Consider the following 513568-nt stretch of genomic DNA (forward strand, 5'->3'; position numbering starts at 1 on the left):
TGTATTTGAAATAAATCAGTTTCCAGACAAAAATTAAGCTTCTGTCATTTGAAAATCTGTCAAAACCCCTTTCCTCACTAGAAGCATCTGTTTTGCTTTACTTAGATTCCTATTGACTTTATTCTCATATTTCCAGTAATGTCTCATTAGCTTCTGTCTATTGCCTGAGAAGAAAGCAAAAGACTTTCCTAATTTTGAAGGCACTTAAATTCACCCCAGTTTGGTTTAACAATAAACAACTTAGGATGTTAAAACTCAAGTTTTTTTTCTCTTGCTCATCCCACCCCTGTATTTAGGTACAGATATTTCCAGTACCTTCTCCCAGTGTTCTCTGCCTTTTAACACTCAAATTTCCAGAATCTTCCAGTTCCCGTTGATTCATAAATTTCTTGGCCATTGCCTCACCCAGGAGTGCCACGCAGCTTCAGCTCTGCACCCATGGAAACTCACCGTCTCTTACCAAGTTCTCTCCGTGATCCTTCTCTACTCTTAGTCCACATTGCTGAATCCTGTACAATAAGTTACTCCTCAGGCTGATACCACCAGGAAGTGTACTGTACTGGTCACATTGATGTGTTAACATGGGGAGAATGCAGCACCCAGCTATTTAGCCAAAACGTGAAAGAAGAGCCCCATTTAATTATTTGAAGGCCTAAAGAGCAAAAATTGAGATTCCCCAAAGAAGAAACCATGCCTTAATAATGAGACATCAGCTCCTACCTGAATTTCCAGCTCATCACGTACACTACATACTTAGGACCTGCATGACTCCCACAGTCACATCAGCTGATTCATTACAATAAATTGTGTGTGTGTGTGTGTGTGTATGGCATTTTTCTCAAAACTCTGAATGGCACACACATGTAAGAAACACCCTGCATGTTCAATGAAACACTGAACACAATGTCAGTATGGCATGGATCATACAAAGACACATATGATGTGTGCATTCCTCCAAGAGCTTATGACTTATGGAGGAACCCAGAATAACTGTACCCAAAATAACAATTTGTTAAAAATAATAATAATGGGGTTTTGATGCTCAGGGATTCACAGAAAGAAAGATCAGCGAAGGCTCGAGGGGTCAGGGATCCTTTCATCCTTTGTGGATCTGCACATGCACAGCACAGTTCAGAAGGCTGCAGGCAAGAAAAGGCAAAGAGATGGAAGCTCAAAAGTGGGAATGGACACAGGCTAGGACAGGGAGGCGACCAATCTGACTAGGGCATGGGACATTTGGAGACCCCAGAATGCCAGGTTGGAGAGGCAGACTGAGAATGGATATTGGAGAGCCCCAAGGAATACTGGGAGAATTGTTCAAGCTTAAAGAGAGAGAAAGAGACCCTAGACTTTGAAGAGAAAGAGAAGACGGGGGGTGATTGACGTTCAGGTACCTTGCTCAAGCACCCATGGCAAGCTGAGGGCACACCTAGAGAAATGGATTTCTTGACCCTCCTCTAACCTTGTTCCCATGACATGATACAGTCTCTGCATAGAACAGAGATGATGGGACCAGTGCTGTGGCGTAGCAGGTAAAGCCACCGCTTGCAGTGCCGGCATAACATAGGGACGCCAGTTCAAGACCTAGCTGCTCCGTTTCCGATCCAGCTTTCTGCTATGGCCTGAGAAAGCAGTAGAAGATGACCCAAGTGCCCAAATGCTTGGGTCCCTGCACCCACGTGGGAGACCCAGAGGAAGTTCCTGGCTTTGGATAGGTACAACTCCAGCTGTTGCAGCCATTTGGGGAGTGAACCAGCCAATGGAAGAGCTCTCTCCCTCTCTTTCTCTCTCTCTCTCTCTCTCTCTCTGCCTTTCAAATAAATGTCTTAAAAAAAAAAAAAAAAGAACAGAGATGATATCATGAAAATGAAGTGACAGATTGCTGGTGAACTCTAGGAGCAAATTTAATCAGTTGATAGATGAGGGGTGGCAGACTTCCGGATCTCCAGGACTACCGCCTCGCTTAATGAGGATGGTCTGAGACTCTCCAAGAGGCTGCAGAGGAGGCTGGGCTGCTGAGTCAAGCGGAAGCCACTTGCAAGCCTGATAACACAGTATCTCATCAGTGCAGTTCCTTGAGCAGCTCGCTCGATGGTCTGACTTGCTCATGATGAGGGAGCAGCAAAACGTGCTCCAAAACTAAGCAGCTATACAACATTCTTTGGCTGAAATCTGTAACAAGCAAAGTAAGGTGTTGGGAGACTTCAGTGTTTCATTATTCAGGATGAAGCCCACTCAGCCTAGGGCTCGGCTTACTGTGCCCTTCGTTGTTTGTTCCCCTTTCATTCCTTTACAATAAACTCAAACCTCCAGTCAAGCCGTCCAGGGAGAGCCAGATTACTTTGTAACTCCAGCAGGCTTTCTCAAGGCCAGTTTCTGGAATCCTTAAGCAAGCATTATTCATCTACTTGAACAGACATATTAGTCAGTCCCAGCTCCGGTAGTTTGCTTTTGTTCGTCCGAATAGGAAAAGGAAAATAAAGATGCATTTGGTCCCATTACAGAAGCCAGGGTTGTGAAATACGGACCGCTGTGAGCGCCACAAAGCTGAGAGCAGGATGAAGGGAAGGCGTGACAGCACCTACGTCCAAGTGTTTCTTCTCTACTTTCTCCCTTTTCTGGGTCTTAGGAGCACTTGACAGTGGCAGCAACTGCTTGCTGAATGGCCATTGTTCTCGTCTTCTCTGACACGACTCCTCACCTCACCCTCACACACCCTACACACACACAGCCCTGCTTTGGATCTGCCTCCTCCTGCTACATCAGTGTAGGTGTTTCACAAAGAATTATCATTTTAATCCATTAACTATTATTATTTGAGGGGCAGAGAAAGAACGAGACAGGAAGAGAGCAAGCAAGTTCCCGTACACTGGTTCAATCCCCAAATGCCTGCAACAACTGGGCCAGGCTAAAGCTGGGAGCCAGGAGCTCGATCCAGGTCTCCCATGTGGGTAGCAAGGACCCAGCTAGTTGAAGCGTCACTTGCTGCCTCCCAGGTATGCATCAGCAGGAAGCTGGAGCCAGGACTCGAACACACACACTCCAGTAGGGGATGTGACATCTCAGGTGGCATCTTAGCCACTATGCCTAATTCCTGCCCCAAGAAACCATCTTTGACAATCTTCTCTCTCTTTTTAACAATATTCTGATAATTGCTATTGACCTTCTGGCCTTAAATACTCACCTTGGTTGAGATAAATGGTCCCAAACTTGCTCTATCTAGATCTGACCTTGGCCATGAGTTTCAGGCTATCTACTGGAGCTGAGCTGTTAACAATTGGGCTGCATATCCCACTGACACCTCTGACTCACTAGGACTGAAGCTAGCCGCATTACTTTCCTCCCCAAATCTGATCCTCTGCTCTTCCCTATTTCTCCCTTAGGGACAGGGGCCAGGGCCCAACACCTGAGCACCCCATTTGTTCACACTGACTCTGTTCTCCCTGCTTGATCGACCCCATCCTGTTCTGCCCGCATCTCTGTCTCCCTGTGCCTGTGTTTCTACTTCTGCTTCCACTGCCCTCGTTTGGGCCGCCATGTCACTGAGCCCAGAGGGATACACCCCTGCTTTGCGTTTCTCATCTCCAACCTGCGTCAGAGGCCATGACTAGATTAACATTCCTGAAACCCAGCCCTGATCCGTAATTGATCTGCTCAGGATTCTTGAGTCTCTTTCCAGTGCCTTCAAAGTGCAATGAGCATTCCCCAGCCTCTCTTCTCCACCTTGCTTCCCACGCTGCTGCCTCGTGCAGATCTGGGCTCCATCGAAACCCACTCCTGACTCATCCTTTCCCCACCACAGCTGTCTTGCTTCTGATGTTCTGACCAGGCTACTCCCTGAGCATGTGCAAGTCCAACAACCACCTGCCTTCCAAGGCCATTCACAAACGTCCCCTCTTCCTTAAAGGCGTGGCTGATCAAAATGGAAGTAAATTTTCCCCCTGTGCATTCTCATAAACCCTGATGTGTGACTCATGACTTGCTAGATTACAAGCCCTAGAGGAAGTAGGAATCTGTATCCTTGTCCCTGCGAAGCACTTAGTGCCATGTGACACATGTGTTAGGTAACAGTAACTATTTCCTTCATTGGTAGGACCTTAGGGAAGAAGCTGGAGGACTTGATAAAGATTGGGAAAATAATTTTGGCTAGTGTTTTATTGTTTGTTTTTAAAAATTATTTTTACTTATTTGAGAGACAGAGGGGGAGACACACACACACACACACACACACACACACATATAGAGAGAGAGAGAGAGAGGAGAGATAAAAGAGACAGAGGGAGAGACAGAGAGGGAGAGAAAGGGAGAAGCAGATCCAGTCAGACAGAGCTCCCATCCACTGGTTCACTCCCAGACGCTCCCAACTACTTGAGCATAACCTACTGCTTCCCAGGGTGCATGGTAACAGGAAGCTAGAGTTAGGAGCAGAGCCAGGACCCGCGCTCGGGCACTCTGAGCTGAAATGTGAGCAACCTAACTGGAGACTTAACCAGCTCTCAGCCAGGTAAGTGCTTTTTAAGAGAAGACTAAAAAGCCCTTCAACAGTTTCAGGCTTAGCTGAGTGGGGGAAAAACATCATGACATTGAGAGCGTTGAAGACACTGATGTTTGATGGTGATTTGTGCGTTCGGGTGAAAGAAAGCAAGACATCAACATGGATCGACCAGCAGGCAGCTGTAAATATGGCACTGAAAGGGAATATGGGGGTGAGAGACAAAGCCCAGAGGAGAATGATCCCCAGTGAGAAGTGGAAAAGAGAGAAATGCATACGAGGAGCCTGAGACTTGAACCCTACAGCAGAAAGCAAATAAACTACAGCCAGAGAATTAGAGACAGAAGTAAAATCGTGAAGAGGACGCTATTTCCAAACAGAGGGGTCAGCAATGTGCCACCCAGGGACATCCGTCAGTCACTCACCACACGAATGTGTGCTGACCACCTACTGTGTGCCCAGCACTGCTGACTGGGCTGGAACAGTAGAGTCCCTGCAGAGTTGCGGTGCAGTGGGGAAGAGCGGACAACCATAGAGAGAGAGTAGAGCGAGCGGAGGGGAAGAGTCACAATGAGGATAAAGCAGGTGTGAATGTGGGACGAGGAATGGGCAGGCGGAGCCGGCGGAGCTGCTGGAGAGGGGGCACAGGCAGCGGGAAGCAGCAGTGAGCTGTGTTTCCCCAGCAGGGACTCTGACCTGGCAAACAGTCTCCCTGGGTCCCCTCTGCCTCCGGGAAGGCTGCCTGCCTGCAGTGTGTGACTTGTCAAAGCCACCGCTTTGCCAACGCCCATATAGATCGTGTCTGGTGATCGTAGTTCACTGTTGGTCTTTCTTACTCTGGCATATTCTGGGCCAGTCCTGCATTCCCTTTCCTGTCTCATATCCGCCTTTCAGACTCGCCTTTTTCTTTTACTGTCACAGCCTCACAGACACTGGTATTTCCCAGGGGACCCTTCTTCCTGCTCAGACTTCTTCCCTCCAATCCCACACGACCTCCTCCCCTGACCTTACCTCCTCAGCAGAAGTCTTCCCGTGCTGGTATTCTTTTAAAGCTGCCATATAAAAATATGTTTATTTATTTTATTTGGAAGGCAGAGAGACAGACAGACACAGAGGTCTTCCATCCACTGGATATCTCCCCAAATGCCCAGTGACAGCTGGGGCTGGGCCAGGCCAAAACCAGGAGCAGGGAATTCTATCCAGGTCACCCACGCAGGTGACAGGAGCCTACTTGACCTATTGCCTCTTGCTTCCCGGGGTGCACATTAGCAGGAAGCTCAATCAGAAACAGAGCCACAACTTGAATCCAGGACTCAGATAGAGGATTCTAGCATCTCAAGTAGTGTCTTAACCACTATACCAAATGTACCCACCGCCACCCCTGAGCCATCACTTTTGTTTTAATTTTCTTAACCTTTTTAGGCTTGGAGTCTAAAAACTTCCCACATCACTAAAGATTAAGCCTAAGACGTCAGTTCTTGCTTTCAAAGATGAGGGAGTTCTGTCCATTAGTCTCTTCCTTGTATCTTGCCCATTAATCTGCTGAACTTGCCCTTGTCTGTGTCCCCTGACCTGTTCCCCAGCTGTGCCACGCTCAGCCAAGTCACCTGGGATAGCTTGCTGAACCCAGTAGGGACTATAGGCCTCCCTGTTGCTATCTAGTCATGCCTCTTGCCACTGTTTGTGAGAGCACCCTCACCAGTCAGTCCCCACTTTGGGAATATAAACGCAACATGATGAGCGCTCGTGGCTAAGCACAGTGTAAGTCTACGTTTTTGGTTTGGCAGCTCTTGCAGTGCGCTCTGTCCACCACTGGCAGTTCCACAAATGGGATAAGAATTGTGTCATGATTTTCTATACACAGGGGCCCAATAGGGCACCCATGTTGGGAGCTTAAAGTTTTCTGATGGTGAGTTTATAGCTGGCTCCTTGAGGATGTCTCCTTTCTACCTCCAGCACTGATTGTAGTGAACAGCACCCAGAATGTGTCCAACCAATGTTGGCCATTTATTGAATGGACTACCAAAAGCACACAAAGCTGGACACTACAGTGGTAAGATCATATTTTAACCATTAATAGCTATTGCCCTAGGGGAAAGAATCCAGCATGAATTGGAATCAAACTCGATTTCTACAGGTGACTGGGAATTTTAAATGCAGAATGAGGGAGTAGAAGGGGGAAATGAGCAGAAGCTCAGGAGGGTCAGGAAATTGAAAAAAAAAAAAAACCTTTTAAGATTTATGTCATGTGTGTGAAAGGAATAGTTATAAAGAGAGGGAGAGACCAAGAGAGAAAGAGAATGAGAGAGAGAGAGAGATCTTCCATTTCCTGATTCACTCCCCAAATGCCCACTACAGCTAGGGCCAGGCCAGGCTGAAGCCATGATCCTGGAACTCCACTTGGGTGTCCCACATGGATGGCAGGGAGCTAGATACATGGGCCATCTTCCACTGCTTTCCCAGGTGCAGTGGCAGGAAGCTCATTCAGAAGTAGAGCAGCTGGGCCTCAAATCAGCACTCATATGGCATGTTAGTAAAACTAGCACCCTACAATGCCAGCCCTAGGCAAGTGACAAATGACAAAAAGCAGGAAAGAGCTGATCTACATGAAGCCTACCTAACCACAGAGACCCACAGGGGTCCTGTCTTCAGGTGTTGACAGCAACAAACAGAAAATTATTTTGGTAGTAGCCTAGAACATTCTCGACAAGGAATTTCAGCAGGGGCTAAGGGTCATCTGAGAGATGCAACACAGACCAGTTCTAAAGGTGACATAGATGCCAGAGTTGACATAAAAGCCAGTGGCACTGTCATTTCAAGGCAAGTCATGAGCATTTATTTATTGTTGGCTGCATTCCCACATCTGTCCACCACCTTGTCCTAAGTATCCTTGCCCTTTCCCCATCCCTGAGCTGTTGGAAACCGTGTTATTTGTTCAAGTCTTCATAGGTCAAGGTTGAAGCCTATACAAGAGGGTTCAGAGGGGCCTGGAGAGAGTTTGGCCCAGGAGAGAATCTTTGTTAGGACCACGATTATTGCCAAGAGAAACCAGGACAAATCTAATAGAAACTGGACAAAAGGCATTCACATGTAATATGTTTGTTTCTGAAAGCAGCTTTTCAAAATTCTTTGAGACTGTCTCTGTACTTTTGTTCACTGATGGAGCAAGAGGGGCAGGCCCTGACTGTGAAGGCCTTGATCTAATAGTGTAGGGAGGAGGCAGCACAGAGGAAATCGGAAAGCCCCAAGCACAACTGTGTGCCCACAGCCTGAAAGACAGCGGCAAAACACGCAGCACTCCTAAAGGCGGCAGCGAGCCGAACCCTTTAACACAGCCAATATGCACCGTGACTCCATTGCCCTAACGTGGTTGAAGTTACAGGAAAATGTATTCCCTCATTCCCCAATCCCCGAGTCCCTATTCCCATCACAAAACAGCAAAGTCAAGGGCCAGGAACTGTGAGTTTAGCCTTTCTCCTAAGAATCTCCTTCTGGCTCGTGATGGAGCAGAGGGGTTACCCTTTCGCCCCACTCTTCTCTGGAAACGAACACCAGCAGCCTGAGCTCACTTGGCCTGCACGTCACCCCTGAGGCTCGGAGTCTGGCTCCAGCAGAGTGGGAGGGACTGAAGGCAGAAAGCAAACAGAGATGGTCCGGAACTTTCTGGAGCTGATGACTGCTCTGAGAATCAGGGTCCCGGGAAGGAAGTCTTCGGAGGCAGGCGGCCCCTGCAGAAGTGAGGAGCTGACCCCTCTCAGGAGCCGCAGGAATCCCTGGCCTTCTCCAAGCCCCCCAGGGTGGGCTGTGCCCCTCTCGCATCCTCACATCCTCACATAGCCACGGGCACACACACCCTGCAGTAAGAGTAGTTGATCTATCTGGGGGAACTTCCCGGTTTAACACCCCAAAGCAAACAGGAAGTCTTTTCTAAAACCAATCTCAGGGGCTGGTTTGGATGAAGTCAGCTGGAGGAAAAAAAAGAAAGGGAACGTTTTGAATAATATCTGCAGCATTGACGGGAGGCCGTGGCGCACAGGACAGGAAATCTTGGGCCATCCACGCTGAGCTTCTCTTCCAGCGAAAACAATGAGGAATGGCTCTCTCCCCTTTGTTCTTGGGAAATGAACAGAATTCCCACCTCTGCGGTTTTCCTTCTGTGCTCTTCACCAGCTGCAAATCCTGATTCATACGCTAGAGGTCGCTGTTCATTACAAGCAAACCTCACCTCTGCAGAAGCGCGAGGAACTGACCGCCGCCCTTCTTCACTGCAGGCTTGGGTGGAAGGAAATCACACCCAGGCCAGGTACAGTGCGGGCCGCGTGCAAGGACGGGGCTTTGCATTACACGGGGGCATACAAGGAGCAGAAAGCAAATCATCCATCGATGGTCTTTCCAATTGCTTAGAACGTTGTTTAAATGCTGCATAATTTATGACCTTTGTACCTCATTCCTGTGCCTACCCCTCTGCGACTGTATCCCTTCTTCTCAAGTGACCCACGAAGCAATTTCAGGAACGCACAACAAGAGGGACTGGAATAAAAGCCAAGGCTTGAACACGGACACGCCCACGCCTGCAGCTGGGCCACTGCCACTTTCGCCGCTGGTCCTACGCCCAGAATATAAAACAGCTCAGAAATAAAATAAGACAACAGAGCTGATAAGGCCGTGAGCAATCGCAGCCTCTCTGCATGTTGAGCTTTCTAAGGATGCTGCTACCGAGCGAGATCTCTAATGGAAGGCCTTCGTTAATGAACCCGAGCTCTGCCTGCTGGGTCCTGTTCTTCCGCTGTGCCATATTTAGTCCTGACTCAGGAAATTGCTTTCAACACAAACCAATCCCAAAGGCCATATAAAAGCCTGGGCTGACATTAAAGCCAGTGGCCACTGCACTCCGAGGCAAGCGCTCTGCAGTATTTCTTTACTGTTTGCTGCAATGGCATGCCTGTCCTGTACTGGCCATCTGAAGTAGACCCTCCCCGATGATGCTGTGTCTTCAGATATGCAGAAGCTGGTACTGAAAGAAGGTCTTATTCAGTGTTGAGATCATGGCTCTGATTCCAAGTCGCAGGGAAATTCTTCAAAGACAGAGCCCAAAGCACTGGTGTCAACTGCAAAAGGGATTCTTGATGAAGACTGGGGCTTAAACAGCTCTCCGTGAGGGCAGCGAGTAGAGGCTGGAACAGCCGAGCGGGGGCACGGGGAGGGGTGGCAGCTGAGGCACAGTGCAGGTGCAGAGACCGCCTGGCTGCAGCCAAGGACTTTTTTATTTTATTTTTTTAAGATTTATTCACTTGAAAGGCAGAGTTATAGAGAGGCAGCGGCAGACAAAGTCAGGTCTTCCATCCGCTGGTTCACTCCCCAGATGGTTGCAATGGCCCCAGCTGGGCCAATCCAAAGCCAAGAGCCAGGAGCTTCTTCCAGGTCTCCTACACAGGGGCCCAAGGACTTGAGCCATCTTCTACTGCTTTCCCAGGCCACAGCAGAGAGCCAGATCAGAAGTGGAGCAGTCAGGACTGGAACCAGCGCCCATATGGGATGCCGGCACTGCAAATGGTGGCTTTACCCTCTAAGCCACAGTGCCAGCCTCTGCCAAGGGCTTCTTAGGTGAGGTAGTCCACCTGTTGGTCCAGGGCTAAAGAGAAAAAGAAAAGAACCCTGGTAGTGCTAGAGCTGGAGGGACATGACACCTGTGTGGTTCAGGCAGGAAGAGTCTGACTGTATACCTCGTTTATGGCGGTGAACTATAGTGCTGACTGGGATGTCTGTGAGGCCCCCCAAATTCACGTGTGACGGATAGATACATATATACCTACAGACATACATAACATTTCCTATTTTCATTTTTTAAATGTGTTTTTCAGAGGCATCAGAGCCATCCATGCTCTCCATCTCTAGAACTATTCCATCACCTCAAACTGAAATGCTGTGACCATTCAACACTCACTCCACAGTTCCCTCCCCAGCCCTGGCACCCTCCAATGTACTTTGTCTTTGAATGTTTGCCTTCCAGGCTCCCTGTGGTTGTCCTCTGATGACTCGTCTATTTCTCTTAGCCTGATTCCAAGGTCCACTTTGCAGCGTTTGTCAGCACTTTGTTCCTTTCTGAGGCTGAATGACATCCCCTTGTCTGATCTGAATTTACTACACTTGGTTTATCCACTCATCTATCAGCGGACACTTGGGTGTGTCTACCTTTTGGCTATTGTGGATAATGTCGCCATGAACACTGGCCTTTGAGAATGAGTTTCTGCTTCCAGTTCTTTGGGGTAAAGACCTAGGAGCAGAATTGTCAAATCAATGTGGTATTTCTACAACTTGTTGAGGAACCACCTCCTTGTTTTCCACAGTGGCCATGCCATTTTGTAGTCATACCAGCAAAGTACTTGGGTTCCAATTCCTCCACGTCCTTGCACACTCTTGCCATTTTCCTTTTGTACATAAAAGTGTATAATATTAGACAATGAATATGAAATGGCACCACAGGATGGTTTCACGTGCATTTCCCTCATGACAAGTAATGTTGAGCACCTTTTCAAGTGCTTATGGCCATTTGCGTATCATTTTCGGAGAACTGTCTACAGGTGCATTTTGAATGACCAGAGCTACCTTACACATCTAGCCTGGCTGAGCCATTTGTTGGCTGTGTAATCCCGAGATCCTTCAACTATAGGACAGAGATAATAGTATCGTCTCATCAGATTGTATGAGGGATCTTCAAAAAACTCATAGCAAGTGCATGTTGCTTAAAAACTATGCATGGATTTCACATTTTTTCACCAAAATAAATTAATCTTTTATTTCCTTTTTTTCGCTGAACTTTTGAAGTAGTCTTGTATGAAGGTTAAGGGAGTTTGTACCCATATTGGAATAGTGCCATAGCGGCTACTCAGTAAACGCTGGATTCATTTCTACATGACATGGCCTGGAGAGGGGAGAGAGTGGGTTTAGGGGAAGCGGAGATGGGAGCAGCCTCAGAGCTCTGCTGATGCAGCCCCGCACGTTTCAGGGAAAGACAGGGGTGGGAGGATAAAGCCTGCCTGCCCAGCAGGGAATGAGGCTCTTGTAAGCACATGGGTGGGGTCTGAGTCTGGGACTCTTCCCACCACAGGTACAGTAACTGGCATCTCAGACTGCAGCACTGTCTTAATTTAGACCTCACGGGCTAGGACTTGAACATGTTCAAAGCCACCCTGACAACCCGTATTAGCATCAAAGCTTGAATCAATGGGATGGGCCTTCAAAAGTTCCAGGACCCAAGGAGGAGCTGGGGCGAGCAAGAGGCCTTGCTGCATCCAACATTTCCTCTCGGAGAAAACGGACCCCGGTCTCTGCTCAACAGCCAGGCTCTTCAGCTTTGCAGTCAGCACCGCCCCCTCTGACTTCCTGCAGGTGAGGGAGAAAGCAACTGGGGTAGAAACCTGAGAATATAAGACCCTCTGCCCCAGAGAGACGGTTTTGGGCACCCCTCTCCCAAAGCACTCCAGAGTGGAGGCAGCCTCACTCCCTTCGGGCCCTGTTCTCAGTGAGTGCACCCTGCTCATCCTTGTGCAACTTCCGTCAGTCTGGTGTCCTATTGCTGACTGCCTCCCCGCCCCCACACCAGCAGGTGCACAGATAACTGAAGCTGCTGTATAGTCTGCCCAAGGCTTTTATAGCCTGTCTGAAACAAACCACCTGGCCTCACTGCCTGGCGAATCAACACAGAAGGACTGAAGACTCAAGTTCATTTCCAGTTTCCTCAGCTGTCCTCACCCCTGCAGCAGCACCCACTCCTATCAGTCTTACACAAGTCCTGGATGCTTTGCATCTCTCTCTCTCTCTCTCTCTCTCTCTCTCTCTCTCTCTGCAACTTGATTCATGTGACTTCTCCTGCCCACCACCCCAAACCACGCAACATGCACCTCATCCGTGACCAAGCCACGCGGCCCCTTCCTTGTACAGTTGGCTTTCTGGTGACTCACATCAAATTTCCTGTTTGGTTTCCTTTAGAGATGCACGGCTCCTGATGTTTGTACCCATCTTCTCGCGGCACATCTGGCCCCAAACGCTTATCTCCCTTGTCAGTTGAGCGGCTGGACTGCTCTGCCAAGGCTATTTCGGGCAGGAGGAGACCAGGGCACATTGATTATTTCTTCCTCCTTATACTTTCCCCTTTGTTTTCTGAGGCTAATAACAGTGGGCTTCTGTAACCCCAGCGTGCTACACCTTGTCCACGATAGCATAGCCAGCAAGCCTGCCAAGAACCGAGAGGTCCCACCCCTAGTGGCCTGCCTTGGCCCGAGGACGAGACTAAGGAGACTGCAGCATGAAGGGTGGTCCCCAAGGGTTCCACAGGAGGGAGAAGTCAGTGCAACAATAGGAGGGTTTGCCCAGGGCAACGATAGGAGGGTTTGCCCAATGTAATAGGAAAGAGTGATTGACACCCCACGCAGAGGCGGCTGTGCTGAGGACTGCGCTCCCCAGAGTGCCTGAGGAGGAAGAGCAGCTGAAGGACAAGAGAGTCCTGGGCTCCGGCCTCCTCTCTGGATTCCGGCAGAGCACCTCTGAGTCCAGGCATTGTAGAAACGCTTTCCAGGGCCAGCGCTGTGGCATAGCGGGTAGAGCTGCCACCTGCAGTGCCGGCATCCCATATGGATGCCAGTTCTAGTCCCAGCTGCTCCACTTCTGATCCAGCTCTCTGATGGGCCTGGGAAAGCAGTAGAAGATGGCCCAAGTCCTTGGACCCCTGCACCTCTGTGGGAGACCTGGAGGAAACTCCTGGCTCCTGGCTTAGGATCAGTAAAGCTCCAGCCATTGTGGCCAATTGGGGAGTGAATCAGACCTCTCTCTCTGCCTCTCCTCTCTTTGAGTAACTCTGACTTTCAAATAAATAAATCTTTAAGAAAAAAAAAAAGAAAAGAAAAAAAGAAACGCTTTCCTTTGGAAGAAGGGCTTCTCTGCCTGCAAACAGGCCACTGCCTGGGAGGCAGGGTCCCGGGTCTGAGCCTAGCTCCACCGCCTTTGGCAAGACACTGAACTTCTTAAGATCTCTGCCTCCTCTGAAGCTGGGAGTTTGCACATGTGGATGGCAGAGGCCTATCCAGCTTTACGTCTTCTCTTCCCCAAGAGTGGAAAGCTTCTTTCTGACTTGGAAGCAAACTCCAGCTCAGCCACTCTCAGCTGCTACCCAGGGTAGCAGCTTCCCGCTCCCTGAATCCGCCTCACCCTCACCTGTAACCACGGACCATGTTACTGACCGTCCAAGGCTGCTGTAAGGGTAAGACTCATGTGTAAACACTTTCTTGGCCAGAGAAGTCATCCCTTAAAGAGGAACTATGACCTACCATGGTTTTCATGCATGTACCTATGAACTTAGCCGCCCCAGCAGCAGCACCAAGATGTTCATACAAAGATATCCATAGCAACAAATCCGTAAAACCAAAAGCTGAAAAAGGGAACAAACAGAATGTGCCCACCCAGCAGAAGGGAATAAACTAGCTGAGGATTATATGTGTCTTGTGTAGTTTTGCACTTGGGTGACTGTGGTCAAGTTTTTTTACTGATCTATTCATTAAAAGCGAGATTATAGCCTATACTTTTATTTGTTTATATCTTATACTTCTTTGTATTGAAGGTAAGTTCAGTGTTTTTTTTTTAAAGACTTACTTATTTAGTTTGAAAGTCTGAGTTAGAGAGAGAGAGATATTCCATCCACTGGTTCACTCCCCTGATCATTGCAACAGTCAAGGCTGAGCCAGACTGAAACCAGGAGCCAGGCACTTCACCCAGGTCTCCCACATGGGTGGCAGGGCCCCAAGCACTTGCACCATCTTCCACTGCTTTCCCAGGTCATTAGTAGGGAGCTGGATCAGAAGTGGAGCAGCCGGGACTCGAACCCATATGGGATGCTGGCATTCCAAGCAGAAGCTTTACCTGCAACACCATGATGCTGGCCCCAATTTTTTTTTAAACTAGCACTCTCTACTCTATGTCTATGAGGGGACTTCAAAATGTCCATGGAAAATTACATTATGAAAAATGTATACATGGATTTCAAAATTGATTTTTAGTATTTATTTATTTATTTGAAAGGCAGAGTGACAGAGAGAGGGGGAGAGTCAAAATGTGGGGGTGGGGAAGAGGGGTGTAGAGAGAGAGAGATCTTCCTTCTACTGTTTCACTCCCCAAATGCAAGCAACAGCCAGGGCTGGGCCAGGCCAAAGCCAGGAGCCAGGGATTCCACCCAGGTCTCCCACATGGGTGGCAGGAATCCAAGTATCATTATCCACTGCCTTCCAGACACACTAGCAGGAGCTGGATTGGAAGCACAGTAGCCAGGCCTCGATCCCACCACTCCAATATGGAATGTGGGTATCCCAAGTGGTGGCTTAACCCACCACCACAACACTTACCCTGGATTTCAGTGTTTTTTTTTTTTTTTTTTCACCAGATTTAACATGCCTTCTAATTATGCTTTGCACGAACTTTCTGAAGTATCCCTGTACTGTTTAATGATGATGGTGGTGGCGAGTCACTTTGAGAGGGTGTAGGACCCCGCGTGTCTTCCAGGACAAGGACCAGGCTCTCCACATGGATCCTCCCGGCCAGTTGCTCTGTCCCGACCACACCTGTTCCACATGAAGATTCACTTGCTCCTTCTTGGGAACTTCGGCCAAAACAGCTCTCTGAGCCTTGCTTTGATTTTCCTCTGTGTTACAGTAGAGAACTGGGGGAAGGAGAGGCTACAGCTCTCACCTGTCTCAAAGCATCTAACTGAGTGCCCAGGCTCCATTCTCCAGAAACGCGCCTGACTCCCTGGTTTTCAGTCTAGGTTTCTCAGCATCTGGGTTTAAGAATGAAGAGGTTCTATAACTTCCAGCAGACAATCTTGTCCCATGCAACAAAAAAAGACCTTGCTGCTTTCACAAATAAAGCTCTGATCCTTGAGGTTCTTCTGTTTTGATTTCTTTCCCTTACTACCTTTAAAATAAAACATCCAGGGACCGGCGCTGTGGCGCAGCAGGTTAACGCCCTGGGCTGAAGCACCGGCATCCCATGTGGGCGCCAGTTTGAGACCTGGCTGCTCCACTTCCGAACCAGCTCTCTGCTATGGCCTGGGAAAGCAGTAGAAGATGGCCCAAATCCTTGGGCCCCTGCACCCGTGTGGGAGACCTAGAGGAAGCTCCTGACTCCTGGCTTCGGATCAGCCCAGCTCTGGCAGTTGCAGCCAACTGAGGAGTGAACCAGCAGATAGAAGACCTCTCTCTCTCTCTGCCTCTCCTCTCTCTGTGTAACTCTCTTTCAAATAAATAAATCTTTAAAATAAAACATCCATACTTCAGTCATGCAGGCCAGGGCATACAACACGTACGTTTGAGAGGCAGAGTTACCAACAGAGAGAGGGAGAGGGAGAGAGGAAGAGAGTTCTTCCATCCACTGGTTCACCCCCTCAAATGGCCATAACAGCTAGAGTTGGGCTGATCTGAAGCCAGGAGTTTATTCTGGGTCTCCCATGTGGGCACAGGAGCCCGCACACTTGAACCATCTTTCACTATTTTCCCAGGCACATCAGCAGGGAGCTGGATGGGAAGTGGAGCAGCCAGGACTCAAATCAATGCCCATATGGGACGTTGGTGCTGCAGGCAAAGGTCTAACCTACTACTCCACAGTGCCAGCTCCTGTTTGTTTGTTTTTAATTACGCAGAATAAGACTTCTAGACCATGGAGCCAATACTAGTCCAAAAATGTAGGATTTCCGGTCTAGGAAAGAAATTTATAAGTAGGATTGTTTGGTTCCCCTCTTACCTGTGAACTCCACCCCTTCCCCCTCCCCAGCCCCAACACATGTTGAAGGTCACAGTACTTCCTCTGCCTTCAGGACCCAGTGTGATACCTTGTCACACCTCATTTCCTCGGAGGCATGTCAGCCTCCACATTTCTTCTCCTTCTCCCTCCCCCAATACTCCCACAGCCCTGCAAGCCCCCTACCCTCACACACACCCAAATCTCTCCCTCCTTGTGTACATGCCCTCTAGCTCCCCCAGCTTATGCTGTGACTGACAGCCTCATAATCTCCCCAGGGAAAGTGAACATTTGACCAGAATGTTCCGCGGACCTCTTTGCTGAGGATATAAATCCTCTGCACTTCCCTCCCCTCTGGCCTTACCCAACCCAGAAATTAGAGCTGAGTCAACAACCTACAGGAGGGACCCTGGGGCTGGTAGGATTTCAGTTTAGCAAGAAGGCAGCCTCCTTTCCCTGGGCTCTTATCCTGTGGTCCCAACTCCCCCCTACTTTGGGTATCACACATTCGTCACCGCCCTTGTGCCTTTTCTTCCCCAGAGCCCAGTAGGTCCTTATTCTCTCTCTTCTCATTTGACAGGCAGCTCTCAGGCATTCTCTGCTTGCTACTAACTCACTGATCACGCTGCTGTCTCTGGTGGCTGCTCAGGTATTAGCACGGACACTCAAGCACTCCTACTATTGTGAGCACAGGGACTTTGCATGCCAACCTTCCGTGCATTAACCATGCACCCCAGGTGGAGGAAAAGCATTGAGGATGCAGGCTAAGAGCCCTGTCCATGAAAGCATCCTTGCCGCCTGTGTAAGACCCCTGAGATGTCTTGGGTACGCTCTGGGGCAGTCATTGCCCGCCTCCTATCTGTCTCTACCATCAAGGTTCTCCCCACCAGGGCCTCTCCGCCTCCTGGAGCCTGCAGCTCCTCCAGTTACTTTGTGCTGCGTTCCTCTGAATCGTGGTCTTTGAATGGTAGTGTAGAGGTCAGGTCCTTCCTCCACCACTGCTAACAAAACCTTTGTTAAGCAGAACTATGAGACAGCTGGCCCTACTTAGTGGCTTGGAGCTGCCAATGGAATCAACTTTTCATTTGAGTAAAATTGTTATCTTATTAAATTCCCTTCCCTTTGGAAATTGGCACACATCCTCTGGCCCAGGAGCTATTGTGGAATTCGGGCTCCACAAAACATCATGAAACGAACCATCGATCAGTCAAAGCTCAACTTGTTGCTTCCAGCAGCAAACAAGAGCACCACTCCTTGGAGGCTTGGTGGCATCTCAGAGAAGGGAGGGCTGGGAAGGTGGCTTAATGTAGTCTTTCAATGCAGGACATGTAAGGATTAAGCAACAATCATGGGTCTAGGATTTAGGGGGGGTGGACAAGATACAACAGGATTTTGAAGAGGTCTCAAGAGTTTTACAATGTAAACTGTCCTTTGACACTTCTCATGAAAGAGCTATTAGGCCTTTCAGGAAGTTCCTGCAATGATCAATAAAGTTATCTGCAACTCGTATCTCCCTGGGCAAGAGTTTCCTGGAAGAATGAGGCTATATTGACAAAGACGGTGCAGTAGGAAAGCTGTGTGGAAGGCTGGATGCTCGTTGCCACAAGACTCGACAGTGCCATCCCGAATTCTGTCCCTCCATTCTGATCTCATCCAGTCAGCCCCACCCTTCCGCAGACTGTGCTGACCCAGAAGGCTCTGTCCCTCTTCTCCCCTCGAAGTGGTTCTTTCCTCAGCCAGTTTCTTCCTGGAAGCCAAAGGGTTCCCATCTGTATCCTCCGCTCAGCTCCCCACTGTCTCTCCTTGAAGCTCATCAGGATCTCATGCACACACACTCCCTTCCAGCCTTCTAGGCAGGCCCTGACATGCCCGAGCCCATGCACAATAGGTATTCAGCGTGGGTCCAGGCTTGATTTTCACAGACATTGTGCAAAGAGCAGAATGTGAAATGCAGGCTCTTTCTAAAGTGGCGTCCAATATAAAAGCACTACGAAAAATAATCCACGTGTGTTACTTTGATTGCTAAAGGAAATGGGGCAGAGAGGGCTAGACATCTATCAATATCTTTGTAAGCCCCCTTCTGCAGTATAGAGTTATTGCTGGAGGGCCACGTTTCAGCTTCGCCTGCCCCCAAGGTGTGGCCATGCGGCTGGGTCTCCCTAGGAAAATATGAACGGAAATGACTGGGCTTCCTATCCGCTCTGCCACGTTGCCAGCTTGATGCAGACAATGGCGAGGGCCAGGGAGACCAGGTAAGATAGCAGAACCTTGAGTCTCGGGCTGACCAAGTGAGGAAAACCACCTGCCAGGTGGAACACAGAGGAGAAGTAAACTCCTAGTTTGTTAACCACAAAACAAAACGTTTGGCCTGTTTGTTAGAGCAGCTAATAAAGGCACTAAAGGAATCCTAAAACTCCTGTGGGAGTTGGAAGAAGTTGATCTCTGTCACTGTTTTGACCTACAGAGCCACACCCCAGAAAAAAACACCAGGTTCATGCTTTGGGTGGCCTTGATGGAAAACCAGAACAAATTAATTTGGCTTTTAGCATATTAATAAAGTGGCAGGTATTTATAGAACGTGTCATTAGCTGATCATCCTTTGAGAACCAGTTTTCTTTTTGGGAAAGGTTTTGGCAGCTGTGAGTAGGCTAATAGTTTTCATTATGTCCCAGCTCGAATTAATAAACTGAGACTATTTTTATTTACATACTTGAGCTGGAAAGGAAGATGGGGGCAAGGTCACATTCTGGCCAGAATTCTCTCAACAGTGAGGTCATTTTTCCTGGAGCTGGGTTTGCTGCAGAGTCGGGAGGGTAACCTCTCTTCCAGGGCCTTCTAGATGGGATCCTCATGGTCTGGAAGAGCTAACACCCTAGCAATGGAGGAGCCCTACCTTTCGGAAACTGACTTGTGACGTTGCCTCCCTCAGTGCAGGAGTTCAGACTAAGTCAAAGGGGAAAAAAAAAAAACAATAGAAAATGTCCTCCAGAGGTAGGCAGGGGCCTTCTCCTTTCTGGTTCTATCATTTCATAGAGAGAGACTTAGAGTTGCTCCAGGTGCCAAAACCATATTAGGTTGCCTGGGCTAAAAACTGTGAACGGGTTTAGCTGTGCTGGGTTGGGGTGATCCCAGCCCCTCTGCGTACATCAGCACTGAGCAAAGTGCCTTCTAATTCCATCTGTAGCCATGTGATCCCCATTAAGGCATTTAACCAGCTCTCCGCCCACTCCACCATTTACTGCACGATAAGTGATGAAACTGGTTGATTTCATGGCAGGGGGAGTTTGTAGATGTTAAATAATGACAAACTATAAACATGAGGAGAAAACAGAACTCTACATACTAACGCTACATAAATGCTAATCAGCCACATTTCTTCCGACCACAAGGTAAAAAGAACCCAACGGGTGAGGAAACATTTTTCAATCCTCCTTTTTCAGTAAAACATTGGCTTGGAAAAATAAACGTAGCATTTGGCCGATCCAGCTTGGGTGCAAGTACAAAAGGATTCCACAAGCCAAATAGTGTTCTTGGATGAAGCTGTCCAGCTCATACTTGTTCATTCATTAGCAAGAGCTTGAGAACTCTCTGGCAAACTGGTTCTGTGGCATTCTCGCCTGAGGAAGTCACATGGGCCCCCGCTTTCCCCTGTGTGAGTCCTGGCTTCGGTGGAGCTACTTGTGGGCAAGCCCGATGGAAGGGTTGACGTTCTGAGGTTGGGATGGGAGGGTGCAGAGAAGTTGGCTTCAGGGACTGGTGGGCTTGGAGACCTTAGAGAGGCTAAGCACCAGGCACTATTCTTAGATACTAACTCTTCCACCTTATTGACATGATAAATGCCAAGTAAAACAAGACCCTAAAGCCACCCAGCACAGCCAAGAGCAATAATCAAAAGCTCTGCTCCTCAATGGGAATCTGCTTGCTTACTGAGGTTACTTCCAGGTACTAGGTCATATTTCTGGGTGGAGGGTCACCTGGGGGCATGGGCAATGTCTTTATATTTTTAAATTTCTAATAGGAGAATTTAAAATAAATAAATAATACCTGAGTTTGTTCTTGATTCCAATGTACTTTTTTTTTTTTTTTGACAGGCAGAGTGGACAGTCAGAGAGAGAGAGAGAGAGACAGAGAGAAAGGTCTTCCTTTTGCTGTTGGTTCACCCTCCAATGGCCGCCGCGGCCAGCGCGCTGCAGCCGGAGCACCGCGATGATCCGATGGCAGGAGCCAGGTACTTCTCCTGGTCTCCCATGGGGTGCAGGGCCCAAGGACTTGGACCATCCTCCACTGCACTCCCAGGCCACAGCAGAGAGCTGGCCTGGAAGAGGGGCAACCAGACAGAATCTGGTGCCCCGACCGGGACTAGAATCCGGTGTGCCGGCGCCACAAGGCGGAGGATTAGCCTAGTGAGCTGTGGCGCCGGCCTCCAATGTACTTTTGTTTAAGGTTTCCAAATAGAAATTAAAAGCCAGTGGAAGACTTTCTGAAATCAGAGGGAGCTATTACCTCACACAGACTTCATGATATCTTCCCCTCTCCCTTTTTTAAATATTGTTTTATTCATTTGAAAGGAGGAGAGACACACAAACAGACACACACACACACACACACACACCCCCAGAGATCTTTCCTCCGCTGGTTCATTCTCCAAATGGTTGCCAAGTCCAGGGCTGGTCCAGGCCAAAATCAGAAGCCTGGAACTCCATTTGGCACTCCCACGTGGGTGGCAGGGCTCCATTACTTGGGCCATCTTCCGTTGCTTTCCCAGGTGCTGGGATCCAGGAAGCTGGATCGGAAGTAGAATGGCCAGGAGTTGAACAGCTGCTCCACTGGACGCAGGCATTGCAACCATCAGCTTATCCTGGTGCACAAATAATGTTGGCTGTTCCTCTCACCTCCTGAGCTGAGGCAAAGAACAGCTCAGGGGCTCCTGCTGCATACTCCTTCAGCTCACCTTGGCAACCATGGAATGAGAAAAAATGGCTTGTTTCAGTTGAGGAACACAGACCCACTGAGGCTAGCTTAGACAAAGGAGGTTTATTGTGAATACCAAGGGAAAATATGAGTGGAGTTCTCATCTCCATCTAAGAACAGAAACTGCAATGGAACTGGCTTCAAGGACACTCAATGGACCCCACAGGCAGGAGTTAGCGACCCTTTACACCCACAGCCCCAAGATCTGCTAAAATCCGTGTCACTTCTCTGCTTAAAATGTCCTGGTGGCCCCATCTCAGAGTAAAAGGCAAAAATCTTGCCAAGACCCAGCAGCCTCCCTCCCTTCCTCATTAATCACCATGCACTGGCCATGCTGCCCACTTCCTACTCTAGGAACATTCCTACTTCTGGGATTTTGTGCTTGCTGTTCCCTCTGTCTGGAATGCTTGTCCCCAGAGATCTGCTATCTTTTCATGTAGATCTTTGTTTCAACATAATCTTCTCAGTGAGGCCTTGCCCACACCGATAACTCCTGCCCAATTCACCTGCATTCTTTTGAAAAATTCTTTATCATGATTTAAAGATTTATTTGTTTATTTGAAAGTCAGAGAAGAGGAGAGAGAGAGAGAGAGAGAGATCTTCCATCAGATGATTCATTCACCAAATGGCTGCAACAACCAGATCTGGGCTGATCCAAAGCCAGGAGCCAGGAGCTTTATCCAGGTCTCCCACATAGGTGTCAGAGCCCCAAGCACTTGGACCAACCTCTGCTGCTTTCCCAGGTGCATTGGCAGGGAGCTGGATCCGAAACTGAGCAGCCAGGATTTGAATTGGTGCCCATATGGGAAGCTGGCACTGCAGACAGCAGCTCTACCTGCTATACCACAGTGCCACCCCCTCCACGAAAAATTTTAAACATACTCAAAAATAGCATAATGAACCCTATCTATCCATTACCAATCAGATGTCTAACCTTGGCCCATTTTGTTTCATCTACTCTCCCTCCTTTGTTTTCCTGCATTATTTCTAGTTCTCCCTAACATTTCTCACTACCTAATATATATTCCTTTCCTTTTTGTTTTTTGGCTGTGTTACGCCACCCCCACCCCCACCCCCACACTAGAATGTCAGCTGCATGACAACTGTCAGCTGTATTCATTGCTCCCTCCCTTGTAAGCATACAGTGTCTGGCATGTAGTAGTTGTTCATTAGCAAATGGCTGAGTGAGTGAATGAAGCAGTTAATCCGCAATAACCATTTTCTTCTCTGTAACCTCCTCCACTGTCTCATCTGTATAGCCATGAATGCCCCAAGCACCCCACTCCCCACTCTGATTCCACCAATGACTGTCAGCCACAGCACCCATTTGTCCCCCTTCCAGAATCTCAACAGAGATTGTCAAGTGGCAACTCCCAACTTGTTCATCTCCTGGTCTGCAGGCCGTGTCACAGTACCCTGGCCAGTCTGTGGACCAACTCCCTCAGGGTCTTCTGGCCACTGGGGGTTATATGATACCAAAGGGGGCACCCAGCAGGAGCTGTGGGTGGGGACTTTCCTTTTGAAAGAAGGGGCAGGGATGGACATCTGGTAATCATTCGGTAGCCAAGTTGATGATTAGGCAAGATTTGTTTCTAAGTGGACGGTAACCCTCCGAGCAGCCTGTAAGGATTCTAGCCATCCTTGCAGTTCCCCGTGTGTCCCACAGACAAGACATTTGTTTTGGCCAGGCTCCACCTGTGGGCAAGGAGATAATGCACAGGAAATAGTCTATCTTGGTTCATTTTCTTGCTTCCACCATTTTCAAAGGTTGTCAACCAGCAAAGCCCGTCAGGCATCTGACACTCTTCAATTAAGCCCTCAATAAAAGCCAGGAGATGCTGCCAGTCATGATGACAAGCTAAGAGCCTGCAGGACCGGTAGTATGCTAGCACCCCAACAAACACAGCTAGGACTGCTGGGCGATTGCTCCCTGCCAACAGCGTGTGCTGTCTACCGGTGAAAGGGGTGTGGCTTCTTGCTTAGCCAACTCCTGTGTAAACCAAGTAATAACCAGTCAAGAGCAGACCCAAAAGAAAACATCCCCACATCAAAGCACATTCTAGGACTGCCGCATCCTTTTTCATACTTTATTTTCACAGGTGGGTGCCCTGCTCTACCTGGCTGCCATCTATGACAAATTTTAAGGTCATCTTGTTTTTTTTTTTTTTTTAAGTCATCTTTTAAGGCTGTGGAAATTCAATAGCTGTTAGTTCTTGTCCAGATACAAATGTTTAACCGTAGGTTCTATGTTGGCTGTTGGATCTTTATCAGTGAGGATTGACTGAAACCTCATGGGGCACATCATTGTCTCGAGAATCTTTCTGTAGATTGACATCCATGTGGTATTGTTTGGTACAGCCATCTTATGGTTAAACCACTGAAATAATTCTGTCCCACTTCATAAATAGTCATTGCCCCTTCCACCTTCACCTCTGAAATTCCCTATTATCCAAACTGCCTCCACTTCTCTCCCTTCGTACCTTCCTCCAGGACACACAGCAGGGACTACAGGGATCTATCCTGATTGGTCAGCACCTGTGCTATAGCAGTTGCTAAATCTCACCCCTGCTTCTAAGTTAACATCATCAACAACTACTTCTCATGTTAGACAATGTCATCCTTCCTAATTTATAGAGAAAGGGATGCAGTGAGATCGGGACTGGATCAACGCACCGAGCCTGTAGAGATGCAGGGCAGCTGGAAACAGAATGAATAATTCAGACAGTGGTGCTCTGAGAGTTGTCCTCTGCTTTGGACATCTGTCCAACACAATGACACCCAGGAGGCGAGGACTGTCTGTTTTGTCCACTGCTGCATCAGCATCCAGAATAGTGCTTTGTGCACAGAAAGTGCTCAGTAAATCAACACAGCTCGCGAGTGAATGCACACATTCCCTAATCTGAGGGCCCAGTTGGTCCCTAACTTGACAAGCCTATAGCTCTTCAGAGTCTTCTCTTTGGGCTGTTTTTCTTAATGATTAAATCTCTTTGCACATGAAGACATAGAAGAAGTCACACCTATGGTGCACAACATCGCTGAAGTCTCCAACACACAGAGCAGGGTGAGGTGGACGACCTTCCTCCAGGACACACACAAGCACAATAAAGCTTTCTAGCTTCTTCTAGAGGCTCTAGTTTTCATTTCCAGAAAATTCAACATACACCTGCCACTGTTTTCACCGGTTCAGCAGAAACCACCACAGAGTCTCAGCCAGCACAGGTGACACAAGAAGAAGTGGGCAGCACTCAGCAACCACAGCTCTCACAGCCGCATCCTGTGTGGTATCTCATCCGGAGAGGCTGCAAGGCTGCAAAATGGAGCTGGAGGCCAGTGGGGAATGCCAGCCGGCCACAGGCCTTTCAGAACCAGCATAAGCAAGTTCACTCAGGCAAGGCCACTGAGGACAATGGGAAATTGTCCAGATTCTGTTCACCAAAGCCTCCCTCAGCCCCTACCTGCCAAGCACTTCTTAGCCATGCTTTTGCCCACCTGGGAATCATTTTCAGTCATCAAGTTCTGGGGGAAGAGGCGATGCTGAATGGTAAAGGCGTGAGGCCTCTAAAGGAAAACTTCAAATAGGTGGCATCTGAAAATCAGCTCTCTTCACTGTTTGCGAAACTACAGGGGAAAGTGCCAGCCTATGTAGACACACATCCCCCATGCAAATCCACGTTTTCCTCCTGCCTTGAGTTTGGGGTTGCCACGTGGCTTCCATGGCATGTTCTAAAACAGAGCCTCAGTTCCAAGACAGATTTCATCTCTCAACTTCAACTCCAATCACACGCAGAGGTGGCAAGGGACACAACCACCCCTGCCTCGCAATTACACTTGGCTTTTCACCCCCTTTCATCCCTGCATTGCCACGCAGTTTGCTAGCTTTAATTAGTGTCCCCTCACAGAGTCGCGAGTGTCATTATGCCATGTTAAGGTCTGAAAAACTGAGTCACCCACGGGCCACAGGCTGAGTCAGAGTGAGAGAGAGTCAACATCTCTGACCACCAAGTGCTCGGGCCCTCAGCCTGGCTTCACACCCACCTCAGAGGTATTTGAAGCTGCTCTGAGCCAGGTGGTTGCCTTCACTGTGATCTTACGCTCTTTACACAGCCAGCAAGGGTGTTGCAATTGCAGAGAAGTAGAGCATGGGAGAGAGAAGTGGCAGAACACACATGTTGGTGGGCATCTGACCACCCGAGGCATCATCAATGATCTGGACCAGATCTGGGAGTTTTTCCACAGTGAATGTTAGTTAACCCATAAAGCTCTCCCACCACTCCCAAATCTTGCTGATATACTCTCCATTCTCGAGGCAGCTCAGTGCATGCCTGCTGGAGCCTCAACGCCTTCATCATCACTCAATCCCATGTCTCCCTCTATAACCATGGCCACTCCCAACCCGCCCTCTGCTGCTGGTCATCCTTGCTTGAGCAGAGCTTCCTCAGGGACAGGGTAGAGAAGAGAGAAGAGCTGTGTCCATCCCCGAACCTAGGGAGAGATCCCACGCACTGACCATCATCATTTTCATCATCAACAGAGACACTGGAGGAAGGCACTGATGCTCAGTCCTCCACACTGCTGGCCTCTGTTCTAACCCTCCGCAGCCAGCCCTCTCCAGGACAACTCTTTCACATACATGATTCCAAGTGACTTGGTGAATGATCTGAGCCTTGATTCTTTTCTTCCTGTCACCGCGCTTGCTATCAGTCCCCTCTGAATCCTTTCTTCCTTCCACCTTGCATCCTCCTGCAAAGCCCCAGACCCACAACCTTTGCCTGGCCTAAGGTGTGGCCCTGGAATCTCTCTGCACTCTCTGGAAAGAGGAGCCAGGAACCACCTCCATGGAAACTATCACTCAGAGCATGGGAGATTGTACTCTGTTGAGATCCACTGAGAGTTGAGGGAGTGTCTTGACTGGGAATAGGGCTCCCAGATGTTGCAAGCAAAAAATACTGTGATTGGGTATTTTTTTCCCTGAAGGAGGAGAAACACATAAAAAGAGGAGACTGGAGAAGTTTTCCCTCATCAAGGAGGGATGTGGTATAGGAGGGAAGAGAATGGGTTGTGAAATCTGACTGCTTGGGACAATTCCTGGCTCCAGACTTAGCAGCTGCAAGACATAAGCAACTTTCTTCTTAACTTAGTACTACAGTTCACTCTTCTGTGCACTGGCTAAAATTGTTTCTCCTTCTCAGAGAACTGCTGTGTGAAAGAAATGACCCACGGCACCTAAAATTCCTGTAACAGGGTCTAGCTCCCAATAGGACCCAACATTTCTTTCTTTCTTTTCTTTTTGACAGGCAGAGTTAGACAGTGAGAGAAAGAGAGACAGAGAGAAAGGTCTTCCTTCTGTTGGTTCACCCCCTACATGGTTGCTACTGCCAGCGCACTGTGCCAATCCAAAGCCAGGAGCCAGGTGCTTCCTCCTGGTCTCCCATGTGGGTGCAGGGCCCAGCACTTGGGCCATCCTCCACTGTCTTCCTGGGCCACAGGAGAGAGCTGGACTGGAAGAGGAGCAACCAGGACAGAACCAGCGCCCCAACCAGGACTAGAACCCAGAGTGCCAGCGCCGCAGGCAGAGGATCAGCCTAGTGAGCCACGGCGCCGGCCCCAACATTTCTTTCAAAAAACAATTACTCAGTGCCAAACCCTGAGCTAATTACAGGAGCTGGCCCTCCAGGGATCCAGTGAGCAAAACAGACAGAAAGATACCTGTTGTATACTGTTGTCATGGCATTAATAGGGATATGCATAGGGCCTTATGGTTTGCCTTTGTATAAATTAGAAAACAATCCCAGTGGGGCTGGTGTTGTGGCGTAATGGGTAAAGCTAATGCTTTCAATGCCAACATCCCATAGGCATGCTGGTTCATGTTCCTGCTGCTCCACTTCCAATCCAGCTTCCTGCTAATGTGCCTGGGAAAAGCAGCGGAAGGCAGCTCATGTATATGATCCTCTGCCACCCACATAGGAGATCTGGAAGATGCTCCTGGCTTCAGCCCTGGCCATTGCAGCCACCTGGGAAGTGAATCACTGGATGGACAATCTCTCTCTCTCTCTCTCTCTCTCTCTCTCTCTCTCTTTCTTTCTTTAACTTTCAAATAAATAAGTGAATACACAAATCTTTAAAGAAAACAACCCCAGCTCCAAGGTGCACCCTAGGCAGTGAATCTTGAACCTGTTCCGTCAGCAAGGCGACACTGTGCAGGGAAAAACCTGCAGAGCTGCACATCATAGCTCTGAAGCTTATCATCAGCCCACCTCGGGAAGGAAAGCAATGGCTCAGAGATGAGTCTGAAGGAAGTGGTGCCAGAACTGATCCTAATTAGGCATCTGTGCATCACAATGTGCAGGAGGATTTAAGGTGGCATCGCAGGCAGACGGAACCACATGAGCAAGAGCCAAGAGGCAAGGAAGAGCACATTATATCCAGGGCATCTCAAATAACATGGTGCTGCCTGGAGCGTGAGACGTGGCGTGGCAGTCTATGAGTTGGGCAGGGGTGTGTCCACCACACTTATACCAGCCCCAATCTGCCACTCCATTCAACTAAGACAATATGCCACATCCTTAATTTTTTTTTAAAAAAAAGATTTACTTATTTTGAAAGAGTTACAGAGAGAGAGAGAGAGAGAGAGAGAGAGAGAGAGAGAGATCTTTCCTCCGCTGGTTCATTTCTCACATAGGGCTGGACCTGTCCAAAGCCAGGAGACAGGAGCTTCTTCTAGGTCTCCCACATGGGTGAAGGGGCCCAAACACTTGGGCCATCCGCCACTGCTTTTCCAGGCCATTAACAGGGAACTGGATCAGAAGTGGAGCAGCCAGGACACCGAGCAGCTGCCTCCATCACAGGTAGTGGCTTTACCTGGTATGCCCACAATGCAGGTCCCTGCTTTTTTTTATACTGAATCTGAGTTACTGACTTGAAAATGGCTTCAACGCTCCTTCTCTGTTCCTCTCTAGGATTTCGGGCAGTTTTGCCAACAGCTGGCATCCTGAAGACTAATGATCCAGCAACAACCTTGGGCTTCCATCCCTCCTGGCCCTCAAGATTAGACTGGGATCCTACATCAGGAGAGTTTTTGCTTATCTGTCAAAGACAGTGCATAGCTTCATTTTTTTCCCCAGGTTCTTTGTTTTTCAGCTTCCTCTGAGGTCCTGGGGGGAGTTTCACTCAGATCACCTTAACAAAAGAAGGAATGATTGACTCTAAATGTAGACTAACAAAGCACAACACTGTCTGTGTCTTATACGGTGCAAATCCACTGAAAGTGAAACATACAGTTTCATGACAATGTGGAAATTGTCAAGTACAACTTAACTTTGGAGTGTTTTATCAGTAAAGCGGCATGAATTTAGTGAACATTGATTTTCTCACTTTACAAACAGGGAAAGCTGAGTGGATCTATGCCCAGGGCAGCAATATGAGCTTATACACACAGACACAAACCTAAACCTGAAAACTCCTTGATTCATTTCAAAAATCTAGAATTTTCATCTTATTCCAAGTCTTTTTCGATGACATCATTCAATTATTTAATAACTATTTTAGAGCAGTTATTACAGGTCATAAAAGAGACATGCTATGAGTTTCTGGTCTATTAGAGAAGACCAATGTGTAAGTGGCTATAAATTAAAACATCATATGACTGGCAAAGTGCTAGAACAGAAATATGAGCAAAGAGTACAGGAATTAGACGGCCAACTTGACTGGCATACTCGGGAAACTCTTGATGTAAGAAGTACCCTTTCCGCTGCTTCTCAGAGGCTGAATGGGAGTTTCTTAGAGAATGTGAAGAATATTTCAGATGGAAGAAGCCATCAGATTGTGAAAGAAGCTGGGTTTCAGAGAGCAAGTTATCCCATCAGACTGGCTATGGTGAAGGGTGTGAGGACTGCAGCACCATGAGCTGAGCTGAGCTGAGCTGAGCTGTTGCCCTAGTTTGGAATCAGATTAAAATGAGTCTTAGACTCCCATTGTCAAGTTTGCGACAGGAGGTCTCAGTCCATTTGGTTTAAAATAAAGTTCTTTAAACTGGATAGCTGATAAATGACAGAAACCTATTTCTCACATTGTGGGACATGGAAAATCTAAGATCCAGGTGCCAGCAAATCCCATGTCTGCTAAGGGTGCAGTTCCTGGTTCATGGATGAAGTCTAGCAGTATGCTCACGTGGTGCAAGGGGAAAGGCAGCTCTCCAGAACTACTTTTTCTAAGGGCACTGATTCAGTTCAGGAGGGACCCACCCTCATGATGGAGTCACAGTCCACAGGCCCTGTTTGCTAGCATCATCACATTGATGATCACATTTCAACATATGAATTTGGTGTGCATACAAATATTTTAGACCACAGCACAGAGTACAGAGGAAGTGGAATGGAGCATAAGGAAAGCAGAGATTCTACCCACTGCAGTTCCCCAGGTGAGCGAGAGGGCTGGCCTGGTCTAAGACAATTAATACAGTGGGATATTTACTGGTTTGGTGACTGATTGGCTATGGTGACGATGTGGAAGACTTGGAGAATGACTGAATTGTCAAAGCTGGGAAACTGAGGAGATGGTGGCACCAAGAAGTAGGATCAAGCAAGAATATTTGCAGCACAAGAAGTTAAAGATAAAAGGATCTCACTCAGGATATCTTAATATTGAGACAACTGCAGACCATGCAATTAGAAATATCCAGCTTCCTAATGGAAATACTGGTCTAAACATGGTAGAAACACCAGAGCTGGAAATGGCAACATGAGAATTATTTCAGATTGAACCCTATGAAGTAGCCTACATTGGATCACAGGGAGATTTTATTTGGGATCCTATTTCATGTGGGGAAAATACATGTAACAAGAGAGAAGAGAACCAAGGGCAGGAGAGGACCTGAAAAACATCGGCTTCTAAGGACGTGTCATGAAGGAGACACTACAAGGAAAATGCAAAGAATTGGCGGGAGATGGAGCTGTGGAGGAAGCTCAAGAGGGAGGAATCATCCAGAAACCAGGGTGGAGGGTTCTCAGACAGGAGCAGGTGTCCGAGAGCCCCGGATGCAGCTGAGGATGCAGGCAGGAGGGCAGGAAACAGAACTCAGAACTTGGCAGTGGGGAGGCGACCATCACCTCAGCAGCAGTCCCCACTAAATGATGTGCAAGAGCTCAACCTTAGGGATCAGAAAGAGGATGCTGATGACGGAGTGTTATTTATCTGAGTTTTCCATCCCCAACCCCCAGAAGTGCTTGCATGTGCATGAAAGAGATAATAAGCTGACTTTTTTAGAAACTTACATGACCAGGTCCTGATCTAAGAGGGTGAAACCAGTTAACAACAACAAAGACCACAGATCTTTGCTCTGTGTGTCTGTGAGTATCTCCATGTAAACACACACACACACACACACACACACACACACACAATGACAGCCTAACAAAGCCAAGGAGGCATGCAGGCTTGTCAGACTGCTGACTGGAGGAGGGTGGCCTTGGGATCTGAAAGATGATGGGCAAATGACACAATTCACGCCTGGTAGCCGCATGAGGCTTTGTACTTCTCTTTTGAAATAAATAAACGGCAGTAAAATTTGTTAACAGCCTAGGACAGTATGACATTAGCTCACGTCTCTTGGTTCCATTCAGATTCCCTCTTTTCTCTAGCGTTCCACACATTTCTTTTAATACCGCTAAACGATTTAGTTTCTGTGGAAACCACAGGACCTGTGTAAAGCTCCAATACGATGCTAACTTCTAAAGTGGTTTGAAATTTGTCCCGCGGCTTGATCAAAAGCCCTTTCAGTGATGACCACGGCTGGTACTGTGATACGCCTGTACATAAACACGTATCTGGGAATACACCTTTTTTAAATGAGTGAGCACATGGCTGGGCCAACGTGGTTAATGAGGAGATATCTCAGAGATACCATTCTGAAAGAAGAGAAAGCTTGGTTAGGAAATTCCAGGCTTACAAAACCATGGTAATTATGAGTTACAGCATGTGCAGCTGATCCCTCCCATGCAAACCTGGTCTTGTTTGCAAGGCACTTAAATCTTAGCTTTCTGCAAGAGAGTTCTCGAAGTATTTCAGAACAGCGGCATCAAACATCTAAGGAGAGTTTCTTAGGTGATTTTCTTCCTGGAGGTAAAAGTTAAAGAGCTTTCCTCCGGGGTCCTCTCGGGCCCCTGCATCCCCCACCCTCCCCGTCGCAATCTCGTTCCCATTTCCCAGGCCAAATTCTGCCTGCAGATGAACACATATGTTTCTGATGTCATCATCTGGCCCTGAGTCTGCGTATGAATCAGTGGTGATGGAATCTGCCCTAATACTCTGAAATCACTTATTACACTGAGAACCGAGAATTTGCAAGCCAAAATCCACCGAGGCTGCTAATTTGAAGAAAGGCCACCGATGTGTGACAGTGGTAGGTAGCAAAGACAGACACTGTCGCGGGAAGGCCAGCCGCTCTGCCCCCAGCCTCCCCTCTCCTCAGCCACGCTTCCCTCCACGAGTCACTCACAAGTGGGGCGTCACAGCCCCACTCTGCGGAACATTCTGCTGGGTGGGAAGGAAGCGGAATTCTATACCTCAGAGCTGTTGAGGTTTTCTCCTATTTTCAAAACCATGAATATCCATCCTGCGGAAAGATGGCGCCGCTTGTGAACAAGAGGAGATTCCTCCCCTGAACGCCCAGACAGTGGTTTGGAAGGAAAAGCAGAGGGCGGTCCTATTAAGGATGGCACCCCCGGGACGGCCCAACCACACTGCTCTGTGGTTCCCCGAGGAGCAACTTCTGAAAACTCACTGTGAGTGCAGTATCTCCAAAGTGTTCCATTCTCTCCCTCCCTCTCCCTAACTAACTCTCTCTCTCTCTCTCTCTCTCTCTCTCTCTCTCTCTCTCACACACACACACACACACACACACACAAATAGGCTGCCTAGTGCTGAGTGAAATCCAATTGTTTCTAAGTTCACAGCATGCAAAACTCAAAAGTGACTTCCACAAAGCACAACACACATTTGTGTTTCTCGCCTCGAGCGTGACTAGGGAAGTTGTGGGAAGAGTGCTGCGTGCTTACGCAGTAGTCTTCCTGGATGTGGACGCAGCAGGAAGCTCCCTGAGTGCACAGCGACGCATGGCTTCCGCAGGCCAAGGATCCCGGCCGTAATCATCACACCAACAGAGTCGCATCAGTGAGCGTTTCAAAAGTGCTAGTCCTTCTAACACGTCTGTCTGCAACGTGTGGACATCTGGCTCTACAGGTGAGGTAACCAAAATGCCAAGAGTTACAGGCATTCTTGTCTCAGTCTGGCCTGCCCAGGGCCCAGATGATTCTCCCACCGTCAAAACCGGCTGCCCTGGCCGGCGCCGTGGCTCACTAGGCTAATCCTCCGCCTTGTGGCGCCGGCACACCGGGTTCTAGTCCCGGTCGGGGCGCCGGTTCTGTCCCGGTGCCCCTCTTCCAGGCCAGCTCTCTGCTGTGGTCCCGGAGTGCAGTGGAGGATGGCCCAGGTGCTTGGGCCCTGCACCCCATGGGAGACCAGGATAAGCACCTGGCTCCTGGCTCCTGCCATCGGATCAGCACCGCAGTGCGCCGGCCGCGGCGGCCATTGGAGGGTGAACCAACGGCAAAGGAAGACCTTTCTCTCTGTCTCTCTCTCTCACTGTCCACTCTGCCTGTCAAAAATAAAAAAAAAAAAAAAAGGCTGCCCTTTGGAGAAGGCTGAGTTGCTGCTACACTGGTACCTAAGTGTGCTGACCTGTACCACAGTCCACCAAACATCCCATGCCTCTCGGATCGCCCTTAACACCAGCATGCTTGCAAATAAAAACATCTCGATGTTGCTTTTACCAGGCTTGGGTCAACTCCTTTGGCTCACATGAACTCTGTGTGTCACATGGAAGAGAAAATTGTCAATAGCTGTCCAAAAAGCACATCCCAGCAGAGAAAGCCGAGTCTGCAAGGTTCACACAACTGGGAGACACCACCCCACAGCCGCCACAGGCTCACGAAGATTGCAGGGCAGTCACTGGGGACTGGATCCATTTTTCTGTGGTGACAATTTGGGAAATAGGAGGTGGTTTTTTTTTTTCCCCTGAAACTCTGTTTTTGGCAGTAAATATTAAACCTAAGGCATTGAGTCACTTTCCCCACCCAACTTTGTGTTTGGCTTCTTAGCCAACTGGGGAATTTTGGAAAGCTGAAATTTTATGAGTATGCAAGTATGTATAGGAGCACGCACATCCATGTGTGCACAAGAGACAGAGGGAGAGCAAGAGTGAGAGAGGAGAGAGAGAGAGGGATAGAGAGATTATGGGAAGGAGTAGAGAATGAAGAAAAATATATTTATGCCATGACAATTTCTACCAGATAATTCATATTCTCAGCTTGTGGCCTTGCAGACTGTCATTTTATTGGCACAAATGACTTACGGAGCAGTTTGCTAAGTTAATGTGTGGTTTTTTTTTTTCTCTTTGTTTAAGTAAGAAAAAAAAATCCCCAGCCATGTGGGGAAAACACTTTGGCAGATGGAGCACGTCTTGTCCAGGTCCCAGGTCCCCATGACTGTCTTCCTCTGCTCTGTGTTGGACCCACACATGGGTGGGAAACAACACTGAGAGTTTCCCAACGGCACTGCTGCTGATCTCAGGAGTGAAGGGAAACCTGACTGGTGCAGGAAACCCTAGACAGAGGCATCGTAACCATACTGCTGAGAGGAGAGATGAAGAGCATTCTTTACCTGAACAAAGCCGGAACCAGCGCTGCACCCTGGGCAAGATGGTGTTTTGTCTCTCTTGATCTGTGCTTTCTCGAACCTTTGACAATGCAGGGATTAGGAGTTTGTAGTGTAACCTCCACAGCATGAGGCTCACTCACCGATCTGGAGAGCACAAGAGAGTCTACTCCCATAACATTTTCATTCTGCCACAGGAACAGAACATGAGTTTATCCTGGAGACCTTTTGATGGGGTACATTTATCTATTGATTTATTTGAAAGTCAGAGAGACAGAGACAGAGACAGAGAGAGATCTTCAATTTAAGGTTCATTCCCCAGATGGCCTTGATGGCCAGGCCTGGGCCAGGCAGAAGCCAGAAGCTTCAGCATGATTTCCCACATGGGTGGCAGGGGCCCAAGTACTTGGGCCATCTTCTGCTGCTTTCCCAGGTGCATTAGCAGGAAGCTGGATCAGAAGTGGAGCAGCCAGACTCCAATCAGCACCCATATGGTATGCCAACACTGCAGGCGGTGACTTTACCTTCTGTGCCATAATGCTGCCCCCACCCCCAAAAAGCTAGCATTTTAAAATGGGTCAGATACCTACTCCATTGATAGGGATACAGAGAGGGGTCTTCCTGTTGTCTTTGGCATCCAAGTCTTGATTTCTACAAACTCCCCATTAACACACACATAAACATAAATTCTGCTGTGTTTTTGAGTCATTCACAGTTTGAGCAGATAAACATTTACAAGAATCCTCTCTTGGAGCTGATAATCTAGTGGAGGCAGAATTGATAATGCATGTGAACAGGTAGTTGAAAATAGAAGATGTCAAAAATCATCAGAGTATAAGCTTTTTTTTTTCCTTTTACTTATTTGACAGGCAGAGTTAGACAGTGAGAGAGAGATAGAGAGAAAGGTCTTCCTTCCGTTGGTTCACCCCCCAAATGGCCACCACAGCCAGCGCTGCACAGATCCGAAACCAGGAACCAGGTGCTTCCTCCTGGTCTCCCATGCGGGTGCAGGCACCCAATCACCTGGGCCATCCTCCATTGCCTTCCCGGGCCACAGCAGAGAGCTGGACTGGAAGAGGAGCAGCCGGGACCAGAACAGCGCCCATATGGGATGCTGGCACCACAAGGCAGAGGATTAACCCAAGTGAGCCATGGCACCAGCCCCCAGAGTATAAGCTTTAATGTTTTCTTTTTCACTTGTTTATTCATTCAACAAACATTAATTTGGCACATATCAGTGATTCCCAGCACTGATCAAGGTGCTGAGAATGAAGACAAGAAATAATAGATTTTTTCATATCTCTGTCTTCATGGTTATCACACTCTAACGAAAAGAGTCAGATGGCAATAAATGGGTAAAGTTGAAGATGAATTTTGTCAGTGGCAATAAGTGTTATGGAGCCGACTCACGGAGAGTGTCAGGGTGTGTGGTGGGAGAGGAGCTTGAAACCTAAGTAGGGTGTGTGGGGAAGCCTCACTGAGAATCGACAGTTGAGCACACACTCGAAGGCGGTAAAGAGGGGCAGTTGGAAAACAGGGAAGGGAGAAGCACAGTTTGGGCAGAGGGAACAGCAAGTGTGAATGTCCCATGCCAGGCCTAACCCAAAGCACAGTACAGCATGAAAAGAGACCAGAGAGATGGGGCTGGGCAGGGCCTGCGCCAGACTCTGGAGGGTCAGTTACGCAGCAGGCTGGGGACTGTGGCCTTCTGGATTGTGTTGTTTGCTCTTCGTTGGCCTGGCAACCATGGCAAATCAGCTACCCCACTGAGCCTCAGTTTGCTCACCTAGTAAAAGGGGACGGTAACGGGATGATCGTATTTATTCCATGCCTGGTGGTAAAAATAGTTTTTATGGGTCTGCTGTGTATCTCACTTCCCATGTTGGATCATTCTCTCCCTTTTTGATTCTATCAGTTAGTATTTGCAGACACTAGTCTTGTTTATGTGATCCCTTTGACTCTTAGTCCTATCATTACGATCAATTGTGAACAGAAATTGATCACTGGGACTAGTGAGATGGCATTGGTACATGCCACCTCGATGGGATTGAATTCGAATCCCCTGGTATATTTCTAACTCTACTGTTTGAGGTAAGTCAGCTTGAGCATGTCCCAAATTGCACATCTCTTCCCTCTCTTATTCCCCCTCTTATATTTAACAGCGAATGTCAAATGTCCTAACAGCACTCTGGCCTCAGAATCAGCCCTTAAGGCATGCGGATCCGGCTGAAATGCCCATGAGAGTATTTCAGGCATGGAAAGCCAAGACACTCTGGGGGAAAAAAAACCTAAATGAAAGATCTCCACGAGTGAGATCCCAGTGGAAAGAACGGGTCACCAAAGAAGGAGGTACCTTTCTCTGAAGGGAGGAGAGAACTTCCACTTTGACCATGGCCTTGTCTAAATATGATCAGAGTCAGTGAACTCAGGGGGCTTCCATAGCCTTGGCAACTCATGACAAGAGCCTAGGGTGATTACTGATGCCATAAACAAGAGTGTCAATTTGTTAAGTCAACAACAGGAGTCACTGTGCACTTACTCCTCATGTAGGATCTTTGTCCTTAGTGTGCTGTACATTGAGATCTAATGCTATAACTAGTACTCAAACAGTATTTTTCACTTTATGTTTCTGTGTGGGAGCAAACTGTTGAAATCTTTACTTAATGTATGCTCAACTGATCTTCTGTATATAAAAAGAATCAAAAATGAATAGATATGAATGGAAGGGGAGAGGGAGTGGATAAGGGGAGGGTTGCAGGTTGGAGGGACGTTATGGGGGGGAAGCCATTGTAATCAATATTCTGTACTTTGGAAATTTATATTCATTAAATAAAAGTTAAAAAAATAGTTTTTAAACTGTGGTCAAAAGTACATAATATAAAATTTATTAACCATTTTCAAGGATGATACACTTCAGCGGTGTTAAGTTCATTCACACTGTTGTGCCATCACCAGAACTCTTTCGTCATCCCCATCAGGAACTCCAAAGCTATTCCACGCCCCCTCTGCATTCCTCTTTTGTTGTTTGTGCTTTTGGTGCCATGTCCAAGAAACCATTGCCAGAGCCAATGTGATGATTTCCACCCATGTTTCCCTCTAAGAGTTTTATGGTTTTAGCCCTTCCATGTAGGTCTTTGATTCATATTGAGCTACTTTTCATTTATGGTAAAAGCTGAGATCATCAATTTTAAATAAAGAAGCATGATCTGATGTCATTTTAAAAAGATAGCCCTGGTTATGGTTTGGGGATGAAACTGCCAGTAACTCTGCCTCACCTAATATTTCACACACCAAAAGGTAGATTCCAGAACCACATCTCAGTCCAAAGTCATAAACTTTCAGGTTAAAGCCCTGGCCTGAAGCACTGGCATCCTATATGGTTGCCGGTTCTAGTTCCGGCTGCTCCTCTTCCGATCCAGCCTGGGAAAGCAGTAGAAGATGGCCCAGGTCCTTGGGCCCCTGCAACCACGTGGGAGACCTGGAAGAAGCTCCTGGCTCCTGGCTTCAGATTGGCCCAGCTCCAGCCGTTGCAGCCATCTGGAGAGTGACAGCGGATGGAAGACGTCTCTCTCTGTCTCTACCTCTCTCTGTAACTCTGTCTTTCAAATAAATAAAAATAAATCGTTAAAAACTCTTTTCTCAACAACTAATTTTTTAAAAGATGCATCTATTTGTCTGAAAGATGGAGTTACAGAGAAAGAGGAGAGACAGAAAGAGAGAGATCTTCCATTTGCTGGCGCAGTCCTCAACCAGCAACAACGGCCAGTTGTTGGGCCAGGCAGAAGCTAGGAGCCTGGAATTCCACCCAGGTCTCCCACATGTGTGGCGGGCCCTGCGAATTGGGCCATCTGCCACTGCTTTCCCAGACATATTAGCAGCGAGCTGGCTTGGAAGGTACCCATATGGGATGCCAGTGTCACAGGCAGCAGCTTAACCTGCTGCATCACAACTCCAGCCCCTGTATATTAATATGCAAGACTGTGTACATAGTGCCTCCCCCTCAAACACCCTAATTACATCCTATGGAGAATAGAAAGATAAATACTTTCCTCTACATTCATATCATACCTTGTGAGTATTCACTCCTGCATGTGTATTTAACAAGTATGTATTAGGTGCCTACTCTGAATGAGGCACTTTCCTAGGTCACAGAGATAGAGCAGTAAGAAAGACAAACCCGGTCTTCATGGAACATACATTCTTATCATGCATTTAAAAATTTACCTAGCAGATAAATATAGTACTCATCTCCAATGATTACAAACAGAATAACTAATATTACTGAAGAAAAAAAAACAGATTATCAGCCTCACTATTCTCAATCATAACTACAGAATCTATCAAGGGGCCAGCACTGTGGCATAGCAGGTAAAGCTGTTGCCTGCAGTGCCGGCATCCCATATGGGTACCGGTTTGAGTCCCAGTTGCTCCACTTCCGATCCAGCTCTCTGCTATGGCCTGGGAAAGCAGTAGAAGCTGGCACAAGTCTTTGGGTCCCTGTGCCCACGTGGGAGACCTGGAGGAAGCTCCTGGCTCCTGGCTTCAGATCAGCATAGCTCCAGCCATTGTGGCCAACTGGGTAGTGAATCAGGAAATGGAAGACCTCTCTCTCTCTCTCTCTCTGCCTCTCCTTCTCTCTCTGTGCAACTCCTACTTTCAAGTTAAAAAAAAAAAAAAACTCTAAAAAAAAAAAAAAAAAGAATCTAAAGAATCTATCAAGATGCCCAAACCCATCAATGACAGCACAATTAGTAGAGAATCCATAGGAAACTATGTTGCTTAAACATGGATGTTTGGCTGGCGCCGCGGCTCACTAGGCTAATCCTCCACCTTGCGGCGCTGGCACACCAGGTTCTAGTCCCGGTCGGGGCGCCGGATTCTGTCCCGGTTGCCCCTCTTCCAGGCCAGCTCTCTGCTGTGGCCAGGGAGTGCAGTGGAGGATGGCCCAAGTCCTTGGGCCCTGCACCCCATGGGAGACCAGGAGAAGCACCTGGCTCCTGCCATCGGATCATCGCGGTGCTCCGGCCGCAGCGCACCAACCACGGCGGCCATTGGAGGGTGAACCAATGGCAAAGGAAGACCTTTCTCTCTGTCTCTCTCACTGTCCACTCTGCCTGTCAAAAAATAAAAAAAATAAAAATAAATAAAAATAAAAACATGGATGTTTATTTTCGCTGTGGCTACAAGTTAACAATCTGTGATCCATGAATTTTTTCACTCCCTCTTTGTTTTCAATTCCATATCTACTGTGTGCGAGGTACTGTTCTGGAAGCTGAAGGAATAAGACGGTGGAATATTAGACAGGAAAGCAGGGACTGGGTCATGAAGAGTTATACAGAACACTGAAGAGAGTGCCTGCTTAGAACATGGGCCAGGGTTAAATTATTCCAGCTGAATTCTACAGTGTGGCAGGATGTTCTCAACTCAGCTATGCATTATAACCACCTGGGAGTTTTCGAAAATGCCAGTGCCAGGAGCCTAGCCTCAGAGATTCTAAATTTAGTTGGTATGTGGTGGGGTCAGGGCACTGGTGTCTTCTAAAGCTCCGGAAGACACTGTAAAATGCAGCTAGAACTGAGAACTGGAGCTGTGGGACTGTGCAGCTGCATTTGCCTACTCACCCCTGAATCAAAGCAGCACAGGGTAGCTATTTTTTCTCTAAAAATAACTTGCGTTTAAATTTTTTCTTATAACCAAAGTAACATCTGTTCATCATAAAGAGCATTATAAACATAGAAAAGAGGAATAGCACCCAAAATCCCACTTCCCAGAGAGTTTTGATTTCAGCATTTTGGTGTGTTTGCTTTCTGGCCATACACTGGTGCTCTTTTTTTCTCAATGTGGAATCCAGCTTTTCCCACCATTCAGTGAAACATGGTAAAGTGCATCCGATGTCAAAACAGAGCTCTTTTCACCCTAAATGCAGAAAATGTCTCAGTTCTGCACGTGCACAAACGGGATGGTCCTGTTCATGCAGGTGTACCTGCGGGGAGTTCAATTTTCACTAAAAGGGGCGTTGGTCTTACTCTCTACCTGACTTCCAATTGCCTTTCTGTGTCCTCCATCAACAACAGAGCGTATCCATACTCATAGGCTTGCCTTGAACTCCGCTTTCTTACACTTTTCAAAAACCTGGTTGCCAGAGATCTACTGGGGATTGTCTGAGGATATCAGCCAATGTATTCCTCTGTGCACGACGACCTGTCATTGCAGAGGGGCAGGTCTTGCAGGGTAGCACACAGGGAGTACGCTGTTTTAGTTCCTCATCAAAACGCTTTTACAGGATTGAACCTCAGCTGCATATCATCAGCCTATATTGAAGGACATCAAAAAGTTTTCTGAAGTTTATTATCATATCTATTATGAAAGTAAACACATTATTAAGCTAGATAGCCTTTACTTAACATCACTTAGGGGTCTTTTTAGGAGAATCTGCCATAAGTGCTCAGGAAAACAACCAGAGCTTATTTTCCTAATCTTGTGGACCTCCCTACTCAATTATTTGTTTCCATCTTTCCTTTGGCTGCTAGGAAACTCAGTAAAACTGTAGCCCCAACTAACAATTATGCCTAAGCGTGGTCTGCATTTATGCATTTTCCCCTAACCTTGGCTTTGTGACATCTTTGTCCTCATTTTCCCTTCAGTTATTCATTTTAACTTTTTATGTTAGACATAGATTTTTAAGCCCTGAAGGAGAGCGGAAAATGGATAGAGACACGAAGAAAGATGGGAAAGGGATGATATATAAAATATAAAAGGGGGAAGAGAAAAAGGAGAAGGGTGGGAGGGACATAAAGTCAGGCAGGCAGAAAGCCAAAAGAGGGCAGCCTAAAAATCCGTGTAAGATTCCGTGCCACATTGCCAGGAGGAAGAGATCACTTTGTGTCTGATTGGGCTGATCAGCGACAGCTCGAGGGACTGGTGACAACTGAGCTCTCAGCTAGACTGCAACTGTGTGCAGTCCTCTGCTGGGGACTTTAATTGCAGCATCTCATTTATCCTTCAAAGCAGCCCTCCAGAGAAGGTTTTGTCAATATATCCATTTTCCAGATGAAAAACAAAACAAAACAAAACAAATATAGAGAAGCACAGTAACTTGCCCAAGTTCACACACTGATTGGGGAACATGATTTTATACTCATATCTATTTGCTATACACCACAGCTTGAGTTTAATCTGCTTCTTGAAATGGATCATCAAAATCTGTTAGAGAAATCGAAACTCCAGCCAAGAGTATTAACAATACGGTATCTTGCCATCATCTGTGAGAGGGAGATCAAGGCTGACGGTCCCTTTCATCCATCTACTTCCACCTCCCAAAGAAATATAATCACATTGAGAATGAGAGAGGGAACGAGGGTGGCGGGGAGGGAATAGTACAGACTGGCTGGCAGGAAGAGCAAGCAGGAAAGCCAAGGGGACAAAGGGAAAGCTGACAAGACAGAAGGAAGAGAGTGAGCGATGGTGAGCAGCCGGGAAGAGGCTCTTGCACAGAACTGAAAACTTGACTGAAGTCCAGGGGGAAAAACAAAGACAATCTTGGCAGGAAGCCTGGCATGTGAAGAGGCAAACTGGAGCTAAAATAACGATGATGTGCTCAGGAAAAAAGACAAGTTCTAAGTTAGAGAAAGCAAGAAAGGTCTTTCAACTCCATGACACTGTGGAAGGGATGGCCCGAGACACATGCAGAACACAGTGCCTGCCCTGAACACGCAGCCCTCCCACCAAAACCCAACTCTCACATTTAAATATTAGAGATTTGCATATTTCTATTTTTAATAAAGAGACATTTTTCTTGTCTCCAAGTTACACAGTTGTTCTACAGAATCTTCGTTTCCCACTAGTGCTAAGATTCCAGTAAAACTCAGTATTTTTTTAACAATCTCTAACTCCCTGCAGGAGCATTGCACTACAGTGTGGATGAAGATGGACTTATGGACTCTCAGGTGCCAGTGGACAGCTGGGCTGTGCACAACCAGCGTCCGCTCACCAGGGCACAAATGCTGAGCACGTTTCTCAGCGGCTCCATTAGCTGCAAAGTGGAAATCCATTGCTTTCCTTTGGGTAGGAGATGCCGTCTCTATTTCAACTGGACCTTTTTTTTTTCCTCCATTATCCTCGTCACTACACAGCTGGTGGGAGAGTCAAAAGATTTCATTCAGGAAAGCACCCAAAAGCCCAGCATTCATACGATGAGAGAAAATAATGACAATTCTTTCTTCCTCCTGCCAGTGCTTTATTTAGAAAAACTTGAAACCTACAGAAAGCTTGCAAGAAAAGTACATTGAATACGCAATGCCCCACGGTCATAACGTGTTAATCCTTTGCCACATTTGTGCCTTCTTTGTGTGTAATACATATACACACACACTCACTTTTGGCTGAACTGACGGAGTCCTTTGCAGGCATTGCAACTCTTCAACTCAACTACTTCAGCATGATGCCTAGCAACAAAGGCGGCCGCCCTCCTGACCACAGTACGATTACTACTCATAAAATTCCACCATTGATACAATACTATTATCTAATGTGCAGCCTACATTCAAATTTCTCCATTTATTTCAATAATGTCCAGGATCTTTACAAAAAAGCAATATTGTATTTGATTATCATGACTCTTTAAGGACCCTATAACCCAGAAGAGTCCCTCAGCTTTTTCTTTTTCTTCTTTTTTTTTTTCACTCTTTGATGACATTGAAATCATTTTAAAAGTCCAGAACAATTTTTATTTGTGTGGGGAGCAATCCGGACTGGACTGAGTTACTGGAATTAAGACTTATTCTATGCATCTGCTCTCCCACAATATGGCGCTGGGAGAGGAGTAAACAGCTTCCGCACAGCTGCCTCCAGTTCAACCAATAAACTGTAGGACTTGCTCCTGATTGGAGGAGAGCAGCGTACTCGGCGTGTGGGCAGCCGAGTTAGGATTGGCGGAGGAGGACTATAAAGGAGGAGAGAGACGGCATGCACCGGGGAACATCTATGGGGAACATCTAGCTGAAGGAACACCTGTGCAGCCCCCGAGACGAGCCGGCCGGCGGTGTGCCGCTCCCCTGCGGAAGTGGGGAATGTGGCCAGGGGGAACTGCCCTTCCATGGAGGTGGAAGGGATAGTAGCCAACCCGGGAAGAACCAGCAGCAAACCCGGGGAGGGCCGAGCAGACGAAAGAACAGCGCAGGGTCCTGTGTTGCTCCTCCACGAAGAGGGGGAGCGACATAATGGTGCCGTGACTCGGATATGAAGCCTAGGCAGGGTTTAGTGTCGTTCCTCCATGAAGAGGGGGAGCGACATAATGGTGCCGTGACTCGGATAGGAAACCTAGGACGGATAGGAAACCTAGGACGGATAGGAAACTTAGGAGAGAAGAAACGGGAAGAAGTGGGAAAATACCGGAGAGAGAGACTAGCAAAGAGCCTAGGTGCCGGAAGAAGCTATTGAAAGCCTAGGCATAAACTCGGATATGGACTGTGGGAAAAAAGTTAGGATTGAAAGCGAAAGTGAAAGCTTTCATAGACTCGGATGCGGACTATGGCGGGGAAGCTAGGAGATTGAAAGCGAAAGTGAAACCTGGAGGAGGCTTGGACTCGGATACGGACTGTGGGGAGTAGCCAGGAGAAATGAGAGGAATATTGTTGGAGGAAAACTTAAGGAAACATACCGGGTAGAGAAAAATGTTAGGGAGGATGAAGCCGCGAGTGCAGGCCAAGCCATCTTGGAATTCTTCAAGTCAGCCCGGGGAGCAAGAGGCGAAGATCTGGAACCAGAGGCAGAGACGTGGGCCGCCAGGATTCGCCAGGTTAGTCCGGGGAACTTGGACTGAATGCCGGTGGTGGCAGAAACATTCGCGGAAGCCGCCGCGTGCAGAGAGAGCACGGGGCGTTGGCGCAAGGCCGTGGTGCGGGCGCGAAGTGCGTGGAGACCGCGGAGCGTGCGCGCAGAGCCGGGAACCCGCTGGCGGGGCGAGGCGCCGGGAAGCCGCGCAGAGCCGTGAAGCTGCCGCGGGGCGAGGCGCCGGGAAGCCGCGCAAAGCCGGGAAGCCGCGCAGATCGGAGAAGCGCGGGCTGAAGCGGCTCAGAGCCGGGAAGCCGCCGAGAAGCAGTCTCGGGGCGGGCGCCGGGAAGCCGCAGGGATAAGAGAAATAGAAGTTTAGAAGTAAAGTGAGAGAAATAGGAATGCTGGAAGATAGAAGTAAAATGGGAGAAATAGGAATGCCCGGAGATAGAGAAATAGAGAAATAGAAAGGCCTCCCTACAACATGGCAATTAGAGAGCTTGGATTCGGTCTGCCTGATTAAGTGAGGCGATGAGCACCTGGGCGGCTAGCAGCTTATGCGCCACAGGTCACCGAAGACAGGCACGAATTAACATCAATAAGGCCTCCCCACAACACTGCTATGTGAGAGCTTGGATTCGGTCTGCCTGATTAAGGCGGTAAGCGCCAGCAGGCGGCTCGACCAGAGTATGAGCCGCAGGTCACCGAACACAGGCACGCATCAGCGCCTAAAAACCTCCTCACACAATGGCGAAGAGAGGACCCGGATTCGGTTTACCTGATTAGGACTTGTAAGAACCTGTGGCAACTCTAGCAAGCAGAGCAGAGTGTGTGCCGCGGGACACCGAAGACAGGCGCGTATCAATGCCAAAAATAAAAAGAAAGGGGGATCTGTGGGGAGCAAACCGGACTAGACTGAGTTACTGGAATTAAGACTTATTCTATGCATCTGCTCTCCCACAATATGGCGCTGGGAGAGGAGAAAACAGCTTCTACGCAGCTGCCTCCAGTTCAACCAATAAACTGTAGGACCTGCTCCTGATTGGAGAGCAGCGTACTCGGCGTGTGGGCAGCCGAGTTAGGATTGGCGGAGGAGGACTATAAAGGAGGAGAGAGACGGCATGCACCAGGAACATCTAAGGGGAACATCTGAAGGAACACCTGTGCAGCTCCCCCGAGACGAGCCGGCCGGCGGTGTGCCGTTCCCCTGCGGAAGTGGGGAATGCGGCCAGGGGGAACTGCCCTTCCACGGAGGTGGAAGGGATAGTAGCCAACCCGGGAAGAACCAGCAGCAAACCCGGGGAGGGCCGAGCAGACGAAAGAACAGCGCAGGGTTCAGTGTCGTTCCTCCACGAAGAGGGGGAGCGACAATTTGTTTGCTTTCTATAATTAAATTTCTTTGGTTCTTTTCTCATGATTAAATTCATGGCAAACAACAGAAATGCTGTTAGGGCAAATCACATGATGTTATCATTTTAATAGACCAAAACCATTCAAATGTCAGTAGGTTCACGCAGGACAGCCAGGTGTATGGAGGATGTCTTGTCCTTCCTATGTGACATAATAGGACATAATCTAGGCACATGATGCTCATGTGTGCTGTTACTGATGAGGTTAAGTTCAACCCTCTGGTTCAGATCGTGTCCACTAGATTTCTTTTTTGTTTGTTTTTTTATAGAGAGAAGGAGAAAGAAAGAGATCTTCCATCTATTTGGTTCACTTCCCAAATGACTGCAATGGCCAGAGCCAGGAGCCAGAAGCTTCCTCCACATCTCCCACATGGGTGGCAGGGGCCCAAAGACTTGGGCCATCTTCCATTGCTTTCCCAGGAGCATTAGCAGTGAGCTGGATCAGAAATGGAGCATCCAGGACTCGAACCGGTGCCCATATGGGATGCTGGCACTGTAGGCAGCAGCTTAACCTGTTACACCACAGTGTCAGCCCCATACTAGATTTCTCCACAGTAAAAGTCTCCTGTTCTCTTCATCATTACTGAGGAATCTTCGGGGGACATTTTGGGACTGTGTACATATTCTGCTCTTCAACAGTCTTTAACTCCACTATTTTATCACCCATAGATGATCCTTTCCTGAAATCATTACTATGGTGGATGTAAAGTGATGATTTTCTGTTCTATGGTTGCTTTTACCAGCTGGTATATTCTATAAAGCTCTTGGTCTCCCCAACTCTATAAAGTTTTTAGTCACTAAGGAATAATGGATTCTTTTTATTCAGTATGTTAAAATTCAGTCCTGCCATTTTTCCTTATCATTCTTTCCATATTAAAGTTCTCTCTCTCTCTCTCTCTCTCTCTCTCTCATTACAAGTCATTCTTGACTTTCTAATGCCAATACATTTTCCATTTCAATGTGGGTTGTCTGATTCACTAAGCTTCGATCTACATTTCCTGAGAGGCAGTTGCTCATTCATAACTGCTAGTTTATAAATCTGAATTTATTTTATATTCTCCGTATCCTTTTTCAGAAACATCCTCTTTAAAAACATCACTGTAAACTTAGTTAAAAAGCTTCCTCCCTCCCTCCCTCTCTCCCTCTCTTCCTTCCTTCCCTCCTGTGCTTCTTTCTTACAACTCACAGGCATGTTCTGAAGCACCTGCTAGGCCAATGTGTCCCTGACCTCCATCCAGTAAGAAATGGGTACATAGCATATGTAGCTATAATTCAAGATAAACCAAATGTAAGAAAATTACAAAATGACCAAAACACCTAAAAAAGAAAAAATCAGTAAAATATTGACATATCTTAGAAGACAAATGATACTAGTATCAAGCAAACTTAAAATTTTTATTTAACCTTGCAAGTTCACCCAGATTACACACTATACACATGGAAACATTGTACATATTAGTCCCACATCCAATTTCTAATGTATAAAATTCTATTACATTTTCATCCCTTTCATACAAGACCTAAAACACTGTATCTCTTGCTATAAATACTAAAATATATCACACTGCATATTTCTTCAGAACTGTCTACCAAGTTATTAATTCTCTCTTTATCTACTACTTTTTTTAAGATTTATTTATTTATTTGAAAGTCAGAGTTACACAGAGATAGAAGGCAAGGCAGAAAGAGAGGTCTTCCATCCGATGGTTCACTTCCCAATTGGCCGCACAGCTGGAGCTGCACCAATCCAAAGACAGGAGCCGGGAGCTTCCTCCGGGTCTCCCAAGCGGGTGCAGGGCCCCAAGGACTTGGGCCATCTTCTACTGCTTTCCCAGGCCATAGCAGAGAGCTAGATTGGAAGTGGAGCAACTGGGTCTCGAACTTGCTCCCATATGGGATGCCAGCACTGCACGCAGTGGCTTAACCTGCTATGCCACAGCGCCAGTCCTCTACTATATTTTTAAATATTTAACAGACAGAGTTACAGAGAGAGGTAAAGACAGAAAGAGTGAGAGATCTTCCATCTGCTGGTTCACTCCCCAAATGGCCACAATGGGTGGAGCTGAGTTGATTCGAAGCCAGGAGCCAGGAGCCAAGAGCTTCTTCTGGGTCTCCCACATGGATACTGGGGCCCAAGGACTTGGACCATCTTCCACTTCTTTCCCAGGTGCATTAGCAGGAAAGAGGATCGGAAGTGGAACAGCCAGGACTCAAACTGGCACCCAAATGGAATGCCAGTGCTGCAGGCTGGGACATTAACCCACTGTACCACTGTGCCACAGCACAGGCCCCTTTATCTACTATCTTTAACCCACACAATGGGACTTTACATTTCAATTAGAATTTTTCTAGAAGTACTACTTGATTCTTGTTCAAAACTGTTTCATGATTACTTAAGTTTTCTTGTTCAATGTAGATGTTTTCATTTCTTTAAACATAGTAGGTATGGTGATTCTGTATTTCTTGAAAAATAATCCATTATTTGAAACTTTTGTAGGCCTACTATCATGTCTGTTTTTCTTACTGGTTTTCCCTCATAGTGCCAATTTCTTGTTATTTATTTTATTTTATTTTTTTTACTATGAGTTGTTCGTCTTTCTCTTTCTTTCAGAAGCAGAGAGAAAGCTACCATACCTCAGCTCACTCCCCAGATGCCTGCATCAGCCAGGACTCCATCTGAGCCCCTGACATGGGTCACAGGGGCTGAACTAATTGAGCCATCACATTTTCAAGGGTGTGCATTAGCAGGAAGTTGAATCAAAAGTAGAGCCAAGACTCAAGCCCAGGCACTCTGATACAGAATGGGGACATCCCAAGCAGAGTCTTAACTGCAAGACCAAATGCCTGCCATTCAGAGCTGGGCATCTTTCCTGGAAACTCATGTGTGGGTCTCTTCTGAGGCCTGTTATGAGGTGCTTTCACACAGAAAAAAATCTGCTGCTGCTTCTACTCACCAGCCCAAGCCCACCACCAACTACTTTAATCTACATTAGGGCTTGAAATTTTTTTAAACACCTACATGATAGAAAATGTGTGCTAAAATATGCATGAGGATAGATTTTTGTGACTAACACGTATCAGGGTCAGTTCCCCCAGTGCTGGATGTAATTGGGAGCAAAGCCACCTTTGTGTCCTGACTGCTCCTCTTCCAACCCATCTCCCTGTTAATACACCTGGGAAAGCAGTGGAAAATGGCCCTGCACCTATGTGGGAAACCTGGAGGAAGCTCATGGCTCCTGGCTTCAGATCAGCCCAGCTCCAGCCATTGCAGCTATTTGGGGAATGAACTGGTTGGATGGAGAGCCTTTTTCTCTCTCTCCCTCTCTTTGTCTATAACTCCGCTTCTCAATAAATAAAATCTTTAAAAATAATGACAACAATATCTAAAAACCTAGCATACTCTATGCAAAGGAACAGAATTCTAAATCTACAGTATCTTCTCAGATATCACATGATCATTCTATGTAAAAATTGTAAAAGTACTTGCTTAAAATTTTTGACCCATAAATATTCCAAGTATTTTTACTGTCAATGTTAAAACTCCTCATTTAAAATATACCAAATAATCTCAGTAATCAGCACATGTTCTAGTAAATCCTAGAAGACATGATTGTAGGCATTTTTGGCTTATAGGCATTTAGTTTTGGGTTTTTTTTTTAAATTATTTATTTGAAAGGCAGAGCTACAGAGAGGCAGAGGCAGAGAGAGAGAAAAAGAGAGGTCTTCCATCCATTTGTTCATTCCCCAGATGGCTGCAACAGCCAGAGCTGTGCCAATCTGAAGCCAGGAGCCAGGAGTCTCTTCCGGGTCTCCCATGTGGGTGCAGGGGCCCAAGGACATGGGCCATCTTTTACTGCTTTCCAGGCACAGGCGTAGGAAGCTGGATCAGAACTAGAGCAGCCAGGAATTGAACCAGCGCCCATATGGGATGCCAGCACTGCAGGCGGTGACTTTATCCACTACACCACAGTGTCGGCCCCAGGCATTTAGGTTTTATAATAAAATTTAAACTTCCTGGAATAACAGAAAATAAAGTATCCTAGATTGTTATATTTTTTGATAAGCAAAAAATTTCACTTTGTTTTATTTCTATTAAAATATTTTTATATGTTTAAGTACCCATTAAATAAGCAAAATATTATTTAATTCAAGGATTCAGAATGTTAGAATATTTCTGTTATTAAAAACTATGAAAACTAATTTCAAATATTAATTTACCCCAGAGTATTCTCTAGAAGTTGTTCAATAAATGTAAACAATACATGTCTAATGTTTGCTTCCATTTTTCTGTCATCCAAGTCAAAAAGCAAGAGGGAGAAGGGGGAGCCGGCATTATGGCAGAGTGGGCTAAGCCACTGCTTGCATCTCTGGCATCCCATATAGGAGCACTGGTTCGAGTCCTGGCAGCTCTGCCTCAGATCATCTCCCTGCTGATGCACCTGGGAAAAGCAGTAGAAAGTGGTCCAAGTACTTGTGCCCCTGAAGTCCACATGGGAGAGCCAGACAGAGTTTCTGGTTCCTGACTTTGGCCTGGCCCAACCCCAGCCACTGCAGCCAGTTAGGGAGTGAACCAGTGGATACAAAAGCTCTCTGTCTTGCCCCCCTCTCTGTGCCTCTGCCTTTCAAATTAACAAAATAAATCTCATAAAGAAAAAAGAGAGATCAAGTGGCACTCAGTTAATTCAGCATAATAGATCAGGTGCACGTCTATCAATTCCTGTTCTATTTCTAAACATTTCTTGTTTTTCACACAGTGCCATCAGAATGGCTAGTATTATCCCTTTTCCACGGACCAGCAAACAGAATGTTACTCATCGATCAGGGAGTAAATGATCGGTTCAATGTTTGGTGGTTGAACTGTGCTTTTACCTCCCCTGATACAGCTTTTGAGCAGAGTTCAATCACGTTTAAGCCGTGAAAGAAGGAATGGGTAATAATTCAACAGGCAGGAAAATCTAACGTATCAGCAATGAAGCAGGAGTTGGGAATTCCCATGACTTGGTGGATTCACTCAATAGTTACTTCCTGTGCACCTACTTTAGAGATTTAGAAGACAGTTTAGACTCAAAGCCAACAAGACACACTTCTTTCCCTCAAGAAAGCGAGTCTCCTGTGGCCGACTGATTCTCATTAGGTGGCCTGTAGGGACACTAGCCTTCCTTTCCTCCCATGTTCCCTCCCCTTCATCTTCTGCTTGCTCTGGGCAGGTGCCCCTGCTCAATGTCCGCCCTGGGCACAGTTTTGGAGAGCGAGATGGGCACCAGAGCTCTAGCACCCCAGCCCCTGCCTTCCTGACAATGGCCCGGCCCGGGACCCACTTCCTCTTCTTCAACCTGTCAGCAGAGACGGCCGGAATAGAGCTTCTCGTCTTCGCTTAAGAATTCAGATGTGGGCCGGCGCCGCAGCTCACTAGGCTAATCTCCACCTAGCGGCGCCGGCACACTGGGTTCTAGTCCCGGTCGGGGCGCCAGATTCTGTCCCGGTTGCCCCTCTTCCAGGCCAGCTCTCTGCTGTGGCCAGGGAGTGCAGTGGAGGATGGCCCAGGTGCTTGGGCCCTGCACCCCATGGGAGACCAGGAGAAGCACCTGGCTCTTGGCTCCTGCCATCGGATCAGCGCGGTGCGCCGGCCGCAGCGCGCTGGCCGAGGCGGCCATTGGAGGGTGAACCAACGGCAAAGGAAGACTTTTCTCTCTGTCTCTCTCTCTCACTGTCCACTCTGCCTGTCAAAAAATAAAAAAATAATAAAATAAAATAAAATAAAAAAGAATTCAGATGTGACACAGAGTGGTGGTCAGCAGGGTCACAAGGTTTAAGGCAGTAGCGCATCCATCAGAAAGGACGGGCACCTCTCCAGACAGATCTGAGGGAGTGAGAGTGCCCAGCTGTTCAGATGGGGGTAAGCCAGGTAACAAAGTTTAATCCAGATAATACATCTGACAGGTCAGGTGGGCACCACAGCAAAGAAGTGGAGTCTGCATTTAGACTGGGGTTTGTACAGGTATGGGGTCCAAGTCTTCCCCCCACCCCTGGATAGAGGGTTTCTTGTGTGTGTGAAACAGATAAAAAGCCTCCCAAGGTTTTATTCCTCAGGATTGTTAATCTGGGTAGCCCACTTGGCACTGGGCGATGAGGGTTTCCTGCGATGCTTTCTTTGTGGGGTATGGGCAGGTTTTTGTTGTATAAGATACTGCACTGCTTCCAAGGCACGGTTCTGAGGTAGCTACCTTGCTTTCTGCAGGTGTTTTGCAGAGCAGAGTTTAAGATGAAAGGCTGAGATCTTTATTAAGTGGAGGCAGAAAGCCAGCAAAAGGTAGACATAAGGTCAACCTCAGTATTATCCAAGGCCAGAGAGAACTGGGGGCATTCGGGACACATACTTGTATGTTGGCTTCTGTTTCCAATATATGAGGGCACATCAAGAGGTTCATGGAAAAAGAGAATAAACAATTTTGATATTCATAATACGTGTTTTCCATCAACTTTTTAAAGACTCTGTACAAGTCAAAAAGAGATAAAAGGATTGGAGAGGGCTGTGGAAAATCCTAGGAGAAGGCCTTTACCACCTAATTTTCTTTACAAGTCAAGAAATGCAGGCATTTAGGCTGAAGGTTAAGATACCACTTAGGACTCCTGGGTCTTATATTGGAGTTCTAGCCAGGCTCAGACTCCTCATTCCAGTTTCCTGCTAATATGGACCCTAAGATACTGCCATGATGGCCCAAGTAATTGGGTTCCTGTTTCCTGTGGGGAGACCTAGCTTGAGTTCTGTCTTCTGGCTTTGGCTTAGCTCAGTCTGGGACATTGCATGCATCTGGGGAAAAAAACAGCAAACAAGAATATGCTCACTCTCTCTCTCAATAAAATATGTATATTTTAAATACATATATTATATATATATATGTATTTATATAAGGTCCCTGGAACTGCTTTCAGGTTGGATGTGTAGAGCCGAAGCCATGAGTTTGGGTGAGTACACACCCAGCAGGATGTCCCACAGTTGGTCTTTGAGGAAGAGACTTGGTTAGAAGGGATAGTATCCAGAAATCAGAAGAAACAGGTGACCTCCTTCAGAGTTAAGTAAAAACAAAACAAAACAAGAAACCAGAACCAGGAAAGATGGCCAAGATTTATTTCCACTAGCAGAAAACCTGGACTCCCCACCCCCCAACAACAACTTGTTCCAACACCCCCATTCTCTGCCCTTGCTCTAACTTGCACTACCACCTCCCACCTCATTTTAACCCAAGAGCCAATTTACAAATGTTAGGATCCTGGCTCTCAACCTTGGCTGCATATTAGAATCACCTGGGGAGCTTTTAAAAACCCCAATGCCCAGGCCAATTAAATCAGAAGTGAAGCCCAGGCATCAGTAGGTTTTAAAGCTCTCATGGTGATCCCAGCGTGCAGCCAAAGTTTAGAACCATTGCTTTAGGAGCGCAACTCATTAATAATAAATTGAAGACCGCCTAGCTTTTCATCAAAGCAGTGTCAAAAAGGAAAACAGGCTGGCAGAGGGTGGGGCAGGGAAGGAGTGAAGAAGGTAGAATTTTGCATCAATAACGAGAGACAGCTTATGTGTGTTCCTAAGTGTGAGTGTGCACACAGGCCATCTATGAACAGCTCATTCAATTTAGAACAAAAACATTCAGACTTTAAAATGCACAAAGATGATGAACAATGTATGAAGAGAAATGCAGAGTAAACATGGAAAAGTCCCTTTTGTTGAAAATAAAGAAAAACTAAATTAAAAGCAATTTTGAGATTACATTTTGTAACCACCAGTACAAGAGGCAAACCCTTAAATGACACTTAATTTTGATGAAATTGTGGTGAAACCAATATGCTCACAAATTCTTATGGCATTGCAAATTCGTTTTTAAAAAATCCCTCTGGAGAGCCCCCAGCGGCATGAAGAAAATTGTAAAGGTGTTTGGACCCATGGGATATGAGAGGTCGATCAGCAGGAAGTATTTAAACTGAAGCAAAAAGATAGACTTGAAAATGATCTCTGCAACTAATTTTAAATAGAAAAAAAAAAAAACTGGAAACAACCTAAATTTCCAACATCAGGATAATGATTTAATAATTCATGGTAACTAGCACCATACAGCATGATGCCATCACTAAGCTGACAACTGTGGAGGCTCTGTGGAAATGCAGGGGAAAATGCTCCCTTGAGGAGGCCCTGCCCCAGGCTCAGCACAGCCCAGCCTCTTTCCACAAACTGCCCTCAGGCCAATCCCAAGCAGGAAGGTATAATTTGACCTGATTCCCCAGCTTCCGCTCCTGTCAGCTCTCACGGTTCCTCCCCAACCAGTCTCCAGAGGGAAGCCAGCCTCCTGCCACCTGGTCTCTTGTCCCCTCATCTCAGTGAGCACCCCAACCTCTCAAAGCCCCTCCCAGTCTGTGTTCTGGAACTCATGAAATGTCACCCGCAAGCCCTTCCGCCTCTCCCTCTTCCTCTCTGAGCCCTACCTTGCAGCTCTAACTCAGCGGTCAGGAGGTACTTCGGAAATTTGAAATGGTCTCTGTCAAAAAGATTGGGTGCTGCTTCCACCAGGGCCACAGGCAGGCAGTGAAGCATTGCCCTGTTTCCTGCCGGCCAGACAGGTGATTTAGGGACCTGTTCTTAATGATCTGAATCTAGAACTGCATTCTACGTATAAACCCAGAGTATTTTTCACATGGTTTCTAAGCTACACCGAATTTTCCAGAAATAAAGCTTCTGTGTAAATGGAATGCATCTTTGCTTTGCGCACTTCCTAAGACTGGTGCACCATTTGGGAAACCTGCATCCTGCAAGGCCACACACCTCTAATAAGCTGCCCGGGTAGCTGCCTCCTTAACGGATCCCATCAGCAAAGAACTTCATTCAACCTTTGGGTGTAGTCAGGGCCAAACATTTTTACATGTCAAAACAAAATTGTCCTCCTTTGAATTACTGTCCTCTTACCTGTGTGTTATAACACAACTAGGGAGTGACACCATGTTCCTTCTAGAAGACAAGTCCTGGGAATGAGCAGCAAGCACCCGGCCCCTCTGGCTCTTGAAAGATAAGCTGATTTCCTCTCCTACTTGTCACCCAGGGACTTGAGCTGTTGAAAATGTCTACACCATAGCCTCCAGACCATGTCTTCCGTCTCCTCTAGCAACACCTCAGCCCTTTTTTGAAGAGCTTGCCATCAGCCCCTCCTCCTTGTGCACAACTCCTGCCAGGTCGCTCCCCTTCCTTTTCTGTTTTTTTGTTATCTGGCTCATCATTGCTGGAAACTGCGAACTCTGAAAACAATCTACCATCACTCTGCCTTTGCAATGCCTTATCTTCTCACCTCCAAGGACTTCTTTTCCCACTCCTTTAGCTACCCACCACATGGCTATACCCCTGGTTGGTCATCATCACTAGTAACTGTGCCTCATCTAAAATCTCAGTTTAAATCCTCCACCTGTTCTTTGTGTGTGTGTGTGTGGGTGTGTTTTTCTGAAAGTTCTGTCCTAGGTGCAGAATCAAAACAACAAGGACAAGGTCTGAGGGTAAAGGAAAGAGAAATTTTAATCTGTCAACAGATGAGGGCAACAGCAGGTAATCAATCTCAAAAAGTACTGTCCTATGCAGTGAAGACAGACTGAGGTTTTCAAGGAGGCTGGGCTGCTAAGCAAGTGCTGGAGCCATTTGCAAGACTGGTAATAGGGTGTCTTGGCCATTGGCTTGGTTTCTTGGGAAACTTGCTTGGTGGCTTAACTTTATCATGAGCAAGGGATAGCAGGACGCCTAAGTAGCTTCAAAACATCCTTTGGCTGAGACCTACCCGCCTGCCACAAGATTGCCCCTCAGGCCTTGCAAGGGTCTGCAGGTGGAGAGATTAACCCTATCTGAGTTGCTCTGTTGTGGCTGTTTGTAAGAGCTCCAGATAAGAGTGCATTCCCAGGGCATGAAGAAAGGGAAAGCCAAAGAGTTAGCTTTAAAGTATAGCATAGTACTATGTCACAGCGGCCTGAAAAACAGTGGCTAGAGTTAGTAAGACTGTGCACTGTGGGAATTTGCTGCCTTGCATTTGATTACAGCAAGAACCAACTCCTGTCATTTTGTCACCCTGTACCTACTTACCCACTCTCAACTCCACTTCCTGTCTTTCCAGTTCGCTAACCCCAGTGCCCTCCCGCCATCAATTCTTAGACCTCATGGGGACTTCCAAGTCACTGTTCTTGTCGTTTTTACACCTCTCTTTCTCCCTGTGTGCCTCAGCCTTTACCTTTACTCTTGACCTAGTTTTGATTTGAAAGTGCACATTTGCATACATACACACACACACACACCACATTCTCTACACACACAGACACACACTGCCACTCATTCCCTCCATTTCAGTGTCTGGCAAAACTCCATCTCCAGTGAAACACTCCACTTCCAGCTGAACATAGCACAGGAAAAAGGCACACTAGCTTGCAAACTGGCCTACCTTTAATTTACAACAAAAATTCCAGGTGGGTCTTTGGCTTATTCAAATAGGTAAAAGGAAATTGACTTTCTAAGGCAATGCTTTTCCATTTTCTCCTGTTCCCAAATCACCAGCACCACCCTTCTCTCCCACTTTCTGATAATTATATAATTTTTTTTTGACAGGCAGAGTGGACAGTGAGAGAGAGAGACAGAGAGAAAGTCTTCCTTTGCCGTTGGTTCACCCTCCAATGGCCACTGCGGCCGGCGCGCTGCGGCCGGTGACCCACGCTGATCCAATGGCAGGAGCCGGGTACTTCTCCTGGTCTCCCATGGGGTGCAGGGCCCAAGTGCTTGGGCCATCCTCCACTGCACTCCCTGGCCACAGCAGAGAGCTGGCCTGGAAGAGGGGAAACCAGGACAGAATCCGGCGCCCCGACCGGGACTAGAACCCGGTGTGCCGGCGCTGCAAGGCAGAGGATTAGTCTAGTGAGCCGAAGCACCGGCAATAATTATATAATCTTTTATTTCATTAATAGAGCCAATTTGCTGAGAATCACTTCATATTTCCACTATCGATTCCAGCCACCTACACATGTTTATATCTATACATTATACCTCTACCAATGTGCAATGGATAAAATGTCCATGTTTTTATTTAAGACCAACCCTCTACCTGTGACCTGATTCCTGTCATTTAAATCACCTCTCCTATATTTAGAGTCTTTCTCCTCAAATTGTCCCCCTCTCCCCTGAGCTCTCATTTTCTCCTTCTGGTCCCCAACAGTCTACAAATCTGCTATAGGTCCCCCTCCTTTGACCCTGCAACTTTGCTGCTTCCGCTCATAGCAAAACTCCTTAACAGCTGTCCCTAATGACATCTCTATCTTCCCACCTCTCACTCTGCATAATGCATTTTATCAGGATTTCACCCTCACCACACTACTGAAACAGCTCTTCTAAAGACCAGTGGTCTCCATCTGACTAACCTCAGTCACTTCTATCCTCTATTTCATTTCCCCTCTCAGCAGCATTTTACACAGTTGATCTCTTCTTCCCTTTTAGAAGCAGGTTTTCATGGTTTCTCCGGCGCTACACTCCCAGACACTATCTACCACACCAGACATTCCTTATTAGTTCCCTTTACTTGTTGCTTCTCTTCTGCTCAACCACTGAAAGGTGAAGTCCCCTGCGCTTGGTCCCAATTCCCTTCTCATCTATCTGTCCTGAGACCTGTGGCTGTAAAAAAAGAAAAGCACCTACAAGAAGAAACATTTAGCCTAGCAGTTAAGATGCCTGCACCTCACTTCAGAGAGCCTGAGTCCAATTCCCACTCTGGCTCCCGACTCCAGCTTCCTGCTAACACAGACCCTGGGGAGCAACAGTGTGAGCTTAAGTAGTTGGGTTCCTGCCACCCACATGGGAGATCTGAATTGCATTTCTGGCTCCCAGCTTCCCCAGCTGTTGCTGCCATTTGGTGAATGAACCATCAAATGGGATCTAAATAAATACTTTAAAAAAGAATAAAAGGCTACCTTCAATCCGATGACTCCAAGTTTGACTTGTTTAGCACCAACCACTCTCCCAGGTGTAGCCACATCTCCGCCGGTTTATTGATATCCCCCCTGAGGTTTCCCAATAGGCACCTCAAATTTAGAAGGACCAGAACGGAGAATGCTCGGTGTCCCCCCAACAGTCCAGTTTTTCCCAGGTGCCTTTAATGTCACCATCATCCACCCAGCTGCCCAGATTAGAAACCTGGGGGACATCTTGAACTGTTCTCCTTTCTTCATCCTCATAACCACCTCAACGGCAATCCTTGGGCTTTATCTATCAAAACTGTTGTTTACTATGGCAAGCACAGAACACCTCTTGCTGTCAAGGTCACTCTTGGGAATATGTTACTGATTGAGGCTTATACCACAGGTAAACCCAGCCAGTCAGAACTCATCAAATCCCAGCCACCTCCAGACACTCACAAGGTCGTTTACTTACTTAGATATTTCATTTGTCTATTGCTATAGATAATTTATTGGCTTAAACCACAATACTTATTTGCTCACTGCTTTGTAGTTTAGGCAGCCCATGGTAGAGATGGCCCATGTGTGTGCATCTGCCAGGGGGCTTATCTAGGGCTGGAGGATCTAGCTCCAGCCTCACTCATGTGGTTTCACTCTCATGGCTGGAAAGTTTTGCTGCTGTTCAGCTGAGATTATCAGCTGTGGACCTCAATTTTCCTTTTTTTTTTTTATTTGACAGGTAGAGTTATATACAGTGAGAGAGACAGACAGACAGAGAGAAAGGTCTTCCTTTGTTGGTTCATCCCCCAAATGGCCGCTACGGCCAGCGCTGCGCTGATCCGAAGCCAGGAGCCAGGTGCAGGGGCCCAAACACCTAGTCCATCCTCCACTGCCTTCCTGGGCCACAGCAGAGAGCTGGACTGGAAGAGGAGCAGCCAGGACTAGAACCCAGCGCCTATATGGGACGCCAGCACCGCAGGCAGAGGATTAACCAAGTGAGCCACTGGCGCCAGTCCCTCAATTTTCCTTTAAGTGGGCTTTTACTCAAGGTTTGAAGATTTCCTCACAGAAAAAATTAGTCCCAATTAGAAAGACATAGAAGTTGCCAGTTCTCTTAATGGGTGGGCCTGGAACTAGCATGGGGTAACATCTGTTGTATTCTCTTGGTCAAACAGTCACAGAGAAAGTCAAAATTCCCACACAGATGCCACCTCTCAGTAAGAAGGTGTGACAAGGACTCTATGGCCATCTTTAACCCACCCCTACACCCTTGAAACTACATAGCTGCCCACAGGTGAGTGGGTTGCCTAGAGCAGTGATTTACAGGTAAATATCTAACAGCTGACTGCGGAGGGAAGCATGGGATAGGAGCTGATTCATAGTATTGGTCAATCACTCTGGCCGATTTCAGGTGACCATCACTGAACACAGCATTGGGAAGAAACAAACACAATAGGCTCTCTCAAGCCAGTACAAGCTGGCCATGGAAACAACCTTGATTAGTTGAAAAAGAAAATTCTTCATGGTGCCCAGGCAATAAATTGTTATTGAGCAACTACTATGTGCTAGGCATTAGGAATACAAAGGTGACCAAAACAGATGAAAATCTCTGCACTCACTGAATATGCATCCTGATGGGGGTATCAGATAATGAGCTACAAGGCACCTACTATAATAATATGTGCTATAAGAAACAACAAAGCAGGGAAAGGGGTAGAGAATGAGGAATGTCATTCTAAGATAGGGTCAACAGAGAAGACTTTTCTCAGAAGGGGACATTTACAAAGACTGGCAACCAATAATAATCAGTAGAAGCTACATGTAAGCTGAATGTACAGAGTACTTGCTATGTGCCAGGCAAATCCCATGAGAAACCTGTCTAAATTATGACAAACGTAATAACAATGGTGTCGCCTTCCAAAATATATCTAGAGCAGAAAATATGTGACAAAGGCAGAAGGTTTGAAGCAGGTAACGTAGAAAGACAAAAGCAGGCAACTTGGGAAAAGTGTGATTTGCATTCGTCTCTACCCCAACATCATTAGCTGTGGGACTACTTACGGCCGAGAAGCAGATGGTGAAAGGACAGTCCAGAGCGTGTATGGGGGAGAGAAGACAAGACAGCTTGAGGGGGAAGGTTTACAAACCCTCTGTAAACCTCATGTTCACGGTCTGGCCCACAGGGACAGAGATCTTTCAGAACCACATTTGAGAGGATCGCCTTAAGTGTGTGTTGTGCTTCCACGGCCCGGACACTTTCACATCTATCCCTGCAGCTGTTCTATAGGAAGCTGGGGTGAGAAGTAGCCCCCTTTCCCAGATTAGGGCTCCTGGACTCAGCAAAAGCATCAGGACAGGCTGGCTCTAAATCAAATTAATTCAATAAATACACCCTGAGCACTTTCACTGGACCAAGCCCAGGACAAGCACTGTGGCTTCTCTTCCCTCCCGCCCATCCACTGCTCTGGGAACAGAAGGCTGTGATGCCACATTCTCGTGGGATCCCCCCCCCCCAGATATAGCAGGAGCTACTATTTCAGGCGGAGAAGGGCAGCAGGGGGAGGTAGGGTCCCTTCCATGTGTCGCAGTGGATGTAGAATTCCCCACATCCCTGCGTTAGCCCCTTCTTTCTGCAGAAAGAGCTGAGATCCAGCCTCCTCTGTCTTCTCTGCTTCCCCCTCTGGAAAGCAATCTCAAGAAGTTTCCCTTATAATTCAAACTCTTTTCCAAATATTGTCTACCAAAAAGACAGATTTTATAATCACCATCTTCTAAATCCTAAGGGCTATCCTCTCTCTCTAAACACATGCTGTCATTGTTCTCAATTAAACGAGCTAGCGAGCTAGCGCGCTGGAGCAGGAAAGAGGGGCTGAGCTCCTTGGCAGGGCCCTGGGCTGATGAAAGCACGGACTCCGTGGGTCAGAGAACACCTCCCCAGAGACACCATCTAAGAGCTCGCAGAGAAAGCTGAGCTGAACCAGGTGTCAGAAGTCCCATTCAGCCTCTTAACCGGTTAAGAGGAGGCTGTGATCAGACAGAAGGGCTGCTGCTAGATCAAAGGCACCATAGAGCAGAGACAACCCAAGTCAGCTGTGAATAATAAATTGTTTTCTTTTTTCAGGAGCAAGACTGCTAGGGCTAAAGCCAGGCTGAGCACATTCAGGCAAATATGGGGAAATTCATGTGTGTGTGTGTGTGTGTAATATGGGGAAATTCGTGTGTGTATCAAATATGGGGAAATTCATGTGTGTGTGTGAATATGTGGAAATTTGTGTGTGTGTCAATATGGGAAAATTCATGTGTGTGTGTGTAATATAGGGAAATTCGTCTGTGTGTGTGTGTGTATGTGTGTAAAGATGGCAGAAGAAAAAAATTAGTTTATATGGCCCATAAATATTCATTAAATCTTCTCTGGAAGTATGGAAGAAAGTGACTGGAAATAGGATCTTTATTTCACTGCCGAAAGGACTGAAGTTGGAGGAGGCAACTTGTTGAAAGTACTCTAAGTAGATGAACAGAAGTTTTGGAAAAATTCCCAAATATTTTATTCCCCTGGTCTATCCACCCGGGAATGTATCCTTTATCTTCAAAGATGGTTATCTAGTTGCTTTAGAGCCTGGGGAAAGATCTGAAAAATGGCAAAATGCCTAATCTTCTAGGCTCTCTTGGGAAAAAAGAGCAGAGGAGATAAGAGGTTTCCTATCAATGAAATACCAAGATTGAGTTTCAATGAGCAATCCAGCCAATTTATTATTTCTGTCCCATTGTGAGGAAATACTATAAATGGATATACTAAGCTGGGAAGAAACTGGTTAGGGGGAAAGAAAAAAAGTCAAAACCCAAGCGTAGGACAGGCAAGCAGGATCCATCTAATGAAGCGTGAGTCTTGGCTGGCAGCTTGGCATCCACCAGGCTGTCCTTGGGCAGACCTGCACAGGGCGGGTAACAGAGCACCAGGTCAGCCTCCTCTGAGCCACCCAATTCTTAGCCTTGTGCCCAGAGCGGACCCCTCTGACACCTGCAGCACATCTAACTCTTCTTTCTACAATGGCTCCTCCAGGACACCATCCAGCACCAACAGCTGCTTGCACAGCTAAGCACAGCTCCTCTGCCCACCCTGGGCCACCTCCTCTTCCTTCTCCCACTGATCCCACTCAGAAGGGACCGTATTTCCTTGTCTTACAGAAAAAGACCCAAATACTTTGTGGCATGTACAGAAGCATCCGGAAGGAACGCAGATGGACCTCACGCTTCTCTCCCAGCACACACTAACCAAGAGGGACTTTCTTAATTGGAGTCAGTTACAGGGGGCTCCTCCCCTCTGCTTGCTGTCTTCCCCACTCCTTCTTTTTCCCTCCCAGCCCCATCCTGGGACAGCAAAGTGAAAAGGAAGCTGGAGGTCCAGCCACGCCATCCTCTGACAGAGGCCCTCAAGGACCCAGGCCAATGCTGCAGTGTAGAGTGGGAGTCCAGGCATGGGCAGGTTCCCAGGATCTGGACAGGACCCATGGCCTGCCCCTCCTCTTCCTCTGTGTCAATCAGTCCCTTCTCTTTTGCCAAGCCAGCTGTCTGCACCTGGCCATCTCTGTCATTCTGCTCCCTCACTCTGCCTGGCCAGAGGCCAGCTTGGCAGGGTCCCTGCTGGGGTCCGTGCTTCTCTCTGGGCAGCCAGCTGGAGCTGGGTGGGGGTGGGGAAGACTCTCCCAGGCCTCTGGACTCACAAATGCCAGAAAGAGCAAGCCATGCTTTGGTTTCACCTAACTGTCTATCCAGTACAAAGGAATCTCCCAGCTTCCAGGAGTTTCAGAGTGTGTGCCCTAAACAAACCAAGAGGACTGTCCCAAAGTATTTCTATTCACAAACGAAGTGGTATGGGTTTACACGGATGTGCCTATCTGTAGACCAAAGTTGATATTGTCAACATATCTAAATAATGTCTTTAAAATGCAATCATAAATGGGTGACAAAAATAGCAGATGGGCTTTCAATCATCTTTAAACTGTTTAAGGCGCTGAGGGCCGGTGTTGTGGCACAGCAGGTTAGGTTGTCGTTTGCAATGTGAGCATCCCATATCAGAGAACCTGTTTGAGACTAAGCTACTCTGCTGCCCATCCAGCTTCCTGCTAATGTGCCTGGGAAGGAAGCAGAAGATGGCCCAAGTACTTGGACCCCTACTACCCATGTGGGAGACTAAGATGGAGCTCTTGGCTCCTGGCTCTGGCCTAGTCCAGCCCTGGCTGATGCAGCCACTTGGAGAGTGAATCGGTGGGTGAAAGATTTCTCTCTTTCTGTCTCTCCCTCTGTCTGTGTCATTCTGCCTTTTGAATAAACAAACAAACAAAAAAAAAGGTTCTGAAATCTTCCCAAGTCCATCTAATCCCTCAAAAGTCGTCACAGAGCCACCCTCGCAGGTACCAGAACCACACCTTGGTGCATGCTGTAACAGAGTCTGAGCCCACACCTCCTTATGTTAAGGCTCTTTTGGTCATAAGCAACAGAAAATAAATCTACTGACTTACACAGAAAGAGGGAATTTTATCTGCAGGTACTTGCACAGTTCTTAGAACCAAGTGAAGGGAGGAAGAAACTAAGGTGGCGCCAAGGTCCTCAGCTGGGGGCAGCCAGCACCATCTCCAAATGCTTCATTGCCCTGTGTACTTGGCCTCTGTTGCTGTCCTAACGCATTACCGCAAATATAGTGGCTTAAAACAATGACAATAAAGTAGCTCACCGTTCTGTAGGTCAGAAGTCAGGCTTGGTTCTCAACTCAGCCTTTCCCAATGCCAAAATCAAGGTGTCAGCCATGCTTATCTGGAATCCCTGGCAGAGAATCTGGCATTGAATTTGCTAGCCAATTCCATTTTCTTGCAATTATAGGACAGGAACATGCTCACTGGCTGGGAGCCAGGGCCCCCTTCCTGCTCCAGGAGGCCCCTACAGTTTCTCCCACGGCCCCTGCACCTTCAAGTGAGCAGTGACATGTCAAATTCCAGTCACGCTGCAAATCTCTCCGACTTCTTTGGATGCTTTTAAGGGTCCCAATTATCTGGCTCACTTAGGCTGCTTAAGGAACCCAGGAAACTATCCCTGATGATATTACATTTAAGCTGATACACGAAGGGTCAGTCATTTGATCCATCATTGAAGAGCCATGGAAGAACTTCACGGTCAGGAGCATGTCTGGAGCTAGACTGCTGGTATTCAAACCCATCTCTGGCACTGGTTAGCTCTGAGATTGTTATGGCTTGAATGCTTGTATTCCCCTAAAATTCATGCACTGAAATCCTAGGAGGTGGTATTTTTGGATGCAGCCCTCATGAATGGAATCGGTTCCCTTATAACAAGAAGTATAAGAGAGATTATCTCTCTCTGCACCTTGGAATGATACAACAAGAAGTCAGCCAGTTGCAAACTAGGAAGACAGCCATCCCCAGAAACCAGATCTGCTGGCACTTTCATCTTAGACTCCCAGACTCCAACTGGAGGAAATAACAGTGTATTGACTAAGCCACCCAATCCATAGTAAATTGCTAAAGTACCCTGAACTCTATGATATAAGGACTTTAGGTAAGTCATTTAACTTCTCCATATATAACAGTTCTGAAAGGTGATTAATGCACATATCAGTTTCTGGCACAAAGCAAGTGCTCAATAAATGTTTCTTAGTCATTAAACCAACACAAGTGCTTCCTATGTACCAGCTGAGAGTGCAATAGTTAAAACAGACATAGCCATCACCTTCTTAGTGTTTGAGTCACTCAAATATACTTTCTTAGGAAATAGAACTCCAGGAAGATTGGACAATTTCATGTAAGACCAGACTGTTCCTTCCCTTGAGATTAATAATTACATGTCTGGGAATTTATCTTTTAAAAAATAATCAGGAATATGTACAATGTTTTAGCTATATCTAAGACAGAAAAATTGAGAGAACACCAGTGTCCCACAGGAAATTATGTTACAACACAGCCTGTATAATGGTGTGTCATATAACCAATATGAAGATGTGGTTGAAATTGCACTTAAAGACATGAGGTGCCGGCGGGGGTCCCCAGGGCCGAGCGGGCTGGCCTGCAGAACATGGAGCTGGCCCCGGTGCAGCGCAAGAGCGAGGTCCGCTCTGCGGAGGACTCCTTCACCGGCTTTGTGCGGACCCTCTACTTCGCGGACACCTTCCTGAAGGACAGCTCCCGCCACTGCCCCTCGCTGTGGGCTGGCACCAACGGGGGCACCGTCTACGCCTTCTCCCTGCGCGTGCCCCCGGCCGAACGGAGGATGGATGAGCCCGTGCGGGCAGAGCAGGCCAAGGAGATCCAGCTGATGCACCGAGCACCGGTGGTGGGCATCCTGGTGCTTGATGGACACAGCATTCCCCTTCCCGAGCCCTTGGAAGTGGCCCATGACCTGTCGAAGAGCCCGGACATGCAGGGGAGCCACCAGCTGCTTGTGGTGTCTGAGGAGCAGTTCAAGGTCTTCACGCTGCCCAAGGTGAGCGCCAAGCTGAAGCTGAAGCTGACGGCCCTGGAGGGCTCCCGTATGTGGCGCGTCGGCGTGGCCCACTTCAGCAGCTGCCGAGCCGAGGACCACACCGAGCACCACCTGGCGGTGCTCACCAACCTGGGCGACATCAAGCTGGTGTCCCTGCCGCTGCTCAAGCCGCAGGTGCGCTACAGCTGCATCCGGCGGGAAGACGTCAGCGGCATCGCCTCTTGAGTCTTCACCAAGCACGGCCAGGGTTTCTACCTGATCTCCCCCTCGGAGTTCGAGCGCTTCTCTCTGTCCACCAAGTGGCTGGTGGAGCCCCGCTGCGTGGTAGACTCTGGAGAAACCAAGAACCACAGCAGGCCCGGCAACGGGGCAGGCCCCGAGCGGGCTGGGGGCAGAGCCAGGAACACGGGGAGCCAGAGCGATGCAGAGGAGAAATCCAGCCCAGTGATGGAGCAGGCACTGCTGAGCGATGAGATGTATGTCTTTTATTAATGACATACACTAACCCACTGGGAGCAGCTGAATTGTCTGTAACTGAATATACTGACTAGGAATCAATAGAAATTAATTTTGGCAAACTTGGTGGGAGGGAAAGAAATTACTAGAAGGAACTGGAATAACTCAGAGAAAGGAGGAAACAGCTGAACATTTTGGCTTTGGTAAGACAGGAACCCTGTGGATCTGACATCCAGGTGATTAAGAGGACAGTCTACCCATTAGCAAAAGTCATCTCAATCTACCTGTATATGAACAAGTGTGTTGTGTGTGTGTGCGTGTGTGGTGTGCACATGTGCATATGTTTCTTCTGCTTTCAACTGCTAAGATTCAAATCACCAGGAGAGAGAGAAGAGAGTTAGAACTGACCCAGGTGAGGTTGCCATGATGGGCAGTTGCAGCAACACCACCTGCAGCAGGTGAGTCCTAGGGCACCAGAGGAAGAAGCCTGGGAGGGGGAAGGACAACAGATGCCCACCACAATGGGACTGTAGGCACAGAACTTCCTTTTTGGTCTTTATTCATCTATATGTTTTAAAGATTCTTCTGTAATGCTGGTTTTATAACAATAAATTTTTGCTTTCTTAAAATTTCAAAAAGTTCATAATGCAAACAAGCTGTCAAGTTTACTGAAAAGGCTACTTCACAATCTGTTTTCTTCTTTTATTTTCCATTACTAGATCTTCTACAATAAGCCTAACCCTCATAACCCCATGCCCCATCCATATACCTACATATCCACATGAGTTATTTTGGGTGATTATTTAATAAAGCAATAATAGAATGAGCACAGCGTCCTGTAAATAGACACATAACACTCCAATAGTTTAATGACAAATAGAGTCTTGAACTCATCACCTAATGTTAGGGTAAATTTCTCTAAATAATCACTGAGGTTTATAGTCAGCATTTATTAAGGGCATGCTCTGTGTCAGAGCCTGGACCGAGCCCTTTACTTATATTATGTCGCTTTTAACATAAAATACACAATTTGACAATGCAACTATTCCTGTCTCCAGCCCAACATTCTTAGTATAGTAAAAACTAAAAATAGATTCATTCTCCACTAACCTCAAGGAACTCCATTCATATGAACTATTCTGTGTACATTCTCTCCCCAAATCCCTAAGAGCAAAACACATGATTAGATATTCTCTTTCTGCAGAGTTGAGGAAGCCACCGAGATGTAATTTCCTCCAAATCACAGAGCCAGCAGCAGCATCTGATCATCTCCCTTTTACTGCACTGAAGGCACTGAGAGAGAAGCTCTTTTGTTTAACATTTTGTGGCCTATCTTGTGTTGGGCTTTCATGCATGGAATCAAAACATGATTCTTTCATGCACAGACGTAGCATGGTTGTGCTGGATCCAGGAACAAGATGGACACTACCCAGTTTAAGTGAGATAAACCACTCACAAAAGGACAAATACTCTATGATTTCCTTTAGGAGGCACAATATGTGGAATTTACATGAGGTAATCAAATGCTCAAAGACAGAAAGCAGAGTGGTGATTTCCAAGGGCTGAGAGAAGGGGAAATGGGTAGTGGCTGTGTACTGGCTACAGATTCAGACTGAGAGGATAAACATATTCTGGAGATGGATGATAAAGATGATTGCACAACAATATGAATGAACTTAACGCACATGAACTGCACTTAAAATGGTAAATTTTGTACTGTGTGTATATTACTATAATTTATAAAACAGTTTAAGGCCAGGTGTTTGGCCTAGTGGTTGAGACATTATTTGGGATACCTGTATCCCATATCAAAGTGCCTGGGTTCAAGATCTAACTCTGATCCTAGCTTCCTGCTAATGTGCACCCTGGGAAGCAGCAGGCGATGGAAGCAATTGGGTCCCTGTCACCCTTGTGGGAGACACACATTGAGTTCCAGGGTCCTGGCTTCAGCCTGGCCCAGCTCCTGCCATCATGGGCATCGGGTAGTAAGCCAGAGGGCAGGAGCTTGCTCTCTCTCTTTCTTGCTCTCACTCTATCTCCCTCCCTCTCAAGTAAATTAAATAAATAAATTTTAAAAATAAAAAAGCCTTTACAAAAAGACTAATAACAAGACCAAAAGCAAGTAATGGGATCTGGTGCCACTGTACAGAAAGAGAAGGCACTGTAACTTCCAATCGCCATCACCAAGGCTGGACTAATCCTGCTAGTGTGCTTCTTAGACGCTGTGAGTACTTTACAGAGCAGCCCACTTGGTGACCAGCTCAGTGTTCTTCCTCAAGTCCACTGACTTCTTAATTTCTTTTCTACCTTGGTCTTCAGCAAAGATACACATAAAATCCTGGGTCTTGGGTGTCATATTATTTGTAATACATACTAATGGTACGTACTTGAAAACAACAGATATTGATCAGTATATAACCTGGAGTTATATATCATACCACACTTTGGAAAACACTACAACTTATTAACAGTGGTTTTTTCTCCTTTCTGGACTAGTAATTATTCAGTTTTTAAATCAAATTTTAGGAAATAATGGGTTTGGGAGTGATGACAATTGGCTATTAGAGCTGTATATCCCTCAGGGTCCTAATAGGAAACCAGTGATGCATTCAGATTAGAATACTCCAAGGAGAGGCTATCTAACAGGGACTATAGGCTAAGACATGAGTATGGGTAGGATGACCACAGGTCCTAGTTTGCACGGAGCATGGTGGTTCCACTTGCGTTTACAGAGCAATCATTCAGAGCACCACTGTATAGAGTGTCCCAGTTAGGATGATAAATTATACAATCTCACCAAATACAGAGGAAATCACAGGGGATAATGCAGTAACAAGGGAACAGTGTCCAGTCCTGGGCTCAAAGGGAGGAGGGAAAGGAGCAGTCGCTGGAACCCAGGAAGACTTGTGTTTCATGCCTTCAGTGGAGGGATACAGTCAATTCGAGGCAAGCTTGTGGAGAGAGCGAGCCAAGAAACCACCTAACCCTGTCCTGCTCCCTCTTCTGATCTCTTGACAGATAGCTCATCAGCCATGCCAGAGAGTGAGGGTGTCTACTGATAGAGTCTGGGTAGATCACTTTCCCAGGCTGAGAGCAGGGTGCAGGAGAGTGGACAGTGTATCTAGAGGGATGGGTGGAAGAAATCCAGCACTTTGAGTTACACTACCAGTTGGCAGTAGCCAGGCCCATCCACCTCTTTCAGAATATCAATTTGCTTAGCCTACACAGAAAGGCCTCATTCTGGTCACCTCTAAGGTTTGATCTTCCCATTTCAATGTTACATGAAAAAAAAAAATCCATTAGTCTGATGTAGGCTTGCATTAAGAATCAGGAAAGACTTGCTTCTGTCATGTACCCAGAGCTTTCCTTCCTACCTCCTGAGCTATGTGCAAGTGTCAAAGCCACTGGGTAGGAATGTGGTTGCATGGTGAATGGAAGAGGGTACATTAGATGAAAAATTACCCATGGACGGAAGCTCTGAGGATGTTGACCTTGGTGTGCCCCTCCCGGGAGTCAGCCTCCCTCCTGCTGGTGCAGCCAATAAGCAGAGACAGACACAGAAGGGCATCCTGTCCTCCCCTTAAACCAAAGGCTAATTTTTAATATTGAATAATTGCAGAGCAAGGAGATGAAAAGGGAAGAGGAGGATTATCATTATCACTATTGACAGGGATTCCACCAGGTCCTCTAAGGAAATGGCCCTGTAATGATTACTGGAAAGCAGTGCAAGTAGGGCTGGCCTACAGACAGAGGCAGGGTAAAGGATCCGTGTTTAAATCAGGGAGCCTGCATCTGTGTGTAGACCAGTCACTCTAATGAGCCTTCTACTGCCTGGTACAAAGCACGGTTCATTCAACAATGCAGAGTGTGAACTGGCATGCTCACTCACTGAGAAGGATGAGGTTTTCCCAGCGGAAAAAGAGAGAAGAGTTTTCTCCCGCAACAAAATCAATACCATGTCACAGCTCATTTTATCCATGAATTGTTTTCTCCATGCAGTGTTGCACACTTTGACTTTTTGACTTGAACAGATGGGAGAGGTGACACGGTGAGGGGTTAAGAGATGGGAACTGCACCAGGTTGCCAGGGTTCATATTCTGACTCTGGTTTTTGCAGGTAATGCAACCAGGGCAAATTACTGAACGTTCATACAATTTAGTTGCTCATCAATAAAAGGAGGCACCTTCCTCTTGGACTCCCCTTGGACCATTATGAGGATTAAAGTATTTAATAAGGAGCTAATAAAAGTAATAGAGGCAGGATAGTACCTAATAGTTGGGAAGTAATAGCATGCATGTTTCAATAGGAGGGTAAAGATTCTAGATACCCTCAAATTTAAACCTCATATGTCTGGCACTGTTACCTAAATTAAATGGAAAAGACAAAGGTAATTTCTAGTGTGTTTGAAGAAGTTCACAACAAATTTGAGAGGGGATTTGCCAGTAAGCTGGTGTTTCCTTTCATCCTGTAGTTTTACCAATGTTAACAAGTATACAGCCTGTGAATTTCATCTGCTACAGTTGTCATACATTTATATTTATGTGCATATAAATAGACACACACATATGGGCCCAAATTCTCTTTGTGCATAAGCTATTCTCTGAGGCCTGTCACTCACTTGTAGTGGGAAGGGTACTGAATCCTAGGGTTTGGTTCTAGGCTTTTTTAAAAGAGAACTTAGATCGATCTATCTTTGGGATATGTCTCACCATCTGAATATGAGATGATCTCTCAAGAGTGCTGAGGATCAAATGAGGTAATACCAGCAAAGCACTTAGAATGGTGACTCACATCTGACAAACAGAAAAAGCTCAAGTGATGGTGTGAGACTCTGGGAGATGAGGTTACAAGAGGCACTGTGCCTTCCTCTGTGCTTTGTCTCTGGGTCACTTTGGGGAAGCCAGACTCCATGTTGTGAAGATATCTGCAAAGACCCATGGAGAAGTCCACAAGGTGAAGAATTGAGGCCTCCAGCCAATAGCCATGTCTGTGAGACATCTTAGGGGCAGATCCTCCAGCCCAACTAAAGCCTTCAGTTGGTAGTAGCCCAGCCAGTAACTTGCTCTAATTACCCAAGAGACTCTGAGACAGAACCTCCCAGCAATATGGTTCCAAAATTCCTTACCCATGGCAACTGTGTGAGATAAACTACACTACTATTGTAAGTTGCTCAACTGGGGGATAATTTGTTGTATTGCAATAAATAGCTACCAGAATATGGGCTGAGTTCCTAGTCTACCAAACGTGAGACAACATACACGGGCAAATTAGAGAGCAAGGCCATGCACAGCAAGGTGCTGACCCGTATACTACAGGAAACTAGACTGTGAAGCGATAATTCCAAGGTGGGAAAAAGAAGCTGGATAAGAAATGCTTCTCCAGAGTTGGGATTTAGTGCCCATGTATTGGCAGAACCAGAGGCAAGAGCAGCACCATTTAAATGTGTAGTGGTACCCAGTTTACTAGGCCTTCAGATACTCCACCTTCTTAATGCTTACAGCTTCTTTCCATGTAGGAATCACACCCCATTGTAAGGAACAGGCAATTGAGGCATAAGAGTTGTAGTGCCTCCCACAAAATTACACACAGCTTCTAAGGGGTAGAGCTAGGGCTTAAAAGAATGAAGAAGGGCCGGTGCCATGGCTCACTAGGCTAATCCTCCGCCTGCGGCGCCGGCACCCTGGGTTCTAGTCCCGGTTGGGGCGCCAGATTCTGTCCCGGTTACTCCTCTTCCAGTCCATCTCTCTGCTGTGGCCCGGGAAGGCAGTGGAGGATGGCCCAGGTCCTTGGGCCCTGCACCCCACGGGAGACCAGGAGGAAGCGCCTGGCTCCTGGCTTCGGATCGGCGCAGCGCACAGGCCGTAGGGCCATTTGGGGGGTGAACCAACGGAAGGAAGGCCTTTCTCTCTGTCTCTCTCTCTCTCTCACTGTCCAACTCTGCCTGTCAAAAAAAAAAAAAGAAGGGATGTAAAAAAAAAAAAAGGCAGATAACTAGGGAGCTAGTGTTGAAGGCCACCACAAGGGACTGTATTACATTTTGAAATTTAACTTTGGGTGACCTGTGTTGTGGTACAGCAGGTAAAATCACAGCCTGTGATTCTGGCATTCCGTAAGGGCACTGGATTATGTCCCAGCTGCTCCACTTCCAATTCAGCTCCCTGCTAATGCCTCAGAAGGGCAGCAGAGAATGGCCCAAGCATTTGGACCCCTGTGACCCATGTGGGAGACCCAGCTCAAGCTCCCAGCTCCTGGCCTTGACCTGGCTCAGCCCTGTACATTGTGGCCACTTGGGGAATGAACCAATATATGGAAGATTACTTGCTCTTGCTCTGTCTCTCCCTTTCTCTCTCTAACTCTGATGTTCAAATAAATAAATTCTTTTAAAAATAAGTTAAAGTCAACTTCAGTAGGCATTTGGTGCATGGGTTAAGACACCACTTGGGATGCCCATGTCAGGGTGCCTAGGTTCAAATTTCAGCTCGCTCTCTCATCCAGCTTCCTGCTGATGCACACCCAAGGAGGCAGAAGGTGATGGCTCAAGTAGTTGGATCCCTGACATGCACTTGGGAGACCTGAATTGAGTTCCCAATTCCTGGCTTCAGCCTGGCCCAGCCGTAGCTATTGGCATTCGAAATGAATCAGTGGGTGGAATCTCTGTTTCTCTGTTTCTCTCTTTCTCTCTGTTGGCATTTGAAATGAATCAGTGGATGGAATCTCTGTTTCTCTCTTTTTCTCTCTCAAATAAGTAATTTTAAAAATTCATCTTTAACTCTCTATTACTATAATAGGATTTCCCTTCAAAAGCATGTTGCATTTATATAGAGGTACAAATATTTGTGAATACACATAAGATCCACTGTAATTAGAGAACTGAAAAATACTCTGACAGATTCCTAGTGCTACCTTTTATAATAGTTGTGTTCTGTGCTGTTTGTCAGCAGCCCTGGTCTGCAGTCATATAATGACAATGCTCATGTGGTCGTTACAATTCCAACTGCCCTTCGTGCCTGTCTTAGTATGGTTTCTGTTGCAATAACAAAATACCTGAGGCTGAGTAACTTATAAAGACAAGGCTGGAGAGTTCAATCAGCAAGGTTGTCAGTATCTTAGGAAGGGCCCCCTGGCTACATCACAACACAGTAGAGAAGAAGAAAGGGAGGTGGCTGTGTGCAGAGTAGGGCTGAGCGCATGGAGTAGCCTGGTTTTAGAACAGTCTGATCCCACGTGGGAACTAATCTACTGATCCACTCCCAAAAAAAAGCATTAATCCGTTCATGAGGACAGAGCCTCCCTATGACTTAATCACTTTCCACTGAGCCCCACCTCAGAAAGCACCCACTGCCTTAACACTGCCACACTGAGGGCTATACTTCCAGCACCTTCCCAGAGCCTTTGGGAGACAAAGACAAACCGTATCCAAGCCATAGCCTTGCCTTGATAGTATGTAATTGCACTGTAGCAATGCCCCCAGGAACATGGGACCCCTCCCCAGCCAGACCTGCCTACCACTGCCTGACGTCCCCTAGGGTATGGAGAAGACACAAAAGCAGAGACATGCCTGCTAAGCAGAATGCTTTAAGGATTCTTAACTGGAAAAAAAATTCATAGCCACATTCCTGAGAATACTATTTATGATTTTCTCTGAGGCCTTCATATGCATAATTTACCCAAGTATAAATTCTCAATTACAGTAAGAGCTTCAACCTAGAGGCTTACAAAATAGCCATGAAAAATTCATTTGTATCAATAACTTGTAATGAGTAGCAGATCATCCTTACACCAAATCAAATGTCTGGATTTATGTTTGAAGTTTTATTTGTTTGTTTTTAAGTATACCACTTCTCATTTTTCAATATTTTAGTGGCAAGAGGGGAAGAAAATAATTGTTTAGCCTGAAAAATAGAAAAAGATGAAAGAGACTAAGATAAAGAGAAATACTTTTTAAAATTTTTGATGGGTATGTTAACATGTAGGCTAAAGAAAATATAAATAAAAAATGAGTTCATTTATAATGGAAGAACCCCTTTGATAATATCAGAATCCTCAATCAGAATCACTAAAAATGGCCAGAACTTATGTGCACAGCACTGCTTAAAAGTTAAAAAGACTGAACTTGGGAAGCGGGAACTGTGATGCAGTTGGTTAAACTGCTGCCTGGGACAGCCAAATCCCATATCCAAGTCCTGGCTTCTCCCTTTCTAATCCAGCTTCCTGCAAATACACCTGGAAAGCAGCAGGAGATGGCTCAATGAGAGCTTCCATCCATGTGGCAGATTTGGATGAAATTCTGGGATCCTGGCTTTGGCCTGTCCAAGTCTTGGTTGTTGCAATCACCTGGTGAATGAACCAGTGGATGGGAAGATCTCACTCTCTCTCTCTCTCTCTCTTTCTGTCCTCTCTTACTTTTCCTTCCAAACAAATAAATACATTTTATTAAAGTTCATGGAAAACGGAATTAAAAGATAAGTTTTTTGTTTTTTTAGTTGAACTTGGATCTGATGGAGCCTCCATAATTACTTACCCATTACAGGAAATACAGAGGACAAGAGGTACAAGATAAGTGACACCACAAGGAAGCAATTAGCCAACACTAGAACATGGGACATTCTCCAGAGCAAATGGCATATTTTCTCCCAGAAATCAATACCATGAAAAGAAAAATGACAGAGACAGAGACAAAATAACCAATATCATGTGTGGACTGTTTGTGTGTGTCCTAATTCAAATGAACCAAGTATAAAAAGACATCTTTGAGATAATGAGAAAATTGAATATGCATGGATAATAGATATTGTTAAGAAGCGATAGTTAATTTTTTTGGATGTTAAAATGATGCTGTTATTTTTTAATATTAATTTTTAAACCACTATTTGCTATAGATATATACTAAAGTTTATATTGGTGAAATAACATAGTATCTTTTTTTTTTAATTTTTTTTTTTTTTTTTGACAGGCAGAGTGGACAGTGAGAGAGAGAGAGAGACAGAGAGAAAGGTCTTCCTTTACTGTTGGTTCACCCTCCAATGGCTGCTGTGGCCGGTGCAATGCGGCCGGCGTATCGCGCTGATCCGAAGCCAGGAGCCAGGTACTTATCCTGGTCTCCCATGCAGGTGTGCAGGGCCTGAGGACTTGGGCCATCCTCCACTGCACTCCCAGGCCATAGCAGAGAGCTGGCCTGGAAGAGGGGAAACCGGGACAGAATCCGGCGCCCCGACCAGGACAAGAACCCGGTGTGCCGGCGCCACAAGGCGGAGGATTAGCCTATTGAGCCATGGCGCAGGCCTAACATAGTATCTTGAATTTATTTTAAAATACTTCAAATGTGAATGGTGATTACTAGGTGCTGGGGTGGGAAGGTGGGGACTTGGAGAAATGCTGGTCAAAGAATACAGAATTTCAAGGTGGCTGTTTAGCAGTTATGATACCCACATCCCCCCTCAAAATCCCTGGGTTCAGTTCCCAACTCCAGCTTCTGACTTCAGCTTCCTCCCAGTGCAGATCCTGGGAAGTAGCAGTGTTGGCTCAAGGAGTCGGGTTCCTGCCTCCTATGTGGAAGACCTGGATTACATTTCCAGCTCCCAGCTCTGGCCCTGGCCCAGTCTCAACCATGAGGGCATCTGGAGAGCAAACCAGCAGATGGGGCTCTCTCTCTCTCCCTGTCTCTCTCTCTCTCTCTCTCTCCTTGTCTCTCTGCTTTTCAAATGAAAAAAGAAATATGAAATTTCAATTAAATAATAGAAATAAGTTCAAGAGATAAACTGTGACAACACGGCGATTAAAGTTAATAGCGGCCGGCACCGCGGCTCACTAGGCTAATCCTCTGCCTGCAGCACCGGCACACTGGGTTCTAGTCCCAGTCGGGGCGCCGGATTCTGTCCCAGTCGCTCCTCTTCCAGTCCAGCTCTCTGCTGTGGCCTGGCAAGGCAGTGGAGGATGGCCCAAGTGCTTGGGCCCTGTACCCTGCACCTGCAGCGTGCCGGCCACAGCGGCCATTGGAGGGTGAACCAACAGTAAAGGAAGACCTTTCTCTCTGTCTCTCTCTCTCACTGTCCACTCTGCCTATAAAAAAAATAATAAAATAACAATTTAAAAAATAAAGTTAATAGCAATATATTGTATACTTGAAAAATGCTAAGAGAATTGACGAAATGCTCACACCATTAGAACTACAACAATGTGAGATAATGCATATATGAATTGACTCAAATTAGCAATACCATAATGTATATGTACTCAAAAACATCATGTTGTACAAGATAAATATATACAATTTTTTAGTTGATCAATTTAAAAAATAAAATGTGGGATGAGCATCTGGCCCAGCTGTTGCGATGCTGGTATGGAAATCCATGTTCCATTTCAGAGTGCCTGGGTTATAGTCCTGACTCCAGCTTCCTGCTAATACAAACCCCAGGAGACAGTGGAAATGTCTCTAGTATTTGGGTTCCTACCACACTTGTGGGAGACCTGGATTGAGTTCCTGGCTCTTAGCCGTTGGGGGCCACTGGGGAGGAGACCAACAAATGGCAGCTTTCTCTCCCCCTCAACCCCATCCCTCTCAGGTAAACATTTTTTCTTAAGATTTCATTTTTTTATTTGATTGGCAGAATTACAGACTGAGAGGGATAGACAGAGAGAAATGTCTTCCATGCACTGGTTCACTCCTGAAGTAGCCACAACGGCCAGAATTGGGCCGATCTGAAGCCAGGAGCCAGGAGCTTCCTCCAGGTCCCCAACATGGGTGCAGGAGCCTAAGGACTTGGGCCATGGTCCACTGTTTTCCCAAGCCATAACAGAGAGCTGAATCAGAAGAGGAGCAGGCAGAACATGAACCAACGTCCATATCGGATGCTGGTGTCACGGGCAGAGGCTTAGCCTACTATGCCATAGCGCTGGCCCCAATATTTTTTTTAAGAAGGGATGCTTCCCCTCAATTAAAAAAATTTTAGAAATAATAAAATACTGCAGATTTTTTTTTAAAAAGGCTGGAGGAAACAAGATGGGCTCAATGTTGATCAATACTGAAGCCAATTTATAGGACACAGAGGTTCCTTAAATATTCACCCTACTTTTGTGTGTGTGTGTAATGTTCCATCATTAAAATTAAGAGGAAAAAATGAACTCAAGGATAAATTTACTTAGTAAGACATGACCGTATGGTGGCCTAATCTCATTTGGATCACTTACAAACTAAGTGACTTTGGAAACTCAACAAGACCTTAGGGATCCTCTGAATTGCAGGAAGTCGATGACAAAGAGGTAACTGGGTGATCCAGGACACATAGCCAGCCAGTGGATCACCAGGGGGGAAACCTACATTCTCTATACAGCCTTTTTTCCCTCCATTACATCAAAGACCAGTCATTTAATCTTCCTGGAACTCGGTGTCTTTATTCCCAAAACCAAAACACCACCATGAATTCTCTCTACTTCATTCACAATTACCCTGGGGACTGAATGAGAAAATGGTCTGAGGGGGCTTTGAAAAACTATTCACAACCACTACAGTATTTCCAGTATAGAACACAAAAAAAGGGGAATGGGATGGGGAGGAGAAATTTAAAAAATACCACAACAGACAGATTTTAATACTACCCAGCCAAAATCAGCATAACCTCCCCGTGAGTGAATCAGAAAACTTGGAGGGGAGCAACAATCGCTCCAAATTAAACCCACATAAAATAGCTCATCCCACGGCTCCACCTGAGAGAGCCTCCCACCTGACACTAGTTGCCCTGCAGGGTATCCCTTCTTTTTCCTTGGCAAATCCTTTGCCTGAAAGCCATATGGTTCTGTGTGGAGGGCTCAGGCACAATAGTATGCACCTGCCAACCAAGAGGTGTGACTTCTCTAATTAGCAAAGCCTGTTCAAGTGTTTGGCCACCAGCTGACAGATACTGGTGCTGACAGTGAGGAGGGTGCAGGGAGAGGGAGAGATGTGGTGTTTGAGGGACAGAATTCTTCCATTAAACTGATTCATCTTTGACTCATCTTCCCCCTTCCTCCACCTTGGGAGTTGACGGACGTCAGCAGCATAATTGGCTAGTTGACTAACAGACATTGAGAGAAGTTGGATGCCCCCTTGGGGTCACCTACTCTGTGGAGTGACTATAAAACAAGCCTAGGACCATGAGGGAAAGGCTAGGACTGGTGATATCCAGAGGAAGGGAGACAGAGAGAACATGGGAGAAGTAGATCCTCACCTTGCCACATCCATTCCACGCTAGCAAGCAATGGACTGCTGGAAGAGCCTGAGTGTGTTCCCAGGGGCCACAGAGGGATTTTCCATGTATAAAGTTCATGCCGTGATTCCAAATACTTGTAAAAGAGAGGTCATGTGAGGAGCGCAAAGAGCCCCAGTGGGAGTGGGAGTCTAAAGCAATTATTTCTTTCCATAATTGTGCATTCAACAAACCAGTGCTTAGCATCTACTCCATGCTAGGTGCTAGACCAGGTGTTGGGGATGCAAAGGTAATGTGAAGACTGGGAAGTGCAAGGAGTGTGTAGGCTAATGGGAGACACAACAGAACAGGCTTTGTGCAGTACCACTATACCTTGCTTTCTGCAGAGACCTCTAACTCAGAGGACGGTAGTTGAATCTAGACTCCCCATCCATTTGTTGGGTGATCTTGCTTCAGATCTCTCATCTTTCTGAGATTTCGTTTCCTTACGTGTAAAACATGAATACAACTGCCTTTCCCTTTTACATAAGGTTCAAGTGATATGTATCTAAGAGTTTGTAGATAGCCAACTGCATTTCAGCAGCACCACTAATGGAGTTGTGCCTTTCTCTGTACAAGGAAGACTTGAGGCCGGCGCCGCAGCTCACTAGGCTAATCCTCCGCCTTGCGGCGCCGGCACCCAGGGTTCTAGCCCCACTCGGGGCGCCAGATTCTGTCCCGGTTGCCCCTCTTCCAGTCCAGCTCTCTGCTGTGGCCCAGGAGTGCAGTGGAGGATGGCCCAAGTACTTGGGCCCTGCACCCCATGGGAGACCAGGATAAGTACCTGGCTCTTGCCATCGGATCAGCGCGGTGTGCCAGTGCAGCACGCCGGCCACAGCGGCCACTGGAGGGTGAACCAACAGCAAAGGAAGACCTTTCTCTCTCTCTCTCTCTCTCTCACTGTTCACTCTGCCTGTCAAAAAAAAAAGAAAAGAAAAGAAAAAAAAGAAAGAAAGACTTCAGACTTCCAGAAAATTATGTATCAACTTGGTCTCTCTTCACTGATGCTTGTAAGACCTCACAAAAGAAAATAATCACGTGACAAGGGCTCCTAATATAGGGAGATATGTGGAGAGACACGATTGTCTAATCAATATATGTGTTCCAATGAAGCACAAAATACCACTCATTAGCACTTACTTACTTCCAAGCACTACACAATGTGTTTAACACACATACAAACTTCTCACTTAATACCCAAAAATACCCTGGCTAATTAATTTTATTATCCTCACTTTCCCGATGAGGAAACTGAGACCCAGAAAAGTGAATCCACTAGCCCAAAGCCACACAGCCAGCAGGTGGAGATGCCTTGATTCGAACCTAAATCGGCCTGACTCTGGGGCCTTTTGTTTTTAAGCCTCAGACTGCACCATCTCCATAGCTGCTGGGAAAGCACAAAGCCATGATCTCAGCAAGCCAGAGAGCCAGGCACAGAGTAGAGAGGTGACAAAGATGGGAGAGATCACCAAGTTCCTTAGCTCTCCATTCTTACCCCCAACTCATTTTACATAAGAAGAACGATCACTGCTAATCCCATGATTTTCCTACCAAACAGCCTGATCTTGGCTGCTGATTCGCTGACCAGGACCTCACAAAGATCAATGCAGTCAAGGATGAGGAGTGACCACTTCTCACCTCCCTGTCTCTCCTCCTCCAATAGCCAGCCTCCATCTGGACCAGCTGTTCTGGGATTCAGGGCATCAGAATCACCTAGAGGGCTTCTAAAAACTGAGATGGCTGCCTCTACCCCTGAGTTTCTGAGTTAGGAGCTGGAGGGGAGAGTGGTGCAAGAATTCATATTTTTTACCAAGTTCCCAGGTGGTGCAGGTGTTTCCATTCCAGAAGCCACACTTGAGAACCTCTAGTATCTAGCACTGATCTTGGAAATAAGTAGGCATTAAATATAATATTTCTCCAAAAACTAGTTGCTCCTGAACATGTATTCTCCCTGTTGTCTGCAGCAACAGAAACCTGGATTATTTAGCTGAGCGCATACTCTCCCAAAGTAGAGACATTATGGTTCACCTCCCTTGTGGCTGTGGGCTACTGTGTGATCTAGTCACAACTGATGGGCTGTGAACAGTAGTGCTATGTGCAACTCTCAGCTGGTAGACTTGAAGGAACAGAGCACGCCCTTCACGTCCATCGCCCTCCTCCATGCTGGTGGAATATAGAAGTAGAAGGAAGGATCTTGAACTATGCAGAAGAAGCATGGGGTCCCTGATCTTGAACTTTATTATGGAAGAAAAATAAACTCCTGTCTTTATTTAAGCTTCTGTCACTTGCAGACAAATCTAAATCCTGACATAGACACACATCAATCAGTATCTTAGAATACCACAAAATAAGGTGGATAGGTAAGCTAAACTAGAGCAGCTAAGCAGATGGAGATAACTGGAATATTACTGGTCAACAGAAAGAGCCCAATATGTTACAGCCACATGATCTGGAGAGCTAGAGATATCACCCAGCATCTTCAGTTCCTTTGGCCAAGGTTTAACTTTGCCAAAAGTCATTTAGCTGTTTCCAAAGATTTCATTTCAATTTACAATTATAGAAAATGTTCCCCAGTCATTTTATTGCCCTAAATTATACCTATAATCTTCCTAACTTGGAGTGTTAACTGATACACAATTATGTTTCTAGAAGAAAACCAGAATCCCAGCAGATGATTTAAAATAAAAGTTAAATGGATGTAATTTGTGTTTATTTTTGTCTTATTGAAACCAAATACTATAGAATTGCCAGTGTCTATTTCACAGTGATGATTTGAGGCAAGTAGATATAGTTTCCCTTTAAATAGCCTCTTTGAGGAAAGTATATGAGATGAGACCAAAACTGTCCAAGGAGGGAAGACAGGGAAAAGGCCAGGTCTCACCATGATCAGGTTCGGTCCACCCAGATTTGCTTTCATCCATGTCACTTTCCAAAGCTGCAGCCCTTATATTGATCTCTGGAAAAAAAAATAAATCAAGAGTCAGAATAAAAGGCACAAATCGGAGCACCTCAATGCTGATGGATACCAGCAATGACAACAAGTGTCACGTCTTGCTGGGGCAACTGAGGCATCTCCCAGAGCATTATCCTGTCCTCAGAGGAAAGAATATTTTTCTCTTTAACACTTCCAGTAGTTACCATCCACAATTACTTGCAGCTGCTGGCTGGTGGTGCAGCATAGAAGTTTTTAAAGCAATAAGCTCATCCCCAAAATAGTTTATCAGGTCCCTCTCAGTGATACATGCTCATCTTCTGTGGCTCCGGATTGAGGATATCAATTTATTGGACTGGGACTGAAAGTATTGGGGAAACTGTTTTCTGATAATTCTGCCTGCCTGTAGAAATTAGAACAATGCCTAACATATCGGTGTCACTCAAAAAAGACAGAATGAATAATGTATACATAAAATCTAATCTTGTAGGAATTGGAATTCTAAAGATCCCACAACGCAACATGTGAGGGAGGGATTAAAGAAGAGTTGAAAAGGGTCCCACCTCTTCCACTGTAATTAAGGCTTTGGCAGAGCTGTAAGCTGATTAAAGCTGACTATGTATGTGGTTGGCTTCCAGTTCTGTAGAGTAATTATGAAGCAAACGCTTATTTACAAAAGCCATTGACAATATCTACACTATGACAGAGCACTCATTCTAATTATAATTCATGAGCAGTACAGGGGAATATATACTTAAAAGAATACATTAACTAAGCATTTTCAGAATAACCTTCCAGTTTGTGCCAAAGTGTCCTTCTTGCAACACCCATGGCAATTTCATCAGATTCTAACTGTAACTTTCAAATCATACTGCGACCTAGGACCTCCCCAAAAGTCTGATGTCATCGATGGCAGTTAATTTCACTGCTCTGCAAATGTTTTCCTAACAGACTAAAAATAAAGTGTTTTCACAGCCTTGGGAATTATGGTAGCAAGATGCCCTCCCAGATATTAATCATTCTTGTTGAACATCTACATCTATTTTTTTTGAAAGATGTAGAGAAAATAAATTAATGGAAGGAGGACACAGCAGGGACCTGGGAGGGAGGCTGGTTTGGGACACAGTCCCACTGGGAAATGACCCTGCCCTAACCACAATGCAGCTCTTGTTGACAGAGATGGAAGGGGGGAGGGCTTAAATACGGAGGCACCTTTAAAGTGTCTGTGTTTATATTATGATCAAGAAGGTATGCTTCATACAAGAGCACTGCCAGCAGTTACTTCAAGGAGGTACAAATCTATCAAGAAGATTTTTAAAATAAAAAAAAAAATTGTTAGGTGAGAAGGTACCACTCTTCTGTTCCTTGTTAAGTCACGTGCACAGCAAAGCGCATCAGGTTCCAAGATGGAAAACAAGAGGCCTAATTACAGGATGTTTTAAAAAAATAATACTCAAGCAATTTTTGTATTTGTCAACTTGATTGCAAGCTGTAAAAAGTGATTAAGATACTCATTGTGCTGTAATTTCTTTATAATTTGGTATTTCTAGAGTCAGGTTTTCAAATGATAGCATCTGAAGGACGCTCCGAACTTAAATGCAAAATTAAAAAGCACTTGTACAACAAAACAAGCACTTACCAGTAGCTAGTTTTCAGCAACACAAAATGAAGCAGGTTTTGATTGTCATCACGCGCTAGGCAGGCAATTATTTCAGAGCCAGGGAAAGCTTCGAAAACGTGGCGCTTTTAACCAAGAAGTCCCACCTCTGGCTGGGCTCACACATACTCATCAGCTGAGACAAAAGAACGTTGCTTGGATGAATGAAGGCGCCATCAGCACGCTCAGAGACCACAGACCCAGGGAATATGAGGACTTAGGCTTCCTATTTGGTTGCACACATAAATGACTTTATTGACTAACTTTTGAAGAATCCCTTTCAAAAAACAATAGAATCAATACAGTCACCACTTCTCCAACCTTTGATGCCACACCCCCTAGCCAGGTGCTCCTCCCCCAGGGGTAACAGCATCACCTCCACCCCCACCCCAGCACTTATGCACACACTTGACTGCAGCCCCAAACTGAAAGTTTATTATGACACGATGGACTTTTTCTCCTCCCCCTTTCTCCCTGGGTCAGGCAGTTGCTTTGATGTAAGAGCCCATGGGGGAAACCTCACAATCACTCATTCAAGTGGTAAAAGCCGTCTGTTGTGTGGATTCCACTCCCTGAGAATACACCATAGTTGGAGACTCTTCTGTGTTTTCCTGGCATCTGACAGCCCCAGGCCCTCCAACAGAGGGCCAGATGGAGCTTCCGGACAACAAGACAGATGGCTGGCCTCAGGGGCAGGGAGAAGATCCAAGGCTTGGAAAGGGGTAGGGGGTTGCTCTGCAGGCCTTGAGATTGTCGAGCAGGTTCTGAACAGGCGGCCATGGATGGCTCGAGCCTGGGGAGATGCCTGCTCCAGACACCAAGATTCTCTGTGAGGGCTGCCTACCCCTCCCCACTGTGAATTCCGGGGTTAGATTATCAAAAATTTACAAGCTTTCACAAAATTTTGGTTAATTTTATTTATTTGAAAGGGAGAGACACAGAGAGAGAGAGAGAGAAACAGAGAAGGATATCTTCCATCTGTTGGTTCACTTCCCAGATGGCCACAACAGCACAGGCTGGGCCTGGCCGAAGCCAGGAGCCAGGAGCCAGGAGCTTCTTCCGGTTCTCCCACATGGGTGCAGGGGATAAGCACTTGGGCCACCTTCCACTGCCTCCACACGCATTAGCAAAAAGCTGGACCAGAAGCAGAGGTCAACCGATCCCAAGCACTCTGTGTGGAATGCGGGCATTCTGAGCAGCAGCTTAACCCAGCGCACAACAACCACCTCTGGTTATTAAAATAAAAAATAAAAACACTTAACAGAGTGCCACGGAGACCAAATTTGTGTGGCTTTCCCGCTTTTTCAGGAAAAAGAGTGCCAGCGAATCATCTCGCTCTCACCAAAGGGTAGCTTTCCCCGGGGGAGTCAGCAACAGAGGAAGGGAAGGGAAACAGGATACCAGCGACTCCTCCGAGGGCAGCGGAGGGAAGCGAGGCTCCGGGCGCTCACTGGCGGGACAGCCGCGAGACACCAACAGAGTGGACTCGTTATGGGCTGGGTTTGGGCCTACAGTAATTTTCCGGGCCCTTGCCTTTTATTTAGAGAAGAATTCTAAATCCACTCCCAAACAAGGCGTGCAGTATGATAACTTTATTTACAAAATGAGAAAAATACGCAAGCCCATTAGGGCTTTATTAAGGGACAATGCACCGAAGAAAGGGAATTATCATACCCTATTCTGCTCCTCCGGAGTCCATGTGCAGGAGAGAGTGAGATACCGCTCCTCCTAGCGTTTTACCCGCTTAGGAAAACGGAAGTGTTTACATGGTACCGCCCCACGTCCCAGGTAAGAGGAGGTACTTCCTGGGGAGGGGTCCCCTGATTGACGGGTAGATGAACAGGGCAGCAAAAAGCAAAGGAGGTGCTCATAAACTTATAATTTTATCTAAGCTTTCCCATATTAGTGTCAGGCGTGCCTTTGCCAGAGAGGCTTTCGGGCGTGGGCTTGAGAGAAAGGCAAAAGACTTGGAGAGGAGGGCAGGGAATGAAGGAAGCGCCCTCCTCCGCATTCCAGGCCAGCTTCTGCCAGGTGCCTACACCCTTGCCCCAGCAGGCAACAGCACCCACCATCCTTAGTGCACGTGCAGCCTGGGCTGGGCCAGCGTCTGTTGAAGTTGGCACCGACCGGCCCTCACCAGTCCTCGGATGCAAGCCTGGAGGGGCCAAGCGCAGGGTACCCAGTGTCCATACTGACCTTTCCCTCAGCAGGGAAGCAGAGGGTACCCCAGGTACAAAAGACCGACTGCAAGTGTTGGATTTCAGTTATGGCGAAAACGCTGACATTATACTCAAAGCATGTGCCCCTTCCTGAGCGTGATACTTTTCCACAGAGGGTCGTGGGCCAGCTGGTGTGGAGGATGAGCGATGTCAAAGTCAGGCAAGCCCTGTGGGAGAAGAGTTAACAGGACCTGCACACAGCCATGTGGGTCACAGCACTCAAGGCCAACTCTTTAAGTTAGTTTTTAATTATTGGGTATTTCTCTGGACGAAATTAAATTGTCTTGTGTATACAGTGGTAACTTACTAAACTCTTTTTCCTATTACTTAGCCCATTTGTGCTGCCGTGATAGAATACCTTAAACTGAGTGCTTTCTGCATTTTCTCCCAGTGCTGGAGGCTGACCAGTCTGTGACGAAGGTGCCAGCAGATGGAGCATCTGATGAGGGCTGTGTCTACTTCCAAGAGGACGCCCAACACAGTGTCCCATGTGGAAGAATCAAGATGGAGTCACTTATGCCAAACCCTGGCAACGTGGAGCTCGGAAGACATGAGAGGTGGGCCTCCACTCACGTTCCTTAACAACAAGAATGATCACAGGAGACTGCTGCAACCTCAACCCTGCACCCAGAACTACAACCTTGCACAGAGGCCACGTCTGCAAAGATGCCTCCCGGCATCTGCCTGTCCAGCTTTAGCCAGCCTCCACCCCTGTTATTGGGCATCCTTGTGTCCAAGGACAGGTGTTTCGAAGCAACTTGTGTGAACACCCTCATTTTACCTTCATAGCCCTTGCATTCTTTGCCTGACCTGGGAATGCCCATGGCCCCCCACGATTTGCCACAGCAGCCATATGCCAGATTGCAATCTTTCTGTTAATCCCCAATAAATTCTTCTTAGGAGAGTTCCTCTCCCTGCTGTTCATTTTCTCCTCACCTGCTGGAAAGGTGGAAGACAGCAAAAAGGGATTAAGGTAGGCTCCTCCAGCCCCTTTCTAAGGCACTGATCTTTCATAAGGGTGGAGAGAAAAAAAATTGAGAGTGAGGGATCCTTCATCTGCTAGTTCACTTCCCCAATGGCAGTAGGGGCCAAGAGTTGGTCAGGTGGAAGCCTGGAGCCTGGAACTCCATCAGAATCTCCCACAGGAGCAGCAGGGGCCCAAGCTCTTGGACCATTTTTCACTGCCTTCCCAGGTGCATTAGCAGGGAGCATTATCAGAAGTGAAGCAGCCAGGGCCAGCGTTGTGGCACAGCAGGTTAACGTCCTGGCCTGAAGCATCATTATCCCATATGGACGCTGGTTCAAGACCTGGCTGCACTACTTCCAATCCAGCTCTCTGCTATAGCCTGGGAAAGCAGTAGAAGACGGGCCCCTGCACCCGCGTGGGAGACCAGGAGGAAGCACCTGGCTCCTGGCTTCGGATTGGCGCAGCGCGCCAGCCATAGTGACCATTAGGGGAGTGAACCAACAGAAGGAAGACCTTTCTCTCTGTCTCTCTCTCTCTCACTGTCTAACTCTGCCTGTCAAAAAAAGAAGAAGAAGGAGAAGGAGAAGAAGTGAAGCAGCCAGGACTCAAACTTGCACTCCAATATGGGATGCCAGCATTGCAGGCAGTGACTTAACCATCTGTGTCACAACATTGGCCCCATGCCATGGCCTGGAAGAACAGTGGAAGATGACCCAAGTCCTTGGTTCTCTGCACCCGCATGGGAGACCCAGAAGAAGTTCCTGGCTCCCAGCTTCAGATCTGCTCAGCTCCAGACGTTGCAACCATTTGGGAAGCCAGAGGATGGAAGGTCTCTCTCTCTCTCTCTCTTTCTCTACCTCTGCCTCTTTGTAACTCTGCCTTTCAAATAAATAATAAATAAATAAATATTTTTAAAAATAAACCTTTTTTTTTTTTTTGACAGGCAGAGTGGACAGTGAGAGAGAGAGAGAGAGAGAAAGGTCATCCTTCTGCTGTTGGTTCACCCTCCAATGGCCGCCACGGCTGGCGCACTGCAGCCGGCGCACCGCGCTGATCCAAAGCCAGGAGCCAGGTGTTTCTCCTGGTCTCCCATGGGGTGCAGGGCCCAAGCACCTGGGCCATCCTCCACTGCACTCCCAGGCCACAGCAGAGAGCTGGCCTGGAAGAGGGGCAACCTGGACAGAATCCGGCGCCCTGACCGGGACTAGAACCCGGTGTGCTGGCGCCGCTAGGCAGAGGATTAGCCTGTTGAGCCACGGCGCCAGCTGAAAAATAAACCTTTTAAATAAGTAAATTTTAAAATTGCTTTCATTGATGTAGAACCTCATCATAGTCCCAAATTTAGCAACATTAAGTTACAAGTCAATCATAAATGGCCTCGTTGCTTTCACTGAGGAAACTATTTAGCTACTTATTTTTATAAATAGATTCATTCTGACTTATCATTCCTTGCTAATTTTTATGCCTTACCATTTTTTCACTATCTTATTTTTATACTTATTGTCTATTTTTTGGCAAGTAATACAAGTTTCCATTTGTTGAAGTGATATAAGCTTTCATTTAAATGAAATTATTTCAGCTTAATAAAAGGTAATGACAGTGGAAAGAACAGGTCTTCAAAGAAGGAGGTACCTTTCTCTGAAGGGAGGAGAGAACCTCCACTTTGAATATGACCTTGTCTAAACAAGATAAGAGTCGGTGAACTCAAAAGGCTTCCATAGCCTTGGAAACTCATGACTGGTGCATAGGGAGATTACTGATGCCATAAACAGGAGTGTCAATTTGTAAAGTCAACAACAGGAGTCACTGTGCACTTACTCCTCATGTAGGATCTCTGTCCTTAATGTGCTGTACATTGAGACTTAATGCTATAATGAGTACTCAAACAGTATATTTTGCTTTGTGTTTCTATGTGGGTGCAAACTGTTGAAATCTTTACTTAATGTATACTAAACTGATCTTCTTTTAAAAAAAAAAGAGAAGAAATTATCAATTCCCAACTTGACTCTCACTGGGATTAAACATGACAATAGGTCTGATCTGATTTCATCATCATTTAAAAAATCATCTATTATTTTTCACTTTATGTTTGTGTGGGAGCAAACTGTTGAAATCTTTACTTAATGTATGCTAAACTCATCTTCTGTAGATAAAGAGAATCGAAAATGAATCCTCATGTGAATGGAAGGGGAGAGGGAGTGGGAAAGGGGAGGGTTGTGGGTGGGAGGGACGGTATGGGGGGGAAGCCATTGTAATCCATAAGCCGTACTTTGGAAATTTATATTCATTAAATAAAAGTTAAAAAAAATTTCCACATATCAAAGAAAAAAATAAATAAAAGGTAATGAAAAGAAAATTATTAGTTAAATAATTGTACAAAGGACACCCTACTACCTCCGAAATCATGGAGCTGCTTCAAAGACTGAATTGTGGATGCTCTCAGGTGTTTCCAGAGCCTGCTCTTCCTTCTAGCATCCTGTGGTTTCCCAGTCTACTTATTGCTATTTTGAAAGATTTTGCTCGTGTTTTACAGTATCTAATTACTTGTGGCTTGGAAATGGAAACAACGCTTAAAAGTAAAAGCAGGATTGCTATTTCATTATCCTCTAGAGCACTGCCTCTCAAACTTCAGCATGCATGCAGATTACCCAGGATCTTAAGTAGCAGACTCTGTTCCAGTTGGGTCTGGGGTAGGGCCTAAGGATCCACATCTCTAACAAGCTCTCGCGTGATGCTGAGTTTACCAGTCTGGGAATCCCACTTGGATTAGGCAGGTGCTAGAAGCATATACATGATATAATGAAAGGAGCAGTGTGATAACTCTGATGCAATCAAAATATATTTGTCTTTGGCCTTAATATTAATCACAGTCCCTTTGTGCTGAAAGCAGGAAACTCCATCTTTTCAGTAATATAGGAACAAAAATATATTTCACACATCTCATGAGTCGTTTGCAAACATGTTTCTATCCACTTGACTGTTCTAGAATGTTCAACTGAAAAGTTTACAACTAACTTACCATGAGATCTGAAACTAAAAGTCTCAGAAGAAAATACATGGGGAAATCTTTTGACATTGGGTTTGGCAGTGATTTCCCATGTATCTTGTAGTTCTGTGCATCAAAGGACCCAATCAAAAGTAAAAAGGCAGCCACAGAATGAGAAAATGGTTATACTTCATATGTCTAATCATGGATTAACATCTAGAATATCTAAAATATTCTGTAATTCAACAGTAAAACCTGATTTTTCAAATGGGCAAAGGATTTGAATAGACATTTCTCAGAGAAATTACACAAATGGTCAACAACTACATTTTTAACATGCTCAAATCACAAATTGTTAGGAAAATACACATGAAACCACAATAAAATGTCACTTCGTACTCATTAGAATGGCTACGTAGCAGAAAACAAACAGAAAATAACAAGTGGTGACCAGAATGTGGGGAAATTGGAACTTTCATGTCCTCTTGATGGATGAGAAGGTAAAACGGAGCAGCCGCTATGGAAAACAGTGTTGTCATTCCTCATTACCCACAATTCCACTTCTGGATATATGCGCCAAAGAATCATAAGCAGGCACTCAAACAGATATTTATTTGTACTCCCATGTTTGTAACACCATCATACACAATACCAAAATGTAGGTGCAAACCAAGTAGCCATTGATGGATGCTGGATATAAACATACCATACGTGTAATGTGTATATATTGAACCTTCAAAACTATGGAAATTCTGACACGTGATACAATATGAATAACCTGGAAAACATGTTACGTGGAATAAGCCAGTCACAAAAAAAGGAAGAGGGGTCAGTGTTGTGGTGTGGCAGGTTAAACCACTGTTTGGGACACCTGCGTCTCATATCAGAGTGCCTAGTTTGAGTGTCCACCTCTCTATGCTTCCAATCCAGCTTCCTGCCAATGTGCCTGGGAGGCAATGGATGATAGCCCAAGTACTCAGGTTCCTGCCAGTCACCTGGGAGATCCAGATGGATTCCCTGACTCCTGGCTTTGGCTGACCTAGACCTGGTTATTGTCATTTGGGGAATGAACCAGTGGACAGAAGATCTCTCTCTCTCTCTCTCTGTCACACTGCCTTTCAAGTAAATAAATAAATATTTAAAAATAATTTTTAAAATAATATTAAGCAAACAGAAAATGTGTAGGTAATGTAGCAAGTGGAAAAAGCAGGTCATAAAAATAAGTGTGGAAGTATATGCCCAAAATAATTGGGCCAAGCCGAAATTAGGAGCCAGAGACTCCAGCCAGTTCTCCCACACGAGTAGCAGAGATTCAGTGCTCGAACCATCGTCTACTGCCTCCAGGAACATTTGCAGGCATGCTACATGATGGCTTCAACCGCTGCACCACAGACTTCTGGCTAATACTAGGCCCACAACAGCCAGGGTTGGACCAGGCCAAAGCTGGGAGCCAGGAACTCAGTCTAGGTCTTCCACATGGATCACAGGGATCCAAGTACTTGAGCCATCCCCTGCTGCGTCCCAGGGTGCACATTATCAGGAAAGTGGAATTGGGAGCAGAACTGGGACCTCGACCCAGGCACTCAGATATAGAATACAGGTGTCCCAAGCAGCTCTTAATCACTATGCCAAAAGCCAGCCCCAAGAGGCAAGCAACTTTTAAGAATAACGAAGGGGAGCGCACTCAGCCCTCTGCCTCTCCGCTGAGCCGCCCGCCTGCCTGGGCAGGTGTAATCTTTCCACTCAATCATGTAACCTTGCCCCCCGCACCCCCCGTCCGAGCGATGGCACTCTCTCTCAGGTCCTGTCTGGAGAGGTGCCCATCCGTCCTTACGGATGTCCCTTCCTTAATAAACTTTGCTACTTTTACCTCCCATTAAAAAAAAAAAAAAAAAAAAAAAGAATAACGAAAGGGCCAGCACTGCAGCTCACTTGGCTAATCCTCCGCCTGCGGCCCGGCACCCCGGGTTCTAGTCCTGGTCGGGGTGCCGGATTCTGTCCCAGTTGCCCCTCTTCCAGTCCAGCTCTCTGCTGTGGCTCAGGAGTGCAGTGGAGGATGGCCCAAGTGCTTGGGCCCTGCACCTGCATGGGAGACCAGGAGAAACACCTGGCTCCTGGCTTTGGATCGGCACAGCGTGCCAGCCATAGCGGCCATTTGGGGGGTGAACCAGCGGAAGGAAGACCTTTCTCTCTGTCTCTCTCTCTCACTAACTCTGCCTGTCCAAAAAAATAATAATAATAATAATGAAGGGAACGCCTGATGAATCTTGAGCAAAGGCCATAATCATTCATTGGCAACTAAAATAGGTTAAAGCAGTGAGGAAACAGAAATGATTTAGTCCAACTCGCTCTTTTTCAAAATTAAGCTACAAAGAGAAGAGACTTTTAAGCAAGCAAACTAACAGAAGCCACTATGTTAGATTGGATTCAGATTGCCTGGAAGAAAAACACTCAAATTAACAGTCATTTTGACACACAAGATTTCATCCAAACTTAGTACAATTTCTAGAGTCCTGCAGCCAGGGCTACGATGGTGTTCCATTACAACTCAGCGCTCAGGGAGCAGGTTTCTATCCTGCTGCTCCACCACCCTCAGCATTTAGTATCCTTTCCCTGACCCAACATGGCTGTTGGAGCTCCAGCCATCATATATGCTTTCCAGAGAGCTAGAGGTAGGAAGAAAAAAACCCAACCCCCTCCACCTCTATGTACACTTCTTGGAAGTTACTCATGATATATCTGCTTATAAACTATTAACCAGAACTCTGTCACCTAATTTCACATGAATACAAAGGAGGATAGAAAACACTATCTTTGCTGTATGTGACTGTGCTCAGCTTTGTGGGGCATCAGGTTAAGCCTCTGCCTGCAAAGCTAGATTCTATTTCAGAGTTCCAGTTCGAGCCTCTGCTGATCTGCTTCCAATCCGGCTCCCTGCCGATGTGCCTGGAAAAGCAGTGGAGGATGGCCCAAGTGCTTGGACTCCTGCACTCATGTGGGAGCCCCAGAGGAATTCCTGGTTCCTGGTTTTGGCCTGGGCCAGCCTCAAGTATTACAGCCATTTGGAGAGTGAGCCAACAGATGAAAGATCGCTCGCTCGCTCGCTAGCTTGCTCGCACACTAAAACACCAGAACTACCAGAATTCTCTCTCATTCTGACCATGAAGAGTGGGAAAATTACCACCCTCCTGGATATGGGCTTTATTTCTGAATTCCACTTGCTAGAGCTTTCACTTATCTACTCAGGGGCGGGTGTTTAGGTGTTTAGTGTGGTGATTGAGACACTGGTTGGGATACCCACATCCCATGTTGGAGTGCCAGGATTTGAGTCCTGGCTCCACTCCTGATTCCAGCTTTCTGCCAATGTGCACATAGGGAGGAAGAAATGATGACTCAAGTTGGGTTCCTGCTGCCGATGTGGGAGACACAGAATCAGTTCCCAGCTCCTGGCTTTGGGATGGCCCAGCACCAGCTGATACAGGCATTTGGGGAGTGAACCAGTGGATGGAAAAATCTCCCTCTCTCCCCTCCCTTGTATCTTTGCCCTTCAAAAAAATATATATATGCAAATTATAGGAAGATTATATAAATATTCAATACACTCTTATGACCTCTTCTGATACTCAGCTATAAAATTATTATGTCCTTTAAGATGTATGGACAGAAATATTACCTCCATGTAATGCTGAGTCACATTTTTCACTTAATGTTATTAAAAATACACTTTCTCACATGTTGTATTGTCCATTATCTACCATTTTTATATCAAGATATTGAATAGTATGCCAGTTACACCTGTTACCAATTATAGGATATTTCTTTTTTTTCTTTCTTTCTTTTTTTTTTTTTTTTTTTTTTTGACAGGCAGAGTGGACAGTGAGAGAGAGAGACAGAAAGGTCTTCCTTTGCCGTTGGTTCACCCTCCAATGGCCGCCACGCCCGGCACGCTGCGGCCGGCACACCACGCTGATCCGATGGCAGGAGCCAGGAGCTTCTCCTGGTCTCCCATGGGGTGCAGGGCCCAAGCACTTGGGCCATCCTCCACTGCATTTCCGGGCCACAGCAGAGAGCTGGCCTGGAAGAGGGGCAACCGGGACAGAATCCGGTGCCCCAACCGGGACTAGAACCCGGTGTGCCGGCACCGCAAGGCGGAGGATTAGCCTAGTGAGCTGCAGCGCCGGCCCGGATATTTCAATTATTTCCAGCTATCTTTTTTAAAAGATTTATTTATTTATTTATTTATTTTCTTGAAAATCAGAGTTACAGAGAGAGAAGGAGAGATGGGAGATTCTTCTATCAACTGGCTACAATGGCCAGGGTTGGGTCATTCCAAAGCCAGGAGCCAGGAGTTTCATCCAGGTCTCTCATGTAGGTAGAGACCCAAGCATTTGAGCCATCTTTTGCTGCTTTCCCAGGTACCTTTGCGCATTGGATTGGAAGTGGGAGCAGCCGGCCCTGCAGGCAGTGGCTTAACCTGTTATGCCACAGTGCTGGCCCCTAGTTTGTTTTCTTGTCACTACAAATAAAATCAGTATAAACATCTTAGTGAAGATAAGCATTTCTTTCTTCCAAACACTTCTTCAGTATGTTTTTTTCAAACACGGGATTGTGAGGACAAGAATCATGGTTAATTTGAGAGCTCCTATGTGAACATTCTCTGGAGAAAGTTCTATTTTCGAGATGTCTACATCATTCAGTGGAACTATTTTGTCCTCTGTCCAGATAAATCAAACTTTCTACCATATTTAATGCTTTCTCATTTACTGGGGCTATAAGGACACAGTGATATCACTAAATCATTTAAATCTGAACATCTCTAAATGTTTTTTGAGCCATCATCCATGTTTATTTAGTTTATGTTTTAATCCCATTGAGTCATACGTCCATTCATAGTTTTGCAGTCTGGCCATAGTTATAAACTGCTGTTCTAAGTTTGCATCAGTTCCTCCTACGTTCTGACCCCCAAATTTGTGTCTTACCATTTTTGTGATGAATGATTTTCCTTTTCTGCTGTGTTTGCCCTCCTTGGGGCAGCTCATATGACTGTGAAAAGGTTAAAAATGATAATTACTAGAAGGCATAATGAAACTCGCATTTTCAACCTGCTGGTAATATGCCTCCTAGGGCCAGCATCTGGGAGGTGTGCTTCCTCTTAGAAGAAGCAAGCTCCAGTGTGTTCTTAGCTGCCCTCAGAAGTGGCAGGACTTGAGATCCAGGGCCAACAGAGTGGGCACTTAAGATCAGCACAGACGGTTTGCAGAGCTTACAGGTGCTCTCCTGATTTTGCACTGGGTACGTACCAGAAGAGGCATTTGAATTTGAATTTGAATTTGAATGTCTGAAAGTCACACATAGTGTTATGGGTTGAGGAAAGACTGGCTCATACCCAAAGAGAAAAAAATAAAAATAAAAATAGAGGCTGCTGCTGTGGCGTAGATGGTAAAGCCACTGCCTTCAATGCCAACATCCTATATGGGCACCAGTTCAAGTCCCGGCTACTCCACTTCCGATCCAGCTCTCTGCTATGGCCTGGGAAAGCAGTAGAAGATGGCCCAAGTCCTTGGGCCCCTGCACCCACCTGGGAGATCTAGAAATAGCTCCTGGCCCCTGCCTTCGGATCAGCCCAGCTCTAGCCATTGCAGCCAACTGGGGAGTGAACCACAGGTGGAGGACTTCTCACTCTCTCTGCCTCTGCTTCTCTGTAGCTCTGTCTTTCACATAAATCAATAAATCTTTTTTTTTAAATAGTGAAACCCTAATTATTCATCATTTAGATGCTGCTCTCTCAAATCTGAGCTACTCAGGGCACAAAAGAGAGCGCCTCCCCACCCCCTACCCCGGCTCCTAATCCATTCACAGGGGCCCCAACAGAGGGTCAGGAAGCCCTCAGTCTTCACACTTGAACTCTGAGACACACTAGTTCTTTGGGGCAGAGGTACATCTGTTTTGTAGCATGAAAGCAGGTGAGAGCACAACAACTAAAAGCAAAATCTGAAAAACAAGCAAATAAACTAACATAACAATTACCTGCTGTGATATGGGGGATGGAGGCTGGAGGCGGGTGATGTAAGAAGGAGTCATTTGGAGATGGTGCCCTTAAAGGTAAGCCAGCCTGGGAGGCTCTCCTGGGGGAGGGCACATGGGAGCCAAGGCAGAAAGGATGCGAGACACACAGAGAGCAGTGCAGAGCAGACCAGGCGGGAGCTAACTCATGGATCCAGGGACAGCAAAGAGCCAGGGGCCTGCAAGGATCCACAAAGCAGAAGAGCAGGGAGGGAAGAAGGTGAGTTTAGAGAGAGGCAAGCAAGGGTATGTCTTAGACAGTTTAGAGACCTTGGAAGACCTTAAGGCTTATTCTACAAGCTGCGGTGGGGGAAGGGGATCAGCCATTAGAGAAATAATACTGGGCCGAGCAAGATTTAAAAGACAACTTAGTGGCCAGTGTTTGGCTTAGTGATGGAGCAGTCAGTTACGATGCCTGGGTCCCTCATTAGAGAGAGGAGAGGGACGAGTTTGAATTCCAGCTTTGGGTCCCGGCCATTGCAGGCATTTGGATAGTGGACCAACTGATGGCAGCATTCTCTCTCTCTCTACCTCTCAAGAAAAAAAAAAAACACCCTATTGCTTAAAAAAAAAAGGCTATTTCCTGTTTGGATGTGCTGTGTACTTCAATATTCATTGTATTGTACAGTTATTTTAAATATATATTTTATATCATTAAGTCCACTTTGTCGAGGTAATTTATTATATTATTTTAATAGAGAAACTAGCATATTTTCCTCACAGTTGTAGTGAGTACATCATCTGAGTTCTTATTGGTATTCATGAATATTTCATATTTAGCTCATATTAAACTCATACACAATCCTGCAGACAAGCCCAGGTTTACACACAGCTTCTCTTTGCCCTATGTGCCCTCTTTTTCTACAGCTGATCTCACGTTCAGATGAGGACTTGATAATTTTTTGAATTTTCAGGAATGTTAAGTACAATTCCCTCTTCTTCCTTAGACCTACACAATGCTGAGAGCAGGTCAATGATGCTTCCATTAATCTATTCATTTGTTGACTCGTCGATTTGTTCTTCCTGATTCTTAACTCAACATGCATTTCTTTAGTGTCTTATTTTGAGCCAGGTGCTGTATTATCAGTGGGGACACAGAGATGACTAGACAGTTCCTGTCCTGGAGGAGCTGACATCCTGATAGGGGAGACAGATCCTAAACACTCACAACAATGCAAGGTGATATGTTCATAATCACAGTAGCAGCAGCACGCGAGGAGCAACCTGAACAGTGGGGGTGATGAATTTTGCTTGGTGGAGTCAGCATGAACTTTACAGAGCCTTTGACATGTGACCTGGGTCTTAGAGAGTCTGAGAAAGGTTTATGAGCCAAAAAAAAAGAGGAGGCATACCAGAAGGAGGAAACAGCCTGAGTAAGGAGGAGAAACAATACATATTTGTACCATTTTTATTGGAATAATACACATACATTACTTTAAAATATAATTCTCAAGAAGAGATTGTAGGGACTGGCTCTGTGGCACAGCAAGTAAATGCCCCCTCCTGCAGTGCCAGCATCCCATATGGGCGCCGTTCGAGTCCCGATCCAGTTCCAATCCAGCTCCCTGCTAATGCACCTGGGAAAGCAGTAGAAGATGGCCCAAGTCCTTGGGCTCCTGCACCCACATGGGAGACCCAGAAGAAGGTCCAGGCTCCTAGATCAGATCAGCTCTGACTATTGTGGTCATTTGGGGAGTGAACCAGTGGATAGAAGACTCTCTCTCTCTCTCTCTCCCCCTCCTCCCTCTCCCTCTCCCTCTCTGTCTCTATTACTATTTTTCAAATAAATCGAATAAGTATTTTTTTAAAAAGACTGGTCTTAGGATGTATATAGAGTTTATGTTTTTTAAAAAAGAGATTGTATTGAGAGTTTTCTCCCCAACAACTGCCTTCCCACTATAACCAATGAGCAACCTTTATTTTCCTTTATTTTTTAAATTAATGTTTAAATTTCAGAATAGCTTTAGATTTACAGAAAACATGTAAATATAGCACAGAGATTTTCTGCATATGCCATGCCTAGTTTCTTTTATTAATTTTATTTATTTATTTCATTTGTAAGAAAGAGAAAGAACCAGGTAGGTTCACCCCTCAAATGCCATGTAACATCCTGTCCTGGGTCTGGCTGCAGTTCAGAGCCTGGAACTCAATCCAGGACTCCCACAAAGGGAGCAGGGACCCAACTACTTGAGGCATTCCCTGTTGCCTCCCAGGGTGCACACCAGCAGGAAGCTGGATTCAGAGTCAGGACTCAAAGCAGGCACTTTGACATGGAATGCAAGTGTCCCAACAGGCATTGTAACCACTACCCCAAATGCCCACCTCTCCCCTATTGATCATTAACAAATTAAATTAAGAATAGCAAATCTTACTAGCTAATGCACTTGTCATAATTAAGCAACCAATATTGATATTATGGATCCGAAGTCATACTTTGTCCGGATTTCTTGAGTTTTTGCCTAACGTCCTTTTTCTGTTGCTGGATCCCAACCAGGACCTCACGATACACTTGGTTGCGTCGTCTCCTTAGGCTCTGCGCAGCTGTGGCTGTTTCTCACCCTGCTGTTGTTTTTGTTTTTTCTCTTTCTCGTTGGGAGAATATGGTGGGTGGAATAATAGGCCCCTCAAAGACGGCCGCACCTGAACCGCCAGACCCTGTGGATGTGCTGTGTTCTAAGGCTAACAGGAATTGAGATTCCAGGAGGAATCCGAGTTGTTAAGTACTTGACTTTAAAATGGGGAGGGCGGCCTGGGTTGTCCAGGTGGGCTCAATGTCAGCACAGACACACGGGGAAAGGGAGGCCGAGAAGAACAGCAGACCTGGCTGCGTGAGCGTCGCTCACTGGGAATGAAGCAAGGGAACCGTGAACCAGAGAAAACCGAATTCTTTAGAAGCTGGGAAAAGTCAGAGAAATTCATTTTCCCTTATGGGCTCTGAAACAGAGGATCAGAGTCCTGTCAAGACTGATGTCAGCCCCATGAGATCCTTGTTGGACTCCTGGTGTACAGGACTGAAAGGGAATACGTTTGTGCTGTTGTGAGCCTCTTGGTTCGTGGGAATTCATCACAGCTGCAAACAGAAAACAGGCAGAGCTTCCCTCACTTGGCACGTTCCATGCTGACTTCACTTTGGCGAGATCGGCCAGGAAGTCACCGCACCGGAGGGGTCCCGGGGGCTGGTGTGCAGTGACCCTTCCCCAGGACCCGTCCGGTCTCTGCAACAAAGAATCCTTCGGTGATCTGTCCAAGAAGTTCCTGTATTTTAGAAGCCAGAGGCAGGAAAGGCACTGAGAAGCGCTGAGCACTCCATGGGCAGGTTTGCAATGGACGTGCCCCCGGGCAGCCCTGCTCCTAACTCCTTGCCATGTTGTGCATGCCGTCTCCAAATCCTGAGCCTCTTCTCTGTATTTCTCCAAGGCTTACATCAGCTTCCTGCCTCCTGGTGACCACCCAGCCGCTGGGGTGCTCTGCCTGGGTGGATATACGCTTCTCATATTGTCTTCAACATCTTCCCACACTCCCTGCCTTACTGAAGTGCTTGGTTCCCCAGCGTCTCCAGGATTCCCCAGAACTAACTAACTACTTTCTTCTTGCTGCCACCGTCTTGTGTGTCCTTTAAAATAAGGCACCCTCAGTCTGGTTATATAAGATACCTCTCCTGCGTCCCTTTTCTGTCTTTTGAAATATGACGGAAGTATTTCATCAACTAATGTGCTCTCCCCTACTCTTCTTGGACTTGCAAGTTTAAACCTCTTTTATCCCTTCAAATATTTCAGTAGCGTTGCTGAAAAAAGAAGATATAAACTTGCAACTTCATTCTTACATCTCTAACTTGATCAAGAGGCAAAACATTTTCATGGTTAAGAGTATAGAAAAGCTTGCATACAAATTCTATCTCAGGGCAGGTGTTTGACCTAGCACTTAAGAGTGCCTGAGTTCAATTCCTATCTCCAAATTCTAGGGAGGCAGCAGGTGATGGTTTAAGTGTTTGGTTCCCTGCTGCCTATGTGGGAGAACTGGATTGAGTTCCTGGTTCCTGGCTCTGCACTAGCCTGGTCCCAGTTGTTGCAGGCACTTGGAGAGTGAACCAGTAGTTGGGCAAGCTTTCTGTCTCTTTGTCTCTCTTCCTCTCAAATAGAAAGCAACAGAAAGAAGAGAAGGAAAGAAAGGAGGGGAGGGAGGTAGAGAAGGAAGGAAGGAAAGAAAAAGAAAGAAAAATAGTTTCTATCTCTATCCCATAGTGTCTCAAAAATTGGACAATTTACTTGACCTCTGGAAATCTCAGTCTCCTCTCTGAGGGGCTGGCTTTTTGGTGCAGTAATTAAGCCACCTCCTTCAATGCCAGCATCCCACAGGGACACTAGTTCATGTCCTGGCTGCTGCTGCACTTTTGATCCAGCTCTCTGCTAATGTGCCTGGGAAAGCAGCAGAGAATGGCCTGAGTGCTTGGGTCCCTGCACCCAAGGGGGAGACCCATATGTGGCTCCTGGCTCCTGGCTTCGTTGTGGCTATTTGGGGAGTGAACTTGCTGATGGAAGATATCTCTCTCTCTCTCTCTCTCTCTCTCTCTCTCTCTTCTCTCACTCTCTCCCCACCTCACTGTAAGTCTATCTTTCAAAAAAAAAAGTCTTTAAAAAAAAAACCCTCCTCATTCAGTGACTGCTTAATAGAAGTTGCTGATTGCTATTATGCAAGTCAGAAAGGATGCACATTTTATGGAAAAGGACACTTTGGTACATGAGGCCAAAAGGTCAAGAAAAAAAGAAAAAGTCAGTGCCTGGAGTGAAGACCCAGGGATTGGCATTTTTTAAAGTCTTCCAGGTGATTCTCATGTGCATCCAGGCTTGAAAATCACTGGCTTAGATAGTAGAAATTGTGGGACTGATCAACTGATTGTCTAAGGCACAAAGAAGAGAGGAAATTCAGAATAACAAAGTTTATGGTTTGAATGATTGGGTGGGGTGGGGGAGGTGGAATGTGTTTAAAGGATAATTCATACTACTTCAAGAAACTTTTCAGTTCAATCCCCTCTGCATAAAGGACATAAGTTGGGTTGTTTGATTAAACTGATAATAAAGTGCATATGTATCTCTCATGACCACACTGGCTGTCTCTCACCTGTTCTACCACTAGGGAAGGAGAAATGTTGGGACACTGCTTCTCCCAAGTACATTCAGTGTCAAGGGGATACAGCATAGCTTCCAGGGGCTTCTCTGCAGGTTCCCTGCCAGAGGCAGTGGGGAGACCAGGCATCAGGTCACTGTCCTGGACAGAAGCCAGTCTTGCAGGGGTTTGCAGTAGTTTTATTTATTTAGGATTTACAACCTGCTTGTTGGCAAAAAGATTGGAGGTAGCTTATCAGATGAAGAACTATCAGATTAAGAACTATTCAGAAATCAAAACAGAGGGCCTGGAAGAAATAGAGGCTTGCAAGCATCTGGGAAGAGCTGTCTTCTGTAACAGGGCCCTGGCGTAGGCTCTGAGTTCTCCAGAGGACAATGTGGGATATTTGGGTTTTATGTCTGACTCTTTCTTTAAAAAGCACAGCCATTTCCAGAAGAAGCCAACCTTTTGAGAAACAAAGTTTGCAGAGGTTTGCATGCATGGATTCATCATTCCCTGTGTAACAAATTGCTGGAGGAAGACAGGAAGGAGGAGGGAGCTGAGTGAATGCCCCAGGTACCTAGAGACTCCGCGAGCATAAAACTCTCAGCATGTGTCTGGGAGTCAGAAGCCTGAAGGCTGTGCCAGAAAGTCCTGTAGAGTTTTTCATCCATAAAAAGACAAGACTGGATAGGTACTTGGATTCATTCATTTCTAATTAAATTAGAAAGGAAAGAACTGTGCCTGCTCTAGAATTTACAGTGAATACATACTTAAAGTTCTCTCTTGGAAATATTAACTTACTTGACAAAGCCCTTAGTATGTGCTGGGAGAGTTTATTCCGCATTGAGTCCCAACAAAAATTTGTGGTGCAAAATGTATCCTGTTGATAAAATGAGAGCTAAATAATTGATATGTCAGATACAGAAAGGAGAAATTCTATTATATTCCTAATCAGACCTAAGACCGGCTCACCTCAACTTGCTAGGGGGTAGCAAGGATTCTGGATGCAGAGCCAGTATTTTATTTTTACACTTGATCTTAGCCAAAAGGCCAAAAAGCGATAGTATTTTATTTTTAATAAACATCTACAGAAGGGAAATAATTACTGGGCTCCAAATCCTACTCTGCCCAGTGTATTTACATGGGGATACTTCAAAAACTTTGTGGGAAAATGGAATTGAAAATAAGCTTGTTTTGCTGCAAAAAGAAATTGAAATCTATGCATATTTTTTCATAGCATGCATTTTCTATTAACTTTTTAAAGTACTTTTGTGTATCTTCAGAGTCTAAGGGCCCGGAATTATTCCAGCTAACTTTGCTGGTGCTATATGAGTACATAACTTGTTTCATTTCATCCCCACAAAAGTGATGTGAAGCAGGCACGCCTCTCCCCACTACATTTGAGGAAACCAAAGTTAATTAATCTGCCCAGGGTTATACAGAGGTTTGGACTGTATAACTGTATAATTGGACTGAAACTCAGATTTGTGTCTTTCCGGAGACTGTAGCATTTCCCTTATCCTCTTAATTGTCCAGGTACCTGGTTGAGCCTCTAAAGTTCTATTTCATTCAGCAGAAAAGCTGTGGCTTTCTTCAGATCTCTTTGTTAAAATGGTGAGAGGGTGGACCAAGGCCTTTGATGTGGCAGCCTATCATTTCTGCTACATTTGGGTGATTCTTTTCAATACTGAAAATTCTTCAAGTCTGTTAGCTTTCATTATCACACTCCTAACAACTCTGTAAGTTGTTTGAGAGCTGATGGAGATAATCCCACTTGACCATATGGAAAAAATGAGACACCCCTCCCCTCCCCAAAGTTCAGTGATTTGCACAGGAGAGTCTAGCTGATGAAAAAGGCAAAAGCAAAGTTGTTCTGATGCAGACCCAGGGGTCCCTCCACCTGCAAGCAGTTCCCCAGACTTCATTCCTGCCTGAGGGATGCTGATCCTGGTGAAGGTAGAGCATGTGTGACAAGTCGGTTCACCTAACTCCTATCACCAAGGATCAGGATAATAAAGAGGATCATCTAGCAATGAGAAGACTACAACCCCAGGAATTGACCCCAGATGGCTGAGAAAATGCCCAGGAGAAGGCATATAGGAAGCCAGACATGGGAGGTAAGTGGTCCAATTTCCAGGGCCAGAGAGCCAGGGCCAAGTTCAGCCAACTGGTAAGGACCAATTCCCCTTGCCCTGCTGGTGGGTGATCCAGGTCGGTGCTGGGAAGAGGTGGGAGAATAATGGTTTCCGTAGCAGTGAAGGTGTGGACGCCTGGTTTCTGATCTACAGAGCCTCTGTGCTGGCAGATTTCTGCAAACGAATGATAGAAAGATTACTTCTCACACTTGATTCCCATCCCCAGAAAAGGAACTTCTATTTTAGGTGCTCCATTCTCTTCAGCAAGTGTTCATATGGCGCACTGAGGTCAGCACCATGCTGGTGTGCGAGAGAATTGCTATTATCAGTATCCAAATGAAATATTATGAAAGTACAGTGTGTTACTGTCACCTAAGTATCAGGGAGGCATGGGGCTTGCATAGCAGTAATGAGGAAACAAACCAGCGATTCCCATTCTAATTCAGAAAAATAGGGGGAGAGGACAAATTTGCAGGCCCAAGAAAAAACCCAGGTGAACTGCTTGGTCCCTCCCAAACTTCTAGTGGAAATGAACAAAATGACTCAAAGAACACTTTAAAAAAATCAACTGACTTGAAATTCTCTGTCTCCAGGGCCATCAAATGCAGTGTCTAAAATGGCAAAGGAGCTGAATCTTACTTAGGGACAAAAGGATTTCCTGGGTTTACATTAAGTTTTTTTTGTTTAAGATTTATTTATTTTACTTGAAAGTCAGAGTTACACAGAGCGAGGAGAGGCAGAGAGAGAGGTCTTCCATCCGATGGTTCAGTCCCCAGTTGACCGCAACGACAGGAGCTGCGCCAGGAGCTTCCTCTGGGTCTCCCACATGGGTGCAGGGGCCCAAGGACTTGGGCCATCTTACACTGCCTTCCCAGGCCACAGCAGAGAGCCAGACAGGAAGTGGAGCAGCCGGGTCTCGAACCAGTGCCCATATGGGATGCTGGCGCTTCAGGTCAGGATGTTAACCCACTGTGCCACAGCGCCGGCCTCTTACATTAGGTTTTCAATGTGAGAACATCTTCCTATGACACTAAGTAATTTTTTATAGTATTACGAATGTCAGTAGATATTTTGATGTTATTCTTCGGCAGTGTCTAATTTATTTTGAATACAGGCTCCCACAATACATTAGACACCTCCCTCTATGCTGCACACTAGATTTGTATACTATAGCGAAAGTTGAGTGACTCAGTAAAACCATGAAGGAAATCAAGCTGCCTATCTTGAGAATGGACTGTATTTAGATACATTTTTGTGATGGTTTTGCCACTCTGAGACCTGGGTGTGGAAATAACTAGTGCTGAAAATGCATGGCAGCCCAACAGAATTCCACCTGATGTTTGCAAATCAGCTCCCATCACTCGGCTTTCGTATTTCTCTCACTGCTCGCTGCGGACTCCAGCCGGGACCAGTGCTTTCATTCTTTCCAAGGCTCCACAATCGGAAGAAAGAAAGCCCCAGACCTTGATTTCTTGACACAATTCTCTTTAGCAAAGCTCAAGCCCAGTTCTTTTTTTCTTAAGTGTAAAAATATTTTTCGAAGTTTCATTTGAAATTTAGATGACGAAATAAGTTGCCAACCCTAAGTTGTTACATGTCGGAGAGAATTATAAACCCGAGTATCCGAGTCCTGTTCTGGTGCAGTGACTTGGAGCTGTGTGATATAAGTCACATAGTTCTTCCAGACCTCACGTTTTTATCTGCGAAAGAGTGGGTCCCAATGCATCCCCCAGTCAGCACTCACCGATTCTCCAGCAGTTCGGCGGCTCCGCTGAATGCCAGGGAAATCTCAGAGATGACAAAGACATGAACCACACCAGAGGGAACCCTCATTGCTGGCATCGCTGGCTGCTGATTGACATTGAACTCTGCTGAAACGAGTGACAGCGGAGCAGCCCAGTGACTATTTTTACCCAAAAAGTCATATTTTCAGAGAAAATTTTAACCTATTTCCCCAACTCAAAATAGAAGGGGAGCCATAATGTTAGGCCTGTTATAATAATGTGCATGTCAAATGTAAAGGATTCCAAACAGATTAAGGGAAGGGAGCATCACAGAATGAATTCCAAGCATTCTGCTTCCCTCCCTGAAAGTCTCTCTTGGCTAAATATCGGGAAGAGCATTTCCCAAAATGTATCTCAGTGCACTGGGTCTCAGAATGCCAACAGTGTTCTGTGAAAGAAGCTTCCAGCATTAGAGACGTTGGAGGAATTCTGGGAAGGAAAGGTGAACAGGTTTGCTTAGAGCACGCTTTCTGGGTGCCTCTATTGTGTAACATGACCCCAGCAGAGCAGGAGAGCATGTTTTGAAGCACTCGCCAAACATAGTTGACCGTAGAACTTCTGCCTACTTGTTTTCAGAGCCATTCATGGGATCAGTCCTCTACGGAACCGGAATATTTCTAAAAATGACTATTTAGCTTAAAATGTCTGGTTTTCATGTAAACCATGTGCATGAATATTCATGACACCTTATTTATAGTAGTCCTGAAGTGGAAACAATCCAAATATCCATCAGCTGATAAATGAGCACCTGAAATGTAGCATAGATACAATAGCACATAATTTAGCTATAAAAAGGAATGAAGGACCGATGTAATGCAAATGAACCTCGAAAACATATTACGTGGAAAGAAGTCAGACACAAAAGGGCACATATTGTATGATTCCATTTATATGAAATGCCTAGAGTAGGCAAATCCACAGTCATAAAGTAAATTGGTACCCCCTAGGTACCCAGGGGGTAGAGAAGTCTATGACGTGACAACTAATAGGCTTTGGGTTTCTTAGGGTAAGGGGTGATGAAAACACCCCAAAGTTATCTTGTTATACAATTCTGGTATAATAAAAATCATTGAAGTATACATTTTAAATGGAAAACCGTTATGGTAGGTGAATTATATTCCCATAAAGCTGATAACAAATACTTGTCTTTATGGAAAAAGGACTAACTCAAAGAGATTCAGGGTTGTCTTTTTGAATGCTATCCATTTATAGTTCTGACTTGTTTTCTTAGAGATTTTCAGGCTGTTGTGGGAGGAGCCAACCTGGTTTAAAACTCAGTTGTGGGGCCCACATTGTGACAAAGTAAGTTAAGCCACCACCTGCAATGCCAGCATCCCACATAGGTGCCAGTTCCTGCTCCATTTATAATCCAGCTCCCTGCTAATGGCCTGGGAAAAGTAGTGGAAGATAGCCCAAGTGTTTGACCCCTGCATCCACAGAGGAGACCCAGACTAAGCTCCTGGCTCTTGGCTTCGGATTGGCCCAGCTCTGGCCATTGTGGACATCTGGGAGGTGAACCAGCAGATGGAAGATATCTCTCTCTCTCTCTCTCTCTCTCTTTCAAGTAAATAAATAAAACGTTAACAAAATACAAGTTTACCATTTACTGATTAAGTGATCATGGAAAGGTCGTAACTTCATCTAAAAATAGGAAAAATAACAGAACGGTTGTGAGGATTAGCAAATTTATGTATGGAAGTTCTTTTGAAAAATGTGAACATTTTATAGATGTTAATTACTGTTTTACGATACATAGTAAATCTACAGCCTTAGTGCAAAGCCTGCAAGTGCTTCAATAAGTTGTTGAAGGTTTCTAAGGCTCATCTTTCTCCTGAGATAATAAAATACAGTCCTCACTGAGATCTTATGGAAAATAAATGGGATAACAACACATATAATTCTCTTAAAATAGCACCTGGCACTTAGTAAGCATTCAATCTCTATAACTTAATTTCTCATTTTTTCAGTTTTCTTACCAAAAGAGTTTTTAGACATTGTATTTTTTCTTATTCTCTTTTTTTTTTGTCTTAATCTCTTTGGCCACATCCAATATAACTCATCGCTTTCTTTGTAGTAGCTCTTAGTTATTTATAAATCACCATATCCTGGTTTTCCTGTCGTTCTTCTAGGCTATGCATTCCACATTTTTGTTGCTTCTTAAACATATGCCCCAGCCCATATTGTAGTTTTTGGCTCATATCCAGCGTGTCAGCAACCTCTTCGCTTGTTGGTTCAGTTTTCTGGATAATGATGATGATTCAAAGATCAAGACAACAAAGAAAAAAGAAAAGGAGGAACCAAACTTCTAACAGGGAAATGCCGATTTCCTGCTCACTTTTTAGGAGGAATAGTTTTTAAATGACAATATCATCAAAGTGAAGTGGCATGCTAAATACGAACAGGACAACTGGCACCTTAAAGGCAAGGGCTAATGAGCTGATTCTGGAAGAGCAGTCAGGACACTAAGCTTCCTCTCTTGCAGTCAACACATTAACGCCTTTGAATGCTCTGGTCATTTTCTAGCTAAAACTTCATAACAAAGACACTTTGCTTTAATCAAATGAGAAAAATGGAAATACGGATTTCAGGAAGCAAGCAAAGGAGAAAAGAAATAGAACTCAGAAGATCTACCTATTAGTTTTGGTTTCATCCTCTGTACACTACACACTCAGTTAAATACCTTGTAGTATGGCCAATATGTGATTCTAAAATAAATTAGGAGATTGTATTCACCATCCAATAGTTAATTCATTCAATAAGCACTTAATGAACACCTATAGTATACAGGAACACTACGTATTGAAAGGATACCTCAAAAGAGAGTACGTCACCCGAACTGGCAGTTCTGCAGTGGCTCCCTGGTCAATATGACATTAACTTAGGTCTTACAGAAAATGTGGGAAGTAGACCATTCAGAGAAAGAAGGACATTGGGAAAGAGGGAAGAGCATATGCAAAGGCACAAAGACCTGAGAACAGCCAACATATTCAGGGACATTCTCAGTACTTATTTGTAAGTGCATAGCACAAACAGGATAGCCACTATGTAAGCCTGTGACAGACACAGTAAAATTTGTTTTGTATACCTACCAGGTACTTAGAATGTCATGCTAAGGAGTTTTAATGCTGTCCAGCAAACAACAGGGAATAAAGGCTTTTCAATGAACAACTAACATGATCACCTTTACATTTTAGAAATATTTGGGAACATGGGGGAAACCAGGAAAGTAGATATAGAGGCAGGAAGACATTTAGACAAGAAATGAAAAGAGTCTGAATTAAGCTGAACATGTTAAGAATTGGCAGCCTTAAGGGTAGATTTATGCTCAAAGTTGCATACGCAGGCTAAGAAGGATCCAAGAAATGCTCCCATGTTGCCTACTTGGGTAGATGTAAGTCAGCAACCTCCATGAAGGAGTGTGTTTTGAGTAGAGATAGAAAGAGAAACCATTCTGCTCTGAGGCTGTTTTGTTTGAGAAGGTTGTTAGTCATGTAAGTGGAACTGTCTAGCTGGAATTTGTTCTCTGACAGTGGAACTCAAAGGAGGTATCTGAGCTAGACTTCCAGTCTCCATGGTCATCAGCACATTTGCAAAAGTCAAACTCAGTGAGCAAGGACTGCCTTATTTACAGTCTGCATTCAAGAAACATGTGAATGGATAGATGTGATCCTACAGGCAGTGGGAAGACTGAAGTACAAACCTGGGACAGGCTACCATTTGAAGCTGAAGGGCACACCAAAGAGGGAGTGAGGGAATGAGAAAAGCAGGAAAGCCTGGAGAGAAAGAAGTCACGGAGGTCCAGTGAGGATAGAGTTCCCAGGAGAGCATTCCACAGGTCAGACACCAGAGGGGCAGGTGTGAAGAAACCTGCAGAGTGTTTCTGGTGTTCACATCTGGGGTTCTGGCGACCTAGGTGAGACCATTCTTTTTTGAAGGATCGTAGCTGCGCTGGGAAGGAGAGAGGGCAGTACCCAGAGGTGACACGGAAGGGATTTCATTGTTTGAAGGTGAAAATGTCATAAATAAGTCATTTGATGAGAAGGATGAGCACATAGAATGAAAGAGGCTGAAAGGGTAGAAATGAAAGGAGTTAATTAGTGGAATGAGTTTCATAAAAGTATTTCTAGAGTCTTAAATATGAAACTCCCCGTGGGCCCATGAGTTACTATGATTTTACAAAAGAAAGAAATTTGCATTTCTTCTAAGAAGTACGTCCATTGTAGAAATCAAGAAATGCTTATGATGCTACTCCATTATCGATGAGACATGCCCGTATCTCCATTAAAGGTTCTTATATTTAATTGTGGGATGAGACTATGCCCATTAGTTCCATCTATCCTTCCCCTCGCCCACTCCTGCAAAGCCATGATCCAAATGGAAGGGGATGCATTCATTCTGAGCCATTGTTCATTCTAAGCCTTGTGCTTTTTCATTTCAATTCACACTCAGAAATTGAAAAAGAAAGAAATCCCGCTGAATCCTCGTGGGAGGGTGCTCAGAAGCAGAATGGAGCGGTGGAGTTCTAGAAGCAAGGCCTGAAGCTCCTTGTGGGTGGAGGAAGACCATAAAATCGCAGTAACAAACAGGGAGGCCTCACAACAAAGACAGAAAGAAGAGGAAGAAATCCAATCAAATGCACCCATATTTGTAGTATTGTATTTAAATTCAAATTCTGGGGCCCGCACCTTTGAGGCGCGGGCTAAGCATCTGCCTGTGGTGCCAGCATCCCCTATGCCTGCTGGTTCGTATCTTTACTGCTTCTCTTCCCATCCAGCTCTCTGCTATGGCCTGGGAAAGCAGTTGAAGATGGCCCAAGTGCTTGGGTCCCTGCACCCATGTGGGAGACCTGGAAGAAGCTCCTAGCTCCTGGTTCCTGGCTTCAGATCAGCCCAGCTTCGGCATTTGCTGACATTTGGGGAGTGAACGAGCAGATGGAAGACTTATCTCTCTGCCTCTGCTTCTCTGTAACTCTGTGTTTCAAATCAATAAATAAATCTTTATAAACAATAAAATAAAAACATAATCAGGGGCCCAGCGTCGCGGCTCAATAGGCTAATCCTCCACCTTGCAGTGCCGGCACACCGAGTTCTAGTCCCGGTCGGGGCTCCGGATTCTGTCCCGGTTATTCCTCTTCCAGTCCAGCTCTCTGCTGTGGCCCGGGAGTGCAGTGGAGGATGGCCCAAGCCCTTGGGCCCTGCACCCCATGGGAGACCAGGAGAAGCACCTGGCTCCTGCCATCGGATCAGCATGGTGGGCTGGCCGCAGCGCACCGGCGGCGGTGGCCATTGGAGGATGAACCAACGGCAAAAAGGAAGACCTTTCTCTCTCTCTCTCTCTCTCTCTTACTGTCCACTCTGCCTGTCAAAAAAAAAAAAAAAAAAAAAAAAACAAAAAAAAAACAAACAAAAAAAAAAAACAAAACATAATCAGGGCAGGTGTTGTGGCAGCGCGGGTTAAGCCTGTGTTTGCAGTTGACTGCATCCCACATCGATGTGGTGGTTAGAGTCTCAGCTGCTCCGGTTCTGATCCAACTTCTTGCTAGTATATCCTGGAAGGCAGCAGAGGATGACTCAAGTGCTTGGGCCCCTACCACCCACATGGGAGATCCAGAGAGAGTCCCAAGGTCCTGGCTTTGGCTTGGCATAGCCCTGGTTGTTGTGGGTACTTGGAGATGGAGTGAACAGGTGGATGGAAGATTCTCTCTCTGCCTCTCCCCATCATTCTGCCTTTCAAGCTTTCAAGTAAACAAAAAATAAACATTTTTTTAAAATAACTAAGCAGCTGAAAGACTGAATCACTGGTCTTTAAAAATACAAATTATACATGGATTTTTTTTTTTTTTTGACAGGCAGAGTGGACAGTGAGAGGAGAGACAGAGAGAAAAGTCTTCCTTTGCCGTTGGTTCACCCTCCAATGGCCGCCGCGGCCGGTGCGCTGCGGCCGGCACACCGCGCTGATCCGATGGCAGGAGCCAGGAGCCAGGTGCTTTTCCTGGTCTCCCATGGGGTGCAGGGCCCAAGCACCTGGGCCATCCTCCACTGCACTCCCAGGCCACAGCAGAGAGCTGGCCTGGAAGAGGGGCAACTGGGACAGAATCCGGCGCCCCAACCGGGACTAGAACCCGGTGTGCCGGCGCCGCTAGGCGGAGGATTAGCCTGTTGAGCCGCGGCGCCGGCCAAATTATACATGGATTTTATTAAAAACTCTAATAGAACAAAGGATATTAAACAACAAAAAAAATCCCACCCCCACATGTCAGTGCCCAAGGACCACTGCCCTCTCCCCGAGGTAATCATTCACAGTAGTTAATTGGGTTTCTTCCCAGAAATTGCCTAAGCACGTGTGAGCAAAAATATGATCACGTTTTGTTTGCAAGGAAGATGTTGATGGCGACTGTCACCTGGCCCCTGTGCTGCCGCAGTTCCGGGCTTTTGTTTCTGAATGTTCATCGCTTTTTCCTTTTACAAAGGAATGAGCTCAAATGGGCTTGCACACTGTACACTGTGGTCTCCACCAGCCGGGATGCAGTCCTAAGTAGGTTTTAGAAGTGTTGAAGGAACTTCAATCCTCTGATCCTCCCCATTCTCCTCTGAAACCCAGGAGTGGCTTTGAAAAGTTGAGCCCCTGCTGAGGTCCGTGTCTTACTCCCTCTGGGGTCTTCTCTCCAGACGCTGTCTTCTTCCCAGTTGGAGCCTTCACTCCTCGGATGAGGCAAGCATCCTGCTGCTGACTTAGCTTTAATGAGTATCCAGTGGAATAGAAAGCCCAAATCCTCTTTTCTGCAGATGAGAGAAGACAGACCAGAGACAGAAAATACCAGGAACTAGGAAATAAATGAGAAAGCATCAGAGGTTTATTAAAACCAGAACCTGGTTCAGAATGAGCTGCTCTTTGTGTTTCTACACACATCACGTTTCTGGATTTGTGATCTGAGAGAGCTCCCTTTCATCATGTTGAACACTACTGCTTAAAATGTGCAAGCCTACGTGATCACTCACGTCTCACAACAGAAGATAGCCCTCATATGGTTCTCATCCTCAGCCTTTCAGTGCTCAGTGACCTGCGCTGAGCAGGTGAGCAGAGGAGGAAGCAGGTTCGTCCATCTCGGCAACGACCCAGTTTCTCAGTCTTCAAAATTCTCCGCCAGTTTCCCTCTCCTCATCACGGCACGGTGCTACTTGAAAGGCTCGATGGAAATAGCTACGGGAACACAAAGAAAGAAAGAACACACACCATGGGGGTAGGGAAGAGGAAGCCCTCTTAATAGATTTCAAAAGAATAAATCCTGGAGCAATCGTGAGTCTTAAAAGACTTACCAGAAATACAGGCAGAACTCCAAGGCTATGATGATAGAGAAAATTAAGACATTGGGCACTGTGAGATGGAAGAAAAGGAGAGTAGAAATTCCAAATGAATGAATAATTAAAATTCATGTATGGCTTTTTGTTAACAAACCTCTAATCTCATCACTTTGCTTCTTGGGATAAATATGATATAGTACTTGCCACAGAAATTTATGTCATCTTGTTTCTAAAATAATTTCACATATTCTGGTGCTTTCTGAGAGCCAAATCCTATACAAAGGAAGTGATTTTTGGTAGGGTTTTTTTTTTTAATTATCTATTGCTCATATTTGTATTGTCTAACTTGTTTTAAGTTCTGCCTATGCATTCCTAGGATTATTGAGATCCATAGCTTCACAGGACCACAGCTATGTCCTCAGTAATTACTCCCTATATTTCAAACTCACAAGGAATATATTTATAACAAAGAAAGCCACAGCACAGCAGGTTAAGACACCAGCTGGGATGCCTGTGTCCCTTATCAGAGTGCTAGCTGGAGACCCAGCTACACTACTTCTTTTAAAAAAAAATTAATTGGGGCTGGTGTTGTGGCACAGCAGGTAAAAACATCGCCTGCAACGCAGACATCACATATGGGCACCAATTCCAGTCCTGGCTGCTCCATTTCCTATCCAGCTCCCTACTAATAGTCTGCAAAAAGCAGGGAAAATGGCCTGAGTGTTTGGGTCCCTGCCTCGCCTATGGTATAAAACTCCGGGCTCCTGGCTTCGGTTTGGCCCAGCCCTTTCTGTTTTGATCATTTAGGGAGTGAACCTGATTGGAAGATTTATCTGTCTCTCTCTCCCTCTCTCTGTAACTCTGCCTTTCAAGTCAATAAATAAATCTTAAAAAAGAAAATATTTCTTTATTGACTTGAAAGGCAGAGTTAGAGAGAGAGATAAGGAGAGACAGAGTCTTCCACTGCTTTCTCAGGCACAATAGCAGGGAGATGGATCACCAGGACTCTAGCCAGCAGCCATGTGAGTTGAATCAGCACCCATATGGGATGCCAGAGTTGGCTTAACCTGCTGTGCCACAATGCTGGCCCCCAGCTACACCACTTCTGGTCCAGCTTCCTGCTAGTGCACCCGGGAGGCAACAGATGATGGCTCAAAGACTTGAGTTCCTGCCACACATTCGGGAGACCTGGATGGAGTTCCTGGCTCCTGGCTTCAGCCTGGTCTATTCCAATTGTTGTGGGCACCTGGGGAGTGAACTAGTGGAATGAAGAGCTCAATATTTCTCTTTCAAATAAATAAAAAATATTGTAAAAAAATTAAAAGGAAAAGAAGGCACTGGAAATTGAACTAGAGGAAGAACCTGCCTAAAGATGTATCAAGAAAAGCAGGTGGCAATTATTTATTTATTTCAATGTGCATTCTGGGAAAATGGGGGCTTTTAATATATAGCCTGGATTTATTAGTTTTTTCTCTGAAGGTTACAAGGACAGACCCACATTTCTGATGTGTGTGGCCAATATACAAGTTTTAACAAGCTTCAAGTTGCACTAAAATTTTAATAGCTCGGCTGCAAATCAAAAACACTCATCAAACATTTAGGATTTCCTGGCTTTTTTTATGTTTGGAACTCTGGGGCAATAAAGAAGACGTAACAAGTGTTTTTCGTTGCACTGATTGGTGAATAGATTTGTTTAGAACAGAGGCTCAGTGATCCTGTTTGCAGGGTTCCAATCAGAAACACTGCAGGAAATGCAGATAACAGGGCACAGACAGAAGCATGCCGCAGGACAGGCATCAGTGAGAGGGCCATCAGGGGAGATGGGATGTGCCCTGGCCCAGGTGTCATGAGATGGAGACTCCCAACACTTTCCCCCATGTGCTTCACAGAATCGACAGAGAGAGCCTTTGATATCCAGAAAGATAGTTCTGGGAGAGATGAACACGTGATCCCATTCTTTCCAATGAGGTGTAAGGGGAAGTCAGCCAGGGGAGTCTCCTGGTCAGAAGCTAGAGGTGCGTCTGTCTGGCCACTCCCCTTCACACACCACCCTCTGCGGTTTCTGGTCTTTGAATGTTGTGATACTGTGGGCTGTGGCAGCCCTATTGTGGCCATGAGGGAGATGGGTCCTCAGCGAAAAGCCCAAGTTCCGTAAACGGCAAAGCAGGAGGAAAAAAGATCCCAGATCTTTGATGACACTGAGAGGCTGACCCAATACCAGCAATTTCCTGCCTCTAGACTTCTTATTATATGAGAACAATAAATCCCACTTGTGTTATAACCAGTCTCTTATCATTGTGCGTTTCAGTTGTCTCCAGCATTTCATTATTTTACACACATCTATGATCCTTTCCTGGGATACGTGTGCTTAGGAAATGAATTGCTGAGTTCAAGTGGTTACTGCAGAGCTGCTTCTGGAATGTTTTATGAATGAACGACCCCATCACAATAGCACATGGAAGAGCACCCCTGCAGTGCACGGACCTTGCATTTTGCCATTTTGATAGTTTAAAAAAAGATTTGCATTTTCCACTTGTAACTTGAGTTACTACTGAGGTGAAAATGCTTTCAGAACCAAACTACTTAAAGACCTGTACGAAGCTCTGTTTCTGCCTCCTCTCTTTGTTCATGTCTTAGCCCACTCCCCACCAATCACCAATCACCGATGACCTCTACTTGACCAAAATGGAGACTACGTCATTTCATTCCTCAGCATATACCCAGCACCTAGCAAGATGCTTCCCATTAAACAGGCCTGCAGGAAAAATCTGTTGAAAAATGCATGAATAGATACTTTACTCAGTTTCATGTTTAATTGATGTTTTAATATTATCTTGTAGATTTTCAAGAACTTCAAGCACTCTTTTATATTGAGGATATTAATGCTTCCTCTTTTGTTTGGCGCTCTTTTTTGTTTGGTGGTAGTTTGGGTCCAGAAATCTTTTCACTTTCACACTCAATTCTGTCATTTCTTTCCTTTAAGATTCTATCTTAGGTGTCAATCTTAGGCTGGGCTTACCTATTCTTAAAGTCTTTAAATGTTCACTCTCATTTGCTTTCATTTCGTACTTTAATATTTTTACTTACATTTCAATCTTGAATCTAAGTGAAATTTGTTATGCTATGGGGTATGATGCAAGATTTAACTTATCCTAATAATATATATTCAGTATTACTTTTGTTTAAGGCTTACTTGGAATGCTACGTATCATCATCTCATGCTTATAAATATGTAGATGTGTTCCTGCTTAGAATGCTCCTTTTACTTGTCTGTCTATTCCTGATGAGAACCACTCCATTTTATTACCTGGTAAGGCTAGTAACCTCTCATTATATGTAGTACTGTCAGGGGTAATACTGGCTATACCCAACTTTTCACAAATTTTTATCTATTATCACACATCTTTTTCCTTCCAATTAAAAGAAAAAAATGTCCCAGTAGAATTGGGATTGGACTTGCATTTGATTTATAGTCTAATCTGGGGAAATTGAAATCTTAGCATAGTCTTCCCTTTCAGGAGATTGGTCCCTTCATTTAATTTTTATCTATGATTCTCCATAAAAGCATATGGTTTTTACATATAGCGCTGATTAGTTTTTAGCTTAACATGGCAGACGCTTCCAGTATCTGACTCACCACGCACCCTTGGCATTCCTATCTCCTTTCTAGGAGCTGTTTTTGTGCAACCCTGCAACTCTTCCAGAGATCTCTTCTGGCCACAGGCACACACTCAATCTGTTAGCAGTGATCTGTCAGCTGGAAATCTGGAGTTTTATATCCCTAGAAGCAGCCTTCAACCAAAGACAACAGCTGTTTGGGTGGGTGTGATTTTATGCTATTTGATGTGATGTTATGTTATATAATTTTATGTATCCACTTGCCTGAGACATGGGGTGCCCAGATTAAACACTATTTCTGGGTGTGTCTGTGAGGCTGTTTCCAGATGGGATTAGCACTGGAATCAGCAAATAGAGTAAAGTAGATTGTCCTCCCTATTCTACAAGGGCACTATCAATCCCTTGGGTGCCAAACGGAACACAAAGGAGGAGGAAGGTGTCGCTCCCCGTCTTCATGGAGGAACGACACTAAACCCTGCCTAGGCTTCATATCCGAGTCACGGCACCATTATGTCGCTCCCCCTCTTCGTGGAGGAACGACACAGGACCCTGCACTGTTCTTTTGTCTGCTCGGCCCTCCCCGGGTTTGCTGCTGGTTCTTCCTGGGTTGGCTACTATCCCTTCCACCTCCGTGGAAGGGCAGTTCCCCCTGGCCACATTCCCCACTTCCGCAGGGGAGCGGCACACCGCCGGCCGGCTCTTCTCGGGGGCTGCACAGGTGTTCCCTTAGATGTTCCCCTTAGATGTTCCTGGTCCATGCCGTCTCTCTCCTCCTTTATAGTCCTCCTCCGCCAATCCTAACTCAGCTGCCCACACGCCGAGTACGCTGCTCTCCAATCAGGAGAGCAATCCGGTTTGCTCCCCACAGAAGGAAGAACTGGGCTCTCTGTGCCTGACTGACCGAGCTGGAACAAGGGTCTTCTCCTGCCTTGGGCTAAAGATTTAGACCATTAGCCTTCCGCTTCTGAGAACTCTACCACCCATCTTCCTGAGTCTCCAGTCTGTATACAGTAAATTATGAGATTCCTCAGCCTCCAAAATTGTGAGTCAATTTCTTATAATAAACCATGTATTATATGACACTTACATATGCATGTAACTCCTGTGGGTTCTGTTTCTGTGGAGAACCCGAATGCAGTGGGTGAACACCCAGTTTCCTCTGCCTTCTATTGTAGGACTACCTCTGACGTCAACTCACAGGATCTTCCAGAAGGTACCCAGTGGGTTGACTCAGAAGTACTAGGTTGATAGCACCCTCTGTTGACTTCCTTCCCTTCCCCATCTCCCATCTTCACTGTCAGACTAAATTTCCTGGGATCTCTCTTTAATCAACAGCTCTAACACTCAGCTTTGTCTCACAGCTAGCTTCTGGATAAACCCCAAAACCCCTCCTTATGTTTGGTTGCTGAGGCTTAAATCTTGAACTTCAGTCTGGATCTCCAACATGGATGGCAAGGAACCAAGGACAAGAGCCATCATCTGTCACCTCCCTGGGTACACATTAGCAGGAAGCTAGAATTAGAAGCAGAGCTGGGACTTGAATCAGGCAGTTGGTTATACAATGTGGGTATGCCAAGGGACATTTTAACCACTGCACCAAATGCCTGCTCCCAAAATTATAATTTCTAAATAGATATATAGGAAAATTATTTATTTTTAATCTATGGTAGAGATATGTCATGTGCACATGGCATATCCAAACACAAGTTTTTAGCATGCAAAAATAAGTACTATTAAGTGGTTTTAAATATATACTCTTATATGCTGCAAATTACTGTATATTTTATATATCTACACAGATATAGGATCTAGAATTACATACACAACCCCTGATAAATACTATAATTCAGGAGCAACTTGGAGAGTTTTCAGCAGTGTGTTTGGTGCACACAACTTTCACTTCACTCATTTTTAGAAGCTTGCCTCAAGATTTTTAGAAACTGATTCCCATATTGAATTCATTTATTAGTCTTAATAGTGTTTCAATTGATTCTCTTGGTCTCTCCAGGTAGAAAATTACATTAACAGGAAATAATAAAAATTTTATTTCCTTTTCATTATTTATACATATGGTTTCTTCTTTGTGTCTTATTTCATTTTCTAAAATGTTCAGAACAATGTTAAGTATGAGGACACTTCAAAATTATGGAAAATGAAATTAAAAGAAGTTTGTTTGGGGCTGGCATTGTGGTACAGTGAGTTAGGCTGCTGCCTGTGCTGTCAGCTTCCCACATGGTTACAGGTTCGACTCTCAGCTGCTCCACTTCTGATTTAGCTCCCGGATGATGTGCCTGGGAAAGTAGCAGGAAATGGCCAAGTGTTGGGACCCTGCCATCTATATGGGAGACCCAGATAGAGTTCTTGGTTCCTGATTGATTTGGCCCAGCCTCAGCCATTGCAGCCATTAGGGGAGTGAGCCAATGGATTTCTCTCTCTCTCTCTCTTTTCTCTGTAACTGCCTTTCAAATGTTAAGAATAAAAGATGTTTATTTTGGTGCAAAGATTTTTTGGAATCTATATATAATCCTTTCATAATACACACATTTTTCCATGAAGTTTTTGTTTTTGTTTTTTATTTGACAGATATAGTTAGACAGTGAGAGAGAGAGAGAGAGAGACAGAGACAGAGAGAAAAGTCTTCCTTTTTCCATTGGTTCACCCCCAAGTGGCTGCTACAGCTGGCGCTGCACCAATCCGAAGCCAGGAGCCAGGTGCTTCCTCCTGGTCTCCCATGTGGGTGCAGGGCCCAAGGACTTGGGCCATCTTCCACTGCCTTCCCGGGCCACAGCAGAGAGCTGGACTGGAAGAGGAGCAACCAGGACAGAATCCGGCATCCCAACCGGGACTAGAACCCGGGGTGCCAGCACTGCAGGCAGAGGATTAGCCAAGTGAGCCGCAGCTCCAGGAAGTTTTTTAATACCTCTTGTATTAGTACAGAAAAGAATAAGAATTTCAGATTTAAATAAAAATAAAAAATAGAATATTTACCTTTTAATTGAGAGAGAGAAGGAGAACAAGTTTGGGGGACACCTATGCTTATCCAAAGGCATTCATTAAAGTAAATGATAAATAGAATGTAGGATGGAATAAATTTCAGTTTCACCCTAGCATGAAATATATTCTAGGGTTTCAGTAAGTGAGTCTTAGCAGGCTTAATTGTCTTAGTTTTTAAATGAGTTTAACCTCCATAAATTCATCAATAATTTAGGTCTATTTGAGAGTTGCTTGGCTGCTTTATTTTCATTGTCCTTTTGAGTCCACAGATCACATCAAGAAGTGTTGCTTCCTAGGGTTGGTCTGGGATTGTCAGTTTAGTGCAGTTGACCTTGATTTGCTAGCCAGAAAAATTAAACCTGTCTAATCTGAAGGGTCTGAGAGAGTTCAGGGAAAATGTGTATTGTGTAAAGACTAGGCATGTATTTCAGCTGTTGGGGGGGGGGGACAAAATAAATTCTTGGGAGGCAGAGCAACAACAACACAGAATGACAGAAAGACCGAGAAAGCCTTCATCTGCTGCTCTTCCCCATGTGTCCACAATGAGGCTGAGAGTTCAGAATCCAATCCAGGTCACCCACATGGGTGGCAGGAATCCAAGCCCTTGAGCCATCATCTTGCCTTCTAGGGTACTCATTGACAGGAAGATGGAATGGATAATGAAACTCGAGTCAAACCCAGGTACTCTGGTATGGAATATGGGCATCCCACATGATGTCTTAACCACTAGGCCAAATGCAGGTCCCAAAACCTATCTTTCAATTTCATTTTTCATGAACATTTTGAAGTACTCTCATAGGTATCAGAGATATGAGTTTCCACAGCATCCCTTGCCAAATTCACACATCCCAGGTAATTCTTTCTGCTCTTAGTATTGGCTCTGATTGTCATGCCCATCTTTGTCAAAATATATAGATATTGATATATAGATAAATATGAATGTATATGAACATAGATATATTTTATGTCTTAGACCCACTGAGATATTCCAAGATTTTTTCAATACATGTCCCAGGTAGCCAGGTATGCTTATGCATAGACAAAATGATCTATATATAAGATAGGAATTTCAGCACCTTTGTAATCACAAAAGATTGGAAGGCTCTTACATGTCTATCAGTATGGGACTAGTTAAATAAATTCAGGTATTTGGCAACAGATTATGCCTTAAAAATTGGCCCACGTTTTAGGACCTGCTAGAAAGTATTTGTTTTCCTCTCATCTTTCACTTTAGTAGATGTTTGCATGGATTTCAAAATGTTTTGAAGCAAAATAAATTTATGTTTTAGTTCAATTTCCCTGGAGTATTTTGAAGTCACTTCATAGCTAATGCAGAATTTGCTTTCATTAATCCGGGAACAATAGGAAGTGGGCAAGGAATACGGTGGCCTGAGGGACTGTCAAAGCAGTAAAACCTACAAGGAGTAAAAGCTCAACGTTTCTGTGGGATAAAAAGTGCATCCCTGAAGAGGAAGCTTCACCCTTCATGTAGCATCAGCAGATGGACACTCACGAAGAATGGGTGCCATCCGACATGTACCCTTGCAGCAGCATCTCCTAACCCTCTTGGGTCTGGCATGATAAAGACTACTAGGTTATAAAACAAACAAAACAAAATGTGGGTCAAGTTAGTGAAATAATATCCAAAATGAATTTAGAGGAGGAGAGCTGATAGTATTTATGAATCTTAAAATTCTCAAATTTTTATATTTTATATCTGGGGGAAATATAAAATGTAGCTTGTATCTATGCAAAATGTGCATCTATCTGCCATCTCTCCCATGAGCACTGCTCATTTTTACTATCTCCCAGTGGGGCACTCTTCTTTCTGGGAACCGACTAGACTACATTTCCCAGCTCTTTCTTATACAGGTGTGGCCAAGTGACTAGTTGGGGCACATGGCACATGGAATGTGGGTAAAAATGATGGATGCCACTGAGGCCTGATTCCCTTCTCTCTCTTCCTCCATTTCCTGGCTGTATGACGAGAAACTAATGACTGCCTGGTGGAAGGGAGACTGGGCCCCTAAATTACTTTGCAAAATAACTGCCCATCAAAACCCAACTGGGCTGTGTCTTGAGAGAAGCCAAAGCTTGCTATGGAATGTCATTGAGATTTAGGGTTGTTTGTTACAGCACTTGGCTTTAGTCCACTAATCACTTTACCTGGCTAAGACACCCAAGTCTGAAGGTCCCTGCCCCAACTTCCAAATTCTTGCTACATAATACCTGGTTCATCCTGGGGTACGTGTCTACCCTACCCCTAATCATTTGGCAACAGATGGGGTGGGTGTTACAGGGCTATACCACACAGACATGGCCTGCAGGAGCCCTGGGCATTGGGAGCTATCCCAGAAAAGGGGATTCACGGTAAGCTGGGCAGGTCCCACAAGAGTGTCTCTGACGTGAAAAATGACAATGAAGAGGAAGAAGCTAAGAGGAACAGAATCTCCTATGCCAGTTCCCAGGGCTGGAGAAAGGGTCAAATTGCATCCATCTTCCTGTTCCTCAGACACTTCCCATCCCTGTAAGGCCTGTTGTAAATCCTGGCATTCACTCTCAGGGTCAGCTAATTCTCCTTGGGGAAATGTGGAAGAAATGGAAGTTACAAGATAATTCACATCAGAACTTATGTTCAAACACATCTTGCACATCTTGGGCACCTAGCTGGGCAAATGTAAGGGTGGGACCTGGCCTGTCATCCTCTTACCAGGAAATATGTCATTACTGGAAAGACAGAAATTTCCATGAAATGGGCCAGCGCCACGGCTCAATAGGCTAATCCGCCTGCGGCGCCGGCACCCCGGGTTCTAGTCCCGGTTGCCCCTCTTCCAGGCCAGCTCTCTGCTGTGGCCCCGGAGTGCAGTGGAGGATGGTCCAAGTGCTTGGGCCCTGCACCTGCATGGGAGACCAGGAGAAGCACCTGGCTCCTGGCTTCGGATCAGCGTGGTGCGCCGGCCGCAGCGGCCACTGGAGGGTGAACCAACAGCAAAAGGAAGACCTTTCTCTCTGTCTCTGTCTCTCTCTCTCTCTCTCCATCATGGACCACTGAGTTTAATGGAGACTTGGGTGAACAACTGCAGGGAACATTTGTCACTTTAACATTCTGGCCTGGAATCTCATCTCCCTTCCTCTTTGGAGAATCCTATCACATGAGTTGAGTGGGGGCAAGGCCTCACCACTTTGCAAGGAAGTTCAAGAAATTTAAATGCCATTCTTCCTCCTCCTCCTCCTCTTCTCCTGCTCCTCCACCCCCTCCCACCCCACTGACAATCCAGCCTACTGGATGCTGCCACCCAGGAACTGGAATCTTCAGCAAGATATAAAAGGGCGAAGAGAGAGCTTAGAATTCATCCAGTGGCCAGGCTGGTGTTGTGGCACAGCAGGTTAAGCTGCTGCTTGCAGTGCCAGCATCTCATATCAGGGTCCTGATTTGAGGCCCTGCTACTCCGTTTCCGGTCCAACTTCCGGCTAACACACAGCCTGGAGAGTAGTGGATGATGGCTCAAGTACTTGGTTCCCTGCCACCCATTTGGGAGACCACAATGGGGTTCCTGGATGTTGGCTTCTGCCTGTTCCAGTCCTGGCTGGTGAGAACGTTTGGATGGTGAACCAGTGGATGGAAAATCTCTCTCTCTCTCTCTCTCTCTGTTACTCTTTTAAACAAATTCATAAATCTTAAAAGAAAACAGAACTCATTCATGGCATTGTTCTTCAGCAATGTCAGAAGCCTCTGTGCAGTGTGAGGGTACAGCAGAAGTGTCCTAACCACTTCCCAGTTGTGCCCAAGGTAGTAGCTCCTGGGTCCTGTTGATTTTCTGAGGCTGGATTTCAAGTCTCCCCATTGATTTTACAAACTACTCAATGTCCTTCTAATAAATTCCTTTTCTGCTTAAATTAGACATATTTTTAAAAGTCTATTTTATCTTAATTTTCATGATTTATTACTTATTTGAGAGGCAGAAAGACAGAGAGCTCTCATCTATTAGTTCACTCCCCAAATGAGGCCAAAGCCAGGAAGCAGCAATTCAGTCCAAGTCTTCCACGTGGGTGGCAGGAACCCAATCACTAGGGTCATCTCTTCTGCCTTCTAAAGTCTGTATTGGCAGGAAGCTGAAATTAGAAGCTGGAACTGGGAACTGAACTCAGGTACTCTGATGTAGGAGGCAGGAGCCCCAGTCAGCATCTTAACCACCAGGGTAAATGCCTAACCCATGTTAACTTTTTAATTCTTGCAACCAAGAAACTTGACAGATATAATAATTTTCCTTTTGTTCATTTTCCCTCTTGGCAACCTGACAGATAGAATGTGTGAATTCTTGAGAGTGGCAAGATTCATGTCACAAAGTCTGTGTCTCATACAGATTAGATCACTAACCTAATTAGAAATCTGAGATATGCTATGTTTTTTTCATTAGACTTCAAGAGGCTGTGACCACAAAAGTATTTGAACCATCAAAGGTTCATTCTAGGAACTCTACCAGATTAGGAGAAGAGAAGAAATGCACCTGCTGGCTTCACAGTGTGGCTCTTGAGTGTCTCCCTGGGGTGGCAAGACACACTCCCCTTGCCAAGAGAAGACCAGGCCTAATCAATGTGTCCTTGCAAACAGTGATATCCAAGGCTTCTGGTCCAGATATGGTACCAGGACAGGGCTTTCTAGTGACTCTGTCACACACGATGAATCTCAAGTCCCATCACTACATGGATGTAGTCTGTAAATAAATGTGTGGGGAAATCTAGGGTGGAGGTAGAAGCAGGCATTGGTGCAGCAGTTAAGATGCCGCTTGGGATGTCCACATCCAATATCAGAGTGCCTGTGTTCAGGTCCTGGCTCTGCTCCCAATATGAGCTTCCTCCTTGTGCATGCCCTGGAAGGCAGCAAGTGATGGTTCAAATAGATGGGTCCCTGCCACCCATGTGGGAAGGTCTGGATTGAGTTCCAGGCTCCTGGTTTTGGCCTGGCCCAGCCCTGGCTGCCGTAGGCATTTGGAGAGTGACCCAGTAGATGGAAGATGTCTCTCAAGTAGGTGAAAAAATATCTCTCTCTGCCTTTCAAACAAATAAATATTAAAGAGGTGGGGGGGAGTGGGAGGTATAGCTAGTTAGGATATCAATGAAAGGAACAAGCTTTCTGTTATTAGGATAGAAGTCTTTTTTTGCTAGGCTCCTGCAGGGTCCCTTTAAGAGGTCGGTTAGGAGATAATTCTATGACCTCAGGAGGGTTTCCATCTAGAGCCCCAGGGCTGACTGAGTTCCATTTGCAGACATTTGAATCTCACCCAATAATAACCCAGGACTCTCCTGGAGAGCTGGGCAAAGAATGAAAGCAGAGCATCTTCAGCCGCACCACTCGTCCGCCTCTCTGTGGTCGGGTGGGGGATACAAGCCTCCTTCCTCCCCCAAGGCTGGCCGCCCAGTGCTTACCCTGGCACACTCACAGCAGCCAGCAGAGGTCCTCAAACCATATTCATGGTAACTCCTGTCTACTCGGCGTGCTCACCACCTTTTTGAGAGGGAAGGGAGCTGGGGAGCCACACACCAAGAGGGCTCTGCTGGGCTCTGGCAGGAGGAGCAACTTTGTAACATGGACAACATGACCCTGCACCCCATGGGAGACCAGGATAAGTACCTGGCTCCTGCCATCGGATCAGCGCGGTGCACCGGGCACCGGCCACAGCGCGCCGGCCACGGCGGCCATTGGAGGGTGAACCAACGACAAAAGGAAGACCTTTCTCTCTGTCTCTCTCTCTCACTGTCCACTCTGCCTGTCAAATAAATAAATAAATAAATAAGAAAAAAAGAAAAGAGAGTGTGAGAGGTGTTCAACAGAATCCTGCCGGAATCCCAGCTTCAGAAGCTGGGCGGAGCCTCTCCCCTGGTTTCCTGAATTCATGTAGGGGTGGGTATAGAAGGTCTTCCCCACCAGAGATTTTCCCATCTCCTGCTGGCTCCTGGCAAGCTGTAGATCCACCATGCCCCAAATCTACTGGCTGTGCTCTGAGGATTGAGGATTTAAGAACAGTCAGTTCCGGCTGTTAACAGCCATTTGGGGAGTGAACCAGTGGATGGAAGATGTCTGTCTGTCTGTCTCTCTCTGCCTTTCAAATAAATAAATAAATCTTAAATAAATAAATAAATCTTAAAAAAAGAGGCAAATAAAGAGCAAGTTTAAAATCAGGTCTTTTGTTTCTTCTGATAACATAATAAATGTCCAACACAGGAAGTCAAGAAAATTAAGAAGTTTAAAAATGTGACCTATAAGCTACTAACTTGGAGAAAATCACTGCAAGCATTTTTTGCATGTGTACTTGCATGTTTTTCTTTCTAGGAAAGTTGCCTATATAGACAGGTTTAAAAACAATAGAGATATATACTCATGTTAGATATACACACACATACATATCTTAACATACAAAAACTTGTACATACACAAACACACAATATTAATTAACTTTTTTCTTTTAATTTATTGTGAAAATATTTCCATGTGTCAATAAATGATGCCATCAATATTTTTATAGCTATATAGTATTCTGTCTTAGAGATAACATAATTTACACACCAAATCCCTTATTAATGGACTTTTCCCAATGTTTCACTATTACAAACAATGTTTAATTACTCCTGAGGTTTAACTTTGAAAACTTGCTCGAATCTTTCCCAGAAGCAAATTGTTGGGTCAGAGGAATTAACTTCTTAAGACTTTTCTCAAGTGCTGTTAAACTGTCCTTCAGAAACCTTGTATGAACATTCTAACCAGGTGTGGTGAATATCCTCTCAACCTGTTAAGGAGTTGAAACAAACTATCCTTGCATTACTTTGGTTACAAGCGAAGGAGAATTTAAACTAAGAACAATGTTATTTTAAAGGCAACAAAATAAGAAATTCAGATGAGACAAAGCAAAGAAAACTAGGATAGAAAGAGGAAATTTTCAAGTGAAAGAAGTAGAAAAATAAAAATAACCTACAGCAATCCACTCAGACAGAAATTCTAGAACAATGTCTATATTCTACTTGGTAAAATAGCTGCCCACAAGAAGAAAACAAAATTGGGGTTTGCGGAGGACAGTATGATTTATCTCAGACAGGCCAGGAACAGTGTCGTGGATTTTTAATCAAATTCTTTGCAGAGATTTGTGGACTAGATCAAAAGGGGGAAATAGTATCCAAATCTTTTGCAGCACTTTATACATTTGTTCAAATCATTAGCAAATTCTCCTGAGGAGGCCAAATCCATTTAAAGCTACATTTAAGACAAGCAACAGATTTTAAAAGGTAGGTAAGAAAAGAATTACAAAAAGCAGGATAAAGTCTTCAACAGGAGTAGGTTAAGCTGTCATTTTTAATTGCATTGTCTCTTCTTGTTGTTCACTAATTAGATCAAAAAGCTATTAGAGTTACAGGCACTAAAAAGTGACTCCTCTTGAAGAAACTCTAAACAATGAGATGACTCCACATTCCAAGTAACATGGGTTGGATTGAACATAAAATTTTAAGGAGGTCTATATCCTAAGAGTGGTTTTTTTGAGACTGTATACTGTGGTTTATCTCTAAAAGGAGGAAGGTATGCATACACTGTTTCCATATCCATTTAGTTTTCATGGAAAGAAAGAGACCAGTTTTCTTACATTACCCATTTTGTGTATGAGAACACGAAGATTCAGAAAGGATAGGCGACATGACTCACCACAGTAGTCCCAATAGTGCACTATGGGGCTGCAATCAGAAATAACTCTACAGCAGCACTCTCCAGTAGAAATACAATGCAAACCAAATATGTAGTTGTTGCATTTAAAAAGTAGTTGCATTTAAAAAGTAAAAGAAACAGGTGAAATTAACTTTAATGTATTTTATTTTAGCACAATATACTCAGACTATTAACATATGACCAATGTAAAAATAAGATACTTCACATTAATTTTTGTCTTTTTAAAATTATTTATCTGAAAAGCAGAGTTACACAGAGAGAGAGAGAGAGAGAGAGAGAGAGAGAGAGATCTTCTGTCTACTTGTTCATCAGTTCATCCAGGGCAGGGTGAGGCTGAAGTCAGCAGCCAGGAGTCAGAAGCTTCATCCAGGTCTCTCAAGTACTTGGGTGATCTGCTGCTGCTTTCCTAGGTCCATTCAGGGAGCCAGATTGGAAGCTGGATTGGCTCATATGTGATGCCAGTGTTGCAGTCCCTTTTTTCATGCTGTCTTCACAATCCAATGTCTTTTACATGGACAGCCATCTAAATTTGCACTAGTGTCATTTCAAGCATAGAAGTGCATTTCAGTACTCAATAACCAGATGTGGGTAGTGGCCACCAAACTGGACAGCCCAGCTCTCAAGGTGTGGTACCCAGACCAGCAGCGTTAGCACACCTGACAACTTGTTACAAACTCAGATCCTTGGGCCTGGGTCCACATCCACCGAATCCGAACCTCGGGGGTGAGGTCTTGCAATCTGTGTGCCAGCAAGCCTTTCACTAAAGTTTGAGGACCACTGGTTTGGACAACTGTGTCTCCACCCCAAACAACAAACAGGGGACATCGTGACAGGCTAGCATTGAGGAGGAAGAGCCCCTTTCCGTGAGATAAGCGATTCTTGACTAAACGGAAGCTGGAGTTCTAGCATATGGAAAAGATTCTAGTGTTAGCTCTCATTCTGTTTCCTGGGACGATGGAACGAATTAGTAGACACAACTGAAACATGGCTTCTCATTTTGTTTAAGGAGAAAGAAAAAAAAAAGTCACCACTGTATACTATCATTTTGAGTTAGTTACTCAACTTTGCTTTCCTTCAATTTCCTCATTCACAAAACGGAGATGGTGTAATGTTAGTAAATTTTTCAAAAAGGGATTTTTTTTGTTTACAAAAATGACCGACATATTTTAAACTACAGTAAAAAGAAAAGAAGTGTGCAGGAAAGCAATGGTATAGATTTTGAGCATAGATGCAGGAGCTGATTCACTATATTTCTAAGAACGTGTGATTTGCTGAGAGGGAAGGATATAAGGTTCTTGCCAAAACCATTAAGAAGAACGACTCCGAACACGCCTTAAAGCAGAACTTTCAGTAAACAGGAATTACCTATAAAGAAAATCAGGAAGCCAACGTGTTTCTTTTTATGAAGTGACATCCTGCCATAGAAAAGCTGGATAGGAAATAAAGGCTGATGCACTCCCAGCTGTATACGAACCCGCCTATTATTTCATCAAGGAAAATCCGAGCAGACGCCCAGACTCAGTGGAGGGAAAAACACAGGAGAAACCAACGACAACCCACGGCTACAATTAGACATGATTTGGGGAAAATGCACAAAGAAACCTCTGCTCTGTGATTTCGAGTTCCCGGGTCGTCGCCCACCCCTGCCCTCGTTTAAGCAGCACTGGCTCCAGACTTTCGCCAGAAATGCGAATATGTGTGTCCACGAAAACGGGGGACCCACGGCAGAACCCGAGTTTCGTCTCCTCTTCTTTCGCGTCCTCTGTTGCGCGTTTCCAGGGCTCTCCGGGGCTTCTCCAGTTGGATCCGAGGAAAGGCTGCAGTCACCAGCCTAACGCTCCTCCGTCTTACCCCCCCGCCCTCAAAGGGCAAGGCTCTCCCGCCGCAGGCTCCCGTGGTCTCGGAGGAGTGGCAGGTGCCAATCTGTAGTAGCACCTGCATTCCTCTGCAAAGCAGAAGCCGCGATTCCCACGGACGCTCTCCCGCCCTGATCTTCCCCTAACTCACAGCTCCCCAGTCTCTAAAACACACCCGCACCTCCTCCCGCGCACCCTCCCGCGCCCCCACCCCGCACGCACGCCGGGATGCCGCTGCCACAGTAACGCTCAACCCTCTCCGCGGCCCCACCCAGGGCCGTCCCGCCCCCGCCTCACACACCAATGGTTGAGGCTCGCATCTCCCACGGGGCCCTCTGATAGGACGGTGAGCCTTGCCACTCTCGGGGCCGCCCCCGCCCCCTGCTCGCTCCCCTCTGGAGCCCGAGGGCCGGAGCATCAGCGGGAGTCGCTGCGAGCAGCCGCGGCGGCGGCGCGTCTTTGCAGTTGCGCCATCTGTCAGGAGCGGAGCCGGCGGGGAGGGGGCTGCCGCGGGAGAGGAGGAGAGGTCGCCGCGAGACCAAGGCCTCCGAGACCCGCCCGCCGGCCGGCCGCGGGAACAGGGGCGAGGCTGCGCTTGGAGCCGTGCGTCCTCAGCCGCCCGGGTGCGGCGCTTCTCCCTGCGCGCCCAGGACTCTCCGGGCGCACACAAAGCCGCCGCCCGCGCCGCACCGCCCGGCGGCCGCCGCCCGCGCCAGGGAGGGATCGGGCCGCCGGGCCGGGGACCCCCGCCCCCCGGCGCCGCCCCCTCGGCGCTCTCGAGGGCCCACCCGGCAGCTGCCTGAGCCGCCAAGGCCGCGCCCGACCACGGCGAGGAGAGGACCATGTGAATGGACTCCGGAGCCTGGCGCCGCGCAGGTAAGCGGCCGCAGATGCGGCGCGGGGGGCCGCGGGATGCTGCGGGGACCCCCGGCCGCCGGCGCCCCCGCACAGCCGCCTCCGCCGCGGTGCCCGGCTGCTGGGCCGTGGCCACCGCCGCCTCCGGAGCGCCCAGCGGGGCAGCCGCGCGCGGGCGCGCGTGCGGGGGGTCTTCCCGCGGCCGAGCGAGGCCACCTCTGCGGGGCGCGGCCCCGAGGCAGCGTGGGGATGGGGCCCTTTCCTTGCCCGCGAGCGGGTGCCGTGTGAAAATCGGAATTGACCTGGGGGCGAGGCTAGCCCAGACTCCGCCCCCGCCCTCCTTTCGGGCCCCCCGCGGGAACCGGGCTGTGTGTGTTGTTTAATGTCGGGGATGATGTAATCACTTAATAATTGATGCCCCGTGCTGCTTCCCTCCCCACCCACCTCGGCCCCACTCCACCTCGCGGTCCCCGCCCTCGGGGCCGTCGCCTTCCCCTCGCGTCCTCAACCCACTCCTGGCACCTCCCGCGCTCCGCCATCCTCCCCTTCGCTCTGCCAGCGCCACCGCCGCCCGCCTTCCCTGTCCGCTCGCCTCCTGGACTCCGGTCCCCCGGCCCCCACCCCGCTGCTCCCTGGACCTCCTTTCTCCTCCCCTCCCGGCTCCCTAGCTGCATTTCCTCCCGACTTCCCTGGATCGATGGCTGTTTTTGTTTGGTCCCCTCCCCTCTCTTATCTCTGCGGCCACAGGCCAGGCCGAGGGGACTGGGCCAGAAAAGAGGCCACCCAGCCAAGGCCCAGGAGAGGATTTGCTGGGACTCACTGAGGAGAGGGATAATAAAATCACCCTTCTGGCTCCTCCTTCCCCCAATAAATCACCCAGACCCGCCGTGTGTGTTTGTGTGTGTGTGTGTGTGGCACAAAGAGCCCTTTCAGTGCATAGAGGAGACACACAAAGTACCCAAGGATAGGCACGATGCTTCTGGTTTCTCTTCCCCGGGGCTTCCCTTTCTTGCTTATGAAGCAGTCCATCTTCTCTCAAGAGTCTTTCTATCCACATTTACCAAAAAATAAATAAATAAATAAAAGCCCTCCAGATGCCGGCTGGCAGGTGCGGGCACTTTGGTGTATTCACAGACTTGCAGTGTTGACTGGCAGCTGCAGGATTTCTTAGATGTAAGAGGACAGTTATTCCAGCCTTCTTGAAGTTGCTTTACTCTTAAGGTCCCCGCCTCCGTGTGTGCCCCCCCCCCTTTGTGGGGTAGATAACTAAAAGCTGGGGTGGAAGGAATTTGGTGTGGGTTCAGAAGAATCTTGTTTCTGAATCAATGAAATTGGTGTTGACAAGCTGACTCTCTTCTTCGCAAGTCTCAAGCCACTGTCCTAATCTTTTGAAATGAGATCTTGTCTGCCCAGAGATGTTGTTTCACCCTTTTATTTAAGCAAGTACCTGAGAACATCAAAACATTGAATTGGCGTTGAGGAGACTGGAGACTGTCTCTTGCCTGCTTCACAGTAACCTTCAGACACCCACATCCTTCCTCTCACCACCCAAGTTACTGCAGTACTTTCCACCCTTCGTGTCTTTCTCCCCGGTCCCTGCCCCCTGGGTACCATGCTTTCAGATGGAGTCCTTGCAGCTTTTGGAGGAAGTGGTTTAACTACCTGAGCCTCTGCACAGGGGATGTAGATTCTTTTGAGTGAACTCTGATAAACCCTCTGATGTTCCTCTGAAAGAGGAAATGTTCATGTAAATCTGGGAGCTTTATATTCCATTCTGTAAGCCGCTCTGGCACTTATACACTTAGCTGATATCAAAATTTTGGTCTGGCCCGTTCATGGTCAAAAGCATGGCTCCTTAACTATTGTAAATAGCCGAACTATCTCAAGTTTATTCTTCAAGAATTTATTAGGGAAGAGCGGTTATGATTTGTTAAACATTTACTCCTGTACTTTCTAAGGATTTAAAAAGAAAAAGAAGCAATAGAGCTGGCCAGCACCATGGCTCACTTGGCTAATCCTTGCCTGCGGCGTCAGCACCCCGGGTTCTAGTCCTGGTTGCCCCTCTTCCACTCCAGCTCTCTGCTGTGGCCCAGGAAGGCAGTGAGGATGGCCCAATTGCTTGGGTCCTGCACCCGCATGGGAGACCAGGAGGAAGCACCTGGCTCTTGGCTTTGGATTGGCACAGCACACTGGCTGTGGCAGCCATTTGGGGGGTGAACCAACAGAAGGAAGACCTTTCTCTCTGTTTCTCTTTCTCTCACTGTCTAACTCTGCCTATCCAAAAAAAAAAAAAAAGGCAATAGAGCTAATGAGTAGATTGTATAGATTGTACAAAGGGTTGTTTGGTTCCAGACCCAAGAAGGAAAGGCAGTTCACCATAACCTTGTACTCTGTTGGCCAAGCTAGAGAGTTAATGATAAGGTTGAATGCAGACAAGTATGCACTCTCTCCTGGGACTTAAGTCTCCTGCCCCATTTGACTTGCCTGAAGTCCTGTTGTTTCTTCTACGAAGGCCTCTCCAACTTTGTTTCCAGGCTTTAGCAGCAGGCCTTACGTTTGTCATGTGTCCTTTTTCACCGTGAGTTGGTCAACACATGGAGGAAAAGAATCCCATCTTTCCTTATATCATTTCCTGCTGAGTTTTGCCTTGTGTTTTCATTTCACAGAGAGCAAATGTGACTTAGGTACTTGGTATACACTCAGCATCTGAATTAACAAGGCTCATGTTAGCAACAGTGACAAATAGGCCTGCAAACAGTGGCTGCAAAGTGAAGGATGTTTATTCTAGCTTGTGAATAGTCCAGAATGAGTGTTTCTGGCAATAGGTGGTTTTCCCCCTTGCAGTGATCCTGGGTCCCACACCCCTGTCCTGTGACGTTACCTTGCCACTGTAATCTGGTTCAGCTGATAGCAGAGGTGAAAGATTGGAAGGGAGTTATACCTGCTTTTAAAACATTTGGCCTGGAAGTGACACACATTATTTCTACTCACATTCTTTGTGTGAGGGCTAGTTATATGGCCACACAGTTGCAAAGGAGCCTGGGATATGTAGTTTAGCCATATACACAGAAGAAAAAAGAACAAGAAAAAATATATTTTTGGTGAACAGCTTTGCACTGCCACTTAACCAGGCACATTCACTGCTCTCAAGAAGCTTACCACAGGCCAGTGTTGTGTAGTGGGTAAAACTGCTGCCTGTGACGCCGGCATTCATATGAGCGCCGATTAGCTCCTGGCTAATGGTTTGGGAAAAGCAGCAGAGGCTGGCCCTAGTGTTTGGGTCCCTGCTACCTACTTGGGAGACCGGGATGAAACTCCCTGGCTCCTGGCTTTGCGCTGGCCTAGCCCTGGCTGTTGCAGTCATTTGGGGGAGTGAACCAGTCAATGGAGGATCTCTCTCTCTCTCTCTCTCTGACTCTGATTTCAAATAAATATTTCAAATAAAATAAATCTTCAAAATAAAGAAGTTTATAGGCTGATGGGAATTAAATGGAAACCAAGAGCTGACACCCATCATTGCTTTTGTTCTTTTGATTTTAGAAGTCCAGATCTTTTCATCTTGAGCATGTTGGAAAAACTTTCTTTTTGTCTTGTTTTGAAGGGCCAATTCCTGCTCAACAGTTGTTTGCAACACAGTCATCTGGTGCTTCCTGTGTTGACTCTGATGTGGTTCTTTGACTCCAGAAGCACCTTTCTTGGCCTGGTTTTTTTAAATCTGGTGATTGTGTTGGCTTCCAGAGTGGCTAGGAGGGTAATGTGAAGTCACACACAGCCCTGCCTTCTCTTCCAGGGGTGGGGAACGGCTGGCCCATGGGCCCTATAAGCCTGTGAAATCATTTGGTCCGTCTCTGTCAAGACAACCGCAGGCTGGACTTGAAGTTCAATGCATCTACAGCAGGCTACTTTTGAAGTTGATTGTTTTTGTGGCCAGCAAGTGATGTTGTCAATGTCCAAGTGGCCCTTGGCAGGACAAAGCTTCCTCATCCCTGTATCAGATGGTGAAATTAAGCACAGGTGAGACTCCTTGTCCCGAGGCCTTGCAGCTTCTTAATGGGAAAGGCTGGAGGCGCTGTCAGCCCCCTCTTCACTCCCACCTGGCTTCCCTCCATCAGCAGCTGCCTGTACTCTTGGTGTCTCTGCATCCTGGCAAAGTCCATGGAGGACCCCGAAGAGTAGGGGAGCTGCCTGTGTCCTGGGTAGACCCTTTTCTCCACAGATCTCCACATTGTTGGAGCAATTCGGTCCCTAAGTGCCCATAATTAATAATGCACGTTTTTTCTATAAACACTTACTGTATTCATCTGTTCTGCCAACATTAGCTTAGTGTGCTGTTTTGTACAGGGCACGGGGGAGCTAGGGTGGTGGAAACGAGTGTTTCTGCGGGTCTTATTCTTCAGGAGCTCACCGGCTACTAGAGTAGTTAGAAAAACCAAATAATTGCTAACATTGGCTGAGCATTTGCTATGTGCTAAGTACCATTGAAGCTCTGATCTCAACAATAATGATTTGAAGTGGTTTCACTTAGAATCATTTTACAGATGGGAAATGGAAGCAATATGTTGAGTAAATAACCAGGATCCTACTAAGCAGCAGAGTCAGGATCCAGGCCCTGTTAGCTGGATTCCAAAACCCTTACCCTCAGCCACTGGTCGATATTCCAAATACTACGTGTGGGTATAATGATGATATCAATTATAAAATGTTATAACGCTGTGAGAGGAGAGGGGAAAACTCCATTGGAAATTGAGACTTCCTGTTGATGAAAAATGAACTTAAGGCCAAACTTAAAATAACAAAATATCCATCATTTCTGTTCAGACTTTCAGGTATTACCTCTCTGGTAAATGAAACAATGAAATAAAATTTTAAATTTTAGAAGGGGAAAACAAAGCATCTTGATACTGGAAATCATTTTACCCTGTGTGAGTCTTTGTTCTAAGCTCAGTCCTTCTGTGGTCCACACAGAAGCCTGTGTGAGTTTGTGACCTGTCTACACATTTGCTCACCCGGCTGTGTTCATCCACTGCATCGACCATTTTCCGGACATGGTGGCCCCAGATACGTCAGGAGCATAGAGAGGTCTGACTCGGCCCCCAAGGAACTTACCTGCTAGGTGGGCTGAGAAACAAGGACATCTCTGACCGCTATTACACATGCTGTGATTCTAGGGGCGCACATGGAGGGAAGCGTGAACCCAGTAGAGACGGGTGGGAGGAGGCAGGGGTGGGGGCAGACAGGCAGAGCAGCTGGAAGGCGAGTGTTGAGTGTTGTAGGAAGGCCACTGCCCCAGAAAGCACAGCCCAGAGGGTGCATGCGCAGACCTTTTGGGAAACTGCTGCTTGTTCAGGGCCAGTGGGGGTGGCAGAGAGGTGGACAAGGGAGAAGACACCGCTAGAGGAGAAATTGAGAAGATTCTTGTAAGTACTTTATCCTGAGTGCCATTTAAGAGTTTTGAGTGGAGCTGTAGCTTTGATCTGATCTGGGTTTTGTTGAGGATCACTGGCCACACTGTGGGCCCTTGACCTGAGGCGGGCAGGAGCAATGCAAGGAGGGTGGTTGTGGAAACAGAGGAACATGGTGAGGGTCTGAATGGAAGGAATGGAGGTGCAAAGGGAGCAAAAAAGACAGCGAGGATGAGGCAGTTTATGGGGGAGGGGGCAGAAAGGGGTCTTTGGGAGGTTAGGAGGAGTCATGGAGACAAGCAGCACAGTGCGACAAGAGCAGGCAGGGTGTGTATGTGAGGACTTCTTCCTGCTCTCTGTAGACTGCCAGGTGGAAGCGTCTCCCAGGCTTTTGAGTAGGTGGGTCTGGAGTGAGGGAAGAGAACTAGGTCCCAACCATTGATCTGTTGAGAGCCAGTTACAAAACAGTGTGCAGCCATGGATGTGGATGAGATCACCCAGGCAGTGTGTAGGGTTGAAAGAGCAGGCAGGCGCAAGACTGAGCCCAGGGCCTGAGTAGGAGAGGTGCAGACAGAGTACTGGTGGGCTGGGGTGGGGTGGGGGGTAGGAGCAATTAGCAGCTCAGAGTTAACAAGCTGAAGAATGAAAAGTGCAGTTGGATTTAGCTCCATCAATCTCAGAACCTGGCCAGAGCAGCATCAGGGGAATAAAGGGGTAGGAGTCTGGAAGTCTGCTGCTCCCCTAGACCAGGGCAGAAACAGGTGTCACAACCCACAGAACATTCAGCCAGTGAGGGACCGCGTGTCGTAGAGTTTTTCTAGGGCAAGGACCATGGGGCCCAAGGGCTTGCCGATCATGTAGCCCAACATGCTCATTTTCCATGTGAGGAGGTTAACATGAATTCCAAAGTGGTTAGTGACTTGTCCAAGATGTCAGTCATCAGGCTTTGATCCTTTCACCCAGGTGAGAGATGAGGTTCAGGGGTAGGACACAGATTTGATTGCTCTCCAGCTGTGTGAGCTGGTCCAAGAGACCTAATCTCTCTGTGCTCCCTCTCTTCGTCTTTAAAACGGGGATAATAGTTCCTAGAGTAGGGACCAGCACTGTGATGTAGCAGGTAAAGCTGCCGACTTTGATGCCACACAGGCACTGGTTCATGTCCCAGCTGTTCCACTTCCAATTCAGCTCCCTGCTAATGCCCCTGGGAAAGTAGTAGAGGATGGTCCAAGTACTTGGCCCCTGTGCCCATGTGAGAGACCTGGAAGGAGATCCTGGCTCCTAGCTTCAGTCTGGCTGTTGCTGCTCTCTGGGGGAGTGAATCAGCAGTTGGAAGATCCCTTTCTCTCCTTCTTTGTAACTCTACTTTCAAAATAAAATAATAAATAAATCTTAAATAAAAAAAGTAGTTCCTAGGATAGGAACCATTTTGAGGATTCATTGAGTTAATAAATGTGAAAGACTCAGGACAGTATCCACACATAGGAAAGGCTGGCTATTTGCTAGTTTGCTAGTGTGTTTTTTGTTCTTTTTTTTTTTTTTTAAAGATTTATTTAGTTATTTGAATGGCAGAGATACAGAAAGAGAAGGAGCAAGAGAGAGATATCTTCCATCCACTGGTTCACTCCCCAAATGGCTGCAGCAGCCAGGGCTGGGCCAAGCCGAAGCCAGGAGCCAGGAGCTTCTTCAGGGTCTCCCATATGGGTACAGGAGCATAAGCACTTGAGCCATCTTCCACTGCTTTCCCAGATGCATTAGCAGGGAGCTGGATTGGAAGTGGAGCAGCCAGGACTCCAACTGATGCCTATATGGGATGCTGGCACTGCAGGCGGAGGCTTAACCTTCTACACCACAGCACCAACCCCTTCTGCTGCTGTTGATGTATGTGTGAACACATGTGTATGTGCATATGCCCTCATAATGACACATACTGCAAAGTGTCTTCCAAAAGCTTATGAAAAAATTACAGGAGTTTCCAAATTTTTTTGCATTAAGATAAACTTTTTAAAGATTTTATTTATTTGAAAGGTAAAGTTATAGACAGGGAGAGGAAGAGACAGAAAAGTCTTCCATCTGCTGGTTCACTCCCCAAATGGCCACAAGGCGGAGCTGGGCTGATCTGAAGCCAGGATCCAGGTGAGCCTCCCACAAGGGTGCAGGGGCCCAAGCACTTGGGCCATTTCTGCTTTCCCAGGCAGAAGAGCAGGAAGCTAGATTGGAAGTGGAACAGACAGCACTTGAACCAGCGTCCATATGGGATGCCAACACCTCATTCAGAGGCTTAACCTACTATGCCACAGCACTGGCCCCTAGACTTATCTTTTAATTCCATTCTTCATGAACTTTCTGAAGAGGGTATCTCTCATATATTCATATGTTGCTTAGGGAAAAAAGATGAAAATGTATTGTGTATTTGTAAGGAAATTTGCAATGTCTTAGAAAGAGATTTGGGTGATTGTCCATTCTAGATTAAGAATTATTGAAAAGATGGGAAATTCATTTACATGGTATGATTGAAAACTGCATTTTTAAGCAAATCTTCCATCAAAAACGTGAAAGTAGTGGAAGCCTTACCAAATGGTCTCTTTGTTTTAGTCAGATACCCAGAATTTTCTCCAATTAGCAATGTAATCCCTTGAGTTTGACTTCAGAATGTCATCATGACTCTAAAGATAAGAGTGAACTCCAGTGTAAGAAAAAAACCCTGGGGTTATGACTTGGTTCCTATGAAAAAAGAGTGATTCGGTTTATTTGGAGGAACATAATCATTTTTGAGTGTTTTTAGTCGAGCAAATCTAATTTTTAGCTCCTAAAACACATAAGTAACCTGAACAGTATTTTCCAAATGGACTCGGAGGTGACATGCAGTACAGACAACTGAGGAATCCGTGGTACTTTGGACTTGATTAGAATGCAGCAATCCTAGAAAGGTATAAATTGAACTGGATTTATGGGCTAATAAAAACGTGGGAAGAAAAGATAATGCTCACTGACTCATGAAACTTTAACAACGTCCGTAAGACTCGGAGTTGTAATATCTGGACGAGAGCGTGGTCCCAGTCCCCTCAGCCTGCCACCCGAGTGGCCTGCTCCGCGCCTCTCTCTGGCCATGAAGCGGGACCCAGGTCTTCTTAGGAAGGAGAGGTCATGGCATATTCTGCCCTCATAAACACACAACCTCGAGCCGTACTGCTTGGTTTGGGCAGATACATATTGAGCCCCCTATTAACTGTAAAGTTTTTGGAAGAGAACATACTGTATGGTGAAGACCGTGCCATTGCTTGTTTTTGTTCAGAGAGCTTTTCTGGGGCCACTGGCATCTGGCTTTGTCTTCCCCCCCTCTCTGAGAGTATGAAAAAAACACTCAGCCAACCACAGCTACTCACCCTTCCCCAAAGACATCGGAGGAGTAGTAACCCCAGAGGACTGTGTTAAGTGCTTTATGCACGGTCACTTCTTTCATCCCAACAGCTCTGTGAGGGAGTTATTATTATCCCCATTAGTCAGATGGGAAGACCGAGGCTCAGGGAGCAGCTTGCCCATTGACAACAGCCAATTACTGGCCAAGCCTGAGCCCTGTGACCACCAAACTCACCCCTGCTCTTGTTCCTCGTTCCCTGCCTACTTGTGTTCCATCTAGTTCCTTCCACGGTGTCTGTTCATGGAGAAACCAAGGCACATTGACCCCACTGTGCAGCCTCACTGTTTCTGACAACTCCACTGGAGACTGGCTCCCTGGCAGCGGTCCCCTCACTCCTGCCTCTGGGCTCCTGTACCACTTGGTTTACCATCCCATCATCACCCTCCTCCCCGCCTGGCCCTTGTCACTGACTTAGAAACTCTTTGCAGTTCGTGGACTGTGTCTTTACTTGTGGTTGGCTGACTGGGCAGCGCCACACCCAATGCCATATTGTGAGGTACTATCAGTATGTAGAAGATAAGCAAACTGGGGCATAGCCGTAAGTGACTCAGCCAGGGGCACACAGCTAGTGAGCAGCAGCTGGGATCTGCACCCAGGCTGTCTGCTTCCAGTGTCTCTGCTCTTCATCTAACTCTGCCCCTCCTCTCCAAGAGGGTGTGCACTGTCGGGGGGGAGACAGTGCCCAGTATGTGCTCGGGAAATTTCAGCCTCTTGTTCTGCCACTCACCTTGGCACAGTGACAGAGAATGTGAGGTGACTTCCACAAGTTCATGGACAATGACATTAAAAGATGAATTTGTTTTGGTGCAAGAAGGAAAAAAAAAAAAACCAGCAAATCTTGAAATCCAAGCAGTTTTCCATGAACTTTTTGAAGGTCTGAGCCCATAATAAGAAGAGAGCTTTAGAGCAGTGGTTGCATTGCCATCCTGAGGATCCTATAGAATGCATGTTCCCAGGCCTTGTTCTGATTTAGGCGTGGGGTAGGCAGGCTTGAAGACATTGAAATCCTTTCAGTATCTGGGACCAGCAGTGAGAATGGAGCGGTTGAGAGGCAGCTTCTGGAAGACAGGAAATGAAGCAAGCATAGGGAGTCTGAGCTCCGGTGGTGGGAGCAGGTGGAAAAGAGGGAGAAGTCGCTAATCGGACTCCAGGGGAGCTGCAGCCCGAGTGGAGGCCAGGGCTCAAAAGACCATCACAGCAAAACCCCTGCCTGCTTGGCTCTCAGCGGTTTCCAAGTAGCTGCTCCTCTGCACCGTGCTGCTGGGGTTTCATCTGATGAGGACATTTTTAGAGCTTCCATCTTTGGGGGACCCAGAAATAGTAGGTTTTTTCATTGAGTTGTGTAAGGATTCCATCTGCTTTATATTGAAAAGTAGGGCTTTAATGGAAAATTAGAGATGAGCCAGATCTCCTTTACCACAACAAAGCCCAAGGCACTTTTCCCAATCCTTTCTTCATGTAATGCCCAGAAAAAGTTACTGATTCGGTATTTCTGTGAAATCCTGCCCCATTTACATTCTGCTGAAGAGGTACATAACCACCAACAAATTCGATCATTTCCATACAAATGCTGTGTCTCTTCAGAAGCAGTAACAACTTCAAATAGTCTAAAATGTTATTTTTATTTCAATTTTATTTTCATTTTATCCCAGAAATGATGTGCTACGTGGCTTAGACTTAGGCACATACAAAGATACTTGAAAAAGTGCTGATTTCTGTTCATTGTTTCTCTTGTTGCCTTCTCAGGATTTTGGAGGACATCATCTTTCATTGACCTGTGTATTTTCTTTATTCAGAAACTCAAACATGATACTTCGTTGTAAAACATGGTGCCTTGTTGCAAAACTCCAGAGTTACTGATCAACTCCAACATTCCATCATTCTCTATCTTCTACCCATGAAAATGTCCTTCTGTGGCTGTCCTTTGTGTATACCTTCACCTGCTCCATGTCCTCTCGCTATGTCATATCTTCAGGCTCTCCCACAGTTTGCAAATAATAGTTGTTTTACTCCCATACTTTCCTAGACTGAGTGAGGAATTGTTGATCCATGGCAAAACAGATAGGCAGTTGTTGTAGATACTGGTCTTTCTCCTTATCCCTTGGCTAGGAACCTGGTGAATAAGAGCAGAAAGACTGGATTCCTCAGCCTGGACTTATACAGTCTCCCATTCTTCCTTAGTCAACCTGGCTCACCTCCTCTCCCACTCTGCTAAGACCTGATGAGCCAGATATGCATTTGTTATCTCATTAGTGCAGAATATGCATCTGGCCTGATGCTTCTTTCCTTTTACAGTTCATTTGTGAAAGGCCGGCTGGAGTCTCACCTCTGGAAAGATTTCTCCCAGTCTCTTCATTCTCTTACATTGAACATTTGTACCTCTCAGTTGTTTCCTAATAAGTGACACCTTGCCTTGTAAGTTGACTATATACATGAAAAATCCAAGAATCAGAGTTTTTTGTTTTGTTTTGTTTTATTTTGTTTTATGATTGCCCAAGTTACTAATTTAGCTTAGACTAGAATCCAGGTCTCCTAGAAATGCATATATATGGATCCTGTCTTCTCAAGAAACTGTGGGCCCTTTGCAAAAGTATTGTTTGCCACTCCCCCTTCTTGTCTTTCCACTTATGGCATGTAGAACAGCCATAAGGTGGATGCTTAGCAGATATTTAGACAGACCCTGGAGGCAGGGTAGTGGAATCTGCAGCCTGGGCATCTGCAATGCCTGGCTGGCATATTGCTGGACACTGAGCACCTGTAATATTCTGGTAGCACTTGATTTATTCTCCATGGATGCACATGATTTAAGTTTGATAACCACCCTAGAGTGTTTTAGGAACTGCCATTGTATTTTTTAAAAAGATTTATTTATTTATTTGAGAGGGAGAGAGAGAGGGGAGGGGATCTTGCATCTACTGGTTTACTCCCCAAATGTCCACAACAGCCAAGGCTGGGCCAGGCCAAAGCCAGGAGCCAGGAGCTTCATCTAGGTCTCCCATGTGGGTAGCAGGTGGCCCAAAGACTTGGACCATCTTCCACTGCCCTCCCAGTCACACCAGCAGGGAGCTGGAGCAGCAGGAAGTGGAGTAACTGGGACTCCAACCAGCACCCATATGGGATGCCAGCACTGCAGGTGACCACTTAACCCACTACGCCATAGCACCAGCCCGTGCCATTGTATTTTGTGAATGGTATATGTTTAAAGATCTTTTTTTTTTCAGAATTTGGAACTTTTTGTTAAAAATTTGGGGTGACCAATGAAATAAGTTTTTTTTTTTTTTTGACAGGCAGAGTTAGACAGTGAGAGAGAGAGAGAGAGAGAGAGAGAGAAAGGTCTTCCTTTTTCCGTTGGTTCACCCCCCAAGTGGCTGCTACAGCTGGCACATTGTGGTCAGCATGATGCGCTGATCTGAAATCAGGAGCCAGGTGCTTCTCCTGGTCTCCCATGCGGGTGCAGGGCCCAAGGACCTGGGCCATCCTCCACTGCACTTCCCAGGCCACAGCAGAGTGCTGGACTGGAAGAGGAGCAACCAGGACAGAATCCAGCGCCCCAAGTGGGACTAGAACCCGGGGTGCCGGGGCTGCAGGCAGAGGATTAGCCTAGCGAGCCGCTGCGCCAGCCGAAAAAAGATATTTCTTTACCTTCTGCCATCGGGCTTTCATTAACCAGATTTTCACCATAGATAAATAATTCCAAGTTACTGATAGTGAAGAATGACAGAAAACGCAGAATGTTTCAAAGAATCTGGAGTAGACTGGATGAGTACAATAGTGAATGAGGGGAAAGGCGAGCGAAGCTGTGTGGACCTGAAAGCATGAGAAAGAGAAAGCAGGTCCTCTCTCCTTGTACACCTGCCCAGCTCTGACCACTCAAAGCAGTATTGAGCTGAGTTCCTCAGCCACACCCAACCCAGCATGGGTTCTGGGAATGCCTTCCTCGCTATGCATTCCTTTTGTTCACTTTGTATTAGCATCATCTGAAGAAGCCCCTTGGCTTGCAGAAGGGTTCTGTCTCAGACTTCAGGTCCTACAATGTAATGATTTCACATGACAATTCAGTGACAGCCTCTGTTTGCATGTCCTTCAAAAGGATGATTGAACAGACACTTCAGGAAATGTTTTCTTGAATCATTTCTTTAACAAAAGACACAACAGCCTCCAACAGGTAATGTTTGTCAGGCATTCATTTAGAGTCTTCTCAGCTACCTGTGAAAAGCTCATTAATGGCTTCCCCTGCCTCCTTCTCACATGGATGCCAGGTTTAATGGATCTGGGCTGGAGAGTGTTCTTATTAGAACACTTCCTGTGGTGGCAGACCAACCACTGCAGCTGGAGGGGGGTACGTGGTACATCACTGTTGTTTAAAATGCCATTGTAAGCTCTGGGAAGCGGTGGTGAGATTTTGTTCCCTGTTTATCCATGCACTGTCTGTGATGTAGATGTTTTTCCTGGCCCCTTCCCACTGCCACAGTCACCACCTTGCACTTTCCCCCATAGATGCCACCACTCCCTGTATTTCTGCAGTTTGTTCATCTGCAGCCACTTTCATCTGTGTCAGCATCAGCACTGTCCATTCTCAGTATCAAGCTTCTAGAAGGCTGAAAGTGCACCTTGTGCCGTTTGCTATGTGCTGTGTAACACTACCTGAACTGTGCGCTTATTAAGTGCTTGTGGACCTCCATGTTGGGAGGTCTTTGATGTGTTTTTCAGTACTTCTTGAGTGAGATGCCTCCAAAGCAAACTTCCTTCAAGTAAGCTCTACATTGTGTTCCCTGCATTGATAGAGCCTATGAGTTGTGGCCCTGAATTTGGATTTTGGTTGTGCATAATGTTTGAGATTCTACTTTATGTCCCACTGCCTTGGGTGAAAAATGCAATGATCCTGCCTTCTAATCCTGCCTGCAAATATGGGCCAAAGCATAGATAACGTGCCACACCTTACCCTTCTTTCCCTATAAGTGAGGTTGACCACGTAACTTCCCCTTTCTTACTGTTATTCAACAGATTCTTGATTTCCAATGGTCAAGAGTTGGAGGCAGTTTATTTAGAGGCTGAGGATTTCTCTGTGGAGACCAGAGAGGGATGGTTGAGAGGAATCTGTAAGGACTGGGGTGGTATGGATGGAACTAGATACCTTTGGGGGTGCCAGGAGCCCCTGCTTAGTGTATTCATGCCTGTGAACCAAGGAGGTTAGTACTTGGAAAACCCAAGCATTACTGTACCTGGGCCCAACATGCCCAGGGTGAAGAGTCCAGCACATGAAAGTGCTGGAATCCTCCATCTGGGGCACCCCAGGCAAGCCCCACCACCTTCCCTGGTCCTCAGGTTTCTGTGGAAGCTCTGTTTCCAGGGAGTGGTGCACCCTGGCCCCCGCCACCCCCACAGCAGCACTGACAGGTACTCATTTGAGACCCAGACCTGCCACTATAGGGGATGGGGGGACTCTTGCCCTGTGTTCTCCACCAGAGTACCCACCTCGCTCAGTGCCCTCCTGAGTGGGCTAAGACGTGGGGAGATGATCTGCTAGAGAGAGAGAGGTGTCAGGGAGAAAGGGGTGCACGCAGAGAAGGAGGTAGGGGTGAGCTCTAATAAGCGAAGAGTTACCCAGGGTGTTAGTTTTCTGCCGCTGCTGCAACAAATTCCCACCAACTGGATGGCTTAAAACAACAGAGAATGCTCTCAGAGTTCTGGAAGCCGGAAGTCAAAGTGTTATCAGGTTGGTTCCTTCTTGAGGCCCTGAGCGAAAATCTGTCCCTGCCTCTTTCCTGGTTTCTTGTGGCCACCGGATGTTTGTTGGCTTCCCGTTCTTACTGTAGACAGCACTGTGATCTCTGCCTCCACCTTCACGTGGTGTTTTCCTCTCTTACGGGAGACACTTGTCACTGTAGTAAGGATCCACCCTACTACAGGATGATCTGATCTTAAGATCCTTAATTACAACTGCAAAGCAACTTTCTCCAAGTCACATCCACAGGCCCCAGAGAGCTGTGTTTTTGAGGAGAGGGTGACCATTCAGCCAAGGGATAAAAGTAGTAGGGAGAGGAAAAGATCAGGAAGGTGTTTATAAGGCTGAATGCCAACTAGATAGCAGGCACGGTGCGATTGTAACCATCACTGTGAGGTAGAAGAGGATACAGTGAAATTTGCATATGAGAAGGGAGAAATTTTACAAGTGGAATGTCCTGGAATGTTCCAGCAAAATTGGAGGCAGAATCATCATCTGAGGTTGGAGAGATTTGGAAAAGAGGGTTGGACAATCTAGAAAAGGTACAAAGATCCACAAAACTCTAGGATAGGTGGATGGAAAGTGTTACAGACTCAGGCTCCATTGGGAAACTCCCAGGGCTTTTTAATAGTTCTCTTTAGCTCAATTTTGTGACTTTGCCCAGTAATACTTGTCACTTTTAGAGTGGAAAATTTGACCCTGCAGTGACTTGGAGTTAGGAATTGGATTGAATAGTCAAGCAAATAGGATGTTCCAAGAGACTATAGAAAATGTCAGTTGAATCCGCAGAAAGTAGGGTTCAGGCTAGACGGGGAGTGAGCTTGGATTGAGGGCAAAAGGGGAAGTGAGGAAGGGTCTGAGGCCTCAAGGATGTGACCGGCACAGAGGAGGAGAGACAAATGTGAGGAGGCCCTGGCTGGGGAAACCCAGGGGATCAGAGTTCCAGAATCATGCCGGGCCCGGCAGCTTCCTGCTGAGTGGGTCTCCCCTCAGCCTTAGAGCTGAAGAATTCATGAGACTGAAGCTAGAGCTCCCTTTTGCCCTTGGTTCATATATGTTCAAATATGGCATGTCCATGTGTCGCACTTAACATTCTAAAAGTCCCAGATGAGTGTTCTCGGAGCTCTGAGACCTAGCCTTGTGAGCAGCTGGCTGGTGAGAGTAATATTTTGAACGGGTATTGTACTGACTTTCCCTTCCTCCTAGTTCTTGTTGCCCTGGGAGTCTCCCCTATTGAGACTAAGGATTCCATGACTTCAGGGGGAGGATAGAGCATGGCCAAGGACAAGGAAGACATTGTTCAGCTTCTGACATCTGAAACAGGCCTTTCAGGCAGGTTTCAGAGAGCAGAGTTAGCCCAGGCCTTCATTTAAAATAGGCAAGCTTTGCTAGAAGAGAAACAATTTGTGGATTCCAAGGAGCTCCATCTCAGAAGACCTGGCACATACTGCACGCTAAGCTTTGCAGGAGAGAGGCTGCTGGGGTTTCTGTTGGCCCAGGAAGGAGAAAATGCCTTGCTAGGTTGGTGGAAGAAACTGGCAGATTCAGAGTCTAGAGTTGAGAACTGGACATTGTCACTTGTAGCCAGTGTCAGCTCCCCAGGGCTTCTGCCTGAGGAGTCAGTGAGAAGCCAGAAGCCTCAGGTGGGTGGTGGAGCCCTTGCACCCTGCTGTACCTCTAGAAGAAAGCCATCTTGAAGTGCGCCCTGCAGTGATGTGTGCAGGCCCTGAGCTGGTGTCCTCTGCCAGTTCCCCAGTGTCTGCACGTGGCTCAGGGGAATTCCCAACAGGCCCACTTGCTGCCTTGGGCAGAGGCAGAGGTACTGAAAGGCCTGGGGTCAGAAAAGAGAAGAGGCAGAACCCAGCAGGCACTGTCTCTCCCCTAGAAATTGGATGGGATCATGGGCACGGGTGCTGCCTAGCCCCAGCGGGTTACTGATGAGCTACGTCAGCAGAGCCAGGCCAACACCCAAAGCCAAAGGAGACAGGGAGGACAGGGAAGGGAACACAAGTTGGACGTGAGTTTAATTTGACTAATTGCCCTGAGTCAACTGAAGTTTTAAATCCGAAGAGACTAAATTATCTGAAAATAGCCAGTGACCAAAAACAAGTTGAATTCAAACATGGAAAAAGAAAGTGACATCTTTTATTTTTAAGATTTATTTATTTATTTGAAAGTCAGAGTTACACAGAAAGAGAAGAGGCAGAGAGAGAGAGAGAGAGAGAGAGGTCTTCCATCCACTGGTTCACTCCCTAATTGGCCACAACGGGTAGAGCTGCACCGATCCGAAGCCAGAAGCCAGGAGCTTCTTCTGGGTTTCCCACGCAGGTACAGGGGCCCAAGGACTTGGGCCATCTTTTGTACTGCTTTCCCAGGCTATAGCAGAGAACTAGATTGGAAGTGGAACAGCTGGGTCTCAAACTGGCACCCGTATGGGATGGCTGCGCTTCAGCCAGGGCGTTAATCCACTGTGCCACAGCGCTGGCCCCAAAGCGACATCTTTTTTTTTTTTTTTTTACAGGCTGAGTTAGGCAGTGAGAAAGAGACAGAGAGAAAGGTCTTCCTTCCATTGGTTCACCCCCCAAATGGCTGCCACGGCCGGCACGCAGCACCAATCCAAAGCCAGGAGCCAGGTGCTTCCTCCTGGTCTCCCATGTGGGTGCAGAGGCCCAAGCACTTGGGCCATCCTCCACTGCCTTTCCAGGCCACAGCAGAGAGGTGGACTGGAAGAGGAGCAACTGGGACAGAACCGGCGCCCCAACCAGGACTAGAACCCAGAGTGCCGGTGCCGCAGGCAAAGGATTAGCCCAGTGAGCCACGGCGCCAGCCAGTGACATCTTTTATGTGTAGTTGAGTTGTACCTACACATTTCAGACCTGCTGCACTGTATTTGGGAAATATATACAGATGTATCTGTATGTATGTGTGTGTGTGTGTGTATATATATATATATATATAATTTTCATTTTATTTGAAAGGCAGAGAGACAGAGACAGAGAGATCTTCCATCTACTGCTTTACTTCTCAAATGCCCGCAACAGCCAGGTACAGGCTGGGTGTCCCTCGTGTGTGGCAAGGAACTCAAAAACTTGAACTGCTTTCTGCTGCCTCCCTGCATACACAGTGGCAGTAAGTTAGATTGGAAACCCGGCAGTGGGACTCAAACCCAGAGGCTCAAATATGGAGATGTAGGCATCCCCAGTGGCCACTTAACCTCTAGGCCAAGCACCTGCCCCTGGGCTGTATTCTTATTTGGGGGAAGGGGAAGCACTTGCTTATATTCTTATAGCATACTATCTTTTCCTTTGAGTGAATCATGGCTTAATATGGCTGTATTAGGTTCATTTTTAGTGAAGAAGTAGGAAGTTCTCTCTTCTCAAGGCCAGTGTTGGCCACCTGATGTTTATGAGTGTACTGGGGTGATCTTCTTGTTTAGTTGCAGCTCAAGTGCCCTGGGAGGAGGGACCCCAGTGGCCCTGGGGCATCGGGCCAGTGGGAAGCATTCTCTGTGGTGATGCTGGACACCAGAGATGCATTTCTATTGCACATGATCCTTCAGTCACCTATTTTAAAGGTAACAGGGTGAGTACTAGAGATTGTGTCCCTAAACATGAGGGGAGACACTCTTCCTTTCAGTTCAGTCCTCGTGTACTAAATAAAGCCTCAGTTTATGAAAGGACTCATTTCCAAGTATAATTGCTAAGCAGTTACAGAACACTCAGCTGACAGAGGGGGGGCCTTTTATCTGCATTTCATCTGTCTTTAACTCCCTTAGGAGGGTGTTGCTACATCTAAGAGGATGGAGAAACCTGTCTTTTGAAATCCCTAGTAACAGTGGAAGGGAGAGCTCTTGGTCTGCTCTAGAAGTGTGCCTTGGCTGTGGTGTGTGGTAGGGTGAGGTCAGGGAGTTGCCGATCGGGGTACTGCAAATGTATTTTCCTTCCAGATTACTGTGATACTCTGAGCGAATCTAATCAAAAGTGCATCTTATATCACTTCTTGTCCTTTTGGCTAAGATCAAGTGTAAAAGTGTATCTTATATTTGCTCTTGTCTGTCAGTGGAAACCAAGAGAGAGATGGGGGACCATGTAGTTTAAATGGAAAGGAATTACTATATAAAATTACAGAATTTTAAAAAATATTGATATATTAACGGGCAGATTTTAAAATATTCTAGACCGATGAAGCAGCTCCCTTTAAAATCTTTTCACAAATTAATTGTCTAAAACTTAAAAGTATTCATTTAACTAGATATAAAAAATATCTTTATTGGTTTAAGTGAGTATTAATAAGCGCATAAGACTGATTTTTGGTATATATTACTCATTTTAAGTTTTTTATTCATGTCTCATACTCGTGACATTGACTTTTTTTAAAGATTTATCTGTTTATTTGAAAATCAGAGTTACACAGAGAGAGAAGGAGAGGCAGAGAGAGAAATCGGTCTTCCATCTGCTGGTTCACTCCCCAGTTGGCCACAACGACCAGAGCTGCACTGATCCAAAGCCAGGAGTCAGGAGCTTCCTCCAGGTCTCCCATGTGGGTGCAGGGGCCCAAGGACTTGGGCCATCTTGTACTGTTTTCCCAGGCCATAGCAGAGAACTGGATTGAAAGTGGAGCATCTGGGTCCCGAACCGGCGCCATATGGGATGCTAGCACTGCAGGGGGTGGCTTTACCCACTATGCCACAGCGCCTGCCTCAACGCTGATAAAGAATAAATTGTTTTTAGTTTTCTCTAAAGGCATCTGCAATCCCTTCAAATTTTTATTTGTAGATGGGTATTTGCATGCATATGCACAAGATTTCTAACTTAGGAATAGCTCTTTCTACAGGTAGGAAGTCTTTGCTAAGCTCAGAACAAATTCTGCTGAATGGAGGCTCTTTGAGAATGCTTTCACATTGAAATGTGTAAATATTTATGCCCAAATACTTTCACAAGTCCTTTTCACTCATGCGGAATTCTTATCTTTGACAAACATTTTTACAAGACAAAACTTATGAAAGTATATTGCTCTTAGAGTCCTTTTGGGTGTCTTGTGGGCATGCAACATCATAGTCTGCTCACTCTGATGGAGAACATATATATATATATTGAACTAAACCTAGGTGCTCCACCAAAAAACTGCCACAAGTGAAGATGTTACAAAACTTCATAATGTAATTTCGGAATAACCCTGGATACTGTTCAGGTTTTTATCACTTAATGTGTCCAGTTCCTCCTTCACTGTTACTGTGCTAGATTTCAACATCTCTTGTTTATAAGCTTTATTTTCCATGACTGCCATTGGCTCAAGCTTTCAAAAGCCAAAGTATTTTGGTGTTTCACCCGCTGATTGGATTAAAGACTTCTAACTGGTTCAGAACAGAATGTACTCAAACTTCAGAGGCTTTGTGTAGCATAGAATTATAGCACACTCAAATTGACTTTGAGAGTCATTTCTTAAACATGTCTTAAACTAAGTTGGTGGATGATGACATGTGGCAAAATAGAAGGCATGCATTGTGTGTGTTTTGTATTCAATATTGACTTTGTCCCCAAACTCCAGTTAAATTTTTTGAATGGGTGTATATAAAACTATTTGTCAGTTTCTCTCTTTTTTTAAAAAAAATTATGTATTTGCTTTTATTTGAAAGAGAGAGAGACAGAGACAGATATCCCACCTGTAGTTCGTTCCCCAGATGCTCACAACAGCCAGGGCTGACCCAGGTTCAAGTCAAGAGCCTAGAACTCCATCCAGATCTCCCACCTGTGTGGCGAGGAGGACCCAAGTGCTTGAGTCATCACCTGTTGCCTTCCAGGGTGCATAGCAGCAAGCTGGAATCAGTGGAGAGCCAGAATGTGAGCTCCTGCAGGAGTCCCAAATAGTGTCTTTACACTGCACCGGACACCTGCCTCACTCTTTTTCCGTTTCTACATCTGCACTTTCTTTTGTACTTGTTAGAATATTGTCACTTGTGTTTGAATGCAGTTAAGAATGGTGCATGTACCGTTCCAAATTCTAAGTAACTCTCTACTCCATAGGTTTCTTGAGTTCATGAAAAGATTGTTTTTTTAACATCACAGAATTTGTATTTGTATCATCACTACAAAAATTCATCTCCTAATGAACTTGCTACTATTTATGGTGGCATTTCCCATAACTTGAGATGTTTTACCTCTACTGAGTGGACTTCCACAAGCTTTAGTTTGGTCCTATGAAATAGATGAAAAAGGAAATCAAACCATGATTTGAATTAATTGACTTTCTGTTTAAATACCTGATAATACTTACAGGAAACTGGAATCATTTAACTGTGGAGTTTTTTTCTGCTGCTGCTGAAACTGGTGTATGAAAGTGATCACTTCTCTTTTGCATATGCACAAAGAAACCTGGATTCAAAAATAAACAAAATCAGTTTACATCAGGGATGGGGATCATCTGAACTCCAGGCTGTGTAAGGCCTGTAAAATAATTTGGTCTGGCCCTACCAAGGCAGCAGCAGGGGAGACTCAAAATTCTAAGTTGATAATTTTGTATGGCCCATTAATGATCTTATAAATATCCAAATGGCCCTTGGCAGAAAAAAGTTTCCCCATCCCTATTTTTCTGTTTTTAAAATTTATTTATTTATTTGAAAGGCAGAGAGGGAGAGAGAGATCTTCTACCATTGGTTCACTCCTCAGATGCCTATAACAGTGGGAACTGGGTAAGGCTGAAGCCGAGAGCCAGGAATTGAGAACCCAATCCAGGTCTCCCATGTGGGTGGCAGGGAACCAACTACTTAAGGTATTACTACTGCCTCCCAGGGTACACACTGGCAGGAAGCAGGAAGTGGGAGTAGAGCCAAACCTCAAAGCCAGGCACTCTGATACAGGATGTGCACGTCCCAGGCCATGTTTTAACCATGACGGCAAACAGCCACTCCAGCAAAATCACTTTGGAACAACAGTCATTTGATTTAGAAGGAAAGTCGTGTTTACCAGAGTGCTTTTCGTGAACCCTCTGCAGCTGCGTCTGTTCAGTTGTCATCCTTAGCACAGTGTCACTGCAGCATCTGATAGCACTGGGAGCTGTTGCTGACACTGTTCTAGCAGGTGTGTGAGTTGTGCTCTGTGTAGTCAGGGATGTCACTGCTGCTCCCGTAGTGGAGGGTGACTATCAACTGTTTTGTCTGAGTTAACGTTCGTCATAAGCTTTCCTGAAAAGCAGAAATTCGGTACTAATTTTAGTTCATTGCTACTGAAAGGGAAATTGCATAATAAAATAAATAGTGTGTCTTTGAATAAATGACAAAACCATTGTAATGAGAATGTTCAGACAGTTCCTTAGAAGATCCATAGCAGATTTGTGTCCTGTTGTTTTATTTCCTGTAGACCGTAGCCTGTAACCGTCTGTTTCCCATTCACTCTTCTGACTGGTGTTCTGTGCATCTCAGGCTGCAGCATGGGTCAAGGCACCACTGCTCAGCCACCTGGTATATGGCGGGGGCTGCTATGGGGACTACTTTGCCCACTACCAGTCAGCACTGAGTGGAGTTAGCTGCCCATCACTGCTCATGCCCAAGTGCTCTTTGTTTTCTTGGTGAGCATTCCCCATGTAGTTCTTGAAAGGGAGGCTGTCCATATGTCAAGACTGGAAAAGGACAGGAAAGAGATGAATCGCCATAGGTCGTCTTGCAGATTGAATGTTAAGGTGAAAATTTCCTTCAGTGTACCGTCGACTCACACATTGATTGGTAGGCATGACTGTGATAGAAGCTGCAGGTACAAAGTGGAGGTTACAAAACCCAAATGTTGATTTGCACAATGAAACATCCTGGGCAAACTTAGTACGCTGACCAGTGGCAGGGCAACAGGAGTAAACCAGTGCTTTCGTGAGCAAGGGAAGGTGTTCCATCCGGCCGGTTAGGCGTTGCATTTCTCCTGCACTGTATTCTCCTCCATCCTTTGAACAGGTCAAAGCCCTTACTGCTCTGCCCATTTCTATTCTCAACCCTTTCAGTCCCACTTCCTGCAACCGTTGCAGGAGCTTTGAAAAATCTGGGATCCCCTGCATGCCTTCCGTACCACAGCCAAGGTGAAGGCCAACTCTTCGCCACGGCCCAGGGAGCCCTCCGTGCTCTTGCCTCCCGGTACCCTTTGGATTTTAGGCTTCCAGAGGGCACTTCTGGCTGTTTGGTTTTGTGGTGTTTGGTTTCTTTAGTCAGCATGGCACATGATTGATGGAATGAATGTGGTTTCCTTCGAGCTGATGAAAGGGAAAAAGAGGGAGTGTCTTGCGATTCCATGGCAACAGGGAAAGTCAAGTTCAAATCCCCGTGTCCCAGATACTATTTCTATGTCTTGTAACAAAGTTGGACAGCGGGATATCTTTGGGTGCGTACGACCGTTCTGATTCTGTAGCTTCCCAGTCCCTCCCCACACCGTGGAAGTGAGTGTGCATTATAGGGAGTCTTTTGTTCTCATCAACATCGGATCAGAGACTTTGTTTGAAGTACACTTGGCCTACAGGAGTTGGAAGGGTGTGCCTCAGGATGATCTGAGGGACCCTGACAGGCAGAAGCTCTCCAGGACCTGCAAAGTTGGTGGAGGAGGAATACTTTGAAATCGTGGTTTTGAGATCACGCGTCTTTACACAACTGCGTTCTGTTGCTTCTCTTTTGAAAACATGCTACTGTTCAGTTTTTTATCATGAATGCCTTTCCAAGGACAGTAAATGGTTTTACACACTATGACATCGTTTCCATGGCAACTAATGTATTTTAGCAAAGAGACTGTGCTAGAAGTAGGCTAAAAAGGACAAATACAGAAACGGCACAGTGTAAAAATGTGGGGCAGTGTGCGTTGTAGTAAAGATTTTCCTTTTTTTTTTTTCCTTGACTTCTTGTTTAGGAAAACCTGTATAACGAGATGTTGGCTTCTTAACTCACTAATAAAATTTTTATTGCACCCAACACTATTTAGTATTTTGCTGACACAGTTCCTTCAGTTGGTACTGGGGTTTTTGTCTGTTTTGTTTAAGATGATCAGCATTCTCATCAACATAGAAGCGTGTGATTTCACCATCTTAAAGACAGGCTTTCTTCATCGATCAGTCTCCTGGCTACCACCCTACTCCCCTATTGTCGGTTACACTACTTCTTCTCAGAGGGTGTTGTCTGCACTGCCTGTCTCTGCACAGCCTTTGTTAGAAATCAAAGACACTCCAATTAGGCTTTCATTCCACTGTTGATTCAGTATCACCAGTTGGCCACACCTTCATCCTTTAAGTATACTGCTATGTAGTTCTCTTGCTTTAGATGCTAACATTCTTAGGTATCTTTTTCCCATAAGTATACAACAAAGCAAGCTCCATTTGTGTCAACGCTGGTTTAGAAAAAAAAAAAATAAGGGAACATGTTACTCTGCTTTGTGTATTCAAATGTATTTGGATTATTTTATTACCTGATAATAAAAAAGACCCCTTCAGTGTTCTTAGATAAGCCCCCAGTGGAGAGCAGATACCGATCAATTCCTTGTTTAACAGAAAGAGAAACTAAAGCATAGACCCTCTGAGTTCTAAGAGTAGCAGGCCAGTCTGTAGGCTGAATTATACCCTCATGTATGTTTTCTTGGGCCTCATGGTACATTGTAAAAATGTTAACTTGAGCAATTTTATTATATATATATTTTTTTTTTATTTTATTTTTTTTACTTTAATTGACAGAGTTAGAGAGAGACAGAGAGAAAGGTCTTCCCTCCGCTGGTTCCCTCCCCAAATGGCTGCTATAGCTGGCGCTGCGCCAATCTGAAGCCAGGAGCCAGGTGCTTCTTCCTGGTCTCCCACACGGGTGCAGGGGCCTAAGCACTTGGGCCATCCTCCACTGCCCTCCCGGGCCACAGCAGAGAGCTGGACTGGAAGAGGAGCAACCGGGACTAGAACCTGGCACCCATATGGGATGCTGGCATCACAGGCAGAGGATTAACCAAGTGAGCCACAGAGCCAGCCCCTTATTTTATATTTTTAAGATTTATTTATTTTTGCAAAAGGCAGAATGATAGTGAGTGAGAGAAAGAGAGAGAGAGAGAGAGAGAGAGAAAATCTTTCATCTGCTGGTTCATTCCTAAAATGCCCACAACAGCTGGGGTTCGGCCAGGTTGAAGCAAGGAGCCAGAAACTTCATCTGGGGGCTGGCGCTGTGGCGCAGTGGGTTAATACCCTGGCCTGAAGCACCGGCATCCCATATGGGCACCGGTTTGAGACCCGGCTGTTCCACTTCCAATCCAGCTCTGTTATGGCCTGGGAGAGCAGTGGAAGATAGCTCAAGTCCTTGGGCCCCTGCACCTGCATGGGAAACCCGGAGGAAGCTCCTGGCTCCTGGCTTCGGATCAGCACAGTTCCGATTGTTGCAGCCAATTGGAGAGTGAACCATCGGATGGAAGACCTCTCTCTCCCTCTCTCCGCCTCTCCTCTCTCTGTGTAATTCTTTCAAATGAATAAATAAATCTTTAAAAAAAAAAAAGAAACTTATCTGGGTCTCCCACATATGGGTGGCAGGGACTCAAATTACTTAAGTCGTCATCTGCTGCCTCCCAGGCACATTAGCAGGAAGCTATATTGGAAGCTGAGGAGACGACTCAAATCAGACACACCAGTATGGATTGCAGGCATTCCAAGTGGATACCCACCATGAGCAGTTTTATTTAACAACTAGAACTTCTGTCTTCTCTTGAAAAAAAAAATGGGGGACCATTTGGCATAGCTGAGCATCTGTCTAATAACAGTAGTCAGCGTAAGCTGTATTGTGGCTGTTCTCTTGGGAGGAGACAGGGCTGTTCGATTCAGGCCAGCCTCATTTCACCTGCTTTGTTCATCTGTGTCACCTGCCTGGCCCCTTTGGGTTTTGTACTAAATGACCCTTGCTGCTCCCTCTCTCACACAATCACAAAGCAATCACCAGCCAAGCTAGGAGTGGAACGTGGTTTCCAAGCCACCCACTTCCTGCCTGACTGTGGCTCATGGCTCTCCATTTCCAAGAATAATTCACAGTGGTGAGGGGCATGATTAGGTGGCAGGGTCTACCGTAGGCAGCTTATTCACTGAAGTAGACCTCGCCGTTCCTGGTACTGGTGCAGTTCTTGCTGGGGCGTCTCCCTGCTTCGGCCACCTTTGTCAGAGCCACACGTGCCAGCTGTTGCGATGGACAACATAGAGCCGCAGGGGTAGAAGTTAGCATTTATACGTGCATGGGAAAATTGACCAAGAGGAAAAGCTCCAGTGTCATAAACAGGGGTTCCACATTTCCCAAATTCTCACTGAGTGTGTATTACCTTTTTAATGAGGCCAATACTAGCATAAGGTAAATACAACTGAGGTAGCATTGGCATTGGCTGTCCACCCTTCCCAGTGTGGGAGGCACAGGGCCAGGGCTGCCATTGCCATTCTCCACCATGCTCGGCTCTTTGTCCTTTTTGCCAAAGAACTGAGCATACCCCTGGGGTGTTGCCTCCCTGAGCCCCTCACCACCTGGAGTGTGCACTTCCCACTGTACCTTGACAAAGACAGGAGAAGTCTCACTTGCTGCTGTCTCCAGCCTTCTTGGAAGGTTTGTGTGTGCAGGAGGGCATGGGAGAATGAATAGCTGGAGGAAGATCCATTTTTCCTGGGGGCACAGGGCAAGAAGAAATACTCCACAACAAAGGACCTTGTCCAAGTTGGGGCCCGACTCAGCTGCTGGGCACCCAGGAGACTGCAGTGACCACGAGTGTGAACGTTCCCACACACTGCACGCCTGTCTGCAGCTGTGCAGGCCCTGGGGAGCCCACAGTGAGAGTGGGCCTGTTCCTGGGCTTCGGGCAGGGAGCCAGGGGCCGCCCCTTGGCCACAGAGCATTGAGGGGCTTCTGTGTGTGCTCTATGAGTGTCTTTGGAATCATAGCAGAGTCTGGCCCTGCCTGGTCTTTTTTGTGTCTTGGGTCCTAAGTTAAGAACAACCGAGGGAGTGCTTGTCCCTGTTGACTCACTCGCTGTGGAGGTTGCTGTCCAGTGGCCGTTTATCCGCTCTCGCTCTCGCAGCTGACATCACACCAGGCACAGTTCTGAGGTTCTCACTTTAGTTGCGATTGAATAGAGCTCTGCTCACAGAAGCAGAAGGAAGCCATTCAGATGTGAATGTGTGAAGATGCGCTCAGTAGTGTGCACTTGTTCTTTGGCAGGTCAATGAATATTTTAAGTCTTTTTGCAAGGAGTGAAAAGGGCCGAAGTTGGAATAAAGACGACAATGCTATGGCCAAAGTATACTTCATCTTTCCTCCCAGTCTAACGTTTTAAAAATAGTCAAACAAAAAATCCCAAGCCATGATTTAACTCTTGGGTCTATCACAGCTCTCATGTGTGAGAAGTGAGTATGACCCGCACACATATCGAATCTCAGTTTCTCATTCATGCTAGTTAAAATAAAAAGAACCACTGGGGCCAGCACCACGGCTCACTAGGCTAATCCTCCACCTGCGGCGCCGGCACACCAGGTTCTAATCCCGGTCGGGGCACCAGATTCTGTCCTGGTTGCCCCTCTTCCAGGCCAGCTCTCTGCTGTGGCCAGGGAGTGCAGTGGAGGATGGCCCAAGTCCTTGGGCCCTGCACCCACATGGGAGACCAGGAGAAGCACCTGGCTCCTGGCTTCGGACCAGCGCGGTGCACCAGCCACAGCAGCCATTGGAGGGTGAACCAATGGTAAAGGAAGACCTTTCTCTCTGTCTCTCTCTCTCTCTCTCTCACACTGTCCACTCTGCCTGTCAAAAAACAAAACAAAACAAAACAAAACAAAACTTGACAATATGAAGAGTAATAGCAGAGTCTCCAAGTTGGATCCCTGTCCTGTACTTAAAGCTAAAGCCCCAGGATGCACTATAATGAGGAAGGTCGTCTTGTGGCTAAGCACATGTGTGCAGGGATGCGCTTACGCTCTGGGCTTTAACAAGTGTACTTCCAAAAGTTTGTGGAAAAATGGAATGAAAAGAGAAGTTTACGTTGGTGCAAAAAAAAAATTGAAATCATTGGATAGTTTTTCATAATGCACATTTTCCGTGAGCATGAACCTATGTACGCTTCCTCTTCCACACCCCCAGCGTACATGCCCACACACCGCTTTGTGCTGCAGGTCCCAGAAGGGCTGGTAGTCTCGCAGGAGACCCTGAGCCCAGCCCCGCATAAAGGACTGTGGGAACACAGCGGAGGGGAACCTGGTCGTGCATAGAAGAGCTGGCAAAGGAAAGCAGGAGTAAAGAGTGATTCTGAGCTGGGCCCTGGAGGTCGAATGGGAGACACTGAAACTCCCTAGCAAGGTTGGTGGATTTGGAATGACTGCTTAGCCCGGTGCCTGGGATACACTGGAGGCCATTTCCTGCCCCTTCCTGGGATAGAGGCAAAATGGAAATCAGAGCCGCAGTGCGTGAGTGCTCTGTCTCTGGCTGACTTCTCACAGCCTGGCCTCAGCCTTGTTTTCCCGCCCTCCTCCCTGCATCCTCTTAGCCAGCCCTCAGAGCACCGCCAAGCCCGTTGTGTTCTTGGAACACGTGGCCTGTGCTCCTTTGCCTGTGTCCTGGTTACTCCTTCTGCTGCTCTGTCTGGTCCAAGATCAGTAGGAGATGTCTCGTGGACATTTGGAAGCAGGAGAGCAGTAGGGGCAGGAGGGATGGCTCTGTTGAGAGAGAGTTCAAAGCGGAGGACCTCTCAAGTTTTATTTTTAGAGTGTTTGTGTATTCTCCCACAGATGGGGAGGGTCAGTCCGATCTGCAGGGTTGGGAGTGGGTCTGGGTCTCGCCCTGGGGCTTCTGTTCCTGCAGTCAGCTGAATGTTGGCGACATTTACAGGGCAGCTTTTTCCACTGGGGTATTTGGGTCTCTTCAGTCATGGTTCCCAAACAGAACATCAATGCCCGTCAAAAGGAAGAAGAGGACCAGGAGTGCTGCGAGTCCCCAGGTCCACAGCTGGATGCATGGACAGCAATGTAAATGTCTATGGAGCTACGCATGCCAGTGTCTGTTCACATGTGTGTACACACACATGAACACACACACATACAGTGAGTGGGGCCTCCCTTGCCTTAAACCTTGGAAACCCAAAACTGGGATTTTCCAGAAGTCAGACTTAGAATAAAAGCAGGAGACTAATTGATCAATTTTAAGTGATCTTTTAAAAATATGAATCATTTAAATAAAGTCTCTATTTCATTTAAATATTTAATGGATAAAATGTTTGTTCCCAACTGTTTTCTCAGTTTTTCAAAAACATAGCTTTTGTTTAAGAAAGATGTAAGCAGATTTAAAGGCAAACATCATGTTTTCATTCTAGATGGGGTTGCCATGTAAATATTACTTTTAGGCAATTCTATTTCATCCATTCTTACCCTCTTTGAAACAATGGAGCTGGTGCCTAAAAATAACTCAAGCTGTCTTGCCAGGAGCCTTTGAAGTTAAAGCTCTGGCACCTTTTTGGTTTATGGCTCCAAAGTGAGATACACACACACACACACACACACACACACACTTTGGTAGTTAACTCCATCTGTTTAGTAAGCCTCAAAAAGAAACTGGATGGTGCTATGTCTATGTATGGGTGGATAAGACTTTTGGTACAGTGCTGAGCCAGTGGCTACAAGTGGCTTTTCACTTTTCTTCCTGTTGGTGCCGGGTACACAAGTACTGTGCAGTAGAGGCTTGTTATTTCAGCATCTGTGTAAATTGAGATCATTACAGTTGTGCAAGAGGCATGAACCAGGGATATGGAAAAGGATAATGATTCTTTTTTAAAAAAAGATTTATTTATTTATTTGAAAGGCAAAATTACAGAGAGGCAGAGGCAAAGAGAGTGAGGTCTTCCATCTGCTGGTTCACTCCCCAGATGGTCCCAATGGCTGGAACTGTGCTGATCCAAAGCCAGGAGCTTCCTCTGGATCTCCCATGAGGCTACAGGGGCCCAAGGATTTGGACCATCTTCTACTGCTTTCCCAGGCTATAGTGCAGCCAGGACTTGAACCAGTGCCCATGTGGGATGCCGACACTTCAGGCAGCAGCTTTACCCACCACATCACAGCACCGGCCCCAGGATAATGATTCTTCAGTATAGCTCTTTCTGTGGCCAGCAAAGGACTCTTTCACCTTACAAACAGCTCGTCATTCCCTCTTGTGGTCTGTAAATCAGAACAACCTTCCTAAACCTCCATGGAAGTGTTCCGGAACGGAAGTCAAGCTAACAGTGTAAACACGTCCCCTCTGGTACAGAGGTCTCCTAGTCCAGAACACAGGGGACAAGTGGGAGTTTCTGGACATAGAGGAGGCCTGTTCTGTCCAGTTCAACTGTCTTGGGAGCCCCTGTGTGTTAGCCAAAGAGAAAGTGTACATTGCCTGGTGGTGTCTCCTTCGTAGACAGAGGGCAGCATGTCTCCGAGGCCTAAGGGAGGCCAATACGGGTTCCCGAGGTGCGGGCCGTGGTGGCTCACTCACCAGCACGTTCTCCCCCTGCTCCCTCCATGGCGATCCTCTTGCCTGCAGTGAGTTCATGATCTGCATGCCCATCTGCAGAGAACAGTGTATGAGTTTCTAGTTTTCTTCCTTGTGGTCATTTTTTCTTTCCCTCATTCTAAGGCAGCTTTGATTAAACAAAACAAAGATTTTACTGTTAATTATGCATCTTTTCCAACAGTGCAAAAATTCACGTGTGTGTGTGTGTGTGTGTGTGTGTGCGCGCCAGAGGATGGTTTTGATAAGAAGAGTAATTTATAAAGGCCTGTGTTAAGCCATGTGCCAAGAAGAATCATATTGAAAAAGCTTAGGAGTCTCCACTCCAGAAAAAATGTTTCTGTCTTTTGTTTTCAGATCCCACAGAGCAACCTTCTCAGTTTCTGCCTAGTGTATTGTTGTCAACATAATTCTATTCAACACTTTTTATTCTCTTTAGACACCTTATTAAAACTGAAGCTTTATTCAAACAGCTAAAATTGCAAGGTGCCATGATATTGGCAGGTTGTAGAGGCAGAGTGTATGAGCAAACTGGAAGTCTGCCATCTCGCTCCTGGTGCCTGAAAGACTACTGTGAAGTGGGCATGGGTGCCGTCAGAACCAGCACTCAGCCTTGCCAGGGGCTTGGCACTGGGTGGTAGTCCCGGGGCTGGTGTAGGCTGGTGGATGGCAAACCCCTGCAGGGGACAGCTCCAGCTCGTGGGAAACAGGGGCCACACCCAAAAGGTTGGTTTGAGAGTGAGACCCACCTACAGATAGGAAGTAGGGCAGATATGGGCTGTTGGGGGCAGATTTCAGTGAGGAGGTGAGGTGAGACCTTGGAAAACTCATGTTTAATGTGTCCCAACCACAAAGACTTGTAGGGACTCTGAAGAAGGGAAGTGGGGTGTGTGTGTGTGTGTGTGTGTGTGTGTATGTGTGTATGTGTGGTATGTGTTGCCGGCTTTCTTTGGTGGTACAGAGCCAGGTCTTTGTAGTTTGAGGCAGGTGTTTGTGGCAACAGTGTGTTAGCATCAATTATGTGAATGTGGAAAAAAAAAGTATAAGCAAATTGATTGTCTGCAACAAATGGAAATTCCACGGTGGTGCTTTGTGGGTGGTTTATAGGCAGAGAGTGCTTGGGTTCTCTTTTGATGTTTCACTATTTTTTTTTTCTTCTTCTACAGTTTTTTGAAGAAGCAGGATGCTGATCTAGACGTGGAAAAAGTAAGTTGACATGCTTTGCTCTGAGATCTTGTGTGTTGTGAATTGAGAAGTGTTTTCCATTGGAATCCAAGATGAAGTCCACTTTCAATTTGGGATTGCAATTCTGATTCTGTAGGTTTCAAAGAGACACTCGAGTTGGAGATGGAACTGGAATATGAAATAGACCATCTTATCTTACTTAGGTGAACCTGCTATTTTCCCCCTTTCCATTCTAATTGTAACGATTTTGGCAATTATGGGCACATATGTTTTTGCTGTAAGTTCTATCTTGCCATGCCAGAAATAGAATGGAACAGCTGCACCAAAGCTGCTGTAGCCCCTTCAGAATGGTGAGGGAGGCGCAGCACTCGGTCGGCTCAGGGAGGTCCCCTCCAGTCCTTCCGTTCTTGACTTTTCTTCCACTCTCAGTTGGCTGCTGCTTACCTCTGCCCTCTTTGTGCCTTTGAGTTGTAACCACTGTGCACCAGGCAGGTCATTTTTGCATTCGCTTAGCCCACTAAGGTTTTAGACACCACGCTGGGATCTTGAGGCAAAAATGAATGTGACAGATGTGTACTCAGGTGGCTGTGACACAATCTGACTGAACTGTGCAGACCCAAGGGTGGGCTTTCCAGAAAGTTCCTTGACAGAGGGTATTTGTGAAGGAACTGTATGTTTGTCCTTTCTACAAACATTTGCCGAGTGTTCTCTACCTGTACTCTTCTCTCGTCTCCCAGGCACCATGGGTCTCCACCTGAAACAGTGGCATCTTTTGGGATCCTTTGGGATCCTTTTCTGCTCCACACAACTCTGCCCAGCCACATGCCCTTGCGAGTGATTTTTCAGCTGTTTTGAGTTACATTCCTCGATTCTTTGGCCACTTAGGGGCTGCTGCTGCTTCTTCATCAACCCCATCGTCGTCGTCATTGTCATCATTATTTCATTTTGAATTTAAGTCCCAGATGAAGTTCTGTGTTTTGACTTCAGTCTTCTCTCTGAATTGGAGCCTTTCTGAATGTATCTGTTTTAAGTGGAGGAAGTATACTCTCCGCAGCATCTTTCTAGAGCAATTATGAGCATGCCCTGGCCTTCTACCCTGCAGAGCGCCCCTGCTGCAGCACAGCCTCTGATCTACTTTCTCTAGTGGGCTTCTCAGCTCCTATGAAATCAGGTAGACTTGGAGAAATAGGAGGGCTCCAGAGGGGGCCATTTCCGAATCCCCGTGCACCTGGATTTGACCATGGAAGCCCAGGGTCGGCAAAGGCTCTTCCCCACAGGAGGGGAGGGCAAACAGACTGTAACCCTCTTGGGCCAGGTCAAGCCTACAGGCTGGGTGCACAGAGCCACCAGGCTGGTCTAGTGCAGAGCAGCTGGGAGGGGCTTGCAGTGGCAGTGCAGGAGGCACCCCTGGCTGCACAGTTTGCTTTGCCAAACTCAGAGTGAAGTCTTCCAACCACAAGAGGGGAAGGGCTGCTGATCGGGGTGCCCGGTTCCAGGCTGAAGCCAGGCAAACATCAGCGCACGCTGTGGGTGGCAGAGTTAAACTCTCACTTCAGTTCTGCTGGGAGCTTCTGTAAGACCTTAGACAAGTAATTTTTCCTCTCCAAGTCTCTGTTTTCTCATCTGTGAAGCAGTCCTTTCTCCAGAACCAAGTACAATTATTCTTTTTTTTTTTTTTTTTAATTTAAAAACACAAACCTCGTGTAGTGTTTTGTTGTTTGGCTTGGGTCTCGTACCCACATGGAAAAAGGACCATGGGCTACCAGTCTAAAGAACATTTGCTGAGGCCAGCCTGGGACCAGGAGCCCTCAAGGCAGAGGTATGTCTGTGGGGCCTGGAGGTCCAGCACTGGCAGCCAGGAGCATCTCACCCAGGAGAGAGCAAATGTGATGGGCGGGAGGGTGTGGGGGCTTGTGGGTACTAGGGCAGTCAGAGCCAGAGCAGCCTGGGAAGGGCTGGGGAAGCACCTCTGAGTGCCTTTAGGAGGTTCTGCCTGCAAGCACTCTGTCAAGTCGCTGATGGCCCGAAACACCCTGACTTGCCTTAGGGGAGTTCACTGCTTTAAAAGTTCTAATTCAGAAGCTGCAGTTCCAGAAGCACTCTCTATGCTGGGAGAAGGTGGCCAGGAGTGGATGCGTCCATGCTGTTTGTCCCTGGTTATGTATCTGCTGAGAAGAGTGTAGAGTAGGGGGTGCCTCCATCGTGTGAGTCAGTGATGTCTGCTGGCCAACCCAAGAAAAATGGCAGAAATCATAAGGTTTGTTTTTTTTTAATGGATTTGTAATTTCTTCTTCTTTTAAGTTGCATGTATTTATTTGAAAGAATTAGAAAGAGAGAGAGAGAGAGAGCGAGCACATGCAAGATTTTCCATCTGCTGGTTCACTCCCCAAATGGCTGCAATGGCTGGGGCTGGGCCAGGCTGAAGCCAGGAGCCAGGAGCTTCTTCCAGGTCTCCCACGCTGGTACAGAGGTCCATGCACTTGAGCCATCTTCCGCTACTTTCCCCTGTACGTTAGCAGGAAGCTGGATTGGAAGTGGAACAGCTGGAACTTGAACTGGTGCCCATATGGGATGCCAGTGCTATAGGCAGCAACTTAATTCACTATGTCACAGCTCCAGCCCTGTAGTTTCTTCTTTTACTTGGACATTTTTGTAAATACAGAACTCTGGGAAACTGGCTTTGTTTGGACTTGTCAATAAATGCGTCGGTATAAATTCTGTATCAGTTAAAGAATCTCCAGCACTTAACGGACCCCTGCACAGTGAGTGCTTTGTATCTGTTGCTCTTCAGCCTTACAGCAGTCTTTTGCAGGAACCATGTCCCTTACCCTGAGTGGCTCAGAACGCTTCAGTGATAGCAGGATTCTAATCAGATCTTCTGCATCCAGAGCCTTCTCATTCCCACCAGTAATGGGATATTCAAGATGCTATTTGTGCAACCTCTTTAAAAAAACTTTTATGAGTAAATAATAAGAAAGCAAGGCTACTTTCCAGGAATGTCTTCCTTGATGTTTCTCCATCCCGCCCCCTCCCAACCCCAAGTCTGTATGGGGTTGCCCTGTCACCATGCTACTCTCCAAAGCTGTTGTAGTTGTAGACTTGGTTGGGCCATAACTGTGTATGTAGTAGCTGTGTTCCTTGTTGAACTGTAAACTTTGTCAGGTCAGAAAATGTATCAGTGGGAAGCCTGGTGCTAGCTCCTAGGAGGCCCTCTAAGAATGTTGACTACAGGCATGAATGGATGCCACAGGACCAGACTGGAGTGCAGTCAGAGCCAATGAAAACTGCTTTGGCAAATGGCAAAGTGAAGGTAAAAGTGCACCCCAGAAGCCCTGGCTTCTCCCCTCCATCCCAGGGTTTTACCTGTAGAAAGCAGGCTTGTTAATTGTACTGTGTGGAGATAAGTCAATCATTCCTTGGCTTTTCTCTCCAAAATTAGAAAGTTCCAAGCAGACCAATGAACAGATAGTTCTTAAGATTGGAGTAATCTAGGCAAGCAGAGAGAGTCCAAAGAGAAAAGAGGGAGAAGCAGTAAGAACACAAAGGGAACGTTAAAACAAAAAAAATTTTTTGCAGAATTTTCTAGAATTCTTGATGGATTTAGTTCTGAGTATGGTTGCCAGAACACTGCTTTAAATGTATAATGTGGATGTTCTAAAAGTAAAACCCATCCTCATCTAAATTTTGAAGAATATGGAATCAGGTATATCAGAAGAACAAAAATGCTTTTTTTTTTTTATCAAAAGCTGATTAAATGGAGTCATCTTATTTAGTAATTTAAATCATGATCTACATGAATTTGATTAGAATAATGCCTCCTTTGGTCATGACTTCTCTCCAAGGGCTGAGCAGAGAGTTTGACTTCCTGCCTCCTGAAGGTCTTTGTCTTTTGTGATTCAGCTCATCATCTTGGAGCCTGCCTGCCCAGAGAGGCACTTGGGATTTCTGCCCTTTCACTGAGACCAAGAATTCCTGTCTTGCTATTCCAACTGTTTGCAAGGTTTAGACAGCTGCGTTCAGGCCACAAATACTACTGCCTATCTGATAGACACAGAAGCCTTCCCAAACAAAAATTGTCAATCAAAAAGAAAAGGAAACAGAAGCTTTACCTCCTAGAATAAAATTGTTTCCTTTTCCTCTGAATGAATGCCTTGAACTGTGTGAGTCTACAAGTGTAGAATGTAGATGGAAGATGCTCCATTTTTCAGTGTGTCTTTGGTTTTAGTAAATCCCAAGAGATGTGATAAAAATATCCGAGGTTTTTATTGTAGGGCTAATAGTCTTGTGGGGAAAAAGAAATCTAGTTCTAAACAGCTGAAGGTTCAAATCTAAGGCCGCATCTGGAATCAACTTTCAAGCCACGTGGATGGGATTGCTACATTGGCAACAAAGCAGAAAAATTAATTTGTGGAAGTTTTTTCTTTAAGGGGAGGATAAGAGTTCCAGGGTTCAGAAAGTCAGCAGCACTTACAGGGGCTGCCCAAGTTTTCAAAATGCTGGTTACTGGGATGGCCTAAGAATGTTCCCAATGTGAGTCAGGGGAGTGGGAACTGGTTTTAGGGTACACTGCCTCACTGTGTGTCCTGGTGGCTTTCCGGAAGGGCCAGAGAGAGTGAAGAGGGGGAAGGGAAGAATTGCATAAGCACAACTGCCTACCAGCTAAGGATGACAACAGATGCCTGTGTGCCTCTCAGGCCGCAGGAGCTGGAGAGGACAGCTCCCATGTGCAGATGGGAGTTGTCCCTTAGGTGCTTCCTGATATGTGTGCTTAGGACTGCCAGCCAGAGGGACCCTAGGAGGCCAAGGTAGCTTACGTCTCCATACCTCTGCCCTAGCTTCATCTACAAATGGATGCGTTCTGCAGGAGATCGGGCAGTGGAATGACCTGTCCTCATTGTAGCCCAGAGCCAAGGTCATGTTTCACATAGCCCACTCTCCTGATGTCTGGGGATCAGGAGAAAGAGAGTGAGAGCGAGAGAACAAGAGAGAGAGTTGGCCGGCGCCGCAGCTCACTAGGCTAATCCTCCGCCTAGCGGCGCCGGCACACCGGGTTCTAGTCCCAGTCAGGGCGCCAGATTCTGTCCCGGTTGCCCCTCTTCCAGGCCAGCTCTCTGCTGTGGCCAGGGAGTGCAGTGGAGGATGGCCCAGGTGCTTGGGCCCTGCACCCCATGGGAGACCAGGAAAAGCACCTGGCTCCTGGCTTCTGCCATCGGATCAGCGCGGTGCGCAGGCCGCAGCGCACCGGCCGCGGCGGCCATTAGAGAGTGAACCAACGGCAAAGGAAGACCTTTCTCTCTGTCTCTCTCTCTCTCACTGTCCACTCTGCCTGTCAAAAAAAAAAAAAGAGAGAGAGAGAGTTAGCTTAGGAAAATAGATCATGCTTAGAGCTCTGTTTTAGATCAAAAGGCAAATGTTTTTAGTACTGGACCAAAAATAGTTGCTATGCATGACCCATAAAAACTGACCAACTTTCTTCTACATAAACGTGTAGATTGTAAAACTAAGTGCTACTGTCTAAGAAGGAAACAATGTGCCCTCTGCCAGTTTGAATTTCCATGATCCTAGTTCCTCTTTCCAGACTTCCTCAAGCTAGGGCGAGCAGTGATGCTCATTAGAAGAACTACAGAAAACAATACTGTTTTTTAAAAATCATGATTCAAGGAAAGAATTGATAAACTTGAGGTGGGCACTTTATTCCTGGACGCAAAATGCTTCATTCATTCATTCCGCAAACACTAACAGACAGCTGTGGGCAACCAGTGTTGTTTTCCTCAGTTCCCCACATTGCATGTGAGGAAAATGAAGCTCAGTAGAAGTGGGATGCTTTTGGGAGACCCAGAAGAAGCTCCTGGCTCCTGGCTTCAAATCAGTGCAGCTCCGGCCATTGTGGCCAACTGGGGAGTGAATCAACAGATGGAAGACCTCTAGAGAGTGGTCTTATTTATTTTAAAGGCAGAGTTGCAGAGAGAGAGAGGTCAAAAGGTCTTCCATCTGCTGGTTCACTCCCCAAATGGCCTAACAGCCCTGGTTGGGGCATGCTGAAACCAGAAGCCTGGAACTGCATCTGGGTCTCCCACATGGATGGCAGGAGCCTAAGCACTTCTGCTGCTTTTCTAGGCAACGTAGGAGGGAGCTGGATTGGAAGTGAAGTAACTAGGACTTGAAATGGTGCTCATATGGAATGCCTGTGTCATAGGTGGTGGCTTAACCCTTTGGGCCACAATGCCGGCCCCTGTCCATTTGTTTTTGCACACAACTTTCTCCAATAGCTGGGAGATACGGCATAGCCTGTTTTGCTGCAGCCAGTCCTGCTGGGAAGAAGTTGGAATCATTTGATTATCTGCCCTGCATAGACTTACTGTCTGCCGCTGTCACGTGTGAGGAGAGATTATCAATGAAAACACCCATGAAGACTGGCTTAGAGGATGCTTTTGTCTCGGCCCCTAGACACTAAAGGGCAGAGCCGGGCTTGTTCCATGAATGCTACTGCATCGGCCATGAAGGTATATGAAAATGCAGCCTTTTCCCTTAAATAAGGTTATGGCTGCCTGCTTTTAGCCCACAACAAAATTTTATTTAAGCAGAAAACCTTTGTTAACCTGCTGTGGCTGTTATAACAAATTACCAACCAACTCAGTGACACACACAGTATTAGAGGTCAGAATGCCAATGCCAAGGTGTCAGCAGACCATACCACCTCCCAGGGCCCTGGGGAGAATCTGCTGCTCGCCTCCACCAGCTTCTGGCCACTGTAGGTGTTCCTTGACAAGTGGCCACATCGCTCCCATCACTGCGTCCTCTGTCTTCTCGGCCTTCTCCTCTGTCAGATCCCATTTGCATTTCCCATGTAAAGACACCCGTGATTCCCTTTAGAGCCTGCCAGATAATCCAGGATAAGCTCAAGATCCGTAGCTTTATCACACCTTTACCATGGAAGGCAATGCCACTGGGATACTGGAGGGATTAACAAGTGAGGATCTCCGTGGGAGGTGCATTTTTCTACCTTCCACTCCTGCTATTTGGGAATATCGGTATTTTTTCATTTATGAAGACATCGAGGTCGCAGCCACTTGTTTCGTTCATTACTTCAGTCAGTTGTGTTTTCCTGAGAAGGACCACTCGGGAGTTCTAAGGATGAGCTCTTCCTCCCACCCCGCCCCCGACCAGGCCTCAGAACAGGTGGGGGTCATGTCCGTCTTTTCTCAAACTGAGGTATGGGATGCTGGTGCTGTAGGTGGAGGCTTGACCTACTGTGCCACAGTGCTAGCCCCAAAACTCATCCTTTAATTCCATTCTTCACGTACTTTTTGAAGAGGGTATCTCTCATGTATTCATATGTTGTATAGGGAAAAAAGATGAAAATGCATTGTGTACTTATGAGGAAATTTGCAGGGTTTTAGAAAGAGACCCTTCACATGGGAAGAAGAGTTGATAGGGTGCTCGGTTAGTCACTGTTTTGAAGGCAAAGGTATCTAGATGTTCTCTCTGGTGTCAACAGTTTTAAATGCAAAGCCCCACTTCCTGTAACATACATGAGTATTAGCCCATGGGTGATTCTTGTAAGGAGGAACTAGAACTCTTTTTTTCCCATGTGGAGTATTAATCTTTGTTTTAAGGGTTCACCTGTACCAAAGACAGCGCCTCCTTTGCAGGTAATGTGTGGCCTGTGGGAGAACTGTTCCCCACAGTTGAGTGACCACAGCTGCTTTTCGGAAGATGTAGGGGTGCTCATTAAGTCACAAAATGTGCACTACTGAAAATAGTTGAAGTGAAAAGTGAAAGGCAAGGAAGCGAGATGCTGTGTGGACAGGGATCTGTCCATTTGCATAGTACGTCCAGCTGAGGCTGCCACGAGAGAGGGCGGTGGTTTTAGAGCGGAACCAGAGGCAGTGGTGTTGTGGGAAGAGTGTGTAGGCCCCAGGGGTGGAGTAGCTCCAGACTCTTCCACCAAAGGGCCGTGGGTGTTGGCCACGAGAGAAGCAGAGTCAGCAAGAATAAAACGAGCCCTGTGTGAGTGTCTGAGTGTGTCAGGGGCAGGGTCCAGGGTGCTGTGGGACAGTTACCATGCGTCTCAGACAGGAGAGAGGTGGAGATGACAGTGAGGGGAGGAACTGCAGTCACTTACCAACTTCTGTCATTGTCCCCCTCTCATTGGGCAGTACTGGCCGAGTTTCAGGGCAGCTTCCAGCTTTGATGCAGGGGACACTCACACACGGAGTGGAAGACGGGGCCACAGGGAGGTTCCTTTTTACATTATTTTTTTTTTCTATTGTTCTGTGTTGAGATTTAATGCTACTGGAGCTAGCTAGCTGTGTAGCACAATGGATTAAGCCAATGCATGTAATGCTGGCATTCCATGTGTGTGCCACTTTGAACCCTGGCTGCTCCATTCCCGGTCCAGCTCACTGCTAATCCTCCTGGGAAAACAGCAGAAGGTGGCCCAAGTGCCTGTGTCCCTGCCACCCATGTGGGGGACCCAGATGGAGTTTCTGGCTCCTGGCTTTGGCCTGGCCCTGGCCCAGCACCAGCTGTTGCAGCCATCTGGATAGTGAGCCAGCAGATGGATGATCTCTCTCTCTTTCTCTCTCTCTCTCTCTGTAACTCAAATAAATATACTTTTTTTTTTTTAATTTAATGCTAGGGTATTGTAAAGCAAAATCTTCATATGAGAAAGATTTCACTCATCTTCAGTAGAATGTTCTTAAACTACAAAGTAACTGCAACTTTGCCTGTTATGTTTATCAGATGAGGGGAAGTGTTTGTTTTCCTTCATGAGAGAGCTTGATATGCATTAAAATATTGCTTACTGCAGAAAAAACGGTGGGGGGGTGTGATACCGGGAAAAGTCTGAGCAGCGTAGCTTGAAGGTGAAGTAGCTTCACAACGCTGCCTGTGAAGTTTAGGAGTAGTTCTGGGGATCAGAGTGAGGTTTTAGGTGTGTGAGGGCCTCACAGGAACGGAGGAGCACTTTTTTCATGGACAGCCCATGTACTGGTACAACAACACTTGTGACAGTTACTGTCAAGCTTATGGTGTTTTCTCATACTTGGTATTCATCAGTTGTGGGTACCAGTCAATCAGATAACCTTTTCATGTATTTTACAGTGGCCAAGAGGAAAACATCATTGGGCTTCTTCTGTGTTTCCTAGGAAGAAAAATAAAAAAGCTTCAGAATGACTCATTTCTAAGCCCACAGGGCATAGTGTGTCAGCTCAGGGAAGGGCACTTGTTTTTGTTGGAAAATAGTTGCTCATTTATTTGCCTTTGGGAGATAAAGCTCAAATGGGTGAGTGTCTTAGGCCTGTTTGTAGGTGCATTTTAGGCCACCATCATTTCACCTGTTTCACCCGGGAATGTGCATCCCATATCTCAGCCCAAACTTGAGAGGGTAGGTGAGAGATTTCCATGTTTTCTCTCATGTCACGTTGTCCCCTGGTCCTGCAGCCATGGGAGCATTCTTCACCCAGCCTGGAGGGATCGGCCAACTCAGCTGGCTTTCTCCATAGCCTTCCTTTTTACTCTTTCCTCCTAACCAGGTCCCTGAGTCCAGCTCTTGTCCTCTCTCACTTGGGCTTGCCGAGCATTTCAGACTTGCCTTTCATTTTCTCTGCTTCCTGCTGAGCTGGGGATTCCCTGTTGGAGGCGCCCTCCCAGCCTGGCCTGGGACACTCCCCTGGGTCCTGCTCCCCCTGGGCTGAGTTCAGAGTTTGCATCCCTGCCTGGCATTGGTTCTTCAAGTCAGTATCTCTTCTGCATGCCAGTGAAAGTAGGCCCGCAAGAGGGAAAGTGGAGGTGTGCTGGTCTGTGCCCAGGCTGTGCTGCAGATGGTGTGAGACATTTGCAAAGAAAAACCAGAGCACCTGGACCTGGACCTCCAGGGCAGTGGTTATGGTTTACGTGTTCTTCACAAGTAGTCTACTACATAAGGGACAACAATTGAAGAAAAAACATGATTGACTGAGTTCATTTGCTTTTGAAATAATTTCTTTCTCAGTTGTATTTTTTAAAATTTTTTATTTTTTTTTAAAAGATTATTTGAAAGCAGATTGTCCATCTGCTAGTTTACCCATCCTCCCACCCCCCCGAACAATATGGCCACAACATCTAGGGATGGGCCAGGCCAAAACCAGGAGCCCAGAACTCTACCTGGGTTTCCTATTTGGGTGGCAGGGACCCAAGCACTTGGGCCATCTTCCACTGCTTTCCCAGGTGCATTAGTAAGGATCTGAATCAGAAGTGGAGCAGCCTAGACTCAAACCAGCACTCACATGGGATGCCAGTGTCATCAGTGGCAACATAACCCGCTGTGTCACAATGCCAGCCCTCAGTTTTAATTTTTGAGTAGGCAGTAGGAGACACTTGTAAACACTCCTGAAAAAGTAAATCTGCTAAGAACTCCCAGTTTATCTACTCCTAACTGGGGTAAGGGAGAAAAAATAAACTCAGCATTCACTGCTAAAAGGAGCTGGGGTGAGGTGCAGAGCTGTGTGGGTCTCAAATGGTTCTGTAAGGATGGAGGAGGCGCCTTGCGGTGCTGGCACATCGGGTTCTAGTCCCGGTCGGGGCACCGGATTCTGTCCCGGTTGCCCCTCTTCCAGGCCAGCTCTCTGCTGTGGCCAGGGAGGGCAGTGGAGGATGGCCAGGTGCTTGGGCCCTGCACCCCATGGGAGACCAGGATGAGCACCTGGCTCCTGCCTTCAGATCAGCGCGGTGCGCCAGCCGCAGCGCGCCGGCCGCGGCGGCCATTGGAGGGTGAACCAACAGCAAAGGAAGACCTTTCTCTCTGTCTGTCTCTCTCTCACTGTCCACTCTGCCTGTCAAAAAATAAATAAATAAATAAATAAAATAAAATGAGAAAAAAACATTAAAAAAAAAAAAGGATGGAGGAGGGTGGTTAGTGGAAGTCAGTAGTGAGGGGCCCTACTCAGTAGAGACTGGAGCAGCAGTACTGCAGTGGTAAACTTGACAGGCTTCTCGTGAGTGGCAGGTGGCCCTGGGGCTGAGTTGGCTGCAAGAGCTCTGGGCCAGTGCTGCTGCCTGCAGCTCTGTGGTACAGTTCAGCAAGAGGCAGCCACATTCTGGTGGTCAGATGCCCTTTCTCAAGGTGAGATTTCAGATCCCCTTGCAGCAAGGTTGACACCACCTGCCGAGCAAGGTGGCAGCCGAGTTGACCTTCCCAACAGTGGTGTCTTCGATAGACGCTCCCGGCAAAGCTTGGTAGACACCAGTACCTCGGTGATGTGTTCCATGGAAACACTAAACTGAAATAAGGGTCTGGATTCTGTGTTTGTTATTTTCTTGCTTTTTTGTGTTTGTTTCCCTAAATAATCTACTATTTTTATTTGCCTCAAGGCTATATGTAAATGATATTCTTGGACTGTTTACTTTTTTCAATCGACATTAAAAAAAATTGTCTTCCTATTGATTCATGAAGCACCCATGGTGCACAAGTTTGGTTTCCCATCACTGCTGCACCTTCTTCCATCGTGTGAGAGTATTCCACATGATCCCTTCCACTCAGTGGACATTTGGGCCATTTCTGGTTTTATTTTGTTTTGTTTTAACATAGTGCTGCTTATGAACATTCTTGAATGTGTATCCTGCAGTTTCTCTCAGGTAGCTGCCTCGGGGAGGGATTTCTACATCTTACAGTCAGTGCGTCTTCAACTTGACTGCATAGTACTGAATTGTTTTCCAAAGTGGTTGTACCGGTTGACACTCCCAGGAGGAAGGGGAGGTCTGACGGAAAGAGGAGGTGCAGGATTGGCTAAACATTCTCTCATTAGGTTCTGATGAAATACGGCTCCCCATCAAAGTGCAAGGTAGGGAGCTGGGAAAATGAAGAGAATTAAATAGCCATTGCCGAAAGGGTAACAGGTTATCTTGCATGGAGTGACGTATGTCAAGGGAGCAGAGTCCATCTTGGTAGGAATGGAAACGTCCAATTGTCTCCATGTCTGCTCGTTTCCCCTGGCCAGCCGTCATCTTCAGTGTGCTGTCTGGGGAGCAGATGCCACCAGGCGCTTCATTGTACTGTTTCCACATCACATCCGTGGCAGCATGGATGTTAGTAAAGCTTTCAAGACAGTCATAAAGAGGCACACAGATATTTTGGTGATTACTTTCTTCCAGAAGCGAGAGATCCTCTTGTGACAGCCATGCTTTGCATCTTACAAATTCAATGAACTCACACCCGGTTTGCCACTGCTGACTCTTACTTCCTAGGGCTACATAATGAGAACTCAGAGCTGCTCTGTGGTTGCTCATTCACTTGAACTGGGGAAAAAAATGGTTCTATGGCATTTTGAATCGCAAATTAACTGTGAAATATGACACAGTCCTTGGTGAGCATGTTGGCCTCGTTTCTAAGTTCTGACCCTTCTGATACATAAAGCTGTTGAGATTTGTATCCTGTTCAAAGAATTTCCATTTGTCCAAATGTAGATTTTAATAAGGATAAGTTCTTTTGCTGGCATTCCTATGAAACTGAAAATAGAGCATTAAACCATTGAAAGCACAGTGTCTGTGGAATCTCACAAGTGTAGCTTTTTTTAACTTGTTATTTTTGGGTCACCCTTCATTAAGAGCATTCATCAGATTTGTTTGATTCCAAGCCAGAGAGGTCAGTGATGGAGGACTTTCAAAATGCTATAATCACGGCTTTGTTTCGTGATCTCTTAACTGGTGTTGTCAATTTGAAAGTTTGGACAGTGAGAATATATATCTGAGAAGACCACAATGGTATAGTGCTGGAAATGACGTTAATGCTTTGCCCAAAATGTTGGATAGAGCCTTGGTGTCCCACAGTGGAGGTTTCACTATGTAAACTGTGGTACATCTGCTCAATAGAATATTATTATTATTATTTTTTTTTTTTTGACAGGCAGAGTGGACAGTGAGAGAGAGAGAGACAGAGAGAAAGGTCTTCCTTTGCCGTTGGTTCACCCTCCAATGGCCGCCGCGGCCGGCGCGCTGCGGCCGGCGCACCGCGCTGATCCGATGGCAGGAGCCAGGAGCCAGGTGCTTTTCCTGGTCTCCCATGGGGTGCAGGGCCCAAGCACCTGGGCCATCCTCCACTGCACTCCCTGGCCACAGCAGAGGGCTGGCCTGGAAGAGGGGCAACAGGGACAGAATCCGCTGCCCTGACCGGGACTAGAACCCGGTGTGCCGGCGCCGCTAGGCGGAGGATTAGCCTATTGAGCCGCGGCGCCGGCCAGAATATTATATATTAGGTAAAATGATGATCATCAACATTGCTAAGTACGTTGGGCAAATGTAAAAAAAAAAAAAAAACACACACACACACAACCCAGGGTACCAGATCATATGTTGAATGTGAGCTTAATTTTAAAGCACAATGCCAGTGTTCCAAAATTCTAAAAGTTGTATTGGGTTATGAGAATATGTGGATTTTCTTCTCTCTGTTTGTTAGTGTGGTTGTATTACTTTTATAGTAAAATTAATTAAAATAGTGGACTTAAGGGAGATCATTCTGGACTCAAACTGCTGGCCTACCACTAACCAGCCATCTAGCCTTGGGCAAGGTACTGAACTTCAGAGTTGGCTTCCTAGGGAGCCAAAGACATCGTATCATCCACCTGCCCACAGCTGTTGCAAGTCATCCAAGGACCTACCCCTAAGGCCCCCCATGCCGTAGCCAGAAGGGCGACGTCCCAGCTTCCCCTCCCTGGTGACATGAGCTCCACCCAGCACACACCCAGCAGCCATGGATTCTATTTTGTCCCAGTGTGGCCCAGCTCTGATCTCAGCAGACACTTATGACCTCTTGGAACTTCTGTTTTAGTAGTGACAACTGACAGTTATTTTAGAGAAGTGATTGATGAGTAAGAACATGTGATCTTATGTGACAAGAGGGGGAATCGGAAGAACTGGACTTCCTGAAAGTCCTAGAATTTCAGCTGTTCAGATACATGTGTTTCATTGACAGAAATATGCTTGTTAATTTTAGGATATCCCTGTTAACTTCCCTTTTCTGCTGGGGAAGAAATGCTCTATGTTTGCTAAGCAGGCTGGTGAGTTTCTTACCTCTGCCAGATTCTGCTAAGAGAAAGGTACATGTCACATGGAAGAAGAAGTTAGCCAAGCTCTCCAGGGGCTGTGCATTGAATCCTAAGATGTGAAACAGAGCTTTCAAGACTGTGATGCTGTGAGGTGATCATGTTTAGCAGTTAGTGTGAACAGGACCAAAGGTGTTCAATGAGATCCTAATATCTGACTTTTATCAGTGTCATTTTGCTCAGAGAACAGGGAGAAGAAAATTCATTGCTTAACAGTAACAGCCAGCCACAGATTAGCCAAATGCTCTGGGTTATCTTACCCTGGTTTAGGGACACCATAGCAAAGATTGGAAAAAGATGCCCAGATTCCAACGTGGGCTCAAGTCTGGTCCCATCTGTGTGGACCAGATCTCCCCTTGCTCCCGAAATGTACAGTCTATTAAAGGCAGGAGTGCATTGCTAGTCTCCTCTGGGGAAGAATCCAGTCTTGGAAGATTCATTCCTGTCCTGTCCAGAGTAGCAGGCTCTTCCCCTGCCTCCAGCTGGCCTCTGTCACATCAAAGGGCAGGCTAAGCCTCGATTTGGCTATGAGAGGTTTAATCTCAAAGGGCTCTTCGAACTCAAAAGTCCAATGAATCACTGATTCCTTTGGGTATTTCTTTTTCATGGCACCAGCATCTTGCAAGATAAAGGGATGGGGCTGGCATCGTGGCGTAGCAGGCTAAGCCACTGCCTGCAACACCAGCATTCCCTATGGGCACCGGCTGTTCCACTTTCGATCTAGCTCCCTGCTAATGCACCTGGAAGAGCAGTGGAATATAGCCGAAGTCTTTGGGCCCCTGCACCCACATGGGAGACCCAGATGGAGTTTCAGGCCCCTGGCATCAGCCTGGCCCAGCTCCAGCTGCAGCCATTGTGGCTGTTTGGGGAGTGAACCGGCAGATGGAAGATCTCCTCTTTATGTCTCCCTTTCTCTTCCTCTCTCTCTAACTCTGCCCTTCAAATAAATAAATAAAATCTTGAGGGGGGAGGAGGAGAAAGGCAAAGTGATTAAGCCATAGGTAAAGTCTTGTCCCTTAAATTTCAAGTCTCTGAATCATGCCTCTCAGCTTCTGCATACAGTTTGGTGATATCAGCCCCTTCTCACCTGAGGCCCAGTTCCTCATGGCCCAGTCTTCATGGCCCCTCATCTGCCAACAATGATATGTGGCAAACTAGAATGCAGTGATACAAACTAACCTGCTGGTAAAATGGGCTGTTTAAGACAAGGCCAGGACAAGGAGTGAAATAAGAGGCCCAAGGATGGGCTGGGAAAAGTGGAAGCTGTCTTTATTCACAGGCAATATGACCTATCTGTAGCCTAAAGAATGTATGAGACAGCTGTTAGAAAGGACTCAAAAGTGAATTTAGTAAAGTCACAGGATATCAAGTCAGTAGCCAAGAATCAGTTGAGTTTCTATATGTTAGCAGCTACTAGCTGGGAAGTCAAGTTAAAGAAGCAATTCTATGCATAGGAACAACAGGAACACATGAAATACCCAGGAATAATTTTTTTAAAGATTTATTTATTTGAGAGGCAGAGTTACAGACAGAGAGAGGGAGAGACAGAGAAAGAAAGGTCTTCCATCTACTGGTACACTTCCCAAATGGCATCAGCAACTGGAGCTGGGCTGATCCGAAGCCAGGAGCCAGGAGCTTCTTCCGAGTCTCCCACAAGGATGCAGGGGTCCAAGCACTTGGGCCATCTTCTGCTTTCCTAGGCCATCAGCAGAGAGCTGGATTGGATGTGGAGCAGCCGGGATACATACTGGCACCCATATGGATGCTGGCACTCCAGGTGGAGACTCAACCTACTGCACCACAGCGCCTGGCCCCCTGGGAATAAATTTAACACAAAACAGTAGGTGGATGCTGTTTCTGGAGGCACATGAACATGGTGGGTTCCAGCCATCCCAGACAGCCCCTCTGGAGGAGACTCAGTTTTGTCAGCGTGCGTGATTGCTGCTTACCGTTGTCCAGACACGGCTTACGATGTCAATCGCGTTCATCAGTCAGCACCTCTAGACACATCCATGATTTACCTTCCTTGTACTTTGGGTGTAGGGTGCAGTCCTCAGTGACTTGCAGGGCCAGATTAACTCTCAGCTGTAAGATGTTCACTCAGAAAGTTGTGTTTTTTCTTTATTCTTTGTTCCTACTTCTCTCTGGGGTGCGATGAGGCATTTAATCCACCAGACTCCAGGAGGATCTATGTAATGAATTTTTACATGCCCCAATCATTTTAATGTCATCGTCCTTCTTTTAAAAGGCTTCATTAAGTCTATTGTTAGGATTGTAAAGCTACCTAAGAGAGACAGGAGGGCTTTTCTCATTTTCAGAATTCAGACAGTTTTGTTAATTGCACTGCTTTAGGTGAACAGTAATTAAGTGGGATGGGAGAATGTGCAGTGTTTATTTATAGTAGCATGGGCATGTCATGTACCTATAGTCATTACTGCACATTCTAGTTGGTAGCATCCTTTTGGGGGGAAAAAAAGTTCATGACTATTAAAAAGGAGTTTCTGGCAGAGTCTTTGAATCTAACAGTGGATAATGTCAAATCCAGGTATTCTTGTGTTAACCAAGTAGTATAAATATTAAATTTGGGAAGGAAACTATACTTGCAATGTTTTAAATATGTTAAATGGAATTAAAAGATGTTTATTTTGGTATAAACATTTTTGAAATCCATGCATGATTTTTCATAATATGTATTTCGGTGAACTTTTTGAAGACCCCTATATATCCAATTCAGTCTACATGTAGCAGAAACAGAGATCCCTTTCCCACCACCACTGATTTCTAGCTCATCCCATTATTTTGTCAGTCGTATAAGTAGTCATAGAATTCTGTCTCCACCCTTGCTCCCAAAAACTTACAGCTCCCTTAGAACAAGTATGCCTTCTTAACTCCATTCACCTAATGGGCTGATAACTTTTTATCACATGTTCTTTCAACAGAGCTACCGCTTTCATCCCTTCTGTTTTTTTTTTTTTTTTTTAAGATGTATTTATGTATTTTAAAGGTAGAGTTACAGAGAGAGAGAGAAGGAGACACAGAAATAGAGATCTTCCATCCACTGGTTCACTCCCCAGGGGACCACAACGGCCAGGGCTGTGACAATCCAATGCCAGGAGCCAGGCGCTTCGTCTAGGTCTCCCACATGGGTGCAGGAGCCCAGGTACCTGGGCCATCTTCTGCTATTTTCCCAGGCACATAAGCAGAGGGCTGGTTTGGAAGTGGAGCAGCGAAGACTCAAACCAGTGCCCATATGGGATGCTGGCATTGCAGGTGACTGTTGCACCACAGTACACACACCCCCCTTCTGTTGTAAACACTACCTAAGTGCAAGCCCTAGGCATCTGTCCCAGCCTCCTCACTCAGTCTTCCCTGCATGTGGCCTGCCTCACATGGGCACACTAGAACCTGGCCCCTTCCCTCCCTGGCCTCCTTTGGTGGTTCCCAGTCACTGTACACAGCAGATTCAGTATTGCCATTTCCTTCGCTGTGGGGCTGGCTCTCCTCCACACAGTTGTGCCAGCCCCCTTTTCCACGGGCTCCTTGCTTGTCCCTTTCAAACCCTCTTACCCGTCTTCCTGCACCACCAAGGCGCTAACCCTCTAAGGCAGTGTTAAGGACAGACCAGCAGTCTACCATCAGGCATGAATCAGGCATTTCTCATTTTCTGTGAGTTTCTGAACTCTACAGGAAGATGAGTGCCCACGACCGGGCAGACTTATTTCTGTAGAAGTCTATGTTTCTGTTTATTTAGCAACTTTTCTGTACCATCTACTGGCACCACTGAGTCATTAGTTCCATAAAGACCCCTGGGGAGTGTTTTCTTTTCAACTATGTGGGGATTGTTGAAGACCAAGAGAACACTACAAAGGGAGTAAGCCCCTGGCTGGGCAGCCCAGGGCCAGCAGCCCTGTCTTCTCCTGCTGGCTGGTGTGGAGACAGGTTCTGCTCTTCCCTGCATCCTGGCAGCAAGCTAGGAACCAGGTAGGCCCTCCTGTGCTCAGTGAGGAAATCCTGCAATGAGGCAATCATGCAGTGAAAGCATCTGCGTGTCTGCTTCCGGATTCCATAGCCCCATCGGGTTGGACATGATCTGAGAGATAGTCTCCTTCCTTTGACAGCTGGGCCACCTGCAAGTCAAGGATGCTAGTCCAAGGCCAGCCAGCAGTAAAATTAGCTTCTCCCAGGCTCCTGCTCTCCCTCTCTCTTTTTCTTGTATGCCAAGTACCTAGTTTATGATTCTTCTTTTGCCTTCTCTTCCAACTCTGTTCTTTTTTTTTTTTTTTTTTTTTTTTTTTTTTTTTTTTTTTTTTTTTTTTGACAGGCAGAGTGGACAGTGAGAGAGAGAGACAGAGAGAAAGGTCTTCCTTTGCCGTTGGTTCACCCTCCAATGGCCGCCGCGGCTGGCGCGCTGCGGCCGGCGCACCGCGCTGATCCGATGGCAGGAGCCAGGAGCCAGGTGCTTTTCCTGGTCTCCCATGGGGTGCAGGGCCCAAGCACCTGGGCCATCCTCCACTGCACTCCCTGGCCACAGCAGAGGGCTGGCCTGGAAGAGGGGCAACCGGGACAGAATCCAGCGCCCCGACCGGGACTAGAACCCGGTGTGCCGGCGCCGCTAGGCGGAGGATTAGCCTAGTGAGCCGCGGCGGCAGCCTCCAACTCTGTTCTAATAGGTGTCTGGTACCTAAGAGAAACTCTGAGCTCTTACCGTGAGGGCCCCTGCCTCTCTGCCCTAAGTTGTGTCCTACACCACAGTAAGCATGAGTACTTAGTAATTGTCTCCCAGTTTGAATAGCTCTTGGTACTTTGCAGGTTCTTTCACATGCGTATTCTAGAGCTCACACCCGGATGGTGAGACAGTTTGCACGGGTATTATTGTCATGTATCAGATGAGACATCAGAGGCCCAAAGAGAAGGGCACAAGCTCAGGGCTCGAGAGCTTATTCTCTGACTCATGCTCCTGTCTAGGAGGTGACGTAGGTGAGGATGCTTCGGGTCCCCTCAATGAGAGGATCACGGTGCATTAAAACTGTTTTGAAAGTCTGGCTCTAGGCCCTGGAATCTTGCCTTCTTTTATCTAAACGTAAGAGACAAGAGTCCACGTTTTCCTACAGTGCTCCTGGTGGTAACTCGTTTCAGTAAGTGTGTGCTAGAGCACCCTGGTGCTGTGGGTCGCTCTCTGCAGAGCAGACTGTGTTGCCAGATAAGCTGGAAAAAGCTGCTTGCTTCAGCCCGCTCCTGGGGATCCCCAGTGCATCTTAGCATTTAAAGGCTCTGAGAAGTCCTCCTACAAAGAAGGCTGTTGCCATATTGGTTTTGGTTTTCCACTATGGTAAAATACGTCAGGTTTGCCATCTTAGCCATATTTAAGTGTTCAATGTAGTAGCGTTGAGTATCCTCACGTTTTTGTTCCACCCATCTTCAGAACTGTTTTCCATCTTGCAAAGCTGAACCTTTCTACCCCTTGCACAGTAGCTCCCCATCTTCTCCCCTCCTCCCAGACCCCAGCAGCCACCAGTCTACTTTGCCGTAGGAATTGGACTCCACTAGATTTCTCACATAAGTGGACTGTACAGATTTAGTATTTGTCCTTCTGCGATTGGCTTGGCTTAGCATGGTTAACATATCTTTTTTACACTCAGGTTTCACAGATTTATTTGATTAAAAAGCCAAGTCTTTTTCCACATTATACTTGTGAGTATCCCGCAGAGCAAGGGTTTCCCAGAATACACTTTGGGAAATGCTGAGCTCAGTAAGGATCTCCACCTATTCCAAGGGACCACAATGCTCAGGATGCCCCCCGAGGAGTTTGGTCTCAAGGCTCCTGGTCTCAAGGGCCAGGTCAGCATCACAATCCCAGGAGCTGCAGGAGAAGGAAGCTCACCAGGTATGCAGTCAGCTGCACCAGGAATTCCTCCACTAGGAACCCACACTGCAGACTTGGCTGTAGGAGCCGTATGGAGGCTGCCAGGCGTCATCTGGGGCTGTGCTAGTCAGACTGGCCTCTTGGCGAGCCCGCCTGCTCTGTGCTGTCAGAGGCTGGGCACAGCTTGGTGATGAGAAGCACTTGGTTTCAGAATCCACCATCTCCCCAAGAAAGGAAGAACACCCCCAAGTCCAAATCCGAGTGAGCTCCTCTGTGGGACTTGTTGTGTGGACTCAATCCAATTGGACCTTAATGTGGTTCTTAAATAAGTGAGGGCTGAGCGTAAGCACCATGATTGTGTGGGTCGTTTCATTTGTCCTCCACAGATGGAAAGAGGTTCCAGGGCAAAGACAGTAAACTGAGGGAAAAAACACTTCTACCCCCAAAAGCTGCTGTGGCTCTCCAATGTCACTGCAGTTGGCCTTTCTTGTGGGCTAGCTCAGTCCCAGTGATTGGTGACCCAAAGGATGTATGACATGAGGGAACACCCTGAGCGTCCACTGTGGTTTCTCTGCACACTGCCTCAAAAATGGGCCTACGCCTGTGTGGCTTTGGGGACACCTAAAAGAAAGCCTACCAGAGATGTCACTCTGTTGCAGCTTTGCTAAGCTATTTGCAATGTTGGTCAGGATAAGAAAAACTGGAGAGGACCGGGAGCCTCACGGAGGCTTTGAACCAACCTCGCAGCTAGGGCACCCAGCTGCTTACCTTACGCCGCGAGAGCAGATAATGGTACCCCACATGGCGGAGTGAAAATTTCATAAGCCCTCTGAGATCCCGAGATGAAAGCTACTACTGCTGTGTAAACTGTGATTACTGTACTAGGCTTCACTGTGCAGTAAATAAGTGTTAGAGCTCATTGTCTCTGACTCACGCTCTAAATGAGTTCAGCTTTGGCCTCTGTCACTAGCCACCTCCCCCCTGTGCCCACCTGTGCTGGCTGTCTCCCCTGACTGCAGTTCTGAGTGGGAGCACCAATGTGGAAAGAGCACTGACTGGTAAGGTCTCAGGAAACCCCACAGATGATCTCCGGAGAGCCTCCTCTCCTTGTGGAGCGTCCGTTTTCTAATCTCGAAAAGTCCCCTTGGAAGGGCCCACCCAGCTCTGTAGATTTACGATTTTATCAAGCACTGAACGCAGGAGTGGGCATTTAACCTAGTGGCTAAGATGCCTGCATCCCGCTTCAGAGCGCCTCACTTTAATTCCTGGCTCCTACTCTGGATTCCAGCTTCCAACCAATGCAGACGCTGGGAGGCAGCGGTGATGGCTCAGGTTATCAGCTCCCTGCCACCCAAGTAGGAAGCTGCCTTGTGTTCCCAGACCCTGGCTTCCACTTGGCCTTGTTGTGGGCATCTGGGAAGTGAACCAGTGGGTTTGAGAATGCTTGGGTACTCTTTCTCGCTTCCTTCAGATATATAGATAATATAAAAATTGAACATAAAAGAATCCAACTTCTAATTTTGTATCTTTATTGCATACCTTATATGACCTGGACACTGTTCCCAGTATTTGGATGGATGAACAAAGTGCTTATTTTAGTTGAGGGAAAGAGATGTGAAAATAAGCAGTGACCACTAATACAGAAGTAAATTATGTAGTGGTGACAAGCTGGACTGTCCCACACGAAAACACATGAGTTGGGAAGGAGGATTGTGAAGGCCAATAGGAGTGCCATTTTTGAAATGTAGCAAAAAGGAACTTTCTCACAAGAGCTGTTAGAATATCAAGTACATTATTAATGGAGAGGAGACTGTAAACCTTGCCTTTGGAGAGGTTTAGCAAAAGAAATCTGTTTTTTTTTTTTAAAAAAAAAAAAGAAACTATCAACTCCCAACTTGACTCTCACTGGGATTAAACATGACAATAGGTCTGATCTGATTTCATCATCATTTAAAAAAAATCATCTATTATTTTTCACTTTATGTTTCTGTGTGGGAGCAAACTGTTGAAATCCTTACTTAATGTATACTAAGCTGATCTTCTGTATATTAAGATAATCGAAAATGAATCTTGATGTGAATGGAAGGGGAGAGGGAGTGGGAAAGGGGAGGGTTGTGGGTGGGAGGGACGGTATGGGGGGGAAGCCATTGTAATCCATAATTCGTACTTTGGAAATTTATATTCATTAAATAAAAGTTAAAAAAAAAAGAAATCTGTTTTTTTAGAGTCGGGGTGTTCTAGTCTTGGGTATGGAGGGGTTGACTGGATGATCCTTTTGGAGACTTTCTATTTGAATGATTCAGTGGTTTGTACAGGGGTAGCTCTAGAATTTGTGGGTGTGTGTTCATGTATATATACACATATCTAGATGTGTGTGCATGCACACACACACCTATTTCTGCTTCAGAGGCAGTAGGAGTGAGCGTCAGGAGGACCCAGCTGCTGGCATTCCTCCAAGCCAACTTTTCAAAGGCTGACCAGCGTGCCACAGTAGCATAACCCTCCCATCTTGCCATTTTACAGGGGAAGACACTGAAAGGCAGAAATGCCAATGACTCACCAGAATCAGTGAAGCCAGTGTGGGTACTGGGCCTGGCGCCCAACCCTCTGACCATCCATCACCCGCCCCAGCGCCGCCCGTCGTTCCTTTTTACCATGAGACCGGAAGCTCAGTTGTTCTCACTTCCCCTTCCCTATTGCTTGTGGACTACTGCCACTCCCACCTTCTGTAATTAAATAGTAATAAGACAGTTACAGTACTCAGTGTAACCCTGTGTATCCAGCCCCACACAATGTTACAGGCAAAGACATACAACCTGGTGATAATTCCAGAATTGCACATCGTACTTGTATTTCTCACTACCCAAGCAGGGATGTAGAATCCACAGCACTCCTTCTCTACAACCCCTGTCTCCCTCCAGCTTTCTTCTCGCCACCAACTAACCTGACCATGGCCCCTGCTTCCCCGTGGCCTCCTGATTTCGCATCACAAAATGTCCCCAAACAGGCCAGCAGGGTAGGCAAAGGCAAGAACCTTGAAGGCAAAGCCAGAATTCACGCCAGCAGCTGGGAGGAGCCAGCCTGGGAACACATGCTATTGAAGGTCCTTTCCTTCTCACCACTGCTGATGCTGCGCTGTGCTGGGCATTGCGCTGTCTTACCTCATAGGACGTCATGCACACAGAACTCCTGTGTGCCAGGTATTGAAATCTTCATTTTACTGAAAACAGAGAAGGTTGGTAACTTGCCTGGAATTATGTGGTGGAGAGGATGCTAGGATTTGAGTCCAGGTCTGCTGAGTTGGAAACATCGTGCTCTTTCTCCTCTGTGATGGTTCCGTGTGATATCACTTGCCAAATTGTAAGACTAGCTCTTCGTGGTTTGTTTCGAGACAGTTAAATCTGTTTTCAGGGGTGGGCGTGCAGCCTAATGGCTAAGATACTACATTTAAGATGCCTACATCTCAGGCCGGCGCCGCAGCTCAATAGGCTAATCCTCCGCCTGCGGCACCGGCACACCGGGTTCTAGTCCCAGTCGGGGCGTCAGATTCTGTCCCGGTTGCCCCTCTTCCAGTCCAGCTCTCTGCCGTGGCCAGGGAGTGCAGTGGAGGATGGCCCAAGTGCTTGGGCCCTGCACCCGCGTGGGAGACCGGGAGAGGTACCTGGCTCCTGGCTTCCGATCAGCGCGGTACGCCGGCCACAGCGCGCTGGCCACTGGGGGGTGAACCAACGGCAAAAGGAAGACCTTTTTCTCTGTCTCTCACTGTCCACTCAGCCTGTAAAAAAAAAAAAAAAGATGCCTACATCTCACAGTGGGAGTGCTGGGCTTGATACCCACCTCTGGCTCCTGACCTGAGCTCTTACTGCCTAGGAGGCAGCAAGTGATTGCTCGAGTAACTGGGTCCCTGCTACTCACATGGGAGACCTGGATGGAGTTCTTAGCTCTCAGCTTTGGCCCCCGGTTGGGCCTGTTGCAGGCATTTAGGGAGTTAACCAGCAGATGGGAGCTCACTCTCTGTCTTTCAAATTAAAATTTAAGGTTTTTGCTGTTGTTGTTTTAATCTGTGTTCAGCAAAGATCTTGACAGCGTGGCAACTACATGGTCAAAGGAGGCATGGGGTGGAATCTTTGTCCTGTCTGGGCCACTCTCCTTTCACCTGTTGAGGTAACAGCAAGCTCTCGAGACTGCCGTTGACTCTCTGTCCTGTAGCAGATGTCACAACCAACCCGGTGCTAAGGTCATGGCTGCAACAGAGCAGAGGCTCAGGAGCTTTCGGGAAGCCTGGGAGCTTCGAGCGATTCCTTTGTTGCCGGTGTGAAATAAAGATGCTCTCTGACAGCCACATTGGTTCACTGTGTGAGCATCTGAACTTGAGACAAACAAGAACCTTAGGGGTGAGGGTGCAGGAATGCATTGTCACTACCTGGCACCACGCTGACCGACAGCTAGTGTTCGATTGGGCAGGGAGGGGTGGAGGAGGATTCACTCCAGCAGAACCATTTGTGAGTGGAAGACAAAGGCCACATGCCAGAGAAACGTGCGGCAGACAGAGACAGCACGTAGGGAACTCTCAGGCATCGCCCGCCCATCCGCCCGCCCAGCATTAAGCAGGTGCAGTGCGGCTCTCTGTTCTCTGGGGCGGTTTAACCTGAGCAGAGAGGGATTTCCCCCCAGTGGAGGAGGGATTTCCCCCCAGTCCCCTTGCCGCAAGCCTGATGCAGGGTTTGTAGCCTCAGGATGACAATCACTTGGAAGGAGAAGCACTAACATTTACCATTATCCAAATTGCCTCCTTGATAAATCAGGAAGGCCAGACAAAGGGAAATGAGCTTAGGGTAGATCCTGCGGCCCTGGCCCGCCCAATAATATGATTATCACTGATGAGTCATTACCAGATGCATTCTTCACATCTTGCAGTAGATGTCTTTCAGTTTTCCAGGGTTTGTCATGAGGATTTCTTTTTTTTTTTTTTTCTCCAAGACCATGCACTCACAGGACAGTATCAACAGCAGATACTTTTCCTTTGCAGCGATGTGGTGCTGTTCAGACCATTTTCCCCATCCGACGGGAATGACTTTATGTACTTCCTGCTTTCAGTTCCGGAGGCATGGTGATGTGACAGATTGATTAAAAATAGCATTCTAACGAAACTGCTGGGCGTGCCATTGTAATATAAGCAAGCTGCAAATGGGAAGTTATTTTCTGAGGAATTTTGATAAAAATCAGAGGTGTATAGGTTTTCTGCAAGAATTTTTCGTCCTCCCTCCTGTTTTTCTTTTGACCAGAGAACATGTGCTTCCCAGCCACACTTGCGACCAGTGGCTGAGGGCTGCCCCTGTGAGCCTCCCACAGGAGGTGGTGGCACAGCACCTGAGCTCCTGGCCTCTAAAGGCAAACAGAAAGAGGATATTTGAAAAATAAGGAAGGGGGAGTGGTTTTTAATCCCTTTCAGGGGTGGAGAAACTTCTCTCTGCCAAGGGCCATTTGGACATTGACGACATCATCCATGAGCCATACAAGATGAGCGGCTTAAAAATTAGCCTGCGGTAGATGTACTGAATTTCGAGGTCCACCCACAGTTGCCTTGGCCAAGAATCAGAGGCCTGTAAGGCCTGCAAAATCATCCTTGGTCTTTAGCGTAGCAACATGTGAAAAGCTCTCATCTCACTTTTTTTTTTTTTTTAAAGGGGGGTGGGCAAGTATGGAAATATGAGTCCATGTCCTCTTAATGCCAAACACAGTAGAGCTCAGAGCTGGAGGTGGCCAGCATTGTACCTGTGCAACATTTAAAAAAAAAAAAAATCAGAACCAGCATTTGGAACTCAGAATATTTTGCATTTTTCTGGGATCTAGATTTGTGGCCCTCTTTAGCGACAGGATAGTCTGGCGACACTGGGCAAGCACCACCTCTGGGCAGCCATTGCTGGGGCTGGAGCACATGGTGGCTGCACCCAGGAGTGGTTTCTGGACCCTCACCCATCCTTTATATGTCCACACACCTGTAGCCCATGGCCACAGTAGGGACTGCCATTCGTTATCACATTTGCACCCAGAATCTTATAAAATGGACAAGTATTTTTCTGTTCCTATTTGGCAACATGAAAGAGACAGAGCGGACAGCCTAATTCTGCTTGTTTCCCCTCCCCTCACTCGTGTGTGTTACCTGTCCTGTGGTTCGCACCTTGCTGCTCGTTCCTTCGCATCCATCACCCTGCTGCAGTCTTATTGTAGCTGCCCTTCCACTGAAAGCACTGAGTTGTCCCGCAGAGCAAGTCCTTTCTTGAGCCCCCACTTCCTCTTCTCTCTGACTGCCCTCCAGGGTTACGTGTTGGGGCGCGGAGGTGGGGGGGGGGTTGACCAGCACTCCTTCTGAACATGGCCCTCCCCTAGCTTCTAGGACTCTGCCCCCTTTTGGATTCCCTTCTGCTTCCAGCTCATCTCTCAGTCTTTGCTGCCTAGTCCTCTGCCGTCTGCTTCGATCATGATTATTTCAAGTATTATGTGAACATATAGATTATTTTAAAAGTCCAGGCAATACAGAGGTATGTACAATAAAAAGTCTTTTTTTTTTCTTTACCATCTTCTCTCCCACTCCCCTTCCCAGAGTTAACCATCGTTCTCCCCTGACCCCTTTCCATGGAATCTGGTTTATTAAAATGGAGATGACTTTGGTCCTAAAAAACAGATCTCTACTTCACCCGTTTTATGGTCTTCCAGCTACTTAAAGCTGACCATTTCCCAGCACAGAGTTTTGAATAATTAAGATATTTATCATGTTGTTGCTTTTTATGATTATGTGTCTATTTTTTCTAAGACTTGAAACTGGTAGGGAGAGTGTCTTTTCATATCCCCTTGCCTATAAAAGCACCTATCAGTACATTCAGTGAGGGAATAGGTAGAATGTTGATATTTTTCCCCACTCAGATCATTCTAATTTATATTGAATTATGTCATAATTTGATTCAAACTTAAATATCCTAAGCTCTATGGTAAACATATTAGTGTAATTATTATTAAGTATAGTTAATCCATTTCTCAGGTCATTTCCTAATAGTAATATATTAATTTTGCTTTCCTCATTGAGATCATCCTGCTATTCAAAAAAAGAATTCTGTAGACCAGTTGTTTTGATTGGGAGAGTATTGGTGACTGGTGGTTTTTGTTTTGTGTATTTTAAATGAATGTGAATTTTGGCATCTTGCCAAGGCAGATAGTATTTTGTAGGCAATTCATTCTTTATGAAAGTATCATTTATCTTTAAAGGGAATATAAATGCATACTGGTTGTAGGAACAGAATTGCCTTTCTATTCCATCTATTTCTATTCTATGCCATCTCTTTAGTAGGTTGAGTAAGTGAGCCTTGTCACATACAATATGAGCCCTGTTGCTGAGGGTTCTTTTCCAGAATCATGCTGCTCTTAATAGCCCTGATTTAAAGAGAACCCAATGAAAACATCTATCATATGAGAGCCATGGGATGTCACCCAAGCTTGTGTCACAGTTGTGTAATGTTCCTGGGTTTGTGGGAGTTTAGAATTTTATCCTTAAGCTGTTTTTGTCAGGGGTGGATGAGCATCTCACTCCTGAGCTGAAATGAGACTTGTGACTACTCTCAATAACTCTGTCACGACCAGGTCCTCTGGAGGAGACACCAAGGGTGAGTGTGCGGTGATATTTGCAGATTTTGTCTTTTTTTTTTTAAGTGAGGGAGGTGGGACTAATCTATAATCAGTAGTTAGCTGAAATCAGTTGTCTACTGAGAGTCCTTTTCAAGACATGAGCCCTGTTTGCGCAGACTTGCGAAATGAACAAACACAAAATGGATTATAACAAAACAGAAAAATGGAAACTGCATGAAGACCTCTGCAGTGCACATGTCTGTAAAGCTAATTAAAATTCTGCCTAGGGGGTTAAGGGAACCTTAATGAGTAGGGACCAGGGTTTTGGGGAAAGTGAATCAAGTGCCATGCTTTTAAGAGAGGACAGAGTGCTTGGTTTGAGGACTGTCATGAAACAGTAACCCACAGTCTAGTTGGAGACTGAAAGTCAAGTACAGATCACAGAAGGATTTAAGTGTGGGAAGGAAAGTTTGAATGACTTTGACAGGAAACAGAAATAAAATGCTGTGCCCGTGCTGCTGTCTTGTTGTCATTGAGGTCCCATAGTTTACAGACTGCTTTGGAAATGTTCCTTTTATTTGACCTGCGCTAAAGCTTGATGAAACCTACGAGCCATTTGGAAGACAATCTCCAGGATTGTTGCTGGCAGCCTGCCTGGGTGTTGAGGGATTTAGGGGATCACCCCGAGTCCCTGGGCCTCCGCCCGAGCTGGGGACTGGGGAGGGGCAGTCTGGTAAGAGATGATCAAGCTTTGCCACAGCTGGAGGGGAGCCCCTGGCAGTGCTGAATGTCAGTTCCCCAGGCGCCAAGGACAGTGTGCTAAGGGGTTTCTGGTGAACTTTGCAAGAGTTCTTGTAGCCAGGTGAGCCTGAGAACCAGAGAGGCTGGGGTGGGAGGTGGGTGGGTGTAGTTGGGCGACCGAAGTAGCCGAGTAGAAGTAACCGAAAGGAAAAAGTGAGGGTCAAGCGATACTTGTAAATCAGGGCGCTGCCACGATGCCACGAATCTGGAGCAGCAGCAGCGTGACAGCATGAGCTCATGCTCCGTGTTGTTTGTTTCCATTTGCTGAGTTTTACATCCCTCAGGAAATAGTTGTGGCTCAGACGCAGACAACTCTGGGTAGAGGAGGCACATCCCAGCAGCAGTGGAGAGAGCTAGTCAGCAGCAGTACAGCGAAAGATCAGGTCCCTGTCACCAAGGATGAGCCTGTGCTCCAAGGTGGGCATGGTCTAGGGTCCTGTCTCAGGGGACCCGTGGGCAGCAAGCAGCCCAGGCATCTTAAAAAATGAATGACACCTCCATCAACAAGTGTGATTACAGACGCTCACTGCCATGGAAAACACAGAACTCAGAGCTCATGCAGAGAGGGTTGTCGTCATATAAGGTGCCTTTATTTTCAGTGAATCTTTGCAACGTTAAGTTCACAGTCCACTTGATCATCTCAAGCCAGCCATCATGCCTGAGGTACTCAGTGTTTTGCATACTGGGTGTACATTGCTACCATCCTCAGCAACCATCTGGGTTGTCCTTGCATCCAGAAATTGTACAGAGGGAACTGCCGTAGACATGTATGCTTTCTTCTAGCTGTCCACCTCTATTTCTTTCAGCTCTCCATCTCGCTGTCTCTGTGCAAGATTGTCTGGGGGAAAACATACAGCTTAATCTTGGCTTGGTGAAACCCATGCATTGGCATGGCATGAGCTACATTTCAGCAAATTTCAATAAATTCAGGCAGTTGGGATCCAGAAGAGAAGGCTTGTCAGTCATCAGGTCATTTGTGTTCTCTGTGCCATTCGCACAGTTGGCTGATTCTTCAGGGCACATGTGCATCGACACAGCATTTGTTGGCTCTGACTCCTGCTTTCAGAGGCTGGCCAGAATTGCAGCCCGGCACTGTCGTGAGCAGACAGTGCCCCAGTGGAGGGTTCACACTGCTCCTTTTGGAATCCAAAGAGATGCACTTTGTCATTTGTTTATCAGGGAGTGCTTGTATTTTCTCCTGGATTGAAAACAAAAATTACCAGAAACCATTAGTTATTAATACAAGCTGTCTACATTTAAACTCAATCCAGCATTCAAGAAAAACAGTGCTTTGTTGCCAGATGACTTGGGGTCTTTGTGTGGGGAGCTGACAGATGGAGTCCGTTGGTGGTGAATGCACTTGGATGCAGACAGAGCCCAGGAGAGCATCCTTGGGCTCTGAGGTTCAGCCAGAAAGTTAACAAGGCCAGGTTCAGGGTTATGGACAGTGAGGTTCTCTCTTCAGTGTGTGAGCTTCCAGACATCTATTACAACTGTTTTGAGGAAGATGTGCCTTGTGCTTACTCTGTGTGGAGGTGTTTTTTTTTTGTTTTTTTTTTTTTTGTTTGTTTGTTTTTTGTTTGTTTGTTTTTTTTGGAGTAGCTTAACATAAAAAGAGAACTTCTAGAATGACAGTGTCTGAAAAACCAAGGAAAAAGAAATTGCCTTAAATTTTATCCTCTGAAGGTTGTCTGTTATTTAATAGTGTTATCATCCTCCATAGCTTGCGAGAGAGGGATAAAATCTTAAAGAACAGAAATTGCCCCAACCAAATGGGAAATAGGTGGTTGCTGTTTTTAAAAAATCCAAACAGTGCAGAAAAGTATAAAAAAAAAAGCTGGAAGTTATTCAAACCTGCATATGATTTTATGTAACTGGGATTGTATTACATAGGCTAGGCTAGTCTGTACCCTATTTTGATCACTTAGTAAAGTGCTATGGACTCCTTTCTATGTTGGATATAATTTTACATAGAAAATTTTAATGCCTGGATAAAATACAATTATATAACTATAATCAATTTATTTGTGAAATCATTCAATCACCAAATATTTATATTTAGTCTTACCATGTACTAGACACTATGCTAAATTTAGGAATACACGGCAAAGTTCTGTCAATGAATATTTAGGTTATTGCTGATTTTTCTGTTATAAGTAACAGTGCATTGAACATTAACACTGCAACATATGTCTTTGCATACTTATTTAATTTCCTACTTAGGATAAGTTCCCAGGAGAATTGGCTGGTCTCTGGGGTTGCACATTTTGAAGTTTGATCTGTATTTATTTCCTACCCATTCTCTACCAACAGTGTAAAATGGTGCCAGTTTTCAATACCCATATGGTAGTAATGTTTTTCATTTTGTTATCTTTGCAGATATGATAGGTGAAAAGTGATTGTCCACTGTTTTATATTTCTTTGCTTTGTGGTGTGTGTGGAATAGAACTTTGCATCACTAAGGAAGTATGTTTTCTATGGTCTGTGGAGTACCACTTTCTTTGTGTTAATTTGATCCCTTTTAGAAGGGAACTTTTTTTTTTCTTTTTTTTTTTTTACTGAAAGATCAGGTTAGAATCAGTGAGCGATTTTCTTTTACAGGTGACTGAATCTTCACAAAGGATATCACACAAATGTTCTTAATGACTTAAATTTAGTTGGTTTTAGCATCTTAGAACTATTAAAGATTTAAATCTAGTAATTAGTAATTAATGTTTCTTGGGTAAGGTATACTTTCTTGAATTTAGTGTTTGCTTAAATTTATACAACTTCAATTTCTTTTTGTCTTCAAAGAGATGCCATGTTTTTGAAAATATAAAAATATCATAAAGACACTTAAGGAGTACTTAATTAGAACCTTAAACATAAATGCCTGGAAGTACATTGTTTTCATTTAGTTTATCACTGGGCTATGTGGTACTTACATTTATAAAAATTTGCTAGGTGTTGTACGTGTTGTTTATTTTTTCTGGCCACAAGTGAAATTCAGCAGGGACAGAATGATTACTCGTGGACATGCCTGACTTCCCATTCCTACCCCTCAAGTGTCAGTTGCCTTGATCTCTGCTTCCACCTCTGCAGGAATAATGATGACACCCACCTTGCAAAGCTGAGGATTCTGTGAGATAAAGTATGTTACTCATTGCCTGACACTTAATACAGTGTTGTATTTGGGGGCAAGTGTCTGACCTAGCAGGTGAGATGTCTCTTACCTATTGGAATGCCAGGGCTTGCCTCCCAGCTCCTTTCCTTCCTGCTAATGCAGACCCCAGGGGGCAAGGGCAGCAGTGATGGCCCAAATGACTGGGTCCCTGATGCCCACTTAGGTGACCTGGATTAAGTTCCTGGCTCCCAGCTTCGGCCTCTGGCCCAGCCCAGGGCCGTTATAGGCATTTGAGAGCTCTCTTGCGCTCTCGCTCTCGCTCTCTTTCTTGCATGCTCAAATAAATTAAAACATACATGTATAAAACATTGTTGTAGGAAATCTTAGCTAGTTTAGGGGTATTCAGAAAAGGATGTGATCCTTTCACTAAAATTCCACCACTCCAAGATAAACAGTGTCTCTAGTCTTTGGGGTATTTTACTCTAGTTCTTTTGTCTCTAGATAAACATATTACAAAAGTGGAACTATACTAGAACTGTATATGACATTTTGAATCTTAACAAATGTGTATATTCCATCATTCAACAATGCAAGGGAGTGATCACTCAAATGTATTTTTTTATACGGGCTTAACCAAGAATTTTGATTGTGCTGGTATTTATTTGCAATAGATTTTTTTTATTAGGATAAAGATTACATGTAATTGAAAAGGCATTTTGGACCATGAAAATTATAAACATTTCAGTTCATGTTAATTCATTGTGCAAACTGCTGCTTATTATGCAATCAGAAATAACGTGACAGTTTTCTCTGTTATTTGGGAAGAGATTTAAATAGTTTACAACCTGCAGGAGACTTGGGGATGTAGCCAGTTCATGCTGCTTCCACTTCCCGGACCACATGGAGGTGATCTTGCACTCACCGAAGAGAGTACTCTGAATCTTTCTCAGCTTTCTAGGTCTCATCCAGTGTGACTGAGCTGGATTGCATGAGGCGGGCCATTGTTTGTTTATTAAATTCCTCTTAAGGGGAGCCAATCCTTCAGAGAGGCCTACTGGAAAATCTTTTCAAAGCATGCACATGCAGACCTGTGAATTCATCTGTTTGCCTGCCTTGCGTGTTGGAAACGTCCAGGAGTTACATCTTGGATTTTCTGCAAGTAGAGAACTCAGATATGCTCTACACTCGTGCTTGGGTGATGAGCACTCAAATCCTAGCTTCTGGTCCTACGGCCTACACAGTAGAACTTCCATGAGTCCATTTTATTGAAAAAGCACAGTCCTTATTTTACTGCTATTTTCCATTTTTTTTAATATAGAACAAGAGTTGTTTGGAAGGCTCAGACCAAGTAAATATTTTAAAAATGTTTGTTCTGCTTGGCATTAATACTTGAAAAGATTCCCACCACTGAGTGAAATATATAATTTAGTTTTATATTTTCTGCATTTAGTTTGGCATACATATGTGTATAAAATTTTTACGTACATTTTCCTTTTCATAGTCTTAATTATTTTCAATCTTTAATGAAAAGGGAAGGTTGACATTTGCCTGTATGAAATTCAGTTATTTAGTTATTTCTTTATCCTTTTCCTAAGGAAATTCCAAAAGCTCACAATGAAAAAAATCTGAGACCTCTTCAATGGAATCGGTCTTTTTTTTTTTTTTTTAAGATTTATTTATTTATTTGAAAGTCAGAGTTATGCAGAGAGGAGAGGCAGAGAGAGAGAGAGAGTCTTCCATCCGCTGGTTCACTCTCCAATTGGCCATGACTGCCAGAGCTTACCGATCCAAAGGAGCTTCCTCCATGTCTCCCGCACTGGTGCAGGGGCCCAAGGACTTGGGCCGTCTTCTGTGCTTTCCCAGGCCACAGCAGGGAGCTGGGTCGAAAGAGGAGCAACAAAACCTGAACCAGCACTGCAGGCGGCAGCTTTACCCACTATGCCACAGCTCCAGGCCCCTGGAATTGGTTTTATCACTTTACTACTGCTGTTCCCCTTTTTGCCTCCAAAATCAAAACTTAATTCATAAAGTCAAAGCCACTTCTACACATTTTCCCAGTTGTTCTCCTGTTGTTTCCTTGTCACCATCTAGACCTGTTTTTAATAAGAACAGTGTGGAAGTGCCCTGCCCGCCTTTCAACTCCTCCAGAGCCAACACTGTCCTTACTCTCTGCAGAGTTAGCATAAATCGGGATGACACTCTGGCCACAGAATCAGCCCTTAAGGCACGCAGATCTGGCTGAAAAGCCCATGAGAGTATTACAGGTATGGAAAGCCAAAACACTCTGGCAAAAACAAACAAACAAACAAACAAAAACAACCTAAATGAAAGATCTCCGCGAGTGACATCCCAGTGAAAAGAACAGGTCATCAAAGAAGGAGGTACCTTTCTCTGAAGGGAGGAGAGAACTTCCACTTTGACTATGACCTTGTCTAAATATGATCAGAGTTGGTGAACTCAAAAGGCTTCCATAGCCTTGGCAACTCATGACAAGAGCCTAGGGTGATTACTGATGCCATAAACAAGAGTGTCAATTTGTTAAGTCAACAACAGGAGTCACTGTGCACTTACTCCTCATGTAGGATCTCTGTCCTTAATGTGCTGTACATTGTGATTTAATGCTATAATTAGTACTCAAACAGTATTTTTCACTTTGTGTTTCTATGTGGGTGCAAACTGTTGAAATCTTTACTTAATATATGCTAAACTGATCTTCTGTATATAAAGAGAATTGAAAATGAATCTTGATTGAATGGAAGTGGGGAGGGAGAGGGAAAGGGAAGGGTTGCGGGTGGGAGGGAAGTTATGGGGGGGGAGCCATTGTAATCCATAAGGTGTACTTTGGAAATTTATATTCATTAAATAAAAGTTTATAAATAAATAAATAAATAAATCGGGATGACAGTGGGGCCCTCCCACGATGGGACATGATGAGGGGTCCAGGCTGCTGGCTCTGCCTCCAGACAGGCCTGTACGCCCTACTTCAGCCCAGAGTGGGAGGAAGAGGCATGCCCCTCCACTATCTTGGTGCCTCCATGCCTTTTGTCTGGAAAGGGTGCAGAGCCATGGGAACTTAGAAGTAGCAGGTGCTCCCCCCACATCCTCAACCCACTTTCAAATTTCAGGTAGCAGCTCTTTGATGACACTCTGGCACCCATGCAAATTCTGTTCCCACACACTCCCTGAGTGCTTCCACGTGCTGAGACCTTTACTGTTTCACTGGTACCTCTTAGAAATCCTGGAGGTGACAAAATGGAGGCGTAGAGAGAGAAAGCGACTGCTTTTATAACTTCATTACTCGTTACAGCATGGAGGTCTTTCAGAAGCCCAAGTGCTGGCTCCTAACCACTATAGTCACTGTTGCTGCTCTCCTCCCGGCAAACTCTGATAGAATCACAGGTCAAGACCATAAGTGTATGAGCAACCCTAGGAATTCATTCTATCAGGATTTGACCTACATTATTCCTGCGGATTCCATCTAGATGAGACAGCTTATAAATGAGGCTAATTCAGTATGATCTTTCAAGGTTGTGCTTCATCAACTGGAGTTCTTTTGCTATGTTTGATGTTTCCTGAAGTTAGGGATTTCTCTGGAAGTGTCTGTTAGCATCTCTCTCAACGTGGTGCTTTGTTACAGCTTAGGAAAAATCCATCTGGGTTGGGTTGGGTGGGGGAGCTCTCTGACCTCTTTGAAATCGCTAAGCTGTAGGTGTCCACAAATCTAGAAGAGGAAGCATACCGATTATTTCACTTTGCAAACACAAATCCAAGTTTGTATTTTGCAAATTAACTTACAACACACTAAACCCATGATTGTACAGTACAGCTGCACTTGGTAGGCGCTCACTTCTGACTAAAGTTAGAAGGAAACAGCGTCGTAAGTATGCATCCAATCATTGTTTAATGAATGAATTACCTAAATAGTTTTTGAAGAACTAAAAACAGCGAGTGAGCAATTGCACTGTGTGTTTGAGGGCAGCAATCCTGGCTCAGGTGTGCTTGACTCTTTATAGAGGGCATGACCCTCCCCATAAAGATAGTTCCCATGTGTATAATGTCTTTTATCTAAGGAGCTTTACATTTTAGACATTCGTTAATTCTCAAAATGCTGCTCCGAGGAGGGTGAGTGACCCATCTCTCGTTTGTAAATGAAGACTTGGCAGTTGAGATGGGTGAGGGGTGACTAACGCAAGGTTGATTTACTCCCGCGGTAGGAGCCTTGTCTCTGGCCTCATTCTGCACCCCTGACCTGCTCTTTACCCTTTGGGAAGCTGTCTGGCCTCCTGTGCCACCCTCCCCTCTTCTAAAAACAGAGCACTTCTGATTTAATTATCCCCTTTAAAGGCAGTGTAATAATTTGTCTGCATAAGCATATTTGGTTTCTAAATATACAACCGAAGTATTTCTAGTCATTTATCCCCAAACAGGTTTTTTTTTTTTCCTCCTTCACACAGTACCACAAAGTGCACAGCAAACAGATGGCCGCAACAAGCACAGGGTTATTTACAACCAGTACAGTAGACAAGGCATATGTGCTCAGCCCCCTGATGCCCACTCCATGGGAGCCATTAACACATCCATTTAGATGGAGGAGTGTCCGGGTTTTGCCCTGGGCATTTCTGCTACACTCCCCTGAAGTGTCACCATCTGCTCTGCCTCCTCCCAGAGGCCTGGCACCCTCTGCTCCTGCCGGTCCCAGTCCTGTTCTCCCAAGAGCCCCTCACTCACTTAGGTACGGTGCTGGTAACAGCTGCCCTATGTTTTGCACTTAAACCGGTTAGCTCTAAGCCTGCCCTACTTCCCACCCAGGGTTGTATAAGGCGCTCTAAGAGGCTGCCTGCCCTTGGGCCACATTCAGCCCCACACTGTCCACAAGCTAACCCGGGGTCCTGGGGTGCAGTGGGTCCCAGGACATGTCCTTATGGGCTGAGATAGAGGTTTCTTCTTTGTGCTGGAGTTTCCTGGTCACCTGTAATACCTGGAGAGCCAGCGGTTTTTACACTCTGAGATTTTGTGCCATCCAAGAGAGCAAATACCAGCCACCAGTCCCCAAGGAATTACATGTGTGCTCTTCTTCCTTCTCTAATCTTCTCCTTGGGTGGACAGTTGTTATATTGAAAAGAGTAGCAATTCAGAAACGTTTTCTACCCAAACTGTTGGGGAGGGGGCAGGGCAAAAGACTTTGTGGAGCCGTAGTCCAGCCATTTCTGCTTATCACCCCTCCCCTACTTTTTTTTTTTGTTTGTTTTTAAGGAATTTCAACCAGAATGTCTTTTCCTGTCTTTTGTATTTTTTCCATTAGGGAAGTCAAAGTGTTATTTTAAAGGCACATATGTATGGTGTGGGTGTGATCATTGGACACACACACTCAATGTGTGATGATCATAATGGGTTAGCATTTCCATCTCCTCAGATGTTGTTTTCAGTAGAGCATTGCTGGGTCCTGGAATTGCAAAGAGTTTTAAAGCACCCATTCAGGTGACTTCACGTGGGAGTTTTCTTGACCACAAAAGAGTAATAAATGCAATATTTTTATGAAGCTCTGCAGTTCTTACTACTTACATTTCTTCACTTATGTCTCACAATGGTGTTTCTACGTGGACAGAGCAAGCTTGGGAATCCCAGCTCCTGATGTGGTACAACCAGGACACAGCACAGTGGGATATTCTCCCCTGGTTTCCCAGACTTGCCCTTATTCTGGCCTCATGCAAGTAAGACTTTACACGTGACTCTAACAAACAACACCGTCTTGGTTTTTCTTCCAAATGTTCATGTCCTTCAAGTGTTGATTTTGTCATCCATAAGGCTTGTGAGTCTTCTCTTTTTGTTGTTTTTACTCAGTGTTCTATTAAATAAGTTCCTATCATATGGACATTCTTGCGATCATTGTTAGTACTGGGGTCAGCCTGTAGAACCTCTGCGGGTCACTGTCTTGTTTTCAGTTGCAAGAACAGGGATCCATTAAAGCTACTTGAGGTAGGGAGAGTTTGTTGTTATCCTGCAGAATAGGAAATTGGGAGGGAGTCAGATAATCATTAGCAACTGAGCCCACTCTCTTTGCTTAGACTGTAGTCTCTGTGTTTCCTTGTCTCTCTATCCAAACTTTGATGCTTGTTCTTGGCCCAAAATGGAGCCTACAGCACCCAAGTCTCAAATCTACCAATTTAGCAATCTGTATGTAGCCTACTAGTAACAACTTCTCTGTTCTAACTCCAAATTCCTGACGAAGCAATCTCATTGACTTGACTTATCTTTTTAAGCTACGCCTAGGGATAAGCTGCCCTTAAGTCAGTTGTTCATCTCTATCCAACCAGATATGGTCAGACAAACTATGGTCCCATAACCTGCCATACTGAGCAAAACAGATTTCCAGGGAAGGAGACAAGAAGAGGGAAGTCACCAAAAAGAAGCATATTACAGATGTGCTTTGAGAGACAATGAAACAAAACCATATTCTGCCCTTTGTCTTCACTGCAAATCTCCATGTGAAACTGGATTCTGTTAGAATCAGGACCACAGAGGCAGTTTGACCCATATTGCCCAGTATTTGCACTATTTTCACTTACAAGTCTAAACACTATGCTACAAAACATGCCCCCAAATCAGCTGCTACTACTTCATGTTTAAAACCTTGCCTTTTGGGTCCGGCGCTGTGGCGTAACAGTTTGGTCTGCCACTTCCAGTGCTGACATCCCAAATGGGCGCCAGTTCAAGGCCCAGCTGCTCCTCTTCCAATCCAGCTCTCTGCTGGGGCCTGGGAAAGCAGTAGAGGATGGCCCAAGTCTTTGGGCCCCTGCACCCACATGGGAGACCCGGAAAAAGCTCCTGTTGCGGTCAGTTGGGGAGTGAACCATTGGATGGAAGACCTCTCTCTCTCTCTCTCTCCCTCTCTCTCTCTCTGCCTCTCCTTCCCTCTTTGTGTAACTCTGACTTTAAAATAAATAAATAAATCTTAAAAAAAAAAAAACTTGCCTTTTGAAACTACCCTTTATGCCTTCAGTAAAATTGAAGTCTGTTTACTTCCTCTGATTCTAGCAACTTAGTAAATCTAAAGGAATTCCAAAATGAAATCACACAGCATGAAAAACACTCCTCTGTCTTGCGTGACTAAAACTGAGCTCCTGAAATTAACGACTACTGACTAGTATGTTCCACGAGGGCAGAAGGCTGAGGACAGCCCAGTTTGCAACATACATCAGCTGGTGCTGGGTAAGGGCTGTCCCCGCTGCCAAGCAACTCCAGTGAATCTTTGGTAAACACACTTATATGCATGGAGGAGCAGTCGCTTGCCAGTGTATTTTGCAGTTGTATAGTGGATAGACAACAATGGATGCATTGTAGAAATGTTTTTAAAACAAATAAACAGGGGTACATAGGAGCCCCTTCTCCATTGTGAGGGCCACTGATGTGTGAGGTTTATCAAAGCAAAAGCATCAGTAAGGGTTCAGGATACAGAACACATGGTTTCAAACCCACTGAGTGGTACAGAGGGTTAAGGTGCCACCTGCAGTGCCATGTCAGAGCACTGGTTGGAGTCCATGGTGCTCCACTTCAGATCCAGCACCCTGCTGATGCACCTGGGAGAGCATTGGAAGATGGCCCTAATGCTTGGGCCACTGCCACCCACATGGAAAACAGTGGAGTTCCAGGCTCCCGGTTTTGGCCTGGTGTAGGTAGCCCTGGCCATTGTAGCCATTTGGGGAGTGAATCAGTGGATGGAAGATTTCTCTCTCTTTCCCTCTGTGTCTCCCTCTCTCTCTCTAGCTGTGCCTTTCAAATAAATAAGTAAATAAATCTTCAAGAACAAAATAAAACCAACTCATCTTCTAGTGGGTCTGACAGCATTCGTTTCCACCTCTGCTCACAGGGTAGGTTTAGGGGTGGGGTTGTGAGGAGCAGTGTAGGTGTGAGTGTACCTGAGCTCTCGCTTCACACTCAGGTTTGCAAAAAGAAGAAAGGCACCACGCGTTGGTTGGTTGAATGGTTTAGTGCTTTCTCGGGTCTTAACTTGAAAGGAACACAAATGTGAAGTTTTCAAGAGGTTAGAACTTGGGGTTCCGGTGTTGAGTTGGTAGGAAACAGGGCTGAGAGATTTACAGATCACAGAGGAGGTGGCTGCTGAAAGTGTTTGCCCGGATCAGTGCAGCAGAATCTGCAGCATTGTTACCTGACCAACATCCCAAGGAGTCCCGAAGCATGACAGATTGCTTTTGTAATTTAATTCTGCCTGGACAGCCCTGGGATTCTTGCAAAGAAGGACTTGGGTGGATCAGAGGTTTTACCTTTCACAGGCTGCTGCCAGCCAGGCCCCGTGGCGAGCCCGTGCTCCTGGACAAGGAGAGCCGCCTTTTGCTCATCTTCCTCCTGCCCCGTCATCCACACTCGTGTACTCTCATGCTACTCTTAGTGTAAATCTCCAAGCCCTAATGCGTCATCGTCATCACAGGCATCTCGCTTATGTTATGAATAAGACAGGATTCAGATTACAAAGCAGATTTACTAAAGTATTACTCCCTTTGAGCTGCAACTCTCTGACCAGAAGAGCTACTGCCTTCAATGAAAGAATTCTCTTTATAAGGCAATAAAATTAGTCATTATTGCCTGTTTAATGGCAATTAGAATTGAAACCTCAGTGTCTCTGATGCGTGAGGGATACTTGGCATTACATCAATGTTTCCCAAACTTGAGTCATTTGTATAGCACCTTTATGAGTGTTGCCCTGTCTCTGTGCCACCTGTATTACTTATACCACCTGTATTACTTCAACTATGTTCATGGACAGTGGGCGTTTTCCTTTAATTCCATGTCCTCATGACCTTTTAGGAGTCCCCACCTATATTTTCCCTAACAATGTGATTTTTTCTACTAAACTATTTTATTTTCAAAAGGAACTTGATGATGACCATTGTAACTACAAGACAGGTCGCACATGGTCTAAATTGTTGACAATCATTAAAATCAGTAAGTACAAATAAGAGACGCCATTGCCTGCAGAAGACCCCAAGCCCAAGGCTGAACCCCTCTGATGAAGAGGGAGAGCAGCAGGTGTTAGAGCGGTCAGGGCTGTGCCAGCATCTGAGATGTTCATGTGTGAGAAAGCTTGGGAAGTACTGGGAAGGGAATATTGTGATTTGCATGTTGTGTAGTACCACCTCGGCAACTGCCTGGGATATCCATAGTAGCAAGCAGTGTTCTCTTTGCCTGGATGTGCCTCACGGAGAAGCCAGAGAACTGGGCACACAGCTTCCTTCACTTAGGCCAGTGAGAAGATCACACATGGGGGAGGTGTTCAGCCTTGCGATTAATTAGGGTGCCTGAGTTCAAGACCTGACTCTTACACCTGGCTCCAGCTCCCTGCCAATGTAGACCCTTTTTTTTTTTGAGGGCGGGGGACACTGATGATGGCTCAAATAATTGGGTTCTTGCCATTCATGGGAGAGACCTGCATTGATTCACCCACTCCTGGGTTTGGCCTAACCTACTGCCAGTCACTGCAGAACAAAACCAATATTTGAGCAAATACAGAAGCCACTCATTAGAGACCCACTGAAAATGACCATAAAGTAGAAAACGTCAATCAAACACAGTGCCTCCTGAGCATTTTGTAAGTTTAGTGGAACAAACATTGGTTGTGTAGAAGTTTAAAGATGGGGTAGACCTATGGCCTCAGCCTGTTTGTTTCAGGCTACCTGAAACCACATTAGGCATTTGTCTGCTACACTGGAGGTAAAACCTAATTGGAAAAATCATATATATTTCAAAGAATACAATCAGTCACTCTTGGAATAGGTTCTGAGTAGGCACAGTTAAAGCTTAAATCATTTCCCTTGTTACAAATAGGAGAGATTTTTCTTTTCTGTGGCATATTTATTTTTTGCTTTTTAAAGAAAAAATAGCAACAGTTGCTTCCCAATACCAATTGAATATGTTTTTCTTGAAAATAACCCTATTTTAATGTAAGATTTTTATTTTAATATTTTATATAAGATTTAAATAAACCCTAGCTTAAGGTAAGATATTGAAACCTTTACTCCCTGGCTAATATAGAATATCAGTTCATAGAATATGTGTGCCATAAATATTTGATAAGTACATTTGTGAATTTATTTTTGCTTGAAGTTGCATCTTTTTAAAAATTACTGGCAGTTGCCTGCGGTTACCTGTAGCATCAGGTGCCTTCATGCATGGGCGTGGCGCAGGCTTCAGCCGATCCAGCAGCTGTGTGAGGAATGCTGTTCTCTGTGATGCCAGGATGGTGCTGGCACAGGGTGAGTACTCCCTGCTAGGTGTTCTTCCTGGGTTAGTGCTAGGCCCCTTCGCTGTGCTTCTCGGCCTCCAAACACTCCCCACCTTTTCCCATTCTGCCCTGTGCCCCAGCAGATTGCCCTCTGGGCACCACCTCTGTGAGCTTCCTTGCCTCTGTTAGTTGGGTTTGGGATGGGCAGAGAGTGAGCCCAGATTTGTCCCCTGGAGGGTCTCTCCTGAGTGGCAGTGTCCTGCAGGGATGGCCACAGCTCCCATTGGGCAGCCCTCTCCACCAGCATTTCTGTCCCAGGGTTAGCTGTTCAAACCCTCACCACACCCCTTCAGGTCTTGGGGTGTAGTAGAACCTGCCCCTACTTGTTTCTTCCTCGTTACTAGTCCTGGGGGACTGCACTAAGCCTCATGGTTTCCCCCTGCCCTGCCTACTTCTGTATAACTCTTTGCTAAATTCCTCCCAAGTGATCTTAATTTGAGGGTGCCGCCTGTCTCCTGCTGGTGCCTTGACTGTGAGGGATGCATTTGCAAAAACAGTGCCTTGGTAGCCCCGGCAGAGCTACCTGATCCCAGAGACACACTGTGCTGTGCGCTGGCCCCTGCATCCTCAGTGTGTTCTACACCAGCGTGCTCCCTGAGTGTGGGGCTGCTTCTGAACCCCTAGGGAGGTTGTGAACTTGCATGGGCCCCACCCCTTGCCCTGTTGACTCAGTGATTAACCCTTTCATGGTTCCCTAGGCTCAGAATATGACCATTCACAGTACCCACAGCTGGGTGGCTTTCTGAACTGATAAATAGGAGAGCACTGGATCCCTGTTTTCAGTGCCATGCATTAGTCTTACTTGGAGGTGGCAGAGTGAGTGATCAAAAAAAGCACCTGCTGCTTGGAAATAAGAAGTATGTTAAAAATAACAATACCATACCAAAAAGCAAAACTAATCTCAGAGAGAGGAGAAAATAATGACTTTTTCTGCTCCTTGTTAACAACAGCGGACTGATGGTTGGCAGAGTGACCAGACTCCACTGACTCACTGAGCAAGATCATGATGAGAAGTGACAGGTTTCCTATTATCCAGGAGTAGATCCCAGTGGTTAGTTTGCCGTGGAGTACCTCACCACTGTCCACTAAGAAAAAGATTCTTGTAGGCTCCCCAAGTGGCCCTCAAGATATGAAATGTGACTGCTTAAACACTGGGTATTGTATTCCTGAAAAAAAATAAAAAAGTACTAAATAAGTCCTCTATGAAAATGAAGCCCCTCAGCAGAGCCCCTGCTGTCAGTCTGTGAGATGCGTCATCTGTGCCTAGCAGGAAGCATATCCAGGAACCTCAGCTTTCTGGTCTCCAAGGCAGAGATGAAGTCCAAGTGTGGTACCCTGCATGAATCACTTGGGCTTTGGTATCCAAGAAACTCAAGTTCAAATCCTTCCTGGACCACCCTGGAGTCCATCTCTCCTTTTTAAGCTGTTGGGAGAATTCAATGAGAATGGAAAGCTCTTGGGCCATGTGCCATTCCCAAATTGTCACTCGTCACCCACCCACCCCCATCCCTATCAGAACTCTGTTACCATTTCAAAAAGTTCACAGCAGAGCAAAGTTATAAAAACATAAAGACAATTGAAGTTGTATTCTGTTCAATCAGTGGGGCAGACCCCTTGCCTCCAGCTGCTGTGCAATGGATGTGCAAAATTCTAAGACCAAATCACCTCGAGTGGTGGCCCAGGACACTGAGCAGTTCTATCTGACCAGCAGGGTCACTCTTCCCCAGGTTGATTGCTTGAGAAAGACCTGTTTAGCCATTAGCTTCATTTTAAGCTTTTTCCTTCTGGTGGTTTGGTGTAGTTTAGCTGATGGGTTGTGTACTTCCAGGTTGGATTGAATAACCCAGGAACAGAGATCCTTCCTGAAGGGCAGAGCTGAGCCTGAGGAAGAATCCGCCCAACCCAGGCAGGAGTACTAGGGTGATGCTAAATGGAGTGTGTCCCACCTCCTCTGGTTGACCTTCACAGCCACCAGCTCTGGTTTGCCTTAGAAACAGAGAGATGGTTCTTAAGGGCCCTGGGGTTATTTTTGACCAGTGTTAGCAGGTACCAGGTCCAGGGGGCTGGGAACTTGAGCATTTGCATTTCATTTCTGAGCACCAGGTGGTCAAGAAGGGGCAAGTCAGAGACTGTTTCCCACAGTCTGAGTTAGATGCTAGCTCTAAGGCATGCCCAGGACTGCACTGAGCTCCTCAGGTGGCTGCAGACAGAGCTTAGTGACCCATTTACACAGAGACCCCAACTTCCTCCCGAGCCCCGCTGCACTTCCTCCTCCTATCTGTCCTTCATCCCCCAGGGTCTTCACCTACTATGAGTGCTGTCGTGGGTTTGGAAGACTAGGAAGATCCTAGGCAAAGTGGGGACATGTGAGAGGAGCCATGGTTAGGAGCCAGCTCCTGAGTGGTACCAGCCTGCCCACACCACCACAGCCTTTCTCTTGCACAGCCTACTTTATTTTCACTTGAATTTTTAGAAAGCATGTAATTCAATCATTTTCATTTGGGGTTGTAAATGACCTTTATAAAAAAAATAATAAATAGTTGGTTCAGAGGGGGCCAGTGACTCACTGAGTGATCAGGGGTACCTGTGTTTGGGTTAATTCTGTCAGACTGCCTGGCCAGGGGAGAGGGAAGAGGTGGTCAGTAGACAATCTGGGCATCTCAGGAAGAGAGGATCCAGGAGGGCGTATGTGGTGATGTGAAGCCACTAGGAGGACCAGAGAGGGGACAGTCATAGGAGGAGGACTGAGAAGAAAGGAACTTGAGCCACATGAGCCTTTTTTTTCTAAGACCCCCGGGTCAGGCCAGCAGTGGTTGTATTCTGAGTACCCGGTGGTTTGGTGAGGCGACCTACTCTCTGCCACCACCAACTACAGAGGCTGTTGTGGATAGGCATGCCAAATTTAGTAAAGGAAATATAGAATGCCCAGATTAAATCAGAATTTATTCAAACAATGAGTACTGCTTAATGCAACCGTGCCCCATCTTGTTCATCTGAAATTCTAATTTAACTTGACCTCCTGAATTTCGTGTATCACCGAGCACCTAACGCTTGGCTGTCGTGCAGTGCTGTTGGTCCCACTTTAGAGAGGGAAAGCTGAGGCTACGAGAATTGCGGCCGACCTCTTGGTGGGAAAGAAGCCCTCAAAGCCGGTGCTCCTGCCCCTTGACCACTCATGGAGAGTGCTCTGTAGGACCACACAAGCTGCCCGTGAACCAGCTTTGAGCCATCCAGTGTCTGTTTCTGGTGACAGAAAGGGTGGCAAGAGTGAGGGGAGGCTGGGAGAAGACTCCACTCTGTGAACGACCTTTCAGGAAGGCTATTGCAAGCTACAAGACTCCTGGAGGGGAACCCATGGGGGGGGGGGGGGTGAAGGCAAAGACGCATCTGGTCTACCTTTGTTTTATAAAGTAGCTGGAAACTCCTGAGGGGACCGGAGGACTCAAGTCCCAGGAAGAAGGGCGGGTGAAGGCTGGGCAGAATCAGGCCTGCTTACGTTTTCGCTGAGTGCTTTCTACCACAAGGTGTGAGCTAGCAGATTCTCGATAAAGCGCCAGGTGTGCACACGGCGCTCACTGCAGTTGCCAGTTGTGGAAAGGACCGTGTTCTGTAGATGGGCCACGGCCTTCCTTTTTGTTTGTGTTGCTGTAAGTCCTGCTTCTTTGGCCCCTTGTTACCGAGAGGGTGGATTCTGTTCTGTTTCCCAGTGAGCAGTGACCAGGCACCACAAAGGCAGGTTATGCCATTCATTGCACTGGATGTGACTCAGAGTGTGTTCTATATATTCCCAAACTCTGGCTGCTCGGTAGAATGGTTTTATGGCGCGGTCTCCTATTGCTATGTGGGACGGAAATGTAGTAGAGCAGCAGCCCCCGTGGGCTGCTTCTGGGCTACCAGGGACCTTGAGGGGGGCCACATAGGAAGAAAGAAAGGCTCAGGGCGAAGGAAGAAAGGTGCTTCCCAGGCGGGGGCCCTGCCCCCCCAGTTCCTCCTGAGGCTGAGGGTCTTAGAGTAGCAGGCGTCTCCAAAGCCTGACTTTGCCCCATCTTTTCTGAATCCTTAAGCATGGCCTTCATACTTTCAAGGATCCTGGTGTCTCTCCCTGGCTTTTAAATGCACTGGAACAAAGTGTTCTTGTAACATTTATCTGGTTTACTTCAGCAGCTTCTGATGTAAACTGTGGGTATGAGAATAAGAAGACGTAACCAGTAGCTGTATCCGCACTACATCTCATCCCCTGGAAAATGAGCACGTGGGAAACTATGCAGGGGGGAGGAGGTCACTTGTGGGAAAGACAGTGCTTTTCTGGTTCTCTGTTCCTGAGTTTTCACCATTCCTGGTGTGATGGGTGTTTTCCAGTGCTTCCGTGAAAGGCACAACATCCCATATTAACATAGCATGGCTTCTTTGACATACTGAGATTCCATGTGCTCTTCCGTAGGTGATTCCTTCAGAAACTTACACTGGTACTATTGGCTGCAGAAATAGAATTACCCTTGGCAAGCTGTTCTTTGGTATCTCAGGAGTACTAGTGCCAGAGATGAGCCAGTCAATGCTGTAGGCAAAGACATCTTATTTATTGCTGAGGTTTTTATGTCACTGTTGTCTTCTGTGTCTTCCCTCTCCTCATCCCCCTACCACCTGCCAGGAGTCACTGGCTCAAAATATTATGAAATGGGTAATTTCCCTCCATGACCTTAACAATATATGCACTGGCCTCTACACAAGTTGGAGGGTACAAAACAGTGTATGAAACTAAAAAGCTGAATCTGTAGTGAATGAACCTGGCCAGGATCTGATCAGCTGTGTAGTTTGCTAGCCTCAATTCAGAGTAGGCTGTTGAGAATCAGAAAACCTCTGCGACATTTACTGTCATCTGTTGACTTGAAAGAAAGAAACCCACAGGGAAAAACCTCACTTTCAGAGTCAAACCATCAAGGTGGCATGCTGTGAAAAAAAATAATAATGTTTAATGAGGTTCAAATATTTGAAGTGATGGAGTTAATATTTTCAGAGCAGCTGAATAAATGTGTCCCTCTAAAAGGCATCTGATTTGGAAAAATCCAAAGAACTACCAGTCAGCCAAGAACAGCGCTCAGAGGAGGAAGAAACAAGCAAGACTTCCGAACTCTAAGGGGCCTCGAAAGGTTAGTGGGAAGCAGCTGTTTCGAGGCCAGTGGAAGATCCTGTGAACAGCTCTCCAGGCAAGTGGAGCCTTTATGCTACTCGAGAGAGAAATGTGGATAAACAGCAAGGCTGCTTAATTTCCATCCCCCACCCCCACCCCCCACCCCCCGCCGAGAGTGACTGAGCTGCATTCTGGTTATTTTTCTGGTCCCAGATTTTAAGATTTTGCTGCCAAGGAAAACACGTATGGTTGGGAAATCCAGAAGCTTTACCCAGTTTCTTCTTCAAGAAACACCCTACATCTATTCTGGTAAGCAGTCAGTGGTTAAGCATTGCATTGCTGGTTGACTTACATGTGTCTGCTACCAATGGAAGTGAGAGGCAGGAGGAATCCAGAAACTCCACAACCTCAGCACTGCTGGCATTTGTCACAGATGCGTTGAGTGTTTTTGTAATTGCCTCTTGTTTTTCTAGTGTGATCCGGACCACTGGAGAGACTCTCAAGTCCACTGATAGTTCGCAGAGTAAACGATGTGTTTCCAGATACATGGGAGTGGCTGGTAATCCAGTGTTACCCGACAAATCATTTCCCCAGCCAACAGATTTCTCTCCCTATAAATATTTGTTCAGTTAAACTACGTGTCGTAAGTGACCATTTATTCTGCTTCAGGCTAACAAGGCAAATGCCGGAGGATTTTTACAGGAACTCCCTTGAAAATCTGCTTAGTCCTGAATAAACTGTACCCAGTGTGTGCAGCCCTGCTTTGTTTATGATGGAAAGGGTTTGCATTAGACTGTCCAAACGCTGTACCCCTTACTCCCAAAGTGCTCTGAACCTCACCACGTGGGAGGTGACCGTTGAGTCAGATGCTCAAGACACTGCCGTGTTGGTCCACAAGCTTGGAGAGTTGTTTGACTGTCTGCAGCATTACAAGTGGTGCAGAGGGCGATTTGGACTCTCATGGGAGAAAACCAGATTCTTGATGACTAAGTGCAGCTCTCCCCTTACATCTGCCACTTTGTGTATTACTTCGTAAAGTTCAGATCTTGATTTTTTGTTGGTTAAAGGAGTTTTTACCATCTGTGAAGCATTAGCATAAAATATAAGGAGCATAGGGTAATATGGGATGAAACAGCAACTATTGAGATTTTTAAGGAAAACTTTGATCTCTTTTCACTCATGGAGTTTAGGCTTTGCCAGGTATACTTGTCTCTGCACCCCCTTATCCTCAGGGGTTGTCAGGAATTGGGTTTCCTGCGAGAAGAGTTGAGGAGAGAATGATGGGCCTGGGACAGAGAGAGTTAAATCAAAAGCTGAGTTTCCCGAAATCTGAGGCCAAGCTTTGTGTCACTGCAAAATCACCTGTTCCTCAGGCATTCTGCTGCATCATCCTTGCTACTTAAATTCCCGTTTTCGTCTCAGTATTTTTGGAAGTCACCAAATAGTATTAACTTAGGCTCTGCAAAAGCGGAACGCCGCTGTGACAGATTTAGGAAGCTCGGCTGCAGTTGTTCCCGTTTTAGATGATAGTAAATTCCTTCTGCGCCAAGCTCACTTTGTGCGCGTCTTCTTCTCCTCCCTTCGTCGCATTCACTCTTCCCTCGGCAAGCTGTGTGTGTCCCTCCTGCCGCACTCCCACGAGTGTGGGAGCGAGGATTTCTGCAGCGCCCCCAGCGAGCTCCAGAGCCACCGCCTTCCTCCCAGCCCGGCCTCTCCTACCCTGTGGTGAGGGCTGTGCCTAATTTTCAGCTCTACTGGGGTAGCGTATCATTACTTGAAAGAAAATTAGAAAGCATTTTACGTTGCTTATTACAGATCATTAATTGGAGCTCCACTAAACCCAAGGAATTCATTCTCTGATTGATGTGTGCATGACTCCTATTAACATTAATAAAGTTGTTCAGAATCAAAGAGCTGGCAGAGACCCATAACAGAGGACCCATTTTGATCCTGCTTCACAAAGTGACTCATACCCACAGGGCATCAACAAGCATTTTAAAGATAATTTTTACAACAGCCTTTTAAAAAGCAGAGCAATTGCCGAATCTCCCAGCGCACACTGGTGTCCTTCAGAGCAGACCCTGACGGCTGCCCTTTGTGCAGTAAAGCCCCTCCCACGGCGAAGTTGCAGACCCTGTCCTCCTGTAACCAGGGGTCAGCACTGGAGATGTCGCCTGCCCTGTGGCTGCTGCTCCCGCGTTTCCGCCTGGCAGCTGCGGTGTTTGGGGCTCGGAAGTCACAAGCATGTAGCAGGTAGAGAAAGGCAGGGAGCAGCAGGAAGGGAATGAGGCCCACTGTGGCCCAGGAGACAGCGTGAAGTTAAGTAGAGGCCTTTATTCACCCGAGCCATTTGTGCCCAGGCCTACCCCGGGGGTTATTGATAAAGGACTTCAGGAAACCAGGAGCCGAGGCGTGGGAGACTGGAGTGCAGACACTTGTGCAGCTGTCAGAATGTGCCTCTTACCAACCCTTACCCATCTGCATCCTCTGTGGTCCTTACTAGGGTAGAAGGACCACAGAGGATGCAGATGCTGTAGAACAGGAAGACCTCCCCCATCTTTCCTGTAAGATATGAGCGGCAGGAGCTGGAGTGCGCTCTGTCCGTGTCTGCGTTTGTGCAGTTCTTACCTGGGCATGGCAAAGCCAAAGAAACACATCCCCTTCTTTGGTCTCTGTGACCACCACCCCCCTCCCCCCGCCATCTTCCTCCGTCTTTCTCCACCTCCTCTTCTGTCCACAAGACACCTAATGTTTCCGGTGTGTGGAAAATGAGTTCAGCCTGGGGAGACAAGGTGTTTGCATCTCTGTGTCTCATCTCCACATCACCATTGCTATCCTTTCAGCGTCCTTTAGTCTTTACTTAGAAATGCTAAAATGCTGTTTTTAAATTTTTTTTTTATTTACTTGAAAGGCAGAGAGAGAGAGAGATTTTGCATCCGTTGGTTCACTCCCCAAATGGATACAAATTGGCTCAGCCAGTCCCAAGCCAGAAGCCTGGAACTTCAGCTGGGTCTCCCACATGGGTGTAGGGACCCAAGCACTTGGACCATCCTCCACTGCCTTCCCAGGTGCATTAGCAGGGAGCTGGATTGGAAGTGGAACAGCTGGGACTTGAACTGGCAACTATATGGGATGCCGGCACTGTAGGCAGCCACTTTAACCCAGCACACCACAGTGCCAGCCCCGAACATGTTAGATTTTATAGCACATAGGCTCACACTTTGTTTTTAAGTGTGGTTTGTTGTTGTTTTTAATTACCCTTCCTAAGACAGAAAAGAAAAAACTAAACTGTCATTAAGTTTATTTAATTTTTGAAGTTCTGGTCATAATTGAGTTATCTCCCTAATGACTGGCACCTTAGATTTGTGCTTAGAATGTTGCTGAACTTTTTGAGAACTTGGAGTTCTCTTTACTTTTGTCTGAGGTGGGGAAAATGAGGATTCCTTTCTGTCATTGTTAATCTGGGTGTTCTGAAGAAGGAACATGCAGAGTATGCCTTTAATCACTGAGGCTCATTTCCGACCCTTTATTTTTTTTCTTAAAGAATAAATATACAGTTTCCAGAGGAAGGAAGCAACACCAGCTAGGAGCATGAAGAGTCCAGCTGGCGCTCTACAGATAAAAACAGGCCCAGAGTGGCTTTCCACTTGTGCTTCACCACAGTGCTGTGAACTGGGTCAGGATTATCCTGGTTTTACAAATGAGGCAGCTGCGGCCAGAGAGGTGAAGCAGCCCTTCTCGGGGGTCAGCCACCCAGCGAGGGTCAGAGCCCAGACAAGGTGGAAGGATTGACTGCCACACTGTGCCTTCCGCTGCATCTTGCCAGGATTGGGGTGCACAGGACCAGTGTCAGCCCAAGGGTCCCTCGTTCCCAGAGACCCGATTTGACCCACCTGTACCTCAAAGGGTGGCTAGCACGTGACAGGCACTCAGTAGACACTGAGTGACTGTGTTGTCAGATCCAAAGAATTCATTATAATTTGTCGTCTCATCCTAGTGACTGCCCTTGACCACCGCTGAATCTATTTGGAAACTTCTTTGCCAGTGAGTGTATAAACCTATATTTAGACTTAAATAACATTGCCAGAATTTGCCACGTGCGCCAGTGTGATCAGAGGGCTTTGGTAGCTGACGTCTATGGCAAATCAAAGATGCATAGTATTAGGAACTATTGATATGTTTTCTCTCTGACTTAAAAGCTTATTTGAAAGTTTTTTTTTTAAAGTCCTGACTTTATTGTTTCTGACTTCAAAGTTTTCATTGTAGAAAATTTGATTAACAGTAAAGAAGAAAGTAAAAACATCTCTTGACCATACCTTATTGAGATAAGAATGTTCAGATGTATTTATTTTTTCTTTCAGTGTGGAGTATATGTCATTCATATGTACCTATATGACTTTGGTCTTTCATTTAATATTAAATTGTGATCATTTCCCAAAGTGATTAAATAATTGTGAAATTTTCCGTTGTGTGACAGATGAATTTATCTAACCATTGGACCTTCTTGTTATCGTGCAATTAGTCTCTTATTTAATATTATAAGTACTGCAGTAATAACCATCCTGGAATCACGAAATTTCCTCACTTCTCTGATTGTTTCCTGATGAAATTATTAGGAGACTTGCCTAAGTAAAATATAAAATTTCAGTACATAAAAAAATCCAGCCGGCGCCGCGGCTCACTAGGCTAATCCTCTGCCTGTGGCGTCTGCATCCTGGGTCCTAATCCTGGTTGGGGCGCCGGATTCTGTCCCGGTTGCTCCTCTTCCAGGCCAGCTCTCTGCTGTGGCCCGGGAAGGCAGTGGAGGATGGCCCAAGTGCTTGGGCCCTACACCCACATGGGAGACCAGGAAGAAGCACCTGGCTCCTGGCTTCAGATCGGCGCAGTGCACAGGCCGCAGTGTGCCGGCCATGGCGGCCATTTGGGCGGCGGCGGGGGGGTGGGGTGGTGGTGGTGGTGAACCAACGGCAAAGGAAGACCTTTCTCTCTGTCTGTCTGTCTCTCACTGTCTACTCTGCCTGTCAAAAAAAAAAATCCTAAATTTAAAGAAACTTTTAAAATACAACTTTAAGACTCCATACTTGGGTTTCCTTTGACTCAGCCTGATTTTTCGCCCCTTTTGTATCCAGGCACTCGTTCTGCTTTCTTAATCACTGTACTGGCATCACATTTGGTGTAGCTTAAATTCTTCCAGGTCAGTGTAGATGTCTTTGCTCACATCCCTGACGTCATGCAGCCTGATCTGTCCTCCTCTGCTGGGACTTCCCAAGGATTATGTGACTCTTGTCTTTGCATCTGAAAGTCCTTGAGTCACCCCTGAATTTCTCTTGGAAACAATTTGAAAAAAGAGAAGAGTGAGTTCAAACCACCGTGCACTATGCTAAACACTGAGGGAGATTTTTTTTTTAAAGTAAGACATAGCCCTGGCCATTGGAGAAACTTCTTCTATACCTGGAGATGAGAGGTGATAAGTAAACCTAGATACAAGAGAGATTGAAAATTGCCAAAATTTATATTTAGCAAACCTTACTTGACTTCCTGTGCTTTCTACAAATTCTGGGATTTCATTGGCCTGTCCTTCAGCATACCTGAATCTGATCTGTCACTAGTCTTCCAGTGAGGTGATATCAAGCTACATGTAGTGGTTACACCATTAAAGTTTTTTACCCATATGGTCACCAGGATGTTTTGTTCACTGTAAAAAGAATGACATTTTTTCTTCGAGTGGAGACTACCAACAAATGGCTATGTACTTCGATTTCCAATACAAATAGTCAATTGCAAGGAGAGTCTCTGGCGCACAGGAACCCTAATTCCAATGCCAGGCCAATGGGGATTCACATCCTGAGTCTGCAAGTTAACTGCTTCCAGCTTTCAGATCCTTCACTTGAGAAACAGGAAAAGAACTCCCTCCATTGGGTTACTGATAAGGACGAGGTGAGGTTGTTTATCTGAAACCTACTGCAGAACTTGGTGCATGGTAAGATTGCAGTAGATAGTAGCTGTTAGTATTCATAAGCATCTTCCCTTAGTTATTGTCAAGCTAAAACCTATTCTCAGGAACAAAGAAGTGGAAACAGATTCATGATGAAGCTTTGGAGCCAGAGCTGGCTCTGCCACTTGAGTAAGTTACTCCATTTCTCTGCGCCTTGATTGCTTTGCCAGTTGAAGACAGAAGACACCCATTGCACAGGCTTACCGTGAGGGCTACACAGGATGGAAACAGAGCAAAGTGCCTAGTATTTCCAACAAATGCCCTTTCCCCCTCTCTCATCCTGCTTCAGTTAGAAAATCGCCCTTCCTTGTAATTTTGCTACCAAGAATGTGTAGCCCTCCCTCCAGTGCAGTATTCTTCCGTTTATTTGGGTGTGACACATGGAATTCAGTGCATTTTTATATCACAAGTCTGTCATACATGTGTGTGATTTAAGACTCCTTTTTTTCCACAAAGTACTGCTGTGTGTGATGTCTGATCTCATTTGCTAGGGCTGCCCTAACGAAGGACAGCGGACCATGTGACTCGGTCAGCAGCACCTCACTGTCACACAGTTTGGAAGGCTAGAAGTTTGAGATCCAGCTGTCAGCAGGGTTGATTTCCTCTGAGGCTTCTCTTATTGACCATCTTGTCCTCAACGTGTCTTTCCTCTGTGACCTAATTTCCTTTTCTTAAAAGGAAACCAGTTCTGTTGGATTAGGGCCTACCGGCATGACCAAATTTTAACTTAATTACCAATTTAAAGGCCCTGTCTCCAAATATAGTCCCATTCTGAGATGCACAGGGTGTTAGGGCTTCCACATTTGAATAGGGGAGAGGGCCACAATCCAGTCCATACCAGTGCCCTTCATAGTTTTCCTGTTTATCCATTAAAGACAGTGCCTGCACAAACAACTGAGTTGAATTTTGCAGCCCCCTAAATTGATTTGCCACCGCAGGTTGTGTTGGTTTACCCAGTTAGTGGGAAACTGGCACCAGCATTAGGACTTGCCTTTGACTTCCTGCAGAAACAGCCCCAGAGGCACAAAATACGTAAGGGAGAATAAGTAGATCAGAGTGGACAGCCTCTGCAAACACAGCAATTACCTTAGCTCGGGGTTGGCAAACATTTTCCACAAAGGGCCAGATAGTAAACATTTTCATCTTTGTAGGCCATATGGTCTCTATTGAGACAATGCTGCTGTTTTAGTCTAAATGCAGCCACGGACAATACCGAAACAAATGGGAATGGCTTTGTTCCAGTGAAATTTCATTTATGGACACTGAAATGTGAATTTCTTATAACTTTCATATGCCAGCAAATATTCTTTTGATTTTTTTTCAATTGCTTGAAAATATGAAAAGCAAGTTCATGGGCTTTATGGAAGTTAGTAGTGGGCCAGATCTGACCCATGGACTGAATGACGGTATCTCGAAAAGCTCATGGGAAAATGGATTGAAAGATAAGTTTTACTTGTGCAAAAAAACCTTGAAATATGTAGATAATTATTTGTATAACATGCATTGTTCAAAAACATTTTGAATATCCCTTATATACATGGTTTTCAAAAATTGCACTAAAATAAACATCTTTTAATTCCATTTTCCATGAACATTTTGAAGTACTCTAGTGGTTTGCTGAGCCCTGTCCTTGCTGGTGGAGCTCACTGATGTAGCTGTGAGACTCTCAAGGGTTGGGCAGGGTGATTCTCCTCTATCTAAGTCAAGTGTTGCCTGATTATCATCTTTGACTCATGTGATCTCCCTGTAATACCAGAAGGAAAATTTCCATGGCACTAATAATTTAAAAGTATATACATATATGCATGTGTCTGTGTGTATTTAAAAAGCTAGTATTCTTTTCTTATGAGAGAGAAAGCTAACTGGGCTAAGGAGCACTTTTAAAGGACCCACAAAATCACCACCTGTCAGATGTCAGATGGTGAAGTTAGCAGAATTAGCCCCAGGAAGTCCACACAAAAACTGGAAGAATTTAAGGGTGGGTCGTCATTTTGGTTTTTAAAGATTTATTTTATTTGAAAGGCAGAGTTAGAGGAAGAAAGAGATCTTCCATCTGCTGGTTCTTTCCCCAGATGACTGCAAAGTTAGGGGCTGGGCCAGGCTAAAGCCAGGAGCTTCCTCTGGGTTTCCCACATGAGTGGATGGGCCCAAAGACTTGGGCCATCTTCTGCTGCTTTCCCAGGCCACTAGCAGAGAGCTGGATCAGAAGTGGAGCAGCCAGGACTCAAACCCTTGCCCATGTGGGATGCTGGCATCACAGGCAGTGGCTTAACCTGCACACCACGCCATAGCCCCGGCTCCCTAAGAGTGGGTCTCCTATGAGCCACTAATGTTGAAGGACTTGGAGTAGCCAAAGAAAACCCAGACTTCCAACCCGAGGATTGAGGGGTACAGCTCAGCTCTGGGGGCCCAGCCCGCATGCTCTTCTCACAGGGTGAGAGCGAGCACAAGGGTGAATGAGGTTTCCTGCACGGGAACCCTACATCCTCCACAGTTGCCTCATGGTTCCTCTTGCAACCCAGGATGTAGGCTGCAGAGTACGTGGCCGACTCTCACGTCCTTGGGATGCTGGGTCAGTGCCCGAGCAGATCTCCCCGCCCAGAGGGTCAAAGAGAGCAGCAGCTTCTGAGAGAGCCCCAGTCCGGCCATGCTGTGTCAGTGGTAGCTGGGGCAGTTGCATGGGGCACATACCTAATGATAATGGCCATGCTGACCACAGGCCAGACAGGGCCTCACCCGAAGGCCAAGGTCAAGCTGTCCCCAAAGGCAGGGAGGACAGAGTCTGTCCCGCTCTGTGTGATGCTGACTCCCCTGCCACCGGTCCGGCCTGACCTCATTACCATGTGTATTTCAGAGTGGGAATGAGAAGAGCCCGGAAATTCACAAAGGCAGCAGTGGTGTCCGGGGAGTTAGTTTCAGTATCTCAGACTGGTGGAAATTCCTGCGGGGCAGAGCTGCAGAGACAGGCTGAACTGCCCTTGGTCCCCTCAGCAGGGAGGGGGCTGAGCTGATCTCAGGCAGTGTCTGTGGAAGGGAAGAAATGTTGCTCCCTACTGTGTGCTACAGAGAGAAAACACCCTCATCCCCAGGCGCTCCACCTGGAGATGCTGCGGGCTGTAAACCGAGGCCCCAGGAAACTCTTAACTGACATGAAAAGATTGGGTTTAACGACCCAAACATTCCCTCTTAAAAATCAGGAAGATAAAATGGCTTGTGTTATTTTATTTTAAGTTAGTGTTTGCTTCATACCATCCTACCGTATAATAATAAAATAGCTTTGGCATGACAGTCATCCTAAGTGAATTTTTGAAAACCCACATTTAATGAAATGGCACTGTTAAGCTTTCAGTGCAGCCGATTTTTGAATTATCGTGCTTAAATTAAATTGCTGCATTCTTGCTTCCAGTACTTTTATGAGTGTTCTGTTTTGTTTCTGGTTTCACTGTGTTCACCCTAAGATTTCTTTGCCATTGTACTTTTTAATTGAAGTATAGCATTCAAGCAGAAAAGTGCACGGATTAACGGCACTGGTAGCACTGCTTTTGTACCCAGCAGCCAGATGGAGCTAGAACATTACTCAAACACAAGGAGCCCCCTCATATCTCTTTTTCAGACCCTAACCACCCACCTTCCACCCAGAGGAACTGAATAGCATTATTTCCAGCAACAAAGGTTGGTTTTATCTACTATGAACATCAAATAAAATCATATATAATACATTCTATTGTGTTACTCTTAACATCATTTTGGGAGATTCATCCCATAATGTTAGAATTATAGGCTAGCTATTCCCATTGTAATATAATTTTATATGTCAACATTTATTTAGGCCTTCTATCATCATAGGTGGGCTTTGGGGCTGTTTCCAATTTGGGGGTGTTAACAACGAGTACTGCTAGGAACAGTCCCATACGTGTCGGTGGGTGACTGTGACATTTCTGTGAGACAGACTCCTGAATGACGAGATCCCGAATCGTGGGTGTGTGTGTGTGTTCAGTTTCGTGGGCTGCAGCCAGTTTTCAGTGACACTTCCATCAGCAGTGTGTGAGAGTTCCAGTTGCTCCATGTCCTCACCCACACTCTATAATCTTTTGATATCTTCAAAATACCGAGAATTCCAGGCCTTGTATACGGCACAGCCTTCTGTTATGTGGCTCTCCTTTAATTTCTGCTTTGTTGCTTGCTGTGTAACAGTCTTAAGGAATTTTTTCAAGTTTACTGAGCTTAGCAGGGCTGAGATTTAAGTGAAAGTCTCACTGATTCAAAATCAGAGCTGGGCAAATAAATAAAAAGTGCAGTTTTTATGAGTGGTGAAATAGTTCACTGCACAGGGTCCTCAAATAGTTTCTTGGTTTGGAAAATATAGAGAAGGTATTGAGTCACCCAAGTTGCAACATGAAGAATCTGCACAGGAGCAGGAAGAGATGCAAAGACAAGATTCAGATATTAGAGACGGGGACTGTAGCTTGGCTTTTCTGTGTTCTTAGAACCTTAGGGTTACACAGAAGTACCAGGTGAGCCAGGAGGATGGCCAGGGTGGAGGGATTTGGGTGCTTTCCCCCTTGAAAAAGAGCTGTCTGTTCCACAGTCATCCGGTGTGTTAACATTTAGCATAAGCCATGGAAATGTGTGTGTGAGAGAGACACACATGTGAAGTTCTGGCACTAAAACAATAGCTTAACAACTATCAGAGTAGATATCCTTCAACATTCCGTTCAGCCCTAGGATTCTGATATTGTAGCCAACCCAGACCCTGGGGGCTCTGCACACATTACCCTTGATCTTGGCAGCGTGGTGACACTGTGTGCATTTCAGAGCTCTTCCCAGGAGCCATGCTGAATGTCCATTTGAGGTCACAGGAGTGCAGTCTGGGTGGAAGAGAGCGGGGGGGACTTGTCCGGCAGCTGCCCTTGCATCACAGCAAGGCAGGGTTTCTGCTTAAAGTGCAGATTGCTGTTCTCTTGAAATAGCACGAATAACGTCAGAGAGCAAGTCGGACCTAATTCAAGCACACTAAAAGCACTAGAGGGCTTTTTGATTTTTTTTTTTTATCTTATATACATAAGTGATCCGATCACCTGAGAGGAACTCCTTATTAGAAAGGAGACATGATTATTATACATATACACTTCACTCTAATGAATCTCATAGAAGCAGAATCTTGTTTTTCTTCCTGACAGTCAACTAATTATTCTAGTGGCATTTACTTCATTCGTATCTTCCCCCGCCCCAAAAGGGTATCCTCTGCCTACAGGTTTAAATATAGTAATAATAATATGAAATGATAGCAGTACCACTATTGCTTGCAGGTTGGTGGGGATAGCAGGGCTGTGTGGATTGGGAGGGTGTGGGTGGTTGTAGAGCCTACTCCACCCAGCCCTCCAGCCATCCATCCGCATGACTCAGCCCACCCGTGTGTGCCCAGGATCTGCAAATCTAGATCTGTCTAGTCCAGTATCAGCTATGGACCCTGGGAGCCTGACAGCCAGCCTCTGAGGAAGCAGAGGATGAGCTCTTTGCTAGTCCTGTGGGGCACTGCTTGGCAGTAGGCCTCCGCTTCCCTCTCGTCCTGCCACTGGCTGATGAGAAGCGAGCAGCCAGCTTTCTGTAATCTGACCTTCCTGCCCTCTTATTCAGTGGCCAGTGATTCCTTTCTGCTGGCTGAGTGCCTCCCATGTTCATCCATCTCTCCCCCCGCCGCTCTCTCTCTCCTGTCTCCTCCTCTTCTCTCTGCTATTTACTCCCACTCCAGCAAATAATGAAACAACCACAGCCTTGTCTGAGTCTGTCCAACTTGTTGGAGCAGAGCCAGAAGGATTCACAGCCGGGGGAGCCAATGGGTCAGCGACGCCTTCTCAGAGCACCTGTCTCCCCACCCCACTGAGGAGGGGAGGTCACGGTCGGTCAAAAAGTAGGCCCGCTTCCTAAGGAATCCTCTGTTTCCTGCTTGCCATCCTCCTCCCTGAAAGCAGGGCCTTGTTTGTGTGCTTTCTATCTCCTATATTAGCCCACCATTTGGAACTCTTTAATTTTTGAGACAATTGACTTTGGGCTCGCAGAGAATATTGTCTCATGGAAGGAGCCAGCACTGTATTTTAAATCTCTTGTTATGTTTGTGCACAGGTCATGCCCGGCTTGTACCTCATGCGGCACAGAACAGCCCTTGCCATAGGAGAGCTGGGAAGGGATGGGGAAGACACTCCCCCTTGCGCCGTTCCCTGTTCTTTGCTTCGGAAAATAAGACTCAAGAAAGACTCATACAGCTGTTCCTTAAGAAGTGGGATCTGGCTGGATCATCAGCCTACACAGGCTGGAAGAAGACTTGGAATCCCACTTAGAAAATGCATATAGTTTGGTCATAGATATGACGTAAAAAGGACAGAGTCCTTTGAATGCAAAAGACTGAGCACAGCCTTGCCTCTCTGTGCAAGGCACTGGGTCCGGAAGGGTCCCACTGGTTCAAAGACAAATTTGGACACTGGGTTCTTGCCCTCAGGAAGTTGGCAGTTTCCCTTGAAGCCAACAGTGTGGTTAGGTCTAGGGTAGAGGTATTGATAAGGTAAAACTCTAGTTTTTCTAGCGGAGGAACTTGAGCAAGAGCTGCAGAAGGGGGTTTATCTTAGAGCTCACTTGAGGGGCAGGTTGTTTCTCCATTCTTGCAGGTTGGAGGGCAGGACACAGAAGAGGGGAAGAAAACAGGGCAAGTGTAGGCCCATTGGAAGGACAAGTGCTGTGGATGGGAGGGAGGAAGAAGAAATGAAAGCTGGGGCCATGGAGTGGGTTTGGAATGATGGTGGGTGTGTTTCTGCGTGCAAAGCTGAAGAGTTTGAGTTTGTCTGAATTACTGGGTTTTCTAGCAGTGTCACCAAGCCCTAGGGTGGCTGAGGGGCCCTTCAAGGGGAGAGGTCCCTTGTTCTAGCTTCTCCTCCCACTCAAGAGGAGAAAACGGCTCCTCTCCATTTTGTAGCATTTTGGAGAGGGCTCCACTTTCAGAAATACTAAGGGTTTGACCTATGGCACAGTGGTTAAGATGCTGCTTGGGACACCCTCATCCCAGGGAGTGCCTGTGTTTAAGTCCCAGCTCTGCTCCTGACTCCAACTTCCTGCTACTGCAGCCTCCAGGAGGCAGCGGATGATGGTTCAAGCCACTGGGTCCCTGCCACCAACGTGCAAGACCCAGATTGAATTCCTAGCTCTTAACTTCCATCTGGCCCAGCTCCAACTATTGCGGACATGTGGGAAGTGAACCACTGAGTGGGAGACATCTCTCTCTCTCAATCTCTCTCTGTCTTTCAAGTAAATAATGTTTTTATTTTAAAACAAAAAAAGTTACTGAAACCCATTGATACCATTAATTTATTCAGTCAACAAATATTTATTGAGAACCCGCTACATACCAGACTCTGTAGTCAGTTCTACTGAAAGGCCATTGAAGGTATTTTAATTAGTGCATGAAGTGGGCCAGCAGCTTGAGTTGAAATCTTGTCTCTTCCACCCACTAATTGTTAGACCGTGGGCAAGCCTCTTGGCCTTGATGGATCCAGCTTTTTACCTGGAAAGCACAGGGCTAGGCTGTTACCCCCTTCCCAGCCAAGTCATTCTAGGAGTAACCTGAGCGGTGCTGTAATCCAGGGAGTTCATAAGAGTCAACAGAGTGGAAAAAGAAGAGGCCAGAGTCAGAGAAGCCAGTTGGGGGATGACAGCAAGAGCTTCTGCAAGGCATCTTAAGGGTCCAAGCTAGGCCTTTCATTCATTCAATAAACATTTCATACTCAGGGCCAACCACTGTGCTCCTCATTGAGAGGACAAGTAACCAAAACAAAGCCCACACCCTCATGATAGTTTGGTTTGGAAGGCAGCAGAGGAACTGGGACCGTGGGTAACGGATCCTTGGGACACACCTTGAGAGTCATCATGTGGGATGATAGTTGGGGCTGTGGAAGTGTCTGAGCTGCCTGGAGAGAGAAGGCAGAATGGTTTTGAAAGTAAAAGAACTCTGAGCACATAGAACCTGGGGAACAGTCTGTGAAGAGCCAGTGTTCTACCTCCTTGGTAAAAAACCTGCTATTCCTCAAGCCAACACAACACACCCAACCCCTGAAATATCTTCTTGTGGTGACAGAAGTTAGGCCACAACAAAGAGATGATGTCCACATAGACATCCAGTTCTCCTGGAGCACTTCGCTCCTGTGTGTGAAGCACAGTTATACCAGAGCCGTGGGCGGTTTTGTATCATAGCTGCTGTTTGGTTTTCTCAGAGGGGTCTCTAACAGCTCGCAGAGATGTGTAAGCAATAGCACAGGTGGCTGCCTCTGCCGCTGGGCCCTCAGGTCTTTTCCCAGGCCAGCTGGCTCTTTTTTTTTCTTTTTTTCTTTCTTTCTTTCCTCCATCATATTTTTTTTCCCTTTTCCTCATGTAGTTGGAGCAGATCCAGAAACGGATTCTGAGAGCCTCCAGCTTTTCCTGATTTATCCTTCAGTAATTACATGTCACAGGGTGTCTTCCCTCTTGGAGTCTGAGGCTGAGCAATTCATCTCCCATTGTCTTCACAGGAAATGACATCCTTGTGACTTTTGGGGAAGACGACCGTTGACCCAACCCCGTTAAAAGAACTTGGAAGGCGTTCAGCACTTCCTCTGGTTGGTCATTTAGACTCGAGGATTGAGAAAGCTTTTGGAGAGGCACAAATGAACCATGATTGTCGAGACGGGAAATATGACTGGGTCAGCTCCCAGAACAAAATGAGCTCTGAACCATTGCTCTGTCTCTTGGTGCACTGCCTTGGGCGGACCCCAGAGTGTGCCTGAGCCCAGTGCCTTGGTGTCCTGTCCTTTGACAGAGCTTTACCACGGGCTGATTACCCAGGTGTTTTCCAGCTGCGGGTTATGGACACCCCACCTCAAGGAGCCCTAGGTACTCAGAGATGTATTGGGAATCCAGAGCTGCCACCAACTTCTGGGCTGACCCAGTGAAGTAAACCATACTCTGCTTCTCTATGTCTTTCCCTGCTCTGAGCTAGCTTTATCCTTAGTCAGGAGCAAGGTGGCAATGCAAGTCCTAGGCATCACCTCCCACCCAGTGTGCAGAAGGAGGAGGGAATTTCTCAAAGAGGAGTGAGGGAAGCTCCCAGCTAAACATTCTTCACATCTCACCAGCCTGAGCCAGGCCAGATGCCCACGATTGAAGCAATCCCTGCCAGAGGGGCACATTTCCCATGGATCAGAGCTGTGGTGTGCACACTGACCCTGCAGAATCCGGTGAACCACATTCTGAGACTGTTGTTTGGGGTGAGGCCTGAGCCCATTTCTAAGAAACTCACAGGTGATGCTATAATGTTGCTGGTTGGCACAATGCAAAGCCTTCAGCCATGCAGATCCCCACCTCCCGCCTGGGGGTACTGTCACTCCACCATGAAGCACTGTGGCTGAAGGAATATGGCAGATCTGCCAGAAAAAAGGAAGTGGAATAACCCTATGCAAATAAGAACAGCGTTAGAGATACTTGTTTGGAGTGTGTAACGAGAGTGTTATTTAGGAGCAAAAGTGCATGCAGTGCTAGGCGTCGTGTGGGAGCACCATAAAAACCCATGGGCTGTGTGTACATTGTAATTCCTGAAGCAGAAAGCAGCCATGCTCTCTTTATTAGAATAATACCACATATCTGGGATGTCTCAAAAAGAACCAATTCAGATTAAATGAATCAAAACATTCTTAAGGAAAAAGCAAGTGCACCAAGTCCAGCCTTTGTTTCCTGAGTGCAGATGTCTCGGTCTTAGTTACTGGGGAGGGCGAGCACACCCCTACTTGTCCTGAGAGTCACTTGTCATGATGTTGGATGTGGAAAATGCTGCCATGGCGAATTTCTTCCAAAGCATGTAGTCTCAATGCCTCTATAGGGGGTCTTCAGTGGAGAAACTCGTGCCCCCTTCAAAAAGGAACTATTCTGGTTTTTTTTGTTTGTTTGTTTTGTTTTGTTTTGTTTTGTTTTTGTTTTTTTTTTGTTTGTTTTTGTTTTTGTTTTTGGCAAAAGACAGAAGTCCTAAGCTGTAGCTGTTTGGAGAAAAGGCTGATAAGACCTCAGGCTCAGTGTCCATCCCAGTCTGTGGGGCTCGGGGTGAAGGTCGTGGCTGGGGTGGAGTAGACCTTACTGAGTGATCACTTTGGTGCTTGCCATCTCCAGCCTCCTATGCAAAGACAGTGTCGCTCAGGACAGTCCTCAGAGAGATGAAATTTCACTGCCTTGTCTGTTTGACCCACCTACCCCAGAATCCTGGACTCCCACCCGTGAGGGCAGTGGGAAGCTGGAGCTTGGCTTGATCCTAGATGGGGACAAAGTGACTCTGACTGGCCTTGCCAGCGTGGGTGCATACTTAGGAAGTCACGGCTGATCCCTGTCTGTGCAAAAGCCCTGAAAGGTTGAGGGGGTTCTCAGCTACTCTGGACCAGCTAGGGAAAGCTGATGAACAGGAAGCTCCGAGAAGGTGAGAATTGTGCCAGCATCGCCTGGTGCCCCACGGGCCAACAGAACAATTGAGTGGCAGAGCTGTTGCTGGGATGCCTGTCAGGCAGCAGCGTGGACCAGGCACTCACTCTCTAAAGAGAAGAAAAGGAAGACAACATTTTGCTGCCTAACTTCTGTCATTTATGATCTAAATATAGAAGGTGTCCCATATACATGGTTAGACCTCATAGACTGCCAAAGAGAGGAGATAGCATTAATGTTTGCTGAGCGCCTGTTGTTCACGGATTGACTCCTACAGTCCCGATGAATGCCTCCTCCCTGTGCCTGCTGGGGGCAAGGCGCTGTAGGCTGTGAGAGGAATGACAAGATGGGGGAACTAGGGCCTTCCTTTACAACGTTTTAAAGTAGGGTACAGTAAGTGCATTTATTTAAAGTATCAATATGAAATAAAATACAATTTTTAAATGAATGAAACAAAGAGGAAAAGAAAATGCCAAAATTGGAAAAAGCTGGCTCAAAAAGTTGGTGACAGCGGAGCTAGGCCTCAGAACCGGGCTCTGATCTGAGGCCCAGGGTGGAATTCAGGGGGTCTGTGAACTTGTGTGGGGGAAAAATTATATATATCATCATGCACAAACCCTGAACTGAAACCTAACATTTCCTTCTATTTGGAAACTGACCTGGGGCTGGTGCTACAGCACAGTGGGTCAGGCTACCACCTGTGGCACTGGCATCCCATATGGGCACCACTTCGTGTCCCGGCTGCTCCTCTTCCGATCCACCTCTCTCTGCTAGTGGTCTGGGAAGGCAGCAGAGGATGGCCAGAGTACTTGGGACCTTATACCCACACGGGGGACCCGGAGGAGGCTCCAGGCTCCTGGCTTCGGGTTGGCCCAGCTCCAGCTGTTGAGGCCATTTGGGGAGTGAACCAGTGGATGTAGGACCTCTCTCTCTGTCTTTCCCTCTCTCTGTTTGTAACTCTGCCTCTCAAATAAATAAATAAAATCTTAAAAAAAAAAAAAAAAAGAAATACTGACCTGAGCTACTTGTCTTCAATAGAAATTATAAAATTTTTATATTTATGTTATGGTTACAAATATGCTAAAATATGTATGCTTAACAATACATCAAAATTGCAATAGTTATTAGACTTTTGCTGGAAATTCTTTGAATTTTGAAAGAAGCCCATCCCATTTTTCTTAAATATTTTGATAAATTACGTATCAATAGAGCACTTCTTTTGAATCCTGTGCAACTCAAGTATTTATTTATTAAAGAATTATTTATTTTATTTGAAAGTCAGAGTTACATAGAGAGAGACGGAGAGTCAGAGAGAGAGTGAGTCTTCCATCCGATGGTTCACTCCGCAGTAGGCTGCAACGGTCAGAGCTGCACTGATCCGAAGCCAGGAGCCAGGAGCTTCTTCTAGGAGCCCAGGGAGTTGGGCCATCTTCTACTGCTTTCCCATGCCACAGCAGAGAGCTGGATCAGAAGTGGGGCAGCTGGGACTCGAACCGGCGCCCACATGGGATACAGGCACTGTGGGTAGCGGCTTTACCCACTACACCACAGCGCCAGTCCCTCACATATTTATAAATCTTGTTCTGGAACAGGCAATTAGCTTGCCAGTTAAGGTGCCCGCAACCCATTTAGCCTGGGTTTGACTCCCAGCTCCACCTCCTGACTCCAGCCTCCTGCTAATGCCCATCCTGGGAGGCAGTGCTGATGACTCAAGTGATTGGGTTCCTGCCACCCATGTAGGAGACTTGGATTGCATACCCAGTTTTTTACTTCAGCCAGCTCTGACTCTTGCAGGCATTTGGGGAACAAGCCAATGGGCATTATTTCTTTCTCTCTCTCTCACTCTCTCTCTGCCTCTCAAAAAAGTTGTTTCAATTGAAAACCTTATTCTGAGACACTTGTCTCTAGGCAGTTTTTGTACAAAAAAAGTAAAGAGCCCTGCCTCCTACCCACAGTTGCGGGGCAGGGGCTGGCGTGCCTGGAGGCTGAGTTCCAGGCTCAGGTGAGCTGCCAGGTAAATTCCCAGGTACCAGGAAGTGATGGAAGGCATGTCCACTGAGGAGGGACGGGCTGTGTGTTGCGTTTGGGAAAGAGGCCATGCAGAGCTGGGAAGGTGGGATGGGAACAGGAGAACCTGGGGACCAGGACCGAGGTTTCTGCAAGGTGCGTTGCATACCAGATGGTGAGTGAGGGCGAGAATGGAGAGAGGTGGGGAGGCCCAGCCTGGCTGTGTTGGGCCATGGTTTGCATCAGAGACTGGAGAGCCATGGTGGTAGGCTTCGAGCAAGGGAGACTAGGAGAGTGGTGACACTGGCTTCTGGTCGCTGGGTGCTTACTGTATGCCAGCTGCTGTGTTAAGCTTTTCTGTATCATTCATGTCTCACTAAATTGATACCATGTAATCCTCATGGCAGCCCTATGAGGCTAGTATGATAATCCCTGTTTTACACATAGTAAAATCAAGTCTAGGGAAGAAAGGGTGGGAAAATTTATGGCCCAGGGTCACACAGCGAGATGTGGGGGTGGTTATTGAGAGAAAATGAAAGAGGAACATGATTTTGGTGGTGGGGGTATTTTAAGTGAAATTTTAGATATTTTTCCATTGTTCTTTTGTCTAATTATTTTGAAGGGCTATAAAAACTCAAATATCTATAAGCACATTTTCTGAGTTGTTCCATTGTCAAGTTTTATTTTGTTTTGGTTTTGAAATTAGTGCTGAAGTTTCATCTTCCTGTGAAAAGCAAAGAGGAAGCCAGGAGGTGGAGTCTGGTGACCCTGATGGTGCCCAGAACAGAGTTCAGAGGTTGCTCCTGCCAGAGAAGAAGCACACGTGTACTAAATTAGGAACGTGTAACAGTGTGCTGTTCTTTTGTTTCCAGGCCCAGTCCTGCCGCTGTTGTAGAAGACATGTGGTGTATATAAAGTTTGTGATAGTTGGCGGAAATTTTGGTAAGTGTTGCTCCATTTCTTTCTTCCTTTTTGAACTTTATTTATTTGAGAGACAGATACAGAGAGAAATCCCCCATCTATTTGTTCACTCTCCCAGATGCCCACAATAGCCAGGGCTGGGCCAGGCCAATGCCAGGAGCCAGGAACTCAATCCAGGTCTCCCATGTAGGTGGCAGAAATCCAATTATCTGAGCCACCACTGCTGCCTCCCAGGGTCTACATTAACAGCAAGCTGGAGTCAGGAGCCAGAACAGGGGCTCACACCCTGGTGTTCTGATGTGGTTTAACCACTGTGCTAAACACCCATCCCTGCATCTATAATGTTTTTGTTGTAAAGTGGTGCTCCTAAAGGGAAGCAGTGGCCTTCCCACCTTTTAAATCTGCACTAAACTGAGAAGAACAGTATCCTATAATTAAACGTGTCATTGAACTGATGTTTTCCGGTAGTATATTATTGCTTGTTATTGTTCATATTATTAAGCGATATGACATATTCTAAACTCTAATAAGTCTAGATCCGGGAAAGCTTCTGGATGTAGAATACCCTCTACAGCTTAGTTCTAAGCCAGCCATGTAACAGAAGAGTAATAAACTTGCAGACCAAAGAATAAAAGAAAATCTTCAAAGCAGGGAGATCCTTATAACCTGTGTGTGTTGAAATGAGAGAGAAGCCGGCAGTTAGCTGCTTTGGGAATGGAGAATTTAAGGCCATTCAGAATCCAGCATGCCTGGGAGCCAGCCCACAGACCAGCATAATGATGGCCTGAGACCCAGAGTATTCAATTTAGCAACCACCTAGGCTTTGCCAGCCATAGTAAAGAGGATAGACCTTGGGGTCAGGAGTTCAAACTCAAGATCTGCACCTGCTGGTTGTTAGGTAACCACTCTGAGCCTCAGTTTCCCCTTCTTTAAAAAAGAGTCCTGTAATGTTCCGTTCCTATGGTGTTGTGAGACTGAAATGAGCCCGGCAGTGCTGGGGCCCAGCTCAGCAGATGGTCAGGAAAGCAGTGATCCTTGGTAGCAGGGCAGCCTTGTTTGGAGACCAGACATTTGGCATTGAAATCAAACTGCCAAATGGTGTGTGTGTCTTCCAGCAGGGGGCTGCTGGGGATGTTGGCCATGTCCATCCGGTGTCTCTGGTGTCCCCCACCCTCCTCCAGGATGCACCCCGTGACGAGCCATGGGAACCCCTGTGACATTTGCCTCCTCCTCCTCCCCTGTTGACCCATTCTTAGACAAGCTCAGCTCATTTCACTTCCTTCTTGCAACCAAGTGAGGTCACGTTGTTTGGTTTTGGAGTCCATTAAGGAGAAGTGGGGGGTTGGAGTACGTGATAGCCTGGCCATGTTTAGGCTTTCGCTTTCAAACATTGCTTTCTTTATTTTCTGGGTCTATGCTTATTTTGTAGCCTTCACAGGGTTCCAATTATTGGCCTGAAAGGTTTGAGCTTTTATGAAAAGAATTTGGTGCTTGGGTGGGACCTTTACTTAGAGTTAGGGGAGTCAGCCCTGTCACTGCAAATGGGCGGATGTTTAAGGACGGGGCAGGGGAGTGCAGTCTGTGCGTGACTCTGCTCCAATTTCGAGGAGTTAAAGAGATGGACATGGCCTCAGGGCTTGTCTGACCCAATCTCGTGCTAGCCAAAAAAAGTCTCTCTTACAGAATCCCCATCAGGGAAATTCAAATGCTTTCAGAGAGGAGGACCTTGCTCTTGCACAAGGCGAGCTTGCTCCAATTGAGAAAGCAACCTCAGTGTACAGCGAATTGTTGAAGGGGGATAACAGAGTGGCTCCCCATCTGAACCGTGGCAGGACTTATGGGACTGCTTGCCTTCCCAGAAGTTCCCAGAACTGTGCACTTTAGAAAGGATGGATTTTGCTGTGTATTAATTAAACCTTGATTTTTAAAATGGAAAAAAAAAAAACCCAGTGAGCAGTTAGACAAACAACTGGACAATTAGCTTGTTGAACGAGAGGGAGAGAATGGAGAGCAGAGGGGAAAGGGAGAGGACTCTAGTCCTTCCACCGAGTTGCAGCATGCGTCCCGGGGCACAGGCCGGCGGCCTGGCTCCTTCCTGTAGTCCCTGTACCAGTGACACATGAGGCCCGGGATGACCATGTTCTCAGTCGCCTGCTGCTCCTGGTCATATCCTGAGTGGGCCCACTCACTTCCCATGCCCCAGCCCACGAAACTCCTCCTCCTCTTCTTCTTCCTCTTCTTCCTCCTCCGTCTTCTCCCCCGGGGATGAACTTAACCATCTCCCATGCTTAGACTTTCTGCCCTCCCGTGTTGCTTCTGTGGCCCTGCCCAGTCAGCCAAGCTCCTGGGGGGGGCCTCTACTGTCCCAGGCCTTCCCATGCACGTGGTTGCCCGGAAGTGGCCCGGCCCTGGCGTGCAGAGGGCAGTTTGCTTCTGTCACCTTATTGGTAGACTTGCAGCCCTGTCCCCTGCCTTCGCGCCCAGTGCTGAGGGCCTCACAGTCGAGCAGGAAGGGGTTCTTTGGAGCAGTCTCCTTGGTAAAAAGCTCCTAAAAGCAGGGAGGGCAGCAGTCTGAGGCAGAGCCGGGGTGGCAGCGAATCCCTCTCCTTAGATGTCTTAACTGACCTAAGGCCGGGTCCCAGCTCCCATAGTCAGGGAGGGCGGTGCTGTTCAGAAATCCTCTGCGGGCTCAAGGTCTCCTCATGGAGACTCACAGGAGTTTGAAATTCTTGAAACTAAAACCTGTGGCTGCCTTGAAAAACCAACAGTTTTGTTTTTCTAGCCACTCAAGGAGAAGAAAGAGAAATACATTAGAATAGCAAGAAAGTGGTGGACCTCAGCTGAGGTCAGGTGGGCCCTCCTAAAAGACGTATGGTGACACCCAAAGCTGTTCTGGGGTTTTACACTGAGCGCGTATGAGGCAGGAATGCGCCAGTGGCACCCAGTGTGGGGAGGCCAGGGATGCGGCCAGGTGCCTTGCCGTGCTCAGAAGGGCAGCACACACACAGACACGCTGAATGGCGGCCCAAACCTTAGTGATGCCAAGGCTGAGGCCTCTGACGTTAGAATAAAAATGCAAGTGTCTCAGGTGCTCAGATTTTGAAGGCTTAAGCTGTTAAATATTTTGACATCTAATCACATGTAAAAATACCACTGGAAAACATAAATGAGAACCATGGGGCAGAGGCTCCTGAGACGGAAGGGGCTCCTCAGAAGTTCTCTCTTCCTCACCCCTGACTCCACGCAAGCCCATCCCAACTGAACACAGACCGAGAGGCCTCTGGCAGCTCATACTGAGTGATGATCAGCTAAAGATAGAAGCAAGGCTGGCGCAACACAGTCCCCGCATTCACACACAAAGAGAGTGTCTCGTATTTTACGTTCCAGCCCCAGCATCTTGGGACATGTCCGCCTTTAGCTGACCTCTGAGATGGAATGGTCCTCCCATCCAGACTCACCCTTGCAAGGGTGGCCTTCTTGGCCTGATGGGGTGTGCTCAGGGAGGAGGGAGAGGTCATTACGAATGAGGGAGCCTGAGTGTTTGGGTACACAGAACTGTTTATGTACATCCGTTTGCTAGTGACACCACAGTCTAGCTTACGCGTGAGTCGTCAGGAGCTTTTGTGGCCCGATACGGCCACATTGGCTGAAGCAGGGAGATTAAAGCAACATATGTCAAGTTGTGATCGGAAACAATCCACTTGAAAGGGCTACTTAATTACAGGGCCTATTTTGGGAGGGTAACTGTGCCTTTTTGTGAGGTATATTTTGGGATACACTAACCCAGCTTCTAAACCAATAATATCTCCCCTGAACGGGTGTGGTACATGCCTGTGGACGTAAATACTGCCTTACCAGAAAGCTCTGGTATAATATTCTTCCGACTGTGCTACCCTCCATTTTTCTGATAGTCTTTCTTCTTGCAAGAATGCTATGGAGATGTGTTCTGGATACCGAAGAAGAAAAGGGGTCAGATACCTCATTTGAGATGACGGGGCCCAGAAATTAGGGACCTGGTGTTATTCAGCTGCTTCCAAGACGAGTGGGATTTGGAGGGATGCACCGAAACAGCAGTAAGCAGGGTTGAGTGAGGTCGTGGCAAACACCATGTTAGCACTACAGAGTTTTATGTGCACATCCGTGGAAAACTGTCCGTGCATAACCACGTGTGTCCCAGCAGCCCCCAGCCCACACCCCGCAAGTCATTGTGACGGCGACATCCGTCTTCTGAAGAGCATCTGGAGTGGGTGTCTGCGTTCACTTCCGATCTCCAGGGCCTGTGCCTGGTACCTGCTCTCCCTCCCAGCCCCAGCCTCTTGTAGCCTGCCTCGCGCCTCTGTTGATTCCTGAGACTTGGGGCTGCAAAGGAGAGGTCAGAACTTTCTGTCCAGTCAGCATTCCCTAGACCCATTTAAAAGGGAGGGACAGAGGAGAAATTAGATCAGCCACACAAAATTAGCTCCCTGTTTTCCACAGTGTGTTGAGGGCAGGGCGGGGAGAGAACTGAGATAAAGGAAAGGACAGACAGCCCAGAAAGCAACCAGACCAAGGACCAAGGGCAGGCGATGCACTCTTACCTAAACTCCTCGAGGAGTGTGGCAGGCAGCCTCCTGCCCGAGAAGGCTCTGCAGGCCTCCCTGACCATCTCCTTAAGACCATCTGTGGCCCCTGGGTCAGGCCCAGCCTAACACAGATCCCTCGGCTCACCCTGTACTCAGCTGTCACTCAGAGCATCCCATTCCATGTGGAGCCATTTGCAGCAGCCTGAGCCAGCCTTGCCCTTCCAGAAGCATTGTTCCAAAATGCAAATAGGCCTCTCAAGTCTGTCCTTTTAAAAGTCAGCCCTGTGCCCAGAAAGGGTAGGGCATTCTCTTCTGGGTTACTTTATTTATTTATTTATTTTAAGATTTATATTATTGGGCCGGTGCTGTGACTCACTTGGTTAATCCTCTGCCTGCGGCGCCGGCATCCCATATGGGCACCAGGTTCTAGTCCCGGTTGCTCCTCTTCCAGTCCAGCTCTCTGCTGTGGCCTGGGAGGGCAGTAGAGAATGGCCCAGGTGCTTGGGCCCCTGCACCCGCATGGGAGACCAGGAAGAAGCATCTGGCTCCTGGCTTCAGATCGGCGTAGCTCTGGCCATGGTGGCCATTTTGGGGATGAACCAATGGAAGGAAGACCTTTCTCTCTGTCTCTCTCTCTCTCTCTCTCTCTCACTGTCTAACTCTGTCAAATAAATTAAAAAAAAAAAAAGATTGATGTTATTTATTTGAAAGGCCAGGGCTGGGCCAGACCGAAGCCAGGAACCCAGAGCTTCTTCTGGGTCTCCCACATGGGTGCAGGGGCCCAACTTCTGCTCCTTTCCAGGCACATTAGCAGGGAGTGGGATCAGAAGTGGGGCAGCTGGGACTTGAACTGGCACTCATATGGGATGCTGGCATTACAGGTGGTGGCTTTACCCACTGCGCAACAGCGCTGACCCCAATTATTTTGTAATCTTGGTCCCTGAAGTGGCTCCTGCCATCATTTTATCACTTGCTCACTATAAGAAGTGTCGTTTTCATTCCAGGTTAGCTTGAGTGGACTCCTAAACCAGATTCTTTGAAATCTGCACTGCTCATCTACCTCAATAGCCCATCTCTTTGCCATGTGCCTTGTCCCTGAAATCCACACCAAGCTGTGGGTTTTGTCTGTAGCAGTATTCATATGCCGACATTTTCCACTTTCGAGTTGGCATCCTTGAAGCACTGTCGTGTGTTCTCCTGATTAGCTGGAGAGACAAAACTGTGATGGGTCTCACCTGGGGATCAGGTGGTTGGCCCCACCCCACACCCCTGGTCCCTACCTTGCAGGCTGTCTGCTCACATGCATATTAGGGTATCTTTTGCATAGTTAATTTATAAAGGGCTACTTCTTAGGTGGTTAAGCCGATATTATCAGCAAGTAAAATGAGGCCCAGAGAACTTAGCCCATGTCTAGGCAGAGGGCGCCTTGGCGAGCGTGGCTGTTTGCCCTGTCTTCCTCCCATAGACTGACAGGCATCACTGGTGTGTGGAGCAACAGGGGGTGGGGGTGGGGCTGCTCAGCGTCCTGTGAGGCCTGGCCCCATCCCGGACACACAGTGAAGAGAGCTGTCTCCACACAGCATCCCTAGCACCTGCACGGAGAATGCTGCCCCGAGGTTGCACAGCTAGCATGCAGCAGAGCCAGACACCCACTTCCACTCTCTAAATCCAGATCTCTGGAGCACTCTCCTGTGTTAAAAGCATCACAGATTGGATTCAGCGGGAGCTCTCCCAGCCGCAAGAATGAACCCGGAGTGACTGCTCTGCGCCTCGGAACTCGGGCACAGCATGCTTTTAGTGTTAAGCCTCAGCAGCCTGGGTGACTGGCACCTGAGACCTGTCCTTCCTCCACCTGTGCTGGTGAGAGAGCGCCCACGGGCTGTCCCACCCCCACCACCTTGGATCCAGTCTTACTGGCTTAAAAACTGTCCTCATAAAGAATTAGCTGTCAGTTCCAGGAGGTTGGGGATTGCTATGTTAGGCTTCCTAGCCACCTGGTGGACTCTTAAAACCTGCTGTTGGAGCTGTTTCAGGCTTGGTTTTGATGTCAGCCAGCAAAGAAGCTGAGACAGGTGGCTCTGTTGGTTGAACAAGCACAGATCACACATGAAATTTGTTGAAGTAATAAAAAAAAATCTGTATCAAATGAAAGGGCACACAACAAAGCTGACCTGAATATAGATGTTGAGGGGATTCTAAAGGAAGTATGATGTAATTGGACCTTTTGTTTGGTGAATCTTCCCTCACTTTGTCTCTCGCCCGCCCCCATTTTAGTTGGATGCCTGGGAGAATCATGAAACAAATACTTGTATGTCCTCTATGTAAATTCACCCTTTGTTCTACATTTTCCATATCTGCTTTAATCCCTTCTTCCAGTCCTATATATGGATTATTATATGATATAAATTTTTGCTGAACCATTTGAAAGTAGCAAACACCTGGACACTTCACCTCCAATATGTTACCGTGTATCCCCTGAGAACAAGAACATTCTCATTCTTCCGCATAACCACCATACCATCACTACATCCAAGAAACTTAACAGTAACTCCATAATATCACAGAATAGCCGGTCCACAGTCCTGTGTCCCCACCTGTCCCAAACTGTCTTTGGTAACCACTTTCCTACCTGCAGATCCTGTATCTGGTCATTTCCACTTGCTGCATCTGGTCAATAACTTTTCTTTAAAATAGAACATTTTGCGGCTCTTTGTAAGTGACTTTTGGAAGAGTCCAGGCCTGTTTATGGTTCCCACACATTACACAGGGTCCTACATAGTGTTGTTGAACTTGCTCTTCTCTTCCTAAAAGTCCTTCGCTCTAGAGAGAGGCCTATTATCAGATGGAAACTAAATATCTTTTGGCAAGAACACTTCCTAAGTAAAGTCCTGTGCATTATTTTGCATCACATCGGTGTGCAAATGATGTCAGCTTGTTCCAGTGTCCCCAACGTCAGTTTGATCTTTTGGGTAAGGTGGTGGTGGCCAGACTCAACCAAATGCCAAAGCAGACGTTGAGTTAGTAAGTCCTCGGGCCCTCGTGAGCACCCCATTCCAAGGTCTCTTTCTTCCAGTGGTTCGAATATCCTTCAATAATCCCTTCCTGGGTCTGTCATTACTTAAGGATATTATGATTTTTTTTTTAACTCTTTGGTGTCTCTCCCTGACTTCTTTGTATTGTATGATTCGGGCCTTCATAAGTTTGCAGTGGTAGTTTTTTTAGTCACTTCCTTGGTGGTCAGTTGGATTGTGCTACCATCAAATAGATAGCACTGAACATTTTTCTTGCTCACCTTTGGGCTAAGCAGGAATAGCTTCATGGCCTCCTTATGCTAGAACTTTCCTTTCCTTCCCCCAGACAGCCCAGGAGAAGGAAATGACTTGCCCAAGGCCAGCCAGCCCCTGTGCTGGAGCTGAGATCCAGCCAGATCTGTCGGGCAGACAGCCAGGGATTTTTAGCTCTTCCTATTCCCACAGCTTCCCCGCTGGCCCAGCCTACCTTCCTATCTAGCCTCAGGCCATGAATGCCTGCCTGGGTGTGGAGATCCCTAAGAAGGAAAGGTTTAGAGAAGCACAGCCCCACTCCCCACCCCATCTACTCGAGGCAGGTGCCCCTGGGCCTGGAGCAAGGGGTCTGGCCCTGCCAGATGCCTCCACTGGCACATTAACTGTGCTGACTTACCCCTACACCCTGAAACTCACCAGCTGAGGCCGGTGTCCAACACCAGTCCTGCTGCCGGCAGTAGCAGCCTTGAGCCCGGAATTTGTTTAGAAGTAGAATTCTCTCTTGTTTGTGTGTTTGGTTTTAACATCTTCTTTTAAATTTAAGAAATTAATATGCTTGAGAAGTGATACTATTTTGACTTGGCAAGTGTTTGATATTTTTTTTAAACTTTTATTTAATGCATATAAATTTCCAAAGTACGACTTATGGATTACAATGGCTTCCCCCCCATACCGTCCCTCCCACCCACAACCCTCCCCTTTCCCACTCCCTCTCCCCTTCCATTCACATCAAGATTCATTTTAGATTATCTTAATATACAGAAGATCAGCTTAGTATACATTAAGTATGGATTTCAACAGTTTGCTCCCACACAGAAACATAAAGTGAAAAATAATAGATGATTTTTTTAAATGATGATGAAATCAGATCAGACCTATTGTCATGTTTAATCCCAGTGAGAGTCAAGTTGGGAATTGATAATTTCTTTCTTTCTTTTTTTTTTTTTTTTTTTTTTTTTTTACAGAGGATCAGTTTAGTATGCATTAAGTAAGGATTTCAACAGTTTGCACCCCCATAGAAACACAAAGTGAAATATATTGTTTGAGTACTCGTTATAGCATTAAATCTCAATGTACAGCACATTAAGGATAGAGATCCTACATGAGGAGTAAGTGCACAGTGACTCCTGTTGTTGACTTTACCAATTGACACTCCTGTCTATGGCATCAGTAATCTCCCTATGCTCCAGTCATGAGTTTCCAAGGCTATGGAAGCCCTCTGAGTTCTCCGACTCTTATCTTGTTTAGACAAGGTCATAGTCAAAGTGGAGGTTCTCTCCTCCCTTCAGAGAAAGGTACCTCCTTCTTTGATGACCTGTTCTTTCCACTGGGATCTCACTCACAGAGATCTTTTGCCAGAGTGTCTTGGCTTTCCATGCCTGAAATACTCTCATGAGCTTTTCAGCCAGCTCCGAATGCCTTTAGGGCTGATTCTGAGGCCAGAGTGCTATTTAGGACATCTGCCATTCTATGAGTCTGCTGAGTATCTCACTTCCCATGTTGGATCACTCTCCCCTTTATTTACTCCATCAGTTAGCGTTAGCAGGTACTAGACTTGTCTATGTGCTCCCTTTGACTCCCAGTCCCTTCACCATGACCAACTGTGAACTGAAACTGATCACCTGGAACAGTGAGATGGCATTGGTACATGCCACCTCGATGGGATTGAATTGGAATCCCCTGGTATGCTTCCAACTCCACCACTTGGGGCAAGTCAGCCTGAGCATGTCCCAAATTATTATCTGCTTAATATGACTGGTTTAGATCTGTAATTGATGCACAGTTATTCTTAAGTGTTGAAAATTAAGTGTTTGATATTTTAAGGGGGAATGTTGGGTTTCATGAAAGTGTTATTTAACTGGATTATGTAATATAATCATTTTATACCTGTTTGCATGTACATATATGTAACCTGTAACCTTGATTTTTTTTTTTTCATTTTATTTAAAAGGCAGACAAAGACAGATAGAATCTCCCATCTTACTCCTCAAATGCCCAAAATGGCCGGGACTGGTACAAGTCAAAGCCAGGAGCCCAGAACTCCATCCAGATCTCCCACATGGGTGGCAGGTACCCAAGTACTTGAAACATCATCTGCTGCCTCCCCTTTGTGCATTAACAGGAAGCTAGGGTCCGAAGTGGGGGACAGATGCTATGGCACAGCAGGTCAAGCCGCCACTTGGGATGCCTGAATCCCATATTGAAGTGGCAGTTCAAATCCTGGCTACGCTGCTTCCTATCTAGCTTCCTGCTAATGCACCTGGGAAGTTTCAGTCCAAGCACTGGGATTCTTGCCACTCCCATGGGACATCCAGATGTAATTCCTGACTCCTGGCTTCAGCGTGGTTTAGCCCCAGCTGTTGGGGAATGAACCAGCAAATGGAAAAATCTCTCCCTCTGCCTCTCCTCCATCCCTACCCCTCCCTCTACCCCTCTCTCTCTTTCTCTTCTGCTTCCTCTATTACTTTGCTTTTCAAATAAATGAACCTTAAAAAAGAAGTGGAAGTAGGCTTGAACCCAGGCACTAGGATGTGAGATGTGGACACAAGCAGGGTTACAACTGCTGTGCCAAGTTCCCAGCTCTTTGGATTTCTTAATTGATAGATTAATAGCACAGTAGTAGACATTTCATGTGTAGATTTGAAAGAAAGCAAAAACACTTCCATCTGAATATCATCTGTAGGAGTTTTCTTTTTTTAACTTTTTACTTCAGAGTAGTTTTAAATCTACAAAACAAAAACCATAAAGTAGTACAGAGTTCTCTTATAGCCCACACCTAACATCCCCTATTACTAATATCTTAGCATGATACATTTGTCACAATCCATAAAACACACCCAGCTTCCCCTATTGTTAACATCTCATATTAGTGTGATACATTTGTCATAGTTAGTGAGCCACACCCAGCTTCCCCTATTTTTTAAATCCAAACTCCCTCTATCCCTCCCACTCTTCCCAGCCTCTTGTAATCAACACTCTGGCAGTCAAAGACAAGAAACATGGATAGCCTAAGGCTTTCTAAAAACTATGTTCAAAGGAGACAGATGATATCAATTTTTTTTTTTTTTTTTTGGACAGGCAGAGTGGACAGTGAGAGAGAGAGACAGAGAGAAAGGTCTTCCTTTGCCGTTGGTTCACCCTCCAATGGCCGCCGCGGCCGGCGCGCTGCGGCCGGCGCACCGCGCTGATCCAATGGCAGGAGCCAGGAGCCAGGTGCTTTTCCTGGTCTCCCATGGGGTGCAGGGCCCAAGCACCTGGGCCATCCTCCACTGCACTCCCTGGCCACAGCAGAGAGCTGGCCTGGAAGAGGGGCAACCGGGACAGAATCCGGCGCCCCAACCGGGACTAGAACCCGGTGTGCCGGCGCTGCTAGGCGGAGGATTAGCCTAGTGAGCCTCGGTGCCAGCCGATATCAATTTTTATAACGTATCTCATTTAACCCAAAGTCTATACGAAAGGTTAGATAACCATGCAGTCAACGTGCAGAACCATCAAGGCAGGCCTGTGCTAAGACTTTGGAGTCCAGCAGGTGTTTCGTACTTGCGGTGTATCTCGGATCACACAAGCTGCATTCTGATTGCCCAGTGTGGCTACCGCTGCTTTATTGGGCAGCACAGCAATCTGGAGGACAACATCCAAGGCACACGCGGCTGTGGTCTTGAGAAAAAGCAGCTTCTTGCCTGGCCTGCAGTCGGAAGCCACACGCTTCCTCTTTGTGCCGTTTTCCCCCAGCTAACCCTCATTACCAGGAAAGGCCTGCTCAGGCCGGAGCTGCTGGCTCGGCAGTTCTCTACCAGTCCTGGCAGCCGGGGAGCCCCACGCAGACCACTTGTGGCTGAAATGACAGCGCAAAACACCCTCGCCACGCTGTCCCCAGCAGTTTCCGTGATTTTCTTGCCTATCAGACTTATTCAGTGGCCTTTTTCAAACCTAGGGTCATTTTTTAGACTCATTCTTTCTTAATGAACCATTCCAATCAGTGGATTCTTAAAATAGTCACTAACCAGACGCCTCCTCAGGACGTCAGCAGAACATGTAGGCATTATACATTTTGTACCTGTTTGTATGCCAAATATGTCTACCTGTGTTTTGATTAATGATGGTTCTCTCTCTTTTTTTTTTTTTTTTTTTTTGTGACTAGTCGCATACTCCCCCAGTGCATTATTCACAGTGAAACCTCAGTGAAGGTCAGGCTCCTTCTCCACTAAATGTCAGGTCTGTGGCTGTCGATCCCAGTACCCGACTTCCGAGACTGCAGACCCATCCCAGCGGGGGCAGTGGCTGAAGACTGTTGACAGGCTCCTTGGGTTTGTTGTGGCGGGCCACACCCAGATACAGACCCCGATGTGCAGGACTTGGGATCTGAATAGGGAGCAGACAATCCCACCACACTCTTGTTAGAGGACAGACTCTCCCGCCTGCCAGCCCTCCCCAATCAGATCAGAGAAGGACAGAGAAGGGGACACTCTGTCTTCCAGTTCTCCCCTGGAAAAGATGCCAGTTTTCCCCAACTCCCTTCAGTGCTGTATTTACGTTCTTGACTTGATACTGACCTTGCTGTTCACGGCTGCCCTGAAATCTGCCGCTGAGAAGGCTGGCGGTGCCAGGTCAGGCTTGGAGAGAGGCCAGCTTGTCGTGAGGGCTAATTTTCTCTCCCCACCACCTCCCTGTAGTGATGCTCACCTAGACCTCCCAAATCACCATCCTTCGATTTGTTCTGATGCACACCCACTTCTGTTGCGTTTGAATGACTAGTGCATGTGTATTTCCAAGTGTCATCTAGCGGCTGTATTTCTGCTTAATTATCAGAAATTAACATTGACTCTAGCCAGATAGTGAAGGCACTGAGTAGAACTATTTTGATTTCATCTTCAGTATTAATGGTTGGCTGACAGGGATGGCTCGGCCTGGAGGTGAAGAGGGGAAAGGAAATATAAACTACAGTGACACAACATTATCTACTCCAGGGATTCGTGACCTGAGGTTTATATCAGAATCACTGGAGATGTAAAAAATCCTGCTCTCCAGACCCCACGCACCTGCACTCTGTCCCTGGGAACCAGGGCCCAGCAAGTGTGTAGGAACCACCAACTCTTACTCAGTTGTACCCCTTTACAAGAACCTGGGGAGAAGTCGCCTGTACACCTCAATCATCTTATCCAGAAATCTGTTTATGTGCAGGTACACACCACCAGGCAGATCGTTTGAGTGTCATGCTATCTGGGGTCAGAAAGATACAGCTCCCTGTTGAAATAGTCACTCAGTGACTCAATAAACATGTCAGCAATAACACTAGGCCTTGTTCCTGCCCTGAAAATAGAGGCGTGCTGAGGTACGGCAGAGGCCCTGCGGGGGGCTGTGTAAGGAATAGAGCAATATCCAGTAGTTACCGTGCAGTGTGAGAAGTGTGAAGTGGCTCTGTGATCAGGGTAAAGTGGGAAAACGTGACCCATGCACCAACAAACCCATGCACATACACATCTCAGCCTCACTGCCTTCCTGAAGTGGGGAGGAGGTTGGTATTGTTGGGAAGACTTCACAGGGAAGTCGGAGAGAGTGGGTCCTGGGCAGGAGTCAGCAAGGCAATAAAAAAAATGTGCTGTCTGTTTTTGGGAGGCATAGCTCTCAGGATTTGTTCCTAAAGTAAATATGTAGCAAAGATGTCAACAACACTGACGTGACTCCATTTGTTTATCCTGAACTATCTAGTCCCAATACAAGTCCTGGGGCCAGTGCACAGTAGGTGTACAGCACATGGTGAGTGTACTGGATTGAGCATGGCTTTCAACAGTTTTGTCTCTCCTCTGACAAACCATTAGACACATTTGTGTCTTCAAGTAGATGTCATTGCATACAGTGTTACAGACAGTCCCCAAGTCACTTCTGTAAGTATTACTTCAAAAATAAATTTCAGCCCTTGAAAGAGTACACATTTCAGAATATGTAAATTCTCCTGAAATATACCAGGGTTTGATTTGCTTTTCGTATTTTAGGAGCATTAACTCTTCTACCCTAATTCTTACTCTTCTTCATTTTTCAATACATCTGAGGTTTGGAAAGAGCAGCTGCACCGAAAGATCATGTGATCCCTGGCATTCCTTACTGTGTCTGCCATTCATGCAGGTGCGGAAAGCAATGATGTGTTTCCCTGGCTATTGCTTGCTGTTACGGTTTGAATATGTCCTCACCAAAACTCAGCGTTGAGGCTTGGTACCTAGCTTCACAGTGTGGGAAAGCTGGTGGTTCTACGAGAGGTGGTTAGGTCGGTGAGAGGGATTAACGCCTCTCTTGCATGCGTGGGTTTGTTCTCATGAGGGCGGAGTGTTACAGAGCAAGCTCAGCTTCCTCTGGTGTCTCTTGCTGCCTCTCTCACCATGTGCACTCTTGCCTTTCCACTGTGAGGCTCCCACCAAAGCCAAGCTAAGGCGGGCACCATGCTCTTCAACTTCCAGAACTGTGAGCCAAGGTAAACCTCTTTTCATCGTAAACATGAATTTCCAGGCTGCAGCATACTGTTAGAGCAGCAGAAGTGGGCTGAGACAAAGGGTCTTGGAGGATTGGAGGAGCAGAGAATATTTGAAAGTAACTTTCAACTGTGATGAAAATATAGCTGATGCTAGGGTGTCTGCTCACCCAGGGATGCTGCTGTGCCTACACATTTTTGCAGCTTTATATTCACATCACCATCATTGGTTACTTTGATCCTGTAAGACATAATGAGAAAATGTTCACCTTGACCCATTGTCTGTGTTTATAATAGGAACAGACAGCAAGCACCAGCTCACATGTTGCTTCGTTTAGAAGACTGAGCAATATAAAGGTGCGTGCCCTGGGCATTGACAGTTTTTGCTGTGAACTCTGAAAACACTGTGAATTCCAGCTCTGTTAGTTAAAATGACCCTTCTGATTGGAAGGAAAGTAGATGACAATGACATGGATGCTGGGCTTAGGATTTTAAACAGCTGGATGGGTAGGACATTCGCTTTGGCGCTGGCCATGTGCTTGAATCCGAACTCCACTGTTGATCAGCTGTGGGGTCTTGGGCAGGTCCCTTCTCCTCTGTGCATCTCAACTTTCTCACGCCCAAATGGCAGTTGTCTCAAGGGTTAAAGGAGGTGAGAAGTGTGATGCTAGCATGATGTGCTAATACAGGCTGACTGTGCCAGGTCTCCTCACCCTTCCCTCTTTAGCATATGTCAGTCTTATCATTCTCTTCACAACTTTTTAAGTCCTCCATGAGCCTGTGAGAAAGAAAGAAACTCTGTAACCTGGCATTCAAGGCCTCTTATGCTCTCTCTTGTTGTCCAAGCTGCCTCCTCCCCACTTTTGCTCTGTATTTGATGCCGATGCAGAACTGAACCATCTCTATGCCCTCGCGGGACCTCAAATGCTTGCTTTCCTCTCTTGGGACAGGCTCCTTCCGCAGCTTAGAGTCTCAGGCCGATCTGCTGCAAGACTCATCTTAAATTCCACTTCCTCCAGCATTGAGTCTTTCTCATAATAGATATTAAAAAACAAAAACAAAAAAAAAAAAAAGGGTTGAATGTGTTCTAGAACAGATAACCTGAACCAGAAGAGCAGGTAGCTACTTCAGGCAGGTGTTTCTACCTGGGAACGAAGGCCTTGGCTGTGGTGTATTGGTCACCTCCGGTTGCCATATCCAATACCATAGGTTGGGATGGGGAGACACTTAACAACACAAATGTGTTTTCTCACAGTCTGGAGACTGAAGCCCAGGATCACAGTGCCCACAAGGTTGGTCTCTGGTGCAGGCTGTCTCCTTGGAACACAGCATTTTCTCTGTGTGTATGCCTCGGGAAGCTCTTCCTCCTCTTGTAAGGACACCAGCCCTGGTGTACAAGGACCCTGCTCTTAATGACCTGTTTATCCTTACTCATCTCACTATAGGCACTGTCTCCATTTTGGAGTTAGAGCTTCAGCATATGAATTGTAGGGAGTCAAAATTCAGTCCATAACACCTGGGTATAAAAATGGCACCTGGTCCTCTGAGGGTGTGTGTCAGTGTGAGTGCTCCTGGGTGCACACACCCTTTGTGCATGGGAGCCTTCTGTTAGGAGCTTTCTTCTTGCTCTCTGCCTTCCTTCAGGAAACCTAAGAATGGCAACTGGCTTGGTCTCCCTGGAGAGGCCTGGCTTGGCCTGCCCAGTTGAGCTGCAGCCTCATGGTCCCACTCCACAAAGACACCTCTTCTGCCCACACCAAGAGGGCTCCCAGACATACAGTCCCACTCGGTGGCTCCATCACAGCCCCTCCATGCCTCCAGCTGCCAGCGAAGGGGACGCAAGAGAAAGAACTCAGCAGAGAAGGGAAGGAATTAGGGGACTAGAACAGGAAGGGGTAACTTTTTTTTTGAAGGGAAAGAAAGAAATGAAGCCTCTCTTTTGACTGCTCTTTTAACACTGTCAGCAGAATGTTTTTCCCCTCAAATTTCTCAAGGTTCCTAACTCTGAAAGCCTCAAAAGGAACTCCTCAGCTCTATAAGTTTAGACAGCTGATAAATAACGTGGGAGAGCACAGTCTAATTTGGTCCTTCGTTAATCCACCACCCCTGACTTAACAGAGGGAGGCTGTTCCGTTACAAGTAGTTTTTATTCTGCTAAATCAGAGGCTCCTCGCGCTGTGTCATCTGCCTGCAAATTAGCTGGAGGCACAAGCTTTGCATTATGCAAAGTATTTATTCTCACAATTAATATGCTGGAAAGTGTGGTTTTCACACATTTCTGCCAGTACAGGGGCTCTCACCAGCGACAAACCGAATCACCTGGGGAGATTTCACAAACTACCCAAGCTTAGTCTTTCCGCCTGCCTAGCCCACCCCACACCCGTGAGAGTGAGGGGGTAGGGGGCCCCAACCCTGCACCATTAACCCCAGTGTCACTGCTTCTCTTTAGCTCTACAGACACACAGGTTTCTCATGAGATGTTTCCTTTATAGGATTCTTTTTTTTTTTTTTTTGCTTGACAACTTAGCTTTTTTTATTTTTTAAAGATTTGTTCATTTTTATTTGAAAGGCAGAGTTACACAAGAGAATCTTCCATCCACTGTTTTACACACTCAAATGGCCGCAACAGTCAAGGATGGGCCATGACTGGAGCCAAAGCCAGGAGCCACGAGCTTCTTTTAGATCTCCCATGTGGATACAGGGCCCAAGCATTTGGGCCATTTCCACTGCTTTCCCAGGCCATTAGCAGAGAGCTGGATTGGAACTGGAGTAGCTTGGGACATGAACTGGTGCCTTTATGGGATGCTGGCATTGCAGACGGCAGCTTTACCCATTACACCATGGCACTGACCTCACCAGTTTGCTTTTTTAACATTTTGTCATAGAACATTTCCAATTTGTGGAAAGTAAACAGTGTATCAGAATGGACCCCCATGCATCCTTCCCCCAGCTCCCAATAGCCATCAAGGTTCTGCCATTCTTGCGTCATCTATATCTAATTCGTTGTGTGTCCCTGCCATGAACGGGGTCCACCATGTGCCTGGTGCTTCCCACACCATACTGTATTTAATCCTCAGTACCCTTGGCACTCACATTTGTTCCTATAGAGATGGAAGCTCTGAGAAGTCCCACGCCAACCCAAAGTCTCCCAACCAGTTAGTGCTCAAGCAGGGAAGTGTCTGAAAAGTATGTCTTTCCCCCAAGCCCCAGGTTAGAAGAATAAAGAACATGAAGGGGAAAAGCTGTATTTAAAAGCTTTTGTAGTATAGATAGATTTATAGCTATGTGATAATAAATATGTGTCATGATATTAATGTTAGAAGCTAGGTAGTAAGTATATGAATGTTCAGTGTAATATTAAAACTGTGTATGTGCAGTTTCTCAATAAAATCGGGGTGGGTGCAGATTCCAACTGCAGCAAGATTGTCTTAAGCATCTAGTGGCAGGGGCTTGTGCTGTTGGCATCCCACGTGGGACCTGGTTCAAGTCCCGGTTGCTTCACTTCCCATACAGCTCCCTGCTAATGCACCTGGGAAAGCAGCAGAAGATGGCCCAAGTGCTTGGGCCCCTGCCACCCACATGTGATACCTGGATGAAGCTCCTGGCTCCTGTCTTTAGCCTTTCTCAACCCTGGCTGTTTCAGCTGTCTGGGGAGTGAACCAGTGTGTGTGTGTGTGTGTGTGTGTGTGTGTATGTGTGTATTTCCCCCTCTCTCTGTAACTCTTTCCAATAAATAAATTAATATATCTTTAAAAAAAAAAAAGCATCAAGTAGTGCACAAGACGTACAGGCTGTTTTCACATACCTCTCCTGTCACTGCAACCTCCAGCCAGACAGCTATAAGACTTGGTTGAATTCTAACCTTGAAAATAGCAAGGCAGGAATAAGAGAATTCTCGGAGATGTAAGTAATCAGCAATATAACACTGTTACAAAGGAACTCATAAAGCCCAATGGAGAAGCACAGGCTCTCCCAGGAGAACCCCCTGAACCAGTGGGCCACCAGCTTCAGAAGCTTCCTGATGGTCACTGCTCAGGGAAGGCCAGAGCCACACACAGTGACACTTAGTCCTATCCAGACCAAGCCCCTGGGTGAATCCCATGGTGATTTCTTCTCATCATTTACCCAGAGGAACATTTTGCATATATACAACCTACGTATTGAGGCTGTTCCTTCCTGAGAAAGGGCATAATCAATTTCTTTATGCAACATAAAAAACATTGAGCCGCCCACACCATTCCAGGGTACTGTGCAAATCCTGCTGTGATGGGGAGCTGGCCTGGCCAGTCGCTGCCGAGCAGCCTCAGCTTGGTTGGGAGTGATCACTAGGGCAGAGAAACCCTGATCAGGGATTCCTCTGGACATTTTCTTGCTGACAGTACAAGGAGACCCTGGGTGGGCAGCCAGCAGGCCTCTGTTGCAACCCTGCACAGAGATCGTTGTATCCCCAGTAGCCGTGGTTCTTCCTCCCAAGCTTCACTGCCGCTGGCAGTAGCCAACCACCCCTCAGTGTTTGAGCCAGGTGCTCAGGGCTAGGAAAGGCTCTGTCTTGCAGCTGTAGCCTGCTGTGGAGAAGAAAGCTTCTTAGAGATGCAAAAGCCACCTGCCCAAAGTCACCACTGACTGCAAAACTCCAGGCACACCAGGGAACCAAGGTGTTTTCCATAATCCCAGCTAGTCTTGGGGTTCATGGGACTCTCTGATATTCCTACCATGATAGTGTTCTCCTTCTGCTATACCCTGAACAGAACATAAAGCCCCAAGGAGGCCCCTGTCCCATCGGCTTCCTTCCTTCGTCCTGAAGCCTCCAGGCAGAGTGGGCTAGCAGCAAGAGCAGGGCATGGATTCCAGCCCCACCACTAACCGGCTGTGAAATTTTGGAAAATCGCTTAAGTTTGTGAGCCCCGCTGAGACGGTTATTGTAAGGTCTGGACTCAGGAAATGTCTCTGTGAAGGCACCCGGCCTGGCCCCTGGCCCTTGGCAAGTGCCCCGGAGTGCTGGGTTCCTCTTTGTGTCGTTTACCAGTGTGTGTGCCACACGGTGGCTGTGCCTTCATGCAGTGTCTCTGCCACTGACTGATGGTGTGAACACAGCTTGTCTCTTTGCAATCGTGCACCACGATTTCTCCTGAAACCCACTGCCCGTCCTCCAAGATGCCCCTTGTTGGTGCTTTGTTTTGTTAATTATACCATGTGGCTGCTCTGTAGGAGGCCTCCTTAGACTTTAGAGGCATTTCTGAGACCTAAGCTTGCCACTTAGGGTTTTGCCAAGGGAGGCTTGGTTACACCACGCTGCAGGGTATGTATGGGGTGCCGGCATTTCTAGTCACTTCCCCACTGGGAAACCTGATTGCAGGCTGGGCTCCAGGCTTTGCCCCGTCGGGGGCTGCTCCTCGCCGCTTAGGATAAGCAGACCGTGGCTGTGTTCCGGCGGCCCACGCAGGCGACTGGCACCCTCCCTCCCCCCGGAATGGTTTCCATTACTGTGTCGTGCGGCCTACAGTCAGGGGGGCTTGTTTGTTCAGGTTCTCATAGCACTTACTCATTTTGTTGTTGAGTTTACAGTTGGGCAGTGCTTGTGGATCTTGTTCCCTGCGTGGTGCAGCCATCCAGGCACTTGGGACGCACATCCTTTCTTCTGCACAGCTGCCAGGAGCCCAGGGTTTCCTCAAGTGCAAGCAGATGGACGTGAACATGAGTGTGGAGGCAATTAGAGAATCTCCTTCTCCAAGCAGTGCGGACTTGCTCTCTCCTTGGCTTTGTGGCTGCTCTTGCTCATTTTTATTTTCCATTTGGGTTTCATCAGGCTGTCAGCTTTTCTCCCCCCACCTCCCCCCGTTACATTTTGCTGCTCGTTGCAGGAGCTTGCAACATGGGGTAGTTTGGTTGCTTATTGTTGGGATCGAACTTTGCACAGTGAGATATAGATGACACATATCATGATGGTGACACGCTGTAAAATATTCTACCACCCGAACACTGTTTTCATATATGCTGCTGTCTCTCTACATCTGAGCAGAAGCTCAGAAAAAAGGGCTCCGCTCGCTGTGCTACATTTCCATTTTTCCTCGTATTTCACACCATCTCGAGTCAAGCCACAAAGGGGAGGGTGACCGGATGAAAAGTGCACCCTTGGGTGTCCTTGCTTTTCTCCTTCTCCTTTCAGTCAATCAGTTCAACCCTTCACACTTTCTGAGTGCAGTGCTGGATTCTCTGGTGACAGTTGAGTAGTTGCAGCAAACCTTGCCATCAAGGAGCTTCCAAGGCACTTGTGGAAACACGACATGGAACTGTGAGTTTAAGTTAACGGTGCCTGGCACATACAAGGCACTGAGTAAGCAGGTGTTGAACAAGAGGATGAATAAATGAATGTAGTGCAAAGTCTCCCAAGTCCTGCCCAGCAGTGAGGAGCAGGGAGAAGCAGAGAGGTCCGTAGTCATCAGTAGGTCTGGGCACAGAGGGTGCAGCATCCCTGGAGCACCCGTGCAAGCAAGCAGGTGAGAGGACCATGTGCCATCACAGATTCTCTGCATTCCTGATTTGCTCTGTGTTCAGCAACTACATGATGGCTGAAGACTGCAGAGGAAGCCATGTATGTATAAGCTGAGAAGAGGAGGCTGCGAAAATGCCAGGAGGCAGAGAGACCAGAAGGGAAAGATTGCTCACAGGATTATTGTCAGGTAAACAGCCAATAAAACCACGCAACTTAAAAGATCTGTCTTGGGCTGGTGCTGTGGTGTAATGGGCTAAGCCTCCGCCTTAGTGCCGGCATCCCCTATGAGACCCGGTTCAAGTCCTGGATGTTCCTCTTCCAATCCAGTTCTCTGCTATGGCCTGGGAAAGCAGTGGAAGGTGGCCCAAGTGCTTGGGCTCCTGCACCCATGTGGGAGAACCAGAGGAAGCTCCTATCTTCTGGCTTTGGATCAGCTCAGCTCCAGCTGTTGCAGCCATTTGGGGAGTGATCCAGCATGAGGAAGACCTCTCTCTCTGTCTGTAACTATGTCTCCCAAATAATTAAATAAATAACTCTTTAAAAGAAAAAAGGAAACAGTCTGTCTCCTGGATTTGAGACCCTGGAGCTGGGAGGAAGCAGTGAGGGGAGAATCAGAGAGATTCTTTTTTTTTTTTTTTTTTAAATATTTATTTACTTGAGAGACAGAGTTACAGACAGAGGGAGAGACAGAGAGATCTTCCATCTGCTGGTTCACTCCCCAAATGGCCGCAATTGCTGGAGCTTTGCCGATCCGGAGCCAGGAGCCAGGAGCTTCTCCCAGGTCTTTCACATGGGTGCAGGGGCCCAAACACTTGGGCCATCTTCTATTGCTTTCTCAGGGCATAGCATAGAGCTGGATTGGAAGAGGAGCAGCTGATACACCAACTGGTGCCCATATGGGATGCCAGCGCTGCAGATGGAGGCTTAGCCCAGTATACCACAGCGCCTGCCCCCACAGAGATTCTTGACCCTGCTCCTTAAGAGACCCTGCCCACTGGCAGGAAACAGTGAAATGACATGAGTGATCACAAATGATCAAGGGCCAGGGTTAAGCACAACCAAGAGAGACAGAACAGTGCAAGCCCGGGGACATGAGAGGGAGGCTTCCTGGGGGAATGAGGCCAGCAGGTGGACGAGATGTGGGAACCATGGGAACAGATGTGTAGACACGCATGCCATCCTGGCAGGAGAGGATGTCAGGGACAGTGGAGAGTGGTGGGGAGCTGATGGTGCAGGGGGCGTGGAAGCCAAAGCAAGCTGCTGGCCAGGGAAGCAACATGATGAAGGCTGGGATTTCTGGTCACACCCAGAATTCCCCTGCCTGTCCCACTGCCCCAGATGCTGGCCTGCATTCTGCACTGTCCCTCCACTGGTGGTGCAAGAGAAGCCAAGGAAAGTCAGCGCCTTCTGGGGAAAGGCACTGAGCCTTTTCAGTATCTTCGGGGGGCACCGAGACATCCCAGGCTAAGTGCTCAGTGGAGACCAGGAGTAAAGAAAGCATAACTTCCAAGTAACTGTCAGTTGGGAGCTTTGATTTTGTTGATTGTGTTGACCACCATGAAACTCTCACTAGTTTGTGATGTTTTGGAGCCCTCCTAAAACTATTTCTATATGAACTCTAGGTTTTTATTTGGTGAATTTTTAAAAATAGTATCCATGGAGGGGACCAGCATAGTAGCATAGCAGATAAAGCTGCTACCTCCAACACCAGCATCCCATTTGGGCACCTGTTTGTGTCCTGGCTGTTCCATTTCCAATCCAGCCCCTTGCTATTGCACCTGGCAAAGCAGTAGAAGATGGCCCAAATGCTTGGGCCCCTGCACCCATTTGAGAAACCTGAAAGAAGCTCCTGGCTCCTAGCGCAGCCCTATGCATTGCAGCCATTTGGGCCATAAACCAGAGAATGGGAGTGTGTGTGCCCCCCTCCCAACTCTGTAACCCTGAATTTCAAATAAATAAATCTTTAAAAAAATAGTAAATCCATGTTAACACACACCCCCAGTATAGAGTACTTAGAAATATAGAAAAGTACAAATAACAAAAGTCACCTGTTACTCCATTACACAGGGGTCATCACATATATTAGTATTTTGGTCAATGTCCTTTCCAAAGCAAATTTAGAAAAAAAATTTTTAAATGATTTTAAATTGTTGTTAATGTTTTATGCTCTTCTTTTTAAGAAAGATTGATTTGTTTATTTATTTATTGGATAGAGTTACAGAGAGAGAGAGAGAGAGAGAGATCTTTCATGTGCTGGTATACTCCCCAGATGGCCACAATGGCCAGGGCTAGGCCAGCCTGAATCCAGGAGGCAGGAGCTTCATCCAGGCCATTAGCAGGGAGCTGGATCAGAAGTGGAGCAGCCAAGACATAAACCAGCACCCATATGGGATGCTAGCATCACAGGCAGCAGCTTTACCCACTATACCACAACACTGGTCCCTCTTCTTTTTTCAAATTGGCAATGAACCATGAATATTTTCTGGTGTCAATAAATTTATTTCACGGTATCATTTTAGTGCTATATACTCTTCCTTTGTAGGAATGTACCATAATTTATTTTATCAAATAGGAAATTAGTCGCTTACTTTTTGCTTTACTGTTGTTTCCAGTGAATGGTATTTTTAACATTTTGTTTTCAGAGATTTGTTTGAAAAGTAGAACGAGAGAGAAAGTTAGAGAAGGATCTTCCATCTGCTGGTTCACTCCCCAAATGGCCGCAAAGCCTGGGACTGGGCCAGGCCAAAGCTTGGAGCCAGAAACTCCATCTGAGTCTGCCAAGGGGGTGGTCAGGATTGAAGTACTTGAGCCATGATCATCTGCCTCCCAAGCTCATTAACAAGGAGCTGGATCAGAAGCAGAGGAGCCAAGACTTGAACTGACACTCTGATATGTCCCAAGTGGTAGCTTAACCTGCTGCACCACGGGGCCCCACCCCTGACATATTTGAAAAGTAGCATCGTAACTTAGGGCTCCAGGATAACCATCTTTACACGCATTGCCCAGTCAGATCTAAATCCCTCAATGGAAGAAAACTCTAAGTGTGATAGGATATGTTTCTCTAAGATTGTTAAGAACAGGTGCACACCAGGCCTCATGCGCGTGGGGGATGAACCTGAGTATGGAGTTAAGACTGTAGGAGTCTCCATCGGATCAAATGTTTCTCGGAGTCTGAATATTGTGCTGTGCCTGATCACAGTGACATGTCAGTAGATCCCAGTCGTCCTCAGCTCTGCCTTTTACACGGATGGAGAACCAGTCATTGCAGAGCTTTCTGTCTACCTACCTCTTGACCCATGTCTTCCTGCATGACCCATCCCGGTCCTGACATGGGACCCCATCATGGAGGGCCAGTTCCTGCTGGCTTTATTGGAAGCTGTAGAAGAGAAGGTGTGGATTTTATTTTCCCCTTGAGGCAGAGTTTGATTTGCAGAGGTCTAGAACTTCCTGTTTCTGTTTCCAGTCATGAGAATGATTCACCACAGTTCAAGGTAACCTCATCTACGATGCCTCATTTTTTTTTTTAAGATGGAATTTTTCCACGGGAACCATAGAATAAAGAGGGTTCCTGTAATTCTTCCATGAAATCATGCGCCGTGCCTCTCAGAGTTTGTCTTAATTTTTTTTAATCATCCTATGCTTAACTGGATGAGGTTCCTATTGAAGAGCACGAGATGAAGGTCATAGCACAGTGGGTTTTGGTTTTTGTTTGTTTGTTTTTACCTGTTACTGGTACGTAGGAATATAATTATTGAACTAATTATTGGAAGTTTGATGAAACCCCTTATCAATGCCAATCATTTGTATTTCTCATAGATCTTCTGTGTAACCAATCGTGTCACCTACAAACAATTATAAATTTTAGTTCTTTCTTATCAGTCTTTTATCTTTTATTTTTCTTCTCCTACCATCCTGGCAAGGACCTGAAGTACAGTGTTTCATATGTAGGGGTGGCACGCATCCTTAGCTTGTTACTGATTTATGGGGAAAGCTTTTAACATTCTACCATGGAGCATGAAATCTCACTTTTGGGTTTTGGTAAATACTTCTTATCAGGTAAAGAATGTTCCTCACAGATCCTTGTGTGCTAAGAGTTTCTGTTGGCCGGCGCCGCAGCTCACTAGGCTAATCCTCTGCCTGCGGTGCCGGCACACCAGGTTCTAGTCCCGGTCAGGGCGCCGGATTCTGTCCCGGTTGCCCCTCTTCCAGGCCAGCTCTCTGCTGTGGTCCAGAAGTGCAGTGGAGGATGGCCCAAGTGCTTGGACCCTGCACCCCATGGGAGACCAGGAGAAGCACCTGGCTCCTGGCTTCGGATCAGCGCGGTGCGCCGGCCGTAGTGGCCATTTGGGGAGTGAACCAGCGAAAGGAAGACCTTTCTCTCTGTCTCTCTCTCTCTCACTGTCTAACTCTGCCTGTCAAAAAAAAAAAAAAAAAAAGTTTCTGTTTTTGAGACTCACAAAAAAAGTGTCAGATTTTACTGAATGATTTTTCTGTGTATATTTATAAGACAGGATTTTTCTCTTTTAATCACATAGCAAGGAATTATTATCATCAGTTTTCTAAAGTTAAACCATCTTTGCATTTTTGGTAAACAGAAGTCAAGGTTAGTCATGATATTTTATGCACTATTAGATTGAGTTTCCTAATATTTTATTTAGCATTTTTACACTGTGGTTATATAATCTGAGATTGGTGAATAATTTTCCTTTTTCCTACTGTCTTTGTCTGATTTGGGTCCTAAGATTGTACCAGTGCTTTTTCCATTTTCTACTTGTTTCTTTTTTCTTTTGGTCTAAATAGTTCTTTTTTCTGTTTTTTTTTTTAACTTTTATTTAATGAATATAAATTTCCAAAGTACGACTTATGCATTACAATGGCTTCCCCCGATACCGTCCCTCCCACCCACAACCCTCCCCTTTCCCACTCCCTCTCCCCTTCCATTCACATCAAGATTCATTTTCGATTATCTTAATATACAGAAGATCAGCTTAGTATACATTAAGTATGGATTTCAACAGTTTGCTCCCACACAGAAACATAAAGTGAAAAATAATAGATGATTTTTTTTAAATGATGATGAAATCAGAGCAGACCTATTGTCATGTTTAATCCCAGTGAGAGTCAAGTTGGGAATTGATAATTTCTTTCTTTTTTTTTTTTTTTTTACAGAGGATCAGTTTAGTATGCATTAAGTAAGGATTTCAACAGTTTGCACCCCCATAGAAACACAAAGTGAAATATATTGTTTGAGTACTCGTTATAGCATTAAATCTCAATGCACAGCACATTAAGGACAGAGATCCTACATGAGGAGTAAGTGCACAGTGACTCCTGTTGTTGACTTTACCAATTGACACTCCTGTCTACGGCATCAGTAATCTCCCCATGCTCTAGTCATGAGTTTCCAAGGCTATGGAAGCCCTCTGAGTTCTCCGACTCTTATCTTGTTTAGACAAGGTCATAGTCAAAGTGGAGGTTCTCTCCTCCCTTCAGAGAAAGGTACCTCCTTCTTTGAAGACCTGTTCTTTCCACTGGGATCTCACTCACAGAGATCTTTTGCCAGAGTGTCTTGGCTTTCCATGCCTGAAATACTCTCATGGGTTTTTCAGCCAGATCCGAATGCCTTTAGGGCTGATTCTGAGGCCAGAGTGCTATTTAGGACATCTGCCATTCTATGAGTCTGCTGAGTATCTCACTTCCCATGTTGGATCACTCTCCCCTTTATTTACTCCATCAGTTAGCGTTAGCAGGTACTAGACTTGTCTATGTGCTCCCTTTGACTCCCAGTCCCTCCACCATGACCAACTATGAACTGAAATTGATCACCTGGAACAGTGAGATGGCATTGGTACATGCCACCTCGATGGGATTGAATTGGAATCCCCTGGTATGCTTCCAACTCCACCACTTGGGGCAAGTCAGCCTGAGCATGTCCCAAATTATACATCTCTTCCCTCTCCCATTCCCACTCCCATGTTCAACAGGGATCACATTTCAGTTAATTTTCAACACTTAAGAATAACTGTGCATCAATTACGGAACTAAACCAATCATATTAAGTAGAACAGATTAAAAAAACTACTAAGAGGGATAATGTATTAAGTTGTTCATTAACAGTCAGGGCTATGCTGATCAAGCCACCATTTCCCATAGTATCCACCTCACTCCAACAGGTTTCCCTCTTGGTGTCCAGTCAGTCGTCACCGATCAGGGAGAACATATGGTATTTGTCCCTTTGGGACTGGCTTATTTCACTCAGCATGATGTGTTCCAGATTCCTCCATTTTGTTGCAAATGACTGGATTTTGTTGTTTCTTACTGCGGTATAGTATTCTAAAGAGTACATATCCCATAATTTCTTTATCCAGTCTATCGTTGATGGGCATTTAGGTTGGTTCCAGGTCTTAGCTATTGTGAATTGAGCTGCAATAAACATTAGGGTGCAGACCGCTTTTTTGTTTGCCAATTTAAATTCCTTTGGGTAAATTCCAAGGAGTGGGATGGCTGGGTCGAACGGTAGGGTTATCTTCAGGTTTCTGAGGAATCTCCAGACTGACTTCCATAGTGGCTTGACCAGTTTGCATTCCCACCAACAGTGGGTTAGTGTCCCTTTTTCCCCACATCCTCGCCAGCATCTGTTGTTGGTAGACTTCTGTATGTGAGCCATTCTAACCGGGGTGAGATGAAACCTCATTGTGGTTTTGATTTGCATTTCCCTGATTGCTAATGACCTTGAACATTTTTTCATGTGCCTGTTGGCCATTTGGATTTCCTCTTTTGAAAAATGTCTATTGAGGTCCTTGGCCCATCTCTTAAGTGGGTTGTTGGTTTTGTTTTTATGGAGTTTCTTGATCTCTTTGTAGATTCTGGTTATTAATCCTTTATCTGTTGCATAGTTTGCAAATATTTTTTCCCATTCTGTCGGTTGTCTCTTCACTCTCCTGACTGTTTCTTTTGCAGTACAGAAACTTCTCAATTTGATGCAATCCCAATAGTTGATTTTGGCTTTGACTGCCTGTGCCTCCCGGGTCTTTTCCAGAAATTCTTTGCCTGTGCCAATATCTTGAAGGGTTTCTCCAATGTTCTCTAGTAACTTGATGGTGTCAGGTCGTAGATTTAGGTCTTTAATCCATGTTGAGTGGATTTTTGTGTAAGGTGTAAGGTAGGGGTCTTGCTTCATGATTCTGCACGTGGAAATCCAATTTTCCCAGCACCATTTATTGAATAGACTGTCCTTGCTCCAGGAATTAGTTTTAGATCCTTGATCAAATATAAGTTGGCTGTAGATGTTTGGGTTGATTTCTGGTATTTCAATTCTGTTCCATTGGTCTATCCATCTGTTTCTGTATCAGTACCATGCTGTTTTGATTACAACTGCCCTGTAGTATGTCCTGAAATCTGGTATTGTGATGCCTCCGGCTTTGTTTTTGTTGTACAAGATTGCTTTAGCTATTCGAGGTCTCTTGTGCCTCCATATAAATTTCAGCACCATTTTTTCCAGATCTGAGAAGAAGGTCTTCGGTATCTTGATTGGTATTGCATTGAATCTGTAAATTGCTTTTGGGAGAATGGACATTTTGATGATATTGATTCTTCCAATCCATGAGCAAGGAAGATTTTTCCATTTCTTGGTATCCTCTTCTATTTCTTTCTTTAAGGTTTTGTAATTTTCATCATAGAGATCTTTAATGTCCTTGGTTAAGTTTATTCCAAGGTATTTGATTGTTTTTGTAGCTATTGTGAATGGGATTGATCTTAGAAGTTCTTCCTCAGCCATGGCATTGTCTGTGTATACAAAGGCTGTTGATTTTTGTGCATTGATTTTATACCCTGCTACTTTGCCAAACTCTTCTATGAGTTCCAATAGTCTCTTAGTAGAGTTCTTTGGGTCCCCTAAATACAGAATCATGTCATCTGCAAAGAGGGATAGTTTGAGTTCTTCCTTCCCAATTTGTATCCCTTTAATTTCTTTTTCTTGCCTAATAGCTCTGGCTAGAACCTCCAGAACTATACTGAATAGCAGTGGTGAGAGTGGGCATCCCTGTCTGGTACCAGATCTCAGTGGAAATGCTTCCAGCTTTTCCCCATTCAATAGGATGTTGGCTGTGGGTTTTTCATAGATTGCTTTGATTGTATTGAGGAATGTTCCTTCCAAACCCAGTTTGCTTAGAGTTTTCATCATGAACGGGTGTTGTATTTTATCAAATGCTTTCTCGGCATCTATTGAGATAATCATATGGTTTTTCTTCTGCAGTCTGTTAATGTGGTGTATCACATTGATTGTCTTGCGCACATTAAACCATCCCTGCATACCAGGGATAAATCCCACTTGGTCTGGGTGGATGATCTTTCTGATGTGTTGTTGCATTCTATTGGCGAGAATTTTATTGAGGATTTTTGCATCTATGTTCATCAGGGATATTGGTCTGTAATTCTCTTTCAGTGCTGCATCTTTCTCTGGCTTAGGAATTAAGGTGATGCTGGCTTCATAGAAAGAATTTGGGAGGATTCCCTCTTCTTCGATTGTTCTGAATAGTTTGAGAAGAATTGGAGTTAGTTCTTCTTGAAATGTCTGGTAGAATTCAGCAGTGAATCCATCTGGTCCTGGGCTTTTCTTTGTTGGGAGGGCCTTTATTACTGTTTCAATTTCTGTCTCAGTTATGGGTCTGTTTAGGTTTTCGATGTCTTCCTGGTTCAATTTAGGTAGGTTGCATGTGTCCAGGAATCTATCCATTTCTGATAGGTTTCCCTGTTTGCTGGCATACAAGTCCTTGTAGTAATTTCTGATGATTCTTTTTATTTCTGTGGTGTCTGTTGTTACATTTCCTTTTTCATCTCTGATTTTATTGATTTGGGTCTTTTCTCTTCTTTTTTTAGTTAGTTGGGCCAATGGGGTGTCAATTTTGTTTATTTTTTCAAAAAACCAGCTCCTCGTTTGGCTGATTTTTTGGAATGTTTTTCTTGATTCAATCCTGTTGATTTCTTCTCTGATTTTAATGATTTCTCTTCTCCTACTAGATTTGGGTCTGGTTTGCTGTAGGTTTTCTAGATGCTTGAGGTGAATTGAAAGCTCATCTAGTTGGTGCCTTTCCAATTTCTTGATGTAGGCACCTATTGATATAAACTTTCCTCTTAACACTGCTTTTGCTGCGTCCCATAAGTTTTGGTATGTTGTGCTGTTATCCTCATTTACTTCCAGAAAGTTTTTGATTTCTCTTTTGATTTCTTCTATGACCCATTGTTCATTCAGGAGCATGTTGTTCAATCTCCATGTGTTTGCATATGCTCTAGGGATTCCTGAGTTGCTAATTTCCAACTTCATTCCTTTATGATCTGAGAAGCTGCATGGTATGATTCTAATTCTTTTGAATTTGCTGAGACTTGCTTTATGGCCTAGTATGTGGTCAATCCGAGAGAAGGTTCCATGTACTGCTGAGAAGAATGTAAAATCTTTAGCTGTAGGATTGAAAGTTCTGTATATATCTGTTAGATCCATTTGGGCTATAGTGTCGTTTAAATCTACTGTATCCTTGTTGATCTTCTGACCGGATGATCTGTCTATTTCTGAGAGTGGAGTATTGAAGTCCCCCAGTACTACTGTATTGGGGTCTAAGTCTCCCTTTAAGTCCGTTAATAAATCTTTTAGATAAACTGGTGCCCTGTAGTTAGGTGCATATACATTGATAATTGTTATATCTTCCTGTTGAATTGATCCCTTAATCATGATATAGTGTCCCTCTTTGTCTCTCTTAACAGTTTTTGTGATAAAGTTTATGTTGTCCGATATTAAGATGGCTACGCCCGCTCTTTTTTCATTTCTGTTGGCATGGTATATCTTTTTCCAGCCTTTCACTTTCAGTCTGTATGGATCTTTGTTGGAAAGATGTGTTTCTTGTAAGCAGCAAATAGATGGGTTTTGTTCCTTAACCCAATCAGCCAATCGGTGTCTTTTAACTGGACAGTTCAGGCCATTCACGTTCAATGTGACTAACGATAAGTGGTAACTTTGCCCTGCCATTTGCCAAAGATAAGTTCTAATATATGCTTTGAATTCCCTGTGATCTTTTGCTGTGAGGTTTCCTTCCTTGGTTTCCTTCCTTTACCTTCTTTCATATTGATGACCGTGTTTCTGTGTTTCTGTGTGTAACACATCTTTAAGCATCTTTTGCAGGGCTGGACGAGTGGCAACAAATTCTTTCAATTTCTCTTTGCTATGAAAAGTCTTTATTTCACCTTCATTCACAAATGATAGCTTTGCAGGATATAATATTCTGGGCTGGCAGTTGTTCTCTCTTAGTACCTGGGCTATATCTCGCCATTCCCTCCTAGCTTTTAGAGTTTCTGATGAGAAGTCAGCTGTGAGTCTGATTGGAGATCCTCTGAGAGTAATCTGACGTTTCTCTCTTGCACATTTTAGGATCTTTTCTTTATGTTTCACTGTGGAGAGTTTAATTACAACGTGTCGTGGTGAGGATCTCTTTTGGTCGTGTTTATTAGGGGTTCTGTGAGCTTCCTGTACTAGGATTTCTCTGTCCTTCTCCAAACCTGGGAAATTTTCTGCTAATATCTCACTAAAAAGGCCTTCTAATCCTTTCTCCCTCTCCATGCCTTCAGGAACTCCTAGAACCCGAATGTTGGGTTTTTTAATAGTATCCTGAAGATTCCCAACAACATGTTTTAGATTTCTAATTTCCTCTTCTTTTCTTTGGTCTGACTGTATCCTTTCCTGTTCTCTGTCTTCTAAGTCCGATATTCTCTCTTCTGCTTCACCCATTCTGTTTGTAAGGCTCTCTATTGTGTTTTTCATTTGATCTATTGAATTCTTCACTTCAGTCACTATCACAGTTTCCTGTTGTACTAGTTGTTTCGTTTCTTTTTGATTCCTCCTTAATATTTCATTTTCACGAGAGAGATTTTCTATCTTGTCCATTAAGGATTTGTGTAGTTCCAGAATTTGTTTTTGAGAACTTCTTAATGTTCTTATCAATTTTTTGAGATCTGCTTCTTGCATTTCTTCTATGTCATCATCTTCATAATCTTGAATTGGGGTGTCTTTTTCATTTGAGGGCGTCATGGTGACTTCCTTGTTTTTATTACCTCGGTTTTTGCATTTGTTATTTGGCATATTGGAGATACTTGGTTTCTTCACTGTGGTGCTTTTTCTTGTTATACTATGACTCTAGATTAAGTGGACTATCTGTTTTTGATGGAGCCTTAGGGCTTGAGATGGGTGTGGCCTGAGAGCTCTGTTTGGTGTGCCAAAGGTGACACTCCCAGGTTAGGCGTGGTAAATCTCTCTCTCTCTCTTTCTTTTTTTTTTTTTTTTGATTCAAAAGGGATGTAATTTTTCTGTTTTTGGGTTTTTTTTTCTCCTCTAAAATTATCTATACCTGCTGTTTATTGGTTCTGTTTTCTTTGGTAGAGGAACAAGTAGATTTTAACTAATTACATTTCTCTTCTTGTTCAATAGTAAGTTGAATTCTTCATTTCATTGAAATTTTCAAAATAATGGCAAACAATTTTTCATAGTAATTTCTCCTTTTTTAATCTCTAGTTATATTCTCTCTCTCAATCCTGCCACTGTTATATACCTTCTCTCTGTGCTTCTTGGTCTGTTCTGGTGATGTTTATTTTATAAACCTTTTCAAATTATCAGCTTTTCCTTTATTAATTTTCCGCTGTGCACCTTTGTTTTCTGATTGCTGTCTATCCTGTATTATGTCCTCCTTCCACTTTCCCTTTGGATTTGCTCTTGTTTACGTCCTGACTTCTTGGGTTGGATACTCATTATTTTTCAGTCCTTTTCCCTTTCTAAGATAAGAAATAAGTACTGTCTTCTAAACACAACTGGAGTGGAATCTGACACATTTGAATGTAGAATATTCTTTTTTTTTTTTATTTGACAGAACTAGACAGTGAGAGAGAGAAAGACAGAGTGAAAGGTCTTCCTTCCATTGGTTCACTCCCCAAATGGCCACCACGGCCGGCGTTGCACCTATCCGAAGCCAGGAGCCAGGTGCTTCTTCTTGGTCTCCCATGCAGGTGCAGGGCCCAGGGACTTGGGCCATCCTCCACTGCCTTCCCTGGCCACAGCAGAGAGCTGGACTGGAAGAGGAGCAACCGGGACTAGAACCTGACACCCATATGGGATGCCAGCACCACAAGTGGAGGGTTAGCCAAGTGAGCCATGGCGCCAGCCCCCCAGAATGTGGAATATTCTTGTCACCACTCATAAGACTGTTGGAAGAACCTTCTAGTTGCCATAATGGTTTCTTCCTTGATTTATGAGTTATCAGCAATGTCATTTAAATTCCCAAATGAGAGTTTTTCATAATCATTTTGTTGTGGATCTCTAACTTTTAAAAAAATCTATTGTGGTCCAAGAATGTTGTTTGTTCCACAGAATTTATTGAACTTGATTCATGGCCTAGTATTTGGTCCATTTTTTTTTTTCAATTATTCCATGAGTTTTAAAAAATATATATTCTCTAAGGGAGGGAGCAGATAAATAGCCCATTAGATTAAACCTTTTGTTGTTGATCCAGTTTCCTATGAAGTGTTGTTAAAATCATGCACAGTGTTTATTGGTTTGTCCTTAATTTCCCTGATGACTTGCTTGGTGTGAGCACGTGGTTATAGCCATTACCCGGAACTGTGCTGAAGAACTTCTCCCTGGCATTGTCCTCTTCCCTTGAGAACACTGGCTCCTAGGCATCTAGGAATCCAGTTTCTCAGAAGCCCTGACTTCAAGGCGTTCATTTTCAGATTACCTTGTCCGCTCCAACACTATGAGCTATTGTGCTTCAAGGAGCCCTGGGGCTCATCTAGTCCATCCAGACTCTGTGGGAACATTGCCAGTGTCAAGAGATTCTCTGCCATCTTTGGGATTTTCTCAGTATTAGAAATGAGTCATAAGAAAATATTCCTACATAGAACAACCTATCAGTTTTATAAGCAAAACAGTATTCATGTATTAGTTTTTCTCTGTGTGATTCTAAGCCCTTTCAGTATCATAATTACTATTTTCTGAACAAGTCCTAGGTTCTATATAGTTCTAGCTTGAGAGATTGTCAAGTCATACATACACACACAGAGAAGGGGTATGTTTATATATACAAGGGTACTTCAAAAAGTTCTTGGAAAATAGAATTAAAAGATAAGTTAACTTTGATGTGAAACGTTTGGAATCCATGCATACATTTTTCATGGTGTGCATTTTTCCATACTACTTACACACACACACACACATACACACACACACATTTTCAGCGATGTTCTATAGGATATTCATTAAGGAAGACTCAGGGAATTAGCCTACACTGAGGCTAAATGCAGCTGACCCCAGGGTGTGATTGCTCTCCCAAGGAAAGCAAGGGAGTGCGAGACTGACTTTTGCCTCTTGTTCTCAAGTGTGTACACTAGGATCCATGCTGATCCTTTTCCTAAAGGTAAACAGCATACTGCACAAAGAGGAAGAACACCCTGTAACAAATTTTTTCTGTTAAAAAAAAAAAAATCCCACTTGGTTTTGAAATTATGCTGGCTTGCTTCCTATGTTTCCCGTAGAGAATGAGGAAAACCTTGGCCTTCATTTGCTAACAGGAGGTGCATGCTGTGTTTGGGAGTTGCAGAGCCCACAACTTACACACTGAGGGAAGGCAATAAGAGGGGTCAGGAGACTTCCTCCCCATGGCTACGGGGCCCACCTCCCCTCACCAAGTGTCCGCGACAGGTGACGGGCACGCTGCCCTCCACCCTCACGACCCTCTCCAAGCACCAAGAAAGCTGACCTCAGCTTGGGGGCCAGAGTCCCACCTTCAGACAGAAGTGCAAGTACTATCTTCATCGTGCTTACCACTGCATGTGATAAGGGATAGAGAAAGACAGTGTTTTCCTTTTGAGTGGCCTCTTGGTGCCTAAAATGTCACTGGCATTTCAACTGAAAGAATCAAATTTCAGTCTTACTAAGAATTAACAGGTGCCATCTCCACTTTGGCGGGTCCTTCCTTGATTCTTCCCTAAGCCCGTTTAAAGGGAAGGCCCCTGTGGTGGCCAGCAGAAGCACACCCTCCAGACCAGCCTAGCTAAGTGTGTTAAGCAACTTCACCCAACACATTTAAATCACAAGCACCCATGTTTCTCAGTGTTTCTGGAGACCCAGCTGAAGTGTGGTCAGAGCTGAAGCCATATTTCAGTGGATCCACCTTAGATCACGCTTTTATGCGGCTGTGTCAAACGCTTGACTCAAATTGAAATTACTTTCAGTTAACAATCTTTTTCACATGTGCTGCTGCTAAACCACATATCCCCATCCTGTCCTTATGCAACATTTCTTTGGTTCAGGCCCTCACATTTTCCCTTACTAATTTTGTCATCTCAGTTATGGCCTTAAAAAAAAAATTATGTATTTGAAAGACAGAATTCCCGAGAGAGATCAATCTTCCATCCACTGGTTCATTCCCCAAATGGCCACAGCAACTGAGGTTGGGCTGGGCCAAAGCCAGGAGCCTGGAACTCCTTCCTGGTCTCCCACATGGGTGTCAGGGGCTCAAGCATGGGCCATCTTCTGCTGCTTTCCCAGGCGCATTGGATTAGAAGCAGAGCAGCAAGAACTTGAACCAGCACTCTAGTATGGGATACCAGCCTAACCCACTGCACCACAATGCTGGCTCCAGTCTTGGCCTATTATTCCAGCCGATTCAAGATACTTTTATGTCTTAAGATTGTCATTTGGTGCTGGTGCTGTGGAATAATGTGTTAAGCCTCCAGCTGTGGCACCAGCATCCCATATTGGCACCAGTTCGTATCCCAGCTGCTCCTCTTCCAATCCAGCTCTCTGCTGTGGCCTGGGAAAGCAGTAGAAGGTGGCCCAAGTGCTTGGGCCCCTGCGCCCACATGAGAGACAAGGAAGAAGCTCCTGGCTCCTGGCTTTATATTGGCCCAGTTCTGGCTATTGCAGTCAACTGGGGAGTGAACCAGTGGTTAGAAGACCTTTTTCTCTGTCCCTCCCTCTCTCTGTAACTCTGCATCTCAAATAAATAAATCTTAAAAAAAAAAAAAAAAAGAAAAGAAAAGAAAAAGAAAAAGAAAGTCACTTATAGTATTTTTTAAATCCCTTCCTAAATTTGTTCCATCTGAACATTTTAACAAGCAAATTTTCTATATCTTTATCTAAAATGTTGGTCAAGTTATTAAAGAGCTCAGAGCTCTTTCATTTCATGCCTCTGGAGACCATCCTTCTTGGTAGACATGGATTCACCCGCCAGCCACGTTTGCGTAATACTGTCCACTTCATTTCCCTAGTATCCAGTCCACATGTCTGATTTCCAGAAGTTTTATCAGAGGCCTTTTTGGATTATGCATTGCCGAAGTCCATAAAGAACCACATTTCTCTGATCTCTGTTAAAATAGAAACTGGGATAAATGTCCCTTCTAAGTAGGCATCCTATATGAGAGATCAGAGCAAATACGGTAGGATTACTCAAATACGTCTTGTATTTTCCTATAGCATGCCTTGACACTTTTTCCATAAGACCAATTTATTTTTTCTCTAAGACCAATTAATGTTAAGATTTCCAATACAGAAATAGGATTGAATTTCACCCAGAGCTATTTTTACCCCTGTTTTGTAGGCACGCAAGTTCATTTCCCTCACTTATGCTAAACTAGTAAATACAAAAATGTCAACTAAAATATTAGAGTTGAACTAAGCCCCCTGAGCCCACTCCACCAGTCAACAGCCCTGTCTGTCCCTCCGTCTCAACCTAACCACCACCTCCCTGAGTTAAGGTTTCCAAACACTGATAGGGAACACCAAAACGTCACCTTGGCTGCACGTCCCTCTTCCAGCTGCTCCCGCGCCTGAGCCATCCTGGAAGGTCACACTCTTGCTCAGGATTCCCTAGGGCCTCCCCTGTGAGCTCCAAATCAAGTGCAGTCTTCCTCTCTGGACTGTCTGTCTGCTCCCAGTGGCCGCCACCTCCTTTCTCAGACCCTGTGGCACCTGGTGGGCTTCTCGCTCTTCCCCAAATGTCTCCTGTGGCCCACCTTGGGTCCAGCTATTCCTGCAGCCAGGAATGCCTGAACTCAGAGTGAGAAATATGACACCTCTCTCCAGCCATAGACTACATGCTTCTCCGCAGTGAGGCCTCAACCCATCTCTCCCATGGCAGGGAGTTCTTTCTCCGTTAGCTCCCATGCACACCCTTCAGCTTCCAAGAGACGGTCATCTTCCGTAGATTGATGTGTGTCCTTATTTTGGCAAGAGCTGCCGTGGTTCAGGAACAGTAGCTTGTTCATCTTTTTCGTTGAGACTCGGGATAAATAACCTGCCAGAAATCACAAATTTGGATTAATAGAGTCAGTTTCTGAATGCAGTAATAAATTATCTGTCTTAACAGCACTCCACTTTCTCAGCCATGGTTTTGCTTTGATCTTTTTGTGGAAGTCTTAGTAATGTGCGTTCATTTTTATATACTAGGTGCAAAGTCTCATATTTGTCTTCTACATCATAAATGTGTTACTCCTTAGCTTTTCATGCTTAGGAATGTGTATTTGGAGAAAAGGCATGGTGAACTTTTCCTTCCACATTCTTCAAGCTTCAGAAATAATTTCAACGGTGACATCACCACTTCTGAACATCTGCAAATGCACTGGGAGTGTTGGTCTTTTCAGCGCTAACAAATCTGAATTCTCTGGATGGAATAGTGCACTCCAGTTATGCTGGGTCAGCAGCTTTTTGTTTGTTTGTTGTTTTGGTGAGGTATGAGCTGGGGGGGGGGTTGCTGTTTAAAGCAGAGGTTAAACCCCAGGGACAAGATGGTCACCCTACCATGGTCACAGTACCTACAGACCGTGGCTACACTATAACCTACAGGTGGTGAAATCTACCTCTACCAGAGCTGATCCACTTCATTTGCATCTGCGCAGGAGCCACATCCTTCCTCTTGCCACGCAAAGATGCTGAACAGAACTCAACAAAGAGAATAGATGGCCTCCAATGTGTCATTTCCCAGCTGCCCTGTCCCCCAAATCAGGGAATAGTTGGGCATGAGGTTGAACAGGAGAAGAATAAAGGAATGTAAGTATAAAAGGAAAGGAAAAGCCAGAAGAGAGTGTTCTTTTTAATCTGCTTCCTTGGCACCTTTCTTTTTCCCAGCAGTGGTTCTGTAGCTAATGGCAAAAAGAAAGAAAGGCAGCGTCATTTTTGTCCATTCTCAAGCAGAGAATGGCAACATAGACCCACGGAGACTGGCTCCAGTTCCCAGGTGACTGCCCCTCCAGAGTGAAGGTGGCCGCTCTGTCCTTCCATTGTTCTGGGAAGAAACTACATGGCTCTTTGGAATAAATTCCCCCAGACCCACGCTGCTCGTGTCAGCCATGCAGCTTGCCTCAGGATTCGAAAACAGTGCCAGGAACTGTGCTGGCCTGGTGTAGATGGGCTGAACGGCAAGGAAAGGAGGGGAAGAAAGAGGACCAGGGGCCTGCAGCCCAACAAGGTCTTTTCTCCCCAGGTGTTTCTTTGGTTACACCTAGAATGGGCCGGGTGTGTCAGTGTCCAGGTCACAGTCAGAGGGCTGGGAAGTCAGGTCGAGGCAGGCAGGCTGCACAAGGAGCATGTGTGTCAGGAGCACTCGCACACACTGTCGCTGCACGGTCAGAAGGTGCAGGGGTCAACCGTACGTGACTAGGGAGTTCTACAGAAACAGGAGTGCCAATGATGGGAAAGCCCGGCAGTGTCTCCAGAGACTTACACACTATGCAGGATTTCCACCCCTGGGTCGTTCATTCCTGCAGGTTCCATACTTGTTCCCGCACTTGGACGTTGAGCATACATTTATTTAAGATACTTATGGAAGCATGAATGCTATTTATGCAGTGTTGTGCTGCAGCTTTGCCCTATGAGTTATAATTGAGTTAATTCAATTTAAATCTTTTTTGCCTTTTAAGGAAAACACAAGGAGAAAGTAGAATCGTGTAAAAAAGTGTGTAATTTGTCTGGGAAAGGCAGAATGACTTCCAGCAGATACTTAGATGCTCTCTAATGTGAAAAGAAACAGGGAAGAACTTGAATTAAGAGTACCTGATTTTGTCCCCTCCCCCCAGAGGAGGATAGAATATTTTGTGTTCAACTCCTGATAAATTTCTATTGGGTCATTAAGGAGCTCTTAAGTTTTTCCACATGGGAAATATCATCTTGTCCTGTGAAATGCACTTATTTGGGCACACATCAGCCTTCCGTTAGGGTGGCGCTCAGTCTATGCATCTGAAACAGGATCAGTGCTGCCGTCAGATCTCAGCTGTGTGTCCAGGAAGGCTTCAAGGCCCATCACAGGTGAGACGTCAGCAGGCAGCTTTTGGATTGCGAATACGGAGTGAATTTTAGGGTTTGTTTGTTTTTTGTTTTGTTTTGTTTTGTTTTCTTAATGTGCCTCTGCCCTTGAGTTACCAGCCCTCAGGAATTTGCCACAAACTCCAAAAGTCAGCACAAGAAGAAATGTGCATGATTATCCAGCGACCACTGCAGAGGCTGGGGCCCAGGAGGGACCCCCTGAGGTCACAAGCTGGTCAGGACTGCGCAGTGGGGTGCACACCTTCTGTGAAATCATTTTATTCACTTCCTAAGGAACATATTTCCCCCTTTTAACCCAAATGCACCCATTCTTCACCTTGAGTTAATCTTCGCAGTTGCTGGATCTTGACCAGTGTTGGCCCAGAGACATAATGCCAGCCACACAGCAGGCAACAGGAATTGTTGTACGTTTCCTAGTAGCCACACTGAAAAGCAAAAGGAAACAGAAGAGAGGAATGTTAAAACTTTATTTTAAGATAACATCCAAGACATTATAACTTCAACAGTTTACAGATAAGATGTTTTACTTTCTCTTTGTCATACTAAGTCTTTGAAATCTGGTCGCATGCTTTGTACTTCCGTCTTGCCTCCATTGCACCCGGCCACATGTGGGTGGTGCTCGCTGACCATGGGAATCTGTGCAGGCCCCAGGCACACACCAAACCACAGGCCCCTAATAACCCTTGAAATCATAAATGTCTCTGAGTCCTAGTTCACATTCCTTTGAACTTTTGCTCTTGATACACAATGCTTGCGTCCCAAAAACCCAGAGCAGGAACCAGAGCATAATAAGTGTTATCTATTGAAAATATGGGGCAGCTCTTGCTGAGATAGTGTTGCAGTGGGAAATATTCCTCCTGCCTTCCTCTGCTTCCACGAAGTGCTGCACTTCCTTAATGTCACAAGTCCCCTCACCAGCTGCAGCTGTTTCCTGTGGATAGTGTTCTAACGGGCTTTTATTTATGAGCCGTCTAGTACTGTAACCACCCTCAGAGTGAATATACACTCCAAAATTAACAATCTTCTAAGAAATAACTGTTAAACTTTGGCTGTAGCTCTCAGCGGTGTTATCTCTCACTTGACCTAATTACAGAATGTAACGTTTAAAATGTGCAAGGAAGGGAGATCAAAGAGGAAAGTCATTTTGCTTTCTGTTTGTTCCTGCGTCATCTCTCACGTCTCCCAACCTCCACGCAGAATAGTAATGACTGGCCGGAGAAGCTGAGACTAGGTTTCATTGTCCTCATCTTTGAAGTAGAAGTAAAAACAGTGCCCACCTCAGGGACTTGGGAGGAAGAAGTGCAGAGCACAGAATTGGAGGCACAGTTGATGCTCTGCAAATAGTAAATCACTTCTGAAGAATAGAAAGCAAGTTAGTGTCCACTGTCTGAAAAATGGAAAGGAAGCCTGCCCCCGCCCCCACATACATACATTTTTTTTTTTTTAGCTTAGTATGTATGTTTCTGGGAATCAAATCAGACCCCATCCAGAGCTGAGAGCTTTCCATTTCTAATGTCTGCAGCATAACAGTGGCAAGCAGTGTCACTTCCAGTGAGAATGGGAATTTTGGCATCAAAACGACTCATTGATTTCAAAGGACGGGCAGTGTACAGTGTCAGGGAGAGGCACTGACCCAAATAATGTTCTTCAAGTCATCAGAACACATGGGTGTCTAGCTTTTGCAGTGCACCCTGACAGCTGCATGCCAGAAGACAGAATAAACTGTACATGTCACTGGGGATCTGTTGTGGTGCGTCTTCAGACGGTTGTGCATGGTCAGCAAATTGTTCCTACAAGATAGGACTTGCGATGTTAGCGCCCTTCTTCCTGGACTTCTGCCTCTTGCCTCTGATCAAGAAACCCTTTTAGCTGGAGCTCATAGCTTTTTCTTGATGCTTCGCGGGTATTAGCTTGCAGCCGAACAAAGTTAAAATCACACCAAGTAGTGATGTGGCACTCATGGGTGCAAGTCGCTCATCAAAAACTGGCAAGTTCTTAGAACACTTAGGAGTCGCGGCCTCTTTCCACTGGACCCCCTCGGCCTGCTTGCTGAAGTGCTGCGTGGCAGGTGTTTGCATTCGATGTGTGCCCTCTTCTCCCTCCTGACTGTCCTCCCTGCCAGGAAGCGATCTTTTTGACCGCTGTGTGGCTTGCTCAGAACCCTCTAGGACCTGATCCCTCTTCCATGTAGGGCCCTTCCTGACTCACTCTCTGTGTTTACTCCTTGGGTTTTGCACACCAAACATGGCTGCTCTGGCATGCTCCCTGCTTGTCCTGGAACCTGTGCCCCTCCTAAGTGCGGTTCTTCAACCTGGAAAGTACCTCCCCCACACCCCTCTTCCTTCCTGCAGACCCAGCTCAGATGCCCTCCTCTGAGAACCTGTCCCCACTTCAGTGTCCAGGCCCCAGAGCACTGCCTGTGTCTCCCTAGGTGCGTGCACACGCAACCGTGTTGGAACAAGCCCTCTCCATGACCGCTGTCTTCCGTTGCCCGACTCTCTTCAGCAGTGGGGATGGCATTCGCCTTTTTGCATTCTAGGCACACTGCTTGGATATATAGCATTGATCCATAAATAGTAGATAGGTTGAATGGATGGATGGATTGATTCATTCATTCCGCACTGTAGTAGTAATTCTTTGTAGGACCTCTGAAGAAATCTAGAATGTTCCGTGATGTTCTGGGACAATGATGCAGGTTTCTGCTCTCCCGGCTTTACCTTTGCAAGTGGTAAAGAGAACAGGACAGCCAGTACTCTTTGTGTGGGTTGCACTTTCTGCTTCTCCCCTGCATGAGGGAATTCCTACCCAGTTCTCAGAAACAAAATGAAGTCCTGCCTAGACGTACACCAGGCCAGGACCCAAAACTTGGAAAACGAAACACAAATGTCACCTAGCGATCAGTCAGCTTTTACACTTCCTAAATACCTTCCCAGGGACTACTTTGTGTTCTCTTCACAAAAATCCCATGGATTACTCAGGATAGGGTCCCAGTCAGGGACAGCTGAGGGTGAAGTAAGAGCCAGATGATTTCTCCAAAGTCACACGTCTGGCCCATGAATAACGCTGGGGCCAGAATAGGAGGCCGTGCGCTCCCACCAGACCGGGAGCTTGTTCAAGAGAACAGGTTCCCAGGGAAGATCAAATCATTGCTGGCCAAGCACTTCCGATCTCCAAGGAAAACAGATCTTTCCAGCTGAGTGCCCTCCCTGAGACCCGAAGAGTATTATCTGCCAAGTAGCCATTCTTTTGTCTTCTGCATAAACCACCCCAGGCTGGCAGCCACTGGGAAATCTGTGAGAATCCAGGGCAGCCATCCATGCTGTAGAAAATAGATCGGAAACTTGCGGAACGAGCAAGTGGCCACTGAGATAGCCGAGACGCTAATGAAGATGAGGTGCTCCATCCCCAGTGCCAGTATGACGAGACAGCAGTTTTTGCTAGGCCAATGTGGTGTTTAAAAGCAAACGGTTAACAGCCGGATAACGGCTGCTGAGGCCACATTTGCAGCTCCAGCTGCATCGTTCCTCTGGGGAAGGCGGGATGGTTCTTCTCCAACTCCTCCAAGAGCAAGAGTGGGAAGCAAAGAGAGAACTCGCTCGCCCTTAACCCCACTCAATCCAAGCTTGCTCTCCACGTGAGGTGTCTAAGCCACAGGCTCACTGCAGAGACAGCCCCATTGGCGTGGAGACCCTCGCTTGGCCCTGCAAGATGACGCAGACCTTCTTCGTTTTCTGTGGTAAATAGAACCCCACGCCTTTTACTGGGAGTGAAAGTGCCAGATCTTTGCAGACTTTAAGAAGTGAGGGGCTGTGCCTTTGGCCCACCTCGCTGATGCGCCGCACCAAGGAGACGGCAGTCGCTGCAGACCTTCAGCGTGCTGAGAGCAAGGTTGCCATTGCAGCCCAGTTTGAATGTTCTGGAGTGCCCATCTCTGGGGGTCCTCCTGTCCTTGTTTGCATCTACCCCACCATATCCACCACTTTCCCGCCTGGATCCCTGTCACGGTTTGCACTGGCTGTCCTTGCCAGCCCACACATCACAGCTAGAAAATGAGCCTCCCATAGCAGAGGCAGCAAGGCCCCTGGCAGAGGGCACAGGAAGGGTACATGGCACGAGCTGCCTTGGTGGAAGCCCTCGTCCCTTTGATGTGCCAGCCAGAATTCCTCACAGAGTCTCTTCTCTTATTGTGTGAAATCTACTGACGAAGCTGCTTCAGGGATCTCCAGTACAGCGTGTGAAAGAAAACCAGGAAGTGAAGTAAGAAACACAGGGAGACAGACGCGGAGAACCACATTTGGTTGTTCCTGAGATAACCATCTTGTTCTTAATTTGGAATTCTGATCAGAACGGTGAAGTTGACAAATCACCAAGCCACATTGCAGTCTCGGTGTTTACAGAGCTGTCTCAAATTTGGGGGCCTCTGTAAAACCGAAATGTGGGACAGATGGTAACTCACTGCTAGTGTGGGTATTTGTAGGAACGGGGACCTTGTCCCATGCACTTCCTTATCTCTTGCCCGTGTTTAGTACATGGAAAGGAAACACTGACTAGTTGCTGGTTTATTTTTGACCTACAAAGGATGCATTCCCATCTGTGTGTTTGCCCATGGTCTTTGCTTTCAAACTTGGTTCAGTGCAGAGCCTACAAAGCCCTTTGCCCACAGACCGAGTGTGAATTCTCCCCTTTGTCAGAAGCTGAGGCCCCCAGTATAATTCTCCCTCCCCCACTGATTTCAGAGGAGACTTGCAATAGTGAGCCTGGCACCAGCTCCCATCGCTGTCCACTGGGGTCAGAGGGTGGTGAGTATGATGAGTGAATAAACATGGCCTTCCAACCCAGAGCTAAGGTGGGTGTGGGTGTTGGTGTACGCCCCTTCCTTGTCACACGGGAGCATGACATCAAATGGAAATCTCCTGTTGATGATTGTTTCTCCATTGCACTCTGGCTGCTGCTAGAGACAGCTTTTCATTCTGAAAGCTGGAGAGAGAGCACAGACTTTATGATCAAATAGACATGGATTTGAGATCTGGCTACATCACATCCTAGCTGTTGGCTCTTAGGGAAATTCCATAATCTCTCGGAGTTGAGATTTTCCCTAGTCAAAGGATTTAACAAGCAGATGAGATGTGGCCAAGGTAGAATCAGCTCAAAAGTTGCTTGCCCCATCCCTGTTTGTCCTTCTCAATGGGAGCATCAGGAGGGGCCCTAGAAGGTAGGGTTACCTGTGAGTGCTTCGACTCGCAGTATGTTTCAGTCACTGCTGTTCCTACAAAAAGAGCCAGACGCTTCTAAGGGAGCTGTGGGGGGAGCCTGGGGGACCTCGGTGTGGCCACCCAGCCCTGCGGCGGCATCTTCACCTGGGAGCTGGGTCCCAATTCTGGGTGTGGGGCCCAGCAGCCTTGCAGGTGGTCCTTGTGCACAGACAGTGTGGGACGCACACTGGACTCGTAACTGGCATGTTCTGTCATAGAAACCCATGGTCATTTTCCTTGCTGAGCCTCAGCGTCCTTGTCTCTGAGGTGAGAGATGGAATTGAAACAAAACCAGCCAGGATCTTTCCCGGTTCTGGCATCCTGTGGTTCTACTCTCCAGCCAGCTGGGACAGCATTTTCTTAGTCTGACTACAACTCTGAAAAATAAACAGTGAGGGGGAAAAAACTCATTAATGTCAGAATGAATGCATTTTTGTTGTGGAAAATAAATATAAGCAAAAAGAAACTTAGATCCAGGATTTCAGTATCCAGAGATGTTCCTTCATGCTGTGCTCATCCTGTCTTTTTCCATGTGGATGCACACATGTGAGTCAGTCTGTGTGTGTGTATGGAAACAGTTCACATGGCCAGTCAGCATCGCCTGCCGAGTGTCCACTCCATGACAGGCGTAGTCGTGGGCGCTATGTACACCATGGGGATGTGGTCAGGGAAAGTCTCTGCTCCCCACACCCCTCTTCATCCTCACTGGGGAAGGTCATTGCTGATGTTTTGATTCATTGTTTTATGATCATGAACAGCACTGAAATGAGCGGTGAAATCTTTCTTAGGACAGTTCCTATCCTCAAGCAGGAGTTCCGTACACCTGGGACTCCGATGAGCCTGTTCATTGGTTTCATCTGTGACTATTGAATTGGGCATTTTCTAATCATTAACACCTTTAGCTGGTAGACTTTACCAGACTGGCGCCAGGGCAACGCAAGTGAGGGGCTCTCCTGCAGCCCGTAATTTAAGGATACTCCAAAAACTAAATAAATAGTTGAAACCCTCGGTATTCAAGGTAAGCGATATCTTCCTGCAGTATTCCTTGTTACTACAGTCCCAGGGCAGGTGCCTCCCTTGCATCATGTTAGTCCCGGCTGGGGCACGTTCATATAGGAGAAACACAAGAAAAGTCGTGGTTTGCTTCAGGGTGTGAGTCTGATTCTGCTCACTGCACACACAGAGTTACAGCGTTCACTTACTTGTCAGTTACACGTTAGCACTGGGTGTTTCTGTCATCCTCATTGTTGAGAAATTGGAAAACAGGGACATAAGAGGCTCTTATTTCCATGTCTTTCACATGCAGGCAGGGGAGTCATCCTCAGCCTCTCCTTGTGCCCTGTGCCATTCCTGGGCTTCCTGATCCGGCTCACTGTGGGTTACAAACAGGAGTTCCCATGGCCGCCGAGTTCACCAGGAGCCCATTGGGTGTGTCGCTAGCTGAATCCCGCAGTCCCAACAGTGGCCAGCTGTGTTCCCCATTCTGCGCCGAGTCTTTCATCCTCTCCACCTTCTCAGGAAAACTGGAGATGAAAAGTTCACAGTTGGAGCTCTTTCATGTAACAGAGAAGAGGAATTGGCCAGAATCCAAAAGAGAAAGCTCTTCAAGTGACCAAATAGATTTTCAGTTCTTTATTTTGGTTTCCTCCTCTATGTCACCACTCCCGGAACTTGGTCTCCACCCAGCAGTCGGAAGCATTTTCGACTCTTTGTTCAGCCGGCAATTGAAGACAGAGAGAGAATCTGTGCAGGCAGTCGGAGCCACAGCCCTCCCAGCTCTCAGCCTCGGGGCCTGTTGGATGCTCCTGGCGCCACTGAGCTGACCGCAGATGCCCGGAGCTCACCCCGCAGCTGGGTGTCAGCCCCACACTGCTCCTGGGCCGGGCAGCCTGTCCCTCTGAAGATGGCCAGGCACTCTCAACAGAGCTGTGCTTTTTCCTCTGTCATCTCCCCCTTTGCATCATCGAGCTCAGGGCTCCTCTTTGCAGCAAACACAGAGTCAGGCTGACATACAAGTCAGCAGGGAGACAGCAAGAACTAGGACCCTCGACAAAGCCACACCCCTCCAGCTTGCTGCATTCGGCCCAAAGGGTCAGTGTCTGATCTGGCTGCAGAGTCCCCCGCCCTTACCCCAGGGAGAGTAAAAGAGAAGGCCGAGGTGCTTGGATGGCCCTGAGGTGGGGACCATCACTGTCATCCAGCGGCTGTGCTGGTCTCTGAAAGTCTCTGCAGCCCTTCCTCCCGAAGCATGGAGGGGGCGTCCCGTGGACACACAGCTCTGCCCTGTGGGGAACAGTGTGGTAGTGGAGGTGAACCATGGGGAATCATGGCTGCCCCAAACCCACCTGTCCCTTATTCCCTTTGGATCCCTGATCTGATGTCACACCATGCCAAGAGGACTGTGCAGGGTTTTTCAGGACTGTCCCTCCGTGGCTTGGAGGAAGTGGCGGAGCTCATTGTGACTTCTCCTCTCCTGAGATGTTTTCCCCATGCTGTTGGTCATGGGCACAGGGCTCCTGAAACGTTTGCACTTGAACGCATGTATTCAGGTGAAAATGAACTTGTCACGTGCAGAAGTGTTGGAGGGCCGTAGTCTGAGGAATCCCCAAAATTGGTTTTTGATGGTATCATTCCCGCTGAGATTTTTTTTTTTTTTTTTTTTTTTTTTTTTTGACAGGCAGAGTGGACAGTGAGAGAGAGAGACAGAGAGAGAAAGGTCTTCCTTTGCCGTTGGTTCACCCTCCAATGGCCGCCGCTGCAGCCGGCGCACCGCGCTGATCCTGGCAGGAGCCAGGAGCCAGGTGCTTTTCCTGGTCTCCCATGGGGTGCAGGGCCCAAGCACCTGGGCCATCCTCCACTGCACTCCCTGGCCATAGCAGAGAGCTGGCCTGGAAGAGGGGCAACCGGGACAGAATCCGGCGCCCCGACCGGGACTAGAACCCGGTGTGCCGGCGCCGCTAGGCGGAGGATTAGCCTATTGAGCCACGGCGCCGGCTCCCCGCTGAGATTTTTAACTCAAGAGTTAAACACAAAGTTCCTTCTCCCTCCAGAAAAAGATAAACAATGCTCCACTCCCACCTTCCAATTAATAACATTCAGAAATGTATTTTAAAACAAGTGTGATTCCTCTTGCAAATTCCAGGCCATGGATTCTTTCCTGAGTTGAAATCAAGTAAAACTTAAGCAGACAGGCAGTTTCTTCTGTCTTCATTTTCTTTTTCTTCTTATATTATCATCGTTTTTATCATGATAATCCATGGTGCTCTCTCCTCAGTTGCACCATTAACCGTTCTCTCGCACCCACAGTGACTCACTTGGTGGTATAGTTGATGCCTGTGCTGGCCGTCTCCGGGCAGCCCGGGAGTCACTGGCTCTCATTTGTGCCCAGGGTGGAAAGGCCAGCCATGACCCCAAGAACGCACCAGGATCCAGTGTGCCCCCCGTCCTCACGTGCACAGGCCTGTTAATACCTATGATTTATTGAACAACTGCTATGAGGCCGTATAGTGGTCAGGATGCTCTCTATTCACGTGAACACTCTAAAACTGCTCTTTCCTCTTTGTAAGTCAAGGAAGGTCAACTGTCAGTCACTCCCTGTCGGTAACCATCAGGAGTTGGCAGAAGCCACCTTTTGCAAGGAAGAAGCTGGAGAAGTGCTCACTACCCGCTGGCAGTGGACACCCTTACCTCTCCCTGCTGGCTTTCCACCCTTCTGCAACCGTGGGGACTGAGAAGGGACGAGAGGAGGGGGAGAGAAGTGGAAGGAAGCCTGTCTCGAAACAGAAGGAACAGAGTTGCAACCATTAGAAGAAAAATTACTCCTGCTGCCTCTCCCACCTGCTGTCTCAAATATTGCACCACCAAGCTAGGGCCACCCTGTCATTGGGCAGCCAGCTCCAGAGTGGCCAGTGCATCCCTAAGAAGGAGAAGGAGCCCTGGCACTGCTGTGGGACATGGCCAAGTCGCGTGGAGATGGGCTGTGTACTCCCTCCTTGAAAGCCATTCCAAACTGCCTTTGTATTTGCATCACATCATCAGCTTGATTCCCGCAGCCTGCCCTGGGCATCCTCCACTGCACATGCATCTGGCCGAGCCCCACACTTAGTTGATCATTTAAACTAGTTGTCCCACTGTCAGTACACTGCTGGGTGGCAGGGCAGGCTCCCAGGGGCCCAGTGGCATCAGCAGAGCTCTGGCACCATGAAGACATCTTTAACCCTAAAACAGCAGCCCCGTGGTGATGGACACTTTGCCCTGGGGACTTTTCCGGTTCCTTGTAGGAAGATTACAGGAGTGGATAGACCGAGAAAGGCCTCTGGCCACCCAGGCACGTTCCCCTCTTGTTCACTTGACAGGGAGGAAGAGGGGGCGTGGTAACCATTCTTGTCAGGAGAAACGAACAGGAGCGAGGGTGACAACCACCGTCACCTAGCGTCCCTGAACCAGAGCAGCAAGCAGGAGGGAGGGCAGCTTCCTGCAGGAAGGTGGAACGTTTCCTCCACTTCCCTTAGCAGAGGCTCCTGAGTACTATTCTTGATCACCCTCGTTTGAAAGAAGTTACTGAGGAATGGCGCTGACAGCGCTCACCTGAGCCTGAAGCTTCCCCGCCCAGGCAGGCAGCATCCTGCACACTGCCGCTCCCAGACTAGGTGGGTGGGCACTCCAAGGATTTGTGTTGACCATGAGAATACCAGTGCTAAGTCCCAGTCCCTCACCCGCTGGGGGAGGGGGGACACAAGGTCAACCTTGCCTCATCAGCCACGGTGTGCCAGCAGCTGGCGAGGAGGCAGCAGTGATGCAGGGCTGAGCTCTCCCAGGTCCACCAAGTGGCTGTCCTTGTCCACAGGTCCCCAGCCCCCAGGGACATCCCTTTCCCTTTGACTCCTCCCCAGTGAGCTTTCTGTAGCAATAGCCATGGACCCCGGGGCTCCTGGCTCCAAACACAGATTTGAGTTGAAATTGGGGCCGGTGCCACAGTTCACTAGGCTAATCCTCCGCCTTGTGGCGCCGGCACACGGGGTTCTAGCCCCAGTCGGGGCGCCGGATTCTGTCCTGGTTGCCCCTCTTCCAGGCCAGCTCTCTGCTGTGGCCAGGGAGTGCAGTGGAGGATGGCCCAAGTGTTTGGGCCCTGTACCCCATGGGAGACCAGGAGAAGTACCTGGCTCCTGCCATCGGATCAGCACGGTGTGCCGGCCACAGCGCACCAGCCGCGGCGGCCATTGGAGGCTGAACCAACGGCAAAGGAAGACCTTTCTCTCTGTCTCTCTCTCTCTCACTGTCCACTCTGCCTGTCAAAAATTTAAAAAAAAAAAAAAAAGAGTTGAAATTGGAAGCCTTGGTCTCCTGCAGTGGACTGAGACCACAGCATCACCTGTGGACCTGTAAGAAATGCAGATTATTCTAATTCCTGGGCCTTGCCCTAGACCCAGACTCCACCATGCACTTGATCCCTGGTTCACATGGGCCTCTTCCTTTAGGGTACATGCCCAGGAGTGGAATTATCACTCACAGGATAGGTACATCTTTGTCTTCACAAAATAACATGAAATTGCTCTTCCAAAGTAGTTGTACCAGCTTGCATCCGGCCAGTGTTGTGTGTAACTTCTCCGTCCCTCACTTTCACCAGGACTTGCATCTGACGGACTGAAGCTTTCACTAACAGCATCACTTTCTTGTGTTGGCATTACAGCATAGAAACTAAGGGTGATAGTTTGTGGTGGGCGTCCTGTTGTTTCATTTGGATTGGAAATGAGTGACAGTTTTGTCACTCAGCCTATGCAGGAAAGCAAACATGCTCTGGAGCCAGAAATAAGTGATTCCTTGTGGAGAAATGGTCAAAATATGGAGGAGAAATCTGAGGCCGTTAATTTAATGAGAAGCAGAATCCAATGTCTGAAGCGCAAATAAAGCATGGGAAGAACAGAAGGGGAAGTGAACCAGCAAGCATGGGAGAACAGACATTGACAGCAGTTGTGGTGTAGTTGAGAAAAACAAAGGAAACAGCTTAGTAGGTTTGAAGAAGCCAGGGTTGATATAAATAATCAGTCTGTTCTATAAGAGTTGTGCAGATGCACTGATTTTCTTTTTTAAAGATTTATTTACTTGAAAGAGTTAGAGGGAGAGCCAGAGATAGAGATCTTCCATGTACTAGTTCACTCCCCAGATGGCCACAACAGCCAGACCTGGGCCAGACCAGAGCCAGGAGCTTCCTCCAGGTCCCTCACATGGGTGGCAGGGGCCCAAGCACTCTGGCCATCTTCTGATTTCCCAGGACATCAGCAGGGGGCTGGATCAGAAGGGCACAGCTGGGACACAAACCAGCATCCGTATAGGATGCTGGCATTGCAGGTAGTGGCTACACCACAACCCAGATGCAGTGATTTTTAATAGCATTTTTATTGTAGCAGAGGAAGCTCATTTAGAAAAGACATCTTCAGAGTGAAGCACGATGAGCTGGGAGATAAAGGAGTTGAGCAGGAACAGTGTCGGGGACCAGGTTAAGGATGAAGCTGGATGGAGCGAGCAAGCACCAGAGCGTGAAGGCCAGTTATACACAGGGCCTTGTCTTTTCACCTGTGCTGATAATCAGCATGTTGGATCAGCCTTTGTCCAAAAGAATCATGGCAGAGCTGTTGGCTGGGCTTACTGTGTTACTCGCTGAGTCAGTTTGGATTGTTCTGCACTTGAACTTGGGCAGAGCATGAAGCCATGCTGGGGACAGCATCCACTGAAGTCTGGGAAGGCACCTCCGTGGAGCTCAGCAGGGATGCTCAGGTCAGATCAGTTCTGCTTAGGGCTGGGACCAAGTGCTTCTGCCAGAGCTTCCAACTGATGACCCTTGATGCTGGATGAGCAAAAGTCTCCATCCTCTGACTCTGACTCTGCTGAGCCTGCATACGTGGGCAGAGCTGCCACGGCAGAAAAATAAGCCACCTTGTGACAGTAACCCAAAGAATTTGTCAATATCACATATTTTGTGTGGAACTGAAGTGCAAACTGCCACTTCTGCACTGTGATAACAGTGTTCTCGTTTGACTTGAGAAAGCAAACATTCCACAGCTGGGGAGAATGGGTGGTGGTCCCCTTTTAGCTCCATCCACCTGCTGCCATTCCTTCAGGCTCCTCTTGTGACATCACACTATTGTGGGATATGAGCTGGTGTGTGTGTGTGTGTGTGTGTGTGTGAACACTTGTCTTTCTTCTGATACCCTGCATTGCAGATGTCTGTGTTGTTATCCATCCTTGTCCTGTTTAGGCAGCCACCTACACAATTGCACAAGTTTCCGTCTCTCTCACTCCTACCAGCCCCAAAAGAACTTGGGGTTCTTTCCATGCCACAGCTCTCAGATAACGTGGCTTCTCTAGACCCATGGTAAATCACCGCTGCAGCCAGCTCTGGTTTCACATCTTTATTCGTGCATGCAAAACGTTAAAGCTTTGCTACCGTCGGAGATGATTTATGAGGCATGCATTATGCATAGCTGTGTAGCTAGAATGGATGGAGTCATTTGTCCAGCTTAGGGAGTCACATCTTACTTAGATGCCTCTCAGTCCAGCCACCTGCATGCACTCTCCTCCCACTCATGGCCTCTCTGCGGCTGCCTTGTGCTTCTCTTCTCTCAAGGTGCAGTTTCACTCCCACTTCAGACTAGATAAGGATCATCTGGGTGACACACAAATGCTTTAGCTTATTTTATTAGCATGTAGTTAAGAGTATAAGTCTTACAGTAAGCCCGATGTCGGTTAAAATCTAGCTCAACCTAGCTATGAGGCCTTAGGTAAGTAATTTGACCTCCCTACACATATCCCCCCATCTGTAAAATCAAGGGAACTTCACAAAGGGGAATGGGATTAAGAGAGAAGTTTGGGGAAGGTGGTGTGGTGCAGCAGTTCAGCTGCCACTTGGGATGCCCATATCCCATATCAGAGTGCCTGCGTTCAAGTCCCACCTCTGCTTCCTATCCATCTTTCTGATGATGTATACCCTGGGAGGCAGCAGATGATGGCTCAACTACCAGGGTCCCTGCCATCTCCATGGAAGACCCAACTGAAGTTTGTGGTTTGTGACTTCAGCCTGGCGCAGCCCCAGCTATTGGAAGCATTTGGAGAGTGAACCAAAGGATAGATGATCTTTCTGTCTCACTCCACCTTTCAAATAAATAAGCATTTTTTAAAGTTCCTAGAAAAATGGAATCAAAAGTATGAGCTTATTTTTTTTGAAGATTTAGTTATTTATTTGAAAGAGTTACACAGAGAAGGAGAGGGAGAGAGAGGTCTTCCATCCTCTGGTTCAACTCCTCAATTGCCTGCAATGGCTGGAGCTGTGCTGATCTGAAGCCAGGAGCCAGAAGCTACTTCTGGGTCTCCCATGTGGGTAGCAGGGATCCAAGGACTTGGACCAACTTCTACTGCCTTCCCAGGCCATAGCAGAGAGCTGGATCAGAAGTGAAGCAGCTGGGTCTCAAACCGGCGCCCATATGGGATGCTGGCACACAGACAACGGCTTTACCAGCTACGCCACAGTGTAGGCCATGAGTTTGTTTTTTTTTTTTTTTTTAATTTTGAAACAAAAAAATTTTGAAAACCATGCATAGAAGTCGCTGGCACTGTGACATAGTAAGGTAAGCTTCTGCCTATGGCACCAGCATCCCAAATGGGTGCCAGTTCAAGTCCCAGCTGCTCCAATTCCAATCCAGCTCCCTGCTAATGCTGGGACAGCAGAAGAGGATGGCCCTAGTGCTTGGGCCCCTGAACCCATGTGAGAGCCGGGAGGAGGCTCCAGGATCCTGGGTTCAGATTGGCCCAGCTCTAGCTGTTGCGGCCATTTGGGGAGTGAACCAGTGAAAGGAAGATATTCTCTCTCTCTCTCTCTCTCTCTCTCTCTGTTTCCTTCTGTCTGTAGCTCTACCTCTCAAATAAATAAATAAATCTTAAAAGTAAATAAAACCATGTGTAAATTTTTGATAATACGCATTTTCCACATTTCCAAATGTTTTGAAGACCTCTTGTGTGTGTGGATTTCAGACATTTTTGTACTTACATTTAACTCCATTTTCCATGAACTTTTGGAATAACCCTCCTAGTGCCAATGATAATGACACCCAGCTCACAAGGCTGCTGGATGATCAAAAGAGGTAATTTGCATTTTTGCAAGTAGGAAAGCTTCCAGCACCGTGATGAGCCCAGGACTCCACTGGTGAGAAGAATGCGTATGAAGTTGTTTATGATCTGGCTTCTGCCTGCTTCTCTAGCTTCATTTCCAGCCTCTCTCCCAGCTGCACGTTTCTGTCCCACAACTGTAAGCTGCCTCGGAGCAGGAGCCTGCCCGGTAGCACCCAGAGCCTCACAGCGTGACTGGCCCATACGAGTGCCCGGTGAATATGGACAAAAGTGAGCCAAAGGACAGCTTAGGTTCTTTGGGAGCATCATGCTGCTCCGTGCCTCTGTGCGCTGAGGCGGCTGATCGCTTGCCGACAGGGCCCACACATCCTCCTCCAGGCTAATGACCAGTTGCCTTCATAATTGCTGACCTGGAAGAGGTAGAACGCCCTCTGCACTCCCTCCCGCCCTGAGTCCATTCACTGTCTTACCCCCATCTCCCTCTTAAGTGGGACAAGCTCCTTCCGGGGTGGAGCCCAGATCCACTTGACTTTCAATCCACAGCCTTTTCCACAGGGTCTTTCTGTCGAGGAGGAGATCAAAATATATTTTCTGAGAAAAAAAAAAAAATGGCTAGAGGTAGGGCGGAATAGAAAGAAAAGGATGTGTGCAGAGATACAAAAACCGCAAGAGAAATAACACGGTTGAGAACTAGTGATTTGTTACAATGGTGAATTCTGAGTAACTTTTGTTTGAGGGGAGGGGCAAGCTCCTTTGTGTTATTGTTTCCTTTCTCACCTCTTCCTTGCCTCCAGCAGCTCAGGAAGAGATAAGTGTACCTAGCAGCCCCCTAAGGGAGGGCCACAGAGAATTGGAGCCTGCCTGTTATGAGAGTCCTGGGTCAAGACCAAAGCATGTAGTGAACGCTTGAGCTGGTTGAACCAGATCACGTGCTGTTCTTCCTTTTAGCAACAAAGGGTGATGCATGATGTTAAGAAAGTACTTTAAACCACAGTGCAAAAATAAAGAAATGAAATAGAAACTGGAGGACATAGCTAAGTCCAGCTCTTCTCACAATGTTAGGGCCTGTCTCTGACTGCATGGTTCTGCTTGGGTGTGTGTGGAAGGACCCTGGGTTCCATCTGGAATGTCGGCATGGGCATTAGAGCGTAGCGCTTGTGAGAGTGACACCACCACTCAGCAGCCTTGCCCTGGGCTGGTGCTGCTGCCTCCAGGGCTTTGCTGAAGCTTGGCATTCCAGAACTGGGATGTCCTAGGAACTTGGAAACTAGTCCTGAGCTGGGCCTAGAAAATGGCTACCAGCAGCATGCACTGCCCAGAAGACAACAGTGTAGCAGGTGGAAGATGTGACTGTGTTAACTGTAGGTTCAGATCCAAGTCCCATGGACTGGCTAAGCTTGGGCAAGTTAAATTCTGTGAGCCCAAGGTTACTTAACTGTGGAGGACACTTGCAAGATTGCTCTGAAGAGTAGGCGAGAAAACATGAAAAGCGCCAAGCAAAAACTAAGCTCTTGAGAAGTGGCAGATACCATTACTCATGACCATTGTTGGGATCCTGCTAGCCTGCCTTAGTCCAGGTCTGACTGTTGGCATCAAAAGGGCTTTTATTGTTTCTGGAAGAGATTAGGAGCACTGTGGAACCAGCAGAGGCATCCTTTGACCTCTGTATTAGATTTGCTTCCTCCATTGAGGTGCAGGCCACCTGCTACAACAAAAGGACCCCAACAGGGCCGGCGCCGTGGCTCACTTGGTTAATCTTCCGCCTGCAGCGCTAGCATCCCATATGGGCGCCGGGTTCTAGTCCCGGTTGCTCTTCTTCCGGTCCAGCTCTCTGCTGTGGCCCAGTAAGGCAGTGGAGGATGGCCCAGGTGCTTGGGCCCCTGCACCCACGTGGGAGACCACTGGGAGGAGGCACCTGGCTCCTGGCTTCAGATCGGCGCAGTGCCAGCCATGGCGGCCATTTGGGGGTGAACCAACGGGAGGAAGACCTTTCTCTCTCTCTCTCTCTCTCTTTCTCTCTTTCTATCACTGTCTATGACTCTACCTGTCAAAAAAAAAAGGACCCCACCACAAAAAAAAAAGGAGGGGAGGGGAGAAAGGGGCAGGAGGGGGAGGATGTTCAGGGCTCTCTCATGTAGGAGCTGGAGACCAGCACTTAGGAAGATGAGCTGCTGGGTTCTGTGATGCCATCCTGGGCCCAAGTTCTTGCTGTCCTGTGGTCCTGCTGTTTCTTTTTGTTGGGTTGCCATCTCTGCCAGTTGAAGCCAATTCACCAACACCTCATCAACATTCCAGGTCACAGGACATGGGAAGACAAATAGAGGACAACTAACTCCCTTCTGAAGGATGCAGAAGTTGAACAGATCACACTCATTCCTAACCACTTGGCCTGAGTTAAATGGCATGGCCATACCTAGCTGCAAGAGAGTCTGAAATGCAGTCTTCAGCTGCCTGGCCATAGGGAAGTGGAGTTGGACTTGGGGCAGCATCGAGCAGTCCATCACACCCCTCACCTCCTCCTCCTCCTTCCCAACTGGTTTGCAGTGATGTGGATTTGAAAACCTTTCAGGCCTCGGACAGCCCTGTGTGACACCAGAATTCTGCAAGCTCCTTCCGGTGGGAATGGGGAGGACAGAAGTGCTCTGCAATCCCTTAAGCAGATAACTTCAAGTTTAGTTATCCTAAAGGCAACCTTAAAAAATATATCCTCTGCCTCATTCATAGGCCTAGTGAAATTCGATAGTCTCTACTAAATTGCTTTATCATACATTTTGTACGAAATGGTGTTTATAATATGTGGCTTTCTCTCTGGATTTGTTAAGACCAGACTGGATTCCCATCAGGCGTGAGGTAGGTCAACCACATGTAGTCTCACCTACGTAACGCCTGTTCCTCCCACACAAGGTAGCCACAGCGTGTCATCCCAAATACTGTGTCGTACACGCTCCTGGGGAAAGCACCACGGCCTGCCTACGGATGGCTGCGTGCTCGCTTCCTTTTGCTTACTCTCTCCTGTAACTTCCTCTGTGCCTCTGTTGGAGGTCGCCTTGCCTTCGTGAGTGCAGACCTCGTGTGAAACCTTCACTGAGGCAAGCACCACACAGCCGGCAAACCTGTGCTCACTCAAGGGCAGGCGGCGGCTCTCCTCTCAATCGTCCAACTTTTCATACTCTAACAAAAGTCCTGAGGCTGGGTAGCCTATAAAGAGAAGAGGTTTGCTTAGCCCACAGGGCTGGAGGTCCAGGAGCTTGGCAGCAGCTTCTGCTCAGGTCTGCTAAGGGCTGGTGGCATCACAGTAGCCGAAGCAAGAGGTCACACAGCGAGACAGGAAGCAAGAGCAGGGGGCAGGGTTGAGTTTGCCCTTTTCCTAACATGCCTCTCGCGAGAACTAACTCAAGGTCCCACGAGAACGTCCTTAATCCCTTCTCCGGGGAAAGGTGCCCAGTGACCTCCCATTAGACTATGTATCTTTTATTTTTTTTAAGATTTTATTTATTTTATTTGGAAGGCAGAGTTACTGAGAGGCAGAGAGAGAAAGAGAAAGAGAGAAGAGCTTCCATCTGCTAGTTCACTCCCCACATGGCTACAGTAACTGGAGCTGCACTGATCTGAAGCCAGGAGCCAAGAGCTTCCTCCAGGTCTCCCACGCGGGTACAAGGGCCCAAGGACTTGGGCCATCTTCCACTGCTTTCTCATGCCATAGCAGAGAGCTGGATCAGAAGCAGAGCAGCCAGGACTCAAACTGGCACCCACATGGGATGCCAGCACTGCAGGCGCAGGCTTTACCCACTACGCCACAGCGCCGGCCCTTAGACTGCACCCCTTAAAGTTCCATCACCTCCCACTGCACTGCCACACTGAGGATCATGCCTTCAGCTTATGAACCTCTGCAGGACACACTCAAGCCTTCTGCAATCCCTAGCTGCCCTCGTTTCCTTTAGACGATGAAGCAGAAGAGGCACCTAGCTAGAGTCTGCCTCTCTGCCCCCTTTCCTCCTACCTTCCCCCACATTGCTGGTGCCATGAACTAGAGGGGTGTGTTTTCTGGCTGCTTCATCACCGTTCACACCTCAGATGCGTTGAAATCCTGAACCATGGCACAGAAGCAACAGTTACCCCTTGGGTACCGCTGTTGCCCATGGCCTGGATTAATTGCCTCCAAAAGACCCAGAGGGAGGGACTGGGCCTACTCCAAAGGCAAGATGGCAGCCTCACAGCCAAATCCCAGGCCAGATGATTTTGACTGGACTCTGACTTTACAATCAGATAAGCGATCGGCGCAAAGGGAGGACGCGGGCCTATGAACTGGGCGGCTTAAAGGACACAAGTCAGATTTCCACATTCCAAGTCTTCTATCTCTCTCTCTCTTTTTTTTTTTTTAGTTTATTTTTACTTGAAAGGCAGAGGGACAAAGAGAGAGAGAGAAACAGAGAGACAGAAATCATCTTCCATCTGCTGGTTCACTCCCCAGACAGCCAATGGCCCAAGCTGAGCCAATCAGGAGCCAGGAGCTTCTTCCAGGTCTCCCATGTGGGTACAGGGCCCCAGTCATTTGGGACATCCTCCCCTTCCCTCCTATTAGCAGGGAGCTGGATCAGAAGTGGAACAGCTGGGATTCTAACCAGTGCCCGTATGGGATGCCAGCACCATAGTCCGTAGCTTTACCCGCTATGCCACAGCACCGGCCCCCACTCTCTTTCTTAAAAGGAACTGGGGCCGGTGCCACGGCTCACTAGGCTAATCCTCTGCCTAGCAGCACCGGCACACCGGGTTCTAGTCCCGGTCGGGGTACCGGATTCTGTCCTGGTTGCCCCTCTTCCAGGCCAGCTCTCTGCTGTGGCCCGGGAGTGCAGTGGAGGATGGCCCAAGTGCTTGGGCCCTGCACCCCATGGGAGACCAGGAGAAGCACCTGGCTCCTGCCTTTGGATCAGCGCAGTGCACCGGCCGCAGCGCACCGGCCGTGGCAGCCATTGGAAGGTGAACCAACGGCAAAGGAAAACCTTTCTCTCTGTCTCTCTCTCACTGTCCACTCTGCCTGTCCAAAAAAAAAAAGGGGGGGGGGGGGGACTGGATCATCTTGACCAGAACTGGCGAAGTAAAGCAAACAGAAAAGACTTCACTGTTCTTTGAAAGGGTGAGGCCACACTTGCGGAATCGTCTGGCCAGGGGATGAGGGGATGGAGGTGGCAGAGATCAGCAGCACGGGCTTTTGTTCGGCCTTGGAGAATGAACTTCCTTGGCTCTCAGCCCCAGTGACCTGGGCCTGGGGAGGGGGCGTGGATGACGCCTGTGCAAACAGCCGCTTTGTGCCACTGTGCTTTCCTGTGGCTCCGCCAGGTGACACCCTGACCCCCGGGCCCTCAGCCAGTTCTGCCACAACTGCTCCTTAGACAGGCCCAGCCCCGAGAGCCAGGCTCCGCCACTGTGGCCCAGTGGTGACACTGCCTTTCCTGTTTCTCTCTGCTGGTTCGTGAATAGAAGCCCTCGCTTTTGTTTCCCTGTGGTTGTTTTTATAGAATGGCAGCGAGGAGGGTGAGAGAGGCTTGCCTGAATCCCATTAGGAAGGAACGTCTCTTCTGGGCCTCTTGCAGAAACCGCTGTTGCTCAGTGTTCCGTACGCGGCCTGGGAGGGCCTCAGGTTGTAGGGGTGGGGGCTTCACGGTCAGGGAATCCAGATGCCAAGCTGAATGTCCCACCCGGAAAGAGTGAGGAGACAAGACGGAGGTCTCATCCCCCTGCCTCCACCACCAGCCTGCACCCAAAGAACAGAAGTGCTCTGCTTCCTCCTCCCTACCCTCCTGGAGCCGAGTCCCCGGGACCTCACTCAGAGGCAGCCTGCAGGTGGACACGCTGTGGTTCAGCCCCGGCTTGCACGAGCACTGTCATTCCGAGTGCAGTGGGTACCCCCGTGCTTAGGACTTGAAGCCCAGGGATTCTCAGAAACCCACTGACCCAGCCATCCCCCATTCTTGGTTCTGCGTTTGTCACCTGCAGTGCCCTCTGTATTATTATATATGGCTTTGCTTTACCTATGCCCTTAATTAGGTTTCTGTGGCTGTTCATCTGCACTCACCGCCTGCTCCCCACCCCATGACCCACCCTGCCTTCTCAGCTGAGATGTGCTGAAGGACACTTGGGGTGGGCATTTGGTGCAGTGGCTGAGTCACCCCCTGGGACACCCACATTCCATATCAAAGTGCCTGATTTGAGTCCAGCTTCCTGCTAATGCACAGCCAAAGAAGGCAGCAGATGATGGTTCAGGTACTTGGGACCCTGCCCCCCAGCCTGCAAGACCTGGATGGAGTTCCTGGCTCCTAGCTTTGGCCTGACCCAGCTCTGACTGTTGCAGGCATTGGGAGAGTGAACCAACAGACAGAAGATCTCTCTTCTTTGCACGCGCACTCTCTCTCTCGCACTCTCTTTCTCTCAATCCCTTTCTCATGGGTACGCACCCATGTACTCTCTTGTTCTATCTCTCTTCTCTATAAAGTTGTTCCAGTTTTTAAAATATGCACATCAAGAAGTGAAATACAGACCTCTGAGCTCATTTAAATAAGGAACCTCACTGTCCTGTGGTACCTGTCACCTTTCACACTTTGCAGCAGGAGATGTTGCCTCTTCACAGGTTTTGGAATCAATCACCTTATCTCCCTGACTTAATTTTTCTGTTCACCAAGTATACATCATCTGTGTGTGGTTGTTTCAACTGATAGACAAATTCAGTTAATAAGCAATTAGACTAAAGGGAACTTTCTTAGAAAAAACGACTTCTCATTATGAAAACAGTACATTCTTAGTATAGACAATCTGAGAAATTAAGAAACAGAAGAAAGAACACTTACCCTTAGTGTTTTCATCTATACACCACCAATAATCTCAGTATGTTTCCTGCCAAGGAGTTGTTAGGATTTGTTACCTGGTTGCACTCACCTGACCCTTCTTCCTAGAATGTGGCCATGTTTCTGTAATGTGCATCACTTCTGTGAGCCTGCGTTTTAACTGCTGCTTGTCTTGCTATTGCAGACATACTTTGCCATTGCTCTAGCCATTTCCCTTCTGTTGAATAATTAGCAAGCTTTGCAGTTTTTCAGCTAATGAATAACGCTTCATAGAATGTCTTCATAGGTCGTGTTTTAAATGGATCTCGTTTTTTAAAAAAGTATCACAGATTTGCAGGTCATGGAGCTTGCCCACTTTTAAGACTTTTTGATCATATTGCCAAATTGGTTTACCAAAAGGTTAATACACTAATTCCCAGTCTTCAAACAACAGTGTTAAAGGATATTCATTGCAAGGGAACTTTATCACTGTTGGGTAGGCTTAAATTTTAAGATTTGTGAAATTTAGAGGTATAAGTATCTAAATTGCATTTCCCTGATTACTACTACTGAAGGTAGTATTTTTCCCATAAATTTCACAAGTTGTTTTTCCTTTATTTGTGTTGCCAATTCATATGCCTTCCCATTTACCTAACCTAAGGTTTTCTTTTTATTGAAGGTATAAAAATTTCATGTATTTCATATATGCAGATTTAGGAACATAGGGACACTTTCCACCCCACCCTCCCTCCCAGAGTTTTCTTATCTACACAAATTCCTTATATATTAAAATATTAACAGAAGGGGATTGAAAACATATGTCCCCATATTAACTTGTACATGAATGTTTAAGCAGCATTATTCATTGGAGCCAAAAAGCATAATCAATCCAAATGCCATTAACTGATGAATGAATAAACAATATGTGCTGTTTCCATACAAGGGAATCTTTTTCAGTCATAAAAAGAAATGAAGTACTCATACATGCTACCACATGAATGAGTCTTGGAAACATTATGCCAAGTGAAAAGAGCCAGGGACAGGATGCCACATACTCTCTGGTTCCATTTATATCAGATATTCAGAATGGACAGATCCATAGAAATACAAAGGAGCTCAGCCCAGGACAGGGGAGGGAAGGGAATGATTGTCTCATTGGGTGTGGGATTCTTCCTGGGGTGATGAAAATGTTCTGGAGTGAGACAGTAGTAATGATTGCCTTTGTAAGCACGCTAAAGCCCATGGAGCTGAGTACTTTAAGGGGATAAATTGTATGGTGTGTGAATTATTCTCAAAATTTAACTTAATTTTAAAATATTAACCACGGCTGGCGCCGCAGCTCACTAGGCTAATCCTCCGCCTTGAGGCACCGGCACCCCAGGTTCTAGTCCGAGTCGGGGCACCGGATTCTGTCCCGGTTGCCCCTCTTCCAGGCCAGCTCTCTGCTGTGGTCCCGGAGTGCAGTGGAGGATGGCCCAAGTACTTGGGCTCTGCACCCCATGGGAGACCAGGATAAGTACCTGGCTCCTGTCTTCGGATCAGCACGGTGTGCCGGCTGCAGCGTGCTGGCCGCAGCGGCCATTGGAGAGTGAACCAACGGCAAAGGAAGACCTTTCTCTCTGTCTCTCTCTCTCTCTCACTGTCCACTCTGCCTGTCAAAAATAAATAAATAAATAAATAAAATATATTAACCACAGAGATTTTTCCATGGCCAAACAGTGTTGAGTGAAGAGAGAGTTGGAACCTGAAAAACTTTATAATCTATGCCTTTGTTCTTTCTTTAAAAGAAAAAAAATGTTTATTTATTTGCAAGGCAGACAGAGAAAAAAGCGACAGAAAAAAGGGAGATGATCTGTCCAGTGGCTCACTCCCCAAATGCCATCAACAGCAGGAGCTGGGCCAGGCTTTAGCCAGGAGCCTGGAACTCCATCCTAGTTTCCCAGGTGGATGGCAGAGACCCAAGTACTTTGGTCATCATTCTCGGCTTTCCCAGGCTCATTAGCAGGAAGCTGGATCGGAAGCAGAGCAGCTAGAACTCAAACCAGTGCTCGAATAGGGGATGCCGGCGTCACAGGTGGGAGCTTACCAGCTTCACCACAGTGCCAGCCCCCTTCATTCCTTCTGAACTCTTTATCCTCATTTTGTCACCATGTCACTCCTGTCTGCACCCTGAGATTCAAGCAAAGTGAATGTGAGAAGAAAATGCACTTTTGGAGCCTTTCAGTAGCTGGTGCTTAAAGCCTCATTTGACTGTGTGGGTTTGGGACTGGTTCCAGCATGTTAAATCTCACCATTGGGGTCTGATGCTTCCGGTTCTCCTTCACTCAGCAATTTTGGGTCTGCAGGCACTGGAGAATGGAAGATGACATGGAAGGCAAAGGCGGACAGGTTTCAGGGGTGTGGGCCTCTGCTTCCCAGCCGGAGGGTCCTTTGAACAGGAGGAGAGGTGGGGAGCCACAGAACAATGTAGGTGCCATGAAGCAGGGCTCTTCCTCCAGGCGATGTTTGAAGAGGAATTTCTGTCCGTTCCGTCTCCTTGCTGTGCTGTGTCGGACCAGGTCCACGCTCTGCACGGTTGCAGGTAGTGATGTAATAGGTGCAATGCCACCTCTCCTTATTCCTGAAGCAGAACTTTGATGTGACTGTTCCCTGTGATTGCGTGTGGCCAGCATCTGTGTTGGATGTATACCCACTTCTGCATCCGTCTTCCCACGTCACAGACCCCAGCATTTGATTCCTTGAGTTTGGTGGCAGGCTCTCTCTCACAGGCCTCCACCAAAAGGAGAAATCTCTTATTTTGTGCCTGGTGATGGCGTTACATGCATACCTCAGGTTATGCAATAAATATGCGCCAGAAAGTGTTGCCATGGATCAAATCCTACTCTAAGTGCCATGGAAGAGCACCGTGCCAAGGAAGATGGTGACTCACCACACCTCGAGTGGTCCCAGCATCTCCACAGAGTCCCCGGACTTGGGGGTAGAGAGTGGGCAGTGGAGCAGGGGGCCCATGCCTGAAATCAGACGTCCACTAACAATGCAGTTGAATTCTGTGGAACCAGGGGTCTTTCCATGTGCCACGTGGACTGGCCAGGATTCCACAGTGCAGGGGCCACAGTCACCATCTCAGTTACTAGTGTTCACCTTCTAGGTTCCTAGCTCCATTCTCTTCCTTTATTTCCATTATGATACCTGCTCAGGTGGGGTGGAAACAGGCTAACAGGAGAGTGAATGGTAGCACCAGGAAACATGCCACCTTGAAAGAATGGGTCAGTCATTGCTTTGGGGCCAGTGTTGTGGTGCAGCAGTTTAAGCTGCCGCCTGCAACACTGGCATCTCATACTGGGGCACCTGTTTGAGTCCCAGCTGCTCTGCTTCCAATCCAGCCCCTTACTATTGTCCCTAGGAAAGCAGAAGAAGATGAGCCAAGTGCTTGGGCTCCTGCCACCTACATGGGAGACCCAGATGGAGTCCAGGATCCTGGCTTCAGCCTGGCCCAGCCCTGACTGTCATGGCCATTTGGAGAGTGGACCAGAAGATGAAAGATCTCTCTCTCTCTCTCTCTCTCTCTCTCTCTCTCTCTGTGTGTGTGTGTGTGTGTGTGTGAGACTCTGCCTTTCAAAGAAAATAAATCTTTAAAAAAAAAAAAAAAAACCAGTGGCTTTATTTGTCACTCTCCCAGGCCTGAGCAGCCCGCTGGGGACCGTCAGGTGCAGGGCTGCTGAATTATGCCTAAAGGCTGTCACTTCTCCACTCCCACCTAGGTCAGTTTCTGAGACAAAAGTGCTAACTCTGCTGAGTTGAAGTTATTTGTTGGGAGAGTCGCCTTTCCTCCTCCTGCCCTCCCTCCTCTGCCTGCAAGTGTGTGCGTCTCAAGGGAAGGTAACTTGTCATTTGCCTGTGCAGAAAACCAGCATGGCCTGCTTCCCTTTGCGCACCCAGCTCCTGCATACCCCTGACATCTTTGTCTCAAGTCCTGCCCCAGTGTAACTTGAGCATCCTGGCGTTGCTTTTGTGATTGGCACACATAGACATGGGAGCATCTGGCCAACCAGACCGTGGTCTGTAACATCAGTGGGAGGGAGTGTCTGTTCAGCCACACTCAGCTTAGATCAGAGCACGCTGGTAAGGGACAGATTCCATCCTTTGCATAGCTTCACCCTATTCCAAAAGAGCCGTGTGAAGGATTCCGAGCCCACCCCATGACAAGGCACTGGGAAGCGCCATGGTCAGTTGATAATCCTGCCGTGCTCCTGGGGAAAGCTGTGGCCATCTTTGAATTCTGGGTCTGGCAGCTCTTCCCTGGTTGCTGAAAGCTGCTGGTGCCTTTTGAAAAGATCCACAGGACTAAGGAGATTTTAAGTGAAGTGGGTGTTATGTGCATAACGGACACGGGGCCCCTCTGTTTACAGGAGGATTGGAGAAGAGGGTGTCGCAGCTGTAATGCAGACATGGTGAGCCCAGGCCCAGATCCTCAGCTCAGATGGACTCCACCAGTGTTGCTAGGCGTGGCGATGTGTGGGGGGGCTACTGCCATGGGTTCAGGGTGCATGACGCTTTGCTGATCTGAGCAGCCTCAGGGCCTCGCCCTCAGGATACCATCATCTCATGCTTCTCCACCCCCTCCATCCAGAGCAAGTGTGTAAGAGTGTTCCGTGTTCACGATGGATCGCCGGCATTGAATGTTAAAGCCACAGCGCACAACTGTGTGTAAGAAAGGGGTGTTTTCAGCTCCTCTGCTCAGTGGTTGGCCTCATAGCCAGGAGCCTGGTGACACTGAGTCCCACTCATGGAGAGTCTTCTGACTCTTGCATCAGGAAACGGTTGGTCTGAATGCCCCAAGTGGCGGGAGAAGACCACAAGGTCTGGATAGGTACTTCCATTGGGATTAACTTTTAAGGCTTTGAGCTCCCTCCCATTTACTCTGATGTGTTTCCGTTTCCTGGCTGGTGCCCACGAAGGGGAGAGAGTGAGGGAAGGAATTCGCACGTGTGAGGTGGTGCTCTTTCTCTAACGGAAGATGGTTTTCTCACACGATTTGGATGGACTTTTGTTGAATTTTAACTTATTCATCTAACAGATACTCTTTGAGTGCTACTGTGTGCCAGGCACCGGGGGAGGGGGGGGAGGGGGGATGCTCTGGGGATACAGCAGTGACTCACAAAAGTAGTTCCCACCTTCAAGGTGCCCTGAAGCCCCCTCCCCCCCCCCCCCCCCGCTATTTTCATGAAATTATATATAAGCCGTGAGTCATTTACTACGGTGGTATTACGCAGTTTTTAGTGGACTTCGGAAACTTTTCTCTCTTAGTTTGGTCACATGTAGGCTACTGGTTCCTGTAGGCTTCTGATGTAGGAGTTACCTTGTTGGAAGGGAAGTTTGTAATGAGGGCTCTCCTTGGTTTTAAGTTCTATTTATCATAGAAAACAAATTTCCAGAAGAAAATCACAGCATTTCATGGCAGTGTTTTACACCAGCTCCTCCTCCTGCCTGGCGCATGTATTCTCTTAGGGGAAGCGTGTAAAGGGACACAGCTGTTACACTGCTAGAAAGATAGAGACATCAGTTCTTCCCTCTGTGTGTGTCAGGATTTCACAACCTTGACACCATTAGCATTTGGGAGACTGTTCTGTGCAATATGGGGTGTTGAGCAGCACCCCTGGCCTCTACCCACTAGGTACCATAGGACCCCTCTGCCCTGTGCTGTGACAACCAGAAGTGTCTCCAGGTAGTACCCAGTATGTCTCCTACAGAGGGGCAAACCCTGCACCCCGCCCCTCTCCCCAGCTGAGGACCCTAGTCTAAATGATGTTGCTCCGGGATTCAGGTCTCACCCTCTGGACGGCAGGTCAGTGAAATCCCTGAAAAAAAGAAAAAAAAAAGCACCTGGGACAAGAACTTTCTTCTGTCTGGCCTTGGTGGAAGCTTGAAACCGCTTTCAACCGAGAAAGAGAGAATATAAAAAATGAGCAAAGTGTTCATCAATCTGATAAAGCAGTACCAACAACGAATGATAGATGCCTTAGCCAGGCATGCCTGGGAGATATCTTGCATTTCCTGTTGGAAACCTGTTAAAATCGCACTCACTTACGGTAAGTTAGAGAAGGTGTTGGACACAGAATACTGTAAGTTCATCGCGGATGATTTACGATCAAATGTGTTCCAGATTTGGTGATCTCAGCTCTTGAGCAGTAGGTGGCTCGTTTGCAAACATTTCCATTCTCAAGAACTGACATTCGCTTCAGGAAGTGTCTGTTGAGACGTGTGATAGCACTTCCCCGAGCCAGACCCGCACAGGATCCTCCCTCAGCAGTGCCCCAGAGCCTGCCTGCCTTGCGGGGCACCTCCCACAGCCGTGGGCAAGAGAGCCAGGGGAAAGTGCCACAGCTATCCACGGGCCAGCCCGGCTGGCTCTGCCCACCCCCGTGCGTGCACATTTTCACACGTGGTGTCGCATGTCTCTTACTCGATTCCTTCATCCCGAGTGGGCTGCTTTCAGAGTTTGGCAGGGACAGCCATGTGTGCCATGTCTACCACCTGGCACCTTCACAGGATTTTAAATCCAAAGTAAGACCATTTGACTCCCTTCCCTATACAAGTATTTCTGAACCTTCTTCACACACCAGTAGACTGAAAAATGCAAGGTGCACTGCAGATAGAAGTCAGGATCAGCCTTGGTGCAGAGAGAAAGGAGGAAAAGGAACATAATGGGCTACACTTGCTGTTTACTGAGGACCTGCTGTGTGCCAGGTACTAGCAGCACAGTTGTGATGAAAACCACAGAGGGGCTGGCTTTGTGGGATAGCAGGTAGTCTCCGCCTGTGATGTCAGCAGCCCATACAGGCGCTGGTTTGAGTCCTGGCTGCTCCACTTCTGATCTACTCTCTGCTAATGGCCTAGGAAAAGCAACAGCAGATGGCCCAAGTGTTTGGGCCCCTGCTCCCCGTGTGGGAGACCCAGAAGAAGCTCCTGGCTCCTGACTTCCACCTGGCCCAACCCTGGTCATTGCAGCCATCTGGGGAGTGAAGATCTCTCTCTCTCTCTCTCTCTCTCTCTCTCTCTCTGTGTGTGTGTGTGTGTGTGTGTGTGTGTATATAATTCTTTCAAATGAATCTTTAAAAAAAAATACTTTCCAAAAAAGAAAAGAAAACGGCTAAGTCTATGCTTTGCTGGAACTTGCAGTCCATCAGATGATGAGATGAGTTTTTAATACGGTGCAATGGGTGCCATGGTAAGGGAGAGTGATGTGCCATGGGGGCACTCAGGGAAAGCATCACTCAGCACAGGGAGGCAGAGGAGGCTTTGCTGAGGGTGTGGTGTCTCCGGTGGACAGGAAGGACACATTGCATGTCACGATGCTCTCGGCCTGATGGAACCTTTGAGGAACCGAGCAGCAGAGCGTGTCTGCACGGCAGTGCATCCAAAGGCGGAGTGAGAAGGAAAGAAGGAGGGCCGTGAGGCTGCCCGCAGGGATTCTGAACTGAGCAGCCGGTCACCAGTGGCGCCGGTCACGGAGAACAAGGAGCCAGGGGGAAGCAGGTTGGGGGAGGGGGCGGGGTAACCGTGACTCCAGTGCTGAGTCCGCCACTGACTCCGGAACCTGCGAGTGACTTTACAGAATGTTGCCGACAGCTGTCAGAAGCGAATGGAAGTGTGAGAAGTTAATGGGCGGCTTTCAGTGATTCTGTTCTGCAGGCCATCACGACCTGCAGATGTGCGCCGACCTCAGAGGTTCTGCCAGTACTGTTTTTCAGCCAGTGACTAGCTCTCAATTTTGATTCTTAGCGTTGTCTTCTTCAAATTTCCTAAATCTGTGCCTGATGAGTTGGGAGGAGGCTGGAGACCTGTTCAGGGCCTGTGTTCTTCCCTGTCCAGAGCTCCTGGGCCATGCACCACAGGGTTTCTTCGCTGTGAGAGATTTTTTTTTCCCTCATATTGCATAGACTTATTTTATAGAGAGATGTCATTTTTTGAGATGACTAAACAAAAGCATGATAAGTAGTAATTGTGTATTTTTTTAATTTATTTTACTGATTTAAAAGACAGAGTTATAGAGAGAGGTAGAGACAGATGGAGAGATCATCCATCCGCTGGTTCACTCCCCAGATGGCCGCAACAGCTGGAGCTGCGCCGGTCTGAAGCCAGGAGCCAGGAGCTTCTTCCAGGTCTCCCACGTGGGTGCAGGGGCCCAAGGACTCAGGCCATCTTCTACTGCTTTCTCAGGCCATAGAAGGGAGCTGGCTCAGAAGAGGAGCAGCCGGGACTTGAACCGGTGCCCATATGGGATGCCGACATTGTAGGCTGGGGCTTTAACCCACTGCGCCACAGCTATGGCCCCAGTAATTGTTTATTTTGGTGTTTAAAATAAGAATAACCAGGGCCTGGTGTTATGACATAGCAGGTAAAGCTAATGCCTGCAATGTTAGCATCCCATATGGGCAGTGATTCGTGTCCTGGATGCTCCACTTCTGATCCAGCTTCCTGCTCATGTACCTAGGAAAGTAGCAGAGGAAGGCCCAAACACTTGGGCTCTTGCCACCCACGTGGGAGACCCCGATGAAACTCGTGGCTCCTGGCGTCTGCCTGGCCTGGCCCTGGCTGTTGCAGTCATCTGGGTAGTAAAGCAGCCAATGGATGCTATTCTCTCCCTCTCTCTCTCCTCTGTCCTCTCTGTCCTCTGTCCTCTCTTCTCTCTACCTCTAACTCTTTCAAATAAATAAATAAATCTTTAAAAAAATGTTAATGGTTTGAGGAGACTTAAGTTCACCCTGGTTGAACATTACACAACGTATACCTGAATTGAGACAGCACATGGTACCCATGAGCATGTCCAGTTTGTACAGAGTGTCACTGGGCTGTCTTCAGGAAGGTGTGTGGTGTCAGAGTCACTTGTGCAAGGAGAGTGGCTGCGTGGTGGACCTTGCTGACCCTTGGTGACCCTGTCATCCTGGTCACACAGGGAACAACTGCGACTGGCCGGTTATAGAAACCGAGAGTCCTCCTCACCGTCCCTCCTCCCCACCACGCTGCTGTCCTCGTGCCCAGGCATCGCTCAGTGCCTCCTCTCTGTTTTCTGCAGGAGTTTAGATAATGGGCTGTGTGCAATGTAAGGACAAAGAAGCAACAAAACTGACTGAGGAGAGGGACGGCAGCCTGAACCAGAGCTCCGGCTACCGCTATGGCACAGACCCCACCCCTCAGCACTACCCAAGCTTCGGCGTGACCTCCATCCCCAACTACAACAACTTCCACGCGGCTGGTGGCCAGGGGCTCACCGTCTTCGGGGGTGTGAACTCTTCGTCTCACACTGGGACCTTGCGCACAAGAGGAGGGACAGGTAAGCCCAGCCAGGAGCCCGGGGCAGGGGGCAGGGGACAGGGGACAGGGGAGGGGAAGGGCTGCTGCTCTCAATAATTTTTTTTCTTTAAGTCATTGCCAGTGCATTTAAAAAAACAAAAAGCATTTATTTATTTGAAAGGGAGCAAGAGAGAGAGAGGAGAGATAGAATCTTCCATCTGCTGATCCACTCCCCAAACAGCTACAACAGCTGGGGCTAAACCAGGAGCCAGAAACTGCATCTGTGTCCCATGCAGGTAGCAGAGACCCCATATTCAGGCCATCACCTGCCCCTCAGGCACATTAGCAGGGAGCTAGATCAGAAGCAGAGTGGTTGAGACTCATACCAGTACTCCAGTATGGGATGCAGGCCTCCCAAGCAGTGACTTCACCCCTTGCACCACAATGTCAGCCCCTCTAAATTCTTTCGGCAACTGAGCTCCCTTTGACTGTGGATTTAACACCTAGGTTTTAATTTGTCTTCACCTATCCTCTGTCACATGAGGGGCTAGAAAAAAAAAAAAAAAAAAAACCAAACAGAGTGTGCTGGCCGCAGTCCAGGGACCCAAAGTTGCTGCTCTGTAGGATTCTGCATGTGAAAGTGACCCGTGTTCCACTGAGACACTGTCAGCTGAGGGCTCAGAATAACTACGGCAGCTTCTGCAGAACACAGGTGCCAGGGCTTGTGGGGGCCACAGCATGTTAAGCCACTACTTGGGATACCAACATTCCATATGAGAAAGCCTGCTTTGAGTCCCAGCTCCTCCATTTCTGGTCCAGGTCCTGCTAATGCACACCCTGGAAAAGCAGCAGATGATGGCCCAAGTGCTTGAGTCCCTGCCATCTACATGGAGATAGGGTGCCAGGCCCCTGGCTGCAGCCTGGCCCATCCCCAGCAGTTGCAGTCATTTGGAGGGCGAGCTCCAAGTGAAAGATCTCTCTGGATACCTCTCTCTCTCTCTCTCTCTGTCACTCTGCCTTTCAATAAAATATTAAAACAAGCACCAATGTCCAAGCCCCATCCCAGTTCTCTCAAATGCGAAGCTTTAGGAGTGAGGTGGGTTTTTGGTACAGATGTCAGCGCATCACCTTGGTGGGATGCACACATTCCATGTCGAAGTGCCTGGGTTTGAGTCCTTGCTGCGCTCCTAATTCCAGCTTCCTGCTAATGCACACCCTGGGAGGCAGCGGTGATGACTCAAGTGTTTGGGTCCCTGCCACCCACATGGCTGACTTGGATTGGGTTCCTGGATCTCAGCTGCAGCCCAGCTGCTGCAGGCATTTGGCGACTGACCCAGTGAGGCTGAAATTTTTCTCCTCACTCCCCTCCCCTTCCCTGCCTTTCAAATAAATAGATGAAAATATAAAGAAAAAGGAAGCAGCAGCTCCAGGGGTCTCCAGGTGTGTGGGTTTCCAGCCCTCTGGATATTAAAGCACCCCCGCACCCACCTCCCTCCACCTTTCGGGGGTGCCACCCTCTCCATCTTCCCCATCCTCGGCCAGCCTGTCACTTCCCAGCCACCAGCCATTCTCTGCGTCACTGTTCAGCCATTCATCTTCCCTGATTCTCTGATTCCCTGTCTCCCCATCCATTTCCACGTGACTGAGCTGATCAGCCCGCGTCTGTTCCCATGTACCTTTCACGTTTTATTTTACTCTTTATTTTTTGTTTTTTATATTTTAAAATTGAATCTTATATATTCTTTTTTTTTTTTTTTTTTTCTGACAGGCAGAGTGGACAGTGAGAGAGAGAGACAGAGAGAAAGGTCTTCCTTTGCCGTTGGTTCACCCTCCAATGGCCGCCGCGGCCGGCGCGCTGCGGCCGGTGCACCGCGCTGATCCGATGGCAGGAGCCAGGAGCCAGGTGCTTTTCCTGGTCTCCCATGGGGTGCAGGGCCCAAGCACCTGGGCCATCCTCCACTGCACTCCCTGGCCACAGCAGAGGGCTGGCCTGGAAGAGGGGCAACCGGGACAGAATCCGGTGCCCCGACCGGGACTAGAACCCGGTGTGCCGGCGCCGCTAGGCGGAGGATTAGCCTAGTGAGCCGCGGCGCCGGCCGAATCTTATATATTCTTAAGGGACCATTCTCATTTTCTTCTGAAGTGTTCTTGTCTTTCTCTCCACAAGGCTGCATTTTACTGCCACGTGTATTTGCTGACTTAGCTAATACTTTGCGAAATATCTGGCTTACATCCTCAGACATATGTTTTCTGAAATGTTTGTAAGCTATTGCACGCATCCTTAGCCTTCCAGCTCCCTCTCGGTATGTGAACCATGGTAACTAGATATTTGATGTTGTTCATTCCAAAAACGTTTCATTTCTTAGAGAAGTTTGAAAGAATATAGCATCCCAGGGACGGCGCGGTGGCTCACTTGGTTAATCCTCTGCCTGCGGCGCTGGTATCCCATATGGGCACCGGTTCTAGTCCCAGTTGCTCCTCTTCCAGTCCCGCTCTCCTCTGTGGCCTGAGAAAGCAGTGGAAGATGGCCCAAGTACTTGGGCCCCTGCACCCACATGGGAGACCAGGAGGAAGCACCTGGCTCCTGGCTTAGGATCAGTGTAGCTCTGGCCGTAGCGGCCATTTGGGGGGTTAACCAACGGAAGGAAGACCTTTCTCTCTGTCTGTCTCTCTCACTGTCTAACTCTGTCAAATAAATAAATAAATAAATAAATAAGGCTGGCGCCATGGCTCATTAGGCTAATCGTCCGCCTGCGGCGCCGGCACACCGGGTTCTAGTCCCGGTCGGGGCGCCGGATCTGTCCCAGTTGCCTCTCTTCCAGGCCAGCTCTCTGCTGTGGCCCGGGAGTGCAGTGGAGGATGCCCCAAGTGCTTGGGCCCTGCACCCGCATGGGAGACCAGGAGAAGCACCTGGCTCCTGGCTTTGGATTGGCGCAGCGTGCTGGCCGTAGTGGCCTGAGCTCGTCTGGGAGTAGACGTCCTGTACGATGGCCCGTTGAGCCTCTCTGCCTGCGCAGTCTGCACCGCCAAGGCAGCAGCTGTGCACGCAGCACGTGGCAGGGCACTGTGTCAGGGGCCCTGACCCAGAGCCTTGGGGTATGTGCTTCTCTGCTGCTGGCATACTGTGCTCTGCCCTGTAGGAAGAACACGTAGGCTCCCGCTGTGCCATAGTGACTATCCATGTCGTACAAGATCCACTCACCCCCTCCCCACCACCGCCGTCTTCCCAGAAGGCACCTGGAAATTACACAGCACACCCCTGCCCACTCTGGGAAACACAAGTACTTTGCCAGCCAGATTTGTTTTTTGAAAAGTAGAGTTACAGGGAGAGAGAGAAGGAGAAACAGAGAGAAGGAGACCTTCCATCTGCTGGTTCACTCTAATTGGCCGCAACGGCCAGAGCTGCACCAATCTGAAGCCCAGAACCAGGAGCTTCCTCTGGGTCTCCCACATGGGTGCAGGGGCCCAGACACTTGGGCCATCTTCCACTGCTTTCCGAGGCACATTAGCAGGGAGCTGGATTGGAAGTGGCGCAGCCAGGTCTCAAACCAGCACTCACACGGAGCCACAGGCTATAACCCGCTATGCCACAGCACCAGCCCCTCAGCCACACTCTTGATTCTGCTGACCCAGACCTCGTCCCTCATCCTTGTTTGTTCATTCAGTCATTTCTGGACTCGAATCCCTGTGTCTGCAGGGATCACTCGCTCAGGTCACTGGAGAGGGCTGCTGGCCTTGAACGTGTGGGTCTGTACTGCATTCAGGAACCGTCTTAGCCTAAGACTTGATTTCACCAAAGTTTAGGAGAGTGTGGCCTCCCTCAGCCCCTCTAGGAGCAGGTGCCATTGAGCTTTTCTGCCTGGGAAGTCTGCACAACCAAGGCATTAGCTTTGCACACAGTGCATGGCAGTGTAGTTGTGTCGGGGGCCCTGACCAGATCCCTTACAAGATTTGAAACATAAGACAAATACCCTCAACTCTTTTTTTTTATTTTTAAGATTTTTTTAATTGACTTGAAAAGCAAAATTACAGAGAGAGGAGGAGGAGGGTTGAGAGAGAGAGAGGAAGATATCTTCCATCTACTGGTTCACCCCCCAAATGACTGCACTGGTTATAGCTGGGCTGACCCAAAAGCCAGGAGCTTGTTCTGGGTCTCCCGTGTGGGTGCAGGGGCCCAAGCACTTGGGCCATCTTCCACTGCTTTCCGAGGCAAATTAGCAGGGAGCTTGATCAGAAATGGAGCAGTTGGGTCTCAAACCAGCACCCGTATGGATGCCAGTGCTGCAGGCAGTGGCTTTACCGGCTATACAACAGCGCCGACCCCAGTTGTTGCCAAGTTTTTGTGCCTTGTCCTATTTGGTTTTATTGGGGATACTTCAGAAATTTATGTGACAGTGGATGGAAAAGATAAGTTTGTTTTTATACAAAAGAGTTTTGAAATCCATGCATGGTTTTTTCATGTGTTTTCCGTGAACTTTTTGAAGACCCCTTGTTAATGCACATCCTTTCTCACAATGCTGCTTCCAGTCCCTTGAGGTCGGAAGAGTGCCTATTTCCCCTTAACCTCTTTTGATTTTCTCCTTGGTCCCTAGGCCATGAAGACCCTCAGGGAAAACTGTTGGAAGGAGAGGAATTGAGCATTCTTGCAGGCTCATCTTCCACACAGTGGAGCTGGCTTGGCTTTGTTTGTTTTGTTTTGTTTTGTTTTGTTTTTAAAGATTCATTTTATTTACCCAACAGGCAGAGTTACAGAGAGAGTGAGCGATACCTTCCATCTGCTGTTTCACTCCCTAAATGGCCACAACAACTGTGACTGGGCCAGCCCAAAGCCAGGAGCCTAGGACTCCATCCAAGTGTTCCATGTGTGTGGCAGGGGTCCAGATATTCAGACCATCTTCCACTGTTTTTCTGAAGTGCATTAGCAGGGAGCTGGATTGGAAGCAGGACAGCCAAGACTCAAGCTAGCGCTCTAGTGGGATGCCAGCCTCACAGGCAGTGGCTTAACCCTCTGTGCCATGACGCTGGCCCTGGCTCATTTTTAAATTGTGTGATGGAAGGAATCTCATCAAGGTGTACAGAATAGGTGTGTCTTTACAGACACTCATTTTCATTTTCAGATGAGATCGGGCACGTTCAGGGTGGTATGGCCATAGACATTTTCATTTTCACTCTCCTTTCTGGTTTCTCAAAGAAATCTAAAGAAAGAAAGATGGTAGCCAAATGAGCCCTCGTGAGACCGTGAGACCGTGTGAAAGCCATCCCTCCAGCACGGGAAGGCGTGGAAAGACCAGCCCTGCTCCGCTGTCTGTTCTGGAATAGGCCCCTGGGCACAGCCGGTCCCTTCAAGCCACCTGCACAGCAAAATGGCAGCTCAGTAGAGAGCAGGGTCCACACCGTGTGTCCTGTGGACCCTGTCAGGCACCTGGGAGTGTGTGCAGATGACAGCGAGAAGCCCGGATACGGCATGCGTTAGTTGTCAGTTGCCGTGTAACCACTCACCACAAAACTTGACGGCTTATAACAACACACGTCTGTTATCTCACAGTTTCTATGGGCCAGGAGGCTGGGGTGACCTTGCAAGGTGCTGTGCCATGGCACCTCCCACAGGCTGCAGGCCCACAACCTGGGCTGCAGTCTCCTCGCGGTTCAGCTGAGAAGGATCTGCTCCCAAGGCCCAGTGGTGTCGCCTGCAGTCAGTCCCCTGCCGGCCAGTGGCCACCCTCAGTTCTTTGTCATGTGGCTCTCGCCAGCGTGGCACCTTGCTTCCTCAAAGTGTGCAAGCAGACGTGGCAACAGAGAGAGTCTGCAGGAAGGCAGGAGTCACCACCTTTTGAAGCCTGCTCACTCAAGATAGAACCCATCACCTTTGCCCATGCAGTTGGCTCTTTAGTCCAAGCTCTGGGGAAAGAGGTGCCCGAGGGCATGAACACCAGGGGCCAGGAATCACTGAGAGCTACCTTGGAATTCTGCCTGCTGGGCTGGCGTTGGGATGCAGGGAGCTAAGCTGCCACCTGCGACGCCTTCATCCCATATTGGAGCAGCTGCCTGCTCAGCTTCCCATCTAGCTCCCCGCTAATAAGCCTGTGAAGGCAATGGAGGATGACCCAAGTACATGGCCCCCGGCCACCCTTGTGGGAGACCCTGCTAGAGTTCCAGGCTCCTGGCTTTGGCTTGGCCCAGCCCCGGTGATTCTAACCATCTGGGGAGTGAACAAGCAGATGGAAAATCTCTGTCTTTCTCCCTATCACCCCCATCCAACATTCTGCTTTTCAAATAAATGAGTAAATCCTTGAGGAAAAAAAGAAAGAAAGAATTCTACCTGGTAGATGGTGGCCATTCTAAGCCAAATGGGACTTTGGATATTGCTTGCTATTGATAGCAAACTTTGAGGACTAAGGAAGGGGCTGTCTGGAGGGTGAACCAGATGAGAAGACATGGTGTGGGAAGTACTGCAGGACAGCGTGGAGAGAGGTGGGTGCAAGCAGGAAGAGAACAGGGGAGAGGGAATCTACTTTTAGCAGTAGGCGCAGGCAGTTGAAAACTACAGAACAATTGCAGATGCCCAGGGCACTGCACCTGCTAATTGGGGTGAACACTGCAGACGCTTCTGTGTTTTCCTGAGCTGCAGGAGCTTCTGGTTACGTTCTACCTGGCGGTGACACCAGGGAAAAGAGCAAGATATGTTTTATCCAGAACCTAACGGGGGCTCCTGATGTAGGGTAAAGGGGTTCACTCACTGCTACCCTTTAGTTCTGGACATGGTGTTAGCGTCTCTCTCTTCCCCAGGCCTCATTCAAAGATGGACAGAGATAAGCCTTTCCAGTCCAGAATCCCGTCAGATCAGAAACATGCAGTGCATCCCAGTCAAGGCCAAGGCGAAAGACGAAGCCTCTGGTTCTCACACGCGCATTACAACACTTCATCACTGTACTAGCACTGACCACACTCCACAGGCAGAGTGGACAGTGAGAGAGAGAGACAGAGAGAAAGGTCTTCCTTTACCGTTGGTTCACCCTCCAATGGCTGCCGCGGCCAGCACTCTGCAGCCAGCAAACCGCGCTGATCCAATGGCAGGAGCCAGGTGCTTCTCCTGGTCTCCCATGCGGGTGCAGGGCCCAAGCACTTGGGCCATCCTCCACTGCCCTCCCGGGCCACAGCAGAGAGCTGGCCTGGAAGAGGGGCAACCGGGACAGAATCCGGCGCCCCGACCGGGACTAGAACCTGGTGTGCCAGCACCGCAAGGCAGAGGATTAGCCTAGTGAGCCGCGGCGCCGGCCCACAACATAGATTTTGAGAATGGGATTTTAGCCAAGTTCTAATTCCTTGGAGTTTGTCTCCCATTGTGTGGTAATCTCCTTGTGGTTTTGCTTTGTCAGGAGTGACACTGTTTGTGGCCCTCTATGACTACGAAGCCCGGACGGAAGATGACCTGAGTTTTCACAAAGGAGAAAAATTTCAGATCCTGAACAGCTCGTAAGTTGGGACAGGGTAGGGGGCACTTGCGTGTCGCTCAGGTTGAGGGAAGGGTTGTGGTGTTGCCAGCCTGGGCCGTTTCAGATAAGGGGCATGCTGACAGCCTGCTTGCTACGCTCCCTGGTTCCCAGACATATTGGCTGGAAAAAGCCCATGATGCAATGCAGGATCCTACCTCCCTGTGTGTCCAAGTAGCATTTCAGAGGACCCCGCAGTAGCAGAGGCTGTGGGGGTTGGTTTTAGTTCTGGTTTAAAAGTCCTGGTGTTGGGGCAGCATTGTGGCATGGCAGGTAAAGCTGCCACCTGCAGTGCCAGCATCCCATACGGGTGCTGGTTTGTATCTTGGCTGCTCCACTTCTAATCCAGCTCTCTGCTATAGCCTGGGAAAGCAGTAGAAGATGGCCCAAGTCCTTGGGCCCCTGCACCCGCGTGGGAGACACTGAGGAATCTCTAGGCACCTGGCTTCAGATTGGCACAGTTCCAGCTATTGCAGCCATTTGGGGACTGAACCAGTGGATGGAAGACCTCTCTGTCTGTCTCTCTCTGCCTCTGCCTCTCTAGCTCTGCCTTTCAAATAAATTAATTAATTAATTTAAAAAAAAGCCCCAGTGTTAGTGTTGCTCTCCACCGTCCAGGGCACTCCCACACGTGGATGGTTCCACAGGATTGGCACGAGGCTGGGCTTCCCACCTCCCGTGCCTCCTGCCTGGAGATTTTTCTCAGCATTTCCAATACTGCACTAGCAAGGCCCTCACTGAAGGCTGGCAGCAAGCCCCTTCTGTTTTCAGGACCACAGCCGCCGAACGCCCCCCTTGGTGTAGCCTGTGGTGGTGCCGCCCTGTCAGGAAAATTGGGCGGTGACTCAGTGTGTGTGAGGTGAACGCAGGAGCAGCTGTGCCCCTGTGTGAACGCTGCATGTGTGCATCTCAAGTGTGGCCGTTAGCAGCAGAAGCCCACAGGCAGGAGGGACATCTCGCTGTTCAAATGCTGCATTTAAGATTTATTTGTGTATTTATTTATTTGAAAGGCAGAGTTACAGAGACAGAGACAGAGAGACCTTCCATCCATTGGGTCACTCCCCCAAATGGCTACAACTGCCAGAGCCAGAAGCCGGGATCTTCTTCCAGGTCTCCCACATGGGTAAAGGGGCCCAAGCACTTGGACCATCTTCTGCTGCTTTCCCAGGCACATTAGCAGAGAGCTGTATCGGAAATGGAGCAGCCAGGACTTGAACCACTGCCCATATGGGATGCCGGTACTGCAGGTGGCAGCTTTAGTGCCGGCTCCTCAAATGCTGCATTTAGTACCTCTCTAAGGCAGAGCACACCTGGGGCAGATTTCCCTGGGGATTTGAAACATTGCTCCTGTTAGCCTAAGGCAGCGTGCACGAGGGCCCTCCAGAAAATGCCAGGCCCTGAAGGAAGCATCAGGGCCCCCACCAGCACGCTGGGTCCCCCCGAGTCCTTGTGAGCACCCCTGGTGGTTGAATGCTACCTAGGGACTGCGGGATGCCACAGAGGGCTGTCCTGTGTCACCAAGTCTGGTTGTGCCACCTCTTCTCCACTGTCCCAGCAAACTGATAGCGGGACATGCCAGCTGGTGGAAGGACTTGAGCCAGGCCTTTCAGCTTTATTATCATTGTCATCACTAACGGAGCTGTGGCTGTTGTTTAACTTTTTAGCGAAATGCATGTGGAGAGCGCATGTAGCAAAAGCCATGTGTCGTGGTACTCGTGCACATAGCGTATGTACTTACTGCCACTCTGATGTCCACTTAGAGGGGGTTGAGAGGAGCAATGCCATGATACATAGATCTTATCACAGTTTGGTTTTTAAATATCCCGTTTTGCTGGATTTTTATAAACTAAGCTCGCCTGAACAACCAGCACCCAGGCCAAAAGGAACACTACCTGGCACCCAGGAGCTCTCTGTGTAAAAACAGCAAGCAGCTCACTGCTTGTGAAGGTTCCCGCTGCTGCAGCCGCACGCTGAGCTACAAGTGTTCTCATTTATTCTTCACAACAGCTGTCGAGGGGATGTCACCATTCAACATCGGAGGAGCAGAGGGGCCCAGGTCAGGGACCTGCCCAACTCCCCAGAGTGCTCCCAGCTAGCCGGCGGCAGGGCCCAGGGTGGGCTGGGGACCGGGCATCCTGAGGACAGGGTCAGGTGCAGTCTGGGGGCAGCCCAGGACCCCGTGAGAGGGGGAGGAAGCACGGCAGTCTAGGGGAGGTTCGGGAGGAGGAGGCGGAGGGAGCCTGGCTTTGTTCTCCTGACTTCCCGCTCCTTGTTGTTAGTTTGAGTCTCAGATGAATTCCGTCTTGTCGGAATCTGTTAACTCACGAGTCTGAAATACGCCACTCCTCCCCTCCCCGTTTACACAGTATTCCCTAAATGCCAAGGTTGCTTTAGCGATGTGAACCCTCCTGCTGAATTCTGAGAGGTAGGAGTAGCAGGGAGGCCTCGCACACACGGCTCTCACGGCTCCCCCGGCTTCTCCACGCTGAACATGGACCTGCCTGGGAAGTCAGCCCCCGTCAAAGTCAAGTACATGACTTCCGCCCTTCGCGGGCCTGGCAAGGCTCTACAGTGTCATCAGATTGAACTTTTGCAGAAACATTTTCCCCTGCATCGCAGCCTCCGTCTTGTGATCTGCAGGCAGGGCTTTTGGTGCCCACAGAAGCCTTTGAGTACCCGACACTGGACACTGTCCTCCCAGAAGAGGACCCCACGGAGGTCTTTTTGCCTTCATGTTTTTCCTTTTGCCCGTGGAGTTCCTCACCCTGTGCGCCACCTACATGCCCTTGTTCAAGGTGATGGGAAAGAAAAACGAGGATTGTGAAGGGAACCCAGCATCCTGAAGTCAAGGGGAATAACAGAGAAGGGAAAACGGTGATGGGGAAACAAAGCCGGCACACAGCAGCAGATGGCGGGGCTCCCCTCCCCCGCTCTCCCCCGCCTAGCCGCCCCACCTCCTAGTCTGTGTCCTCCCACGCCCTCCCCCGTCTAGAGGCAGAAACTGCAGGCCGCAGGGCCTGGCTTTTGTGTTTCACAGTACAGCTGTGCCCACAGGCGGAGGCTGCAGGTGCAGCTGCCGTGAGGGCTCAGGGTCCCGTGTTAGGACGCGATTTCACTGGAGCCCGTTTTGCTAGTCTGTGAGAGCCTCCGTCCGATTCCCTGCTTTCACCACCGGGAAGCAGTGGCCCTGTAGAACACAATAGAGGTTTTTAAACAGAGAGCCGAGCTGAGACCCCTTCCGGGTTCTTTTCTGTTATGATAAAGAAGTAGTCCTGGCTTAGCGCCCCACGCAAACGCTTGGTGAACATTGTACAGCTGTGCTCCATGGAAGTGAGATGAGACCAAGTTTAGAAAGAATCCAACATTCATGATGGAAAGGCTCCCCAGCCAAGCAGATTGAGGCTTACCCAGGTTGGCACATGCCCCTTCCTGGCTCCATCAGGGCCCTTTGGGCCCGTAAGCCTTGGGTTGGGGACTGGCTCTTGTGATCCATCTTCAAATCAAAGGCACAGGGAGAGCTGCTATATATTTCAAAACATAAGAGCCATCCTAGGGGCCAGCACTGTGGCTCACTTGGTTAATCCTCCGCCTGCGGCACCGGCATCCCATGTGGGCGCCAGTTCTAGTCCCGGCAGCTCCTCTTCCAGTCGAGCTCTCTGCTGTGGCCCAAGAAGACAGTGGAGGATGGCCCAAGGACTTGGGCCCTGCACCCATGTGGGAGAGCAGGAAGAAGCACCTGGCTCCTGGCTTCGGATTAGCATAGCTCCGACTGTAGCGGCCATTTGGGGGGTGAATCAACGGAAGGAAGACCTTTCTCTCTCTCTCCGTCACTAACTCTATCTGTCAAATAATAATAATAATAATAATAATAATAAAAAGAGTCATTCTAAACCAGCAACTTTAGATCAGATGTTTGAGTCACATTGAGATAACAAAGAATGTCTTGCAGGGCGGGGAGGGGAGGGAGCGAGAGTGTGGACGCCAAAACATGGACAGAGGGGAGGAGTCGGTTCTAGTTCTTTAGCACCGCAGAGCAACACACCAGCCCCTAACATCCCTGGTGAAGAGCTAGAAGACACGCACTCCAAGGCTCTGAACATGAAGACACGATGAGGAGATGGAAGTGCTAATTACCCCGATTGCTCGGCACAGACTGTATACACGTGTTACAGTGGCCCACTGTGCTCCATAAATATGTTCAATGAGTACGCCTCAGTTAAAAGAAAAATTAAGAAATCTTACCAAACGGCCGGCACCGCGGCTCAATAGGCTAATCCTCCGCCTTGCGGTGCCGGCACACCAGGTTCTAGTCCCGGTTGGGGCACCGGATTCTGTCCCTGTTGCCCCTCTTCCAGGCCAGTTCTCTGCTGTGGCCCAGGAGTGCAGTGGAGGATGGCCCAAGTGCTTGGGCCCTGCACCCCATGGGAGACCAGGAGAAGCACCTGGCTCCTGCCTTCGGATCAGCACAGTGCGCCAGCCACAGCGCACCAGCCGCAGTGGCCATTGGAGGGTGAACCAATGGTAAAGGAAGACCTTTCTCTCTGTCTGTCTCTCTCACTGTCCACTCTGCCTGTCCAAAAAAAAAAAAAAAAAAAGAAAAGAAAAGAAAAAGAAATCTTACCACGTGAGAATTGATGGAAAGACTGGAATGGGGAGATCAGTTTGAGGAGGCGTGGGTTTAATAATGCTTACAATTACTCCCAACAGCTCCAGAAACGAGGCAGCATAGCAGAGCTGCTGTCTCGCCCGGGCAGCCTGAGTGCCCTGTGGAAGGTGGTGTTCATCCACAGGTGACTCAGAACTTCTGGTCTGGGGCTCCATGGATTCCACAGACACTTGTCCCCCAGTGCCAGCCTCACTGCATACTGTAGTCCACTGGGTGTTGGTCACCTTAGAAGGTGACCTAGGGTTCCCAGAAAAAAAGGAGGAACCAAAGGTTTGTGTCTTTCCCATGAGTAACTGAAAACCCTTGTGTGATGAATGGGTTCCTGTAGGAAAAGCATGAATTCTTGTCACATGACTTTAGGACAAGCTGCTAGTTGCATTCTAACCTGGGCTGCTCTGTTTGGGGGCCTATTCCCAAACAAGATAGATGGTGCTGAGTTTGAACTCAAAATGACTTCCTTAATGCCAGGGCATCTACATGAGCCGGTGTTTTTCCCAGTAGCAAAATACGTCCCCACCCTGGCGTCCCACCCCCGCTCCCTAAAACTGATGCTGGTCTTTATCATGATTTAACTCAATAACTACTAACTCAGCAGACATGTCTGGCATTGAAAAATAAGCGTCTGCTACAAACACTGAATTTTTTCCTCTCCATTTTGGGGCATTTCCAGGTTGGGAGGTGGGAGTGGGGGAGAGAGATAAAGGGTATTGTTTCTTGTTGGTTTTTTTTTTTTTTAATATGATGAAATGTCTCCATCTAGTGGAGCAAGAAAGATTGTCACCATATTAAAGGGAAGATTGCATCTCCAAAAGCCACTTACTGAAATCTGGAAGAAACAAATTAAATCCCGCCGTGTGTTCTGCTAGGCAGACTTAAGGGCTGCATGTATCTCTTTGCGGGGGAGGCATAGGAGTGAGACAAGTGCAAGCTTAAAGTATTCACATCTTTGCTTTTCTGAGTTGCACCGGAAAAGCAGGGCGATGCCTACAGTAGGGGAGTAGCAAGCAGTGTGGACTCCACACAACTGGTCACACTCCAGCTCTTCACTCCGGTGGTGAACTCACAGGGGTGTGTGTACATAAATAGTTCATAATAAAATCTGGATGTTAACTTTAAGGTCACAAATAAAGGGCTTTGTAAGTGTTAAGAATGATCCTCTCCCTCCTTTAATGAGGTAGAAAGGAAAGACTGAGGAATTGAGAACATACATTGGGAAAAAAATGTGCCAGAGGGCAGATGTTGGATCGTTAAATTGTGGCTTAGGAGAGCTGCATCCCATATCTGAGTGCCTGGGTCCCAGTCCTGGCTAGGCAGCTTTCGGTGCAGCTTCCTGCTACTGTGCATCCTGGGAGGCAGCAGATGGTGGGCCCGGCTACCCAGTGGGAGACCTGGGTGGAGTTTTGACCTCCTGGCCTCTGCCTGGCCCAGCCCTGGCTGTTGAGCCAGTACATGGAAGATATTCTCTCCCTCCCGTCCCCTTCCCCCTAGTGTCTCTCTCTCTCTGTCTCTCTCTCTCCTTCCCCCCTCCCCCCCAGTCTCTCTCTCTCTCTCCCTCTCTGTGTTTGTGTTTCTCTCACCACCCCCTTCAAGTAGCCCAAATCCTGGCTCTCTGTGGGCTCTTCTATTACTAATGCCAGCAATCGCCTTCCCACAGCTGCACCTGCCAGCACCCCTTGGTCTTTGGCCATTCATGCCATTGCCTTACGAGCCACTGCTCCCTGCTTACTTGCTCTGAGCCCATCTCCAGAGTGGGACTCTGGGGGAAGGCTTAGGCTTGGCATGGGGGCTGGTGAGTCCCAGCCTGATGAAATAGGGCTGGGAGGGACCTCTGCCCCCTGCTAAAAGCCAACACATTTGTCTTCCCTGGCCATGAGCTTTGACACCGAGCCCAGCCACAGCATTGGAGTTTCTCTTGCTACATCCAAGGACCCCCCCACCACCACCACCACCACCAAAAAAAGGAGAATGAGAAGGTACAGAGTGTCTGGTGCTCAGGAGTCAGAGGTGTGATTTGCCCAAGGGCCTTTGCCCGACCTGGCCCTGGCCACCTCCATCAAGGTCACAGTCACAGCCTGCCACCCCCCTGCTGTCAGTGGGAAAAAGCACACACTCACCCCTGCTCTTCATCCCATACCTGTGTGCCCATGAGCATACGAACTTTAGCTGTCATATTTGCTCTTTATCTTTAAGCTGAGAGCCCCCAGGTTGGGACCTTGTTGTGGTACCCTGGTGCTTTTCTTAAGTCGGCTGGAGCTGGTGCCTTTTCAGCTCTGTCCAAAACTGGGGACACTCCTCAAAAAAGAGCCCTCTCGTGGCCAGGTCCTACATTCTTCTCTCCTTCCCTCTCCTTTCTCTTCTCCCCTCTCTTCTCTCCATCCTTCTGTGCTTTTCTGTTATTTATTTGAGGAACATAGAGATATCCAGAGAGAGCTTCCATCCATTGGTTTACTCCCTTAAATGCCCCCCAACTGCTGAGGCTGAGCCAGGGCCAAAACCATCAACTCAATCCAGGTCTTCCATACTTGAGCCGTCACCTGCCACCTCCCAGGGTCTGCATTAGCAGGAACCTGGAATCAGGAGCCAGAGCCATGAATTGAACCCAGGCACTCTGATGTAGGATGCTGGTGTCTGAAACATTAGGCTAAATGCCCAACCCCTGGTTCTGCATTCTTAATCACAAATGAGGCAAGAGATAACCATGGGTTCAGCTCAGATTGTGCATCCTTTGTCCTTTGCAGTGGTCCTGGGGGCAGGGCCGGGCATGGCTGGAGCACTGTTGGAGTTCAGAGAAAAGGAGCCAGGCTGGAGAATGCAGGCGCAGAAGCAGCGTGAAGTCTGGAACCACAGTCAGCGTACTCATTGATCTCTCTTTTCTTTTCAGAGAAGGAGACTGGTGGGAAGCCCGCTCGCTGACGACGGGAGAGACGGGTTACATTCCCAGCAACTATGTGGCTCCAGTCGACTCTATCCAGGCAGAAGAGTATGTTTTGCTATTTTCTCTTAACTACTTCCCTTGAAAGTTACTTGGCACAGACACACACACACAGCCCTCAGTTTATGCAGGAAGGAGACAAAATCCACTTGGGTGCTTCAGGGTTGAGAGACTGTGGTGGTGCTGTGTTTCCCTGGTACTGTGTTGCCCTGTCTGTGACTTATGTACTATCGTTAACTTCATGTTTTTCTTTAAGTCTGCTCACTTTTTTTTTTTACAAATTTAACTCTACTTTGAAAGGTAAGTTTATTTCCAGGCCCATGAAAACACAATATAATTTATCACCAATGAAAGAAATTACCTTGGAAATACAATGAAATTGGAGCTATGGCACATATAATTGGCACCCCAAGTCGCTAAGCCTGCAGGCTGCCTCCTTAGAGCTGCTGAGAAGGGCAGATAATTACAAAGGATTAGACAAAGGTTTCTCCCTGCATGTATTCAGAAAGGTGGAAAGCATCTCAGGGTATCCCACAACTCGGGAAATAGCCATCGTGATGGATTTCCAACATGCCCTTCCTTTGATTTGGGGTCCCAGTTGGTTTTGTGCACAGTAAATAGTGGCTGGCAGTCTTCTGGCCCAGATACCCAACTGGTAGCAGTTGAGGCTCACGGGGACCCAGATGGAATTGCCAGGATAACCGTTGTTCCTTTTTCTGGTCGATGGGGACTGACAGGCCAATATAGGGTGGCCTGGGTGCCATCCCTGGCTTCCGACCTCAAGGCAAGGGAGGCTGGGCTGTAATGCCCCCAGTGAGGGATGCGAGCCCCTCCCTGACACCTTGGGAAGCTGCCTTGCCAGAAAGAGAACCTAGGAAAGTCCGTCACTGAGCCTGACTTTGGCTCTGATATTTAATTTTGCCGTGGATTTGTTTAAGCACTTGCAAGGAGGATTAGGGCACACACCCAGCCAAATCCCCCAACTGGCGTGTTCTCGATCGTCTCTAATTCCCTTGCATTTCCTCTAAGAAGTTCTGTTTTCATCCCCGCTCTCAGATACTCAGTGGTTCCGAGCTGCTTTTTACTCCCAGCAAGTGCCTTTCACCATCAGTGATAAAGGTCTTCCTCTTTTGACTTGAGGACAGATGTGCAAACATCTGTGTGTTCCTTCAGAATAAAAAGTACCACCAAAATGCAGCGTTACTTCAATTTTTAGCTCAGAATCTATCAGCCACATATTTAACTTGTATCTATGGTGCCCGATTTTAAAAGTATTTTGTTTTAAAGAATAAGACATTTTTAAAATAAGACTTGTGATTTTATATAAGCAATTTATTATCATTATCTTCAGATACTTGTATTTTTATGCAGTCCATGGTTCTCACAATTCCCTTTTCACCACTGTTTTATTTATTTATTTTTTAAGGATTTATTTACTTAAAGTTACGGAGACAGAAGGAGAGAGAGATCTTACATCTTCTGGCTCACTCTCCACATGGCTGCAATGGCCAAAACTGGGCCAGCCCGAAGCTAAGAGCTTCATCTGGATCTCCCGCATGGGTATCAGGGGCCCAAGCACTTGGCCCATCCTCTGCTGCTTTCCCAAGTGCATTAGCAGGGAGCTGGATCGGAAGTAGAGCAGCCGAGGCTCTAATCAGCACCCATATGGGATGTTGGCGTGGCTGGTGGTGGCTTTCCCCACTACGCCACAACGCCGGCCCCTTCATTGTTTTAAACAGCATTTTCATTGGGTTATTGATATGAAGCCAGAAAGTCATTTCTCACAAATAATTGGTGTAACGCTGTTTACGCCAGCTGGTGCTAGACTGGGGATTGTCTCACATTTTGGTACCTGTAGAAGTCACCGAGGAGCTGACATACAGTCTTTTCTTGTCTTCAATGAAACTCTTTCATTCACAAAAGAATTTGACAGTGAACACATAATAGCTATGTTCCAGTATAATGAATTGAAGCTTCGTTTTAGAAACTGCATCCTTTCACAGTTAAATGTTCTAAAAATAGTTCCTGTGCGCTGATTCCAATTGAAGTCTCCAGAATCCTCCCTTGGGTTCTTGGAGCACCTGCTGCTCATTCAGCACCTACTGCTGAAATGAGAACTAATTGCCAGGCACTGGCTGGGGCTTGAGAGTGCAGGGGGAAGGTGAAAGCCGCATCACGAAGGTCCTGGGGTGACTTCAGGTGATGCCTCCTAAAGTGGCACAGGGGTGACGTTCGTTTGTTCAGGGAGAATATTCCAATATTCGCAACACCAAGTCATTTCTAAGGACGTGTTCATCGTGCCCACATCTCAAAGGGGCACGATAGCCAGGCCCTGCAGCTGCGCCACAAATGACAATCCAGGTGTTTAGTGAATGCCTTTCGCCGTCCCAGTCCTTACACCTGCAGGATAGGAAGAGAAAATAAAAGCAAGCATCCAAGGGTGGCAGTCATGTCAAATCAGGGGTAGGTAGATATGACCTTTTTTTTTTTTTTTTCCAGAATTCCTATAGGTAGGATGTTACTAAAATATTCTTATATCTTTATTATCTATCTGTTCTTTAAAAAAAAAAAAAAACCTGATTAATGTTCTTTATATAAACCAACACCATGTTTTGTCATTTCCCAGGGTGTGATTATGCTCAGGAATCAGGGGTCTCCTGCAATTGCCATTTAAAAACGAGGTCGTGGTTTCCCTTCTCATGCACGCAGGCGGCAGTTTTAGCACAAATCCACCCCTGTCGTCTGTGGAGGGAAGGGAAACAAACCACATTTCAAATCTGGGTTTTGTTTTGTTTTGTTATGTTTTTTAAGAAAGAGATGGATCAGGGATAGAAGCAAGAACAGATTGAATGAAGAGAGCTGAATGGAGCTTGGCGGGGGAGGGAGCAAACAGGGAGAGGTTCCGGGCATGGTCGGAGGCGAGGGGGCTTCTCGGGCCACCAAGCCGGGTGGTCCCACTGTGTAGCTGACCCTGGCAAACGCTCTCCTTCTTGTGATCCCATCCAAAGGTGGTACTTTGGAAAACTGGGCCGGAAAGATGCAGAGCGGCAGCTTTTGTCCTTTGGAAACCCAAGAGGTACCTTTCTTATCCGCGAGAGTGAAACCACCAAAGGTAAGCTGGGGCGTTGGAGAAGCTGGCGGGGCCTTCACACCTGCAGATCAGTCCAAGAGAGGAGAGGCTCAGCCCCCACTGGACGAGGGCCCCACGGTGGCACACACCCTGCCAGTGCTGGTTCCAGGCCCCTCCCCGCCTCAGGCTCGCCAACCGCAGCCAAATCCAAAAGCACCAGGGAGCCTCAAGACCCTCACTTCCCCTCTGGCACACAGGATCCTAGCGTTCTCAGAAGTCCTTTAGCGTGAGGGCTTTCTGAAACTCTGAATTCCTCAGGCACCCGTGGTATAGGTTACTTTGGCTTTCCTCTTTCTTTTTTTTTTTTTTAAATAACTGAGCTCTCGTCACTCCTCTCCCTTTTATATTGGTTAGCAACCCATTGGCGCCCCTAAGAGTGGACAGCGTCAAGGGGGAAAGCATGGTGGTTTCCTGTGTGGTCCAGCAGACGCTGGTTGCCCGCCCCAGGAAGTGTGGTCAGGCAGAAGTGTAGATCTCGCTTCTAGAGACGCAGTCCTTCAGTTTCCATGGAGCATGCCGTCCCCGTCTCCCACAGTGCCCCCAGGAAGGGGCTGAAGGAACCACGCTTGCTGGGGAATACTTGGGCTTCTCTGGATCTTGCCTTCGATAGCTGCGACTCTGCCCTTTTAGGCAATGCAAGGGCACCGAGTAATTTAAGGCAATATCCAGGAAGGATATCCAGGAAGGATTCAGTCTCAAGGGCCAACTCATTTTATTGCTAACATCCTCTGACATTTGCAGGACAGCAAGAGGTGTCTTCTTCCAGTTGCTGAGGGCAGATGCTCTGTACGTGTGTGTGAGTGTGTGAGTGTTTGTGTATACCTTTGATAATTATTAATCAGAATATTCAAGTCAATGAGACCGAACAAACAAAGGAAATACTCGGAATAATGGAACCTGCTAATGCTTTGCCTATTTGCCAGGTGCCTATTCACTTTCTATCCGTGATTGGGATGATATGAAAGGAGACCATGTCAAACATTATAAAATCCGCAAGCTTGACAATGGTGGATACTACATCACCACCCGGGCCCAGTTTGAAACCCTTCAGCAGCTCGTACAGCATTACTCAGGTAACCTCAAGTCTGACCACCTGCTAACCACTCAGATGCCAGGGCGGGGTGGGGAGGCACAGGGCCCGGAGGGGGAGAGCGGGGCACCAGGTCTCACAAACGAACGAAGCCATTCGTGAAACGCCTTCTCTGCCAGCTCCCAGCAGTGGGGCTTGGCCGAGTGGCTGGGTTGCTGCTGTTGTGCCATTGCTATTATTAGTTCCATTTGTCTGTCAAAAGATCCCACAACATTCTAGTTGCCCCGAGCAGAAAGCAATGGGTTAAATTTTTAAAGTTATTTGGGTTTTTTTGTCTTCATCTTAAAATCTTTGCAAGTTACCTTGTCCCATTTGCCCCTCGCTGTCCTGTAACGGAAACCGTGGCAGGAAGAGGGAAGAGTGGCAGGGAGGGCGTGAGCGCGGGCACCCTACAGGGAACAGTGTGTTTCTGCCACCACTTTCCCCTGGGCACTGCGGCGGGAGTGGCAGCTTGTGTATTGCTCTCCTCCTGGCAAGGCGACTCTCACAACCTGTCCCACCTCCCCACCAATGCTTCTGCTTCCCAGCTAGGCTTAGACTTTCGTGAGCCACAGCTCTGACATCTGTTCCACCTCCTGTGCTAAATTAAGTCCAACTCCATGAGGCCACCAAGTTTGTTAGGTGTTTAGGTGTGCAATTTGTACATTTCATTAGAGAATATGATTTGATGTGTAATTGTTAAGTGATGATTTCCCTGCCTAGGGTAGCAAGCCTATCCCATTCCGTAATCCCTATATACGTGAGTTTAGGGACAGGTCTGTGGTTTAGATATAGGTCTGTATCCCATTCAGCCTAGTGGTTAGTTGTGGGACCCCTATATACATTTTGTATTGTTCTTCAGAACAGGATTCCAAATAACCTTCAACTTGACCTCTACCAGTGCTCTGTGCATGGTCAATGAGAGATGTGTGGATATAATTTTTTTAGCACAAAAAAGCAGCCTTTTTGGAAATGATCATCAGAATTGAGAATTGCCCCAGCTATTGATCTTAAGCACAATGAGCCTAAAATTAACAATACTTGCAGTAGAAATCGCTGGGGACATTGGCTAACATGGCTTATGTGGATTCTGATGAACTATTTGGGGGGAAATGAAGCACAGTATCTCCCTGCACGTCGGTGATACTCCCAAAATGCCTGCATGTTGGCAGGGAGTTTTCAAACGGTGAAATATATTTCATTACAGCCAAACACCAGAAGGATCCCCAGGGCCTGGATCATCTGAAGAGATTGTGTTGGAAAGGGCACCTTAATAACATCGTAAAGCTGGAAGGGGAGAAGGAATATGAGGAACAATAGACATTTTTTAATCTCAGAAAAGAAAAATCCATCTGGAGTTAGATTTGTTCCTTTATTGGCTTTCCCTCTTCCCTGTTCTCTCTCACACACAATAAAATGCCTTTGAAACATCGACACACAAATAATTTCCGGCCTAAGCATCTCAGAACCCAGGTCCAAGGGTGAAAAGTGGGCCCCAGCCAGTTCCCAGAGACAGGCAACACTGCGTGTGCACCTCCCCGAGTCCCAGGGGTGGGGGAGCTGGGCATGGGGGGCAGGGGAGGGACCACTGTCTCCCTCACGAGCCAGGCTCAGCGCAGCTTCCACCACTTCCCCATTGCTTGTTCTTTGTTACCTTTTCTCACCTGACTGATTTTTTAACTTGGCATTTAGTCAATTTCTCTTTTCCTGTGCTAGATGCTGAAAGGTATATTGGGGTGGGGGTGGGGGGATCCTCCTGGGAACCCCGGTGTGATCATCACTTTTTCTGCCGCTTTTTCATAAAGCGCAGCGTTCTACGAATCTTAGTTTCCATTCCCTCTGCTTTCGAACCAGACTCCTAAGCTATACATTGGAGACTGTTACAAAGGTTCCCTCTCCTCTCCCTCTCCCCTCCTCCCCCCACGCCATGGGGAAATCAGAGAAGCCGGGCAGGAGCGTGTGGCTGCAAGAGCAGCGCCAGTCAGAGCACCAGAGAAATCGCTAGAGAAACCAGACGTCCTTTGTCCCCCGGCAGGCATGATCCTCAGCCCTGCCAGCTTCCCACACTCCGTAGTCCTTCGTAAGAGTCAGTCCTAGAGTTTCAGCTGTAAACAGTCCAGCCAGGGGGCGCCACGGTGCCCTGGCTCAGCTGGATGGAGGAGGAGAAAGGGGCAGGCATCCTGACACTCTTCAGTCCCAGTCTTTTCGACACCTGTGACATTGAGCTTGACACCGTTTTTCTTACTGAGTGCAGAAACCAGAACAGTCTGTGTGTGCGCTTATGTGTGAGCGGGGGTGCGGAGGAGGGCAGCTGTGGGGTATCCGCTGTCCCAGCTCCCGGGGCTGTGTCTCCGCGTGTGTGGCACCTGACTGTGCCGCCACCCGAGCCCCCTGGGAGTTGGCGCCTGTGCTGTCACTGTTGTTGTTACATGTGTTTTGCTCTTCTCTCCCTCTCCTGCCGCCGCCCCTGCTCCGTCAGAGAGAGCCGCAGGTCTGTGCTGCCGCCTAGTAGTGCCCTGTCACAAAGGGATGCCAAGGCTTACCGATCTGTCTGTCAAAACCAAAGATGTCTGGGAAATCCCTCGAGAATCCCTGCAGTTGATCAAGAGACTGGGAAATGGGCAGTTTGGGGAAGTATGGATGGGTATGCTGAGACTCGATTACTCTCTTACGTTAGCTGTCTGGTTTGGGGCATCCCAAACAGCAAAGATGGAAGGTGAAAAGCTCAACTCACTCACATCGGGCAATAATCGTTTCAATTTTCATTTAAAGAATTCTGAAATCTCTAGAAAAGAGGTAGTACGTGGGAAGGATTGACAGATGGCTCAACTTGTGCTGTCACACAAACTCTCAATCCTTAAACCGGTGAAGGGTACCAGGAAGGTTGCAGCCAGCCTAAGATGGCTTGCCCTTCATTTCCCACTGCGGTATTTGCTGAATGTCGCCCTAAAGGGCAAGTCACCTTCCATCTTTCCTAGTGCATGCATGATTATGGATTATAAGGACTGTGTTTTCTTTGTTAATTCCCTTTCCCATAGAGAAAGCTGATGGTTTGTGTTTTAACTTAACTATGATTGCATCGAGTTGTACCCCACAAACTTCTGGATTGGCTAAGGATGCATGGGAAGTGGCACGTCACTCATTGTGTCTGGAGAAGAAGCTGGGTCAGGGGTGTTTCGCTGAAGTGTGGCTTGGTAAGGCAGAGGGCACATTTTGCTTTGGCTGCATCGCGAAGCCAGTTAGGATGGTTCTGAACAAAAATCCCTGCACAGCCCTGGAGACAGAGACATCTAAGCGGATAACTAGACTGTGCAGGCCATCCAGACTTTCAGAATATAGCGGGGACCTGGCTGTGTTCACCTGGCCTCCTTCATGGGGTTAATTAAGGTACCCACAGGGCAGGAGCCCAAGTATTACAAATCTGGTATCTCTCTGCCTCAGAGTGGGAAGGTAAGACACTGTGCCGGCAGCTGTAGACAAAGACTGTGGGCTCTTTCTCGGTGGGCCTGGGTTTGAGTCCTCATTAGCTTACCATGGACAAGAGGCCTATTTAACCTCTCTGAGCCTTGGTTCTCTCATCTGTAAAACTAGAGTGATACTTGTGAGGATTACATAGGGTAATGTGTTTGCAGGCCCTTGCAGATAACGGATGTTCAGTAGCTACATTTCTCTTTATTTGGTTGTCATTGATAAGACTGACTGCACTGGACTCGTGAAATTGCTCTTACAACCCCTTTTGGGTCAGTTATAGCTTTGCTTAATACAGAAACTTAGGTCCCCCAAAAAACCATCAGTGAGTAAGACAATATTGATGCTGTGTATCCTCATTCCTCCTTTCTTCGAGTCCATGAAAACGATAGAGGTCAGCCTGCTTTGTGTAGACCTGTAGTGAAAAGGTAATAGGGTTACACAAAGTTCAAGAGTTAAGCAAAGCCGAGCAAGTGGTAGGTACTATACAGATAGGTGGATGGATAGACACTCAGACATACGCCTGTGTAAACAGGGATATGTTAGCTATTACAATAAATAATCCACATTATTCTGCCTATCTTGACTTCATCTCCAGTATTGTGACATATATTTATTAGACCTTCTTCCGTCTCATCCAGCCAATTTATAATTGAAGTTGTGGGTCCTAAGGATTTAAATCAAATCACTCCCGCAATCTGGAAGAATTGTACCCTAGCAAAAAAAATTATTTCCAGTCTTTACTAACTTTAAATCATTTCACATACCATTAAGATGATTTTTTGTTTCCCACTAAACAAAAAACAACATAGCCTTCAGAATCGGGATGAATGCCTACGTAATTAACCAGGTTGTTATTAGAGAGAATATCTCGTATTTAAAATTTTGGGCTGCAAACAATTAAATAGCAAAAAACACTTAGAAATTGTCAAATTTCCCATTTACATTTGGTAGATACTTTATGAGACTTACATGAACTCATATTTAAAGCACTGTTCCTTTGTATGTATTTTTGTGAATTCATATACTTTGTAATTATGTGAACCATTTTTTATAGGATAACAAGAATTGCTCCAATTTACAGAATTTCTAAATTCTGTAATTAAATATGTAGAATATAAAATTTAATTTAAACCCATCTTTTTCAAATAGAAAATAACAATCTAAATTAGCAGATTTTTCTTTTCCCTTTAGAAAGCTGTTCTTCAAAGTCATAGGACTAATAGTGGGATACACTTAGAATCGAGTTTTATTTGTTTTGTTTTATTTGATTAGGGAGCTGAAATAGACTCATAAGGTAATCCAGGGTCACTCTTGTGTTTTACAGATGAGCTAACTGAGAACAGTCAGATCTAAAGCCAGGCCTGCCTGTGGGTCTGCTAGACTTTTTTTTTTTTTTTTAAGATATATTTATTTATTTGAAAGAGCTACAGAGAAAGACTCTTTCATCTACTGGTTCATTCCCCAGATGGCTGGATCAGGCCAAAGCCAGGAACCAGGAGATCCATCTGGGTCTCCCACGTGGGTGGCAGGGGCCAAACACTTGAGCCATCTTGCACTGCTTTCCCAGGCACACTAGCAGAGGGCTGGGTTGGAAGTGGAGCAGCTGGGACACGAACCGGTGCCAAGTATGGGATGCTGGCACTGCAGGCAGCAGCTTAACCCTCCATGCCATAGTGCCAGCCCCTACTCGACTGTTTGTCGCATGGGAAGCTTAGCTATCTTTGCCCCTCCTAGCTCATGTAATTGTCCCAGTGTCCCTGCTAGAAGGCGTTGTTCTCTTGAGGCTGACCATCAGTAAACCGAGGTCTGCACCTGACCTGGCTGAAGCACCGGCAAGCAGCCTGCCAGCTCCTTGCCCATGCTCATCAGCACGCTTACGTCAACTGCTGAAGGACTCCGTCAGGTAACTCGCCCACTGCAGATGCCTGGAAGTCTAGAGGTAATCCCCAGGTATCCTCAGAGTGTGGCCATGGTTTTTAAAAATGGCACACTGCAAAAAATGGAGCGTACGTCATCTCATTTCTTCTGTTGGCCGGCCAGCTCCTGGACTTCCATCATTATAAAGAAGAGTCCAGAGCCTTTGGTATAATTTTGTGACATGTGACTGAGCCCAAAAAAGACAGTGCTATAAACTGAAATAAGGGGAAAAAATGAAACGAATTATTAATCTGAATCTAGCCCTGGCCATACATGAACACAGTTTTCCTCTTAACTACTTGACAGAGTCCTTGCAGTTGACTTTTGGAAACAAAAAGCACCTGATGGCTTTGAACTCTTCACACCCATCCAAAGAGGCCCTTTGGTTTGACTTAATCTTATGGGGTGTCTGTAGGTACCTGGAACGGAAACACAAAAGTAGCCATAAAGACTCTCAAGCCAGGCACGATGTCCCCAGAGTCGTTCCTCGAGGAAGCGCAGATCATGAAGAAGCTGAAACATGACAAGCTGGTGCAGCTGTACGCCGTGGTGTCCGAGGAGCCCATCTACATCGTCACCGAGTACATGAACAAAGGTTGGGCAGCACCTCTCCCAGCTCCCCCGCACGGGGACTCCAGGGCTTGAATCAGGGAGGGCAGGGGAGCTCCCGCTTGGCTTTCGTCCTGAATTTCTGTCGGAGTCGAGTATCCCCATCAGGAGGCGCTAGTCATGTGCTTATTGATGAAAATGTTTATAAGGCAGAATAACCCTGCGTTTGTCCCCCAGATCCTCATGAAATGCCATACATTTTGCATGTCGCATGTGTCAGGAATTCACCATAGTTAGAGCATTCACTTTTTATTACAAAAAAAAAAAAATCCATTTATTTTATTTGAAAGAGTTACAGAGACAGAGAGAACCTTCCATCAGCTGGTTCACTCCCTAAATGGCCACAATGGCCAGGACTGAGCCAAGCAAAGCCAGAGTCCAGAAGCTTCCTCCAGGTCTCCCATGTGGGTGGCAGGGGCTCAAGTGCTTGGGCTGTCCTCCGCTGATTTTCCCAGGTGCATTAGCAGGGAGCTGGATCAGAAGCGGAGCAGCCAGGTCTTGAACCAGCACCCATATGGGATGCCGGCATCACAGATGGCAGCTCTACCCACTGCGCCACAGTGTTCACCCCAGCGTTCACTTTTAATATCACAGCGCAGCAGGCTGTGATAGTCGCCTGTTGTTTTGAAAGCGGTAGCTTTTTTTTTTTTTTTTTTTTTTTTTGAAAGTCAGAATTACAGAGAGGAGAGGCAGAGAGAGAGAGAGAGGTCTTCCATCCGCTGGTTCACTCCCCAAATGGCCTCAACGGCCGGAGCTGCGCTAATCCGAAGCCAGGAGCGTCTTCTGGGTCTCCCATGCAAGTGTAGGGGCCCAAGGACTTGGGCCATCTTCCACTGCTTTGCCGGGCCAGCAGAGAGCTGGACAGGAAGTGAAGCAGCCCGGTCTCAAACCGACACTCATGGGATGCCGGCGCTTGAGGCCAGGGCATTAACCCATTGCACCACAGTGCCGGCCCCCAAAGCAGTGGCTTTTGTTCCATTCCCTTACTGCAGGCCTGCACCATATCCGGCACTGGTCTCTGGATTAAGTTGAATCTCAATCACTTCATTTTGCTTTTCTCTCCAGGCTTCCTCTTGAATATCCGATGAAGAAATGAGTTGCTTTAAAAGAGCACATTTTATTCTCATATTCTCACCCCCCCCAACACCCTCCCCCCGCCCCCCGTCATCCTAATCAAACCAGCATTGTTGGGGATGGGGCCAGAGATCACTTTGTTTTGGAAAAACAGATGAAGCAAACAAGAAACAGCCTTAAAAGGCAACGAACTGCTCCTCCAAGGAGCCCCGTGCAGTTCTTCTTTCCACACTCTTTTAAAAGGAATTTTTTCCTGGCAGATTGTTTGTCCTTTGTATCCAGGGTTATTTTGTAAATAATTTTGTGATTAAAGCATTTAAAAAAAAATCACTGATGACCATCGCGAGCCTCCAGCCTCTGCATATGATTATTTGCACCTCCCCTCGGCGTGCGTAAGCGCTGAGCCGGCCGAGGCTGCGAGCCGCAGCTGCTTTGTTTCACGTGTCTGGTTTAGGGCTCGGCGGGCTGTGAGCTAATAAGGAGGAGCCGCCTGCCCCACCCATGGTTCCCAGACTTAAAAATCTGTCAACAAGCTAAGCTGGTGAATCTCAAACTTTACCTTGTGTTAGGTCCTTAACTATAGAGTTTCTGTGCAAGCCTGAGATGGAACCTGGGAGTGTGTGTTTTTAACAAGTTCCCGGGTGATGCTGTTAACTGCTGGCCCTGGTTTTCGGACCACCCAGCTGGGCCGTATTTCCTCCACCTCCTTCTCCTTTGTGCAGAGCTGATTGGGAGGTGAGCTAGAAGTGGTGCAGGTCCTCTCGCGTTCTCCTGATGACACAAAGGGAGATGGAGTTCCGTTGCTTCCACTTCTATTAAATCGCCGTTGTTGTCTTTAGAAATGGCATCAATGCTGCTCATTTCAAAAGCCTCCGCTTGCTTCCCAGCGCATACAAGTTTTTCCACCGCTGTTTTTTCATATAAGCCTTTTTGTGTGGATGGCAGTATTCCATGCAACTGTCGTAATCATGCTTCTAATAAGAAAACCAAGTACAGGCCTCGGTTGGGATTTTTGTCCTTTAAAGCAGATTGAAATGCTTTTATGTTTTGTCCATAGGAAGTTTACTTGATTTCTTAAAAGACGGAGAAGGAAGGGCCCTGAAGCTACCAAACCTGGTGGACATGGCGGCACAGGTAGGCGCTGGTGCTTGGGTTCGCGCGGCCAGTGCGGCACGACGGCCTGAGCTCAGACCCATGGCTTCTCTTCCCCGTGTTCCCACAGGTCGCTGCAGGAATGGCTTACATTGAGCGCATGAATTACATCCACAGAGACCTGCGGTCAGCAAACATTCTGGTGGGCAATGGACTCATATGCAAGATCGCCGACTTCGGATTGGCCCGGTTGATTGAAGACAACGAGTACACAGCACGACAAGGTGGGTTCCTGAGTGACGGGGGCGTCCTCGAGAACAGCCGCTCGCTGTGGCAGCCCCCCTACCCCTGTCCTTCCCTTCCCGGAGACGACATTTGAAAGGCCACTTTTCCACTGGGTTTTTCCTCCTTGATGTGGCAGGAATTTGACAGCTGTGCATTTGGGAGACCATAGTGTTCTGTAGATGGGCGAGCTGTCGCTTCGTGGGGAGTGGATGTCCACTGCTGTGACCCTCTTGGTTCGTGCCAGTGTCCTCGCAGCACGCAGGCCCGGGTACTCTGCTTTGGCGAAAGCAGAGGTCGTGGAAACCAACAGATCAGTCAAGTTGTAGCTCATCACTCAAGCAAAGTCCCACGGCAAATAGAAGGCAGCCTCAAACTGAAGAATTTAGAAAGGAGCTCTTTGCAAGGATACAAGCAAGTTTAGGTGCAGTATCTCAGAGCTTGTCACAGCTGTGGAATTGAGGCCAGGAAGGCGAGGGTAGGACATGGGCACCGGAGGTCAGAATGGCAGCAGTGCTGAGAGGGCCACCTCTGGTGGAGGGTCTGGGGAGTGAGTGAGTACTGACCTGCCTCTGCGGCCTGCTTCCCGGTCTCCTGCCAAGCCCAGCTGAAAGCCAGAGCTCAGAGGAGCCCATGGATGAGTGTCCGTGGACCTAGAGCAGGGGGAAGAAAGGTGGAGAGAGGATCTAAAGGACTACGGAAGCCAGCAGCATGGTCCCTCAACAAGCCCCACCTCCTCTGATCATCTTCCTCACCCCCTCCACCTGCAGTAATTTGTAGGTATTAACCTCTGAGCAAAAAAACACCCCAAAGCAGCAGCCACTCTGAGGCACAGCTTTTCTGGTGCTGTGAGATCACCAGACCCAGGGGTGTATTCTCGGGACATTTTCTGTCTCCCTGGCTCTCCACCTAGCAGCCCCCAGGTAAGCGTGTGGAGTTCAGTAGGCAGTTTTCAGTTGAATGCAGGCTGCTGTGTGGAGTATGATGCTTGTAATCAGGGGAAAGGGAGCAGCTTTCCTTGCTGTTGCTTTTAGCTGGAGCCTGAGCACTCCAAGCAAGGCTGAGCAGTAAAGACTGGAGCGTATGACACGGTGGCGCTCTCTACCCAGTTCCTTAGTGGCCAGCCCCAGAGTTTTCCTTCTCCTCCTCGTCCTTCTCCACCTCCTGCTTTCCAGGCTTTCATTTCATGCCAGTTCTTCCTTCCTTTTATTTGACTCTCAGAAAGGAAGCATTCCAAGCAGTCTGGCGTGATGAGAGGAAATGTTAAACTGAGACCCTGGCCGGTGCAGGTACTGTCCAAATGCCACATGACATCTTGGTCAGACAGCTCAGCTATTTGAATTTCCCCCAACACGTGGTGGTTCTTGTCTGGGAGCCAAATGCCCATACAGCGAGCATGCCCACATGTCACACTCACACACACACACACACACACACACACACACACACCACGCTGCCAGATGGCATACCATCCAACCAGTCAAAGGCTCTCGGCTGCTCTGACTGGCACCAGCAAACCAGAGAGGAATGTGGCTGTGATTTCGGGGCCAGGTGAGCCGAGAAGGTCTGAGCAGCCGAGGCGAGCCTGTGAGATCCCAGCCCCTCAGACCCCGGGGGGCAAGGTCGTGACACAGGTGGGCGAGAGTGGGGAGTGGGTCAGGATTCCTTTCTGCCCTTCTCGAGGTTGTGGGTGGACCCCTGAGCCTTCGCTCAGTGGGAAGTTGCAGTACCAGGGCCAGCACATGCTGGTGACAGGGCCCGGGTATTCAGCTTGGGCATCGCTCACAGGGATGAAGTCCCTCAGGCTGGGCCCCTCACCAGCCTCCCCTCAGGCCACCTGCTGCTGGGGAGTGGGTCCCAGGCCTGCTGCCTTGTGCCCTGGCTGCCCAGCCCTCCTCCTCATTCTCCTGCCCTGATTGCCTGGCCGCCGGCTTCCTCCCCTGCACCATCACGCCCCAGGTGCTGTGTGAACAGCTGTCAGAGGTCCAGCCTTGCACCTGCTCTTCTGCATGTCCTTCACCTCACTTCCAAACTGGTTCCCTTCTCGCTTCCCTTTCCCGAATCAAACCCACATCAAACTCTGCAAGGAAATCAGCGAGGAGCCAGATAAGTGACCTGGGTGAAATAAACAAAAGCCTTAGAGCCCCAGGATCTCAGAAGGGAATAAAAGGCAGACGCGGTCCCAGTATAGAGGGGAGGGATGGTCGCGGCATCTGTAAGACACCTTCTAGGCACCAGGCTCGGGGAGGGAGACCCAGAGGGAGTCGCACTGACATCTGAATCCAGATCTGGGTGCCCTCTTGCCTTTCTCCACATCAGCTGTGCTGCCTGCCTCACATCAAGACAATGATTAAAAGAACAGCAAATACAAGAAGGAAGGCTTCATCCTCAGTCAGCTTCTCCCTTTACTTTGTGGGACCGTCTCTGAGGGGCACCTGCTCTTGTACATGTGTGCGAGGGTTGGAAAGACTTTCATTTTCCAGGGCTGGGACAACCCAGCTGTTTGCAGAAAATTCTTCCCCAGGGCCTGGCCTGCCCCGGCCCCTTTATGGGGCAGAGAGGGCTCGTTGCGTGCCTGCCAGGGTCCTCTGCAGATGGCATGCGAGCTGCGCGCCGAGGTTCCTGCCGGGGATTAAGCGGCTCCTGCAGACAGCTGGTCCGTGCGCCTGGTCGCATTTGCGAGCTGGGTTTTATGTTACCCACAGGACACAGCCGGGCTGCATCTTGATTATGGTAGCGCAGGCGGTGTTGAGAAACACGTGCCAGACACAGACATCGCAGGGCAGTGAATGACAGTTGTTTTCCAAACAGTTGTGAGTTTCCCATCTCAGGGTGCACTCAAACGTCTTATCACCCTCCCTCCCCGGGTGATGAGATGATGTGGGCGGGATACATGCAGATTTGGAATTTGGAGCTACAGTTTACGGTCCTTTCCTGTGTTTCCTGGAGCAGAAGCCCCACACAAGGGTGGAGGTCGAGACCACAGCCACTGCCTATGAGGTATGGGCCTCCACCGACAGCCTTCTAGAAGCAACTAGAAATTACCTGCACATCCCCCTCAGTTATATCAGATAGTTCTTTATAGTCCTAAACAACACCTCCCAGGGTGGGGCCTTGGGCGAGTTTGCTCATCTGTGAAAGTGGAAAATGCACGCTACCTGATCCATGCAGTTTTGCATGGATTAAGTGGAAGGGTGCACATGAGCAGCTCATGGAGAGTGGGAAGTAGATGTTAGTTGTTACCACTGTGATTGCCCTGTGCAAAAATGGATGCAGTCAAAGGCTCACACGGCACTGGGACAGGGAGACGGGAATCCAAGGTATTCTGCAAGTAGTCCACTGCGGGAGGATGGAGTTGCTGACGACGGAATGTGTGAGTGTGAAGACCTCATTTCCTGAGACAGAGCGTGGGTTTGGTTTTAGATTTGTTGAGCTGGCGGTGCCTGGACTGGTGTGCACAAGCCCAGAGTCATCAGCTACGGTGCCCTCACCCTGCCGCCCCCCCCCCCCCCGCTGCAGCTCTGCCCCCAGCCCTCCCTACTGTGCCACTGACACCCTCCTCCAGTACTGCACCTCCATCCTTGACCTCCTGCAGAGCTAACCTGTACCCCCACAACCATGGGATGCAGGGACCTGCCGTCCATCCAGTTGTCCCTGTGCGTTCACCCCAACCTGTCTCCCAAGAGCGCAGCGCAGGCAGACATGTCGCCAAGCCTTCCTTGCCCAGACTCGCTGCGCTCCGACTGGAGTCCCCACTGCGCCTACACACACAGCAAAAGGCAGTGGTAGAGATGCTCCATCTCATACTTTCTTTTTTAAAAGATTGATTTGATTTATTTGACAGGCAGAGCTATAGAGAAAGGGAGAGGCAGAGAGAGACCTTCCACCCACTGGTTCACTCCCCAAATGGCCACAACAGCCAGGGCTGGGCCAGACTGAAGCCGAGAGCTTACTCCAGGTCTCCCACACAGGAGCTGGGACCCAAGCACTTGAGCCATCCCCTGCTGCTTTCCCCAGGTGCATCAGCAGGGAGCTGGGTCAGAAGTGGAGCAGCCGAGATGCAAACCAGCGCCCGTGTGGGATATTGGCACTGCAGGCGGTGGCTTTCCCTGCTATGCCACAGCACCGGCACCCATCTGGCTGTTGTTTCAGCTTCAGCAGCTTCCAGGCAGCTCAGCACTGGTGAACGTTGAAACCAGCCCCTAACGGGCTCAGAGAGACCTGGCTTCTGTGTAAGAATGGCCCACTCTCGTGGACACTGATTTTTCCTTAAGCCCATTGCAGTGCATGGTTCAGTGACCAAATGTGAAGTATGTGACCCAGTAGCTTTCAGATATGCACGTGGCCCTGAAGGCACCACATAGGGGAAGAGACAGAAGCTGCCGGAGCTCTCCACAATAGCCCCTTCCCTCTCCCAGTCACTCTGCACCCCCACAGGCATCCTCCATCTCCAAAGCTTACTTTGGCCTGTAGACAAGCCTTGTGCACGTGAGCCATGTAGTGCTGTTCTTTTGTCTGGCTTCTTTCCCTTCGCTGCGTCTGCGGATTCATCCGTGTTGGGCGTGTGACAGTGGTCCTTCCCCTTGTCGTGGCCAAGTCGTCCATTGTACAGATGTGTCAGTTTACCCATCCTGCTGCTGGTGGACGTGTAGGGTCGTTTCCACATCGGGCCCATTGCAAGTCAAGCTGCCGTGACCCTGTGTCGCTGAATGTGACTGTTCATCGTAAGGCAAGCGTGGGTCGACAGGTGCAGGCTCTGTGCCTTATCCTTAAAAGGAGGGTTCACAGTTACTAAGGGACCTGGGGAGGGAAGGGAGGAGCCTTGGGCTGGAACTAGTTCTCTGGCTTAGAAACTGAGTGTCCCTAAGCAGTCCTTAACCTTTCTGAGCCTCATTCTTACTGTCTGTAAAGTGGAGATAACGCAAATAACCCTCTCACATCATTAGTGACTTCAATGGGCTGTCTGTAGAAACCCTGAGGGCTATGAAATATTAAACTCACTGTCATCACCTCAGCTTTCTGTGCTTGACATAGACTTCCCTGGAAAAAGGTCTTTAATACCTAAAAGACTTTGTTACAGAGAAAGACTATTAGTAGTCAATACAAAAGAAAGAATCAACAGTTTAAGAGGGGGAAAAAAAAGAATCCAATTTCATTACGTTGTCACATGGGCCAGCCTGTTCGTCGGGACCATCACCAGTCTGATGTGACCTACATGCCCCCAAGGGACCCTGCACCTGGGTGCAGCCGGAAGTCAAGCATCTGCTGTCACCGTGGCCGGTTCTCCCAGGTCTGCCTGCCTCTCTGCCTCCATGCTACCTATGTTGCCCTCTTGTCAACCCTGACTGCTGTGCATGTGTGTGAACATAGCAGCAGGTGCACACGTGTGCACATACACACATATGTGCGTGAGCTCTGTTGTGGCAGTTCTCCCAATATCTGTGGACCCAGCCTCAACACCTTCTCAGTAGAGGTGATTTGCCTTGAACATCTGCAGAGAGCCCTTGTGAGCCTGGGGCTCATAGTAGGTGTGTAATGTGTATGTTTGCTAGCAGTGGAAATAGCCGAGGTCCCTGTTGCCTCGCTGTGTGCTTCCCAGACGTGCTCCCCACTGTCTGAGCACCGTGCACTGCTCTCTCTCAGAGTCACATTCTGTTGTGACGGCAAGAGCCTCTGGAGAGGATTGCCAGTGCCCTCGGCGTTCCCTGCACACGGCAAGATCTCCCGCATGGGTGCACTTGAGCCATCTGCTGCTTTCCCGGGCCCATTAGCAGGGAGCTCAACCGGAGGAGGAGCAGCCGGGACTTGAACCTGTGTCCATATGGGATGCCAGCACCACAAGCAGCAGCTTTACCTGTTATGCCATGGCACGGGCCCTGAGATTGTATTTGGGGGGATGGGAACAGAGGCTGTGGAGCTGGACAGGCCTCTGTTGTGTTCCCACTCTGCCCTATGCTGAGCCTCAGTTTTTCCATCTGCAGAATGGGGCTGGTGTTGGCTGCCTCGAGGCTGGTTGTGAGTGGTAAGGAGGAAGACCGGCAGAAGCTCTCTGTGTGACGCACTCCTTCCAGCTCCTCCCCACCGCGCTTTGTTGTGTGTCATTTTAGAGAGTCAGACCTCCCCTTCTTCTCAAATGCCCCGCCCCCACCCCTTCCAGCCATGGCAGGGCTTGGATTGACTGGGTAAGAGCACAAACCAAAGAATCAGAGTATCTTGGCGTGAATTGTAGCATCGCTGCCAGTCTGCTGTGAGACCTTAGACAAGTCGCATAGCCTCTCTGAGCTTTTTTTTTCCCCTCCTCTGGAAGTAATAATAGTTCCCTGCAGCATAGAATTGCTGCCTGGCTTCCCTGGGAACAGAGAGCACAAAGCAAATGCTGAGCTGTCAGTTGCAGTTGGTGGTAGTGGTGGTGATGGTGAGCCAATGGGTATAACAGCCATGCTTGTCTCTCGCGTGTACATGCACACACACACACACACACACACACGAGAGTCCCGCCCTGGCCTGCTCGCATCGGGGCTCCTCCCACACAGAGGGCCCGCCCCTAGAATCCTCTCTCCTGATTTGAGTCATCACAAAGACGCGAGTTACTCTGTAGTCTGGGATGGTGTCTTTGCTTGTTTTTTAGTTCTGAATTAACGACGGGGAAGCAGATGTCAAGACAGTGTCACCTGTGGGTCTTTGGGACATAGGTACACTGAGGGGCATGGGGCTCTTCCTGTGAGACTGCTGTAAGTTTAGGCTTGTGCATTAAATAGAAGAAGAAAAATGGGTCTGTTCAAATGCTCCCCGTATTGAAGGCTTAAATTGAATAGATTATTGTCTGGAGGAAAATTCACGTATAAATTAGACTACGAAGAATTCATAATTGTTGCAGTTTTCATGTTAATTATTTCATGTTAAAAAATTGTTGCCGAATAAATTAACACATTCTTTCATGGCGAACATATTTTAGAAAGATTTGTTACTTTAATAACTCTTTGTGTATTAGAAATCCCAGATGCCTGTGCTAATTAAATATAATCAGATTTTGGATTCAAAATGCACAGTAGCCATTTAACACAAACAAGCAGGCAGTGAGGTTGACAAACACAGGCAGGAAGCAGTGGGTCCCCGTTTCCTTCCGATTCTGAATTTTGCAATCAGAACTGAGTTCAACTCCTGTCCTCCCTTTGTATTACAACGGCTGGGGATTACCAGGCACGGGAACGCCAGCTTTGCAGCTCAAGGGCTCCTGCAGAATTATTCAGCAGCCGCCTCTGAGGCCCCTGTAATCCGGTGGCAGATCAAGGCTGATCTCGGCACGGAGATGCCCTCCCCCTGCCCCCGCCAGCACATGCTTCGTGTTCTCTCTGTCAACAGCGGCATCACCATTCCCGCACAGTGCGCTGTGACCTGAACAGCAAAATGTCAGGAGAGAGAAGGGGGTGTGGGGGAGAGAGAACCTTTTAATTATTGAATTTAATCTAATTCTTCCCATGCTAGAGAAGCAAACCATCCTCTGACGACAGGCAAACCCTGTGCAGTGTGAGCCTTTGTTTCAAGTGAGGAGCAGGAAACTGTTCATTCCCCACTTAAGCTCCTGGTGCCTCCATCAAATGACCATGCCACGCCCCTGGGCCCCGGGTGCCCCTTGTCCCCTGTGGGAGTTGTTGGGAGGGAGGCCCAGGGGCTCCCCCCTGCCTCCCCCTCCCCCCCACAGAAGGCTCTACCCACAGCCAGGTCGGTGGGGCCACCCTGCTGAGCTGATGGCTGCATGCCTGACCTGTGCTGCTTTGCTGCCAGGCTCCCCAGAGTCCAGGCGGGGACACTTGAGTCACCAGACAGAAAAGCGTCCTCATTTGTATTCTGCCGCCCACGGCTCAGGCTGCACCAGCATTTCTGGGAGGGACCGCTTTGTCTATCTGCTGAGCCACGGTGCAGCTTGGGGCCCAGATGAATAGCGGGGGCAGGGGAGCGAGCGCTCAGACTTGTCAGGAGGCCGAGCCGGACCGTGTAGCACACCCAGCTCCATCCTAGGAAAGCCAAAGGTTGAAATGAACAGAAAAGAGACTCCAAATCACCGTTTCATACTCTTCATCCCTCTTTTAAGATTACAACTCTTTTGGGGGAGGGAAGGAGGCTGATTTCTCCCACTCCCACCCTTGGGCAGCTCCCTGCCTCTGCCTGGGGACGGAGATGAGGCTGGGGGAAGCTCAGATCAGCCAGCGCCCTGTGCCTCTGAGCACCTCCCCCTTTATCTGTGCCCGGCAGTCTCCCTTTGTAATCGGCGAGGGCGTCTCTTTCTCCTTTGTGCCGTTTTGGGCAGAGCCCTTGGGTGGTTGTTTGTGAATGGTCAGGAGCAAGTCCTCTGTCTGTGCAGCCCACGCTTCTCGGTGATCATCAAGGAGGCAGCAGATGGTCGCCCTCCGTGATTTTAAAGTGTGTCAACAGGAACTGCAGACTGCCATCAAACATCAAAAATATCATTTGGCTTCCTTGTCTAGCTTTGCTGGCAAAAGGAACTCCTGCGTCTGCATCATCTGGAGAATCGGGGACAGGCAGGTGCATGTGAAAACTGCCGCGTTCTGAAGTCTCCACTTCTTCCAGCCAAAGGAGGGCGCTCAGCCCCATCGCGCTGCCCCTCCCCGCCCTCCACTGCTCAGACACTATGCCAGGGTGGAGTGGGGAGGGGGTCGGTTTGAAAAAGCAGCCCCAAAAAGCAGCCCCAAAGCAGCGCTTGTCTTCTGTGTGCATCCTCTCTGCCTTCCATTTCACCCAAGCTCATAACCAAAATACCAGCGTGACCAACCAGCTGCAGTGTCCAAGCAATGTCCCCAGACCCAGTGCTGTCCTAAGCTGCCCAGCACACTGCATGGCGTGAAGTCACGCAGACCCAGGCCCACGGCCCCTGCCTGTACTCGGGATCGGCTCTGTGCTGAGCAGCACCCCAGACATGCATCTAGTCCTCGGGAGCAGCCTGCGGGTGCTCCCAGACCCTGCGCTCAGCTCTCTTCTTGCCTCCAGTTTGGAGCCAAGTCTGCAGACATGGAGTCCATTCCGCTGGGGCCGTGAGTCACGGTTATTATTCTACTGCGACTTCCTCTTTGGTTCTTAGTAAACTAGCCTGGGAGGATCGTTGGAATCATTCAGAGCCTTAGTGTTCTAGAAACCGAGAGGTCCCGTCACCCCCTCTGCACAGTCTACGTTTCAGGGAGGACGGGCCCCTTGAGTAAAGGGACAAAAAACCCCACAGTTTCAAGAGCTGCTTCTTAATTTCATTCTTTTTCTAAATGTTTATAGTATTTATTTGAGAGACAAACAGAGCTCCCACCTCTTGATTCACTGCCCCACACGCCTGCGAGAGCTGGGACTGGGCCAGGCCAAAACCAGAAGCTAGGAACATGCTGTGGGTCTTCCACGTGAGTGGCGGGGACCCATGCACTTGAGCCATCACCTGCTGCCCCCCAGGGTGTGCATCAGCAGCAAACTGGGATTGGTAAATGGAGCTGAGTCTCGAACCCAGACACTCTCATATGGAATGTGGGGGTCCCGAATAGCATCCAAGCTGCTAGGCCAAATGCCCACCCCTAAGTTCACTCTTTACTTTGGTGTTGCCAGTGAGAATTATTCTGGATTATCACTTGTCACCTGTGCAAGGAGGGTAATGGGGAAAGAGAAATGGCCCAGCACGTCCCTGCTGACCTTGTGGTTGTCCCACAGATGTTGAGAGAGAACGTCCCAGCCTGCTCTGTGTTATCCTCCACGTGAGGATCCAGCGCCCTTCCACAGTTCATCTCCCTACCTGCCGGTGCCCGACTGCGAGATCCCAGGATTAGTGCCTCGGCTCCAGCCTCCTCCACCCATCCCAGACGGCTGGATTTACTTCCCCCTGGGTTAGATCACCATTATCCACTAATGGGCCCTCTACCTCTCTCTCTCTCCCTGGCCCTCAGTTTGGGGGTTTCTTTAGAACTTTGCTCCCTCTTTTAACCGAAGTATTCCTTCTGTGGATTCAGCCCAGCCAGCCTGGGGATCCTTGCCTCACTGTTCAGTCTTCATCTTGACAGCAAGTCAGGCCCAGCCTCTGGTCCTCGGTTCTGGTCCTCCTTGGCCTACCTTGTCTCTCCTGTGGCCCACCCTCAGTGGGAGAGCTCTCCAACTCCATCTCAAACTCCCCAGCCACTGCCGAGCTGAAGTTTCGCCTGGAACGTAATCCTGCCCCAGTGTGTAATTCGTTTTTCATTTCTGTTTCTTTTTAAGAGTGATGCTAAGACCCTGTGGACTTGAAGCAGAAATTTCAATAGAATGTGTCACTAAGGATCAGTGAAAAACACACTGTCATGTTCCTTCAGGAGTGTTTGGGATCTCGGGAACTCATTCCCTTGGCCTAGTGTAAAAATTCCAAATTTTGCTTTGCCATGTTTCGCTGGGTTTGAGGTCATTGTTTTGTTTGAATAACCACAGCGTTCCAGGTCGGGTCTCAGCTCTTTGATTTTGCTCCTTTCACGGGATATCCCGTCCTAGTCCCTGCCTAGGCACCGCCCGCCTCCCCCCCCTCCCCCGCCAGGGCCCTGCCCCATGTAATCGGCTTCCTGTTACAGCACAGTTCGTGATTTCTTTTATTCCCCAGGGTAACTTTAAAGTGGAAGCACTGCACATTACCGAGTGCTGGATGCAATAGTTTGCAGGGCTCTGGGTGGCTCTTTGGTGACTGCTGCTAAAGCCAGCGCCTTTCCCCTCGAAAATGCTATGGGGGGCACAACTGGCACTCTTTGTAGCAAAGATGTGGCTGCTTTATTCTGTGCTGGCTCCACCTTTTCCCCTTTGGCCCTATTTTTTTGGCCTACAGGGCTGTTCTTAAGAGACAGTGCATGAGCCAGGCCCCCTGTCCCGGCCCCTGCTGGACCCTCCTGGCCTCAGGGAAAGCTGGGGGTCAGTGGGTCACACTGCATCGTTCCCACTCTCCCAGAAGCCTGCAGTCCTTGTTCATTTCCCCCTCTCCTCTCCCTTCTAAGCCTTCTTCCTCCTACAGCCAGTGCCACACGGGAGCTCCCTGCTGGCTTTGCTGGAACCTCTTAGGGCAGGAGGTGACCTGTGCTCAGTTTTCCCAGGAGGCCTCATGCTGTGCTGGGGACTTAATGAACGTAGTAAATCTTCAGTGATTGATTGAGGAGTGCGGAGGGAGGGGAGAGGATGCTTCTTCATCTTCTTTGCCTCTCTTGGGGTTTGGCGAGCTTTGGCAATGCTGATGGCATTGGCCAGTGCAACTCAGTGCCTTTGTACTGCCGTCCTCATAAAACAACAGCTGTGACCAGGTAGCAGACTCTGGGCTGAGCCCTCTACAACTATGACTTGAGTAATAATTCTCACCACAACCTTACCAGGCACTCCTCACCCCTGACCTGCAGATAAGGAGCCTGAGCCTTTGGGAGGTTTGAGTAGTCACCGGGAACATCCTTTGTGCAAGCTGAGGCCTGCCTGGCCCTGAAGCCCCTTCCCCAAATGATGGGGCTGACCCTTCCACTAGCAAGCGGCCATGCCAGCTCAGCCCGCAGGTGGGCCTCTACGTTGTCACTGAAAAGCACCCACTCCCTGCTTCCTGGGCCGCTTGGGTACACGTGGGGCAGCAGGTGCACGGGAGAATAGCTCCGTCTTCATTTGCGCCTTGGAAATGCCACTGCCGTCCTGTTAATTCAGAAAGATGCATAAAGTGCAGGAAGTTGCCAAGTCAAGTAAGAACTATTTCTGTTGGAGGCAGAGGTGAAAAGGCGCTTGTCTGGCCCCCGGGGACAGAGGGACTTCATTAACTAGAATGGGGGAGGGGGCAGGCTAGCCCACGTAATGAATTTAGCCTGTCATCCTGTTTTTACTTAAAAACTGGGAGCATCCAGTAAGGCTTCCTACAGGAGAAAGGGTTTTATTTCTAGTAACTCTAGGAGTGAAAAGCATCGTTAGGTTGTTACACCACTGCATTGTCCCTCTTCTCCTTGTGTTGAGTCTGATCGAGATGGGGGAAAGGAAGGGGGTTTCTCTGGCTGTCAGGGCATTGGATAAATTGCTGCCTGGTTGACCCTTTAGCCAGTTAAGCATCTATTGAGCAGTTGCTGTTTAACCAGCCTTAGGCAAGGCAGTGCGGAGCGGTGTAAGTAGTGTTAGACACCATCTCCAGTCTCAGAGGATTCACATTCCATTTAAGGAGATGAAAAGTAACACATGTGCAAAGCAGGCGAGAGCCACGGAGGGGACATGGCCGGGGCAGAGAGAGGAAAGTGTGTAAAGGGCTCGCACCTCCGTTCAGATCGCAGGCCCACCACTCCCACGGCTCCTTCGGCACGTCGTTTTACCTCCCTGTGTTCAGTTTTTTTCATCTGTAAAACAGGTCCATGCTGCTGGCATCTTCCGCACACATGTAAAGCACCTCGTGTGATGCCTGGCACTTTTAGCACGCACTCAGGATCTGCTTGGCTATTTCGGTAGCTGTTACTAACGAGCATTCAACTGTGGGCTGTAGCGTTGTCTCTAGGTGCCCTGGAGAGATCAGCAGAGGCTGGAGCACTGCCACATGGCTTCATGGAGGAGGCAGGACTCGCACTGAGTAGGCTTTAGCTAAGCAGATGGAAGGAGAGAAAGCATTTCAAACAAGCTAACAGAAAAGCAAGTACCATCATGTCCAGTGCACGGTAACCATAGGAAAGTAGAAAGCAAGCTCAACTAGATTGACTGTGTTTGGCATCACACGAACCAAAGCTGTGTGGGTCCTTGGAAACCAGTGGGGGTTGGAGATCTGACCTAAGGCAGTAGGAAGCTGACGCTATGGTTGGAGATGCATGGACATTGTGAACCTGCAGTTCACTGGTTGGTTGGAAGGACAATGAGCTGAAGGCAGGACACCAGACAGGAGGATTTAACAGAGGTGATGACCCAAATCAGGTTTTGGCAATGAGCTCGAACAGGAAAGGACAAATTTGAGAGATGTGTCAGAGAGGAAAATGAGGCTGAGGTGAGGGATTAGCTCTGGGGAGAGCAGGAGATGGAGAGACCTCAGCCCACCTTCAGGTTTCTCACCTGGAAGCTTGCAGAGTGGCCATGTTACCCCCAGAAGGGGTAGAAGGGAGACACCAAACAAAATAATTCCCTTTGTGTCCCAAATATCAAAGTAAGAATTAACTTTGGAAGTCAGTCATTGAGTGAAATTTTCCACATAGAGTAAGAATCTCCTTTGTAATTTTACTCACAGTAAAATAAATAAATGCATCATTGCAGTTGTGCTATTTGAGACAAAGGCTTTGTCCCTTAGATGTTTGGAGATAAGGAATCAGGACTTGAAATGAGAGAGGACATCTGAGTGGGGTATCCAGCCCTGTTCACGTGGAGCTGATGGGCAGGGCTAGCCGTGGGAGAGGGTATGGCTCTAGGGAATAAGGAAGAAGGGTCTGAGGCTCTTAAAATAAGAAAGTGGGAGAATAAAAAGGAGCTAAGAAGGGCTGGTGCTGTGGTATAGCAGGTTAAGCTGCCATCCGTGGTGCCAGCATCCCATATGGATGCCGGTTCAAGTCCCGGCCACTCCACTTCTGATCCAACTCTTTGTTGATGTGCCTGAGGAAGCAGTAGAAGGTGACCCAAGTATTTGGGTCTCTGCACCCACATGGGAGACCCTGAAGAGGTGCGTGGCTCCTGGCTTCAGACCAGCCCAGCTCTGGCCATTGTGGCCATTTGGGGAGTGAACCACTGGGTGGAAGACCTCTCTCTCTGTAACTCTGCCTTTAAAATAAATAAATAAGTCTTTAAAAGGGGGAGGGAAGGCTTACAGTGAAGACAAAAGAAAGATTTGGGGAAAAGGGAAGTATATTGGGAAAGAATAAACCCAGAAAGAATAATTAACTTACTTCTCATAGCAAGGCTTGGTCTTTTCACAGTGTTAGAGTATGTGAAGTTTTACTTCTTTGTCCCTGAGATTGTCGGCATTATCCAAATGTGAGAAGTGTGCTAAAATTGCAGAAATGTGACAAGAGCCACTAGTTAAATAAACTTGGTGACAGAAGTGACAGCGGAATCACAGTTTACCCGATTGCTGTTTGCTAATAGAAACCCATGGACCCTGAAGTGTTCAAGAATCTTGAGAAGTCAGAATGCCTTCCACATGCTGTCTCACCACAAAGTGTCCTCCATGTGATGTGTGTTATCTTCTGTGTTAGGAAAGGAGAAGGGGTGAGGTGAGATGTCACAGCACCCCTGCCCACAGCCCAGTGGCCTCCAGTCACCCCCGGGAGGGGATCTAGGGTCCCCAGTGGGGCTTCCAAAGCCCCACTATAAATCTGTCCTTGTCCCCAATGTATTATTCTTTTTTATTATTTAATTTATTTATTTGAGAGGCAAAGTTATAGACAGAGAGAGGGAGAGACAGAAAGATCTTCCTTCCACTGGTTCACTCCCTAAATGGCCGCAACAGGTGGAGCTGGGCCGATCCAAAGCCAGGAGCCAGGAGTTTTTTCCAGGTCTCCCATGTGGGTGCAGGGGCCCAAGGACTTTTTCTACTGCTATCCCAGGCCTTAGCAGAGAGCTGGATTGGAAGAGGAGCAGCCAGGACACAAACTGGCACCCATATGGGATGCAGACATCACAGGCAGAGGCTTAGCCTGCTGTACCACAGTACTGGCACCCAATGTATTATTCCTGATAGCACTTAACTGCAGCTGGCACACATAGCTGGCCTTTTGTTTGTGCTAGCTCCTGCCCAGTGTGAGCTGCAAGCTCCATGAGAGTCAGGGACTAAGTACAGGGCCAGGCACGGGGGCAGGGGTGAAACTCCAGAGATGCGTGCAGTAGGAGGAGAGAGAAGAAACCAGCCCAGTGGTGGTGAGGATTTTTGTTGCTGATTTCTGTGAACAGACTTTGAAAGACGAATAAATCCACAGCCGCCTCCCCCCTCTCATTTGGAGTGTGGGTGGTCATTAACCTCACTTCAAACAAGAAAGACCAGGGCCCCGTGAGGTTGGAAAGATGGGTGTCCAGGTACCTGCTCTCTTCCCAGTCTGTTAGGAAAAGGATTTTCCCCTTGCTGTCACTGTGAACCTTCCCAAGGCCTCTTGTGACCTGCCAATCTACTGCCGGTCCCCAAGTGCAGCCGCACGAACCAGGGCCCTTGTTCCTCACAGAGCCAAGGCTGGGGCCCCTCTGCCTCAGACAGAGCCATCTTAACCCTGAAGGGTTAAGTCCAAAGTCAGGGCTCTTTAAGTTTCACGAGTGCACAGCAGATGCTTCTCCATTGCAGGTGGCAATTGTTAGCCCTTTAAGAGGGTGTCAAGATGGTGACAGGGACACTGGTGCTGTCACCAAAGACAAAGGCCAAGAACTGATAGAAACTCCGTGAGGAACCATGGCTCTTCAGCCTGAAAGGGAAGGCTTTGCTCTCATTCACTCAGTACCTGGTTATCCGTGCCTTCAGAGCCCGTGCCGCTGGGCTCAGCACGGGGGATGTAGCGGCCATCCATGAAGGCAGGCTCCAGCCATTGAAGACAGCTTCTATCTGCAGAGACACTCACCTGTTCATTGCACTTTAATCGTAACAGCTACAGACGGCGAGTTGCTCTGGCTGCACGAGCCAGGAAGACTACCCCAGACCTGTTGACCAAGAAAAAGTTCCCTGTGCAAGGAAACCTTAGGCTAAGAACAAAGGCAGGAGTCTACCACGGGGACCAGGGGGTACAGCCTCTCCTGTGGCCCTGAAGCAGGTAGGAGCTTGGCCCGTGCACAGCAACCACAGGAGGCCGATGGAGAGGTTGGGGCGATAGAGACAGAAGCAGAGCAGAGAAGGTCTGGGTTAGCAAGAAGAGGCCGGAGAAGCAGGTAGGGGCCAGGCTGTGCATGTGGACCCCGTTGTAAAGTTCTTGCAACAGTCCAGACAGTGCTGGTGAGTGAGTGAGGCCCGGCACGAGGGTAGTAAGGATGAAGAGGACTAGACAAGGGTAAGGACCGAGCGGAATCTAACAGTGGGCTCGGTGTGAAGAATGACAGAACAGGAGGGGCCAGGATCACTCAGTACAGATCCACTGAGCTCCTTCTGCAGGCAGGCACTGTGCAGATGTCTGCATGCAGAGACCAGATGTTGGCAGAGCATCCAGACCAGGATGGCTCTTGGGATCCTGGTGTCTTTTTGTTACCTCGTGGTGGTTTACAGAGGTGGCAGATACTGAAAAAGAAGCCCCATGGTGAGGAAGACCCATTTTGAATGTTAAAAGTGAGAGGTCTCCTGAGACATCCCAAGGGAGACACTGAAAAGATTGGTTATGCAAGTCAGGAAACCAGGGAGAGGTTCCATCGCTGAAGCCAAGAGCCTGTGACCACCCCTGTTGCATCTCCCGAACTTAGAAAAGAAGCAAGGTTGAGATGTATATCAGAAGTTATTTTCTAAAGCATTGGTCTCTCCATGAAATGATTCAGCCTAAGCTAACTGGCCTTATATAATGCTCTAGGGAATTTAATCACAAGTTTACTCTTACCTATATTTAGTTAAATGACTAAAGCCCAAATATACTCTCACCCGGTAGTTCGGTACATGAGCCCCAGTGACATTATCAAGTCAAGATTTCAGCCATGATTTTCCCTTGGGAGGTTGGTAAAATTTGCAAATATTACTTGGAGAACAATTCAATGGCAAAGATAATTCTGAGTTTATACATACTTCTTACGACCTTATGTATTGGCTCACGAAACTCAGGGAGCTGGTGTTTAGCCAGTGTTTATTTACAGTGCCACATCCTACTTCAGAGTTCCTGGCTTGGATTCCTGGCTGTGCTCTTGAATCCAGCTTCCTGCTAATGCAGACCAAAGGAGGCAAAAGTGATGGCTCGAGTAATCGGTGTGGGGAGCAACTCGGACTAGACTAAGTTACTGGAATTAAGACTTATTCTATGCATCTGCTCTCCCACAATATGGCGCTGGGAGAGGAGGAAACAGCTTCTACACAGCTGCCTCCAGTTCAACCAATAAACAGCAGGACCTGCTCCTGATTGGAGGAGAGCAGCGTACTCGGCATGTGAGTAGCAGAGTTGGGATTGGTGGAAGAGGACTATAAAGGAGGAGAGAGACAACATGCACCAGGAACATCTCTGAGGAACATCTGAGCAGCCCCCGAGAGAGCCGGCTGGCAGTGTGCCGCTCCCCCACAGAAGTGGGGAAAGTGGCAGGGGGAACCGCCCTTCCACGGAGGTGGAAGGGACGGTAGCCAACCCGGGAAGAACCAGCAGCAAACCCGGGAAGGGCCGAGCAGACGAAAGAACAGCGCAGGGTCCTGTGTCGTTCCTCCACGAAGACGGGGAGCGACAAATCGGGATTCCTGCCAGCGTGTAGGGGCCCTGGGCTGAGTCCCTGGCTTCTGGATCCTGGATCCTGTTACAAGCACCTGGGGGAGGGAACCAGCACCTCCTTCGCGCTCCGTGGTCCCTTCCTCCCTCTCCAGTTAAACAAGCATTCTATTTCAGTAAGAAATGGAAAAGAGTGCTCTCTGTTTAAATTCCTGTAAATGTTGAACAAATACACGGAGTGTTGCAGTGCGCTCCAAAAATCAAGCAGCTCAGTGACACCAGTGATCGTCACCTGCACAGCTTGCTGTCTTTGCTCCAGTAAAATGCAAAGGAGAGAAAATCGTGTTCGCCTCTGCAGCCCGCTTCCAGACAGGAGGCTCTCAAGGGAGCACGAGTCAGCTAGTTACGTAGCAAGGCTAAGGGGATTGTAGTAGAGATCTCCTTGCATTTTCTTACTTTTTCTGAAAATCCACACTGCTGAGAAGACAGTTGTGATCCTGACTTGATGCCTGCCATGTATCTGTGAAAAAATATGAGGGTAGACCCTGTTTTCAAGAGAAAGGCAGGGGCCAGTACTACGGTGGAATGGGTTAAGCCGCCACCTGCAGTGCTGGCATCCCGTGTGGGCACCGGTTCAAGTCCCAGCTGCTCCACTTCCAATCCAGTTCCCTGCAAATGCACCTGGGAAAGCAGCAGAGGATGGCCCAAGTGCTTGGACCCCTGCACCCACATTGGAGACCCAGAAGAAGCTTCTGGTTCCTGGCTTCAAAGTAGCTATTTGGGGAGTGAACCAGCGTATGAAGATTCTCTCTCTCTCTCTCTCTCTCTCTCTCTCTGCCTCTACCTCTACCTCTACCTCTACCTCTACCTCTACCTCTGTCTCTACCTCTCTCTGCCTCTCAAATAAAATAAAAATAAATCTTTAAAAAGAGGGCGAGAGAAAGACAACATTTGCACCCAGAAAAATCTGTCTTTGCTCCCAGTCTTTGAGCTTCCCTAACCTCACCCAAGGAAAGGTCATTGCAGGCTCCAGCAGAGTGCTGCCTGAACTGGACAGCCGTAAGGACGCTGTCCACGTAGATGTGGTTTTGCAGTGTGCAGCCTGCACAGCCATTTGCAAAGACTCCTGCCAAGGACCAGTGCTTTGCTCTACCCCGTTTAGAGCTGCGTTTTGTACTGTCACGAGGTAGGGAATGGAGATAAAGGGGAATGGAGGTAATCAGAGGAGTAGAAGAATGAGCATTAGTTCTTTTCGGTGGAGACCTCAGGGAATCGTTACTAGCTTGTCCCTGCTTTAATTTAGCCTTTTGTCTTCCTTGAAAAGGAAAATATGAGTTATCTTTAGAGAAGACTCCTTTGTCAGAAGTGGCTGCTATTTTAAGACAGAAGAAAGGAAATAGGAGAGAAGCTGGACTAGCTCATTCATACTTTTTGTCCCTGCAAATGCATAGTGAATGCTTGGTGTGAGTATACTTCTTATCTTAAAAAGGAAACTAGTATGGGGCTGGTGTTGTGCCATACGATGTTATGCCACCACCTGTGAGGCTGGCATCCCATATGGGCACCGGTTTGTGTCCTGGCTGCTCTACTTCCGATCCAGTTCCCTGTTAATGGCCTGGGAAAGCAACAGAAGATGGCCCAAGTGCTTAGGCCTCAGAGAAGCTCCTGGCTCCTGGCTTTGGCCTGGCCCAGCCCTAGCCATTGTGGCTATCTGAGGAGTGATCCAGCAAATGGAAGAGCTCACTCCCTCTCTGTCTGTTTCCCTGTGTGTGTGTGTAACTCTGACTTTCAAATAAATAATAAGTAAGTGTTTTTTAATAAGAAAGAAAAAATGAATGAAAAATGAATCTTAAGCTCTCATTATGTAAGTCAAAGTCTATGGCTACAAATGATTTCTTGCCCATTATGTTCTGTAACCCTTGTTTTCATGTTGACAAAGCGTTATGCATATAATTCTTATTGTAAACTATACAGTGAGAAAGTAACCACGCAGCCAAGTGCAGCTAACTTATATACTGACTTTTTTTTTCCTTAAACCTGTTGTTATGAAATCCTGGAAAATCCAAAATGACTTTTCCAAATTGAAAGAGTTTACTTTCAGTCACAGACACCTTCATCAGTGCCGCATGAGTCAAAAATGGGAAGGAAGGTTCCCAAGTTTGACGTTTCATTTACAGAATTTGCTCATTCGAGAAAAGAATTCCATCTTCTTGATAGAAAGTCAGAGACTTTCAACCATTTGGCTCAAGAGACAGTTTAAATAGGAAGGAAGGAATCTACCTTTAATTCTCTGAAGCAAGAGAGCTCTGCCATTTCAGGCATGGAAAGCCAAGACACTGTGGCAAAAAATGTTCTACATGAAGGATCTCTGTGAGTGAGACCCCAATGGAAAGAAGGGGCCATCAAAGAAGGAAGTACTTTGCTCTGAAGGGAGGAGAGAACTTCCACTTTGCTTATGGCCTTGTCTAAATACTGATGGAGTTTGTGGATTCAAAAGGCTTCCTTAGCCTAGGCAGCTCCTGTCAAGAGTCTCAGGTGGTCACTGACACATAAGGGTGTTAATTGTTAAACTAACAACAGGAGTCACTGTGCACTAACTCCATGCAGGACCTCTATCCTCAATGAGTTGTATTATAAGATTAACTGTGAAACTAGTTCTCAAAACAGTTGTGCGTGTGTTTGCAAATTGTTGAAATCTTTACTTAGTATAGAGTTGGTCTTCATGTACAAAGTTAACTGAAACTGAATCTCAATGGAGAACAGGACTGGCAAGGGGAGAGGGAGGAGGAGGAAAGGTGAGAGTAGGGTGGGAGGGTGGGTATGCTGGGAAGAATAGCTATATTCCTAAAGTTATACTTAAAAAATTTGTAATCCTTAAAAAATTAAAAAAAAAAAAGAGCTCCAGCTGAGCTTTGGGCCAGGACAGTCTGCTGCGAACCCTGAGGCCGGCCCATCCCATTCATCCCAGCTTTTCACCCAAAGCCCTGTGAACAGAAGGCTCCAGGAGAGCAAGTGAGAGAAGAGTGCTTAGAAGGAAACTTTAAAAGCAAAATGACGATTCAGAGAATACCAGGTCTTACGTGGAATCCTCCAGCACGTAAGGAAAGATATAAATAACAGTGCTTGCGAAACACAGCTAATTACAGATAGCTCAGTCCATGAAAGGAGGAGAAATTCAAGAATTAACTTTACTGCTCCAGGATTCGTGTGAGATGCCGCATAATGAAATGGCCAGGGTTTTCTGTTGTTGTTGTTGTTTTAATTTCATTTCACACTGGCACAGAGGAGATGGAGAGGAAAATTCTATTGCCAGGAAATGCCAGGGTAGATTTGATGAAAATGTTATCATGTACTATATTTAAAACAAAAAATCTAATCACTGCAATTTATCACCCCTCTGGTTATTAAAAACTTGCTAATTTAAAGGTTTTAATCATTTGCCACTTTTGCACATGATGGCTTTTCGCAGAAGTTATCATGAAAATTTCTGATTTTTGTCAGCCTTTCTATACCTTTTTTAGGCACTCCTAAGCAGAATTAACTGCTTTAAACATATAATTGTGTTTGCATCTGTAATAAATTCCATATGTTTTTCTGTTAGTTTGTTCAATGAAATAACAGGAATTGCTTTTTTTTTCTTTTTTCTTTTTTTGATAGGCAGAGTGGACAGTGAGAGAGAGAGACAGAGAGAAAGGTCTTCCTTTGCCGTTAGTTCACCCTCCAATGGCCACCGCGGCCGGCGCGCTGCAGCCGGCGCGCCACGCTGATCCGAAGGCAGGAGCCAGGTGCTTCTCCTGGTCTCCCATGGGGTGCAGGGCCCAAGCACTTGGGCCATCCTCCACTGCACTCCTGGGCCACAGCAGAGAGCTGGCCTGGAAGAGGGGCAACCGGGACAGAATCCAGCGCCCCGACCAGGACTAGAACCCCGTGTGCCGGCGCCGCTAGGTGGAGGATTAGCCTAGTGAGCCGCGGCGCCGGCCAGGAATTGCTTTATAATTGCTTAGCTTAATGTGTAAGAGCCCGGGCCACTGAGTGTACTCCAATTCCCCATACATTCATCACACAGGGTAAAGAGCAGGATTGACCCCACCCTTCCCTCTGGTAGGGAGAAGATTCCTCTAACGACCAGAGAAATTTGAAAGACATGATTGCACTGACTCTGGCACAGACTTGCTCCTTGGTCTTGAGAAATAGGAAACCCATAAGATAGTCACTGAGGCAAGGCTACTCTGAAAAACTAATATTAGGGGTGAGCATTGGTTGCAGCTGTTAAGTCACCTCTTGGGATGCCCGCATCCCATAGCAGAGTTTGGTTTGAGTCCTGGCTACTCTGCTTCCAGTCCATTTTCCTGCTGTTGGCATCCTGGGCGGCAGCAGTTGATGGCTCAAGTACTTGCGTCCCTGCCACCCACATGGGAGACATGGATGGAGTTCTTGGTTTCTGGCACAGCCCTAGCTGTTGCCGGCATCTGGGGAGTAAACTAGCAGATGAAAGATTCCTCTCTCTCTCTCTCTCTCTCTCCCCTTTCTTTCTTTCTGGGACACTCTGCCTTTTTAAATAAAATGAAAATAAATATGTTTAGAGTTGTAAATAAAATAGCAAACGTTAAGCAGGGCCCTCTCCAGCTACCAGGAGAAAGGGAGGTAAGATCACATAGGGCAGACGAAAAAACATCCCAAGAGAAAGGTGACTTCGGGAGGGAGAAGGTGTGGCATTAGGTAAGAAAGGAAGTGTGAGGAGGGAAGCAGCCCAGGCAAAACCACTCCTGCTCTGTGGGTGTGAGAGGCCTTGGGGAAACACAGCCCCGTTCAGCAGGACACAGGAACGCATCCAGCGTCCAGCGTCTCCACCCTGGAAGCAGCACGGTGGACTGATTGGGCTCTGTGCACCTCCTAAGCGCAAGCTCTGATCTTACATGTCAGAGGGTTCGCGAGCGTAGCACCGTGGCTTACTCCTCTGTGTCGTTAGTAAGGTAGCATTATTTCAAAGCCAAAGAAACATGCATAAATCGGTTCTCTAAGTCACAACTTTCGCTGCGCTCCGGATGAAACCTACGGCACTTGGTGAGGTCAGAGTTCAGGAAACCAGAGCCGCAAGCCCCACCCCGCCCTGCCTTTATTGAGGTTCATATGAAAGGACTGTGAAGTCCACCTCTTATGGAAAAACCAAAATGAAACTGATGTGTTTAAGGTCACAGTGTCAGGACTAGACCCCGCGTCTCAGTCACAGTCCACTCCTGTCACACTCTTTGCTAAACCTGCCCCTGGGACAGTGTCTTCTCCTTTCCTTACCCCTGCCACAAACCCCGTGTGCTGCTGTCTCCCTGACGAGTAACCGTGTGTCCGTTCCTGCAGGCGCCAAGTTCCCCATCAAGTGGACGGCCCCCGAAGCCGCCCTGTACGGGAGATTCACGATCAAGTCTGACGTGTGGTCTTTTGGAATCTTACTCACAGAGCTGGTCACCAAAGGGAGAGTGCCATACCCAGGTAAGAGCAGGACCCCTGGACACGGGCCTCTGATAGGGATGCTTTCTCAGCCTTCCCTGGGGAAACTTCACCCAGCTGGCTTTCTCAGCCCCAACCCTACTTCTAACCAGAGAGCCGCAACACCAGGAGCAGACAAGCAGCCACCAGGAACCGTGTGCTGGCTTTGATGTAATTAGCAGCCCGGGTGAATATGGCAGTCCGTCACGGTGGAGGGGCTCTCTCCACTCTCAGTAGGAGCCCATGTCTGTGGCTCCCGGAGCAGAAAGGTCACCAGCACAGCCTCCGCCCAAACAGAGAAGGAGAAAAGCCCCCGCTGCTCTGTGGTTACCCTGCAGCAGTGCGCCACGGAGCAAAGCCGACAGGGAGATGCCAGGACCTGCTCTCTCTGCAGGCCCCGGCTCCAGATGGCCAAAGGGACCGAGAGGCACGTGTGAATTGCACTTGAGAAACTCACTGCCTGTTGCTGAGCAGGCAAGATGGGAGAGAACAAAAGCTGGTGGGATATAAAGAGCTGGAGATCGTTAGCGCTTGGAATTTTCCTGGCTTATCAGATTCCGTGCTCTGCAAAGAAACCTCTGGTTTGGGTTCTCCTCTATGCTTAAATTCATTAATTTAGGCAGATGGGGGCGTGAAGGACACTCGTGCCATTTCACCTCTACGCTTTAGTGGTTACAGCGCAGGCACGATCTACTTTCTGAAATGTTAAGGACATATTTTTCAGTTACTGCTGAGTGAAGGAAGCACGTAGCTCCCCCTCACTCCCTGCCTAAAAAAGGAGCTAAAAAGAAAAAAAAAAAAAAAACGGCGATGGAAACGATAGGAGAGATTAATGAGGAATGTAGGTCTCTTGCAAATCCTGGGTTTGTAATCGTATCTCGGCAGTCAGAGGAGCCAGCCAGAGCAGATTAATTTGTAATCCCTTTGTTCCTTTCTTATGATGGTGTCTGGTCATCTTCCGAGAATGCAGAGGAGTGCGTGTACAGAGGATGTCTTTCTGGGCTACCGCAGCCCCAGGACTCCTGGCAGAGCGGGACTGGCACCGAGACAAAATTGACAAAATCCCCGGCCCTGCAGTGCCGGCACAGGGCGCCGGCGGGAGGGGCTGGAGGCTGCGTGGGTGTTTTTGATTCGCTTCTGGAGAGGAGAAAATGTGCAGGGCTCTCGGGGGTTTTGAAGATGTGAAGGCACCTCCTTTTTTTTTTTTTTTTTTTTATCGTCTGCATTTTGAACTAATCCCTTTCTGATCTCCCCTGGTCAGTCGTTGTGTTAAGTGCCATTGGGAGAATGGGGGAAGGTCAAGGTTGTTTTGCGGTTCTGTGAAGCCTTCCCCTTCCAGGAATCCAAAGGCGCTTTGTTGGTGGGGGTGGGGGAGGCTGGGGGTGTCACTCGGAAGCCAATACAGAAGGGCTGGAGGTAGAAGCTGCAGGAAAGGAAGGCAGGTGTGTGTTTGGTTTTAGCGTTGAGGAAATTAGCCTCACTTTACAGCTTCGTCCAGTGTGGCTTCAGTAAGGGCAGGCTGTGCCAGGCGTCTTGTCCTGCCTGGGAAATGGTACAGCTAGGACGCCCATACTCCCAACAAGAACCTGGAGTGGTTCCTGCCTTGGGCAGGCGAGGCACCGCCCCGGGAGCTGGAGAGAGTAGTGAACACATCTATCAGTTTCACCCCTGCAACCCTGGCGCTCACAGACAGACAGGAAAGAGAGGTGTCAGACCTGGGGAGAAATCAGCCGGGTTTGGTCACTCATTTGTTGTTGGAGGAGATGATCCTTAAGTGGAAGACAGCTTGAATGTCCCCATGGTGGGCCCCAACTTGCCTCTTAAGATTGGAGCCAGAGGCACACGTGTGGGGGCACCGCATGCAATGGATCTGCCTTGAGAACTGCACCAGGCTGGCTGCGCACAGTGGTGCGAGGGAACCACGGCTACTATATAGGGACTTTCATGGCAGCCCCTGGCTCTGCAGGGGTGTGGAGAGAGGGCTGTGTGCTTACAGCACAGCTATAAGCATATTTAACTGGACTCCTGAATGTGACAGAAGGTGTTTCTAGAGGGAGAAGCTTTTTCAGAGGGGTTCCAGTTACAGGATTATCATCCTAATGAAGGAGAAAAGTTCTGAAGGAACAAGCAGTTTCCCAAAGCCTCATCCAGGTATCTCTGTGAAAGGAAGGACCTCGCTCTACATTCTCACTGGTGGTTGTGTGGCCACGTCCATCAGTGTGGGCCCGGGGGTCGCTTCTCACCCCTCCTGCCCTGAGGCTGAGCCTGTTGGTCCTAGCCCAGGACAGACCACCATCTCTGTCCATAATGACATCCATCCTACATTTTTTTACATTTTAATTTACTTATCTGAGAAGCAAAGCGTCAGGGAGACAGATATAAATGGGCAGAGAGAACTCCCATCTGCTGGGTCATTCCCCAAATGCCACAACTACTGGGACTGAGCTGGGCTGAAGCCAGGGCTGAGAATTCAATCCAGGTCTCCCACATGCATGCAGGGGCCCAACTACTTGAGCCTTCACCAACTACCTTCCAGGGTCTGCATTAGCAGGAAGCTAGAGTCAGGAGCCAGAGCCGGGAATCGAACCCAGGTACTCCAACATGGGATGCCTGCGTCTTAACCACTAGGCCAAACACGCCCATTCTACAGGTGATAATTTCTCGGTTGGCTAGAATGTATTTTCAAGGTGTTAGGTGCCTGACAGTAGCCTTCTGCCACCTTTAAACTCACAGGAGAGGTACTTGGCTGCTAGGTGCGAATGAGGTGGGGAAGGAAGACGTAGCTTAAAAGGAAGTTTCATGAAAAACTCCTAGCTGTTGTTGCCCAGCGCTGGAGAGAGTCCAGAAATGGACCTCAGAGAAGGAATGAGTGTGGAAGATGTGAGATGTGACCAGATGAAGGGGAAGTAGACTAGGAAACAATAAAACCTCGGATCGGTTGGTTAGTTAGCGAGGTTTGTGAGAGGAATGGATAAAAGGGAAGACTGGATGAGAGCCTTGAAGCCGCACATCAAATACTGACCTGTGAGGCTGAGGAGAGCAGGGAGGCAGTGAGGAGGAGCCGCACCCCCTGACCACAGGGGAAGGTTGCTTCCAAGGCGTGGCACAAAGATGGACGCGGATCCGAAGATTGGCTCCGTGCACCTGTTGCCTGCCAGCAGCCTGACCTGACGCCTTCTCAGCATTGCGGTCTAGCTTGCTTTTCTCTACACCAGGATTCAAATTGTTCCTTGCAGCAAGATTAGAAGAGGCTTTATACTGATGGATTATTGTATATAAGAAGTCAAAACACTTGAGTAAAAGCAGTTTTCTGGGCTTGATGCATAAAAAGCATGATATTTTTGCCTTCAAAACGTCTCACATCTGACTCTTCTCTGCCTTTACCTCCACTGCCCATGTCAAGCTGTCGTCCACTTGTGTGGTGACCTCTTTGTAGGACTTCCACCTCCCATGCACCACCGCCATTCTGTCCCTGTCCCTGTCCCTGTCCCTGGCAGAGTTATCATCCTCGAAAATGGACTGAGTTATCTCAGGCTCCTCGCTGAAGACACCAAGGGCTTTCCTTTGCCTTCCAGATAAACTCTGGAAGCTTAATTTTGCGTGGTCGTTCATCAGCATTTTCCTTGGGTCTCTTCATGTGTCTTTACTGAACGCCTACTGTATGCCAAGTACTGTCCAGAGCACCAGAATTCTAGCAGTAAACCAACAGATGAAAATTCCTATCTTCACGAACTTTCATTCTTCTTGAAGGAAACACAACAAAGATAAATACACAAAATATGTTGAATGTTGGCTGCTGGTGATGAGTAGAGAGAAAATGAAACAGGGAAGGGAGACAGACTGTCAGGAGTGGGTGGCAAAGGGGGCCATGCCTGGGAAGCTGCTGTGTGAGTACAGAACTGAACCAAGGGAGGCTGAGCTGGGGGTGGGGGGATGTTAGTGGCGATAGGCAGAGCCTTCCCACAGGAAGAAGGGCGAGTGGCAGGTGCATCACCAGAGGACAGTGTTGCGGGAGTGAAGGGAGCAGGAGGTACAAGGGGCCCTGGAGCAGATCCAATAGGGCCTTCCCAGGTCATTATTAGGTCTTTAGCTTTTACAACTTAGCAAGGTGGACTGTGGACAGGAGACGTGATCTGACTTACGGTTTCTCTCTCACCACCCCCGCCCATCACGTGCAAGAGATGTCTCGTGAGCGTGCAAGTGTCTCACCTTGGCTCCCCGTCTGCCTCAGAGTCCTTCAAAGGCCTCCAGGGAGAGGCCTTCCCCACATGCAGACCCCAGGGGTTACCCCTCGGCTTGCTGCCGTGGCGCTCTGCTCCTTGTCTGTTGGAGCACCCCTTTAGGTCTTAGTCTTTCCCCCAGTAGCTCTGCCTGCTCTGAGAGGGAAGGCAGCTGCTTCTGTGTATTCCCAGTGCCCAGCACCGTGTCTGTCCCCTAGGAGTCTCTCCGTAAGGACTGGCAAGAGAAAGAGTCACCAAAAAAAGGTCCATGAGATGTGGGAAAGAAGATGTTCAGATCTGCCCCCATGGCCTGCAAAGCCTTGTCTCTCTGTCCCATCATCATCACGTGGAGGTGGACTGTGTCCTGCAGCCACAAGGTGGCCTCCGGCCGCAAAGCTGTTCTGGGAAACTGACCCGCGGGCCGTGGAAGCGCCAGGTCCCTGCACCACGCACGGCAGAGTGCCCCAGCCATCCTGTGCCCTTGCTCGGAACTGGACACCTGCCATGGGTGTTTGGCAGGCTCTGGTGGAGCAGGACGGTTCTCTGAAGCAGTCCACACTTATCACCAGTCACCCAGCAAGTGACAGCTGCCGGACTGGCCTGCACACAGCCAGTCACTTGACAATGACTTCAAGGGGCAAGGGCAGTTTATGAAACTAGGAGTGCCTTCATCACGGAGAGACCAGTCCCACCCCGCTCCTCCCTCTGCCGTAGAGCCCCGAACCACAGGCACAAATTCCTGTATGCTCAGCCTGCGCACACCGGCAGGAACGCATTCGTCACGGCCTGGGAGGAGGGTGGGGAGCAAGATGAAACCTCTCACCCCAGCCGAGGATGCAGGGTCCCCTGCCTTCGCTGGGGCTCTGCCTGAGCTCGCAGTGATGGAGAAGGAATCCAGCCTGGATGCCCAGGGGTCACACAGCCACCACCCCTGTAAGGCTTCGCTTGGCCGGTGTGACCCACGAGCAGACGGCGTGGGCATCTGCATTCTGCCCCGCCTTCCCAGCTGTGAGGGATCCCGGCCCTCCTAACGGCCGCTCAGCCTCTCTTACACGTCTCCATTGCTGGGACAAAGGGGCCCTTTATGATACTGCGTCATCAGCTGTAAATAACCTTCGTGTGTTGCGGCACCGAGTACCCATCATTTCTGTATTTATTACTGCGTTAGGCTTAATAAACACAGCTGCCTGGGCTGTCCGGTCGGACGGGCAGAGAGAAACAAAACGAATCCTCCTCGTGCCCTCTCGAGATCACTTCTTCATTTCCAGCCATACTCTTTGATCAGCGGTGCACTGCCTAGAATTCTTACTTTGATCCTATCTGCAGACCTAACTTGCAGCCCCCTGGTTATTGCCCTCTGATAACCAGAGCGCGCAGGCGGCTGATCACGCGGGCACTTGCCGTGGCGCAGGCTGTGCTGAGCAAGCACCATGAGCTCACCCCCTCCTTCCCCGCAGCACTAGCGCAGCACCCCGCAGCAGCCTAGTAAGCAAGAGGGGCTTTTACAGTGCTTGGCCGAGCGGGAGAGGAGCCGCAGAAGGAGGCCAGATACACAGACTCCTTTGATTTTCCTCTCCGTTTGCAAAGGCGATTTGGATATCTGATAACCTAAACACCCATCCCATCAGTATTTAATTGTTCACAAGGCATAAAAATCTGGGCTCTTGCAACCCAAAGCTAAATGCTGGTGCAGACCTGATCAGGGAATGGCTCATATCTCTGGCTGTGCAGTTACGGCCTCTCTGAGATCCATCTTAGGTCACATAAGACAGTTTTTATCAAGCAGCTGAAAGCACAGTGAACCTTGAGAATATTTTTTAAAAAAAAAAAAAGATTTATTTATTTATTCGAAAAGCAGAGTTACAGAGAGGTAGAGACAGAGAGAGAGAGGTCTTCCATCCACTGGTTCACTCCCCCAGTGGCCACAACGGCCGGAGCTGCGCCAATCCAAAGCCAGGATCCAGGAGCTTCTTCCAGGTCTCTCACGCGGGTGCAGGGGCCCAAGCACCCAGACCGTCTTCTGCTGCTTTCCCAGGCACATTAGCAGGGAGCCGGATCAGAAGTGGAGCAGCCGGACTTGAACCTGTGCTCATATGGGATGCTGATGCCACAGGCATTGACTTCACCCACCATGCCACAGGACCGGCTTTGAGGTTATTGTTTGACAAATGGAGAAACTGAGCCCAGGGAAGTCAAGTCCCCTGCGACCAATGCATATGTTTCAGTGCTCCTCCAATGAAAGCAATTTTTATTTCCTCCCTAAAAGGGGGGGGGGGGGGGACCTGATGAGTTCATGGACAGCTCAGAAAACAGCAATTTCCCTAAAATGTGCTTCACACCATGTCTTCAAATCTCTGTGAAAACCATCCCTGGCACCCTCTCCCCAGCCTGTCCACTTTCTCAGAAGCACATTAGGGCCGGCACTGGCGCTGTGGTGTAGCAGGTAAAGGCTCCACCTGTGATGCTAATATCCCATACAGGTGCCAATTCGAGTCCTGGCTGCTCCGCTTCTGATCCAGCTCCCTGCTAATGGCCTGGGAAAACAATGGAAGATGGCCCAAATCCTTGGGTCTCTGCACCCATGTGAGAGACCCAGAAGAGGCTCTCCTGGCCCATCTTCAACCTGGCCCAGCCCTGGCCAATGGAGAGTGAACCAGAAGATGGAAGGTTTCTCTTCCTGTGTCTCTCTGTCACTCTGCCTTTCTAATAAATCTTTAAAAAAAAAAAAAAAAAAGTGCAATTAAGCCCTCTTCTCGCTAAGATCTCCATGTGCCCAAGTCTCTCTCTTGAGCGTCCTGGGCCCCAGAGACCTGTATCGCCTTCCGATTGGCTCCCCCGCACTCCCCAGTGTTAGGCAAAGCCAACACCTTGGGGGAAAGTGGCTAAAAGAGAGGAAGTCATGGTTTTTCTTCCAACCAAAGTGTGATAGCAGTAAAAAAAAAAAAAAAAAAAAAAAAAAAAAAAAAAAAAAAATGGGCCCATCCCATCTTTAGAGTAGTGTGAAGAATAAAATCCATTTGGCTGAAGTAGAAATTCTTGAAGTGATGCCATTTCCAAAGTTCTTATAGCTGAGGACATTATGTTTCCAAATATTAGCACAACTCATTTATTGCACTATTGTTGTTACACACAGGCTTGGCCTTGCTGAGCGGGTATTTCTTCATGGTCACAGGGTACCCCGTGTAGGTGCCAGGTCCGCAGGTCAGCCTGTGTGGGTTCTGGCGCATGGATGTTGGAAAAGAGCAAGTCCCGTTCCAGTTGTCATTGTCAGCCAAGTACCGTGTCAGATAGCCCACTCTTCTGGCAGGGCTGCCACTGGTGTGTTTCTGCTTGGCTCCGTGCATGGAATTGCTTACATAAGCTCAGCTCTCCCCCACCCCTGCTTGCAGAGATCTGGGCAGAAGAGAAAGAGGAGGTGAGGGGAAGCGGGGAGGGGTGCAGACCGGAAAGGAAGTGGAGAGCGCGTGGGCGTGGTCACAGCTCCATCCCCCACCTGGCAGGCAGCGTGCTCAGTGAAGTTCAAGTGGCCTTATCTGCTGTGTGTGTGAAGCTTGGGCTGGAGCACTGGAAAAAGGAGCTCGACCCAAGCGGCCAATTAAACTTTCCGTTGGCAGAGATTGAATTTTAAGAATTTTAAAAAAGTGAAATCTTGCTATTTGAGTAGTTTGTTTTTTAATGAAATGAAACATTTACAGACATCAGCTCCGCAGAGCAATAGCAGAGTCAGTGATTAATTCAACTCCACCATGCCGTTTTGGATGGAGATTTTCACAGTCAGACTAAAACCTTCAGAGGCATTGGTGTCGGGGGTGGGGGGGGTGGGTGGTGTGGAGCCACCTGCAGAAGGGCCTGTCACACTCCTGAGAGTCTGGTCCTTCCTCCAGTTCCTCTGGGCTCCTGGCAGAGATGGCTAGAAGGGAGTTTCTGCAGGGTCAGGATCTGTGGTTTCTGAAACATCAGGAATTCAGGACTGGCCTAAAATGTGTGGTGCAGCAAACACTGGGGAAGCCCCTGGTGACATGTGACTGCACTTTCTTCCTAACCCTTCCGGGCTGGCTGGGCAGTGGAGACTGCTGTTGGCTCATGCCAGGGCTGCCCAGCCAAAACCCGTGGGACCAGATGTGCCTGGTGTTACGCCACACCCCAGGACAGTCTGGGGGATCAACAGGTATCTGCACTCTCATGGAAGCAGTAAACAGCTTCTCTCCAGGTCGGGTTCTGATGAGGTCAGTGAGATCAGTTTGGTGCCTATGGAGCTGCACAAAAGTTCTGGTATTCAGAGGTTGCTGGGGTTGGGCCCTGAGGATGGGCAGGTGCAGGGACACCATGTCCCCTACCCTGTCTGCGGAGAGGACTGCTAGGAAAGGCTGCCTTGTGCCCTCCGAGCAGCTGTGGGTTCCTGGGGTGGGGGTGCTTCCAGCTCCCTCCCACCCCCTGAGCTCTCAGCAGTCAGAGGATTTGAGCCAAGGATGTATGCAGCTGGTGTCCCTACCCTGGAGCACCCACCTGCAGACGATGCCTGGAGAGGCGAGAGCCACGGGTGACTGTCTCAGAACGAGCGGTCGGCCTGACATGTGAGTGAGGTCATTTCACAGTTAATTAAAGCAAAGGGCTGCATCAACGCAATGGAAAGAATGCACAGATTTTATCACTTTGAGAAATGGCATGGCAGAGAGTCAGGAAGCCTCGTAAAAGGGTTTGGACAAGCAGGTGACTGACAGGGCTATGGTTGAGAGCCAGGAGCCAGGCAGCTCCAAAAGTAACAGCACAGCCAGGGAAAGTGGCGACTGATCCAAAAAGCCCAGCGTCCCCTCCCCAGGGAGCAGATGCGCTCTGGGGCCAGCACCCTGTGCTCTGACCACGCTGACGAGGCTCCAGCCAGCAGCCCTGCCACCTCCCGCAGACGGGAGCCAGCTCCATGCATATGTTGTGTTGTCCTGCTGGTCAGAACCCTGAGCGGTGGGGGAAGAATTCCTGGTTTCCCTATGGTCTTGGAAGCCGATTCTTGCTTCTGTAAATTAACCAAGTCAAACATTGGGGAAGACTCCAGAGTGTAGGCTCAAGGCCAAGGAGCAGCCGGAGCAGGCGAGGTTTTGGTGGAGAGATGGCAGAAGCCCTAACAGCGAAAAGGCAAAGGAAAGCTAGAGAGGGCTGCCCGCATCAGTCAGGACAGGGGTCAAGGCATTCAACGCGGTCTCCCACCATGGCTTCCGCCGCCGCTGCTGCTGCTGCTGCTACTGCCGCCTCCACCACCATGCAGCCTGCCAGCCGGCTCCCCAGAGGGTCAAAGAGGTGTCACATGATAGATGGCCTGGCTGAGGTCTTCAGAAACACCCTGCCTCCCTGTCAAAGTCACCAACCCTGAGTGCAGTGTGGAGTCAGCAGGCCAGATGGTGCCCAGCCATGCTGGCAGGAGGGCCGAGCCAGAACACGGGGAAATGAAGTGATGACGTTCCTGAGCAGAACCCAGAGCTGCTGTCAGCGAGGGGCAGTGTGCCCTCCTCGGGGGTGGCGGTGGAGGGTTGTCTGCTTTATGCATACGTTTGTATCAGCTTCCTTGAAATGTCACTTACTTACAATGAAAGTCAGCAGTGTTAGGAATCCAATCCAGGCGTCTTGACAAACATAAACATTCACAGCACCAGGTACAGGGCCCAGAACAGGGGTCAACAGACCATCACCCAGGGGCTGGGGCTGTCTCCCAGCCTGTCTTTGTGTTGTATATGTTTAAAAGTTGGAGGCGGGGGGATCGAAAGAGAGAGAGAGAGAGAGAGATTGTATGCAGCCCACAAAACCACACATATTAAATATTTACTCTCTGACCCTTTGCAGAGAGAGTTTGCTGGCCCCGAATAGAGCATCTCCATCACCCCTCCCGCCCCTTCTCGAGCCTTCCTGCCCTCCTCCCTGGCACCCACTGATGCACTTTCTTTCCACCACACAGTTTTGCCCCTTCTAGAATGTGAGAGAAACGCAGTCATCAGTACATTGCCTTTTGTGTCCCCGTGGTTTCTCATGTTCGGTTCTGCATTCCTTCCCAGTGGCGTGGTGTCCCGCAGAGGGCAGGGTCCCGAGGCTGGGTGAGGTGGCTCCCGGCAGGCGGAGGGGGAGTGTCGGGCCTGCAGCCCGGAGGTGCCCGCTCTCACTGCCCCTGTCTTCGCAGGCATGAACAACCGGGAGGTGCTGGAGCAGGTGGAACGCGGCTACAGGATGCCCTGCCCGCAGGACTGCCCCATCTCTCTGCACGAGCTCATGATCCACTGCTGGAAAAAGGACCCCGAGGAGCGCCCCACTTTTGAGTACTTGCAGAGCTTCCTGGAAGACTACTTTACGGCCACAGAGCCCCAGTATCAACCTGGTGAAAACCTCTAAGACCCAGGTCTGCAGAGAGAGGCCTTGTCCCAGAGGCTTCCCCCTCCCTCCCCCTTAGCTTTCAATTCTGTAGCCAGCTGCCCCGAGCAGGCGCAGCGAGAACCGTCCAGGATCAGATTGCATGTGACTCCGAGGCTGACGAACTTCCATGGCCCTCATTAATGACACTTGTCCCCAAATCCGAACCTCCTCTGTGAAGCATATGAGACAGAACCTTGTTAATTCTCAGACTTTGGAAAATGCATTGTATCGATGTCATGTAAAAGGCCAAACCTCTGTTCAGTGTAAATAGTTACTCCAGTGCCAACAATCCTAGTGCTTTCCTTTTTTTAAAATGCAAATCCTATGTGATTTTAACTCTGTCTTCACCTGATTCAACTAAAAAAAAAAGTATTATTTTCCAAAAGTGGCCTCTTTGTCTAAAACAATAAAATTTTTTTTCATGTTTTAACAAAAACCAATCGGGACAGGTGTTTGGGTTTTTTTGTTCTTTTTTATAAATACAAATACATATAATGTATGTCCCTGTACATATATCATGTGGGTGCTAATGTAAGACCATGGCCAGCCCGGGACCCACAGCTGCAGGACCCACAGGGAGGATCTGACTACACAATCAGCATCGAAAAGAACTGATATTCTAAAAGCCAGTGGTCTCATTTTTTTGGATTTTGCAAAGCATGTTCTTTTTGTTTTTTCTTCACTTGGATTGTGCTTTTTTCCTTCACGACTATCCCTGTACATGGACGTTATCTTGACTCTTTTTAAGAATTCGCAAGTTCTGTTACTGGTATTTGCTTCAACTCACTGCGATTTTTTTTCCCTTGAAACTGAAAAGTGAGCTTATTTAAACAAACAGCCAATACTACTAAGGGAACTGGAAGACGGATACCACACAGACTTCTTGTATAAAAATATGAATGCTGAAATGTTTCGAATGTTTTTTTTTTATTTAATAAACTTTGTAACCACATGTAAATGGTCTAAAACCCATAGCGTTGTAGTGAAGACAACCTGCTCAACTTTCTCATGCAACTAAAACTTACAAGAAAGACGAGGGAGGGGGGGTGTTGCATTTTCCATTGTGAAAGAGCGAGCAAACCATCCTGTCCTGGCTAACGAATGACTTCCTGCAAGTCCAAGGTTCTCCAGTGGAATGACTATGCACTAGTTTACATCTCGTGGGGATGCACAGAAAAGTATGCCATTTTCAGTTGCTGTTTGTACTAACCTTGAACTCCTTATGTTTCACAACAACAAATCGAAACTCCTATTTCTATCGAGTCTTTAATACTGAATAGCAACTCTGAAGTCCTAATTCCTTTTTTTGTTATGGTTCATTTGTGAGTTTACATTTTTTAATTGTTTAACTTTCTTAATTTAGTAATTAAAAAGAGAGCATTTTACATTTGAATAATATTTTTGGTTCATTTGTTTAAATCACAGAGGGTACTCAGTAGTTCTGTGGCTTGTCAGTGCCACGGCAGATGCTAAGATGTCACCTGGTGGATCTGTCGCATGTGTAACAATTGCCCGGTGACAGAAACATTCAGAACATCCGGAGAGTCCCCACCACCACCACCATCTGAAAGGCTGGCCAGCCATCTCGCTAACTCGGAGGTTTGTTACAGGCAAGGCTGGGCAGACCTTAATGTTGTTACAGGCAAGACTGGGCAGACCTTAATGTTTTAACTTAGCAGATGCTTTCTCTAACTGGAACTTACTATGTCTCACTGGTAGGAGAAAGAGACTCTTGCGCATCCTGGAACCAATATATGTGTATTTCCCTTTGTCCCTCCACTTCTGTAAGGACGTGGCTGGGTGGCTCCGTGTCCGCTGGGTTCCAGGGCAGTGCAGGGGGAGGGCCGCACTGACAGTCCTGACAGTCGGGCCTGCAGCACGTGAGCCTCAGGGCTGTGGAACTGAGCGCCAGGTGAGGGTCACTCCTCAGAGCCTGCGATTCGAAGGCCACTGATGTATGTGGCGTCCCACCAGGAGGATGGCTTTTTTGTTGAAATTACCTTTACATTTAGAGTATCCAGCATTTAGATTTGTTTTCTGAAAAGAGGTGAAAGAGATTTTCTGGCTAACCAGAATTGTATGGTACTGTTTTGGGTGCTAAATTGATACATAAAACTTCCCAGATCGTATTACATACCGTTATTAGCATATTATTGGGAAATTTATGACATGTTCCAGATATTTTTAATGATAACTTTATAATCCTCACTGGTATAGTAGGCTAAGGCGTAGTAGGCTAAGCCTCCGCCTACAATGCCGACAACCCATATGGGCGCCAGTTAGAGTGACAGTGCTCCACTTCCGATCCAGCTCTCTGCTATGGCCTGGGAAAGCAGTGGAAGATGGCCCAAGTGCTTGGGCCCCTGCACCCACATGGGAGACCCGGAAGAAGCTCCTGGCTCCTGGCTCCGGATGGGCCCAACTCCAGCTGTTATGGTCATCTGGGGAGCGATCCAGCAGATGGAAGATCTCCGTGTCTCTCCCTCCCTCTGTAACTACCTTTCAAATAAAAAAATAAAAATCTTTAAAAAAAAATCCTGGGACTGGCGCTGTGCTGTAGCGGGTAAAGCCTCTGCCTGCAGTGCTGGCATCCCATATGTGTGCTGATTTGAGTCCCAGCTGCTCCACTTCCCATCCAGCTCTCTGCTATGGCCTGGGAAAGCAGCAGAAGATGGTCCAAGTCATTGGGCCCCTGCACCCGCGTGGGAGACCCAGAAGAAGCTCCTGGCTTCGAACTGGCTCAGCTCGGGCCACTGTAGCCATTTGGAGAGTGAACCAGTGGATGGAAGATCTCTTGCTCGCTCTCTCTGCCTCTCTCTGTAAATCTGCCTTTCAAATAAATAAATCTTGAAAAAAAATAAGATTACATTTCAAAAAAAATCCTCACAGCCTAGTAAGTTGGACAATTTGCACATATCCTCTGGAGGACACTTTTGTTTATGTTTTGACTCATTCAAAAAATCTGAAGAATAAAGATTCTTTAAGAAAAACCGTGGTCTCTTCAAGCCAAACTGTAGCCTTTAATGCATCAGTTGAGTTCATTGTGGATTCTCCTTTACCAAGCAAAGCTAAGGACTTGGGTCACCCCGAGGGCGACCTTTCTTAGGAAAGGCAGCCTGCTGCACCTGCTCTGCAATGCTTGGAGCAGGTGCAGATAAAGTAAAACAGAAACTGTGATGCAGAGAGCAGAGACTGTCCGGTTTTCTCTTCTACGAGGCTCACTGCTTTCTAAGAGCTGACCCTGAGGTCAGCCGGCCCCAGCCAATGGAATCTCCCTTCCCAGGAGCCCAGCACCTCTGAGACGCCTATCTCCTCGAAACTGTAGAATGTTGGGGTGAGGAAAGTGAAGTCTCTGACCAAAAAGTTCTTTAGTTAGGAAAGAAAAGTATACGTTTAGTGCCTGGTGGTGGGGAAGTATTTTTTGCCTTTAGGAATCTGGTACTGAGTGAGTACTTGGTGCTGTTCACTCGGTACACGGGCATCGGCAGTGCTCTGCTGGGGAGGGAGCTCTCCTATCCAGTTCCGGACAACTCCCTGCTATGGCCTGGGCAGGCAGCGGAAGATGGTCCACGTGCTTGGGCCCCTGCCACCCATGTGGGAGACCCGGATGAAGGAAGCTCCTGGCTCCTGGCTTTGGCCTGGCCCAACCCCAGCCATTGAGGCCGTCTAGGGAGTGAGCCAGGAGATGGAAGATATTCTCTCACCCTCTTTCTCTTCCCCCACCCCCACACACCCCTTTCTCTGCAACTCTGACTTTCTGACTTTCAAATACATAAATACATCTTGTAAAAATCAATAAGTATCCTGGGGAAGGCCATCTACACCGCTCAGATGCTGTAAACTGGCAGAGGGATTTCTGACTTCCCACTGCCGCTCCTGGTGTGCTCACGGCTCCCTTGTTCATGGTGCATCCCTGGACAGCGAGGACCAGAGAGCCCCCATAGATGCCATCTCGGATATTAGTGCAAGGGATGCGTCTGGCTCTGCCATGGTCATGGCACAGAAAGCTGTAGGGGGAACCAGGTGTTTCCAGAGAAAGCTAAGGACACAAAGAATCCCTCAGACACGGGCACACTGCTAAGACTTCCTGGGCCGGCGCCGCGGCTCACTAGGCTAATCCTCCGCCTTGCGGCGCCGGCACACCGAGTTCTAGTCCCAGTCGGGGCGCCGGATTCTGTCCAGGTTGCCCCTCTTCCAGGTCAGCTCTCTGCTGTGGCCCGGAAGTGCAGTGGAGGATGGCCCAGGTGCTTGGGCCCTGCACCCCATGGGAGACCAGGAGAAGCACCTGGCTCCTGCCTTCGGATCAGCGCGGTGCGCCAGCCACAGCACGCCGGCCGTGGTGGCCATTGGAGGGTGAACCAACAGCAAAGGAAGACCTTTCTCTCTGTCTCTCTCTCTTTCACTGTCCACTCTGCCTGTCAAAAAAAAAAAAAAAAGACTTCCTGACAAGCACCAGAAGGTGGCTGGCCACCTTGAGGAAGACAGGAATCCTCCTGTGGCTGAATCTTCGCTCCAGAGGATTTTCTAAGCAGCATCGAAGCTGCAAAATGTCCTGTGCGATTTCCTGGGGGGCCTTACGGATTTATAGCCGATTAATTAGAGGTGATTTTGTGAGCCTTGAAAGAAGGTAAGGTTTTCAGCAGCATGGAAGAGAATGACCCGAAAGCCCACCGTGAGAGAGTTGTCCTGACTCAGGACAAAAAACCTCCCTGGACAAGATGGGCGTTTTCTCACAAGTTGTATTCGAATAAAATGGTGTTTGGCCAATTTGTTCCTGAAAGGTATCTTAATAGATTTCCATGACTTTTGTTGGCTTTCTTACCGCTATATATAAGACTGTTGGAATTCAGTTCAGCTGTCAAAATTGTTAGGTACGGAATAGCTCGGGGTTCTGGCCTTTCCTACCCCAAGAAAGGAGGAAAAAGGAGATGGAAGCCGACCTCAAAAGAGACAGGTTGCTTTATCGGAAGCGAAGAGGTTGGTGCCAGTCTGTTCTTGCAAAGAGACTGTACGCTGGGTGCGTTTAGAACTCAGGTTTTTATCTGGTTAAGGAGGGAATTTGCCACCACAGGGGAGGGGGCTGGAAGGCAGCTGGCCGAAGAGTAGGAGCTCTTTGAAGTCTCAGGGAACTTTCCTCTTAGATATATCTGTTTCATAGCTGCCCTGTGCAGCTTGTCTGTTTTGCTGTTTGCATTGCAAGGAGTTAAGATGGGTCTGGTTAGGCACCTAGGATCTCGACAAAGGCAGGAAATGGGGTGGGGTGGGGAGTGGAGGAAAAGGGGGGTGCAACATGTCCCTTTAAAAAATATTTGCTGGCCGGCGCTCCGGCTCACTAGGCTAATCCTCCACCTTGCGGCGCCAGCACATCGGGTTCTAGTCCCGGTCAGGGTGCCGGATTCTGTCCCGGTTGCCCCTCTTCCAGGCCAGCTCTCTGCTGTGGCCCGGGAGTACAGTGGAGGATGGCCCAAGTGCTTGGGCCCTGCACCCCATGGAGACCAGGAGAAGCACCTGGCTCCTGCCTTCGGATAAGTGCGGTGCGCCGGCCGCAGCGCGCCAGCCGTGGTGGCCATTGGAGGGTGAACCAACGGCAAAGGAAGACCTTTCTCTCTGTCTCTCTCTCTCACTGTCCACTCTGCCTGTCAAAAAAAAAATATTTGCTGTATGAAAAAAATGAGAAGGAGGTTGGGTGGGGGAAGATTAGCTTTGATTTGGAGGGGAAAAAGAAGCTTACATTTCAATTTAAAAGCAGTCTTGTAGGGTATAGATTACTAAAAGCAATTAGCAAGTATATTTCTATGTTTATTTAATTCTCAAAAATAGACTACAACTACAGAGAAAATAAAAATAGCACCTTTAAATCTGGAAAATAGCAAATGGAGCTTCACAATTCATTTATATGATTTTTTAAAGATTTATTTATATGAAAGGCAGAATTACAAAGAGAGAGGGAGAGAGAGAGAGAGACAACTTCCATTTGCTAGTCCACTCCCCGAAATGGGCACAATGGCCAAGACTGGGTCAGGCCAAAGCCAGGAGCCAGGATCTTCATCTGGGTCTCCCAGCACGTGGGCCATCTGCTACTTTCCCAGGCTCATTAGCAGGGAGCTAGATCAGAAGCCGAGCAGCTAGGACTCAAACCAGCCCTCCTATGGGATGCCAGCATGGCAGGTCACAGGTGATAGCTTAACCTGCTACGCCTCTACACCTGTATCCTCATATTCCCAGAAAATTTTCATAATAAATTCCTAAACCATACCTCATTCTTTCCCAACATTGCAACATCTGGGGAGAGAACCAGTGGATGGAAGATCTCTCTCACTCTCTCTTTCTGTCTCTTTGTCTCTCTGTCTCCTTCTCTCTCTGTGTAATTCTGACGTTTAAATAAATAAATCTTTACAAAATAATAAATTAATTCTGAGGACTGAAAATAAATATCGTTGTTTTCCAAAGTTGCAGGAACTATCCAATGGAGAACGTCATCGGTGACAAGCAAGTGTTCCCGCAGCAGCCAGAACACGTACCTTTCTCCAGAATACTTAACTGCTCTCCTAACCATGTTCTTGACACCGCCAGTGTGTTTAATGTTCTGCTCACTTTCTAATGTGTTTTTCCTGCCAGGTTGTGAGCTCCCTGAGCACAGGAACTGCCTGGCTTGTTCTCCGTTATTCTTCCTACACCGAGAACCATGATGAGTTTATGGCAACTGTTGGGTAGATGGGTGATACCCTCCATCCAATGGGGTAAAACACTCACCTTTAAACGACACTCTAACCCAAGAACCGGCCACGCCCACGGGTTTTCCTGTGTGTTGTCCGCAGTGTGAGACCTGCCTGTTGGAATGTGTGGTCACATTCAAGATAGGATCTGAAGCTACAATCCATAGCCTCAAGTGAACACCACTGGTGCTTCCCAAACCTTTCCCCACCACCTAGCCCAACACCCATGGGGATGCACCTGTACCCCTTGAGACCTGGGGACAGCATGCAATGAATGGCACCGAGAGATGCATCGTCTTAAATAGAGTGCCTTCCAGGTTTCATGCGAACTTTGTAATTCGGTATTCTACTCCCTAGGTAAGATATCGGTCTTTGTCTTCATCTGAAATTATTTTCCCAGGCCATGAATTTTGCAGTGTTACCCAGTCATGCCTCTGCCTGACCCAGGGAGCTCCTGTGCCCTGTGTGACAATCACAGCCGGGAGATGCTTTTCATAAAACCTTATGGAGTCATTTATCTGATTGCCTTTTTCAACCCAGCAAAGAACAGCCCAGTGACTGATAATGGGACAGAAGATGAGGGTGTTTGATGGTGGGAAGGAAGAGGGAAACCGTATAGAGCCAACTGAACAGCAACGTCTGGTCAGGGCAGCCTGCTGGACCAAGACGCAGCAAGTGGAAGGAGAAAGGATCCAAAGCAGGGGTGAGGAGTCCTGGCCAGGGCTGATCCAGGCAATGGGTGGGAGGTGGGTGTGGCTGTGGATGTGTGTAAGGACCCAGCGTCCTTTCCTGCTACAGACATCTGTGCCTACTATTGGGCTTGGTGCCTGAGATCCGACAAGGATGAAGACACACACACATGGCTGCAGGACGCTCTCGTGCTAGATGGCAGGACAGGTGTCAGTGGCGGAGTGCCGCCTGGCCCAGCATGGGGCGTGCAGGGGAGAGAAGATGCCGGGACTTGGTCTGAAAGACAAGCGGAGGCAAGGTATGTGCTGCTCGGTAGCAAGAGCACAGTGTCTCTTGCTTCTGAAGCCGTTTCCTTCTGATTCCCAGCCCCCACGAGGGGCTGCCTCCTGCTTTTATATAGAAGGTGATCAGCAAGTGGCTGTAAATGAAGAGAAACCAAAGCCACACCAAAAAAAAAAAAAAAATCTCAGTGTATCTGTGTGCTTCTCTCTCTCTCTCTCTCTCTCTCTCTCTCTCTCTCTCTCTGTCTCCATCTCACACATACATTAAAATGATATATATGGGCACATCATTTATTCTGATTAGTGGCCTACTAAACGGAGGGGGTGGCAGATAATACCGTTCAAGGACAGAGAGGGAGGTCTGGGCGCATTGCTGGCTCCAGTGTCCCAGCCGGGATGCAGTTTGAAATACACTTAGAGACTGGGAGAATCAAAGGGTTGCTGGGGAAGAGGCTCTGGTGACTCCTCACCACCTCCCGAATCACGATTAGTAGGGAGTTCCCTGCTCTCTGCGAGTCCACTGCCGCTCTGTGCTCTCCTTCCGCGTCCTAACCTAGCCTTTCTGCTTGCATCCTGGTGCATGGTGGAAAGGCAGGAAGGGAGTAAGATACTAGCAGTTGCAAAGGGCTCCAGTTGTTTTGTTCCGGATATTTTTTTCCTTTGGTTAATTATCAAGTGCTTGCTAGGCAATAATCAATGGGTAGCTAATTGGAAGCAAGAGAGAATGAAATGGGTATTATTCAGATAGTGTTTTTAATGAAAAGTGTACACGTAATACTATGGGGAAATATCACAAGAGATTATATCTTTTTTTTCCCCCCTTTTGGTACGTGTTTACAAAAGGCTTCATTTAAGCTACTCATACACTAAATCCAGGTATGTGAATCCTTTCATTTCTTAGACTCCTCCCGAGGGGTGAGTGCTGGAAGGTACCAGGAAGAAAATCTCATCACCAGGGACCGCCGGGGGAAACCAAACCCGCCCTAAATGGAGCCGGAAGGTCTGTCATTTCCCAGAGAGCAAGGAAATGGTAGGCAAATGACAGCAGTTGTCTAGAGAATTAGGGAATACATAACAATGCTCTCTGCTAAATTAACCATATTACATTGTGCACAGGAAAGTGATGGAAAAAAAACGTTAAAAATGGAATACTAATTTGCCCACATCATTTATGTAAAATGCATTGATGGAAAATGCAAACCAAAGCAGACTTTGGTTTGATCTGAGATCTAAGCAGCTCCAGCACTGTTCACCAACCCACGATTTGTGTGTGAGAACATTCGGCAGGGGGAGGGGCTCCAGGGTCAGTAATCAGCACAACTCCTCCTGCACCCACTCCACCTGCCTCCTCACACCTGCGAATTTTGGAAAATATTTGTTTCTGTGACCTGAAGTTCTCTAAGTGAAAGTGCAAAGCATTAATCATTGTTACTGCTACCACTAAATCACAACCTCACCACGTAGGCGAGGGAGAAAGCAATGCTTCCATTCTATTCCACATTTTTTTTGTTGTTTTTGTTTTTGCTCTAATTCAAATAAGTCCTTGTTTTTGAATAGTAGTGGGGGGAAATGGAAATGTAGCAAAGCTATACTTAAAACAGCCAGCCCAGAACAAAAGCAACTCACTGGCAGCCCAGGGAGACCTTGGAAGATCTACAGATAAAACAAATAGCTGTGCTGAGCTGCCATTGTGTTTTGGAATCAAATGCAAAATGGAGAACGTGGGTCCCACTGTAAAGGGTTTGCAATCTACAATGCTCTGAAATGAAACAGCATCGCGGCGGCAGAGAGCCAGAAGCTGCTGCCGCCGCCGCTGTGAGCTGCGGCGCTTGTTCAGAACCAGAGTGTGGGAGGAGGGGCAGATCCCGCTCCTCCTCGCTGCCGCTATCTGGTCCCTAGGATCCTATAATTTTTATTTGGATTTTCATCTGTCCTTGTCATCCCCATCTCTCCACAAAGGGTCATCATTTAGTGATTCAGGTCAGCCCTCGGGGCAAACCTGTGGCTGATTCTGTCTGCTGCTGAGTAGGGTCCCTTTATTGGACTAATTTTGTCTCTTCCCTGCCTTTGGTGGCCCTAAGGGTAAACTCTGAGCCCCAGGAATCTTAACTCTTCTTATCTCTTGGGTGGCTGTGGTGGTTGGGCAGAGGGGCCTTCCCTTATCCTAACACTGCCCCCACTCCTCCCATCTCCTCATTCAATCCTTGCCCCGGCCCTAAGATTTATTAAACATTAGTTTGGTACCTATACCTCACCTGCCATTTGCTATAAATCACCTTTTTTTAAAAAATTATAGATGTATTTATTTATTTGAAAGGCAGAGTTACAGAGAGGTAGAGGCAGAGAGAGAGAGAGAGAGAGAGGCCTTCCATCCACTGGTTCACTCCCCAATGGTTGTAATGGCCAGAGCTGGGCCAATCCGAAGCAAGGAGCCTGGAGCTTCTTCCAGGTCTCCCATGCGGGTGCAGAGGCCTAAAATCTTGGGCCATCCTCTGCTGGTTTTCCAGGAGCATTAGCAGGGAGCTGGATCAGAAGTGGAGCAGCCGAGTCTCGAAACAGCACCCTTATGGGATGCTGGCACTGCAGATAGCGGCTTTATCAGCTACGCCACAGCGGCAGCCCCTATATGCAAATAGAAAGTGACCCCACGTCAAGACACCTTACTACCATCTGTCAGAAAATCATAATAAATACGCAAAGGGATAATTACTAGAATGTGAATGGTGCTCCCTCTAGAATTGTGCAGTACACAACTGGTGCGACCATATGTGACAACCCTGTGTTTCAAATCACCTGAGCTACCCTGGAACCCTGCATAGGAATCACAGCCACAGTGGATCGGATGGTCTTGCCTTTTTATGACAGTTTGCTATTGCGAAATCTAAATCTTTCAGCCATGACCGTAAATCGCTGAGAAGCAGCCTCTGGGAGGGGGACCTGTAATAATGAAGGGCTCTTCCAGCACTCAGCCCCGGCTCTGACCTGCCTGCTGGCCAGACACAGCCCAGACCTCGCGCGGTTGATCTTCAAACACCATCAAAGTCGGGAAGCTGGTGTGTACGGACGGACGCTGGGGTGCAGCGGGGAGAGATGGACTTGGCTTGTCTTGGGGTCGGCCTTCACCCCTCTCCGGCTTCAGCTGCTTCCTGTCTCAGTAATGGCCCCATCTGTTCCCCGCCTGCCTCCCGTTCAGTACATCTTTCACATTCTTGGTGGGGAGGGTCTCTTGCCACATTACAAACCACCCCAAAACGCAGTGCCAGAAGGAGAATCAGTGGTTTGCTTTGCTCACAGATCTGCTGTGTGGGCAGGGCTCGTCGGGGACGGCTCTGCTCTGCTCCACACAGCCTCCGCTGGGGCAGCTCACATGTGGCTGGGGATCTGCTTTCACGGTGGCTACCTCACACGGCTGCTAAGTGGATGCTGACTGCTGAGCAGGAGCGCAGCTGGGGCCACTTGGGCTCCCTGGGGCTGCGTGGGCTTGAAGCAGACACAGGCTGCCTCCACCACGCTGTCCCTACATTGCAATGGCTGTTGTTTTAAACCCCTAAGATTTGGGGTCCTTTGTTTGGCAGCGACCAATCACCGGAACGTGTAGACTGTGCTGAGTGTGATGTGAATCTATTCCCTTGTCTTTCTAGGATGCCTCCCTGTGTTGCAGTGCCCGGGAAGCTGAAGACTACATTTCCCAGACTCCCCTGCCATTAGGATCTTGAATATGAGTTAGACTACACCAATCAGACTTCTCTGTACAGAGTTTGGAAGGCAGAAGTGGAGCAAAGCCGACTTCCTGCTCTTTTGGGCTGTTTCCTGCTGGGAAGCAAGTTCATGGTGCCGCTGATGTCCCATTGCTGGCGGTAGTGGAGGTGACAGTGGCTGGGCTCCACATTCCAATATGTGGTGACAGCAGTAGTGAGTGCTGATCCTGGCTTCCTTACTTCTTTCTGGCCTTGCTTTACCAGCAGCTAACAGCGTCCTTGAGATCACCAGCTCCAGTGGCAGCTTCCTAAGTCTCACCTCCTTTATCTTTTCAATTTTATTTATTTATTTCAGCTCCCATTTGCTGATTCACTCCCCAGATGCCTACAACAGCCAAGACTGGGTCAGGCTGAAGCTGAGAGCCAAGAACTCGATCCAGGCTTCCCATGTGAGCAATAGGGACCCATGTGCTTAAATCATTGCCTGCTGCCTCCAAAGGGATGCATTAGCAGGAGCTGGAATCAGGAGCAGAGCCAAGACTCAAACTCAAGTGGCAGGTGTCTTTTTTTTTTAAAGATTTATTTTAAATATTTTAAAGATAGAGTTATATAGAGAGGTAGAGCCAGAGAGAGAGAAGTTTTCCATCTGCTGGTTCACTCCCCAGATGACTGCAATGGCCAGAGCTGTGCTGATCCGAAGCTAGAAGCCAGGAGCTTCTTCCAGGTCTCCCACGCGGGTGCAGGGACCCAAAGACTTGGGCCATCTTCTACTGCTTTCCAGGCCATAGCCGAGAGCTGGATTGGAAGTAGAGCAGCCAGGACTCCAACCGGTGTTCATAAAAGATGCTGGCGCTGCAGGCTGGGACTTTAACCCTCTTGTCACAAAAGGGGGTCCCTGCAGCTGTTTTAATCAGCATCTTAACTGCTAGATAAACACCACCCCTCCCCCACCAACCTCCTTGATTGTGGCAGGGGTGACAAGTGCCCTGGGAGACTGGTCTCACCACTTCCTGGGAGGTAGCCCAAGAGGCCCAGCCTGGAGCCCTCCCTTCTAGTCCTGCCGACAAGTTTGTAATTTACCCTATTAAATCCATTCTTGCCTAAAAACTCTATTTCCCACACTGACTCCTGCAACTGATACTGGGGGACCCCCAAAGTTCTATCCCATCTCATTCCTGCTTTGATTCCGTCTCGCTTGCTTTCTCTCATTTATCCCTTTCACAGACACTTATAAAGGGCCCGCTGTACGTCAACCTAGCCCATACCCCGCTTTCTTAAAAGTCCCCCCACTGTACCCTCCACTGAAAGGTTTCCACCACGTAACACCCCACCCTCTACCAGAACAGCTGATCCGCCAGGAGCGCCGCCTGCCCGTGACTGCTTGGATTGTCTCCCTCCAGCTAAAACCAAGAAGAAAGAGGTGTTTTTGATGGACATTTGGCCCACAGGTTACACTGAATCACAGCCAGAGTCTGGGGGGGCAGGGGATGCCGAGTGCAGGGAGAAGCAGGGGTTGCAGAGGCGCGAGGAACAGCTGCTGTCCAGGGCCCCGCAGCCAGAGACCCCGCCATACTGCCTGAGCCTGGGGTCTTGGAGCTTCCTCCGGCCCCCTGCAGTCCACCAGCTCCTCACGTGAGCTAATCCAGGAGCTTAGCCGCACCGCAGCCTGGCGTCCCCCTCTGGCTGGCCTCTTCTGTCCCGTCACCTCCTCTATCGCCTCTGGCCTGGACCCTGGCTGCACGGAACTGCCCAGATTTCCTCCAGAGTGCGCTGCTCCAGTTCTTGCCTGGAATGCCTTGGCCCTCCCTCCTCTTAAGAGCTCATCCATGCTTGGAGACCCAACGCAGACATCCGGCACTGACCCTGAGTGCACACACCTGCCTTCTGGGCTCGTGCAGACGCTCGTGGCGCACTGCTGGTTGTTGACGTATGTCCTTTCTAGCTCACTGATGGTGAGAACTTGGCACCCATGGGCACCCAGCGTTTCACCCAAGGGTTGGAATTCTAACATACAATCTGAGTTTCTTCAATAAAGGGTATTGTGTCAGTGTAAGACATTGTTTGCTCAAATGGAAATGCACTCAGAGAATGCTCCAGATTAAAGGGATGCAGATCAAAGGGCACATTTTTGGCCAGAAGTTCTGAGTCTTAGAGACCCAAATAAATTGTAGACTTTTTATTTCCTGAATTGATTGGAACCATAACACTGGATTTGGTGCCATAACATAAAACTCGCTGGAAATTTCAGCCTGGTGGAAAGGCCGTCTCCTTTTGCTGTGTTAGGATTGCTTTTGTCTCAAAGCACCCACGCCTAATGCTGAAACTGGCTGTTCAATCCAGAAGGCGGATTTAGAAGGGAGCCTGCAGGGCCCGGCCCTTGGTCGGAGGTACAGGCACACTTAGCTTCGGGCTTATTGGGAGAGGGTGGGTGGGCCCGCACTCCATGTGGACCCGCGTCCACTCGGGTTTAGCTCCTGTGGCCTCCTATCAAGAATAGCAAGCAGCTGCTCATGCGGTGTCTGAAACATTAGCTGCGTTTTGCAAACACGTAAGAATTTCTCCATGGGAATCTTGACTGCAGATGTGGGCCTGACGGCTCCTCCTGGGCCCTGTGCCTGGGGCTCGGCCCTCCAGAGGCTCTTCCAGCTACACTCCCAGCCTGGGGACTAACGACTCAGCAGCCGACTGCCTCAGGCTCCCCCATGCGGGGTGGGGGTGGGAGTCTGGTTTGGGGTTCTCTGGGGTTTGGGGTGAGCCCAGGAAGTGGGAGAGACTCCCTGCAGCTGAAGCCAAGTCCACTCTCTCACACTGACCTCTAACCCTTCCAGGCTTTCTGAACAAATAGCAGCTAGATTTGCCCAAAACCACAGTTCCCCAACCTGCCTGTGCGTGATCTAAGAAAATCTTAAAAAAAAAAAAAAAAGTGCAGGTTTGAGGGGTGGGGTTGTGGCACAGTGGGTTAAACTGCCACTTGGGTTACCCTCGTCCCATGGTATCAGATCCTGGTTTGAGTCCCAGCTACTCCATCCAGCTTGTTGTTGAACACGTGTCTAAGTCTGTTCTGACTGCTATAACAGATATACCATAGGCTAGGTGACTTATAAGCCACGGAAATTTCATCCTCACGGTTCTGGACCCTGTGAAGTCCAAGATCGACATGCCAACATTCTTGTTGTCTGGGGAGTGCCGCTTCCTGATTCTTAGGCAGCCTCAGTATGTCCCCACACGGCAGAAGAGACCCCTCTGGAATGACTTTTGTTATAAGGACACCGATCTCATTCGTGAAAGCTCTGCCCTCATCCCCTAACCACATAGCATAGGCCCCGCCTCCTATTACCATTGCATTGTGGGATAGGATTTCACCATATAAACTGGGGGAGGGGGACATGAGCGTTGTAGTCTGCAACAATGTGGGCCCCCTTTTCTCCTCTCACTGGAAACCTTGCCAGCCAAACAAATGCATGGCATGCTTCTTTGACTCTAAGTCCCACTCACCCCAACCCTAGTAGTGCAAGCATGGAAAGTGCCCACCCTCAACGCTGGTCCGAGCGGCCCTGGTAACTGTCTCACAGACGTTTGGAGAAGCCAGTCAAGCCAGACCAGGTCACCTGAACTGGGCAAGCATGCCTCAACTGCTGAGACAGCAAGTCCCTCATGCGACATTGGTGAATGACGCTGGATTGGGGTTTTAGGCAGCAGAATGACCTGGTGCCTGTCCCAGCGGGTGAGCTTGCTCAGCTCACAGTTCCTCTCCTATTTGATTTGGGGCTCCAAGGCTTGACCCCTAACACCAGCACTCCAAGGAGGTTCTGCCATGTTGGATTTCAGGAGCCTGACCTCCAGCAGAGAGTTCCAGAAGATCACAGGCTGACAGGGCACAAAGGACTGTTGTTCAGGTTTTAGAAATTGGACTATCCAAAAATATACATCAGGAACTCCCCTTGGCTTTATTCCTGCCCCCATCTCCTGTTTTCATGAGCGTGTCTCCACATGGAGTGGTGTCCAGTGTCCTGTCCCGAGGCTGGCCCCACTTCAGAGTGTCCTCCCTTGCGTCTCGTGATCTCAAGTACCTGCCGTTTCCCAAGATTCAGAGGGGGTGGGGAGTGGGGCCAGGGCAGGTGCTGACAGGGCCTTGGACCAGGCTGAGTGTACCTAGAACCTCATCTAGTTTTCCTAAAAAGAAAAAACCCTCAGGCAGAATCGTCCTCCAGCTCCCGCCCACAGGGGGAATCCAGCAATTTGTCTTCTGTCCTGGCTGAGCAGGAGCCTGGAAGCTGCTTCCTCTGAACTCAGGCAGCTGAGAGAACAGGGACTGAAGTGCAGATCCCTGAACTCTTCTCATTCGGAGGGGAGACTTGAAACCTCTATTTTTTTTAAGTACATGAAAATCTTCTACTTGCTGGTACAAGTGATATATGTGTACACAGAGGTCTTCGTATGAAAACAACAAAGGCTACAGATAAAGTAATGCCCACTCCCTCCATTCCTAAAGGTAACCACTTTTTAACGTGGTTTGTATGCTCACAATCCTTTTAAATTCATTTACATACACAGGGCTTCTTTATATAAACAAAGTCTTACTGCACAGATTGTTCTGCAGCTTGACTTTTCACCGAACAATGTGTCTCAGAGAACATTCCATGTCAGCACATTTAGGTTTACTTTCTTCTTTGTAACAAATGGGATTTAATAGTATTCCATAGAGCAAAGAGCGTCATTCATTTAACCACTCTTCTGTTGATGCATACTTAGATTATTTCCAGATTTTCATTGTTACCAAAAGCTTTACATCTGCAATGATTTCCCTTGGCAGAATGTCTAGAAGGAGAATTGCTGCAGTAGTCTGTTCTTAAGTTTAGTATCCACTGCGGAGTCGTCACGTCCATCCACTTACTCTGTGTATGTGGGTAATGATTTTCCTGGATGTAGATGTCCAAGGACCAAACTTTGAGAACAAACACTGAATCATGTTTGACTATAAGCTTCTGTGCTTACAGAAATTATCTCAAAATTCAGTGATATCAGGGGTGGGGACGTCCGGCCCATGGGCTGTATTGAGGCCTGGGAAATCATTTGGATTGGCTCTGCCAAGGCCACTGCAGGCTGCACTCGAAATTCAATAAGTCTGTATCAGGTTAATGTTTCAGTTGATATTTATGTATGGCCCCCCCGAATGATGTTACCAATTTCCATATGGCCTTTGGTAGAAAAAAAGGTTCTCCAACCCTGGAGTTGCATGTTTTGTATTGTATTTTTTTTTTGTATTGTATTTTTTCTCATGAGTCCCTGCAGGTCAACCACAACCCTGCTTTGGTTGACTAAATCCAAGTTCAGAGCTCTTCAGTTTCCCACTGGAGACTGGGCTTCAGGCTCCAGGTCAAGTTCAGGTCGGTCATGAGGCGCAGTGTCTGTTCTAGGGCCCAGGCTGAAGAGGGTAATGGCTTCCTGAGGAACTCATTTGTGTTTTCTCCTATTACAGAAGATCCTGAACTAAGCCTGGCCTCTCAAACGACCTGATTGCGTTGTGATTTCTAGGATTCCATTGACCAGACAAGGCACATGGCCAAGAGCACGTCACTGGGGCAGGAAATTACATCCTGTCCTTGGGTCACGGGCTCTGTAAAGGTATCGTGGAACAAAGTGAAAACTCATGATCAAGCGTTTCAACCAATCCTGTCTCATAGTTGCTAAGGTCACAGGCTGTGACATGAAAAGACTTGGGTTTGCACCCGTGCTTATGTGACTTGGGGGAAATTACTAAATATGGAATTATTACTCTCCATTGTTGAGGATCATTGAAAGCACTTTTGCTTTGGATCCCTACAAACATTTTTTGCCCAACTTCAATGCAGTTGGCCTCTACATCTATAGGGTCTGTGTCTGAGGATTCAACCAGCAGCAGATGGAAAAAATTCAGGGAGAAAAATAAATTTTCAACTGTACTGAACATGTACTTTTTTTTCTTGTCTTTATTCCCTACGCTGAGTTGTCTAACAACTATTTACATAGCATTTCCATTCTATTCAGCATCATAAGTGATCGAGAGACGATTTGAAGTAGACAGGAGGATTGCCTATGTTGTTGCGGCATTTCCTACAAAGGTCTTGAGCATCCAGAGATTTCCACATCCACAGGAGGCCTAAAACCAATCACCCACTCGCCCATGGTAGGGGACAGCTACGTTTGGTTTAGAAGAAACCAACAGTAGTCAGTCAATTGTCTGTGATAACACTGAATTTATTAATTGGTTGTCAAAGCTGCGGTGCTACTGCACAATTCTTCAGTTTCCCTGTGAAACTCACATTTCTTCAAGTTGGAAAATAAAGGTGTGGCTCCCTGGTATGCTCCTGCTAATGAGCCATTCACACCTTTCTTGGTGTTCGTACATATTTTGTTTAAAACGATTCACTTACTTCTCAGTTGATGTTGTTGTTATAAGAAAAAATATAGTGATTATCATAAATCTGTAGAAGATTCAAATTTTTGAGAGCACAACCTAAAATAGATTAGTGGTATTTACCAATAACTTAATCATTTTCTGTGTTATTTTAAACTTTTTATTAAATTATAAAGCATTGATATACACAGAACTTTTTAAAATTAAACAAAAGTAAGGATTTTTATCATAATTACCTTGAGAACTTTTGACAATACTGTATATTTCAAAATGTTTCTCAGTTATTATCTTTTCACCAAAAATTTTTTTCTTCTTTTTTAAAAATTTAACTTTATTTCTATGAAAGGCAGAGAGAGATAGAGGCAGACAGACAGACAGATCTCTCATGCACAGGTTGACACCCCAAATGCCTGCAACAGGGGAGTCAGGCCAAAGCTTGGAGCTGGAAAGCCAATCCAGGCCCCCCAGGTGAGTGGCAGGACCCCAAGAACTTAGCCATGGCCTCCTGCCTCCCAGGGTGCTGGACTCAGCAGTGGAGCTGTGACTTAAACCCAGACACTTGGGTAGGGGATGCAGACATCCAACTGTTGTACCAAACACTTGACACATTCCCCTCCCCCACAGAGTCTTCTTTGTCTAGAATTAAAAAACAAAATAAAACTCACCAATTCCAATGTGCTGCTTACCAGCAAATATTTTCAAAGAGAGCTCAGTGTGAGCAGTTGGCACAGCACTTAAGACACTGCTTGGGATGCCTGCATCCCCTCCCAGAGTGCCTGGGTTCGAGTCCTGGCTCTACTTCTGACGCCAGCTTCCTGCTCAAGTGCATCCTGGGAGGTATCAGAACACGGCCACCCATGTGGGAGACCTAGATTGAGTTCCTAGGTCCTGGGTTCAGCCTGACCCAGCCCCAGCTCTTGCAAGCATTTGGGGTCTGAACTAGCAGATGGAAGATCTCTGTCTGTATGTGTCTCCCTCTGCCTTTCAAATAAAATGAAAATGCATAAATAAAAATTGAAAAAGACAGCCCTGTAATGCTAAAAACATGGCTCTGTTTGACTTCTCATTAGACTTGGGAAGCTTATAGACTGACTGTAGGCTAAATTTGCCATTGAAGAATACAAAAATTAACATAACACATGCATTTGCTGGTACTACCATAACAAAGGAGCGTGGACTGGGCAGTGTATTTATGTCTCACAGTTCAGGAGGCTGCAAGCCAGGCAGGTTTGGTTTCTCCTAGGGCCTCCTCGGCCTGAAGACGGCAGCCTCTGGCTGTGTCCTCACGTGGCCTCCTGTTCTACGCACACACACAGCACTGGTGTTTGTCTCTCCTAATCCCTTCTTATACAGACAGCAGTCAGGTTGTCTGGAGCCTCACCCTGAAGGCCTCGTTTGAACTCAGTTGCCTCTGTAAGGGTCCTGTCTCCAATACAGTCATATTCCGAGGTTAGGGCTTCAACATAGGAATCTCAGGGGTAGGGGATGTTTTTCACCTGACCCGGAAATGCCACTTCACTTTTTGTTTTAAAGATTTATTTATTTATTTTAAAGTAAAGTTATAGAGAGAGAAGGAGAGAGAGAAACTTTCTGGCAATGGCTCAGTCCCCAAATAGCCGCAACAGCCAGCAGCCTGGTCTCCCATGTGAGTGGCAGAGGCCCAAGGACTTGGGCCATCTTTCACTGCTTTCCTAGATGCGTTAGCAGGGAGCTGGATGGGAAGCAGAGCAGCCAGGACTCCCACCAGCGCTATATGAGATGCAGGCATCAGAGGCAGCAGCTTAACTCACGGTGTCGCCACACTGGCCCCCAACTTCACATTTTTCATGATGACACTCCCTCCTCCCATCCCTGGCCCATTCATACGGCCTCACCTTCAGCCTTCCTAGCCCAACGTCTAGCTATTTGTGAGAAGGATTTATAACATTTTGGACAGCCAGCCTAGCAGGTGCCACAGGCAAGTGTGTCCAGGGTCATGGGGTATGGAGCTTAAGTGTGGAGAAGCCCACAGCCCCATGAACTGCACAGTTCTTTTCATTCATGAATGTCAGCCTGTGTAGTCCCACAGAATCAAAGACCAAGCTGAAGGTGCTGGGCCTGCTGCCAGTGGGGGAGGGAAACTAGTGTTGATGTCAGTGTAAAAATCCCCCCCACCTGCACCCCAAATATTAGATTTGGTGAGCTCTTTCGAAGAACCTCCGTCCCAAAGCAGAATTCTAAAGAAGAATCACGTAGCCATGTCTTTCTCTCCCTCCCTCCTTCCCTCTACCCAGCCCCCTCTTCTTTGTAGCTCTGATTTCTCTGGGATTCACTATTCTCTGCAGGAATAGTGCCTGTGCTGGGCACCATTCTGGGGCCAGTGCTGTGGTGTAGAAGGCTAAGCCATGGCCTGCAGCGCCACCATCCCATAGGGCGCTGGTTCGAGTTGCGGCTGTTCTACTTCTGATCCAGCTCTCTGCTAATGCAGCTGGGAAAGCAGTGGAGAATGGCCCAAGTGTTTGGGTCCCTACACCCATGTGGGAGACCCGGAAGAAACTGTTGAGTCGTCTGGGGAGTGAACCAGCAGATGGAAGATCTCTCTCGCTCTCGCTGTCGCTCTAACTTTACTCTCAAATAAATAAATGATTCTGAGAGAGAGAGAGATAGAGAGGAAGAAAGAAAGACGCCTGTCTGGGGTTAGAGGCTGCTGCCTTCAGGGGCAGCAAACTTCCCAGCCCCAGAAGTAGCCCTCAAGTTCGGATTCCATGCCCGGGCTGGTGTCAGACCAGGCTCTCCCTGCACACCTAGGCCTCCAGTGATATCATTTGCTGTCCATGGGGAGTGAGGGCTGTCGCAGCAAGCAGCCCAGCTGCCTGTCACCCAGGAGACGGCGTGCTTCCAGTCCCAGATGCATGTCCATCCCCGCCCCCCAAACCTCACCCCACACCATGCTGCCGCGCGTGTGGGGGTGTGGGGTGCTGATCTTCAGGAGCTCTGTGCTAACCCCACTGGCAGCACAGCAAGCACCCACCGGAGCACTGGAGCTGTTCTGGGGACCCTGACTCGCAGAGGTGGCGGGGAGCCAGCTCACGTCCCCAAGGTGTCCCCTGGCTTACTGGAAGCCTGACAGCCGTAAGATCAGAGCAGGCTGCAGAAGCCGCCCTGGCTTGGTTTTGCATTCGGGAGCAAAGCCGGCCGCACGTCATTCCTTCTTTTCCCCATCTACACTCAACTAGAGTCTGTGCGTATTAGGTTTGTCTGAAGGTGGGGTGATGGCAGGGAGGGGGGAATGTATGTACCAGAGGACTTCAAAAAGATTGTGGAAAATGGAATGCAAAGCTAAGCTTATTTGGGTGCAAAAAAATGTTTGAAATCTATGCGTATCGGGGGTATTCAAAACATTCACAGCGGGCTGGGCACCTAGCCTAGTGGCTGAAACACCGGTTAGCCTATGTCTGGTATCAGAGTGCCTGGGTTCTGTGCCTGGCTCCGTCCGACTGCAGCTCCCAGCAAATGCAGGCGCTGTGACCAAGCAGTGACGCTGAGTTCTTGCCACCACATGGGAGACCTCGGCTGAGTTCCCAGCTCCCAGCTTCGGCCCCACCCAGGGTTGTTGCAGGCATTTGAGGAGTTAACTAGCAGGTGAGATCTCCCTCTCTCTCTTTAAATAAAAGTTTCTAAATGATAAAAGTTAACTGGGGGCAAGCATTGTGGAGTAGCAGATAAAGCCGCCGCTGGCAACACCAGCATCCCATATGGGCGCCAGCTGGTTCCAGTGCTGACTGCTCCAGTTCCCATACCAGCTTCCTACTAATGCGCCTGGGAAAAGCAGTGGAAGATGGCCCTGGTGCTTGGGCCCTGCATGCAGATGGGAGAACCAGAAGAGACTCCTGGCTCCTGGCTTTGGTCTGACCCGGCCCAGTCATTGCGGCCATTTGGGGAGTGAACCAGCAGGTAGAGGACCTGTCTCTTTCTCTCTCTCTCTCTCTCTCTCTCTCGATACTCCTTTCAAATAAATAAATTAAATAATTTTTTAAACCACTGATTATTCTTCTTTTTTAAAAAATTTATTTGAAAGACAGAGTTACAGAGAGAGGTAGAGACAGAGAAAGAGGCCATCTATCCACTGGTTCACCCCCCAGGTGGCCGCAATGGCTGGAGCTGCACTGATCCAAAGCCAGGAGCCAGGAGCCAGGAGCCAGGAGCCAGGAGCTTCTTCTGGGTCTTCCACACAGGTGCAGGGGCCCAAAGACTTGGGCCACCTTTCACTGCTTTCCCAGGCCATAGCAGAGAGTTGGATAGGAAGAAAAACAGCCGGACTCTAACTGGCACCCATATGAGATGACATTGTTTCAGGCCATGGCTTTAACCCACTGCACCACCCCCAATAAAAGAAATTTTTAAAAAAGTTAATGGGAAATGAACATTATGGTAAAACTATTTATGAACTTCAATGGAGCTGCCCACTCTTGGACTTGAATTACCAAAATCGTGAGCTAAAGAAGCTTCTTTTTATAAAGTTAGTTGTCTGAAGTATTTCATTATAGTAATAAAAACCTGGCTAATAACACCAGGACCAAAGAACGTAGGGAATGATGTCTCCTTGGGTGCTGCAAAGTAGAAGTGGAATTGGTGGGAATCTACTCAGTCCCAGACTTATCTAGGGGTGGAGGTGAACCTGAGCTGAGAGTTCAAAGCCTGCCAGCATTCCTGTCCTGCCTTGAAACAACATTTAATGATCATACTCCTGACACACATTTGTGTCACCTACAGAGTGTGATTTATGTACCATTAGAAAGCTCTCCTGGGACTGGTGCTGTGGTGTGGCTGGTAAGGTCTCCACCTGCTATACCAGCATAACATATAGGGAACAGTTTCTGTCCCAGCTGCTCCACTTCTGATCCAGCTCCCTGTAGATGGCCTGGGAAAAGCAGCAGAAGATGGCCCAAGTGCCTGGGCCCCTGCCACCCACGTGGGAGGCCTGGAAGAAGCTCCTGGCTACTGGCTTTGGCTTGGCTCAGCCCTGGCTCTTGCAGCCATCTGGGGAGTGAACCAGTGGATAGAAAGTCTTTGTCTGTCTCTTCCTCTATCTCTGTAACCCTGACTGTAAAATAAATAAATAAAGCTAAAAAAGAAGAAAAAGGAAGGAAGGGAGGGAGGAAGGAAAGAAGAAAATTCTCCTGTTCAAAAACACCTTCCCTAACCTGCCTATTCTGGAAATTTACCATTAGAAATTCATCCCATTGGGTTCCACACTTGCCTTGATCTTTGATTTAACTTTTATTTTTTTAAGATTTAAAAATTTTATTTGAAAGGCAGAGTTACAGAGAGAGAGAGAGAGATCTTCCATTTGCTGTCACTCCCCAAATGGCCTCAATGACTGGGGCTGGACCAGACCAAAGCCAAGAGCTGCTGCACCACAATGCCAGCCCCTGTTTTCCCCTATTTAAACCGTGTGCCATTTATCAATTTATTGCCTCTCAGCTGTACGTTCACCCTTCATTGCATGCGCTTCCAAAATGGACCCGTGCCTCGCAGATGCGATCCGTCTGTAGCTGGCACAAGGTTAAGCTTGTTGGCAGAGGGCACTGGAGAGACACTGCAGGAGGCAGGAGTTTCTGCCCTGGCTGCCTGGATGGAGCTTGCTTGGCAGAGCCCTGCGCTTACCAGGCTGCAGGAGCACAGGCTACGTCTGCAGTGCCCAGCTCCTAGACTGCACGGTGACCAGCAGCTCCCCTGGCACTGCCCTACCGCAGGCGGGTTGTGGCAGAGTGCCCGTGATGGAAACCTCACCGGCTTTTCCTGACGTGCCAGTGGGCAGATTTCCAGCAAGTTTCACATTGTGCCGTCCCTCAGTCTTCTCTGCCGTCCCGGATGCCACAGCTGCGCCCTCTTCAGCAAGGCCCAGATCTCAGCCCTGGGGGCCTCTTCCTTGGCATCTGACTCAGCCATGAGGGTCATGGGTGCTCCTTGTATCTCAGGTTCTTTGGAGTTCTTCACCTCCTACTTACTAATTCTGTTCCTTTAATCCCCTATTATGGATCTTTTTAAAATTTTTATTCATATACTTTTTTCTTTTGACAGGCAGAGTGGACAGTGAGAGAGAGAGACAGAGAGAAAGGTCTTCCTTTGCCGTTGGTTCACCCTCCAGTGACCGCCACGGCCGGCGCATCGCACTGATCCGAAGCCAGGAGCCAGGTGCCTCTCCTGGTCTCCCATGGGGTGCAGGGCCCAAGCACTTGGGCCATCCTCCACTGCACTCCCGGGCCACAGCAGAGAGCTGGCCTGGAAGAGGGGCAACCGGGACAGAATCCAGCGCCCCGACCGGGACTAGAACCTGGTGTGCCGGTGCCGCAGGCGGAGGATTAGCCTATTGAGCCGCAGCGCCGGCCCATATACTTTCATTTGTTTTTATTTGAGAGGCAAGGAGAGAGAGAGAGAGAGAATCATGCATCCATTGGTGCATTCCCCAAATGCCCATAACAACCAGACTTGGGTCAGGCTGAAACCAAGAGCCAGGAACTCAGTCCGGGTCTCCCTTGTGGGTGGCAGGGACCCAAGTACTTAAGCCATCACCTGCTGCCTCCCAGGCCGTGCATTAGCAGGGAGCTGCATCGGAAGCAGCGGAGCTGGGAATCTACCCAGGCACTCCAATAGGCAATGTGAGTGTCCCATCATGATGACAACCACAGCGCCAAACACAGGCCCCATAATCTCTTATATTACACTTACCCTGTTCAAATGACAGCATAGTTTCTCTCTCTTGATTGGAGCCAGACAGATAGAGAATGCAAATGTCCTTTGGGTAGAATTCACAGGGAGTCAATGACACTTTAGTGTGAAATAGTTTGTTTTGTTTTCCGGGCACCTAAACAGCAATAGGTGCCTCAGAGCTGAGCCAGGGGGCAATAGGAAGAAAAACCCAGCAAGGGATGATGGGAAAATCCTAAGAACAAACTGTGCCTGTTTCACAGTTGGGCCATATGCTGACTGTAGCTGTTAAGCGTTATTCTTTATTTCTGTGCAAATGTCTTTGGTTTCCCCAGGGTCAGCCTAACAGCACCAGAAATAGAATGGAGGCGCTAGACTTTTCTGGTGAGGCAGCAACCATTGTGCTTTGATAGCTCAGTCCATGGCCGCTGTGATGCTTTGGTCTCTTCATCACACGTGAAAGCGCGATGCCATGTGACACCCAAGCGCAACAGCTCTGGCCCTTTCCTTTTTGAACAGAGATGGGCTCCTCCTTGGAAGTGCATCGGCCCCTTCAGACCTGGCGGGACCCCCTTCGGGCTGCAAGGAGAGCGGGAATGAAAACCAGGAGGACCATGGGCCGGGGCAGCGGCTCGGCTGAGGACCATGGGCTGGGGCAGCGGCTCGGCTGAGGACCGGCCGGTGCTGCCTTCTCCAGGGATTGTTCAAAATAGAGTGTTCTTCATTAAAAGCTGGAGTGGGGACAGGTCAACAACTTTTAAAAGGCCTTTTTATCCAAGTGAGTATCTACATGATTTACAAAACAAACAGAAGGACTTCTTTAGAAAATCCACCACCCTTGCTCTTCCCTTCCCCCCGCCATGCTCCCCGAGTCCTGTCCCTCTCACACCTGTTCTTAATGCCTCCATCTTCATTTTCATGGCTCCTTAAGAGGTGGCAGAGAGAAACCCATGTGCCCCATCTACCGTCCCAAGGGCCTTCCCTCCCAATGCTGATTCGTAGTTCTCTTGGGCAAGCCCATAGGCAGAATCCAGTTCTCTGAGGACTCCCTGCTTACTAAGTCAAGGGTCTGCACGTGTGCCATTTCCACTTGCAACAGAAGCTGCTTCCCTCTGGTCCGGTTCTTTTGACCTTCTGGATCCTTCTCGGTCCTGCTGGCCGCTTGGGGCCCAAAGCCAGGCTTCTTGCCCTCACCCATCTGGTGCTCCTTGGACAGACGTTACCGTAAACCCCTAGAGTTTACTTCATTCTCTGGCAGAGGGCAACCGTTACAATGAGCGGATTGTCACTATTCACAGAATCCAGACAGCGCTAGCGCAGCCGGTCCAACAGCGACAGCCACAGACAGCTACATCCCGCAAAGGGAGACCCAGTCACTGGAACCCAAGAGGCTGCTGTTGCTGTGGGGGCTGTCATAACGTGTCTTTCCTCCCTCCCGAGGTGGCCAGCCTCTCATGGGACCTCTAGCTTCCGGGCTAGAGCCTCCTACGCATACGCATACTCCCATTCCCTTCTCTACCTGACAAAAATGGAGGGCCGAGTGGTACAGGGATCGCAGAAATTAGACCATATCCAAATCTACTGCTATTTAATTTGTCTCATTCCAGTTCCCACTTCTCCCCACCTTCTGCGTGAAGGCCCTACCAGACGGACCCAAGTGAACTAAAGATGGGCCATAATCAGCAGCACCACATTCAAGCTGACCTCTTAGAAGTCATGGCCATTAGTACGTCATCTTCATCACTAAGAATTGTTTTAGGGGATGGCACTGTGGTACAGCAGGTTAAGCTGCTGCCTGTGACACCAGCATCCCTTAAGGGCACCAGTTTGAATCCCAGTTGTTCCACTTCCAATCCAGCTCTCTGCTAATGTGCATGGGAAAGCACCAGAGGATGGACCAAGTGCTGGGTTCCTGCACGCATGTGGGAGACCTGGATGAAGCTCCTGCCTCCTGGTTTCAGCCTGGCCCAATCCTGGCCATTTCTGTCATTTGGAGAATGAACCAACAGATAGAAGATCTCTCTCTCTGTGTCTCTCCCTCTCTGTGTAATCTGCCTTTTAAATAAATAAAATAAAATTTTAAAAAATTGTTTTAAAGACAGCTAAATAAAAGACATTCATAAAATATTCAAAAAATGTGCTTTTATCTTGGACTGGTATTAGTGACAAGAGAATAACTGAGTTATCTTTTTTTTTTTTTTTTTTTTTTTGGACAGGCAGAGTTAGACAGTGAGAGAGAGAGACAGAGAAAGGTCTTCCCTCTGTTGGTTCACCCCTCAAATGGTTGCTATGGCAGGCGCATCTGCGCTGATCCGAACCCAGGAGCCAGGTGCCCTCTCCTGGTCTCCCATGCGGGTGCAGGGCCCAAGCACTTGGGCCATCCTCCATTGCCCTCCTGGGCCACAGCAGAGAGCTGGACTGCAAGAGGGGCAACCGGGACAGAACCCGTGCCCCAACCGGGACTAGAACCTGGCACTAGTCTTGCAGCGCCGCAGGCGGAGGATTAGCTTAATGAGCCGCAGCTCCGGCCGAGTTATCTATTTTTTAAAATAAAAGATTAATTTTATTTATTTGAAAGGCAGAGTGACAGAGAGAGATATTCCATCTGCTGGTTCACTCCCCCAAATGGCTACAATCGCTGGTTCTGGGCCAAGTCGAAGCTAGGAGCCAGAAGCTTTCTCCAGGTCCCTCATGTGGGTGTGGGGCCCAAGCACTTAGGTCATCTTCCATTGCTTTCCTAGGCGTATTAGCAGGGAGCTGGATCAGAAGTGGAGAAGCCAGGACTCAAACCAGTACCCAGGCCGTGGCTTAACCTGCTACACCACAGTGCCAGCCTCCATGGACTATCTATTTAAAAAAAAAAAAATGTCATCAAGGGGCTGGCGTCGTCTGTGTCAGGTAAACTTGACTCCTGCGATGCTGGATTCCCATACGGGTGCCCGTTCAAGTCTCAGCTACTCCACTTCTGATCCAGCTGCCTGCCAATGTGCCTTGTCGCTCCCCCTCTTCATGGAGGAACGACACAGGACCCTGCGCTGTTCTTTCGTCTGCTCGGCCCTTCCCGGGTTTGCTGCTGGTTCTTCCCGGGTTGGCTACTGTCCCTTCCACCTCTGTGGAAGGGCGGTTCCCCCTGGCCACTTTCCCCACTTCCGCAGGGGAGCGGCACACCGCCGGCCGGCTTTCTCGGGGGCTGCACAGGTGTTCCCCTTAGATGTTCCTCTTAGATGTTCCTGGTGCATGCCGTCTCTCTCCTCCTTTATAGTCCTCCTCTGCCAATCCCAACTCGGCTGCCCACACACCGAGTACGCTGCTCTCCTCCAATCAGGAGCAAGTCCTACAGCTTATTGGCTGAACTGGAGGCAGCTGTGTAGAAGCTGTTTTCTTCTCTCCCAGCGCCATATTGTGGGAGAGCAGATGCATAGAATAAGTCTTAATTCCAGTAACTTAGTCTAGTCCGAGTTGCTCCCCACATGCCTGGGAAAGCAGTGGGGGGTTGGCCCAAGTCCTTGGGCTCCTGCACCCACATGGGAGACCTGGAAGAAGCTCCTGGCTCCTGGCTTCGGATTGGTCTAGCTCCGTTGCAGCCATCTGGGGATTGAACCAGCAGATGAAGATCTCTCCCTCTCAGCCTTTCCCTCTCTCTGTAACTCTGCCTTCCAAATAAACAAATAAAATTTTTTTAAATGTAAATAATATCCCAATAATACTTTGTAAGATTGTAACCCCACCCAGAAAATTAAGCATAATTATGAAAAAAAAAAAGTAATTGGAGCTGGCACCATGGCTCACTTGGTTAATCCTCCGCCTGTGGCGCCGGCATCCCATATGGGTGCTGGGTGCTAGTCCCGGTTGCCCCTCTTCCAGGCCAGCTCTCTGCTGTGGCCCGGGAGTGCAGTGGAGGATGGCCCAAGTGCTTGGGCCCTGCACCCCATGGGAGACCAGGAGGAAGCACCTGGCTCCTGGCTTCGGATCAGTGCGCCGTACCGGCCATAGCGGCCATTTAGGGGGTGAACCAACGGAAGGAAGACCTTTCTCTCTGTCTCTCTCTCTCACTGTCTGTAACTCTACCTTTCAACTAAAAAAAAAAAAAAAAAAAAAAAAAAGTCATCAAAACTCCTTAGCACAGAGTCAGCATTGTGGCACAGTGGGTTAAGCTACCACCTGTGATACCAACATCCCATATGAGCTCCAGTTCAAGACCCATATGCTGCACTTCCGATCCTACTCCCTGCTAATGTGCCTGGGAAAGCAGCAGAATTTGACCCAGGTGCTTGGGTCCCTGCACGCATGTGGAGATCTTGATGGAGTTCCAGGCTGCCGGCTTTGGCCTGGTGCAGTCCTGGCCATTGCGGCCATTTGGGGAGCGAACCAGTTTCTCCTTTGTGTTCTGTAACTCTGCCTTTCAATCAAATAAATAAATCTTTAAAAATAAAATAAAAATGAAAAAGCTCCTTCACAGGGTGGGTATGTAGCTCAGCAGGTCAAGGTACTGCGTGCAACACCAGTGTCCCATACAGAGAACGGGTTCCACTTCCAGCTGCTCTGCGTCTTCTTTTTTTTTTTTTTTTCCAAAGATTTATTTATTTAGTTGAAAGTCAGAGTTACAGAGAGATAGAAGGAGAGGCAGAGAAAGAGGTCTTCCATCCACTGGTTCACTCCCCAACTGAGCACAATGGCCGGAGCTGCGCTGATCCTCCTATGCGGGTGCAGGGGCCCAAGCACTTGGGCCATCTTCTACTGCTTTCCCAGGCCATAGCAGAGAGCTGGATCGGAAGTGGAGCAGCCAGGACTCGAACCAGCGCTCATATGGGATGCCGGTAGCTTTACGCACTACGCCACAGCGCTGGCCTCTGGTCTGCTTCTGCTCCAGCTCCCTGCTAACGTGTCCTGGGAGGCCGTGGATTATGGCTGGAGTGCTTGGGCCCCTGCCATCCATGTAGCAGACCCAGGCTCCTGGCGTCGGCCTGGTCCAGCCCTGGTTGTTTCAGCCATTTGGGGAATGAAGCAGAGGATGTAAGATCTCTCTCTCTCTCTCTCTCTCTCTCTCTCTGCCTTTCAAGTAAATGAAAAAAATAAAAAAAAAAAATGTTCAAAAAGCTCCTTAACACATAATACACTTCAGCAATCAGAGCCAGAATCCAAAAGCATAATAAAGAAAGGCAAGTGGAAATGCTTATAATCGTCATATTTTAAATGCCTTATTTCCTGCCAATCTCACATCCGTTCCCAGAGAAAGGAAAGTTGCCCACCCTGCCAGCGCCTTTGTCAGCTGCCAGCTGTTCCCTCCCTGGAAAGGGGTCAGAGGCTGCTGGGAGCTAATAGCCAGCCAGAGCTGCAGCACGAAATGTCCCTCGTGGGCTTTCGCTGCTGGCTGATTGTCAGCAGACAGCTACAAGTTCTGGTTTGATAAAAGCCAGCTATAGATTTCAAACCTTCTTTTCTTCTTTTTCCATTTGTGCTCTGAAATTGTCATGCACTCCAAATGGAACTCGTGAGCACGCGGCCTTTGTTCTGCCTTGTTAGGCACCGGCTCTCTCCAGACAGTCACTTTGCAGGGTGGGGGAGCGCGCGAGGTGAGGCGAGGTGAGGTGGGAGGAGAGGGCTGGGGGCTGCACAAGCCACACAATGCCCAGCGGCACAGGTGCAGCCCTGGGTGGGCTGAGTGCTTCAGGCTCAGTCTGAGCCACAGCTCACAGCTGACTTGGCTCTGTGACAGTCAGGGAGTGGGGGGTGGGATGTGTTGTAAGTCACAGCCAGGATTTATTGACTGTAGCCCCCTGAAACAAAGTGAGTCACCAGCTGCATGCGCCAGGCATGAAATCCAAACCTTAAAGCACCTCAGATCTCCCAACTGGCCAGTGATCAAGAATGACCTTTTCTGAGATAGGGTGTGGACCTCAGAGCTTTGTAGATTTCAAGGGGGTCAGGCAGGAGGAAAGGGGGGGTAGCAGGGACTGTGCACAGTGGTGTGTGTGCTTTAAATTCAGATGCTTAGGGGCTGTCATGTGCAATGCATCAACGGTGAAAAATAAACACCCAGCAGAAGCCGGCTTTGAGTTAAGGCGCGTGCACAATAAATTTCAACGGGTGAAATTAATCGCTGGCTGCTTGTTGTGAATATTAATCCCAGGGAGGGAGCTGGCTTCTCCTCCATCAAGAGACAGGTGGAAGCTGAAAACAGCAAAACATTTGGGATCGCTAGAGGCAGGGCTTACCTGGGAGCCAAACCCTGATGCCGAGTCCCACAGAGGAGCAGAATCTGAAAAACAGCCCAGCACAGCTGCGCTGTAACTACCAGTGCACCTGCCCTGCCCCTCACCTGTCCCCTCCAGGGCTCCCCCAGGGACATGTACAGAGAAAGGTCTTGCCGGAGGACATGGAAGATGAAAGAGCCAAGACTCCTAATTTGGTTTTTTACAATTGTAATAAAATATGCATAGCAGAATTTACTGTTTTAACCATTTCCAAGTATTTAACCATTTCCAAGTTCACTGGCATGAAGTGCATTTGCATTGTTGTGCAACCGTCACCACCTTTTACCTCCAGGACTTTTTCATCATCCAGAAACTGGATGTCCATTAAACAGAAACTGTCCATTAAACAACACCCCATTTCCCCCTCCTCCCTGCCCTGATAGTCACGGTTCCACTTTCTGTCCCTGTAAATGTGACTGTTCTAGGTACCCCATTCATCGGGAAATCATGCAATATTTGTTCTTTTGGTCTGACTCATTTTTTCTTAATTTTGATTTATATTCATTTTGTTTAAAAGACCCAGAGAGAGAGACAAAGAGAGATCTTCTGTCTACTCGTTCATTTCCCAAATACCTGCAATGGCCACGGCTGGGCCAGGCTGAAGCCAGCAGGAAGGAACTCAATCCGGGTCTCCCACGTGGGCGTGAGGAACTCAAGTACTTGAGCTGTTATTTGCTGCTTCCCAAGGTGTGCCTCACCGGAAGATTTCTCTTCCGGCTGCAATGGAATTGGGAATGCAGCCCTTTGAGCAAATCAGGAGCATGGGAGAGACAGAGCAGTGGGGGGATTCCAGCGGAAGCAGGAATTCAGGGTGCAAAGCAGCCGTGAGGCATCTCCAAAATCCTGCAGGGAGTGGGGAGGTTGGGGCTGGAGCCAGAGGTGATTTCAACTCATGGGAGGACCTGGGGCCTCCCAGTCAGCCTGAGAACAGCAGGCCTTTGCCCCTGGCTGCAGCAACCTGGCCCTAGGCCAAGCCCTCTGCCACACACAGGCCGGGAAATCCCTCTTAGGGAACGTGCCCACAGGCCCATAACCCAGACCCACCCCTGCTGAAAGAAGTCTGAGTAGAGCACATGGCCTCTGAAACAGAGTTTGGGGGGTTTTTGGGGAGCTGGGAGGTCCCAGGGCAGCTAAGGTTGGGTCTAAGATCCCGTCACTGTGCACTACAGCCCCAAAGGAGGCCCTCCTGGGGCAGAGTAGTCCTTGGTGAAACAGAGCAGGGGATGGCCTTGAACGTGAGCGTGCACAAACAGCTCTCTCTCCCTCTCTCTCTCTACACACACACACACACACACACACACACACACACAGAGTGATAGAATCACTCCAAGTGCTAGGAGACTCACTGAGACCACTGTGGGCATCAGAACCTTCATTCTGAGTGGCGGGTAGGATCCCTTCTGTCCAGGTCTCCGTCTGTATAAACACAGGCGAGCTGGCTTCAGCTCAAGACTTGAAGCAATGGAAGACTTGTCAACAGTGAGTGAACTCAACTCTGTAGGAAGCATTCAGTGCAGTTTCATTGGTGTCTGGGAACACAGGCAGCCATGAAAGATTGACTGTGGTTTTCATTCTAGGACAAGACATAGGTTTCTCGAGGCCGGCACTGTAGCACAGTAGGCTAAGCCTCTGCCTGCTGTGCTGGCATCCCATACAGGCGCTGGTTCGAGTCCTGGTTGCTCCTCTTGTGATCCAGCTCTCTGCTTATGGCCTAGGAAAGCAGCAGAAGATGGCCCAAGCGCTTGGGCCTCTGCACCCAATGTGGGAGACCTGGAAGAGGCTCCTGGCTCCTGGTTTCAGATTTGCCCAGCACCAGCTGTTGCTGCCATTTGGGGAGTGAGACCTTTCTGTCTCTCCCTCTGTCTGTAACTCTACCTCTCAAAAAAATAAATAAAATCTTTCTGAAAAAAAAATAAAAATGAAAAGAGACATAGGTTGCTCTCTTCTGGAAAAATTTTAAACTTATTTATTTTCACTTAATTTGAAAGGCAGAGAGAGACAAAGAGAGATCTTCCATCAGCAGGTTCACTCCCTAAATGCCTGCAACAATCAAGGCTGGGTGAGGCTGAAGCCAGGAGCTTGCAACTCATACTAGGTCTTCCCCGTGGGTGGCGAGGACCCAAGTACTTAAACCATCACCTGCTGCCCCCCAGGGTGCACATTAGCAGGAAGCTGGATTGGGAGCTGAGTAGCCAAGTTGCAGCAAGCACTCCAACATGGGACGCAGGCATCCCAAGGAGAGACTTTGCCCGCTGCACCAAATGCCTGCCAGCTCTTTCTCTTTGCTAAGGGTCCAGCGAGGACTCCCAGCCTGTGTGACGATAGCACTATCCACTACAGTCCCCAGATCTGGTCCCTCTCTGCATGTCCTGCCTTGTTCTCATCCCACGAGGGCTGCTCCTCCTCTCTCACCTCAGGGGCCCCATCATTAAGTCTCAGTGGTTGCCCATGTAACAAGAAAAGGAAACAATCAATAAAGAATAAATTACTCTAGTCATGCGTCTGACTTCTAGATGTGTAGGATGGGTGAGCAGGGGAAGCAGGAGGAAGAGCCTAACTGCTGAGGAACCCTCCTGCCTCGTTGTAAAAGGTGCACCTTCCCCCGACCCTGTGCACAGCCTAGCACGGTAGGAAGCAGAACTGAAGTGATCTGTGTAATGAGAGGGCAAGAATAGGGAGCTTTCCCTAGTGTTTCAAGGAAACACTGTTATGGTGTTGGACTTGAACCACAAGGGTCAAAGACATGGCTGAGAGCAGGGGTAAGGAGAAAGAGAACTCCAGTGAGAAATCTGCCACTACCAGCAAAGTGCAGGGTTCCGTAACCACAGGGGCACCCATGGGCCCTGTGCTTTAGCCCCTGATTACCTTGATTGTGGTCGCCAGACCGGCAGAAACGATAGGGACAACAGCATGTGAGAGTTTGTCAGAAATGCAGAATCCTAGACCAGTGTCATGGCACAGCAGGTGAAGCCGCCCCCGTATCAGAGTGCGAGTCCCTGCTGCGTTGCTTCCATTTCAGCTCCCTACTAACTAACCTGGGAAAGCAGCAGAGGATAGTCCAAGTACCTGGGCCCCTGCCACCCATGTGGGAGACGCAGATGGAGTTCCAGGCTTCTGGTTTTGGCTTGGTCCAGCTCTAGCCATTGCTGCCATTTAGGGAGCGAACCAGCAGATGGAAATTCTCCCTCTCTGTCTCTCCCTGTCACTCTGCCTATATTTTTTTAAGAAAGGGATGGGGCCAGTGCTGTGGCATGGTAGCTAAAGCCGCCGCCTCCAGTGCTGGCATCCTATATGGGTGCTGGTTGAAGTCCCCACTGCTCCACTTCCGATTCAGCTCTCTGCTAGGGCCTGGGAAAGCAGTGGAAGATGGCCCAAGTCCTTGGGCCCCAGCACCCATGTGGGAGAGACCTGAAAGAAGCTGCTGCTCCTGGCTTTGGATTGGCACAGCTCCAGCTGTTGCATCCATCTGGGGAGTGAACCAACAAATGGAAGACCTCTCCTCTCCTCTCCTCTCCTCTCCTCTCCTCTCCTCTCCTCTCCTCTCCTCTCCTCTCCTCTCCTCTCCTCTCTCTCTCTCTCTCTCCCTCCCTCTCTGTGGCTCTGACATTCAAATAAATAAATAAATCTTTAAAAAAAAGAAAAAAAGAGAAAGGGATACAGAGTTCTAGCCCCTCCCTCCAGACTTACAAAACCAGAATCCGTCATTTCACAGACATCCAGGCAATGGATGTGCACACTCAAATTTCATGAGATGTTTAACAGCACTGTTCTGCAACTTGGTAGTGCATTGGAATTACCTGGGAAATCTGAAAGAAAATCACCATGCCAGAGCTCTCAGGTGACTCTGATTTGCAGCAAACTCTGAGAAGCATACTGTCTTCCTGGGCTCTGGTTTGGTCTTCCTGTGGCAGTGCCCTGGGCATGGGCTGAGGCATCCATGGAGCAGCCATTGCTGGTAGACCAGTTCTCCCAGAGAAGAAAATTGATTTGCAAGGTTAACCAGGGCCCTGGGTATGACCACTCCTGCCATAGCTGACCTTAAGCAACTTGAAGTGGAATTGGGAGGAGACTCTCAGGAGCCAGCTCCATTGCATGGGGCGGAGCTGCACCATCCCACCCCTCCTGCAGGGCTGTGGAACTTCTCGAGCCTATGCAGGCCCTGTCTGAAGCCAGTGCTGCAGACTGTAGACATGGACCAAGATGCACACAATGAGATGCTGCGTGCATGCAGCGTCTGGCCCTGTACTCGTGGGAGTGGCCTGCTGCATGGTGATGTCCCATCCTGGATTTCCGCCCTTTCCTGAGCCCGGCTCTGCATGAAGACCCTCTGGGTATGGCTGCACAACCCCACTCTTTAAAGACAGGTTTGCACACACCAGCCTTGGCTTAGGTGTGCTTGGGGGAGTGAAGGAAGGAAGATAGTGCTCGCACCTGGGTGAAGGGGAGGAAAGGGAGGCCCCCGGATGCTGGAGGCAGGTGAATTTGAAGAAGTCCAGAACTAGATGGGAGAAAGCCAGAGGCAGGTGTTGTGGTGCAGCAGGTTAAGTCCCAGCTCAGGACACCCACATCCCATTATCAGAAGGCTTGTGTTCAAGTCCCACCTCCACTTCCAATTCAGTTTCCTGCTAATGTGCACCCTGGGAGGCAGCAGATGAAGATTTAAATATTTGTGCCCCTGTTACTCACATGGGAGACTCAGATGGAGTTCCTGGATCCTGGCTTTGGCCTGGTCCAACCCTGGATGCTGCTGTTTGGGAAGTGAACTGGTGGCTGGAAGATCTCTCTCCCTCCTCTCTCTCTCTCCCCCCCCCCATTCTGCCTTTGAAATAAATAAGCATAAATAAATAAACTTAAAAAACAATAAAGGGGATTTGCCAGGAGTACAGACTCAGTCCACCTCCCAGGACTCCTTGGGAATGCCAGGGAGGCTGAGGGACTTCCCGCAGTGGGTAGGATGAAGGTGGACTTGAGTCGTTTTGTTTGTTGGTTAGAGGAAGGGTGAACCCAAGGCCTAGAGGACTTTGGTGAAGATCCTGGGCGCTGGAGGCCCAGCGCACGCTGGCTAACCTGAGGGTGGGCCGGGGGCTTCCTGTTCCCTTCCCTACTGTGTCTTCTGCCTCCTCGGTCTTCTGAGGAGCAGCCAGGGGGAGGGTGATGGGCAGAGGGTTGGCCAGATGTGGGGCAAGAAGCGGGTGGGGTGGGGGTGGGGGACAGGGAGGGCCTCAGGGTGTTGGCCTCTGGGAATCCTGGAGGAGGTGGGCAGGGCTAGGCCACCTTCTAAGAGAAAGAGTGGCTTGGGAGGCAGGGACCTGAAAGCTGATAAAGGGAACTGAGGGGTGACAAGGAGTCTAAGATGAGTGTCACCTCCTTCCCAAGTGTTCATACCAGCCTTCCACCCCACCCCCAATGCCAGGTAGGAGGGTGTGAGCCATACCAGTCAGAATGCTGACATTTCCACTGTGCAGGGGGGCGAGCGGCGTGTGTGTGTGTGTGTGTGTGTGTGTCTGGTGGCTGCTCTCCCACTTAGCACTACTCCCATGTTTGATGATCCCCAGCCTGAGGCGTCCCCCAGCAGACCCCAGCTCACCTCCCCACGGGGGACGTGCCCTCTATCCAGAGTCCTGGTCTACCCAGGAGACTCAGAGACCAGAAGCACTTATTCTCCCGTTCCACTCCAAGGCCTGTTTTAGTCTTCACATCTTCCCTGTGGCTGAGTTTTCCTAAGGTTTCTGATGGTAGAGATGCCCCAGGAGCTGCATGGAAATATCTGGAACAGTAGGGAGGGGAGGGGGTGAGATGTAATCTTTGTGGGAAAGCCCTAGTAACACAATCCAATCAGGGCCCATTGGGAGTTTTGCGTAGTGTTGCGTATAGAGGTTCACGCGTCTCCAGGGACCCCACTCCTTCCACCTTGTTTTCCATCATCCTTAGGGTGTCGCTGGGCAGCTCACCACTGTGGGTGTGGTGACCCCTGCATGCTACTACTCACCCATCCGAACTTAGCCACACAGCCACACCAACCTACAGGGAAGCCTGAGCGATGCCGACTTTATTCCGTGTAGCCATTTGTCCGGCTAAAACGTCTTTCACGAAGGCAGAAGAAGAGAATGGGCATTGGGCCTCAATTCTCAGCCTCGCTGTTGTCATCAACACCCCCAAGCTGGGCTGAGCTGCACCCAACCTGGTCCAGGTCCTTGAGAGCCTCTGGGGCAAGGTGAACAATGAGTCAGTTTACACTTCCTGGAGAGCCCGCGTGAGCAGTCAGAAGGGACATGCTTGTCCTGTGCTCGGTCACAGTGTCTAAGGGCAGGGCGCCTGCAGGGCCAAGGACCTGTTTCCACAGAGAGCAGCTGGGTGCATGGAGGGCCTGAGGCTCTGCCCGCCCTCATGTGCTGCACCCAGGCTTCCCTCTGCACCCAGACCGTGGTTTCAGGAGAAGGCGTGGACAGCTGCCGGGAGAGAGGGGGGGCAATGCGCTCGTGGGCGGAAGGCCTGGCCCCTCTCTTTAGAGCAATGGCAGCCCATGAGCAAAGGTAGAAGCACTGTTGGAAAAAGGACTGTGGGCTTTTTGCTTTGGCATTGGCATTTTTGGGGGAGTTGGGGGTGGCGGAAGGACGCATAATCTGAAAGTGAAATCTCTCTCTCTCTTTTTTAATTTTTGACAGAGTGGACAGTGAGAGAGAGAGAGAGAGAGAGAAAGGTCTTCCTCGCTGATCCGAAACCGGGAGCCAGGTGCTTCTCCTGGTCTCCCATGGGGTGCAGGGCCCAAGCACTTGGGCCATCCTCCACTGCAATCCCGGGCCAGAGCAGAGAGCTGGCCTGGAAGAGGGGCAACCGGGACAGAATCCGGCGCCCCAACCAGGACTAGAACCCAATGTGCCGGCGCCGCAAGGCGGAGGATTAGCCTAGTGAGCTGAGGCACCGACTTCTCTCTCTATTTCACACACACACACACACACACACACACACACACCCCAAATAAACTTTCTGGCCTTACTGTTTTCCAGCTAGAATTCTAAGCATGATTTCCTCACAGATAGCACCGCTGTCCCTGTTTGCTCCGCCAGCTGTAAGTATTCTGCCAACCAGGCGCAGCTGAAAGGGAAAATCTTTTCAACCAAAAGCTTACATAATCCTCCCTCCTGCCAGGAAGGCGTGAGCATCCCGCTCAGAGTGTGGGGGCAACGGTGCTCATTCCACGTGTCCCTGTGTGCAGGAGGTGATGCAATGCATTGTCCCGCAACTGCACAGGCCCACCAGAACCCAGTGCAGGGCCAGGGACCTGCCTGTCACAGAACCCAGGGCAGCGCAGGTGGGCAAAGGCCCTCAGAGGTATGGGCATCCACCTTTCTCTTCCTCTGGGTCCTCAGGTGCGGCTGGTGGCTCTGACTTGTAGTAAATTTTCTTTGACGTGCAAGATGCCCTTATTGATGACCATTTTAGTATCGTCTACTATTTTGTTGGGTTTTCTCCCTTAAACTACTAAAAATGTTTCTCAAATTTATTTTCATTTGATTTGAAAGGAAGAGAAGGAGACAGACTAACAAAGAGACCTTCCATCTGCTGGTTCACTCCCCACATGCCAACTACAGTCAGGACCAGGGCGGGCTGAACCCAGGAACCCAGAATGTCATCTGGATCTCCCCCCCTGAGTGGCAGGGACCCAAGTGCTGAGCCACCATCGTCTGCCTCCTAGAGTGTGCATTGGCAGGAAGCTGCCTCAGAAGATGAGGAGTGGGACTGGACCCAGGCACTCCCTTACGGAATGTGGCTGTCCCAAGCGAGGACTTAAGCGCCCTGCCAACACTCACCCCTCCCTTATGGTACTGGCTGGTAGCTGCTTCTTGGTGCACTAATGAAGTTATGCATCTGTTTAGTACTTATTATTATGAGAGTAACTAATGGCAGTTGAGCTCAATGCCAGGCACGGCACGGAAGTCTTTTTATCTAGCACTGGGCAGTGTGTGTGTGCCCAGCTGAGGAGGGCATGGGGACTTAATGGGGCTAAAACCTACCCTGGTCCCCACTCACCAACCTATGTCCTGGGGAGAGGCTACATTGCCCCTGGAGGAAAGGAGACATTCTCTTCACACAAAAGCAGAGGCCAGAACTGGAGCATTTGGGTCCTTTACTACCCTTGAAAATACATACCTTACTCGTCCCATTAAACAGATTAAGACACTGAGGTTTCCCTAAGATCACACAGCTGGCAGGGAGTTCAAGCAGGGATTCAGCCAGGAAGCCTAACTCAGAGCTCAAATCATTCTCAAGAATGCGCAGCCTTAGGCGGTAAGCACCTGGAAGACAAGGGTTCACATCCCATGATTTGCCCTGGGTTCTATACAGCACGCTCTGCCAGCAAGTGTAGGTAGAAAGTGAATTTTAAAATTCAAAGCTGGTATTTACTTATTTGAAAGAGAAATATTTTCCATTCACTAGTTAATGCCCCAAATGGCTGTGACGGCCAGGGCTGAGCCAGGAGCCAGAAATTCCATCCAGATCTCCTACTTAGGTGGCATGGTCCCAAGTACTTGAACCATCACCTGCTGTCTCCCAGGGTGCACGTTAGCAGGAAGCTGGGATCAGGAACGGAGGCGGAACTTGAACCCAGCCACTCTGTCCCAACTGTTGGCTTAACCAGTAGGCCAAGCGGCTGCCCCATTAATGCTCTCTTGGCTCTGAAGGAATCATTGCCTGGGTTCCGTGGACAGAGATGTCTAGCTGCCGCCTCCAGGGCTTTGTGCTTTGACAGGGTGAAGGGTGGAGAAGAGGCCTGGAGAACCGCAGAGAAAGCACAGAGGAAATCCGCCTCTGGGTTCTCTTCTAGGACGTGTGTAGCTCTGATGACAGGTGAGGGTATGGAGTCTGGAAAACGAGGCCATGAGGCGTGCTTAAAGGGAGGGTTTCACATAAGTTGTCCAGATTCTTATCTCCCTAATCCCACACTTCACATCTTGGTCGAGCCTGAGGGATCAACCTGTCCATAAAACATGTCAAGGGCTTCAAAAATACACAAAAAAGGCATACTGTGAAAAAATGATGCATGGATTGTGCATTTTTTTACTATCAGAACAACTTATTTATTTAAAGATTTTATTTATTTATTTGAGAGGTAGAGTTACAGAAATTGAGAGGGAGAGACAGAGAAGGCTTCAATTTGCTGGTTCACTCCCCAAACGGCTGCAATGACTGGAGCTGCACCAATCAGAAGCCAGGAGCCAGGAGCTTCTTCCAGGTCTCTCACATGGGTGCAGGGGCCCAAGCACTTGGGCCATCTTCTACTGCTTTCCCAGGCCATTAGGAGTGAGCTGGGTTGGAAGTGGAGCAGCCAGGATTCGAATCAGAGCCCATATGAGATGCTGGCACCTTAGGTGGAGGCTTAACCTACTACGCCACAGCACCTGCCCTGGATTTTGAAAATTTTTACACCAAGGTAAATTGATCTTTTAATTCCATTTCCCACAAACTTTTCAGAAAAGATTTATTTATTTGGAAGACAGAGTTACAGAGTGAGAAATGGTGAGAGACGGGGAGAGATGAAGAGAGAGAGAGAGAGAGATCGATCTTCCACCTGCTGGTTCACTCTGCATATGGATCCAATGATCAGGGATTATTGTTGGGGCAATGATCAATCAGTGATCAATGCGCTGGGGCAGGTGCAAGTCAGGATCCTGGAACTCCATCCAGGTCTCACATATGGGTGGCAGGGACCCAAGTACTTGGACCATCTTTCCCAGGCCCCATTATCAGGGAGCCGGATGGGAAACAGAGCAGCTGGGACTTAAACGGGGGCTCTGACATGGGACTCAGGTGTCGTTGGTGGCAACCGAACCTGCTGCAGCACCATGTGAGCCGGCCCCTTCTAACAACGTTTTTGAAGTCCCTGTGGATCTCCCTTCCAACTCTGGGCCTGAAGCTGTTGCCACCACTAAGGGCATTTCTCTGGGCTAGGGCTGCCCTACCTGCCGCCACCACCCTCCAGCTCCTCCTCACCTGCTCCCTGCGGCCTGAAAGTCCTTCACTATGGAACAAAGCCGTTTATTGCTTGGAGGGCGATGAGGCTGAAAATCCAAGCACCCCTCAGAGAGGGAGCACAGTGATTTAAATTCACACCATGTAATTTGGGCATTAACAAATGAAAGATTTTTTTTTCCTGAGAGTACATTTTAAGGAGAGACAGGCAGAGGAAGGAATAAGGACATAGCAAAGAGTGGTGTTAGAGGGAAGGCAGCCCAGAGAGGGAGCCAGGCACAGAGGGGAGGCTGGGGCTGCCCAGGAGACTGTGTGGCAGGCAGCGAGGGCCCCGTGCCCTCCATGGCTTCCTGAGTGGGCCCTAGGCTGGCAGGCGTGGGCGTCTAGGCGGGTCTGCTTCAGGATTTTTTTAAAAAAGAGATTTATTCTATTTATTTGAAAGACAGAGTTATAGAGAGAGGCAGAGACACAGAGAGAGAGGTCCTCCCCAAACGACCACAACGGCCAGACCTGCGCTGATTCGAAGCCAGGAGCCAGGAGCTTCTTCTAGGTCTTCCCACGCGGGTACAGAGGCCCAAGGACTTGAGCCATCCTCCACTGCTTTCCCAGGCTACAGCAGAGAGCTGGATGAGAAGTGGAGCAACCAAGACTTGAACTGGCGCCCATATGGGATGCGGGTGCCGCAGGCAGCAGCTTCACCCGCTACACCACAGCGCCAGCCCCTGGAATTTTTTTTTAATTGTATAAAATACATATAAAACTGACCATCTTCACCATTTTTAAGTCTACAGTTCAGTGGCATTAAGTTCATTCACTGCTGTGCAACCATCACCACCATCTACCTCTAGATTTTTTTTAAAGGACTTGCCAGGTTTTATTTTCCTTCCTTCCTTCCTTCCTTCCTTCCTTCCTTCCTTCCTTCCTTCCTTCCATCCTCTCTTTCTTTCTCTTTCTTTCTTTCTCTCTTTCTTTCTTTCTCTTTCTTTCTTTCTTTCTTTCTTTCTTTCTCTCTCTCTCTCTTTCTTTCTTCCTTTCTTCCTTTCTCCCCCCGCCCTGTTTCTTTTTAAGATTTTTATTTATCTATTTGAAAGAGAAAGAGAATGAGAGAGAGCGAGGGAGGGAGGAAGGGAGGGGGAGAGTTATCTTCCATCTGCTGGTTTATTCGCCAAATGGCTACAACATCAGGGGCTGGGCCAGGCCAAAGCCAGGAGCCAGGAGCTTCTTCTGGGTCTCCCTCATGGGTGCAGGGGCTGAAGAACTGGGCCATCTTCTGCTATTTTCCCAGGAGCATTAGCAGGGAGCTGGATCTGAAGTGGAGCAGCCGGGACTCAAACTAGAGTTCTGATGTGGGATGCCAGCCTCGTAGGTGGTGGCTTAAGCACAATGTGGCCCAAAAGTCTTCTCTTGCAAAACCGAAATTCTGTGCCCACTCAGGGACAGCTTCCCATCTCCCCCCTCCCCACATCCCTGGACAACCACCATCCTGCTTTCCTGCTCTGTACCCCTCACCACTCTAGGAGCCGCACATAAATGGGCTTCACAGTATTGGCCTTCTAGGGCTGACCTATGTTAGAATGCCCTCGGGTTCCTCCACACTGCAGCATTTGTTAGAGCTTGACTCCTTTCAAAGTTGAATAATATTTTATTCTGTGTATATACAGCATCTTGTTGATCCATTCATTTCTCTTTTTAGAAAAGATATAGGGGCCGGCACCGTAGCTCACTTGGCTAACCCTCCGCCCGTGGCGCTGACATCCCATATGAGCACCGGGTTCTAGTCCCGGTTGCTCCTCTTCCAGTCCAGCTCTCTGCTGTGGCCAGGGAGTGCAGTGGAGGATGGCCCAGGTGCTTGGGCCCTGCACCCCATGGGAGACCAGGAGAAGCACCTGGCTCCTGGCTTTGGATCGGTGCAGCACTGGCCATGGCAGCATTTGGGGAGTGAACCAACGGAAGGAAGACCTTTCTCTCTGCCTCTCTTTCTCTCACTGTCTATATCTCTGTCAAATAAATTTTAAAAAAGAGATTATTTATTGCAAAGGCAGAGTTAAAGGGGTGGGGGAGAGGGAGAGTCAGAGTGAGAGATCCTCCATCTGCTGGTTCACATCCTGGATGTTTGCAACAGCCAGGGCTAGGCCAGGCTGAGGAAAGGAGCCTGGAGCTCCATCCATGTCTTCTACCTGGGTGGCAGAGGTCCAAGCACTGGGTCCATCTTTTGCTGCTTTCCCAGACACATTAGCAGGGAGCTGGATTGGAAGCAGAGCGGCTGGGACTCAAACCATTGCAAGTAGCAGTTTGACCCACTGTGCCACAACACTGACCCCTAGCCACTCATCTCTTGGCTCTTTGATTAGTGCTGCTATAAACACGGTGTAAAGATGCCTGTTCCAGCCCCTGCTTTCAGTTCTTTTGAAAGAGATCTAGACACACAGCAGGAACAGCCATCTGTTTTCCATAGCAGGTGCACGCTTTACAGCCCCCTGAACAGAGTGCACGGTTTCCAGTTTCTTCACATCCTCACCAATACGTGATGTTTTCTGGGCTTTTTAAAATATAATAAGCATTCCAATTTTTTTTTTGACAGGCAGAGTTAGACAGTGAGAGAGAAAGACAGAGAGAAAGGTCTTCCTTCCGTTGGTTCACCCTCAAATGGCTACTACGGCCAACGCGCTGCGCTGATCCGAAGCCAGGAGCCAGGTGCTTCCTCCTGGTCTCCCATGCGGGTGCAGGGCCCAGGCACTTGGGCCATCCTCCACTGCACTCCCGGGCCACAGCAGAGGGCCGGACTGGAAGAGGAGCAACCGGGACAGAACCGGCACCTCAACCAGGACTAGAACCCAGAGTACCGGCGCCGCAGGCGGAGGGTTAGCCTAATGAGCCGCGGCACCAGCCAGCATTCCAATTTTTAAAATATTCACCCTAAAGGCAGAGCAACAAAGAGAGAGTGAAAGAGATCTTCTATTCACTAGTTTACTCCCCAAATGCCTGCAACAGCCAGGCTGAGCCTGGCCAAAGCAGGAAGTCTAGAATTCATTCCAGGTCTCCCACATGGGTGGCAGGGACCCAGGTACTTGAGCCATCATTTGCTGTCTCCCGGTGTCTGCATTAGCAGGAATGCTGTAACTGGGAGCAAAGCTGGGGCTCGAACCTAGGCACTCCAATATGGGATGCAATGTCTTAACCACTGTACCAAATGCCCAGCACCCTCTACCTCGTGGATTTTTAACAGGAGAGGGCTGAGTCACATCTTGCTACCCTACCTGTTATTATCCTGCAGTTGTTACTGTAGAAACACAACACCAGAGTGACTGGCACAGTAGCAACCCCACTGTTTCATTGCCTACACCTTTTTTCCCCTCTCCAGAGGTGTGCAAGGAAAGCAAATCACTTGGGCTCCACCCAATCATGTAGAAAATACAGACTACAGCAAGGCACTGGAGGGCGGGGGGCAGAATAGCCTCTACTCGGAAGTTAGGCAGGCTCTGGGTTTGAATCCTGCTCCTGGCCTAGCTGTGTGCCCAGGGAGAAGTTCCTCAATGTCCCTGAGCCTTCTCAGATGCCTCAGAGGTAAGGCAGGTGTGACAGTGAATGCAACTCATGGGACTGGTGGAGGCGGGAGTGTGGGCGCTAAGTCCTGGGTGACGAGGTGCTCCCCTAGAATGGTGACAGTGACAGCTGGGCGTGCTGTCATTCCCACCTCCTCACCCTACCTCATCCCGGTGTTCAGGCTGAAGTGCCCCAGGTTCAGGCCACCCTCACTGATGAGCTTACACCCCAGGGTGCTTTCCAAGCAGGCTTCCCAGCCATGAGCTCATTCCCCCAGGCACCTGGCTGTGCAGGATACCTGAGGACAGGAGGCAGGCCCAGCTCAGAGCAATTAAAAGCGGAGCTTCAGCACTTGGTGCACCCCCTCTAGGGCCCTCAGGCAAACAGCTGGAGAACCACAAGGAAAGATGGCGCTGGTTTTTCCTGAGGGATGGCACTCCAAGGCGAGCCCCCGCAGGGAGCAGCTGGGAGGCTTAGCCCGGCCCATTTAAGGCCATCTGAGAAAGGAAGAGCATTTCACCCCTGCCCGGCCCTCGTTCCCGCCCTCTTCCTCCCCTGGCCCTTCTTTCATCAACTGTCTCTCCCACAGAATGCTGCTTTCCCTGTCCCCGCAAAAGATAATTCTAATAATAATTTTGAAGCAGACATTTCAAGGCTAAGGCAATATATACACACTTCTTTTAGAAAAAGAAATTGTATTCTTTTTCAATGAAAAAAATACCACATTCTTGTTGTAGAAGTAAGAAATCAAAGAGTGCCTTTGTCTCCCTCTCTCTCTCTGCTTTTCAAATAAATTAAAATGTTGTCACCTGTGTTGGGTTAAGCCATCAGCACAACGCCAGCATCCTACATCCAAGTGCCAGTTTGAGTCCTGGCTGCTCTGCTTCCAACCCAGCCCTCTGCTAACATGCCTGGGAAAGCAGCAGAGGATGGCTCAAGTACATAGGCTTCTTCCACCCAAATGGGAGCTCTGGATAAAGTTCCAGGCTCCTTACTTTGGCCCTGCCCTGCCCAGTTCTGGTTGTTGCAGCCATCTGGGGAGCAAGCCAGTTTGTGAAAGATCTCTTTCTGTCTCCCGGACACCACCCCCTCCCAGCCACTCTGCCTTTCAAATAAATCAATAAATCATATATATATATATATACACATATATAAATTTTTAAAGATTTATTGATTTATTTGAAAGTCAGAGTTACACAGAGAGAGGAGAGGCAGAGAGAGAGAGAGAGAGAGGTCTTCCATCCGCTGGTTCACTCCCTGATTGGCCACAACAGCCGGAGCTGAGCTGATCTGGAGCCTGGAGCCAGAAGCCAGGAGTTTCTTCTGTGTCTTCTCACGCAGCTGCAGGGGCCCAAGGACTTGGGCCATCTTCTACTGCTTTCGCAGGCCATAGCAGAGAGCTGGTTCAGAAGTGGAGCGGCTGGGACTTGAACTGGTGCCCATATGGGATGCCGGCACTGCAGGTGGCAGTTTTACCTGCTACGCCACAGTTCTGGCCCTCAAATAAATTTTAAAGGTGAGGAAGTTTAGCATGGCAGAGATGCTGTTTGGCATGCCCACACTGTGACTGTAGTGCCTGGGACTGATTCTATCTCTGCCACAATTCCAGCTTCCTACCAGTGCAGACCCTGGGAGACACCCCAAGAAGTTGGGTCTCTGACACCCACATAAGAGACCCACATTGAGTTCTCAGCTCCTAGCTTCAGCATTTGGGGAGGGAAGCAGTAGGTGGGAGAGCTCTCTGCATCTATCTGTCTCTCTTTCTCTGTGTGTGTGTGTGTCTGCCTTTCAAGTAAATTTTTAAAATAGTTGAAACAAAAACACAAAGAGCGCATACATGTGTATAATAGAACAACCCTCCATTCTCACCTAGTTCCTCCAATCTCATTCCCTTGAGGTGACTACCCCGAAACAGCATGGCATACATCCTTCCAGACGTCTCCCACTCGGTTATTCAGCAGATGTATAGTGATTGCCTACAGTGTTCTGGGCAGTGTGATAAAAGCTGAGGACTAGTGATGAACAAACATTAATCTAGGTATGTGAGTATGTGTGCGTTTAGCTGTCTTATATAGGCAAAAATAAGGCAATGCTTTTTAATAATGTCTCAGAGCCACTTTTCCATGCTAATAAGCAGAGATATGTATATACATGAATAAATGTTTATTATTTTTAAATGATTTTATTTATTTATTTGATAGGTAGAGTTACAGACAGTGAGAGAGAGAAACAGAAAGAAAGATCTACCTTCTGTTGGTTACTCCCCAAATGGCCACAATGGCCAGAGCTGCACCAGTCCAAAACCAGGAGCCAGGAGCGTCTTCCAGGTCTCCCAGGTGGATTGCATGGGCCCAAGTACTTAGGCCATCTAATACTGCTTTCCCAGGCCATAGCAGAGAGCTGGATCAGAAAAGGAGCAGCCAGGACTAGAACCGGCACCAACATGCTGGTGCTGCAGGCAGAGGATTAATCTACTTTGCCACGGCGCCGGCCCCAATGTTTATGATTTTTAACAGCTACATACATAATATTCTGGTGTAAGGAAGTACAAAAACATATGTAACACATCTATGTTATTTTTAAATGTTTACTGATTTCCATCTATTTGAAAATCTGAGTGACAGAAAAAGAGGGGGTAGTTATCCTCTATCTGCTAGTTCACTCCCCCAATGCCTGCAATATCTAGTGCTGCACCTGGATGAAGCCAAGTGCCCAGAACACAGTCTGGGCCTCCTACATGGGTGGCACGGGTCCAAGAACTTGAGTCATCACCTGCTGTTCCCCAGGATGCATTCACTGGAAGCTGGATTGAAACCAGAGCATCTAGGACTCAAATTGCAGTCTGACATGGGATGCAAGTGTCACAAGCAATGACATAAAACACTGTGCCACATGCCTATCCCCATATATGCTAGCTTAAAAAAAAAAAGTCATACAAGTAGACTTCCAAAATTCAAGGGGATAGACATCTGGTACAACAAGTAAGTCACCACTTGGGACTCCCTCATTCCAGAATACCTGGGTTCAAGTCCTGGCCCTACTTTCCATTCTAGACTCCTGCTAATGCTAACGCACACCCTGCGAGGCAGCAAGTAATGGCTTAGGTACTCGGTCCCTGCCATCCGCACAGAAGACCTAGAGTTCCCGGCTCTCCTGGCTTTGGCCTGGTACAGCCCCAGCTGATGCAAGTACCTGGGGAGTGAACCAGTGGATAGGAGATTGCTCTCTCTCTGCCTCTCAAATAAATAAAATAAACAAATACAATTTTAAATAAAATATTTTTTAAAGTTAATTTTAAAATTAATTTTTTTTATTTATTTGAAAAGCAGAGTTACAGAGAGAGAAGACACACACACACATTCACACGCACACACAGTGATCATCCATCTGCTGGGTTGCTTCCCAAATGGCCACAACAGGTAGGAATGGACCAGGCAGAAGCCAGGAGCCAAGAGTTTCTACCAAGTCTCCCACATGGCTGCAGGGACCCAAGTACTTGGGCCATCTTCTGCTGCATTCCCAGAAGCATTAGCAGAGAGCTGGATTGGAAGTGGAGTATCTGAGACTCGAACCAGCACCCATATGGGATGCCAGTGTTGGAGGCGGCAGCTTAGCCTGCTATGCCACAACACCTCAACACTTTCTTGTGCCAAAATAAACCTGCACTAACTTGTTATAATATGGTTCAACAGGATCTAGTTTGAGACACTAGAGTAAGACATCAGTTTGAAAAGACCTCCTATCACAGCAACATGAATTCTGCCAAAATTGAGGTAAGAACAGACATCAAAGTTATTGTGAATCTTGAGTGTTGAAGAATGGTGAATATTTTTCATGCTTTACAAAAAGTTAATGGGACAATGTCCCCAAAGAAATCCCCAGTTTATGGGGCCGGCGCTGTGGCGCAGTGGTTTAAAGCCCTGGCCTGAGGTGCTGGCATCCCATATGGGCGCCGGTTCAAGACCCGGCTGCTCCACTTCCGATCCAGCTCTCTGCTATGGCCTGGGAAAGCAGTGGAAGATGGACCAAGTCCTTGGGCCCCTCAACCCGCATGGGGGACCCAGAGAAAGCTCCTGGCTCCTGGCTTTGGATCAGCCCAGGTCCAGCCATTGCAGCCATCTAGAGAGTGAACCAGTGGGTGGAAGACCTCTCTGTCTCTACCTCTCTCTGTAACTCTGTCTTTCAAATAAATAAAATAAATCTTTAAAAAAATTTATTGTGAATCTGGAATGTGGAAGAATGGTGAACATTTTTCGTGCTTTACAAAAAGTTAATGGGACAATGTCCCCAAAGAAATCCCCAGTTTAGAGATATATGACTCTTTTAAAGAGAGACCAAGATGATGTAAGAATGAAGCCCCCAGTGGTAGACCAGGCACATCAATCTGCAAAGAAAAGATCGTTCCTGTTCATGTCCTAAGAATAGGACAGAAACAACGGCCAACATCATAGACAGCTCAACTCATTCAGCTTGTACAATTCTGGCTGAAAAATGCAAGTAGAGCAAACTTTCTGCCTGGTGGCTTCCCAAATCGTTGTGCCCTGGTCAGCTGCAAACAAGAGCACAGCTTTCAATGCAAATTTTTAAAAAAGATTTTATTTATTGATTTGTGAGGCAGAGTTACAGATAGAAGGAGAGACAAAGAGAAATCTTCCATCTGCTGGTTCACTCCCAAAATGGCTGCAATGGCCAGGACTAGGCCAATCCAAAGCCAGGAGCCAGGAGCTTCTTATAGGTCTCCCATGTGGGTACAGGGGCCCAAACACTTGGACCATCTTCCACTGCTTTCTCAAGAAATAGCTGAGAAAGGCCGGCGCCGCGGCTCACTAGGCTAATCCTCCGCCTAGCGGCGCCGGCACACCGGGTTCTAGTCCCGGTCGGGGCGCCGGATTCTGTCCCGGTTGCCCCTCTTCCAGGCCAGCCCTCTGCTGTGGCCAGGGAGTGCAGTGGAGGATGGCCCAGGTGCTTGGGCCCTGCACCCCATGGGAGACCAGGAAAAGCACCTGGCTCCTGGCTCCTGCCATCGGATCAGCGCGGTGCGCCGGCCGCAGCGCGCCGGCCGCGGCGGCCATTGGAGGGTGAACCAACGGCAAAGGAAGACCTTTCTCTCTGTCTCTCTCTCTCACTGTCCACTCTGCCTGTCCAAAAAAAAAAAAAAAAAAAAATAGCTGAGAGCTGGATCAGAAGAGGAGCAATCAGGACAAGACCTGGCACCCATAAGGGATGCTGGTGCCACAGGTGGAGTGTTAGCCCACTAGGCCACAGTGCCAGCCCCTCAATACACATTTTAAACAAGTGGGATCAGGATCCAGAAGCATTTCTTTGAATAATTATAAAAAGAGGTGAATCCAGGCTTTACCAGTAATACCCTGATGACAAAGCACAAGCAAAGCAACGGCTACAGAAAGATGGAAATAGTCAAAGCACAAGCAGATTGTCAAGAGTCACAGCAGCAGGTTTTTTTGGACTCAAGGCATTTTGCTTGTTGACTTTCTAGAGGGTCAAAGAATGGTGACATCTGCTTATCAGAAGTGATTTGAAGGGGCCGGAGCTGTGGCGTAAGTAGATACAGGCCCTGCCTGCAATGCCAACATCCTATATGGGCACTGGTTTGAGTCCTGGCTGCTTCACTTCTGATCTAGCTCTCTGCTATGGCCTGGGAATGCAGTAGAAGATGGCCCAAGTCCTTGGGTCTCTGCACTCATGTGGGAGACCCTGAAGAAGCTCCTGGCTCCTGGCTTTAGATCAGCTCAGCTCTGGCCATTGTGGCCATCTGGGGAGTAAACCAGTAGATTGAAGATTGACTCTCTCTCTCTCTCTCTCTCTTTGCCTCTGCCTCTCTGTAACTCTGCCTTTCAAAAAAAGTGACTTGAAGAAGCTGGCCAAAACTGTAGCAGAAAAATGCTTGGGAAAGCTTCATCAGAGAGTTGCTTGCCACCACAATAATGCTCTGGTTCATTCCTCTCATCAAATAAGCACGATTTTCCAAGAGTTTAAATGAGAAATTGTTAGGCATTCACCTTACTGTCCTGGTTTGGCTACTTTTGACTTCTTTTTGTTACACACACACACAAGCACACACTTTAAAGGGCACTCATTTGCCTCCAGTCAATGGTGGGAAAGACTGCTTCGGGACAAATTCTCAGGACTCTCAGCTCCTTAGGGATGAACTAACTGGCTGGTATTATTGACAAAAATGTCTTGAAGTTGGTAGAGTTTATGTTGGGAAATGAAGTTTATATTTAAAATTTTTATCTTTCCATTCCATTTTCCCTGAACTTCCTGAAGTCCCCTCATAGTCTCCTACTTTTAGGACATAGAAAACCTGACTCACGTGTCCTTGCTGAGCCCCGTCGGGTGGGGTGCTCTAGGGAGTGTTTTGCACATGAGGGTGGAGACTGAGCCAGCTCAGGGGGCTGACCCTCAGAGTTCCCCAACAGGCAGACAAGTTCAGCCCCAGGAGCACCGCAAGTGGCCCAGTGCCACGGCTGGGTTTGTACCTCCCTCGGTCTCCCTCCAAAGCGCCTGGCACCTGTGCTGCCTTCCATGTTAGCCATCTTCACGTCCCCGCGCATTGCTGTGGTATCAGCCTGCTCCCAGCAGCTCTTCCGCATGATAAATCCCGTAGGGTACTGATTAAGCAACCAGGTCGTGGAAGATGCAGCCAGGGGCCCCAGGGCCTGAGCAGTGGGTTAGGCTGCTGCCAGTGATGCAGGCATCCCATATGACCACCAGTTCGCGTCCTGGCTGCTCCACTTCTGATCCAGCTCCCGGTTCATGTACCTGGGAAAGCAGTGGAAGATGGTCCAAGTACTTGGGGTTCCTGCCACCCACATGGAAGATCCTGATGGAGATCCAGTCTCCTGGCTTCAGCCTAGCGCAGTCCTGGCTGTTGCGGCCGTTTGAGGAAATAAATCAGCAGATGGAAGATAGAGAGCTCGCTCTCTGGCCTTCTCTCTGTAACTCTGCCTTTCAAACAAATAAATCTTTAAAAGAAAAAATGAAGAAAGATGAAAAATGCCGCCAGGGGAGGACTCTGTGTGTGTGTGTGCCCGTGAGCAGTGTGGGAACACAGGCAGTGAGTCCCCCGTCCACGGTTATTGGAGCAAATGCTGGTGTTTTAAGCAGTCCCAGGAGACAGAAAGAAGCTCTAGCGACACACCCCTCCCCAGTATCTGCCCCATCTGCTCGGGTCCTGGAGACACCTTCTCAGGCCACGGCCCCGCCGTCACACCACGGGCCCCATATTCCTCCGCAGCCTCTTAGCTGGGTGGTGACATTAAGAAAAAAAAAAAAAAACACCAAAAACGCAGCCTTATTGGCCACTGACCCTCTCTAGTGAACGCAGGAGGTTTCTGTTTTAAGAAATAAAGTGACTCCTCGCCCGTTGATTCACTGCCCACAGGGAGATTTTGAGCCGAAGCTTCCTAGCCTCCGTAGAGATTTGCATACAACTTCCACTTCCGGCTTCAGATCCTGCTCTTCAACTTACCTGGGCCTGGGGAGGGCGGAGGGAGGCACCTGCCGCGGAGAACCTGGAGAGGCCGACGACCCTGGGGCCCCGGGCTGTCCGGCCGTGGCGGTTCTAAGGTAAGTTTACCCGGCTTTGCTGCGCGCCGGCCTGATTGCTTCACCACTGACCCATTTTCCAAAACGCTGTCTTTTCTCCTCTCTTGAAACGTTCCGCCTTCCTGGCCTCTGCCTACCGCCCCTGCCGGCCTTGAAACTTCACTTGTTCGTGCGGAGAGCGGCTGGGGCTGGGAAAATGACAGCTGACTCTGTGCTTCGGGAACGTGCCGCTGGTTTAGGGTTCCAGACGGGCCAGGCGCGATGAGCTGTTTGGGGGAGAGGAGGCACGCACGCCGGTACTTTTCAGAGCTGCCTGGGAACCATTTGTTTAGGTACTTGGTGTCCCCACAAGTTTCGAGCAAGAAATCAAGCCCCATTTCTCCGAGGAGGGAGCCAGGGATGGCAAGGATTAAGTCATTGGCTTCCAGCCTCAGAACACGTCAGCCAGCGGCAGCCTGGGAAGGAAAACTCCCAGATTTTCTCTATCCCAGTTTCCTGCGGGGGTGGGGGGGGTTTTAAAAAAAAATCAACATGACATTCTTGGGCCAGGAAGTTGCGAGCTGCCTCCCGGGCCTCTCCCCCGCAGCCCCCACCCGCCTCCCAAGCAGCGGTCCAGACCACTGCTGGCGCTAAAAGCAACCAGCGAAGGGGATAAATGCTAGTCCTTGACCTTAGAAGCTGATCAGGCTTCCTGGGAGTTTCAAGTTCAAGGTGGTCTTGTGGATTAGGAGGCTATTATTATTATTATTATTATTTTAAAGGAACTGGAGGAAAGAGGCCAAATAAATAATACAAAGGAAGACGAGAAAGTTGGTTTCAAGTTCTTGCTCCACTCCTTGGAGTGCCATGACTTAGGCAATTGATTTTGGCTCCTGGAGCCTGGATTTCTTCATAGTCAAGTGTTTGGGGGCAGGGCGGGTGGAGGGTGAACTCACCAGGTCTAAATTCTCTTCTAACAAAACAAGGGTAAGGTACTCCCGGAGGGGTAGCCGTAGTGGGTGGTCTTAGAAGATTGTTTTGTTCGCTGATAATTCACCTATATAAATTTTACGTCCTGCTACCAGTTCGTTAGCCCGTGGAGGAAAAGGACTTGGTTCCTTCGTACTTTTCTGCCCTCCCTGCACCCCTCCCCTCAAGCCAGCACCCATCAAAGGCCTCACAGGGGCTCTGCCTCCTCCTGACTTTCTGCTCTCCAGGCCAAAAGCTGGAGCGAGGCACGGGGGCCCAGGCAAGTCACCCGGGGCCCGGCTGCCTTGACTGTAGGCACCAGTGTTAGTTCTGGACAATAATGGAGAAAACCAGGGATTTCTTGAGTTAGTTCACATCCTATTTGGGTTACCCAGGAAGGAAGGATCGTCCCCACACATTTGCTACCAAAATCAACATGGGCCAGAGAACTGGCAGGCACCCCGGCTCCGGGAGCCAGCGTTGCCCGCTCCTCAGGAGCTGGAAACCACCCCTGCCCCAGCAGTCAGTGTGTGGGGGCCTTTAGCGGGATGGGAAGGAAACGGTGAGACACATGCTGACCCCTCGTGAGGGTGATGACTGTGACGAGATGCATCATTAGAGGGCGTGTACATGGACTTCTTAACCTTTTCCAAAGCACCACTGTGTTTTTTGCATGGCTGTTGCTTCCTTGGGATGATTACTCGCTGTCAGTCCAGGCTCTAGCTGATGGGTGGGGCTGGTGCAGGGCTTCAGAAAGGCTAACCTGTTTCTGTGGGGGGTATCAAGACCCTGCTGTGGCCTTTCTCTATCCCCCCACCACCATCCCGCGATGGGAGAAGCCAGCAATGGCAAGATATTTTCAATGCGATGAGTTCCTGGTTTTACTTTCAAGTAAGGACGCAGTATTTTCTGAAATCAGGCTAGTTGTTGGGTTGCCAGCCTAGCTTTGATCCACAAAAGCCACCCCAGTCTTTGTTCATGGGGGGAGAGGGGGGAGGTGGCATGGCACCGTTACTCTGCTGCGTGGGCTGCTGAGGCTGGGCATGGTACGCGCAAGTCGGGGAGAAAGATTCTTCACTCAGGGCTATGCATTTTCGGAGGGTGCTAAGATGGCAAGAGTTAATGGCTGCTTCTCCCAGGATCAAGGAGTTAGTGACTTTCAGATGCTCTGAAAATTAAAAGAGGAGGAGGAGGCAGTCATATTCGTGGGCGCTCTTTAATAGGCACTCAGAAAGATAGATCATGGCAAGGTAGTTTGTCTAAATTAAATCTACGTTTCGCCCCTCCCAGAATGGAAATCTCAGAACTATCCTGGATTCAAATCATTTTCCTGCTGCAGGCAATTTTAGATTAGTCTTGAAAAACACATGCGGATTGCAGGCCACCGCAGGCAAGTACAGGAAAGGGGGAAAGAGCACCAGGGAGGCACATGCAACTGTACATTCCTTCCAGGCCCAGGGAAGTGACCCCTACTGTTTGATCGCATTTCCTTATCCAAACAATCTTGCAGCCTTTCCCTGAGAAAGCATCTGAGGGTTGGAAGCCAGAAGCTGTCCCCGGGGCCTCTCCTGTTTCTTCCCAGTGCCTTGTCACCAAGACATTTTTACTTGGTGAAACCCAGGCTGTCCTGTCTCCCTCCCACATTCTTTGTGTCTCGTGCCCGGAGGCCTCCCAGGAGCCCACATGTGCTCGGCTGGCTGGCTGGCTGCTCAGCCCACCCTGTGCCTGTGTGTGTGTGTGTGTGTGTGTGTGTGTGTGTGCGCGCGCGCACGCGTGTGCGTGTGTGGGTGGGTGGGTGTGTGCACATTCTGGTGTGCGCGCGCATACGTTGCGGGAGACCAGAATTGTAAACTGGCCGGGAAAGGGTGGGTTTTCACCCACGTGGCAGCGCTCAGAGCTGGGCCAATTGGCCTGGTTCCCTGATAAGGCAGCTGAAATCAAGCTATTTGGGAGGAAGGGACTGACTGGAGCCCCCACCCCGCAGGCCCAGGCTGCCTGGGGTCTTGGCAGCTCCTCCTGCGATGAGGGAAACTTGGCAGCTTCTGCCTCATTGTTTTCCTGAGCTCAGGATTCCAGTATTTTCCTTGCTCCCCTCCTAGCGTCAAGGTTCCCCCTCCCATCGCTGACCTCTCTTCCTACCCTGAGCTGTTCCCGGCCCTTCTTGGCCACCGGCTTAGCCTAGAACACACTTGCCTTTCACCTGCATCCGTTCCTTCCCTTCCCACTGCCCTTCTCAGACCCAAGGAGATACCCAAATTCCACTACAAAAAAAGGCTCTCTCCAAATCCCTACCTAGGGCAGTAAAAACTTCAGGGTCTCCCCAGGTTCCTTACTTGTCTCCCCTTCCACTCTCTTCTCCTCCTTTCCCTCCCTTTTCACCCCTTCCTCTTCTCCCCTGTGCGGCCTGGACTGAATTAGGGATGAAAAATGTGTGCTGGGAGAGACCCGTCTTATCTGAAAAAAGAAAATAAAACGATGACAGCGCGGAACCGTGGCCTGTTCTGAGGTTGTTCTCCAAATGCTTGCTACAGGCCGCTAGTCCACCTCCTCCTCATTTAGGGCCTCTCCGAGACCCACGACGCAGGTCGGCAGGTCAGGGCCTCCAGCCTGCTGGGGAGCTGACGGTGCAGGGTTGTGTCCAAGGCCAGTAAGTGTCCCCTGGTCTCCGGGGCTCACCGCGGTTGCCAATCCTCTGGCAAACCTAGTGGCAGAACTTGTCTGTCAGGGAAATTCTGCAAGGAAACCTGGAAGAATCTGATCATGGGAGTTTGAATTACAGCCTAACAGTTCACTCAAAACCAACCGTCCATGGAGCCAACCAGCGTTATGGACGTTTGCATGTACTGGGATAGTGAATGAAGAACCAACGTTAATGGGTTTACAGAATTTTTTTTTAAATCCATGACTTTGAGATGCTCATAAAAATTGCTCTCTGGGGGAATGATATAAAGCCTTGAGAATCTATCATTTGAAAGTATCTGATCCTCCCCGCTGTAAATTCATATATTTATTAATGAAATCCACCTGCAATACTCCTGTTGCGTGTCTCTAGGCCTCTTCCACTGTGTCGTTGACCTAAAGAATGCTTTAAAAAATCCCAGCGGTTGGCGAGCCCCGAGCATGATTATTTAGGAGCTTTTCACGCGGTTTATTAATTACTCAGGCTGTGCACTCCTGCCCTCCCTCTGTTCCTTGCGATGCGATTTGTCTTCTTCCAGGGACACAACACCTTCATCAAATCCCTTCGTCCTTGCTTCAGAGTCGTCCCCTGGAAGATCTCCCCTCTCTGTGCACACCACCATTCATCATCACCCTTTGTTTGTGCTCTGTCAACCCGTTTTCAATTTATTTTGAATTCAGTTTATGATTAAAATTTAATGAGATCCAATCAAGTGCTTCTCTCAAATCAAGATGCTTCTGCAGTTTCATCCCCTACCCTCCATTGTAAGGGCACGAAGCAAAGCCACCCTAGGGCTCCCGCCTGGCAATCCTGTATGGAACACAGGTGGTGTGCTTCCATGTCTTTTAAGCCTCAAGGTGAATGGTTCACAAACACATTATTTTTCCAGAAGCTTCTAGGGGCTGTGTGACTCCCCCTTCCCACCTACATAGCTGAACCAGCTCAGTGCTCCCAACCAGGTGCGCAGGTGTGGTTTGAATCCTTGCTGTGCTGCTTACTGGACATACGACCTTGGGAAAGTTACTTAACTACTCTGTGCCTCAATTTCTCCATCTGCAAAATATCAGGGCTGACAACAGTAACAATCAAATAGGGCAGCTGTGAGAATTGAGTAAGTGAATACAGGCAGCTCCTACAACAGTGCTTCACACACAGTAACCATGTAATGAATATGAACAAATGCTGGCTAACACAGGGTGAAGTTTCTTAAGTATGTCATTAGCTTTGCATTTTGATTTATCAGCATCATCGATATCAGCAGTTGGTAAACTTCAACCATTGGGCCAAAGGTAGCCCATGATATTTTTTGCATTGGCCTATTGCTAAGAATGGGTTTTGCATTTTTAAAAAGAAGCGGAATATGAGACAGAGACAGCATATGGCACATGGCTGGAAACTGTTTACTCTCTGGCCCTTAGCAGATAGAGTTTGCCAACTCCTGTTCTATGTGGTTTACTGGAAAGAACTAGGAGATCTATAGGCCAGATTTGGCTTCACCAAACACTTGTGATCTTACTTTCGAAAAACTGGTTAATGTGTTTAAGCTGGTTAATGTATCTAGCCTAGTTTAAGTGTCCAAGCACAGTGTGTAACATAAGAATGCCAAAGTGGTGTCTCTTGCCTTGCTTATGGCCCAGGCTTGTTTTAAGGACCAAATGAGATGTTATGTATAGAATGTGCTGGAAATGACTCACATTGTACATTTCTTGGTTAAAAATATAATCTCCGGGGCCGATGCTGTGGCGTAGCGGGTAAAGCCTCTGCCAGCATCCCATCTGGGCACCGGTTTGAGACCCGGCTGCTTCACTTCTAATCTAGCCCTCTGCTATGGCCTGGGAAAGCAGTGGAAAATGGCCCAAATGCTTGGGGCCCCGCACCCATCTGGGAAACCAGCAAGAAGCTCCTGGCTCCTGGCTCTGGATTGGCCCAGCTCTGGCCATTGCCACCATTTGGGGAGTGAACCAGCGGATGGAAGACCTCTCTCTCTGTGCTTCTCCCTCTGTCTCTGTCTCTCTGTAACTCTGCCTTTCTAATAAATAAATACATCTTTAAGAAACATATATATATATATATACACTCTCCATACATTGAGTTCATGTAATAATGTTAGCACCTGTGTATAAAACCAGGGAACATAGTCTAAAGAAAGAGTTCCACAGCGGGCTGGTGTTGTGGCAGAGCAGGTTAAGCCCCCACGTGTGACACCTGCATCCCATACGGGAACACTGGTTCAAGTCCTGGTTGCTGGGCTTCCAATCTAGCTTCCTGCCAATGCGCCTGGGAAGGTAGTGGAGGATGATAGTTCAAGTATTTGGGCCCCTGCCACCCATGTGGGGAACCAGAATAGAGTTCCTGGCTCCTGGCTTCTACCTGGTCCAGACCTGGCTGTTGTGGCTATCTGGGGAGTGAATCAACAGATAGAAGATTCTCTCTCGTGCTCTCTCTGTTTCTCTGCATCAAATAAGTAAACAAATCTATTTAAAAAAGTTCTATAGCCAAATCATTTCTTGCAGTAAGAAAGAACAAAATATTCATTGTTTTTTGAGGGCTTGATGTGGGCCACGTTCTACATTCAGTGATTTACATATTCTTTTGTTCTCATGACACCCCTATAGGGCAAGTGTTGCTTTTCCCCCCATTTTGCAGACAAGGAAAATGAGACTCAGAGAGGTGAAATAATTTTGTCAAGGTCACAGGTCTGACTGTGCAGCAGATAGAGAAAGAATTTCAGCATACGGAGTCTGAATCCAAAGCACTGACATACGTACTGCATATTTCCCCACATCCTAGAACTCCATGTTGGTTCAGGGCAAGCCCATCTGGAAGGCAGAAGCCACAGTTAACTGTGGATGTGGGTATTAGATCTGCTCGCATGTGCCCTGCCAGTGACTTGCTTCCCACGCAGGCCGGGGTCTACTGGGCCTGCACCAAAGGAGGCCACATGATGGGAGAAAAAGCAGATTGGGGAAGAGCAATGAGATGAGAAATGTGGTGTTGTGAAAATGAACCGGCTCTGTTTGGAGAAACTATGAATTGAAGGCAGGATGTGCCAGAGGGGGAACAGGTTGCTAGGAGCAGACATGAGCCAGGAGCTCAAGGAGCTTGACAGAGAGCTGTGTGCAGAAAAAAAGGGGAGAGGTGCAGGAGGATGGGAGATTTTGCGAACGCAACAGCAGGGGAGTGCCGTCACGTGGGATGTCAAGGCTGCTGATGTGTGCATAAGATCAGATCTGCAAAACCAGGCTGCTTGGACAGAGACAGTCTCGGGCCCAGGCAGACAATGGAAGCCCTAAGTGAGAGGCTTTGGAAAGAGAGAACGTGACAGAGAGGTTTAAAGAAAGATGCTGGTCAGACTCTTCAGAGATCACGGTCCTTCGGGCGATGGGATTCCAGAGGAGAGAAACGACTGCTTTTGGAATCAGATCAGAATGAGTAAGGCCCAGCCTGCGTACTGTTTCAGGCTGGCTGGGTCTCGCTGGGACCAGCCTCTTCCTAGCTTAATGCCCACCTATGTGCATGTTCAGTTTTGCACCCAAATTAACTTTTTAAATTCCACTTTCCACCAACTCTTTTTTTTTTTTTTTTTTTTTTTGACAGGCAGAGTGGACAGTGAGAGAGAGAGACAGAGAGAAAGGTCTTCCTTTTGCCGTTGGTTCACTCTCCAATGGCCGCCGCTGCAGCCGGCGCACCGCGCTGATCCTGGCAGGAGCCAGGAGCCAGGTGCTTTTCCTGGTCTCCCATGGGGTGCAGGGCCCAAGCACCTGGGCCATCCTCCACTGCACTCCCTGGCCATAGCAGAGAGCTGGCCTGGAAGAGGGGCAACCGGGACAGAATCCGGCGCCCCAACCGGGACTAGAACCCGGTGTGCCGGCGCCGCAAGGTGGAGGATTAGCCTATTGAGCCACGGCGCCGGCTCTCCACCAACTCTTTTGAAGTACCCTCATCTACAGTCTTATACAAAGGGTGGCATACCTACACAGTATGCTTCAATTTTAAAATTTATTGATTTTCATTTTATTTGAAAGAGAGAGAACAGAGACAGAGACATAGAGACAAACACAGAAAGATCCTCCATCCTCTGGTGCACTCCCCAGATGCCTGCAACAGCCAGGTCTTCGAAGCCAGGAGCTTGGAATATAATCCAAGTCTCCATGTGGCTGGCAGAGACCCAAGTACCTGAGCCGTCACCTGCTGCCTCCCAGGGTACACATTAGCAGGAAGCTGGATTGGGAGCAGTGTAGCAGGAATTCTGACATGGGACGCAGGCTTCCCAAGCTACGACTTAACCACTGTGCCAAATGTCTGTCCCTAATTTCTTTTTATTCATTTATTTGAGAGGTAGAGTTACAGACAGTGAAGAAAGGTCTTCCATCCGCTGGTTCACTCCCCAAATGGTGGCAATGGCCAGAGCTGGGATGATCCAAAGCCAGGAGCCAGGAGCTTCTTCCAGGTCTCCCACATAGGTGCAGGGGCCCAAGGACTTGGACCATGTTCCACTGCTTTCTCAGGCCGTCAGCAGAGAGCTGGGTCGCAAGAGGGGACAAGCCGGGACATGAACCAGTGCCCAAATGGGATGCCAGCACTGCAGGTAGAGGCTTAACCGACTATGCCACAGCGTAATAAAGACAAAACAAATAAAACTGCTGGCTCTGACATATCCACTAATCTGCTGTGGCCCCCCCTGCTGTAACCTTGGGGTATAATTGTCCTCTGTGACCCCAGTAAGTGCCCCTCCCTCATGTGTGCCCTGGGGCAGATGCTGCCATGGGCAGGACCTCATAGGTAAGGCCCAGGACCACCATGGAGGCTTGACCCCTAGTGGGCATAAATAATGTGTTTGTGAGAGGGAGGAGGAGGGGTCACCCAAGTGGCCTGAGAGCTTAGCCCCTGGGACCTCCCTGCAGCCCCGCCCCCATGGCCTTCTCCCTGTCAGTGACCCCTCCGATGAATGGCTCTGTCTCTTCTCTGATTGTCCTCATTCATCACTCATTCTTGCATTCAGCAAATCTGCACTGAGTGCTGACTAAGGCCAGAAAGCTTTCTAGGTGCTGGGAACATGGTTGTGAATAGTGGAGGGAGGGGAGACGGAGTAAACAAACAAGGGATTGTTAGGTATTTTCATGTATTTATAATAGGCCTTGGGTAGGATCTAAGGTGGTGATGACTCTGAGAGGGGGAAGAGAAGGAACACAGGCAAAAACAATGGGAAGTGACATCCGAGCAAGAACCTGGAGGAGAGGGGCCAGCGCTGCGATGCAGCGGATGAAAGCCCTGGCCTGAAGTGCTGGCATCCCACAGGCGCCGGTTGGAGACCCAGTTGCTCCACTTCGATCCAGCTCTCTGCTATGGCCTGGGAAAGCAGTAGAGGATGGCCCAGGTCCTTGGGCCCCTGCACCTGCGTGGGAGACCTGGAAGAAGCTCCTGGCTCCTGGCTTCAGATTGGCCAGCTCTGGCCATTGCGGCCATCTGGGAAGTGAACCAGCAGATGGAAGACCTCTCTCTCTCTTTGCCTCTCCTTCTCTTTCTGTGTAGCTCTGACTTTCAAATAAATAAATCTTTAAAAAAAAAAAAAAAAGAGAGAGAGAGAGAACCTGGAGGAGAACAGAAGCGAGCCAGGCAGATGTGTGGGGAAAGGGTGTTCTGAGAGGGGACAGCAAGAGCAAAGGCCCTGGGGTAGAGCCGCTGCTCACCTGTGTGTTTGTTTTCTCTCTTAAGCACCTGGATGGTAGGGACAGTGTTTCTGTGTCTGTTGAAATAATTTTGTGAATTTTCACTGTATAGCTTTTGTTCCTATTGAATTAAGTAGCACTTGTAGATATTAAAAAAAGTAAAAAAAAAAATTGAATTAAATGCATGCCTCAGCAGGGGGATACACACCACCAAATTGGACACAGAGTGGAGTTCGGTCATCATTTGCTGTTTAGATATTTGCTAGTGGCGTGTTTAAAACATGCGGGTGCTTTCTGGTTTCTGACGAGTACTGAGCCTGTAGAATCCAGGTCTCCCACTACTTGAGCCCTCACTGCTACTCCCCGGGTTGTACATTAGCAGGAAGCTGGAATCCAGAAGGGAGCTGGGATTTGGGCCCAGGCACTCCCAGGGAAGGAAAGGATGTGGGCATCCCAGGTGGCATTTCAACTGCCAGGCCCAACGCCCACCTCTGTCCTCTTTTAGATGAGCTTCCTCCAAGCCCTGGAGGCCCCTCAGCTCGAAGAATAGAATTTGCAGCTTTTTTTCTTGGAAGGGAAGCACATTCATGTTGGAAAACCCAGGGTGAAAGTAAACAGTTGTACCTGAAGTGCCAAGAATGAAAACGAATCGCATCTTGAGAAACCGGCAGCAGGAGCTAGTCCGCCCTGAGCGGGCTCCCTTTCTGCCTCTCTTCGCCGTCCCATTCAGCTCTGGGCTCCCAGACGCTCACGGGAGATTGCAGGGCACTCAGCCAGCCCTTGAGACAAGACTGGGGCTTCCTGCCCAGCTGATGGCATATCGAGTTTCGTAGCTGTAGACAAATCCTGGGAAAGAAAGGAAAACAGTGGTGACCATTCTTAAACACTAAAAAGTAGCAGTATATTTGGTTGCAGTTAGATACTTGGGAATTTTTGCAAGGTCAATCAGGTGAAGTGATGAACCGGGAGGCAAGGGACACACACGTAGCCTGGGAAGGGAAGGGGAAGACGGAGGGAGGTTGGCCAGGAGTTAGGAGCCGAAGGCGCTTCCTGTTGTGTGAGAAAGCAGTGCCAGGGTGGTTGTGCAGCAGTGGGTGGGTGCACTGGACACGAACTGGGGTGACAGGTGTCAGAGATGGTTCATTTGGCAGGGACTGGAGAGGGGAGATGTCTCTTTCCGTAGGCAGCGAGGACTCCGGTGGCAAACTGCAGCCTCCACCTCTGCGAAGCGGAGCGTTGCCACACCGCGCAAGCGCTCATCATCCCTTTGGACCGGGCACAGGACGCAGGGGAACGTGAATGCATACTCTTTAAAGCTTGTCCTTGAACAATAATTTACGTGCTTCGTGGCTTGAGGCACAGCAAGCCTTCCATAAACATTTGTGGTTGAAACGCTGTGTGGCTCCCAAGTAGAAATCCACAAACAGTCCCCCCCGCCTCTCCAACCTGAAGCCAGGGAGGTGCAAGACCTGACCGAGAACCAAGCCTCTGGGATGTTTATTTTTTTCTTTTTCACTTACTTGTTTGCTCTTTCACTACATCTGTCCTGCAGGCTTCTGGAAGCTTCCAGATGCTCCTGCGTGTAGCCTTTTCCCCGGCCTGCTTCCCTCCAGCCCTTGAGCCAAGGCATCCTCTCAACCAAACTAATGATGGGGGGAGACTGCTTTCTTTCCTAGCCTGCCAGGTTGCTGAAGAGTTCTGTTGTTATGGATAAAAGCCACCTTGCCTGGACTGTGGTTAAAGGCCAGGTTCAGTTTAACTGCTTCATCACAGACCAGATGGCCAGTGCTACCTTCGCTGCAGGCACAGTGCCCAGAAGGAATTAAATCCTCCAAATGACCCTAAGTCGTTTAGTCGAAAATGTCACTGTGACCTTTATTCCACATGTTCTCAACTTGGGATTGCTTTTGCTGTTGTTTAACTGTTATTGATTGTTTTAATTAGGCAACAATCAAATTGTACAAGTTTGAGAGATGCAAACTCTTCCTTCCAGTCACCCCTCCCGGCTTGGTTCCATCCTCAGAGGCAGCTGGTGTCCTTCTGTCTGGGTTCTCCAGACGTGCGCGGCGCATACACAAGCAGACACGGGCTTGCAAATGTGCACAGCGTGCGTGTTCTGCACCTTGCTTCCTGTTTGTCACTTCATGGGTTTTGGAGCTCACTCTGGATCAGTTACTGGGACTTACTTCACCATGATTCCAAACACACAAGGAGCAGCCCACCTCACGATATAATTTCTTGCCTTAGTACTTGGCGGTTGATTTCCACCCGCTGAGGATTGCCTTCCACCACAGGGCGAGCCAGTCACAAACCAGGTGTTTTTGCCTTTGAGTTGCCGTGCAGATAAAATACCTGCATAAGCGTTAGAGCCTTTGCCCCAGGGTGGGGGGAATAAGGAGACAGTTTGATGGGATCGGGGCTCTGCACCCCCACCAGTGTCACACGACTGTTGATGTAAACCACTTCTTGAGTGAGTTCCCCTGAGGTCAGAAAGTGGGGACTCCGGGAACTGATCCTGTCTGCTGAGGCTGTGGCATGTTTTCTCTTGTTCCAGGAACTAGAATGAGCCGAAGTATTCCTGTGGAGGTTGATGAGTCAGAACCGTACCCCAGCCAGCTGCTGAAGGCAATCCCAGAGGACTCCCTGGAAGCGGAATCAGAACCACCTGCTCCCGGCACAAGGAACACGGCACCCCACGGCGTGTCGGCACCCCGCACCCCTGACGGTTCCCCTGGGGACTCAGCTCAGGCTCCTCCACCTCTGGCGCTCGCCAGCCCGCAGTGGCCTGTGTCCCAGGCGGTCACCTGCCTGCGTGCTAGAATCCTGGAGGAGAGTGACGACAGCTTCTGCAGCAGGCACCCAGAGCCCAGCGAAGACCATCCCTCGGGCTCCTCTGCAGCCAGCGCACAGGAGTCTGGGAGTGGGGCTGGCGCCTTCCTCCCAGAGCGTCAGTTTTCATTTCTGGGAAAGCACCATCCGTGGCTGGGATCTCAGCTTTCAGCAGCTTCTCGTGACGCTAGCCATGACGCCAACAAATCCGACCAAAGTTTACCTAATGCCTCAGCAGACTCCCGGGGCAGCGGCCAAGAGACATGGCTGTGGGCCCAGCCCCACAGGAACCACGAAGCCCCAGACCCGCCCAGCACAGACGATTCCCAGCCCCAAGATGTCCTGGGCATCCGGCAGCTGGAAAGGCCTCTGCCCTTGACCTCTGTGTGTTACCCTCAGGACCTTCCGGCCCCGCTCCAGTCCAAGGAGTTCCCCCAGAGGTACTCAGCATGTGCACATGTGCAGCCTTGCAACCCTTGCGCACACACTCCGTGGAACCCTGCTTACTGTTGTCCCAGAGGCCCCAACCACCAGGTGCCATGTAAGTGATCTTCAGCTCCTGGGAAGCTAGGGCCTCACATCCGTGCTTCGTGTCACTGGACCAGCACACACGGTCACGAGGCAAAGAGCGCTTTCTGCTCTCAGGGGCTGCCCGTGTGTGGTTGGGCTTGCAAGGGGCCATAGGAGAACGCTTGTTCTGAGCCCATGGCCATCCCACGGGGACCCTGCCTCAGCAGGGCATGTCAAGGATGGTTTAACAGAAATCTGCCTAGATGGAGGGAGGTGGGACCTCAATGATTTCTAGAAAACATTTTTGTGTTTGAGTGCTTGGGCAACTGGGTTCTTTCTTTTCTTCAAACTTCTTCCCTATTTTAGACTTGGCAGAGGAAGGACCTTGGGTCAATAACAGAAAGGAAAAAAAAAAAAAAAACAGCAGGTGCACAGCGTGTCATTGTCGCTGCATTCATGCGATGACCACCAAATTGCTCCTGTGATTCTGTTCCTTAAATCCCCTTGGAGACCTGAGCTGTCTGCATCTAGCCTACAGTCCCACCTCACCAAGGACTGGCAGGCAGCCCAACTTGTCGCACTGGTTCCTGGCTTCACACTTGCCCTTGCTCTTCCTCGCTCTCTAAGATGTTCCTTCCCCTCTTGTGCTTTTGACCCAGGTCTATACATTTTCTAACATATTTATTTTTACAAGATTTTATTTATTTATTTGAAAGGCAGAGCAAGAGAGAGAAAAAAACAGAGAGAGAAAAAGAGAGATCTTCCATCTGCTGGTTTACTTCCCAACTGGCTGCAGCAGCTGGAACTGGGCCAGGGTGAAGCCAGGAGCCAAGAACTCCAGCTGGGTCTCCCACGTGGGTGGCCAGGGCCCAAGCATTTAGATCATCTTCTGCTGCCCTGACAGGTGCATTAGCAGGGAACTGGATAGGAAGCAGAGCAGCCAAGACTTGAACTGCTTCAGTAGGAAGTTGGCGATGCAAGTGGTGGCATATTCTATCAATTTGCTCATTCCCCACAATGACCACAGGCTCAGGGATTAGGCCTAGGCCAAAGCTGGGAGCCAGGAACTCAATCCAGGTCACCTGTGTGAGTGGGATGGACCCAGTTTCTTGAGCCATCATCCCTGCTCTCCAGGGTCTGCATTAACAGGAAGTTGGAATCAGGAGTGGAGCCAGATATCAAACCCAGGTATTCTGATGTAGAACAAGGAAATCTCAACTGCAAGGTCAAGCACCTGCCCTCATCTTTTTTTTTTTTTTAATAGCTTTGTTGAGATCTAATTGGCAAGCTATAAAGTCCACCCTTTGCACATTTTAAGTATGTGATCCAATAAATGCTACAGTGTTTACAGAGTGATACAGCCAGCACTACATATACCTTTTAAGACCTCTCAAGGGTCCCCCTGGAAACCTCCCCGGATAACAGCCTCCTTCAGGTCCTCTCTCCCTTGTGCTGTGTGTGTGGTTAGAAGCTGGGACACCTAACACCAGTACGGCATCAAATTAGGGACTTGTCTGCCTGTCCATCCACACCGTAAGCTTTTGCAAAGGTGCACTTTCACTCCTTAGTTCCCTGGCAGTTAGCACAGTGCCTGCCGTGTAACAGAGCCAGTCAAATCCTTCCGAAGCAGTGCTCTATATCAGTGCAGTATCTCTGAGAGTGATGAAGTCTTAGATAGAGATAAAAGGTCCAGCACCGTTCTTGATGTTAAAACTGTGCTGAGGCCACTGGAAAATAACAAAAGGGCTTTCAGATGAAACACAGGCCTGTGAGATGTGACAGTTTTAGCAAATAAACACTGTGCATTAGGCAATTCAAATAGCGTAGGCAAGTCTGCCCAAAGGTTTGATGCCTAGTTTTAAAATAAATTACAGAAATAATCACAAATGTGTAATCAACCATAGTTCGTGTATTGCTGCTTGTGCACGCATTATAAAGCTTCCTAGAGTGGAAGCAGCAATATAGAAATTCAATTTGAAATGGAATTTGCGGTGGTGGAGGGGAGACTGGTGGGATAGGAATGGTGGCACAGTGAGTCAAGCCTCTGCTTAGGGTACTGGCATCCCAGTCCATAAGGGATTGAGTCTGGCCTCCAATTCTCATTCAGCTTCTTGCTAATGCACACCCTGGGAGACAGCAGATGATGGCTCAAGTACTTGGGTCCCTGTCACCAGTGTGGGAGAACTGGATGGAGTTCCTGGTTCCTGGCTTTGGCTTGACCCACTCCCAGCTGTTGCAGGCACTTGGGAAGAGAACCAGTGCATGGAAGATCTCTCTCCCCTCTCTTTCTGTATCTGCCTTTCAAATAAATAAAAACACATAAATAAACTTATTGTTAAAAAATGGGAGGGGGGGTTGAGGGATATAACTTAGAAGATGCTTGGAGGACCCAGGTAAGAGTGAGTGAGATAAGAGTGAGGCCAGGAGCTGGGGGCGCAACAGGGCTTGGGGAGAGTGGGGCCCTGGGCTGGAGAGGGAGAGAGCCTGAGGCTCCCGCAGAGACTGGAGGAGTTGGGTGTTGGGAAGGCAACGCCTGGAGGGCGTGGTCCCAGTCACAGATGGGTGTGGCCATGGATTCCTTCAGGTAGGAGTCACTGAGCACTGAACCTTGGCAAGGCGGGAGCTGTGTGATTTCTCAGTGATCTCCAGGTTCAAAGGGAGTGATCTGTGAAAATAATTCCATAAAGTATTTTTTAGGATTTCTATCATTTAAAGGTAACTTTTCTGTTCAGACAGTACTACGTGTTCACTCCTCAAATTGAAAGATGCCCAACCGTTCAAAAACGAAAATTAAAAAGTTATCTATGTCTCTGTTCCCCAGATATAATTCCTTGCTGGGATTTTAATACATTTACCTCTGGTGGGTTTTCCACTTTGCATATATGTAGTTAATGTAAAGTGAATTTCCAGCGACGTGGAATGTATACTTCTTCCAGCATCATTTATAGATTCTGAACTGCATTGCCTCAGACGTATCAGCTAAACTGTCATTAACCTGTTCTTCACTGATGGACGTTTAAAATAGTTTTCAGTGTTCTGATCCAGTAAGCAACGCTTTGACAAGCATCGCATACTGCTGTTTTTGTCTGCATTTCTGATGGACTCCTTCGATTAATGTGTGGAAGTGTGAATACTTAGCTAAAGGCTTTGTTTACTAACAAAGATAGAAAAGAAAGCGTTGACTCAATATTATAATGGGGGTGCCAGCTAGGTCTTCCCACTGCAAGTATTTTTCCCGTTGAAGCCTGAAATGGTGCCATTAGCGATCCAGTCTTTGGAGGTGACGTTGCCTCTCAGGCAGGTGCCTTCAAAAGACAAATGCTCCCGCGTGGGAGCCCGGGAGCCCCTTTCTCTGATACCTCAGGACCTGCTTTCTTTCAGCCTTGCCCTTGCCCTTGCCCTTGCCCTCCGTATTATTTCCTTCTATTGAAGTGAGGTGGGCGGGGACTGTCGAGATCCTGGGAATGCAGAGAGGTGATGAGAGGCAGAGAGGAGGGAGCTTGCACAGGAGACAGGAATAATTCACAGAAGATACACAAACAGCCAGCATGCCTGTGAAAGAAACCATGCTTAGCGTCACTCCGTTGAAGGCGGGCAGATTTTTAAATATTATTTACTTACTTATTAGAGAAAGAGAGAGAGAAAGACAGGGAGACACAGAGATCCCATCCACTGGTTCCCCAGATGCCTGTAAGGATCAGAGTTGTACCAGAGCTGAAGACAGGAACTGGGAATTCAATTCACATGGGCGCTAGGAACCCACTGACTCGGGCCATCACTGTTGCCTCCCAGGGTCTTTAGCAGGAAGCTGGGGTCAGGAGCCAGAGCTGAGCATAGAACCTGGCACTACAATATGGGACAAGGGTTTCTTATCCACTAGGCCAAACACCCACCCCCAAAATGCAAAATTTTTCAAGGTACCTTTTCCCTAATTAGGGGTGCAAAAATGAAAATCTGAGACAACTCCCAGGAGAGTTCTATTGAAAATGAATGTTCTCATACCCTCTTGGCAGGAGTATAAATTGGTACAATCTTCTAGAAAGCAATCTCATTATTTATCAAAATTGTATATGTGCTTCTATTATGGTCCAATAGCTTCCGGTAGGAATCCACCCTACAGAAACACTGAACAAGCATGTCGGAATCCAGGGACATCGAGACAAGGGCGTTGATTAAAGCATTGTCGTATTCGAGCACACATGAGAACAACTGCAGTGCCTGTCAGTAAGCCACCACATAATGACAGCCAGCCCCAACTCAAGCTGCTTGACCTACGACCTTCCAACTTTAGGATGGCGTGAAAGCGAAACGCGTTCAGCAGGGAGCGTTTGAATTTTGGACTTGGATCTTTGCCCGGGCTCGTGATGTGCAGTGTGCTTTTTCCTGTGAAGCTGGGCAGCTGCAGCAGCTCCCAGCCAGGCAGATCACGAGGGGGAGCGACAGACGCTCCAGCGTCCCGTGTTGCTACCTAGAGGGCTTAGTAGGTCAGGCGGATCGGACGCGTTTTTATGTCCGATGTTTCCAACTTACTGGGCTGGCCCCCGCCCTGCACTGTAACTTGCGCGGCATCTAGAATCTGAGATTTATTTATACAAAGTACTAGTAGGCCCCTGTTACCTAGAATAGAAGACCGTGCACATTCTGACATAAAAAAAAATTGAGTTGAAGAGCAAAACACATGCAAGCTGCATGTGTTTACATACACATTAAAAAGTCTAGATGGCTCAGCCCAACTGTTAACAGCGGTCATGAGAGGGAGCGGGGAACTCAGAAGAGATGGGGCATTTAGTCTTCTAACTTTCTATACTCCTGTGGGTTTCTCTTTCTTTTTTTCCAGCAAGCCGGCATTACTTCTATAATTAGAAAATAATTACAAGTTGAAAAGTGAAAAAGCAAAGCCCGGGGGAGGCGAGCTTGCCCTCATTCACCCTGCACGGGCTTTGCATCCGGGCACGGGGAAGAGGGGCAGGTGCCCAGGTGTTTCTACAGGGCACTCAACTCCAGAATGTCTGTGGGGCCTCCCGCAGCAGTGACTCCTGCGAAGCTGACTGGGAAGATTAAATGAGATAATGTAGTAAAGGCACTAAGGAGCAAGCCCTCCACGCTCGCAGCTCTTAGTTATTACTGTGATTATTTAAGTGGCTCCTGCAGCCCAGCCCCGCAGAGCCTGCCTGGACTTCTAGATCCCTCTCGCAGGCACTGGTTCTAAGCATTCAGAGCAGGTGTACAGATGCTTAGTTTCACAGGGCTGTAACCGTGCTTAATTGCCAACAAAACCACTTGCAAAGAGCTGTTCACCTAAGGGAGGCTCGTGCCGTTGGAAACCATGGCTACAGGGGTCCTGCTTGGCTTCAGACGAGCCTTACTTCCTTACCCATTAATGAGTATATAAATAAATAATGATCACCACGCAAATGGCGTAGCCTAGCTTTTTGCAAGTTAAAGCAAAAATGGTTCTTGGCCACCCCTTTCATGTAAAAAGAAAAAAGTTTTCAAAGCAGGTGAAAATGAGAAGTGCAATAGCTTATATTTGTTCCTCCGCCCACCCCCTAGCGAAGTCAGCCCCTTCCTGCCTCAGATCCTTCCACTGAAGGTCATCGTTACCGGACGGGAGATCAGGACTGTGCAACCAAATGAAACCTCTGGTGCAAACAGACGGGGAAAAGGGAATTAAGCCGAGTGAACCCTTATCTTCCTGGAAAAGTCTTGCTCTCTGTATCTGGGAGACTGAATAACACGAAGCTGTGGGTACATTCGCATCCTGCCGTCCCCAAAAGAGTGCCGCTTTGTGTGCTAGAGTGCTTGCACGATGAAATAAACCAGATGGAAGAAATGATAGAGAAAGGAGTTGCCTTGCTGCAACGGCAGCTGCTCACAGCTGTGGGAGTTCCTGTAACCGTTTATGCTGGCCATTTTGTTTGCTGGCTAAACTGATGGCATTATATCATGATGTTTTTTTTGACAACTTGGAAATCAGGTTTTATTTTTCTCTCTCATAAACGCTCTTAATACCATTCTTAATAAGGAAGAAAAATGTCGCATGCTTTCACTGATAAATGGAAAACCTCGTTTGGGATTTGGTTTACAAATTCCAAGTGGTAAAAGCCCAGTAACATGAAGCCTCTGTGTGCTCAAGCCAAGCGGATCACGGGATTGACAAATAACACCCAGTGCTGGGCTCCCACTTAGGATTACGCAAGGTTTTCATTTTTGTTTTGTGCTTAACACTGCCTCAGAACTGACAGATCGGTTTGTGTATCACATCACCCACCCTCCATCTCCCACGGGGAGAACTTGGGGTGGAATTTTAGAGACTGGGGACGAGTCCCTGGGGAAACTATTTTTGAGCAGTGATTCTTGAGTGAGTAGGTGGCTCTGGTTCATGCCTCCTCTTCTTGCACACAGATTAGTGTGGGTTTGTGTTTAAACACAGACACCCACAGACTCAAAAATCTTCTCTCTGTATATTGATTCTGAGCTACTCAAGGGAGCCGGATCCTATTCATTTTTGTTCACCTCGTACCTCGCTGTATATTCAGCGTATGAATATTTGTTGAATGAATACAAAGAAAGCTGTTCTCTACTTCCTGGGGGAAGGAGTAATCCCTCATTGTGAGTAGAGCCTTTGTGATGTGCGGCCTTGGAAAGGTCATCTTTAATTGTCTGGGGAAGAAAGTAAGAAGAGAGGTCCTTGGAATTTGGAAGCACAACCTGGCCGTTGATCTATCCATGCATTCAACAGATACAATGGTGTTTCCAAAAATTCGTGGAAAATGCAGTTGAAAGGTGAAATTATTTTAGTGCACACATTTTTGAAATGCATGCAGTTTTTTCATAGTATGCATTTTCCACAAACTTTTTTGAAGACCCCTTCTATTTGCCAAGTCATCTGCTAGGCACTGGGTATACGGTGGTGAATACTGCACATGTATGGACCTTGTCTTCGTGGATTTCTCAGTCTACTGGGGGGGGGGGAGCGGCTAAGAAGTAGAAGCAGAAAACAAAATGATAAATTGTTAAGTGCTGTCAAGGGAATAATTGAGCGTTAGACCTTAATAGAGAGGCCAGAGAATGTCTCTGATATTTGAGCTGAAACTGAAAGAATGAGAAGGTCAGGCACACAAGGAGCTTGATGTCATTAAGTTAGCCAAAGCAGGGTGGCTGGCCTGGAGGACGAGCAGAGATAGAATGTGCTAGAAGGTGAAGGATGCAGAGGCCCTCTCGAGGAGCTAGGACTCTGTTCTGAATCAGACATCTCTTTTAGGAAAACAGAACATTGAACTCAATAATTCTGAATAAGAAACTTAGATAGCACAGTGCTTGGCAGGTGGCAAGTGATTAATGAATGTTAGCCATTATTATGAAACAGTACCCAGCTGAACTAGTGAGGCTCAGCCCTAATAATGGGTCAGAATGATTAACACCTGGGCATTGAAAAGCCTCAGTTACCTGATAAGCAGTTTTTAATTAGCAACTTTCCCACCCAACTAGCCAAATTCCACTTAGAAAAGGAAAAGCTTGATTTTGAGGGCCCCTCTGGTAAGTCAGTATTTCTTTGTTTTAAGCAATAAGCGGACAGCATGGAACACCGTGTGGTCAGCACCCTAATTTTAAAAATCAATGAGGTGGATCATTGTCATCTGCTCACAGAAGCCAGCTAACTCTTGACCACAGGTGGCCATTTCAGAAATGAAAGTTACAGCTAATCAAACACTCAGCCCACATGCTTTCATGATTTTAATGATACGATTTGTTGCTATGAGACAAAAACATGTTTGCGGGAAATACTCTGTTCGAAATCATCTGACCTTGATTCAAAGGCTTTTGATGAACAGCACTAACATCCGCTCTCTGGAAGAGAAACAAACCCTATGATTAGAGCTTGGTAGTCCTTTTAAAGCAAATAAATTGTTATTAGCCACTCATTAATGGATATGGAAAGCAAAATGGCTCCAAACACTAAAAACTTCATTTGCATGACTTACTGGTCATCGCCCCTTCCCCCAACCCCCACTGCAAAAGCTTTCAAGGCCCCTGGCAAAGCTTCTCCTCTTTTACCTCCTACTTTTGGAGGGACACAGTGGTAACATGCCCTCCCCCACCCACCATGGATGTCGGGTGACAAGTAGACGTCCAGGACACCTGGGACCCGACAAGCACCCTGCACCATCCTAAGTGGCTTCCCTTCTCCTGTGTGTGTGGTTGGTTTTGTGACTGTTCCGTCCTCATTCCTTCGTCTGTGGAGCATCTGGTGTGGCTGTTCCATGCTGGGAGAATGGTGGGGAATAGATGTGATCCCTCCTTCCACAGAGCCCAGCAGGGAAGGCCAGCAAGAACTTGGCTGAGGGTCATGCTACTGATACAAACGCATGAGTGAGGGAGAAACTAGGGGACCGGACTAGGTAGCAGGCCCAAGGGGTGGGCGGGCATCTTTGGGCAGGTGATATTTGGGCTGAGCCCTACAAGCCAAGAAGTCAGTTTGCAGAAACATTCCGGGCAGAGGGTATGGCAAATTCAGGGGTCCAGCGGTGGGAGCAAGCTGGGGCTCAGGATGAAGCTGGGATTGAGGAGCCAGGGAGAGCGCAGTAGGAGGAGACAAGATCAAGACAGGCAGGGACCTGCGCAGGCAGGCTGGGTCTTTTCTTTCTAATTTTTTTAAGATTTATTTATTTATTTTATTTTTTTCTTTTTTGACAGGCAGAGTGGACAGTGAGAGAGAGAGAGAGACAGAGAGAAAGGTCTTCCTTTGCCGTTGGTTCACCCTCCAATGGCCGCCGCGGCCGGCGCGCTGCAGCCGGCACACCGCACTGATCCGATGGCAGGAGCCAGGTGCTTCTCCTGGTCTCCCATGGGGTGCAGGGCCCAAGGACTTGGGCCATCCTCCACTGCACTCCCTGGCCACAGCAGAGAGCTGGCCTGGAAGAGGGGCAACCGGGACTAGAACCCGGTGTGCCGGCGCCGCAGGCGGAGGATTAGCCTAGTGAGCCACGGCGCCGGCCTAAGATTTATTTATTTGAAGGTCAGAGTTACACAGAGAGAGGAGAGGCAGAGAGAGAGAGGTCTTCCATCCAATGGTTCACTCCCCAGTTGGCCACAATGGCCAGAGCTGCACTGAAGCAAAGCCAGGAGCCAGGAGCTTCTTCCAGGTTTCTCATGCAGGTGCAGGGGCCCAAGGACTTGGGCCATACTCTACTGCTTTCCCGGGCCATAGCAAAGAGCTGGATTGGAAGCGGAGCAGCCGGGACTCGAACCAGTACCCATATGGGATGCCGGCACTGCAGGCGGCGGCTTTACCCGCTTTGCCATGGCGCCGGCCTCCAGCAGACTGGGTCTTAAGTGCAATAGGAGGACTGTGCTGTGGCATAGCAGATAAAGCCACCCCCTGTGACACTGGCATCCCATTTGGGCGCCAGTTCAATTCCCAGCTGTTCTACTTCCTTTACAGCTCCCTGCTAAAGGGAAGCAATGAAGCATGGCCCAAGTGCTTGGGCCCCTGCAGCAAAGCGGGTGAGCAGGTGAAGCTCCTGGCTCCTGGCTTTGGCCTGGCCCAGCCCCGGCTTTTGTAGCCATCTGGGGAGTGAATCAGCGGATGGAAGACCTCTGTCTCTCCCTCTTTCTCGGTGACGTTGCCTTTCAGATAAATAAAATAAATCTTTTTTTTTTTTTTTAATGCAATAGGAGCTCTCTAGAAGGCTGTGCAAGAGACCTTCAAAAAGTTCATGGGAAATATGAGAAAATTATGTATGGATTTCAACCTGTTTTGCACCAGAATAAATTTATCTTTTAATCCCACTGAACTATTGAAGTAAGCCTCACGTGTACAGCTGGATTTGTAAATGGTCCACTCATGCGCGGCTCATCCAAAAGCAGGGCTGGCCCTTGCCTGGGGACCTGATGACAGCAGCGCTTTTGCCCTTTCTGGTCGGAGCAGCAATACTGACCTGCCCTGTTGCCTTGAAATTGCAGCAGGTGCTCTGGACCCCCTGGGATCCGTCTAACCTGCGCTTAGCTCGAGTGGTACCTCTTGCCCCTGACCGGACTGGTCCTGGTGGTCCTGTCTCCACACTCTCAGAGCCGTGCCCTTAGTCCTGGTCTCCTTTGTCAGTTAGGTGCTGAGATGGGCCCAGGCTGAAGCTTTTCTCTTCCCCTCCTCCCCCTTGAACCCCGGCTCCTGTCATGACCAGGCCTTAGCAACAGCAGGGCAGGGGTCATGGGTCATAGCTAGGAGACAGCCTGGGCTGGAGGTGCGTGGAGACTTGCTGGAGAGGAAGCGTGACAGGCAGGATGCAGCTGGTGTCACGGTCAAAGCAGACAATGGATGGAGTTCAGCGAATCTGGCCAGGCTTGATAGACTGGCTTGGGCACATTGCCAGGGTCACTTAACCAAGTTTCCTGAGTCCAGATAGGGGGACCTGGAGGCAGCCACCCTGGTATGTGTCTTCTGTTCTAAACCAGAGGACATCATTCCCCTGAATGTCCCCTCCCCCCAAAAACTTAGATGGCTTCTGACTGCTGCCTAAATCGATAATAGAATTCCTGGCCACATTCTCATCCTCCCACAGCCTTCCTCTCGCGCTTTCTTGCTTACTTGCCAATTTCACTTCACTGTACATCCTCGCTGGCCAATTTTTCTTGCTTTTATTGCTTTTCTGTAGCAAAGTAAACTTGATTATTATCCTTTTGTTGAGAGACAGTTTTACTTTCTTAAAATCTAATATTCTTTATTTTTAAGATTTATTTATTTATTTGAGAGGCAGAGTTACGGAGGAGAGAGGGAGAGGGCAGAGAGATCTTCCATCCGCTGGTTTACTCTCCAAATGGCTGCAACAGTTGGAGCTGGGCCAATCTGAAGCCAGGAGCCAGGAGCTTCTTCCAGGTCTCCCATGCTGGAGCAGGGGCCCAAGGACTCCGGCCATCTTCTGCTGCTTTCCAAGGCCATAAGTAGAGAGCTGGGTTGGAAGTGGAGGAGCTAGGACTCGAACCGGCACCAATATGATATGCTGGCACTGCAGGTAGAGGCCCAACCCACTACACCACAGCACCAGCCCCGATGATTTCTTTTACAATCAACAAAGAGGCTAAGACCAGGAAATTTTATTTTGAAACAGCCAGGTTCATTTTGGTCCTAACTAGTTTCGCCTCCTGGATCACCATGTTTTACTTGGGCAGAGGTGGCAGTGTTTACAGGGCTTCCCGCTTGGCCCCAACCTACCCCCTTGGACTTCGATTTCTCAACACGCTGGTCCCCTAGGGCCTGGGCGATTCCCTCGGTGCCAGCGCCCTCCCCTCTCACTCCTGCTGGCTTCCCGGTATCTCTCTTCTGGCCCTGAGTTCTGTTCTCTCAGCCTGTCAAGTGGGCTGACCATCTTCCCTTGGGACTCTCCTGTCCCCGGGCTTGGCTGGGACCCACTTTCTCTCATGTTACGCATTCACATGAGTCACTGCCAGCCCTGGCTCTGCTCCAGCCCTGCCCTCTTTAAGCCTCCCTAGCCCCAAGTGCATGTGGACTTTTGCAAGGGAGGACCAAGGAAGCTCGAAGGGGTTGCCAACTCTTGGCTGCTTTCCAGAGGGATGAGCCAAGTTCACATGCATTTATTTGCTCCTAAGAAAAAATTGCGTGTGTGTGTGTGTGTGTGTGTGTGTGTTGTGATTTCACCCATGTCTTTATTTAGGAAAAAATAAATTCATTTCATGAAAATGCTCAAGGAATAGTACAAAAAAGTTTGGCACACATCATGGAGATGGTCAAGGAAAGCTGGGTCCCGGGGCCGGCGCTGTGGCCTGCACTGTGGCCGGCACTGTGGCATGGTAGGTTAATCCTCTACCTGCAGCACCCGCATCCCATAGGGGCGCAGGTTCTAGTCCCAGCTGCTCCTCTTCCAGTCCAGCTCTCTGCTATGGCCTGGGGAAAGCAGTAAAAGATGGCCCAAGTCCTTGGGCCCCTGCACCCATGTGGGAGATCCAGAAGAAGCTCCTGGCTCCTGGCTTTGAATCGGCAAAGCTCTGGGCATTGTAGCTGTTTGGAGAGTGAACCAGCGGATGGAAGACCTTTCTCTCAGTCTCTCCCTCTCACTGTCTGTAACTCTTTACCTCTCAAATAAATAAATAAAATCTTTGGAAAAAAGAAAAAGCTGGGCCCCTCAGTTAGCATCCAGAGAAAAGGTGTCCTGAGCGTACCTCTCGTTCTACGTGAAAAAGCCAGAGGCAACCTCCCCGCTCTCTTTGTTGTCTTCCCACAGATGGCCACCACTGCCCTGGAGCACCTTGCCAGCAAGCCATACAGCCAGCTCGACCTGGGCAGCCCTGGCTCGGAGCCAGTGTGAGAGGCCCGCACCCCGTGCACAAGGTTGTTCTGAATTATCCCAGCCCCTGGGACCAAGAAGAGAGACCTGCACACAGGGAGTGCTCCTTCCCCGGGCCTCCACGCTATCAGTACGTACCTCAGGGCCAACCATTAGACATCTGTAACATGAAAAATAATTGTGCAATGCAACCAGCACGGCCCAAAATGCTCCCGTGGTTTGCCAGAACATTTGCAAGTCAGAAGGACACAGAACCTGGGTGACATAAAAAGCACTCAGGACCAGTCAAAATACTCTTGAAGGAAAATCTAGTTATACCTCCTTTGCCTTTCAGACCACCTGAACTTTGAGCCCATGAAATAGATTTTAGTTTTTATGGCAATGACTTTGACTCTTAGCAAGTTCTTTATATCTCTAGGGTCTGCTTCAACCTATTTCTGACTTTAAAAATTTGGAATTTGATGAATTCACAGTGCAAATTGAAAATAGCCTATGATTTTCCTTTGTAATGAAAACGTTCCTACATGTGGAACACCATTGTTGGGTCTCTCCTACACTTCATCCAGAAAAACAATTGCAATTTTTCATGACTTCAGTTTCCTGATGTTGTATTCATGCCATTTTTCGTTGCTACTGCAGAATACCCTGAAGCTGGGTACTTCATAAAGAGAAGTTTTTAAGGGTACTTCAAAAAGTTTGTGGGGAGTGGGCATTTAGCTAGCAATGCAAACACCAGTACCCCGTATTGGAATACCTGGCCCTGGCTCCTGTTTCCAGCTTCCTGCTAGTGTAGACCCTGGGAGGCAGCAGTGAGGGCTCAACTAATTGAATTCCTGCCACCCACATGGGAGACCTGGGTTGTGTTTCCTGGCTCTCTGCTTTGCTCCGGCTGGCTGCAGCAGAGGGGAGCTCCCTTTGTCTCTATATCGGTCTCTCTCCCTCTCAAGTAAATTTTTAAAAATAAAGTGAAAAATAAAAGTAGCTGATATGATCTCAGGACATAATTCTAAAGAAAAGGTTTGTAAAAAATGGACTTAAAAGATTAGTGTATTTTGATTCAAAAAAGAAAAAAATGTTGGAATCGAGACATGCCTGTATTTTGCCCACAGGTTTTTAGGCTGGAGGTTTGGGATCAGCTGACCCCACCCATTTATCCCTTGTTGAGCCTTCCTCGACTGTGTCACATCATGGCAAATGGCGTCACAGTGGAAGCGCATGCAAGAGGGAGAGAGCTCCTGGCAGGACAGGTGGCCAGGGACAGGGAGGGGCCAGGCTTGCTCTTTTCCAACAACCCTCTCAGGAGAATCAACTCTGTGCCCCACCCCCATAAGGCCCCGCCTCTTAAAGGTTCCACACCACCTCCCAACACCGCCACATTGAGGACCAGGCTCCCAACACCTGAACCCTTGGGGGACATACTCAAACCATAGCACCCTTTAATCAGTTCTTTCCTTATTTGCTCTCTTCCTGAGTTCTTTCCCTTAACTGATGTATCTAAAACCAGGGAAAAGTCACGCAAATAGAGCTTCCTAGTTTATGACAAAATTGGAAAGGAAACACATGAAATGTTTGCTTTTGCTCATATACCACTCAGAGTAAGACTGCTCTCTGTTTTCATAGAATAGAATGATATCTGGAGGCCATATAAAAGTAGATTTTTTCTGAAGCGCAGAAATTGGTCATTAGCTCAAAAATGTTATTGAAAAAATAAAAATAAAGCCCACTTTATTATCAGTGGCAGATAAAGTACATGCCTGGTCCCCCATTTACTGGAAAGTCTACAGATTAACAGACAAAACAGAAATACCTGGGGTCTAACATCTGGGATTACCCAAAATGTGATTTTACAGTAGGATAAGGACTCTTACAGAAGAAATATCTAAAACTCCAGAACACAAACAACATTTAAGCATCTTTAGGAAGTAAGTTTGGTGTTGATAGGGAAGGCAAAAGCAATTTTTCAAATAAACTTTTATTTTGAAATAGTTTTAGATTTACAGAAGAATTGCAAAGACAGAGCAGAGTAATTGGTTTCATAGCAACAATTTAAGCCTGCTGTGGCCGTCTTGATTTCTTTCATCATTTTAGGATAATGAAAAATGAGTTCAGGTAAAGAAGCTAATTCTCCCTTTTCTGATAATTTAAAAGAGAATCTTAATACAGAATGTTTACTCTGTCATTAATCTCTATGATATCGCTTTCTATGGAAGTTTTTGAATATGATCAAGGCATTAACATTTCTCTATTAAATGAGAAATCACCTTTTATAACAACTAAGCAACTTTGGGTAAAAAATAATTTAATAAGGTGTGGATCTGCATTAGATGAAAGCATATTTTATAGGAGTTATTTTGTCTAAAATAATAAAAATGATCTTAAACATTCATATTTTGGAAATATAGTTGAAAATAGTTGAAATTCTGTTTATTTTATATCCTGTTACATAAGGCTTTCAGAAGTTTTTATTATTCTTTTGGGTAAGAAATGTGAAAGCATATGCAATAATCTACAAAACTGGGGCACATGGATTTTATAATCAAAACTTTTCAAAGTTATATGAAACAATCTCAAATATACAACAAATAAAACCAATCCATGTTCTCACAACCTAGATTATTTATTTATTTAAAGATTTTATTTGAAAGGCGGAGTTACAGAGAGAGGTAGAGACAGAAAGAACAAGTGATCTTCCATCTGCTGGTTCACTCCCCGAATAGCCGCATCGGCTGGAGCTGTGCTCATTCGAAGCCAGGAGCCAGGAACTTGCTCCACATCTCCCACGTGGGTGCAGAGGCCCAAGTACTTCGGTCATCTGCTGCTTTCCCAGGTGCCTTAGCTGGGAGCTGGATTGGAAGTGGGGCAGCCAGGACTCAAACTGGCACCCAGATGGGATGCTGGTGCTGTGAATGGCAGCTTAACACGCTCCACCACAGTGCTGGCCCTTATTTATTTATTTATGAGAGACAGAGACACAGAGACAGAGAGAGCACATGCTCCCATCTGCTGGTCTCACTCTCCAGATACCAACAGCCAGTGTCAGGTCAGGCTGAAGCCAGGAACAGGGAACTCAATCCATGTCTCCCATGTGGGTGGCAGGTGATGAGCCATCACCACTGTGTTCCAGAGTGTACATGATAAGGAACCTGGAGTCAGGAGTTGGAGCCAGGAATCTAATCCAGGCACTCCAATATGGGCTGCAGGCTCTACCTAGATTTTTATTAGAGTCAAAGGCATGGAGGGGGGCTTCCAAGAGAGAAATAAACACCCCTACCTAGATTTTTAAAATCTTAACGTGTGGTCATAAGTTTCAGAGTTTTTTTTTTTTTTTTTTTTAATGGAATAAAGCCTAAGAATTACAGTTTTGGTCCCGCTACAAGTTAGGATTCAATCAGAGAAAACAGGAGCAGCTCCTGCTATTTAAGCAGAAGGGGAGTTAATACAGGGAAATGAGTGCTTACAAAATTGTTGGAGGTTGGAGAAGCAAGCGTTAGTTGGACTTGAGCAACACTATAGAATAGGACCACCCCGTGCTCCACCCCCACAACCAAGGGTGCAGCGAGGAAGGTGGGAATCAAAGTCAACACCACCACATCCTTGGCAATGGCTGGATCTGCCCTGGAAAAAGTGGGTGCCCAGGCCCTGCCCTGAACACCTGTGACCTCATGACTGTGCTTATCAATGGAAGCCACGTTCTCCTTCCCTTCTGCCTCCCACACCCTCCTCCTGACGGTTCATCTCAGCACAACGTTTGTGGCAGTGCTGGCAGCCAACATCATCACACAGAAGCCGTGTTGCAAAGGTTTTCATTCATATATTAACAGCAGGGGTCCTTTTAAATCTTCATGGCCTCTTTCACCTTTTGATACATAATGGAATGTTACCCATCATGAGCTAGAAGGTACCTCTTTTTATTTGAATGCCCTTAACATCAGCTGTCCGTGTGTTGTGGGTGACCTGTGTGCCTTGGGAATGAGACTTAGTTTCCCAACTAGTCCTTGAATGGAGAAATCAGAACTGCTTCCCCCTCGCCACAAGGAGCTCAAGGCCAGCTTAACTGCTGTTGATTTAGGCTCCCTGGGGTGCCCCTCTTCTTTCTGTCTTGGCTAAGCAATGGAGGCAGAGGAGAGCGATCTTCCGCTGATCCCTTCCCATGGTTCTTAGAGCCTTAGCGCCCCTCAAGGTTTGCCTCCATGCAGAATGAACATTTCCTTGAAACGTGTTCCTCCGCAGGGACCAGCCGAACCCCCAGCTGCCCAATAGGGCCGGGCTTCTGGAGGAGTCCTCGGAGCGTGCCCAGGCTCTGTCCCCAGCTGCTGTACCTCGACGCCCCAGCAACACTGCAGCCAGAGGCACTCTGAGGACAAGCAATTTGCCAGAAGAGTTGCGTAAGTTGTTTGCAATGCTGTTTTCGCCTTCTGCTTGTCAGTCTTGTCGACTCTGACCTCAGAGCTTGCTCATAGACACGGGGAAAGAAAATGTCCTTCTTTGCTTCTTGCTTAGAGAGTAACCCGCGTGTTGTAGGAATGTTTTCAGTGAATCTGACACCTCCAGAAATGCTCACACACTGCTCACCGCTAGATTTTCCTGAACACATACTCCAACAAATAACGCCAACGCTTTTGCTCTCTGCTAAATGATGCTCTGGGGCGGACTAGTCCCTGGGTAAATTGATTGGCCGTCCATGGGGTATTGGACACGGACCTGGTGTCTCACCGTAAACCAGCAGCAGCCGTCAAGAACGAGGTCATTTCCTGTAGGAATGAGCAATCTTGTTTGGAAAAAAAATCGGCCTCGCAGTCTCCATACTGCTTCACAACCACAAGCCAACTAAGGCTTTTATTTAAGGAAACATTTGGCTGTGTCAGGTGATGATTCTTTTTCCACGTTTTGCTGCCAGAACCAGAAATGTTGAAATATCACCAAAATGTTCTCAGATTAAGGTCAGTCAGGAGAGTTCGTTCCAGAAATCTTAAGAAACAGCACTTGTGAAACTATTATCAGTTGTGCTTGCTAGAGAAGCTCAGATTTTTTTTAAAGATCTATCTGTTTGAAAGGCAAGGTTACTGAGAGAGAGAGAGAGAGAGAGAGAGAGAGAGATCTTCCATCTGCTGGTTCATTCCCCAAATGGCCACAACAGCTGGGGCTGGGCCAGGCTAAAGCCAGGAACCTGGAACCCCATCTGGGTCTCTCAAGTGAGTGGCAGGGGTCCAAGCACTTGGACCATCTTTCCCAGGTGCGTTAGCAAGCAGCTGGATCAGAAGTGGAGCAGGCAGTACTTGAACTGGTGCCCATATGGGATGCCAGCATCCCAGGTGGCAGTTTAACCCTTTCTGCCACAGTGGTGGCCCCAAAGCTCAGGGGCTTCTAATAAGCCCTTGTCAAATCTGGGTGGCTCTGAAGCCCTTTGCCTTTGTCAGCTCCTTTTGGGGAATCGTAATCTGCAGTCAGTTACAACTCTGAAAGGTTTCCATGGCAAGGAACCGTTGTTGCCTTCATGCCAAAAATGTTTCTTAGCATCTTAACACCTTCTGCATTTTAATTCTGAGCATTTCTGGAGAGCAGGTGCTGCCCCGCACAGGAAACAGCCCTGCTGTCAGTCCGTGGATCACGCACGTCTCATCATACTCCATAAAGGGAGTCCTCGAATCACTTGAGTAGGAATCAGAGGAGTGTTAGGGGGAAGAAGAATCGAACACCATCCCTATGCCTTGCTGCTTAAATGAGTGAATGTGATCCACACACACACACACACACACACACACACACATCTATGGGAGTTGGGGCTCCAAGACACAAGAGGCGAAGCCCCGCGCTCAGATGAACACACAGATGCCTATTTTTCTCTCCCCTGTCTGCCCCAGGGGATTCCTGCCATGTAACTGGTCCCACACACAGAGATTATTCGTGTGTTGTGCACAGTCTTCCCCTAAGACGTTAGCCTGAGGAAACACTGGTTGTGGTCCTGACTGGGTCCAGCCGGTCCCCACTGTGCCGTCCCCAGCTCTAAGCGGGCTTAGGGCTCGGTGAAGGAGTGTGTGAGCCACGGGGCTCCTTCCAGCACTGGAGTTTTTACCGACATTTCTGAGCTATGTTTTTAGTCAACTCCCACTTCCTGGCCTTCCTCCCAAAGTAGGAGGTATGTGTGTGTCTGTGTGTCTGTGTGTGTGTGTGTGCACACGCACGCTCATTCTCCCCCTACTTGCTCTTGTCAGGCCAGAGTTCAGGGCAGCACAGAGCAGTGGGAGATCAAAAGAGGACACTGCCTGGGTGGCCCCTTAGCGGGTTGGCTTCCCAGTCTGTTGTGAGACTCCTTGGGCGCTGTGCCAAGTGTCTCTAAGAAACCAGAAGGCAGCCTGCGCTCAGGGACCTGCGGGTTCTGGGTGGTGGGGGTTTTTTGTTAATGCCTCTGGTGGTCTTTCTGAAGGCCTGCTAGAGCTGCCTGGGCCTGCCAGGACCCTCCTGTGGTCCTTTGGTTTCCATTGACCCTGAGCAGGCTGCAGTGTGATCCCCTGGGGACATCAGCCTACCCCCACAGCAAGTACCAGCTGTGGGACCACCCTGTCTCCAAAGATTCCTGTATTAACTCTAGAAGAGCAAAAAGGCATGTGGATAATTCAGAAGTGTTCAGAATAGAAGCACTCGCCTAGTTTCTAATACATGTGGAATATTTCTCCTAGGGAAAGTCTTTATCACATATTCTATGGACACAGCCATGGAGGTGGTGAAATTCGTGAACTTTCTCTTGGGCAATGGCTTCCAAACTGCAGTAAGTATTTTGTGCAACGAGAAAAGTCAACATTTAAAAGCGAGAACGGTGGAAAGAAACCCACAAGAACTACAAATAGCTGTTGATATTTTAAATGATTGCATTTGATTTATGTGATTATGAGCTAAATGTTCATGGCGTCTGGTAATTACTTGCTAGATTTTAAACCACCCAATGTCTGCAGTGTTTTTCCCCCCTGTGCTATCCTGCGTGCCCCCGAGGCCCCTCAAACAGCAAGAATAGTGCTAATGGTGACCACACAAGCAGCTGGCCCTGGCCTGAGAAAAGGCAGGCTCTTGCTACACTTGGTGCCTTTGCCTTTTCTTTGTTGTTGTTTTTAAGATTTTTTTTTATTTATTTGAAAGCCAGAGTTACCAAGAGAGATGATAGAGATCTTCCATCCACCGCCAGACCGAGGCCAGGAGCCAGGGGTTTCATCCAGGTCCCTCACATGGGTGGCCAGGGCCTAAGCACTTGGCCCATCTTCCGCTGTTTTTCCTAGGTCATTAGAAGCGAGCTGGATCGGAAGTGGAGCAGCCGGGACAAGAACCGGCGCCCACGCGGGATGCTGGTGTCGCGGCAGTGGTTTAACCCACTGTGCCGTAAGGCTGGCCCCTGCCTTTGCCTTCTCTCTCCTTGCATGCCCACTTTGTTGTGCTTCCTCTGATGCACGCAGCTGCAGGCTTCACCACAGTCACTTGTTTAATTTAACAAGCTCCCTCCTTGTGCTGTGGATCATGAATTTTAAACGCGGCAGCCTGGGTCCCCCAGGTTCACAGCTGCCCTTCCACATCTCTGTGCCCCAGAGACGTTTCAGGACAGGGAGGACAAGGCCAGGGTTTCAGCTGGTCTGGTCTAGATCAAGGCGAGGCTGCCATGACCTAGCCCTGTGAATTCACGGTGGTCGTGGCCCTTTCTCCTTCCATCCCCCTGCAGCCCCTTGAAACAGCACAGCTTACCGCCTTGCGAGTTTTTCTTTAGGATAAATAAAATACCGCAGGACACTTCTCAGAGGACTGGCTTTTCTCAAATGATGACATCACTCCTTTCCCTTCTCCGAGGCCTCTTCTAGGTATTTAGGGACAGTGAGTTCTACAGAGTAGTGAAAAACTTGAGAAAAATACCTACGACTAGGAATGTGGAAGGATAAAGCACACTTGGCAACTAAATATCAGTTTCCAAGGTCAGTTAGCATTGTTTAACTGGAAGTTCTATTGGAAGCGTTCTTGATTAATAATTTTTAAAAAGGTTTCCTTATTTATTTAAAAGGCAGAGTTACAGAGAGGGAGGGAGAAGGAGAGGGACAGGGAAAGAGAGCCATAGAGAGAGAGAGAGATCTTCCATCCACTGGTTCATTTTCCAGATGCCACAATAGCTGGGACTGGGCCAGGCGGAAGCCAGGGGCCTGGAAGTCCATTCGGGACGTCCACAGGGATGGAAGGGTCCTAAGGACTTAGGCCATCTTCCACTGCTTTCCCAGGCACATTAGTAGGGAGCTGGGCTGGAACTGGAGCAGCTGGGACTCAAATCTGCACCCATGTGGGATGCTAGCATTGCACTGGCAGTGGTCCACCCTGCCAAGCCACAATGCCAGCCCCTTTTCTTCCTTCCTTCCTTCCTTCCTTGCTTCCTTCCATTTTTATTTTAAGTATTTATTTAAGATTTATTTATTTGAAAAGCAGAGTTACAGAGAAGCAGAGGCAGAGAGAGAGATTCCATCCACTGGTTCACTCCCCAAATGGCCACAATGGCCAGAGCTGCGCCGATCCAAAGCCAAGAGCCAGGAGCTTCTTCCAGGTCTCCCATGCTGGTGCAGGGGCCCAAGGGCTTGGGCCATCTTCTGCTGCTTTCCCAGGCCATAGCAGAGAGCTAGATGGGAAATGGAACAGCCAGGACTCGAACCGGCACCCATATGGGATGCTGACACTGCAGGCAGCGGCGGCTTTACCCACTATGCCACAACGCTGGCCCCAGCCCCTGTTCTTTAATAATTTTTAAAAAAATAGTGGTATCTGAAAGCTTTTCTTAAAAAAGATGCAATTTATACAACCCAACCTCCTGACTATATACAGACCGATATTTCACTTTCTCATTCCTGGAATAAGAAAGCACTATGGTAGCCATGACATAAAATCAAATTGTAAGACATAAGGCCAAGCTTTCTGTAAAGATCTTACTTTTCATCATTTTCCAAATAAGCAATACTGATTTCCCCCGAGAAGAGCCCAAGCTTTGTTTAGCTTAACGATCAGGGCTGTTTGGGCAGAACTCAAATCTGTCCTCGCCCCTCATCACTCTGAAACCTCAGGGTGCAGTAGGAACCGCCCCGCAGTCTGGGAGCCCCAGCCCTATCCAGCTAAGCTACTCCTGACAACATCGAGAGCCCCTTAGTGGAATGAAGCTCTTGGTGGGTGACTTACGGGGGAGCTTAATGCAGGGACTGGCACGGAGAGCTGGGCAGGTTTCAGGGAATCCGCGGGGCTCTAGTGGGAGCAGGGGAGTTGTCACTGCCCCTGCAGCTACAGAGGCGGGAGAGCAATGGCTCCTGGAGCCTGCGAGGGCTGCCAGCGCACACCAGTTACTCAGTTCTGGAAGCATTTAAGTAGGGTTGGGTTCATCCTGAGGCCTCACTCTGTGCCTTGTAGACAGCTGTGTTCTCCCCCTGTCTTTACATGGGGTCTCCTTTGTGTGCTCATGTGACTGCGTCTCCAGCTCCTGACCCGCCGGGTTTTAGGGCCCACCCATATGGCGTCGCAGTCACATTTTGAGGGACTGGAGATGGGGGCTTCAGCCGAGGAATTGGAGGGACACAATTCAGCTCCTTTTGGTGGCTGTGAGCAGAGCAACTGTGATGACATGAACTATGGAGAGAGAGAAAGATGGAAGGTGTCCTGCACACTGCGCCTCCCACCCTGTCCACCTCGGCAGCAGGGGATAGTTTAGATGCTGCGATGATAATAGTTACTGTAGACCAAGTGCTTATCCCACACCTGGCAGTAGGACATTAATCCTCACCCCGAAAGGAGGTTTATTAGCCACATGTTACAAACAAAGATAATAGGATGGAATTTCATGGACATTTCCAAAGTCACGCAGGTGGGTGTGCCAGAGCCAAGGGCAGAACCCAAGCTGACCGAATCTTCGCCATTCTGGCCCTGTATTTTTCCTCTCCCATATAACAGAACTGGGGTATGCACACAGCCACGGAGAGCTGCAGAAGCTGCCCCAGGATGGCTAATGCAGCCATTGGCCGCCACACATTTTACAACCGGAGTTATCCAAACCAACAATGTTCCATCATTAAAGAGGCACCCTTCAAACTCATGTTGGTCCTGTACTTATTTGATAGTTCAGGAGCTCAAGGTATCTTTTTCATAAGAAGCCTGCAGTCAGACTGAGGAGACAAGGTAGACATAAATGAGACACTTAGTACATGGAAGAATGTCACAATAATGTGTTAGCTGTCCAGTACCGCTGTGAACCTGAAGGGGCACAGTTAGGTGACATGAGCAAGAGGAGGAGGAGGTCACTGTGGGGAAAGAACTCCCAAGGCAGGGAGGCCTAAGCTGTGCTAATGAGGGAGTAGACAGGGCACGTGGGGAAAGAGATCATAGGTGGCACAGAAAGTTTGCTGAATTGCTGTCACTCGACTCCATCTGTCCTCAGCAGCAGAGTGACATTTTAGGACAATTAATTTGGGAGCAGTGTGGCTGAACCAAGTGACATCTCCCAGAGAACATTCTCCCTGAGCCACCCATTCCAGTGTGTGATACCCCTTCCAATCAAGAGTGCCTGTACACACACACATACACTTCTACACTCATGCACATACACACACCCACCCACACACACTCACATAGTGTCTGTGCTGCAGTACACACCCGAGCCCAAGAAAGACCTTCTGATTTGGTCTTCTATAAAGCAGAGAGTGAGTTATTTTTCCCTCTTTGTATATCCTTCCAAAGACTTGAAGACTGATATTAAATATCAGTCTTTTCAAGGCCCAAGAGCTGTACTTCTTAACTTTCATCATAAACCTTTTCCTTGCCTTCTCAGTAATTGTTTCTGTGACTGTTGCTTGGATCTGCTCCAAGTTTCACGCAATCGTTTTGAAACGCGTAGATGGAAACTGGACATAATACCTTAGTAATGACCTAACTCATGCAAGTGAGCAGGGCAGCTGTGTCCCAGTTCTTGTGTACCACACATCCACTGAACGTTCCAGAAGTAGGCTTGCCTTTCGAATTTTCAAATTCTAGATACACGTCTAAAACTGTATGGATATGGCTGGCTTCCGTCCAATGTGGTGGTGTCCTGGGTCCCTCAGATTTTTTTAAAGCAACTACCTAGAGCGTCAGAAACATTTTTCTAGGTACCACTGCATCCTAGTGATGAATTACAGCGTGGAAATCGGGACTATTTGAAGAGCACTCTACTTTTGTTTTGTCGACTTTGGTGCTCCCGCTGCACAAAGCACTGCTGTGTGGGTTTGGAGTAGGCGCTCTGCACCTCCAGAGAGCTTTTCACCAAGGACCACCTCCCCCTTCTCTGCCTTGCAGATCGACATATTTGAGGACAGAATCCGAGGCATCGATATCATTAAGTGGATGGAGCGCTACCTAAGGGATGTAAGTGCATGCTCAGACTCTGCAGCAAGACAATGGCTCGTGAAGTTATTTTTACGAAAGCAGCGCTGGCACGCCCACCTGCGTCTGAAGCCCAGCTCCTCCCTCGGACGTGGAGAGGAAGGATGGGGTTGCCCTCCTGGACAGGCACAGGCAGGAAATTACAGTCAAACCAGACACAGGTGGTTGATAACAATCAGAGCAAACAAATTTTTTTTTTTTTTTTTTTTTTTGTGACCAGAATAGGAAAGGAGGAAATGAAGGTGGGAGTGGGGAGGGAGCGACAGAATGCAATTTAATCCGAGGCCACCCCACGTGTTTTGTAGGATGGGGCCAGAGAGCACTTGGCCCCCGAGGCACCCCCTTGCCGCCCCTCCATGATTTGTTTTCCACTGACAGAATCCATACCGGCCACCGGGACACTTTGTGCTGTAACAAGATAGAAATTGATTGCTGCCGGCGTGTCCGTGTCCACCAGTGGGGGCGGGGGGGGGGGGGCCTGTGGCTGCTCCTCCTTTTGTCTGCAGCCCGATGTTGGCTTTGTGCCCGAGGGTCCGCGGCTGACGCCCCGCGCGCGCCAGTGCCCACGCAGGCCAGGCAGGACCGGTGGCCCGGGGTAGCGCCTGACAGCCCGGCTCCAGCTGCGGCCAGGGCGGGAGGCAGGGCTGGATTTCAGCGCCTTTCTGCCCGGGTGCAGACTCACTTAATGATTCAGGCTCTCATTAGCCAGTGTGCTAACGCAGCTTGTGGGAAATGGTGGGCGAGGCACATCTGTAGCCCTGCGCGGTGGAGGGGGACGGGGAGGCAGAGGGGAGAAGCCGAGCGGCTGCGTGCCTGTCACTTTCCACGCAGGGGGCGCCCGACCCTCCATCTGGGAGGGTGTCCGTGAGCGCTTGCAGCCCTGCTGGCCGCTGTCCAGCCTGCCTTCACCAAATGGACCACACTTTCCACTTCCATAAACATGTTCCCCCCCTTCTCATTAACAGAAGACAGTGATGATAATCGTGGCAATCAGCCCCAAATACAAACAGGATGTGGAAGGCGCTGAGTCGCAGCTGGACGAGGATGAGCATGGCTTACATACTAAGTACATCCATCGCATGGTGAGTGGGGAGGGGACACGGCACCTCACTGGCCCTGGGCCCTGGGCACTCGCTCTTCACTGGGGACCAACTGAAGGCGGCGTGATGCCTGCTGAAGGACCCCGCCCCCATCAAGGGGGATGTCAGTGGTGGCTCTGTCTACCTATGGGACCACGTGCCAGTCACCACATCTCCAAGGTTCAGTGTTCCTATCAATAACAGGAGGAGATCAGCCTGTGACAGCTTGAGATCCCAGATGCTGGGAAGCAGTGTTTGCTGGTTTGGTTGTTGGCTAACCAATGTGAAGTCCCAGCAGGGTGGACGGCAGGGCCGTCGTGAGGAGAGGGGGGCTCCTGTGGCCGTGTCACATTCTGTCCCCTGCCTTCTCCGTGAGGTCGGGGGTGGGGGTAGTGAAGAGCATGTGCCGTTGTGCCAGGCAGGGCTGGGCTCAAATTTGGCTTCCTTCTGTACAGGGCGTGTGACTGTGCCCCAGCTGTTTCCAGCTCTCTGTGCCACAGCACCCCGCGGAATGGGTCACTACGTGGAATGACACGTGGGACGTGTCTGGCACATGTCGGGGGTTTAATCAAGGGAAGGGGCCATTCTTTGCTCATGGTACATGGGGAACTGTCCACTGCCGGACCTGGACTATGGGGCCTGCACCACTGAAACCCCGTGGGAGAAATGTGGAGATTAGACTCGCTCCGCCTGATCATGGGTGCTGTGGACACAGTTTCTGCCAGACCTGTGGCTGTCAAAACTGTCCTGATGGGTGCCTGTACGTGCTGGGGCAGGGGTCCTGGCTCTGGGCCTCCCTTCCTCCCCTCAGCCAGAGCTGGTTTGCCTTTCTCAGGCTTGTTTGTTTACCAAGGATTCTGACATTTTAAAAAGGCTTGGGCAAAATCACAGGACCACAGCTCGTGAGATCCATTTCAGCCCTGATGTGCAGCGGTGGGGGAGGGCTCCTGGAATGGGTGGGAGGGATCACTGGCTGAGACCGGGAGATGGGCGTGGAGCGGAAGTGGCCCAGATGGAGTGAGTGGGCAACCTTGGGACATGCAGCTTTACCCTGGGGGGATGTGCAGGTGACCACCCCCCCAGGACTGTGCTGTGTGTCAGGAACACAGGAATAGGGCAGGCTAGGGCAGTGGGTGTTCTCCATCAGAATCTTCAGGGTCTCTCTATCTCTCTCTCTCCTTCCCCCTCTCTCTCTCTCTCTCTCTCTTCATCCACTGAGTACAGACCACTCATTTGAGCCCAAAACCAACCCAAAGTAAAACGGAGGCCAAGTGGCGAAGTTAAGGCTAAGGAAGCAGGAGAGAATTCTGCCTCCTGCTCTGGCCTCCCCTAGCCTGACAGCCATGGCGAGGGCCCAGAGAAGGCCCCACTTTTGGAGGTAAACAGGTCTTGGGGCTGCTCTGGGAGATGCCACCCCTTAGCTGGCTTGTCCATGTCGGTATGGCCCCAGAGTACCTGTGTCCTGTCTGCATCCCTGCCAATCCCAGGTCCCGACAGCTGGTGCACGGGAGGGCTCGAGGCCCCTGCCGTTCCTGAGGGTACTGTGCAGCTCTGCGGGTGCATTGCACAGCCAGGCAGTGGCACACAGCTCGGCCTCAGAGCTTGCCTAGCGCAGCCAGCTGTGATCAGATTGTCTCCAAGCTTGGCTTCCTGGGTAATGATGTCTTGGGCCCTTCCTTATCCCCTGAAGGAGTTGAAGAGGCTAAGTACAGAAGCTCTTTCTTGCCCCCACCCCCGGCTGACTTGCTGCCCCTCCAGGCCACAGAAAACCCTGAGACAGTAAGAACATGACTGTGACAGTGCGAAGAGATACCCAGGAGTAATTGCATCGTGGAGCAAACTGCTTCACAGAAAGCCAGCAGCTGGAAGAATGAGGCATCATTAAAATGCGCTACTGCCGGCCGATCCCTCAACACTCGGGGTAGCCCAGCAGCCAAACCAGCTGTCCAGCACACGGTGGCCTAGAAGTGAGAACCCAAACCCAGGTCACTCTTGGCTTATGAACACTGTGCTGCTTCTCTGATGGGTTTACCGTCTGCTCTGTGGTTGGCTCGGTCCTTTTGTGGCCCAGTTCCTTGGATCACTTGAAAACACGTTTTTGGTGCTGTCTTCTGATGTTTGAAGGGAGCTGGTTCTGAGAAGCCTCGTGGAGGATTTGTGTGTGCTGTAAATGTGATGGTGCGTGTGTGCCTGCCAGTATGTGAGGCTGTGTGTTTACGAGGAGTTTCTATGGTGATTTCAATAACCAGTTGTCGCCACTGACACTTTTCTGCTTTGATTCTCATGCACAGTGAAGACTTCTCAGTTATAAAAATCAATGGGGAGATGAAATCGCTGGGAACACATCATTCCTCTTCTCCTTGTCTCCAGATGACTGAAAGCTTTGTGCTGGTCGCAGGATTTGGGAGGCACTAACTCCCCTGATATTGAAAATTCTGATTTTGATAGAGTTCTTGGCAGCTAAGACTTCTTGGGCCACCACAGTGGCAGTGCAAATTGGAAGGGCAGTGGGGAACCTAGAAACTTGGCACATGGAGCGATTCACAGGGGGGCTCCCTGCCTCCCTGCCCGGCCTGCCCTTGACTGGCTGCTGTGGGTCACCAGCCGATCCCAGTTGGTACATTCACTTATACTGTTCCCTTCCCTGAGAAGATCCTTCCCTTCTGCTCTGTTCCCCCTACTTGCCCCAAGTCCGCTCTTTCATTATCCAAACGACCCCTCCGTTGAAACTGCTCTAGAAATCCCTGCTACAGATTGGATGGCCCCTATCTGGGCTCCCAAAGCAACTGTTCATGCTCATCATGCCACACCGTGGCTGGTAATTTACCTGTCTTCCTGCTCGCTGCTGCTGGCTTTGAGAGAATAGGTTCTGTCTCACCGGTGTTCTGCACAACTCCCAGTCCAAAACATAAAAATAAAAGTCCAGATTTGAGGGTGTTTGGCCTAGTAGTTGAGACACCTGTAGCCCACATTAGAGTGCATGAATTTGATTCCTGGCACCAGCTCCTGATTCCAACTTCCTGCCAGTTCAGACCTGGGGAGGCCTGAGTAGTAGTTAATGGCTTGAGTAGTTAGGTCCTTGCCACCAACATGGGAGATTTAGATTCTGTCTTAGTTTCTGGCTTCAGCTCCAGCCCAGACCCAGCCATGTGGATGTGGGCATTTGGAGAATGAACCAGTTGTCTGGCTGGCTGTCTCTCTCTCCTCTCTCTTTCACTCTTTTTTTTTTTTTTTTTTTTTTTTTTTTTGACAGGCAGAGTGGACAGTGAGAGAGAGAGACAGAGAGAAAGGTCCTCCTTTGCCATTGGTTCAGCCTCCAATGGCCGCCGCGGCCGGCACGCTGAGGCCAGCGCACCACGCTGATCCAAAGGCAGGAGCCAGGTGCTTCTCCTGGTCTCCCATGGGGTGCAGGGCCCAAGCACCTGGGCCATCCTCCACTGCACTCCCTGGCCACAGCAGAGAGCTGGCCTGGAAGAGGGGCAACCAGGAAAGAATCTGGCACCCCGACCGGGACTAGAACCCGGTGTGCCGGAGCCGCTAGGTGGAGGACTTGCCTATTGAGCCACGGTGCCGGCCTCTCTCTTTCACTCTTGCTCTCACTCTCTCTGTCTCTTGAATTAAAAAAAAAAAAATCTTGATTTGTAACATTTATTCCCATGGTATAAATGCTGTTACCATGGCCAATTTCTTTTTTTTTTTTTAACTATTTGTTTATTTTTATTTGAAAGAGTTAGGCAGAGAGAGGCAGAGAGAGACAGAGAGAGAGAGGTCTTCCATCTGCTGGTTCACTCCCCAGATGGCCACAACAGCCAAAGCTGCACCGATCCGAAGCCAGGAGCCAGGAGCTTCTTCCAGGTCTCCCACGCAGGTGCAGGGGCCAAAGCACTTGAGCCATCCTCCACCGCTTTCCATGGCCACAGCAGAGAGCTGGATCGGAAGTGGAGCAGCCGGGACTCGAACCAGCACCCATATGGATGCTGGCACTGCAGCTTAACCCGCTAGGCCACAGCACTGAACCCCAATTTCAGGCTATTAATATGAAGTCCTTGAACACAGAATTGGGAAGAGTGCCCCCCCCAAGCTGATTGCAGCCAACTCTAGCACACCTTCGAGGGCATGCGAATCCTGCAGATCCAAGGGCTTGGTGCAATCACTTTAGTAGGCCATAAATGAGCAAAAGGTAGAGATGCACAAGAGGGAGGGCTTACTATTGTAAATATGTGACACCCAAATAAGGAAACCAGGATGAAAATACTGCGTGGGCTGGCATGACCCTGGGTATCATTGACTGCGCGTCCTCAGTCCTGAAATTCAACCTTCGTATTTGTCTGGTTTCAGATGCAGATTGAGTTCATAAAACAAGGAAGCATGAACTTCAGATTCATCCCTGTGCTCTTCCCAAATGCAAAGAAGGTAAACAAAGGAACAAACAAAACCCATATAATTCGGTCTTTGGCCTACGTCTGTCACCTGGGATTTTACGTGGAAAACCTTGTCTACCTTTTGTCAATCCTTTAGCGATAACAGCGTTGCCAGAAAGATCAACAAGTTGTACCACTCGGTTCAGTAGCTCAAATCGGAAAGGTTTGAAAGTATTATCTGATGGGATCGTGGCCGCCCTGACTGCTCAAGCAACCGCTGCCCACAAAGAAGTAGTTTGTGTTTTAACTCACAAAGAGAAAGAGCCTATTCGTTGGGTGCTCCCTATCTCTTGGACAGAGCAGTGAAGCCGTGGGCGTTTTTTGCTGGCTGTTTATGAAGGTATTTGCTGCGTACACTTCAGTTCTCCCAAGTCATGAATGACGGAGTCGAATCTCCAGAGTAACCAAAGTGCACTTGGCTGTGGTTCATGTGAAGGTTTGCGCACCAGGGTCTGTGGGTAGGTTTGGAGGACGGGCATGGCAATGGGCTGTATGGAAAGCTCTGCCCTGAAGGAGGGCGGGTCTCACGTATCTGAGACCCCCCAGGTTTGTACAGTGCACAGCCTGTCCACTAATCCACCTTTCCACCTTCCGTTGCTCCCTTGCTTAGGGTCTCATTGCGCTCATTGCCGCTGAGTCTCCCTCCTGGCCTCCCGTCTCTGCTGTGCCCTTGGATTAGCCACCTTTTGCACAGAGGGTCCTCCAAAATGTTGATCTGATCTGTCTCTCTCCAGCTCCAAAACTGGGTGCTGTTTTCCTGTGCCTCCAGGCTCACATCCACCCCTCTTGGTGTGACGTAGGCGCCCCCTCAGAGAGTGCTGTGCCCACTCGCACAGTCTTCTCTCCTGTGCCCTGGGGCACAGGTGCTCCACGATTTGGCCATACTGGACGCCCCAGCATGCCCTCACGTGGTCTCTGCATGTTTGCCCTTTTTCTTCCCTCTGCTCGCAGCACCCTTCCCTAACTTGTCTGCGTTGTGAACTCTTGCTTATGCTTTTATCCACCCATCTCTCTGCCTCCCCTGAGATTTCTCCACCCCCATGCCAGTGTATTTCATTGTCCCTCTCTTGAGAACTCTTAATTATAGTACCTTGAGTCAATGGTATGCAGTTGGCAGGGGTGGGGGTGGGGACCCTCTGGGAATAATTGCTTAGAATTACTGGAGCGTGGCGATAGGGAAAACAGACCAACTTCCCGGTGGTTGTGCTATAGTTTACAGTCCCCTCCAGGTAATTCACCTGATGGCCTGAGCTCAGAGCAGGCCTCCCCCCTCCCCACCCTCATGCCGTCGGCCCCCTCGGCGCGTCACTGCCAGGAAAATAGTCTCTCTCTCTCTTAAAGATTGATTTATTTATTTGAAAGGCAGAGCTACAGAGAGAGAAAGAGAGAGGGGTCTTCCACCTGCTGGTTTACTCCCCAGATGGCCACAACAGCCAGAGCTGTGCCCATCCGAAGCCAGGAGCCAGGAGCTTCTTCCGGGTCTCCCAAGCGGGTGCAGGGGCCCAAGGACTTGGGCCATCCTCCACTGCTTTCTCAGGCCACAGCAGAGAGCTGGATCGGAAGTGGAGTAGCTGGGTCTTGAACCTGTACCCACATGGGATGCCGGCACTGTAGGCAGTGGCTTTACCCACTACACCACAGCGCCGGCCCCAGAAAATAGTCTTTTTACAGTTTGCTTTCATCCTCAGATTTCACACTTCTCTCAGCTGCTACTGTGTCTGTTTCATTTGGAGATTCTCAGTACCCAGCTTGGGGCCTGACATACAGTAGGTACTGCTTCTAAACTTCCTTTTAATCTCTAAAATGGAGTTCAGCTCACAGCAAAAACCAAAGGCATCCAATGGCCCATGAGGACCTGTCTGATGCACCCTGTCTACTCCCATCCAAACTTCCTCCCCTGCTCAGTCCCACTTTCTCTGCTCTAGCCACTCTGGCCTTGTGGCATTGGAATAGACCCAGCATACTCCCACCACAGGGCCTTTGCACTGGTTCTTCTATCTGCCTGAACTGAAGCGACCGCAAAACTCACTCCCTCTGCTCTTTTTACTCTTTGCCCAATCTCCTAAGCATCCCATTTACAACTACAAACTCCAGGACTCCCTATCTCCTTGCTCGGTTTTATTTTCCTCCATTACTATTGAACACACTCCATTTCACTCATTTATTACCTGCCTCTTTTAAAAAAGCATTTTTTAAAATTTATTTGAAAGAGAGAGAGACAGACAGAGCTCCCATCTGCCTACAACTGCTGGGACTGGACCAGGCTGAAGCTAGGAATTGGGAACTGGATCCAGATCTCCCATATGGGCGGTAGAGACCCATGGTACCTGCTGCCTCCCAGTGTGTGCATTCGCAGGAAGCAAGAATTTTGGGAGCAGAGCAGGGACTCAAACCCAGTACCTCTGATACAGAATGGTGGTGTTCCCCAGCAGTATCCCACCCACTGTTCCAAACGCCTGCCCCGCCAGAACACTCGTTCCCTGAGGGGGAGGGGGCCTGAACTTGCACTCCCCCGCCCCCCGCCCTCCTAGAATCACAAGCCTGGTAACAGTTCTGCTGGGTTCCCTCTACTGCAAGCCAGACCCAGGGCTGGAGGGAAAGGATGATGAATCGGATTAAGCCCACAGCCTTGGCAGGCTTCTCCCCCACTGTCAGGGGAATTCGCATCACTCGGTGTGACCCCTGTCCTACCCCTTTCATGTGAGGTGGTGAAAAGCACGTTGAAACGCAGAGGGCAGGTAGCCTGGGAGACGGGCGGAAAATGCCGCGCACATGTGGTTTCCATCAGGAGCGCTGCAGCTTGCACCTGAAGCCCAGAGCGCTTTCCAGGCTAAACCCTCCCAGAAGCCAGATGGAACGCCCGCGGAGGGCGAGCCGGGATGCCCGGGGCCTGCGTGCGGTCTGGGTTTTTTCCTCCATAACGACCTTCGTGCCTGCCTTTGTCTTTCCCACAGGAGCACGTGCCCACCTGGCTTCAGAACACGCACATCTACAGCTGGCCCAAGAATAAGAAAAACATCCTGCTGCGGCTGCTCCGGGAGGAGGAATTTGTGGCTCCTCCCCGGGGGCCTCTGCCCACCCTCCAGGTGGTGCCCTTGTGACACTGTCCATCCCAGATCCCCTGGGGCCTGTCATGTTAGAGGCCCTGTCGTGCCCCCACTGCCTTCTAGCTGAGGCTGCCCGGGGAGTGCTGGCGGCCGTTTTTCAGCCGTTCCCTGAGGGACTCTGCAGCCCCAGGAAAACTGTTTGCCAAGCACCTGCCTCCTGGCACCTCCCAGGCCCTGTCTACAAACCGGAGGCCCACAGAACCCTCGGCAGGTGCCGGTGTCTAACCGGTTCCTCCTGACAGCTGCTGTGCCAGGCGAGTAGATGACCTAAGTGATCTCACAAAGCGAATGTAAAGACCACCGACACTCCTATCTCTTCGGGCTACTCCCAGATGCCTGTGTATCCTCAGACCCAACTGATTCCTGAACAAGTAAAATAAAAATGTTTACTCTTTTCTAAGAGTGTGTTTCCCGTCTCTCGAAGGAAACAGATGCATACCAACTAATGTCCAGTGATGTGGTACTTGCTTCCCAGGACATCAACAAAGCTGCTTAGATATATTAGAGAAATCTAACAGATGACTCGGAATTAAAGGATTAAAGCCAGATTAGTCAAACAGCCCTTTTTCACATAACCATGAAAGTTTTTTCTTGCAGTGAAGTTTTGTTTTTAATTTGAGGGAATATTTCCTACTTTTATTCTTTTGCCATGACTTCTATTTTTTTTTTCAAAGATTTATTTATTTGAAAAGCAGAGTGACTGAGAGGGAGGGAAGGAGACAGAAAGATTTTTCATCTGCCAGTTCACTCCCTGAATGTCTACAACAGCTGGGGCTGAGTCAGGCCGAAGCAGGAGACTGGAACTCCACCAGGGTCCCCCACGTTGGTGGCAGAGGCCCTAGAAGTTGAGCCGTCATCTATTGCTTTCCCAGGCACTCAATCCAGGCCCTCCTATATGGGATGCAGGTGCCCCAGGTGGAGGCTTAACTGGCTGCATCAGAATGCCTGCCCCTGCAGTAGAGATCTGTAATAAAACAACTCTACACAACCAGCTCCAAACAGTGTGATTATGGTTCTTTCTGTTTGTTTGTTTTTAAAGATTTATTTGTTTGAAAGGCGGAGTGACAGAACGAGAGGGAGAAATACAGAGAGAGAGAGAGAGAGAGAAATATCTTCCAACCACTGATCACTGCCCAAAAGGCCCCAACAGCTGTCTAGGCCAGGCTGAAGCCAGGAACCAGGAACTGCATCCTGGCCTCGAAAGACGTCTGCCTTTCTTATTTCTTGGTCAACAGAGTATTATTATTTTTTATTTGTGGTGGCACCATCATTAATGATTCTGCCGATATTCATAAATAGAATGACATCAGCAGTAGGTACTCCGAAATGTTTTTAGCTTGCAGAGATGTAGCGATGGGACGTTACTAATCTTCCTTCACTGACCTGTTCTGAACGCTTATCTACTTGTTCCTGCTGCTCTCCCTACCCCACGTGGTTGACAAGAAAGGTCCTTGGTGCTCAACAAATAGTCATTGAAGTGTTGCAGTGGGTAGTAAAAAAAGAACAGTACACACGTGCATGTGCGCGCGCGCACACACACACACACACAGAGGCAAAACCACCTGGCTGAGTGATGAGAGCTCAGCCCCTGAAGTTTCTATGAAATCTGATGACCACCAACATCAAAGGGATTTCAACGAGTCTTTGAGAGCACTGACACTCAGATTAGCACTTGGTACCTCCAGACGCAACCCTGGCGCTCACGCATTCTTCTGTAGATATTCTGGGGGTGGAAGTGTGGAAGGGCTGACTTAGTAAAAATAACCTACTCGCGTCAAAGCTTTATTCAGACCTAACCTGACTTTGGGGGTGAAGTGTGCAGAATGCAGAGTTCCTATTTGGTGACTAATTTAGAATTTTAAATGTAATTGTTAGTTTTCATGACTAGTTCCAAAATACATGCTTGTCTCGTTTAATTTGACTTTTATATCGTTCAAAGACCTCTCAGGACGTGGCTACTGTCCTGAGTATTGGACCAGTATTGGACCAGCTGTTTCTTAGCTCAGGGCTCAGAAAAACGATTGCTGTTGATACCCTTGCCTTTGTTTCCTATTAAGTAAATGTCCTCTTTAAAGAGGGAGGTTTTGTTGGCGTCATCTCAGCAAGGGATGCAAGTCCTCTGCCGTGAGCACTCTGCCCTTGCTTCAGGATGTTTTTCCATGAGTGTTTTTCTTAACCCCGGCCACTTCGCCAGTCACCTCATCCACTCTGCCAGACACCCCCTTCTCACCATCACCTTTGCCAAACGGCCTGCCAAGTTCCAGGACCATTGGGAAATGATCCGGAAAGAGTCTCTCAAAACAGAGGCTCTTTCTGTCTCTTCTTAACGAGCCAAGAAGAATCAATGAGACCCACCTCCTAGTGCCAGATGAAAAGAGAGGGAAGGTTGCCCTGTGGGAAAATCCCACAAAGAAGACATGCCTCTCAGCCTGGAGAAATATGTGCTGGTTCTCCAGACACACGGTTCTGTGGGAGTCCACCAGCGAGCAAGCAAGCAACAACGAGATGGAAAAAAGAATGCACCAAATTAACTCAATCTTCATGTCATTAATTTCCTTTCCAGAAATCTTTTATTGAAGGTATTTTATTTAAGGAATACAAACTTCATGCATTTCATAAATACAACTTTAGGAATATAGTGATTCTTCCCACCATACCCACACTCCTACCTCTCTTCCTCCTCCCTCTCTTATTCCCATTCTCATTTTTTTACTAAGATCTATTTTCAAATAATTTTATGCATATGATTAACTATATACTAAGTAAAGAGTTCAACAAATTGTATGAAAAAAAAAAAAAAACCAGCTCCTTAGCAGTCGAGGCAAAGGGCTGTTCAAAGTCATTGCATCTTGAAGTGCCAATTTCACTTCTATAAATTACTTTTTAGGTGCTCTATTAGTTATCAAAGACAGGGAAAACATATGGTATTTGTCCCTTTGGGATTGGCTTACTTTACTACACATGATGCTTTCCAGTTTCATCCATTTTGTTGCAAATGACAGGATTTCATTTTTTTACTGCTTTGTAGTATTCCATGGTGCACATGTCCTGTGACCTCTTTATCTAGTCTTCAGTTGCACATCATTAATTTCTGCTATGGAATTTTCAGTCTGGAAGGGATTCTAGGAATCACATACTTTCGTGGCTTTATTTTTTTTTTTAATTTTTTATTTATTTGACAGAGTTAGACAGTGAGAGAGACAGAGAAAAAGGTCTTCCTTCCATTGGTTCACTCCCCAAATGGCCGCTACGGCTGGACCTACGCCAATCCGAAGCTAGGATTCAGGAGCTTCTTCCTGGTTTCCCATGCGAGTGCAGGGCCCACACAATTGGGCCATCCTCCACTGCCCTCCCAGGCCACAGCACAGAGCTGGACTAGAAGAGGAGCAATGGGGACTAGAACCCGGTGCCCATATGGGATGCCGGCGCCACAGGCGGAGGATTAGCCAAGTGAGCCATGGCGCTGGCCCCCGTGGCTTTGTTTTAAACACCAAGAGAGCAGGGCCCAGAGAGGCCATGGCTTGTCAAACTCACCCCAGGGCCAGAACCTAGACGTTTTGCTTTCCAGACTGCAGCCATTTATTTGGTGGGCCCAGAAAGCTTTCTGGTTTTTCTCTTCTTCTGTTTTAATATGAAAGGCACAGAGAAAGACACAGGCATACAGACAGCGCCCATCTGCTGGTTCACTCCCCAGATGCCATTGACAGCTGGGGCTGGGCCAGGGGAAAGCCAGGAGCCAGGCACTCAATCTGGGTCACCCCTGGGGGTGGCAGGGACCTAAGGACTTGAGCCATCCTCTGCTGCCTCCCAGGGTGCACAGTAGCAGGGAGCTGGAGTGGAGCCAGGACTGAAACCCAGGCCCTCCCATATGGGATGTGGGTGTCCCAGGCGGAGGCCTGGACACTCTGTGGAATGCCAGCCCCCGCTTTCTGGCTTTTGATGGTAGATTTGTTCAACAAATGAGCCAGTATCTCCCTGAGGTAGACTGAATTTTGTGAACACAGGAGGCTGAGGGAAGCTGTGTCCCGTCCTCTGGGGCCTGGAGGATTAAGTGATCAGGTTGCAACTTGTTCTGCGGGACATTCCTTGGGGGATTAATTATTGCTGTGATTATATGGAGTATGACTTTTCTTGAAGTGGCTTGGCCTATTTCTTTTAGATAGGTACTGTGAGAAGCTGAGGCACAATTTAAAAGCTCTTGACACCTTCCTGAAGCTTACAGATGAAATCAGCTATTAGTCTTATCTGGCCAGTCTCCAGAACATCAACAATGGAAAAGGTTTTTGTTTTGAAATACTGTGATATTCATCTCTCTCTCTCTCTCTCTCTCTCTCTCTCACACACACACACACACACACACACTCACTTCTGATTTCAGAAAAGTGGCACTGGTTGGCACAAGGCAGGGGTGGAGCAATGAGAGAACTTCGGGTCATGCCACCCCTCCTTCAGCTAGGGGAGACCGCAGGCAGCGTGAACATTTTAGGACAAGGCATCGGCTGCACAAGGGGCCCTCTGCAACCAGTGTAGTTGGCATTCTAGGAGGCCCTGGGCCCAGGTGGGAGAGCAGGTTGCTATCTTCATACTGACTTGTTCCATTTTCTGCTCTAAAATGCCCTCAGATAGAACTGCAGGCTACTTGGTGGAGGCGGGTGGCTTTCGTGGACCTGGGGTAGTCAGTCGTGTGCCACCCGCTGGCTGCGCCACAGACCCCCCCATCTGCGGTCGAGCGCTTGTGCCCGCATTCTTAGCCTCACGTCCGGTGGTGGGAGCTGCAGGAGGAACACTTGGTGTGGTTTCGTTTGCAAGTTAACTTCTCAAGGAGCCTGTGAGTGTGGGTGTAGGTCACATGTAGTTGAGTGGTCAGGAAGTGATAATTGAGTCTTTGCTAAACAGTGACAGTCTTGCACCACAGCGTACCTGGGCAAAGGTGACCGCGTGATGGGCCCGCCCGCTCTTTTCCAGAAATGCTCTTGTGGCAGGAGTGATTGCAACCCCGGATCCCTCGGGGCTTGTAAACTAAAACCATGAGGGCGCACATTCCTCGTCCCTTGCCTGACCTCCCTTTGCTCCCATTCATGGGGAAGGCGCTGATGGTGGCTGGCAGCTGGGGAGAGGGGGGAAGAGGGAGAGAGAGAGCGCGCGGGAGAACTGCCTGATGGATCCTATTAGGCTCAGTGAGCAAAGCAAGTTGAGATGAAGTAGCTGCTCTGGTATGCGTCCAAAACTGCTGTTCTATTTTTAGTCTCTCCCGGCGTGCTTCTTAGCCCCGCCATGCACGCCTGGGCACCTGGATCGGCAACAAAACATGGCACTGAGCCATTCATTTGTGAAACTGGAAGGAAGAAGGCCATTGCTGTGGGGCTTGTTTATCGCTGACTGGGAAGAGGGACCTGGAATGTTAATGAGGATGGCTCTCTGGAGCGTGCCTTCACGGCTAGCCAGGGGTTCAAAGGAGAAGGCACACTCGGACCTGTGCCCAACGAATGGGAACTGGAGCGGGAGCGGAGCGGGAAGGAGAAATCAATTATGCTGTCGCAGGCCTCCGTGTCATTGTGTTGGAGTCCTCGGGAAAGGTAGGAGGAGGACCAGCTCTCAAAAGGAAACAAAGCCACATGGCCTTGAAGTATAACGAGTTTGCCATGGCAACTGATGCAAATGAGCCTCCCGGGCACCGAGCAGGTGTGTTATCTTACAGAATAAACATCCTTTTCTCACTCCCTGGTTTTTATAATAAAACCTGTGTTTGGATTCCTTTCCCCTCCTCTTTGTTACCCAGAGAAGCTGGCTGTTGCTCAATGAGCCCAGGGCTCTAGCGGGGGAAATGTAATCAGTGTTATCAAAAGGGCTGTTTCTGAAAAGCCTGGCACTTGGCTTGGCTGCCAGCCCCACCACGGAGCGGCAGCTGGGCCGCAGGTACTGCCTGGCCTAAGCAACCTTCCTGGCGGGGCCCTCTGCAGAGAGCTGCTTGTTCGTGTGCTCATCCAGGCGTGCTGGCGAGGCCCTGCTCTCACACTGGCGCTGTGAGAGAACGGTGTTGAGGTGAGGCTGGGACCCGTGGGATTCAGGATGTGGGCCAAGGGTAACTTGAGTTCAGGGATTCACTGATTCTATCATCCGGTCTATGGATGGTTGTCTATGAAGTTCAGTGACTCAGGAACTTGAAGAGAGTGGGGAGTGGGTCAATTCCCGGGTCTGGAACCTACTCACAAGGTGGAGATCCTACAAACAGCTCCAAGCTACGGAAATTTTCATTTTTACATGGCCAAGATAAAAAGACAAGGGAGGAGAGTCATAGGAGGGAGCAATTGTAGTCCACGTGGAGTTTCTTCATCGTATACAGTTTCTGTCAACTTCTAAATGTCCCCCCACCCCGTGTTTTCATTGTTCCTACTGTTGACTCAGAGGGAAAATTTTGCTACTCTAGCCTCACACTGACACAGAGAGAAAAGCAGACAGAGAGAGAGAGAGAGAGAGAGAAAGAGAGAGAGGTCTTCCATCCACTGGTTCACTCTTCAGATGGCCGCAACAGCCAAAGCTGCACCGATCTAAACCCAGGAGCCAGGAGCTTCTTCTGGGTCTCCCACGTGGGTGCTGGGGCCCAAAACTTGGGCCATCTTTTACTGCTTTCCCAGGCCATAGCAGAGAGCTGGATCAGAAGAGGAACAGCCGGGACTCAAACTGGCAGCCACGTTGGAAGCCGGCACTGCAGGCGGTAGCTTTACCCACTACGCCACAGTGTTGGCCTCTCACACTGACTTTCAAAACAAGATGCCCATTCTCAGTGGGCTCCTGGAAAATGGACAGTTTGTAAACGAGGTTGTGGCAGAACAACTGACCTGAGGAGAGCTGGTGCAGCCGGGGCCGGCCAGCTCCATGCAACACTGTCAAGCTGTACTTCACGCTCAATGTGCTAGAGCCTGCCCTTGCCTCTGCCCATGTTCCTCGCCCCACCAACCAGAAGTGCGGCACCACCACCCTTGCCCTCTCTTGGAGGCCTATTCTCCCAGACAGTGCCCTGGCCACCGCTTCACACACGACCTCACCTCTGTCCCTAGTAAGTCCTGGTGTCCATGGTGGGAAGGGTCTCATTCGCTAATGCTCCCAGACTAAACAGTATGCAGGACGTGTGGGCGCTACACCTGTCCCACCCTTATTCCCAAGACGGCCATCAGGCCTGCACTCAGATCTCCCCAACTCTTACTGTACACATGCTTCTACCAAGGACCGGCATTTGCTTTCCCAACCCTCGGTAGGTGAGAAGTTGCTAATTTAGGAGGACTGCACGGAGAAAGGGTTCCAGAATGCATCCTGACAGTAATGACAGCTGACGTTTTGACAAGGTGGTTTTGTCATGAAAATATTTTGAAGTTGCCTGAGAAATGATTCACTAAATAGTCAATTTTTTTTTTGGTTTTAAAAATTAGTGACGGGCCGGCGCCGCAGCTCACTAGGCTAATCCTCCGCCTTGCGGCGCCGGCACACCGGGTTCTAGTCCTGGTTGGGGCGCCGGATTCTGTCCCGGTTGCCCCTCTTCCAGGCCAGCTCTCTGCTGTGGCCAGGGAGTGCAGTGGAGGATGGCCCAAGTGCTTGGGCCCTGCACCCCATGGGAGACCAGGAGAAGCACCTGGCTCCTGGCTTCAGATCAGCGTGGTGCGCCGGCCGCGGCGGCCATTGGAGGGTGAACCAACAGCAAAGGAAGACCTTTCTCTCTGTCTCTCTGTCTCTCTCTCATTGTCCAATCTGCCTGTCCAAAAAAAAAAAAATAGTGACGGGACTGGCATTGTGGTGCAGTGAGTTAAACTGCCACTTGCGATACCAGCATCACTTATCAGAGAGTCTGGTTTGAGTCCCAGCTACTTCACTTTTGATCCAGTTTCCTGCTAATGAGCCTGGGAGGCAGTGGATGATGGCCCCTGTCACCCATGTGGGAGACCTGGATGGAATCCTTGGTTCCTGGCTTCAGTCTGGCCCAGCCCTGGCTGCTGCAGGCTGTCAGGGAATGAACCAATGGATGTAACATAACTGTTCTCCCCACCCTCCCATTACTCTACCTTTCAAATACAAAAATAAACCTTCTTTTAAAAGTAATATTTGTAAAGTCAACCTTGTATCTAAATTTCACCTAGGTCAAATAAAAAACAGCCATATCAAAATTTCCACCATTTCTAATAGTTTGTATTCTTGTCCTATAGTAAGAAATACTGCTCAAAAGTCTGATGGGGGCCAGTGCTGTGGCATAGCGGGTAAAGCCGCCACCTGCAGTGCCAGCATCCCATATGGGCACCAGTTTGAGTCCTGCCTGCTCCACTTCTGATCCAGCTCTCTGCTACGGCCTGGGAAAGCAATGGAAGATGGCCCAAGTCCTTGGGCCCCTACACCTGTGTGGGAGACCCAGAAGAAGCTCCTGGCTCCTGGCTTCGGATCGGCGCAGATCCGGCTGTTGCGGCTACCTGGGGAGTAAACCAGCAGATGGAAGACTTCTTTCTCACTCTGCCTCTGCCTCTCTGTAACTCTGACTTTTAAATAAAAAATAAATATTTTTTAAAAACATTCTCTGATAATAGCGCAGGGGAGGTACTTGGCCTAGTAGTTGAGATACTGGTTCAGATGTCTGTGTTCCGTATTGTAGTGCCTGGGTTTGAGCCCCAGCTCTGCTCCTGATTCCAGTGTCCTGCTAATGTGCACCCTGGAGATTTGAGTTCCTAGCTCTCACCTTCGTTGAAGGCAGTGAATTTGCTGAGTGAACCAGCAGAGGAGAGCTTTCTGTCTCTCTGCTTCTCAAATAAATACAACTAAAAACAATTGTAAAAGACATCCAACAGTAACACCACAGTTCACCCAACGAACAGTTGAGTTTAAAAATAATGTCCTTAGTCCTTTGGACAAGCTTCAGCACATCGGGTTTTGTTTAGGCAGCTATTTGCACAGCTCATTTACAAGGTGTCCCTAAGGTGAAGCCAGTCACTCACATCATTCCCATTTGACCCCCTCTCCCCCAGTCTAGGGCGCTGCTCAGCCTGCTCTGTGCAGGTGTCACAAAGGAGAAACTCAAGGAGAAGGCACAAGGCAGATAGATTCAGCGAGGGGAGTATTCAGGTCATTTCATACAGTGTCTAAAAAGCAGCCATGAGTCCACTTCTCAGTAAGCCAGCATCCCAGTATCTCGGGAAGCAACACAAGGTGGGCTTCAGGGTCTTAAACTGGGTCTTTGGGTACCAGCGTGTCCGGGACATTTTTTGGGAAGACGCATGAAGCAGAAGTCTCCAGTGTGATCAGGGCGGGGGTGGTGTCTGGTTCCATCATGCCACTGTTTCCAGTGAAACTGCCCCCTAAAAGCTAACCCCAGAGAGGTCACAGGGTGTGAGCTCAGCAGCACCCATGGCAACCAACAGGGCAGCAAACAGCCTCCGACTTGCAACGAGATGCGTACGATGCGCAAGGCCCTGTGCCCAGCACGTGCTGTTGCCTCCCCGTTATGTAAAATCTAGCAGAGAGACAGGACAGCAACACGGGAAGAGCTCACGAACCACCTAAGGCGGCAGGCAGGCAGTGCCACCACGCTGGGACAGCGGATCCTCAGGAAGCCCCAGGATTGAGTTCACACTTCCACAGTTTCCAGCTCAGATCTTCAAAGAAGCAGGTGTTTCCTGATACACAGAAGATCTGCTCACTTCTCCTTCACACGCACACCCTGTAGATGATAATATTCAAGGTCTCTATAAATCACCACGTAAATGAGATCCGAGATGAAGAGATAGAATGTAAGAAGTGGAGAACATATGTAAAAACACCACGGCCCGAGCATTTGAAGTTAATAAATGACAATGCAGCCACGAGGCATCTGTTGCACCTCTCTAAAGAGCAGTGTGGACGCTCCGGCCATTGTAGCCAACTGGGGAATGAACCAGCGGATGGAAGACCTCTCTCCCTCTCTCTCTCTCTCTCTCTCTCTCTGCCTCTCTTCTCTGTAACTCTTTCAAATAAATAAATAACTTTTTTTTTTAAAGAGCAGTGTGGAGCTTTATCTCAAAAAGGGCCTCACAGCTTTACAGCAAGTGGGGGTGGGGATGTGGGGACATGCTTTTTGCAATGCAACCTTTGCTTCCTGGAAGGCAGAAACCCAGCAGGGGAGGAGCAAAGTGATTTCCATACCTGGCTAAGTAGGGTATGGGAAATGTTTGAAGTTGAGCCTGTCCACTAAATGTTCACATAACAGAGCAAGAAGGCAGAAAAAGATAAGCTGCTGGAATGGGCAAAGAAACTCTCTCCAAGAATGAGGACTGGCATTGTCCAAGTTCCCCAGACAAAAACTGGCAGGAAACACTGACCAAGCTGAGACTGTGATGTATTTTCCCATTTCTCACTCGCATGGTGTAGAGAAACCCAGATTTGAACCTCAGTTCAGGCCGGCGCCGCGGCTCACTAGGCTAATCCTCCGCCTAGCGGCGCCAGCACACTGGGTTCTGGTCCCGGTCGGGGCGCCGGATTCTGTCCCGGTTGCCCCTCTTCCAGGCCAGCCCTCTGCTGTGGCCAGGGAGTGCAGTGGAGGATGGCCCAGGTGCTTGGGCCCTGCACCCCATGGGAGACCAGGAAAAGCACCTGGCTCCTGGCTCCTGCCATCGGATCAGCGCGGTGCGCCGGCCGCAGCGCGCAGGCCGCGGCGGCCATTGGAGGGTGAACCAACGGCAAAGGAAGACCTTTCTCTCTGTCTCTCTCTCTCACTATCCACTCTGCCTGTCAAAAAATAAATAAATAAATAAATAAATAAATAAATAAATAAATAAATAAATAAATTGAACCTCAGTTCACTTACTGACGAGGTGTGTGACCTCTCGGAGTCTCAGCCAGTAAAATGGGGCAACAGAACTGACTCCCAGGGAGGTTGTCAGAATTAGGTAAGGTGAACAATAGAAAGTTTCTAGAATAGTACCTGGTATGCAGTAAATAATCAATATTCCTTCCATTCTTGTCCTTTTCATTCCATGATTATTTATGGAGACCTTAAATATTACCTTATTTCCAAGAAGTCAAATAGCAAATCCTAATAACAATAACATAAAAGCTTTCTGTTTAAAAATTAAGCTGTGATGCCGGCACCACGGCTCACTAGGCTAATCCTCCGCCTTGCGGCGCCAGCACACCGGGTTCTAGTCCCGGTCAGGGCGCCAGATTCTGTCCCGGTTGCCCCTCTTCCAGGCCAGCTCTCTGCTGTGGCCCAGGAGTGCAGTGGAGAATGGCCCAAGTACTTGGGCCCTGCACCCCATGGGAGACCAGGAGAAGCACCTGGCTCCTGCCCTCGGATCAGTGCGGTGCGCCGGCCACAGCGCACTGGACGTGGTGGCCATTGGAGGGTGAACCAACGGCAAAGGAAGACCTTTCTCTCTGTCTCTCTCTCTCACTGTCCACTCTGCCTGTCAAAAAATAAATAAATAAATAAATAAATAAATAAGTAAATAAATAAAAAATTAAGCTGTGTTATGGTGCGGTGGGTTAAACCACTGTTTGTAACTGACATCCATATCAGAGTGCCAGTTGCAGTCCCAGCTGCTCCGCTTTTTTTTTTTTTTTTTTTTTTTTGACAGGCAGAGTGGACAGTGAGAGAGAGAGACAGAGAGAAAGGTCTTCCTTTTGCCGTTGGTTCACCCTCCAATGGCCGCGGCGGCCAGCGCGCTGCGGCCGGCGCACCGCGCTGATCCGATGGCAGGAGCCAGGAGCCAGGTGCTTCTCCTGGTCTCCCATGCGGGTGCAGGGCCCAAGCACCTGGGCCATCCTCCACTGCACTCCCTGGCCACAGCAGAGAGCTGGCCTGGAAGAGGGGCAACCGGGACAGAATCCGGCGCCCCAACCAGGACCAGAACCCGGTGTGCTGGCGCTGCAAGGCGGAGGATTAGCCTAGTGAGCCGCGGCGCCGGCCCTGCTCCGCTTCTGATCCAGCTCCCTGCTAATGCATCCAGGAAGGATATGGAAGATAGCCCAAGTGCTTGGCCCCTGCCACCGGTGTGGGAGACCTGGATGGAGTTCTGGCTCCTGACTTCAGCCTGGCCCAGCACTGGCTGTTGAATGGTTCTCCAACCCCACCCCCACCCCCCGCCCCGGCCCATTCTTCTTTTGCCTCTCTCTCTGTAATTCAAATAAATAAAATAAATCTGTTTTTTTAAATATGAAGCCTTAGGAGAGGTCAACAAAGTGAGATCAGAGCTTAAAACCTGATCTAGTTTTCAGAGGAGCTATTCAGCATAGTTTGTTTTCTTAATAAGACCTGGGAGATTCCCTGGCAGCCCTACAGAACAATCACAGCATCTGGAGGCAGCCTTCTCTCCGCTAACCTCTTGCTGGGGAGTGAGGCCCCTGGCAGCACTGGCTAGAATGATTAAAGGTATAGCATATCAAAACTTGGCAATGATGTTTGACTTTAAAGAAGACTTACTTTTGAGATTCACAATGGGGCCTAAAAAATAGGATAATGGATTTGAAAGTATTTTGAAAAGCAATTTGAAAGGCAGTATTGTATTAACATTATCCCTATTATTAAAAAGGAAATTTGAATTTAGATTGGAAACACTGCTATGCGCTCCTCTGGTTCTGCTTTTGCAAGGAATGAGGTCTCACTGTCATTTCCAAGACAGCCCATTCCAGAAGCTAGCCACGATGAAATGCCAGGAGGGTTGGTTGAACAAATTTTTAAAGGGAAATTGTTATTACGCAGGTCAGAGTATATTTTTTAAAAAATGTATTTATTTATTTGAAAGGCAGAGTTATAGAGAGGCAGAGGCAGAGAGAGAGGTCTTCTATCTGCTGGTTCACTCCACAATGGTCAGAGCTGCACCAATCCGAAGCCAGGAGCCAAGAGCTTCTTCTGGGTCTCACACATGGGTGGAGGGGCCCAAAGAGTTGGGCCATCCTCTATTGCTCCCTCAGGCCATAGCAGACAGCTGGATCGGGCGAGGAGCAACCAGAAACCGAACCGGTGCCCATATGGGATGCCGGCACTGCAGGCGGCAGCTTTACCCACCGCACTGGCCCCCAGTATCTTAAGTCTCTTTTTTTTTCTTTCTATCAAAGAAAAATTTCTTTCAAAAGCTCTGCTGGTTGACTTAAATAATTTTCACTTTGCTTTTCCTTAAAGTTGTACAGCAACAGGCATCTAGCCTAGCCATTAAACCACCCACATCCCACATTGGAAAGCCTGGGTCTGATTCCCAGCTCTGGTGCCTGCCTCCAGCTTCCTGCTAATGTGGACCTTGGAGGTTGTGGTGACAGCTCCAACAGTTGGGTTCCTGCCACACAAATGGGAGACCTGGAATTCCTGCCCTCCCTGCTTCAGCTTGGATCAGCCCCAGCCACTGAGGGCATCTGGGGAGTGAACTAGTGGATTGGAGCTTTCCTTCTCTATCTGTCTCGGCCTTTCCCTGTCACTCTGCTTCTCAAATAAATAAATAATTTTTAAAATACATGTAGCTCATTAAAAACTATACCGATATAAAGGGGGAAACTTCTGGCACTCTACTGCACAACTAAGTGAACAGACAGAACATTACTGAACTGTATACTTTAAAAATGGTTGTGGGCCTGTGCTGTGGCTTAGCGGATAAAGCCACCGCCTATGATGCCAGCATCCCATATGGGTGCAGTTTGAGTCCTGGCTGCTCCACTTCTGATCCAGCTCCCTGCAAAAGGCCTGGGGAAAGCAGCGGAAGATGCCGCAAGTGTTTGGGCCCCTGCCACCCACGTGGAAGATCCAGAGGAAGCTCCAAGCTTCAGCCCTGGTAGTTGTAGCTTTTTCTCTCTCTGTCTCTCCCTCTCCCTCTGTAACTCTTCCAAAATAAATAAGTAAATCTTTAAGAAAAAAAAGTTAAAATGCTAAATTTCACTTTATGTGTTTTTATCACAACTTTTTAAAACAACAGGGAAAAAAAGTAAATTTACAGATCAAATAAAAATAAAATTACTGGCTACATTCAAATAAAAAGCATTAATTCATTGGGAAGATGACAGTATTTTGCTGAAACTAAATAACCAATGTTGGGTTTTGTGAAGCTTTACACATGCACTTATAAAAGCACTGTGTGACATTTTTATGAATTTTATGTCTCAGTCAGTGGCTGACATACTTGATTTTAAACATGAAGGACAGTCACCTGACTCACAGTCATCATTGTCGTCGTCGTCACCATTTATCGTCCCATCAGGTTTATTCGTTAAAACCATCAGCTCATTATTTTAATTGGTCCACTGATTTAAAAAATGGTGCTCCTCCAGATATGATGTTGATAAAATATTTTTTAATAAAAAAAAAAAGCATTTAACAAAAGTTCTTCAGGGAGAATTTTGACAAGTTGGTAAGTCACATAAATACAGAATCAAACGAATATGTGTGCTTATGACCTGCTTTGCCTGGCTTCTCTGAGCTCAGCCCATGCTAGCATGCGTCCTGCAGTGACTCAGTGTTACGGCCATGTCTCTCTGTTTGAACTCCTGTAAAGCCTCATTTATGCTGGGCACCGTTATTCATGTGGCATTCACTTGCATCATCTGTGAATTTAGCTGGCCCTGTTCTTTCCTCATTAGTCTATGACAATCAAAGTAGCATGATTATTTTTATGATGGAAAACCAAAATAAACTTAAGTAAATTAACAGAATGAACTCAGCATCCTACCACTGAAAAAGAGCAGTTATAACTTGGAAACTGGTAAGATAATTCACTGTGATTCTTATCAAACAGAAAGCAAAATGGGTTTCATGATTTTGATGGAAGGCCATGCAAACACAATGACTACTAATGCATTAAATGTTTGGTATCGCCTCATCAGGGATCATGATGTGTTTATAAAATGAACATCTCAGGTGAACCAATAAGCTTATATTTATTTTGTAAGTACTTTAGATCTGCTGAAAAAAAAAAAAAAACCACGATACATTACTGAGAGACTATTACTAACACATCCACAGATTCCTCTAGTTTGAGAGAAAAGTGACAATACAAATAGACAGGACAAATCTTTACAGAATTAGAATATCAGAGAAGTGGGGTGCGAGAGTTTCCACAAAGGAGGGAGGCCTGGTGCAAGGAGTTGGGCTCAAGTGGGATACGGGGCTGCCCATGCAGAGGTTCGGCGTAGCTCAGAGTGGCAGAGCTAAAGAAGACTTGGAGGATGGCTGAGGTGGCTCAGGGTAGTGGAGCACTGATGGTCTGAGGGTGGAGGTGTGGCCTGGCATGGTGTTTCAAAGCCCACGTGCAGTGAGGGGAATGTTCTTGAAAAGGGTAGTCTATGGGTTGGCGCCGTGGCACAGTAGGTTAATCTTCCGCCTGCATTGCTGGCATCCCATATGGGCGCCGGTTCTAGTCCTGGCTGCTCCTCTTCTGATCCAGTCTCTGCTGTGGCCTGGGAAAGCAGTGGAAGATGGCCTAAGTGCCTGGGCCCTTGTACCCACGTGGGAGACCCAGAAGAAGCTCCTGGCTGCTGGCTTCAGATTGGCGCAGCTCCGACCGTTGCAGCCATTTTGAGGGAGACCTTTCTCTCTGTCTCTTCCTCTCACTGTCTGTAACTCTACCTCTCAATAAATAAATAAATAAATAAATAAATAAATAAATAAAATATTTTTTTAAAAAGAAAGAAAGAAAAGAAAAGGGTAGCCTAGTGTGGGTGTTGAGAGTCCAGGCAGATTGAACAGGGGATGAGGGATGTACGGCCCTAGGTGGGATGACAGGTGTATCTGTGTAGGAAAACAGCGCAACATGTGCTGTAATAGCCAAAGCAGATGTGCCATTCGATAGGACACAATGAGCAGTACATGGCAGGGCTGGCATGGTGCTGTAGTGGGTTAAGCTGCCATCTGCAGCCTCGGCATCCCATATGGACACTGGTTCAAGGCCTGGCTGTTCCACTTCCAATCCAGCTCCCTGCTAATGCACCTGGGAAAGCAGCAGAGGATGGCCCAAGTGCTTGGGTGGGAGACCCAGAGGAAACTCCTGCCTCCTAGCTTCAGATCAAGCCAGCTCTGACCATTGCAGCTGTTTGGGGAATGAGCCAGGGGATGCAGGATTCTCCCTCTCTCCCTCTCCTCTCTGAAACTACCTTTCAAATAAATAAATAATTTTTTTTTTAAGTACATGGCACCACTTCTGTGATATTCCTGACAAAGACAGGTCTCTTACTCATGAATCAATCAGACAAACAACAAAGCTAAGGACATTCTACAGAATGGCTGGGCCCTGGTCTTCAAAGTGCTCAGGATGTACAAGTCAAGGAAAGACAGGAGGAGACAAAGAAAGCGTGACAAATCACTGCAACATGTGGTCTGTGCTGGAACCCTGCTGGAATTGATCACAGGTTACTGGGAATTGGAGAAACTTGACGGCGGTGTGAGGATTCAACCCCAGTGTATCAGTGTTACTTTCCCAATCTCGATGTTTGTATTGGAGTCATGTCAGGGAATGTCTGTTAAACAAATGGGCACCAGGATATGTGGGGGTGAGAGGGAAATCATAGCAGCTACTGCCTTTCAAATGGCTCAGGCGGAAAAAGTCTGTTACTGCAAGTTTTCTGAAAATTTGAGATTGTCTCAAAAGTTACAAATTCTAAAAAAGAAATTATAAGAAGAGGGGATATAATTTAAAAATTTATGGAACAGTCACATAAAAAATATGTAGCCATTAGAAATGTTTTGGGGAAAATGAAACAGCATTAAGCTTTTAAAACAGAGGACAAAAATTCATGTATAAATCATGACCAACTATGTAGAAGTATCTTGCAAAACAGTTATAGCTGGGTTGGGCATTGTAGCACAGTGCTTAAAGCCAAGCTTGTGATGCTTGCATTCCATGTCAAAGTGCAGGTTTGAGGGGCTGGTGCTGTGGCTCATCAGGTTAAAGCTCCAGCCTGCAGCGCCCCCATCCCGTATGGGAGCTGGTTCGAGGCCCAGCTGCTTCACTTCCAATCCAGCTCTCTGCTGCAGCCTGGGAAAACAGTGGAAGATGGCCCAAGTCCTTGGGCCCCTGCACCCATGTGGGAGACTCAGAGGAGGCTCCTGGCTCCTGGCTTCAGATAAGCTCAGCTCTGTCTGTTGTGGTTATTTGGGGAGTAAACCAGCAGATGAAAGACCTCTCTCTTTCTCTGGTCCTCCTCTCTCTGTAACTCTTTCAAAGAAATATAATAAATCTTAAAAAAAAAAAAAAAGTACAGGTTTGAGTCCTGTCTTCTCCGTTTCTGATCCAGCTTCCTGAGAACGCGCCTGGGAAGGCAACAGATAAAAACCCAAATACCGGGTTTCTGCCTCCTACATGGGAGACCAGGATGGATTTCTGGCTCTTGGCTTCAAAATAGCCCAACTCGAGCTGTTGTGGACATTTGGGGAGCGAGCCAGTGAATGGGAGATCTCTTTCTCTGTCTCTCTGCCTTTCAAATAAATAAACCTTTAACAACAGCAAGAGCTCCTATATTGAGCATTTATTATGTATCAGATATAGAACTAATCCAATTTGTAAACTTTTTCTCATTTAAACTTCTCAGCAACCTTCAAAAGTAGGTATTACTAGTTTCCTTTTACAGATGAGCTAGCTGGGGCTCCAAGAGGCTGACTGCCCAGGTTCTTAGCGAACCTACTATAACTTGCTCAGAATGGTAATAACAGTTGTCACTGGGCAGCGAGCCTTTTAGATTCTCCTTTTGTAGTTTTCAGTATTTTCCAAAATGCCCACAATGGCATGTTGCTTTTGTAATTGGAAAAAAAGAGGAGGTTGCCATTTTAAAATTTATTGTGGAAAAACGCTGTAAAAATATGCTGATTATTTTAAATCATATTCAACAAACCACCCTACTATTAGTGATAATCTTAGTTGTGAAATTATTGGGGATTTCTTTTTGTATGTGCGTGATTTAATTTAAATTTGTTTCTTTGTACTTTATTAAATATCTAAATTAGTTAGTTCATTCAAGAAATATTTAGTGGGCGTCTGCTATGATTTCTTTTTACAAGAAAAAATTTAGAAGAAAAAGATACAGTGTAAGTACCAAGTTGTAAATTTTATTCAAAAAAATCCATGAAGAAGGATCTACTAGTGGTCTTCAAAGTCCATAGAAAATGCAATTTTAATTCCATTTTTTCAATTACTCTTGTATATGCTTAGAGAAAGACTGGGCACTAAAACAGTTACATGTCAGGGGTGAGTTAGTAGATTTTTATCTTTTATTCTTGTCCATGCTCTCCCAATTTTTAGCAATTGTTTTACTTACATATCATGTTCACGACACTGTAGCGCCTGACACACTGTAGTGACTCAAGAATATCTGTGGAATGAATGAATGCTTCTCAGTGCAGATATCCCCAAAATAGAGCTTTTAAAAACAGTACTAATCAGGCTGGTGTTGCGATGGCGGCATCCCATCTAAGCTCTGATTTGAGCCCCAGCTGCTCCACTTCCAATCCAACTCCCTGCTAATGTGCCTGGGAAAGCAGTGGAAGATGGCCCAAGTGCTTGACTCTGCCACCCACAGACCCAGAAGAAGCTCCTGGCTGTCATGGCTCTCTGGGGAATGAACCAGCAGATGGAAAATTCTCTCTCTCTGTCTTCTCTCCCTCTTGCTCTGTAACTCTACCTTTCAAATAAATGAATTAGTCTTAAAAAAACCAACAACAGTGTTGGCCTTTATTTTTTCGCTCTTCTATGGTAGGGTGCAGACTTTACATTCAATGTATGCTTTGCTGTGCTAGAGAAGATGTAACAGAAGGCCCAGGGGTTGGCATTATGCTGCAGTGACTAAGCACCGGCATCCCATATGAGCACCAGTTCGTGTCCTAGCTGCTTGTTTTCCATCCAGCTCCCTGCTGCTGGCCTGGAAAAAGCAGTGGAAGATGGCCCAAGTACTCGGGCCCCATCACTCACATGGGAGACCCGGAAGAAGCTCCTGGCTATGACCTGGCCCAGCCCTGACTGTTAACAGCCTTCTGGGGAGTGAACTAGCTGATGGACTGTATCTCTCCCTCTTTCTCTGTAGCTCTGCCTTTCAAATAAACAAAAAAATTTTTTAAAAGGTTCATTTATTTATTTGAGAGGCAGAGTTACAGACAGAGAGAGGGAGAGACAGAGAGAGGTCTTCCATCCTCTGGTTCTCTGTCCAAATGGCTGTAAAGGCTGGAGCTGGGCCGATCCAAAACCAGGAGCCAGGAGCTTCTTCAGAGTCTTCCACATGGGTACAGGGGTCCAAGTACTTGGGCCATATTCCACTGCTTTCCCAGGCCATTAGCAGGGAGCTGGATTGGAATAGGAGTAGCTGGGGCACAAAATGGCACCCATATGGGATGCCCACACTGCAGGCAGAGGCTTAACCTATTACGCCACAGCACTGTGCCCACCCCCCCTTTTTTTTTTAAAGAGAAGACCCAGTTGTGGCTGGGTTCCAGCTGACATTTGCCTGGTGGTAATGATGAGGAGAGCCATGTTATGGGGAGACAGGGTAAGTAGAGCATGGAACACCGCATGATTGTTTTATTGTATTCACTATGATTTCTGTGTGACCCATTTCCAGGAGAACGGGAGGTGACACATCATTCTACCACACACATCCATTGCGTGGAGACTGCATGCCGTCAGAGCTGAGTCTTGGTAGTGACATCCGAGATTCACAGAGGAATGGAAACATGGGATGATGTGTGGTAGACCAAGTCCTAAACTTCTATTTGCTTGTAATTATGAAACTCATTTCTTCAGCTTTACAAATTAACTTGGATCATAAACTGTAAGAAAAACCAGATATGAAGTCAGTGCTGAGGTGGAAGACCCTTAGCTGGAGCGTGAATCAGATGCATACGTCCACATGGCTGTGCAACTCTACTCACTTATGGGTGAGGCTAAATGCCAACTTTGAAGATTCTCAAAGACTGCAACTGGTAGTCCTAAAGTATATTCTAGAATGACTAGATAAAACAAATTTTGAAGTCATCCTTTCTTTCTCTTATCTATTCTCCAATTCATGGCAAATTCTGTTGCTCAACCTTCAAACAATAGTATATTCAGAATCTGACTACCGGAACCGGCACTGTGGCATAGCAGATAAAGCCACTGTCTGCAGTGCCAGCATCCCATGTAGGTGCCGGTTCAAGTCCTGGCTGCTCCACTGCTGATCCAGCTCCCTGCTAGTGCGCTTGGGAAGGCAGCAGAGGATGGCCCAAGTGCTTGGGCCCCCTGTATCCATATGGATGGTAGGGATCGAAGTACTTGAGTTATCTTTTGCTGTCTCCCAGGGTGTGCGTTAGCAGGAAGCTGAGATGAGATGGGACTCAATCCCAGGCACTCCTGTATGGGATGTATGAGTCCCAAGCATTAGTTTAGCCTACTGCGCCGTAACTTTACTGTTTGAGGTCACTGATATACTGGATTGTTATTGCTGCAAAATAACCTAGCCTAATCTGACTGACAGATTATCTGACATATTTACACATTGATTCTTGTCTGTCTCCCCCTCCCCAGCACTGGATTATAATCCTCTAGGATAGCAGGACTCGATGCTCACTTCTAGGGTTTCAGGGCCTGACACCTGGTAGGTATTCAACATCTGTTGGTCAGCTGAATGCATGATGAAAAAAAAAATAACCCCTTGAGCTGAAATAGGAAGGCTGAACACTGGCAGGTGATTCTAATTCTGAACTCATCTACAGAAAGTGTCATTCTACCTGATGTGAATGCGAACAAAATGGTTCCTGATCCGAGAGATCCGAAGCGTGGCCGCTTATCTTACCCAACACGGTCTGAAAGCACCGGTCGCCTGTGGGTACATAACACAGCTAGTCAAGAAAGCATGGCAAGTCGCTGAAGTCCCCACACAAACGGAGACCTGGCGTGCTGCTGAGGGGCTCGGTGACAATCATAAATAACACGTGCGCGCAGCAAACGGCGTGGATGCTGAATGCTGATGCGGCTTCCTTTCCCCGCGCGGATATTAGCATTTGAAATGCACTGACTTCAGAGGCCTGGGATTTGGTCTGCCGTTATCAGAAATTGGTGTGTAAGCCCCTCTAAGGACTTTTGCAAAAGCTGTGTGCGCTTTTGTGAGCTGCTTTCTTTTCACGTGCTTCCTCCTGGTATGCCTGAATTTGGACGGGGATAATGCATTTCCTGTATCATGTGGCACAGTACAAGGAAACTCATTGTGTCCCTACAGAGGAAGAGTACATCTGTAAGTAGTTTTTAAGAGGGTACTGAAGGATCTTGTTAGGGTGACTTATTCTCCCAGTTCCATTTGGTTGATGAAGTGGATCACGTGACAGAGGCGCATAATGAACTGCTTCAGTGGCTGCCAGTGGGAAGCACAGCCTATAAAATGCGGAATCTCATGGCACCATTGAGGGCGCCATCACAGAAGAGAGAAGCTGGCCTCGTTGTGAGTTGTCGTTTCTTACCGCCGCGCACAATGCGCCTGTGTTACCAGGCTTACGAATGTTCCCCTCCCTCCCAAAGGAACTGCCTTCCCAGTTTGTTCCTAATTCAAGCGGGAAAGGCAGTCATCTCTCCACACAATTCCCTAAGAGCAAACATTATTAAGATGCGCGAGTAATCATCTAGTCAATGCACTTGCAAGAAGTCTTAAGTCTTGTCATGATAAAAAAGAAAGAGAAACACATTATATCAGAGAACAGGATAGCTGTTTTTTTTTTTTCTTTTTGCCTCTTTCTTATCTCTTTTCCTCTCCTTCCTGTATGTATTTTCTTTCTCAGTTGCAGTAATGCATTATTTTACATAGGCATTGCTGATTCCCTAATGATTGCAACCACAAGGGCTAAGAGGTGTCTCATTTTCCATGGCGGACAAGAACAGTGATGTCCAAGCTAAAAAAAAAAACCTACACTGGCAAACCCATTCCTGCAGCTCACTCTGGATGCTTCTGAGACACCAAGGAACAGACAGTGAATAAAAAGAAATCACGCAAACCTTCTGATATGAAGCTATGATATAGTCCTTGGGTCCATGATGCAAAGGCTGCGAGTCTAATCAGTGGATTCTCCAGTGGAGTTCCCATGTGTGCTCCGTGCTGGGAGCTGAACAGGCAGAGCACACGGCCCAGAAAGGACAAGGCAGTGAATAAGTGATGTTGTACCCAAAGGTGGCAACAGCTGCACAGGCAGTAGGACTTTAGGTGGTCCCAGAGGGAGGTTCTCAGGGTCACCTTAAATTGTCAGGAAAGGCAACACACTGAGCTGGACCCTGGGACACAGGTAGGTTTTAGATGCTTTCAAAACAGCAAAGTATTCCACTAAAAGGGTCAAGAGTGCATCTCCTCTTAATCAGATTCAGCTGGGGGCCGCTGACTTTGCAGACCCAGTTTCGAAACTAACCACATATGTCAACTGCTCAGGTCGTAGAAGGAACATTTTTCAAAGTATTCCGAAGATGTTCGTGTAGAGCAATTAATCACAACTTAAAGTACCAGGACACCACAGCTGTAAGCTTTAAATTGATTACGAAGACGGTAGAATGATTTATCTTCTACACCAATAAGTGGCACGGATTAAGTGCTGCTGAATTGAAACAAAACAGAAAATGGGATCCGAGAAATTACAAAACCTCTTTTGGGAAGTTTAAAAGACGTCAGATCTGGCCTGAGTTTACTGCATTTTCTTTTATAGGCAGAAAGTTGGCCCTGGGACACTTAAAGAAAAGCCCCCTGGCACCTCAGCTCCCCCCTTCAGACTCGGAGGCTGGCCAGCAGCCTCTGGGGGAAAACTTCCTGGCTTTTCTCTGCAGAGGATCTTGGGGTCAGCAGGGGTGGAGTTGAGAGGCAGCTGGAGGCCCGGTGTTTGCCTTCCTGATCCTTCCAGGAAAATTATAGCACTCTCTAATTGATTCCTAATTAGGCTGCTTGGCTGTGGTTTCCCTGGTCACAAGGCATGCCCCTTTTAACCTTTACTTCTCAAAAGACCTTTGTTAAGATTTGAGCTAGCTGTTTCAGCCCTGAAATAGCTACCACCTGAAACTTATTTCCAAAAATATCCCGCATGTCTATTTCACATCCCTCAATCACAGGTTTGCAAGGCCTTGCGCCTGGGGCAGTTCCTCCTTTGGCTGAGAGGAGCTGAAACTCTCGCAGAGTTTATGAAAAATAGAAACCCTTTGGCCCATCTTCCTGATTCTGAAAGCCGTGAATACTTGACTGTGGGTGCACACACACATGGGATGCACGTGTGCACACACACACATTCTCATCCCTCACCTATTTTGCTGAAAACCTTACGAAAGGGAAAACTTTACCATTTATTAAGTCCTGGTTGTATTCTTTTAATGGTGAGTACCTGAGAGGCACACTGCTCAGAGGTCTGCCTGAAACCTGAAATTAGATGGAGTTGATGATTCTCCTAGGAAAAAAAAATTTTTCCCCTCAATATTTTTGTACCCAACTCTGCTAGCCTCACTTCCTGCAGGAATTGAAGTCATGGGATTCTCTCTGAAAAATCAACATGCAAAAGTCGCTGGCCGCTTCTAGAAGCCAACAGCAGGAGAGCATTAAAGTCGTAGCTAGTACACAAGGAATCTTGGCTTCCTGCATTTCACAGTGTCTCGTTGCAGCCCCAGCATCAGAGAAATCCAAAGAAATGCATTAGCCATCTTGCTTTAACAGCCTTTACACAAATGAGGTATTGTTGCTGGTATTCCTTTAAAGATGATGGAAATTAGGTGCTGAAATGTAGATGTCCTCTGAAAATGACTCGGGATAATTATATTTGTTAAACTGGGCAGCCCTGATATTGTGTGCTATCTGAATCAGCTTTCATTATTCTTTAATGATTCTTTGCAATTATTATTTTTTTCTAAAACTTTGCAAGCTTGACTTGTGCTCACCTTGCTGTGGAGGGCTTTAAAGGGCATTTCATCTAATAGCAGAGGAAAATGATAAATTATAGATGCCAGAGCATATAGTGGTGATTTAGATAGTGCCAGCATAACGTTGTAAGCAATACAATAAAAATTTTCCCAATCAACCTCCACATTAGGATCAAACAAGGAACAGCCATCTGCATAATTAAAGAGAGACGTGTCAACATGCTTGTTAATATGCTGAGGTTCTTTTTTTAAAAAAAATAAACTTGAAATCATGAAGCAGAATACTGGCAATTTTTATCAGGTTAAGTGAAAAAGTTCTGGATTTATGAATGAGAATGGAGTAACTTTATTTTAAGCATTTTCTAAAAATACGGGCATCAAGAAGGGAAAAAAAACCAAAAACCAAAAAAAATTCAGGCTTACTCTGTTAAGCATTTGAGGAGTCAGGACAATGGAGCGATTGAGAGTCTTCCTGGGTCTGACTTCTGGCCCAGGCCTCCCCAGCTGTGCGGCCTCAGGCAAATCACTTAACCTTTCTGAGCCTTGGCTTCCTCAGCTGTAAAATGGGTACTCGCCCGATCCCCACTTTGTAAGAGGTACAGGTAAAGCACTTAAAACAGAATCCAAGAGAGGAAGCACTCGATGAAACTAAGTTAGAAAGCATTTCTTGTTGCTGTGCCCAAAACTCTCTGGGTAAAACCTAGGTCCTTACCACGCGCAGGGCCCCGTGTAGCTGGCCTCTGTCTATCCTCCCTGTGTGACCATGTCCCTCCTTCCCCTGGCTCTGGTGCACAGCCTTCTTCCCTTGGACGCTCCTTGGACACCCGCCCCGGGACCTCTGTGGTCACTCTCGCACCTGTCTTGGAAGTTCTCCCCTCACTCACGCTCAGAGCCTTCAGGTCTTAATTCAAAACGCCTCCTCACGAGCCTTTCCCTGCACAGCCCGTGTAAAGCTCCAATCTCTCAAACCCACATGCACTTTATTAGCCCCCGTTCCTGCCTAATTTTTTTTTTTTTTTTTTTTTTTTTGCTTAATAGGAACTACTTCCTCACATACCACGTATTTACCAACTTACCTGATTTTCTCTACCTACCAGTAGAGTGTAAACTCCAACACGGGATTTTTGTTCTAGTCACTGTTGTAAGCTTAGTGCCTACAACTCTGTTGTCCCAATAGCTTCTGCCAATAAAAACTGAATGGCTGAATGAAGGGATGCATTTTCCTTAATTTCCAAAAGATCCTATATGTATACAAGTATTTCCTCACTCCAAAGCTTAATGAAATGTAATTTGTTTCTTGGGGCAGGCATTTGGCCTGGCGATAAGCTGCTGATAGGGATGCCAACACCTCCTATCAGAGTGCCAGAGTTCAAGTTCCATCTCCACTTTTGATACCAGCTCCCTGCTAACACATACCCTGGGAAGGCAGCAGGTGATAGATGGCTCAAGTGGTTGGCTCCCTGCCTCCCGAGTGGGAGACGTAGTTTGGGTTCCCATCTTCTGGCTTCAGTCTTACCCGGCTGCAGCCACTTGCAGACATTTGGAGAGTACCAGTGAATGGGAGCTCTCTCTCCACCTGTCTGTCTGCTTGTCTGTCTCTGTCTTTGCCTTCAGATAAAGAAATAAATAAATAATCTTGGTAGCCATGATGGTTGTCAAGCACAGCAATAGCAACAATCCTCCCTTAGAGGTCTGATCATTATATACTCAGAGTGAAAGGGCGTTGTTAGGCCACCCTGGCCATACGGTAGCTGCTCCTTCTAAGCCTTCATTAGTTCCCCTAGCAGGGGTAGGAAAACTTTCTTCTGCCAAGAGCCATTTGGCTATTTATGACATCACTGTGGGCCATACAAAAGTATCAAACTGAAAATTAGCCGGCTATCGATCTGTTGAGTTTCAAGTCCCACCTGCTGTTGCCTTGGCAGGGCCAGACCAAATGATTTTGTGGGCCTTATGTGGCCCGTGGGCCAGACATCCCCCACTCCTGATAGAGGAAGAAATAAAGATGCTTGCTGGACTCTGCGCACTGCCTACCCCCCCCAACTCCCCAATCCTGCGTTCCTCCTTTAGCGACAGATAAACCAGAAGCATCTTCCGATCTGCCCCTTCCACCCCATCCTTTTAGTAGTTACAAAGGAAGGAATCTCCTTAAGACAACATGGCGTGTAATTTCCAAAATCTGAATGTATTCAGGGCCAGGAGTATACGAAGGCTGTGAGTTACCAGGATTTTTCCAAGGGTATTTTTTTTAAAGATTGGTTTATTTTATTTGAAAGGCAGAGTAACACAAAGAGAGGGAGAGATAGACTGAGAGAGAGAGAGAGAGAGATCTTCCATCTGCTGGTTCACTTCCCAAATGGCTGCATCAGCTGGGGCTGGGCAAAGCAGAAGCCAGGAGCCAGGAGCCAGCAGCCAGGAGCCAGGAGCTGATCTAGGTCTCTCATGTGGGTGGCAGGGGCCGAAGGACTAGCGCCATCTTCCACTGCTTTCCCAGCACATTAGCAGGGAGCTGGATTGGAAGTGGAGCAGCCTGGATTTGAACCAGTGCTCATATGGGATGCCAGCGCTTTCGGCAGGGATTTTTTTTTTTTTTTTTTTTGACAGGCAGAGTTAGACAGTGAGAGAGAGAGAGAGAGAGAGACAGAGAGAAAGGTCTTCCTTCCATTGGTTCACCCCCCAAATGGCCGCTACAGCTGGTGCACTGCACGGATCCGAAGCCAGGAGCCAGGTGCTTCCTCCTGGTCTCCCATGCGGGTGCAGGGCCCAAGCACTTGGGCCATCCTCCACTGCCTTCCCGGGTTCCACAGCTCTGGAAGAGGAGCAACCGGGACAGAACTGGTGCCCTGACCTGGACTAGAACCCAGTGTGCCAGCGCTGCAGGAGGAGGATTAGCCAAGTGAGCCGTGGCGCCGGCCCCAGCAGGGATTTAATCCGCTGCGCCACACCGTCGCCCCCTCCAAGGGTATTTCTAAGCTTGGACATGTTTACAGGGGCAGGACATAAGCCAAAGATAAAATTCCCTGAATGTCCTGTGTCCCAGGCATTTTAAAACTAGGGGCCTCATGTACTGTATCTACTTTTTCTTCATAATGATCCTTTGGGGTGGATATTATCCTCAACCTGGAGATGAGGAACTGGGGTGAAAGCAAGACTCTGAGAGGATCAGTTTCCTGCCACAGCCATTTGACTAAGGAACCGCAGAGCGAGACAAAGAGCATTTGTCAAGGACGCAAAACCCACTCTCATCTTCTCTCCTGTCTCTTTGCCCCTGTAAGCAGTTTCACACGCATTCAAGACCAATCTGTGTGTCTTGAGCAAACAACTCATGACTCAGAGAGCTAGAGTTCGTGATGGATTTCTGTAACAGCCAACCCGCCGTAAAGCTCCTGGGATCCCAGCAGTGTCTCCTCTGCCCCATGCAGTGAGGTCTGGCACGCCAGAGGCCGCCAACAGCAGAGGCACAGGTATCTGTGTCTCGCCCCAGATGTGGCCTCTCCCTCCCCTGTGATCTTAGCTCTTTGACGGCACGTATGCGGCTCTGCCTTGTTTGACAAAAAAATGCATATATGCATCTTACCCTAAGCCCCTCTGAAGTGCAACTCCTCTCCCACCTGTCCGCTGATAGGGCGCAGAAGCCCCCGTGTCAAAACTCCAGGCAACGTGAGGGTGGAAAGAACTCACCCAGTCCAACCTCCTTAGGGGAGACCAATGGGGAGACTGAGGCTTGGCTGCAGTTACAGAACGGGGACCGGGACCCTGATTTTCTTGGTTCCTTAGGTTTTTTTTTTTTTTTTTTTTGACAGGCAGAGTGGACAGTGAGAGAGAGAGACAGAGAGAAAGGTCTTCCTTTGCCGTTGGTTCACCCTCCAATGGCTGCCACGGCCAGCGCGCTGTGGCCGGCGCATCGCGTTGATCTGAAGCCAGGAGCCAGGTGCTTCTCCTGGTCTCCCATGAGGGTGCAGGGCCCAAGCACTTGGGCCATCCTCCACTGCACTCCCAGGCCACAGCAGAGAGCTGGACTGGAAGAGGGGCAACCAGGACAGAATCCGGCACCCCGACCGGGATTAGAACCCGGTGTGCCGGCGCCGCAAGGCGGAGGATTAGCCTATTGAGCCATGGCGCTGGCCTCCTTAGTTCTTCACTACTCTGCACTACCTTCCTGAGTAGAGATGTGTGTACCTAATGTGCTTTAAGAAAAAAAGATACCCAGATGTGTGTACCTAATGTGCTTTAAGAAAAAAAGATACCCAGGAAAAGTTGTGGAGGCAACCCAGGGGCTGGGGAAGACTCCAGGTGGGGAAGGAGAGTAGTGAGGAGTTCAAGGAAATAAGTCACAATCACTTTAATGAGGTTGGTGGTAGCAGCCGAACATTATGATAAAGGATTTGATGGAACTCACAATGGATGGTGGGGTTGGTGGGGGAAGGAGTGTGACTTAGGAGGATGACAAAGGAAGGCAAGTCAAAGCTGATGGGAGAGCAAGTATGGTGTAGTGGGGAAGACAGCTCTGGGTTCAAATCCCAGATCCCATATATTTGTTGGATGACATTTCATTCATTCATTCAGTATGGCCAGGCAATATCCTAGGCACCTTGGATATCCTTGTATCAGAGAATAAAATAGAAAAAGATTTGTGTTCTTCTGGAACATATAGTCTAGCTATGTCTCAGCCCTGTTTCTTCAAACACGGAATAGAACAGTATCCATCCATACAGTAGTTGTGAAGGTTAAATACTCAAGTAGTATTAGAGATCATTATGGCCATGTTTGGAGTCTGGGTAACAGGTAAAAGTGAATTAATAGAAACTGTCATATTGGAAATATAAGATAGTCTCTCTCTCCTTTTTTTTTTTTTTTGACAGGCAGAGTGGACAGTGAGAGAGAGAGAGAGAGAGAGAGAGAGACAGAGACAGAGAAAAAGGTCTTCCTTTTTCCGTTGGTTCACTCCCCAATGGCTGCTGTGGCCAATGCATCGCGCTGATCCAAAGCCAGGAGCCAGGTGCCTCTCCTGGTCTCTCACGCGGGTGCAGGGCCCAAGGACTTGGGCCATCCTCCACTGTACTCCCGGGCCACAGCAGAGAGCTGGACTGGAAGAGGAGCAACTGGGATAGAATCTGGCGCCCCGACCGGGACTAGAACCCCGGGTGCTGGCGCTGCAGGCAGAGGATTAGCCTATTGAGCCATGGTGCTGGCCATAAGATAGTCTTGAGGCAAGGTTAAATGTGAGTATACTATATTATTAGCCCTTTATCACTCCAAGTTTCTAATAACATGTGGTCCAGAACTGTTACAGAGTTTGGCCAGACCTTGGGGAATGGTGGTCTGGGTTTGCCCATGTGCTCGCTCCTAAGTCCTTTAAACGAAGAATTTGGAACTGCAACTAATATCAGGATTCTTGCTCTGTGCCAGGTCGGCGTGGGAGGTCTCTGTGGAAGGGCAGTGTGGCTCATTGGCAGGCACAAAGGAGAACCCAACCATTCTCTGAAATGAACGTTGGAGTTTAAGACTGTACAACAAGCAACCTTCAACGGGCTGAAGAAAGTGTGGCTCAACACTGGAGGCATGAGAAAAGCATTCTGTCCTACGGCAGTACCTTGATCCTAGAGGAGAGAAAGGTTTGGGTAGTGCCCACTGACTCTGTGTAGGAACAATCGGGAAAGCAATCTAAACAGCCAACAAAGCCTTAGAACACCCAAATCACCAAGAATGAGATGTCTAGCCAGCAGCCGTTCTCCAAGTGTGGTCCCAGGAGCTTGTTTGAAATGCAAATTCTTAGGCTCCACTGTGGGGAGAGAGTGTTGTGTTGAGAAATCTGTTCCTAGCTAGGGGCCTCCAGCCTCCACTGCCTTCCTCCTAATACGTCAGGCCCACTCTACATTCTACCTGTTTTCAGTCTGTAACCAAGGCTCTGTGAGGTGGAGAAATGATAATCAGTAAGGTCTTGCAGGGATGTGAGTGAATGAAAACCCTGAACTTTATCTTTTAAATCCTGGCAAGAGAGTTGCACACAAATATTTAGCCCAGTAGGATTTTCCGCTTATTTTCATGTTCATTAGTAAGATACTTCTGATTTTCTAGTCTTGTCTGCAGGACTATAAATGCCATTGAATCAGACCTAATATGAATTAGAGGAATTACGGAAAACAATAGGAACAGCAGCAGCTATAACTGAGTATTTATTATGTCATGGGTTCTATGAGGTATTTTACAAGACTTAGTTAATCCTCTAACAAGCCTACATTAAACTCAGTATCCCATTTTATAGATGAACATGTTGAGGCTTAGATGGTTAAGATTTTTCTCCAAGGTCAAACGTGAAATGGCATGCTTGAAATTTGAAGCTAGTTAATTTGGCTCCAGAGCCAAAGTTTTAATCACTTATAGCCATTGGTTCTCAATATCAGAGTCAATGGGGGAGTGCTTAGAATGTTTTCATGTTGTTCCCACCCGCTGAGATTCTAATTTAATTTGGGGGTAGAGCCCTTGGCAGGCTGCTTTTAACAGTACCAGGTTGCGAACCAGTTCAATATACAGTAGTCTCCATGATAATATATTCTATCCAAGGCCAGCTACTATTAAGTGGTCAAGCTGCTTTCTAAATTCAAATCTGTATGGGTCCAAAGTTTGGTTCAGTCACCACCTTCACCTTGACCACGACACTTCCACCCTTTTTACTCCTAAACCACCTTATATCTGAAGGAGCTTTACCATGTGCACGGCAGATTCAAAGAAGTCTTTAGGGAGCCTGGCATTGTGATACAGCCTATAACACTGACATCCCATAATGAGTGCCGGTTCAGGTCCTGGCTGCTTCACTTCCAATCTAGCTCACTACTAATGTGCCTGGGAAAGCAGCAGAAAGATAGCCCAAGTGCTTGGGTCCCTGCCACCGATGCAGGAGATCTAGATGGAGTTCAGGGTTCCTGTCTTCTACCTGGCCCAGTCCTGGCTATTGTGGCCATTTGGGGAGTGAACCAGCAGATGGAAGCTCTCTCTCTCAGTCTCTCCCTTTCTGTAACTCTGGCTTTCAAATAAATATTTTTTAAGAAAGATTTTTATTTGAAAGGCAGAGTTACAGGGAGGAGGGAGGGGAGAGAAAGAAAGAGAGAGAGAGAGTCTTCCATCCACTAGTTCACTCCCTAAATGGCTGTAATGGCCAGAGCCGGGCCAAGCAATAGCCAGGTGGCAGGAGCTTCTTCTGGGTTGCCCACGGGGGTACAGGGGCCCAAACATTGGGCCATTCTCCATTGTTTTTCCCAGGAGCTGGATCAGAAAGAGAGCAGCCAAAACTTGAACATGCGCCCATATGTCAACCTACTGTACCACAGGGCTAGCTCCATAAATCTTTTTAAAAAATGAATGAAAACAAGTTTTTAGCCAGCATAGCTTATTAAAACTACTGCTTTTAAGAAATACTTTCGACTGGCGCTGCGGCTCAATAGGCTAATCCTCTGCCTTCTGGCGCCAGCACACTGGGTTCTAGTCCCGGTCAGGGCACCGGATTCTGTCCCGGTTGCTCCTCTTCCAGGCCAGCTCTCTGCTGTGGCCAGGGAGTGCAGTGGAGGATGGCCCAAGTCCTTGGGCCCTGCACCCACATGGGAGACCAGGAGAGGCACCTGGCTCCTGGCTTCGGATCAGCGTGGTGCACCGGCCGCAGCAGCCATTGGAGGGTGAACCAACGGCAAAGGAAGACCTTTCTCTCTGTCTCTCTCACTGTCCACTCTGCCTGTCCAAAAAAAAAAAAGAAGAAGAAATACTTTCATGATTCCCTAAATTATCCAGTGTTGTCTTCTTTTTTTAAGATTTGGCCTCTGAAGAGTATTCCAAGAATAATGGCAAAATATCAACTTTTCCTACAAGCTTCTAAATTAAAGCGGTTCTTCAAGGCAAACAAAAACTTTTTCATCTGAAATTTTAATTGAGACCAATTTCAGTGCCTTGGGAACTAGTTCCAGTGTTTGGCTCTGATTTTCTGGCACTGAGCACTGGGGCCTGGCCTCGGGCCTACTCTGGGTCCTCTTACAGCTCACCTTGGGGCTCTGCGCCCAGAACATGGTCTCAAGGCAGCACAATGCTGTGGTTTAGCACCAGCACCTGGGGCCGGGTATTCAGCCTCTCAGAGAGCAGCTCAGAAGAATGACTGGGTGGAGTCACCTCCTGCAGCACTGCGGCACCTTCTGACATTTCTGGGAGAAAATTAGAACCAGTTTTCATTAGTTTGTCTAGGAGTGGAGTGGAGATAGGTGTTTCTCAGCACTTAGTTTACAGCCACAAAGTTGTAGATCAATAAAACACCACCTAAGAGGAGAAATGTGTGTCCCTCCCATGGGTAAGGTTTGTAACGGGTCTTTCAAAAAGAGATAAAGGGCCAGCGCTGTGGCGTAGTGGGTAAAGCTGACACCTGAAGTGCTGGCATCCCATATGCCGCCTGTTCGAGTCCCGGCTGCTCCACTTCAGATCCAGCTCTCTGCTATGGCCTGGGAAAGCAGCAGAAAATGGCCAGAGTGCTTGGGTTCCTGCACCGGCGTGGGAGACTTGGAAGAAGCTCCTGGCTCCTGATTGGGTCAGCTCTGGCATTGCAGCCATTTGGGGAGTGAGCAAACCAGCGGATAGAAGACCTCTCTCTTCCTCTCCCTCTCTCAGTCTGTAACTCTGCCTCTCAAATAAATAAATAAATCTTAAAAACAAACAAACAAAAACAACCAGGGCTGGGCTGGGCTGAAGCCGGGAACAAGGAACTCCATCTAGGTTCCCATACTTAGGTGACAAGGGCCAAGTACTTGGGCTATCACCTGTTGCATCCCAGGTACATTAGCACGAAATTGGGTAGGAAGTGGAGGAGCTGAGACTCAAACTGACCATCCCAAGTGGCAGTTTAACCTATATAATGCCCACTCCATTTTCCATGAACTTATTAAAGACCTTAGTGTAACCCCTCGAAACCCATCCTTTTTTTTTTTTTTTTTTTTTTTTGACAGGCAGAGTGGACAGTGAGAGAGAGAGACAGAGAGAAAGGTCTTCCTTTTGCCGTTGGTTCACCCTCCAATGGCCACCGCGGTCCGCGCGCTGCGCTGATCTGAGGGCAGGAGCCAGGTGCTTCTCCTGGTCTCCCATGGGGTGCAGGGCCCAAGCACTTGGGCCATCCTCCACTGCCTTCCTGGGCCACAGCAGAGAGCTGGCCTGGAAGAGGGGCAACCGGGACAGAATCCGGTGCCCCGACCGGGACTAGAACCCCGTGTGCCGGCGCCGCAAGGTGGAGGATTAGCCTATTGAGCCACGGTGCTGGCCAAAACCCATCCTTTTTACAAAGAAATCTGAATATCTAAAAATCTGAGAACACCAAGAACAATTATAGAGTCTTAGCTCTAAGAGACTATTTAGATAACTTAGTCAGATTTTCTCATTTTATCTTCTTCCTTCTTTCCCTTCTCTTTTCTTGATTCCTTTTTCAACAAATATTTTCTGAGTTCTGGTAGACATAAAGCATTGAGTACTTGGGACAAAGACTGAGTCCTTAGCCTTAAGAAGACAAACAGGTGATTAAGATGCAAAGACAACACTGCTGCTATAGAGGGGGGCACAGGGAGCGGTGGACGACAGAGGCCAGAGTGTGGGGTTGGGGTGGGGAGGAGCTGGGAGTCAGGAAAGAGTTCCTGGAGAAATGACATTTAAGCTGAACCTGGGGAGCCAACTGGGGTGCACCTTTCTAGGTAGGAACACTGCAGGCACCTGTGTATATTATAGAAGGGCATCTGGAACAATGAGAATTGCCCAGGGCCTTGCAAATGGCAGTAGAATGATGCTGAAGGCATCCAAAGCCACAGGCTCAAACGAGTGTCAAAGACTTGAATTCAGTTTTTGGTTTTGAGGGGCCAGCATTGTGGAGCAGTGGTTCAAGGTGCTGCATGCGACACCAGCATCCCATATCAGAATGCTGATTTGAGTCTTTGCTGTTCTGCTTCCAATCCAGCTCCCTACTGATGCACCTAGGAAAGCAGCGGGTGATGCTCCAAGTACGTGGGGCCCTGCCACCCAGGTGGGAGACCCCAGATGGAGTTCCAGGCTTCTGGATTTGGCCTTACCCAGCCCTGGCCATTGTGGTCATTTGGGGAGTGAACCAGTGAATGGAAGCTCTCTCTTTCCCTCTTCTTCCCTTCCTCTCGCTCTCTGTAACTCTGCCTTTTAAACCTTTTAAGTTTTTGGTATTGGACACAGGTGAAACATCATAGTGGCTGCCTTTCTGCAGACTCAAGCTCTTTCCTGGGCTCTAAGCTTAGGATTTCTTCTCTCTGGGTCTGGCATCTTCCACAGTAGCCCATCAGCACAGCACAAACACATCCCAGGCCTGTCATCTGAGAGGCGCCACCACCAATCCAGTCCAAGGATGAGGATCTTTCAGTGGCTGAGGGCATGGATGAAGATCCTGGTTCTGACAAGCCTAGGAGACGAGTCCTGTAAATGAGAGCTCAGTTACACAAGATGCTTGTAAAATGAGATGACTGCCCTCAAATACGTGACAGATCGTAGGAGGGATTGGATTCATTCTGTGTAAGCTGGAGGGGCAGGAGTAAGAACCAAAGGGATGGTTGGTTACGCATTAAATGTATTTCTCCAAAGTAACTTGAGGCCAGTTGTGCTGGTAAATAATGACTATCTCTACACCAGAAGTATTTAAAATAAGGAGAGAATGAGCACTTCACTGGGATGTGACAAAGGGGACCCGTGACTCCAGTAAGACTTGGATGAGAGGCCTGATTAGATCCTTGTTGAGCTTCAGCAAGCCTGAATTTTCTTTTAATTTGCATTTATTTTATGCTGAATTTATTCCCCAGCCAAAAGTTTTTGTTTCTTCAGTTTCTCTCGGGATATCTTTTTCTTCTGTGCCATCTCCTCTTCTGGTTTAGGAACCATTTGTTCCTTTCCATGAGGATCATCTCCATGTGGCAGGGGGAGCTCCAGTACCGGTTAATCCACCATGAGCATGGCAGGTCTGGCGGCATGTCTTGGGTGCTTTGTTCACTTGGACCTGTTCAATGACCAGGGACTCTACATCCAAACCCTGAAGTTCAGTGTTACTCTCTGCATTTTTAAGCACGTGCGGTAGAAACTCAGCACTCTTTCTGGGCCACTGGTCCTGTGTCCAGCTCCACTATTTGGCCTAGGCACACTTACCAGCCGCACCTTTGTAACGACAGGATGGCACACATCACGGTTTTTTTTTTTTTTTTTTTAAGATTTATTTTATTTATTTGAAAGACAGAGTTACAGAGAGAGGTAGAGACAGAGAGGTCGGTCTTCTATCTGCTGGTTCATTCCCGGCCTCCACATTGCTTCTTTAATGTGATCTCTTTCAGATCCTAGGTGGCTTTTCAGATATATACACCCTTGATGGCTCAGGCAGTCTCTTAAAGTGAGTACAAAGATTTGGACCTCTGGATTTGCATGAAGCTGTGGGGTTTTCTGGATCAAGTGACTAGCAAACCATTTTCACAGATCACCTGAGGCCACTTACAGGAAACGAGAGTCTGTATTTTCAATAGCTGGTCCAGGCCAACTGAAGTCTCATTCATTGTTCTCATTTCTTACCCATTCTTCACAATGTATGTACTCTCAGTTCTGGTGAATTAGCATCTCAAGCACATTATTTTTACATTTATAAGCAAAGGCACATTTATGGAATATTGTGATATCTAAGAAGGCGATTTACTGTTTTCCTTCACATAATACATTAATACAGATACTGCTAGGTCGTGAAACTGCAGTGCTTACGTGAGAAAATGAGCAGTTTGGCACAGATACACACACCACACCCACATACTCAGTCTGGCACATGCACACTGCCGTTATCTGAGGTATGCTTTGCCTGTGACTCACATACAGTGGCTGCTGGTGTCCGTCCTCTCACACACCCTACAGAAATTTAGTAAATTATTTCTTTCCTTTATTTTGTCCTTTATTTTTAACTGTGGGAACTGTGTTGCTGAAATAGCTGTTCCATTTGTCTAAAGATATGGAGGAAGTGAGGGAGAGGATAGTTCCTGAAAACGGGAGATATTACTGACAGTTCTTATAGATGCTGTTTAGATTTTGTAAACCTCAAATTATTTTTGGAGGGTGGTAGTGAGAAATGATTTATATTGTTTTGTAAGGCAAATAATTCTATTGTCAGTACAGCAAAATGAAAGGTACAGTTTCGTTTTACCTGATTTCTATGCTTGGTGTGTGTAATAATTTATAAATCAAATAAATTAAATAATATTTTATTTGTGTAATATATTACTTAAAACCCAAAATATATGTTTTAAAACAACTTAACTGCTTTTTCAAAAAAGAGAAAAAGAATGCAAGCACATTTTCTAAAATAAAAAAACCAAACAACAGTAAAAGGATCAGTCAAGGGGTGAGTGTTCGACACAGCAGCTAGGATGCTGCTGAGGGGGCCGGTGATGGGAGGTAGCAAGCTGAGCCTCCACCTAAGGCGCTGGCATCCCATATGGGCACCGGTTCTTGCCTGGCTCTCCCTCTTCTGATCCAGCTCTCTGCTATGGCCTGGGAAAGCAGTGGAAGATGGCCCAAGTGCTTGGACCCCTGCATCCATGTGGGAGACCTGGAAGAAGCTAATGGCTGCTGGCTTTAGATGGGCGCAGCTCCAGCTGTTGTGGACATTTGGGAAGTGAACTAGCAGACAGAAGACCTTTCTCTGTCTCTCCCTCTCTCTGTCTGTATCTCTATCTCTTAAATAAATAAATAAAATCTTTCCCTCTCTCCTTCTCCCTGCCCCCCGCCTCTGCCTTCAAAAAAAATAAAAAAGAAAGAAAAAAAACTAAAAAAGAAAAAAAAAAACGGTTAAAGCAAGTGGACACCAGGCAAAATCACCACGGGGACCAAGCCAGAGCCCAGGTGGGGCACTGGGCAGAAGGTGGCAAATGGGCCATTTCAAAAGAAAGAAAAGGACAACTGGGAGCAGGGGGCAGTGGCAAACTCCGCCAAACAGGGGAGCAGATGACGAGAAGATGTCACAGCTGCTGCTGCAGCTGTTCCAATAGTCACCTCTGCTTTGGAACAGGGGCCAGTGAGCTTGGATATGAAAGGCGGGGGCATAAGAAACATGGGACACTTTCCCCTTCTAACCAACTGGAAGGTAATCTTCACAAAGCTCATCCTGTTCTCATGGGGTGGCTATTTTTAGGATTCAGATATAGGCAAAAGACTAAGCAGCAAATCCCATGGGCTTCTTAGCTGCAAGTGCAACTGGGTACTCCCAAATTACTGAGAGCACATTGTAAGTCGTAAGGCAGCTTCTGAGACCAAACTTGTAGCTGGAGCCTTGAACATGAGAAACAGTAGCAGTTTAGTAACATGATAGTTTATGTCCTTGCTCAACTATTTCTGAACACACAATGCTTTGTCATATGCAACCATAATGTTCATAGGCTTTTTTTTTTTTTTTTTTTGACAGGCAGAGTGAACAGTGAGAGAGAGACAGAGAGAAAGGTCTTCCTTTACCGTTGGTTAACCCTCCAATGGCCGCCACGGCTGGCGCACCGCGCTGATCCGAAGCCAGGAGCCAGGTGCCTCTCCTGGTCTCCCATGCAGGAGCAGGGCCCAAGCACTTGGGCCATCCTCCACTGCCCTCCTGGGCCACAGCAGAGAGTTGGACTGGAAGAGGGGCAACTGGGACAGAATCTGTCGCCCCAACCGGGACTAGAACCTGGTGTGCCAGTGCCACAAGGCGGAGGATTAGCCTATTGAGCCGCGGCGCTGGCCAATAGGCTTTTATGTCATTATTTCTTGTTTGTGTTCCTTGGGGGGGATATGGAGAATTTTTTTCATCTGCTTGTTTATTTGTTTTGATTTGTTTTTTTTTAGCGGCAGAGAGATTGAGACAGATACTGACAGAGAGAAGGAGGGTGCTTGGGACACCTGCACCCCATATTGGAGTGCCTGGGTTTCAGTGCTGGTTCATGCTCCCAAGTGCCCATGGGAGCCAGAAACTTGATCCAGGTCTCGGCGTGGGTGGCAGGAACATAACCACTGAGCCATTAGCACTGCCTCCCGGAGTCCACATTAGCAGGAAGCTGGAGTCAGGAGCCAGAGCTGGGTGTTGAATCCAGGTATCCTGATGTGGGGTACAGATTTCCTAACTGGCATCTTAACTACTAGACCAAATGACCACTCCTATTCTTTTGCTTATTCTATTTTTTTAAATATTTATTTTTGATTCTTTGAAAGGCAGAGTTAGAGAGAGAGAGAGAGAGAGAGATCTTCCATCCACAGATTCACTCCCCAAATGGCCACAATGGCTGGGGTTGGGCCAGGCCAAGGCAAGGAGCCAGGAGCCAGAAGCTTCACCCAGGTCTCCCACCTGGGTGGCAGATGACACAAACACTTGGGCCATCTTCCACTGCTTTCCCAGGCACATTAACAGGGAGCTGGATTGGAAGTGGAGCAGCTGGGACTTGAACCAGCACCCATATGGGATGTCAGCATCACAGGCAGCAACTTTACCTGCTATGCCACAAGGCCAGCCCCATGGCCTCCTCATTTTAAACCCAGTACAAAGGGAGTTGACCCACCCACTCTGAGACAGATTTCTGAGAACTCTGAACCCTCTTGAATCCTATCCTCTTCTGAGGTTTGGCTCTGGTTGACCTGAAATCCTGCCCAGAGGAAATAAATATGGGGTGGGGAGGAGGATGGGAGACACAGGACGACTCCATTGAGCCCCTGCTTTCTTCAGGATCCCCAGGCATCCTACACAGCAGTTTCCAGCTCCTGGTGGGCAGAGAGCATTTATGATCAGAAAAAGATGTCCTCCACAAATGTCGCCTAAGGAGATGAAGACAGTAAACATGTGTGGTTACTGGACTGTGCTACAGACGAAACATCAAACAGGCTCATAAGGATTTAGTAATTTGCCAACAGTTACGCAGGAGGGTCAGACTTCAGTGAGGGTTAGGGAGACTTTCTTTCTCCTGCCACAAGGCAGCACGGCGGTCTCAGAATTCTAGGTTTATAAAATGCAGACAGGGAATGTACATTTCATTGATTCAAAAAGGTTTAAGCTGTTTCTTAGGCTCTACGTCTTCACAGGGCTGCGGCACTATTGCTGACTCTGCTCACCCGTTAGAACCATTCTCACTTGCTCGGAAGCTTCCAGCCAGGCTGGAGCCAGGGCCCAGGGATCTCAGCTGCATGATCGCCCAGCTTAATCAGGCATGACACAAGTCTGGATGGAGAACCAGGGAGGGCCAGAGGTCTACAGAGTAGGTTGCTGTGGTCTCCACATGGAACTAAATGAGAAACACTTTGTTCTGTGGAGGTGTGTTCTTACTAGCATGTTTAGAGAATGGACTTATTTTCACAGAGTTATTCACCTATCAGAATAATAATGTTTGTTTAGCTTTTTAAAAATATTTATTTATTTTGAAAGTCAGAGTTGGAGAGAGAGAGAAAGAGATAGCTCTTCCATCTGCTGGTTGACTCCCCAGATGGCCACAATAGCTGGAGCTGGACCAATCCAAAGCCAGGAGCTTCTTCCAGGTCTCCCACATGGGTGCAGGAGTCCAAGGACTTGGGCCATCTTCCGCGCTTTCCCAGGGCACCAGCAGAGAGCTGGATCAAAAGAGGTGCAGCTGAGACTTGAACCAGTGCCCATATAGGATGCCAGTGCCACAGGTGGAGGCTTAACCTACTGCACCATAGTGATGGTTCCTTTCCTTTCTTTCTTTCTATTTATTTATTTTTTTGACAGGCAGAGTGGACAGTGAGAGAGACAGAGAGAAAGGTCTTCCTTTGCCGTTGGTTCACCCTCCAATGGCCGCCGCGGCCGGCGCACTGTGCTGATCCGATGGCAGGAGCCAGGTACTTATCCTGGTCTCCCATGGGGTGCAGGGCCCAAGCACTTGGGCCATCCTCCACTGTACTCCCTGGCCACAGCAGAGAGCTGGCCTGGAAGAGGGGCAACTGGGACAGAATCCGGCACCCCGACCGGGACTAGAACCCGGTGTGCCGGCGCCGCAAGGTGGAGAATTAGCCTAGTGAGCCGCGGCGCCGGCCTCCCTTCCCTTCCCTTTCCCTTCCCTTTCCCTTCCCTTTCCCTTCCCTTTCCCTTCCCTCCCTTTCCCTTCCCCTTCCTTCCTTTCTTCCTTCCTTCCTTCCTTCCTTCCTTCCTTCCTTCCTTCCTTCCTTCCTTCCTTCCTTCCTTCCTCCCTTCCTTTTTTAAGATTGCCACAGGTGGAGGCTTAACCTACTGCACCATAATGATGGTTCCCTCCCTCCCTCCCTCCCTCTCTTCCTTCCTTCCTTCCTTCCTTCCTTCCTTCCTTTTTAAAGATTGATTTATTTATTTGAAAGGCAGAGTTACAGAGAGAGATGGAGAGCCAGAGACATTTTCCATCCACTGGTTCATTCCCCAAATGGCCACAATGGCTGGAGCTAGGTCAATCCAAAGCCAGGAGCCAGGAGCTTCTTCCGGGTCTCCCACATGGGTGCAGGGACCCAAGGACCTGGCCCATCTTCCACTGCTTTCCCAGGTGCACCAGCAGAGAGCTGATAGGAAGTGGAGCAGCCACATGGGATGCCAGCACTGTAGCGGCAGTCCTACCAGCTAAGTCACAGCCTACCTTTTTGATACTGAGTTTCCCTTGGTAACTCTAGGAACCAGTGGCCCCTAAAGTCCTTACAGCCATAGCTATGTCTCCACTCAACGTCTTCGGATTGGATTCTTTTCTGCTTAGAATTTGTGAGCACTCTAAGTTATCATCATCCTATTGTTGTAAATCCCCCAGTCACTGAACTGTAAGCATCTTGAGGGCAGAGGCTCTGTTGACTGGCAAAGAGGGTACCTTAGCAATATTTCCCAATATTCCTTTTTGCTTTAGATTTAAGCCAGATGTGAGCAGAGGAATGTTGCCCATTGATAGTCAACTAAAAGGGCTCACACCTCACTTCTTTGTGCAGTGGAGCACTACATTCATTCCTTCTTCACCATATGGGGTTTCTGCACAAGGTTGGGGTGGTTTACAATTTCCTCTCTTCCTCATCTCTGGGTCCAAGTTTTTGCTTTTGTAGACTTAGTTCAATGACTAGAAGGAGCACATTGCTATCCCTGAGCCCAACATCTCCCAGATGTGAAACTCAGCTCCATTCTTGGTTTCCTTCAAAAGGGATAGAGCAGGATTAATATTCTCTTGGGCAAAAGGCCAGAAGAGTGAGGCATGTGTATGGCAGGTCTTCAAATATTAACATTTTATCATGAATACTATTTGCTTTTGAAGTTTAAGGAGAAAAACACTTTGTACTAATTAACCCTTGCTAACACAAAGCACAATACTGGAAATTTATTAGAAATTTATTTTCCAATTTTCAAGTGACTGATGCCATAATAAAGGAATGGATGAAAGCTATTTTTTTTTATTTTTCAGAAAGGACAGTTTACTAATGTGCTTGTATATTCAGTGTCCATAGCTGACTCCTTTTCTTGTAGATTGTACCTTCTTGTTGTGTTCTCACATGGTGGAAATAGGACGGGGAGGGGGTGTCTCCCTGGAACTTGTTTTATAAGGGAACTAATAATCTTAGTCATCATCTCCCAAAGTCCCTTGCTTTTTTAAAAACTTAACTTGAGAAGCAGAGGGAGAGAGAGAGAGACTCCTATCAGCTGGTTCACTCCCCCAGATGCCCACAACAGTGACTGGAGGGGAAAAGACTGGAGCCATGCACTCCATCCAGGTCTCCCTTGTGGAAGGCAGGAACCTACTACTTGAGCCATCACTGCTGCCTCCCAGGGTCTTTGTCTGCAGGAAGCTGGAGTCTGGAGCTGGAGCTGGGCATCAAATCCAAATGTTTCAATATGGGACACAGGCATCTTAACGTCTAAAAGACTAGGCTAAACATCCTCCCTGGGCCCATCTTTCTTTCTTTCTTTCTTTCTTTCTTTCTTTCTTTCTTTCTTTCTTTCTTTCTTTCTTTCTTTCTTTCTTTCTTTCCTTACTTATTTACTTATTCATCTATTTGAAAGGCAGAGTTGCAGAAAGGCAGAGGCAGAGGCAGAGAGAGAGAGAGAGAGAGAGTTCTTCCATCTGCTGATTCACTCCCCAAATGGCCGAAACGGCAGAGCTGGGCCAATCAGAAGCCAGGACTCAGGAGCTTCTTCTGGGTCTCCCATGTGGGTGCAGGGGGTGGGCCCATTTCTTAATATCATCACCTTGGGGTTGGGATGTCAACATACAAACTTGGGGGGAGGGGGAAATAAACATTCAGACAGGGTCTACATCTCCATCTACAACATCTATAGGACAAGAAGAGAGGCCTTAGAAGAAAAACACATCTGCCAACATCTTTATCTTGAACTTTTAGCTTCCAGAATTGCCAGAAAATAATTTTCTGTTGTCTAAGCCACTTAGTCTATGGAACTCTGTTATAGCAGCCTAGCAAACCAATATGGGTATTGAGATTAAATATAGCCAAAATAAACAAACAAACATGGTGAGAAACTAATGGTTTCCAAGCATTTTGAATTTTTATGAGGGTGATAGCATACTGCTTAAGAGCACTGTGCTTTACTCTGGCTCTGCCATTTCCTATATATGTAACTTTAGGTAAGCAAAGCCTTAAGACATAAGTAAGGACTTATGTATAAGTGGCATTACTTCCTGGTGTATTAGGTCCAAATGAGATAATGTGTAGTATAATGCCTGGCACATAATAAACATCCAGTTAATAAATTCTTTCTTGTCTGACTGTGTCTCTAGCTATTTATCTACATGTCTTCTGATGGGAGGGGTTGGAATAACATTTTCTTAGGAACTAACATTTTCCACCTTAAAAAAAACAGATAAGGAAGCTGAGGCACATAGAAATTCAATGGGGTTAATTTACGGGGTTCTAAAGAGTATGGTGAATCTGGGATTCACAGGCAGATCTGTCTAATTCTAAGACTCATTCTTTTCCCACTTTACGATATTACCTTTCCCATTAATTTTCTAGAACCTATAGATTTGAGTATGCTGTCCACATACATCTATTTCTATGGGTGTGGGACAATTGGAGCCAAAGCAATTTTCTAGTTAAATAATCTTTTCAAATGGTCTTCTCACATATAGAAGAAAAACAAAAAAGGAAAAGACAAAACAAAGCCCAAATGTGAAACAGTGGTAATTCTAGCTTTGGTAATGCTACAGATTGGTAATGGAACACCCCCGGTATAATGGCCTCATAAGAACGTGCCATCAATGATTTATATTCTCATATTGCAGTGTCCTGATTTGAACCAACAGATAAAGTTTCTAAAGGATTTAACTTGTGCAGCTATTGGACTAACCCCAATGTCTAATTTTAGCACAAAACTTGCTCCTGCAGTATTTAATCCTGGTTAAATAAGCAAAGTGTGTTCTCAGTTGCTGAATAATAGCTCTCCATTTCATCCTGTAACTTTTCCATACCCCAAGTCAGACATCACAGAACAGTTATCTACGCAGTTATTTTAACATATTCCAACAAGGCTTCTAACTAGCTTCTTTAACAAAACAAACAAAACAATAAAGGAGTAATTTCTTGAAGCATCTGATCTTTATTAAATTAGCCCTCAGAAAAATGTTTAGTTCCTTTGTGTGTACAGTTAAGTTAAAAACAGAGTAGGGGTGGTATGTAGCACAGAAGTTAAGAGGGCCACATTTCACATCAGAGTGCCTAGGTTTGATACGTGCCTCTGACTCTACCTTTCTACTAAAGCAGTGGTGAAAGCACAAGTAATTAGGATTTTGCCACCCATATGGAAGACCTGGATTGGACTTCTGGCTCCCAGCTTTGGCCTCAGACCAGCCTCAGGCATTTGGGGAGTGAACCATGGATGGGAGTTCCCTTCCCAACCTCCAAATAAATAAATAAAAATTTTAAAAGTGAGTAATTCTTAAAGAGGATGAGACTGCAATACCAGTTCTAAAACTATAGCCAAGGAGACACTTAAGAAGGTAAGGAGGAGGAGCTGTGGCTACCAGCTTCTCCCTCTGACACCATCTAGTCTACCCAATCCCCTCTCTCTCCTCCTCCTCCTTGTGCTGCAGAAAACCAGTTTTGACAAGGCTGTTGCCCAGAACAAGTGCCAATTGAAAATAATAGCAGTCAACATTTCCATAATGATCTATTATAATATCATTATAATAAAATTACCTTGGCTGACACTCTTACTGCTACCATGTACTTGACGCCATGAAAATTCTGAGACTTCCAAAAAAGGCAAGAAAATGGGGAGTAGTCAAACTCAAACCACCACCTATGAATATCCAATTAAATCCTGCCCCAGATACCACTGCCTACGCCTCCATGAGTTATGATGGAAAAATGGAACCACTTTATGGAAAATCACTGCATTTCATCTGAATTTCTGTTCTTTTGGGGGTCCCTCAGAATGACTGGGAGGGCTGAGAGGGATGTAATATCAAGCTGAGAAAGACCAAGGACAGTTTCCAGTCAAGGTGGCACAGTGAATTCATGTTTCATCTCATCCTGTGTATTCTAAACACAAGGTGGATGAAAAGAAGAGAATCAAAAGGCCATTGCTGGGCTCAAAAAAAAAAAAAAAAAAAGTCTTTGTAGAATAGAAACACAACAGAAATGCAAAGCAGTTCACTGGGCTAGAGTTCCAATCTGTCACTGTCTGGGTCTTGATACAGCTAGTGGCAACTGAAAATTCAGTTCTCATGGAGTATGTGGGCTAAAATGCTTTACAAAGCCAGCTCATTCCTGGAAGCCAGGAACTGGGGCAGGACTAAGGTGACCAATCATCCTGATTTTCCTAGGACTCTCCTTGTTTTGGCACTGAAAACCCCAAGTCCCAAGAATCTCTTTCAGTTCCAAGAAAACAGCAATGGATAGACACTGGATTTTCCACAGCTCCATGGAAGAAGGCTCAGTAAAACTGTTGCTGAAATGCTAGCTGGGGCTGTGGATTTATGAGATCCAGAAGGGCAAAAGGACAAAAAGAAAAATCACTGCAGCAACTGAGCTAAGACATCAGCTCACTCAGGTATTGGAATGGTCATATTCTAAATAGCAGTAAGGACCAGGAACCCTTTATTTTAAAAGCTGGTTCTGGACGAGGGTATGTGTCAGGATCTCCCCCTTTGGGAACTGGCTGGGTTACCGCGAAGGAAAAGTCAGGAGACTGAGGAAGGTCAAGCTAAACACACTTTATTGATACTCTAGGCGACTAGGAGGAGAGATCACTCAAGCCTACTCCTGCGGGCACTAGGCACTACGGACCAGGAGCTTCTCCCCGCCGGCACTAGGCACTATGGACTGGGGAGAGAGGCTGAACAACCTCTGGTTTACAGCTTCTGAGGGTCCCCTTATATACAGTTTCTAGAGGCTAGCCCCACCCACATTCCAACCCCCCAGGGTCCCGTCGCCATGGCAACGACAGTTTGTGGTTAGGCCGCCCGTTTTCAAATCTTACCAGCTAGGGTGGTTACCACTCTACTTTTCTTTCAAGTTGGGCACTACTGCACAGTTACTTTCTTTCAAAGGGCGCTATAGTTACTTTGTTTCAAACAGCGCTACAATTACTTTCTCCATGAATGGTTCCCTAACAGGTATGGTATGAGGATCAGAGTAGGTGGAAACGGTCATTGAACTTGAAGATGAGGTAAGAAAGGATGACAACAAAAACATCTCCCATGAAAAGTTAGTGTCAAATCAAAACGCCAAAGCACTTAAAGAAATAAATGCTAAAGAAGACAGAATCAATGATGGGGTAACTAGTAGGGAATTACCTCTCCTGATATTAAAAAATGGTAACCCAGACACAATGCATAAAACAAGTATTTGAGGAGGTTGAACAATAGCAGGATGGGATCATGGTTCTGGGAAGAAAGAAAATAATTGAGTTGAGTTTCACAACTGTCCCATTTTCCTGATTGGAGACCCTACGGATCGATTTACATCCAAGAGGAGCACAATGGTTTTGTTGGGCTTAAGAGAAAGGCCAGAACTGAGGAAGGTAATTGCAATTTGAGAAACAGAGTACCAAAAAGGAGAAAGCATTGAAGAGACAAAGCTCCAGAAGTCCTCAGAAGGGTCACCCTGAGTGTTTGCATATGAAGATGTGTCGCTCCCCCTCTTCGTGGAGGAACGACACAGGACCCTGCGCTGTTCTTTCGTCTGCTCGGCCCTCCCCGGGTTTGCTGCTGGTTCTTCCCGGGTTGGCTACTATCCCTTCCACCTCCGTGGAAGGGCAGTTCCCCCTGGCCGCATTCCCCACTTCCGCAGGGGAGCGGCACACCGCCGGCCGGCTCTCTCGGGGGCTGCACGGGTGTTCCTTCAGCTAGATGTTCCCCATAGATGTTCCTGGTGCATGCCGTCTCTCTCCTCCTTTATAGTCCTCCTCCGCCAATCCCAACTCGGCTGAGTACGCTGCTCTCCTCCAATCAGGAGCAAGTCCTACAGTTAATTGGTTGAACTGGAGGCAGCTGTGCGGAAGCTGTTTACTTCTCTCCCAGCGCCATATTGTGGGAGAGCAGATGCATAGAATAAGTCCTAATTCGAGTAACTTAGTCTAGTCCGGATTGCTCCCCACAGATCCCCCTTTCTTTTTATTTTTTGGCGTTGATACGCGCCTGTCTTCGGTGTCCCGCGGCACACACTCTGCTGCACTTGCTAGAGTTGCCACAGGCTCTTACAAGTCCTATCAATCAGGAAAACCGAATCCGGGTCCTCTCTTCGCCGTGTTGTGAGGAGGTTTTTAGGCGCTGATGCGTGCCTGTGTTCGGTGCCCTGCAGCGCATGCTCTGCTCTGCCTGCAGGGGACTTACAAGGCCTATCAGGCAAACCGAATCCAAGCCTTCTCATTGCCTTATTGTGGGGGAGACTTATTAGTGTTGGTTCGTGCCTATCTTCGGTGACCTGCAGCTCATACTCTGGTCGAGCTTTGCTGGCGCTTACCGCCTTAAATCAGGCAGACCGAATCCAAGCCTCCTAATTGTTGCATTGTGGGGAAGCTTTACTGATGTTAATTCGTGCCTGTCTTCGGTGACCTGCGGCTAGCCGCCCAGGTGCTCATCGCCTCACTAATCGGGCAGACCGAATCCAAGCCTTCTAATTGGCATGTTGAGGGGAGGCCTTATTTTTCTCTATTTCTCTATCTCCGGGCATTCCTACCTCTCCCATTTCACTTCTATCTTCCAGCATTCCCATTTCTCTTTTACTTCACTTCCAAACTTCTGTTTCTCTTATCCCCGCAGCTTTCCGGCACCTCGCCCCGCCGGCGGGTTCCCGGCTCTGCGCCGCTTCAGCCTGCGCGCCTCTCTCATCTGCGCAGCTTCCCGGCTTTGCGCGGCTCGGCTTTGCGCGCTCCGCGGTCTCCACGCTTAACCCTTTCGCGTCTGAACCACGGCCTACGCCAGCGTTCCCTATCTATTCACGCCCCGTGCTCTCTCTGCACGTGGCGGCTTCCGCGAGTAACACAGCGTAGCTTGCGTCTCCGCCACTAGGATTCAATCTAAGTTCCCCGGGCTAGCCTGGCGAATTCAACCCAGCGTACGTCTCCGCCCCACGATTTGGCTTCCCGTCCTTTGCTCCCCGGGCTAATCAGACGGATCCCAATCTGGCTTACGTCTCAGCTTCTGGTTTCAACTTCTCGCCCCCTATTCCCGGGCTAACTTGAGAACCCCAAAGTGGCTTTCGTTTCCGCCTCGGCCTGCCCCCCGTGGCTTCAATTTCCCTAACATTTTTCTCTACCCGGTATGTTTCCCCAAGCTTTCTTCCAACAATACTCCTCCCTCATTTCTCCTGGCCTCTCCCCACAGTCCGCATCCGAGTCTGTTTGTTCTAGCTTTCACTTTCGCTTTCGACCTTAGAGATTTCTCCCAGCTTCCCCCCGTAGTCCGTATCCGAATCTATGCCTAGGCTTTCAGTAGCTTCTTCCGGCACCCTTTTCGTCCGGCTTTTCCCTAGGCTGTTTGCTAGTCTCTCTCTCCGGTATTTTCCCTAGTTCTTCCCGTTTCTTCCCTCCTAAGTTTCATATCCGTCCTAAGTTTCCTATCCGAGTCACGGCACCATTATGTCGCTCCCCCTCTTCGTGGAGGAACGACACAGGACCCTGCGCTGTTCTTTCGTCTGCTCGGCCCTCCCCGGGTTTGCTGCTGGTTCTTCCCGGGTTGGCTACTATCCCTTCCACCTCCGTGGAAGGGCAGTTCCCCCTGGCCGCATTCCCCACTTCCGCAGGGGAGCGGCACACCGCCGGCCGGCTCTCTCGGGGGCTGCACGGGTGTTCCTTCAGCTAGATGTTCCCCATAGATGTTCCTGGTGCATGCCGTCTCTCTCCTCCTTTATAGTCCTCCTCCGCCAATCCCAACTCGGCTGAGTACGCTGCTCTCCTCCAATCAGGAGCAAGTCCTACAGTTAATTGGTTGAACTGGAGGCAGCTGTGCGGAAGCTGTTTACTTCTCTCCCAGCGCCATATTGTGGGAGAGCAGATGCATAGAATAAGTCCTAATTCGAGTAACTTAGTCTAGTCCGGATTGCTCCCCACAAGATGCACATGCGTGAAGTGGAACTCTGTAAAGCCAAGGCAAAGAACAACTACTAGGAAAAGCACATTTCTACAAATCTTGTGACAGCTTTTGTCCCAGACTATCTTCCCAAGGATGTCTGTATAGCCAACAGCCTTTGGAGGGTATAGAGTCACTGTCCAAGACAGAAGGCAGATTGTTCCCTGACCAGCATAATGATGAGAGTGGCTCCTCCTAGAGTGAAGATAGCAGATTTACTAGCAACTATCTCTTAAGATACTTTCTAAACTCAGGGATCTCAGATGTGACTTGGACATGGGTATAATATTCACCTGGAGCCACTCCATATTGTTTCCATGGGGTCTGGGCACCAAGGGAAATCAATGAAAACATGAAGCTCATACTATCTGCTTGGCTGTGAGTAATAAGGTCCTTTGTCTCTGACCTAGAAGCTGTGGAAGCTCATTTGCTGGCTTTCAAATAGGGTAAACTCTCAGATCCTGAATAGTTCCTGACTTTAGAGAGAGAAATTTAATAGAGACCTCTGAAAAGCCATTCTATGATTAAAGTAGCCCTAGAGTAAAGAATTCTTTAGGACAAGTGTCGTCAACTGCAGCCCACAGGCAAAATCCAACTCATAACCTAGTTTTGTAGGGCTTCTAGGCAAAGAATATTATTTACATTTTAAAGGCGTTGTTTAAAAAAAGAAATATGCAAAAGATACTGTAGATCCTACAATATTTACTATCTGGACACTTTAAGAAAAACTTAGTCTTCTGCTTTACTTGAGAACCATCTTAACAAAGCATAAAAACCAAATTGAAAGGATCAAGCTGATCTTCAAGTAAGTCAACTGCATACTGGAACAGAACATTTTTGGAAGAAAGATAAGAAAATGCTGACATACAACAACATGATAATCACAATGTCCAGCACCAATAAAAAATTATTAGACACATAAAGAAGCAAGGAAGCATAACTCACAACCAAGATAAAATCAGTCAACAGAAACAGACTCAGAACTGACAGAGATGGTGGAATTAATAGAAGACTTTAAAATAGTTATTATAAATATGTTCAGGATATAATGGAAAGCATGAAAGAATCTCAAAAAAGAGAGCACCCATCTGCTGTGTTATTCCTCAGATGACCATAACAGCTGGGGCTGGGTCAGGCCAAAGCTGGGAGTTGGGAACTCAGTCCTGGTTTCCCATGTTAGTGGCAGGGACTCAACCACTTGGACCATCACCTGCTGCCTTCCAAGTGCAAATTAGCAGGAAGCTGGAATTGGGATCTGAGCTAGGACTTGAAACTAGATATTCTGATATGGGATGTGGTTGTCTTAAATGCTAGGCCAAATGCCTGTTCCAAGCAATGTATTTTTAAGTAATCCACAGGTCAAAGAAGAAATTACAAGGGAACTCATAGGAAAATATTTTGTGCAGAATGATAATGAAAATTCAACATATCAAAATTTGTGTAATGCAGGTAAAGCAGTGCTTACAGGGAAATTTACAGCAGGTCATCTCTGAATAGGGAGAATAAAAAGAGCATGCATAAATATATGAATGCTTGAATTAATTTTTTTTTTGACAGGCAGAGTGGACAGTGAGAGAGAGAGACAGAGAGAAAGGTCTTCCCTTGCCGCTGGTCCACCCTCCAATGGCTGTTGCGGCCAGTGCGCTGTGGCTGGCACACCGCGGCCGGTGCACCATGTTGATCAGATGGCAGGAGCCAGGTACTTATCCTGGTCTCCCATGGGGTGCAGGGCCCAAGCACCTGGGCCATCGTCCACTGCACTCCCTGGCCACAGCAGAGAGCTGGCCTGGAAGAGGGGCAACCGGGACAGAATCTGGCGCCCCTTGAATTAGATTTTTAAAATTTATGGCAAGCTATTGAAAATACAAAAGTTCAAAAAGTATTATGATATATACTTTTTTCAAGGTTTATTTCTTCTAAAATATACAAGAGGAGAGTCTCACAATTCCTAGATAGAGGAATGACTATAGAGACCCCATTGAAGCAAAAACTAGATTTAAATTATGTATATAAACAGACTTGGTGAAACAGATTTTTTTATTTTATTTTATTTTATTTTTGACAGGCAGAGTGGACAGTGAGAGAGAGAGAGAGACAGAGACAGAAAGGTCTTCCTTTGCTGTTGGTTCACCCTCCAATGGCCGCCGCGGCCGGTGTGCTGCGGCCGGCGCACCGCGCTGATCCGAAGGCAGGAGCCAGGTACTTCTCCTGGTCTCCCATGCGGGTGCAGGGCCCAAGGACTTGGGCCATCCTCCACTGCACTCCCGGGCCACAGCAGAGAGCTGGCCTGGAAGAGGGGCAACCAGGACAGAATCCAGTGCCCCGACCGGGACTAGAACTCCGTGTGCCGGCGCTGCAGTCAGAGGATTAGCCTAGTGAGCCGTGGAGCCGGCCGAGATTTTTTTTTTTTTTTTTTTTTTTTTTGACAGGCAGAGTGGACAGTGAGAGAGAGACAGAGAGAAAGGTCTTCTTTCCGTTGGTTCACCCCCCCCGCCAAATGGCTGCTATGGCCGGAGCTATGCTGATCTGAAGCCAGGAGCCAAGTGCTTCTCCTGGTCTCCCATGCAGGTGCAGGGCCCAAGAACTTGGGCCATCCTCCACTGCACTCCCAGGCCACAGCAGAGAGCTGGCCTGGAAGAGGAGCAACCGAGACAGAATCCGGCGTCCCAACCGGAACTAGAACCTGGTGTGCTGGCGCCACAGGTGGAGGATTAGCCTATTGAGCCATGGCGCTGGCTGGTGAAACAGATTTTAAAAATTCAGTTTACATGACTGACTCCCAGGTTATTTTCCAGTTACATTTTCATAATGATAGAAGATTAATTCTATCAACAAATACAGAGTACTTACTATGTGTGGGGAGCAACTCAGACTAGACTAAGTTATTGGAATTAAGACTTATTCTATGCATCTGCTCTCCCACAATATGGCGCTGAGAGAAAGAGACCAAACAACCTCTACGCAGCTGCCTCATCAGTTTGACAAGCTGCAGGAGCTGATCCTGCTCCTGATTGGAGGAGAGCAGCGTGCTCGGTGTGTGGGTAGCAGAGTTGGGATTGGTGGAAGAGGACTATAAAGGAGGAGAGAGACAACATGTACCAGGAACATCTGAAGGAACACCTGAGCAGCCCCCGAGAGAGCCGGCCGGCGGTGTGCCGCTCCTCCACGGAAGTGGGGAAAGTGGCAGGGGGAGCCGCCCCTCCACGGAGGTGGAGGGGTCGGCAGCCAACCCGGGAAGGACCAGCAGCAAACCCGGGAAGGGCCGAGCAGACAAAAGAACAGCGCAGGGTCCTGTGTCGTTCCTCCGCGAATGGGGGAGCGACATCTATGTCCCAGGAAAATATCAGTAATATGGGGGATGGTTTAAAAAAGAAAAAAAAAAGGGGGGGCTGGCAACATCCTTACTTAGTTAATCACTTGGTTAATGCCTGCGGCGCTGGCATCCCACATGGGAGCTGGGTTCTAGTCCTGGCTGCTCCTCCTCCAGTCTAGATCTCTGCTGTGGCCCGGGAAGGCAGTGGAGAATGGCCCAGGTGCTTGGGTCCCTGTACCCACGTGGGAGACCAAGAAGAAGCACCTGGCTCCTGGCTTCGGATCATCGTAGCTCCGGCCATAGCAGCCATTTGGGGGGTGAACCAACGGAAGGAAGACCTTCTGTCTCTCTCTCTCTCACTGTCTAACTCTATCTGGAAAAAAAAAAATCCCAACTACTCATGGATCTTACTTGGGATTAGAGGGAGACATACCATAAACCATTAACAAGTAAAAATATATAGTATTTCACAACACAGAGATAAGCATATTGGAGAAAAATAGAGAAGTAGGGGAAGTTGTAATTTTAAAGAGTGGGAAGGAATGTTCTCATTGATAAGGTGATATTTGAAGAAAAAGATGAGAAAAAAAAGTAAGGGAAAAAGTCATTTGAAAATCTGGAGCAAGTGGTGGAACCAGAGTTTGACCTAGCAGTTAAAATGCCTGTGGGGACATCTGCATCCCATGTTGGAGTGCTCCAGTGTCCCAGTGATGGCTCAAGTAGTTGTGTTCTTGCCAACCATCTGGAAGACGTGGTTTGAGTTCCTGGCTCCCAGCTTCTATCTGACCCAGCCCTGGCCATTGAGAGTATTTGGGGAATGAATCAGTGGATGGGCACTCTCCCTTTCTGTCTCTCAAATAAAAATAAAGGTGTCAGTGTGGCTGGTGCAGGATTAGCTGAAGCAAAGGGGTAAGCATATTAAGTTAGGTAAAAAGAGGGAGTGGGCAGGAAAAACCAACAGGGGTTTTGTAGGGATTTTAATTTTCACAGTCTCTGGAGGGTGCTGAGCAAAGCAGTGATAGGATCTTGAATTTTAACGGAATTATTATGGCTGTTAAGATAGATTGAATGGGAGCAGAGTCTGAAAGGAGACCAGCTAGGAGCTACTGCAAGATATCAGGAAAGAACTGATAGTTGCAGTTCACCTGAACTGGGATGAGCTGCTAGTGGGTGGGAATGGTGATGCATTCGAGAGGAGCAAGTTGCTGAATCACTGTCTGAGTAGGGGAAGGGATGGGCTCTTATGCACAACTTGCAGGGTTATGGAGTGACAAACATTTCATTTATATGAACAAGAAAGCAGGTAGCCGGCGCCGCGGCTCACTAGGCTAATCCTCCTCCTTGCGGTGCCGCCACACCGGGTTCTAGTCCCGGTGGGGGCGCCGAATTCTGTCCCGGTTGCCCCTCTTCCAGGCCAGCTCTCTGCTGTGGCCCGGGAGTGCAGTGGAGGATGGCCCAAGTGCTTGGGCCCTGCACCCCATGAGAGACCAGGAAAAGCAACTGGCTCCTGCCATCGGATCAGCGTGGTGCGCCGGCCGCGGTGGCCATTGGAGGGTGAACCAACGGCAAAGGAAGACCTTTCTCTCTGTCTCTCTCTCTCACTATCCACTCTGCCTTTCAAAAAAAAAAAAAAAAAAAAAAAAAAAAAGCAGGTAGGGAATAAAGGCACAGATATAGGTATGGTTGGTGCGGGTGGAAGGGTGGTCTGTGGAAGTTCTTTTCAGATTACTCCAGTTTCTCAGGGGAACAGGAAGCAGAGCTGAAAAGGTAGATGGGTAGATAAGTATCAATGACCTGAGAAGGTGTCAAGCAGTTGATCGGTAGAACAGAATGAATAACTTTGCTATGGTTGGTCTTTTCAACCCAAGACACGTTTGAAATATTTCTAACCTCCTGCTCCTATATCTAAGTATCCAAAGAAAGCATCATTTTGATGCAAGTCATTATCAATGTTTATCCATCTTCATTATGCATATGCTACTCGAGAGAGAGCAAATCCTTCCCTAAAGTAAGGGTGGGTATGACTTAGGAAGGTATGGTGAAATGTGAACAGAATGTAGGCACGTTTGCAGTTTTCTTATATTTGAGATTTTCTGTTCTGAATTAAAAAATTGTTTATTTATTTGAAAGGCAGAGTTAAAGAAAGGGAGAGAGAGCGATAAAAAGAGAGAGAGACATATTTCATCCACTGGTTCACTCTACCAAATGGCTACAATGGCAGAGGCTGGGCCAGGCTGAAGCCAGGAGCCTGGAACCCCATCCAGATCTCCCACATGCGTTGCAGGGGCCCAGATACTTGGGCCATTTTCTGCTGTTTTTCCAGGCACATTAGCAGGGAGCTGGGGTGGAAGTGGAGCAGCTGAGATGTGAACCAGTGTTCACAGGCAACATGAAATGCCAGTGTCACAGGTGGCAGCTTAACTAACTGTGTCACAAGTCAGCACCCTGAATTTGTTTCTTATTACAAGACTATCTTCAGGCTGGCGCAGCGGCTCAATAGGCTAATCCTCCACCTGGTGGCGGCGGCACACGGGGTTCTAGTCCTGGTCGGGGCACCAGATTCTGTTCCGGTTGCCCCTCTTCCAGGCCAGCTCTCTGCTGTGGCCGGGGAAGGCAGTGGAGGATGGCCCAGGTGCTTGGGCCCTGCACCCCATGGGAGACCAGAAGCACCTGGCTCCTGCCATCGGATCAGCGCGGTGCACTGGCCGCAGCGCATGGGCCATGGCGGCCATTGGAGGGTGAACCAGCGGCAAAGGGAGGACCTTTCTCTCTGTCTCTGTCTCTCTCTCTTGCTGTCCACTCTGTCAAAAAAAAAAAAAAAAAAAAAAAAAAAAAAAGACTATCTTCAAAGAAGAACCAGTGCATCATAAATTTAAATGCACTTTTTATTAATAATTTCCCATTTACCCTAAGATTATTGTTAAAATGAAAACTCTAAGGAAAAAATTAATTCAGAGGGGAATATGCTTCTTGTAAGGGTCAGAATATTAGACATGTTTTCGAAAAGACCACAAAGCTTTCTCCTGACAACCTCACACAGAAAGCTTAGAAAAGAAAAGCAGTGTTTCTGTTCATCGCCTGCAGGTATCTAATAAAATCTCAAATAAATAAGAGTACATGTTGTGTCATAAGTAGGCTGTATATCCAAATTACAAATCTATAAAATCTCTGATGAGGTGACGGCAGACTAATTATCATTTTATGTTTTTTCTATTGATGTCACTCAGGGTAATAGAAAAGCAATTTTAGTGTTTTACAAGACATGAACAGTGTGTTACTTCTCTAAAATGTCTGAAAATCTCTTAAAACTTCATATTTGAGAAAAAGGAACTCAAATATAAATTGTGTTATTGGACTACACTTGCATGTATATGTTTTCCCCAGAATCTAAGCCTTTTGTAAATGTCAGATCCAAAATACTCCTATTATAGGAACTTTACACAGGTGTTCTGATACAGGAATCTCCTGCAGTCCCCAACAGTGCATTCAAAGAAGTATACAACGCACACATTTTTAACAATATGGTAATGGATCTTTCATGTGTGTGTGCCTGATGGCAGATTATTATTGAAGAAAAATTAGGCTATTTCCCATAAATAATTACTGCTCAAGTATGGGAATGAGATGTTCAAATATAATCATTAGGAATATTCAGAAGCAACCAAAGACTAAATATGCTCCATTTTTTTGCTATGAATGAAGCAAAATTAACCAGACTAATTGGTTCCTATAAAACATTGAAGTGTCTAAAAATGGGGTGCTGATTACTCTCACAGGCAGAGGGAAGAGAATTGGGGTAGAATTTTTTACTCTGCATAGTTCAAGTTTTGAGTTTGAATGGCTTTAAGCCATTTTTCATTCCCAGGCAGGGTCCATGTGACCACTCTCAGGTAGCTTTCACTTTTTCCAGATCTAGATAATTTTGAAAATATTGACTGGAAGTGAATAATATTCACATTAGGCCCAATCCATGATCACAAGGGCCAGAAGTCTATGAATGTAATCAGGAAGGCTTGTCCTCACAGCAGCCTCTCTGCAGGGTAAGAATGCACTCCAGGAAACTGCAGCCCTTAACCGAAATATTATAAATGAATGAAACATCATGGGCAAGGCCCAGAGTTTAACTAAAAAGGTGTTTTAAAGGGTGACTCATTTTCAGCCCATTCTACCCCTCGTAGTAATAAGAATTTCCATAACCCACAAGTTATTATTTACCCTAAATTTGTCATTTCATTGCTTCACAGAAGGGAAATGAAATGTAACACAAGAATAAATTCTAGTCATAGTTCCTCTAATGTAAGATGTTCCTAATGAGTTTTTATAAAAATAATACCTAAAACAAGTTTTCTGTTTCACTCACAGTTTTTAATTATCTCAGCAATCCTTGCCCCTCATTTGCACACGTAATTGAAGGTTGACTGTGCTACCGCTACACTTCAAATTTCATTCTGCTACTATCAATCATGTTCAAACTTTCAAAATATCTCTGGCTTAAATTTCTTTGCTTTCTCATAATAGAGGGCATATCCATTTTGTGTGGGAAAAGAGAGGAGATAGCATGTCTTATATTGATTGCTTAATGAACAGCTAATCCTAAAAAGCCTTATTTGCACCATTAATATCAAATAGAAGAAATTATAAAATCTGGGGAAATAGAAAGCCAGCCCAAACGAGTCCTCTTGGGTGGAGCCGCTCTGACTCTTCCTCAAGAAAATGGAGTCTATTTGCCTTGGCCTCTGTTTGAGAGCAGTACTGTCAACATGCCATCTGGATGCCGCTACAGTGTAATACCATCATTCTTAGCTTCTCCAGGGAAAGCTGCTCACCTAACTAACTTACCTGTAACCTGAGTTCCTATTTAGTAGCTTGCATATATTGAGTACCAAATATATCTATATCAGATCAACAAATAATTCTTTAGGATGAGCGGTTTGAACTTGATGACCTTAAAATTTCTTGATTTCTATTTGTCTCAATCTCCGCTTACTGATTTTAAGAGCTTCTAGGAGGCCGGCGCCGCGGCTCACTAGGCTAATCCTCCGCCTAGCGGCGCCGGCACACCGGGTTCTAGTCCCGGTCGGGGCGCCGGATTCTGTCCCGGTTGCCCCTCTTCCAGGCCAGCCCTCTGCTGTGGCCAGGGAGTGCAGTGGAGGATGGCCCAGGTGCTTGGGCCCTGCACCCCATGGGAGACCAGGAAAAGCACCTGGCTCCTGGCTCCTGCCATCGGATCAGCGCGGTGCGCTGGCCGCAGCGCGCCGGCCGCGGCGGCCATTGGAGGGTGAACCAACGGCAAAAGGAAGACCTTTCTCTCTGTCTCTCTCTCTCACTGTCCACTCTGCCTGTCAAAAAAATAAATAAATAAAAAAAAAAAAAAAAAAAAAAAAAAAAAAAAAAAAGAGCTTCTAGGAATGTTTATGCTAATACACAGCCGTTGCCAAATTGGTCACTAACGTAGTGCTAATCCTTTTCTTCAATTATGTTGGTGATTTAAGACCCAGAGTAAAGTTTATACAAGTAAAATCCCGTTAACAGTTATTCTAGGCCAGCAACGTCCAATAGCAATATAATACAAGCCAAAAACACAAACCACAAGCATAAATTTTTCTAGTAGTCACATTAAAATAGTACAAAGAAACAGGTAAAATTCATTTTCATATTTTATTTAACACAAAATGTCGAGATATCATTTCAATACACAATTGGTAAAAGATATGATGAAGATCTTTTATTTATTTTTTGTATTAGTTCTTCAAAATCCAGTGTGTTGTACACGTATAGTGTATCTGCAATGCTGACTCAGGTATGGGGGTAAATATGTAGGGGTAGGATTGCTATGAGAAAATATCTTTTTACATGGATGCACTGTATTTCAGGACTTGAATGTATATGTACATTTATTTACTGATTCAATCAACAAATACTGAATGCTTGCACTGTATCAGACAATGAGAATTTAGTGAACATATTGTTCATCAGTGTTAATCCTAAGCCTCATGGGATTTGTTTCTAACTAAAGTCTTATTTATTTATTTATTTTTTTTTGCTGTTGGTTCACCCTCCAATGGCCGCCGCGGCCCGCGCACTGCGGCCGGCGCACCGCGCTGATCGGATGGCAGGAGCCAGGTATTTATCCTGGTCTCCCATGGGGTGCAGGGCCCAAGTACTTGGGCCATCCTCCACTGCACTCCCTGGCCACAGCAGGGAGCTGGCCTGGAAGAGGGGCAACCGAGACAGAATCTGGCGTCCTGACCGGGACTAGAACCTGGTGTGCCGGCGCCACAAGGTGGAGGACTAGCCTAGTGAGCCTAGTGGCCCTTTAAAAAAAAAAAAAAAAGATTTATTTATTTGAAAGGCAGAGGGAGAGGGAGGAGGGAGGGGAGAGGAGAGAGGAGAGAGGCGAGATCTTCCATCTGCTGGTTCACTCTCCAAATACCTGCAATAGCCAGGACTGGGCCAGGCTGAAGCTAGAAGCCAGGAATTTCATATTAGTCTTCCACATGGGTGACAGGGGTTCAAGTACTTGGGCCATCATCCACTGCCTTCCCAGGCACATTAGCAGGAAGTTGAATCAGAAGTGGAGTAGAGGGATCTGAACTGGCGCTCCAATATGGGATGCCAGTGGTGCAACTGCTGTGCCACAATGAGATGATTTATTTCTACTATTCATTTCTGGGAAGTTTGAAGTCACTGGCTAAGGGTCACATGGTAATATTTAAGATCTTTAGTTCTGAGCTGGCCTTCTTTTTAGTTATCTTCCTGTTATGGATTTTGTCTCTTTGCTGAATCCTTGAAGAACTTATTGTATTACACTTCTGATTTTATATGTATGTAGATGAAGAGTAATTTATGACTCAGTTCTTAGTAAAAGTCTTGCTCAAAGAAGGATTTGGAACTTATGTTTGATTTTATTTGTTTATTTGAGAGAGAGGGAGACAGCTCCCATTCCCTAATTCATTTGCCCCCAACCAGTGGCAGGGGCAAGTGGGAGCCAGGTCTCCCAAGTGGGTGGCAGGAGCTCAACCACTTGAGTCATCATCACCTCTGTCTCCCAGGGCTTACATTAGCAGGAAATGCAATCAGGAGTCAAAGCAGAGTATCAGACTCAGGTACTCTGATGTGTGATCTGGGCATCTTAACTGGAGTCTTAACCACTAGACCAAATGCCTGTCCCTAAGTTCTATTTGGAGAAAGAGAGAGAGTATGTTGGCATGACAAAAGCAGTGAAGCTCATCCTTCTGCTTCCATCTGTCCCTCCCAGACACTCTATAAGGTCACAGTACTTACAGGTTCCTTATAAGCATTATTACAACAACCTGGTTTTAGCTTCTTGACAGTTTACTATCTTTATGTTCCAATTTTATGTTTTAACAGTCAGGAAACTTTTGTTGTTGTTGTTGTGTTAGGCATGTCTTAGTTAGCGACAATGATTGTTCCCCTATGTCAAAGAAGAAAATAGTCAGAGGGTTGGAGATATAGTGCAATGGGGTTAAGCCACAGCCTCTGATGCCACCTTCCGACTGCTGGTTTGAGTCCTAGCTGCTCTACTTTTGATCCAGCTCCCTGTTAATGTGCCTGGAAAAGCAGTGAAAGATGGCCCAAGTACTTGGGTCCCTGTCACCCTGTGGGAGACCTGGGTGGAGTTCTGGGTTCCTGGCTTCAGCTTGGCCCAGCCTCAGCCCATTGTGGCCATTTTGGAAGCAATGGAGAGTTACTCTCTCTGTAACTCTGCCTTTCAAATAAATAAATAAATATTAAAAAACAGAAGAATCAGAAGAACACTTTAAAAAAGTCTGTAAAATGTGAACTTTAGAACATCATAGAGTAGTTTATTTCATAAAGGAAGTTTTCCTTTCTGTTCTTTGAGGCCAGTAGAGGAAGTGGTACATAATTTCAGAGTGGTGTATACTGAGTACATCCCCCACCCCACTACTGTCTCCACTGGATTCCTGCTACTTTTGCTGAGAGAATTAAGGACCCACGACAGACGTGATCCCTGTTATAGAAGAGCTTGACTCCCACATTCACAACCTGCCATTCTCAGTACAAAAAGATGAGTAGCAGTGCTCCCTAGAAGTCCAATAGCAAAGGAAGCATCTTCTCGTTAAAAGGATATATATCATGGTGGGTAGGTGACCCTTAACTGTGATGAATTAATAAGCAAGTTACTGAGAGTTGGTCTAAAAAGCCAGTATGAGGGGCTTAAAAAGTTCCTGGAGGAGCCAGCACTTAGCCTAGTGTTAATATATTCACATTCCAGATAGGAGTGTGAGGACCTCACCCCTAACTGGAGATCTTGGTTCCAGCATCCTCCTAATACAGACCCGGGAAGGCAACTGTGATGGCTCAAGTAACTGGGTTCCTGCTGTTCATGTGGGAGACCTGGACTGTGTTCCAGCTCCTGGTTTTGGTTCCAGCCCAGCACTGCAGTGGTAGGCATTGGGATAGTGAACCAGTGGGTGGGAGCTGTCTTTCTGCCTGTTAAATACTTATTTAAAAGTCAATGGAAATGTGCATTTTATTTTAAAAGATTTATTTATTTGAAAGGCAGAGTGAGAAAGAAAGAGAGAGGTTTTCCATCTGCTGGTTTATTCCCCAAATACCTACAACATCCAGGGCTAGGCCAGGCAGAAGCCAGGAGCCCCATACTCCTCTGGGTCTTCCATGTGGGGGTGGCAGGGACCCAAATAATTGGGTTATCATCTACTGCCTTCCCAAGTGCACAAGCAGAAAGTTGGACGGGAAGCAGAGTAGTCTGCACTTGAACTGCACTCTGATATAGGATGTGGACATCCCATGTGGTGACTTAACTTGCTGTGCTGCAACACATGCCCCTGCATTATTTCAATGTATTTTGTATGAGCTTTTTGAAGTTCCTCTGGAGCCATTTTTAGATTGTTTCTATGAGAAATGTTTGTAGGTCCAAAAGTTGAAATACAACCTGTAATAGGTTCAGAAATGGTTGGATATTTTTAAAAGTTTGATTTACATAACTTCTTTCAAATGTGCACTCAGTACAAATATTTCTTAAGTTCTTGAACACTTGTTGCATAATAATAATACCTGTGCTAATATGTAACTAAAAGTACAAACTTAAGTTGGGGGTTCACCATACTATGAGCTTTACTTTTATATAAAAAGTTTAATTTTTTTGTATAACAAAGAGGTTAAAAAAACTCTTCAAACATAAATTTGAAAAATCCTCAAGGGGAGAAGGAGGTGGGGTGGGAGGGCAGGTACGGTGGGAAGAAATGGTACCATGTTCCTAAAGTTGTAATTACGAAATTATTAAGTTTGTATTCCTTAAATAAAAGGTTTCTAGGGGAAAATGCAGAGAATTAAAAAAAAAAAAAGTCTCCAAGGGATCAACCTAGGACAAAATTGAGTGGCAATGAAAGAAGTTCTAACAAAAGGCAAAAACTTGAATTCTGAATTG

General features: G+C 47.7%; 2 protein-coding genes and 5 long non-coding RNA genes across 17 annotated transcripts; 4 read left to right on the forward strand and 3 right to left on the reverse strand.

The window, feature by feature from the left end:
* Nucleotides 1-20824: 20824 nt before the first annotated feature.
* LOC149126517 (uncharacterized) lies at nucleotides 20825-83618 on the reverse strand. Of its 2 annotated transcripts, XR_016234541.1 has the most exons (4): nucleotides 83516-83618; nucleotides 81824-81977; nucleotides 80134-80208; nucleotides 20825-21224 (listed from the first exon to the last, which is right to left on the reverse strand). It is a non-coding gene; the product is annotated as an uncharacterized LOC149126517 (long non-coding RNA). The 2 variants fall into 2 exon arrangements; XR_016234540.1 differs by lacking the exon at nucleotides 20825-21224 and having other exon boundaries at nucleotides 79958-80208.
* Nucleotides 83619-127006: 43388 nt separating this feature from the next.
* Nucleotides 127007-356131, forward strand: FYN (FYN proto-oncogene, Src family tyrosine kinase). 8 transcript variants are annotated; one of them, XM_008263382.5, is made up of 14 exons: nucleotides 127007-127457; nucleotides 158626-158665; nucleotides 224891-224960; nucleotides 294360-294617; nucleotides 301954-302050; nucleotides 309615-309713; nucleotides 312674-312777; nucleotides 313719-313868; nucleotides 316344-316508; nucleotides 319668-319847; nucleotides 321993-322069; nucleotides 322158-322311; nucleotides 344950-345081; nucleotides 355462-356131. In XM_008263382.5, the coding sequence occupies exons 4-14, from the start codon at nucleotides 294371-294373 to the stop codon at nucleotides 355668-355670; spliced, it is 1614 nt and encodes a 537-aa protein (XP_008261604.1). In that variant the 5' UTR covers nucleotides 127007-127457; nucleotides 158626-158665; nucleotides 224891-224960; nucleotides 294360-294370; the 3' UTR covers nucleotides 355671-356131. The 8 variants fall into 8 exon arrangements, with proteins under 8 accessions (XP_008261604.1, XP_002714973.1, XP_089189915.1 ...); XM_002714927.6 differs by lacking the exon at nucleotides 316344-316508 and adding an exon at nucleotides 316903-317058 and having other exon boundaries at nucleotides 127317-127457; XM_089333789.1 differs by lacking the exons at nucleotides 344950-345081; nucleotides 355462-356131 and adding exons at nucleotides 323531-323598; nucleotides 326281-326641 and having other exon boundaries at nucleotides 127317-127457.
* Nucleotides 356132-366153: 10022 nt separating this feature from the next.
* Nucleotides 366154-381182, forward strand: LOC149126518 (uncharacterized). The gene is made up of 2 exons (XR_016234542.1): nucleotides 366154-366431; nucleotides 367020-381182. It is a non-coding gene; the product is annotated as an uncharacterized LOC149126518 (long non-coding RNA).
* A 4151-nt stretch (nucleotides 381183-385333) lies between these two features.
* Nucleotides 385334-390915, reverse strand: LOC138849616 (uncharacterized). 2 transcript variants are annotated; one of them, XR_016234547.1, is made up of 3 exons: nucleotides 390215-390915; nucleotides 386379-386422; nucleotides 385334-385870 (listed from the first exon to the last, which is right to left on the reverse strand). It is a non-coding gene; the product is annotated as an uncharacterized LOC138849616 (long non-coding RNA). The 2 variants fall into 2 exon arrangements; XR_011388586.2 differs by having other exon boundaries at nucleotides 385807-385940; nucleotides 390215-390353.
* A 4557-nt stretch (nucleotides 390916-395472) lies between these two features.
* LOC149126519 (uncharacterized) lies at nucleotides 395473-419356 on the reverse strand. 2 transcript variants are annotated; one of them, XR_016234545.1, is made up of 4 exons: nucleotides 418319-419356; nucleotides 417423-417644; nucleotides 407425-407996; nucleotides 395473-395725 (listed from the first exon to the last, which is right to left on the reverse strand). It is a non-coding gene; the product is annotated as an uncharacterized LOC149126519 (long non-coding RNA). The 2 variants fall into 2 exon arrangements; XR_016234546.1 differs by lacking the exons at nucleotides 395473-395725; nucleotides 417423-417644; nucleotides 418319-419356 and adding an exon at nucleotides 401087-401430 and having other exon boundaries at nucleotides 407425-407558.
* On the forward strand, nucleotides 407326-452505 carry TRAF3IP2 (TRAF3 interacting protein 2). Its single transcript, NM_001270479.1, is given in 9 exon segments — nucleotides 407326-407522; nucleotides 419353-420168; nucleotides 432377-432569; nucleotides 436670-436824; nucleotides 439117-439205; nucleotides 443765-443833; nucleotides 444817-444933; nucleotides 449269-449343; nucleotides 452306-452505. Coding segments are annotated over 8 exon segments (1653 nt in total). The 5' UTR covers nucleotides 407326-407522; nucleotides 419353-419360; the 3' UTR covers nucleotides 452453-452505.
* Nucleotides 452506-457750: 5245 nt separating this feature from the next.
* Nucleotides 457751-461009, forward strand: LOC138849615 (uncharacterized). The gene is made up of 2 exons (XR_011388585.2): nucleotides 457751-458500; nucleotides 460654-461009. It is a non-coding gene; the product is annotated as an uncharacterized LOC138849615 (long non-coding RNA).
* Nucleotides 461010-513568: the final 52559 nt, after the last annotated feature.

This window comes from Oryctolagus cuniculus, chromosome 5 (assembly GCF_051225735.1).
Source record: "Oryctolagus cuniculus isolate XC-2025 breed Fujian yellow rabbit chromosome 5, ASM5122573v1, whole genome shotgun sequence".
In the NCBI taxonomy this organism is placed as follows: domain Eukaryota; kingdom Metazoa; phylum Chordata; class Mammalia; order Lagomorpha; family Leporidae; genus Oryctolagus; species Oryctolagus cuniculus.

Excerpts from the sequence above, each read along its gene's own strand:
- FYN (XM_008263382.5), top strand. The coding sequence starts at position 294,371 with ATGGGCTGTGTGCAATGTAAGGACAAAGAAGCAACAAAACTGACTGAG. Across the intron at positions 309,714-312,673 it reads GACTCTATCCAGGCAGAAGA|GTGGTACTTTGGAAAACTGG; the intron begins GTATGTTTTGCT and ends TCCCATCCAAAG. Across the intron at positions 313,869-316,343 it reads GCTCGTACAGCATTACTCAG|AGAGAGCCGCAGGTCTGTGC; the intron begins GTAACCTCAAGT and ends CTGCTCCGTCAG.